This window comes from Pelecanus crispus, chromosome 10 (genome assembly GCF_030463565.1).
Source record: "Pelecanus crispus isolate bPelCri1 chromosome 10, bPelCri1.pri, whole genome shotgun sequence".
NCBI lineage: Eukaryota > Metazoa > Chordata > Aves > Pelecaniformes > Pelecanidae > Pelecanus > Pelecanus crispus.
In genome coordinates, this window is record NC_134652.1 from 3275130 (window position 1) to 3787968 (window position 512839).

Sequence of the window (512839 nt, forward strand, 5' to 3'; positions counted from 1 at the left end):
CCCCGTCTCGCCCTCCCACAGCCGTGCCCAGCGGGGACGAGCTCAGCAAAGCAGTCTCAAGAATTTGTTCTCCACGAACTAGATGAGACTATTGCCGGGCTTGCCTGGGAGTCTGGCCCAAGCAAGGACGGAGCACAGCACGCCATCCCATCACAGCATCCCGTCACCCTTTTTCGCTAAAGTCTGCAGTTGCCCAGTTAGCCCAAGAGACTCGTTACCTGACGCAGTTCTTCCTTCAAGCAGTGTTTTTGCTTAGAGGGATTGCAACGTCTGTGCTGGAAGTAGATAGCTTTATTTTAAAAATTCTCCTTTTCTTTCCAATACACAAAAATAGAATTAAGAGTACAACAGAAGCACAGAGAAATACAAATGACGGCCTCCATGTACACATTGAATCAGCATCTTAAATAGTCCCTGAAGAAAAGTTCTGGCCATGGAGTGTGGTCCTGTCACGGAGCTATCCATGGACTTCCACCAGTGCAGGACCCAGCCGAGCTGCTAACAAAGACCACCCTGGGAAAGCCTGAAGCACCTGCAGCCACCCGGGGTTCTCCTCTTTGCGTTCTGCTGCGTTTGCAGACTCCTGCAATGGCATACCGTCCCAGGGCAAATAGTCTCAAGGTGAAAATATGGAGCTCAGCCCCTACGGTTGGATCCAGAACTTTGTATCCTGAAGCAGAAGAAAATGTGGGTTGAGTGAAAAAATGTCTTCCCCAGCTCTGAGGTCAGTGTCTTCACTCTGTCTCGTCTGTAATGGTCCTCTGGCTCTGCCGGGGCAGGAGTTTCTCCATCCTTCCAATTTAACCGTGTGTGCCCACTCCTTGGTGAATGAATTTCACAGTCCAAAGGCAACTTTTTAAAATTAGAACACCAGCTGAAACACGTAGCTATTTTCACCAAGAAATTCATCAACAAACACCCCCCCCCCCTTCTTTTTTTTTTGGTAATGATACAAGGCTATCTCCCCTGTTCACTCTCTACATGACCTGCTCACCACAACCCTCAGCCACCTGGAAAAAAGCAGCTTAAAATGCAACTAATTGCAAAAATAACTTTCCCTGCACCCTTTAATGTGGTTGCTAAAGGTTACCCTGCTGAAACAAGAGCTTGAAACCTTGGACAGGATTCTACTCACTTTAAAAAGGAAACGGGAGTTATAATTTAAATGTCTTTTTACTTGATAGCCCTGGAAAATAATAATGTGAACAAAAAGATTATGTCTGAAATATTTTAAAAGCCGTTTCAGAATAGTGATTTTTCTTGTATAAAGCTTTTTTCAAATAGGAGATTAATAAAAAAGAAATTTGACTACATAAACTGACACAGGATATTGGCTGACAAGTTCAGTTTGCTCTTTCCTTCGCTCCAGGTCTACTAAAGTTGGATATTTGTCAACCAGACATTTTGTCATACTATTTATTACATTTTGGGCCAGGAAAAAACGCTTGTACAGCTGATTCTTCCCCTCCATCAGGGACTTGCATCTCCGACACATTTTAGGTTCTTAGACAGTTTGTTTTGTTTATGGGCTGGGTTTTTTTGGTCAAACATGCTTTATGGTTCCATTATAACGCACAAAAAGTTTGCATTATACAGGTTTCTGTTTGGGATTGTCTTCTTGTAAACAACAACAATAATATTTTTAGCTTTTTATTTGAGAAAGCTGTACTTTTGTCAGAAGCGAGGAAGAGCGGGCTTGGAGGAGACAGAGCCAGAAAGGAAAGGCAAGAGATTATATAGTTCACAATTTTCTTTTCTTCAAACTCAAGGACCTTTGAAGAACGACTGGGAAGCAAAAGCAGGGAACAGGCACCAGGTATTAATAAGTAAGGAGGGCTGGCCAAAACCCTCGTTTGAAATATTTCACAAAATGCCCAAACATAACCGCCATGGCTGCGGTCCACTGGTGCCGCGTTGCATTTTCCCAAAGCTTGATAAAAAAAAAAAAATGCAGAAACCGCACATAACGTGTGGATGCTGTGGATAAATCAGAGGTGTTTTTTACCAAGGTAGCCTCAAGCAGCTGGTGGGAACCCGGGGCAGAGCCCGGGCCGTGTCGGGACAGCCGCACCGCGGGCCACTGGCTCCCCACATGCGATCGTCACGGCCGGTAGCAGAAGAACCACCAATTCAAGAGCTCCTCTGCGGGCATCCGGCTTAATTTTGGACGCTCGATTAAATCCGAAATTCTTCGTACAAATTAGCGTCAGCTCCGGGGGCTGACACAAAGATGATCTTTTGCATTTGGAAAAAAAGAAAGGGCTTTTTTATTCTGGCACGCTGCGGAGGATGGAGGGGCTGGGTGCCCCCCGCACCAGCCCGGTCCCCCCTGGGAGCGGGACCCTGGGGCGAGGGCACGTCCCTCTTTCCCTCCCTGCACCCCAGGCTCTCTCCTGGCATCTCTGGGAAGTCCAGGCTGCAAATCCAGCTTTTACCTCCCCTAACACACCCAGGAGGGCCATGGCTGGCGAGCCTGCCTTCCAGCGAGGGGCCCTTGGACGGCGGCTGCGGGGAGCTCTGCTTTGCTCTCGGCCACGCAAAAGTGAGAAAACCGCCCCGGCCACCCACACGGCAGGAGGTTAAAGCCTTTCCAAGGTTTCGGTGGGAAGCGAGAGCGTGAAAAAGGAGGGAAAGCAGCACCCACGGCCAGCCCCGACGGCTCCGCTCGGCTCCCAGCGCACCCCTGTCCCCGCTCCCTCCCTCCCGCACCTCTCCGTACCGGGAGACGACATGTAAAAATGGCCATGTACGCGTTACAAACACACGCCTCTCTCCTGCCTTCGGGCATCCCGGGGGGGCTCGGCTCACGCCTGGGCCCCGGCGCGGCCGTGGAGGGGGGCATCGGCGGCGGGGGGACCCCGCAGCCCGCTCCCCCCGGGCCCCTCGGGCGCGCTGGCCTCTGCCCGTCTCTTCCTCCTCCTCCTAAAATTGCCGTTATCGAACATTTTCTCGCAGTTGGGGTCGAGGGTCCAGTAGCTGCCTTTGCCTGCGGAGAGAGGAAGGGCCCCGCGCCTTGGCACCGCCGCTCCCCACGGCCCCGGGGGCGGCTCGGGGGGGGGGGGGGGGGGGCTCGTCCCCCTCCACTTACCAGGGTCGTCCTCGTCCCGCGGGACTTTCTTGAAGCAGTCGTTGAGGGAGAGGTTGTGGCGGATGGAGTTCTGCCAGCCCGCCTTGCTTCTCTTGTAGAAGGGGAAGTTTTCGGCCACGTACTGGTAGATCTGGCTGAGGGTGCGGCGCCGGCCCGGCGCGCTGTGGATGGCCATGGCGATCAGCGCCGAGTAGGAGTAAGGCGGCCGGGCCGGCCGCGGGCCCTCCTGCTGCGGGGGCAGCGCCGGCCAGCCCCGCTCCGCGGAGCCCGAGGGCAGGAAGGGGCCGGCGGGCAGGTAGGGAGCGGCGGGGCCGCCGAGCCACAGGTAGGGGTTGGCGGCGGGCGGCGGCTGGGGCCGGCCCGGCGGGAAGATGCCGGGGCAGACGGCCACGTCCAGCAGCTCCTGGGCGTGAGGCGGCGGCTGGGCGGGCGGCGGCCCGAAGGCGTGCATGCTCCGCCGGCACCGCGCCAGCCCCGGCGGCAGCGCCCTGCTACGCGCCCGCCCGCTTAAATACCGCCCGCGGCTGCGGCCCGGCCGCCGCGGACCCGCGCCCGGCGGCGGAGGAGCGGGGCGGGCCGAGCCCCCCCCCCCCCCCCCGGCCCCCGCCCCACGCGTGTCCGCGGCCCGGCCCCGCGGGGAACACCCCACCCCCCGCCCTCCCCAGGCCTCCATAAAGCACCGGCAGGAGCGGGACAAAGCTTGGGAATTTGGGAAAACCGCACCTGCGAGAGCCGCCCTCCGATGCCACCTTCTGCTTCCTCCCCAGCCCAGGGCTCGAAATCCAGGCAGCCGAGAGCCGGGGTCCCCAGTGAGGGAACGCCCAGCTCGGGGCCCTCAGCACAGGGACACGGAGCTGCTGGGGTGGGCCCAGAGGAGGCCACAGAAATGCCCCGAGGGCCGGAGCCCCTCTGCTGCGGGGCCAGGCTGGGGGGGCTGGGGGTGCTCAGCCTGGAGAGGAGGGGGCTGCGGGGAGGCCTGAGTGCGGCCTGGCAGTGCTGACAGGGGCTGCAGGAAGGGGGGGGCAAGCTTTTTAGCAAGGCCTGTTGGGACAGGACAGGGAGTGATGGGTTTAAACTACAGAAGAACAGATTTAGACTGGCTATAAGGAAGAAATGTTTTACAGTGAGGGCGGTGAGGCACTGGAAGGGGTTGCCCAGAGAGGCGGTGGAGGCCCCATCCCCAGAACCATCCCAGGCCAGGCTGGACGGGGCTCTGAGCACCCTGGGCTGGTTAAAGCTGTCCCTGGCACTGCAGGGGCTGGGCTGGGGGGGCTCTGAAGGGCCCTGCCCACCCAAACCATTCCATGATTCCATGCTTCTAAGTCAGGAGAAGTGAAAAAGGTGCCTAAACCCTCCCTGGAAATGTCCCTCAGAGACCAGAGAACAAATTTAGGAGTTGCCAGGGCTTTGTCATTAGAGCTTTTGATGTGTGCCTGTAGATTACAGCCGTGGTTGGGGGGTGACCCAATCCCACCGCATGGGAGATGCAAGAGCTTCAGCAGTAAAGCTGAAATGTCCCCATTTGGTACTTTGCAAAACAATTTCTGAACTTTGATGGACCTGAGCAATCCCTTCCTGTAGGGTTATGGTAAAGCAGCCTGATGCTCCCCACTGGCCCATCATTCAGCAAGCTTTGCTTTCCAGCAAATAAATACATTTGCAAGAAATCATCGACATGCTGTCCCACATTTCCTTTAAGTCCGAAACACAAATTATTATCATTTGAAAATTCAAATTTCCCATTTGCAAAACCTCTAAAGGCATGTGTGGTCCTACATGCACATACAAACTCCTAATACCAAATTCCTTAACTCAAACTCAACTCCTTCTCTCTACGCTTACAGAAAGCCAAATAAATCAGTGAGTCCAGCGCCCGCACACTGGGTGGCAAGGGAAGGAAAGGATTTTCTTCTTTTCGTAACGCTGGTGTTGACTTGAAAGTAAAATGCGTGCTATGCTTTGGTGCGTGGCAAACCATGCTTCTGTGCAGCTTTGGTGGGATATTGCAGCCACAAAACCCCACGTGCGTAACTCGATTTGCACTTTTTTGACGCATGCATGACATCCTATAAAGACTTTTCTTCTGCATTTCTTAGTCTCCTGTAAAAGCAGAGTTTGGGGTTACGTTTTCTCCCATCTATGTTTAAATAGAAGAAAATAGTCTACAACTTTTCATCTTTGATAGAAGACATACCATGATTTGATGAAAGATTGGTTTTAAATTGCATTTCTGTATATTCTTTTGCTCTAGGGTGTGTCTGTCTCTTTGAAATTTCAGACCACTCCTCAGAAATACAGATAAAAGGCCTGACTTTGTCCGTAGCTGTAGCTATATATAGGTAAATACAAATGGGATACTGAGAATTAAAGTGCTTCAGGTGGCATCTCATATAAATAAAATCATCTCCGATTCTTAATCTGTCAATCTGTATTTTGGGTCTGCGAATGCAGGGTGCGAAAGTCCATGGGTGTCACTGGATCTTTACATTTTCAATACCGTTCTGACGTCTGAACTATTTCTTTCTGAAACAGGTCATTTGTGTGCGTGTGCTGGCGTCGGCATTCCCGTGGCAGGGCTGTCTAACCCGGTGGCTCGGAGCAGATGCTTCAGAGACGCAAGAAACACTTCGGCGATCGGGTTTCTTCCTAATGGAAGGCAGCGGATAGCTTCTGCCCTGGAGCGTGAGTGTTATAACCCATTTGGCACCTACATATGTGAAAATATATATATACACACCCACACACAGGTTATGCCAAGGCATGGATTTGTCTTTAACAGCCTCTCGGAGCCATCCCAGAACTCCTGGGCTGTACCGGTTGCCAGGGCCATGCTGCGGCAGCGCAGCTTTGCCGGAGGCCCCTGCCCTGGCCCTTTGCCATATCACGATAATGCGATGGGAAAGGTTTAGTCCGCTGCCCTTCAGGCCACGCAGCAAGGTGCACCTGCTTGCCTGAGCTTTTGGAAAATGCTTAAGAAAAACAAGGCAATTGTCAGTAATCGTAGCCGTCTGCATCTTCACTGGGTGGAAAAAAAAAAGAAAAAAAAGGTCGAAAACCATTGTCCTACTAATGTAAAGTTTGCCCTGAGTGTTCCTGTACGCGCACTGCAAAATTAGAAATAGCTGATTCGTACCACTGACAGGGTATTCACCTGAAGACCCGTTACTTCAGGCATATTTTCAGAAGATCTGTCTTCAAATCTCAAACGTGTGAGGGGCGATATTCTTTCCATTTCAGTGCAATTAGTTCAGGAAGCAACCCGACCCTGAACATTAAACTGAAAATTATTTAATTTCCCTGCAGGTATTGATTACCCAGAGACATCCAGCAGCAAATTGACCTCCGGGTATCACCAGCCCAGCTACCCACGGATGCTCCTGTCTCTCAGAAAGGCTGTTTTCTTTTCCACGGCATTGCTTGTCTGCTCGCTGCCCGTCTGCGTGTCGGCTACCGCTGCAACTGCCGGGAAAGCTGAAGCATGTGTTTATATCCGTCAGGTTAGAGCAGACCCGCAGAGCGATACTGTTGGCGTTAGTCTGGTGCCTGGTGGCAAACTTCAGCGTGGGCTGGCTGAATTTTCTTGTAAGTTTTAGACCTCTACCGTGTAAGCAAGAGAATTTATTTCATATGTTTTCCAAATGTTCAAATTCACAAGTCTACAGAGAGCTCGTTAAATTCTCCCCTTCTTCATAGAGCTGACACTCGAGGACATGAAAATACTGACGCATAATGCATTTGTTAATGCTGACTTCTTTTTGCTGTGCAGAAACCCAGCAATCCCTGGTCAACACCCAGACATAACTCCTTTATGATATTCCAACCCACAGGAAAAATACTTCTGGTTTTGAAATACAGAGCTTTTTACAACTTTCTTTCCTTTCTCTAGCATTTCGCCTGAATTCCCAGGGTGAGGAACGTAGCGCGATAGCACGGTCAAGGAGCAGCAATCTCTGCTGGAGCTTCGGCAGGCCCCACGCACGTTTAAAACGCCACGGTAGCTCAGCGGCACCCTTCCCGGCGCTTCTTTTCTCGCTATCGTGTGCTTCATCGCCCATCGATGAAGCGGCGGGAGGTGTGCCTGTGCCAGAGACACTTGACCAATCGTGCGAGTTAGCGACAAAAAATGGATTTTGAGCTCAAGAGCCGCAGCTGAGTTAGCCCAAACCTGCCTGCGGCTTCACTCCCACGTAAAACCAGGCGGGTTTGGTTAATCGTGGGCCGGCGATGCCATCTAGTGGCAATGGCACCTGGAAAGGGTGTCTGTCCCCCGCCTCCTGACTCCTGCCACTCTGACCCGTCACTGTGTGCCTTGCAGCCTGAGAAATGAGGTGCATTAACAAGCGAGCACGACAGACAGAAGGATTGCTTTCTTCCATCGCTCTCTGCAGCTTCCGAGGGCTGGAGCCCCTCTGCTGCGGGGCCAGGCTGGGGGGGCTGGGGGTGCTCAGCCTGGAGAGGAGGGGGCTGCGGGGAGGCCTGAGTGCGGCCTGGCAGTGCTGACAGGGGCTGCAGGAAGGGGGGGGCAAGCTTTTTAGCAAGGCCTGTTGGGACAGGACAGGGAGTGATGGGTTTAAACTACAGAAGAATAGATTCAGACTGGCCATAAGGAAGAAGTGTTTTACAGTGAGGGCGGTGAGGCACTGGAAGGGGTTGCCCAGAGAGGCGGTGGAGGCCCCATCCCCAGAACCATCCCAGGCCAGGCTGGACGGGGCTCTGAGCACCCTGGGCTGGTTAAAGCTGTCCGGGGCACTGCAGGGGCTGGGCTGGGGGGGCTCTGAAGGGCCCTGCCCACCCAAAGCGGTCTATGAGTCTGTGGTTCTGTGATCCTGCAGAGGGGATGTGGAGAGGGAGGTGCTGACCTCTTCTCTCTGGGATCCAGGGATGGGACCATGGGAATGTTTCAAAGCTGCACCAGGGGAGGTTCAGCCTGGACATGAGGAAGCATTTCTTTACTGAGAAGTTGGTCAAACACGGGAACAGGCTTCCTGGAGAGGCAGTTGATGCTGCGTGCCTGTCAGTGTTTAAGAGGCGTTTGGACAATGCCCTTAATAACATGCTTTAACTTATGGTCAGCCCTGAAGTGCTCAGGCAGTTGGACTCAATGATCGCTGTAGTAGGTGTCGTGGTTTAACCCCAGCCAGCAACTGAGCACCACACAGCCGCTCGCTCACTCCCCCTGCCCCAGTGGGATGGGGGAGAGAATTGCAGGAGCACGAGTGAGAAACACTCCTGGGTTGAGATAAGAACAGTCTAATAATTGAAACAAAATAAAGAACAATAGTAGTAGTAATAACAACAATAACAATAATAATAATAACAATATCCAAAGCAAGTGATGCACAATGCAATTGCTCACCACCTGCCGACCGATGCCCAGCCAGTTCCCAGCAGCGATCGCTGCTCCCCGGCCAACCCCCCCTAGTTTCTATACTGCCCATGACGCTGTATGGTATGGAATAACCCTTGGGGCAGTTTGGATCAACTATCTTGGCTGTGCCCCCTCCCAGCTTCTCTCTGGCAGGGCATGGGAAGCTGAAAAGTCCTTGCTTGGTGTCAGCACTACTGAACAACAAGTGAAACCTCAGTGTGTTATCAGCGTTATTCTCAACCTAAATCCAAAACGCAGCACTGTGCCAGCTACTAGGAAGAAAATGAACTCTATCCCAGCTGAAACCAGGACAGTCCCTTCCAACAATATTCTATTCTATTCTATTCTATTCTATTCTATTCTATTCTATTCTATTCTATTCTATTCTATTCTATACTATACTATTCTATTCTATTCTATTCTATTCTTAAGCCAGTGATGTTTGCAAGTTGTATAGTGATTCCCCATCAAGTTACAAAACTTAATTGGCTTGCTAAGGGAAATGTGCACAGCAGCATATGCATTGCCAGGCCCGGTCTGCTCCCGGGTATCAGTGTGCAGGATGGTGAGGGGGGTGAACACCAGTTCAAGTCCAGGCTGGTCATCATCTCCATTAGAGAGGGAGAGGCATCCACTGCGTCCAAGTTTCTCTTTCAAGCTGATGATCACCCAGGCCTGCCTGCTTTTGCTGTTTCTTGGCATGTGTGCTTTGCTGTATCTTCTTAAAGTGGCTCGTGCAAAGTGATTTTTCAACTATTAAGCTCCGTTTCTTTTTAAAAATGTGATAGCATGCCTGTATGTCTACGTGGCAATACATAGAACTCTTCTTGGAGAATTCCAAGCAGAAACCTGAGTTTGGTCATTGTTATGATACTACCTGAGGTGTACCTGCTATCCCTTGGTATCATTTGGTTCGCTGTTTTTTGTATTTAGATTGTAACAGTAGGCACAGCGGTAGGCTGTGGTTGTCTTCTAGCTGCAGTGGATATGATGCATGTTTAACATTTTATATGGTTAGCATTTTAGTGCCTTGTTCTATCAATAAGGTGAATTAAAAGGTCACAGTAGGCAGAATTGGTTGAAAGCAGAGCCAGAGAATGTCTCGAAACCAGCCCACTACAGCAACCATTTCAAACAGGGCAAAAAGCAGAAGAGGGGCAGCGCTCTTTCTGAAATCAGGATCAATGAAAAGCAAACAAACTGCTTTAAAACACAGGATGGACTGTGCCAGTGCCGTGAGTTTTTCAAGTTTCTTTAACACACTTTAAAATTAGTGTCTTGAAAACCACTCAATGCTCCAAAACAACAGCAGAAAAGAAAGCAACTCCCAAAATACATTAGGTCCTAGATTATTTATCACTACCAGTCAATACCGAGCCTCTACATTTTCTGAAAACGTCACAGCAAAGGCCCCACATTTCCAGCTGCAGAGCTTGCTACCAAGAACCTGGGTGTCAGGAATTTGGGGCAGTACGATTCCTCCTCGGAGCACTGGCTGTGACCCCACGGCTTTTGGTGATGGCAATGGGATTAGCTCCTCTTCATCAAGTGGGGATAAATTCCTCTACTCAAAAAAGTTAAAGTAAACCCGAAGGAGGGGTGCATGCAGAGGCTGGTTGGGAGCATTAAATAAGTTGCTTGAACAAAGCATTCGATACTTTTCTGGCAAAGCTGATTGAAATGTAGGTGGTTTGCACCAAAAACATCAGTCTGTGATTTCTCCTGAAACACCAGACATTAGAATAAACTCCCCTCATTTAAAATAAAAAGCAGCAGTCGAAAGTGAAATGTGAACACATGGTGAGAAATAACAAACAACGAGTAGTCTAACATGAAGTAGCCAGACTTCATCAAAACAGAAGGAAATACAGCAAATATAATGAATAGTAATCCAAATATTATTTTGAATTCAACACAACTCTGCTCATTTGGCATGACAATTATTAGCTAACAAATGGACATTTTTCAGGTCAATCAAGCTTAAGGCAATTAGTCTGTCGCAATTAACTAAATTAACTTTAAAATTAGAATTCAAATACTCTCAGCAATTACGGCTTAATCCTGAAATATGTCTCTTCAAAAGAAGCCAATAAGACAGACAAATCCACTGGAGTTTGCCATATTTAAATTACACACTATATTCTAACTTATTTTAGTATCTAACTTCTGACAGATCAGGCAATCCTTTTTCCTGACCACGTGTTAAGAATGGCTTCGTACAAGAGAAATGTCATATGCATTTTTCAATCTTTTGTGTCTCAAAATAATAGAATTTGCATACATGAAAGATTTTGGCATTGAGTCCAGCTCCTTAGGTGTCGTATCCTGATTATTTGAATTTATATCCTTTACATGGCTAAATAGTTTTATTTATATGCACTTCCAATTGTTCATGAAAATTTATGGGTTGGATTTCATCCATATATTTTTTCTACCTTTCAATATTTAATTCAATCCGTTCATTTTCTTCCTGTGCATCTATAAACAAAAGTTGTAATAGCGATTCTTATTTGATGAAAAGGTTTTAAAGTCTGGAATGTTCTCCTTTAGAAACATCTGCAATTAAAAAAAAAGTCTTAAAGATAAGCTTTTCTCTTTCATTTACTGAAAAATTACAAGTAAATTGAAATTCATATGGACTTGTATATCTCAGATGGAGAAGAGACACTACGGCACGCAAAGCGAGGTCTCTGCTGTGAAAGGGGGCTCAGCATCCCCAGCACCCCTTCGGATGCAGGCATATAGTTATATCTGCATTTAATCATTCATACTTTATTAAAATAGGAGTAAAACTGCTGACCCCGCTGGCAAAGAGCTGAAGGGAGGACGTGGGATGTCAGCCGAGGGTGTATGAGCAGGTCCTACAAGTGGGGCGTGAGGGTGATGGTACCAGTGGACAACATACTTTCTAACTCTGCGGCACTGCTCCATGCTCCGCAATTAACGTGAAGGTCAGGTGAGGAAGGCACTCGGCTTCTCCCCTGGCCTCTCGCAGCCTTTCTCACCCAAGGCTTCTCAAATACAGAAGGTTTGAGCCTCGGCAGCTGGCAAACAATAAAGCTCAGCAAAACAGTTCGGTTCTCTAAAACATGTGAGTGATTCAAGTTTCTCCGTGAAGCAAGCATCGTAACTAGATCGTCTGGCCCACCGACGGGCCTTTCCAGTGCTGCGGGTCCTACTGTTAAATGACCAAGCAGCAAAGACTGCGGGCTCCGGGGGCAGCTCAGCACCGCCGGCCATGGCTCCGGCCAAGCCAGACCTGGCCTCTGTCACCGTAATCGCCGTGACGCAAGGTCTGGGGCTGAGAGGTTTTGAATGCTTTGCACGGTTCAAACACGGAGCTGTTCTGTGGTACCGGTACCTCCTGGCAGGGCACGGATGTCACCTCTTGGGCACCGCTTGTGCCACCTCCTGGGCTACCAGGCTCTGCTTTTCTGCTGTTAATCACGGACAGAGATGTAAAATCCAGATGCGCCGTGAAGCTAAACGTGAGACGGATGTGTAACTCTTCCAGCAAGTCAATCCATTGCTCATTACCTGTCTGCAGGACATCTCTCATGTTTAAGGTCATATTTAATACCTATAAAACTTGTCAAATTTTTATCTTCAACCAGCAGATGTAGAAATTAGTTTTGAAAACAATGAAGTAGCTGCAACTATAGAAAATTGACTTTTGGGCTTGTGGCGAGTACAGTAGAGGGAAGACATGGCCTGTAGCAACAAACGCTGCACCTAACATACTCCCATCTATCTTCTTCAATTATTGGGTTTAATTTCTCAGTAAGCAGCTGCTGCTTTTCTAATCTGAGAAAGCATTAATCTTAAGAAAACCAGGACATAATGAAAAAAGAAATGAAGAGGCACCAGTAATATTTTTTTAACATTTCTCAAGTTTACCGAAGACATATAATTGTCCCATATCAATTTATATATTGCATATATATTGTTGCTTTTATATAGAGAGTGCAGTTTTGCTTCTTCCTGAGTAAAAGATTCTTGCTTGACAAATGTTAGCACAAAGCAACGTTAATATCCTCACAACATGATAAGACCATACATTTCTTCAATAAGTTTTCCTTCAGCCTCACTACTCAGACTTTGGTCATTTCCTCTCTCCCCCCCCCCACCCCATTAAAATGATCTGAGCTCAAGACCTGAAATCCAGAAGAGGTTGTACTGAAAAATAAATTCCCTGCTGCATCATTAAGGAGCAAACGTGATCAAAATCATTCACCAGCAATTTGGGCATGAGAAAGGCTCCAGTAGGCAGCTCCAGCCAAGCACTTTTTGCTTTCCCCTATGAGTGTGAGAAGTGCCTGCCAGGAAAATCTCTCTGAAAGACAGAAGTGGAAAATACATTGATTTATTTGTCTTCTTTTGCCCATTAAACGCTTTTTCTTTCATCCTAAAGAGTTGTTTGCTTTAGCAAAATCTTGTGTGGTTATGTATTCTGTATGGACAATGTATTTTTCAGACCACCCGTTCTAGACTGCTTTTAAAATGCTCCTGGTACTATGTTTCATCTATTTCCACCTATAACTCCCGCCAGCTTTAATACTGTGACCTCAGAAAAAAAAAACCAAATTATAATTAATGACTTTCAGAAATATCTAAAATGACCTAAAATAACTTTTTCAGGCACAACAGGATTCCATTTTTCAACTCTCGTATTTCCTGATCTGCCAGACTTAGAAAACATGTGGTATAAAAATAAAGGTTATGTAAGAAAGGACATACAAATATTTTAAATTTCTATATATTGTATTTATTTCCTATTTTATTTCCTATTTTATTTCAGTTCATCAGGGATCTGGTAGGAGAGAGGCCCTTTCAATTTGCTGGTGTTCATACTTATCGATATGAAGTGTCGTTGGTTTGTTGAGTTCTAGGGGTGTAATATCTGCCTTTTATTGTAAAGAAATAATATTTTATGAATTTTATGGGAATAAATTCATTAATTTATGTAAAGAAGCTGCCTGTTTATGAATGTGTGGCCCAAATAATAGTATGAATCTTTCACACAGTAGCACCTAAATGCAAAACTCATTTCAGTGATGGGTTTTGTGTGGCTGTAGCAACAGGACAGTTTATGTGCCACAGAAGGGGCAGCGCTTGAAGAGCATCATGCGCTGCTGCAATGGATCGCAAGGTAACCCGTTATTGATTATTGAGGGCTTTTTTTTTGCATTTGCTATTAAGTAGGCTATTCATTACTGCACGAGGCATGTTTAATGGAAAGACATTGCAGGGAATGTCTCCTCGAGGACCTGCTTTGTTTTTGAAAGTCTTTAGAAGTGTTTACATCATGCTCTGTGATTTATTTTCAGATTGGCTGAGGCTTGCTATGTTGGACCATGGACAAAACCCATTTGTTTCCCCGGCCAGGAAGCCCATCCATCAAAGAGTGGAAGAAGGAGGCGGGTTGCCAGCCGGGAGCCCGGGAGCTGGGCAGCGCAGAGAGCTGGACGTCTGCTCAGCCAGAGATGCCAGCCTGCCCACCTTTCTGATTTCCACCCAAATCTCAACAAAATAAGGGAAAAATTCTTTTTGGTGGTGTTATGTATACAATACCAACCTCATTCCTGCAGCTGGTGCTCAGGGAGTAGCTGGAGGAAAAGGGTATGCTTACCAAAGCCTCACTAAATAAGGCTTGAGCATCCTTGGCTCTCCATCCTTTTCCTGCCGATCTGCTCACCATCTGCGGGCAGGATCTGTCCAGAAGTTTGCATAATCTGCTGAAGGACAATACAGAGAAACTAACAGCAGAGCTCAGCCTTAACCACCAGTCCTTGGGCTGTTAGCCATCATTTGGAAATACCTCTCTGGTTGCTTGGAGGAAAAGGTGTTAACAGCTGAGCATTGGAGGCTCTTGGCTTCCTTTTTGGGCAGCTTGATCTATAAGATGGGAGAGACAGTTTCATTTTCTGCTGGTTGTTTATGGTTCTTTGAAGTCCCCTCTCATTAATACCATGCAATTGCTTTTGAATTGACTACCTCTGGCAGTTGTTTCACACCCAAACTAACCTGTTTTGTCCAGACTGGGTCAAATTTCATGAGGATTTTGCTGGTCACCTGAGATCTTACAAAAAATCTGCTTGAGAGTGTTTGTACTTTCAACCAGTCACCTTTAACTCTTCATTTTTCAACTGTTGCAAAAACAAATCAACAGTTGAAAGAAAAACCCAACCTCATTTCATTGACAGAGTATTGCTAATACTGATAAGTTCATGACCTTCTACTAGTGGCTGCCTTGTATTTAATACAATAGAAGTAGGATTTGTTTTCTTGAAAAACTGGCTTTGCTACTCTGTGAAGGTATTTGACCCTGAACAAAGCCTAAAGGCAAGGAGAATTTTGACGTAACACACATTGTAATTAGGCAGCTACAACCGCCTAATCAAAGCACAGGGCGAGAATCTGGAAGTAGAAAAACTATAGCATGCAACTGATGCAACTGGCAGTCTAGATGTACTTACGGTACAGAGATGTATCATACTTAGAGAAAAGTGATCTAGAAGAGAGAAGGTTTGCAGCCAACATTGTTGTTTCCTGCACTGTTGACGTGTTCCTCATATATTAGCATTATAAATCATGCTCTAGGCTCAGCAACTTAACCGTGATGACCAAACTGACAGTCTTTTAACTGTTCTTTATGGTATATCCTAACTCTGAATTTGCTAATAATGCCCAAAAACTAGTCTTTTCTCTTTCCGGTCCTTTTTTTGTAGACACCTTATTACACATTGCAGTGCAGGATACAAATAAAAAAAATAAGGTAAATAAAAAATAATCCCAGAGGGCAGAGCATGTTGATTTGAAGCATGCTGTAATATGCAATTCCTGCAAAGAGTCCAGTGATATAAAATCAACTTGAAATCATATTCATGGTTCAACAAGTCTGTGATTTCACTTTGAAAAGAAGACTGTAGCTGTGCTTTATGCCATATCAGATTTATTTATTTTAGATTGTGTTTTGCTGTATGCAGTGTAACTGGTAGGAAACCACAAGATGAATTGTTCACTGAAGCATTTGTCACAGAAAAGGAGTCAAGGACGTTACCCCTGAGAAAAACATATGTGCATCAGGTGCAATATGTTCCTGATGTTACACAAAGCCCAAGTTCTCACTCCCAAGCTCCGCAAAGGCTATTTTTTGCCTTTTGAGCACCACCTTACCTTCCCTACAGTGACAAATTTGCACTCTTCCCACCCATCTCTGTACGAGTAATTTGTTGTGCTGCACCAGAGGCTGACGGAAAGGTGGGCTGGAGGAAGGGCTGGCCGCGTCAGAGAGGAGCATCGCGGGGCGGTGGGTCGGGCCACCCGCGTCCTGCTGACCAGCTTTTGCTCCTCGATCTTGTACAAGTCACTAAAACCTGATTCAAAGTCACAGATCCCACGTCCCATTTACTTTAATGGATTTGGTTCAGCCAATTAGGCCCTTTTTCCTTCGGATCTCATCTGTATAAAGGATGGCATTAATACTTACAACCTCGTGGGTTTAATTGCCTGTAAAGTCACTTTGAGACCTTGGATAGAAGCACTAGTGATATTAATTATTGTTATAGATATTATAATGTTAAATATAAGTTCATACATTTATTTGGAAAAAACTTTGAGAATCAAAGGAACTAAAGCCGCCCCCAGGCTATTTAATTATTTTATTGCCCTTCTCTGGAAAGGTGATGCCTCAGCTCTATTTTTCTCCTCGCACTGCAGTATGCCAACCCCTATAAGCCCATGTCCGTGTCAGAAATGTGGTTCACTGACTCACAGAAGTCAGAGATAAAAAGAAGTATTGTTCACTTGATGATTTCTATTTCTAAATTTTCTGCAACCTACATTTTTTCTTTATTTGAATGCTTTAATTTTGTTCTCATGAGATACAATTAATTTGCCGCTGTAAAAGGTCAAAATGAGGAGGGATTCAGAAAGTTGGGACTTAACAGGGCAAATTGTACTGTGCAAAAGTATAGTGTTCGTTATAAGTATGAAATATCTGGCAAGCAGTTTTCTTCCCATAAAGAGAAGACTTCTAACCAATGAAAAATTCAGAGGACAAAGTTACTGTCTGCCCGTATTTACTGACTCGAACGACATTGCACCAGGAAGGTGCCAAAGCGCCACAACACAGCATGGAAGTAAAACAAATGCAGGTTGTTTCTGAGGATGTGTTACAAGTAATATTCATTGCTGGAATGCAAATCAGAAAACTGAGGAACTACATGTAGAAAATAGCAGAAATAGAAACATGGCCCTAAAAAGAAATTGCTTCGAGGTACTCGGGGCACTCCCGAGGGGAACTGATATCTAGATTTTTCCACCAAATGACCAGGGAAAATTAAAAATGGGCTGCTGCAGCTAAGGAAGAGCAAACATTTACCGCTATACTAGCAGAAAGCCTATTTCAATACTGGCATTTCCAACTCAAGCTAGGAAAGCGGCTCCCATTATACGCTGGGTACATTGGCTGACTTTCTTGCCAGTAAAAGTCAGCCAGCAGCTTGTAATTATACTGAATATCTTCCTGGAACCTTGCTTCCATAAATGGTGCCATCTTTTGAGTAATATATCATTGGTCTGCCTTGCTCAGATTATTACACTAATATATCATTAGAGCAACAGCTTGCTTTGGTGATGGATTCGTGTAATGCGGTGTGAGAGCTACAGCTCACGCGGGTAATGTATGGTGCTCTCGTGCTGATGTATGGGATGGTCTATCACCGAGAGGAGCCGCTCAGGTGATGCATTCCCCCAGAGACAGTGCAGCCCTGCGATGAACAACCCCGGGACGTTGCTTATTTGCTTTGAAAGCTTATGGGCTGCTTGACACTCCCAACGAGGGAGGCATGCAGGGTCCTTGGCCAGCCCCCGGCTCCTCTGAGCTTTGGCTGATGTGGTGCACCCCAAGACCTACCTGGTCTACCAGGGAGGGGAGACACGTGGCTGGTGCTGGGTGCCTGCAGAAAACTAAATTAAGGAGAGAAAACTTCCTGGCTTTGGTTACCTTCAGTACCATGCTATCATGCTGTCTTAAACACCAAGAAACTCGGAGACAGTCTGCTATGCATACACATAACCTGTGCAAATACATAAGATCACTAGTCATAGCTAAAAAAAAATCTCTCATTTCATGGGAGATATGGAACTGAAGGAAGATCTTCAAATACTTATTTCACAATCTCTTACTGCACATATTCTGCACACTCAAACCATAGTACAAACCCACTTACTCCAAGGATTAGTCACATGCTTTACTGAATATGACCAGTGTAAAACTTTTACATTAGTAACCATTAACTAGTTTACATTTTTTGTTAAAAGCTCGATGGTGGTATTCACTATTCTGCCATTTTCCTAGTTGTGTCAGAATACTGCAGGGTGAGAAACATGACAGCTAACTTTTGAACTGGGAAAAGTGTCTCTGTATATGTAAAAAACTAAAAATGCCTTAATTGATTTTTCCCCAAAGTTTGCAAAACAAAACCCAACTCCTAAAAAAACCCCAAACCCCACAAATCAACCCATCCTGGATTCTCTTAAGCTTTGCTTCTCACACACACAACACCAAACCATCACCACTCCTAACAAAAACATGCAAGCGAGATCTCTGAGCCCAAACTCAGCCTAGCTCAAGCCCAAAAAGGAAAATATTTGCACGATATGACTCAGTGCAAATTATTTACCTGCAGTTCTTTTCCCAGTTTTAATTACGCTGCTTGTCATGAATAAAAGCCTGAAATTCTGCAAGGACACAGAGGTTATGATTGTCTTCTGTCATGATACCAGCTCTGTTACTCCAAAAATGTGAAAACATTTAAAATCATCAGTAATCACTTCAAAAGTTATTCCTTCTATAAACAAGATGATAAAACCTCTATTAAGGCAATCAGTGTTCTCTGTAATTTGTTTTGTTTTTCAGACATTCACCTGACCTCTACCTGGTCTGTCTGCTAGCCTCCGGTACGATGATGCTGTGTTCCAGTCATTATATGCATGGAAATTAAATTAAGTAGTGGGTGGAAAAGTGAATTAGATTTAGTAAGTTAAACAATGCATGGAAATTGAACTATACGTATTATGCATAACCTTTCTATGCTGATCTGTTCAGCTGCTACTAGCTGCATTTCAGGGCAACAGCATTAAGTGACATGACTAGCATCTGCCACATACTTTTCTTTTTATAAACTGAACAATATGATCATTTTATAATCTTTGCTGACAGTCCTTAGTTATCCCTAAATCCAGGCTGATCTTTCAGCCAACACAAAGCAGCCAGTGCCTTCACCACTCAGCAGCAGAGGCTATGGAAAATTACCCCTGTGCATGCAAACCCAAGCCTTTGCTAACAAGGGAATGATTTTTCCTGCCGAGGCTTTGCACAGTTAACATAAAATCATATTGTTTCTCCTTCCCTCTGCCTCCAGCGAAGGTGCCCACTGGCTTTGGCCCCGAGCCTGACGGTTCCAGCTTTGTCTCCCCTGCGCAGTTGGGTTGGCACTGGTGCTCGCTGCCTGCCCTTTGGGTTTTTGGCTCCTCCGCCGCATCCTTCTCCTGCTGCCAATCCCGCAGCCCAGGCTGGGCTTGCTGCAGCACAGGCATGCCTGCTGCCTGCCTTGCAACACTGCTCACCTCCTGCTCCCCTGGTGCTGGGGTCCGAGGCTGCCAGGGAAATGAACGCCCGGCTCACCACTGGTGCTGAGCATATTGCCCCAGCCCCAAGGCTGACCGCTGCTCAACTCCTTAGCCTGCTCCGTGCTACCTGGGAGAGAAGGAGCTGTGCCGGTGGCCAAACCAGCCCCAAACTCACTGACCTAAGAGGGGGAAGAGGGAAGGAGCTGCTGCCCTTCGGTGCCAGAGGCAGGAGAGCTGTTATAGCTGCAGCTCCCCACCTCCGTGCCGTAGCTCTCCCAAGACATGCGGCGCCTGCAGCGGTGATGCGTGGGGAGGAGATGCTTGGTGCATCCAACACCTGAGCTGTAGCTTGAGGGAGAGGAAGAGGGATATTAGGAAATGTATACGCTGTGCAAAAGGAGAGAAAATTGCCAGGTATTCCTAGATTAACTAATAACTTAACCCACTGTACCTTAAGGCAGTAATCAGGAGTTGATAAGCTGTGTGAAAAGTAAAGGAGCAAAAAGAAAAAGAGCAGTTTGGTAAGGTAAAACCTGGCTCTCCAGCTTTTGACTGTCTTCTCTCTGCCTGGTATTTTAGGTCTATTTAAATTAACTGTGCAGTTCCCATGCAATTCCTACCATACCTGCTGAAAGAGCATAGATAGGTAAATGTTGGTCAGTGCCTGTTGAAGACAGCTTCAAAAGTGCCTCCAGAATTTTCAGAAGCCCAAATGGATTTATGTACATGCTTATTGTGGGTGTCTGCGTTGCAATTTGGCACTTCCTATTTCCTAAATCTCCCTACTTTATCCCCCCCTATCTAGCATATGAAATGGGAGTTCTCCAAGGCAGTTATTATTGGTAGTAGCAGAAGTATTTGTCTTGCTGGCTGAAGAAGAGGGCTCCAACCATCCACACAACTGACTGCTAACCCCCTCAAAATGCGCAATCTAAGAATAATAGAAAACAGAGGCACCAAAGAAAGAGTGAAATTATATTGCTCAGCATGGAAAGCAGGAATTATTTATTGGCATCCCAGAAGATAAAATAGTGAGGGGAAAGATAGAAGACAGCAAGGTGACTTTGCAGCAGAGAACAAGGCTTGTTTAAGTATATTAAACATCAGCAGCCAGAGTCAGCACCATTCACTGGATGAGTGCAGGTGCTGTGGCTCTGTGCGGTGGAAGAGATGATCGCTAGATGGATGGATTAGGCTAGAAAGACCTTAAAATGAAGATGTATCATTCACGTTTGATATGTGTACAAGAGAAAAACAGTTCATATATTCAGGGTGATGAGACATAGGCTATCCAAAAAAATAAGAAAAGGCAGTAGGAGTTTAAATAGTTGAAGTGAAGACTAGATCAGACTGGAAAAGCCAAGGACAACATGCAAAAATCTCCCTGACATGTGTTAGCATCCCATTACTTTCTTCTTTAATATTAGCTTTGAAAAGAAGCACACTGACATTTGCCAGAGAAAGGTGCTAAGACGAGCTGAGACCTAAGGTGTAGGAGTGAAGAGAAACAGTAGGACTGGAAGTGTCTCACTGCTCAAACAAATAATGGGATATACTATTTGCTCATTACTTTTGATAATGCTAAGAGTTCGCATTAGTTAGGAATTGCAAAAATAGTGAGTAGCAGCACCAGGCTGCAGATATTTCAAATAGCCAGGAAGGCTGAAAATACAAAGTTGCAGAATTTCATGTAGGTTGGCTGGTTTAGTGGGTATAATCTACCTTCACAAAATAGTGTCCAAGCATACCAAATCAGCTGAAATGCCAGCCAAAATCTTAGCATTAGTCCTGCTGACCAGGGGTACAAATAAGACTGTCAGGTACCCACCCCAAGAAAGTTATCCATGCAATTTGGTTGTGAGTGCAAAACCTGTCCGTGTATGGTTTATTTTGTTGCAGTTGAGTTTCATTCACCTGAAGACAGAAAAGGAGAGCTTCGGACTAGCTGAAAACTTTGCTTCATAACATCAAAAGGACTGATTGAAAACATTCACCTGAGAGAGGGAGTAACTCTAGCGGAACAGTTTTACAGAGTTTAGTAGGATTTACAGCTGTAATTAGGCTCCAAGTAATTATCCCAGAAATTCGAGGAAGGTAATGGAGTCCTACCTATGTTGGGATTCTCTAGGTTATCCTATGGAAGTGTATGGTAAACATTTAGTTCTCTCTGAAATTCTGCGAGTACTTAAATCATGCTCTGAATTTACAGGCAGAGCTGGGAATATTACACATCGTCTTCTGAGTCCCAATTTAGTGTTGTCCTTAGGAACCTCACTGTGTCTCTTTTGTCTCTAAAATTCTTCTGGTGGGCTTTCAGAGCAAATTTGTGCTTAATATAATTTGCAGAGTATAATATTTGAACTTTGGTACTTAGAGCCTTTCATTTCTTCAACACCTGTTCCAAGATAGAGTGACCTCTGCTTGATAGCAATATCTATGACACTGGAAACCTGAAGGTGAAAACACGCCGCCTCAAGGTTGTAGTTTGTCTCATTTTGTCCCTTTTAGTTGCTCATAAAAAATTTCCTAGAAGTGATTAGATGTTTGCTTATGCAGGGTAATTAGGTTGCATAAAGCGTCTTCCTATTATGTAGCTAATAAAAACAACAGCAATGTAGATCTTGGCCCAAAGAGGTTGGGACTTTATTAAAGTTGTAAATTATGGATTCCACTAATGCAGGGTAATAAGATCAAACAGCACAGTATGAGCAGTGATCATTCTCCTATTTTTGTCTAATATTGTGTAGTTATTAGACTTTTTGTCCCTTATTAATCTTCTTTGACCTTCTTCCACAAATTCTCCTTCCTATAAAAATGAGTAACTGCTGAGAATCGCGACGTGCCCACAAATGTCCATAAGGCTAAGAGGGCACAGTGTGTTACAAAATGCAGTTGAGAAAGCAAATGCCCTGGTGAGACCACCCCGACCCCCTCTGCTCCTCTGACCTGGGACGTGACCTGTTGGGCCCATGGGTAAGGAGGTGGCCTGGAGTAATGCAGACATCTAAAATTTACTTCAGCAGAATATCTAAATGTAGTTTCTTAATGTCAAGTAAGGGATTTGAATGGCAATTATTTGAATAATAACTTACTATTTTCTGAGGATTGTGGGAGAAGAATAAAGAAGAACCCACCAGTGGAAGGGGCAATCCAGGCGGGGCAAGACAAAGCAAACCCAGAATCTTCTTTCCAAAGTCACCTTTGTAAATTCAGTGCAAAATGTCCCGCACGGGAAGACAGCCGGCGTGTTTCCACAGCATTCCCTTTTGTTTTATGAAAGGCTAAAGGAACAAGAATATGGCCACCTGCGGCAAGGACGTGACGGGGAAGAGCGCTCAGCACTTTGCTCACTCCTTGTCGGTGCAAACTACAGTCCCAGACCCTGCTTCACTGGAAATCCATGTGGTAGCAGCATACAGTAATATAACTAAATCATTCCTTTTGCTTCTAATATGACTGTGTCACCTAAAAATGTAAGTATTTAGGGATTTTATAACTTAGTCGTATCAATCAGAACACTGCAATTAGAGTGAGACAGCTATGAAGCCTCTGCCAAGAAGTTATTTTTCCCCAAAAGTTTAATTCTTGTCTCTTGATTTTTTTTTTTTTTCCCCTTTATGTACAGGATAGCAAAGAGAAAAAACTGTAAGTTTGGAGTTGATCATTCTGTTCTGCTTGTCTGAACAAATGTTAAATAAAATCTCACCAGCTATAGAGAGAGTACATAGGGCACTTGAATAAATAAATAGCTAAGATACTAAAATTTAAAAATCAGCAGCTCTGCATGTGAAGTAAATTTTTTTCAAGATGTGTTTGCTTGCTCAGTCCTCCCTCTCTGTGAAGTCTGTGACAATAAGCCAGCGCTTACGTGCCATAGCAGACATCATTGTCCTTACAGTCTCTTGAGGAAGGTCGATCTTCCTACCAGCCGGGTGACCAGCATCTGAACTCAGAGCAGGTTAAAACCTGCCCACTCCAGAATTACACCGCTATGGCTGAATTTCCTAATGGCTTAAAGTTGCATCCCCTGGTAGGCTGGGGACTGGAGACTCCCCCAGGTTGTCCCAGGTGCAAAAGTCCGTGCTCAGAGCCCGCGGGAGCCCAGCGATTTCCAGCTGCAAGGAGGAGCACGGGCATCCGAGGGCGTCCGAGGGCAGGTGCCGATGGAGGGTTAGCAGGAGCGTGAATGCAGCACTCCAGCTGCACAGCCAAAACCTACCGAGCAGTGAGGGTTGCTATTCGTAAAGAAAATGCTGTATTTGAACCATGCTCTTTACAGCAGGTGGCTAAAGAGTGTTTTGCCGGCATGGGGAATAACAGCTTTTAAGGACTATTACAATTATTTTATGTGTAAGCAAAAAGAAAATGAGAAAAAAAAATACCAAACACCAAACCACCAAAATCCTAAATCCACTGATTTTGTCATTTAATGGGCCCTGTGTGAATGCTAAACAGAAGGAAGTCACAGAAAGAAGAGCGTATAAAATGGATGCACTTTAAGCAGCAGTGAACCGTTATCTCTCTGTGGTGTATGGGGCAATTCAGCAGGCAGCATGTGGACTATCACAGCCCAGGATCGAGGTGATTTTTAGGATCCCGTGAGTTTTCATATCTCATATTTAGTGCAGGTGTCTCTGTACATCTCAGGGGGTCGCAGGAGGCTTTAAGCGTCGCGCATGTGTCCACCTACGGCTACTTGAAACATCGTCATTCGTGCTGCTAGGCTGCAATACAGAACAGTAGCTTCCCCTGCTTCATGCTTGGCTGAAGGGCTTATATCTCATGTGTTTGTTTTTAATTTAACACCCTCTGTGAGGTTTTATTTAGTTTGGACGTGTCCTGTGATGCTTCTGCATTTATATTCGGCACATTTTAAAAACCACTGGAAGAGACCTGTTTTGTGCGCGAAGAGGTGACGGGAGACTGGAAAAGCAAAGCTAACCACGCCGCTGAGCGCACACCGCTCCACTCGCAACTTCACTTTAGTGTGCCATTCCCTGTCATTCATTTTCCATTTGCTCATTTGGGGCCTATTTGTCTTTCCCTCGCTTTCAGTGTGTAGTACTTTATTCCGCTGAACCAAAAGTCCGACTCACAGGTAAGGGACTGTTTAGGAAACCCGACCAAGGCCATTTCCCTGGCTCTAAAGCCACCGTGCGGCTTTGGTTACCAAACTGGAAGATTTTTGCAAGAGCAGCTGCTCTGTGCACCGCAACGGAGAAGCCCTGGCATGGTGCCCGGCAGAAGCCAGCTGGTGCCCATGGGATGCGCAGGTGACACCACTGCAAACGGCACGACGAACCGGTGCACAGGAGCGGCGTTGGCCTTGGGATCTGCTCACCACCTCAGGAGGAACAGGCTGGAGCGGAGAAGCTCTTTTGAACAGCTACACTTTCTATTTTAATGCTTGAGGGAGAAGGGCTGGCTTTTCTCATGAGCAAACAGGAACGTGCCAGTGTTGCAGAAGTTGGGTTTAATTAATTAGAGAGATGGCAATCTTTCAAAAGTTGTTTTTGGCACTCAGGATCTGATAGAGGCAGCTTGGCACCACCAGCAAAAGGTGACTGATCTAAGGAAGGAGCTGCCTTGGCTGCTGGCGTGGGCTTGAGCCTCGGTGTCCTGCTCCTCAGGTGACCTCTGCAAGAGGGTGGAGGGGGACAAACCACTGCCAGCGCGGGATGCCACCCCCCCTTGCTCAGATGTCAATCATGGGGTATGGTGCAATGCAGAGTTAGAGTTCAGGGATACTGAAATCAAGCAATAAATAGTTTATACACATTTTTAATACACCGGGACAGATTCACTGCCCTGCTCTGCTGACTTAACCCATATTAAGGACACAGCCTCCTCCTCTCCCATCAGTACATCTCTTCACCAAAACAAGGAGGTTCATGGCCAAGAAGTGAATGCTCAGGACAACTGGCACCAAGTTTTCATCAGTTTGTTTTATGTGCCCCTGACAGACAGCAAAACCAAGAAGGATATTATCGCCTCCCGCCCGTCCCATGCCATTGCGACGTCTGGAGGAAGCCTGACAGGGGTTTCAGTCAGGACCCAGGAGGAACGAAGAGCAATGGTTGAAGAAGCCGTGTCCACGCTCTGTGGCACAGTCTGTGCAAAAGCTCACAGAGGATGGGGATGCCTGGGAGCTGTAGAGGCACGGTGGTGTGGATCAAGAGCTACATTTAGACCCAGCACAAGCCAGATCTGTCCTGTTTCCCTCTTGCATACCAAAACACACACAGAAACTATTAAAACCTCATCTCGGATTATCCTGCAAAGCTTATTTACTCCCATATAGTCAAATACTTATTTACTTTACTTATTAGCAGTGTTTACTCATCAGCTCTACTTTCTGAGCAACCTCAAAATTTTCTGTCTTTACAGAAGCAACATCTGTCACAAGCAGCTTCCTCAGTCTGCCCTTTTTATATGCCTCAGCTTGCATTTTCTCTCATGCAAAGTCATTTTTATTCATATGAAAGCAGAATAAAATGAGCTTTCCTTTTCCTGTTTGTGCAAATCTCCCCCCCACAGCTGACCGAAGCAGTGAGCAAAGCAGAAAATATATGTTGAAAAAAAAGGCCAGCCACCGCCTTCGCTCCAAAAGCACCCCTGGGGTGAACCAAAATGCTAATGTCCGTGCAACCAAGTGAAAATCAACCTTGGCATCTTCAACCACAATGCCAAGGCCTCTGCTGCTCATTTTAAAGAGGTACCGTTGTAGGTTGTAGAGCAAACACAAGAGCATATGATCCAGTAAGCCAGCCTGTTCATTTCCGAAGTGCTTCTTTGGCCAACATCAGTGAAATCTGAAGAAAAAAATTAAATAAATGCTTTTTTTTTTTTTCAATAATATTGTGGATGTCTTTGTGACCTTCCACCCGGACTACAGTGAATTGTTCAGTAAGTGTAGAAAGCGTAGGAGAGGAGCAGTCTGCTCCTGTGACACACTGCTGCTTGCTGCACATTGTTAAGTGCCTGAAATTCGCAGGTTCTGCTCAGCAGCGTTGTTCAGGTTCAGCCAGGGATATAATCCCCTGTTCACACACCCCTTCTGCTGACAGAGCGGGGTATTGAAGTATGACATTTGCCAAAAAGCGCCCCTGTGAATCCATTCCTCCTTTATCTAGAAGGACCATTGTTTTGTTATTAAGTCAAAATGTAAATTAAGTGCTTCAAAGCATGGAAAACATTAATCTCTATATATCTGTAATTATTCCATAGGAGAATGCCTAAGGACAACAGCTATGAATGATAACATAAAGATTTTCTTTTAATGTAGGACTGACTTATTAAAAACTTTCAGTTAATACAAACTAGTTAGAAATAAGCAAGTTTCCTCTAAGCTGGTCCAATACCCAGGAAGTTTCTCACGGGCTTCAGCAATGTTTTCTGCAGGACAACAGTATATTCATAATCATATCTAGTTAAAAGGCTCTAAAGGCATTCTTATCATAATTTTCCATATGTTGCATATGATTGCTACTGAGTATTGTTTTCACGGTGACAGTGCTCCAATCCAGAGAAGGTCCCACCATGCTGGATGCTGTCCAAATACACATCCCTGCTCCAAAGAGTTTATGATAATCTCAGGCCAGCGAAGCCTGTAACAAAAAAGGGGACGAGAAGACAATGATGGAGGGATAAGCCATTTATGTTCATGAATGATGCTCAGAAAACATAACTCATGCTACGAAAGTAATGAGATAAATATATGAAATGAATTTGCAGCTCATCCTTGTCTACAGAATATTTTCCAGCCCATTTACATGATTGTAAAAGCTTGTTCGTCTATTAACAATCAGCACAAACAACTTTTTGGTGTTGACCTTTCCCAGCCAGACTTGTAAGTTTTATGCAGGCCAAGACCCACCAATGTCAGCAGGCATCTTAATGGGCATGGTCCTGTCCCGCGTGCCGCAATCAATTCCAAGCTAATAGAGCGATGTCTGCTATAATTTTTGCAGTGCTGCATTGTCCAGGTTTCAGCTCTCCTGGTTTGGATGCACAAATGAGGAAAAAGGAGACAAAAAGGTTTATGTTTGTCCTGGAGTCATGCAACAGGCAAAAGTGGTGGTAATAAAAATTGGTTGTCCTCTTCTGCTCTGGACATGGCGCAATTCTCAGTGCTGGCATTGCCCTGCCCTGCTGCATACACACGCAGAGACACACATGGACATGCAACGCTCTTTTAAGACCAACCTTTCTAAGTGAATGTTATTCGAGATATCATATATGCAGTACTATCTTTGCAATCGTGCAAAACTTCTGTATTTTATAGTCCTTTCTCATGTCATTAGTACTTGCTATAGATTTTAGATACTCAATGCCAAATTTAAGCTGCTTTTGATTTTATACCATCTCAGAAAAAAAAAGATGGTTAAAAATATTCTTCCCACCCTTCCATAAATATTTTTCTAATCAACTCCCAGTTTATTCACTAAAGCCACTGGCAGATTTCAGATCACAGAGGGGAAATCTCAGCTTTCAGTCAGTGTATGAAAAGTAAGTCCCAGTGAACACTGACTTTTTAATGATATTTGTGGTAGAGCAAGGTTCCCTTGTTCAAAGTCAAGAGAAAATTAAGAGCACTTTTGGGTAAGATCAAGAGTCAACACTGAAGAAGATTGCTCTGGAAACCTGTCCAAGTATATCAGAGTAATTCTGTGACTTGAATTGTACTGGTCGTTACCGACTGTGACAACAAGTAGATACACATTTTGGATAGGAACTCAGGACAGAAATTGATGCAGGGTTTTGGTAAAATGTCAGTGCATTTCAGTTTTCTCTCTTGATTTCAGGTTTGTCGGTTGGTTTTTTAACTTATTTTTCTTCTATTTTTACATACTACTAAGATGTTAAATGGAAATGTATGTGCAGAGTTACCAGCAGCAACTGCACTAGCCAAAAAATCTTTAAATAAAAGTTCTTTTATTTCAGTTTCAATAAATAGGATGATGTGACTTTATTAAAAAAGAAGATTGAAAACTTTGTGATGTGAGACACTTTTAAATGGAAACACATTAAATTATTTACTGTGGTAAAATAAGTATTTAATGGAGAAGCATTTAAAATTTAATTGACTGCTGAGATGATCGGTTGAATTATGTGAGGCACCCACATGATGTACAGCTTTCTCTTGTAATTGAAAACACCAAGAAAAACATTTTTGTAAATCTATTTTGAAACAAGAAAAGATAATGGAAGACTTGTTATAAAATGTACTGTCGTGTTATTACTCAAGACACTGGAGAAAACTAAAACTGCATAATTTGGGAGGGGTGGAGGATGAGTAGGGCAGTGCTTTAAGTCATAGAGGACTATGACTGAAAGTACTGTCTAGAATTTTAGATGGATAATTAATTAACTTAATTAAGTTATTTAATCTGGTATGTAATCTAAGTTTAACTGACTTACTGAAAACTCTTAATAAAACTATAGTCGCTCCTTTGATCTTGTATGTACTATCTCTTCCCACTTGAAGTTACCAGCCATGGCATTTTTGAACAGTAAAATGTATTCAAAGGACCGCTGAACTGTGACGGAGAGGTCCTGCTGCAGCACACCGTGCTCCCTAGAGCAACTCTGGGTCTTTGCAGAGACCTCAGACACGAGGTGAGAGAATGAAATCAGCTCCCGTCTCACCTGCTTTGGGCTGCCCTGGAGTTTCCACACACAACATTATGCAGTTACGCTCTGTGCAGGCTCTGCCTTTATTTTATTCTTCCTTCTGCATGTGACCATGCAAAGGCAATGATAGGAAGATTTGACAAATGCAAGAGTCTTTATAAGGTCAACGGATGGGTCTGAAGGACATTCCCCAAGTCCCACAGCCAAGCAAAGTGAACCAAGAGCAGGGTCATGTCTCCTACCTCCCGGACCACCCTCCCAGACCACCCTCCCACCAGGCCAACGTCCTGCACCACCGCACGTCTTCTGCCTGAGAGAAGGATGGCTCCTGAGCTGTATAACTCCCTATACATTAGGTTTTTATAATACCTATCTCTAATGGGAGACTTCTTCAACTCGGAGAATTCCCCATGCATCTGCATTTTCCTTTGGATGAGATACTTCACGCTGTTGTTCTTCCTCATGTGAAATGACTCCCACTGGGCCAGCAGAGCAGTGCTTTAAAAGTGGAAGTCCTCCACTTTACAAGGATTAATTCCTTTGCAAAATTATAAGAAATTACAGCAAGATTTTAAAAAATGACTATGTAGTCATGTACTGATGAAAAAGCACCAGCTGAGTCAGCCATTAAATGATCCTTCCAGACTATTTCTAGATTATTTATAACACTTGACAAAATATTACTAATATTAGACATTGCCAAACAATGTGTCAAATTGCCACTCTAATTACTCCACCAGCAACACAAATCCTCTTGCAGCCGATCACATTTGGAGATGTTTGCAAAAACCCAATAACTTCTTTGTGTTATTTTTAAATTGTTGTAACTTTATTTTAGATTTGCTGGCAGCTGTAGAGCTAGCATAGGGCAATAACCATTCTTTTCATCACAGCACACATTTAACTGACATTTCCATCTATCTAGGGACTTTTCAAAAATGTTTTTTTTTAAACCAGAATTTTTAATACATTCACATTTAAAAAAAAGTCATTTTGGCTTACAGTTTAACTTGTGATCTGTGCTTAGGATGCACAGCATGAAAATAACACTTTATTCTAGAAATTTCCTTTTCTTTCTTTTATACCTTTGTGAGAGACAGCAAATGTAAATCTCATTCTGAGCAATTAAAGGCTTTAATTTTTTAAATCGCTATCGCTGCGCAAAACCCAGCATCATGTACCACAAATGAAACAATTCCTAAGGACCCAAAGAAGCATCGTGTTATTACCTTCGAAATGATGAAAAGGTAATGAGTGTGTATTGGAGCCATTCATCAGCATTAGCGGGAACTTAAGATTTGTGGCAATTTATTAGTTCTGGCCGTACAACACGGTGTGTCAGGCAGACGGCGAAGCTGGACTGTTTGAATTAACGTCTGTGCTACAACAGCCACTGTCAGTTTTGCATCATCTCCACTGGATACCAAGTCTCGGTCTCCCTCTGTAATATCTGATGGCGATTCGTACACCAACCCGAGCACAACTTACTCTGGGTGAGAGCAGAGGGCTGCCCCTGCCCACCCACCTCAGCTCCTCGGGGACCTCCAATGTCCCTGGTCTCCACCGCCAAGAAATGGGCTGCAGACACATCCCTTGAGCAATTTGCTATAAACCAAACCCCCTTGCAGCGCTCTCTTGAGCTGTGCCTGCCTACGCTCAGGCATATTCACACATCTAGACTACTATCTGCACCTCAGGTTTTAAAACCTTTCCTTTAAAAGTCTTCTCCTCTACGCCAAAAGAAAAGGTACTGGAAAATGTTGCCTCCCTTAATGTTAAAAAAACCCCACACTCCAGTTGTGTAATCCATCCGCACTGGTCTTTTCTTTTAAATTTAGTAATTAACTTTAGTCTCAGCTGAGAATCAGTATGCCAGATTTCAGCCTGAAGTGAAAATAAATGGTTGAATTATAAATCCCTAAAAATAGAAATTTAGAATGCAATCACAGACACAACCTTCATTTGGGCCCCCATAGTATTATAAAAGACATTTAGTAAACAACAAGGTAGCTAATGATGCAGTAAGCATTTTCATACAGCACTTAGAGACAACTCACTACACATAATTAGAGCATTACTAGAGTCATCAACTGTCTAGTACATCTGATAAAGAAATGTCACCTGCCTCAAAATACGGTAGCAATTCCAGTTGCCTTATGTGCAAAGCTTTAAAAATCAGAGAGAGAAGACGACAAAAACAAAGCTAATGACATCGTTCACATCTTGTTGTTTTGAAGCAGCACAGAAATTCGGAAGTGAAATTATTTTTCTTCGGTGTCATTTACTGAACTTTGTAATAAGCTCTGTTGGGATTAATAAACCAACCAAACAAAAATGTGTCCGTTCATAAGCAAACGTGTTGGATTGTTTAATGGCTGGGCTAAGAGCCTGTCCTGCAAGGGCTTCACGGGATCGAAGAATGAGCAGTGAAGGTTGGACTCATCTCGCTCCAGGTTGACTATCCGAACACTGAATGTATTTGTCTCCCCAGGCTTTTCTTACATGATGCGGTGACAGATGTGACTCAGGAGGATGGTTCATCTTCTTGAGGCGTTAACTCAAGACGGGATTGAACCACCTTTGGGTGCATTGGCCTCTCTCAACTAGAGAGGGAGCAAGATTATTCGTTTAGTCAGACATCCAGCTCTTAAATGACTGGGGTTAAACAAGACTGGGGTTAAACGAGACAGAATCCACCCTAAATTTGCAGTTCATACATGTAGTCTGTCTCATCCTTTTCTGAATGGAATGAAAGAGCAATTCAAGTGATTGCTACCATGGCAAATGCTACTTGTGCGTGAGTCGGAAAGCATGGAGCTTCCACCACCGACTGATTATCATACAGCTGGAAAATTCCATGTTAGCCTCTTGTCTGGGGCTGCACTCGGGCTGCTAACCGAAATGTGGCATTTATGGAGTTCTCTACAAAGACAGATGTGTCCGAGTGCTGAGATCAGCATGGCACTATTTCCATGTATTTTCAAAGATTCATGAAGGCGACAGGGACTCAGCAAGCAGATTAACATCGGTGGTGTGGAACCACAACGTACACATAAATAACACATTGAGTGAATAGTGAATAACTCCAGCTCTACAGGATCTTTGGCAGTAATGGCAGGATTTCAATTATTTGGATGTTTATTGGAAAAAAAGGTATTTTCTACCCTCAGAAATTAATTCATCATTTGCTTGTACACTTGGAGATAATTCAATGTGCGTCCGCAGGAATCTCTTCTTGGTCTGATTTTATTCAGTATTTTCATTTATGTCTCGGATACAGCAATAGAGAGCAGTCTGTAAAAATTAAAATGCCACAAAATAGAGAAAAGCCAAACAACCAGAAAATTACCATAGTAAAGTGAGGAAATGGTATGCATTTAGAAAGGTGAAATTCAGGTGGGGAGTAGCTTTCCATGCAGCGATACTTCAAGATGTGCTGGGAGTGGGAGGATGATATATTGAATATGAGCCAGTCTTGTGACTGCTGCAAAAGAGATGACATAATTTGAGAAAGGTCAGAGACGAACTGTGGAGGCTGGAGGACAGCAGGGAGACTTAACAGACTTTCAAAAAACCATGACTTTTCTGAAAAAGTTGAAAGATTTGATTTTGTTTAATAGAAGAAAGAGAAGACTAAGGAAGGCTGTTTTGGGGGGTGAAACCAGCAGCCAGCTGTTCTTGTCCATTGAAGATGAGGCAAAACGAGACCAACTCAATGGCATCAAGAGATATTTTAAGAATTCCTAACTGACATTCCAGGAGCTGTATAGACAGACAAGACCTCCTGCTTTCCGGTGGCTCCAAGTGTTGCTTTTTGCTGTTGTCACAGCAGGACAGTTGCCTAAATTGGTATTTAGAAGAATGTGGTTTTGCTTAGAGGCAACACAAGACCCGGGGCTGAACCATCTCTTGAGTCTCTTTCAGTTTTTCTTTTGGAGGGTGATTTTTTCCTAACTTACAACATTAAGGCAAGAGCCTTGGGAGAAGAAGAAACCTCTTTTGAAGCACAATGTACATGATGACACATGGAAGACTGCAGCTGTCACCCTGCCAACAGTGGCCTGGATTAGAAAGACATAATGAAAATGCACACTATCTGTTTAGTTGTTGGGAAACAAGTGGTTTCATAAGCCTGTATTTTCCATTCTTCTTGTTATTTCCCCCCCTTGGGGTAGTTCTTTCCCTCTTTTCTAAAGGCTCATGTTACCATGGGAAACATGACAGAAACCAGCAGGCGTTGTTAGCCTGGGAGATCTTGAATAATTTCTTATGTGAAAACATTTTAATTCCTGAGGTATAATTTTAAGGCACTGATCCAAAGCCCATTGTAGTCTACGAAACACTTCAGTCAGTTAAATGCGTAAGAGTTAACTGATTATTCCTGCATTAATGAATTCCTGCAATGAGAACACAAAGTATATGCTGAAGAACACAGAAAGAACTCTTTTGAAGACTGAAAGAGCTGAGTTTATTAACAATGTAGAAAACCTTTGACTGAGTCAACACAAAGCGTTTTTCAAAGTGTTTGGCTCACACAATTCAGAAGTCGATTCACTGTCAGAATATTTGTTCTGGACTTGTCAAGAATCTATTGTAGAAGTAACAGCTCTGTTTGCAGAAGTCTCTGCTAAACACTACCACCATTTCTACTGCCTGCTCAGATGTGCTTCTAGCCCATCATTTCTTCTAAATATGGAGATATTTTCTGGTTCCACTTTTAAAATGGACCAGGTATCCATAAGGAGGACTTGGGAAAATAAGTCAACTTAATAACCTAATGATGGTAACCTGCTAAAATACAACACAAAACTTCAGTGAACATTACTTTCATTTTTGCATGAGTAACCTTCAGAAAGCTTCACAACTGTGTAATGTATGCAAACATTTTTTAAGAGAGACTGTTTCATCTTTTATTCTATTAATTCATTTATCAAAGGGGAATAGGAGCCTATGGGTTTATTTACATCTTATCAGCAAGCAAAACATTGCAATCTAAAAGAATCCCGAGCAGAAATCTGCCAAGAACATTGGGAAAACAGCTTTTCTTGCAGGTGTTAATGTGCTGAATCAGAAGTCAAGCCTCAGAAACAGACAGAGAGAAAATAAAGACATTTGTAATGCCTGACACACCACAGTTTTCATTTTTTTCCAGGATGAGCTTTCTAAATCTTGCCCTAAACTATGTTTGAATTTGACTGAAGGTCAATATATTCTCTTAGTAAAATGAAAAGTATCCAATTACCCTGTACATCAGGGAACTAATGCAAAGACAGTTAATGAGATCTGTACAGAAACATGAATATTAAAGAGTCAATATTGCATAATTTGTGTTGCTGTCCCGGGATTTGATCCAAAATCCACTGGGATCAACTGAAGGATCAGCACACTCAATCCAAAGGGGTTTGGTTCAGCCCCATATATGCATGCACTTTCTGGGCAGACCCACAATTAAAGTGGATAGAAGGGGTGTGGAGAAAGGTGGAGGATCAGAGCACAAGGATACAGAAATGCCCATAGGTGTTCCCACATGTGCGGTGCCCAAGCTGCAATGCGATCTCACTGCTGAGATGGAAGTGGTCTCCTCCGGGGAGGGTCAGCCACGCGACGCTGGAGATTGCCGCACCAGCCCCAGCTCACACGAGCCTGCTCCAGCCCACACGTCCTCCTGGGGCACGCCGGCTTTGCTGCGACAAAAAAGCTGGCCCTTCTCATCGGTTATCTGTGTTTGCTGAACAATCCCAGTCCGTCCCTTAAATGCCCTAGTTCTTCTGTCAGACTTTATGGTAATTATAAGTGCAGTTAGTATTACTGTGTAGCTCATAATAAACTATCTTATAACACAGAGTTCTCAAATGTGCTAGGTAATCTGTAGTTTAGAAGATATATAGACCCAGACAGTCAGAGACACACACAAGCATAAATTTAAAAGTGTAATTACCCTGAGACACTTCACGAGCTAGCAGGTAACTCAGGCCAGCCTGGCTGCCGGTGTCCAGCAAAATAAAACAGTCTCACAATAGCAAAATGCACATATCTGCCAAAAAATAAGTCACATACATGCACATATTCAGTTTAGGTTTATCCATGTCATAGCATGAGTCAGACTTCAGCTGATTAATTGACTTCAAATATTCAATTACCTTTTGTTGACAAGAAAACCTCTAATTGAGTAGTAACGTCAGAATCTAGAATGACAACTATGGATGCTGGAAAGAGCCAGGTGTCTAAATATCTCCCTGTAATGAATTTTACATTGAAAATACTTGATTTTTTTGTTTAATTATGGACGAACTTTTCATTTCAGAATCAGATCTGGGTCCTTATTTGCTGCAGGCAGGATATATTCACTTATGTATCAGATCCCAAAATAGACCCCAACAATAGAAAGCATGAATAACATTTCAGAAAAAAAAAAAAAAAGGTAAAATCTTTATATTTTGGTTTTCAGTAAAACTACTGTTCCTCCTCACCCGTGCCCCTTTGCAGGTTACTGTAGTTGCACCTGCAGCTCCATGCCACCTCTGGTTAGCAATAATGCAGGGAAAAAACTGTCTGTCTTTGGTGCAGCAACGTCTACTCTGTGCAGTGGAGATGCTACCTGTCCTGTGGCCATCCCAAGTCCAACACCCTTAGAGATCCGAAAGTTTAAAGATCGTCCCCCCACAAAGCCTCATATCTGAAACTCCCAGTGCTAAGGGCATGTCTACGCGGGCAGGCTGGGGAAAGGCGGGGTAAACCACACGGCCGTGTGAAGTCAACGTGTATTTTCCAAATTATACTGAATCTCTGTGTGAAGTCTGTCATTCGGGAATAGAGTGACCTTGGTTCACTGTAGCTTAATCCTCCTCTAATCCTCCTCTCTAAGGCAGGATTACAGTACAGTGAACTAAGAAATTTCTTCTCCTGGATGAGAGCTTCCATAAGGGAGTTTAATGTATTTTAACTCTCCTGCAGTCACAGTGTGCCACGCAGCCCCGCTGCCCGTCCCGGCAGCATCCCCGGCAAGGCACAGGGCTGGCTGCCCTCTTCTCTCCACTGGCACTACCTTATTTTTCAAGAGGTCCGTTGATTAATGGAACTACTAGGACAACATGTCATAATCTGGACCAAGGTTGTAAAATGTTGCATGGCCTGAATTTCATCCCAGGGGAAAATTTTTGCAGCCAGTTATACCAATGGACTCGAATGTGTTTATTTTGTTGTTATTGCTGAACAGCAACATTCTACTTAGGCATTTTAATAGATATGAAGAATAGTATACATTTAGCGCGTGGAAGGTGCGTAGACAAAATAGTTCCAATTTTCTGGTGTTTTAAGGTACCATGCCTGCTGTCAGCTCACGACAAATCAGGTGCCAAGGAGGTCCTCCCTGGGCAAACCGCTCTTTAGCAAAAACAGTATTTTAGTGTTGCCTAATGAGGTATTGGATCATTAGAGAAATGTTAGTTTCCAAGGAACAACAGGAGCAATTAATTTGGTCTCACATCACGGAAGGTTGCAGCACATGCTTGTTTGGGGAGAATAATACATCACAAGGAGCCCCAAGCAGGACTTGTGGGCTGCTGGTTTGAAACCGTAATGCTTGTAGAAGGCTTGGAGTCATTTAAAATTTTATCACTACCTCTTGTTAAAACCAATGACATGAATTATTTTAAGTCTTGGTAGCATTAAGGTGAGAGGAAAAACTTGGCAGAAACTTGGAATTAAGCAGAAAGAAATGCAGTATGTTGATTTTCCCCCAATAATGGCTCATAGTATCTAATTAATTTAAAAGGGTTTGAGTTTTAAATTGGTTTATTTTCTTGGTTCTTACCTTTAATAATGGAAGATTTTACCCAAAATAAAAAATACGTACAAGTAGAACATAAAGATCCCAGTCTATGAGTACTGCTAGCAGTCAATATTTTTAATGCAAACTTGGAATTACTTTTAAGTTAAGAAGATATTGCCAATGACTTTAGTGAAGGTACTTACATGGTATGAAGACTGAACCAGTCCTTAGCTAATTCAGCTTTCTGCTGACTATAAGTGGTATAAGATTAGGCCTAATGAGCTCTCAAGACAATCATGCACATCTCATATGTTGAGAACAAACCTGGACTCTGGTGTACACCAACACGCTTATGGCCAATTTGTTTTTAGACATCGCAGTCAGAGATCTCCTCTTCATTAAGGCTACCCTCGTGGGACGACAGTTAACCACATTTTAATGACTGATAAACCAACTTTAAGATATTATCTTAAAGGTGTGTAGCAATACCTGAACCCCAGCTGTTCTGGATCTTTGAGTCTTTGCTTCAAATGTTAGACAGATTTCATCTACAGGTGAGCTTTCATCCACGGACAGAAACTTTTACATTTTCTACAGGAGTATTTGCAGATTTGGATCACCTTCCTGTGTTGAGTACAAACTGCTGAAAGTTATATTTCAAAACAGGAGGTTTGAGGTTTTATTTATCAAAAGAAGTGTGGCCAGCGGGGCGAGGGAGGGGATTCTGCCCCTCTGCCCCGCTCTGGGCAGACCCCCCTGCAGCCCTGCGCCCAGCTCGGGGCCCTCAGCACAAGGACACGGAGCTGTTGGGGTGGGCCCAGAGGAGGCCACAGAAATGCCCCGAGGGCCGGAGCCCCTCTGCTGCGGGGCCAGGCTGGGGGGGCTGGGGGTGCTCAGCCTGGAGAGGAGGGGGCTGCGGGGAGGCCTGAGTGCGGCCTGGCAGTGCTGACAGGGGCTGCAGGAAGGGGGGGGCAAGCTTTTTAGCAAGGCCTGTTGGGACAGGACAGGGAGTGATGGGTTTAAACTACAGAAGAACAGATTTAGACTGGCCATAAGGAAGAAATGTTTTACAGTGAGGGCGGTGAGGCACTGGAAGGGGTTGCCCAGAGAGGCGGAGGCCCCATCCCCAGAACCATCCCAGGCCAGGCTGGACGGGGCTCTGAGCACCCTGGGCTGGTTAAAGCTGTCCCTGGCACTGCAGGGGCTGGGCTGGGGGGGCTCTGAAGGGCCCTGCCCACCCAAAGCGTTCCATGATTCCATGATTCTATGATTTTAAATGTTTCTATGCTTGTATGCATGTTAAGGAAAACAAAAAGTTGTTTCTATTGCAATGTTGCTACTGTGATATTGACATTCTGAGAAATCAATAAAAGACTCTTCCACTGTCGGCTGTACAAAAGAAAGGGATGCTGCTATTTTCAGTAATTGAATTTTTGTTTCAATTGTGAAGGTAACACAGCAGCTTCAAGAGCCTCCCCACAGTGTGCAAGGTACATGCTACCCCCTTAGCCTGCTGATATGTATGGGTAAGGGGAGCCCACCAAGCACAAAGGACCAATGCCATTGCCGGGCATCCCGCAGCAATCCTCTGCGGATCCCCGGTGCCAGCCCTGCTGGTTATCCCACGCGGTGGTGGCGGGGAGTGCTCCCATCCATGCACCAACCCCCAAACGAGACCATGTTCAGACACCTACACTGAGCAAAACAGTAAAGATTTCTTTGAAGATTTGCAAAGAAAATTCAACTGTCCTTTAAATATTCCCTGTGCTAAAGCTGGAAGCAGAAGCCACTGTTGAAATGGGAGGTGCGGGGACTTCAGGCTGGCTTCAGCGGGAATATTAATTCAGCCTTAATTATGGATAAGGTTATGCTGCGTGACGGTGCTGGAGCACATAGGAGGAACTTAAAGGGTTAATTTAATTTAAGCTGGGAATTTAACCTAGGGAAACTGTTCTGTGCCATGGAAAATGGGCTTTTACATAGGAGTGATGGAAGCACTTCCATGCCCGGTGGGTCTGTTACTGTTTTCCCCGCTATATTTTTGAAAGCCCTGGAAGTAGCGGGGAGAACTCTGTTGCGATGGAGGGTTTGCGCTCAGCAGCGGGAGCTCCTCTCCGCAGGAGGCCGTGCCAGTTGTGCTTCCACCTTCTTGACTAAAGCATCGGGAAGGAGGAGGATTGACAGCAGTAATATTTCGCAACCTGCAGATCCCACGCAACCCGTACAGCTTTCAGTGGCGCTTCTGTTTCAAACCTGAGAGGGTCACATGGATATATTTCATAGCTCAGTTCAAATGCTCTGGTATATAGAAAGTGCCATTTTTCTTCTTAATTTTATAATGAAAAATTGATACCCCCTATTACAAATTAAAACAATCATTGGGATTTAGTGCTAATTAAGTGAAAAATGCTTGAAATGTAGGAAAACTAACTGGAAGCAGCTCGCCATTTGGAAATCTGGAGGCCTGGGGAAAGGACAAGCCATGCTGGTGCAGGAGATGGGATGGCTGCTGCTGTTATTCTTGCAGAAGGACTCAGGCATTGCACAGCAGATGGCAGAAGCTCCCTTACAGCTTCAAGCTCTTCAGCTGCAGGCAATGGTGACATCCAAATCACCTGCGTGTCAGCCCTCCTTTGAGGTTTAGATTTGCCCTGAACTGAGTATTGTGCCAAAAGCCTGGGAGTACCCTTTGCTCATGGTGCAGAAGAGAGGCTGTACATAGCTGTAACACAGACACGGGTTTTGTGGGTATCAAATATTCTCTTCAGGTCAAAGGTCGGTGGAGGGCTTGGGGCCCTGAAATTCTTCATGGCTTCAACTTGCTGAAAGAGCTTAAAAAAAAAACGAAAACAAAAAAAACTCCAAAAAGTCACAGCCTGAGTCTGGGGCCAAAGGAGATTGTCAGTTGTAAGGAAAACGGTGTACTGCAATATGAAACACATCTACTATTGGACTGGCAACTTCTGAGGCTGCAATATATCCACTTTCTCTCAGACACAAGATCAATTGCGAATCCCTCCTGAGCACAGAATTATGCCTCCGAGCCTCAACCTCCATTTACAAGATTTCTTTTCCCTGTGATTGTTATGGCAACTTTAAAAAGCTGAACTGCATTTTTCTTGGGTCTTCAGAGAACCTGAAATTATCATTTCGAGCACATGAATTGTCTCAAGCACCGGAGTAAAAACCAACATGGCAATTGAAATGTCAACACTGCCGATGTGTCTTAGCCACTGCTGATGTTTTAGCAAAAACACGAGTAAAGAGCTGATGACATTTATGGCACCAGCCAAAAGTCTTGGCACCAAGAGCCGTAACTGCACTGCATGCAGCTGTCATAACATAGAGCTGTCAGGTTTTATTCCGGCCCCTACGAGCAGTGACTCAACAAAACACTGGACATCAGTAAAAAAATGTGAATCTGAAAAGGCAAATGAATTTCAGTATCTTTCAAATGCCTCGATTCAAATACTGTAACTCTTCATTTAAAAATAATCAGTCACAAAACCTGAAGGTGTCTGAACGGCGGTGGGGTCTGAGATGGTCACACCAGTTCATGAAGGTGAACGATGGTAAAAGTACTTCACGTAGCGGCCACCTTCCTCTGCTGAGCAGAGCTTTGTCCTGAAGGTTCGTTTAACAACATGTTTAAGGCAAAAAGCATTAATTTCATTATCATCACGTACCTATATTTGAAAAAGTAATGGAGGGTACAGCTAATCAGTGCTCTCTCTTCTGAAACCATATTGACCTAAAATACCACTTCCAGCTTAGCTGTGGATTAAAAAAAAAAATATATATATATAATTCTTTCTGTGTAAAACCCCTAGTCAAAACCATTTATTAACCAGCTGGTGGCAGTGTTTTCATTAGGAAAAGATAAAAGGTATCACACTCATTTTCCATAAAATCCACTCTTCCAACTATTAAAGTGGAAGAATCTTACTTGTCACTTGGTTTCCCCCATGAAAATCCATACAAGAAATAAAACCCCTCAGTCACTGCCGCAGAATACTCTGCTTTTAACAGGTTATATAATGTCAGGAGAGCACAGATACGCTTTATTTCCCTTTTGAGCTTTGGTTGTTTATGCTGCCAGAACGCTGCTTTGTTAGAGGGATCCTTGCTTTTCTGTGCAAGTTGGTTTAGATTTCAAACAGAGATGTTAAGAACGAAATAGAAACATGATAGATTTAATACTGGTTTCTACCCACTACTGAGCATTGTGTTTTGAAAGAGAGCATTAGAAATTGTTTCTGGAAAACAAGAGCACTGCAATATTTCCTTGCTCTCCCCACACATTCAGCAATGGCACCTTCCCATCACCCTCCTGAATCTTAATTTAAAGCAGACCATAGCTGTGTAGAGGAGAGCTTCATCTCTCCTTATGGTATTTATTAAAAAGAAATAATGATTAATCAGCATTTATCAGAAATAACTTACAGAATACAGACTGCCTTATCTGGAAATACCTCTCACATGCCCCTCCCTCCCAAGCTTCCAGCAATGAGCCTTGACACACGATATTTACAGATTTTTTTCCATCCTGAAATAACAGGTACCAAGAATACTAAGTGATAAGTGAAAGCTATTCTGACCCCTCTGACTGCGAATAACATCGCACTCCTACTCCGAGGGATCAAACACTCCTCCCCATATGTGATAGCCATGCCATCTGCACTAGCTCCATCTGCTAACAGGCATCTTAAGCCTACACATATGTACCCAAAACTGATGCCAATACGTGTCGGAACACCTCCTTTATGTCTGGGAATCACATCATGCTATAGCTAAGATGTACAAAAAGCAACGCTTATTAGAATGCGTAAACACCTTCGGCAGCTTGGGTGCAGAGCCAGCAGGGCCATTAACTGCGGATCCCAACCACTGTGCCCCCGCGGTCCTGCTCTCCCTCCACGTCCCCCCCATTGCACCTAAATTAGTGCAGGTGCAGTAGCTGCAGGGCTAATGCCTCCACGGAGGATAGAATGAGGTTTAGGAAAGACTCATGACCCACTGTAAATACCTGCACTGCAGTTTGGGAATGGCCAATTTAGATGGCAGCTCTCCAAGGCTGGGCACTTCTCTCTGTTTTTAGCACCATGAGTGCTCAGCTTGCTTCAGATTATCTGAGAGTCACTGAAAAACAAAGAATAAACACTTATTAACTTCAATAAATGTGCTAATCTTTTAGAGACAGGCACTTATGTGCTTTGCTAAACTGGGAGATCTTTTCTATAGAATCATAGAATCGTTTAGGTTGGAAAAGACCTTTAAGATCATCCAGTCCAACCATTAACCTCACATTACCAAGTCCACCACTAAACCAATTAAGGGTAGACTAAACCATGTCCCAAAGTGCCACGTCTGCCTGTTTTTTGAACAATTCCGGGGATGGGGACTCCACCACCTCTCTGGGCAGCCTGTTCCAATGCTTGACTACCTTTTCCATGAAGAAATTTTTCCTAATATTCAACCTAAACCTCCCCTGGCGCAGATTGTGGTCGTTAGCTTTCAGCTTGGGTTTGCTTCTCCCTCCTTGTACAGTAGACCAGAAACTGCAGTGCAAGGAATCCTGACATTAAAAAAATACATTACTAGATGGGAAAAACCAAACACACATGCATACGTCACTTCAAAAGAGGGAATCTGTCACTCAGTTTAACAGAAAGGTCAGAGACACTTGACTTCAATGGCTCTGAAGCTCCTCGCTGCTTCCAGGGCTGAGGAGGACGCGGGGTGCGAGCAGCGGCAGCTCCTGGGCCGCCAGTCCAGGTGCTGGGGTGGGCGAGCACCATCGAGCTGACATCCAAAGGAGAGTGGACCTGGGAGCTTGACAGGCAAGCTGGCAGGAAATCTTCCTCGCTGTGGCTTTGTCAGGATTGATTGATTTTCGCAGATTACTTCATTTTTTATGATCTGGCATTGTCCAATGGAAAACTGTTTGGAGGAGATTTCTGGCCAGCCCAGTTTCAATCCCTTTGGGGTTTTGTTACATTCCTGGCCTTTTCAACACTTGATGAGTGAACAATTTCTGTGTAGATTGCAAATGTTTGGAATAAAATTTGCCCATAAAACCCCCTAGGATGCACATTTCGTTATTCCTTTCTCAAGTTAGAAAATACTATGAATATTTCTCAGTGAACAGGTGATTGATGTTTCAGTCATGTTTGAATTTGCATCCACCTTGGTGTTCTTTCCCTGTGCGTATTCCTATGAGCTGGCCGAATGATCATAAAATTAAGCATTGCAGCGAGGGGTGTTTGTGGAAACACATCTCATGTTTATTCCCCAAATAACTTCTCCGTGGTTAAGTAGCCATGATCCCAGGGCGAGAGAGAAGCCAGCCTGTGAACCGGTAGTCACACCATAAACGGCCCAGCGTGAAATCCAGAGAAATCTGCTGTCAGTCAACATGAAACAAACTCCAAAAATATGGTGGTGCACAAATCACAGAGGCTGAAGAGATGCCGTGTTTGTAAACAGAGCAGGAGCTCACACCAGGACTCGTGCCTTGTGTTCATTAATCTGTGTTATTTATGCACTAGCATATATTAATGCAAACATTGATATTTTTCCTTTTTTTGGTATCTTTAGTATTTTTCTAGTACACTTGTTGCAACAGAAAGCTATAACAGATCCAATGCATGTTTACTTTCCTTAATTTGTGTGCTTTGACAATTGGCATCAGCATATAAAATATTTTATATTTAGAGGCTACCTTTTCATGGAGACCAGCTTTGCAGGCAACCACAAATTAACATTTTGAGTTTTTTCTTGTTGCTAGTGGTACTGCTTTGTTTTACCTCCTGAAGTATCTTCTGCAAGAACACAAGTAGCTAGAGGAGCTGACAGCAATGGGATAGCGTAAACTTAAAGTAGCTGCTGTAAATATCAGAAACCTTCTGCAAGGTCCTTGCTGGACCCTGGTTAGTCCCATAAATGTGAGGTTATGATGTTGCTGAGGTATTTGCACTATCACATTCCTCAAGGACCTGTGTCATCTCATAGGTTTCCTCATGTGTTCAACACCAGAAAACCTTGGGACCTCTTTTCTAAACTTTATTCGCTACAATATGATACAGAGTGGTTCAGTTGTTGCTCCGTGTCACTCAGTGCCACTTGACTTTTGCTGCTAAAATAATCCTGAAGACCTACCTGCCCACAAGCCCTCCCCTTGTTCAGACTCCATCACTACTAAATGTTCATACCACTAAAAGACAGCGAGGAAATGGCTGAATCATTATCTGGGGGAGGATTTTCAAAACAAATAGAATCTGAGGCTCAGATTTGGCTTTTACTGGGGCCTGGCATCTCAACTCCATTGCATACTTTTTGAAATCCCCAAATTTTCAAATGTTCCTCTGTCTGCTTTTCTGCTCAAAATGCTGTTCATCCAGGGAAGTTATGGCCAATCCTTATTACCCTCCACAGCCTTTCACTGCCTTTTCAATCCCCTTTGGTTGGCTTTGTTGACATTAGAGGGCAGTCTTCCATTTTACTGCTTTTTTCCAAACATATTTTAAATAGCGCTTATTGCAATGTGCAGAACCACCAGCGCTTTGGCAGGCTAGGGGTGAGGGGAGAAACATGTTCAAAACCAAATGATGCTATTTTCATTTTAAAAACTACTACAATTCTGTGAATATATTCTCTCAAATATCACATTTGCATGATCTTTGTATAGTTAGGAGGGTATACCATTTAGAAAATGTAACAGAATTAACTATTTCACATTGCAACAGCTATCTATGAAGGCTCGGTGATTTCCCAGCAGGAATTGGAATGAATTAATGCAATGCAGCGGTTCCTTGACATTGCAGGATATTAAACTGGAGGTGGCTAAAGGTGACTACTCTGCACCTAAATTTTGTGATGAATATCTCTAAAATCCTACAATCTCTTAAATTCCCTTCAAGAAGTGTTTTGAAATCAGATGAGCCAAAACAAACAAACAAAAAAAGATGTCAAAGACCAAAAGTTGCTTTAAAATGTGTAGGAAATGTATTTCTGAATCAGAGACTAAGAAATGTCTCATAGTCATAAAACCATAAACCATCTATAATGCCATTCCAACATTCAAAGTGGTAATATTCATATATCAAAGCTGAGGTGCTGTTAGCTTCCAACTTTTTTAGGATGGCATTCATCTTTATGACAAAAATAATTATGGAATGCTAACCTGCAGTGACTTCAAGCTCACGGAGAAAAAAGTATCACATCTCCCATCTCCAGCCCCACCAAATTTAAAAAGCTAAGCTTGTGATCTCAAAAATGAAGAGCAAAATATGCATACATCATAGGCTTTTATCTCTCTGGTGACTTTTTTTTCTTGTGCAAGTATGCAGGACAAAAAAACACTCCCAAAATATGGCAATTGCTCAGAGATCCAATTTTAGCCTGTCCTTTCTCCTCTGCAAATCTCCTCCTTCATGCCATCACATGCTGGTTAGCCATCATTCCCACAATTAGTTATCGTTTGCACTACAGTAGTGCTGACATACCAAATTAATTTGCACCAGGTAGACACTGCGCAAATTCCAAATAGAGAGCGTGTACCAGCCCCAGCAGCAGAAAATCACATCGATGTAACAGAGGAGGGAAAAAAGGACAAGTTCATATTTTTTTGGGTGTAAGACCCAAGTGCAGAAATAGTGAGCAACCTGCCCAAGGTGACATAGGGGGTGTGGGGAAGCTTCCTGTAGGAAAAGGAGAAATGGCCCCATTTTTTTATTGATTTTTTTTTTTCCAAGGCTCCGTGTCAGGCGTACTGTGTTCCTGCCTGGGCTCGGCAGTCCTGGGTTTGTGCCTCTGCAACTGCACAGCATAAAAATATTAACAGGATGAGAAGAGTCTCTTCACTCTCCCACACTGGCATGTGAAAGCCATTGTTTATTTATGGTAAAATTGAACCATTTCCTGAAGGTCAAGAGTTTTAAAAGTAACTCTCAGAAATAAGAGTTTTGATACACTCTGAGACAGGATATCCTGGAGAGCGGTCATGTTTGCTTTTTCTTCCCAGTTTTGTCCAGTTAGTCATGAACAAGCACATACCTCGCTGCTGTTACTGACCATTACTGTATTGAACAAGGCACTGAGAAAAATATACAACTGTATTGGGGTCACTAAAAAAATATATATAATGCAAAGCTACCGAAACATCATTTGCTATGACCATGTGCAAATGCCAGCATTTTCATGGTAACCAGGATGAGTCTTGTGGAGACCTAATGAGGAAGACTAACTTTTTTCATCATTTGCACAAAATACAATGTCTGCATTTGTTGGGAACACATTAAAAAAAAAAGAATATTGCCATCAAGGAAAAAGCTACTGGCATCAACCGAAAAGGCAGATTCTGATACTGTCATAGACATACCAGCATCAAGCCGCTTTACGTGGAAAAGGACATGCACTTGTGAAGCCAAACTTACCGAGTGAAATTCCGTCCTACAGCAGCACGATGGCAGGGGTCAGAGGCTGGGACCTTGTCCCTGCCCTGTTCTCTGTACTGCAGGGCAGGAGCTGTAACAAACTAATGCAAATGGTGTGATGGTAATGAATAACCACAGCGTATACTCGCCCAACTAACCCTGCAAGCACCGAAACAAACACTTTCACATTAAGGTGTCAAATGAAACTGTCTTCAGCCACGAGACCTTTAAAAACGCTGGTGTCGTGGTTCAGCCCCAGGCAGCAGCTCAGCACCACGCAGCCGCTCGCTCACTGCCCCTGCCCCGATGGGATGGGGGAGAGAATCGGAGGAGTGAGAAACACTCCTGGGTTGAGATAAGAGCAGTTTAATAATTGAAATAAAGTAAAATAGTAATGATAATAGTTACAGTATAATAATGATAATAATAACAATATCCAAAGCAAGTGATGCCCAATGCAGTTGCTCCCCACCCGCCGACCGATGCCCAGCCAGTTCCCAGCAGCGATCGCTGCTCCCCGGCCAACCCCCCCAGTTTCTATACTGCCCATGACGCCGTATGGTATGGAATGGCCCTTGGGGCAGTTGGGGTCAGCTCTCCTGGCTGTGCCCCCTCCCAGCTTCTTGTGCCCCTGGCAGAGCATGGGAAGCTGGAAAGCCCTTGCCTGGCATAAGCAGCGCTGAGCAACAACTAAAAACATCAGTGTGTTATCAGCATTCTTCTCATCCTAAATCCAAACCACAGCACTGTGCCTGCTACTAGGAAGAAAATTAACTCTATCCCAGCCGAAACCAGGACAGCTGGGTTTTGGAATGCACAATGACCATATCCATCTAAAATACAAGGCATTTTACATAAATAAGTCAAATAATTGAATATGGCTTAGCAAAATATCCACATTGGGCTAGTGACCAAAACACCTAGTTTTCATTTTAAGGCTGTAGCACCTATGGTATTGTTAATTAAGCGGTGTTACAGGCTCAGAGGTACGGACTGGGTGAGACTGGGTGACAGGCAAACAGCACACGCAAGGCAGCCAGAGCTTGCACTGTGCCAAAACGCCCGACTTCATTCTGAGAACGTAGTGAAGATAAATGTAACTCATTTCCTTAACACAAGCACGTAAATGACACCTTGTTTGTTGATCATAAGGAGTGATTTGTAAAGTTCAAATACCCAAATATGCAAATTGACACAATGCTTTACATGCAAAAGAGCAATCTCAACTAGCAGCCACGGAGCAGACCTGAACCTGCTGTATATCTCATTCTCATGCACACCTTCTTCCTATGCTGGAAAAATGCACTGTGCAGAGACAACAGTGCCTCACAAAGCACTTGGGCATCAGAAGCAACAGTTTGGTGGGAGAAATTTAGAAAAATGCCAGCTTGATGCAAAAAGGGAGAAACTGCAGGGGCTTTTTGAAGTGCTTAGCGGCCTGGTACTTGGGTGGCATCAATTTGAAATGGAGATTGTGCTCTGACACTGTGGCTTGCCCAGCTGCTGGCGGTTAGAAGCACCCATGAGAAAGCCGGTTACATTAATGTACGTATTGGCAGATAGGCAAAGAAAAAAATAGATGACAATCCACGTTTGCAAGGGGGAAAAGAAGAACAATTTTTTTGTTGTTGTTTATAAGTATCTTTTCATAGACCAATTACATCAATTCCACCCACATGGGTCATTTGTCTTCTTTCGTTTAAGGTCGTTTAAAGTAATCAACAGGATCTCCATGCATCAGTTAGCATACTTCATTATGTTCAGCAATCAGGATTTGGCCTTAAATTGCTCCATAAGCTCCTCCAGTCAGTTTTCCTACGTTGCTTCAAGTGACTGACAGGAAGCTCATTTATAAATGGACATGATGAGATCACGTAACCAAAGATAAGAGAGAATATAAATAGGGTATTGAGTAAAGTTTGTTTTCTTCCGAGCATGCTATTTTATTAAAAGATATAGAAATACAGCACTTTTCATTCTCTTGCACATCTCCAGGGCAGACAATGCGACAGCAGGCAGAGTCCAGCACTCAGGGCTAGCCCACACTCGGCACGACTTCTGATGCCAAACCATGAAACTGAGTCAATAACGAGCGGTCAAATAGCTTCTCCCCTTGACTTAAACACCGCTTCTTCACATTGTGGTGCGCTCCAGCCAGCACCAATTGCTGCCTAATTAAGTGAATGACTTCACATCCTTCCTGACATGCCATGGTGTCTTGCACGACAACAATTTTACCATATTTTGAATGCAAAAATGAATTTAAAACTGAGGAACATGAAATGAAGTGGCATTTCACAGGATGAACTTCGCCAGGCATCACTAAGCAGCAGAAAATATGCTCGTGACTGTGATGCTCCGATCGTCCAGGAAGCTAACAAGATTCACATTGCCAGCAGGAAGGAATAATTTGCAGGCCTGGCTAAAACTAAAAAGCAAAAAGACCAGCAGAGTCAAACACATCCCCTGTCATAACAAAGGGAAACCAAGAAGCCAGGTTCTTTTATCCAAAATACGTAGAAGTACAGCAAAAGCCCTTACGACTTCAAACCGAGACCATGTGACATCTCTGACACATTTCCAGTTAGAGGGGAATGTTACCACAACTGCCATTCAGTGGCTTCAAGAAAATCCTTAGCAGAAACGGTGGGACTCAATTCAAAATTAAGACAGCTAAATTTATAGCCTGAAAGGAGATGTCTGTATGTGAACTGTATGCCTAACCTCCCAGCGCAGTCAGCTGAGCTCTGGCTGGTACGCCTGATGCGTCGATGGGTTTTCCAAACCCGTGCAGGGATGCGCCGTTCGGAGACGCCCCGTGGCTGTGCGCTGCAGACCGTGCTGAGAAAGACCCACCAAGCTCTGCAGATGGGCACGAGCGTGAAGACCTGGCATGGAAAAGGAGCTCCATCGAGGGGGCTCCTACCAAAATATTTCATGACTCCAGGTCTTTGTTTACTGTAAAAATATTCTAAAACAGCACTCCAGAGGATTATCAATGAAATTGGCAGCAAAGAAGAGCAAATACCACTAAAGGGCAATGGTTTTTCACCCAATGGTAATTTTTACTTGTACATATTCCCCCTTTCCCCCTGTATTTTGAATCAGGTCGCGATCCATTTATTCTTTTAATTCATTTTATGATTTCTACTTGAAAACAAAGTAAACAAAACCCCACAACATGTATAACCATCATCTACTTGCTAGTGTGCTTTTTATTTAAAAAAAAAGAAAAAATAGCAGTGGGGGGACTGAAATCACTCTAGAATAATGCTTGCTCCTGTATTTACATCTCTGTGTTTAACAATAAATTTACACACATATCCTTGTAGACCTTCAGCTCATCCAAGTGTCATGCTACTAATTACGATGCAGTCGCTGCTAATGAAGATACAGAGCCAAGCGCAGTGGCCTGGGCTCCTCGTGGAGCTCCCAGCTGTGGTTTTGAAATGCCAGTGATGCTATGGGCCCCAAATTGAGATACGGTGGGCTAAAAGAGGCAGTAGGCACAAACCACAGAAATCAATGAGGATGCTTTCTGGGAAGAAAAATCTGTTAGTGCACATAGCTGCTGTGAGGTGCTCAAGGGTTGCCATAGAGATTCACTGGATTCATTTGACCGACCATAAGAAGCGAACACAAAATACTCTTACCGTTAATATGCTGAACATCTGATCAAAAGCCCATTGAAGATGCTCAGTAGCTTTCTGTTGACTTCAATGAGTTGTGGATGGTGTCTGGAGAGCAGCACTTGATAGCTCATTTCTTATCGCATTGAGCCCTTTTATGTCCTCTGAAAGGTTCACACTGAAGACTTTGAGAAGATAGGTCTCAGTTGATCAAGCTTTTAAGATATGCTTAATTTTAAGCACAATCAACCCAATGACTTCAAATCCAGTAGGGTATTAGAAGAAAAAGTCTTTCTATCACCACAAAGGCAGAAAAATTCCCCCTGGATCTGAAACCGAACATGGAAATGAAGTCTGGTACAGCTGCACCATTTCTTCAGTCAACAAGCTACCTTCTCGGTTTGGTTATGCTCACTAACCATCGCTCGGCTTGTTTTCTTAAAAAAATGTAATGCCATACCATTTCACTCTTAAAAATAAATTTCAATATAGTGAAACATTCTGTCAGACTAATAAAAAGCGTATCTTTGACATTTTTTTATCTTTTTCCAAACTCTTTAAATGTTTAAGCAGACAGCTCATCAATGACATATTGCATAAACGCTTCACTGTTAGAAGTAATTTTTCATGATGAATCTTTAAAGTGCCAGAATATCTGATAAGTTAAATTTTGATTTTCTTTATATGACAAATGCTTAATAGTTGTCTTAGAGTCTTTCTGCACTATGATTTTTATCTGTATTTTATTACAGTAATAATAACATCTAATATACTCCCTCATATCTGTCTTGTTCTTTCTTAAGGTCAAAATTATATCCAGAGCTAAAAGCAACAAAGACTTCTCCTTTCTTCCTCTCAGTATTTTAAGGCAATAAATTACCATCTACAGGCAAATAATAGCAAATTAGGAAATCTAAACGTGAGAGATACATATACTTTAATATACACTTAGTAATCAGAAAACCAAGTATTGGTATGTCATTACAACGACTAATTTTCAGTCTCACAAGTGAATTAGGTGCTATTACATCAGGTTATTTAATTGCCTTTCTTGCCAATAATCTGTGGAGAAGAAAAAAAAATGTTAATCCCTCCTCCTGTCTTCAGGCAGATTTCACTCGTTCATATTTTATTGGATTTGTTCTTTTCATTTTCCCCTAGCGGTGAACCTTAGCTGCCTCCTTCACAGGTACAGGTCATTTTTAGGGAGCAGAGGAGCAGCAGGCAGCGTGCAATACCGTGCCGGGCCCTTTGCAAGGTGCTCTTCCAGGGGTGAGGATGGGCATGCAGCACACGCTCCTGCAGCTGCAGGGCAGCGTGGGCCCGACCCCAGGGCTCGGGACAGGCTGGCTGCTAAAAACAGTGACTGCTGAGCTCAAAGGTGACTTTCACAGCCCAGCCCATTAGTGGATACGTATATCCAAAGCCTCTAAAGGTAGATACAGGTTAGAGCAAAGTAGGGTAAAAATTCCCTACGAATTCAAGGATTCTGCATGTCCTTTAAATGCATTTTAATGTCTTTTACCAAAGGGTGCATCATCAAAAAAGAAGAAAATACATAGTATGACTAGCTCAAGATTGAATAAGCTGTAGCAGCTGCATTTTGAAAGTGCAGGTGATAAGGCTGCCTCTGGCTCAGCCTTGTTGGGGAACGAGCATTTCTCCCAGCCCCAGGACGCCGCGCTGGCTGCAGAGAGCACCCTTCTCTGCCCCAACACCTCCGAAACGCTTCCCAAATCCATCAGCCACCACACTGCTTATGCAGGATGGCTTGATGAAGATAGCTTCTTATTTTTCAGATGGAGAAATTGAGTAGAAATGAAGTGACTTATCTAAGGTCACAGACTGAATTACTATCGAAGGCCGAGACCGGTGGAGGCATTCCCGGCTTCCCAACTTGCTCCTCAACCCCTAGACAAAGCGTTGCTCTTCCCACTCTCTAAACTTGTTTAGCCTTTCTCTTAGGTTAGCCGAGAAAAATAGCAAAGAAAGTCAACAAAATATATTTTCACGGAGTAATGAATCCCTGTTCTCCAGAAAGGAACATAATTCATTGCAGCACATCAATTATGCCGTAGGCTAGCATTCCTACAGGCATTCCTGTTGTCCTCTTTGCACTGAGAAAAGGCACCTAATGTCACGTTTCCAGTTTTTGTCAGCATAAAAATTAATGTGCTCAGCAATGGCACCCTTAGATCCTTATTTTCTGACAGAGATCACTAAGGTTACTCTCTGTTCTTCCCAAAATAAAGCCACCTTTAAAGTTCAGAGAAGAACTTAGCATTTCATGTCAAAGGCAGCATAAGCGCCGTGAGGTTTCAGTGGGTGATGATGGCAAGATCGGGCCACCGGTGACAGAACTACCTCTGTAAGGCAGCCAGATAATCTGCATTTTCCAGGTTTGCTCGGTGTGATTTAGGTGAGTGCGAGACTTACGGCTCTTGGTGGCCTCCTCGTACCATCGTTTTGTATATGCATATCTCTCAAGGTGGAGTGGCTTGTCAGGGAATGACTAAATCATAAATAATGGGCTTTTTCCTGTAGCCAAGAAGCTATATTTCTTGCAGCCCATAGTTTCAAAAAAAGGGGATGAAGGTCTGTGCAAGCAGGATACTGGCACTCTATCCCTTCTGAACACACCCTGCTCAAAGGCAATTGCCAAATCACTAAACGAGTTGGCCATATACCTGTAAAATAAATGGAAAGGGAGAGGCTGATTTTCAAAGCTGCGCACATAGGTCTGTTGGCTTACAGACAACCTTGTTTATCATAGGTTACCAAGGCAGAAATGTATTTGATTATGTAGAAAAATGTTAAATAAAATAGATGTGAAAGCCCAAGACAAAGATAAATCTGGACTTGTTTCGTTTTTTTTTTTCTTCCCTGAAAAAAATAAGTTTGGTGGTGATATAAGCTGTAAGGAGCGGGCCAGAGCCACTCCAGGTAGCTGCACTGCGACAAAACACCTCCACCTCCCTGAATACAGATGTGCACAGATGCAGAATGCACGCATTATGCCTGCACATGGGCATAATTAAATCCATGTTACCTTTTTTCCTTAAATACTGTTGGGGCCCCGCACTCAGGACCTGTGTTTAGCAGGTCAATACCTCTTGGCAGCACTTACCCGCACGCTCAGCAGTCACAGGCCAGGGGTTTTTCCTAGCCATTCAGTTTTATGTGGCCAAAGGCATTAAAATGCTGCTTCTTGGGCAGTTCTGGACAGAACTAGAGAGTGTTTGAGTTGGAAAATTGCATTTGGAGGACATCTGCCATGGTTGAAATCACAGCAGCCAAGAACGAAACAGGGCAAATGCCCTGCTGCAGTGAAACTCCTGCGTGCCACCCCGTTCGCTGGTCTGGGCTTCCTCCCATCCAAACATTACACGAGTCACAGTGCGTGAGAACAATAATTACCTAGCATTTCTTTATATATTTTTAGAGGTCTCTAGGTGTCACTTGGCTAAGAGCTGCAAGAGCTAAGCAACAGACACCAACAGTACCTCAAAGGACTGTAAGTGTTTAAGCAGCTTTAAAAAATACTGTGCTTTAAACATTTCAGCGTGGATAAATGCAGACAGGAGTGAGTTTGATCTCCTCAAATCAGCCAGAAATTAGCCAGCTGCGGTCCAGAAACTCAGTACCTCACTAGCACAGTTCCGTGCTCGAGTCGCTTTTCTCCGTGGGCTCAGGGATGCAAGGCACAGGAACGGGCATCGTGGCGGGAATGATGCCAGCTGGCCTTATTCTAGGTCTAAAGATGATCTCCTGGGTTATGATATTTAGTACGGAAATATTAGAAAGCATCCGTATACTGATTTATTATTATCTTAGCTTTGAATTCAAAATGCATTGCATGGACACTTCGCAACATTTTCAAGCCAACATCACAGCTTGTTACACTGCATTTGGAGGAAACAGCCGCAAGGTAAAATTCACACATATGTAACTCAGCAGATGACCTTTCCTACATACCACATTTACATATTTTCAGACCAAATGACTTTTTTTTTTTTTTTTAACAGGAAATTTAAAAAAACCCCATTGTTAATTACTGCGCCACAACTGTAGCAGACGAGCAGAAAACGCATTGGGCACATTTCATCAGATGTGTGTTGCCTCTGTAAGTGAATTAATTGAGGCAAAGGGAGCTGCACTGATACAGGGGCCTTAGAGTGATGTCCCAGGACTCTTCTGGAAATCAGACGACGCATCTCAAGAGATTATTTCCTGCTAAAGTCATTTTAAATAACTGTTAAAAAGAAACTAGAAGTTACAAGTAGAGCCTGATTCTGCTTTTCAGCAGTGGCCCATCATATCTTTGGAAATCTGAAATTAAATGTACTTTAGATCTGTATTAATATTGCCAGAGCAGTTGTCTTCAAGTAAATGCGATTTGGGACAGGAAAGTGCAGGCATGCCTTGCCTTGCCGGTGGGTTTGCCTCTGCGGCAGAGAGGAGGGATGTCAGGAATAATACCGCCAGTCCTGCCGACAGGCTGCACGCACACAGCTATTCAAAGCACAGGACTATTTTTGTATTAATCAACGGCAAGCTGATTAAATCTGTAGCTGTACAAAGAAGGGGAATTAAGCAAATGAAAACATTCATTTCAATACAAAACTTTATGATACTGTAACTTCGGAAACAAAGCCCTTTCTGAGCGATCCCATCTGCTCCGCTTGGCTTGGGCGCTTTGAAATAAACATCTGTTTACATGACGAAGACACGGCTACATTTGCCTCTGTTGGGTTTATCATAGAAAAGCATTAAAATGATTTTAAGCGCAAAGTTAAACATCAGATGCTAAAAACGAGAGTGTGGTTTTGAACATTTGTTTATGACTTTGCCCTTCGAAATGAAGTTTTTTTAATTCCTGATCCAACACCGTTGCGAAAGGACCTTTTATTGAAAGGCATCTCCAGGTAAGGCTTTAAAAAAGCCAGTTCTTCATTCCTGCCCACCTTGGCTAAGCAGTTATTCAGCAGGACGAGGCAGTAATCAGATTTTCCATACAGCTGGCAATTCAAATAAAAAGGATTGCTGCTCTGAAGATAAAAAGAAGAAGAAAAAAAGAGAGAGATAAGAAAAGGTAAAATTATGGACTTGTGTATTTGCCAGGACTTGTTCAGTATAAAAAGCAAAGCAGAAACACAAAAACAACTTATGCTTAGAATGACAAGGATGAACTGTTATTTGCTAAGGATTCATCATATTCAAAATCAGATTGTTTTGTAGCTTTCTAGAAGACTTAACTGTGGTATTTCTGGTGTAAAATACTGATACTGTTACAATTATGTTTACGGTATGAAATGAATTGTTCTCTGTGATGCTGACCAGTTGTGACACGTAACACAGTCTCCCTAAAGCAGCGTGCATGCTTATTGCTGTAAAATAAGATTTTTTTTGCAGTTAACAATGAAAGAACATCTTGTTATCACTTGTGTGAAGTCATGTAGTTTAAATGACAGAGAAGAGAACATGAAAATACCTGTAAAGCAGAAATTTGGGGGAGGAAGCTTCCTAGTAGTTATGACTAGTTATGGTAGTAGTTATGACTAAGTTTAATAATGTCAAAATAGTAATGGGAATTTTAAAGAGCCTGGATTAAAATCCATGTAGGTTTATGTACACGATCCTTTTCCTTACACTTTAAAGCATAAAAATGTAAATGACATTAAAAAGTTTTACAAATTTCAAGTGCATTTAAATTAACACTGCATTTAAAAGGAAACATTTCCTGGCATGTCTATAGTTGTTCTGTGCATCGTTCACCACGGTTTACCAGCTTGCTGATTATCTATCTAAAAGAAACACTCTGCCATCATTTCTAAAGCTGTCTCTGTTGCATTCTTGCTCGGGGAATGGTTGCATGCAAAGACATGGGGTTAACACCTGCCTTCCCTGGAACTGATGGTAAAATTGCCATTAGCTTCACTAAGATTAGTTTTAATTCAGTATGCTGTTACTTTTATTAGTACTGTTTAGAACTTAAACATTTTTTTCTGCGCATATAAAAGGTAGATTAATGATTCTTTCTGCAAGCAGGAGCATGCACCGAGTCTGAGGCAGCTGAGCAGGCACGCAGCTCACTAACCACGCAGCCTTCTTTTGCCACTGACTGTGGGTTTTTTCCCCCAGACTGAAGTTTCTCCCTAACAAGAAGAAATATTTTCTGCCAGAAACACAGAGAAATTCCCCTTTGAATTTTTAGCTGCTAGCTTGCAACCTATACAGAGACTTATACTACTGAATAGATGACTGTTATTTTGACACGCAAGATATTCATGGAAATAATTAAACTCCTTTTACCTATTCTATCATTGCCATAAAGAGATCCATTAAGAAATGTGGATAGCCAGATCAAGCCGTGTCTAAACCATCCATGATCAGAAACAAAAGATGATTCAGCATTTACAGAAGTAAAGCATACAGAGGAACCGGGCAGTGGATAGATTAAGGCTAACGGGAACTTCAATAAAATAAACAGCTGCACGAGCAGCAACCATTTCTGCTAGTGACCGATCACCTTAATGAAAAGATAATGATGCCAAACACACCAGAGGAAACAAAGAAATCTGAACCATGGCTCCAAGAGCTGATTTTACAGCAGTAAAGAAACAGGGAGTCTAAAGAAGACTTTGTCCAAAGCAGGAAAATTGAACATCATTAGAAATAAAATATCTCATTCCATGTTGGCAAAGTCTTAAACAGTGTATGCATAGTTTGACCAGCAATCTGTCATGGTAACCTGGTCGAGATCAGAAACCAAAAGGATATTAGCATTATTTAAGTAATCTGCTCACTTTGGTTTTATAGGCTGTTCTACTTTCTTTCATAGTTCAATCAAATTTGTGTTACTGATTCTATGCAATAATTTTCCATAACTTTATATAAGAATTCCTCCTTTACCTACACACTAACAGTGACAAATAAATTTACTGGTTTATAAACTAGCTAGCAATAAGTGAAATTAATACATATATCTTACTGTACCTATTTGGTATAGACAAGGAATTTAGACGAAATGGAGAGGACGTTGATGTTTTTCTCTTTTCCATACAATATTTCAACTTCAACAAAAGCTCCCCACACTCTACATTAAATATGCAGTAGATTTCTCACATGATTTTTTTAGAGGTTTGCCTATTTTATTAGTAACTAAAGCAAAAATTGAGCTATACTCCAGGAAAATTAGGCAATAATATTTAGCCAATAGCTTTAATAGAAGAAACTTCTTTCATTTTATAAAAAAAACCACAACAACAAAGAAACAAGCAAACAAAAAAAACAATTTAAATAAAATAGCTATTTAAAAGAAATGAAGCATCTGATCTTCAAGTAAGTAGGGAGCATGACTTACCGTGGAAGGGACAACTGGGTAACCCGAGCACACAAACGTCATTGAGATCCAAAGAATGAAGACAAAGTTTAACCTGCATAGACTTCAAAGAACAACTGAGATCAGTCAAAATTAAAAAAAAAATCAAGCAAAACTACATGCATACACGTAAACACACAAACAGAATATTTTCTCCCCATACAAAGTAATCTGCAGTGCCTTTACCTGGTCATTTTTTACTCAGGAGTGTATATGTATGTACATGCAGTTATACTACCAAGTTCCTCACATATCCTTTCACTTCTTTCTTAGATGACCATTTTATACCAGAGTTCAGGAGTGAAAATGTCATCAAAGCTGATTTTATTATGACTAATTGGTCCTTGTTTGGCCTTTTCTTCTTGTTAAATGGGAAAATGGCAAGAAGACACATTCAGCTGCCATTATGAAACTACCAATTGATCTCATTTAAAGTGTTCCATTAAAATGTCTCTCAAGTGGGTTTACTGTTAAGTCTGTATCATCACAGCAAATATGGTCAAAGGTCTGAAGATTTCAAAACACATTTCAAGAATGCCTTACCATTTCCAATAGATCATGTTAAGACCCTGTAAAGCCTGGCTGCAAGGGAAAAACAGTAAAAGTGCACTTTAAGTAGTTCCTCAAAGAATCTTATTATACTCAGAGCAGCTACATAGAACAATACGTAACAATATATATAGCTTTTTCTTTTTCTTCCCCCCTTTTTTTTTACATGCTTGTTTTAATGCACCCGATGTGTAAGTGTTTTTCTTAAAACTTCAGTTATTTGGACATTAATTTCCTCTCTTGCATGCAGACGTAACAGCCTATGTTAAGTTTATCCAATCAAATCTTCTGTAGGATTATTAAATTCTGTTAACCTCCATCAATGGAGCAAATGTTTAATGTCTAAAAGCACCATTTGTTACTGCAACAAATTTAATTGGGCAACATTTAATTTAATTGCACAACATTTTAGGGGATCCTGTGGTTTATTTAAACAGAGTACTGTAAAAGCAGCAAGAGTCCCACAAAGTCTGTGAATGTTAGACTACACAGGCAAGGGAATGCTGAAAAACATTAAATTTAATTCTTTTTTCTTAGAATGAAAACGCTAAGGATCTTTTTTTGACAGTCACCCAGCATTAGACGTGCATGCCAGTGACTCAGCAGCCTCTAATGTCGCATTCCCTTCAGTGGTTACACTGAAAAATCAGCGTACAAGGGCTCCAGAAGGGAACTCTGTGTGAGCCTTTGGGGAGACCTGAGCTGTTATAAATTACGGCAACTTTAACTGGAACATTCAGTCTCCTGATGTAGATGCGTTTAATTCCAGAAGGTAGAAAGCAGTAAGGTCTTCACATAAGGCCAGAAGAAATACCGTGGCAAGTAAGAGCCTTTAACAGTTTTTATAGAAAAACACATAATTTGATCTCAGATGGTGGTTGAATATTTTTTAATCACCACTGTACATGCCAGTGCTGATCATGTCAATGGTTGATATAATCCAATGACTCTTAAATTCCTTAAAAAATGTACGTGCTTGTAGTTGCTGGTGAAGTACTTCAGGATTCTTCAGGACCAACAGGACTATAGAAATGTAAGATGAAATTAGCCTCATTTAAACACCACAGTAAGCAATCCATTTATAAAACCCTTCAAGAGAACATTTGACTATTTGCATATTCAGTATGTGTCCTCTTATTCAGAGAGAAAATCCTTTCATTTGAATTGAACATCCTGTTCCGACTCGTACAGGACCTCCAACTCCAACTGATAAGCGGATTAGCCCGTGTTTCTGCTGCAATGAAAAGCACGTCGGGTTGGATTCTGCTTGAGCATAGTTTAGTGTCAGCTTTCATTGTATCTGCATTTAGTTTAAATCTGTTTTAATACAAAATTAACCTTCACAAAACATTATTTGTGGAAGACGAGGAGCAAGAAAAGCCTTGTCATTAAAGTTCAGGATTTCTAGGTTCAACGTGGAGCTTGTACCTTAGACTCTCCGGGTAACCTGTGGTGCATTATTGACTCAGGTTTTTCAAATCATGAGTTGTTTGAGTCCCTGGTGACCTCCCATTGTGCCTGGTCAGTACCTCCTACGCTTACCATTATCACACCCCTTTAAAACAGGGGATTTGGCCGCATTTCTAGCTCATAAGCTTTGGACATGAGAGGTGCCCAGTGCCTTTCTCTGTAGGCACCTTCAGCATGAGCAGGTGGTGAGAGAACAACCAAGTGAGGCCACCAAGCAGCTCCCAGGGGACACCAAGGAGATGGCCATGCTGGCCTGGACAGGAGGAAGCTTTGTGGAGCCTGAAGCAAAGCAGCAGATTAGAGAAACTTTGAACAACATAGGAAGACAGCTCTTGTGTGACTTTCTAAGGAAGGACAAAAAGATGGTCAAATATGCTCGTTAAGGATGTTTCACGCAGCAGGTGGGAAAGAGGCTCATATGGCAGCAAATCTCCCAAACACTTTGCAAAACCAATCGCATCTGGTCTGAACACTAGGAAGAAAATAATGGCTAACATGAGGGTTTCCATGTATTTCATTCATGCTCGTATTATAAATGCTCACAGTAAGATCTTTCTCAGCAAAATCCTTTAGCCTGCTTTCTATTTCCAATTCTGCTTAAAAGTCACCTGTGATAGATTGTGGGCCTTAGGACCAGCTCTAAGAGGACACAGGCAAGTAATGTTTGGGATTTTCTCCCCCAGAATCCAAGAGCAGATTCCACCTTTTCAAAGGCTTTGACCAGCTGAGCAACCACAACCTGCCTTCACCCAAGGCAGATGCAGATCACAGTTAGGCGAGCTATTGAGATATCACCAGCCCAGATCTGGGCTCAAGGGGTTTGTCCACCTCTGAGAGGGACAGAAGTGGTATTATCTGAACAGAGAGAAGATTCAAGCTCTCACGTTCGTTTCTCACTTCTTTGAGGTTTTTTTTTTTTAGCTATTCAGGATGCAATTGAACGCACCACAACTGTGATTTGCATGCATGAAGTGTGTATGGAGATTTAGATACATTCAAGATATTCCCACTTCAGGTTTGGATGAATCAGGTTTAACAGAACAAGTGGCAATTGACATTTCTGGCTTCTACTCTGTCTGCAGAGCACCCAGTCTGAGGCCTTGCTCCCAGGTAAGGTTCACTGGTAGGTATCATAGGTCATACGAATCATTAAGAACCATAATAAACATTCCCAGCATCCATAAAATTTGCATTTTATGAGAATAAATTAGCAGCCATATTTTCCACTTCCCTGCAAAGCAAACAACATCACCCCTTCCCTCCTGCTTGCTTTATTAAAGGAATAGTGTATTGAACCTCACTGCTGCTTGTTTGGTTCCCCACGAAAAACTTACCAAACACAACACATAGCTTGCTGATAAGCCTATTGAGCCTTGCAACTTAATAAGGTTAATAGGCCTATATGTTTAAGAACATGATATTTCCCGCCCCCATCACAGTAGTAAATCTAAAGTGTTCAAATGGGCATTGTGCACCTTTGCTAAGGGATCAATATAATAAAAATGAAGGAATACGCCAAAGACTATCATCTGCATGGTCCATTGGTATAACCGCAAATATTGTAAAACCGTAGGGGGTTAGCGGTCTGGATAAAGGCAAGGTGCTAAATCTCATCATTCCCCTCCAAGATGTTCACAGTGAAACCACAGCATGGCTTTTTTTTGAGACAGCTGCCTGGATATTTTGCTCCAAGCTTGAAGTTTTTCCTGCTTTCAAGAATATCAAGAAACCAAAGAGCCAGGATGGTTTGCTTTGAGAGCATGGCAAGGTGCAAAATGGAAATCAATCATACTCACAGCCTATAAATCTGTTTCTGACTCAGTGATAATAGAAAATCCCAGCAAGACACAAAGACAGAAGAAAAACAGAAGTCAGAAAGCAGGTTTATTCCTTCGGTTGTTATTGCTGTGTTCTCACTACCAGCAAGGGGACGCAACCAAACCCTTCACTTGCACGGCTGAGATCTCACCTACAGAGGCACAAAGGAGCGAAAAAGTTGCTGTAGGTGCACACTTGACTACTTCTGTGCATTTCCCTGCCAGGACTGTTTCTAATCCCCTTAAACTCGGTTATGATCCAGAAAGAGCACATCCCTGGCTGACAGGGGTAAGGGGTTATAAGGCCAAATAGTGCAGCTGGGGAGAAGCACAGCTCTTGCCTCCCCTCCTGCCCTCGGATATTTGACCGGGCAGTGCCTGACCATCTCCGACTGCTCCACGAGCACGCGGCACTCGTGCCTGCAGGCTGGAGCCCGTCCTCTGTGTTACTTACTTTGCTCCTGTGCCGCCAAGGTGTTTGCACAGAAGTGCTCTCTGTGGAGGATGCAATAGTCTCATCAAAGGTCAGGTGCATATTTTCTGAGTCCATCGAGGCCCGCGTTGGCTGCTGTGGATAAACAGCTCTGCGTTCCCATTTCAACTTCAGAAGTTCTCCAGAAGGAGAGACACATTTATTGAATTTCAGTTTGCTTGCAGAGCGAAGTCCTGTGAGTGATACACTGCTCGAGCTCCTTGCAGATGGGGACGGCTCCTCCGCTGAGCCGTGGCACGGCAGCGCTCGCTTAAAAGATGCGCAGCTCCTTTTTAAAACCTAATTTTCAATGCAATTCCACTCGGACATCATTCCCCTCTAAGCCTGCGTTAGCAATGGGTAAGGCTCCAGCAATGCACCTTCTCACGCACAGGTTTGATCTATGAGGAGAGAAAGAAAATCAAAAAGGCATTAAAGCAAGAAGCAGCACTGCCACTCCTGCCTCCCATTCCATAATGGCATTTTGGTCGCTTTGCTTTGCCTGGACAGACACTCAGCAGGTAGGAGGTGTGCAGGAAGCAAGCGGTGTTAGGCTATGTAAGGACCAGGGTGTAAAATTTGTGGACACACAGATAACGTGAACCTCGGGGTCCAGGTTGCCACCCAATATCGAAGCACTTCTGCATCATCGGAGCCATGCACGTCACTGTGACGGCAAAGGGGATAAAGCTGCAGTCTGGTCCCCCACGCCAGAAGTAGAAATTAGCTTTAAAGTCACATTTTCGATCCTACCTCAGACAGGAACTGTTGGCTGCGTCACAGTCACCATCCTCAGGATTTTAAAGTCTAATTCATCATCTATAATTATATATATATTCTTTTTCCTGGTTACAGTCAGCGTACGCAGAGATGACGTGGGCAGAGACAGCAGGAGTTTCCTTTTCTGGGTCTGCCAGTCCCACTCCCCGGCACGGGGCAGAGCTGCTGATGGCGTCAAATTGTGCAGTGATGTAAAACTTGAGTCTGTGATACCAACCCTCATCGTCGCCCCCAGACCACAGCGCACGGCACCTTACGGGCCCTCTGCCAAGTGCACAGATGTCCACGTGGCTTCTGCTGATGCTACCACATTCCTGCTATATTCTGTGCGAAATGACAGGAATAACGCTTTTGGCAAACACGTATTTAAACATGGCAGAAAATATTTCCGATGTATAGATGCTCTTGCATCTCCGTCAGATTCCTTAGCACGCCTTCAGAAAAAACAATCTGCATGAAGTACAACATGAAAAACAAGCTCTCATTATTCCCTGTGCACCACCACCAAATGTTAAAGATATTTGATAATAATCTGGAGGAAAAAAAAAAAAAGCAGAGCACACAAGACTTGCTCAACCCATTAAGGGGAGAGTCAGCAACTGAAAAGTGGCGATAATTAAAATTTTTTGCTATGCTTATTTGTGCATGCCAGCATAATTTATGCATTCAGAAATTTCTCAAATAGATCCTACAGGAAGTTGCTGCCTAAGAAAAGATGTCAGTGCTGAGCTAAAAAGACACCTGTCAAAGCTGAAACCCAATTTCTGTTCAGATGCAACAAAGATCTCGATGATCTGAGAAAGTCTGAATAGTTGTTGAGTAGAAGCAAGAAAGAGAAAAGAGCCTAGATAGACAAGAAGAGGAAAAGCTTTTGGGGGAGAGCAAGGAGAAAAGGATGCAGGAAAGTCTGATGTGACTTAAGAAGAGATCAAACTTTAAAGGGATCAAACTTTAAAGGAGTCAAGGAAAGCTAACATAAATAGTATAAATAGTAGGGAACGGGGAGAAAGAGTTGGGTGGCTTTGAAGGGCATAATTTTTATATATGTTATTGCACTGTACCTCAGGGTTCTCCAGTGCATAAGGCTGAGAAAGACAAGGAAAACATAGCTGATATTTTTTATTATGCTAAGATGCAAACAGAATATTCTGGCTCAAGCAAGTTTGCATATTTTTGTCCTCAGAACCTCAGTACAAAACCATTCTTCTGCTTTCTAAGTCCTTGAGATGTCATACCAACAAACACTATATCATCTGGGAATGGCAAAAAAGGAGCGACATAGGGCAAAAGTTAGTCACGGTGGCACAGCTAACCCAATGAAACAATTACGCTTGGGAGGCAAAAAGTGGGGCACAGACCTGTAGTAACTGCAAGGTCAGCGAGGGACACAGAGGATGCCACATGCTCATCAGGATGCTCACCGTCTCCAGGCTGGACAGAAACGGGTGAATTGCTCACACCTGCGCAGGTTTTTGTACAATCTGGAGTGACCTTCAGGGTGGAAAACAGGTCAGCTGAATGCAAAACATCTGTCAATGGTCTCGTTTCATCTACAGACAGTCCTGGTCTGATCAGCTGGGAGAGAAGCAAAGCTACCTCTTGCTTGGCACGGAATTATGAGAAAATATCCAAATCACAACTCAGGGGTGGCTCATTTCCTTCTGAACAGGCAACATTTGCGAGGGAGAAATCTCAGCTGTTCCACAGATTAGCTCTTGGCATTTCTGGAGAAGGGTAAGATGCCAGTTTAAATTTGTGACATGAGACCTAAAGTACCTTTAGGAAATAAGTGGCTACATCTGGAACAGCAGTCATCATTTGTAGGAGGTGAGAGGACACACCTTTTTTCTCCAAAATGCAGAGCGTTTTCCATCTGTTCTTCATGCTCTTTTAACTCACTGCTATTTTCTTTCAACTTGTCTGTGCCACTTAAATAAACAAGGATATTGCAGCCTCTTTAAAGGAGCCCTTCTTTTCTGAAAAAGCCTTTTGATAGGAAGGGTCTTCTCCATAATGACCTGCTAAACAGAAAATAAACAGGCACTGAACCCTAGAGCAAGCTTCACGTTGTGAATATACCTGTGCTTTCAAACTTGCTGGGAGGAAGATAAAAATCAAACTACAAGTCTGCTTTGCTCCACAGACAGTCAAGACACAGAGGTGGTGCCCAGGCAGCGGGTACCGCTCGATGCCTTTGGTACGCCACGAGTGACGCCAAGGAGCTTCTCTACCTTGCAGAATGCCAGCCCTGGATCCTCACTTGGCGACCATCGTTGCTTATGAAGGGCCTCGAGTAGGAGAGAGGCACTGTTGCTGTCATACAGTTCGGTGCCCAAGCTGAAATGCCTTTTGTCTGAGCATAGGCTACCGAGGAGCCCAATTTCCCCTCGTGTTCTCCTCCTCTTATAAAAGGCTTCATCCAAAAATATCACATGCCAAAAGACAGAAGTCGTTTCCGTTTTCTCACTGAAAACCTTTTGCAGCTGACTGGATTTTTCTTGCTCTGTGCGCGCATTTCTTCATACCTAATTATGTTTTGCACGTGGTATAACTCCTCAGGAAGTTATATGATTCTATAAGGAAGAAATGTTTTACAGTGAGGGCGGTGAGGCACTGGAAGGGGTTGCCCAGAGAGGCGGTGGAGGCCCCATCCCCAGAACCATCCCAGGCCAGGCTGGACGGGGCTCTGAGCACCCTGGGCTGGTTAAAGCTGTCCCTGGCACTGCAGGGGCTGGGCTGGGGGGGCTCTGAAGGGCCCTGCCCACCCAAACCGTTCCATGATTGCATGGTTCTATGATTCTCTATCTGCCTCCCTTATTCTTCTCTCACTTGCATTAATATCTCATTCACGAACCTCATCTCTCCCCTCTCTCCACCCTGTGAATTCCCCCTTTAGCATCAGAGTCTTCAGGGTTTTTCTGATCTGTACCCCTCCCCACCGCTAACTTTGGAGGTAATCAGCTGCTACTTCTTAATCAAGAACAGAGATTACTGTGAGTAAACACATAATCCAATATTAGAAAAGCTAATATAGCCTCACTCTCCGGGGAACAGGAAAGGATGCTGAGGATCAGGATTGTTCTCTGTAGACAGGACAGTGGATATTCTCCAGCTACTTACTACAGAGTTTCACTGCTCCAGTCCCACAGGAAAAGTGTTGCAGACACAATACATGGAAAGGACCAGCTCCCCATTCAGCTTGACACTATGTTGACTGCCAGACGTAAACATGTAGTCCACAAAAAACCCTGTGACTCTTTTCTTCCTTCCAAAGAGCCTGCCTGCTGACAGCTAGTTCTTTCTTTGAGCAGTAAAAGTTCATGCTTTTAAACCCAATCCCGACCACAAAAGTACACTGAAAAAATTACATGATGGACTTCAATATTGCACTTTTCAATAAAGACTGAGCGAGTCCCAGCTGTGAGGAGTGAAGACAGACAGCGTATAGCTTTCAAAGGGGCTGAGGGCCTCTTTTTAAAAGCAAGAAGCACTGGGAGGTGAAGGACTCGGCTGTGCGGCAGCGAGGAGCACACCTGAATTAACACTCCATGGAAGCACCACATGCATCTCTCGCCTGGTCCTCAGCGCTGAATAACCACGTGAGTACGGAGGGACCTAGGCCATCCCAGTGGCATTTATGGGTGTCGGGACCATGCCCGGGGGACAAGGTGATGCTTCTCCTGGTGCCACGGTGAGCACCATCTCCCCTAACTGAGGGACCCTGCACAGGGCTCCAGCACCTGGCGTGCGCCTGCCCTTTGTCATTACTTCATGAGATCTGAGATCCTCCAGAGTAGCACAACAAATTATGAATGAGCATTTAAGAAAGCGAAGCTCATGCAGTTCCCAGTCTCTTTACCGCAACGGGAGCAAGACCACATTACATATAAGAGATCCCTTGAAACTCAAATAAGCCTACAGTTCTCTGCCTTGCCAAATTTCATAATATCAGCATCATCTAAGCCAACAGGACAGGAGCTAAAAATACTCCGACTCAACTCATTGCGGGCTTCTGATATAAGGGCAGAGCCTCTTAACATGTGCTCTCCCAAAGCTTTGAAGCTTGTGGCCTCAGGGCACGTCTATACCGCGGGCATACCAAGCTAGCTCCGATACCGGTAACTGCCCATCAAAGACGTGACCAAGAGGCGCAACCCAAAGATTTCCCATTCCCCTGGAACGATTCACAGTTCAGCCCTACTGTGGTTTCTTGGTGTGCATCTCAGAGTCAACGTGTGAGTTTCCAGTGCCAAATTATACACTATGTTCTTAAGCCACATCAAATTGCTTTACAATCCCTGCAGTTCACAAGCTTTAAGCTGGCTATTTGTGTTCCAAATGTCAGAGCTGGGGAACACAGAGCCTGAAAACTTTGAATTTCCCAGGGCTATTTTCTAACCTACAACCTCTCCCAAAGCCCCGCTGACGCATTTGGGGTGGTGTAGCATAAATAGGGACTGGGGAAGGATTTTGAAGAAGAGCACACCGTATTCACGCAGACTTCTTGTTCTCCGCTATCCTTCTGAGGTCAGTCCCATTTTCCGCAAGAATGAATGCAGTACAAGAACAAAATGTATTTACTATTTGTTTTTTTTTTTTTTTTCCTCTGCATAAAGTGATCTTTTGATTCTCCCCTTCCTAATTTTAGCCATGTGGGGTTTCTTGTCTCTTGTATTGCTAATGTTTCTCCTTAGAAAGGGGCAGTTCCTGGGTCACCTGCCCATCTCTGGGCCCCCAGCAGCACGTTTCACTGTGTTCACAGAAGCTCTCATCCTCCCATTCAATCCTAGCTGGCAGGCTGTGACCGGGCTATCTACCTTTCTAACCTGAGCAGTCAAATACTCTTTATTCTGGACAATACCAGATCCACAAATGACCTTAACTTCAAGAGGAAATATCCAAAAGTCCCCCAAACCATATGTGCTTTTTTAACCTCCCCAAAGCACGGCAAGGCACGTTTGCTGATCGCAGGCTCTCTCGCATGAAGAGAAGCTGGCCAGGCAAGCGCTGCACCCTGCTGTGGATGAAGATGTTACAGTTGCCTGGGAAACCGCTCCATGGGATCACTAAAACATAATCTATACGTTTGCCTTCAGATACAAGATTATCGCCTTGTCTATGAGCGGTGTCAGGCGAAAATCCGGACAGGGGATAAACTTAGATTGTAACCTGCAGAAATCAATTAACTCTTTTATGGTATTAGCTGAATTTTCACAGCGCTAAACCCAGTACAGAATGCCTCATTGTCCAGCATCAACCAGATCTTCCCTGAAAGAGTAAAGGTGGGTTACAGTTAAAGCATCTCGTTCTTCAGCAAGGGACCCAAGGTTTAAATCCACTGGTATATTATTAGCAGTTGAAAGAAGTGGCTGAGGTGACACCAAGGATCTATCAACAAAGCAGATGGGATTATTCAAGGACTCAGAGTATTTAGATTCAGTACTTGGAAATTTGGATTATGGGTTTTTTTCTATTTTAAGTAAGAATACATTCAATACTTACCAAAGGAGCACCGGTAACCATCACAAACCAGCCAGAGATGGATGGTGGGGTACAGTCTCTGTTTGCACTTTCTCATAGCAATGAGCAATTCAGGACTCGCGCTTAACCAAGAACTTAGAGCTCTGCCACATTCCTTTCCCAAGGTTTTCTCTGGTACCACAATCCTGATGTTGCACGCAAGCCCCCACAGACTTTATGGTGAAGAAATTCCAGTAAGAACTGGCAAATGCTGGTTTGGGGGAAAACAGGTTTAATAGCAAGCAGGAAGGAGTAAGGAATTCAGGTTAATTGACATTTTATTAGGACATAAGCCAAAGCAGGACTGTGCCTAAATGTGGTGGCGGTATGAGACAGGTTTTAGAGGAGAAAGAGCAATAAAGAACAGGATATTGCTCAAAACTTCCTATTTCTGGCAGCAGTTTAAACAAAGAATCCAGCATAATTTCACTGCTTGCTTACCTTCAATCAAAACCCAACACTCTGCTTTAATTTCTCCTGTGGGTGTAGTCAGTTCTTAAGTTAAAATCCAGGCTTAATATCTCCTACTCATAATTTAGGTCACGGGCTGGGAAGCAACATAGGAAATAGAGAGAAATGTCAAGCTTTGCAAGAGATGCTAAAACTCCATCCTGCACTCGAGGCTCCCAGGGCATCAAGGGCACACGCTCCTCTGCTCTGGAAGAGCCAAGTCTTGCAGCCAAAAAAGAGAGGCTGAAATCCCTACAGGATTTAAACCCCGGGTTACCAGGCCTTGGCTCGGGTCTGTCTTCAATCTCTGAGGCTGCTGCGTGGGCTAAGGGCAGCGATGAATCTGTTCTGCTCTTAATGCTGAACGCCTTGTAGGCTGTGGACAGCTTAAGGAGCTGCAGAAGAAAGCGAGGTGCGGAGCTCGGAGCCGCGCGGCAGCGCCCAGGAGCAGCGCCCAGGAGCAGTGCCCAGAGGAGCAGCGCCCAGGAGCAGTGCCCAGAGGAGCAGCGCCCAGAGGAGCAGCGCCCAGGAGCAGCACCCAGGAGTAGTGCCCAGAGGAGCAGCGCCCAGAGAAGTAGTGCCCAGAGGAGCAGCGCCCAGGAGCAGTGCCCAGAGGAGCAGCGCCCAGAGGAGCAGCGCCCAGGAGCAGCGCCCAGGAGCAGCGCCCAGGAGCAGTGCCCAGAGGAGCAGCGCCCAGGAGTAGTGCCCAGAGGAGCAGCGCCCAGGAGCAGCGCCCACGAGCAGCGCCCAGGAGTAGTGCCCAGAGGAGCAGCGCCCAGGAGCAGCGCCCAGGAGTAGTGCCCAGAGGAGCAGCGCCCAGGAGCAGCGCCCAGGAGCAGTGCCCAGAGGAGCAGCGCCCAGGAGCAGTGCCCAGAGGAGCAGTGCCCAGAGGAGCAGTGCCCAGAGGAGCAGTGCCCAGGAGCAGCGCCCAGGAGCAGCGCCCAGAGGAGCAGCGCCCAGAGGAGCAGCGCCCAGGAGCAGCGCCCAGGAGCAGTGCCCAGAGGAGCAGCGCCCAGAGGAGCAGCGCCCAGGAGCAGCGCCCAGAGGAGCAGTGCCCAGAGGAGCAGCGCCCAGGAGCAGCGCCCAGGAGCAGTGCCCAGAGGAGCAGCGCCCAGAGGAGCAGCGCCCAGGAGCAGCGCCCAGGAGCAGTGCCCAGAGGAGCAGTGCCCAGAGGAGCAGTGCCCAGAGGAGCAGCGCCCAGGAGCAGCGCCCAGAGGAGCAGCGCCCAGGAGCAGCGCCCAGAGGAGCAGCGCCCAGGAGCAGCGCCCAGGAGCAGCGCCCAGAGGAGCAGCGCCCAGGAGCAGCGCCCAGAGGAGCAGCGCCCAGGAGCAGCGCCCAGGAGTAGTGCCCAGAGGAGCAGCGCCCAGAGGAGCAGCGCCCAGGAGCAGTGCCCAGAGGAGCAGCGCCCAGGAGCAGCGCCCAGAGGAGCAGCGCCCAGAGGAGCAGCGCCCAGGAGCAGCGCCCAGAGGAGCAGCGCCCAGGAGCAGCGCCCAGGAGTAGTGCCCAGAGGAGCAGCGCCCAGAGGAGCAGCGCCCAGGAGCAGTGCCCAGAGGAGCAGCGCCCAGGAGCAGTGCCCAGTGGAGCAGCGCCCAGGAGCAGCGCCCAGAGGAGCAGCGCCCAGAGGAGCAGCGCCCAGGAGCAGCGCCCAGAGGAGCAGCGCCCAGGAGCAGCGCCCAGAGGAGCAGCGCCCAGGAGCAGCGCCCAGAGGAGCAGTGCCCAGAGGAGCAGCGCCCAGAGGAGCAGCGCCCAGGAGCAGTGCCCAGAGGAGCAGCGCCCAGGAGCAGTGCCCAGTGGAGCAGCGCCCAGAGGAGCAGCGCCCAGGAGCAGTGCCCAGTGGAGCAGTGCCCAGAGGAGCAGCGCCCAGGAGCAGTGCCCAGTGGAGCAGCGCCCAGAGGAGCAGCGCCCAGGAGCAGTGCCCAGAGGAGCAGCGCCCAGGAGCAGTGCCCAGAGGAGCAGCGCCCAGAGGAGCAGCGCCCAGGAGCAGTGCCCAGAGGAGCAGCGCCCAGTGGAGCAGCGCCCAGAGGAGCAGCGCCCAGGAGCAGTGCCCAGAGGAGCAGCGCCCAGAGGAGCAGCGCCCAGGAGCAGTGCCCAGAGGAGCAGCGCCCAGGAGCAGTGCCCAGAGGAGCAGCGCCCAGGAGCAGTGCCCAGAGGAGCAGTGCCCAGAGGAGCAGTGCCCAGGAGCAGCGCCCAGGAGCAGCGCCCAGAGGAGCAGCGCCCAGAGGAGCAGCGCCCAGGAGCAGCGCCCAGGAGCAGTGCCCAGAGGAGCAGCGCCCAGGAGCAGCGCCCAGGAGCAGTGCCCAGAGGAGCAGCGCCCAGGAGCAGCGCCCAGGAGCAGCGCCCAGAGGAGCAGCGCCCAGGAGCAGCGCCCAGAGGAGCAGCGCCCAGAGGAGCAGCGCCCAGGAGCAGCGCCCAGAGGAGCAGCGCCCAGGAGCAGCGCCCAGAGGAGCAGCGCCCAGAGGAGCAGCGCCCAGGAGCAGCGCCCAGAGGAGCAGCGCCCAGGAGCAGCGCCCAGGAGTAGTGCCCAGAGGAGCAGCGCCCAGAGGAGCAGCGCCCAGGAGCAGTGCCCAGAGGAGCAGCGCCCAGGAGCAGCGCCCAGAGGAGCAGCGCCCAGGAGCAGCGCCCAGGAGTAGTGCCCAGAGGAGCAGCGCCCAGAGGAGCAGCGCCCAGGAGCAGTGCCCAGAGGAGCAGCGCCCAGGAGCAGCGCCCAGAGGAGCAGCGCCCAGAGGAGCAGCGCCCAGGAGCAGCGCCCAGAGGAGCAGCGCCCAGGAGCAGCGCCCAGGAGTAGTGCCCAGAGGAGCAGCGCCCAGAGGAGCAGCGCCCAGGAGCAGTGCCCAGAGGAGCAGCGCCCAGGAGCAGCGCCCAGAGGAGCAGCGCCCAGAGGAGCAGCGCCCAGGAGCAGCGCCCAGAGGAGCAGCGCCCAGGAGCAGCGCCCAGGAGTAGCGCCCAGAGGAGCAGCGCCCAGAGGAGCAGCGCCCAGGAGCAGTGCCCAGAGGAGCAGCGCCCAGGAGCAGCGCCCAGAGGAGCAGCGCCCAGAGGAGCAGCGCCCAGGAGCAGCGCCCAGAGGAGCAGCGCCCAGGAGCAGCGCCCAGGAGTAGTGCCCAGAGGAGCAGCGCCCAGAGGAGCAGCGCCCAGGAGCAGTGCCCAGAGGAGCAGCGCCCAGGAGCAGCGCCCAGAGGAGCAGCGCCCAGAGGAGCAGCGCCCAGGAGCAGCGCCCAGAGGAGCAGCGCCCAGGAGCAGCGCCCAGGAGTAGTGCCCAGAGGAGCAGCGCCCAGGAGTAGCGCCCAGAGGAGCAGCGCCCAGAGGAGCAGCGCCCAGGAGCAGTGCCCAGAGGAGCAGCGCCCAGGAGCAGCGCCCAGAGGAGCAGCGCCCAGAGGAGCAGCGCCCAGGAGCAGCGCCCAGAGGAGCAGCGCCCAGAGGAGCAGCGCCCAGGAGCAGCGCCCAGAGGAGCAGCGCCCAGGAGCAGCGCCCAGGAGCAGCGCCCAGGAGTAGTGCCCAGAGGAGCAGCGCCCAGAGGAGCAGCGCCCAGGAGCAGCGCCCAGGAGCAGCGCCCAGGAGCAGCGCCCAGAGGAGCAGCGCCCAGGAGCAGTGCCCAGAGGAGCAGCGCCCAGGAGCAGTGCCCAGTGGAGCAGCGCCCAGAGGAGCAGCGCCCAGGAGCAGTGCCCAGTGGAGCAGCGCCCAGAGGAGCAGCGCCCAGGAGCAGCGCCCAGAGGAGCAGCGCCCAGGAGCAGCGCCCAGAGGAGCAGCGCCCAGAGGAGCAGCGCCCAGGAGCAGTGCCCAGAGGAGCAGCGCCCAGAGGAGCAGCGCCCAGAGGAGCAGCGCCCAGGAGCAGTGCCCAGAGGAGCAGCGCCCAGGAGCAGTGCCCAGGAGCAGCACCCAGGAGCAGCGCCCAGAGGAGCAGCGCCCAGGAGCAGCGCCCAGAGGAGCAGCGCCCAGGAGCAGTGCCCAGGAGCGCTCCGCTCACAGCCCCGCTCTTGCGCCAGGGTCGAAAAGGAGCCGACGGGAATGTTAAAGGAAACATTGGGATCGTTCAGTTCGCGTGCCTGGAAAATGGAAGAAAAAAAGGCGTTTAAGTAGCAGATTGCAATCGTACCAGCCTGGTTTTTTTCTTCCCCCCCCCAGTCTTTGGCTAGTGTTCCAGTCCTTCCCTTAAAAAATACCCACAAAACAAAACACCCTTCCACTCTTGTCTCTGTTACACAAATTGCGGGGTTATGCTCAGTATTGCAGCTGTGGTACTGTATATCATCAGAATTACATACGCTGTTATCATTCACTGCTGTGTGACTTTCTACAGTTTATTATGCTCATGCTCATATAAACGTAATTACATTGCACAAGGCTATAAACTCCACATACTGGAGGATGTAAGTACCTTTCTTCTTGTATTTATTAAATTGTGTTTATACACATTCTTGCTAATTTATATCGCATCTTTCTTGTTAAATATAACAGCAAAATATAATTAAGTCTTCCATTCCTAATGCTGATTTTTTTTTTTTTTATTGCTAAAATATACATGCATAGCTTGTTGTACATCCAAAAATCATCTGGAGTCTTAGAGGAACGCAGCCGTGCTGTAAGGCAGACCTGTGGTTTTTGCTAGGTCACCATCAGGCCTGTGCAGAGATTGTTCTGTCCAGCTAACAGAACATGCTGCTAAAAACACAGTCGGGTCCTTCAAAAGTGCACAAACAAAATTAAATTTACTTCCAGGAAATTGCATGCAATTGATTCCTAACATATATTTTCAGTGTAACTGCTTCTGGGGTTTTTTTAGCATTTCAGCTCTGCCTTGATTTGACTGAGGTTTTCACTACGTGATGTTTCAGGAGAAAATGTTAGAAATAATTAGTCCCATCAGAGGCAAAGATGCCATACTATTTTAGTTCACATCCGATGGTGCTGGGAAGAACACAGGATTTTATGTGCCCCATTACCAACCAGCCTCGCTGTATAGTTAAAAAAGAAAAGAAAATTCTATTTTGCACATTTTCTTCTGCTTTTAGCATTAATTTTTAGGAAGCTTAGGAAGCATAGTGCCAGTCTGGCAGACCAGTCAGCTGCCGGCCCTTGCTGCCGGCGTGCGCGACGGCGAACCGAAGGGACGACGTCCCGGGGTTGGGATGGCAATTCCCGCATCCGTGCTCCCACAACTCCCCAGCCTTGCAGCCAGGGCTGCCAGTAAGGCTGTCAAATTTGCACTTAGTGAGAAGGTGTCTTGTGATGTGGCCTACTCTAGGTGAGAAAACCTATTTCAAGCTGAGCGTCAAAGAGCCACTATGGGCAAGGGCTGGCGAGCTGTATTAGCCAGCTGGAGAGAGGGAATAGATACCAGCAACCAGCACCTGGAGATACCCAACCTGCTCTAAAGGTTCATTTTAAAAACAAATACAGCTTCAAGACATTATCATGACGCAGGAATGCCAGCGATGCCACCTAACCAACTCTTACATCTTGCGGTTATTTTTTTTTTCCATCTGTTTAGGCAATCCAAAGAAACCACCCAGCACCGCTGGCCACTGCCAAAGCGAGGTGAACCTTCCACTACTTCTGGTCATACTGCAAAATCATTGCACCAGGAGCGTAGACACAGCTGAGCCCCGCAGTTCACTTGTACCTTCTTTTCTCCAGAAGGAAAAAGCTGAAATACCCTGCAAGGGCTCCATGACACTGGCAGACAAGATCTCACCAGAGAGCTCCATGAGAACTGTTTTCCAATGCAGAGGAGAAAATGACTGTTTCCCCAGGATCACCATATCCCACGTCAAAGAGTAAAAAAAAAAAAAAAAAAAGTGAGGCGGAACAGAAGTTCTTTAGTTTCACTATGAAATATTTTGTGATGAAGTTTAGCAAGTAAACAAACTGAATGTCAAGTAACCAGACAAAAGACTTTCACATATTGTTGGACAAGCCATAGGTTGCGTTTGGTTGTTTTTTTTTTTATAACCACATTTTCTTCTCAGCCTTTCTGCAAATAAACTTCCCTACATATTTGTCAGGGAGAGTGAGGCAGTGAAACACAAAAGCAATAATGAAGCAGCAATCTGTGCTGATTTCCAGGCACAGGGTTAGCAAGTCAAAGACATCAGGAGTTTCTGGGGAGAATTCTGGATGCTGGTTAAAAACCCTAAAACGTCACAGGTTTCCTTTACATCACATCTGTTGCTCCCCTCTCCTCTTCTACTGCATGTAGAGCAGAAAAATGCCTGGACCAAAACGTCCTTGGAAAAAAAATGGTGATGCTACTGCCCTGGGGGATGCTGATAGAAAACTCTGTGTGTTCCTTTGTCTGCCTTTGCCCATGGAAAAATCCATCAGCAATTAAGACTTTAGAACTTTTTGTACAATTATTTTATTCTGTGTTAAGTGGAAACTAGGAATTGATATTTATTGTGTACATCACAGTCCTGTGTTTAACCCCAAAAAGGATTTGCGTTCAATAGCCAGAGAGACCGTATGTCAAAAAACCATATGGGCTATGTATGCGACAGCCACGTTATGAAGCAGATTATTTTGTGAAATAGCTGAGAACTTCAAGAAGTTGGGGAAGTGCCTGAAAACAGTATGCAATTGTAAATGAAGTGCCGAAATTATTTGAGATTATAATTTCAAACAGGTTTTCTATATTATAGAGTCCTTTGTACTTGCTTCTAAGAGTGTGTGATTTATCTTGCACTCTATCATTTATTTTGCAACAGTACATATCTCTTAGCAGAGCCTACATTTATTTTCATAATTAGGATCATTGCAGTGTTTTGATTTTGTTTATAACATTCGCATCTGTTTACTAGAAATTTCTTTGAGCCAGTACAACTGCATTTTATACAACCCTGTCCTGCAGTGGCAGAGAATTGGAAAACAGACTCTCGCAAATGCTTCAGCTCATCAGTTTTAATAGTAAAATGTCCTCAGAGAACCAATTTAAGCTTATTCCTATAACAGGTCCCAGGAAGGACTCCATTTATCTGCAGCAAGCAGGTATTGACCATTCCTATCTAATGCAATGCCTCTGACCACAGAAATGGGGACGGGCATGTTTTCTGCCTAAGATTTCAGCTAGAAAAGTACATATTAAAGTAATTACCTTGGAAAGTACAGGTTTTCAGTCTTCATCCAGTTTTCTTCTGGAACAGACAGTAGACAGCTTCTGGGACAGGAGTATGGGGTGGGAGCTCACGGCTTTTAAGGTGATGTTTAGTTGGCTGCAGCTTCAATGATGATGGAAAATTCTAGGATTTCAGTAGTGGTGGCAGTAATCTGGACTTTCACTGCCTATCAAATAATTTAAGAGAAATCATTACAATGAGGAAGTCAATTAGAAAAAGCATTAACATAGAAAAACATCCTCAGATGAGAAGTAAAGGGTACTTTGTCCCAAACTCGAGTAAAGCATGTGGCAGTGATGTCCTTTTAAATATTTGCATCAGCTTGGTTTACATTTCTTTGTGCAGCTTACCGTTATGAACAGCCTGAGCATGGGACTGTGCTGAATACACTAATTCCAACAAAAAAAGAATGCACAAGAATGCAAAAAAAAAAAAAAAAAAAAAAGGTGCAAAAGAATGTCTATAAAGATAGATTTCAAAATATATCAGTAACAATTAATATCAATGATTTTAGGAAGTGCTGGAAAATGGAGGCATTTCGCACAGTGACTGAATGAAATGGTTAAATAGCACAACACACTACCTGCGATGACAGTCATAAAGCGTTCACAACTTTTAATTACTTTGCCAAATGTCTGCTTTCACAACATGTTTGCAATGAAGGCGGCTATACAAAAACCTGCGGATATACAAAAGTCTGTGGCCGTTCGCAGACACGAAAATGAGCCTTCCAGACAGCTTTCCAAGAGCTGAGAACTATTGCCAGGTCTTTGCTGTAGCAACAGGAATTTGTCTAGAAGTGTCGAAAGGTCTTTATTGCTGTCTGTAGACATCTCCCAAGTCAATTCGCACAGCAAACAAGGAAGAAGTGGAGAAATAACAAGGCAGAGACTGCAACGCAGTATTTCAACCCTTTCAGTATTAAATTCCGAGATGCAGAGAGCAATGAGGACAGAAATGATGGATGAAATAAGTGGGTTTATGTCAGAGGCGTTATCAGGAAAAGCTAATATCTATTTTGTGTTGCCGTTAACGACCAGGAGCGTATTAGCGTGTGAGAGAGAGTTAAGGTGCAAATGCCTTAAAGCCGCCCTGCGATGGAAATGACGAGGCGGAGCAATGAAACCAGCGGTGCCAGGGCCAGGGCGATGCCTGCGGCCGCCGGGGCCAGGCGGGGAGCGCCGGTTCGTCGCGGCTGCCTGCGAAAGGCAGCACCCTGCAACCCAGGAGGGACGGGGTTTCGCTGCCGGCTGATGGAGTCTTGTCCTGATACTGCTGTTATTCATTATCTCAGTGCAGCGTGCCTGGGAATCCCAATCAGGTATGAGGACCGGGCTGCACTTCGCATTGTAAGAAGTAAGAGAAAATATCCCTAGCTGTACCTGATTTTTTTGGAGGATAGCTTAAGCCGTTCCTGTCAGCACGCGCTCCTGAGAAAGGTCCTGTCAAAAAACAGATGTCCCCAGAAACGAAGCACTGCATGAACATTGATCATAATGATAATTATTTTGCAGTTTGAAGAGGAACGGTTTTAACATCAGACAACTGCGGATAATGGTCCTTTTCCTGCCAACTTTCACCAAAGGTCACAACAAATCCAGCGTAGCTCATGTCTGTGTGACAGGATCTCCCTTCCTGGGAGACATTTCTCAGTAACAATGAGTGAAATGCCACAGGACATCATGAATGAAGACAGAAAAGGAACTAAATCTCACAGAAGAGATAAATCTTCTTCACCCAGATGTCATGCAACAAGGAAGAAGCCCAGTCAGTCAAAATTGCGTGGTTGTTTTTATAAATGGGTTTCTGCACCCAGCAAAGCTTCCTCTCCTGATGCGTGCATGATGGACACACCACCTCTCCTTCCCTCTCCTGAATGTCAGCAGCCCTCCTCCAGGACAGCTCGCCTTTTTGTGCCGAAGCGGCTGTGCTTTACAACTCTCCAGTAGTTTTTTTTTTTCCAACTGGAAAATGCTTTCCCATAGCTCCCTATTTTTTCTAGGGTAGCATTCAGGTCCAAACCCACTAGAAATTGGTATGGGGTGGAAAACTCCAATTCCTTCTTTTTTTTTTTTTCATTCTCCTGCTTTCCCTCTGCCACCAGTTGCTCTGCCCAGGCCATTGCCTACCCTACCAGCTCCTCTCCAGACGGCATGGGTCTGTTGCTCTGGAGCAGACACCGAAGTGCATCATGGATTATTGAAGGGATAGATGGTCTTGGAGCGAGCTCCGCTCAGTCCCACCAGTGCTGTCAACGGCTTTCTCCAGCTGTGATGGTGCACCGTGCTGCTGCCCAGCTGCACGAGTGCAGAAGAGAACAGTAATTTCTATTTTGCTTCCTCTCAGCCCATGTCTACAGCTTGTTACGCCGGGGTGGTGCCTGGCTGCTCAGACCCTGGGCAGCTCCGGGACCACCGAAGCCACTTTAATAAGTACCATTAGTTTCAAGGTGGAGGGAAAAGAGTGAGGATTTTAGGTGACCTCAGCAATGGTTATGAAATGTAACAGTTAAAACGCCCTTTCCCTGCCTCTACCAGAGCAGTTACAGCCACTGGTTTTCAGATATAACATACAAAAGTGGTATTTTCGCAGCACTGGGGCAGCTGGATCCGAGATGTGCATGAGCGGTTAATACCTCTGAATGCATATGTGTGCAAGAGCTCTGAGCCAGATTTTTCTCCCACTGAGGTCAATGTGAAAACCTCTTCTGATTTCCGTCATGTAGAGTTGAAGCACGCAGGTGGTATTTATCCAGTGTATAAATGAGAGATGGCACGAGCGTGTCTTCTGACCGCGTTCAAAATTGCGTGGCAAACTATGTCAGGACCGTCAGCTTCCCGGGCTGTGACATTAAAAACAAGGTAAACAATACCAAAAGCAACATGAAAATAGTTCGTATGTACTAAGAGCCTAGGAGAGCAAAAATGGTATGAAAAATATTGAATTTCTATGGGTTTAAAACAGTGGTAGTGACAGTATGTGCATAACCGTGTAGTTTGATTTCCAGAAAGAGAGGCTTGTTCCTCCTGACTGGGTGTTGAGTAAGAAACGCGCTTTGGGGATGCAGCCTGAAACCTGACAATTGGCCAGAGCTGATTCAGTACTTCAAACAGATGGCATTTTTTTTATATAAAGGTCTAAGTGAAATTTTGTCTCAGCTAGCCGAGTCAAGTGCTACTCAACAGGTTCCTGATCCCTTGAGTAAGTGGAGCAAGCAGTCCATGTGACACAGACAAATGGGAGGTACAGCGCAGGCAGAGAATAAAACTGATCCAATGGAGTGCAAAATGAAGAAAACAAAACTAAAATAAATCTTAAGGCTACTATCTGGGCAAAACGTCGCTAAAGTGGAAAGCTTCAAAAATGCTGGGATGCAGTACGTACCTCAGGAAGGGACTATTTAGGATACGATAACTGCACGGTGTTGCCATTAATACTAAAGCATGCATATGCACTAGCAGCATGCAGGCACAAGTATAAATATTTTGGGGGAAATATTTTAAAATTTTGCTCCATAGGATGAAGGTTTCTAAAACATTCATTGAGCTAAACCGGAGTGGTCCTCATTTTCAGCACTAGGCTAATTATTTACATATGATAAATAACTCCTCTCTGAATCCTTCCTAATAAATAAACAAGTACCCTTGAAAAAAGGATTATTTTTGTGTAGCTAGAGAAAGGCATTTTGATTGCTTATGGCTTTTTTGAAGTGCTTTAGATCTTCCTTTAAATTTGCTCCTTATGTTCCAGGAGCAAAGATCATTGTCAGGTTTGATGTTGCCATAGAGAAAGCGTTTTCTATTTTTTGTACGCAATTTAAGAGCCAATTTGAAGATTCAAAATTACTTTAATACTCCTAACTAATCAAGGCATAGGATATATATAGTTTAAAATTAAAATAGATCTACGCTTCCTAGGAAAGCATGTATCAATGCATACCCTAAAAAGAAGATGCTGAAAAGAAAAAGCAGAAAGAATATGAAAAATAACAGCTACACCCCCTCTCCCAGAACCTGGAAGTCAGAAGTTCAGATAAATTAGGAGATACCTAATTGCTATGAGAGAAGCCGATCCATTAAAACCATAGGTAGCAAACAACAGATCATAATGAAATACAAAAGGTTGAAATATCAGCATTCTACTCTCCCATCTCTTTCTATTAATTACTTTTCTGGTAGTATAACAGGAGGTCTACTCTTTTTGTATCGGCTGTTTCAGCGTGTAAGGATCACCGACATTCACCTGCAGCAAAGGGGCTTCCAGAGTGGTGCTCTGTCCGCGTTGGTGATGCTCCCCAAACTGGAGTTCTAGTAAATGAAAGCAACAATGTGATTTTTGTAAAAAAAATAAACACCTAGTGACGTAAATACAGTATTTCATGACTTACCTTCTGCTTATTAATTTAAGGACCTTTTTTTTCTCCAAATATTTACTGCAAATCACTGAGAGATTGATTTTTTTTTTTTTTTTTAAATGTATTTAAACCAAGCACCAAGAAAAGATGTGAAAATGCTGTGCTGGTCATGGGCATGTGAAGGTCCTATTTTATTCAAGGCAATAGAAAACAGAAATGTTGAGACATAAAAGTCTCTTTTCGATGACAGACTCGGGAAGCATGCGGTAATAGCCAGGTGCAACGATTCAGGGCACACAGCTCATTTATAACCTCTGCCCGAGGCTGTCATGGCGCCGAGAGCCTGGGGCACTGTGGAGGCACACACCGGTCCATTGGCAAATGTCGAATCTATCATCCCGAAAAGGGAGGAGGAAGAGTCAGAGAGGTTCTGTGGAGGTCTGGCTGGGACAAGGAGAAAAAGGTCTTCCTGGGACATCATCTCACCGCGTCGCTTCGTACCATCCACGTTTCAGAGAGATGTCACATACGATCTCAGCGGCAAATGCAGCGGGACTCTTGTTTCCTCTGGAACGGCGTTCCTAATCGTCAGCAAAGTCCGTTCCACTCTTCATCAGCGCCGCACGCGGCAGCCGGCGGTTTAGAGGAACTCAACTGCGGTCAAGGTTTCATCGAAATCGAGGTGAAAGGCAATTTAATTTCAGAGGAAGGGAGCACAAAAAGTGCTCCTGGAAGATCCGAGCGTGGTTCTTGGGGAGACGTGTCAAACTAAGAACATCTTTTTACTCACCTACTGAGCTATTTTACCAAGCTGTTTAATACAACGCAAAAAAAAGCGGCCATTGAAAGCACCCTTCAGGATAAAGACTGCATTTTTAGTCATCTGAAACACTGATTTTCAGACCTTGCAGATAGGACTTTAATGGAAAACCAGAGCAATATCCCTTTATTTTATTTGCACCCACATGTAGATAGGAATATGTAGAGATAGTCTACTTGTCTACACTGTCAGCCCCCGTCAGCCCGATCCTGCAGCACCCAAAATGCTCCATGCAGGACCTGACTTAATGCCAGGAAGATCCTGCAGCCCCTCACACCTCTCCTGGTGCCACCCGTGATGTTTACAAATGATGACCCTGTGCTTCAGCTATTCAGAAGTTTTCTTGGCAAATATTACAATAGAGGAAGCTATGATGGTGTTATCCAGGGCTAATGCTTATGAAAGATCAAAAACCAGTATCATCAGTGAAGAATTTGGGTGGTGAGGGGGTGGAAAGATTGTTAATTTTCGAAGCATATTTACATTCAGAATTAAAATAAATGCAATTCTAGTCATTACACACTTTGAGATGGGTTTTTTCTTTGCATCTGAAGAATTAAGAAGTGCTCTTACATGCAGTAGGGATAAAAACACATTTAGTACAGATGCTAAAAGAAAGCGTATCAGTGAACTGCGAAGTGATTATGTTGTACCCTTGGGCAATAAGGCTGTCATAAAATTTCAAAACAAGATGTGAGAATCTAGGACAGTTCTGTTGTTGGGTCACAATATTTGCTTTGCAGTCACATTCTCTATTTTCCAGTTATAAATTAAATTGTGACATTTCTAGTATCAATACATTCACTGTCACTGAAAATATGCACAAAAGCCTGACTAGATTTGGGAAGGAGAGGGGAGGTTGTAGCAGCAGAACACGTTAGATACAGGTCGAATACAGTCACTGAATAAGTGAAATGGGGGAACATGAGAACGTCTGACTTTTGCTCAAACCCAGACCTTGTCAACTAATTATTTGTGATAAACAAATCTGAAGTTTTGCCTCTGTTATCCACCTCACCCTCCCCAGAAGCGTAGGGGTGTTGATTAATAAAGCCATTTTAGGCACAAGAGACGCACTGGAGGGAGGTTCCTCCAGAAGGCAATTTTAAACATCTAATATTAAACCTTCCCCTGGAGAAGCCCATTCTGCTCCTCTCCTGCTCTCCTCTATTTTTACTTTTCCTTTTTGTGACAAAGCCCCAACAAAGTAAAATAAACCAAAAACACTTGCAAGGGGCTTGGTCATGTTCCAATGGGGAAGAGAAAAATTCCAAAGCCGCGACAAACACCTATGGAACAGCGAAGTGATTTTCTGCGCAACACGTAACAGAATGGCCTCTATTTATACAGTAGTGACAGGCTTTGGGACTGATTCAATTTTTGCATGTTTAATAGAAGAAGTGCAATATAAAAATACCCAATTTACAAGCTGTATGCATTGCAAGAGTAGTGAAATGGCATCAGTAAACCCACACAAACCCGTTTTTTTCTTAATAATTAAACCAACTGCCTAACGTGGTCAAGAAGGAGTAAGGCACGGCTGCAGCCGAGTGCCACAGCCGTCACCAAGGCAGCAGTCGAGTGCAATAAAATGGTTATGTGCAGCATTTTGAGGCTCCCGCCTGCCCCTCCAAAATAGCTACTATGCACCATGAAATTCCAAAGTCAGCAGAAACAGAGCTAATCCTATAGCGGAGAGGGTAATTTCAAAAGGTAATTGATGTCTTTTTAACCTAGAACTGTCAAACTGCATTGAGAATAATAGAGCCTGACAAGTCTAAAGTTAAAAGAGAAATTGTAAGATTGATCTACTTCGGGTTCTGAATTTTAATGCTAAGTTAGCATTGTACTTTTATCAGGATAGTATCAAACAAATATTTCTCTGTAAATAAAGGAGCAAAGGGAAAAAAATGGTCTAATGCTTAGAACAAAACCCAAAATATTCAAAATCCAGAGTTTTCCCCTTAACTTTGTCAGAATGGTTGAATCCCATTTCTCTTAACAGCTACAATGTGCCTGATAAGAGCAATGTGTTGGGAAGTGGAGGTCATCTAGAATGATAAAATCAAATCCATTTAAGTGAAAATGCTTTTAAATCTACCTTCTACGTATGTTACCGCGTTACCAACTTCTGTGTGCCGCAGAGAGGCAGATGTAGAGCTCTGCATTGAGAATTTAAGGGCTGATGCGATTAAAAGCCTTGATTCAGTTGAAAAGAGACGGGAAAAGTCACAGAAAGCCATGGAAACTGGAGACAGTATCAAGAGCGAGGAGCGGGATGTGAGGCTATAGAGAATGCAAGTGTCATCTTCACTTACGTCCCCGGTAATTCAGCTCCTCAGGTCAAGGGGATGTTCTCCCTCCCTGGGTGGTTCAGCTTGAGAAGGAAAGAAGGGGGAGATGCCCAAACCTGGGAAGTTTTGGGGGTGCATGGGATGAACTAGGGAAAGGACCTGGTTTTCAAAGGGCTGAATGCACAGCTCTACGCATGCCAGTGTTCAGACGGCAAAAGGCACAGACTTCCCTTCCTCTAAATCCTTCCCATTTGTGAACTAGACACTAACGATTTAAAAAACCCTTGGCTTGGCTCCCCAGACCACCTGTGACTGAGCCCAAGGAGGGACAGGAGGCTGCAGCAGGGACACACAGAGAGCTGGGGTTACCCAGGGGAAGAGAAAGTGGGCAAAAATGTACAGAATGTATTTAAAATATTTTATAGCACATATAATCGACTGAATTGCCAAAGCCCCTCTTTATGTGCAGAGGATGATGCATTAATTATTTTATAGGTAATTTCTGACCCATCATCATAACGATACAGCCAAATGCTTGAAAGACCGTGCTGAGCAGCGGTGATTAAGCGCTTTGGATGGTGCACTCACACCTTTCCCAGTTCATTATAAATGAGAGCAGCGGCACTCTGGCAGAAATCCTGCAAAACAAAGGAAATTTTAACCTAAAGCACCTTACAGTTTCCACTTCCCCATCTGAAAGCAAATCCAGAGAGGTTAGGAAATAGAGAGAAATTTGCCAGCTCCCTTTTGCTACCCACTCCTAATTAACAGCCTTTCCTTCCCACTCCCCCTCTGCCCATTCTTCCCCGCTCCCCTACGCAACGCACAGGTACCACAGCACCTCGCGGGGAGCTGCCAAACGCTCACATCATTTCTCAGCAAATGCAACGGGAGCACGTGCTCTACTTTGTTTTTCCACTAGCTCTGCTCTTGCCTGAAGGTGCCTTCCTCTGCTCCATCATTTTCTTTTAAGAGAGAAGAGAAATGCAAGGCACATTCATTTTATAGCTCAACTACAGGTAAATTATCTGGTAAAATAGGTAAGCACTTGGCTTTCTTCCCTTTCATTTTTCTTATCGTGAAAATAAACCGCAATGGCTGTACTGGTTTATTAGTATCAGCACAGTGTAATATGAGCATCATTTGATACCATGTATGCCCGCATACATTCTTGTCTGAATGACAAAACCCCCTTCCATGCAGTTCCCCCTGAACCTCTGCCCCGCGACTACACCAACTTTTTACCATGAAAAAAATTTCTGAGCTCCCCACATCTCCTCTGGGATGGCCCCCAGGGCTTCTGGGCCATGCCCAAGCTGGGGAGGGCATTCCCAAACCTGATGAAGGCTCAAGCATGGGGCCACGCGGTGGGCTCAGCCCTTCCTTCGGGGCACAAATGTCCCAGGAGATGATGCACGGCACGGCACGGCACGGCACGGCACGGCACGGCACGGCACGGCAGCCACCATGGGCAGAGCCAGGCACAGACAGTTCATCCCTCAGAAACCCAAACGTCCCCATGCTCCCGCCCATAGGATAACAGGGGTGGGTGATACCGTGCCCAGACTTCACACCCTCATTTTTATGAAACACACCTTCCAGCTGTTCCCTTTTAAAAAATTTCCCTCCTTAAATAACAGAAATCAAGAAGGAGGGGGAAGGAGAAAGAGGAGGAAAAAAAGAACATCTTAAATGCAAATGTCAGTATTTAAAAAAAAAAGAGGAAGCCAGGCTCTTGCTCCCACACGGGGCTTTGCGGTCACTGGTCACTTCCAATTAGCTCCTACCACCGGCTAATGCTTGCTGTCAGCCAGAAACAAGGAGCACTGGAGAAAAATAAGTTCCATGCAGAGACTTTGGGGTTTTTTTTAATGGTACTACAATGGCCTGCAGGAAAGAAAAGCATCCCCGCTGAACTTGGGTAACTCTGCGTTAGATAACGCTGCCGGAGCCCAGTCCTGCAAAAAGCAGGTTGGACGGGGCTCTGAGCACCCTGGGCTGGTTAAAGCTGTCCCTGGCACTGCAGGGGCTGGGCTGGGGGGGCTCTGAAGGGCCCTGCCCACCCAAACCATTCCATGATTCCATGCTTCTGTGATGACGTGCTGCCAGCTGCCTCCAGAGAGCCAGCATTTCTTCCCCAAAGAACCTTCGCACCGGCAGCAGTCCCCGCGGGCGCCTGGCACGCCGTGCAGGGTGTGAATAAAGCCCTGGGCCATAGCGGTGCTCGTCCTCCCCGTGCCCCCGCCGGCTCCTCGCTTCCAAACCCGCACGGGGGGGGCACACGCCGCTCACCGCCCAGCCCAGAGAGGGCCAAAGCACCCAGAACGACGCTGGGCAGATTTTATTGCAAATTCCCTTTACTAATTGGTTTTGTTTACTGAATGAACCAAACCAGAAAACTCTGTTTGGCCAGCTTATTCCTTCCCCGAGGCCGGGGAGTTCCAGCTCCCCGGTGCGCGTGGCTACCGTGGGTTCGGCTTTTCCACACACAGTCATCATTTTGCTTCCAATTACCTCAATAAGTCTCTGCAGCCAAGCTGAAAGCAGCCCCGTTCTCCATTATGCCCAAATTACTTTCTTTTATTTTTTTAGAGTAAAGCACTTTCTAATACAAGATGGTTTCCAATAAAGGCAATTTGCAGTTAAACCACAACCTTATCAATAACAGGGTACAAAGCGTCAAGAATCAAGACTGATCATCATCTGGAACTGACTCATCATCATTCAAAGTTGACTTTTAAAACTAAACCAAACTTTGTTATTGTTTACACGTACTTGTAGCTTGGGCATTGGATTAATGTCTTGGGCAACAGTCCTTCATTTTAAATTACATTTAAAAAAATCAGTTCACTTTGTATAGCTCACTGACACCAACGGTAATTTTGTCTGAATAACTCATGAACGAAAATTAGTTTTTGAGGTAAATTGGACATGTGCTTAATGAACATTTATTTAAAAAATAATTTTATAATAGTATAGTGTTATAGCATACAGGGGGAACAAACTAAGCTTTTACGGCAGGACGATGACTCCTTAATTCTACCCACACTTTAGCAAAGCAATCTCAGCCCCTTCAGAAGTATTACATCTGTACCAAGAAAAATAATAATGCAATACAGAAATGGTGCGTGCGAGTGCTATGGACACAAACTCAGTCCTAGCCTCGCAGTTTCATCACCCTGAGGATGCTTAATGGCTACCTTTACATTGATTAAATATGAGGAAAAGGATGCCAGGTTTCGCCTGCAGTGATACCTGCGAAGGGGCGACTTCAGTGGACTTGGCAGAGCCGAGCTGTAACTTGGGAGAGGATTTAGCCCTTGGCGTCTCCTTTTTGCTTTTAAAGAATAGAGGTGCAAACGCTGTGAGAGCAACACCGCGCTTGCCATCAAACAGAAGAGAACTTCACCGTTTCCAGGTCTTTGAGAGACCTGGCCTACCTTTAAGACGTGATTTCTGCTACTGACCTTACATAAACACCACATCGCCAAAATCCTCACACCAGAGAAAGGAAATTAATTTTCCCAAAGCCACTTTTCTTCCACCGTGTTGAGAGCCCCATGGAGCAGCTGTAACAAGAGCAAGCACTGGTTTCTCTCCTGATACTTCTGATCCAAGTTTCGGAGGCGCACGCCCCTTTCCGCGGGTTACCGTGTTTGTACACGCACTCACGTTCCCGAGCGCCTATTTCAGATACTGCACGCGACATGGAAGGACGACCCAGCACAAAAGCATGGTATAACCTCCCACAGCTCTCTGCTCACCTCCATATGGACCATGAATCAGTAATTAAAGACACAAAGTGAACCCTTTAAAAAAAAAAAAAACCTCTTCTACTTCTAGGCTTTTTCTATTATTTTCCCGAGGAGCAAGTTAGCAATAATGTGCTGCATAGAAGAACAATGACAACAAATATATTTGCCAACCATACACAGTAATAAACTCATGGAAGGAAGTTTACAACCAGTAGACTGAGACATTATTGACAGCAAGATGTCAACATGATTTAAAAAATATCTCAGGACAGGACTCCTGTAATTCTAGTAAGTAGTAGACAACTACCTCATCTTTTGAAGGAAGGCATTTTTCTTTTGAAATTTTTGAATTTCTGGTTGATTTATTTGGATTTTTTTTCTCTGATAGATTTTGAGCACATGCAATCAAAATGCAGGAAAACACATATAATTTTCAGAGAAGCAATAATTACAGCTTAAGTGAACTTCCGGCACTCTGCGATGCCTTCTTCTCTTGCTACAAGAACGCACTTCCCAAACCAACGTTTATAATGTTAAATTAAATGTTAATAAGCATTTTAAATGGCATAATTTATGCTAATCTAAGAAGTGTTTTGCCTAGACCGAAGCTGGTGGGGTTGTTTTACCTCTCAAACTGTTACACTTCTACATTAGTCATCTGCGATTCAACACAGCGCGTGTGTCAAACTGCTCTAAAATGGTGCCCGGGTGCCTATTCATTTCCGCAGGCTGTTTAATATTCTGCTAAATATTTTTTTTTTTTAACAGAGTTGTTTTTTGTAGTTCATTTTCTGGGTTCTCCACTATCCATGCAGTGATCCGTCATTGCTCGTAGGAATGATAGAGAAAGAAATCTCAATTTAAATTGGGATTACAGTGCTGAGGAAATGTAAGAAAAGCCATAGGAAAATAAGGCCAGAGAATAAATATAAAACTTGGAAGAACAGCCAACAACAGGAGCACACACAAAAAATGCCTTATCTATAGGAAAACAGTGTCACATTTGGTTTTGTCTATGCTTTCTCTTTGTGAAGGACTCCCTCAAATGTTGATGACACCATATATTCCCTCTGATGCAACTGGCAGAGGGCCACAGCTTTCATTAACAGCAGACGCAGCATCTTTTCAAGCATCTCTTAAGCAGCTGGACCTCCTGGTCTGGAAATGTGTGAGCGACCAACGATGCTTGTTCTTGGTGATAATGAGGACAATTAGAGTCGCCAAGGTTTTTTATGTGAGGTGAGGTGAGTCACCCAAAGAACACGGGGGCACACAACTGGGCATTGCTCATCACGAGGACACCTCTGTTGTGACAGACAAAGCGCAAGGCAGCACACACCACCTTTGGGGACCACGCAGATATTGCCCCAAAAGCCTTTTCAGGGGCCTTTTTTAGGAATCATCTGACAAACAAGAAGATTCAAACACCATTTGGGTTTCTTGCACTTTAGGGGAGAAAAAAATCTGAAAAATAGAAATGGGAGCATCTACCAAGGAGGCTAAATACCAGGAGAATGCGTTGATGTGGGCGGCTTACGGAAATCTGCCTTGAGCTCCAACTCAGAGGAAGCTTCATAAAAATAATTTGCAAATGTTTGCAAATAATGCAAATTAAACATAAGGTGTCAGTGAAGAAAGCAAGGTCTCATCACCGAATCTGTAGCACTAATGTGCTATGGCCAACGTTCCTCCGTTTAGGTCCCCAGCTCTGCAAGAGAGTTGGGGCTGCAAACATACAAGTTCATCATCACCAGAGCCAAACTGTGCAATGAAAAGTTGAGTGAATGGCCAAAACAATATGGATTCAACCCAAAATAGCAGCATTTCACCACCCATAAAATCTCTGCAGGTTTGGGATGGCAGACAGGGAGTTTGGGTAGCAGTGAATCTGAGGTGGTCAACTTGGATTCTGAAAACCATACATCAATTGGGTAGCTGTAACAAGATGGCATTAGGGAATGGAAACCGCTTGGCTAAACACAACATGAGATTGATTGGAGTCACCATCCCAGCTCAGTCTCGTAAGGGGGTCAGTACACGTCCTCAACACACCGGTCCAAAGCCAGCTCGGTTAGATGTGAAATGAGTTATTTAATTCAGCAACTTTGCATTAAAGTGCTAGAATACAATACTGCACACACTGGAAATTAAAAAAAAAAAAATTAAGTCTGCCGTTTGATAGAGAAACCTAATTTACAGTAATTATTCATGTCTGCAGAATACATATGACAAAACTGAGGGAAAAAATCTATAAATAGCCTCACTGGAGAACAGCTGGTTAGATCCCATACAATAACCAAGTATTTATACCGATCCACACGTTTCCGCATCACCAAGAAGATGGCAATTGCAACCCTGAAATGCAGTTTAGATCCATGAAAAGTACAAAAGCAGAATGAGAGGAAATTGAAATGTCAGAGCAGCTGGACCTCATGCTTCCCATTACCGCGTTAACACTGAAAGCTGAGGATAAAGGAAAACCCTGAATTTCAGTGTTCACCATCACTCAAGCGCTTGGTCTTTTTTTCCGCGGGCATACGCTACATGCGCTACAACTTACTGCTTCGTCACAAGGTAAGGTTTAGATGCAAATTGAAAAATGCCTTATTCTGTTTGTGCAGAGGGATGCAGGCAGCCCCAGCCCAGCAGCGTGGTGCTGCGCGGGCACGAAGCACGGCCACCTTCACCACCCATCCTCTTGGGAGACCTGCTCCTCCTCGGGGCTGTCCCCGAGCTCTAGTCCATGCGTACACCCCGAGCATCTTGCAGTGAATTTAAATACACTGAGCAAAATGCAGGCAATTTATCAGTGCGGCATCTCTAAGGATGCGTTAACAGTAAGCAAACAACCAGAAAGGTGTCCTGCATTTACTTTAAAAAAAAAAAAAAAAAAAAAAGAGGGAACATTTTTTATTGCAAGAGAACACAAAGAACTTAAAGAGACTCGTGACGGGGAGATGGAGAGAAGCTGGACACGGCATCGCGCGTGTTTCCACTAATGGCTGAAAGGCAGCAGCAATGGAAAAGGCAACCTGCTTCCCAGCGGTGCGTGCTTCTGACAGCTACAGACGATGAACAGCAACATCTCTGTGAAACACAGCAAATGCACACATAACGTAACAGGTCCAGGAAAAACAATTTCTTCCTTACCTTCCTCTACCTTCAGCTTGGGGATAAAATACTTTGGTTTTCAAATCCTGTAGAATTGTTTAGGTTGGAAAAGACCCTTAAGATCACTGAGTCCAACTGTTAACCTGGCACTGCCAAGTCCACCACTAAGCCGTGTCCCTAAGCACCATGTCTACACATCTTTTAAATACCCCCCATAATGGGGCTCAGCCTGTTCCAGTGCTTGCCGTTTTGTTCAAAATGGCATACAAAAATATTCCAAAGGCCAGTGCAGGGCGATAATTGCCGGATCAGAAGAAGAGGATGACTCCTGTTACACCATGTCTAAGTCTGGTCTACATATATTTAAACATCAAACCAGCCGTAACCTTTGTAAGAATTTTTTCTGCTTACTTCATCTGCTTGTGTCAAATATGTACACAAGAAATGACTAGTTTTTCCAAAGAACCTTTACGAAAAATACGTAATTGTGAACAACCACCACGGGACAACTGGCATCAACACCACTCCATTGAGCTTCTGGCATAGAATAGTCCCCAAAGAAGTCACAGGAATCGACAGGGAAGATGTCTAATGTGAAGCAAGAAGGTGGACACCTCAACTAGTCAAGCAAGTGAGATATTTACATTAGAAAATGTGTGTTTAGATATGTGTGCATGTATACACACATGTATGTACACTCACATAAATCTCTTATTCACACATCATAAACATATATATATATGCACTGCAAACTAACATTTTTCTCTGTAAAGTCACATATCACAGACATCCATGGAAAAGAAATATACCTACATTAAGACAAAACTGAACCTAAAAACTTTATTTTACACTCAGAATGTGTGGTATCATCAGAGACATTTCAGTAATCATAAATGTCAATTATGGAAACCTGCTTAAGGACTGACCTTTGCATTGAGCTTCCCATTGAAAATAAATTTGATTAAAAAACAACCAACCACTGCCCAACAAACCTTTTGTGGTTTTGCATGGGACTGATGGGAACTGATGCGTGCACCTGTAAAAATCGCCCTCTCACTCCCAAGCTAAGACTCAGACAAATGGTAGCAAGGGCTTCGCCTTTTTATACTGGCACTGTAAGTTAACTTCCAGTAAGTAAACTCAAGCTAACTTTCAAGAACCAAAATTACTGTCCATTAAAAATCGATTTTCTCGTACCATTTAGAAACTTCACACCTCTGAATTTCTTCTTTCAGGAAAGTTTGTGTTGCAAAGCCTTGTGGTATTGCTCTCAGGTCTGAGTGAAGGGATGGCATCTGGGGGGAGGTTAATCCCAGAACAGGAGCATTTGTCTTCAACGGTGAAAACCTGGCTCCTGTGGACACCAGTGCCCTGGAGATGGTCTGCTATGGACTGGACATGGTCTACTATGGAAGGCACGGAGGGGTCACCTTTCCTAGCAGCTTGCTTTCGGCATGCTTCTGTAGCAGCAATATTGATTTGAATGAAGTCTGAATGGGGACCTTTGGGCGTGGAGGCACCTGGAGAGCTGGCAGGAGGATAAAGCAGTGACAGCTGGAGCAGCTCACCCCAATCCCAGCTCCTCAAGGCATCCAGGCGGGGAAAGCAAAAGACTCCTTGAGGCCATTAAGGGATGACGGTGCGAAGATGAAGAGCAGAACCGGAACGGTACGGCATCCTCACCAGGCAGGGAGACAACAGACATCGAATACATCGAGTGCTGCCGAATGAATTCCCACAGACGTAGGACAGGCTAAAGAGACACGAGATCACAGTCGCTGCCAACAACAAAGGGAACAAAGGGCACATCCAACAACCAGCACATGTTCACCAACCTCAGAATAGCGCAGGAGACGGGATGCGGACTTCACAGCGGGCAGCTCTTGTCCTCTCCATGACCGCAAGCAACCCAGTACTTGGGCACACGCACCTCGACCCTTGTGAGGACGCGAGCACGACAGAGTAAGCGTGATACCACTTCGGTTAACATCAAATAACCTTCTTTTTCCGTGTTGCCTTGTATGGAGCAATTCCGCATTAGCTCAGCTTTGTTGCAAACAACATCACAAGAAATTCATATTGCATTGGGATGCTCTGATACAACGCCACTGGGTTAGAAAGGAAGAGAGTACACCATAGGAAAAATAACAGCCTTCGCAGGATTGTTCACTGCTTACTGACTGTAACTGAATTAGTTTCTGGATTTGCTGAAGTGTGTTTTTACAACACTTTGAGGAGGGTAATGATTTGTTCTGGCTGGGTTTTATACGAGTTACAGCCTAGAAGCCGTTAGATTGTAAAAACGGAGACAATTTGGGTCTGAAAGTCAACCTGAGAGTCTGATTTTCAATTCCCATTCTCAACCTGCGTATTTGTAAAACATACACACGTATGAGATTTAGAGCTTGCACTGCAAGACCTACTTGAAAGTGCAGCTCTTCTTTTGAGGAGTCTTGCAGGGCCAAATTATAACACTTGCACGAGCACAGGAATTTGCTAAGGACGTGTGCGAACAAACACGTTATCAGAAACACAATTTGCAAGCATCCAGTTAAAGGGCCATGTGAAAGCCTCTTCCTATCCTTTAGAAAGTAAATGGAATGGAAAAGAGGAGAACACACCAGCACCGCAGCGCAATCTCCCACACAGTAACAAGAGCAGTCTCTAAAGCAATTTTCAATTAAATGGGAGACTGTAGAATTCTGTAGAATTAAAGTTGTAATATCTTATTGATATTCTATGGAAAGAATATCTGATCGACTGCAGCTAAGAATCCTCCCCAGCTTGTTCCTCTTGAATGGAGATTACACTAATAACAAAACAAAGAGGGAACTGTAGGACAATATATAAACAGTAAATTCTGAGACACTCTGGTAGCTGACGTTATCTCACATTGCGAGGAAAAGTGTGTTTTTTTGATCCAAGGCAAAATTATGAGAATATAATTGACCATTTGAGCCACTTTTTACGAGAAGGGCAATCTTTCTGCCTTTTTAAGAACATTATTGTTTTACTGCTGTGTAAGTCATGCTTCTGCCTGCTACTTGCATCATGCAGCAACTACTTGAGGTAGAAAATATTACCTAAAGCTCATCTGTTTCCTGAAGTGTTCAGCAACAGATAACTTATAACTTAAAGATAAGCAAGCTATCATTATGAGTATTGACAGCATACAACGACGGCTGTTTGTAGTGCTGACGTGCGTTTTATCTCAGTGCTACATACATGCAGGAACAAGCATAGCAGTGCGATGAGAGACTTCAGCTTTATCACGGGCTCCTCAAATTGTTCAGGAAGAAACAATCTGAAAGGAAGAAACCCTCTACAGAGTGCAACAGTTCCTGAAATTCTACAATAAGGATGAAAAAGACCAAGGAAACATATTCATTTTCTTAGACAAGTTTTTAAAATAATATTTTATTTTTTGAGTCAGTGGTATATTTAAAACAATCTACTCTAAGAGTAAAAAGATTGTAGATAGTAAAAAAATGAAAGTGTGATGACAATAAAAAATTCTAGCATATAAAGTTAGTTTCCTTCCTCCCTCCCAACACCCCACCCCATCATTGTCCAATATTTCTCAGAGCTTAGTATCTGGGAAAAAAATTGCTTTTTCTTTACACTTTCAGCGATTAGGAAATTAAAAATATGCAAGGCATTCTTTGCAGGTACGTTAATTCATATTACATGAAAAGCAGGCACCATAAAAATTAAAACACTCTAAAAACCATCATATATACAAACTCTACAGAATGATGGCGCACCATTCACAGGACAAAGTGATTCCATTCCATATTTGACAAATGAGCTGTGCCTGATTGTGGTGGTGCATCCCTCCCCATCTTTTCTCTCTTCGACTGCTTTACGACCTCAGGAATTCCTGCCAGACCGTGGCCTTGTGTGGTGAGTTGGCCGGTTAGGCGTCCCTTAATTGTACCAGAAACTCCTACGTGGTTGATGTGGAGAGCGGCCCTGCCCTTATCAGAAACTCCGTATTACGGCTGAGGCAGGGAGCGAGAAGAAAAGTTACCCCTGACAGCCTTGAAACATAACCGAGTGGAGCGGTATCATCGTTACTGGAATTCCAGCAATTACCGACCCGGATCGTGGCTCGGATGGATGACTAAAGCCAATCCTCTCACGATCCTACAAACAGCAGCCCTACGTGAGGCCCTTTGAGCTCTCCTGGACCGCAGCGGCTGCTCCAGCACCTCCCTCTGAGCGGGACGCCTCTCCGAGCCAGCAAACTCTAAACTAGCAAAAAAAAAAGTTGGCTAAAATCAGAGGTCCATCGCTGAAGACTGACGGTGGAGCCTGGGCTGAAACCCTTCGCTCCTCAAGGCTCAACCCTCGCCCGTGGAGAAATGCCAAGGCATTCGACATGAGTATTTCTCTGAACTCAAGGGGAATTTTTAACAGGTATACCTTTATATATATATGTATATAAATATATATATTTTTTCATGTCTGTGTGTATGCACGTGTAACTCAATTTAAGTAGTCTGTAGATGTACGATTTAATTACAAAGTGAGTCTTATACTGCTGCTAGATATACACATATATATTATCCTTATTCACATAAACCGTTGCCCAAGTCTGAGACTAAGGTTGGACCCAGCCGCACCCAGACTCCTCTCTGAGGAGTTTAGAAAGCAAGGGGGTCTGTTCTGAACCTCGAGACTCAACGGGAGGGTCCTCCTCACCCCCTGCATCCACGATCTCTCTGTGAATCATTCCAACTCAGTGTAACTTAATTTTCCTTTGCGCACTTCTTCCATGTAGTAATAGAGTGAACCTTGCCATCTTCGAATCTGTAACTAAGTCGCCGTTTTGATTAATTTTGTCTAATCACTTTGTTAGTCGACTGATGATTGAGTGCTGTTAAAATATCACAATCAAATCCTGCGATTTGCCACAAGTAAATTCTAAACTGCTACTAAATCAAACTGTGTAAAGTCACTCATTCACGACAAATTAACATAGTCAGCAGGATTCACAAATCTGCGTTCGCGACACTGATTTTTTTCCCTGGGCAGAACCATTATTTGGGGAAATCCTACGGCAGCTTCTCCTTACCGTGACGCCTACTCCACTGTGCACTGAATTCAACGTGAACGTCATCATCGATTCCTATGTACACTGAGATTAGGTACGAAATACTCAGCTCATTTTAAAGTCCATAGCTACCTATGTGCCTGAAGTTACTCAGAAGAAGAAGGGAGAAGGTTTAGGAAGAGGGTACTGTCAGTTCATGAATACCTCCCGGTCTCAAGTAGAAATCCAGATTTCTTTCAAGTTACAGGAGGGAACAACCCCGGAAAGAGGGGTGATGTAGTGTTGTTTCCGATGCACGGCTAGAATTTGATTTCTTACAGAGTTAAAGTCATTGCACTAAATGTTAGATACTGCATGCCTGAATGAGGTAAACATTATATACCATAAAATACTTAGGGAAATGAATTGTTACAGCTTTATCTTTGGAAAAAACGCTTCCTTCTTCACTGGACAATCCCGGAGTCAACAGACGTTTGCTTCCGAGTTGTCTTTGGAGGTGGAGGCGGGGGAGTCTTGCTGGGGAGCGGAGGCGGCAGGTGCTGGAAGAAACCAATTTTGAAGAGACCATGTTAGCAATGAATGGATTTTTGAAACATTTACTGGTTCATATATAACTGCGAGAGATGGCGCATAAGTCTGTAGCCATCTGACTCCTGAAAGCTTCTCCGCAGAATTTGCATACTGAATGCCATTAGCTTAAAATATAACTTCTACTTTTGACAATGAAAAAAAAAAATCTCTCAAGGGTTTGTGATTAAGTAGCTCAGTATTTCAGGAAAAATCTTTTGAAAGCACTGGAGAAGTTTATAATTCCCCACTTTATATCATGATAGGATATTGATTTCTTGGTCTGTATCGATTGTCCTCAGCCCCCTATGCACCACAGAGCTTAAAAGCTAAGTTGAAGCAACAGCTTCATTGCTTTTCCATTATATTTGTATTTTGCATATTTAGAACACAATTAAAAAAAAAAGGAAACCATTTAAACAGATAAGTAACTTGCAATTTACTATTACACATTCAGTTATAATTAAAATATTCAAAACAGAAATCCAGACTGTTCAAATATACATATTTTAAATCGCTTCATATACTGTACAACAGAACAAGAGCACCCTCGGTTAGATTCACTGGCTAATTGGACAAATTAAAAAAGTCATTATGGAAATTAAGACTTTTTTTTCCCCCCCATAATGTTCAATCATATATATATGATAAAATCTGTTTCAGAAAGAGCTGGAGAACGCTGCAAGTCGCTCATCCACTTCGCAGTCGGGTTTCCTACAGCATTTTGGCTATGCAGCCATTACAGTTTTCCCGTCACTGCGCTCAGGCTGTACTGCAGTGTCACACCTCATAAACGCTGCTTTGGGTTTGTTTTTTTCCTAAGATTCTTCCCCGGCTCAGCCAGCCACAGCCAAGCATTATCCAAGCATAATGATGTTTTTTCATTTCCCCTTCTTGTGTCTCAGTGCACCTGTCCCGCCTTACCCACCCCGTGCTGCGGACTCCACGCACTAGCACTTAAAACCCTACGGCGCCCACCAACTGCCAAATTTCCTTAATCCCTGCTACGAGAACAGTTCAAATATCTGAAATGCCTCAGTGTTACATTGCATGTACTGCACTTGCAACCTCAATACTCGTAGTCCAACTTTCTAAATGTCTTGGACAAAATAACTGATGATTTCTCAGTCACAGTAAGAAACTGGTAAACCACGTGAAAGTATGTAAGAAACAAGACTTTTCCTTTTAAAAGATATCCAAAGCTGTTATCCAAAAAGAAGAGCAGTTCAGGGTGATGCCAGGGCATTTCAGTTTTTCCTCTGCTGCAAGGCAGAAGAAGCCCCGAGAGCCTCCTAATGCTCCTGCAACCTACCGACTGGGAGTTTTCAGAGGTGTGCCAGAGTAGAAGGAAAAAAGGATCTTTAAGGTAACTGAATGCCCTCTTCAAAGTCAGCTTTTAAGACAGCATGAATTTATAAATCCAGAGCTTTTACCAGGTACTTTTACTAATCACAGACTAAATGGAAAGGTAAGACTGCAGACTGGCAGAGCCAAGAAGGCTGGATTTTCACTGGAATATTTTTCCCGTATCCTACCCGGAAAGAAATACTTTCCAATCTGTTTTACAGCTTTCCTCATTTCTCCTGGCTCTCCCCCATGGCAAACGAACAGGGATCACAGAGTACCATCAGGAAAGCCGTGCCCTGAGCTCGTGTCTCTGTTTTGCTGCTGTCCAAACCAAGCAGACGCAGCGTACGGAGGGGCGAAGGCCATCCGCTCTCCATTTCCCCAGCAGCACCACCAACGCAGCGATGTCTGTGCTCTCACCTTCCTCCTTGGCTACAGAAGCTTTACCACCAACTCGGAAATCAATTGGTTTTAATCTGCTACTGGATAAGAAACTCTGGACAAAGAGCAAGGCGCCGGAGCCCTCCATGCCTGGGAGGCTGCATGGCCCCGTCTACCAGGGCAAGGCTTCTGCTCACCCATGAGGACAGGGCCGAACGCATGTGGCAATGAAGACTTTCACGTTCGCACTCCGGTTAAAGTTTACACCAGCTCTTTTGAAGAAACAACCAGGTTATTAAAAGGTTTGAGTCTGGAAAGGGCACTGCTGCTTGAAACACACATGTCAAGAAGAGTGAGCAGCATTCATTTTCCAGAGCAGGCTCAAAGCTGTGCACTGGTTATTCCTCACACGGTGCACAATGATCTCTGAGTCAGAAAATCAAGTCAACAGACTAATATGTAAAGCAGATAAACCATGAATTGTATTTTACTAAATGCAAAACTGAAGGGTTTTGTTTTTTCTTTTTAAATGCAACTGTTGATCCATCTCTAAGTGTTACAGTCAGAACCATTAAATACTTCCTCTACCTGACCTAATACTTTTCTTAACCCAGTACGTTAAATTAGCTCGTGAATCCCTACTAAGAGCAGGACTGTCAATGCTATTTAGCCTCACACGTTCAATTGTGATCTGCAGATCTCGAAATCTTTGACAAACTGCTTAGTTAGAAACATGTACCCAGGCAGGGGCTTCCGGGCAAACTTTGGGAAATGCTGGTGGTCTGCAGAACATCAGCGTACAACATGCACGAACTCCTCACGGAGATGACATTAATTTCCTAACTAAACAAACCAGGTGCCCCTCTAAAATGCATTACAAACCAGAAAAATTTCCTCAGTGCTTTGCTCTCAGATAATATCTTGAACATCGTATTTATGACTAGAAAAAACTGACTTTGCTGATAGCATCTTTTGTGAAAATCCATTTTGAATTTAAATAACAGTATATTGGCAATAATTCTCAATTCAATTAGATCAAAGGCATTTCTCAAACAAATGAGCCCTTTGTATTGATCAGAGAACAATTGCATTATCCCTGAAAACCTGCTTCTGAAGAACAGATACAATGCAAATACAATGAGAATAAGCCAAATATATATGCTATAAATAACAAGCACAAAACCTACCAGAGCTTAGATTCTGCAAGCAAATTAGGCAGAAAGAAATAACTGAGATAGGTAGATAATTATTATAATTGAATTTACAATTTCCATTAGAAAGTCGGATAAATTTAGTACATGTTCACTTATATAATAAGCTACCAATGAATATGTTAAGGAGGACACGTAATGCTCGTCCGGGCAACATCATTGAGAAATCAGCACGACAAAACGTGCCAATACGGAATTGGTGCAACTCCAAATCTAGCCATCGCTCCCAGGGCTGACACGCACTCCCTTTTATTCCAGCACGGGAAGAAATTCAAGCACGCTTTCTCTCTGCCTTTAATATCATACTCGGAAAATCATTATTGGGCTTATGAAGTTCATTTGTGCCACGCTTCCCCTTAGAAACTTGGAAATACAAAACAGTTAAACAGTTTCCCTTGATTTTACATTTAATTAAGAACGGCTTTGCAGAGTTCATGTTTATATTTCCGTGGTTAATCGTGAACCCGCTGAATCTTGAAGCATGTTTTTACTTTCTGACAAAACGATAGAGACTGCTGGTTCACATTCAAACCTATTTTTGGGCAGAATCCTTGACTCACAGGTACCTCAGGGGAAGCAGAAACCTTATGTAAAAGGCACATCTGCAACACAGAAGCAATCTGTTCCTTCTGCTTCAAACACGAAATTGCTCCCATTTGTTTGTTTTTTCCTGATAGAGAAAAGAATCAGGTTTAAAAAACATGTGTCTCCATTCTCTTAGAGATATAAAATACACTACTCTCTACATGTTCAGGATGCAATAAAAATCAATTAAAGGAGATGAAAACAATTTTTTTTGTTTGTTTTTACTCTGTGAGGAAGCAAAATAGGATACGAGAATTTTTTTTAATTGGAAAATACTATTAAAAAACCAACAACAAAAAATCAAACAAAATTTGATTCTCAAAAACAGTCCTTGTGACACTGTAAGAGATTTCTTCCTGTGTAACTATTTTTCTTTGAAACTAAATGGTCATAAACATGACAAGCTATGGAGATCCAATCAAAACCACTTCAGTTTGAAGGATTAACAGATCTAATCAGGGCAGAAGCAGCAGAAATGAGACGTATATAGGTTATCAGCTACACGGGACTGTGCAAACGTTTCCAAACACTGAGCTCTGAATTGCTCCTTCTCGCTTGCACCGTTGTTTTTAGCATGGAGCCTGACAAGCAGCAACTTGCTTATTTAATATCCGCAATGACAAATAACACATCATGTGAGGTCTTGGAGGAGTAACGCTCCCATTCTGAAAGAGCGATAATGCGCCAGCGGAGAGAATCAACCCAACTCCACTAATTCGAACCAAATTATAGACAGTTTAAGCTAATTGGCTGTTTGACCGAGGGAGCAAAGTTATGTGGAAAATACCGCAGGTAACCAATGTAAAATCACTGTTTAGACTCCGTTGTCGTACTTTAATATTAGGGTTTCGCCTGACTGTGTATCACAGCCATTAGCTGCCCGTGCTGGAGTGTGCTCTGATAACAGAAAGCAATTTTAAGAGCGCTTCCACAGAGGTGCCCTCTGTGTGCTCCCACCCGCCGTGTGCTGAGCATCCCCTCCTTGGGCAACGTGAAAGATCCTTCAAAACGGGCAACACGGCATTGCTTTGGATCAGCAACTCTGATTTTCCCCACGGGGTTGTCTGGCAGGACCCTGGGCACGCTCTCCCGAAGGAGCGCTCCCAAAGGAGCTCTCCCGAAGGAGCTCTCCCACGCGTTCCCTGGAGGGGTGCTCCCGCAGGGGTGACGGCAGTGGACGAGGGGGAGAGCTGGACCTAGCAGAGCTCTGCACCCCTCACGCAGGGAGGACTCTGCTCCTGCTGCGTGCCAGCTGTGTTAAAGCACAGCTAATGCGATTTTCCCTCTGTTGAACCACATTTCCGCATGAGGAGGCTATTAGTATTTCAGACCGTGCTGGCTAACTCGATTTTCCAAAGCACTGTGTTTTTCTGCTCTGGTCCGTACATAAACAGACCTCACGAGTTATGAGCGATACCCTCAGGATTCGGTTTAGACTCCAGATCGAAACTGTGTTTCTTACTGAAGGCCCGGGCCGTGCAAGAGTGACAACCGAATGCATTACAAATTGGCCAGAGCAAAACCCGCAGCTCGATCCCACACGGCGCTGAGGGCAGCGGCACGGTCCTTCCCGAAACAAAATCAAGGGTGCTGCTCAGGGACACGTGACGGGCTCTATATCTCCAGGCAGAGAGCAGCAGAACATATTTTTCACTCAAAATCCTGTAATAAGCAGTGGCAGTCCATTGATTTTGAGACTTATTAAAAAGTGACTGTAAGCTTTTTAGAAACTCTTTGCTTGGCGAGAGCTTAACCAACCCAAACCCCAGCCCAGCCGAGGCAGGAGGTGGCGGAGACTTTGCGCTGGAGGAAGGGCTTGCAATGCTTCCCATCTCCAGCAGGCAAAACTAATGATCAGATGGTCAATAAAAAACAAATTTTTTTTGGGGGGAGGGGCACATTATATACTTCTATGCATCATGGAAAGAGAGTCTGTCAGAAGTCTGTTTTTTAAAAATCCAGAGTATCAGACAGAAGATGAGACATTTATTTCCATTTGTGAGCAAACGCAGCCCACAAAGTCAACTTTCTAATTTCATAGAACGGATTACTAATGCACTTTTTCCAATTTCAGTGTTTCCAACATCTCCACGGGATAATGCTGCTAATGACTGTCCTCCCGCTGCTGTGCTAAGCGAGCCGGAGGCAAGCCTTGAGCCAGCGAACCGGCGGCGGGGGTCCTGGGAGGTGGCACCCCGACGCTCGGGGGCTTCCCCGCCAGCCCCAGCTCTGGGGGAGCGGAGCCCGTGGGCTGCGTGAGGCACTTTGGGAAGGAAGGGGATTTCTCCTGAGAAATAACGTCGGAGAAGGAAAAACTGCAAACCCTGAAGTAGTGCTCCCTAATGACCCGCTGCCTCCGTAGTTTCAGCTGGGTTTCTAGCCTCAACTCTTCTTCTCTGTCCACATGAGCACAGTCCATTTGCCGAAGCCTTTAAGGTCATTTTTTGCTTACTGTGGCTACCCTAAGAGATAATGATCAGCACTGCAGTGCTGATTCGCAACACGAATTGTTGATTCAATCAACACAACACGTTGTTGATTCGCAACACACGAAAAATCCCCTGGATTTTTCCTTCTGTGTAAACGCTTCCATTACATCCAAATAACCAGCCTGAGAGCTCCTTGTGCAACAGGATCCCAGAGGGTCAAAAGAAGCACCGTCGCCGTCAGCCGCGCGAGACCGTTGCGGTCCTCGCATTACACGCCGCTTCAGCCTTTGCTATCCCTCCTTGCCAAGTTCTCCATCTACGCCGGCCTGATCATGATCTTCTCATCCAAACCATTATCTGATGCTTAGTAAGTGTTATAGCCGATATTATAAATGTAAGTGCTCCTTTGTCTATTTTCTTTGAGTTTCCCTTCTCGCTGTGAATACTAAGCAGGCAGTTGATTTGTATGCAAGGGTATGGATGAACCCATAAAGAATGAGAAGTGCCTAAAGGAATCCCTTGATGTAATAATAATCCTTGCAGGAGTCGTAGACTTCTATTTTATGTTCCCATATATTATTAAGAACATTTTTAGCAGAAAAAAATCATACAGTGCAAGAAAATATATATAAGGCTATCGCAGTTAACAAGGGGTAAGAGGACAATCAGAAAATTATAATTAGATGATCACTTGGATAAAAGACTTAAGGTAGACCAAGTTAATAGTGGACTCCAAATAATCTAAGGTTACCGTCTCAGACGCTAAACGACACTACTGCCTGCACTTTGAAGTATTCCTTGATGCACTTATCACTGCGTGCTTTTCCGTTCCCTACAGCACATGTTTTTGGTTTTCATAACTGACTGCAAGATAACCAGAGTGAACCATGTAATAATTTCTCATATGAGGAGATATTTCCAGTTTAACAGCTACTAAGATAACCTCATCTATAGTATTTTTTACTGATTTTTCTTCACTGATACAAAGCATGTGTAATTTAAAAGATGATCAGTTTACTAGGCAGAGAATTATAAAGTTATGAAGTATGCAGCTATTTGACCCATGAAACACAAGGCATTAAAAACTGTGGAGTGGGATTTAATCACAGCAGTAATAAGAATTTACCCATCTGATCCTTGACACCCAGCACTACTCATTTTCTTTATGTTAAGAGCCTCCTTCCCATAAGCCTGATGCAATAAATGCGCACAGTGATTGTTTTAAGACTAGAAGCCTTTCCTAAAATTAATTCTAAGACTAATACATGTGGCTTTGTGACAGATCTGCTTTAGATCTGTTTTTCAGACTTTGAAACTATATCCCCTTGTCTTGGAAAGTTTATAAAAATACAGTGCTGAAGAAAATTCCGATTATATTTGATTGCATTTCTAAGGTAAGCTTAAATCCTGAGCTCCTTCAACACTCACTGTTGAACAATGGGGCCCATTTCTCCAATTACAAAACATTTAAAAAAAAAAAAAAAAGACTCTGAGCAGTGAAGACTGTAAAGAGAAAAAATATTAAGACCTGAATAAAACTTTGCAAAAAACCAAGGGAGCATATTGTTACTATTTTTATGAACTTTCATTTAATGATGCGGAAACCCTGCTCATGACAGCTACAGGAGCTCTGCAAGGTCACATCTTCAACAGCAACGAGACTGGGGCTGGAACCTCAGTTGTCTTCAGGTCTGGGCTCCAACCATCACAGCATGGTGGCATTTGCAAGCGGTACAGTAAATAGCGAGCATTTGTCCACTGAGTGGAAACCCCTTCAAACAGCCTCGCAAGGAACAGAAAAAGAACCCGGCTATTGGGATTTTTATTCCTCACCACATGTCTTATCACCTCATTGTTTAATGCTTTTTAGCTAAAAATTGAACTCATATTAACAATCCTGAGCTACTACCATGACCTAAAACTTACAGTATATCATACAAAACGAATTTACTACTCTGGAGCTCATACAGGAAGGAGTTCAAGAAATTTGAAACCTAATTTGAATTTCTCAGGTTTCTTCATGAAGACGGATTCCTTAGACAAAACTCCTGGCAGCCCTCCTGTACATTCTGTAATTTTCCACTTAGACATCTGCATTCAGGTCAAGCGAGAGCTGGCCCCTCAGAGGCAAGTCAAGGAAATGGGTAAGAGCTTAGTATACTTCCATGGAAATTAGAGGAAAAGGGTTTGCAAAATTTAGTGAAAATATTTACTAAAACCATCCAGCCATGGGGAAGAACTATGGAAGAGATGATGGGAATAGAGAATTTTTCAATATATGCTTATAATGAATAAAGCATTGTGTTTTGAATAACACTACTCACATTCCTCAATCTACTTCTGTATCTGGGGTTTTTTTCCCCATTTAGCCTGAAAATACTAAATTCAAGCAACAACACAGTTACAATTTCAACCATGGAAAAAGCCAGAATTGTGTACTGTTGTGCACTGTGATAGCCTGTGTTAAACAAGACTATTCCCAGAGTTAAAACTAAATTCCTGCCTGACTCTTTCGCTGCTGAGATTAGAAATGCTTTCTCTAACCATGAAGTTTACTGAAAAGCAAATTACTCAACAGAATTTCATTTGAATGATGAACCTCAGAGAAATTCTGGAAGGTACCTCTGCAAACAAGAAAGAATCATTACTGCTGAGAATCTTTCCACAACATAACAGCTTGGCCAAAGTTATACATTTCAAAGTCAAAGAAAAGAAAACCTCTTTAAACATTTTTTTTTCTCCAAAAAGGAAATAAATAGTCCTTCTTAAAAGTGCTGTTTTAAACAAAAGGACAAAATTATTTTTAAAAGCTTCTAGGATACAGGAAACAAAGTTGAAGAAGTGTGTTTTCTTCAGAAAGCTGAAAACCCTGTTGATGATGAAGAGTCTTTCCGATCTCCTTCCCTCAAAGGGGGCATGTGTGTTTGGCTCTAGGAAACAAGCGGCGATTGAATGCCGACAGAACGGAGCTCCAGAAAGGAAAGATGCCAGGTACATGTTTTCTTTCCTTCCCTGAGAGCAGGACTGGAAAAAAAAAACCCAAAAACCTAATTTGCTGCTGAGACTGTATCCTGCCGGTTTAAGCTCCCTTACCAACACAGCTAACATTTTGCTTAGTCTTCTCCACCAGAATGAATCCAACCTCCCTTCAGGTCGGTGCCCGCAGCGATGCCGTTCCCTCATATTCCAGATGCTTGTTTGCAACTGCGGAAGTCTCTGGATGGTGCAAAGGAGAAAAGCAAAGAAAACTGCAGAAAATGGTCATTATCTCTGGTACTCACCCTTTGATGAGCAGGGGGGGAGGTCGTCGGGCTGATCAAGTCTTGACTTTCCATGAGGTTCCCATAATCAGCCATGCTTCCTTTCAGGGGCAGAGGAGGAGGAACGTCGGGGATGTCGGAGCTGGACATACCATTCAGCTCCAGATCTGCAAAAAACCAACACTGAGTTAACTCTTTGAACAACTGAATCGAATCCAAAGATCCAGACCGTGCCAATTCTTACGGCATTGATACTGCGATAATGCTGCACATGTGATATCTTTGTCTGCTCTTCACTGCCTCTATAATTATCTGCAGCTCATCTAATGAGGGATTTTAAAGGGAAGTAGAATAAATGAACCCACCCCCACACCGACAGGAAGCATGTACTGTGGAGTTGCATTGGGCTAATTTTTAGGATACACTCAAAATACTTGAACGATCCCCTCTTTTTAACAGAAAATAATTTTTCCTTCAGATTTCACGCCAAAATATTCATTGCTTAGCAAATATAATTTTCTCAGCTGTAAGCTCTGCATTTTCACCTTGTACATTAATACACAATAGAAGTTTTGGTAAGTGCACTAAGAAAATATAATCAAGCTAAGCTTTATTTACTTCTCCCCAGTAAAATAAAAGCTTCTTGTTAATAAAATGCACAAATGAAAGCCTGTCATTAACTACACCTCTCTCAAAAACTTTCAAACTCCAGGTAACTATAATAAATGAGCAGTCATTAGTTGTTGAGTAAATAAAATCACGCAAGATAAAGTACAAAACATTTATTATTACTGTTTTCTGGGTAGAAAGTTCCTTTTTCTTAGCAGATAAATCCTAGCAGGTACGTGCTGTAAAGGCGAATAGCCTGAGGGACAATAAAGTTTATTGAGGCCTGAGTGATACATAGGTTTTTGTGCAGAAATCCACCCACGGTGTATTTCAGGGTAATTCAGTCATTTTAACACAGGCAAAACCCACTGTGAGCTTTACAAGATAAGAAACTTAATTTAGTTTTGATAAATTAGGGAAGTCTTTTCATTTAGGAAATTAAAGAAGGTTGTTGTTATTTTACTGGGGTGAATTGTGAAACAACTGAAGGACTTGTTTATGCAGATATTTGCAAGGTTCCTATCAATATCTGACAAAAAGTGTCCTTTTATTGTTCTCCAAAATGGCCTCTCACTAACACGATATAACTGTAAGGTGGCTGTATCGATTTGTCACTGAAAACTGTAATTTTACTCTTCATCCTTTCACTTGAACTTTCAACTACGCCAGGAAGAATAATATTTTCCATCCTGGGACTTCAGACTTTCAGTGGCTTCTTCTACATCAGACTGAAAAGTGTTTGTCCTCCAGGACCTGAATTTCAAATTGCTTTTTCCATTGCTCCTGTTTTTCATCCTGCCTTTTCTACACATACAGGATTTCTCCATTCCCCAAATGTTCATAATACTTTCCTTTAAATATCTCCATCAGAATCTACTTCTGCTAAGCTCATGTCATTAAAACATGTAAGTGGAAAACATTTGTAACTAACAGCGAAGTTCATTTGCAGCATCACTTCCCCGTTCATAGATAAACATTAGAAATTTAGTCTTACAACCTCTTAGTAGCTGAATTTAACTGCTCTGAACACTTCATCTTTGTATCTTATATGATATTACAGTACCCACTAACTTCATCTAAGCCATTACATGTACACTAATAGGTGCTCCCAAGAAGATGGGAAGACAAATTTTGTTAGGAGTTACACAAACCCTTTGTTTCTTTAAGGTTGACATTTGGAAGGCCCATGAAAGGCAGGTGAGCAAAGTTCTCACTAGAGCTGCAGAGGAAATGTTGCCTGGAGGCAACTCTACTTTAAGGTCTGCAATACTCTGAACAACCTGGATGGTCACCAACTGTCCATGCAACTGTGTCCTGCTCTGCTTCTGTCCCTTTCCTTACATTCTCCAGCTCCTGTTACAGCTTGGATTTTCTGCAGCCCCCGCTGTGTTCTTACAGCCTGTACATGGCACCTTCACAGCCTCATCCTTTTGCAAGACAGCAATAAATCCCTGTAAGCATGGACAGAATATTTCCATTCACATGAACAATTCATAATATACATTAACAACATATTTGCATTCAGTCTGGCAAACTATTTAGTAGAACAATAATATTCAATAATGAAAAAAATTATTTGCCCTGATTAGCTGAACTCTCGCACAGTTTAATGAAATCCAGGAGTCATCTACCCTACTGCAGAAACAGGTATCGAACGCAAACCTCAGTAATTTTCAGTGTTGTTTCAAGAAGATCTATTTGCTACAGATCTATTAATTTTCTCCTGCTCAATTCAGCTGAACTATACCTCACCGACTCAGTCATTATACAAATAACTACTCATAATTTCTGGTTTGCTATCATTATTCAAGGTGTTTCATCAGACTAGTGTGCTCTGAATATTTATTCCTTACTGGACATGTGCCACTAAGAATATCTTTGAGCTGGCAAGAAATCGGTTAGATGACTTTTTTTTCATCCTAACCTAATGGTCAAATTTGATACGCCATTCTCCTAAACTGCCAGCTAACAAGCAAGCAGTATTGCTTAGCAACCCATTAACTGCTTTTAGCCAATTTGTGCACTGAAGTAACTTCTTTATCCTTGGAATGCCTAAAAAAAATTACCACTACAATTCCTCATACGATTATGGACAAGTCCCACGGATTTTGCAATAAGCTGAACCTATTTTCCATAAGACCCATAAATCTCCAGCATATAGACGTAAACAGTCTCAGAAAAACGTGATCATTTCAGATACTTCCGAAAAAAAAGAGATCAAATTAGTTTAAATAAAATGTATACAGGAAGAAATAATGCAATTCAAAGAATATTTTTTGCAGAGTATATATACTCTAATTCTCTGTATTTCCAGTTTTTAGCATACTGGTAGGTTTTGGCTATCAAGCTATAAAGAAAGGAGAGAGTTCACAGTTATCAAAATACTTGTTTTGGGTGTCTGACTATGCAAAGGAAACGCTGCATTGATTTGCACTTGCTTATCCCTCTTCCACGTGTTTGCAACCAACAATTTCAAAGCATTAAAACAAAGCTAGATGCCTTTTAGAAGACAATTCTGTTGCTGTAGATCTGTAGAATAAACACATTCCTGCTCACAGGACATGTATCTGCAACTGGCAACAAGAACTTCCTAAAACACTATTTAAGGGAAAAGGTTTTGAGTATCAAAAAAAGTAAATAAAACAAAGTGACCTTGATCAAACAAGATTTTTTTCTTAAAACTGATCATCTGTTTCTCTTCTTTAGTAACATTTAACTCGGCTATTGTGCTAGCATTTGGGTGCATGTATTAAAAAGATGGTGGTGTTTGGGGGTTTTTTTTGTCACATGCTAGCAACTGAAAGCTCTGAATGACAGTTTTTGGAAAACAGCACTGTAAAAGAAATAAGTGGTGTATTAAACCCAGTTTTGCAATAGGGTTTCCAGAAGACTGAAACAAACATATGATATTTTCCAGAAAAACTGAGTGATAGATGTCAACGTCAAAAAAAAAAAACAAACCATCAAAAAGACTGACTTCCTCCTGTCCCTGCTTTGGCTTGTACAGACTACATAGTAAACAAAAGTTCTTTTAAGGTACAATTACATTAAAAGATTATTTTTTCAGCCTTTATGCTCCAAAATACCCTAAATCCAATAGAGAAACAAGTACAACACTAATTTTGACAGTTACTCTATACCTAAGTAATTGTTAATGATTACTTGAATAGGAAAATAACCTTTTTCAGTGCAACAAATTTGGTTGCTTTTGTAAAGTGTTGGAATAATTTTTGCTAGCAAATGCAAGGAGCATGATGTTAAGAGGCAAGTTCTTGCTCCTGCAAGCAAGCCCATGGTGACAGCATAAAGACTAACTCAAAGAACTCAAACCAAGGTGTAATGCAATGCTCAGGAAACACACCTCCCCACCAGAAGTTATTTTGCATAAAATATTCTAGGAGAATACAATTTAATTAAAATTAAAGACTTACTGGACTGTATGCTGAAAGAAAGTTTTGTGCGTGGAGTTATCGGGGGTGGTGTCGCTTGGGAGCTGGCAGGTGACGGAGAGACGGAGAAACGTCTTTCACTTGAAATGACGTTTATGACTTGGCTTTTTGGTCTCTGTGGTCTTAGCGGGCTGATCTGCACAAGGACAAAACCAACAACAATCCTAGTTGTTTCACTGCAGCACGGCACGAGTACAAACAGACATTGGCCTGTACCACCACGGCTCATCAAGGTGAGACAGTAAAGGAATACATGTTGTTACTGAGCAGCAGACCTTGAGACTGCTGCATTTTTCCCACTACCTCCTAAACAGTAATAGGGCAATGATAACATGCAATACTTCTGATTTAATGCAGTATTTCACAGCTCCAAATGTTCTTCCCTTCTCCCCAGGAATCACAATGACACTTAATGCACACACCTTCCCGTAGCCTGGCATATTTTTTTGAAGCAATGAGCCAATTCCCCAAACACTTGCTTAATAACAGCTAAGAAAGTCTATATCCTTACACAAGATTATACAGCATTCAAAATATTTTCTTTCTTCTCACGCTGCTCTACTTCCCTGTAAAAATTTATCTCTTTAATTGTTTGCATGGTCAAACTCTGCTGAGGAAGACATCATCTATCCAGAAACACTTTCTTGATGGTGCATGTTTGTGCTTATATTTAGTTCCCTGAAATATCCTTCTTGTTTTGCTCTGGCTGCTTCATAGTCCATTTAAGTTTTCCATCAGAAACCCTGAAATGATACCTGTAATCTGACGGGCAATTAATGCTTTTGTTAAGGTGATTCCTTTTACGGAGTTTAATTCTGAGCTCTACTGTTTGTTACCCATCCACCGGCCCCCATATTTCTAGTAATCGCAGTGAAGAAAGGAATTTATTTCCAGGAGATCACAGAAAGTGGAGCAGCAACCTGAAGTTAAGATGGAAAAAAACATCCAAGGTGCTGCATTAGGACAAAACAGGAAATAACAGCAGCAATTCATGCTTTTTTGAAGACTTTCATCATTTCACAATGTTTTTTTAAAAAGTATGTTGTGAAGAAGAAATCTAAAATGAGGTATGAGTGCTTCCTTTTCTTTTCAGAAAACAAACCCTAAAAGGGTTTGCATAAAAGGCTGGGTCTCTGAGACCCTTCTGTAAGAAATGAATGACCATAAAGTATGCAACTTTTTTTTGGAAGTTCATCAAGACCTCAGGGTAACCTTTCAGAAATTTGCCTGATACTAAAATTCAAGTCCGAAAGACTCCAAAGGTTTCTGCTTTCAAGATCTTTTAAAGCATATTTTTACTAAAATGGATAAGCACAGTAATCTCTTTCTCAGAGGCATATAATTATAAAAAAGCAACTAAGGAAATACATTAATTGATTAGGAAAGCTGCAATGCCAGAATCAAGAGAAAAACCAACAACAAGAATCAAGTTCCCAAGTTAACGTGGTCTGTAGCTACTTATCTCAAATAAACTTTAACGTCTGTGATTGACAAGCTTGGTCCTTTTCTTAAAGCTTCACATAAATCACATTTCTGCTAGGGAATATGAGCTCTTTGGAGACCACTAATCCATAATGAACCCGTTGCTAATTTTTTTTGGTCTAATGAAAGCAGGATCAATAGTAAGCAATGTTAGATGCCACTAAATCAATAAAATGTAGAGCCTGTTATTCTGATTTCTTACACAAGCTTTCAAGTGGTTTGTTAACTACCTGGCTTCAGTGTTAGGTTTGCTATCAGCTCATGGAATCAAAGAACTAACAATGAGAATTTATGTTAAAGAAGTTTATGTGATACTTAAAAGAAGATACAAATCTCTAGAAAACTATAAAGACATCACTGATCATCTTCACATATCAATGTGCTTAATTTATCTTCTGATAAGATCATAGTACTACAAGATCTCTGTAATTAGGGCTTGGGTTTTGATCAGTCAATAAATTCATTACGAGTACAGTGAAATTTGGGAAAAAGTACTTAAGCCATACAGCCAGACAAAACAGCCTCTGAATGCTCCTTTTTAAAGAAAATGCAAAAGCTTCATGAAATAATTCTGCAGTTTTATACTCCGCCCATGTTCTTCCATAAAGATTCATTTGATTGGAAAAACCCGAATTTCCTATATAAGAAAATCCATCGCAGTGATGGAAACACTCATTTCATTAGACAACATCATCTTCGAAAAGAGTAGCAGAAGCTCCGCAGAGATGGGAATGACCGCTGTCTGACATGCCTGCTGTGCCGCTCGCTTGATATTCTCTGTAAATTTGGCATCGCGCTTGCAATTACGTTGCACAAACCAATTAGTAGTGAGTAACACACGCTCCAGAACAGATTCATATATAAGGTTATTGATGCATCCTTCCCTCCTGAAAGCAAACCACTGATAACTACCTATTTGTGGTGGACGAAGAATAATTTAGAATACGAGTGTTGTCAGGCAACAGGTAATTGCGTGTGAGCACGTGTGTGTGGGGGGTGAATATCTGAAACTGGCCTTTTGAACTGTCAAGCACAAGCCTGTTATTTGCCAGCTACAACTGGCACGGACTGGTTGTAAACTGCGATGACACCTGGATGAAATGGTAGTGACACACACCGACCCCTCCTATTAATGACATGAGACAGAGCTAGCGATTAAGAGGCTGACCACGCGTTGTGCTTCTGCGCATAGATTATTTTGACATATCCTCCCATCCAAACCCATCATGGGTTCTCATTTACTCCATCTTACCAGTGACAATATTGACAGTAGTGTTTCCAGGTTGCTGTGTATCCTTCAGCATCACCTTAGACCGGGCTTCATCGCCCAGTCTTGCGCATGAGAACATAGTGTGAGATGATGGGCCCAAAGGCATACTGAAGTCGGCACATTGGGGTCTGCTGCATCATTCCTACCCACAGAGCCTCCTCCTCTACCGCAGAAAGAAGGAAGAAGGGCTTGGCTGAACTGGTTTTGACAAATCCAAGGTGGCTGTTACTCAGTTTTCATCCGTTTTCTTGAACATACTTATAAATTGTCATCATACTAAAGAAAAGCATGCCTTCTGCTGTAAAACCCCCAAGTACTTTAGAAGTCAGAACGAAGAATCAATTAGAAAATTCACCAAATAACTGAAATCTTGTAGTTGAATTAGCGATGGTACAAGTGAGTTCTAAAATTCTCTACAGAAGGAATCCAGTAATTATAATACAAAATCTAGTAACTAACAGTAGTTTATTACTAAAATCTCACTTTAAAAGCTCTTTAAATCTTTATTTTCATTTCCATTTCTAGTAAAATCTGGATTCCAATTGTTTTGGAAAAAAACAATCCTTAGTTTTTCCCCCCTCCATTTCATCATTATCTTTTTTTAAGCTACCAAACTTTCTGCTTCCAAGTTTCTAGTGCAAGAGAAATCAAAATGCTTTTTTCTTCACAAAACACGGCAGTAACAGTGCTTTGGGAGCAATTTCAACTTAAAAAGGGAACTTGCACACAGTGCAGCCCACAAAAGTAGAACAATGGAAAAGCTGAGTTCTTACCCACAAAAGATAACAATTTCCCTTTTCTATCATTAATAGGGAACATATGTCTCCAGAGTGCAAAACTTTCAAGACAAGACAAATCTTATCTTTAAGATTCTTGATATTATCTGTACAAAATTCCTGAAGACAGCAGTGGGAATTGTACAACCACTCTTGTAAACTAATCTCAAAAGTGTTTCCTCTATTTCACCTACAAGATGAAATGAACCACACTAACACCAAGCCATAAAATTGACTTGGCCATTTTGGAGCTCATCAAGTAGTTTTCGGATACTGAAAAGGAAGAGTTTTTCTCTCACCAGTAAACTCCTTTTCGTATTATTGATCTGTGGATATCAAAAAGCTGAAAGTAACTGTAAGTAACTAATTCTGACATTTAATTTCCCTCCCTCTCTATAACCAGGGGAAAATTAGTCGTACCAGTCATCTACTGAAAGTTCTTGACTGGGAAGAGGGGAAAACTTGAGTCAAACCATGTTGGGCTTTGCTCATTTTTGTTCCTCAGATGACAAATGGGAATATGCCTTGAAGGCTTGTCATGTCCTCCTTTCCAGCCAGCATTTGCATTTTTCCAGTCATAAGCAATCTTCTCCAATGTCCAAGGCCTCTCAGAGATGCCAGTGACCTTGCAGTGACATCAAGCAGCTCTCCAGCATCCTTGGATGCCTCCCTTCTGATTTCATGGATTTGTGCAAGTCCAACTGACTGAGCTGCCCTGAAATACAATTTTCTTTTCTTGTGGCTAATGCTCTTCTTCCACAAGCTCTGCTAGTCCGTTTGGGGATCTGGGAGATGCGAGTGCAAGCCTTGCCGTTGCAATGTTCAGGCTTAGTCAAAATACAACTGCTGCAAAGTGCGGAGTTGAATGCATTGTGTCAAAAAGATGAGATGTACAAAAATCTATGCAAAATGTATTTGCTGTCTGAAAACTCTCTAACAATGCTCACCTGACTGGCTTGGCCAGGAGGAATCTCCATTTAAACAAACCAGGGCTGATCCAAAATTTACTGAAGTCAATGGAAAAACTCACTGGCTTCAAAGGGTTTTGGGGGAAAAGCCTGAGATGCACAAAAGGTTTATCTGATTTTTTCTGATTTATTTTCTGATTTTATCTGATTTTTTTCTGAGCTAATACTGACCCTAAGGCCACATCAGACAAAACAACGCTGACCTTCCAAGATGTCAGAAGACACATCTGAGAGATTAGCTCATCTCTGGATGGAAAAGAAGGAGAAAACCCAGAAAACAGAGGAACTATGGTTAACATCTAAGTAATATTCCACTACAAATACCAAAGGGAAAGACTTAAAGGCTCTAGTCATCACAGGTCAGAGAGAAATCATTTCGAAAGTCCAATGTAAATGACAGTCACCAATGAAAGACTCTGCTGAGTTAAAAGTTGGCTCTACAAGTACTTGTCCAAATCTTTAAAAGAACATTACACTTATTTCTGGAGGGCAAGTTTTAAACTATTGACCTCAAAACAGGTGTCCAGGCAGAGATTCGCAGGTTACAGTTAGTTCATGCACTCCCTGCTCCAGATTCAAATGGCCTTGCTTTCAATTTCAGAGCTAAAACTTCTCAAGTTACCTAAGCCTTTAGGACAGTTTCAGTGAATTAAATAGATGCCAAGAAGAGAGGGCTTAAGAGAGATATGCTCTGTAGTTAATATTCTTACACACAGCCACCAGTGGAACTGCTTACAATTTTCTGCTGAAAATAGCCTTTCAAGAATATGTAACTGCCATGCACGAAATGACCTTGTAACATTTCCACCAAAAAGTGTCTTGCAGTAGTCAGCTGAAGTATGAGAAAAACCGTCATGATCTATTGGGAAACATAAATTCAAAAGAATCCTAAAATGGTAGCATTTATTTTACTTAGGATATACCACCTGTTCCTTTTATCAAATAGTCAAATATAGCTTTTGGTAAGATTTTAATACGAGATACCATGATTTTTTACACTGTAAATAAAATCTGTATTTTTGATTCTTTATCACATATATTAATATCGTAGCGTATTCCCTTAGAGTTACTTTTGGTCTAAAAGTAAAATAAATTGTAAAATTCAACCTTTTTATTTAAAAAGAGAAAGAACACTGCACAGAATTAGATAAAGCATTACTTGCTAATAAAGTTACCGTTTCTGAAAGGATCACTGCTTCAGACTGCTGCAGAGAAATATCAGTAGATTTAAATTCTTTATCAAATATCTCCTGATGCTTGCTGTTCCTTTTCTCCTTCTTCTTTTCTTTCTTGTCTTTATCTAGGTCATCCTTGTCCAATTTATCTTGAGACCTAGAATGCATCTTTTTTGGCAGGAGGGGCTCCAGCACAAACCTAGAGAAAAGTGTTGTTGCTTAGATCAATAAAATACTATTTTCAAAACACCTCATTTTCATTTACATATTTCCCAAAGTCTCACTTGAGTTAACGACGCTTTGCTAATCCAGGAAAACTCATTAGAGAGAAAAGGAGGGGGCAGAAGGTCGTAACAGTCATAATTGTCTTACAATAAAATTTACTGCAGAACTGCTGAAGAACCAGTACTGCGTATTTCCCTGCTCTGTAGTAAATTCGCTGGTTTACAGCTACACAAACTCCTGAGTTTCACTGTATGTGGTTTACATACAAATGAGTTTCTAATTCAGCGCTCCCGCTATACGTGCCGTGGCACCACGGCAGGCGTGGCAGCAGGCGCCTGGAAACTCCAGTGGCCAGCAGCACTATGCGAGCGCAGGGAATTCTACGGTGCATTACAGAAACGTCACCCCTACTTCCCCCGCACCTTGGAGGCAGTCCGTATGTCTACCAATGGCTTTAAAAAATAGCCAGGTCCCCCAATTCCTCCTGGACTTTTTTTTTTTTTTTGGTGGAGAAAGGGGATGTGTTTATTCTGCCAAGAAGGGATAACAGTTGAGAAATTGTTTTGTAGTTTTCTGTCAAACACGTGCAACACAAACCGCTTTCTAATCCTTGTAACTCATCGAAATTACAGTACCTTTTCACAGAAAACAAACAATATCACCCTTAATGCAAAGGAAACACCTACACATTGCACAAAAGCATGACAGGTTTATATAGTTTTTATATATATATATTTATTATATAGAGAGTATATATAGATAGTATATATATAGTTTTTATACATATATTTATATAGAGAGAGGTTTAACCACAGACACAAGCACCATTCCTGTCTGTAGAAACACCCTGTGTGCGTAGGTTTGGCTTTGCACGCATGCATGAGGATATATATCCATAGGAGTGTGCACGCATATAGTCACAGATCCACACCTCTGCTCACCTACAGCCTGCCCTGGTGAGGGGGAGCCGGGAGGGCTGAGCTTAGTTGTTCTCTTACAGATAAACTCAAGAATGCAAAATCAGTCAGATAATACTGAAGGGCAAGGTTAGTTTCCAAAAAGCAGATGTATTTTCCCACCTGGAATGCTTCAAGTATGTGAATATGCGCAAGGCTTATATACTACTACCATCGGCTCTGCAATTTTTACAGTCCATGATGATTTTCTTTCTGGCTACGATGCAAAAAAATCTTTAGGGGTTCAATAAACTTGTAAAGGAAAACTTAATTTTTTGAAGAGTTTTTGTTTTGTAGGGAAAGCACTACTCTAAGTAATATTAGAACTCCTTTTAGCTAATTTTCACTCAGTAATTTAAAGGAATCTCTCATCTCGCCCTTTTTAAATGACATTTAAATAAAAGGTAAAGAGATATTTTGCTCTTAATGAGCTAAAATATTCCTAGCTAGACAAATTATTTCATAATTTATTTTATATTATAAACTAAACAAACTACTAAACATACCCTAGTCAAAATTACACCGAGAGATTTTAAAAGGATGTCTCAAACCGTCACATTACAAAACCGAAACCAAACCAAAAACCCCCCAAGAAAGAAACCAGCTTACTTTTTAACATTGGAAAAGTATTTACCATGCCACGGTGATGCACGCACGTACGGGCCACAATCTTTGCTGCGGAATACTGGAGGTTTTGTATTTCAGACAATTTGCAGTGAAGTTATTCTAAACATCTCCATTAGCAGCGATGTCCAGCAGCAATATCCAAAATTTGTTATTGTTGTTTGAAGCACTAAAGGCCCTTCAGTTTTCAGCTGAGTTCGCTCATTTGATGGCAAGAAACTCAAACCGGTACCTGCGGCAACGGCCCCTGAGCCATTGCCATCATAACCAAAGCCCAAATCACACAGGTTGGGAGACAAAACTGCAAGCTTTTTTCATCCCATTTTACAGCTAGGGAAAAGGGAGGGCAATGACCTGGACAAGCTGGGGAGGGGGCCGGTGTGACCCTCATGAGGTGCAACAAGGCCAAGTGCAAGGTGCTGCACCTGGGACGGGGCAACCCCCGGTATCAGCACAGGCTGGGGGATGAAGGGATGGAGAGCAGCCCTGCGGAGAAGGACTTGGGGGTGCTGGAGGATGAAAAGCCGGACATGAGCCAGCAATGTGCGCTGGCAGCCCAGAAAGCCAACCCCATCCTGGGCTGCATCCCCAGCAGCGTGGGCAGCGAGGCGAGGGAGGGGATTCTGCCCCTCTGCCCCGCTCTGGGCAGACCCCCCTGCAGCCCTGCGCCCAGCTCTGGGCCCTCAGCACAAGGACACGGAGCTGCTGGAGCGGGGCCAGGGGAGGCCACAGAAATGCCCCGAGGGCCGGAGCCCCTCTGCTGCGGGGCCAGGCTGGGGGGGCTGGGGGTGCTCAGCCTGGAGAGGAGGGGGCTGCGGGGAGGCCTGAGTGCGGCCTGGCAGTGCTGACAGGGGCTGCAGGAAGGGGGGGGCAAGCTTTTTAGCAAGGCCTGCTGGGACAGGACAGGGAGTGATGGGTTTAAACTACAGAAGAACAGATTTAGACTGGCCATAAGGAAGAAATGTTTTACAGTGAGGGCGGTGAGGCACTGGAAGGGGTTGCCCAGAGAGGCGGTGGAGGCCCCATCCCCAGAACCATCCCAGGCCAGGCTGGACGGGGCTCTGAGCACCCTGGGCTGGTTAAAGCTGTCCCTGGCACTGCAGGGGCTGGGCTGGGGGGGCTCTGAAGGGCCCTGCCCACCCAAACCGTTCCATGATTCCATGATTCTATGACTCTATGACTTGCCCATGGCCACAAAGCGGACCAGTGACAAAGTCCCGACCAGAAGACAGCTCGTGTGTTTTAGCCACCTGAATTGCCCATTTTAGCCGTTCCTGCTGGGCTCCGCTGGGCTGGAGGGCGGTGACAGCCGCCTCGCAGGCTGATTGCAAGTTTACAAGAGGAATTGCCATTCTTCAGACAATGATTAATTGCTTCCCTTCCAGGCATTACTATTATTAGTACTATGAATTATTTGTACGCAACGTATCGGTGATAAAATGGGCTAGCACGCCATGCTCCTACTTGAAGCACATTAGGACTTTCAACGGACGGCAAATCATGGAGGCACACTGGGACTTCCCTGCTTCCAACCACTGCCAGTAAGTGCTCAGATTTGCACTTCTAAGTCCCATTTTAAGCAGTGAATAAACCCAAGGTCCTTTTTTAAAGGCAGAGTTTTATTTATACATAGAGTTGGGAGTTGTAAAACACACACTATGTCAACATCTGCTTTGAGTTTTTACCGTTTAAAAGCTCCAAAGCAGGAGAAGCTGGATACGGCATAAAATACAAGTTGGGTGATCTGGGCAAGACAGTCTGTCAGCTCCAATTTTAATTCTTTTTCTTAGCTTCATCTCTAATCTCAGAATTAACATATGAAGAGGGGGGAAATGGAAAGCAGGAGAGGACAACTGACCATAAACCAAATCAACTACGGTAGGTACGTGGGTGAGCTTCCTCCAAGTTAGTAGGGACAAACCACCCACACGGTTTTTACAGTCATTTGAATTTTTGAGGTCTTTCATTATGTTATTTACAGCTGATGATTTTTCCCCTCCTGCTCCACTGACAAAGTAAATGAGCGTTTTTTTCAGGTCTTCTCAGTGATGATGGTTGCTCATTATGTTTTCCTCACATGTATTACAGCTGTATTGCCCTGGGCTCAGAGCAGGAGCTGAGCTGCACCCTGATCTTTGTGATTTTGTTTTTAATATACATACTGAATAGACTCATAAGGTCCTCCAAAACTGATAAGTGATATCCACTACAACAAAGCTGGGATGGAGAGGTGAAATTTAAGAAAATAGCATCCAATGAGAAACAAAGATACATACAATGATTTTGTAGGGAAAAAGAGAAAGAGGTAGAGGCAGGCAGGGGAAGAATCAGTATTTTTCTTCCGAGATAAAATAAAGTTGCCCGCTCACCTGGGAGGGTAGTTATCCCCAAGTTCCAGCAAGACTACTTTTGTGGATGAATTAGTCAAAACGCATTATTGTCTCTGCTATCCTACATTTATATCAACATGACTCACTGCGTGTGTGTTATAGAGGGTAACGTAATGAGAGCTGAATTGTGCTCTGTTTGCAGCTCTTCCCAATGGGTAAATAAACTGTTTGTAATCAAGGTAAGCATCATGTTGGTCCTTAGGTGCTGTATTTAATTTTACTTGATGCTTTTACTCTCTAGTCAGGTCATAACTCCCTCTGAAGGTGCACACGGGACATGAACGTTTCTAGCACATCTCTGTAAATTAGCAGCCCTTCAGGAGGCTTTGAAAAACTGCCACCTCGGTCAAACATTGAGATTCTGGATTACAGGAATGCCTGAGGGGAGGAAGAGGGAGAAGGGACTTCTTAGGCTGCATGGAAACCCCAGAAAGAAAACAGATTATTTTGTTCTTCTGAGGGATGCGACTGTGAGACAGGGCTTATCAACAGAATTCCCAGTTCTCATGTGAAATATCTTGATAAGTCTTGAAGTACAACCTTGCCATAAGCAGCTCTTCCTCTGGCAGCAAAAGTGAGAAGAAATGATTGAGCAGTTAGCTAATCCCTTCCTTCTCCCAAGCTGCACCTGTTTGCAGCGACGGGGCTGGCTGAACACACGTCTCATCACCGACTGCAAAAGATCACTTCTGAACTATTAACGCCTGCACTACTTTGAAAGGCAATAATTTATCTCCTGTTAGTTTGGGGGTTTTTGTTTGAATGCTTGGGGGGTTTTGTTTAACTTTGTTTTAAAGAGGGCCACGAATAGCATTATGTATTTATCTTGGTTTAAAAAAAGGGCAAGGAATGTATCTTGAGATAAATGTCTATACAGGTTGGGTTTTTTTAGCCGATATCAGGCTGTCACTTAAAAGCGCCACCCTCACCCCACACTAGTTACTCCCACCAAAGTGTCACATTAACGTTTGTGGGGTATTACGATGAACCAAATCTGGGATAAAATACACTGGGAACCGAAAAACCCCACAGTTCCTTATGAGATCAGACAAACATCACGCTGCCACACAGGAGGAGTCAGTAGGATCGGAAGGAGTAACACTGTGATAGCTCTGAGATCTGGAGGGGGTGGTGATGATCCTCAAAACCTACAGATGTGCACACCAAATCATGATTTAGAGATAAGGCCTGAATGACTATTTCTTACGCACCCATCCGAGCCTGGTCGAGAAGGCGTGCTGTCGGAGGAGATGGAAGACACCGATGCAACGGAGAGGGGTCTTGAAGACGATGGCATCGTGAAGGACCTCACCATAGACCGTGGCCGACTGCCTCGTCTATCATCCAGACTTGAAAGCTGCAATAAAGAAATATGAGGTCTTACTTCTTAAATCACAATATAGCTGACATCTGGTTACCAAAAGTAATGTGGAAAGGATCGATGGTTTTTCTTCCATGTACACTTTTATATTATTTAATTATACATTGTGTTTAACAACAAAGAAACAAACTCTAAAGAAAATCCATTTAAAGGACCAGGAAGAAATATTTAGGTCCTCACAGGCATGTGTATAATTTTAAGGATATTCCAGTAATTAATTTGTTTCAATGGTATTTACATGCTTTTTTACATCTGAGCTTTAATAAAGGAGCTTTCTACAAACACTTTTCTTCTAATCCATCTCTGCAACTGAAGTGACTGCCCTGTCAGTGTATTTAAATGAATGGAGCTTTTTTTAAAAAAAAGGAAAAAAAAACCCAACCCCACACTAAGAGGAACTTTATGTCAAGAGAGCCAATTTACAGTGACATCTAGGTTAAGAAGAAAATATATGAAAGACTTTTTTTTTTCTTTCAGAAAATTTCAGAGTTCTGAATATTTATACAAGCTTTGTCAGTCATTAATAACTGAAATATGCAGAAAATAATTGAACTCTTCCAGTCAACAAATACGAATCTCATGCTGTTTAATTACAGGTATATTTTCCACCCTGTCAACTACTGGTAAATTGGCCTTGTACAAGGAAGACAGAAGTGATAAAACTCCATCAATCCTGACAATTCTTACTGGTGGGTAGAGTGAAATTAGGAAGATAACACCACCTGCATATGACTTTCCAGTCATCTCCCTGATGATGTAAATGTATATTACTGAAGTGACTGACATGCAAGTATCATTAATGTCAATTATTCCTGTTCTCCTTGGGAATAAATGGCTATTTGAACTTTTCTCTTCCTAAATATATTAGCAAGATGGGATTTGAAGGACTACAAACGGAACACCACTTAGAAGGACACCATAAAAGCTGGCACATTCCCCATAAGCTCTCAGTATTCCCATTAAAAACAAAAAAGTCATTGCTATAGACAAAAGTGAAAATTAATCTCTGAAGGAAGGCCTGTCATAAAATACAACAGGATACTTCACTGGCATGCAGTATTCCACCAAGGTTTTGGGCACTCGGAGAATGTCACTTGGCACATTTTTGCTGTCTCGCCTGCTGCAGCATCTTTCTTGCCTCCTCCTTAGTCCAGGATGCTCTGCACCTCACTGAGCAGAAAGCTGAAGCTCTCTCCCTCACCATATCCCGCATCATCCAGAATAAATCTCTGTGGCATTTTCCAGAGACAATTTGGAACCAAATTCACACCCTGTTTATATTGATGTGATTGGCATAACGTCCATAAACTCAGTGGCACGCAGCCATTAGTGACCGTAATCAGAACTGGACAAAGCGGGTGCTGGTTTAAGGCTGTTCAGGTGTATCTTGGTTGCTTCATTCTTTTTAGAATCAGTTTAGTGACTGTTGCTCATTTAGGGGCAGAAGTGAAACTGCAGAATTTGTAATTGTTATCCATTTCCTTTTTTTTATTCCTCAATCTTTTATTTCTTTATTTACTAAGGACTAGATTGTGATGGAGCTCCCACCTGATACTCTTGCCTCGGAAGGTTTAAGCACAGGAAGGCAGGAAGGGCATGAAGAGGGCTCTGTTTTCTCTGTGATCTCCTCTCGGTGCAATTGTGCTTTAGACGCCGAGTTTCCAGGTACAAGGCGAAAACCACTACTGCAGATGTTTTTAGCCTCATGGCTGCAGACATAACCTTCCAAATCTGAGCCCAGGAAGCAATATCTGCCTCAATACACATGTGAATTGATGCAGCACCTCCAAAAATGATGACCCAACCCCAACTGGGGCAACCATGCAATTTAGCGTTTTCGTAAGGAAGCCACCACTCACTTACAGCAAGCACCTGCCATTTGATGCCATGTCCTTCACCTGCTGGGACGGGCTAACTGGTTTTCTTATTAAAAGGCAGTTCATGGGATTACCGTGCAAGCTCCTTATCTGCTTCCAAGGAGCCAGGGAAAGCCAGGAATGGAGACAAGATGGCAGTCCAAAGTGTAGGCTGGCAAGCTGGCTTTCCTGCGCCACGGCCCAGTAATTAATGGTCTGCTGGTGATTTCCTTTGCTTTTAGACGGCTTTTGCTGACAGAAGGTGGGTCTGTGCAATCTTAAAGACCTGTGCCATCTTAAAAATGAATCACTGCTTTTTTGAGATCATTTGGGTTCAATACCGGTCCTTTTCGTGGGAAATGGTTTCTCGTGTAGGAGATTCTTGAGCCCACTTTGGGGAGAATGCATGTTGTCCTAAATGATGCCACACTGTTTGCTCTTTGGGAGGTAAAATTTTCTCTAAAAATTGGGTAAGTGCTACAGCTTGAAGCCCACTTATGTATCCTGAACCAAACCGAACAAGGCAACTCCACAGCGAGTAGATCTGACGATTCCAAGTTCAGCTAAAAGCCTTTGCAGCAAAAGAGGGGGGACCCCCAAAATTTCCTGGCACTTCCAACATGCCAAGGACAGGCTGCTGCCACCGCGGCACCCTGGGGTGCCTTCCTCCTCCCCAGGGGAACAGGGTGCGTGCTGAGGTTGGGGGGCTGCAGAGCCACTGCTGAAGGCTAACTCTGAAACTCAGCTAACATCGTATCAGGCCAAGAGATTTTTGTAAGCTGGCAAGTAAAGGACACTTAATCATCCCTAATCAGAAGAACAAATATTCAGTATCCTTTAACCAAAGACATCCTGGAGCAACTAGACCTTGAAGAAGTGCTGAGAAACTGATAAAAGGCAACATCCTACCCCAGAAGGTGCCGGAAAAACTGGACAACTGCCAAAAACCAGTAACTGGGGGAAAGGTAATTCTGGCAGGGGGAGATCACGACCACTGACTCAATTCAGAACCAAAAATATTTGCCCCCCTACGCCTGTAAGGAGCATGCGTGCTAATTTACATAGCAAGCGAGGCTAATTAGTTGACCAACAGCAGATAGGATGGCAATTACTAACCAATCATCGTAAAAAGAACGATTACCAACTCTGTACGTTTTGTGTATAAACAAGGCACAGAAAGTCTCGTTGGGGGTGCTAGCTTTGCGGAATTACCACCTAGCGCCCATCTCTGTGCAGAAATAAACAGAATCAGTATTGCGACTCAGTGCGTGGATTGGATCGTTGCACACCAGGTAACGAACTCCCTTTGTGAGACAATGTCCTGGTTTGGGCTGTGATAGAGTTAATTTTCTTTCTAGTAGCTGGCATAGTGCTGTGTTTTGGATTTAGGATGAGAATAACGCTGATAACATGCTGATGGTTTAGTTGTTGCTCAGTGCTGCTTATGCCAGTCAAGGACTTTCCAGCTTCCCATGCTCTGCCAGGGGCACAAGAAACTGGGAGGGGGCACAGCCAGAACAGTTGATGCAAACTGCCCAAAGGGCCATTCCATACCATACAGCGTCATGCCCAGTATGTAAACTGGGGGGAGGTTTGGCCGGGGAGCAGCGATCGCTGCTTGGGAACTGGCTGCGTATTGGTCGGCGGGTGGTGAGCAATTGCATTGGGCATCACTTGCTTTGTGTATTATTATATTGTTATTATTATCATTACTATTTTACTTTATTTCAACTATTTAACTGTTCTTATCTCACCCCAGGAGTGTTTCTCACTCTCACTCCTCCAATTCTCTCCCCTATCCCAGCGGGGCAGGGGCAGTGAGCGAGCGGCTGCGTGGTGCTGAGCTGGGGCTGGGGCTGAACCCCGACAGACAACAGCACCAGGCAGGAGCGGAGCCACAGCTCGCTGTCACCGGGCCGGCGGGAGGGAGCCGACTGCGCGCCCGGTCATCTTGGCAGCGTATCTGCGATGTGCTGGCTACCCCTGCCTTAGTGGACGTAAACAGATGTGCTTTATTTTCTGGAGCATTGAGAAGATAGGTACTGCATATGCAAGTTGCACGTGCTACTGTCATTTCATGAATAAACCTAAAAATTATAGCACATTTGCAACACCCCTGTGAGGACTACCAGTAGACAGAGATAAAGCTTGCCCCGGCAGGCTTCAATATATTATTAGGACATCAGCTCCGCATAGTCAGTCCTAGAGCAACTCTAACCACTTGCATATTGGGTTTTTAAATAATTTTAAAAAACAATCACATAACAGCATCCAATCCCCATGGCTTTTGACTTACTTATCAATTATATTCTGAATTACAGAGCTGTATGCTGGCTTTTGGCCTTTCTCCCCGATGGGTAACGCTCAAATTAAAAGCAGAACAAAACCCCACTGGAAACACCACCGAATTCTTGGCTGTGCCTTAAAGATGAAGCAGCAACTGAACCTAGCTTGTTGGAATGAGAAAAGCATGAACTCCAGCACCACTAAATCTCATTAAGCAGCAGCTATCTTTTTATTGCCTGCCTACATTTAGGGGGGTACCAGAGTACGTAAGACTGCACACTACTGCACAGCCCTCACACCTCAAAAGGAATTACATCTACAGAAAGGTGACTTTCAGCTCTAGAAAAATCAAGCTACAGTGGCTTTTTTTTTTTTTTTAACCCCATTCCTTAAAAATGGAATACTGAAGAATTATCTTGACTTTCAAGGAATAGATTCAGGCGATTTAGAAATTGTTCCCATGCTAGAAAATTAAATTACCAAGGCTTTCTGAACATCTCGTATAGCATCTGCTCAGTATTTAGAACAACCAGGCAATGCTGCGTCAACCTTGCCGTTTTAAGCAGTGGGAATTATAATGCTGCAATACACAGTTGCCCGTAATTTGAAGAAATTCCAAGTATTTAGGAAACATAAAGTTAGCAGGTAACTTACGACAGCGCGGACCCCGTACTGTTTTTCCACTTTGTCTTTCAGCTGCCTGAAGCAAGCCTCCATCCGCTCGTGGAATGGCCGCAGCGCCTCCGTCACCTTCTCCCCGTGAATCCGGATGCCTTCCGCCAGGAACGGGATCTGGAAAGCAGAGTTATGCTGCTTCGCTCTGCCCAGCCCTTCCTAAGCAAAGGGTTAGGGCAAGACTCCCACATATGTTGCAAGAGGAGTGAAAGATCTCAAGGAATAATAACAACAACAACAACAATAATAATAATTATCATCAGCAGCATAGAATCATAGAATCACAGAATCGTTTAGGTTGGAAAAGACCTTTAAGATCATCCACTCCAACCATTCAACTAACATTACCAAGTCCACCACTAAACCAATTCAGGGAAGAGTCATAATTAATTTCATGTTTCCTGGCTTGGTGGCTGGGTTATTTTTTAATGAAAGTAAAACTAGAAGAGAACCATTAAGGTTGGAAAGGCCCTCTAAGATCATCAGTCCAACCATCAACCCAACACCCCCATGCCCACTAAACCATGTCCCAAAGTGCCACCTCTGCCCATTTTTTGAACCCCTCCGGGGATGGGGACTCCCCCACCTCTCTGGGCAGCCTGTTCCAATGCTTGACTACCCTTTCCATGAAGAAATTTTTCCTAATATCCAATCTAAACCTCCCCTGGCGCAGCTTGAGCCCATAATCATCATCAGTCTTTGTGTATGAAGCACAACATAGTAAAAAAGGATCTAAAAATGTTATACGTGATTTCCTTTTCTCTCTGTTAACTGAAGTCCTTTAAAATTAATACAGCCATCTTCTGCCCAGTAATCATATACTGAATTTATCAGATAGCACAAATATTCCTGTGATGTTATATTCACAGGCCCCCATACACACTATACTTTAAAATGGCAAACTGATGAATGACGACTCTCACACTGGGTTATTAATATCAGTTCTTTCCCAGCTTCATGAGAATAAAACCGTGAAAGAGAAAATACTTGTATGTTTTCTTTAATAAATGCTATTTCTGAAACTGCAAACGAGCTACATCCTTGGACAGGTATATATTGCAGAGCAGTATTTATTAATAAAACATAGTTTTATATACTATACATTTCTCCTTAGAAAAATTATTTTCTTTGGGAACAAAACAGAAGAGAAAAAAATTAAAATAATTCTCTTTTGTAACTGAAAATAATCATTTATCTTCAAGGCTTCTGTCACAAAATACCCATGCCAACACAGGATTATATAATTAGTTCATAGTGTGGAGGTGTAGCTGACCTTTTAAAATGTTTTAAGAGAGGCATTTTCATTCCCACAGCTACCCAGACATACCATTAGAGATTTCTACCTCCAGCTTAGGAAAAATATTTCCTCTTCCAGGTCCGTTTCAGCCCACACAGTGCTCTGATTCTAACTTAGGTATTCTCTGCAGCAATCAAGCTTTAAGAGGCTTCTTCTTAATAATTCATAATTAAATCATAATACTGATTAAAAAAAGATTTTTCTAATAAGACTGAGCAGCAATCAGAAGGAGTAGCTTTATTAGTAAGAAGAATAATAAATACACAGATGAATTACAGATGAACAAACTCAAGAAATCTTATCAAGTTGATTCCTCTGTGACTTGGCACTATTTACATGGTTACAGTTTCTCCTCCTAAAAGACTACAAAGAGAAGTAAGAATCATGACAAAAATTAGTGTAACCACTTCTATTTATAGCCATATGGATTTGCACTCTACAAAAATTGAACATTAAAATCAGAAAACTTCCCTGCTCTGAGTAAGTAAATGAATTTCCAAATTTTCATAATTATCAGGCCACACTGTGACCCTCCTATTTTGCAGGGATAAGTGGTCACTTGGCTCATTTATTTAAAAGAACCGGCTGACTTTTTAAATGGATCCTTTTAAAAAAATCAAATTACCAAGATGAAGTACACGTGGGGTCTGAAGCTTCAGCTCTGAGATAATTTTTACAAGCAGAAAATGCACTAATGAGCCTGTCCTAGGGATCAGCCATCTCCAATTTAGAAAATCAAGCAATATGGAGCAAATGCCATTTTTTGTAGGGAAAGGTCCCAGTCAGGAAGAAAAATGTAGGTGCTTCCTGCTGTGCCCCAAACTGAAGGTGCTAAGGAGGGTTTCACTGTTGGTGTACACCAGGTGTATACAACCAGCTGTGGGGAGCTTCTGGCACTTGGAGAAGCAGAATAATAGGAGGGCTGATGGCCAGGTCTGCTGGAGTGAGCGTGGGTTGGGTTGGGAGAACGTGGGCACCTAAAGCCTGGTGGCCTCCTGGTACAGGAACTGTTGAGTCAAGAGATGGAGGAATAGGCAACAGGAGGCACCTACTATAAAGGAATGAAAGAAGTTCAGAAACCACAGAAGAAGAAGAAAAGGCTTGTTATTCCTTAGGAGAAGCTGAATTTAATGAACTTCCCGTGGCTGTGTTACAGAACTTCTGTGAGATTTCTGAGTCAGGATATTTGGTCTCCCTGTCCAAGACCACTGAATCCTTTAAATGTTTATCAAGTACAGAAAGAAAGTACATTCAGACTGTTACCATTTCTGCTTTGCTGCCTTCTACTAACTTCAAAATTCTTCCTAACTCTCCTTCCCAGGCATTGACACAGGGAAATCTGGTGATGAGTGACACTGAATTTTAAACCTATATGAATCTTCGTTGGATGACAGAGGCAGAATTTTGCCACATTCATGATATTGCCAATTCATTTCGCTTTGGAGCAATGGGTGGGTTTGCTTATGGCTCTATTTCAAAAGACCCTACAGTGTGCCCTCACTTCTGGAGAGGTGAATGAAAAAGTAAAGGTAACTTAAGCAGCTGAACGAGAAACAAATGAGCTGAATGAGAAAGGAAACCAGCTCAAGACAGCACTTATTCCATAACTCTAATCTCTGTTGATTTTAAAATTTTGGAGTTTCACTGCAACTTAAAATTATTCCCTGATTTTTTTTCTCTTTTTTTTAAAAAAGATCTTGATCTGCTTGGCTGAAAAGAATGAAAAAGCTACGTACATTTGAATTACTAAAATTAATACAAAATCTTAAATCTTCCAAGAAAATCTTTCATAACAATGGTATCATGAAATATGATCGCAAAAACTTAGTTTTGTATGCCGGAATTCCTTCAGCTATGTAGAAGTAGCACATGATTTTTACGTGATATACTAGTTTTGGTATGCTGTAAATACATTAGCCAAACGCAGAGAAGCTAATGTCATCAATCATTCATTTCACTACCATCATTTAAAACAATCATTTCATTAGCTTCATGTTAAAATAAAAGATCGGCTTGAAATGATGTAGTTGCATGGAAGCATTTTTTTCTAAGTTGAAAAAACACTAAGATGGACAAAACTAGCCATTGCTTTACTAATGATGTTTATCTGAAAAAATAATAGGCGAGAAAACCTGTACACTTAAAGTTCACAGGAATTATAGAAGGATAATATCCTGAAGAGCATGAATTCCATAGTGCAGTGGAGAAAAAGGTAAGGTAAGGAGACAGAAAATTAAATTTAACTAGTCAGCTGATGATATGATTGTCAGGGTACTATTTCATCTATCCAGATTGATTTATACAGCATAAAGAAAATCTCCGTGTGATTACAAAAATCCAAGCCCCACATTATTGAAAAATGAAAACTCATTTTTGCTTTCAATCACTGTCAAGCCCGTGATGAATTCAGACCACTGCCTCACTTCACAAAGTTTCCATAACAACTCCCTCTCCTGACACCAGCCGGTATTTGGCAGTCAGCTCCCCACCCCGCTCCCATCTACTTATGCTGCCAGTGTTCCAAAAGCTGAAATAATTTGAGAGGAGGTTTATGTCTTAGGATACACTCAATGTGTATCAAATGCCTAAGGTAATTCAAAAGCACTGATTTCCACCATGAAGAGGCTAGACCATGTAGCAAAAAGAATTTTCAGGTATAAAAATAGGTTTTGATCCCTTTTCTCTATTTTTCTGGTTCCTATTGTTTCGGAACTACAACACTGATGGGAAATTATGTATTTAAAACAACTGACTAATTAAAGTACAATGTGATTAGCTGCCATACCTATTTTCAAATAGTAATATTATTTTAATATACAAATGTCACCAAACTGAAGCTTTGCTGAGGAAAAGTGTGTTTGCAATTCATTTGAAGTATCGCTATCAGAGGCAAAGACAGAGAGCTGCCATGAAGTTAGTCTTCTGGGATCAAATTATTTTCCTCTATAAAAACTTAAAGCTCCTAAAATCTAATTGTCTGTAAAAGCTCACAAGAAAATAAATAAATAAATACATATCTCTTTTTGCAGACTAAAAGAGCTTTTACTCAGTCATAGTTTTATGGTCTTCAGAGGACTTTTGTTTTCCTAATTCTGTATCTTTGGTCCTACCACCTCTAAGATTGAAACCTAAAGAAATGTAAATTATTTCCTTTATTATAAAGACAAAATTGAATATAAAAAGACAATGATGCACTTTCTTCTTCTAGGGGAAAAACTCTTCCAATCATATCGGTATTTTTTTAGTTATCATAAAATTATCTTGAGACCACTGCAAAATGTCTGGTATCTGACTATGAAACAAAATTGGAATTGTTTCTTGTTAGCCCTGAAAAATGTCCTTTGGTACATGTAAACACAGCTCTTCATGCAAGAGGGGGGTCCTGCTTTGTCTCAGGCACTGGGCTGGAAACCTGGCTTCCATTCCTAGTTTGGGAAATATTACCCATGTGATCTTACATTTAAATGATTTCTGCCCTAATACGTCATCATAAAAATACCAGGTAATTTCACATTCTTTATGAATCATTGTTTTTGTACCATGTTAATTTATACAGCAAATGAAGCAAAGGTTTCACAACGATGAATTTACTAAGTATTTTGCATGCAAGTTAATTTTTGCAACTCTCGCATTCAATCATAGAATCATAGAATCATTTAGGTTGGAAAAGACCTTTAAGATCATCCAGTCCAACCATTAACCTAACACTGCCAAGTCCACCACTAAACCAGTTCAGGGGAGAGTAGCAATTTTGTATTTTCTGCCTTGGTGGCTGGATTATTTTTAATGAAAGTAAAAACTAGGAATCATTAAGGTTGGAAAGGACCTCTAAGATCATCAGTCCAACCATCAACCCAACACCCCCATGCCCACTAAACCATGTCCCAAAGTGCCACCTCTGCCTGTTTTTTGAACGCTTCCAGGGATGGGGACTCCACCACCTCTCTGGGCAGCCTGTTCCAATGCTTGACCGCTCTTTCCATGAAGAAATTTTTCCTACTATCCAATCTAAATATTCTGTGCTAAAAGGCACTATAAGTATACACAGGAAGTTTAATAAATGGAAAATGCGTTGTTTGAAGAAAGAAGTGAGTATGTGAAGATACACTGTCCCAGTCCGTTCAAGCAGGAGGAGGGATTCAGGCTGAAGCATTTCATATTACTGTCTGAGAAGAATTTCTGAAATCAGCATTAGAAAATTAAAATGTGAAACTAAATTGCCAATAATACTAACCAACATTATTAAAAATACTTTCTCATTTGATACAGATGAGATATTTTCACTGTATTATGGTTACAAAAAAAAAAAAAAAAGAGGTTGATCATGTTTGTTCCTTGAGGGTTTACCAAATGACAAATGATGTCTGATTTGAAAAGATGAACTTCATCTCAAGTTCCAAGACAGTGTTAAATGCCAAAGAAGTGTACACAAGGTGAATAGTTTAATGTCTGAATTTTCTCAAAGGTGACACTACACTGTCTTTGTACAGCAGTTGGCCCCAACCAACCTGACTTAAAATTTTTTACCTGCCATGCGATCAGATCCTTTAGTTTTTCAATCTTGTCATGATCTTCTGGATGCTCGTGCATGTATTTTTCCGTAAAAAAAGCCTAGTCAAGAGAGAGAAATGAGCAGTTGTTTCAGAAAATGAATCAACATCTCCCATGGAAGAATTACCTATAGCAAAGATCAATCAATCAACCCCAAAGTTCTGCAACAGAGCAGTAATAGCTACAAATACAAAGCGAAATTCTAGGAAAGAGATACAGGATTTTACAGTGTTTTAAGATTAAGACATCCATCTCTCCTGAGCAGTGAAGCGGGCAGATGAGCATATGGTCATCAAGACCAAATCTCATGGGCAACCCTGCAGAGGACTTCTGCTTGGCACATCTCTGAAATGTCTTTGCAGTAGCTCCCAGGGCATAAGAAATTTTGGTAGATGAAACGGGTGAGAGTTACAGAAGGACATAAACGGATGGATACAGCGACATGTCAGTCAGCACAGACCTTCTCCATTTATGTTATGAAATACATGTTGCTTGTGTATGTTAGCTTAATATGATTAATATTCACAACATAAATAATAGTGTTTATAGTTTCCCAATGTTAACATCTTATCCCATATAACTTTAAAAGCTAATGCTGTAAACGGCCAGTTAAGATTATTTAGACATACTTGCAACTGATTGGTATCTCAGAAGTCTCTACCATTTGATTAATCCTTTAAAAACTCATGCATTGGAAAGCAAGGGAGAGAATTGCAATCAGTTGTTTTGGTCACTGAAGCTCCGATGTCCAAGCGCACCAGAGCACACCCGGGAAATGTCGTCAGTCCCAGTGTCTAACTCGAGTAAGCAACTGTCCACCACGTCCTTTTGTCAGTACTCTTGCTACTAAACATATCAACTCTTACTTCAAATGTAGAAAGGCAAAAATGTATCCATAAATATTATCAGAAGGACATTAAACACACACATCTGGCAGCATTCCAGGAGAGTCCGGGCTCAAGAGGTGAAGCACTGCAGGACAGATCATTTTGACGTTACCTTCTCATAGTTCGTGAATCCTCCCATGACCGCAGGATCCACAATGCCGTTAAGTAGCATCGAGAGCGGGTTAATGGGTAGATTTGGATCATTTAAATGCTGTTGAACCATATTATTGATCTTATCATTTGTTAGCTGCATGGTTTCTATTGCATTTTCCAGTGGACTAATTTCAACCTAAAATAAAAACAAAAGGAGGTTTTCATCAAGGAGCAGAGTCCTTAACCTGCCACAGAACTAGCTGTCCACCAAACCACCACAATTAGAGACATTTCAGGAATTTCAGAACAAAAGCTCTTTTAACCAGTAATTAATGGAAAGCGTGGTTTCAGGCACTTAAATATTTGGTATCTATACACTGCGGTAACTGATACGGTAGTATCGGCGGAGCAAGTTAAATGCATCTCACTGCTGTAGGATGGATTACATCTCAGCACAACAGCACAACGTTTAGAAAGGCTCTGACAGGAATCATGTGAGGTTTTTGGAGGATTATGGAGAACATCAGAGATTACGAGTCGGTGAGTTTTAGCAGTACAAAGAAGATCCAGCTTAATGTAGCAGTAAGAAAGAAATGGTAACTTAATGTGGATTTTCCGATGGAAAATGTAATCCTAAGCAGCTCAAAAATCAAGAAGATATTTTTTCAGTGATTATTTTGTGCATTTCCAAGGAAATGGACTTTAATATGTTGAAGAGATGACTTCTAAGCTATCTGCTGTGCTTTTTCCCACGAGGCCATGTTTTCTTCATCTGAATGTCGATAAATGAAGGAAGAGATTTTCTTTCTCACATAGCCTGGACTTCAATGAGGAGAGCTCCTCAGATGTCTTCATGGGGTGAATTAGCTCTTACGCTGTGTTAAACTTGCTTTATTTTAATTGACTTGTCTCCAACTATTATTTATGACCAGATACTGTATCTTTCAGAATGACAGTTGCTCATATTGAAAAATACAGTATTAAAATATTTAAAATCTTGCTAAAATATGTACCTTTAGCGAATGGGCTAAAAATTATTAACTTGCAGCCACCCAGAGTGTAGACAGTCCTTACTGGAAGACATAGCCTACTTACATTAAAAAATGATGTGGTAGGAATAGAAAAGGACGGTTAATTGAGGCCTGTGAGGAAAATGCAAGTGTATATTTGATTACACCCTAATTTACATAAATGCTACATAAACAAAGAAGCACTTCTACCTGGCTATCAGTTGCTTACCATGTTTCTGAGAACCACTTATAATCAAATCTCTTTAGTTGTTACTCTTACACCTGCCATCTGATTACATCAAGGATGTTTTAATTAGCATTTTAAGAAGTCTGCCTGGCGAATTATTCTGGAAGGCAGGTAACGAGCCCAACGTTTCTGCTGTGGCTGTGGAGCAGACCAGGCTCGGACAGACAGATGACGACCGCCCTTCAGAGCTGAACGGGCTACGAGTGAAATTTGGACAGGGAAAGTAAGACCATATTCAACATCTGATTCAGCGAGAACTGTTGCAAACACCACATGCTAAATTTAGGATTCTGTTATTTGTATTAATGGGCTTGTAACTATGCAATAATTTGTGGATGAACCATTGCTTTTAAAGCTCTTGAATATCGACAGAAATTAGCACTCATTGAGCTGACAGACATCCTTTTTGACTTTTCTCTATCAGCAATCATGGCTTGCCTTCTCATTCTCCTTTCTTTTACTACTCTTATAATCCTCCCTCTAGTTTTTTAAAAGCAGATGGAGGACTGCAGTTCCCATCCTACTGCTATAAACTGTGCTTTGGACCTTACTGAAAGCTATTTATTAAAAATATCTGTACTTGCAAATTATGAGCCTTGTTCCAAGTAGCTTGCTAACTCTGGACACTGCACAATCTGTTCATGGCAAACACAAATTATATACTCCTGGTACATTTGCAACACGAAAAAATTAAACATCAAAACAGAACAGAGATTAGTATTTGTACTTCTTAAACCCAAATACAATTCAAAATCCAGTTTCTAATTCACGGGCTGGCCTCAGCAAATTTTCCCCCTACAACTACTTGTGTCCAGCTAAAACAAATCCGATACAGAATAATGAATGTGTACAACAAATTCCTTGCAGATAATGAACAGATTGAGAAGGTTTAGGTAAAAGTACTCAGAAGGAATTTAAAAAGCAAATAGATTTAAGGAAATTATGCATGTTCCTACGGGTTATGTAACATAATACACCGCATTTATTAAATTACTCAGTTCTCTCTCAGCACTGATGTGATACGATCTCACCTCTTCCTTTAAAGGTATTCTAGTTCCATCAATAAAAGACAAAATGTGCAAAGCTACTTTAATTCATCGCGTTTAGTAAAACATCAATAATATCTCTATCCATAATCACAATTTAGCATTCCAGGGATGTAAACCTAGTGATTGTGCTTCCAGCATTTTAGCTGACAGGAATCTTGAAGAAAGTCAATACCCATTTTGCAGTAACTATGCCAGAGCTAGGTCAAAAGTTATCTGTTGCCGTCTTCCCACATATTATGAAGTTCCATTCTGGTATCATTTTTCAGCTATGCAACTAATATAATCCTTACTTGCAAAAAGCTTACAGAAAGCACTCTCCCAGGATTTATGCACATTTCGATGACAAGCATAGCGTTAAAGGTGCGTGTATACAAATTGCCCGCATAAAGCAGCCTGTCAGGCTGTGCTCTTAACTCATAAGGAAAAGAGATTTTCATCAGATTTGCCAGCCTTTATAAACAACACTTTTTGCAATCATGAAGATAAATACAATCTTCTCTATCAGGATTATATGGAAAATACAAAATTCATTAAAAATTCAATGTGTTTTATTCAGCTGCCTATTACTGTCAAACATCACATTCATATTCTGTTACTATAGATACCATAGTAATTTTCTGCATTACTTCTGTTCATCTAAATACAACTGTCCAACATAACCTCAATGGGGCAATGAGAAAGGTTTTAATTAATCATATGCAAATTGTTCTTTTCCTTTAAAACTAAGCCTCACAAGAGAGATTTAAAAACTGCAGTAACAATGTTTTTATTGCTACTTAAAAATTACAGCTGCGTAAGAATAATTTAATCTTAAAGGCGTTTAATGGATATGTCTTATCTAAACAGTCTAAATGGTAGAACAGAGAAATGCGTAATTTGGAGTTACTCCGTGAGGTTGCTGGGGTATATTTTAGCTAACTACGGAGAAGAAACAAAAACAACCTTTAATCACAAATGATAAGTAGAGATGCAGACACATACAAGGCATTCGATTTATGGTATATTGGGAATAAATTACAATCAAAATACCCAAATGCTCTTTTCCAAAATTCAGACTAGATTCATTTTGATGTAGCAGGGTTCCCCTGCGACACCACCTCAGGTCCCTCTTCATTTCAGGCATAGGGCTTACGCTGCAGGCTGTAATGGCTCACCTGCTGAAAGCCAGAAATACTTTCTGAAAGTACTTCAAGCACTTGATCGGACTTTGCACGAAAGACCTGGAAGAGTCAGCCCGCGAGTCCTTCTCTCGGGAGTGGAAAAAGCGCTGCCTGAGTCACCCTCAGTCAATAATCAGCATCCTCAGCAAGCACCGTCCCTTGTCTTAGGATGCCAGCTACAGCCACGCTGATTGCTTGTTCACAGAACCGAAGCAGAGCCACGCAGGAATATAAATGCTCCCTGGCTGTATGAGAGCCCCGTTCTTTTATGCAATCTCAATAAAGCCAAACTGATCTTACCATGAAAACTGATTTGACTTCAAACCACCTCAGAATCCCTGGCAATTTATACGCCGTCACATAGATGGTTCTCTCAATCCACATATTCTGCAAATACAACATAAACGTCACGTTATCAGATCGATAGCTTTTATCTTAAGCGAAGCCTTAACACATTATCATCAGGAAAAGGAACCGCAGTACGACAGACATTATGAAGCCAAGGGGGAATTTCAAATGGAATCCACTTGGGGAGATGATGAAGCGGCGCCGATTTCAATCTGATAGATGATTTAGCAGAGAACAACAGCTCTCCTACCAAAGGAGAACACTATGTAGGAGATCCACCTGTCTTACTGGACTGTCGTTTGTCCCACATAACTTCTAGAGCTTTCAAGGACCACCTCCCACAAAACCACAACATCTTGGTATAGGGAAAGCTTCTTCCCCAGGAGGGCAGAGGAGCCGAGGGACCGGTCCCCGGGGAGGCTGCACCCTCCCCATCCTCGCAGGTTTCAAGACCCGCTGGGGGAAAGCCCCGAGCAGCCGGGGCTGACCCCGGAGCTGGCCCTGCCTGGGGCAGGGGTTGGACCCGAGGTGCCATCCTGACCTGCAGGTCCTGACCTGAATTTCTGATTTCATCTGAACTGTCAACTGCAATGGCTTCGTTGTAATATCTCCCCACTGGTTTGAATTAAAGGATACGTGATTTAACGCCTCTTCCTTCACACGTGTGTATTTGGTTCATAAGCGATGTCAAAGACATCTCTTGATCTGATTTTGTTAGAACTGGTATATGTTGGTAGTTCATCTTATTTATTGTGTGGCTTTTTTAAAACAGAATTGTTTATTCCATCCTCCATTAACAGAAGAAGAGCTTTCAAAGTGATTTAGAGACATCTAAATTTTTAAATCTATACTCAAAACGTATTGTAAACAGTAGCACTCTCTAGCATTATGGTTTTAGAAGAAGAAGGTTTCCTGCCTCCTCAGCTAAACCCACGTAGATCAGCAAATTAGCAGTTTTTGATATAACAGTGTCTATTCACCCCTGTGAATAGAATGGTGTCTATAAAAAAAAAAAAAGGGCAATCAACTTCATGTAACCAGTTGTACATGTTTTGATGAATACAAGATGGGCTCAAAAGGAGTTTTATTGACCATTAGATGAAGCATGTGGTTTATTAAAAAAAAAAAAGGTATGGTATTACTGCAAAAAGATTTTTAGATGCCTGACTAGAATCTTCATGGCAAGACACGTTTTGGCAAGAGACATCTGTCTTTTCAGGTATAGCCTGAAACTTAAACTTCTTTCTCAAAACAGTTGGTTTTTAACAAAATAAATACAGCTTTGTCCATTTTTTCCATTGGTATAAAACAGAACGATATACAAAATGATAAATCGGTTTGATTGAATTTCTCTGAAAAATAATCATTTTTAAGCCTAGAATTTATTTTTCAACAACCAAAACATAATGAATGGTTCCGATTCTCAAAATGAAGGGGAATAAACAAGCAAACACCAAAGTACTCTATTTTCTTTTTTTTTTTTTTTTACCGCAAATTCGTTGTCCGGGTTTTTCTCTCCTTTTCGAACAGGGCGTGAATACTCAAACCGCTGGACTTCATTCACCCTATAGAAACTGGAAAAAGGGAAAAGCACAATCAAAATCAAATACCAGCTGATTAGGAATTGCTGCTAAATTCTCGTACCAGAAAAAAAGGTTACGCATAAATATAAAATGCTTAGGGGATCACTGTTTTCCAGTGGGTTGGATGGAATCTCTGCTAATATTAAGAACACCCATGAAATGTCCTCACAGTTACTACCCTCCTTGGCTGTGTACAGATTTGTTACACAACACGAAGAATTAGTTTAAGTGTTCTAAAGGAGACTGATAAAATTGCAAAACCAACTCAAACTCACCTGACGATTTGTTCTGACACTGGCCTGTGAAATTTAGACGGTAAATCCAGTTTTGGCTTTACAGTAAAGCACTGAATATCTGAATTCAGGGGTTAAGAACTGAAAAACGGATTTCAATCACGCAGAACAGGCAGCTCAATGGCAACGCGGAGAAAGGACAGAACAACCAAATTAACGTATTACACCCATAAAGGCAGAAGTGCAACAGTCTCCTGCTCGTGTCGGCCGTAAATCCCCGATCTCGGCGGCTGCGGGAGCCGCTGTACAACCGAAGGATACACTGGCCGGAGGAGTTTTTAATGTCATCGCCTGGCGGAGACGTCGTTTTCATTTTTTCTGCATTTGGAAACTGCGTCAATAACCTTGCTTCAAAATCTTCGCGGCGTTCGTACTCCTTTCCCCGGTAAATGAAGACTTTGTTCTGGAAGCAAAATGAGAGGTGAAATCCTAATACCAGTATCCTCAGTAATGAACTGGGATCTCAGAAGCCCTGACTCCAGTGATGGTAAGTGAGATATTTTACATTCCTCACACTATGATACAATCAATAGTTTACAAATATTTTATGCCAATTCAATAAAGCGCAAATGGATTTCCTTACCTCCAATTCAGTACCGAGATCATTAAGCTTACGCTTATCGTTAGGCATATGTATAAACCACACTCAATTCAACGGGGTCTAAATACAGGATATCAAGGATCAGCAGGAGCAGGGAGGTGATTGTCCCCCTGTTCTCGGCGCTGGTGAGGCCGCACCTGGAATACTGTGTCCAGTTTTGGGCCCCTCACTACAAGAAAGACATTGAGGTGCTGGAGCGTGTTCAGAGGCGGGCAACGAAGCTGGTGAAGGGTCTGGAGAACAAGTCTTATGAGGAGCGGCTGAGGGAACTGGGGTTGTTTAGCCTGGAAAAGAGGAGGCTGAGGGGAGACCTTATCGCTCTCTACAACTACCTGAAAGGAGGTTGTAGTGAGGTGGGTGTTGGTCTCTTCTCCCAAGTAGCTAGCGATAGGACGAGAGGAAATGGGCTTAAGCTGCGCCAGGGGAGGTTTAGACTGGAAATTAGGAAAAATTTCTTTACGGAAAGGGTGGTCAGGCATTGGAACAGGCTGCCCAGAGAGGTGGTGGAGTCACCATCCCTGGAGGCGTTTAAAAAACGGGCAGAGGTGGCACTTCGGGATATGGTTTAGTCTGGTCTACCCTTGATTAGTCTAGAGTGGGCTTGGTAGTGTAGGTTAATGGTTGGACTGGATGATCTTAAAGGTCTTTTCCAACCTAGATGATTCTATGATTCTATGATTCTATAAAATAGGTGCCCACTGAAAATGTATTAAGACATATTAGGCCCTCTACCAAATCTAAGATCTCCCTCTTTAATTCCTCTCATCCATCTCCCACGGCTAATGGTGGAATGGATGTAAATAAACAGAATCAGGCTTTTAATATGCAAACATTTATTAAAAGGCATTGAGGTGAGCAAGCAAGAGTAGCAGAGGAAAGTATAAACTAAAAACGATGCCAATTTTAGGATGAAGGTCCAAAGATACTGACTCCTTCAGAAAGACTGACACCCCCCAGACTTCACAGCAGTCTATTAGATTTTTGCCACTGTACAGTTGCCTGCACACAGTGTAACTTTTAAATTAAGTATATTTCTAAGTATTGGTTTCTTCTTTTAACAATAAAGAAAATTAAGATACATTTTATACAGTCCATTTATGTACTGAACAAGCACATCAAATTCTAAAGAAAAATGTAAAAGACAACTTGCATATTTTTAACCGATCAAACATGTTAGGTTTGATATGAACTCACACATGCATCTGAATATGCTTAACCTCATTACTCATCTCAAAATAAACACTTGGTGCTATGACTAGGGGTAGAAAACTGGAATAAATTACATCTGCCCAGTTGGGTTTAGTTCTGCACTGGTGCCTTTTGAAATGCACAGCAGATGAGAGAATACTCTTTATTTGGGTGAAAAAAAAAAGAAAAAAGGGCAGATGCCTAAGAAGTGTACATATACCTGTAAGTCATGTATATATACCTGAAATTCACAGGAAAAATTACAACAGAGGAAAGAGCTTGTATTAAGGATTTTCTCAATCAGCTTTTCAGGCACCGAGGAGCCAAATTTTCAGAGTTTTTATTGCTCATTTATTACAAACTGACCAATCCACGATGCTTTTGTAAAGCATGGTAAGTGTTTCCCTGCACTTACACAAAAATCATTCAGAAGTGAAGCCAAAAAGCAGTTCGGTATTACCACAGCAGGTTAACGCTATTCTGCAGTGTCTCCCTTTGCCTATACAGCATCACACAGCGCTTCAACGGGAAAATGACGTCGTGTTCTCTGCATTTTTTGTATGCAAATAGAATCATAGAATCGTTTAGGTTGGAAAAGACCTTTAAGATCATCCACTCCAACCATTCAACTAACATTACCAAGTCCACCACTAAACCAGTTCAGGGGAGAGTAGCAATTTCATGTTTCCTGGCTTGATGGCTGGATCATTTATAATGAAAGTAAGAACTAGGAATCATTAAGATTGGAAAGGATCTCTAAGATCATCAGTGCAACCATCAACCCAACACCCCCATGCCCACTAAACCATGTCCCAGAGTGCCACCTCTGCCCATTTTTTGAACCCCTCCAGGGATGGGGACTCCCCCACCTCTCTGGGCAGCCTGCTCCAATGCTTGACCACCCTTTCCATGAAGAAATGTTTCCTACTATCCAATCTAAACCTCCTCTGGTGCAACTTGAGCCCATTTCCTCTCGTCCTACCACTAACTCTGTGGGAGAAGAGCCCAACACCCTCTCCCCGCCCCCTCCTGTCGGGAGCTGCAGAGCGATCAGGTCTCCCCTCAGCCTCCTCTTCTCCAGGCTGAACACCCCCAGCTCCCTCAGCCGCTCCCCACCAGCCCTGTGCTCCAGACCCTTCCCCAGCTCTGCTGCCCTTCTAGATGGCTGAGGTAGAGGCGGAGACAAACTGCCCCATGGCCACGCACTCGCTCAAGGCAGCTCATCGTACCCATTGTGATCCCAGTGCAACCCTCTCTGCGGTCGGCAGCTCGGGATCACTGGATATTCCCAGTGTTTCTAGAGGATAACGTGCACTCTGTCGAGAGTGGCTGTACGTGTGATAAAATTTCATGACGACTCATAGCCACAATCCCTTCTGCAAAGTTGTCAGTGACTTTATCGTACATTCATTGTTTTGAAGGTTCCTGATAATGCAAGTCTTTCCTATGGCAATATCATAAAATATTTAATCATTTTCTAGAGAAATGGGTTGGTCAATCTTAATGGTGACTCCTTCTTACTGGGTATTAAGTATCTTTTGCCTGGTAAAACTTAAGAAATTATTAATAAACATTTTACAAAAATCTTATTAAATTTTATTATTTTAAATTAAAATTAATTTTTTTATTTAATGTACCACAAACATATTTTGCTGTTTGATGCTTGATAAAAGCTGTTGCATGTACATCACTCTACATGTATTTCAAACACCACAATTCTTAGCTTTTCCGCATCGCATCTGTTTAGAGTTGGTCTTTTGATACACACGGTAGCTTGCACACCATCATACCTTTTCGTCTGTTCCTAACATATGGCTTTGCCAGTTTGCAGAATTGCATTTTGTAAGCTTCGGGGCAGCCCTGGGTACCAAGGATCCTCCCACCTTCCTGCACGCTCAGAGTCTCTTTGGCGTGAGTTGCCCAGCCATAATTTGGAGACCAAGCAGCGGGCTAACATAGGAGAGCTCATCTCCCAATTTTTGTTTGACGGTCTGCACACAATGGGTGCTGTAAAATTCACTCTTAGCCTAGCAGGAGCTGCCCAGGGTCAGCTTTATTCCTTCCAGCTGCAAAGAAGTGATAATTTGTTGCTCTTCTCAGGAGGCACACATGGTGCAAGTACGCCTGTAGTACAGCATCCCAGGGTGTACGGAAAGCCACACGCATTTGCTGCTTCTTGGGATGATTCAAGAATTTCAGTTTCTTCACATGGGATTTAGTTTTTTGGTGTTCCAAATGAACACCCAATTAAGTAAACATTTTATTTCTTGTGATTTTTTAAAGCCTCACCCTACTTCATTTTCATACACCATGAAAGACCAGCCGACCACAACTAACCTGACAAAGCCGGCTTAATCAGCATTCACTGGATTTATTCAGTGAGCTGGGCTTCAGCATAGGCTTGGGCTTGCTCCTGGTATTTATTATGGCATAATCTGAGAGAGTTAACATGGAATTACTCAGTTATAACCAGGAACTCATCTCCTCAAGTGTGTATTTCCAGGAAAAAACTTACTACCAGCCCCTGGCCTGAGACTAAATCTCTCTGAGTCTCCTGGACTCAGAGAATAATCTGAGAATAAAAGGAATAATCTTATTCTTCTGTCTCTTGAACTGCCTTAATCTACTGTAACTCTTCCACAGGGGTTTGGAGAGAGTCTCTTTCCAAACTGAAAATCCTCAGCTCTTTAGATAGATACGAGCAGCAGAGCAGCTAAATAGCTAACGTGGTATTTCCATGTCACTGACTGGCGAGTGCCAGGGAATCATGAAACAAACGCAATTCAGATGTGTTAAATCCCCACCCTTCTTTAGCCACTAATTCAACTCCATAACAATGCTGGAATCAGCAGAAAAAATCTAAAATGTTACTTGACTTACCTTACCGGCATCAACCAAGTGACAGGTTTTAAATTGATACGCAACTCATGAAAATCAGTGATAAAAGATTGCTTGTAAAGGTATCACACACATCTCTGACACTCAGCTTCATTTTAGCAACTATGCAGGAAAGGACACTCACATGAAAACACAGTCACATACAAAAGGCTTCTCTACCATACTCATATATATATATATATATGCGCACACCTGTCAGGCAAAAATGTCACCATTTCAGATGGTGCTGGTTATTACCCTGATTTACGAATTGGGTGGTATATCTTCATGTTTAGTGATACCCTGAAGAAGTATAAAGTATTGGATATGTTTGAAGAAAAAGCTTCTCTACTAAAATTCAACTATTCTGTACTGGAAATTGGAAAGAAAAAAACAATGTTTGTCTTATACACCTAAAAACCCATTGACTGTAAATTGTAAATAACACACTGACAAACAATAATGTACTTTCTCCCCAACCGAGGAAATTTCCAAAGCAAGAAACCTTGCTATCGTCGGTGGATAAAGGTGGATGCTTACCCTTATGAAGGTTGGAAATCCCTGGCCGTAGTACCCAACAGCAAAGTAGTCTGGTTTTGGTCTTATCACTTTCACAATGTTTTCATAGAACTGGGCTTGCTTTCTCTGCAAAACAAAGAGGAGGATCTTCAACGAGGTAAACTTTCAGGAGATTCCCTATACCTCAGATCTAGACCTCTCTCAAGTATATCTCTAACTTCAAGACGTACATTCCTCACTCACCTCTTCTTCTTCATCTATCAGATATATGCAGTATTTTGAAATACTAGACTCTGTCGCCATTGTTTTTATGCTCATTTTGATGAACCTCACTGTTCCATCTCCAGTACGGAGATTCCGATGAAGGTCAAGAATTTGCAAGGCAGCCTGAATTCCTGGCTGCGACACTGCCGATGCCGAAACACTGGAACGATGAAGCACGTACGGCTCAAGCCAGCTCATCTCAATGGTGCTGACTTCTCAGTTTTCAGCTGTTACATTTCATTACATTTTTCTACTGCTTCTTTTCCATATTTACAACTATTTATTTGCGTACGCAAAGCACGCAGTTGAGGACTGCAGAAAAATACAACTTTTGGAATAAATACACGCATGTCAGACGCCATCTGTTTTCGAAGCGGAATCCTTCTTTATCTCAAGTGATGAAATAGTAACAAATGTGCAGCTTCAGACGATCTGTTCATTAACTTATTTTTAGTCTATTACTTTCTGTAAGAGAATGAATTCTGATTTGGGGGGAGGTTTATTACTGCTCCCTTATGACAGATAACACTAAATGGCAGGAAGACTACAAAGACCCAGATCTGCCGTATATTCCTCAGTTCACCTGTAGCAAAACTATTTTGTCATTTCTGAATGGTCTTAGTGTCTAATATTTAATATTGCTTGAACAAAAGAGACAATAGGGAGAGCAGAAAGAAACAAAAAACTTTTAAATTTTATTGGGGGTGGGGGAGAGCTAGCATGCTAATGCCTCTCAGAAGCAGCAGTAAGAAAAGCCGATGGGGTATGTGAGACCTGACTCGTACGGAAGCGTGAATTTTGATCTTTGCCTTATTGGGGACGAATGCCCAATGCACACTAGCACTAATTTTTGAGACATCTCTCTCTGTTCCTCCTGTCTGATAAAGAGCAGGTAAACTCAGTTGTTTGACCTGAGAATTGGCAGTTTTGGGTTTCCCCATTAGAAGAGGGAGAAACTCCATTTCCATGTGCAGATACACTATACCTGGTTTATACCACTGCCTCTCCTGGAATTGTGTCACTTAATGTAGACAATGACATACTTACTGTGCAACAGAAATGGGGAAAAATAGGTAACTCAGTATTATTGGCCATCAGCTACAATGTACAAAGTGCAAAATTCAGACTTCTGCTCCAAAAACGTATACAGTATGATACGTAAAGAGTAGTCGCCTCCATGACAAAAGCTATTCATGTTCCCATGTGCAAGCATAAAGAAGATGGAAATTAAAAATGAAGGACTGGGAGAGTAGCTACCCACTGGTGAAGAATCATATCTGACACGTGAGAATGGTTTCTAGCTGAGGAGCAACTACCAGATTCCTTTTATATTGAAATGAATAATTTTCTCTGTTGAACACAGCCCCACTGACAGCAGTGCAGGCAGCAGGCCAAGGACGACTCTTCTGGCATAGCGCAGCACCTGAGACACGCTCGACCTATGTATCCTTTACCTCCTGCAGTACAAAGCAACGTGAAACCAGGCGCCAGGCTTGTCAGGCAAATCGATACAATCCGTCTGTCACTAAAAATAGTTAAAATGCCACAAAAGGGGGACCATCAAAAAGGGATACAAATTCAGCTCTAGAGAGCTGGAGGACAGAACCATGGACAAAACAAAGAAGAACGTGTAAAGGAGTGAAGAAACCATAAAATTGAGGGGAGGGGTATTTACTTTTATTCTTTCCTCCCCAAGAAAGGAGATTCTGGGGAGATGGAGATGGAGGTGCTTCTGGGGAGATGGCTCCTAGCCATCCTCAAACTGAGTGCCGGTGTCAGCGGAGAAAGAGGGTGCAATGACACCGTATTAATGCCCAGCTCTGACAGATTGGGATAAAGCAGATAAACAATTCAAAGGAATTAAGGATGATGTACTCTGCTGAGTGCAGAGGTAAAATGTATCAAAAACCTGAAAGTCAAGAATTTTCAAAACCAAACTGGAATCGTGTCCCAACTCCTGTGAAAATGGTTGAGAAGTCAGGAGGGGCAGTGACAGCTGCCATTTATCTCTTTGGCGAAGAGCAGGAGAAAAAAAAATGGTGCAGGCATAATGAATGGGTAACGTCAGGGCAAAAATAACTGACTCTAGACATGAATGCTTGGGGATTATTCATACCTAAAAAAAGAAACGTGAATATGGAAAGACACTTGAGAGAGAATGGGGAGTTTTTCATGTTCCCATTTATATTTAAATTCCAAATTTCCTTTTATACCCCAAATAAATCATCTTAACATTACCGAAATATTTTTCTTTCAGCTAACAAAAAAAAAAAAATTCAATCTTTTTCAGGCTCTTCAGTGGTAGCCAGTTAATCAACATTTGTCCAACAAAGCCAAAATGGGCATCTATTTCTGCATCTTACTGTCAGAAGAGAGATTTTCAATATAATTTTAAAAGCTTAGAAATTAAATTCTGAAAAAATTGTTGCAGTGTCTACGTTGTTAAAAAAACCTACCAGCAGTTCACTGAGTTGTTCATAATCAAACATTTCATTTTCATACTGTTCTGCGAGTTCTTTACCCAAGGCAATGGCCTCCTCCCACATCTGTTGGAAAAAAAATCACAAAACAACAACAAAAAATCTGAATTACATACCTTGGTTAAACAACAACATTGGAATAAAATAAATCTTAATAAAACACAACAAAACACATTGTGTCACATGCCTGAAAACACTGTGCATCCAATGTGCCAAACAGCCGTGGCAGCATTACCCACATGTCTCTATTTGATGCAAATCAAGTAAAATGATCAAATTGCTTCAGAAATAAAATGATTCCTGCTAGCGCAACTCGATATCCAATAATGTGTAAACATGGCCTGCCCACAAAGAAACCCAGAACCTAGGACTTTGGATAAATGCTTTTGATTGATTATAGTTCATAATCACCTCTCTCTCCCTGTAATATCTATAATCTATATGAGGACAGGCAATTTGCAGATATTGCTTTGAACAAATATTCATTATATTTCCATTGGTTCTTTTTCCTCTCTTGTTCTTCAACCATGAAATTCAGCAGCCGTCTCAACTGACCCAAAGAAATTTAACAATATCCTTCAGCTCTTCAGAAGCCAACAATCTTAATGAGGAGCAGCAAGAATGTTTTTAAATGTGTATTTTTCATTTTTTCTACTTTACATGTGAAGAACCACTCAAACCCCAAAAGATGCTTAAATTAGCATACCAGGATATCTAAGATCAACTTGATAATCTGCCTCTGCTGCTGAAATTTGGCTGGCACCGAGGACTTCACTTTATTAAAAAAATGAGATTTGGAATGAATTATAAATCCATTTGGTTCGTATTACCCTTCTTCTTAAATTTAAATCCCCTGCCCACACCACCTAATTCTCCTCTCAGCATCAGGCCACACATTCCTTGCCCCGGTGAAATACTGAGATGGCTGCATCTGCAAAGAGCAGTGGGATGAAGGAGGGCTGAGGAAAAGGGCTCAACACACGTTTCCCCATCGCTCCCCGAAGACATCCGCCTTTGGGAAGGAAGAGTTTGAGATGAAGCACCACAGCTTCCAAAGATGGTGGCAGCTGGATGCCGGGGAGAGAGAAGAGGAACCGCGCTCCTGGGGAAACCTTCACGCACACAACCGATTCCTGCATCCGTCCCGTACAGACCCCCAGTCCCATCCGCTTTAATGCACTGCGTAAATAAGAAATATTTTACCCCCCATGACCCTCCAAAAACCAAAAGGCCCTCGAAACACACAAATGAAATCCCACCACTCAAAGCCCAAAATCAGTGTTGGGCGAATTTTATTTGTCTTTTGATCTGCAAGTTGAAATCACCTTTATTAGTATTTCAGGAAAACTTGGAAAAAAATAAGACTTTTAGGAAAAACTCTACTTCTAGATGCTGATTTAAAAATAACAGTAAAACATTAAGGGTTCATACGACTGCCGGTATGACCAAGACTGCTGCCAGCACTGACTGAGGAGTCAGGCAGGGCAGAGCTACCTGTGATTTAGCGGCACAAACACCAGACTGGGACCTAGAATATCTTTTTTTTTTTTTTCCCTAGGAACTGGCAGTTTGGAGCCCAGCCAGGCTGAATACTCAGGAAGCCTTCGCCCACAATGCCGCAAAAGCAAGAGGTGGCTTGGGTCCCACCGGTTTGCTCTCTGTTCCCCCTCCTCCCTGGAAACGAGGAGCCAGTTTTCAAGTGGAGGGCCCCTGCCTTGCAAACCCAAGGACGGACTGAAATATTGTCCTGGCAGACTGAGAGGGAAGGGGTGGAAAGAAGCAGCCTGAAGAGGCAGGGAGCTGCTGATGGTGGAGGAGATGAGGAGCTGCAAAATGAAAAATAGTTACAGGAGATTGCAGGGAGAAAGAACAGAGATTTATGCTCTCAAAGCAAGGGAGCAAAGTAAGGAGAAAATACGGGCCAGAAACTACACTGGTATGGCTGAGTGAGGGAAAAGGAGCTTTTGAGTCCTAAACGGGCAGATGCTTGGGCAAACAGACTGAGCAGTGACGTAATTTAAGACAGAAAGGCGACGGATGCTCACGAGCGGCAGAGCCTGGTACCTACATTAACTTCTCATTACAGCTCCACGTGATGTCCGACCCCTTCTCTTGATTTTTCTCACTTCTACAACAGGGTTCATCATATTATCTATCTAGGGAAGAGGATTGGAATGCGCATGAGTTGCCTCATGTTTGTAAAGTGCCTTGAAGATGAAAAACGCATCGGAACGACTAATTACAATCACCGTAATGAGGGATCACGTCTGCAGGAAATCACAAGGCAGTTTCTACACTCTGCAACGCAATTTTTGCAAATGGAAGGATCTGAATGTTTTTATCTGCATTATGTATCTAATCTAGAATGATGATACAGAGCATAGTCTTATTTCTAAACAAAAATTAACATGAGTTTAATAGTAAAGGCATATTTGCAGAAAATGGAGTACATTTTCACATACTAGGCTGAGTTAATTTTGACTCAGAAGAGCAATATACTACCAGTTTATAGAAACTAAACTAATATTCGGTTGCTTGGTAAGTCAGCAAGTGAAACCTTTCAAAATCACTTAACCTTTCTTCATTTTGACTGCCACTTTCTTTTTAACTTCAGTCATCCATAACTTCTTCCGCGCATTTTCATTTCAAAGAAAATGGCGTTACCATAATTTTACTCCAGATTTAACCAGTCCCTCTCCAAAACTGAAGCACTTCTACTCTCTTTTCCGTTGTGAAAATATTTATAGATGATCCTGGGCAAACAGCTTTGGAGCTGAACAAGACTGGAAAGAAATGGAAGCCTAAATAACTTTAGCAAGCCCGTCCCGGACTATCACTGTCATCTATACTGCTGCGACGCCCAGGAGCCCATCAAAACCTGCGCTGCGTACATGTAAATGCCTGTCGGTAGCACAAATGACAACTTTGGCAGAAATAAATCTTTTTTGCAATTATTTTTTCCCCCTTTCCCATCCTTGTCAGTTGAGACTGCAAACGCTCCGGAGCGGAGGCTGTGTTTCTGTTGAGCCTCCCTTAGCCTGATCAAACCCTTTAGATGATACTGAATATAAATATTAATAGTGAGTTTTATAAATGTTTCAGAGCCTAAACAACGAATCCTCGAATTAATTATGATATAGATTTAGTTCATCTCCAATATACGTGCAGCAATTGCACAATCCTAGCATTCTTCCATTCTAATACCCATTCCCCTATCTGTAAGTGGAGATGAACAGGAAAAAACCCAGATATTATGAACATTTGTTTCCAGCTTAAATTACTGGAATTACTTTCAAAATTCTTCACGTTAGTTTACAAGTTATACGGCTCATATTTTGTCACATTATTTTTAATGGAATACTTTCAGGTATAGGAAAGAGATAAAACTACTCTTCTCCTATCATACTGCAAATACATGATAGAAGTGCCTCCCCATGGGAGAAGATTCTTTCAATTTTTGCCAGCCTCTAGCCTGGCCCCTCTCCAGCCAAGGGATATGCCTTGGAGAAAAGCACCTACTTTTTGTTGCTACTACCTCTTAAAAACCCCGCTCCGCTCCAGCATCTTTATTTTGAAATCAAATTGTCTGTTTCAATCCTCCGAAGGAAGACCAAAAATTTGTACTCTAAGACTCAATTTGTAAAATGTCAACTGCCCTGAACTCCAGAGGTCCATGAATCCATTAACCACCCGGCTTTTCCCTCGGCCATTTGTGCAGCTGGACCGCAACACCTGCAACATCCCCAAAACCAAAACCAAAGCTGGTGATTTTTCCAATGTCGCATCAGAAGCAGGAACCGTGTGGTTAAAATCCCCTGCACAACCCTCTGAAAAATTTCTCTGTTTACTACAGAGCAAATTTATTCAGGCGAGGACAGCATGGCTGTGGCAAAGGATCCTGATAAATGACATCTATATTCTTGAAGGTCAATAACTCCCAATCTGCCGCCTCACAGATTTCCTACCTTGGAAGGTTTGCCCAGGACATGGCAGGTCTTCTGGAGGAATGAGCCGTACGGGGAGCTACTACACAGGATTTGTACGATGTACAACTCATTAATGCGAGAAACAATTTATCTGGAGAGTGTACCAGAGAGAAAGGCTGGTGACAGTGGAAGGAAAATACTTCTCTTATACTGAAAGCGTAAGAAAAATGTGTATAGCCTAAATTTAGTTGTGTAGACACCAGCTGCAAATTGTTATGGGAAAGACTTTGAGGACGCAGAAGGAGATCTTTTTAGGGAAAACCTAGCAATTTATTTTTGAAGCTGGATTCTTGTTGCCCAGAAGAACTGCAGCATCCAGTTTAGGTTTTGAGGTTCTTTAATAGCAGCAAATGAGCATCTTGGGATATTTCTTAGCTCCTGCTGAGTTAATGGTCAGTAAAAGTGAAATAGTCTTGGATAAGAATATTATCGTGCAATATTCTGATCTATGAGGTACATTCCAAGCTGCTTAAATTTCAGATAGTGTTAATTAACCATCATGTAAACTTAATTTTTTAAATAAAATGTTAAAACACGGTTTTGCTCTACCGCTACTATTGCATTCAAGATATGTAAGATATAGCCATGGCTGGAAATCCTTTAAAACAACCTGCTATATTCATTTGGAACATGGTCAAACACTGTATCTTTCCTCTGAAGACTGTCTCTGTCCTTCACAGCTCTCAGGATGGGCTTACGATCTGACGTGGGATACAAGCTGGACGTGAGCCCTGCGCTGATTTTTGGCAGACAGGTGAACTTCACTACTGTCTTGCTAGATGGAAGAAAAAGCCATTTGATGCCGTCCCATGAGCTGGAAAAAAGACATTTTAAGCCAAAGCATGGCATTTACTGGGTAGTTTCAAATATTTTGTGTTCTGTGGCTGCAGTAAAAGCTTTTTTTTTGGGGGGGGGGGAGCGGAGGAGAAGAGGGGGAAGGAAGGAGGAGCAGAAATAAATAAGCCGTGTGCATTTATTTACTTTTTTCTCCCTGGGACCAACGCTTTCAATTTATGAAGGAGCAGTGGAAAACATCTACTGATTTATAGACTGCGGCATCCACTGGCAAACTTGAAACACGTTGTTGTTTGTACATTCTACCGTGCAGGAATAAGAATGCTGCTGCTTCCTTTAGGGCTCCAGAGACCACACAAGCCTGTTTAAAAATAGTATCTTATCTTTGCCAATGACACCAAGTATTTCTTGGCTTCAGTAGTTCATTAGCATCGACTAACATTAACTGCTCCATACGGGCAAAATTTCATCCCCCTTCCCTCGTCACTTTATTACCGCCACTATTTTTCCTTCTCGTCCTGAGATACTCTAACCTACCAATTTTCAGTAAAGTCCCTGGATTAAGGGCTTTGTTGAAAATTAGAAAGCTTCAGCAAAACACAGAGAGAGCAAACACTTCAGAGCAGTTCAAAGGATAGGTTAGAGTGCCTTGATAAGCGTGAGGATAAGGCTTTTAAGGGCAGAAGCCAAGAGAGATGGAGATGAGACTGGAAAGTGCAAGGCAGCGAGGAAGAATAATCCAGGAGAGAAAACTATGTGTATACTAGGGAAACTTGGAAGTAACAACATTTCATTTTGGAAACAAGGAGCTTGGAAGAGTAATGAAAAGTATTTCTAATAAGGAATCAAATCCATAAAGTAGAAGAACAGCAAAATGCAGAAGTTGTATCTGAAAATGCTAATTTGCTAAAGGTGAAAGGTGTACTTCAGCTTTACAGAAGATTGGTTTAAGGACCAAAAGTCAAATATAAGTAAAAAAGCAAGCTTCCTAAGAATAATATATTAAAAAATAGAAATCAAAATGAGGAATCTTAAATGGATCTCAAACTACAAATAACAGGGATATTCGCAGTGAAGGCTAGTATTTTGTTCTCAGCCAAAATGAGACGCCCACACTCCTGCTTTCAGTGCAAGCCCACACTCCATATTATTAAATTACAAATTCCTCAGGCGCTTCTGGCCTAGAAGCGAGAGGTCTACTCCATTCCAGTCTGTGTATGGAGGATTACACCTTCCTCTACATTCATCTCACCATGAATACTAATATTTAGGGAATAAGCCTCCTGGTTGGTCTTCACTTGAAAAGTGCGCTGTACGTTCCTCTTGGGAAATTAACTCTGCTAAGAGAAAGGGATGATGATTTTTGAGAGGCTGAACTATACCATCCTTTAAAAAAAAAAAAAAAAGCCAATGTTTTAAAACCCAGTGTCACCTTTTAGGAAACCCCTCTCATCCATTTCTGCTACATAATGTTTCTAACCATGTCTACCTCCGCTCTCAAGCCCACCGCTTCCCACCAGGCAGGTTGGAGTGGACAAAGGCACAGCCTCACAACAACTTTAAAACAAAACTGCTGAGCGTCTGTAAAAGCCTGGAAGTAGCTCTACAACTGCCCAGGGTCAAATGCCTTTCTTTTGACATCTGTTGTTAACTTTGTGGGAAGAGAAAGCAAAGTAGTGGGATCAACCCTGAATGAATTGCCAGGTAGAGACACGGCTAGGCAATTAGGGTGAAAAAAGACAAACTGGTTATTGTATCGGTACAGTCTTCTAAAAATGCACAGCAAATACTATTTCAGATGATGGAATGGCATAGTTAAAGTAGCTGCTGGACTACATTTGCAAACTGCATAGGTAAATGTAAGCAGATGATTTAACCTAATGTTCAGAACATCCCAAATGAGAGGATTAACTTAATTCTACTGTGGAAACCTCAACTTTGAGTTTCCTGACATTGGAAAATTCATGTAAGGCACTCATTCTCAGTGTATTTCTTTTTTTCCCTTTTCACTGAACAATACAAAAATCTATCACCAACTGGAGTGACCAGAAAATGAGAGAAAAAAATATCTGTCTAGGAAAGAGTGCTTTGAAAATGAATCACCTCCTCACACACAGGAAAAAATCCCACAGGAGTCCTATGACTGCAGTTATGCAAAGGAATAGGAGTAAGTAATCACAGTGGTCCCTTCGGTATCACCATTCACCAAAAATTTTTAGAATAATGAAGATTCAGTTGTTTAATCTAACTATGTGGGAAAGGGACAACGCAGCATTTTCAGTGCTATTTCTTTTGAAAGCAGGCAGAGCCTTCTCTCATTTCTACTTGTAAAATCTGAAACAAATTAAGAATGGTTATTCAGTCTAACAATGGTCTCTCAAGCGTGGATGCCGTGCTGTGTAACGTGGCGCAGGCTGAAAAGTAAGCAGCAGGTATGTTGCCGGCTGTTTATACAAACAGCTCATTAGCGCTAGCAGCAGAAACGGGCGGGGACAACTTTAAGACGGGCTGCTTTCAATATAGATGTAAAGGACTCTACAGCTTTTAATTTATAGCTAAAATGCATTGGCCCGGTGCTCAGAAGAATAATTCCCACCGCCTGTATCCTAGCACCATAAAAGACTAACTGTGAAGCCATAAAGACATAAACCAACAAAATAAAAACATGCGACTTCTGGTTTTTCCTTTCCAGAGACGAAAGTAATATCAAGATATACTTTTAAATCAGCTATGAGCCTAATTCTAACGAGGGTCTCCTTACCTGCTGTTAAAGGGTTAGGAAAAGCTTTTTGGGCAGCGGAAGCGTGCTGTGGAAACCAAGGCCATCCACGAGCACCACGGCACCCACGCAAGCCCCAGCCCCACGCAGCCTGTTTGTGCCGCCCGGCTCTATCACAGTCTACAATTACAATTTCTTTAGCATCGTTTATTAACAGCTTCTAAACACTGCATTAAGATAAGGCACAAAATTTGACCTTTTAAGCAAAGTTTCTATCAAAATACTAATCTCATTCTGCTAAAAACTCCCTTGGAAAACATGAGCTGGTTGGATAGTATTCTAGTTGACCAGAAAATGACATTTCTGTTTGCACTATATTTATGCAACAAAGATTGCTTTTAAAAACCCAACTTCACATTTCTGAAATATTCTGACAAAGAGATCTCTAATTCTATATTAAACATTCTGCGCATGAAGTATCCAAACACAGCTACATCCCTAGCTCTCCCTGTCTACCAGGTTAAACCCCTTCATCTCTGCGGACAGGTAACACCAGCGCTCTCCCCTTCCCACCGTGCAATGCCAAATGCAAATTCATTTTGCAATAAAAGGTGCAATTGCCATGAAATACTCTCATCTGAGAATACTTCTGCCTTCTTAGAATATGAAGCACAGACATCCATTTTCTGAGGGAATTATTTTGCGTACGCGAGAAAACCCAAGGGTGGCTGAAGGATTGCGTTAGTTATTGCAATTGCCAGAAAAAGCAAGTCCCCCAAATTACATGCATTGCTTTTTTATTTTCTCCGTGGCATCATATGCACATATATTTACCCTTAACACAGCAGTTATAAATGCACCATTGATTTTTTTTTTCTTTTTTTTTTTAAGTATTATTATCTTTAAGTGCTAGCTGGCAGACTGTTTACATAAAGCACTCCCAATAACTTGTAGCAAGTTTAAAGCTCCCTGAAGGTCACTTGATGCAAACTATGTTTACTATTCAACTTATAAGTCAAGAGAGAAAGACAATGAAACATATTTGGAGTTTTTCCTTCCCTTTTTACCTTGCCCTTGTCAAAGTAATGGATAATTTCTTGATATAGCTGATCTTTCAGCTGCCCTTGAGTAGCAGCCTGGTATCCATCCCGCTGGGTAAGATGTGCTGCACATGCTTCTTCTGACCACTAAAACATACAAGAAAGAGGGGAAAAGTGAAAGCAAATCAAAAGTGATGAAATACACCAGTAAAATTAGGTTAAATAAAATACACATTTTATTCATTTAAAGAAGTGGTACCACAGCTAATGCACTACCAAAGACTTTTTTTTGCAGTTGCATACTCCGATTCCTTGGGCACAAGGCCCATTTATTTGAATGCTGTAATTGGAAGCTAATTACATGTATTGGCTGGAAGGAAGTTTCTTGAGCCGGCTTCCTCTCCTCAGTGAGTTTGATGAGACTGACCTTGGCCTGCTGATGGGTACAACCTGCTGGACGCATAATGAACACCAGCAGATTTGTGTTGAGAGAAGCCCCGAAGCCAAGATACATCAATACGAATGGAAAGGACTGTCGGCACAGAAATTAAATGGCTAAAATTCGTAGGGAACATTTGGAGGCACGCAAAAGCGCAACTAACTTTATACAGCCTGCCTGCAATTAGTAGCTCTTGCTCTTCCAGCAAACGCCTAATGGATGAGGAGCAGGGCACAGATATTAAATGGATTTCCTCCTAGACCTGAGAGGACCAAGCAATTCCCTACAGCTTTCACCCTTGCACCTGCATATTCTGCTGTCCACTACGGGACAGATACAACCGAAACCTCTGGACTCCAGCATTCATACCACCTTGTCTTCACCTCCCTTCTCTCCTCCCACCAATACTCCCTACAATCTACCTGGGGATGTGACAATACTGGAGCCTTTTCCCTAAACAGGATACTAATATTATATCCTTCCCTTCCACAGCTAGCTATTTTCATGAGGCTAGAAGGAAACAAATACCTTAGAGACTCACAAACCTCTATCAAATCGAATTGCAAACCTCCATTAAATCAAATGAAACTCATCATAGATTGAAAAAGAGACAGGGAGAGGTGCTCCAATAGGGCTTCTTGCCTTAAGAAACCAAGTTCAAAAACTAAATTAATTAAAGAACTGTTCACTTTCTTCTCTGAAAATCAAAGTTACTATAGAAGGAGGACTGCTCACAGAAGTAAAGTGGTGTAACTTTTGGAAAAGAAGAAACTGAACCAAAGATCAGCAACTCACAGATTTATTCACAGAGTTGTGGTTACATCCTCCAGTTTTACCTCTTATATGTTATTAAATTTCACCCAACTACTTCTTAATTTGGCCAAAATGTTTGTGTTTGGCTAAAGCAGACAACTGTGACAACTTTGTACTGCAAAGATGTGTTTCTGAGCAACACAAACTTCATGGAGTCTGCAATGCAATAGCATTTTTTTCAGCATACTGAGAGCCACTATCTTCTGTTAGTTTTGAACATCTTAATTTTGACTAAATGGGTTAAAAATAAAACGAATGCCTCTTTTCTTAAGTGCGCTTCATCAGCTTGCAGTGATGTGGAGAAAATGATGGTGGCTCCCTCTCCACAGAAACAGCCTTCTCGCAAATTTGAAGGTGAAATTCTCGAAAGCTCTCAGTCTTGACCTAGATGTGATCCCATTAAAATCAATGTGATGAAGTATATGCCAATGAGGAGTGTCACTGAAAACCCTGTCCTCATCGTTTGAAAGAAAAACTCAATTGCCCAAAGTTACATGCACCACAATATTGCTGTTTCTCAAGCAATACTGAACTCCTCCACCCACTGCTAACTACCGGTAGTGACAGGGTATTGTATTAAAGAGATTGATACACTTTTATAATAAAATAATTCCAAACTATAATGTAATTGTATTTATAAACCAGCATCCACTTAGTGATGAAAACCTGTGACAAATACTACCTTTACATTTGCCATCTTCTAACCCATTTGCATTGTAAGAAAAGAAAACTGGGTATTTCTTTCCAGTAAATTAAAGGAGTATATTAAGATACTCATCCGCTCTCTGAAAACATTCTGTAAGAAAAACCAAAATTGGCTAAACTCCAGTTTATGGTCGCATAAAGCATATTGACTAGCAAGTTCAAGCCATAACAGGTAGAAGTTCGAGTGACATTTTTACGGCATGGTTCATTCCATCATTTTGCCAGAAAACGCAGCACCTGTGCAAGGTTCGCTCACGCAAAAAGGGATGACCGAGTATTACACAATTTGGCAGTCCTGTTTTATGTCCCTCATGGGAGTAAGAGAGAGTTTTATAGACACAGACTGAGCGAGTTACTCACTCGAACTTCTACCCCCGGGAAAGCGACTGCGCCAGCCTCGGTGACTGAAGGTGTCAGAGCCTTCTCCTCACATCTTCCCCTCTCTGCCACGTGTCTCGGCACAGAAAATGTCATTACCAAAGAAGCGACTGCATCCAGCAGGCTGTCTGACAACTGCCCCTGCTTTTAATAATGAATAAGGCTATGGCTACAGCTCTTTTTCACCCCAGATGAATCTTACTGCTGTTTTCTTGTGTAATAACCCTCTATTTATTTTAAAAGACGGTAAATACATTTCAAATGTATTAATTTAAATTGCACATGTACGCTCTGCATCATATTTAGTCTTATTATAGCTTGGATGGAGTTTACTCGGTTTGGAGATACGGCTAATTCTCAGTGCATCCGTTAGAAGCATTTCATTTAACACCTTCCACTTATCAACTTTTCAATACAGATATTTTACACTCGCGTTTCACTTGGGATTACTTAGATTGAATCCAAGACTGCTAAGAACAATTCGCTGCTTAGAATGAGATAGGTTTCCTTTATAAAATGGGGTGCCATTAGCATAGCTTCTGTAATAACACAGAAGGCTTTCAGTAACACAGAAGGTTGCAAGAAAGACATTGAGGTGCTGGAGCGTGTCCAGAGAAGGGCAACGGAGCTGGGGAAGGGTCTGGAGCACAGGGCTGGTGGGGAGCGGCTGAGGGAGCTGGGGGTGTTCAGCCTGGAGAAGAGGAGGCTGAGGGGAGACCTGATCGCTCTGCAGCTCCTGGCAGGAGGGGGCAGGGAGGGGGGGTGTTGGGCTCTTCTCCCAAGTAGCTAGCGATAGGACAAGAGGAAATGGCCTCAAGCTGTGCCAGGGGAGGTTTAGATTGGATATTAGGAAAAATTTCTTCAAGGAAAGGGTGGTCAAGCATTGGAGCAGGCTGCCCAGAGAGGTGGGGGAGTCTCCATCCCTGGAGGGGTTCAGAAAACGGGCAGAGGTGGCACTTTGGGACATGGTTTAGTGGGCATGGGGGTGTTGGGTTGATGATTGGACTGATGATCTTAGAGGTCCTTTCCAACCTTAATGATTCCTAGTTTTTACTTTCATTAAAAATAATCCAGCCACCAAGGCAGGAAAAATGAAATTATTAGTCTGCCCTGAATTGGTTTAGTGGTGGACTTGGTAATATTAGTTGAATGGTTGGACTGGATGATCTTAAAGGTCTTTTCCAACCTAAACGATTCTATGATTCTATGATTCTAAGAACATGGAAGGTTGTGATACACTTGCCATTGGCCTGAGAAATAGATCTAGGGGAAAATGTAGTTCTGAATTATTCTGCCCCTGACTCTCTGCCCCATATGACCACGGGTGCTACCGTCCTCAAGGGGAGCAGAAAGAGATCCAGGTCTCGCTGGAGAGAGAAAGCTTTCACTGTGGGTGGTGAGATATGAGGAAGAAGAACGGGAGTAAAGCAAACGCTTCAGAAAACACCAATTCTTATGAAACTGAGAGTTTGGCTTTTTCTACTGACTGCTTTTTCAAATTAAAACATAAAACTCCTTCCTACTAATTTAGTGATGACTAGGCTACATTAAACGTGTTTTCCTGACACAAGTGTCCCCTGCCGAGTGCAGCATCCTTCCATGTGGTAACGCCAGGAACATGGTTGGCGCACGCTGTCCCATAGGTGACACAGTCATGGAATTAAGCTGCATTTTAGCGACAGCATCACCTATCCAGAAAGTTTTCAGTGAGATTAATGCTTATGAAACACAGCTTCATTACATTTCTGACTGACACTATATAGTGTTAAAAACTCAAATGCTTTACTTACATGCATCTTGTACAGTTAAAACATTTTATGTATATATATTGCAGGTTACACCAAAACATTCCTTGAAGAACAGCAATATGGTTATGTATCTTCAAATGTGCTATAAACTCTGTAACACTGCATTAAAATTACACGTGCCGTTTAAAGGCATGAGCCTGGAAAGAAGACTATTTGAATCTCTCTCTAATTTTTCAAAATCAAAACTGAATCTACAGATACCCAAGAACACTTGAGGGCAGTCTCCAGCATCTCCTTGTATTGCCTTTGCAAAAACAATTCTGAACAATTCTGTGGAGAGCCGATTTACTAAAATATGTGTTTAGATGCTTCCACATGTTACCTAATTTCGATATTTAAACGAAATTTCAGTTACAGCTTTGCAATTTGTAACTTGTGGTCTTGACTTGACCGTGCTTCCATTCATTTCCAATCAAGATGAGTAAAGCACGCCCTGACACACACTAACGGCAGCGGGCTGGTTTCCTGCACGTACGAATTACATGGGCAAAAGATAAGACTGACATAAGAAGCAGCAGTTAACGTAACTTTAAACTGTTAATCAGTTTAAAGTGCAGATGTTCTAAGACTGACAATACTACTGTTGGTTACCGCTCAGACGGTTTTCAAAACTTGTAATGTATTTTGGTGTTTACCTTAAGAAGCTTTGCATGCAGAAGTAACGTGTAGGCAGCTTCCGTATAGTTATCACATTCTTTGTGCAGGTCACACAGTTTGTACAAATACCTGCAAGTAACAAAAACAACGGATCTTAAAAAAAGGCTGGTTCTTAAATGTTACTAAATTAGTGATTTTGAAGATTACAACGGTTCAACTCTATCTTCAAACAACTAAATATCTGTGGCATTATTTAAAGCTTGTACTTCTGTGTGCTGACACCTTTAGGACCGTTTGCATTTACGCTGTGGTTTTTTTTCCAACATATAAATGGCTCGTGATGCGTAATGAATCCAATACAGATTTTGTGCAAGAGATATTGCTCTAATTGTTCAGCTCTGGAGACAGACATAGAAGTATTCTTCCTTAACTTCAACATCATCACACCTCTTGAAAGGGGCTTCTCTTCCTTTGTTTGTCATTTCTTTTAATGTCAATTTAAAAAATACCGAAACCCAAACACCTATTAAAATTGTATTTTAAAAAAGCCAGTGAAAATACAGAACTTTGATATGCATTATGATACATTATAAGTTTGTTAACAGAAATAAGAGAGAATTTGGGTGGGGGTTTGACAGTGAGAGACAGTTGGTGATGCCGAATAGGGCAGCCCTACGACTCGTAACTTTACGTGTTTGTCCACAGTTATCAATCCTGCCTTTTGCTAGATTTCATTTTCTTTTTGCAAATTAATAAAGCAATAATTAAAACCATTTAAACAACAGGAAGCGAGTTCACAAGTGAAAATTCTTCCAAAAAGGTAACAAGCATCTGAGAATGAATTAATGAATAATATTTAGATACCTAAAATAGCAGTGAAAATACAAGCTTCATCATTTCAGCACAACGGTCTAGCCAATTTTAAGCCAAAGTACAAACAGAGGACTAGGAACCCTGAGGTTTACGAAAAGCACAACAACATATTACCATCTTTACTTTGTGTGAAAACAGATTTTGAAAGGTTCCTAAAAGTTTTAAATTTAAAACAAGTATCAGTCATAATATTATTTAATAGTCCTTTTTACCCCAAGTCACGTATTTTGTACCTCTCCAGGAGGCAAAACTATTTCCTTGCTCAGCTTTCGACTTATTTATTTTCTTCATGTGACAACACTCCTGCGTATTTCAGTGTTCATCGTAAGATGACTGCAGGAGTTGGAGAAGGGGGACCAAAAAAGTCTCACAGCTCTGATTTCCAATGCTCACTGTTCTCAGTGAAGATAAGCTTTTGAATGTACTTAAGGTTCAGTAAAGGTATGTTTTTTTCATTACTTCTTTCCCTCCAGCCCCCAAGTGACTGCTTAATATGAACTTAATTTTCTTCAATTACACTACAGTAAGTCAAGCAGAGTTTGTCACTGGTGATGTTTACAAACCTTATGTACATTTCTTCTCTCTCAATCTCCTTGTAGAAATTCTGAAAAACAACATAATTTTGTTACCAAGTCTTTGATTTCACAGTCTGGAGTGTATACAGAACATGCTCTAAATTAAAAATTCATAATTGCGTAACATCAACCTCAAAACTGCAAAATGAAATTTGCCTCTAGTGATAGAACACAAGTTATTTAATGCTGTGATGGTTCATGATGTAGCATATTAGGGCTTATGTCTCATTGCAAAGGTTAAGAATTTGCAAGAATAGTACTGCTAGAAATTTGCTTCTGGCATTTGCAAGTCACACATCATTAACAATTTTCAGTTGAAATTTTGTAATATACAAAACCATAATTTTTAAGCAACAGTTGTTCTACGGATTTAAAACTCCAAACTTTAGTTGAGCAATACATCATCTGCCCTTGAATTCTACTAGTTTCTTTGGAAATAAAAAGTTAGATTAGTGTTATTTATCCGTTTTCCTATACTACACATTATCATCACTCTTCAGAAATGTCTGAATGCCGCCGGTCTTGAGATAAACTAGTTAACACTACAAATATCGTAAATGCAAGATATGATAAATCAGGTGAGATTATTAAAGGCACTTCTGAATCTAATTTAAAGTTTGCCTTCAAAAGTTAAAATATATCTCAGAAAACAAAATACCAAGAAATTTCTCCTTCACTGAATTACAATATATTTCAATGCTAAATTAAACCAGTCTGAGTAGCCACTAATAGATGCACAAGCCCAGTACTAATAGATGCACAAGCCCGACACAAAACTGTTCCCTTCAAAGATAACTGAAATACAAGACAGAATCTAGGTACTGGAGTTGGAAATGAGGGATTATTCAGTGGATATACCATTTTAGTTGACATAACTGCTCACTGCTTTTGAGTTCAACTCAAAAGACAGACTGAACCACATGAAAAATTTCTGCTGTTTTTTCTTACTTGTGTTTTGTTGACTTTTTGAAAGTAGAAGAGACTTCTGAGTTAGGTGGATCAATAATGTAAAACCTAATATTGCTGCCAGCTGCTCTGCCCTTCTGACGCAGCTCAAGAAGCGACATCGCATCAACCAAAATGGGAAGAGGCTTGGGCAGCAGGCTGCCACGCACACACATTACATTTACTACAGTTCCCTCTCCCCCAAAAAGCAGTCCCTGTTCCAGCCCCGTCTTTGGGGGCAGGTTCCCACATCGCCCTGACGCTGTGCTGGCCCACGCGGGCGCGGCTCTGCAACAAATGGGCCGAGGAACTGATGGGGATGAAAAATAACTGGAGGGGAAGAGCGTGAGCTTTCAGCAAGATCCCTCCTTGGATCTGCTCTGCTACCTTGGCGGCATGCTTGCTTTCACCAGGATTGTCAGGGGTAGGAACAAGCAGCTGAGGGAACAGATAGGGCTTTTATATTTTTTTTTTAACATCAGCACTGGCTTAAACACATATCAAAACCTCTGACTTAAACTATAGTCAATACAGACAAACTTAATCCTGTGAAAGCCTCTGCATCATTGAAGTCCCAATTAAGAACGCTTTGAGACCTCAAGTGGGAACTCTGTTGAGTATCAGCCCTGGGTCAGATTTTTGCAAAGGCATAAATTTCACTTCAGGCGCATGGAGAATGATGAAAAGACTGTGTTGGCCCCAGAGGGCAAATGGGACTTTAAAATCAAGCTAAGGTTTTAAATCACGCCTACTGAAAACGAAGGGAAGTTCTGCCCTGCGCTGCTTTCCTGCATTTCCCCCAGACTGCAGTGGCAGCCTTGTGTGTGGATATCTCACGGTGATTTAGCTGGACAGCAGTAAATCGCCCACAAAATTGATCACCTGCAAATACTTGAAAAATTCCGATGACAAAAATCAGCATCAGGAGATGCTGTTAGAGACACTTAGAGAAAACAAAACCAACCCCCATGTGTGCCATCGGTCCTCCTGCGGTTGGTATGGCAAGAATTACTAGGAAGAGTCTCAGAGCATTACGGTGAAGGGAAGAAGAAATAAATTCACCTTCCTTAGGAAATTTTCCTAGTTTTATAAATTGTTGTCATGTTTCAGAGCGTATGGTGTATGTGATTTTTTATTTCCTATCTGGCCTGGTGAGAACTGGCAGGCTTTTCTAGCTCAAATTCTGCTCGGGAGGACACTATGACTTTTCTGCGGGCAACCTAACGGCACTTGCTACATCAACAGCCGGTGACAACTCTCCAAGTTCCTCCTCTTTTCCCATTTCCGAAACATTCTGATGCTTTTTGATGTGTACAAAGAGGAAAAATAAACTAAAAATAAAATCCCAATTTCTGATTTGATGTCTCTATCTTCTCTCCCATTCTGATGGGAGGCGTTTCATTTATAGCTTATGCGATAGTGCGGTGTAAAGGCTGCACTGCACGAGCCAAGGATGCTTGTGTTACTCGCAAGTGCTAAAGCTACAAACTATTTATTCAGATCCTTCCAAAGCAGCCTGAACGAAATCTAGCAGCCATATCACATAAACACTGTCTGTGCCCCACATATTTAAGTGAAATAAAAGCTTTGGTAATGATATAGGGATGAAAGCTCTGAATCCTTAGTGGCTAACAGTTTAATATTGAGTCCTTCCGGAAAAATCAAATCTAGCTAGTACTATGTTTGGGGGCCTCTAAAATTTATTTCGACATTCTTCCATATGCGCTGATTTTGTCCTAGTAAAATATCATGCTCTAATGCTTCCACCGAAGAGCATGATGTGCGTGCTACGGGGACAACTTCTACTGCTTCCAACTCTAGGCTAAACGAACAAAGGTTTGTAGTATAGAGTAGATACCCCAGAATTTCTGGAAGTAAGAGGAGGAAATTTCACATCAGTGAGGAAAACAACCTGAGTTTTTTCTGCTGTGAATGAAATAGTAACACTCAAATTTCTTCAAAAATTTTGAATATGGAAGCTGAGCAGTAAGCAGAATACAAATTGGATTGCAAATGCATAAAAATTTCAGTAGTAAACTGCATATTACTCCAACGTTCTGTATGTCAAAGTGTTTTTCTGCATAAAGTTGTTCATACATCAATTGTTAATGCCAATGAACAGCTCTCAAAGATCAGGCCCCAAAAGATTTCTTCTTGATTAAAGAAGTAATAACCCATGTTTTCATAGATTCACCTTCATTAAAAGAGGCAAAAAAAACCCCAAAGTGTTTCAAACTTTCATGAGAATCCCAACACGTACTCTGTTTTACACAGATCTTTTGTGAATGGTATAAAATTAAGAACAGTAGTAATTTCAAGCTGGTGACTTCTCTTTGCTTACCAGCACGTTGACAGTACAGCTCATGCGGTTCTCCTTGTTCTCATCATGCATTATGGTCCTATAGTCCAACAACCTCTCCATTAAGCGGACAACAAGTTTCACGAAAGTTTCTCCAGTCTTAGCAAGGTATTTGTGTTTCCTGCAGTGCTCCAGGAGACTGAAAACCCAATTACATTTGCCTTGTTAATCACACGCAGAAAAAACCTTGACTCAGGTGCAATTTTAAATATTGTGCATCATTAACAGATTTTAATTATTTCTGGGCTACAAAGTTCATTGTAGTCTAATTGCTCTCTCTCCTGACTTTACTGTGACATAAATCTCGCCGCTGATCAACACTTACATTTTGTCAAATAACACTTTGTACTGTTCATCTCCTCTGCCTCCTTCCACTTCATGATCCAGTTTCGTGATGATCTCATTTTCAAACTATAATTAAACAAAGCAAGCGTAAATAATCAGATGGCAAATATTTCACTTTATTACTGTAGCCTCAATGGTTCACAGATTGGTTTGGTATCTCGGTGAGATGTTTAGCCACTATTTTAAAGCTTGATTGACTTTAAGAGTTTGCAGTCTCTGGTATTAGACTATTCATGATGATCTGCTGCCCTACAAGGACTTTTTTGTTGAAGAAATCGATGGTCATGTTGTTAAATGAAGTGTAAATATTTGCATTACGAAAAACTAAATACGGAGATTAATGACAAGAATGAGGGCGGAGAAAAAGAAGACACAAAGCCAGGGACAGAATGTCCCCTGCAATAATGGTAATAGCAACAAAAGTAAAATACAAAAATGTTGAAAGCTTTGTGAGAGAGGATATATAACACCTAAGGCTGGGTAACTCAGCCGGATGCACGCCCTAGCATCACTAACGTCCCTTTTTAGCGTACAGACACTGACTCACAGTGGGGCACAACTCAATTAACAAACCTGTTAATAGCCCACTGCAGAGGCAAGGAGGCTGTTTCAAACAACTTAAGAGTAGTATTTGTATTCGGGCAATAATAAAAGAATTCAAACTTATGTAGGCATTAGAATATATTTTAAATGCAAACTGGATAATTCACTGGATGTTTAATGACTACAGAGGATTTTGCCTGTTGCTGTTACATTCCCTAGGGCCCAGGTTAGGAACAAATGCAACCTGTTGGCACAGGAAGGGTCACTCTATAGCCTCTCTGCTATGTAATGAATCGGTCTAGTCATCCGTTTCCTAATTCTTCGTTAAATAAGCACAGATGTCCACACCACGAGTGACACAGCCTATTGTCAAGAGGCCTCAGCAGAAGAGCCCGGGTGAGAGGGGGGCCTGTGGCAGGGCAATGGGAGCCCATTAGTGGGAGTGGGAGTTTATTGACACAACAGTTGCCTTCAAGTTTTTTCACTGTCACTTCCTTAAGCACTCCCTAACTATTCCAAGGAGAAGCAAAGGGTCACCTGCACAAGAACAAAGCCTACTAACATTTTGTAAATGTCAAGAGATGTACTTTGCATCTGCAGTTAATATTAACAGCACATAATGTACAAATGATAAAAAGAATGGACTGTCTGTAGCTTGGTATACTTCCAGACTGAGGACTCACTTCCACAACCTCTGGGCTCGGCAGCAGCCTAGGGACCCACTCTTGCACCTCTGTTTGAGCCATGAGCTTTCCCAGTGCTACACTTCCCTACCTCTAAGCTACACGTATCAGGAATAGCGTGGGCAGCAGGAGCAGGGCAGGGATCGTCCCCCTGTACTCGGCGCTGGTGAGGCTGGAATGCTGTGTCCAGTTTTGGGCCCCTCACTCCAAGAAGGACATTGAGGTGCTGGAGCGTGTCCAGAGAAGGACAGCGGAGCTGGGGAAGGGTCTGGAGCACAGGGCTGGTGGGGAGCGGCTGAGGGAGCTGGGGGTGTTCAGCCTGGAGAAGAGGAGGCTGAGGGGAGACCTGATCGCTCTGCAGCTCCTGGCAGGAGGGGGCAGGGAGGGGGTGTTGGGCTCTTCTCCCAAGGAACCAGTGATAGGACAAGAGGAAATGGCCTCAAGCTGCGCCAGGGTAGGTTTAAGTTGGATATTAGGAAAAATTTCTTCATGGAAAGAGTGGTCAAGCATTGGAAGAGGTTGCCCAGAGAGGTGGGGGAGTCCCCATCCCTGGAAGTGCTCAAAAAACAGGCAGAGGTGGCACTTTGGGACATGGTTTAGTGGGCATGGGGGTGTTGGGTTGATGGTTGGACTGATGATCTTAGAGGTCTTTTCCAACCTAAATGATTCCTAGTTTTTACTTTCATTAAAAAATAATCCAGCCACCAAGGCAGGAAATACAAAATTGCTACTCTACCCTTAATTGGTTTAGTGTGGACTTGGTAATGTTAGGTTAATTGTTGGACTGGATGATCTTAAAGGTCTTTTCCAACCTAAACGATTCTATGATTCTATGATATCAGTAACATAACGACATTTCTTATTCTTTATAAATTATTTCCATGGATCAAAATACCTACTTCAGTGACAAGAGTATTAGCTCCTCTGTTGCAGTCACCAGATGCTGCCCCATGAGCAGAGGGGCTCTCTGTAACTGCAGAAGGCAGGCTTTTGCTGAAAGCTTGTAAGCAAAATTAGGCTTTTCTTTCACCAGGAACAACCGCAAGGAGACACGGACAACCTCAAAGAGCATTGCAGTAGAGGTCACGTGCTAAAGATTTAACTGATATCTATGCTGAAAGCGAAAAATCAAAATCTATGTAGCAGGAGGAAAAAAAATCCCCGCAGAGAGCCCTGCCAGCTCTGCCAAGGGCGGATAATGGGCACCCAGGCCATGGGACCACCATCCCAGAGCACCCCAGATGCCAGCGCAGAGGGGGTGAGCTCGGCCATGGGCTTGCCGGTGCTGTGCCAGGCAGGCTGAACCATGAGCGGTGCTGCGTGAGGCCACCCCATGGGTGCTCAGCAGTGACCAGGGGACAGGGGGACAACAGGGGACAGGTATTTTCCACATGGTCAGCCCCATGGAGAAGCCAAGAAAGACCAGGTGTTATCTCCAGCCAGCAGCAGGGTTCAGATTGGTTTAGCTCGGAAGAGAAACTGGATTTTTTTAGTCCACGCTGTGAAATTCTGCTGGCATATTTATTTCAGCGAGGAGTGTGAGATCACCCTTGCCAACGGACTTACGTCATGATGAAACTCTGATGATAAGAGAGTGCTTTTCACCACCTTAATTTAGATCACTTTGAGGAGGTGTAGTAGCTACGTCCACCATGCATCTCTTTCTGCCAACATACGCTGCATTTTAAGTTCTGCCCACGCAGTCCCACTCGGCCAACGGAGGTTATCGTAACGCCCCTACCAAGTACCAAACAGCCGTGCCCTGAGTTCTGCCACAATCCCTTTCTCCTGAAATAACTGCTGCACGCATGGGGCAAGGTAAACCTGGGCAGAACAAGAGAAAAGCCTGCAGCAAGTAAGGGCGAGAAGCATCTTGGCCACCCCCACAGCTGGAGGCACCTGCCTGGTCTCCTGGAAGGTCCTTTTCTGTTGAAGCCCCCAGCAGCTGTGAACATCCAGATGCTGACCGAGTTGAACCTGCGTACGAAATGTGGCCATAGGCTGTAGAGAAGTTCCTGCTTTGCTAAGAAAAATCCTTTTTAGGGAGAGATATACGTTGGTATGAAGGATTTGCTTGATAAATTGTGACAATATCAAAATACTCCTCTTCATCAGGACAACTCAATCTCCAAGTATCTTAACAGGTTCAACAGCAATAATGTGAAAATCAAGAGTCAGATCCAGGACACTGTTTTTGTCTCCCTTTCCAAGTCTCCATGCATTAACTGCAGTCATGTTCACATTTCCTACCTTCATATGCAACCCCAGACTTTTCATCTTCTGCATTTGAGTTAGGAAATTTATCTTTACACACTACCTGGCAACCCACCAGATTTCTCAGAGGAAAAAAATCTCAGCTCTGAGCTCAGTGACTATAAGCTACCATGATGAATAACGGCAGAAAACTCCTGCTAACCTACTGCTCAGTGCAAATTCAGGATACAGTCTAACAATATGCACAAGTCAATCGAAACGCGAGCTGTCAGGAAACCTGAACTACAGACTGTATCACGCATACAGTGATAAAATCAACCAAGTACCCAAACAACAGATACTCCATCTTAAAACAATTTTTATTATTATGCATCACTGTTTTAAAGATGAAAACCCCAAACCTCGGATTAAAACATTTCCAAGGTGCTCTTCTGTACTCCAAATGGTTCACAAAATCACAGAAGCACTGGCTGGAAGAGACCTTGAAGGTCATTTAGTCCAACCTCCCAGGTGATGCAGGATTATTGCCAGCACTAGATCAGGCCAACGGTGACCCACTTAGCCAACTACTGAACCTCTCCATGGATGGATGATTACACAGCTTCTCTGGGTAACCTGTTCCACTCCCTCACGACTTTCCTTGTGAAGAAATGAATGAAAAGTGAAGTGAAATAAGGTTTTTAATACAATGAATCCATTATTCAAAAAATGACAGGAGAATAAGAAAAGGAAGAATAATGCAATCCACCTCCTCTAAGAAGCGAACACAAGCTGAAACACGTTCCCATAGTACAAGGACATGTCAAGTAAAACACTGAGACAACGCAGTGATGAAACAGAGAAGTCACAAAATTCGTGTTCTCTAATGAGACCAGAAAGAAGTTGACTCTCTATACCAATGTGAAAAATGACACTTGCTGCCAGCGTGAGCCCTTTAGGTGATGCATTTTTTAGCAAGAGATTACTCATATGAAGAAAAGCAATTACATTTGTCATACAGGATCTTGAGTATCTTCCTGATATCAATTTTACTTAAATTTCTGTAAATCTAGGCTTTGTTGGGCCATGTTCCTAATGGTCCTCTTGGGTTGAACAGAGCTTGTGGCATTTCTAGGGTTTTAAGGACTATTAACAATATCTTTGCTCTTCAATCATTCTTGATACTTCTGAAGGAAACGGTATGATGCAGATCATGCAAGCCAGATGACTAAACGTTATTTAACATAGTTAAAGTTCTTTCTGCACCCTTTCCACAGAAGAAGGTTTCATCCACACAAGTTGAGGTTTATAGAGCTATCGTCTTCCACAATGGGAGTAACAACACGGCCCCGGACTTGCACAAGATAATGGCTCTGGGACACCGCACCTGGCACCTGTTGATAAAATCTCAATTTTTACTTTTCTTTGGGTTGTTTTTTTTTTTAAACGCATAAAATAGCACAAAGTAGGCCTGCAATTATTGTGATAGAATTTACTCTCAAGTGAAGAAGCACCAAATTTTCAATGCTTACATTACAGGCAGTGACACTTGCTGAGGCTCCTTCTGGAGGCTTAGGGGGTATATCTGGCACCATCAGTGAGTTGAGAGTCATATCTTTCTGTTGACAGTGAAAGCTTGAGGGGTGATGGTAGGAAGATTACAGGAAATTACTATCAACTTTTCCTTGCAGTTGATCAAGATCTCAGCTTCTCTTTAGGATGTGTGTTTGAACTTGAGCAAAGAGTATATCCACTGCTTCATCTGTCTGTTACAATCTCCCATCTGGAGAAAATAAATCAATGTAAGCTATCTAGCATCTTCAAGTGTCAGCTCAACTAATCGCTTTTGGTTTTAGGTTTACCTAAAGTGTGGTCAGGCTATATTTGTAGCACTGACTGACAATTTAATCTAGCTGTAGATGAGGAGGAGTTTCAATCCTCCAAGCTGCTATAAATTTGTTTTGATATGGGATAATAATGAATTTGCCATATAAAATTCAAGTGACAGATAACACCACTAGAAATTAGTCCTGATGCAGAAATAGTACACAAGTACTGTAAAACTTTGTTCAAAGGCTGCTGTGAAAGTTGGTGGTAATTCCCAACAGTTTCATCTGTCCCCTTTCCTATTTTCCCCCAGTATTCTGGTCAGCAAACTGATCTGGCAGCCATTTAATAGTAGGTGATTCCAGAGGTCTCTCAACTTACTGCATTACCTTTCTCCCTTGCTTTTCTGGCAGGGTGAGGGAGGAATAGCGATATTCTCCAAAATAACAGGAAACAAGACAAACTCACACATTTACATTTCAACCGTAGATAACTAAAAATGTTACTTAGTGGAATTAATCCTTTGGGGGGTTTGACTTATTTGGATTTGCACGTTCAGTGGGATTACAGGGGAGAATCTGCAGTATCACAGAAACGTGGACAAGTCATTAACTTGTGTTCTGTCTGCCATTCTAGAGCACAGGGAAAGGGAGGTTAACGCAGGGCTGAGAAGTGGTAAAAAGACTTAATAAGGAATTATAGGATTTACAAGTGGAGAAAGATTCAGACAAACTAGGTACTTCTTATTAAGCAGAATTATATCAATTTGAAATTCACTGATAACCAACAAGAAACTACACTGCAAATAAAAATGCTAGTATGACCGTCTTGATGATACTGAGATTTATTGTTGAATGTTAGAAATTAATTTAAAGGATTTCCTCTTTATTTCTTCTGGTCTTTACTCATTTAATTCTCTTCACAACAGAATGCTAGCTAGAGGCACTTTAGCTGCACCCATGGTTTTATTTTAGTAATCGTATGCATTATGCATCCATTTATTATGCATTTCTATATGATTCTGCATTATGCATTCATTGTTTATGCATTTCTATCTCATTTTTTTCTATCTTTCCAGCTATGGTTCGATTATGCTAAGTGTCATTCCAATTTGCAGAAAACAGGGCAGATGTGTTGTTGCATTTTTGGGGCTCTTTCCTCAGATCATTACTTTTACACAACTCCTTACCCTAACAGGGTAAGAACACATGCTGTGGCTTCTATGCTTATATCGCTGATGCTAACGCCACCAGACACTGATGATTCTCCTTAGTAATGCTGTTCAGTCTGAAAACTAGACATATGGGACTTCTAATTTCTTCTTGCTCATTACTGCAGAGTCGGGGGGCACACCTCTCAGATTTTACTTTGAAGGATAAGGGTCCTTCCTTCCTTCCTACTTGATGAGAAATGTAATTATGCTGGGGAAGACAGGCTGGGGTAGTGCTTCTGACTCAACCCCTTACCTTATTTTGTCAGTAGGTCTTTTTTGGCTCTTAAAGTACGCTACTTCTACTAATTAATTTGTACCAGATTAGTTAAAAGACATCGTTTTATGGTGCCATGCCATGAGATAGGGACATCTCCCAACATCTCCCCCTGCCTCTTCCCGCTTCCTCCACGCTCTATTTCGCACCAGCTCCTGCACTGGCACCTCTCTGTGAATGGGTTCAACTCAAAACAAGAACGTTACATCAGCAATGACACGGGTCCAGAGAAGGTAAGTTAAAGTCTTGGGTAGGCAAACAAACAGGAGTGCTCATAGGAAATGGAGCCAGAGCAAGTGACAGCTGGAAGGGACAGGCAGCAAAATCAGGAGGTCGGTGCTTTTTATGCTCCGAATTCCCCATTTCAGCTGAATGCTTGTTTCATGATGAACTTTCTCTCCTGCTGTCGCCATGGGATCCATCACGCTCACCTGACCAGGCCTTGAACAATCAAACCGATTCTCTTTCATCGCTCCTGTGGCTCTGACATATTCCCTTTGATCTGGAGGGTTCACTAGTAAAACAGGCAAAGGGAAAAAAGCAGAGCGGAGAAGAAGGCATTTTCTTCTATAGGGAAGCTTCAGTACCACACTGACTTTAGTATTAGATTCATGCTTTGAGGTACAGGCTACTTTGAAGTCTTATATAGGCTTCAAAGCACCTTAAGAGGGAGAGGACAAAAACGGGCAACTCCAGCTTGTAATTCAGTCAGCCTTTAATTTAGTTCTGTAAAAACCAGTGGAATTTATCTTCTGCTGTTTCTCAGGGCTATATACACTGGAAGAACAAAAAAGCCCCATTCTGTCTGTTACTGGTTTTACCAGGCAGACCAATTCATATTGAAATTAAAACCGCTATCGGGAAAGCTGTCTGTTTATAACACAAGCCATCACAGCACAGAAGTTCTGCAAAAAATTTAAATTCCTCCCCCACAAATCATGAGGTTTATACATCTGCTGGAGAAATGGAGCCAATCTAAACCCTTGTTGATGTGACTAATAAGGTTAGATAATTGGATTTCTGGCAGATTAGTTTAACAGCAGCCAACCATTCAATTTTGAAGTTCTCTTTGAAAGCAATGCTGGACAATGATAATTGGTAGTTGCATATAGATGACATAACACAGTACATTACACTGACACATTAAATATGAATGCTTGCCTAGGTACTGGTAATACTTAAATTATTTTACATCTATCACTTAAACACAAAAGAGACAAAAAAGATGAGCCAGAAAGCTACAGGCCAGGCACGTCCACTTCAGTTCCTGAGGAAACCATGGAGCAAGCCCTCGTGGAAGCTATTTCCAGGCATATGAAGGGCAAGAAGCTGTCTGGGAAAAGCCAGTATGGATTTACCAAGGGTAAATCACATCTGACCAACCTGACTCCCTTCTGTGATGAAACTATCGGCTCAGTGGAGGAAGAGCTGTGGTTGTGACAATCTTAGCAATGTGTTTGATACAGTCTCTCAAAACATCCTTGTTGACAAATTGGTAAGATATGGACTGGGCAGAGAGACTAAAAGGTGGGTGGAAAAAGTGGCTAAATTGCTGATCGTAAAGGGTGTCGGTTTAAGGACTTTGACAGCCTGAAAGACAGCCAACAAGAAATTGCATAATATTTAAGGAAGAGAAACTTGAAGTCCTGAATCAGGGATGGCATAGTTGCAAGCAGCAGTACAAGATGCTCTGCTGGAAAGGACCTGGTGAACAGCAAGCTGAACATGAAGAAGCAGTGTGCCCCTTCAGCGGAGGCAAAATGTGTCCCTGATTGCCCCAACAAGAGTACAGCTAGAGGACCAGCAGGATTATTCCACTTGTTGGGCCATGGCTGGAACACTGCGTCCAGCTTTGGTTCCCCCAGCTCGGGATGTTGGCAAATTGGAGACGGTCTAATGGAGGGCCACCAATATGAGCAGAGTGTTGGAGAACGTGGCCCAAAGAATGGTTGAAGGAATTGGGTCTGTTTGGCCTAGAGAAAAGCAGACTCAAGCCTTCCAACACCTTAAAGGTGGTTAGAGGAGATGGAGTTACTCTATTTACAAGGGTGCACAGTGACCACACAAGCAGCAACAGGCACAAGTTGATTCAGGGAAATTCCATCTGAACATAAGAAGAAAAGTCTTAGACATTGTAACAGGTCACCCAGAGGAGTGGTGAAACCTCCCTCACTGGAAATACTCAATACTGACCTTCAGATGGGCCCGGATAACCCAATCTAAGGCCCAGTTTGGACCAGATTACTTCCAGAGGTCCCATCCACCCTAGACTTTTCCATGATTCTCTGCTTTTTACAAGCTGTGATTTTCATTACCCAAAGACCAATCTGAGATACTCAGCAAACTATATAACTACATTATCTGCAAAACCGTAAATGGACAGATTGATTATTTCCCGTTAGACATAACTGTTCACTCCAAATGCACTGAAAAATGTTTACTACCTCTGCACCTGTCATATCAATGCTATGTCCATAAAGAAAGAAGGTATACTGACATAAGAAATATATGTTGAGTACCTACAATCCAAAACATCTCTGACGAGCATGAGGCATTTTTCTTCTCATAAGGCAAAAAGAATTTGTGTGAAATATTTAAGACGTTCATTTATTAAAATCACCCAACTATTCCACACAAAGCCGGTTTCCTTCTGTCAAGAAAATATAGGGCCATAAATTTAGCTATAAAGTTACCGTCGGATTTTTCATGATCCATATAATTGTACAAATAAAAAATGACAAGCAACAAAAGAGAGCATCTGACAGAAAACTGTTTAAATGGCATCCCAGTGAGCATTTCAATCTTTACAGTATCATCGGAGTCGAACTTAAGAAAGAATGATGACGCAGTAATTGGATGTATCCAAAATATAGTTCACAATCTTTCCACACACCATCCAGCACAAAACAAATCAAAGAAATAAATCTGATGCCATTTCCCTTGCTTAAGTCTCTCCACATTCATTTACTCTGGCTACAGATTTATTAAGAGCTCGTTATGAATAACAGTTCACAAAAAACTATAGAAAAGGGTAAGATTTTTCATCCAAGAAAGAAAACTGCCAATATAAAGGGAAAAAAGTAAACAACACACATCAAACTTTATTACAAAATTCACAAGGTCATATCCTGAACTGACAGAAATTTCACAGTGTAAAGGAGCTTATCCCATAATACTACCTGTCCTAACTAGTCTTATACTCAATCTGTAAGGCAAAGTTTCAAGGGAAAGAAGGTCAAATGAATGATGTCAGGAAACTTTCTTTCATTCTACTTGTCTCTCAAAAGTTGATGCTATCAGGGTAAGATTGTGTGTACTTATTCAAGGACTTCCCTCAGCATGTTAAAATAAAATAGAATAAAGATGCTACATTGGTGTTTTAGATTTTGCAGTGCCTACCTAACATGAAGAAACACTGATACTGACTGGATAGCTTTTTTTCCTCTTCAAAATCCATCAAATGGTAAAGAGTATCAAAGTTATAAGATACTAGAGATGATAAATTCTTACAGGTTATAGTTTCTTTTGCAACATTATCAGGCTTCCTTTATGTCCAATTTCACTCAGAAGCAGACTCCTTTGCTGAGTCACAGTGAAAATTTAAGACATTTGTCTTTGCTCTCCTTTTGTATCATAACAAAAGGTTTCATTTACTTCATGCAAATTTTTCCTTCGATAAGAATTTAAAACCCACATATGAAAACGCTATAGCCACTCAGAGTTACAGAAAATCCTTAATTATATTATTCTTTAGAAAAATAAGAAACAACAAAAATTCTTATGTTTTTGGCAAAAACCAGTTAAATCTTTCTTACAAACTTTAAATATCTGTAGTACATTGCTTACCATCTGGAAGCTTCTAGTAGAATGAAATTCACACTGCATCATATCAAAGAAGATTGGGATTGTAGCTTTCCGAAGTTCGGTTTCAGGGATAAGCGTCATTTCCAAGATAGGTCCCACCATTTCTGGGATAAACTTGATTTTATGCTGACCTTTAAGAGAAAAGACGCATTTCAGAGTTAAGGAACAACCACTGACTTTGGTAGAAGGTAACTGTTATAAAAGCCATATCAATAAATTCTCAGACAGCATAAGAAAGTATTTTTCATGATCTGACTCTGCTGAAACATGTAATATTATTTATGCCACAAGAGGGGAAGTATGTGGTGTGTATAAACCCAAATTAACAAGAGTTGTTGAATTGGTAATCATACTGGAACTTGTCACATCTTCCACGAAGTACCCATATTTGCACACTCATATTAAGTTTCAAGGATTTTCAAAATACAGCTTACGATTGGGAGCGAAGGAGATTAAAAGGCACATCACTTCTATTAACTTATTTAGACATCTCTATCTTCTGCAGCGTACAAAATGTTCTCCGCGCCAGTCTATCGAAGTGTCACCACGAGTACATACTTACACAGCCTCGAGACATGAAACCACATGTTACCAAGCCGACAATATGTCTTCTTTCTTCAAGAGCTGATCTGACTGGCAACCTTTATTTCACATTTATCTTCCCAAGAGAAAACCACATCTCCCCCAACCCTCCCTACTATGCTCTCCGCACACGGCACAGAAATTAAACCTTACCAGGAACGTGGCACCTAATAAATACTGGACTAGTTAAAACATCTAGTTACTGTTCATATAATTAGCTAAAGGATAGAGAATGAAGGTTATACATTCTGCAAATTATCTGTTCAGCAACTCCATGGAAAGATGCTGGTGTGGAGCAGCGTAGCAGAGCACCGGGGAGATCCAGGCAGAGGACTTGATGGCAGAAGTTTAGAAAATACAAATATTTTCCTCACTCAGCAACAGGCTGGAATTCATTTGCACCTCACTACACAACTGGTGACGTTTCTCACAAATGCAGTGTTTATGGATGTATACAATCAAACTCAAAATCGAAGTATTATTATATTCTGCCTCTCAGGTGACCGTTTTCTTGTATTACGCCTGAAAAGTGTCAGAGTCAATATTTCAGAAAACAAATGATAGTGACAAAAGTTATTCGTCAGGCACAAATTCAATGTCACGAAGTTCTCCGTGTGCCACGGTGGGTTTTTCCATTGCTTCAAGCACAGGGATTCCCTCAGAAAACTATCATCTTCTGAACTTCAGACGTGAAAAACGGTGAATTCACAAAAGATTTTTTTAAAAATCATTGATCCCCTTTCCTCTTCTCCGGGGGCATATAAACTTCTTGCTCAAAAAGGGAGTCGCTGAAGAGCTCATCCGACGACAAAGGCACGGAGAGCCATCGACCTCACCTCCCAGTTGCTCACCAGCGAGGCGCTGGGAGGCGAACGGGAGCCAAGGGTGGCTGCAGGACTTGATCCCGGCCTCGCAGGATCTGGCCGGCAGCACCCAGCCCCACCACCCATGAGGCTGTACCGCACGCACTCAGCCTTCTTGCCGTTCACTGACTGTTTTTATTAGTGTCCTGGTTTCAGCTGGGATAGAGTTAATTTTCTTCCTAGTAGCAGGCACAGTGCTGTGGTTTGGATTTAGGATGAGAAGAATGTTGATAACATACCGATGTTTTAGTTGTTGCTCAGTACTGCTTATGCCAGGCAAGGACTTTCCAGCTTCCCATGCTCTGCCAGGGGCACAAGGAGCTGGGAGGGGGCACAGCCAGGAGAGCTGACCCCAACTGCCCCAAGGGCCATTCCATACCATACGGCGTCATGGGCAGTATGGAAACTGGGGGGGTTGGCCGGGGAGCAGCGATCGCTGCTGGGAACTGGCTGGGCATCGGTCGGCGGGTGGGGAGCAATTGCATTGGGCAGCACTTGCTTTGGATATTGTTATTATCATTATCATTATTATATTGTTATTATTATTATTATTATTACTACTACTACTATTTTTACCTTATTTCAATTATTAAACTGTCCTTATCTCACCCCAGGAGTGTTTCTCACTCTTGCTCCTCCGATTCTCTCCCCCATCCCAGCGGGGCAGGGGCAGTGAGCGAGCGGCTGCGTGGTGCTGAGCTGGGGCTGGGGCTGAACCACAACCATTAGCGGTGTAATCACCAACAGTTTTTAAATCAAAGAGGACAGAGAGCTTCTCCAAATATGAAATTCAGACGGCGTGAAGAACTGAGTGGGTTTCAAACAGCAGACGAGGGATTTTTTCGCAGTACAATGCCAGGAGGCAGGGCAGCGCAAACTAAAACGTTAAGCCATCTTGACTGGTTTTCTTCATCAAGCATGCGCGAGGAGTAACACGGAGAAAGGGTTTCTCCACCAACTGGGTGATAGGGGAGAGGGTTGAGAGCCCTGCGGGACACCCTTCTGACGCTACCACCCACATCGGTGATGCGATGACGCGCACGCACGTGTTTGCTACGATGACGCGATCCAGTGCGACGCTGTGCCACAGAAGAAAGCACGAGAGCAAAACACGAAAGGAAATGATCTTCCTCTGGCACTCCTGAGCATCCATCCCAGCTGCCTGTCACAGGCAGCGCTTTCTGATAAACAACCCAACAATGAATTCGCTTTTTCCCCCCCCGGGAGTGTGGGAACTCCCACGCAGAGACTCAAAATGTGACAACTCTGGAAGAAAATTGAGGATTTTCTTCTGAAAACCAAATTGTGCAGCTGCTTGAAGAACCACATGCAAAGAAAGGATTCTTTTGAGCATGCAAAAACCTCCCCGTGCAGGGGCTTCTGCCTTGCCACGAGACGTGCTCCTACGGACCGCTCATACAACAGGAACAGACCTCATTAGCCGAACGAAACCCAAGGTGCTTTCTTTACTGGATAATGCGCCATTTCGTTTCCCAGGTTCTTTTAATTTAAATTTGGGCCACAAAAACCACTGACTCATTTGCCGGCAACCTCACCTCTCACTTGGGTCAGCTCTGAACATGCATGACTAATTCCGAGAGTGTTATCTGTAATGACTTCTATTTATATAACGCTCAAAGTTCAGGTCTATTTTTAACCCCGACTTTCCCTCCAACAACATCACTGTCTCTGTCAAGACACCTCTTCTGACGTCAAGCGCTTGGAGGGAAGGGCCGGGCCGGTGGGCAGCTCACTGGAGGACGGCGGCAGCAACCATTTCACTTCATCTTCAGGAATTTTACTTTTCCATCTCCCGCTAGCTGGTTCAGATGTCAACAAGAAAAGCAATGTTTTCTGAGCTGGCTTTCCTTGACCAACTTTACCACAAGGATAGTATTTTTAATGTAATGACAATTTCTTTAACTTACAACTGCTGAAACCATTAACCATTGAAAACCGGTACACATGACCTAGTGCCACGCTGTGTTTTGTATATGCTAAATCACATCACGTTAACGCTTTTAAGCGCATGTTGTTTGACTTCCTACATTTTCAAGACAGAGGCCGCAGCTTGCTTTATGCTTCTTCGATACTTACTGTCTCACCAAGGTCTAAGGCCCCAGTTCCAACAAAGCAGCGACTCAAAATACTACATTATTTTAAAGTTCAGGTCTTGATATAGAGGGGAAGAAGCCTACAAAGACTAATGTAACACTGCTTTGGTGCACGCAGGAAAATAAAAGCCTTGCAGCGCTTTCTGAAAGGCAACGCAGCGGGGGGCTCTGCACACTGGGACTGGGCTCCCCGAAGCCGTCCTCATTGCTGCCGCATCAGAGCACTCGAATCTAAAGCCTTCGTGATCAAATCTAGCAAGGTATCAAACAGGACAGCTACAACTAGGATTTAAATAGAAAATCTGTCAGGCTGGAGCTCTCGTACGTGGTTCCCTGTTAAAAACAAAAATCGTATTCCAAAGTTACAGGTATTTAAAGTGTGTGCACACAGCTAGTGTTGCTCTCCACCACACATGCTCTTTTTTCTTTTTTTCCTACTTATAAAGGTAGGAAGGTATGGATATCGCAGCCAACACTGCGTAAGAAACACGGACAAGAAAAAAAGTTTTAGATTTTACATTTGACTATTTAACTTCAGAAAATAAATTATACTCTTAGATGTGCATGACAGCTACAGGACTGTCTCGTTCCTGACTGGGGAGTTTTAGCTCAGCAGGCATTAGACGTTAACCATGGTATTTATGAACAAAAACTGATGAGACAAAATATTCATTTTTGAGGCTTATCCATACTCTTTAACACATAAATCAAAAGTCAGGGTCATTTGGCTTCATCGTATTTTATGCACAATGGCATGGTCGTAAAAATTATATGCTCAAGCATATGCAAGAATTACAGCTTTCCACTTCTGCTTTTGTCTCTGAACATATACATTAATAATTTGACTAATGTAGTGCAACTTCTAAGATAAAAGTGTCAAGTACCCCCCAGTCAATTCCCCTGCAGTGGTAAGTCAGAATTCTTTCTTAATTGATGTTCTGACATACGTGAGATTGGTGAAGAGCCACACGTTACACATGATCAGCATGGACTACCCGTATTACAAAGAAGATGAGGAAAAGCAAGCTGCTCATGATGAGAAGTACAAAGGCCGCCTTGGATTGGGGTCCTGCCTCCGATTTACCTTCCTCTTGCAGCTTTTGTTGGGAAGAGCAGCAATTTACTGACTCCCTCGACATGTGAGATTTCAGCATTAATGATCCCAGCCACTTCCAGAATCACAGACGTTAGAGCTAGAGTAGGTCACGGAGTCATCTACCTGAATAATCTCGGTTTATAAAAACTCTATTAAAAATAAAAGGCTTTCATGACAGCACAGAAAGAAATATTGAAGGAAACACCACCCCTCATGCCAGTGGCTTGACAAAACTGCAGGGGAAATTATTAATCATCTCCCTGTTAATGGTGAAAAACTGAACCCTAGAGCAACTAACTAACTTGGCAGTGTCAGCAGCAGCAGTAAAAAGCACGATGCACCCCACAGTCCCCAGCCTGAATAAAACAACCTCATGTAAGAACAGCCAGAGGTATAACTACGTATGCAAACTTTTCTACTTTCAGTCTAGTCAATTCTGGGAAAAGTGTAAGAATCCAAAGATGCTAGAGAAATTAGTAAAGACATAAAGATAACAGACTGCAAGCCCAGAACAGGGATGGATTTGGCTAATTACTAACAAAGAGGCTGCCAGCATCCTGAGCTGGATGACCCCGCATCAGGCACAATACTGATTTTATTAGCTGTCTTTCAAGTCACGTATCAGGCGCGTACTATGCTTTAATCTCTTCTCCAGACACTTAATTCACTAAAGATGCTTCTAATAAAAAGTGAACTCAGCTGCTCTCAGAAGCCTTTTCTCATCATTCCAGCAGAGCGGATGCAAGCTCTGCGATATCAAACACTTACGAACCCTTGCATTCCCTTCTCTTATACACGCTGCTTTTTTTCAAGTTTCAGCAACAGCAGCTCTGCTAGAGATATAAGTGAAGTGGCAAATGCATTTATTTCTGATAATTTAAGGAACTTTTGATAAAACTCAGAAGAGCTAAAGTATCTCTGCCATGAAGCTCAGGAAAATGAAACCTGGCAGATGAGTAAACTCAGGTCACAGTAAATAACTCAGTTTCTCATGAAATTCAATCCCCATATAGCTAAATTACACCCACGCAACAGCACAGACCTGAGATAGTCAGATATGCCTAATTTACCTACCAACTCCAGGGATGTCCGTGTTCCCATCCTGTACCGATCTTCATGAGTCACTCTGATGCAGCCAAACAAGACTGAAAATCAGACTTTAAGCAGAATTTCCAGGCTAAGTTACTGATAACCCTTGGACGCGTTCATTTTGCTACAGCCCCAGTTACTGCATCCAAATGCGTGTGTGTATATAGCTATGTGTATACATATATGTGTGTGTATATGTGTATTTTTAAGGAGAAAAAAACAATTCAACAGGCATCACCATAACCATTCCTTTTTATTTAGCATGAGGTTAAATACCATGAAAAAACAGAAGATGCGTAAACATTGACTACAGTTAGGCATCTTCCCAGACGGAGAAATAAGCGTGCAGAGGCAGCTTTATTTCTTAAATCACCTGCTTTTTAAATGCCTTCTGGAAGCCTGCCATTATTTCAAGAGAAAGCAGGTTCATTTCATCTCTAACTTGGTTTATACAAATGCTGAGTGAAAGCATTAAGCAACAGGCGCTCAGGCTACTTACCCAGATTATACCACATATCCCTGATTTCGAAACCAATCTGCCTTCTCATATCACCGTACCTTAAAAAGGAAAATAAAACCCCCATTAAAAAAAATACGAATCTAATACTGATAAGCAGAAACATCGCATTTCAAAATCTGATCAGCATGCAAAAACATTTGAAATTACAGAGCAGGTTCTCCAAATTCAACGAATACAATAATGTTGCGCAGCCCATAAACGCTGAACTTTGCTGAGTGTCCCTTCTACAAGGGAGTGAGACACAGAGGCTGCCTGACACATCCGGGCTACCCCAAAAGCCTCAGCCACGCAGCCACCAGCATCTGTTCCTCACCTTGTGTTACCTGCTTTCTCTCCAAAGACCGTGATTTTCGAATTCTGCAGCAATACTTACCGAAGGGAGAACACACACACAACATTCACCTGTGCAAACCCTCTCTTTGCCATGTTTTCAGATTACCTAACGGCCCTTTAGGACACATGGGTGGTTACAGAGATTAATTGTGAGCATTTTCTGTTTTTCAAGTGGTACTGGCTGGAGGAAGCATAACAGAGAGCTTCACGGCCTAAGGCTGTATTGTATTTTTAGACACCCTCTCAGCATAGCATTATCCTAGAAAATACAAGAAGGAACATCTTGTGACATCTTGTACCTTGATGCACAAAATCAGGAAGAGAAGGTTTGGGCCCCTCACTACAAGAAGGACATTGAGGTGCTGGAGCGTGTCCAGAGAAGGGCAACGGAGCTGGGGAAGGGTCTGGAGCACAGGGCTGGTGGGGAGCGGCTGAGGGAGCTGGGGGTGTTCAGCCTGGAGAAGAGGAGGCTGAGGGGAGACCTGATCGCTCTCTACAACTACCTGAAAGGAGGGGGCAGGGAGGGGGTGTTGGGCTCTTCTCCCAAGTGACAAGTGATAGGACAAGAGGAAATGGCCTCAAGCTGTGCCAGGGGAGGTTTAGATTGGATATTAGGAAAAATTTCTTCATGGAAAGAGTGGTCAAGCATTGGAACAGGCTGCCCAGAGAGGTGGGGGAGTCCCCATCCCTGGACGGGTTCAGAAAACGGGCAGACGTGGCACTTTGGGACATGGTTTGGTGGGCATGGGGGTGTTGGGTTGGCGGTTGGACGGATGATCTTAGAGGTCCTTTCCAACCTTAATGATTCCTCTTTTTGCTTTCATTAAAAAATAATTCAGCCACCAAGCCAGGAAACATGAAATTAATTATTACTCTCGACCCTGAATTGGTTTAGTGGTGGACTTGGTAGTGTTAGGTGAATGGTTGGACTGGATGATCTTAAAGGTCTTTTCCAACCTCAACGATTCCATGATTCTATGTTCCAATGGGATTTTGTGTCCTGCCCGGGCTAGACCAAAAGCGAGCGGTCTCAGGCAGTTAACGAGCCAGGGCGGAGGTGGGAGCCCATTGGTCAGCCTCCCGGCTAAACCTGCCTCTGCCCTGCTGCAAAGTTGGTGGCACCAATGCCTCACATCTCCCATCAGAGTTATTTTTATACTCCACTCCCTCTCCACATTAATACTGGGAAAGCTTAGTGAATGGAAAACATCCTATTGCCTTCAGTAGCAATGGGATCAGAACCATAATGAACTCCAAGAATGTATCTGCTACACAGAATATTTGTACGTTAAAGATCATTACTTAAATAACGAGATGAGCAATATGGTAGTATCTGGCCACTTGTGGGATTTCTGTGGGATAATCGTGAGATACCCTGTCATTAACATGGATTAAAGAGATTCTTCTGCATCATTAAGAATCTGTTATTATCTAATGCTTAAATGCAATGTTTAGCAAAAACTACAAATTACAATAATTAAATTTTTAATTATTAAATATTTGACATACTAATTGAAATTTATACTTAAAAAGATGGGAGAGTGTGATATTGAATTAAGCGATTAACTATATCCCTGCGGCACAGAACTGGTAGTGGTTTCACATAGCAATAAAAGTTAGTGCTTCCAGACCACATATTTATTGCATCTTGAAGAATTTATGGTCTTGATTTCTGTCTCCAAAACATGATTAAACCGAACATAACAACTTGTAAAATCATTATAAACAGAGATTCACAATTTAGCAAACTTCATTAAGTAACCACTTCGAATGACTTAATCTATTTACTTACATTAGCAGTGAGAAATGTCTGTTGATTTCTTGAATTTCTTCAGCAAGATATACTGCTCAGTTGAATATCAAAATCACTTGAAGAAGATTTCTGTCTAAGGTTCCCATCCTCACAAAGAGGAGTATCAGCCCAAAAATGTATGTGACAGTAATTTCCAGTCCAATTACAGCTCAGCTGTTGGCTTTTTGGTCAGGTCAGGAGTCTGATCTGAACTAAAATGCTTACGTAGGTGGACACCGAGGTTGGAGACAGCGAGCAAGGGGAGACCAACAGCAGACACGGCTTTGGTCCCTCTGCTTTCTAACTGATTGGAGCGCTTTGCCTTTTGCAAGTATCCTTTGCACTCTTAATTGCAAAAGAGAGTTTGCGTCACTGGTCCCACCTTGTACAAAACCATTTTGTTCCATAAATTCTAAATCTAATGAAATAAAATTTACCTGGCTCTACAAAACCATCTTGCTTTCCTTTTGCAAACGTGTAACTGTAACGTTATTTATGATGTTTATAGCACAAGTGCAAAAACCTGCGCTCTGCTTGACATCCTTTTCCCACTGAACTTGTAAATATTCCCGTTTCATCAAGGAAGCCCCAGGAGTCACGGGTACGTACATTAGATCATACAGTGCTTAAAAATTCTGTTTCAACGCCCAGGTAAAGCACAGCTTCCAAAGGAAGCACCTCAAAACTCACGACAGAGTGGATGAGTTTGAAGGGCAAAATTTAGCTGCCATAACCCAAAAAAGGATGGGACACAGAGCCCTGTCCTTCCTGGTCAAAGCCTGTGACCCACACAGTTAAAGCAAAAAGCCTTTAAAATGCCATCTCACTGCAGCAGCGATAAACCCTTCCCATTCACGCTGTGATCACTCTCATCATAATAATATACAAAAGGGATTGAATGCAGAAGGTGAAGAAATACAAAATGCATCTTCTTTCTCTATACAGATATCTAAGATATACAATAGTACATACAAGGAGTCCGAGCTAGACTTGCTCAGGGATTCAGAGCTTGGAAACTCCTCATTTTTTCTGCATTAACTGTGTAACCTCATTGACTATGGAACAAACTGCTTCTGCAGGCGCTCTTTACAAGTGTCATGACACAGAAAGCGAATCCACACACCGTATTTGAAAACATGTAACTGGCTTCTTTCAGTGCTTGGTGTTTAGTTAATTAATGCTAAGGTCCACTACACTGGAACCCCAATGAAATTTAGGAGAAATACATGCATTAAAGAAAATATTCATGCTCCAGTCTTATTTCCAGTCTTTTTTCCTTTTGATAGGTTTCATTTGCTGTGGGATTCTGAATAGCAATCGCGTAGTTCAAGCTCCCTGTTCAGAGGTAGGCAATGTAATCCCTTTTAACCAGGAAAGCATACAAGACTGCAGTTACACAAACCCATTCTTCAGGGATATCGCAGTGAAACTGGCTGTAGTTACAAAAAATTCACTCTAAAAGGCCGTTAGGGATTAAGCAATAGAGTGCACGTAAAATGAGATTAGAATGAGCACAAAGCTAAAGTGATTTAAAAATTCAGTTTTATAGTATGTTAATACTTCTGAAAAGTCTTGACTTTGTGAACATCCTGCAGTATAAAATACTGTCTTCATCGGTAATGAATCATGTAATTTAGATCTTGATTCAAGGGTAGAAACACATGCAATACTTGATTCATGTTTTTAAAACCAACCTTTCATTATACCATGATTGCATCTCAATTTGAATGGATTTAGCTAAGAAATTAAACTAAAATTATGTTAATAGACCTCAAGTTCTTGTCCATGATTTAGATGACGAATAGGACTTACTTGTTAAGTATTTTTGCTCTTTTAGCACTTGAAAAATTCTCCAGTTGTAAAGACTCTTGTGTGAGAAAAGCAACAGCCAGGTGGAAGTAGTTGTTCCAAAGCTGAAAGCCCCCAAAATGACAAGAATAGATACCATTAATTCTCTGAAATGTTTTTCTGCACACCTACAAAACAACTTAGAAGTATCAAAATTATGCACATAAATATTTAAAGGAGAAAATGACAGACACCACAGAGACCGTGTTCCTTGATATATTCTTAGTACATCTCCTCGTGGTGTTTATGTTCCCATGAAACATTTCCTATCTACGAATCCTAATCGATTTGTGTTTTGATGATTCAAGTAAAATTAAATGTGAACACATAAATGCAAAAAAAAAAAAAAAAAAAAAAGGATCCTCAACAAGTGACCTAAAGCGGTGCGTTTCTCATCAGCAGGGCACTCGGATGCCGCGTTTCCGGCTCCACGTTTGGGGCAATAATTCTGCTAAAGCCATCTGCTGTAGAAAGGGGGAGGACACCCCTTTTTGCTGTTCCTGAAGGAAAGGAGAAGTTTTCTGTGATGCCCTGGGTAAGACTTGGTGCCGTTCCACACGACACGAATGGATTGTACATACCTGCTGAGCCTGAAAAGACTTAACGGGGCTAACTGGTCTCCCGGGGTTCACGACCACACATACATAACACCAAAATTACGTGTTTAGGGCAGAAATTTATTACAACATTAACATTAGTCCCCAAGACACTGGTGGCTTTTTCTTACCTGTAACTCAAAGTTGGCTTGATCGAGAAATTTTTTGTTTAGCATATCTGCATACTGATTAATTGCTCGCAGGAAGACTCTGAAAGATCAAGAGAAAATTACATAATTACACACTCTTCTGTGGTACCTTTGTACATTTGGCATCCCAATTAGACAAAAATCTGAGTCTGTCTGGAAAGTGAAATTTGTAGCTGTTACTTGAAAAGCAGTGTGATCTCACCACGGTTAAGTATACAGAATTATATGCAGATGTTCTCAAAATTAATCAAGTAAATTAGCATATGCAGAAACGCAAGGCATGTTTTGGATAAAATCACTTGTCTTTCAAATATCTCATGTTAATCAAGAGCTCATTAAAAATTCAGTTTATTAGAAAAAAGTATATATATTTCTAAAGTTACAGTATCTTAGTGTTGTACCTAACCTAGACCTGCAATTGGCTGTATTTTAACTTGCAGGTCAAGCAAAACATGTTTTTAAACATGTGAAGCAAACACTATTTTACTTATGACACAATAACACATAAAAATGCTGTTGAAGGACGGTCTTCAAAACATTGTTCACCGTTCTACTTCTAAAATGCTAATTTAGCACGCATATCGCTTTTCTAAAAAGGATGCTTCTTAAATTGCAACAGGAGTTGGCTTGACAATCTTTAAAAATAAAACCAAATGGTATACTACAAGTAGGTCACTACATATTCATGGTGCTGAAAAGTAAACATATTCTTCTTTGGTACCCTAATCTCCATTTTCAAAGTAAACATCAGATTCCTCCTGAAAACTTTAAATTTATGCTATGAAACTGTCTTTCCAGCAGACTGTGGTAGAGATTTATGTCTCCTGAAAGTACCAGCAATGATAAAGACCACTCATGACACGTACTACTTTCCGCCCCCCCCCCAATAGCAATCTTTAAAAAGAGAGTTCACTCTCAAATGCAAATAACAAAGTTAATCTTTCTACAGGCTGACAAACAAATATCAGAATTATTTGAAACAAACCAGCAGAGACAGTTTGAAAGATCTTTTACTGAATTTAAGATACTTAGAGATCTCTCCTGAAAAAAATTAGAATTTAGCTATAAGTTTGGTAACCCAAGAGAAATGAAGCCTCCAGATAACACATGGGCATCAGGATGCTAAGTGAGATTATTTATGTATACTAAATTAATAAAGTAAGGCAAAACTTTTGACACCACTGGGATGTGTCTGTACTATAAAGTCAGATCACTCCCACGGTAGTGTAATGGAGAAGGAAAGTATCCAAAGGTGAAAAGAAAAATTAAATTCATGAAAGAAAATGCGAAAGAAAATTGAAAGGATGAAATAATATATAAAATATAAAAGAATACAGAAAAAAGTAAATACATACATATAGAGGTATACACACATACATACATTTTAAAAAATTACTCTTTATAGCTAAGGCGTCATCGGCATCCATGCACTTGCAGCCGGCGTATGTAGAAATGCATTTCAGCAACAGCACTTCCGTCCATTATTCACCAGTATCTTTGTCAGCGTATATGTTAACTTCATTAAGAGGTTTTTATAAATGAGATGAATTCAGCATACACAATAATACACTGCAGATATATGTATTTTAGATCTATGTTTCAATTACTGAGCTCTAGCATATACTAAGATTGAAACTGAAGTTATCCATGTAATCAGACTATCAACAGTTTGATATGTAGACTTATAACCCTGTTTTGTTTTGTGGTTTTAAAGTCTGATAATACTATGAGATCCGTAAGTCTTCCTAGAAGAATTAGTAATTTAACATAGTGGGAAAGGCCATCTAATGCTCCTTGCCTTACGGAGATAAAATCGGTTCCAATACAGGGAGGCTTATGCCTACAATTTAATTACGTTGCCTCAAGACATCACTGTAATGTATTCAATCTGCTCCATCTAATTAAGCTTTGGAACAATCTCATTACTTTATATATCATTATTTTTCTTTAAATTGTAACTCTCATTTTTCCCCTATATTAATTCTAGTGAATACCAATAAAGAACAAATAACGTAGAATCTACTGTACATATCGACTGCAAAAGGACCAAACCACAGCACATCTGTTAAACTGTAGCTGTCATTAACCACCACCTGTAATTAAACACCACCACCCGCTCACAGCCCACGTGCTACCCCTGTAATCAGGCTGCTTTAGGAAGGTAGGTATTCCTCCCAACTTTTTACAGAAGAACATCAAAAGAAGAGATGCGGAGATTTAAGTGTTGATTTTTGAATTATTCAAACCCCATCTTAATTTTGATTTAGTTTGATGACACACTCAATCGTTCCATTACTGGATAAAACACTCCCTAGTGTATGTCAGTGAAGAAAGACCAGTTCTTGTCCCAGTGAAAGTCAACAGAACAGTATTTTTATTGTAACAGTACCTCTTCAGTTGAAAATCAAACATAAGTCAATGAGGATTTTTTGCCCGTTTCGACCAGTACTGAAAGGATTGCTGGAAATATTGATAGTCCCTTTACTACAACATGGGGGCAGTCAAAATATGACTATTCCAGGTCGTGGTACTGCAAAGTGAAACATGACATGGTACTTTGGGCCATGGTTTAGTACATGTGGTGGTGTTGGGTTGACGGTTGGACTGATGATCTTAGAGGTCTTCTCCAACCTTAATGATTCTCAGTTTTTACTTTCATTAAAAAATAATCCAGCCACCAAGCCAGGAAACATGAAATTATTACTCTCCCCTGAATTGGTTTAGTGGTGGACTTGGTAGTATAGGTTAATGGTTGGACTGGATGATCTTAAAGGTCTTTTCCAACCTAAACGATTCTATAATTCTATGATTCTATGACTGCTACAGTGCAATAACAGTAAAATCCATCCTGAATAATCCAGATTTAACTGAGGAAAAGGGAAGTTATGAAGTGGATCAATCAGCAATCAATTTAAGTACTACAACCTCCTGGCACAGCTGAAGTCACCAGAACGGCCATCTCATGGCTAAGCTCACAGCGCTTTCTAGGATCATCTCGTACCTCCAGTGCCAAGAGAAAACAGAAAAATTGTGATGATTTTTATCTGATGAAGTTAATTTTAAGAATATATATTAAAATACTGGCAATAAGAAGTAGCAAGTAGTATAGCACCCTGGGACAAGAAGAGTAGAGAGATTTCATCACAGTACTCATCCTTCATCTTGGTGTAAAGCTTTATTGCTGTGGGGCCCAACAAGGAAAGGCTGGATTTAGATAAATGTAGTTTTCTATCAGGCTGAGATTACTGACTACCACTCCGTGTACCCCTGACCACCTCATAGTCTCTTACGTACCCACACAAGACTGAGGAGAGGTGTCAGCTCAGAAAAAAGGTAAGTATTTCTACCTAGAATATTCAAACACCACCCTGTGAACGACCTGCAATTCGGTGAAAAAGAATCAGAAGAAATAACAACAGACATAGGGCTACATGGTTAATCAGACAGAAAGATTACTACCCTGAAGAGATCATTTGGATAGAAAAAAATTTTGCTTGATGAATACTTGGCTATCATCGAAGAAATGGTATGTTATCACCTGTGAAGTTTGCTGCAACTCATGAATGTAAAAACAGTTCAGGTTTATGCCCAAATAAAATTCAAAAGAGGAAGCAGAAAAAATTTTATGAATCATTCCAGGTGTTAGTTTAATCCTCTTCCTCCTCCAAAGCAGGTACTCATAATTTTCAGTAACTTCACTGTCAAAGTTAGAGAAACTGAAAAAATTGAGGGAGACGCGGCTCTTCAGAATAGGCAGAATTAAACCAAATGCACCAGTTCTGTACTGAAGACTGAGCTGGCTGCTGCCAACACACATAAGGATGAAAGGTGTACTCGGACACCACTGGGCCAGCAGACAAGTAATCAAAACTATCTCCTGTGCTCAGATGGAGAACATCAATCTGCAGTGGCATACCTTATCTTGCTGCAATTAATAATGAAGATTAGTTTCCAGTTGCGTGTGCATAAAAAGAAGAGCTTTTCTTGAAGTTCAGTTTCCATTAACAAAAGAATACATTATCCGTGTCAGGAAGAGCCACAAAAGTTAAACCTTGAAAAAGAGAGAAGTTCAGAGACTGGAACGGATCACAATGTACTCCACTGCAATACCGAGAATGTCACACAGCAACAAAATCTAATGCTAGCATATTGGAAAAGATTTGTTAGACAAAAGACTTTATCAACCCAATTAAAAGAAGGAAATTAACATTTCCTATGATGTGATTGGAATAGAAGGAATATGATTACAGAAGGAAGTCACTTCAGGATATGGGGAAGGAAGAATGACCGTTGCTAAAGGGCATAAGTACCTACCAAATAACAAAATTAACACCCTGGACAGATGAGGTTTACGTGTGCTGAGCCCCTGGGGATGAGTGGTGCTGGGGGTGGCTCCCAAATGCATCAGCAGCTTTCTGTCATCTCTTCTGTTGTTGTTAGGCCCTTTGAAGTAGGGACTGTCCTCTTATTCTGTGCTTAAGATATCTCCCGTCACAGTGAGGTCTTATATCATCATCAGGATTTCCTGATATTTTATCCCCGTTTACGTATTTCCCAGTAAGACACCTTTATCAGTTCTCCATAAGCCAGAAGGAATAATGGATTGCACAAACACACGGTGGGAGACTGCCAAAGTAGGTTAGTGAAACAGTTGAGCATCCGAGTGCCATCATGTTGCAGAACGCTCGGTCTGGGTTGTGTTAGGGTAAGGGTCCACTGCGAGACGTGAAATATTTGTTCTTATCTACTTGGCCCTGGCAAGACCTCGGCTGGAATATTGTTCAGTTGAAGTCACCACGCTTCGAGAGTGACACAAAAATATGGCAGAGAGAGAGCTTAGGTGAGAGAACCAAGAGGACAGGAGATGCAGAAAACCATGGCACAGGTTAGACATCAGGAAATACTTTGTGGTGCTAAGGACGGGCCATCGAGAGCAGAAATTCTCAAAACCCCACCAAAACAGAAAAACCAGGTTAAGCAAACACCTGTGGTCTGGTCGGGTATCACTCGCCTCGTCCTGCCTTGGGCAAAAGGACAGATTAGTACTAATTTCTTCAGTAATTTCTCCCCATTTATGGCTCTCAATCCAGAGTCAATAAATCAATTAACATGCTGCTGATTCAAGCCATGAACTAACTTCAACTGCAGCTACTGAGTTCTGGGTATTTTTACCATTATTGATTACTAATCACTTCCAGTAGGCCCATAGGGGGTTAATTGGTTTGCGGACGCACGCTTAGAGATTGCTCCACCAAACAGTGCAAAAATTAATGTTCGATTCTGTAATTTTAACTTTGCAGAGAGGCTCTTTTTTCCTACAAACCACCTCACCGAATTCAGGAGGCTGTTCATATATATCAAATCTAGACTTCAACTGGCAATAATAAATGAAGAAGGGACAAAGGGATTCAATTTATAAGTGTAACAGTAGTTACTGTGCCAAACAACTCTTTTTTTTTTTTTTTTTCTCCTTCTCAGGTACAGTCTGTTTTTCTTCCTCCGTTCTCTCTTATAATTAGTCAAGTGCCCTGATTTGCTTGTTCGCTCAAGTTTAAAAATATTCTATGCCCCATTTTCTTTCATTCAGCCTCTGACATCACTGGAAAGTATCCGCAAAAGCTAAAGGAGCCGAGGAAAGCTGGAAGCCACACGATGCTGCAACGCACCTCTCTCATCGGGTAACGCACACGCACAAATCAAACTGCCCCTGCAAAAAGATTTTTCTGGAGAAATAATCTAGAGAGAGAGATTGCAAAAGTAGAAACATTCTCACAGTTGATCTAGCCATTTTGTACATTATTTAGTCAGCTCTAGTACCCAGGGATTCGGATTTACACTATAAGCACTTAAGCAAAATACTTACAACAAGAAAATATGAAACAATACAAGCTACAAATGTACTCCCCAGTATTTTTCCTGAAGCAAACATCAAAAAAGAAGAACGTAAGAATGAACGAATGGCTTCCCTAATGACAGAATAATTATCTAAACAGGAATATACAGATACAGTTTAAAGTAATTTAGGTTTAGCTGATAATTCAATAAAAGAGAGGGAATTTGGAGTGAGGTTATAAAAGGCACTATTATGATGTCATTTCAGTTAATTTAGATGGAAGGATAATGAATGCTTTATTACAGCTGATCAGCCTTCCTGCACATCATCATGCTTTCCATGCTTGAGCTTTTGCTTCTCTGGGAGACAAATTTACTGTGCACATATGAGACAGACTACTCTTATCTTGTCAGACCGCGTATGAAACAACAGACCTAGACCTTGAAATCCCAATGCAAAACCCAAACCTGAACAAATGCTCGCTAAAGCATGAATAGCAAAGCCTTCATTTAAACAGCAATCACTTCAAATACCTTCAAATGCTTTTTCAACTTCTCAGCGTTGCAGAGCACAGTTAAGTTTTAAACAACTTTTTACTTCCCTATGAATTAAAACTTGTGTTTTAATTCCTATAACCACTTCTGTATTGGCATTGCACGCAGTATGGTGATTCTCCAATTATTTTAACCCTGGAACACAGAGAACACGTAGTGACCTGCTACACCTATTTTGTACAAGTCAAATGAAAGTCAAAATCATTAAAATGAGCGAGCATGAAGGTATCTGCCCTCCTTGCATCTCCCCTCCAATTTTCTCCTTTCCCAAATTCTCTCTCTCTTTTCTGGTGATGTTATTACCATTCACCCGTCTTCACAGCACCAGACCTGACAACTGCCCAGCCCAAATGAAGGTTTCCAAACCCCTCTTCATTTCACACTTCTGGGTATGATACTTCTCTGTCCAGTCTACGTCTCTCTCTTTTTATTTTGCCTAAAAAAATGTTTAAAAGATTCCCTGTAGCATCCTCTAATTCATCAGGCTAAAGAGCAGTCAAAACTTAAAAAAAAAAAGAAACAGAAACCTTGATCATTTGCTTTCTTTTGAATTACAATTCCTGGGCTGACTATGATAATAGCACAGAGTAATCCCAGTGAAGACTTGCTACTAAATACTTACATTAGCATAATCTTCTCATAATGTATACTCCACACCGGCACAGGTGCACCATGTCACTGTATTAACCTATTTTCTAATAAATATTTCAGAAACAGTTTTAGCATATTATCTATAATCACTGACACCTCTTTACTAATTTATATTCTGTGCTGTATGTCCTCTAAAACAATGGGGACAGTGAATGAAAAATAACTGCATGTTACGAAACTCTGAAGGACAAACTTGTGGTCTGACTACCAATAATAGATACCATATAGCAGGCACAACGTATTATTTTACGAACCACCTTTGCAGTACAGCTGTCCTGCACCTTAAAATAAAATTGATGGAACAACCCTGTTGGAATAGACAGGCAACAGTGTTACACCACTGGAAAAATCAAATGATAGATGTTTACAGAAATAAACAGTATAAAAAAAAGGTTTGGATTTACAGGTCATTCAAACGTCCTTGCAGACGTACTCTGCCTGCCCAGTAGCTGGATGGATCCACGCCAATACAGCCCACCTCAGACACCTGCTAGAATTGACGAGACCTCCCGGCAAGAAAAAACCTCCTTAGCATGAGGACAGCACCAATGCAATGCTCAACCTGAAGCGCAGTTGTCTGTTTAATGGTCTTGGCATAGAGTCAGAGGAGCATGGAGAGGTTGAGGTTGGAAGGTGCCTCTGGAGGTCTCTGGACAGACTGGAGCAGGTTGCTCGGGGCTGCGTCCAGTTGGGTTTTGAGTACCTCCAAGGATGTGGATTCCCCTGGGCAACCTCCTTGGACAACCCGCGGCAGGGTCTGACTGCCCTCATCTCCTCCTTTCTTGACCACTACTCTGCAGTCTAGGCTGTGGTTTCTTGACGACTTTCAGAGTGCAGGGAAGAAGAAGCTTTAGACTTCTATACTCTTTCTCAAAAGCACCAGTAACTTTGTCTCCTGAAATTTTATCTAAGATGTAACTCCAGCCACGGATATAACCTTATGTACTAAATTTCACCACCTAGAGAATTTTATGACAGAGTAATAAAAGATTGGAAATAGTGCTTTCTAATGGAAATGCTAGGAGACAATTTAGCTTAGGAGGTTTTAGCTAAGGCTACAATACTGGGAAAGCAGCGTCTATCGCAAGCGGACAGCGGACAGCATTAGTGCTCCTCTAACCCAAAAGTTAATATTCTAAAGGAAGAAGACTTACTGAATCCGGAGAGACTGTTTCTTATTATGGTAGCTGGCAAGAACTTGCCATAGATCTTATAATCTAAAACAAATGTAATTTGTTGTAGTGCTGCTGGCAGAAATCTCTGCAATCAGGTTAGCTATTAAACAAGCAGTTTTCATTATAATGCGCTGCTCAATAAAATGAAGAAAGTCTTTGCTACGCTACAGATATCATCACTTTCCCTTGGCGAGTTTGTTTGCTAAAAAAACACCTCTTCCAAGCAAGTGTGCAACCGGAGAGGACAGCTTCGTGGGCTCTCAGATGGTCTGAGCTTGCTGGCCAGGGCTGGTGGACGCCTACAGGCCATTAACGATGCAAGAGTGGAGGCTCTTGAAAGATGTCATCGTCATTCTCATTTTGACTTGACCTGAGATGGGAATTCAGCTAGTTTTTGCTGTGGTAAAAATCAATAAAACAGAAGCTGTTTCTTTCCTATCGCACTGCTCTTTAAAGAAGCATTCGGTCTGGAAAGAGAAATAATTAAAAAAAGAGAAGTAGCTCATGGGAAGCCTGGGAAAGGATGTCGCAGGCAAATTTTCCTGCAAAGCGTGAAAGTTCTGACTGAATTTGGAAAAAAGTTTTCAAATACTTGACAGCATCTCAGAGTTTGCAGCACAGGAACCTCCCTCGTTTTCTGCTGACAGCACTGTCCTCTGGAACTTACCCATTTCTACGGATACCTAGATGTGAATACAGATTAAGGCTACTTTAGGTAATTATGGATAAATCGATAGAATCGACTCCCTACATTTCAAATTCTTCAGCATTTTCATCAATCTTGCAATCAATTGTGAAGACAATCGCAACTGGCTAAACAAATGTCATAATGTTGCTTGAAAAATAATCTCAATTTTTCCTGTGGGTATTTAATTACTTTATCAAAATCCATCACAGAATATTAATGAGGTAAAAGAAAGCAATCTGCAGATGAAGAAGGTGTCCAAAGGTTAGTTTAACACCTCTTCAGTGCTGCTGGGGTCATAAATCAGGTGTGCTTAGCAACTCAATTTGCTGGAGAGGTCTCTTCCCTTTGTCCATCACCCAAAATGTAAAGTTCATCGTGATGCCTGATGGCAGAAAGTTTCCACAGGAGCTGAAAAAAAATTTGGCTTTTAGTCTTATGCCTTACTATTACTTTTATTGTCTTGCTACCAAGAATCACAAACACAGAGACACCATCCAGAAGAGCTGAAGTTTCACAAAATTGAGATCCACCTCCCCAGCACGCACAAGAAGTGACTCCCTGGGAAGAGGTTAAAATGCGATTTCTTGCAATAGATGAGAGCGATAAACCGCAGCGGCTGCTCTGCTTTGCTGTTCCACGGATGCTTATGCGGCTGACAGCTTTGTGAAGGGATCACTAATGCTAGTAAAGTAAAAAAAAAACTTTACTGGAGCTTTAGGTAAGCCTGCATTTGATCCCAACTGTGGCTCTCAGATATTAAAGTGACACAAAACATTTTAAGAAGGCAGTGGGGTAAGCGAGGGAGAGAGAGAAGCGAGACAAGGACAGCGCTCGTCTCCTGTACAGACGATTGCTCGCCTAACCCATCTATTAACCTTTGGACAAGATCAGTGGTTTGCTATTCTTTTAATTTCTCTTTCAGGCTCCTGTCTGATACTGTTTGCAGCAAGGAGACAGGACTGGAATAAATACTGCAATACGACGCTCCGGTACCTGCCAGTACCAGAAATCCTCCCAGCACAACGCTCATCAGGAGCCCGTCCCTTCCACGGCTATTAGCAGGGGTTTTGGCTCCCGTGGCAAGAGCTAATGTATCCTGCATACAAGGGATCGCACACGGAAACAGTCACGGATGATACAGCACAAAAATCAGGCTTGCAGGGCTGATAATAACATTTATAACTTCCCCCCCCCCCCCGTTCTAGTACGTCCCTTATTTTGGGGAAGCCCAGAAACACCGATTACCTCCGACTGCCTTCAGCATTCATTTCATCCTTACTAAGCACGCGTCTTCTCCAATCTGGAAGGGCTAAGTAATGCTGCAGATAAAAACGTACTGTCTCATAAGAAACCGCAACGGAATTGAACAACCAAACCCATTTTGGTTCGTTCTTTTAACAAGCCTAGCACACGCCAGCAGAACTGCGAGGCAGCACAGGGATGTTTCCGACAGCGCGACCGGATCAATTTGCAGCCTTGGAGCAGGTATCTCTTCCATCAAAACAATGTGCTCCGGTGCAAGGTGGCTGCAGCGTGCAGTTGTCGGATGTGTTCAAGGCTAGGGAGGATCCGGCGCTCGCTCTGACATGCCAATTCTCCCTGGAATTTTACAGCTGGTAATTAGTTTCTGCCCGGTAAAGTCAAAGCCTCAGAGGCAAACGCAATCGGGGTCGCAAAAAGAAGGCCAAGTGTGTCAATGGGACAAAGCTTTTGCTAAAAAAATTTTTGTATTAAGTTGTGAAATACAATTGCAGATATATATATGCCACTGCTACGGACACACCATTGTTTATGAGTACATCTAAAGGTGTCATTCATTTTGTTAAGAACCTTAACCAATTCTTCCAGACATTTAGACCAGAATACATTAAGCTCCGTTCCCTGACTGTCAAACACAGGTAACACGCAGAAAGCAGGATCCGCTCCAGCTCCGGAGGATGGAGGCACACAGCCGATACAATCCACGCCCTGCCCCAGCCTCCCCACGGGTGAAGAAGATTAAAGCTTGGAAGCATCACTAAAGCACACCCGCTCTCGAGGGAGGGCTGAGCATCCCTGTAGAGTTATACGACAAATATTGACTTCAGAAGCCTTGCAACTGGATCCTCCAGAATGAAATCTGGTTCTCTGCAATTTCTTTTATGCAATACTTTAATTTCACTTTCTCTGTTAATCCTGAGGAAGCTCTTTAAGCTACTAAAATAAGCTACACGGGTAAAGTATTTTTAAAACTACAGGAAAAGATCTGGCTTTTGAAATACAAAGAGTAGCTTGGAAACCCTTTTCTTAGGACACCGCAAGACTAAAATTTTATTTCTGACAGCTGAGTTTGTAAGGCAGCACAATAACCTAATGGTACTGCCACATATTGAATCCGCACCTTTGCTAAGGCAGAGCCATACAAAAGTTTGCTTTGATGTGGACACAACAGTAAGTGCATCCCCAATACTAAGGCAGGTCTACTTCTTTTGTCCAAAAAGCAGCACTTTGGATTTGGAAATTACCCTAATTTGGAAAGTTCCTGACTCCAGCAGCATTGCTGGACACCAGCAAATTGGAGCACCATAAATCCCACCGTGCAGATGGTGCGACGCGCCGGGCGGCAGCGCCAGCGCAGTTAATTCAGACACAGGGCTGGGCTGTGAATGTATTTCTGAGACTCGCAAGGGCAAGCCAGCCAGCCAGTCACTTCACAAAAATCAATGCCACTGGACTGATTTTCCTGGACTGGGTCAAAGTACAGTTTGGCAAAAGGCCCACATAGCATTTATGCACCATTTATGCTCCTTTTACATTCTCCTCCGGCCTGAATTACACATTTTGGCTATCTCTAGGCAGATAATTTATAGTGCCAATGGCACTGAAAGCCAGCAGCTTCTCTATGAGTAGGCTGTAATTATTTTATGGGCTCATACGGGCAACAGAAACTAAGTGGGGAAAAATCCAGACCAGCCCCAACACTAGGATTTTTTCCCACCTGGAAAATGTAACCAAATAAAATGATCACGCTGATTTTTTCTTTAAACCAATGGTTTTGGATACAATAACAACTAAAGCCATCCTGATCTTATACAGCGTAATATTATATATCAAAGAGTACACTACTTTGCCATTGAAATGTTACCAGATTGGAAAGAGCTGAATTTCCCGTGGATGGAGCCCCCGCTGCGCGTTCCAGGCTGATGACAGCACCCCGCGGCTCCGCACCCCGGCACAGCCACCACCGCCTGCAGCTGTGCTCCAAGTGGGGAGGTCACCAGCCACGAACCCCCCCTGCAGCTCGTCATGAGGGCACGCATGGTCGTAGAATCATAGAAGAGAATTATAGAATCGTTTAGGTTGGAAAAGACCTTTAAGATCATCCAGTCCAATCATTAACCTGCACTACCAACTCCACCACTAAACCAGTTCAGGGTCGAGTAATAATTAATTTCATGTTTTCTGCCTTGGTGGCTGGATCATTTTTAATGAAAGTAAAAACTAGGAATCATTAAGATTGGAAAGGATCTCCAAGATCATCAGTCCAACCATCAACCCAACACCACCATGCCCACCAAACCATGTCCCAAAGTGCCACGTCTGCCCATTTTTTGAACCCCTCCAGGGATGGGGACTCCCCCACCTCTCTGGGCAGCCTGTTCCAATGCTTGACTACCCTTTCTGTGAAGAAATTTTTCCTACTATCCAACCTAAACCTCCCCTGGCACAGCTTGAGCCCATTTCCTCTCGTGCTATCGCTAACTACTTGGGAGAAGAGACCAACCCCCACCTCCCTGCCCCCTCCTGTCAGGTAGTTGTAGAGAGCGATCAGGTCTCCCCTCAGCCTCCTCTTCTCCAGGCTGAACACCCCCAGCTCCCTCAGCCGCTCCCCACCAGCCCTGTGCTCCAGACCCTGCCCCAGCTCCGTTGCCCTTCTCTGGACACGCTCCAGCACCTCAATGTCCTTCTTGTACTCAGGGGCCCAAAACTGGACACATGTGAGAGGGTCTTTTTTATTCATGGTAAACCACAAAAGCTGTCAAGAACTTCATGGCTTTTAAGTTTACTCGTTCCTGTAGGAATACAAGTTTCTAAGTCAGAAACGTCCTCAACTACTCAGAGCTTCCAGCACTTCCTTTTTTTTTTTCCCCCTGCATTATGTTACTTTCATCATATTTTCCAAAATTTGTATATAAAATTCTGTTTTTAATCAACCAATGAATTTGGAAGGTAGAGTCTGATAATGGAAGTTTTAAGGGAAACCATTAATGCAATCACTGGAAAGAAGTGGTTGGACTGGATCATCTTAAAGGTCTTTTCCAACCTAAACGATTCTATGATTCTATGAAAAAGTTGAACAGAAGCTAAACATAATTGGAAGGTATGGAGACAGCATATTCAAGTCTTAATATATACGAATGAGTGGGGTTTTGTCTGATGTAAAGAGCCAATTATCAAGGAGCAAAAAGACTTTGCTGAAAAACGCAAACTTGAGTAACACCTCCCTTTAGTGACCAGTCATCTAAAAAGTTTCTAGAGCAAGACGAGTCCTTTAAGCCTCATCATGCCAGGGTGTCTGTAGTACAGATTCACACTAAGCCAATACGCAGTTTGCTTCATCCTTCGATTGTGCCAAGGGTTGAGCAATAACGTACAGCACGGACTCGAGGCCCATGACATGGTCACCAAACACTCAAGACTTGCAGCAATTATAGCCACCGAGCATAGGGTGGGCCGAGACTATCAAGACACAGACGTGTCATGAGGATGAAGGCTTGTTTGGAAGCAGCTGGATTTTTCTGCCTCCTGGTAACGAAGCTGCTGCTACAACATCGCGGAAGCACCAGCACCAATAAGCTAGGAGTGATCTGAGCGGGATGCAGGGACTAACGACAGGAGCCTTTTGATGGAGAGAAGGATGCTGGCATTGCAGTGATTCATGAAGGGCAGGGAAAGTCCTGCTTTTAGAATGGATATTGATGCTCACACGGATAAGACTTGCCAGCATTTTCAAGTCCATCTGCAGCAGGCATTATGGAAAGTCTGGCAACAGCAAGAAGCTACATAGGCCAACAGTGGACAACCAGAGGATTTGTCAAAGGTTTACAGAAGGTAAAAAGCGCAGCTTTCTGGATTTTTTCCATATACTAGCAGACAAGTTAAAAGCAGAATGGCATGCACAGTTTATTCAAATTTTACATAATTTCAGCTTTGATGTCAATAACACCTAAACTGCGATCGCTGAAAACTGATACGCAAAAAATACTGAAAGGGGCTTCAAAGTGGCATACAAAACTGTGATATAATTTACAGTGGTTTCTATCAGAAGTTTTAGCATTACAGCATCAACGCAAAAGCCTGCAAAAAGGGTTTGGTTTTGATCACACCGATCGGCCAAAGAGATTTGGGAATCACTGTTGAAGAATTAGGGGATGTTAAAATTGAACGAGGGGATGTTAAAATTGAACGTGTGTGCTATTTTAGCTGTCCTCAGCTCTTCCAGGTTTTCAGCAGAAAACAGTCTTTTAAAAGAAAACATGTAACAAGTGTTTTATAAATTATAGCAAAAGTAAATTCCATTTTTTTTTCTAAAAATGCCAACTGAGATAAAGATTTTTTCCCCATGTGTTAAGAGTCTTCTCCTTTTTCTCTAGCTTTATTGGAAAGAATAGCCTCCCCCCTTGCTATTTAGGTAGGGTAATTTAAATTTTATTGGGGGAAATAGCAAAAGGGTTTTTATTATCTTTTTTTTTTTACTTATATCTACCTTCATATTTAATCTGCTATATCGCAATTGTGGAATTCTCACTTTATGCATACTTAAAAGTTACACCCTTCCTATATCCCATACGTAGCATGTAAAGGTGCAAATGAGCCTCGCAAACTGTGATTGAGTTCAATACATAAGAGAGCATTAGACGATGATACCACTCAAATGCTGTACCTGTAATGGGGAACATATTCATTTATGTTACCTTCACTCAAATTTGTAATTCACAGCAAAATTATAACATTTTTATTCCCAAGGCATCATTAAATGTTTAAGAGCCAAATGCCACTAAAAAGGGAGAAACACAGACTTCTGCAGGGACCTCCTGTGATTCTAACTCTTCAAGCGTTGACATTTCCATCAGAAAATACCTAATTTGCTTTAGTAAAGTTGCTCACTCACAACCGGGGCCAGAAACGCTGTTCAGAGCCTCTCACCTCTCATGGAATGAGCAAACATAACTGATATGCCGTTAGTCGACAAGCCGTGCTACCAGCCCTCCTTACACAGTCTCATTAAAAAGACTTCCATTAAAAATACCGTGTTACAGCCCAGATACAAATAAGTGTTATTTTCTCTGTGCCACAGCAGGATAATTTAATTGTACAGAAATATAAAAACAGAAGAATAAACAACTCGTGGTCCAAATTAACCCTACACGTATTATTTCTGCAACAGACTATCTTGATTGCAATTATGTATTCAGAGACCAACACAACACTTTGTTCTTAACTTGTACGTAGTAGTATAATGGATGGGTTTTAAATCAGTCAAAAAAGTAAATATTAGTCGGTGACAAATCATAATTACTGGATGATCATAGCTGTATCAATTAACTTCTGCTAAGAAGTTTCCAGTTACAGTAAATACAATTTCTTTTTTATTTTTTTTTTTTGGAAGTTGCTTTGTACAGCACAGTAAGTTGGCGTGTCACTTTGTTTCTTTCAAAATTATTTAAAAACACATTTACAGGGACAGGTTGAGACAAAACCGGCTCTGGAAATCATAAGAACATTTTAGCACGTTGCCTCGCCTAAATTAATGGGAACTGCAACGGGAACAGCACTGGGCCAACTATATATAATTTCTGACTTACTACAGCCTACTCACAGAGAAGGGTAACTCATCATGCAAATGCAGATTAATGAGCACAGACAGACAGACAATAACGAAGTTGAGCAAAATCAGAAAAAAATTCGTATGTGAAGAAGTAACGATTATTTGGCAAATACACACCTCTTTTTCTACATGAATCAGCAAAGACCGAACAGAATGGAGACCTTTGCTTTGCAAGACAGCCGTACAAACCAACAGCCCCCAGGAGAAACTCAAGATGTTGCGAGTCCCACAGCACATGCTCCGACACGGGGCTTCAGCGCTGCGTGGAGCGAGGGAAAAGCGTAGCAAAGATCAATATGGGGGGGCCAGCAAGCAAGGGAAGACTACTGGCTGATCCGGAACTAACAGGGTGTTGAATTTCTTTGAAATATCAAACCTTTTGTACCCATCCCATTTTGTACATCAGAAGATGCTACTGAGAAGCAAACGAAACTGCCCCTGAAAAGACCTGCCCTGTACGCCGTGCAAGTCCAATTTTTGACTTTCCTACTCAATAAAGGCAATCTGCCCTCAGGTGAAACCCTGCAAATCACAAAACCAAGCACAATCGGTGTCAGTCCTGGAATAGGCAAATGCTGGTATGATGATGTACAAACGAAAGACAAGGTATTAGTATTTTATCTTTTGTTTGGTGTCAGTGAATAAATAAAACTTCTTCATTCACCTGGAACTGCAAAGGTAATCTTCGCTGCTGCCTCTGACAATAACAGAAACCTCATTTTCTCATTCTTTAAGAAGTCTCACCACCCAAAAGAGTATGATCAATTAGGGTGAGAAGCAAACCTGTGCTTCCCCACCTCCTCCCAGCTGAATTCAGTATTTTCTCCTTTTATGTGAAGAGCAGTCAATAGGCACGGCACTGCCCATGTACCGAGACACGATTATGAGACTTGGCGCTACAAGGGCAGGGACACACACGTCTGAAACTCCCCATCGAAGGGGAATGCGGTCGAGAACGTGGTGGGCCTGGGCTGAGAAGCCTGTGGGCACTGGCTGGGCAGCGAGGGCTCTGCCCACGGCCCCTTTGCGTCTGTGGGACTTCCAGGGAAGGTCCGACAGCCGGTTGGGTTCGGCAGATTTCAAAGCCAGGTGACTATTTATTGGTCTGTACCTGGCCCATGGATGGGACAACAAAGAACAACATCTTCCCGACGGCGTTCAAGGTGTCCTTTCTGAAGGCAAACACAAGGTGAAAGCCCTGCACATCACTGGTGGTTTGCAATTTTGTTTTTTAACTTGAGGGACAGTTCTTGCCTTGCATTTGAAGGAATCTTTATCTAAACTAAAAATACCCGCAATAAAAGGCAAAGCTGAAAGAAAAGTGGGGTGAGAAGAAGAAAAGATCATCTCTCCCCCACATTCCTCCTCCCAGCCTCTGCAGCTAAAGCTGCTCGCTCCAGACAATCTGGTCTGCTGCTACCAGAGCGTGCTGTTATCAACCCATGCTTCTAAGCATAGTTTTAAAAACAATAAGGAAATGGAGATGAAGACCACCGTTCTTACTAGCTGAAGTAAATTCAGCAGGATATAATTTGTAAAAACTATGAAGTGCCTCTCCTGGTTTTGTGTTTAGCTAGCGCGTAGCAGGCAACCTCCCGTACTTTTCCCAATGAGTACAGTCAACTCTAGGTTTAAAACAACAGATTTAAACTCAGAAAAAAAGTGAAACTGTAGGTAAATGCCTACAGCGGCTCCCCACGACTTCTCCTGGGGAGGAAGTGCCATGAGAAGAAATAAAACCCCGCACTTAAGCCCCCTCCCCAGAGGATGTGATACCCTGAACAGCTTGAGAGCTGCCCTTCTACCTGCCCCTGCACCGCTGCGGGCACCAAAGGAGACGTGTAAGGAGGGCATGTCAGGGCCCAGTAAATGTTGTTTTTTTTTTTTTTTTTTTTTAAATCTAGATTAGAAATGTGTGAAGTGAGCACATCAGAGCTCCACCTGCCTCAAACAGTCAGTTTTACATCATTCGTGCATTCCTGTGCGCGTGCACAGTATGCCTCTCTGCAAGAAACCGTATCAACCCTGGAAAACCAGCTTTCCAGCCACAGAGATTGTCTTGGATAAAAGAACTGAAGAAGCCTGACTATATAACATTTATTTCAAATTAATTTTCTGCCATCCAGCTACAGGAGTTCATTTTTCCCTCTGAATGGGATCTAATAAGACCCGATAGGTGATAAATCAGTTTCCTGGTTTAGGACATTAAGAAACTGCAGTGATACGTTCTGCTAGACCAGTAAGGTCTACAGCACTCTGTTCCACAACAAGCGGGGCATTGAAGAGTCTTAAATCATCAGGCTGTCCCTTTCTCAGCTATATGACCACTCCTGCAGCTTTGAAATTTCAGAATGAGAAATCATTCTTTATGGCAAACTCTGTAGCTGCAAGCAAAGCAATTTAAAAAACACTTTAGGAGAGCAGTTCCTATGTACTGCGTCTGTTACAAATTACTTGGCTTCGGCATTTACAAAATACGCAGTTTAAATAATACAAATGGGTTATCAAATTATCATGATGTAAACAGATAGAAAAGTTGTTTCCTATCAACAAATCCATTATAAACTAACAGCAAAACAGGATTATTTACTCAGCATCTATTCATTCCTGCTAATTTGGCACAGTATTATTAGAACTGAAGCTTTATGTGCAACACACTCCAATTCTTGGGATAATGCGATAATGCAATACATGTTGCCTGATCCATCTTTTTATATGAGAAAGGTGAAATAAACATATGTGCTAACGTCGCAACCATTATTCAGCTCTCATATGTCGAAGTATATCTGTCTCAATTACGAGTAATAACAGTTTTACAGAAAGTTTTGATGCGGCTGACATTTATTACCCTTGGGTCTATAACCCATACTCCAAAGGCTTTATGTTCCAAGCTGAAAGCTGAACAAGGCTGTAAAGAATTTGTCTTCTTACAGATTCAGCTACGCCAAGAGAAGAGGCTCCCATCCTTTACCTTCTTGCCATCCCTGCTGCTGGAGCTTACTGCCCGTACAACTCGTGCAGCAAAGCAGTTCACGAGAGCACTCTCATCTACAGCAGTCAAAATCAAATGGGTTCACTCTGTTTATTTAAGCCATACAAACCCATCCTGGCTCTTTTTTGCCTGAATCCAGTGGGGGAATGGCTACAGAAGGTGTTGTTTTGCAGCAATATTCTGGAATTGATAACCTCCAGCAGAAAGACAGGAATCAGGAAGGACCTGATTCAGGTGAGACTTCACAAAAGCATATTCCTCTACGGGTTCTTTGGGGTGAATGTTTGTCTACAACTACGCTGACCTTAAAAATTAAATACTACATTGACCTTCCTTACTTTTTTATAGAATTTTGAATAATTTTTCCACTTATGCACCCAAGAGGTGAGCTGTGCTATCTCAACTAGAGTTACGGGTTAATACTCAGATGGAGAATGTACTAGTTATCAAAATGGAGCAGAATATTTCATGTGAAAATAATATATGATTTGAGTTCTGTTCTTCACTGCTGGTTGTTCACTGCAGGAGCACAGACAAATTACTTAATTCCTCTATGAATCAACTTGAACATCTGTAAGGTCAACATACCACAGATGATCTTCCCCAGATGCTCTGAGATTCTCACAAAAATAATTCAAATTACTATTATTGTCACTATATAAAACCGTCAGTATAAATCTTACTTTATGGCAAACAAAGCATCTTTGACGATGGCACCTCTTTAGCAAAGATGAGCTGAACAAGTTGGTAAAGTTTAATTTACCCACAATTGTGCCCGATTGTTTGGGTAACAAATGCAAAATATGATTTCTCAGAGTAAAATGTAAGAACAAGAGTATATGTATCTGCTTGCACCTAAGATGAAATTGGGCCCGTTTGCCAATGACATCTGTGTTGTAATTACCTCAAAACATATTTTAAGTTAATTGTCTTCAAGCCAAAAGTACCTTAAAATTGTATTCAAGCCAAAAGCACCTTTAAATCAAATACTCAGTTAAATAAGTGGATTGTGAATGGAAGGTAGAAAGCGTATGGAACTTCTAACATCACACAAAAAATAATAAATGCTTTACTGTGATAAACTAGATACCGTAACAAAATGCTGTTGAAGAAAGGTCATCGGCACATTTTAGACTAATATTTATAGAAAATGGAAAACAACATGCTGTATGCCTGACAAATAAATCATTGATTTTCTTGAATCTTAGACTGGCACAAGATTTGGACAAACAACGGGTTTGATTTTACACCATAGCTAACCCACAGCCCTCCGCCACGGCTTGGGAATCAGTTCCAAGACTAAAGGAAAATTTTAAGACAAGTTAAAATCATCAAAATCGTACCCTTACTAATATCAGCAAATATTGTACTGGTGTTTATTTTCACATCGCTTGCTAAGACTGCACAGCGCAGCAAAAGCCAGGATATATACAATACCTTGAAAGAGATGCTTTGGTACATTAGCACATTCCCCGCTGCTCTCCTGCCTGCTGAAGGATGGGAAGTGATTACGAACCCATTAAGAAAACACCTCGAATTCTCCTGGGCGAGCCCTCAAAGCAGGCTATAAACCAGCACCCTCTCTCCAACGCATGCCACGGCACATCCCCTTACACCAGCGCCTGGGCCTAAAGGCCGTCATCTGTCTGTACAATTTACACATGTTATTTTGAAGCCTGTGTCTATCGGAGCCTTCAGCGCTTTCAGAAATGAGCTGCGCTGCATTTAAAACGTAGGCTGCTTTCTTGACGTAGCCATGACTTTACTGCTGGCATCCCCCTTACGCCTGGATTATAAATTCTCTACGTTGCTGTCTTGCAATACCTGAATTTTGACATTAAATCTGTCATTTTCTTGTATGTGCCATAATTCAGGCTCCAAAATGGACTGAGGGACTCCAAAATACGGGCTAAAATTAAAGTTCAAAACCTTCACAAATCTTATGTCCTCCTTAACCCATTGAATCTGCATGGCAGAATACGCTTCCCTTAGTAATTTTCCTACATTCCTATCGGCTTCCTTGCCCATCCTCAAGCAAGGCCCCTGCAAAGGGGCTCAGTTATACACATACATAAATCTTTCCAGAGCAGAGCAGGTTTTGCTAGTTGGTTGCTTGTTTTTTTTTTTTTTTAAACTTTTTCACTGGAACTTAGTGCTACTTTTTAAATCTCTTACTTTCACATCAATACAACCCACTGAAATGTAGTTACAAAAAAAAGTATTTACACTGAATTACCGACAAAAGAGAAAAAAACCCAGCTGAACCCTGAAATTATTCACTCACACCATCTTACTTATGTATTTCCTAAATTAGTTTAAAATAAGATAAACATTTAGCACAAATATGTTTACAACTTTAAAAAAAAAAGGAAGCCAGAACTAATACAGGTCAACCAATTGGATTAGGCACCGTATTGTTATCTCACTGAACTCGACAGAGGTTTACTTTCTGATCAGTCACGTTCAGGGACACGCGAGGGTCAGTCCCAAAGAACCAGCATCCAAGAACTTCGGCGGCAAGGCAGCCAGCCGAGCTCTCCCATCCCCTGGGTCATGTTTTGCTGGGATGTCTATCAGAGAGCAAGAAAAAATACGTTTGGTTTTTTTTCCCCTCTCTAATGATAAGGGAAGTGCTCAAAAAATGGGCAGTCGTGGCACTTTGGGACATGGGTTTAGTGGGCATGGTGGTGTTGGGTTGATGGTTGGACTGATGATCTTAGAGGGCCTTTCCAACCCTAATGGTTCCTAGTTTTACTTTCATTAAAAAATAATCCAGCCACCAAGCCAGGAAACACGAAACTGATTATTCTTCTACCCTTAATTGGTTTAGCGGTGGACTTGGTAGTGTTAGATTAATGTTTGGAGTGGATGATCTTAAAGGTCTTTTCCAACCTCAACGATTCTATGATTCTCTGATTCTATGAAGTCATACACTGCATACAAATTGCCTATGCTCTTTTGAAAATCTGGGCTTTAACTTCCTCTTTCTTTTTAATATATGAACTGTCTTGAACAAGATATAAATAACCAAACTACACAGGCGAGGTATTTCTGCCTCGGATCGATGAGAACGAGTTGCACTTTTTGTGACTCCCCACGCAGTTTAACAATGCTCCGCTCAGAGGCAGATCAGCAGCCTCTGCATTTCCCCTACCAGACAGCACTCCTGGAGCCCAGCATTTTATGATTCAGTGAAAAGAAGGAAATGTTTAAGGGAACTGTTTTGTAAGTCGAGAATGGCCAAAGCAATTGCTTACTGCAGTCAAGGAGAGCTGAAGGATACTACAGTACACCTGGAACCCAAGACCCACTTCTGTGAATTGAATGGCAAAATACACAAGCAAAAAAAAAAAAAAAAAAAAAAAAGTAATTTTCATAAACATGAATTTTTAATTATCCTATTATTTGCAGATCAGGAGACTTACATGGTGGGATAAGAGTACCTTATATATTTATGTTTGAAATTTAAGTATGTGTAACCATCAGCAAATACAGATTAATCTAACAAAAGTGTAGCACGGAGTGGAAAAAAGGGCTGACCACGTTTTAACTCTTGATGTTTATTTTGATTTGTACTTTACAACTAAAAAAAAAGAAGAAACAGTGTTGTGAAAGTTAAAGTGATGAGCAAAGTTTAGGATCACTGTATCATCAGCAGCTTGCTCATGCAGTCAACAGCCAAACTGTAGCGATCTAAGAGCAAATAAATAAATCCATCAAAGCACAATCACTTACCTTTTTTTCCTAACAAAGAAGTACTACTAAACCCACACAGTACTCAGATTAGTTATTCATTTATAGGTTCAGCTAGACACGGGGCTACAGCTGCTGCATCTCTGGCTCGCATACCGAGCATATGCTGCACAGAACATGTCCCGCAAGCCCGGCAGATCCAGGAGCTATTTGTTCCGCACCGCACAGATGGCCTCGGCAAATGCACAGCAAGCGCGATGCTCCCCGAACGCGCGGGACTTCTGCACAGGTCTCCTGGAATTGATGTGCACGTGTGCTGTGGGCACGGGCAGCTGAGCTGCTGCTCCGTGAGGCTGATAGATGATGGGAAGTATCAGGAGGGGGAAAAAAACCACCACCAACAACAACAAAAAAACCACCCACAAAAAAACAAAAGGGGCAAATTTGTCTTTTTTTTCCCAGTGAAATCTGAAGGAGAATTTGTGTAGGGAAATTTAGATCTATATGAGAATCAAATCAATAATACATTTAAATGGGTATTACAGTGTTCCAATGGACAAACTTCATGAAGAAAAGAGTTTGGAAAGGAAAGATGAAATCATAGAATCATACAATTTTTTGGGTTGGAAAAGACCTTTAAGATCATCCAGTCCAACCATTAACTTAACATTACCAAGTCCACACTAAACCAATTAAGGGGAGAGTAGCAACCCCATGCCTCCTGGCTCGGTGGCTGGATCATTTATAATGAAAGTAAAAACTAGGAATCATTTAGATTGGAAAGGATCTCCAAGATCATCATTCCAATAAATCCTTGTGCTTAGCTCTTACAAGACCAACACGATGGTGTCCAGCAGTAGAAAACCCCTTCTGCTGTCAGTGCACCTTCAGCCCAAAGCTCTTTCACACCGACCTTTCTGATTAATGTATCAAATTTAGTGATACAACACTGGGGAGTAACACAAGATAAAACCTTTACATGGTGATTTTCTGTCTAAGCGTAAGAAAACCAAAACATATAAATCTCCCTTTTTTATTTTAGAAAAGGCTTTTTGGGATTGCCTCTTCTCAGCCTAAAGCTCCTAGTAAATTCTGCAGCATTCCCAAATCCAGCACTGGCTCTGTAAGGTGTCTTACAGTACTTACCATCCCAAAGAGGGTTATTCACTGCATGGAGAGAATTCAATTACTAATAAATAGCACGGGGGAGCAGGCGGAAAAAAAAAAAAAAAAAACAAACCTAATCCAAGCTGGTTCAGTATCACTGCAATTTCATTTAATAACACAACTGGAAACGATTTGGTGTAACTTTCAGGACATGGCATTCATCCCTTCTGACCGTGCCATCCCATGACCGACTGCCGTCTCTACAGCCACATGAACCTCTCCCAGGATTCAGACGGAGCGAAGAGGACCTTTAGCTCTTCCTTGACCCAGGGAATCTCCTCTACTGCGCGAGAACCTGCCCTTGGCACCCGCCAAGCCTTAACAGCATTTCTTTGCTATCTAACGTATCTATCCACAAAACGCAGTTCAGCCCTTCCAGATTTTCAATTGAATTAGCTGAAAAACTTGGAAAAAGAGTGCGTACCACTAAATCTTGTCTCATCACAAGCCGGCTATCTCAGGTTAACTGCGGTATATCGCTGTCATACGCCACATGCTTTCCGTGAGACGTCTCCCATCAGTCTGTCTGACAGACTGGAAAGAGTTTTTATAGATCTACAGATCAATTCTCATGATCACCCAGTCTTGCAGCCGTGCTGCTCGCCCCACACCTATGCCTCTGCCCAGAACCAGCTCCAGTGTGTCTTAATACAAAACCTTTCTATTTATCAGCTACAACAAAACTATCACAGCCCCCCCGTTAAATCAAAGCAACTGCTCTATTTCATCTCTCACGCTTGTACAGGTAGGATTTCCATGTCAGAACAAGCGAACAGCTTTCGCAGAAACATGTAAGTAAAAGGGATTAGATATTTTACAGGAGAGAGAACAGCATGCTCTGATACAAAACTCCATGTACTGCACAGGGAAAGTTTACAAATTTAAATCAAATCCAGGTTAAGCACAAAATGGAGGAGAAGTCGGTGCTGTCAGGGGAACCACAGAAAAAAATGTTCCATGCAACAGCGTTTTTGCTCGCTGGCTTCAGTGGGGTCATTTTTTTTCCCCCTAACTTTTAGAACAAACAGATTAGCAATTCATACTACAGATGTCACAAGTTATAAAGGAAATTAATGCAACAGTCTAACTGAAATGAGGCTGAGTGAAATGCTACTATTTTCCCTGTGGACTCACATGTCCACACACTGAGTTCTGCTTTGTGAAGATAATATCCAGAAAACTGCTCAGCAAAGCTTACAAAAAAATATATAAAACAATTCTGCTTTTTTCCAGAGATGCACTTGAGTGTTGGATTGGGGTTTTGTTGTGTTTTCTTTTTTTTTTTAAAGATGTAATATGGAAGGATTTGGTATAAGGTTGTCTTCAGTAATATTCTAGTTTTCTCCTAAAGGCTTTTATTCCATGTGTTTTTTCTAACACAAGTAATTAGTTTGAAATCCTGACTAGCAATGAAACAACTCTTGTAAGATAGAAGTGCTGAATGTCTAAAACCTACGTTGTCTTCATTGGGAGTCAAATACGAAGCATGGTGAAGGATAGAAATCTAGTACGCAGCCTGCATATTCATACAAAACGATCAACACTTTTAGTCTATTTTCAAATTTCTTATTAGCAGCTCTGATGTTGGAATTTAAAATACATTTTATATGCTGGATGAATAAATCACATATGCCAGCATAAATTTTTCATGATTTCTTCATAAATTCCTCATTTCTTGTTGTCAGTTGTCTTGGCAGAAACTAAAATACACGAAGCTGTAAAAACATCGGTCTAATTTAATTAAGACAACTGTCTGCTTTCAGTAGTATTTGACAAGCACTGAGTGACGCTACACGTCACCCAGTGTGCATGGCAAAGAGTGCAGTGGCCTTGTAGAAGTAGAGAGAATTTCAAAAAACCTTGCATCACCCTTGACTAGCTGGTGACCATCTCGCAAGTCCCTCGGGTTTTACATTTAATACTTGTTTGCAGATTCATATTCATTATAAACTGTGTTTTCTTTCACTTCAGCACCAAATGAGAGAGTGGGATTTTCACCTTCTTCAACCCAGAAACAAGAGTTTACTGGAGTGGTGGATTTTTTTTTTTTCTTTTGGAAACCATTAGACTAGACCAGAAACGAGGAAATTAAGACAGAAGGAATGAAGAAATGGATGCAGAAAGCGAGTCCTCAGCCTTCAGTAGAGCCGAGAACATGCTCTTCAAGGAGAACCAAGCCCCTGCTCCCTTCCTTAGCAGTCTGCCTGTATCAAAGCACAGTTGGGGTGAAAAATGAGCTTGGAAGGTTTGGTCTGCATATGTAGAAGCGTCATTTGAAGGAAAGCCAAACTCAGCACACATTTGTATAATTTTGTTGCTGCACTAAGGTCCTCCAGCGCTGCATTTGGCAAGGAGCGAAAACACAATGATCCCTCTCACACCCCTTGAGTAGCATTCACCTGAAAAAGTACATTTGCTTCTTGGCACTCCTGCAATAGAAACATTTGGACAAACTGGGAAAGATGAGGAATAATTCTTTAAAAAAAAAAAAAAATCCTTAGATACTGTCAAAAGCACTGAAAATTACAGGTTTATGTAGATCAGGAAAACTCTACGGCTAAGAAGTAGTATTTTCTGGGATATGATACAGTGGCAAGTGCTGAATGTGTATGCGGTAAGCCTAAAAAGTGCTTGATGCTGTACCAAAAGAGGAAGGTACATCCCAATACAAAGATATTAGTCAGGTAATAACTATGAGATGTATCTCAAAGAGGGAAATATTTTCCTTAAGAAAACTTTTCCTTGAGAAAACATGACTGAGGTGGCTGTGGAAGAAACACGTTGTAAAAAATAGTTTGACAAATGAAAGAGTATTCAGTGTTCAAGAAGAACTTACATGAAACGTGTTTGGTTTTGACAGTTGGCAATTTTACATCGATTTTTAAAAATTAAACATGGTTTCTGGCTGAAAAGATGCAAAACAGTCCAGCAAGAAGAACATGAGACAACAGTGTGGGAGGGAGAGTGAATACTCGCAAATACATCGTAGTATCGCACCTCCTTTCAAAATCTCGCTGACAAAAACATGCAACTAAAATTCATTCCAGAAATGTTTCTGTTTGGATATCTTTATAAGTGAACTGTCAGAAAACCGTCAACTATCATCTTCTACATCTTAACTCATTTTTCCAACTTTACGAGTACTTTTGTTACTCCCTGCGTACTGTAGACAGGACGGGGCCTGCAAAAGGTAAACCATAGAAAGTAATATGTTTTATCAGAGCCAAACACAGAGAGGAACAAAACCAGTGATTACTGAATACCTGAACTCTCAGATGGAAAATTTCAGCATTAAGAAATAAATAATGTCATAAAGGTAATTTTTTAAGTTTTCTGTTAAGATAGGATCATCTGTTCCTCCCACAAAGCTATTGCAGTTTGACTGCAACAGGAACCAAAATTTATTTTTGTGTGTAACATGACAAAAACAGAAAAAAGAAATAAAAACCAGGGAGGGTGGACACAACTGTTACAGCCTTCCCCGTTTCATGGCCTGTGCACTTCATCCATCCGACCCACGTGCAACGCATCCTTGTGAAGGAGGAGTCTGCTGGGCACTCATCGCCATGCAGAAAAACGTCTGGCGGAGTAAATTCTCAGTGGTTTTGAGGATAAGTTGACTCGCCACATGCTGCAGCGCAGCTCAATGTTCATGTATTAGAAGAAGACTTCTCCTTGCCCTGTGCCTTCCCACCTAACCGCTGCCATGCCTTGATCCCAAGTTTCCTACTAGAGAACAGAGCGGCTGCCGGTCACAAATTTACTTTGCAACAGCAGTGTGGGTCTGACAAGGGCACAGGAAAACCAGCAGCGACCGTGGGCAAGCATCAGGGCTGATGCTCCAGCAGCACAGGGGAACTCCGTGGTAGTGCCCCACGTTTGATGCCACGGTGGGTGACCTGCACATCCTGCAGTAACTCCAGAGGGAAAGTTTATCTTCTACTCTGACCCTTCCTATTAACACATTTCTTACGCTACCTAACCACAGCGCTCGTGAGCACCTAGGCTGCAGTCTAATTACTCTCAACGGTTTTAATAATCTGCCAGATGAAGCTCCTTAAAGCAATACCGACCATCCCCTCCAGCCAAAGGCCACACGATGTGCCCATAACAGGGCAGAGCTGGTACCACGGCCCCCGGCCCCTCCATGACCAAGGGCATACGTGCGTACCTATGACCGTAATACGGCCAGCAGCCGGTGGGTGACGAGTCACCTTTGCAAACCGCTCGCGACCCAGAAGTTGCACGTGGTTTAGAGACGCGAGACCAAGGCTGAGGTACAGGGAGCAAGGCTCTCCCGGCCAGCATCCTAGCTGAGGCCACACTGTCCGTCACCTGCACATCACAAGCCAGCGGGATCCACTTGGGCCAGGCCAGGGGAGCGATCCCCAGGCTGGGAATCGGCCGTAGCACGCCAGGCACAGCCCTTGCACCAGCCCAAGGCTTTACTGCTGGCTCTACACCAGCTGCGGAAAGACAGACGACACCTGAGCCAGCATAAAGCCTGCCAAAACAAATTAAGCTGTCAAAAAAAAAAATTAACAAATATAATCAGGCAGATGATATTGTACCAAACGAGCGCTTTGTGTTACGGGGAGGTGGTGTGTTTCACCCGGTAGCGGTAGCTCTAAAATGAACTTCAGCAAGTTGTCACAACGCAGCCGGAGATAGCGCGTTCAGGGGTCAGCAGCTCCCATTTCAGCTGTCTCTCTGAAGCTACATGCAGGTATCCTTTTCATTTTACTGATAATCATACCGACCTGAAAAATTACAGTTTTCTCACCTTCTGGAGCAGCCACGTATTTATTTAAATTTTTGTATTTTACTGAAGTTGCTGGCATTAGGCAAACAACTCCCACAAAGGCAAGGCTGTAACGCTCTTCCCGCGTCTGAAGGCGAGGGCTTAGGCAAGACAAACACTCAAGCGGGGGTGGGAAAGGTCAGAGGAGGAACGGCAGAGGCACTTCCAGAGCACTTCCAGAGCTCCGTCCTTCCAGCAGCCAGAGTGCCGGAGGGCTCCGGAGGCAGGCTGCGAGCGCAGGCTTTGGAGGGAGATAGGAAGGTGTTAGGTGCTGGCTTGCAACAGGCAGAGGGGGAAGCTTTTCCCCTACGAGGCAGGACAAAAATCTGGAAACCTGGGAGATGAAAGCTACTGTCACTGGCAGAGCAAACGCAAGCGTATGCTTGCGGGAACAGTGAATACCCCTAGCAGCTCAACAGGCATTTGATGAGTGTATATATACAATAAATTTAAAGGAAAACGTTTGCTTTTAATATCTTCCATATTATCATTTTTAAGACTCTGAATGAAAAACATTAAAGCTCACCCATTCAAAGAACAGGAGTTGCACAGAAGTGTTTGACACTATGTGGCGCAGTATTAATATTTTCTAACACAAATGATTACCTGTATGTTAAGGACACTCTCATTTTGGCAAATGTTGAAAAATAATGAATTTACCTTATCATTTCAATCTGTTCATCCCGAGATCTGTCAATATGTCTGTTTTGCTAACTGCAGCGGTGCCTGCTTAACTGTAACACAAAGCCTTATGATGAAAAAAAGAGAAACATCTGTCAAGAATGGCTTAGCTAAATCTATGCCTGCTATGCCGTTAAGAGACAGAGAAGATGGCTTTTCAGTCCTCCTATTCAGTGATATAAACCTTCATACTGATGACAGCCAATGATCTGGTACCTCTTTTCTCTCTAAATATACTTTAAACTCTTATTGTCCTACAATCACACATTATCGTACAATCTGTTATGTCAGAACATGAATAACTCTAGTTATTACTACACTGGCTGCGCTTTCTCGTACTTGAACTGTAAAAGCTTGTTTTCTAGAACCTGTTCATGAAATACTTCTGATCCTAAAATTTAATAACCCCAGAAAAGGCCTCACTGGCTTTTTGTGCATCAAGGCTACTGCTCTCAGAAGCCAAAGTGCTACATAATTGTCAGTCACTTAAAAAGACGAAAACCCAGAAAAGGAATGTGTTGGCAAGTTAAAAGCAGACAGGGCTTTAGGTATATTTTACCAAAATTATATTAAATTCATAACTGTGCTGGCCACTATCCTTGTGAATTATTAAAAAAACATCATACCCAAACAGCAGAGCACTATTTTATAACACATACAATGCCTCTGTTTAATCAAGCTGCTCCTCCTACCATGCTCATTTAATACGCCACAAATGCACGGCAGAAAAATCTTGCAGTAGAAGAACCAGCATGTGAAACAATGCAGTAAAATTATCATCGATATTCTGATATTATTTTCGTTCTTGTACAACTCCGTTCTCCTTACAATGGGCTAATACTGGCAGGAGAAGGAAATACAATTGGAACGGCGTTAAAATGTGTTGGAGGCTGGAGCTATCCCAGTGCCAGCAGCAGCACAGCGTGGACCCAGGCTGGATACCGACGGGCACTTCTGGGCTCCCTTCACCTACAGAGCAACTCTTTCGGCTCTATAAGACAAGAAAATGGGAAATTCAAGATTTTGGCACAAGACTTGGAGTCACAAGGGCAGGTCCGAAGCAGTAAGAGACAGGGGATAGTTTGGCTAAACGCAATGGAAGACCTTCTCCATGCACAGCAAGAAGCTTCCTGACATCACAGCTTTGCCCTTCCTTGGCCACGGGCTTGTCCGAGCCGAAGGAAAGTGGCTCAAAACATTATTCCTTCCATTTCAGGGAAAGCTTTTTCAGCTTGCCACACTTATATGGCAACTGGTATTTCCAAAAAAATAGAACAACTCAGCCCAGAAGGCTGGGGAAGATTTCTTTACATGTTATCCTGCTGTCATTTTTCACCAAACCTCGGCAAAATACATCACATGAGATTTTTGAAAGGGCAGAAACTAAGAGGATACAGCTCTGTACGCTGTGTCAGTCCTAAAAGTCATACCCCAGGAAAAAAAAAAAAAAAAAAAACAAAAAATCATGAACAACCTTTAATAATTCTCCAAGTCTTATAACCTGATGTATTGTTTACACCTGGACCTACATAGCTAGCCTTCTTGGCTCAGTATGTGAAGGATAAACCTCTCCAAAAGCCTGCAGATTTTTTGTGTCCCTCATCCCTCAGGTTTAAAGCCTCCTGACGTCTCATACTACCATCAAGAAAATTTTTTCTTTCATTTCCTGAGTGATAGCTCTTGAGATTGGTAATGAAGCTTTTTCTATTTCCCCGTATTTTTTACTACTGTATCACAAAAAGGTGATTGACGGAAGGCAGCCAGAAAGAATAACCTGGGAACATTACGGATACTGATTTAACTATGGAAAGTAAATCAACGGGAATCAACACGCTGCAGTAATTCCTGCGGTGTTTGTTGATACATAAGGAGAGGACCACGTACTCCACTCCGTTTTCCTTTGCAATATTATACATTTCTCTCAGAAGAAATTCCTGTCTCAGCAGGAACAACGAGCAAGGGCTTTCCTCTGATGCTGCTGCTGGTGGCTTTGCTCCGTGCGGTGGCAATCGCATCCCACCGCCGCTCCGGCGTCCACACGCCCCTGGGCTTGGCGGGTCGGCTACTCCCGATTCCTACGGGAATCCCTCCAGAGAGCAAAATCTCCCACTTACCTGAAATTCAACAGGCTTGGGATTTTCTTTCTTTCTTTGGAAGAAGGAAAGGGGCATGAGTTTCTGTAGTTCTGATACTTTTTTAAAATTACTATTTAAAGAAAATATTAAAGAAAATAGGAGAATTACAGTGCAGAGCAATTGATTTTAGTGGAAAAGTAAATAAAACGCTTTCTGAAATAGAACTGATCACCAAAAGGCTGTTTTCTCTCCCACCCCTAAGTGCTGAAAATAACAAAGTCCCAAACTGATGGTCAAAGCCCCAGAATTTACAATCCAGTTTCAAAGCGAACTACAGAAATCTTCATTACAGAGTAACAGCCAAGAGAAGCATTAAAGCCTGAACCTCCATTTATAATATACAAATAAACATTTGTTGTTACTTCTAAAGACTGAAATATTGGGGTTTTTTAAATACTGGAAGAGGAAAGGATTAATAAAACTCAGGTGTGACAAAGCAGCACAGACTTCATTCACTAGGTATTTTTAAATGTGCAAAAAGTATTAACTTAAATGAAGCTGGCATGGAAAAAGAACGATTTTAAGTGAAAATTGCTATACCTTCCATGTTAAAAATAGACATCACATGACACTAGCTTTTACTGTTAGTAAAAATGGAGTCATGCTGACATGCTTTTTGATTTAACACCTTCAGCTTCATTTAATTACCTACTTCATGCTGCTGCTTTTGTAAGAAACTATTCACACATTCTTGTTCATGCCACACTTTTTGTGCCCAAAAAAAAGGAAGCAATTTCGTATTTGGATACGTGATGCGGACAGCGCTTCCCGCCGGCGTTTAAATATGCAGAATGGATCGAGCCAGGCAGCTGCCCCAGGGTACGGGCTGCCTGTCAGGGCACCGGAATTTCGATTAATAACTGGAACAGCACAGTCAGGTGGGTTTAGGTGTCCTCGTGTACATGCTGCACACATCAAGAGGCCATCTGCGGTGCGATGAGGTAGTACCTTTGCCCCTACTACCAGAAGGAAGATAATTTGAAGCCGCGTTTAAAGACGGGGCCGTCAGAAGTCTCACTCAGCGGCGCAGCACGGGGAGGTCTCGGGGAGGGACGCTGCACCGGGGCGCGCGGTCCTTCTGCCGTGCAAAGGGAGAATGCGGACAGCGCGAACGGGGAAGGGCTCTGCTCTTGTTGGCTGACGGCCGGAGCAATGAACTGGGAGGAGAGGGCTAGGTGCCATCGAGCTTCAACCCTGCTCCCGTCGGAGTGGCAGAAGCGATGCTCTGCCAGCCCTGGACCGCCCTGCCTCGGCCCCTCGGCAGGAGGGAGAACCGGGATGCTCTTAAACGGTCTTTGGACTCCCACCACCAAAGGACACCACTGTCATTTGCTCAGTCTTGTTTTTTGTCACATTTATGACTGATACTCAATTTTTCCTGTGGGAACCTAGAGAGCAATCGCTGCTCCGGGCGGTCCCACAAAATTTGGTGCTGCAGGGAGAGAGACTTATCTCGCACCAAAACTGAACGCGAGGAGCCAGGCAAAGCGGTCCCACAGACTTCATGAAATGAGAAAGCAAATATTCATATGCAGCTTCATCCCAAACACCCACACATGTATCATAATGTGAATTCAAAACTTTGTGATCTGACCTCCCTCACCCTTATATGCAGCTAAACTTTGAACATCCATGCACCAGGGTCTTTTGAGTGAGTTCAGACAGCAAAAGAGAACAAGAACATTAGAATTATAAAATACAATTTACAATTTAAAATTACAGTTAGGGTTTTTTTCAGTTATAATTAGAAAATTCAGAACCAGAAAATTTTAAATTAAAGGAACTCTTCCACTAAAGGATCTATCTGATTAAATGTAACATGCTAAGGGTTTCTGCTACTCCTGAAACAATTAAAGCACAAACCAGACAAACAAAAATATGTAACGACACATTATTATCCACTGTTCAGTGTAGAATATAATGGATTCTTCTTGAACTGCACCATTTGATAACCAAAAAATATCATCAATTCAAGCTGATAAATACATTGGTTGGTATAATATGCTCATGAGTACAATCATCACGAAGTACTTTAATGTCAACCCAGGTTTAGATTCTAGGAGGGAAAATAATATCCAAATCATTCTTTTTCATTCAAAAGTAATTTGGCAATGCTTCTTCAGATCTCTCAGACTCTTACCAGAGAACGATCATGACACATAGTCTAATAACCTCTTGTAGCTTTCTTTCAAAACAATGTATTAAACACAGGAGTTCTTAACACTGTAAATACGCAAGTTGGGAAAAAAAAGTGCAAGTACCCAAAATAATGAGTTGGCTTTATTAGTATCTTGTTAAAAACAAAAGAAACCAGACATCCACAGCATACTGTGGATGATGAGTGCAGAAGCTGAGGAAGAAAAAGCTATTTGTAATGTTATCTTGCTTTTGCTTATTGTAACCACTGAGCCAAGCCGCTACTTTCGCTCGGCTGCATAGAGCTCGTATGCCCTATTTTTCTTTTAAAGTATCACATTTCTGAGCCACTTCTGCAAATGACGGCCTGTGAGGTGCCTCTCAATTAATTGCTCGTTACCCGTTTGCAGACCAAGTATTTAAGAGTTGCTAAAATATACCAGGGAAGATGACCAGAGGGCAAACTCTTGGTTTAGCAGCCTCCCCGTGAAGCCCCATGAAATACCCTGTAAGTAAAAGCCACAGCAGTAACATTGAAGTCCGTTGGACAAAGTATTATTCTAAATTTACACATCTGCAGGGGGGGTTGGGCTCGATGATCTCTCAAGGTCCCTTCCAACCCAAAGCATTCTATGATTCTATGATTCTATGATTCTATGATCTCTTTACAGTTCTCAAGCTTCCTAAGAGACACGTAGCATTCAAAATGTCTCTGCCACCACTCAAAGGAGGACAACCAGCCAATGAACAGGAATATTGCCAGGTCTAAACCTTAGGACTGCCTTGCTACCTAGAAATTTGCAAGGAGCCAAAACCAGCAAGGCCTTGTAACAGAAGAAGAAGAAAAATCTCTAAGAAACCTTAGTTCGCTTTTTTCCCCCTTCACATATAAAACTTGAACTGAAGAACACCAGCAGTTGGGATCATTTTATCCCTATGTGTTTCTTTCTAGCTCCAGAAGAGATGTTCCCTAACACGCAGTTCTTTTCTTGAAAGTCACTGTAATTTTCTTGCGGCAAGTAAAAGGTTGAAGTGTGAGGGAATATATCAGAAGTATTTTGAGATGATGTTAACTACTAGCGAGCAATGAACGTGCACACATTAGTCTAATGCTCCACGGTGGTATTTTTGAAGCAAGTACTGAATGAGGATAATTCTTTCCCCAGCAAAATTAAACGCACCATCTCCCTTGTGCTTTAGGATGAAATACACCTGCAACAGCCTGCGCCTGATTTTATAGACATGGAATGGTACAGAGATCTACGTTCCCAGGAGGAGAGCAAATCCCAGCCACGCTTTAGGGACAGAAAACTGGGTTTGTCAAGGGAAGCATAACAATAAAAGACGGAACAAGCAGAGTCACCGCGGATACTCGACACAGTCACCCAGCCCAAGCCCACCCTCCTCACTGCAGGATGCCTTCACCAAAAACCAAACACGTGTCTTCAAACAGATGAAATCCATAATTTAGACCATGTAATAATGATGGAAATGATAACTATTTTAGTACTGGAAATCTTTATTCCATCTCTAGACCCCGAAGAGCTAAATCATGATACAAATAGAGGGGGGAGTGCTCAGAGAAGCGGCAGATGTTTTTTGGGGGGCTGGGAGAGGGCTGCGACATCTCACTCATACGTCCCCAATGTTGGCAGCTTCCTCGGCACAAAGGCTGCTACTCAACTTCTCGAGCATAAGTGATCGCAGATTACAGAAATAAAGGAGAAAAACAGAACCATTAAATCCAGTAGACTGCCAAAACCCCAGCCGTCCATCAGTTCTCACGACAGTACTGCTATCAATATACCGCCTGTGCCAGGCACAACATTTCTAACTCCTAATGGCTGGGATAAAATAACCCACTATGGGGATGCTTCCTTTCCTCCCGCTACAGAAACCATCAAGGGAAAAGAGCACCCGCTGAAGCATATTCCTTCAAGGATTCTCAGCCTTCTGACTAAGAAAAAAACCCCTGTGTTATTTTAAACATAGCCCAGCACATTCATTTTACTCCCAGGTCCAGTTAATTTGACAGGTACAATACTAAACCAAAAATCCTGCAAGATCTTTACTGAAAAGGTCAGTACATTACGCAACCAGGTTTTATGGACAGCAAAAAAAATTCCCTCCATGTACAGAAACTGTATCTTTATATAATTTATCAATGTGCATTCGTCTATTTTGTTTAAAGATGAAGACCAAACCTTTGGGTACCTGAGTTAATTTTGAAAACTGGCTCCTAAGAAAGTTACAAGCTTGGCAAATTTTTATCCTCAATCCATGGAAAGTAGTGGGAGGTTTTTCTATACAGAGAAATGTTTGGCACTACATAAAACCAAAATTGCTCCCGTTTGAAGACTTATTTCATTCCAACCCTAAATGAAATGATTTCGTTGTTCAGGTTGCATGTCTGGACTCTTAAACTTTCTAAATAACAAAGCACAGAGTCCTATAGGAAATGTATTAATAGTCAGGAAAAGTAGCACCAATTCTTCCTAATCAAAGCTTTTCTTACTGTTCAGACTCTTCTTGAAACAACGTATCCCTTCTCCTCCTAAAAATATAATTGCATTTCAAACACTTTCTTCACCACAATATCCTATTTGGAAATGTAAATCAGTTGCCATATTCCATAACAACACATATTGAGTAAATATTTTAATGATCAGTGCCCCAGTTACAAATGCAAGCTTTCAAGACATGTCTCCTAATAATCTCTTTGAGCGCGGTATTAATGCAGGCTTGAACACTGCACATATGCAGGGGGTTTGGAAAATGAAGCAATGATTTCTAAGTTTTTTTGCGCTTCCTCCCCCCACCCCATATGTCTGGTAATACTTGACAGTCTGTAAAACTGCGTTGTGTTCCTGCATTTTCTGTAGTTTTCTATCCCAAATCTTTGTCATCCTTCCAGACTATTTTGCCCTGTTGTGAAAACCACCCCTCCATCCATCAGTAGCTTGGGATGGATTTTAAATAAGAGCTTTTGCGCTTGCAACTAATTTGACAGATGCGACTTGACTGGTCAGTTATGTAAGTGCAAAGAGCCTATTTTCATACATTTATTAAAAACACCAGTGTTTTTGTCTCTATTTGCCTGTATAAAGCCTAGCAGAATATTTCAATTAAGCAAAATTTCAATAATCGAAACCCCAGTTTTATTCTGGCTTTGGGTTACTTGTCAGTAAGAATAACTCCCCGTCAACTGAAGCCTGTACTACATTTTAAGGTTCACAGTTACGCAAAACTTCCTTCAGTTCATAACCACTTCAGTGTTTGCACACTATCGATGGATATTCCCATACATAGCTGGAGTTAATGCTGAAAGCGCAGTATAGATCTGACAGGTACTGCTATGACAACGACAGAGCAGAACAGCCGACATTTCCCTGGAAGCTCCAAAAATAAACATGTGCAAGCTACGCCAGCAACAGTGAAAAGGTACAAGTTTACCAGACCCATCTCCCTGATCCTTCTTCCTCCTCTTTGCAAGATTTTTTTTTTTTTATTTTGGTTTTCACCCAAGAAAAGTCATTAAGATTCTGGACTGGGTTTTGAGGAGGAAACACAACTCCACCCACCTGCAAAGCCAATGCAAGACGAGTGGGGAGCAGGTAACACCTGCCAGATTCCCTCCGCAAGGCAAGACAGATTTCCTCTGGAAAAAAATCCGTAGGCACAAGAAACCTCATTCTCACTGAGAAGCATCTCATCCCTTTTTCTCCGACTTCAAAAGGCAAAATAACCAGGTATTTTATGTAAATGTGGACATTAGACACAAAAAATAGAACAGAAAACATCCAATCCATTTTTCATAGGCAACTCAGCTTCCACTGGAACAGCTGCAGATGAAAGTAGTAGCTACAAATTAATATATCATAAGGTCTACCAAAGGAACTGATTGTCTCAAATGCCAAAAGTAAGACCAAAGACTAAATTATTTTCATCTACAAAAACGTAGAGGGGTACTGTTTTCATGTTCTGAGTTGGGTGTTTAAGAGGAACCTAAGTTTAGCTTGTCAGCTTATGACAAAAGTTAAAACCAATTTCTAAAACATTTCTGAATAATTTCTAAACATGATCTAGAAGGGGAAAGTGTAAACAATACAAAATCCCTGCTTTTTGTTTTAAAAACTACTTTTACAGTTAAAACTCCCTGAGTGCGTTTTCCTGCAGGAGACACCTGGAGTGAAGACTCTGCCTCCGAGCGCTCCTCATCCCTATCCTGAAAAACAGGAAAACCTCCTGACTCCTTGCAGCTATTAAATACAGCTACCCAAGTTTATCAGAGAGACCTGCGTGACAGAAGGACCACGGCGGCTGAAGATCAGGCCGAAATTTCATTATCAAGCATCTGGCGGATTGCCACAAAGTGGCTGTCGCAGTAGCTGTCAACACAGTTGATAAAAACACTTCCTTTTAATCTAGTGATATCATGCCTTTACCTTAATAGGAATAACCCTTTGTGAAAATATGTACACATATGAACCTTATGGCAGATGTAATTTAAAGGTGCCCAAGTGTTCAAAAAATGGGTAGATGTGGCACTTTGGGACATGGTTTAGTCTAGTCTACCCTTGATTGGTTTAGAGTGGACTTGGTAGTGTAGGTTAATGGTTGGACTGGATGACCTTAAAGGTCTTTTCCAACCTAAACGATTCTCTGAGTCTATGATTCTAAGTACCTTACACAGAAGCATTAGCAATTTCCAACAGCAGCATTTAAAACTGCAAGTAGCATTTGCTTTTAAAGTTGTCTTAGATCATCCTTATTTTTAGGCACTGCGATCATGAATACATTCAGTAACCACTTGCCGGGAGTTTACCCGGCTTAAAAATTCCTGTTGAAAAAGAAAACCCAACAGATGAAAAGCTACATAAATTTAAACTAGCCATGATCCTACCATAGTCCAACACAGAGAAATAGCACCGAGTGGCCGATACCCACTGGCACGCCGCGCGGGCAGGCGGTGACGCAGCCAAAGGCAGGGAATTCCCTGCACGGACTTCCCGGGCGGCCGAGCATGGCAGTGGGTCTCTGGCAGAGCACAGGGCCAGACTTCACCCAACCGATGCTGCAGACCCTACAGACGTGCTGCTACCTGCAAACCTCCATGTCCCAGCCCAGCATCCACCACCCAAGACAGAGTGACAGGGCTCAGACAGCTCTCTAGAGATCATATAGTCTATTCCCCTTCTCCCTGAATTATAACCGGCATCTTAACAGATGCTTCTCAAACTGTTTTTAAATACCTCTGCTGCTGGAGACTTCACAACACCCCGAGCAATCCACCGCAGGGCTCAGTGCTGGGCTATCTCCCCAGCCCTGAACTTGAAGGTTTCCTGCTACAGTTCGTGACCGATACTTCTTACGCAATTCAACGCGGCGATGCAATGGCTACTCCCATCTGCTCTGCTGCAAAATTTTGTATCTGAAGACCATTTCCTCTCTTTCTGCCCCTTTGTCTTCTCTCTCCTTTAGATCTACCCAAAAGCAATGGCCATTTCCAGACAATAGATGGATGAAGACTTAATTATTAAATACTATTTGAATATTCATTGCAATCAACCACCCCTAAAAGTACTGTGCCGGTAGGTATCGGCCTACTAGGCATTCAGCTTTTTGGTTTAAACACAGTCTCTCGCTCTTCTCCTAGATGTAGCTGTTTCAATCGTAACGCGCTATGGTCTATTATTCATCTCTGTCATCCTGTCAGCAATGATTTTTCCATCTCTGCTGCTTGGATATTGTTGTTTACTGTAAAACAGCAGCTGATTTGGACCGAAATTTGACAGTGAAATGAAAAGCCATAGCATCAGTTTGAATTTTCTTTTACCTCCTCTGACAACTTACGTTGCACAGCACCTGATGAACGTGCACTGCGACTACCGTGTCTTGCCGCGTTTGATCAGCAGTCAGTAAACCAGTGCCGCCTTGAACATATTGGTGGCAAACCAATGGAACTGGTGACATTCAAAACCTTGGACTCTTAATTAACAAATTGCTTCGCTAAAACAATAGATTCCAGTTTTAATTAAATTAGAGAAGCTAGTACATAGAGTATTAAGTGGCACATTTAAGAACAAAAAAGTAACAATTATCTCATTAGATATGAAGATTTTTGTGTTCATTTCATAACAATAGGTGGTAACACAGTGTGACTATCTGTGTTATTGAAACAAAAGCACACTGAGCATGGAAAGTAATCCTGTGCGTGGCACAGCATGCTGCAGGGGTAGGAAAGAGACAGTACCCTGAAGTTTTGATGCACTGTACCAAAAACATGCGCGCAAAGTATACAGAACGAGAGTAATTTATGTGACTATTAATGAGTGTGCAAATATTTATGTATATAGGAATCCTACTGGTAAAGTAAGGTTGAAAGAAGTGTAGTACTAAATTTTAACTAAACATGTATTTTCAAATCACAGAATCGTTTAGGTTGGAAAAGACCTTTAAGATCATCCACTCCAACCAGTAACCTAACACTACCAAGTCCACCACTAAACCAGTTAAGGGGAGACAAATAATTAATTCCATGTTTCCTGGCTTGGTGGCTGGATTATTTTTAATGAAAGTAAAACTAGAAGAGAATCATTAAGGTTGGAAAGGACCTCTAAGATCATCAGTCCACCATCAACCCAACACCCCCATGCCCACTAAACCATGTCCCAAAGTGCCACGTCTGCCCATTTTTTGAACCCCTCCAGGGATGGGGACTCCACCACCTCTCTGTTCCAATGCTTGAAATATTCCTTATAACACAGTCCTTCACACACGTTTCTCCGTTTCCTCTCTTCCCCCGTAGCTACGACTCTATCTCAGCCAGCATATTTTAATCCACTGTTAACTATCGGGAAGCAAAGCACTGCACGGAGCGGAGCTGCCTGGACTGTCTCTGCCATGAAGGTGAAGAGCCACCTCCGAAGGGACCGGTCCCACCTCCCTTACAACCTTATAACCGGTACCACCAGCGCTGCCGGAGGTCTCTCCGCCGCACAGAGGGAGCTTAGAGGTCTAACTTCCACTGAGGATTTTTTCCCTTCGTTTCACACCTCCAGATGTATATCATGCAGGGAAACAAATGAACTCACAAACACCTCTAAAGGTCCCTTCCAACCCAAAGCATTCTATGATTCTATGATTCTGGATATAGTAAAAAATTAGCTCACTTAATTTGGCTTATGGCACAGAAATACTCGATCTGCAGAAAGAAGTGCTTTGCAAGAGTGACACAAAATGGCGTGCTCCAAGTTCTTTCTATTGAGAGGACGTGGTAGCTTTAAAAGACAGAATTTGTTCTTAAATGTTTCCTAGCTTTGTTCAATAAAAGTTTATAGGGGTGAAAATAAATGGACCAGATGGACAAAAAGGTATTTTACAATGCAGCTTTCTGGTTTTGGAAACCACATTAGCTTCAACAGGAAAAATGAAAAGCACTCAAATCAATTCAGAGGCATTTACAGATGAGCTGGTGTAATGAAAATGAACTTGTAAATTAGAGATGAACAACCCCCTTTAGCACTTCTGCAGATACTCATCAACACCAGAAAGACTTGAAAAACGTTTTTGTTTTTAACTTTAAATATTACTCAAATACTCTATGGGTACTGAGGTTATTCAGTAAGAATCAAAGATCTTACCAACACATCCTGTTTCTGCTTCTTCAGGACTTACTGTTCAGCATGGGAAAACGATAAGACTATTTTTATGGATCAGAAAATCAAAGCCCCTACCCTAACTGCGGAGCTCTGCATCACACTTTGCATTACTCCAAATTTTCAGAGTGAGCAACTGCCTGGTAAGAATACCTTTGTGCTTTAAAGAAAAAACAGTGTGGAGGGAAAGGTTTTTTCTACACGTTTGCTCTTACATTTCTATGACCATAATTCCACAGTTAAAAACCAAAAAGATCAAATCTCCACCCAAATGAACACTGAGAGGTCGTTTGGCGATATCGTGAAGATAATATAAGGAATACCCATCTTCTTTACGTCTGGGGGAAGAGTCATCGCAATATTGTTCCCACCACTGTAAATGCCGTGTGGCTGGTTAAGTGGCATTAATAGTGCCCGAACACAGACCTTCCCAATCATATTTCAATCTCTTAAAAAATTCAGCAAAGCACAGAGTTGTTCTCCTATTCGAAAGGATGCCAGGTAACATACGCTGTGAGGGTTTCCAAAGCACCTGCAACACGACTCTCAAGACAGCTGGACTTCTTGAAGCAAAACCACTTCCAAAAATTAAAGAAAAAAGAAGAAACCCAAGGGGCTTTAGATCTTCCTCATCAGCTAATCTCCAAGGGCTCTTCATTTAAAGCAGCAGGTGCTTTGCAAGCTGCAGCCACGCAGAAGTGTGCGTTCACAACCAATGGGTATTGGTTGGTACTCAAAAGATGGCTGCATCTCCTAACTCACATTTATTAAGAATGGATTTTATTAGGCGGTTAAGGAGACTTCAGAAGCCAAGATTAAAGTTACAGTGCATTTTTATAACGCCAGTAGGAACTGTGGCTCAGGATTTTATATAAGTAAACACTGACAACTTTATAGCTATGGTAGCTACCAGTAAGCACAGAAGAGACTTCTCCAGGCAACTAGTAAATATAATGTTTTTTCCTTATACTTTCATCACAGTACGCATAAAAGCATTTGACACACTTAATAAATGTCACAAACATAAAATAATGCACAAAGGCGTGCTAAATAATGACAATGCTGCAATTATTGAGGAAGAAAAAAAAAAAAGGGAATTAGAAACTTTTGCAGCCTGTCTCTTCATTACCGGGCTGATGGAGTCTGGGTTTAAAATGCCCTTCAATTCTTTCTTGCTAATACCACTGAAAATATGCCAGAACATACAACTCCATGTCATCATATGATAACCACTAGTTTTTGAGGTAATACGCAAAACATATCACTTATCCCCAAAGGAATACATTTAATTATTGTAACATACATATATTTCCCTGCTGCATCTGCAGTTTAGTCCAAAATTCTGGTTCTCTGAATGATGCCACCCATAATTTGTGGTGGACTCCAAGAGCCCCAAAACAGGCCACTAAAACACTGCCCTGCAATCTCCAAAGCCAATTTTTAAATAATTATTTGCATCAGAGAAGGAAAAAAAAACCCCACCACCCTAGCTGCCGCATTGTGTTTTACTGTTTCCAAGCAACACTGTTGTTTCAGATCAAACACAAAACAGCCATTTCAGAAAGCTACAGTGCTTTTTCCTCTATACTTACTTATTCTGCATCATGTTCATTATAACCCAGTCGAAGGGATAGACATTCTTCCCAATGAGATTCTTGAACATGATGAATGTTTCCATCAGAAAATCCTAAAAGAAGAGAAAATATTTGGAAAAGACCACTCTTCTAGATCAAAAAAAAAAATACAAGTGATAGCGTCAGTTATTAATGCGTAGATTCAAAAGGTGTCTTACTGTTCTGCTTCATAAAAAAGCCATTATTCATTTACAACATACATGAATTCTACCAAGGCATATTTATATATGATGTACATAAACCCTAAAATAATTCTATTTAAACTTTTCAGAAATGGTAACAATAGTAATCCTACATCGTAAACAACCCATGGTATTAGTCAGGAACAAGCACTGGTTGGCCAGTTATCCCAAGGCAGTTTCTGCTGAAAAAAAATAATTTCTTTTCTACACTACAGACATAGTCTCACAGTCCCTTCTTGTGCAGCATATATCGCAGCGTACACGCCGCGACGCATGCCTGGAGTACGTTGGAAAGTTGTTAGAAGCGTACTGGTACACGGGAAGAGAAAAACCCAAAGATATTAATTTTAATCTTACGGTTACACTAAAAAAACTCCCCAGAGTCAGTTGATGAGTTTTCCCTCCCCTTGTGAATACCCTCCTGAAATGTTCTCTTGCCTGAAATCAAGATTATCTATTTATTAAAAAATATATGCTCTAGCTCAAAACCGGATTCCGGGAAGCGTGGTGGTGCACATCACCCCCGACCTGGGGTAGACGGCAGCAAGGGTTTGGCCACCCTGAACCTCGGAGAGAATCCTTCCCTAAAAGGAGCAGCAGTAACTGCCTCTGCAAGCGAAAACCTGACGCAGAACAAAGTTAGTTCAGTAGCATAAACCAATTTATTTCTACACAGATACAAACAAACATCTCTTTGGAACAGAAACCTCATATACTTTACAATGTAAATCATCTTCTACAATTTGGGAATCTATAATTGCTATCTAACAATTCGAGTAATATCAAACGCTCAGAGAAAGATAAAGGGGGAAAAAAGAACTTAATGCAAAAAGTCCTTGATCCACTTCACGCAGAGATAAAAATGAACTTTTATTGCAAGGTTAGAATATTTTTCCTTTGCTACAGCCTCTCAGTAATGGTATTTATCTCGTCTGTCTTTAAAATGTCAGATGCCTACCAAAAAAAAAAAAACCAACCCCAAATGTTACATTCACTGGACTTTTAACTAAGGCTGTTCTTTATGTAACCTTTTCAGTGAGAAACAAATATATGAAGTTCCTGCTCTCATAAGTATTTCTTCACATGTGAGAGCCAGCCTCTTCGTTGCATTTTATCTTTTGATTCGTCGTCCTGTTAAGATGTTTTTCCTGGCTCAGAAATTCACAGTCGGAGGGAGGCAGGGAGCTGTGGAGATCCTGAAGACACAACATCGAGATCACGAAACAACGCGAATTTTCAAGCTACTGAGCTCTGCACAAGGGTTCCTTCGGGATGCTTTGTATCCCAGCTCCTGGTACCCAAGGAGACACCCAGGCCAAAGAGCATAAGCAGCCATGAAACACACATTTTAACCAAAAAAAAAAAAAAAAAATGTGTAATACTAGTAAAATAACTCCTCTGCTATTTTACCGAAATCACTCCCAACAACACAACATCAGTAAAGATGTTCTGACATTAACAGGACTGAGATAAAATTCAGAACTGCTCGTGGCTAATGAGATGTTACTGTTGTGTAAGGCAAAATTCATCCCAGACACACACTCCACTAGCTCAGTAAAACGTGTCTTCATTTAAGAGATCAAACTGCATCCGTTACTGCTCATTTTTCATCTATTTTGGTGAAAGAGTTAGGTAATTTCTATTAATCACATTGCATATTTTGCTGCCCAAGCATTGCACAGCACTTCATTTGAGCGTGTGCTTTTTTTACAGCTGCAGGTATCCGGTGATTTGCTTACTGATGCTGCTTCACAGCTCAGTAAGTGAAACATCAGTGGAAGTGGCACCGTGGGAAGGGTCATCACCTATCCAAGAGGGCAGATTGGAGCTCACTGGGCTTTTTATTTTTCCCCTTAATATTTTATGAATACAGATGTATACTTTCCTGGTTTCTTGTAGTATACCTTACGCTTCATTTGTCACCGTTTTCAGCTATTGGGCCTCTGCACACTTTGCTGATCAAGCCACATGTGACGGTGGATGGATTTTCATATAATTTCTTGATGACTCGCGTTCGTTACTGACCCTGGAGGTTGTGCCACGTACGATTTGACCTACTTTGCTGATTCAGCTCTACATTTTAATCTACTGGTATTTACATTTTAATAGTCCTACTTTCACACAGGTACTTTAAATAATGCTCTATAACAACCGATCTAATTATCGATCAAATAAAAAGCTTCTCATGCTTACCTGTATTTTATGTATTCGTAATATTGCTCTCTTTTCCATTTTATCTTTCTTATAGAAAAGCAAATGGTTTATATGAATTAACCTCATATTATGACCAAAACCCAGCTTTTTTGGGGGAGGCTGGAAGGGGGAGCTATCAGTTCTTGCTGTGATGCTGTAGAGCCTGCTTATTTTCAGTATCCCTAGAAGCAGAACAAAATGTTCTGAACATTAAAAAATGATAAAAACCTGTACTAAAGGAGCAAGGGCTGCAACTCCTGATCTCTCTCCAACTCCAAATACAAATCCATGTATCATAGAATTATAGAATCCTATCTATGATTCTATGATTCTATGAACTCCTGATCTCTCTCCAACTCCAAATACAAATCCCATTTAATATCCCAAGGAAGCAAAATTCACAATAGATGGGACCCCTTCACAATTCCCATCCAATTACAGAAAGAAACCAGGGTAAGCTCAGCCCTGTAACCAGGCAGATGGTGGCGGAGGAGGCTTAGACAATTCCATCTCCCCTGGACTGCCGAGCACCACACCTGTATCACTATTTATATTTTTCACAAGCTGGATTTCAAAGAGGTTCTTCAATAAATTCTCAAGTTTAATAAAAATAGCTAGCTAAAACATGTAGGAACGCAATATGAAAAAACTTTAGGCCAAGGTGATGAAAATTTCCGCTTTGCTGAGTCCTGAGGTATAGCAGTCAGGAGTCAAATACGCTCAGCTACAGCTTTCCAGGACAACAGCTTAACCTCCGCTGAGCTCCGCTCCTGAGGCTGTCTCCGCAAAGCCACCCTCCACCACCGTGGCTGGCTCTGGCTGGGCTGCCTCCGCGGGGTCCCACCACCACGGGGCATCCCCCGCGACTCTCACGTCACATCCCGCAAAGAAGAGTCTGCTTAAGCCATATGGTCACCCGCTCACATCAGCGGTTCCTCAAAGCTCGTCACGAAAGGACGTACGACACTCACCAATGCACATACTCACATTAAAAGCCAAAGTCTACGAGTGCAAAGTATTAAAAGGGGAGAAGAAAATGGAGGTGCAGAAAACCGTAATCTGAAACACCCTGTGGAGTTTGACTTTCTACATACTTCACTGACTCCAGGACGTTGTCTTGAATGCCTTTAGGGAGGAATTCTTCTGAGATACTCCACGTGGCAGAACGTTAACATCTATTTTTTTGTCAACTAATACCACAGATGTCTCAACAGAATATAAATTTTACCAAGCAAAAAGGGGAGAGAGATCAGTTAGTCCCAGAAATAACCTCGCTGATCTCGGATGATGTTTCATCTCAGGATGATACCAGGTTTGGCAGTAAGAAATTCCTCTTTGAACAGAAATACCTTAATGAACCTAAACAATATATTCTGCAGAGAGATACAAGACTGGTTTTATTGCATTTCACCTCATCTTTTCTAAGATTTTTGAGGCCAAATAAGACCATTACAATAATCTAAAACTGACACCTACATAACACAGGCCATAAAATTTCCTCTAGCAGTTCCAACACTGGGCTTATAACTTCTGGTTGAGCAAGAGCACATGCTGAAGAAAGATTTAAGAGTCTCCAATGGTGAAGAAACAACCAGAGCTTCACTTAAGTTCTCCCTTTTTCTTGTAAATTTTTTTCAAGAAAAACCTATTCATTTCTGTTTGAATTGATCTAGTTTCAGTTGTAAATCACTGCTTCTCTACGCCTTTGAGATTAAATGGAAAACCCTGTAATAGGAGATGCGAGTATCACCTCCATATGTAGGGACGCTGGGTTTCAATGAAAACACTTCTGCATCTAAGCTCTAATGGGTGAGGGCACTGGCTCAAAAAATTGTCAGATTAAAATGAAATGGAAAAAGCACAAAAAGTTAAACAAAGAAGTAGAGAAGGGCTTTTTTTCCACGCAAACCATACAGTACCAAGGAACACAGACACACGGTACAGTTCAGCAGCATCCCACCACTGAAGACAGAAAGCAGAAGCCCTAAGAAGGAACGTGGGCAAACCTGAACCGCTCGAACAGCATCGACAACGGTAAAGGAGGCAAGGGTCCCGAGGCAGCTTCACGGGGCATCATTTCTGATGGTGCAACATCAAATACTGAACAAGACGTGGGTTTCAAATTAACAGTGAAATCTCATCTATGAAGAAATACTTATGAGAACAGTAACTTCCCGCTTGGTTCTCACTGAAAAGGTTATGTAAGTTTTTCTCTTGAACAGAGAAGCTGGGTTGGTATCTTCATCCTTTTGTCCTAAATAATGACTCGGTTTTATTTGTGTTCAAAAAAAAGGAAAATTAGTTTATGCACTGTAGTCTCCTTTTATCACAGGCTTAACAATATACTGCCACTACACCTCCACACCTTCATTTATATTACTCTTATTTTAAAGTCAGTTCAAGGCAGCATTATCTACCATCAACATATTATCCATTTACTGTTTTACCAGGTTACTATGTATTTTATTTCCCATTAACATACATTATCATTTAATCAACAACACTATTAAAACATTAGAAAGGTACATTTTAATTAAAGATATAAAAAGCATTACTGACCAAGTTTAGCTTAGCGTATCTGCTAATACAAACCACAGTCAAGTGGCGTAATGGTGGAAAACAAGCAGTCAAACAGTACACATGCCGACAGAAAATATGATTTTAGCAGTCCAGAGCAATTACAGCTACCCAACCCAAGAACATGCAGAAAGGGATGAATATACAGAGAGTCAGGACAAAAGAAAGAAGTGATCCTTCATGTATCCCAGTGCACCGCATAGCATGTAAATCAAACTCTTAAAACAAGCAATTATAAATAGACCACTTTCCAAATTTCAAATACATAATTACTCCCCTGTTTTCACCAAGAAAGGTCTGACCTACAGAACCACCTTTCAGATAATTTAGACAAAAAAAGTGAGACTTTAAAATAAACACTTTTATTGCCATTAGAATAATCACAGATTTCCTAACCAATATTTTTCTCTCTGCATTTTTTCGTTACAAGTTTTAAAAGCAAACTGCTTTTACCTTTTTCCTTGTAAAACCCTGTAATCAGTTTGCCTTTTCCAGAGCCAAATGGTTTGGACCACTTTAAAAGTACAGAAATATTTGGCTTGATTAACCTTAACACTCCTGTCTTTTCTGTGTGTTAAAACCGTTGTTTTCACTCCCCTAGCTGCATTTAGCTTGGGAATGTTTTGTTATTAGTGGAAAACCGACTGAAGAGAATTATCCATGGAAGTGCTCCGAGATCCCGAAGCAGAGTAACTGGGAAGCAACCCCTTCAATACTGCGATGCCCATCTGCAGTTCTTTGCAGCTGGGCTTTGTCTTCACTCTCTTGAATCATCAGCTTTGTATTTAGTAATGCCAGATCAGGTACAAAGAGACTGAGCACCAGATGCTCTAGCACCTTATCTGAAACCGGGCACGGGGCAAAGAGCTCCAATCTTGCAGAATATAAGCAGTGGTAAGAAGAACAGAAATTAAAGACATAAAGGAAAATGGAGGAAAGTCCAAAGAAACTATACGAAGAAAAGACCCTGGGTTTCGCTACGTTGGGTTTGGAAGGAAGAAGGGAACCTAAATAAAGGCCACCCTGAAGATAAAAATACAGGTGAAAGCTGCCTAAAACACCTAACAATCCCCAGTACCGGAGTGGGTAATGTAATAGAGCTGATCAGGCTTCAGGTCATCCGCTAATTGATGGATCTCAGCCAACAAGTTTGGTCGCTACTTTGCAGCATGCACTTGCCATATGGCAATGATAGTTTCAGGTCATTAGAGAGTTATCTCCTTCGCTATAAACTCTCTTCTATTATGCTCTAATTAAGTTGTGTTGTTGGCGTAGTTAGGCTACCGAACGACTCTGAGAAGACAAATTTCAATTATTATTGCTTATTTAACAATTAAGGGCATCTTTAAGGTTAAAACGTTTTGTATAAAATTTAAAGTGAGCGGATCTGTAAGTAAAAGCTATTTAAACAAACAAAATCGGGACATCTGGAAGATATAATGTTGAAAGTTCCTTTCCTCAAGAAAGCTTTTTTTTTTTTCCCCCTTCTCTCCTTAAACAAAACAGATTTTTAGTAATGGCTCAGCTCTACTATTTCCTAATGCTTTCTTTTAATTGCCTGAAATCCACTGTCTCAGTGCTTGCTTTTTAAAATACTGAACAGCTCCAGAGATGAGCTGTATTCCTGTTTGTGGCAGGAAGGTTAATTTTGTCCGCTGCATATTCAGAAAATGTAGAAGCCATAGTGCTTTATTAATTATTTTTATATTAAATCTGTAATGTCAAACACATTTTGTTTACATTTCACAAGTGTATTTAGCAAACAGTAACAGGAAAAAAACAAACACAAGCTAAACTATCTTATGAACAGCTAAAACATGTTAAACTTACCACAACATCTGACCTCATCTTTCCAAAAGTCTTGATTAAATGAGCGTAGTGATAGTCCTCCATTTGCCTCAAAATGGCAGTCATGCAAGCAACAAAACTCCCCTACCAAAAACAAAACAAATCAATTATTTAAGATAGGGCAACACGGTACTTGCTATCAAAATGTAATTTGCTAGAGAGCACCACGCAATGCAGTGGATATAATTCTATCATTTAAATTCATTAATGGATATGCAAAATTCTGTCAAGAAAACAACATCTCAAAAAGTTTCTATTTCCAATTTCATGGGTTTATCACCATCTTCGCTGAAGATTTTGCAACATATTCTTCATATAAAAACTGCTCAGGCATTAAAGGCTTTGGAAGGTAATAAACACCACTCCTAAAAATATCACACAATATCAGGATTTGCATTTGGGAAGTCGATACTCTGCTCAAGGAAGAAATCTCTTAAAAATCATTATATTGAGCATCAGAGTTAAACCCCAAGTTTTAATTTCATTGAGTGGTATTTTCAGATACTGTGAAGCTTAAAAAAACAAAACAAAACAAAACCCAATAACTTCCATAAAACCAGAATAACATCTCTCTCTCAAACCACGGAAAAATTAAAAAGTGCCAAAAAAAGTTTAATCTTTTCTTCTGGCACATGAAAGTATCATGGTACCAACTCAAACCCGCTTCTATGGCTACAAGAGGTTCCGATCCCATAAATGACTTCTCTGCTTGTCCATCCTCCTTCTCTGACTATCTGCCAAAAGCCCGTTAACTGACTATGGTAATAGTGTCCAAGCCTCTTCTGGTCTTTAATGAAGAAAAAAAATGTTGGAAAAAACCAGCAGAATTACTCAGAAAATAAATTATTCTATATACGGTTTGATAAAATTGTAAATTCCCCTTTCTGTGCGGTTTTCAAGGTTATTCTATGCCATGCAGAGCCTGACAGAACACTCCGGAATTTTCCCTTCTTTCTAAGCATAGCACAGTTTTTATTGTTACCTTTAAGATCCGCATTATTTTCAATTTAAAGTATTTATTTCTACATCAGTCCAAGTAATTGAGATCAAATGCAAAATGACACGAGGTTATCTGTGTGTGTTATGAGCCCTCTTATTTACAGTCTAATTCCCCAGCCTCCACCAGATAAGCACTCCTTGAATTTGCTTCTCTCCTATGTAATGGAGTTTAGATCTGAACTCCTACATAACTGATTTTGTCCATGCCAGAGCATTATTCTTTCTACACGATGCAAAGGTACCTGACGAGAGTTCTTAGGTGTATGCAAACGGCATGAATATGAAAGGGAAAGGCCACCCGAGCCGCTGTTCCATGACATCAAAAGAACTTTATAACAAACTGTGACAAGAATGGAAGCTGTGGCTGTACAAAGATGTTTACTACTATGAAATGTAAATAAGACGGGATCATCTCAAAAATCTCAAAACGTTAATTGTCAAAACACCGTATAACAACCACTCTACACAACTGCAGAAGGGCTTATGCCTGCAAGAAAATATTCAATAGCCCATATTCAGTCCTATTTCCCCTAATGGTGTCATCAATCAAAGTGATGTTCCATTGCTAGTCAGAATTATAAATTTTTTAAATTGGCTGCTTAAGACTAGGCTGCAGATGTAATTCAGTCCATCACGTAAGGCTCTGCAGATGGTTCATAAATGCTCAGGAGAGCTGAAGACAAACTTAGTTTTGCTCATGGTATCTTTTTATAGATGCTCACCCACTTAAATACTCTGTAAAGTCCATTGCTTTGCAATCACATAAATGTATCTTTACCTTCCTTCACATAAACACATCAACCCCACATCTGCAAATCCAGCCCTCTCCAGGTAATCCAGCAGTCAACATACAGCCTCTGCTTCCTTCTAGCAAAGTAGTTTCTATAACTGGCTAATAGCTTTGGTCATATTTCTGTGTTTATCTACCCATTTGGTGAGTAATTCAAGTTAATCTACACAGCTGCAACAGTCAGAAGACAAATTTCATACCTGAGGAAATTATCAGGGCAACCTGGTATGCAAAAAAAATGAATGCGGAGCAACTGTTAAACTTTCAAATGCATTTTAATACTCATTTTTAGATAGAGGAGCTGCTAGAGATGCAGATGGATTTGATTGCCATCTCCTCTGCATCTACTGGTGACCCCTCTCCCCTCCTCCGGCTGCTCGCCGGGATGGCCGCTTGTACACGAGCCCTCTCTTCCCGCTCCAGCATCCCGGCTCCTGCCGAGGCAGCCCAACCCTCTCCTCGGAGCAGCGCGCCAATTCGGGGGGAGCCGCTATGACCGTCCCCACAAGCCAAGGAAAAGGATGAGTCACTGGAGAGCGAGAGATAATTACAGAAGGGTATCTTCTTAATTAGCATGGGGAGAATCGGAAAGGGCACATGGAAGTTCAACGTCTGGTGGTTAAACACTGCTTCCACGTGAAAGTGTGAAAATATGAAAGCTTGCTAAAAACCTGGAACGGTTGCTGGAGAAAAAACGAAATACAGAAAAATAAAGCAGCTTAGCAAATACAACTGAAATGTGAATATGATGGGATTCGGTAGCGCGTTCAAGTTTTAGTTAAAGAAAACTACAGAAACTTGCAAAATGTTGTCGTGTCAACATCAAAAGTGGTGCCGAGCAGAATGGTTCAGGGTCCTTGACAAGTTAATAGACATTTTTTTCCTGTTTCCCTGCACAAAACAGTGATTCAGGCTCATCTTAGTACTATCTTCGTAACAAAACCCCCTTTCCTTCTTTGATATAATATCGTTCCTTTAAGCCTCCGTTGCATTACAGACGGACATCTCTGCTACAACATTTATCTTCAGAGCCCCACCTGCTAAACAGCGTTTAAGCCCCTGCTGGTTAGGAAAATCTATTTAATATTAGAAAAAAGTACACTACCAGTCATCTGCTTACTTTTCATAATTTTCTATGCACTTAGTGAGGTATCATTTGCAGCCAGCATGCTCTTAATTACAATGCTAATAAAAATTTGTAATTATTTATAGGCAATATTTGTACTGTAGCTGTTTTTAATATGGCCTATTAACTATTTAGCAATAGCTAACAACATTATTAAACTTTAATCTTAAATTGATTTTTAATCTTTAGTTGGATTTGGAGACCATTGTCATCTTCTGCAGCACAGCACTCCAAGCAATACACAGAAAAAAATTACCAAATTCTCTAAAAAAATCAATTTCAATTTTAACCGTAGGAGTAATTGCAAACCTACGTTTATACAGCAAGTACTGCAAGGGCAACATAGGGGCCTTGCCATTGCCCTGCGCAATTATTAGCGATTTATTCACTGAAATAGTGTCAAGGTTTATACCGAAAGCCTTTCACATCCTTCCTTATTGCAGAGCTCAGAAATGAAGTCGCCACACAGTGACTAAGGTAACGACTACACATCGCATTAGAGACGCGCATTGAATGAACTTTGTAAGCAGTTTAATACAATTCATTTCTCTCCTACCAAAAGCACAGGCGCTGGATTCATTCTTTCTTTTCAAACCAGGTACACTGACGCAAGTGGGAATTTAGTGTTCCCAAAGGAAAATCATGGGAGCCAGGGCACGCGCAAGCCTGTCGTAAGGGAAGCCAGGTCCAGCTCCCATGCTGGAGGACTGGTAATTCAGCTCCATTAAAAGAAAAAAAGAAAACCAACAACCCACAAAAAACCAAAATGTAACACCAAAGAAGCTGATTCTTCTTTGGAAACAATGAATTATTATTGAAAATACATTTTGCATTAAAAAAAAAAAAAAGACCATGCAATTCCAAAATTTAAACTTATTTCCAATTCCTGTCAAATACAGTTCTGAAGGAAAAGCTGAAGGGGCACATGAATGCTCGGAACGTACTTATTTTCTTAAATTATCTTGACAATAAAATAATAAATGTTCAAATGGCCCTTTAACAGATACGGGCAGGGAAATTTTAATATCAAATAATCCCCACAAGTAATACTAACACTGAAAAATTTCAGAATGAGAAGAGAATTCCCTGCAGGAGAGACAACACATGCCAATGCTTTTCTCCCTCAGGGGTAAACCAGCCTATTTCAAATAGCCTTGGCCATTTGCTTCCAGGGGAATCTCTAAGTTGGAAATATTAAGCTCGTTATGCATAGTGAGAAAATCTAAAAGAAATCAAAACTACACTAAGTGAAGGGATGTTTCATTATAATGTCCCTATTACCATGATCAGGAACAGATGAAAAGGTGGAAGTTGCATTTATTTTTCAATAAAATTTTCCTTACATGGCCTTAAAAGACTACAGAGCTAAACAAATAAATGGATAAATAATTTAAAAAAAAAAAAAAAACAAACCCAAAATATTAGACTGAATTTTTCACCACATTTTGGCTTCCAGAACATTTTTACAGAATTTACTTTGTTGAAGAGGGCTCAAGTCCCTCACAATTACCAGACAGGTTGCAAGGGTATAAAAAGGAAGTAAGTTTTCTCTTTGCTTACAACATACACTCTCTATATATTAGCAACAAATCGAGAAATAAAAATCAGTTGCTATAATTTCTAGAAGCCACCAATGAAACTGTTACCTCTTCTGGACTCGCAAAGATAAAAATCCATCTTTAAAACGCCCCAGATTTCAACTTTTTGGTTAACTGCTGTTACGACCGCGGGCTGCCACATGAGCTTTTCCTGCAAGATGAGCGCCCTCATTACTAAATGTAAACCGGAATGTGTCTGCAAACAAGTCTGCTCACTTAGGCAAAATATTATAAAAGCTATTACAACAACCCTGGCGCAGATCCGGAGGAGGCCACAGAAATGCCCCGAGGGCCGGAGCCCCTCTGCTGCGGGGCCAGGCTGGGGGGGCTGGGGGTGCTCAGCCTGGAGAGGAGGGGGCTGCGGGGAGGCCTGAGTGCGGCCTGGCAGCGCTGACAGGGGCTGCAGGAAGGGGGGGGCAAGCTTTTTAGCAAGGCCTGTTGGGACAGGACAGGGAGTGATGGGTTTAAACTACAGAAGAATAGATTTAGACTGGCCATAAGGAAGAAATGTTTTACAGTGAGGGCGGTGAGGCACTGGAAGGGGTTGCCCAGAGAGGCGGTGGAGGCCCCATCCCCAGAACCATCCCAGGCCAGGCTGGACGGGGCTCTGAGCACCCTGGGCTGGTTAAAGCTGTCCCTGGCACTGCAGGGGCTGGGCTGGGGGGGCTCTGAAGGGCCCTTCCCACCCAAACCATTCCATGATTCTCCCTGCAGAAATTCGTCTGGAGAAGAGGAGGCTGAGGGGAGACCTGATCGCTCTGCAGCTCCTGGCAGGAGGGTGCAGGGAGGGGGGGTGTTGGGCTCTTCTCCCAAGTAACAAGTGATAGGATGAGAGGAAATGGCCTCAAGCTGCGCCAGGGGAGGTTTAGATGGGATATTAGGAAAAATTTCTGCACGGAAAGAGTGGTCAAGCATTGGAACAGGCTGCCCAGAGAGGTGGGGGAGTCCCCATCCCTGGAAGCATTCAAAAAACGGGCAGAGGTGGCACTTTGGGACATTGTTTAGTGGGCATGGGGGTGTTGGGTTGATGGTTGGATTGATGATCTTAGAGGTCCTTTCCAGCCTTAGTGATTCTCTTCTAGTTTTACTTTCATTAAAAAATAATCCAGCCACCAAGCCAGGAAACATGAAGTTAATTATTCCTCTCCCCTGAACTGGTTTAGTGGTGGACTTGGCAGTGTAGGTTAATGGTTGGACTGGGTGATCTTAAAGGTCTTTTCCAACCTAAACGATTCTATCATTCTATGATAACCCAGCATGGATTCAGCCGAGGATCTCCTGGTATTAATTGTTCTGAAGAATACTGTATATTGTATAATATATAATGACTCAGTAGCACACAGCTCAGCATTAGCTACCGGTTAAAATGCACCAGCGCAGGGTCCTGGTCACGTCACCACAAGCATCGGTGAAAGCACATGACAAAGGCTAAGCCCCAACAGCAAGTATGCCAAAACCAGGAATGGGGATCACTCGGTATGAACGTAATTCAGCTCCCCAGGAGCAAAACGCCTCCTTTCTGCTCACAGGCTTTTCTCGCCGCTGGAGAGAGCACCGAGCTCGAGGACTCTGCGCTCGCTGGCGTGCGGCAGATGGGAGTCACAGCTACCACCGTATTCTAGCAGTCCGTACAGCACGGAAAATGAGTTTAACGCAGACTTAAAGCTTCTACCAGCAGCATCTACTTGTGCTGTCATATGAGTAAGGACAGGAATCAAAACCAAAACAAAGCAAAACACCCCTAAAGTTGCATTTATATATATATATGTGTGTGTGTGTATATAAATTCATACATACATTTCTCATAGTGTTAAAAGAAACATTTCTTTTCCTGTAACAGAAAATCTGACAGTAAATTCAGCAGCACCTTTAGAGAGAAAGTTATTTCACAGATACAGCAGCAGAATGTAAACAAATGGAAAATGTTAACATTTATCACTTTTTTTCTTACTGAATATATGCTACTTCCCATTTCCTTAGGCCAAATCCTGCCTTCTTGCACATGAGTAAATGGAAGGAATAAAACATACTAGTCTTTTTGCTTTGAGAAACAGAAGTTAACATTTGTAATAATGTGAGTGATAAATGTTTTTTTTTTTTCTGCTGCCACAAATGTTTTTACAAATGTATCTTTTTGAAAATGAAGCAAGATCCACTAAGGTATTTTCAGCTGACAAACTTTGCTCTCAGAGCTCTTGAACAGGACGTGCCATCTCCTTTACCCAGTCTGACTTAAGCAGCTCAGTGCTTGCATGGTTTCTGCCTAGCAGAAACCCCGTTTAGGTCAACCCGATTCCAAATTCAGAAGACTGATACAGAAGCTTATAGGTGAATATTAGCTTATTTAGTCTTGCATAATTTGTTTTACTTCAAAACGCATTTTACAGATTCAGATTTGATCTCTGACAGTTCAATCTCTATCAGTCAATAGAAAACTTGTTTTAAAAGGAAATCCTTTATAGGACTTCAATGCTGATTACTGCATGCTGACCAGCTAAGCACTCTGGTTCCAAAATAGAAAATAATGTAAAGTTAGCTGATTTTCCTGAAAAAAGCACAAGGCCTAAGGAAATTTTCCATTTTCATAGGTGGGGTATGGAAGAATAGCGTTTAGGTGCGCTAAGCTTGTCACCGGGATGATGATGTAGGCTATCTCAGGAACCTCAGGAGGCTTCTCCTCTGGCCTGCTGAAAGCAGGGCTGCTCCAGGGTTGGACCAGGCTGCTCACAGCTTTACCAAATTGGGTCTTGAAACCTCCGAGGGTGGAGACGGACCGCACCGAGGAGCCTGGCTCTGCTGCCTCGACAGCCTGGGGGGGCTGCTGCTAGGTCCCCCCCAAGCCTCCCTGAAGGCAGAGCAGAGCCATCCTGCTGCTGCCAAAAGTCACAAGCTCCCAACTTTCCCCGTCTTGGGGACCTCTCCTGCACTGTCAGGAGACCAGGACCTGCTGCTGCCCCGTGCGCTCAGCCCTTCCCGCAGCAGAGCAGGCCCACACCTCCCTGCAGCTTCCAACCCCTTCGGTGCAAACTGCTGCATCCACAAGCTCTTCCAAACAGCACAAATTAGGCGTTTTACATAAAAGAGAAAAATTGAGAGAGGTCAGTTCCCTGCTGAGCCCCTGCAGGAACTGCTTAGCACGACTCCTATCTGGCAAAGCAGCAAGCAAAAATTTCCCCGAGATACATTTTAAGTCAACAAAAGCTCCTGCAATTAACAAAATAACTTTGTGGATGCAAAATAAATGCAACAAAGGTACGTTTTTCAGTCTCCTACTTCATGTTTGGCTGCAAAACCTAGTTTGAGAACTACAGAGGAAAAAAGCCATAGTGAAGTACCATAATTATGCATTTCTTTGGGAAGGTATTTTATTTGGAAAGGCTGGTTCTTAGCAAGAAGTCCTTGCCCAAAGGTTTCCAAACTTCTTTCAACTATCAACTGCTAGAAGACCAAACCTACAGCCACCTTTCCCCATTTCGGAGGCAGCTCTCCGCCACTCTGCCCGGCCGGACCCGCAGGCTCCCACTCCTTCCCAATTTTGGTGAGCCCCAGCAAGGTAAAAATACTCAACCAGCTCCGCTTCGACACCTTTGCAACACCACTACGGGCTCTGATCTACTGCTTCTAAATGGATTCTGAATAAACCAAGTCCTGATTATGGTTTCATTTGAAGGAAAATCCTATATTCCCAAACAGCGGGGAAAAAACAACAACAACCCTCTGAACACCGGGAAACCTGTCTGGCAGGACCAGCAAAAAGGATCTTCACACAGATCAAAACCAGCACCCAAGATCACAATAGCTGAACTGAAATTCATTTTGTAAAATGAAGGCTTATGTATTAGAAACTTGATGATACGCACAACAAGAATATATACAAAGCGTTCCCCCGTTTGAATGCGCTTTGCACTGACCTTCGTAAAAGGCAAGCAAAAAATTAATGAGACATTTTAACAACATGATTTATAATTTTTCGAAGGCTCTTTTCCAAAGAAGTCCATTTTAACCAAAAATGCTTCACTGAAAAAAGCTCAATACAGTCTCAGTAATAACAGTATGCCCCTCAGTTGAAATCACAGTGCTTAAGATTTCTGAAGGTCAGTCCATTTATTTTTGATTTTCTAAATACAATTGCTTTTCCCCACCTTTTTTCACTCCCTGCTATACTAAAAATTATTTCACTGAAAATCTAGAGAACTGGCCTCAATAAATCTGTTTCAGGTACCTTGGTTGACGCTAATGCTAATAATAAAATTATAAGTAATAAAACACAGAAAACAATAGTATTTGCGGGTATGGCCAAAACAGTAAAAAAAGAAGAAATAAGGAAAAACCATACCAAACATGTTTTTAAAGAATTTTGTACACATGCAGCACTGAATATGGGAATAGAACCAGTCTAGGATTTAGAATTACTTCCTTTTATTGTAATTATCACTGGTTGGCACTCAAAGCCCTTCATACTACTCGTGTGACACCCGGACACATCGGGAAGGACAAGGACAGAGAGGCAGAACCAACAAGAGCCGGCGTGCCCCGGCACCAGTCCCTGTTTGAGGAATGGCTTCCACAGATCCCAACGCAGAGGAGCAACCATTGAGTAAGGCTTCCAAGATGCAAACCAGAGAGATGGGCACCAACATTTTTACACCTTCTAAAAAGATACAGGAATTTGGACCGGTACCACTTGGTTTGAGATTTACCCACGGTCCTCAAACGCATTTGGTGATGTTTTGCCAGCGCTGCTGTTACAGTTCTAGCTGTAGCAGGTTACACCTGGGTTATTTAAGCAGTAAGGCAGCTGACGTTGCCATCAACAGTGATCAGCAGCCTTCTTCCCCAGTGCACGGCCAGAGAGTTTTTAACCCCACTACAGCATGCACCGGCGCTGTTGGGGGGCTACAGTGAGCGGCCATGAGCACCCCCGGGTGTCCCTTCCCACGGGACTCTCCGAGCTCTCTCCTTCCCGTGGGCTCCTCTTAGCTTCAGCCTCCGCTATTCCTCTGGTTTGGTGGAAAAACATTGCTCTGACCCCTCTTCCTTGACAATACAACCCACCCCATCATTTAAAGACATCTCTCTGCAGACAGATTTTGTTCACCCCTTTCAATCTCTCTTGTAAGCTGGACATTTCTTCCATACAATGCAACCTGACTGGAAACAGCCTTCCTCCAACGTTCACACATGTACTGGATCTCTCTGCTGTCCAATTTAAGCACCAATGCCATTATACGCTACTTGGGGCTCGGAGTTAAGCTAAGTGAATAGACGTATTCATAAACACGTGCATTCATTTGGCCTGTGCTTTTCCAAAATCCTCATCAACTGTTTCAGCGTTTGGGGAATTACTCATACAAAAGCACCTCGCTAAGACCTCCACCTCTCCCTGTACCTGGCATCAAAGAGCAGCGACAGATACGTGAACCAACAGCCCGCAGAAATGGGTGCACGCTGGCACGCACGCAGACAGGCACTGCAGTCATCTTGGTACAGGCTTAACGTGTGAATAACGAAGTTCCTGACACGAATATGAACCTCAAACTAACTGCCTTCCTCGCCCCAGGGAAAGCCTTTCATCTTGTTTATTTTAGACTTCCCGACACAAAATTATGTCTTACTTTCTTCGCATTATTGTTAGGAAGGTAATTTAACTGTAATTATTATTATCATCCGCTGAAGCACTCTCAAAATGAAAGACATATCTGTTCTAGCACTAGGTAAACGAAAAGGAAAAAAAGCTGAACTCGTGCTAAAGCAAACAGAAGTCACCAAAGAGCTGAAATGAAACTGGAGCTAGAGGATAACAGGGCTGAGACGCAGACACGTGCCCAACCAGCGCAGGAGTGTGCCCTCTCCTTGCAGCATCCTCACCAACCAGAGGACCAGAGAGCTTTGGGTTTAACAGCAGCGTCCTGGCTTGTGTCAGGGACAGTGTGGGCAGCAGGAGCAGGGCAGGGATCGTCCCCCTGTGCTCGGCGCTGGGGAGGCCGCACCTGGAATGCTGTGTCCAGTGTTGGGCCCCTCAGCACAAGAAGGACATTGAGGTGCTGGAGCGTGTCCAGAGAAGGGCAACGGAGCTGGGGAAGGGTCTGGAGCACAGGGCTGGTGGGGAGCGGCTGAGGGAGCTGGGGGTGTTCAGCCTGGAGAAGAGGAGGCTGAGGGGAGACCTGATTGCTCTCTACAACTCCCTGACAGGAGGGGGCAGGGAGGGGGGTGTTGGGCTCTTCTCCCAAGTGACAAGTGATAGGATGAGAGGAAATGGGCTCAAGTCACGCCAGGGGAGGTTTAGGTTGGATATTAGGAAACATTTCTTCATGGAAAGGGTAGTCAAGCATTGGAACAGGCTGCCCAGAGAGTCCCCATCCCTGGGGGTGATCAAAAAATGGGCAGACGTGGCACTTTGGGACATGGTTTAGTGGGCATGGTGGTGTTGGGTTGATGGTTGCACTGATGATCTTGGAGATCCTTTCCAACCTTAATGATTCCTAGTTTTTGCTTTCATTAAAAAATAATCCAGCCACCAAGCCAGGAAACATGAAATTGCTACTCTACCCTGAATTGGTTTAGTGTGGACTTGGTCATGTTAGGTTAATGGTTGGACTGGATGATCTTAAAGGTCTTTCCCAACCTAAACGATTCGATGATTGTATGATTCTAACTGCGTTGCCTGTGCTCCTGCATCGGCACCAGCTACGGAAGCAACAAAAGGGGCTCGGTGCTGGCCCACAGCAAGGCTTCCAAAAGCGCTGACCCACAGCAAGGTTTCCAACGTCACCGCGGGCAAGGAGGTGCTCACGGAAGCTCGGCGGGCGGCCTCTTTCAGCACGGCAGGCTGCGGCCATTGCGAGGATACCGCGAGGAGGCAGAAGCAAAAGAGAGCTTATGGATCCTACACCACAAAACTTCACTCACAGCCGAACGCATCTGTAAACAACAACGTTAGTTAATGCAATCAGAAGCAGAATTTTACTTATCAAACATGACCAATGTTGAAAGCCGTGTAAATAAACTACGATCACGTTGATGCAGAAAAAGAATTTAAGTTTTGCAAATACAAGGAAAAGATAATTTAAGGCAATGGACGTCCTATGTTAAGAATGACTGCACTGAAGTAATTTCAGCAATTGTGATAGCCTACAGGTATTACGGGTATTGTCTCTGCAGCAGGCAAATCATGCTGCAGTAAGATATTACTATGACAAATCATGGGAATATGAAGGGAAGATATATTATCTTTTAAATGAACCTCCTCTTCATACAAGACAGGTGACCCTGGCAGATTAATATACTTCTAAAAGCAACAGCCATTTTTAAGGCAAATTATTCTACTTTTGGTGCTTCCCGTTTGACTGTTGTGGCATAAAATATTTAACAACTGGTTTATTGAGGGGCTCAGCAAGCTTGGGAGAAAGATCAGGGATACGTGCAATCAAAATTTAATTGATAGAAACACGCAGTTTAGATATCCTTGGATTAAAAAGCAACTTGCAAGAAGAGGTCTCTTTGGGGAAGCTTTTGCATTTTTTATTGATTTCTACCTTTGGTTCGTAATCGCATAAACCATCACACCACGCCACTGGGGCTGTTCCTTTAGGAAGTTTTCAGGACAGAGCAGGCAGTGGATATGGGGAGGAGGTTTATGGGGAAGGCAGCCTCTGATGTTGTGCTGTGCTGCTCAGCTTCCAGCGCTGCAGAAGGTTACACAGTCCTTGCAAACAGGAATCACTGCAAGGCGCTCATCAGCGTTAAAAATAAAGACAGGGCTCTCTTCACATTTGCATGTTATCGAAATGGAAACCCCGTCAGTCAACGTTCTCATTCCCTCTTCCCCAATGAGCAGGAAAACTGATTAAATAGAGAAAACTAGCACTGCTGATAACAGTCTGGTCCTTTCTGATGACTTTTCTAACTTCAACTTTCTGTGATATCTCGTAGCATAGTAGCAAAATTAGTAGTATTTATACAAATCCACGTGCCATTATGGTAAATAAGAAAGACACAGTTCCCAGACAGGTTACATTTGAAGTTAGACTTTCTGTACCAATATTGACAGATCCGCGGAGCTGAAAAGATTAACACCTAGTAGTAATAAACAGGGGATTGCACAGAAGTGAAACTGCTCGTCTCTGCCTGCAGGGATATCCTCACCTTTCCTGCCTCTCCCCTTGGAATTTGGCTCCCAGATCACGCCCGCACTCTTCCAGGACAGATGCAAGGACGGGGTCTGGAGGAGCACAGCTCCTGCTAATGCACACGTTGCAACTGCCAAAGTTAGAATTCAAAGTTAGCCACAAACCCAGAAGCACCGTGAGCAGATGCAATTTGCACGGGGTCCCATGAGAGACCGTCGCAGAGCTGTGAGCAGAGCTCTGCCGCCCGCCAGCTTACAGCCATCGCAGGGTCCAGGCTCCCAGCTTCCACCTCTCCCACGGGGACAGACGGGAACATCACCGCTACCCTACAGGAATTGTTTACCGGAAAGTTTTCTCTTTGCCTTACGCATATGTAGGCTGTCTCTCACGCTGGCAATCTTACTCCACCTATTATTTCTTCTACTTGTTTTATTTTGTAAAATGTGTGCAAGGTTTGCCAGGAGCAGAGGAGAAACTCAGTAGTGTTTCCTTTTAGACAATGAAAAGCAAGAAGTTCAGATTTAAATATTTTCCTACAGGCACCATGGGAGGCTATCTGCAGATATTTAGAGAAGTAGCCATAGCTGTATTTCATAAGGATACGCTATCAAGGAAGACAGACCTATTTAGCACTCTGCATTAATTAAAGGAGACAGGGAAGGCAAGGACTCATCTGCAGAACCTGAAAATGATAGTATGTGGGTTGCGTCTCCAAGAATGACACAGTTCTTCCCCATACCGTTATTAAATTTGAATTTTATTTCTTATTAAACTCAGAGTAACTCAGAATACTTTGGGGGATTCTTTCAGGCAACCTATTGCTAAGCAATGTAAAGTATCGAGAAGAGCTTCAAAGCTCAAAGATACTTCATGAAAAGAATATGAAACCAATCTATAATATGCAACCTAAGCAACAAGAGCTGAACATTTCTGTTGTTGAATGCTAAATTAATTAAAACTCTTTTTAGTACTATTTGGAACGATGACCAAAAAGCTCAACATAGTATGCTCCAAGAGGATGTTACTGATAAACAGGTCTTTATCCTTTTCCTACTGCAGAAATCACCATACCTAAACTCAGCAGAAACCCAACGCCAGCAGCCCAAAAGGAGACTATCGGCTAGGTTAAGGACAAACTGGGCTTTTTTCCTGATTTGGGGCCAATCACAGCATTCAACAGCACAAAAGGAAACATGAAACTGCGGGTTGGAGCACAATAGAGCCCGTGTGGGACCACAAAGCCCGAGCTACGCGATGCTCTACCCAACCTGCCCCATTTTCGGGTACGCGCAGGGACACCTCCGCCTCGCCGTTAAGGCCAAAAGAGCCACGCTTCGTTTCAGGAGCAGGAGGCAGCGCCGAAAAATAGGGCAGCAGACATCATGAAGGCAACAGCGCTTACTCACACACTTACACAACAGCTACGGGTAGGGAGAGCAATGGGAGGCGATTTCTGCTTTCAACCCTTCTGACAGTTCTCGACGTAAGAATAAACAGTAAATGGGAGCAGCGCTAACTCATGTGAATAAACAGGATGGATTCAAAAAGCATTAAATTGAAATACATTTCTTTAGAAAAGTATTTAGAATACATGAAAAGCACGACAACCTAAAGAACTAATCGGCTGGAATAATTAAAATTTGAAAAGCCTATTTTAAGAAAGCCAAATCACAGGAGTAAAGCACGCAACCGGCGAGCACCTGCGCATACATCGTTTTGACGTACTTAGACCAGGTTATGACCGCAGGATTTTCTTCTGCATGCACGCAGATTTTCATTTTGATTTTTAAATTCAGTTTATTCCATTTATTTCATATGAACAGCGTACACTTGGAAGTTCAGAAACAAACTAAGAATTTTAAAACCAGGACGTCTCATTTCACTTTTCCATTCCACGGAAAAGCCAAGATGTGGGACTCGATCTCCCAGCTCCTGAAGGACAAGAGCTCATCTGCACCCAGTGACCATCTGGTGACAGCCAGGTATCCCCAGACCCAAAAGCAGCACCCGGTGTCTGCGCATGCTCCCCCCGCGCCAGTGAGCGAGGCGTGGCAGCAATAAACACCTGGCCAAGAGGAAATATTTGCTCATAAAGCTCTCCTGGTTTCAGATGAAGTTAATTCAGGTTTACCTGTGCTTGCAGGCTTACCAAAAACCACCTACAGCATTTTAGGGAATACCTTCTGCACTGAGTAACTCGCTATGATTAAAGTGTAAAACCTGTTTTGATAATTTTCCTTACGATATCAAACACACTCAATATATGCAAGTAACAACAAAGCATTTTTAAGTGCTGGTTTTCCACCACTGAAATAAATTTCGATTTATAATTGAATTTCATTTTCCTTCCAACACTGTCTTGGCAGAAATCATAAGGGAAAAAAGTAAATCCCCTCACAAATAAGGAGTCGTTTATCATTTTCTAACACAATAACACTTAAACATTAAGAACAGGATTAGATGTATAGTCAACTATGTAATTGCTTTCAGATACGGACAGCCTATGCACGCGGTTAACAAAAGCAACTTAAGTCGAGAGATCATTTTAAATTGCATATCCGCACCTAAATGAGAATTAATCTCTCTTTGAAAAAGCAATTAAAATTAAATCCAAAACAAGATTAAAATCAGTGACTTAAAACCTTCCAAAGTAAAAAAAAAAAACCAACAAAAAAACCCCCCAAAAACCCCACCAAAATTGGCGACCAGGCGCAGGGGCTGCCGGCCCGGGGAGGGGAGGCCATGCTCCCCGGAATGCGGTGCGGAAGGGCTGGGCGCTCGGAGCGCAGCTCTCGGCACCTCCCTCCTTCCCGCCCCGCTCCGGGCGAGCGCACACGGACATCCCGTGACTTCTCCTTTCTTCCTCCCCAGCTGCCAGCTGAGCAGTAACAGCGGGACTGAGCAGAACCTCTTCTGCGTTTTCTGATGTTGGGCTCCTTGGCTGGACTCACCCGGGATTTCCCATCCCGGTCCTGGAGGGTTAGGACTTCTCTGCCAAAGTGAAGTACATGCAAACCACTACAACTGAGGCGAAGCAGCAGCTTGGATATATATTCAAAATAGATAAGGAATATTAAGAAAGAAAGGAATAATAAGAAAGAAAGGAATATTAAGAAAGAAAGGAATATTAAGAAAGTAAAACTAAAACCAGCGCACAGGCTAAAGCAAAAGCGATATGGAATGACTTGAATTTAGCAACGCTGCCTCCCCTGCCATCTTTAGTTACTATTCAGTTATTTAATTAAAATTTTCATGCTAATCCACACATTTACGTGCATAACACTTCTTCATATGGCTATAATATGGCAACAAAGCTGAGGGCAGGAAAGAAAAGACATCGTTTTTTATACCGCGGACTGCAAGCTGTCGGAGCTCAAAGAAGCCAGCAGCGTTGCAGCGACCTGCACCGTCCGAGCACCCCGCTCACTTCTTCTCAGGACAAAGGAGATGGCAACTAGGCCAAAGATGGGCTGCAGCTTCCTATTTTGAGACTTGTGTTTGAGTCCAGTTCCATTTTGCTTCTCATATATACTTGTGAGACATTCCTGAAAACTGTGGGTCTGTTTCTCCTCTCTTCTTTGCTGCTTTGCACACTCCCCGATCCCAGCGGATCCAGGTCTGGATTAACAGCTCTGCGTAGCTCATATAAATACTGCCGATACGTTTGCCGTTAAGCCCATGAAAGAAAAGCTAGAAGTCAGAACGGATGCAGTTGGATCCCAGGTTAAGACAGCTCAGACGTTCCAACAGTGGGGAAAAAACAACAAAATAAATCTGTGGATAAAAACACTGAGCTTGTAAATGTTGAAGAGGAAAGTCTGAGGACTACCTCCTTGCAAAACCTAGCCAAATGGAGACCAGGAAAAGCACCACTGAAAGTGAAGAGATTCTCAATGGAAAAGTTTTGCTACCAAGATGGAAAACTTACTAAAAGTCTGAAGATGCATTCAACTCATGCACATGTATACAGCTGTCCAGTCCCCAAGTCCATTCAAATACAAAAATCAGCTTTTGTTTGGAACATTTTTCTCTACGCTGAATGCTAAGAAGTCGCTTCATATTGCCACAGAAATCTCAAGGGATACAGAGGAAGTGTTAGACACAAATCATACTTTTCCTGCCTTTGCATGCTCAGATCTGTGCAAAACATTGCATGGCCTTCACTAGTTCACCAAAGTGCCAGCTTATTTTTTCTTCAGATCTTTTTCAAGCAATTCTCAAAAAGTAAATTGCAAACAGGATCAGCAAAATTATCCCACTCGAGTGTCTACACGTAAAAACAGGCTTATCTGTTGCAAACCCTCCGTTCTCAACCTGCTTCAGTCCTACTAAACCCTGGATTATTTTGGAAAGCCTGAACCACGTTAGTGTGTGGAGATCAGTAATATTTTTGAAGCAGATTAACTTATTTGTTTGCAAGGAATGATCCTGAAAACACAGACGGACGCTAAAGCCGTGGGAGCAGGAGGACGGCTGCACGAGGGCAGCGCTGCGAGATTTTCACTCCCATATTTGAATCCCATGGTTTATCCAAATTAACCATGAATCATTACAGGAAGCTAAGGTAATTTTGTTATTGTCCTGAGAAAAGTTATTGGTTTTTATGTTCCACTAAAAACACTATTCAACTGGGGATATAAACATAACCAATTTCTTCATGACACAGATATGAGCACGTTTACCCCCCGTTGTCTTTTCCAACATGTCAAAATAATAGAACTACCGTATCATTACGATGTCATAGAATCCAAATATAGTGCTGTATTTCTATATGATACAAAATTACTTAGATATACTAAAAATACGAAAAATAGGAGAAGAGAAAATACCTGAGAGATCTCAAACATCCCAATTAATCCCAGGGCCTGTCTTTAGGTCTCAAAACATGAGTGCAATGTTTAGTTCCTACTTGAATGCAATAGTATCATTATTTTGAAAGCATTTTTCCTGACATAATGTCCATGCATTTAATACCATCAGAAAATAATTCCTTTTGGGACATAACATTTTAAACCACAGCAGAAAAATAAACCGACCCTGAGTTATGGCAGAGCCTACAACACTCAACCCACTCTTGATATTTAGCAAAAATATGTCTTGAAAACACTAAGTAACTTCTATTGGTAAGGCTGAAAATTACTCATTATCTGTTGAGGAGGCAAATATAAGGGTTTAAAAAAAAAAAAAATTAAAAAACCCAAAGCCTTAAAAATACCTTAGAAGAACTACTTAGAGTAAGACAAAACATCTTTCGGGACTAAGGAAGTAGACCTGATTAGATCTATTCCTGTAAGTAACTGTGAGGTGTATGGACAATTTCTGCGTAAAGAGAATACAAACGTTACCCAGAGTCATTAACTGGTAGGCAGGAATTAATATGTTTACAATTCAAGTGACAAATATGCACAAATAAAAGGAAAAGACTCATTGCATCCCTGTTAATTTTTAAAACTTTTTTGTTATCGTTGTTCCTTATTAAATGGAAAAATTAACATGTAAAAGTATTCTGCTTTTTCCAGTTACTGGGGCTTTCCTAGCCAGGAATCTTCACCTTGTAATTTTTGCTAGCAACACCCAAAACTTAAAAGTTTTCACTAAAAAAAAAAAAAAAAAAAGGGTATTTTCAAGTTCAAGTCTGTTTTAATTGAAACATTATGAAAAACATCACATTGTAAGTTCTCTACTAAATGAGATCCTATGGAATATAGTGACAAGAGCAAGGGGCACGATCCGTCACTAACTGTTTTGTTAGAGGAAAGGAGAGAAGCATCTGCAAAAAAATTGAGATCTGCGAAAATACAAAAGAAGCCCCAAGAGAAACCCTAACCCTCCACGGGATGGGCGGGATGCCGCAGCTCTTGCACGAAGCTCTGCAACCCGCCCACCCAGCTGAAGGCAAGGCAATCCCCTCTTCCTCCACAAAACTCTCCAAGCACGTGGGACTAACTCGTCCTTTTTTCCCCTCCACTTAAGAACCAGTGTCATAGAATCATGGAATCATAGAATCATAGACTCATGGAATGGTTTGGGTGGGCAGGGCCCTTCAGAGCCCCCCCAGCCCAGCTCCTGCAGTGCCAGGGACAGCTTTAACCAGCCCAGGGTGCTCAGAGCCCCGTCCAGCCTGGCCTGGGATGGTTCTGGGGATGGGGCCTCCACCGCCTCTCTGGGCAACCCCTTCCAGTGCCTCACCACCCTCTTTCTTCCTTATATCCAGTCTAAGTGTCCCTTGTGTTGGCCAACAAAAAAGCCTGCGACATGACGTGTCAGCTTACAGGAGGCCACTACCCATCCATTTAGCGTCACCTTCAGTCCCCAGAAGCTTTCCCACAGGATATCAAGCCCCTTATTTAGATAATCAATTGCTGCAGAGCTTACCTGTCATCTGGTAATTGATGAGAAGTAACAAAATGATACATCAAAACAAACCTCATTAGCTCACCGTCCCAGCTCATCACCCTGAATAAAAACTTAGCTCACAAATAAAGTTCCAGTGATGTTTACTACTATCCTTCAATGAAATCTTTGATTTATATCATCTCACAGAGAAGTAACACTGAATTCATTAAATAAATACGGCCTCCATAGCTCGAGGGGGACATAATAGCTTGCAGAAGGTACAGGGAAGGGCAACCAAAATGACAGCCTGGAGAAGAGAAGGCTTTGGGAAGACCTTCTTGCAGCCTTTCAATACTTGAAGGGGGCTGATAAGAAAGATGGAGAGAGACTTTTATCAGGGCCTGTAGTGACAGGACAAGGGGCAGGTTTTCCACTGAAAGAAGGCAGATTTACATTAAATATAAGGAAGAAATTCTTTACGATGAGAGTGGTGAGGCATCAGGTTGGATCAGGTTGGATGCCCCATCGTAGGAAGTGTTCAAGGTAGGTTGGATGGGGCTTTCAGCAACCTGACCTAGCGAAAGACGTCCCTGCCCACCGCCGGGGCGTTGGACTGGATGATCCTCAAAAGGTCCCTTCCGACCTGAACCATTCCGTGATTCTGTGACAAGGGGATGGAGAAGCTGCCTCCTGAGAAGGGGCCAACAAAGTCCCAGATTCTTCCAAGAAGGCAGTGGGGGGGTTTATATGACCCAGGTTTACAAATTCACAGAGGTAGTGGATGAAATGAGTGCACAGCTGTTACTCACAAATTTCGCTGTATTAGAACCAGGAGGCAGCTGCTGAAGCTAATAGGAGATGAATTTCAAGCAAATATGAGACGGTACTCTTAATTTAGGCATTTATTTTTAAAATGCAGTGAGTGATGCAAGTGTGGCTACAGAAGTCGCGGAGGTGGGCAGCAAAAGCAGGTCCAGCAAGGGACTGCACAAATTCTGTGACAAGACGGTCTGATAAACGAGTAATGTTTGGAGACAAGAAGCAATCATTCCAGCTCCCTGTCCAACAAAGCTCCCACCCAGGCTTGGGCAGAAGGGGAGGCAAGGGCGCAGAGAAGGGAAGGATGTGGAGATGCTCAGATGTTAGAGTACTACCTTGAATTCCTAGGAGGACACTGAGGAAGCACTAGGGTATTATAAAAAAATGCAAATTTATTCCTGGGTTTGCAGAGATTTCAGAGTTATAAGCATGCAGGACTTCCAGGAAAAGTTACTTGATCACACCCCAAAGCCCACCTGCCGTGACCACGAAACCTGCACGTCTACGGCCGGTCTCCATGCTCCAGCGCAGCCGTCGCCGGCAGAGCAGCCGCTCCCAGAGCGGGCTGTGGAGTGATTGCTGGAGGTGACTTAGACATCAGACTTAGATTTATGATTACAAGAAAGGCACAGCATTGAAGAAGCTCTCTGGATGGAATGCAGCTGGATGCAAGGAATCTATCCCACAGGAAGTTCCTAAGCCTGTAACCTTGGATGTCCCAACCCAGGGGAGCCTGGTGTGCTGATGCTGAGAGGAGCTGCCCAGGGGGTGGAGTGGTGTGGAGACATCACGGCCAAGCCCTGTGATAAGGGAACTCGGAGGGGCATCGTGGCCCTGATAAGCTGCATCAGTGATACCCTGCGTCGGCAAACTATCATGATGTTGACGAAAATGCTGTCCTTTAGTAAACTTTACTCATTATAATGTCATTATAATACTAGAACACACTCCCATCCCAAAACCTACCCGCCTCCAAGGTAAGACCCCCCCTCACTGAGCCTGCGCTCTGAATTTTTCTGAGCCTGTACCTTTAAAACGAAGCGAGAAAGTTTTACACCAATTGTAACAAAAGTATGTATGACTAGAGTCCCTCAAGCTCCACCTGATGTGTGAAAATACTATAAATTGGCCTAAGAGAGAGGAGATGTTGGGGAAGATACCATCATGTGCTACTCTGACCTCTGGGATCAGTCGCCGGGCTGAGCCCCTCTTCCCCCCCCATCGGGATGCCTTTGGGTAAGAATCTAACACTTGGTCGTACCAAGTGCCTCCGCGGGAAACTTAGAAACCTCTATAGAGTCACTTTTATGTCTTTTGATGCATCCGTGTTATTCTAAACTTTGGCATTTGTATGTGCCTTGCAGTCAGTGAATTTATCGCCGGTAATCCAAAGAACCTGTGTGTCTGTTGCTTTAATAAATCGCTTTGATTTATTGGTCTAGCGTGATAGCGGTCATTGAACGCGACCAGACACTTTAAGCGTGGCCGTGATAGTTCATGCAGCATGACTAGACGAAAGGTGCCTACGTTATTTGTGAATCCGTAATCGTGATAGTTCAGTGTACTGAAGGCGACCGGACTTATAACGATAAATTGGGGACCTTCCAAAGCCTCTCTTGACACAACACGGGCAAAGGGACCAAAGGCAATTGCCGCAGTCTCTTGAGCCCCTTAAGCCACCTCCGCCTACGAACCCCGCCTGACGGCCGGGGCTGCGCCCATCGCCCGTCCTCCGGCCGTCACCCACCCCAGCACGCGCGCCAAGCCCACCTCCCCGACAGCCGTTTTAGTTACTGGGCTTCACCGCAAAGACCGACCGATTTAAAGCGTGCGCTAATTACGCTCCTCAACCGCTGCCAAGTGTTAATATTTAAAGTACTGAACTTGTTTAAAATAGAAGAAAATCAAATTGTGGTGCTACTCTTAATGGTTTTTAATTTAGTATCCCGGAGACCGTGTTTTATAAAGGACAGAGCCATTTTTATTGTACTGTATTTTGAAGAGCCCCAGACCTAGGATTAAGAAGGACTTCTCAGCCTCTGCTGTCGATCACAAACTCATTTAATCTCATTCTCAGGCTTCCCGTATTTATCATCGGGCTGCTGATGATCAGCACACATCAGACACAACTTATTTAAATATTTTGCGCTTTTAGGATTTTCAGATTTTTAAAAACAACTTCTTATACTCCTTTCTTAAGGTAAAACTTAGTCATGTACATTTTAATACATAAAAGAATTAAGTCTCTGCACAGTCAATCGCAAATTTAGCATACCCTCGTTTGCAAATGCTTAAGTTCCTAGGTTATTTTATTTTTAATAAGTAAATAAAAAAATAGCTGGAGCACTGGCACTACTCAAAGCTTAACATTATTTTTTCTATAAATAATAGAATATATATATTCTATAAATAATAGAATATTTTCCTATAAATCTTCTTAACATATTTTTGTATACAAATGTTTGACATCAGCACTACCAACAATATGGATATGAATATTTTGCTCGGCCTAAGTTCTTTGAAGTCTTCTGAAGCAATGCGCTACTATCGGATACTGCATTACCAAAGGGAGGTTTCCAACAATTTCCAACCATTTTGGCATTAAAAAAAAAGTTACGGTTTTGGTTTGATTTTTTAAGATACGTTGGACTATGGAAGTGTGTTGCTATGCTAGTTTGCAAGCCACATGATGACATGAACATTTAAACTACTGTTTGTAAGAAACAGATGGTGGATACAAAAGTATGTTTAAATAAATCCCGAAGAAGATCCTGTTGTTGAATTATTTATTCTGCAGCAAGAAATTGTGCGAGAAAGGCCCGATTGACCAAGACCATACAGAAGTTTTGCCTTCCCTAAGCAGCAAACGGGATGGGAAATTCTCTTTTTTAAATCTGTATAACACTTTTTAGAATTTGTGGTGGCCATCACATTCATACCGCTAGATCTTTTCAACATTAAACAAGGGAGTAGAAGCTCTTAATTGCGAGCATACGGCTAAAGGTTCGGGGTGCCCGTGAGGTTGCTGCCTGCCTCTTTCCATCCATTTTCATTCACTGGCATCATTCTTCTGCCATGTATCAAAAGCATTGAGGGCAATTTTATTGTGGTGCCTGCACAGGGATTTTGGTAACTACACTGAAGAGTTCATGTCTGAACATTACGGCCAAAATATTTCATTTTGGTTTAGACTCAGAGCACTGATAGAAATAGCGCCTTCAATTTACTTCTATTTGCTCTGTTCACTTTTCTCTCTCTTACATGCTTTTGGATCACTTTCATTTTTCACTTGTTTCATACATTTTATTTCAGCTTGTTTTTTCTGTTAAGTATTATGCATTAGCACCGGACTGCTGTCTGGGCTTCTAACTTCAAGGCAACAAGTGAAAGCACATAAAAGCCTGTATTTTTATGCTATGTTCAAATTCTCAATAGTTCAATATTCCAATCGAGAAAACCTTACTGAGGGTTTGGGACTTTACATTACCTTATAACATTTAACGGTGCTCCGGTTTGACAGAAAAAATTGCATCAAATCTTCCTTCTAATGAAATCAATGTCGTATAAATACCATATTATTCCACCAAAGAGCAAATACGAAGCAGATGAAAGTGTCCCCACTACTCGTTACATTTGCCTTTCTTTTGTCCGTAACTTGAATTCTAAGATGGAATTCATGCTCAACCCAGATTTCATGAGGCGCTTAAATCCGAAACCGTTTGTTTGAAGGTAATCAAAAGCATGATTGATTTTTTTTTTATTTTTTACTTTTAAACAGGGCAGCATTTGTCTCTTTGCCATAAAGCAGTTGGAGATATATCCCTGGGATTTGAAAAGGTAATAAAATAAACAGGACGAAACAAAATATTAAAAAAGTTGGCATAATATTCCTTTAAAAAATTTTACCCACACTTACAGTTTCTCAAGACATCTTAATAAGAATGTAATTTCACATTTGCTCTTACTGAACAAATCAAACACGGTGATTTATTATTCAGATAGGCACAAAGGATTTCTGAAATGCAAAAAGAAGGGCTATAAAAGCACAAATCATCAGTAATGACGACAAGCTAAACTGCCTTTCAAATATGAACAAAATGCAGCCATTTAGGGTATCATACATCATGGTCTCCCAGACCCTCATTTATTTCCTAACTGTACAGGCTGCATGATAATTTAACCAGCGCAGAATTCTGCATCTATCGGGAACATCTCTATCAGGCAAGCGATTCCACAGCTCGTACATACCACGAGAGACTAGTTCATAATCCCCCTCCTTAGAATAAGAAACAAGCATTTTCCAATCATCAGTTTAGTTCCCTTCCCCAAAACACTTGTATACTGCAAATGAACTTTTCTGAACTACCAACATGGCGAAAAGATGAAAAAAAAAAGCCTACTATCCCAATAAAATTAGGACTTCTTTCTTGGTATGAATGATAAACTAACATCCAGAGCAATTTGGATTTCTAATGAGACAGCATTCAACTGGAACTCAAAATCTCAGCTTTAGCTGGTAAGACCTGCCGCTATATTCTTCTTCCAATAATCTGTACAAAGGGAAATTAAGAGAGAGGTCTAAAGCCTGCTCATGCTTATACCAACGGAGTACAGAAATAACTATCATAGCTAATGAGGTTACTCAGCATTTTCCTTCTTCGAGCAGAAAACCCATAAATAGCAGTTCACTTAACCAGCTATTTAATATTTTAGCTGCACGCAGGTATTATGGGTATTATACACATAATCTTAAATCCACTTTATCTTCAAAATGTTCCTCCAAGTTAACAGATGTGCAATTACTCACACTTTACAGATAAAGAACAGACATAAGCATAGCCTCAAATTAATTGTCCAAGCTCATGGAAAAAACTTATCATGGAGCAAGACACTAAATTAGATCTCTCAAATTTCTACCTAACGTGACTCTGAAAGACCTTATTTCTTTGTCATCACAGCCAAGTAGATTATTTTCTTCCTCAAAGCAAGGGGCACCTCTAAGGCTTTGATCGCATGAGGACCTGTTTGAAATTCAAGCCAAGTTTGCGTTCACCTCAGCTGGAGGAGAGGAGGGTATTTACCATTCCTCCAGTTTTCCTCCAATGGCAGGTTCAAGTAAATAAATAAGTAACAGATTTAGCATGGAAAGCCAGGCAGCTGTCGTATAAAAGGCATGAAAATAATGACCTATTTAACGCGAATGAAGATTCAGCAATGTGAAATCTTTGCTTTTAGCAAAGACGTAACGATAGCACCGGTCCCCAACGACTATGGAGAAGGCACAACATCGTCCGCACCTCCGTGTTTCAATCCGGTAAACTTCACTCTTCTTTACCTAAAAAGGAGATGGAAAGGTTCTGCGACAAATTAGGCTAGTCCTAAACAATTACATCTATCCCTAGGAACAAGCTCGCGTATTTAGCATCAGCACTTACATTACCCTTCGGCTGGGCTTCCTCCAAGCAAGGCGCCGTTGCCAGCCCATCGTTCGCCCACTGCACGTGGCGCCAGCGCTTGCCGTGGCTTTTCCCCACTGACAGGACCCCGAACTCACCCCTGCACCCGCGCCTCAGCGCACGGTATGCCTTTAAAACTAGGGTAAGTTTGAATACCAGCTTTCACGCCGATTTCGAAAATGGCTTTGGTGTTGGTTATCATCTTCCCCATGCTGGCGTTAGCTGCAACGCCTGGCGGGTAACTCGAGCTCTGGCTGCCACATGCTTTTCCCTGAGCTGGATTTGAGCTCGTTTCCTCAAAGACTGACAAGAACTTCATAGACTGTTCCAGAAAATCACATTTTAGCATTACGCTATAGGACCTGCACATTCTAGCGGAGCATAATCGTACCAAACACCTGCTGGGCGCACACATCTCCCCCGGGCGCAGCGTTCGCCGTGAGCCGTCCCGCAGCCAAAATCCCTGAGGCTGCAATGAGCGCGGGGAGGACGTGCCCCGGCGCGGCCGGCCGGGAGGGCAGGGGCTGACGATTCCACGCCAGCACAGAACCAGCAGCTCAGTCATTCAGCTGCGCCCGGTTTCCTTGTGCTCTCCCAGAAGCTGAATGCTAAAAAAAAAAAAAAAAAAAGCAAAACCTGCTGAAGTCTGTAATACCAGGCTGTGCAAGCAGATTAACATTTATAAATACGCACAGATGCCCAGACTGAGTATGAAATCAGCAGTGTGGAAGAGGGATCCCTTACTGTACTAGTTCTCTTATCTCCACAGAGATATCACAAAAAAAGCGTATTTCACCGCTCTCAAATACAACCTGATGATTTTATCGCTCGCTCTAGAAGTCCCAGGCAGGACTTCCATCCGCGCACCTCCGCGTGTTATGGGCACGAACATCTGAAGAAAAAGGCCCTCTGGGAAGGTAGGCCACTCCGCTAGAGAGAAACACGTTTGTAATCTAAAAAAAATAACAAAAAATTGTCTCTTTTCTCTTTGCATCTTTCCAGGTTGAAGTCAGACCTCTCTGCCCCTTTCCAAGCATCCCTTTGACACCACATTTCATTATGCAACAGTTGCGCTCAGCATTTTTTAAAGGCTGAAAAATTGGCACGTGGGATGATGAAGCGTTTCCATTTTCCCAGTGTATTTACTTCTAAACGCTTTTACAGCAACATGAATCATGATAATCAGGAAACGTTATTTTTCGTAAATCATGATTTAAAATATCCTTATGTACACCGATAGCATCAGCAGTTACACAGGCGCGGGACAAGCAGGAATGTGGTCCACAACTGGGAAGTCCTTTCTAATTCTCTAAAAACCTGCAGAAAAATGCTGTGCAGTTGCCTAGCTTTATAAATGGGGCATACGCACAACGCCGTGCAAGAATAATCAGCCCTGGGACAACAGCCTCGAAATATAATTACGGAGAAGATAAGAACGCTGTTTTAACTGCTGCTTTTGTCAGAGGGCTTTTCCTTTCAAGTCACTGAGGTTATCTAGCAATAATATTTTTCTTCTAGCAATCATGGTCTGCACATCCTGGGGATGTAGTCTGCACGGCTCACATCTTCAGCTTGTAAAAAAAAAAAAAAAGTAACAGCATCTACTACCGCTGACCTATTTGCTTCTGCTGAAGTAGCATACATATTTAAAATGTGGTCATCATACCATGTAATTTCACCCATGTCTGTACACAGGCTGCAGCCAAGAGCAAATTTACTTTGGTACGGAGAAAAACCACAGAGGTCCTGGAATACCGCAAGTCAGAGCTGCTGAAAAGGAGGAAAAGAAAAAAAAGCATGGTGTTTGTTGTCGTATCAACAAGCAAGTTGATACTTAAGTTCTTCCCATCTATTTCTCTGGAAAAAAAATTCTGTTGTGAGAAACCCGGCGAGATCGTAAACTGCGATCGAAACTGTGCCGTCCATCAGCTCAGCGCTTGCGGCAGGGCTGCGGGCAGCGCGCAGCCCCTCGCCCAGAGCAGCCCCTAGCCCAGAGCGGGGCGGACGCCCCACGGCAGAGCAGCGGGTGATGCAGAAAGGGCACCCTGCTTCAGGGATCGACAGAAACCGTGCCCTTGGGCACGCTGCTTCAGGGATCGACAGAAACCGTGCCCTTGGGCACCCTGCTTCAGGGATCGACACAGAAACCGTGCCCTTGGGCACCCTGCTTCAGGGATCGACAGAAACCGTGCCCTTGGGCACGCTGCTTCAGGGATCAACAGAAGCCGTGCCCTTGGGCACCCTGCTTCAGGGATCGACAGAAAGCGTGCCCTTGGGCACCCTGCTTCAGGGATCGACAGAAAGCGTGCCCTTGGGCACCCTGCTTCAGGGATCAACAGAAGCCGTGCCCTTGGGCACCCTGCTTCAGGGATCAACGCAGAAACTGTGCCCTTGGGCACCCTGCTTCAGGGATCAACAGAAGCCATGCCCTTGGGCACCCTGCTTCAGGGATTGACAGAAACCATGCCCTTGGGCACCCTGCTTCAGGGATCGACAGAAAGTGTGCCCTTGGGCACCCTGCTTCAGGGATCTACAGAGAAAGCATGCCCTTGGGCACGCTGCTTCAGGGATTGACCGAAAGCGTGCCCTTGGGCACCCTGCTTCAGGGATCAACGCAGACAGCGTGCCCTTGGGCACCCTGCTTCAGGGATCGACAGAAACCGTGCCCTTGGGCACCCTGCTTCAGGGATCGACACAGAAACCGTGCCCTTGGGCACCCTGCTTCAGGGATCGATGCAGAAACTGTGCCCTTGGGCACCCTGCTTCAGGGATCGACACAGAAACCGTGCCCTTGGGCACCCTGCTTCAGGGATCAACCGAAGCCGTGCCCTTGGGCACCCTGCTTCAGGGATCAACAGAAGCCGTGCCCTTGGGCACCCTGCTTCAGGGATCAACGCAGAAACTGTGCCCTTGGGCACCCTGCTTCAGGGATCAACAGAAGCCGTGCCCTTGGGCACCCTGCTTCAGGGATTGACAGAAACCATGCCCTTGGGCACCCTGCTTCAGGGATCGACAGAAAGTGTGCCCTTGGGCACCCTGCTTCAGGGATCTACAGAGAAAGCATGCCCTTGGGCACGCTGCTTCAGGGATTGACCGAAAGCGTGCCCTTGGGCACCCTGCTTCAGGGATCAACGCAGACAGCGTGCCCTTGGGCACCCTGCTTCAGGGATCGACAGAAACCGTGCCCTTGGGCACCCTGCTTCAGGGATCGACCGAAAGCATGCCCTTGGGCACCCTGCTTCAGGGATCGACAGAAAGCGTGCCCTTGGGCACCCTGCTTCAGGGATCGACCAAAAGCGTGCCCTTGGGCACCCTGCTTCAGGGATCAACGCAGACAGCGTGCCCTTGGGCACCCTGCTTCAGGGATCAGCAGTGAACTTGCAAAGATAAGGTACGGCGGGAGGAGGGCGAGCCGAGTACCTGGACAGGTAGCAGACAGGGAGAGCAACTTAGCTGCCCTCTGCCGACTGTCTGATTTGCTGAACGCTGCTCCGATCCAGTCCTGCACAGCTAAACTGCAATTTAGCAGGCAAGGATTTCTGTGAATTCATCTCCACGCTTCCACGCTGATGTTTACATGACAGCCGGGTCCGTAAGGACTTCTTTGCCCGCTCCCGGGCTGTATCAGCAGAGCCCTGCGCAAAGAGAGCAAAGCTGGCAGGGATAAGGTACTCCAGCCGCCGCCGCAGCAGCATGCGTTCGTTGGTGCAATGGTCTGCTCCAGCTAATTAACTCTAAAAAGATGGCCAGGACTTGAGCCAGTATTTCTGCTGCATCGTGCTACGTAGAGGTACCAACTTGTTTAGCGCTTAGCCTGGGTGCCTCTGCCCGCTGCGGCGTGGCGCGGCGCGCGCTCAGCCCGGGCATTTCGTGCTCGGCTGGCCGGTCTGATCCGCCGCTTCCAATCGGGGCCCTTCAGCGCATCCAGCGATCAATGAACCTCATCAACGCTACCGACGGCGAGGACGGTGCCGCCACAGACAAACTCCGCGCCCGGGCTAAGCGAGTTTTGTGCTGTGGTGACAAACATTTATTAGAACAGTAATGCCACTGAATCCTCGAACAGGGAAGGGGAGCGATCCACCGCTCAACTCGGCTGAATTCTCGTGCCTCTCGTGACATCTTCCGTCCGTCAGACGGGTCTGATTAAATACACGTGACCCATTTAATGTCTAACTTTTTTTTTTTTTAAACGAAAAGCGTTGCTGAAAAGCCCTCTATAAGACGATAAAGCGGTTTGAGAGAACAGGAGGAAAGACGTGATTTAAGTTCTAAGAATGTTACGGTGTTTGTCCATCCCTGCCGCCCTGGCAAACCGCTTCGCTTTTCCCTTGCGTCCCTTTTTACTCGAGGTTTCAAAGCCAACGGGAGCAAATGCTCCTTGGGTACCTTAAACACTTTTCCTCCCGCGAAAAAAAAAGCAAAAAAAAAAGCCGCAGCTATGTAGCTTTAAGCAGGCACTTTGCTGAAATCCCACTGGCGGCATCACCCGCTCTGCCGCTGCTCCCGCGCTCCGGGTTTGGGAAAGGGGGAAAAGGGGGGAAGGGGGGGAAAGGGAGAAAGAGGAAAAAGGGGGGAAAGGGGGGAAAAGGGGGCAAAGGGGGGGAAAGGGGGAAAAAGGGGGGGAAAGGGGGAAAAAGGGGGGGAAAGGGGGAAAAAGGGGGGGAAAGGGGGGGAAGGGGGGAAAGGGGGGGAAGGGGGGAAAGGGGGCAAAGGGGGGGTAAGGGGGAAAAAGGGGTGAAGGGGCAAAAGGGGGGAAAGGGGGGGAAGGGAGGAAAGGGGGGGGAAGGGGGGAAAAGGGGGTGAAAAGGGGGGAAAGAGGGGAAAGGGGGGAAGAGGGGAAAGGGGGAAAGGGGGGGAAAGGGGGGAAAGGGGTGGAAAAGGGGGGAAAAGGGGGAAAGGGGGAGAAAAGGGGGGAAAAGGGGGTGAAAAGGGGTTGAAAAGGGGGGAAGAGGGGAAAGGGGGGAAGAGGGGAAAGGGGGGAAAGGAGGGGAAAAGGGTGGAAAAGGGGGGAAAGGGGTGGAAAAGGGGGGAAAAGGGGGAAAGGGGGAGAAAAGGGGGGAAAAGGGGGAAAAAAGGGGGGGGAAAGGGGGAGCCCGGGGAGCTCCGTGTGCCCGGCAGCGCCCGCTCCGCCTCCCAACGCGCCCCTGCGCGCTCGCTGCGCAGCTGGCGGGCGAGAAGCGCGGAACAAGCGCGGAACAAGCGCGGCCCTTGGCGCCCGCCAGCGCCAGCGCCGCCCCGGCCCCGGCCCCGGCCCCGCTCCCTTCGCCCCCCCCGCAGCCCCCGCCCCGGCCCGCCCCGCCGCGGGGGTCGCCTCCCGCCGCCCCAGCGGCCCGCCCCCCGCCGCCGGCCCGGCCCCCGGCTCCTCCCTCCGCCCCAGCCCGCTCCCCGCCCGGCTGGGGGCCGCCCGCCCGCCCGCCGGCTCCGGCTCAACAAGTTCCCCCCCGCCGCCGCCCGCCGGCCCCGCGGCGGGGACCCGGCCGAGAGGGACCCCCCCCCCCCTCCTCCGCCCGCCCCCCGAGCCGGCCGCGGCGGCCGATGAGGGCAGCGGGGGAGCGTGCGGCGGCGGCTGCCTCTAGCGAGCGCCCGGGCGGCCGCAGCTGAGCGCCCGGCGGCGGGGGGAAGCGGCTCCGGCGGCAGATGCGCGGCCGAGGCGGGCGCTCCGACGGCCAGCTCGCCCCGGCGGAGGCCGGGCGGGAGATGCGCGGCGCGGGCAGCGCACACACCGCCGCTTCGCTGTGAGGACGCCTGAGGTAAGCGCCGCCGCCGGGCTGCCCTGGGCTCCCCCCGCCATGGCGGGGGCCCAGCCCCGCCGCCCCCCGGGCAGGGGCTCCCGCCCGTCCCCCGCTGCCCCCGGTTTTTTGGGGATTTTTTTTTTTTTTTTTTTTTCCCCCCTCAGCAAAACTTGGCGGGGAGGAGCGGGCAGCGCCGCGCCGGCGTTATGCAATAGCGGGGCTGCCCGCCTGCCAAGGGCGGCTGCGTTCCCCAACTTTCCCGACAGATCGCGAGAGGCGATCGCGATAGCGGCGCACAGCCCCTGCCTCCCCCGCTAGCCAAGTGCCGCCCTCCCTGCCGGTGCTCCCTGCGGCCGGGGGCAGGGGGTGGCTGCGCACCTTGCAAAGGATCCGCCCGAGCGCTTCGGTTTTTTTTTTCCCGGGATTGATGGCGGGGAAGTGCCGCCGGCGTGCCCCGGCGCTGGGGAGCCCGGCGGCGGCCCCGGTGGGGTGGCCGTGGCGGAGCTCGCCCGGTAACGTGCAGCACAGCACTCGGGAGGAACCCCGGCACAGCCCCGGACGCTGCTCGGGGGCTGCAGCCGCTGCTGCGCCGGGAGCAGCGTGTGTCCCGGTTTCATGCAGCACGGCACCCCGAGCCCCCGCCTCGCCACCCCCGAGCCCCGCCACCGCGCACGGCTGTCCGAGGAGCCCCGAGAACGCAGCGGGCGAACGGGGCAAAGGGCGGCACGGAGCCGGCCCCCGCCTCTCGGTCCTGGAGCCGGCCCTTGCCGGCAGCCCCCGCTCCCGCCTTCGCTCCCATGTCGCCTTCCCGCTGCTACACAAACCCGCTCGGGCCGCCTCAGCGTGGCTACTTAGTGCCGTGTTTACAGAGAGTGACGGCAGCGAGGGGGTGCAGGACTGCATCAGCTCGGAGCTGAGCCCAGCAAAACAGGGACATCTTGGAATGTGGAAAGCGGGGAACCCGTGCCCTGCTCACGTCCCCCTCTGCCCGGGGCTCTGTCCCAAGGGAGCCGTGCCCCCCGCTCCGCCACCGCTCGGAACAGGTAACGGAGCAGTTCCCTTCGACCTTGTAGCCCGAGCAGCTCAAATCCCACACGAACATCACGGAGGAAAATTTAACGCGTTCGGCTCCGTGATCGGGAAGTTTGGAAAGACCTGGTTTTCCAACCTCCGAGAACCATATTTTTTGGTTCCCCCCCCGCTGCTGAACGCTGGAAAGCGGTAACAAAAGGCAGAACAGTAACAGGTCACATCTAATATAAACTAACCCGGAATTTATTCCCTCCGCTTAAGCGTTTCATCATGATTACCGTTCCTATTTACAGCGCCGTCAGGAATGCTGCATGTATCAAGGTTAAAATCTAGCTGCTTAGATGAAAACTACTAGCTTAAAAAAAAAAAAAAACCAACAAAAAAAATCACATGACATGTAACTGTCCTAGCCACGTACTCAGAATAATTCAATGTAAAATTCCAAGCAAACGTATCTACAGTAAAAATATGACAAGCATGGAGAGTAATGTATTTCCTTACTTTTGGTGTAAAGCCCATGGGTGTTCTACCAGTCTGCTCCTGCCTGCCTGCCTTTACTACAATAATACTGTTCTCCTCAAGTACAAATAACAGTTCTAAGTTAAAAGCTGGATTTTTTGCTAGCATTATAAATGCATACGAGCAGCTCAGATGAAAATATCCCTGTGCTCAGATATTACTAATTTATCATTTGGAGGTTTATATTCTTCTATACAGTGATGGCATACAGCCATTGATTTCAATAGGAATACATAATGTATATTGCTAATCCAAACGCTCGTACTGAACAGTTGTAAAATAAAATTACTGCCCCGGAGTTGAAGGTGCTGTTGCATTTAAAGCATACTGCCTTCACAGAATGAGCTCACCGGGGAAGGCTGATACTAAATAAGCTGCTGCTGCTTTTTTTTTTTTTTTTTTTTAAAAGGATGTCATGATGCCCTTGATGCAAAATACGTGTTCTTTAGGACCCCGTAATTATTATTGATGTATATTTTTTAACAGTTTCAACCAGATGCTCAGAATAATTCTAATCTTGAATGAAATCAGTGCCTTTCCCGCAGACTGACACATAAAAAACCAGCCGGGCAGCAGCACCACAAAAGAAAGTATTAGTTACTTATCAAGAGGGACAGCACTTAACATTCAATGCACCCTTCTTCTAATCAAGCTCACAAACAAGTAGCTCCTAAGAGCATCGCTGCATTTCCCCCCCCCAGTTAACTATTTCACTGACAGAAGCATTTTTGCATGAGATGCACAGGATATGTAATTATTTCGGAGGGGGGGAAATACAGAGTAGCTAAGTTCAGTGGAGATGAACGTCTAGAAGGGAAATATGGCTAAGAAGCCCAAGAGCGGGCACAGGTGCCCAATCACAGAGCGTGCGTCCTCTTCCTGACATGCGCTGCCGGGGACCCAGCACTATTGGCCACCACCACGCGCCGTTGCGTTCCTTGGAAATCCAAACTCAACAACAGATTGTACAAATGACAAGGAGCTATTAACACCGGCGTTTGGTTTAGCCCGTTCTGGAGAACTGAAAAGCAAACTTAGCAATGCCACTCCTTTGCAGTGACCGATGTGGCAGTGAAAAGCCGGGGAAACCTATTAGCTTGCCAAAAATCTGAGCTAAAATATAAGGATACCTCCACAGAGGTATTGAGCTGTGACATCTCAAGGCAGTTCCTTATCCAGCCGTAGTAATCTTGGACAGGGAGAATTGAGGATGCGTAGTCACATAATTCATGCATACTTGAGGAAAATTACAGTAAATCTAGAATATTTGAGAACATAAAAAATTCACACGCTTGTTTAAACTAGCTATTAAAAAGGTCTTATATGCTGCTTTCTGACAGCCAGTATTTAAAGAACTGCTGAAGATTTGTGCAAGATATTAAAAAACATGTAAGCAACAAATCTATTTTATAGCACAATACTCTCTTATATTTTTATTAATCAGTTTGCAAATTAAAGAGGCTTTAAGGAAATGAGTTAATGAACATGTTTTAAGGGGGGGGGGGGGGGGGGGGGAATCTCAGAGTGGTGAATTCAGTGGGAGTTCCATATCTAGCCTTCTGAAAATCCGTGCTTGATTCTATTCTGCTTAGAAAATACTGTGTCACCTATGAACAGACGCAGGTCCGACTCACTAGGTATTGACCTTCAATTTTAAATGACTATTGACCACACAGAATGTGATCAGCGCATTCTCTTATTTTAGTGGCACATCCCCACTCTAAAGTCTATTTAATACAATTTTACTACGTTCAGGCAGAAAGCAGCCTCTCTGCTGATCCCTTCAGACTCTCAAAAACAGTTCAACTTGTTTATATGCTTGCACAGCACAGTGTCGCGGCGATCGGTGCCTTAAAACTCCCTTCCTTTCCAGTTCTACAGGGAAGCACAAGTCTCGTAGGCAAAGGTAATTGGTTGTAAAAATAGCAATGCAGCGATCAAACAGCAACTCTTGGTGTCCTCCTCTTTGCCTGTTTTTCCCCCTTCAGTGGCAGAAAGACACCAGGCCTGATTTTACTCCAGTAATAGTTTTTTTTCCCAGCCAAACCTGCTGATTTCAATGCAGAGGAGTGTAGAAGAGTAAGGGCCATTTTCACAGTCAGAATGAAACAGAGACAGATTTAAAAGCCCTGGGGCTGAAGGCCTCCAAGTCCTAGGATATTTGGGAGCAGATCTGAATTTCTTAATCGATCGTTACAAGAGGAGATTTTTATCTTTACGGGAAAGTGCTGGAGCTCTACCACATCTCAGCTTCCCCAGTCCCCGCGCATCGCTGATCACGTGAGCTCAGACTCAGCCCGTATCAAAAAAGTGTCTTAAACATCTCACACATGCTCCGTAGTTATGGCTACACATATCCGAGGCTGCAGCAACTGAAAAAGACAGACTGGAGTAGTCATTTGTAACCTGTAATATGCTTGCCCACAACGTGCTCGTGTACGTGTTACAAATTCAGCTGTATGGCTAAGTGCAGCCAAAGTGCATGGACATTTCTAATCCTTGAAATGAGACCTTAGTATTAATTTTCAATGCAAGAAACGACAGCTCATAAAATAATAATATTTGACTACTAAGAAGCAAAACAAACCAAAGCGTTGACCCATAGTCCAGCAGTTAACGTTCAGGAGAGCAGAATGGAATAATGGGCCAGCGACGCACAAAAAGGAACATTTCACTGGAGGACTACAGCAGTCTTAGATAAACTCTTCACTGCACTGGCTTTTCCTGCAGGAACGCTACCGATTTGGTTTCTAAAATCCTTCTCTACCAGCAGAGTTTCATTAAACAGGCTAAAAATGCAGTTACACGGTGGACCAAAGAACATGTAAGCACGTGGCTTTTGCACCTGATTTAACAAGATCCGCAGAAACAGCACATGGCCTGGCACGCTGACTTCTTACCAAAAAATGAACATTGGGGAAGCCCTCTGCAAACTTTTTTTCTATAGGTGCTGTCTGCCTCAGCCGTATCGTCCTTTTTCAGCATCGGGTTTGTGCGCTGAAGAATGCTTTCTCCCATACTGATTTCTATTTGGACATCCTGCTCCTTCGGATGCAAAGCTGAAGTCTTCTGCCCATCTCCAGAGAGACCATTAACTTTTTTTTTTAGCCTGGTCTACACCATCCAAAGACTCTTTTCCTCTATCTGTATTTACTTTTACTTCCATTTTACCTGGTACAGGAATTCCTTATTATTTGTACTGAACTAACGCTGGCAAAATCCCAACCTTAACTCATGTTTATGACATCCATGGGGAAGAGAAACAAGTGGTTTGTGTTATTTCTGCCTAGCCATGATTGCTATAGCATGCTTGTAAATAAAGCCCACATAGTTACAAAATTAAACCGTCTTAAAAACAAAAGCACAGGAAGATTGTTCCATATGGACTAAGTGAGGAGGAAGTGTCGAAAGCCTACAAAGAAGGATTTACTTGTTTTGTGCTCTCCCCCCACCACCACCCCTTCCCTACTTGTTTTATACCTGCCCTTCCTCACCTCCTCATTTGCTTTGAACCTCCAGGAAAAATGCAGAGCCCTAGTCAGTAATGCAGTCGTACAAGAGACAGGCCTATGAAACAAGTCATAGCCACAGCACTTCAAGCTGTAGAATCTTTGCTCTACTGCCAAAAACATCCCGCACAATTTCCAGTTAGTTAAAAATTGACATTTTATATTTAGACCCAGCTTTGACCAGAATTACGAGACCTACGCAACTTAAACACTTCCATCCCACTTCCACAGTGACCTAATTCCACAGGACTAAGAAGCCTCGTTAAATTTCCATGAGGCACACAAAGCAAAACGCAGGTATGACGGCCCACCGCTGCGACCACAGCGTGGATGGACATATCCAAGACTGTATTTGAACAGGGTAGTTTGGGTAGTGGTTAACCCAGCTTAACCACAGCAAGCCTGCTTTGTGCTTCCCAGAAAAATCACAGCCGGCAACGCTCGTGCCGGAGTTGTGACGCTGTTGCTTGGATCAGATCGGTGAGCTCAAGGGTGATGCAAGTTATACAGCCCAGCCGTGGTGTAAATGACTTCTAACAACTGAAACAGAGGCTCTGCGATGCTCAATACCAAACCACTTAAGCAGGTCTGTAAATTCAGGACTGTATTTTCAAGTTAGTAACAAGAAAAGTAGTTTGGGGCTGGTTAGTTACTTCCTGCTCTCCTTGGAAAGGAAAGAAAAGGAAGTGAAATCACTTATGTTTGTGTATTTATATATGTATAAGGGGGGAGAAAGAAACCCTACAGCAAGCCCAATCTCTCCTTCAAATCATTAGTAAATGGTTGTTCAGGCCCATTTTGTTACTATATTTATTATTCTTTTCTGCAAATACAATCGGAAAGGAATGAGGAGATATCCACAAGTGAAGAAATGTAACTTGTGGATCAGTTTAATACATTTTTGTCTATCAAGGCCATCGGCGAGTAAAACACAGCAATATCTCTAAGGAGCTGACAGACAGCTAAAACATCCCAGTGCTGAAGAGAGTAACTGAGCAGAAATTATGCTTGAACTGCCTGGTAACACCGGTAACACTGATCCGTTCTGTAGACTGAGCCCAAGTTGCCGAATTCAAGAGGAGTCTGTGTATTTTAGGTAGTCCTAGCTGAGCAGGTTGGTGAGAATAACGTGTTATATTCTTGCATTCGCACTTTGTGATAGTATAAAAACACATAAAGCCACAATAAACGTGATGCAAATTATCTGTCTAGTAGACAGTTCTGGTGGCTAGAGCATTATCAGGCAATTCTGATTAATAACAGGGGAATTCTCAGCCATGATCCTGCAGCTTCAGACGAGCAGAGTATATAACTCGAACGGACAAAAGGGGTGTATGAATATTCTTAATTTTCTAATTATTACTTTAATACATCTCCTAATCATCCATATCACAAATAACCCATCCTAAAACACCATCACCAGAATGTTTATTTCCAGATCTTACTCCACATCGCCCCAGGTCCACGAAACCTGGAAGCAATTTATTCAACATCTGCACACCATCTTTGCACGCCCTCACTGCTTCCCTCTTCATTCTCCGCACCGTTCTTCCCACATTGAACCAAAACCGTCTTCCCTGCTGACCTGGAATGAGCCACTTGCACCGGTGCTACCCATCAACTCCCACCCTTCTCCCAGAGTCCTCAGGTCTGATGAGAGCTGGAGACTTCGGGAGTTGAGATTTGGAGCCTTTGCACCAATGTTCAGATTTCAGACAACTTCCCCTCACATCAGAGTTTGGCTCTTCCTTCACGTTACTTATTTCAAAAGCATCGTAGAACCAGCTTCTATAAAAGAAGTTTTGCAACATCAGGGACAACTATTCATTTGCAGTACAGCAAATAAAAGCACAGCTTTTTGCTCTACTAGTAACACTCTTCTGGGTAACGCTCATTTTTGTACGAGCCTTTGCTATAGCAGAAGTCCAACTGATCGGTGCACTTCTCTGGTCTTTCACCAACATCAGCACGCTCAGGTCTAACTGTACGCTGCTAATTTACAATTACAGCAGAGCCAGAACCTGCTTGAAACCAAAAACTGTTCACAAATGTGCTCCTCAGGAAGGGCAAAATGACACAGCCTTTATCTCCTGTGACTGCTGGCAGCACTGGAGTGCAAGTACAAATCTCCTCAACTGATAATATTCACCAATTAATGTCCCGCTAACGATGTTTTAGACGCAAATTACCCAGCCGCCTTGTTGAGCGCGGCTTCACACCCTCCCAAGGCTTGTCTGCACGCAACCCTAATCCAAGCAGAAGGAGCTGACAATGTTCTGATGCCTTACAACCACTGACCTCAGGAAAGTCATTCATGTCTGTCATCTCCCATTTGTAGCAGGCTCCAGCACAGACTACAGAACACATCTTCCGTACAGTGCGACTGTCTGCATTCCCAGGGGAAGGGACTGATCTGCATACCTTGCGCCGCACCCCGGCTTAGCGCTGCGGTGCCTGTCCATTACCTGCGCAGCAAAACTGGAGACGCAAGACCCCGAAGCGTGGAGTTGGAACCCGCTTACCTTGTTTCTTCCTCTTTACCCAACGTTTGAAAAGCTGCGCTGAAAAAGAAAATAAGCTGCGGTGGACATAGATGCTTGCAGTCTGGACGTGTTCGCAGTCCCCAGCACCCAGATCACTCTCTCTGGAGGTCTGGCAGTTTTGCAGACCTGTTGGCCGAAGCTAAGGAACAGAACTGCTTTTTTTTTTTTTCCTGTCATTTGGTGGCTGTTTCTTTTCTTGAACACCCGCAAAAACTGTTGATGTTTACTAAGATCAATTAAAAGTTAGTCTTTAACAGTAACGCAGATAAGGAACCGTCTTTAAGCTCTTCTTTTTAACAGCTTGCTATTTAAATTATTTAACAGAAAGTCCCATAAAAATGAAAAAGCCTTCCAGTGAAAGTACTCCGGCTTTTGGACTCCTGGAAGACAGCACAGTATAAGCAGAACTATTTGTGATTCTCCTAGCAACACATCCTCAGCAGCATCCTTACACTGCGAGTACCAGCTGTAACACTGACAAAGAGTTGCACAGATTTACATGGCAAAATAATGCTAATAAACCTTTACTCCTATGCAATAGCTGCAGAGCACAGTAAGAAAAATAAGCGTAATTCTTTTAATGTTATTTTTTTCCAGTACACTAAATCCTTGCAAATGTTTGGCATTATAACAACACTAGGAATTGACAGGGAGTATCTTTTGACATTGCATTTGTTCCGGTATGACGTTAATAGTTATTAACTCAGACCGCAAGGGTCTATATTGTTTTTAACGCAAGTGCAAATCTCCTGTTAGCGTTACTATTAGTTGCACAAGCATATTATGGGAAGAGTAACCCTTATTGTACAGAGTTTTATCATGTTGAATGGATTCCTTTTAATTTTATGCATGTAACAATATAGGAAGCAGCAAAACCTAAATATTATTAAAATTTGCATTCAGAATGCGTAGTAGGCATGTCAGAATTATAGAAAAGAGCATGTACCGGCTTGCGCATTCAGGGAAATTGTTTTGTAAGGAAAATTTAAAATAGTTTATCCTGCAGTAGATTCCTGTTTTATCTGAAGTTCTACAGGCTTATTAAATCATACATTTTATTTGTTGCCACTTAGTTCTAAAGCTAAAGCTCACAAGCGCATTCAAAGGCATTTATTGTCTATCTCAGCCATTAGCTAGGACATGATTTTTATACAGTGTTCTTACAGAGCCTACCAATGGATAGGGGGAAAAAAAAAAAAAAAGAAAGACAAATCAAATGCCACATGATCACATTTACTCAAAGCAAGAGTTTCAAGGCAATTATGAATCTATCATGTCATCGCTGCAACTAGATGATCAATAGATCCATCTTTTGAAGTTGTACTAAGAACCGTCACAACTCTACCAAGCATTTGTAGTTTACAGTGCAATGCGCTATTTCTAAATAATGCATCCCAAAGCTGGTTTTTGCAGGAGAATGTAACTAAAAAAAAAAAGGATCAGTCTAAGTTAGTAGACTTTGTTTCAGTCTGTGGAACCTCTTAATTTTTTTTTTGGTGCAAATACAACCCTCCCCCTTCACAAACTGTAATTTTGGTAGGGAGCAATCAGGAGCTTTCTTTCCTGCTATGCACAGCAATAACATAGGTGAGAAATCTCCAGGCGTCTCCAGACCACAGCCCGAAAAGCACCGATTTAGGCAAACGGTAGTAATGCTCTGGGATTCATTGAAGTGGTGCAAACTTCTCAAAACAGGAAGATTATAAGGCTAGGGCAATTCACCCTCTACTTGATAAAATACAGAATATGTAAGTGCAGCACAAAGAATGAATTCAGTATTGAGCAATAAATAAGAAAGTTCAAGAGAGAGAAAATTCAAGTTCAATGCCTAAGGGTTTCAGAACAGATTTACAAAAAAAAAAATACTAGTTTGACATTTACCAGCCCTGCTACCTCTGTTATTCTACAAGAACAATTCTGATAAAAGGAGGACAGACTGGTCTACCACGTCACTTTTGTATGTCAATAGATACATTGGGGGGGTTTCCCAATAATAGTCATCGGTACTTTTTACACCACAAAAATTGGGCATACCTGCACCCTTGAATTTATCCAGAAGTCGTATTTTATCCTCATACTTGTGTATTAAAACTCTATAAAAAATGTGTAACACACAGGAAAAGTTTCTGCAAACAACTAATAATTTTGTTTCTGCAAACAACTAAAAATTCTGCAAAAACAACTGGCTAAGATCATTCGTATTTTCCAACTTTTTTATCAGTACAATTTTGTTTACTGGACATTGCTTACTAATATTTAGGATTACATGATTTTTAAGTTTGTATCATAACAACACGGTTAGTTATTCTAAAATTGGATTTCTTTTAAAAGGCTGAAAATACTCCCAAATTAATGAAGTCAAAATGTCTGAAAGTCAAAGAAATAACGTGATATTAGAAGCTATTTAACTCATAAATTAAGAAAAACATTTAGATTACATGTTAAATAGCCTCAGATTGCTATCACTGACTTACACGATGGTATACTTAGAATTCACAGAGAACAGGCTTCTGTATTGTATTTGTTTGTATGAATTAAATCCAAGTTTCTTTCAAATGTCTATTTTTAACGATGGAAGTGTATTATAGTCTATGTATACACTTACAAGATGACTTACAGACGTCAAATAGTTTTTGAAAAACAAATGTGCATTATTAAATTTTATGACAATATTTAGACCTATAAAAATGGCATACGAGGCAGGGGGGATTTCTCATGAGAAAGTGTAGCCTCGATATATTCAGAAGCCTAAAGATGTTGCAGATCACTAACGAGCCTGCCTTTACATGGGAGAGCCCAATTATTTGCAATCCCTTGCATTATTTTTCGTTTAAGCTGTTACATACGTGCACAAAACACCTGTGTGCTCTTAATACGTGCGCAGAAGTTTACAGCTGCATCTCTAACGCCTTCATTTAGTCTGCAAATAGAGAGACTGAAATCTATGCCTTTCATCTGCATTTGGAACTCGGAAAGTTTAACTCCACTCTGCTTATTAACGCGTTTAGTCTTTGAGTGTACTTCTTTATCGTAAAACCGACAGAAATAAATTTTAAATTATAAGGCAAGCTACAAATCTCTTTTCCCTTCATTAACAAATCAGTCTGGAAATTCAGCACTGTAATTCACCTTATGGTGCAGTGGCTTTGCAGAGTTTTGGATTTACTTGTGTACCTAAGCTTTACCTGCTGACACAGACTTGAACAGGACTGTTGGGAACCCACTGCTCCTCGTAATTGAGATGTGAATCACATAAACTAGGTCTCCTTCCTAGAAATGCTCATTGCATTGCTGAACTGAGGGGAAGAAATCTGGACAGCATCAATAACTGGAGAACTGAGAGGGAAGGATTTATGTAATTGAATAAAACATGCTGTGGAGAACCTAAAATAATGACGAAGGTGGTTTCCGTAACATACCCCGAAGATTTTTTATGAACTTAAAGCTTCTCTGCACGTCACCCTTTTTTTATTATTATTATTATTATTATTTAATAGTTTATTTCCATATTCAAACACAAGGGAACACTGCTTAGGGGTAATCAGCCAGAAGTTTATAAACAAATCAAGGCTAAAAACTGAAAAATAAGCTCTGTGATTATTTCAATATTTAGCTTAGCAAATCATCTCAGGCAATCAGCGTTTGTTTAAAGTAACTACAGACAAAAAGGTTAAATCTATTCTCTGTATTTAATTGGCATCTGCAACTAAAATTCAAATTCAAAGCCTTTTTTAGCCCCGACAGAGTAAACCATAAACTCTGCAGCACTCGTGCAAACTGAGAAACTCCATCTCAGTAGTTTCCTCAAGTATCCAAAAATCCTGCAGCTTCTATGCATTTCACAGCCGGACGTTTTATGTATGCCAGCCTTGCTCTGTGTTCCAGAAAACACTACCGAGCTGAGTAATGGGCAGCAGAATTACAGATAAGCAGTGCAGGGAAAGAAGACACGTTACGAGATTTCCTTTTCCAGTCTCCCAGCCTGGGTCCAGGCTGTGCCCACGGCATGCTCCCGTTCCCCCGGGAAATCGCTGCGACCGCTGGCGCTAACTTCGGCGGAAAGAGGGCAGACCTCTGGCACGGCCTGATCTCAAGTACAGGTTGAGCGATTAAGCAAAGCCTCCCAGGAGACGCTGTCGTAAATCCTACTGCCTAAGGAAGCCAAAAGTGGAGTCAACACCTTGTCCAAAGCAAAAATGAAACAAAACAGAAAAGTATTATAAACTCTTCCGTGTTGAATATTTAACTCGTAATCAGCTGTTCGCTCAACCGTTCCGTCATCAAATGTGCACATACAATTCTCCTTGGAGACACTGAGATCCCAGTACGGCTTAAAAAAAAAAAAAATCTACTTCTTTTGGTTGTTGTCATTCTTAATCAGCGATATCTATAAAATTATTCGTCCGAGCTACTAGTGGGAATAGAACGCTTTAGATCAGCTAAATCAATCAGGCCTGTGCAGTTGGGAAAGGGAGACAAGCAATTTTTGAAGAATCAATTTATTGGCTATTAAAGACACGCTTAAAATTATCTGCATCACAGAATACTGTCCCCCATTTATCTATTTCTATTCTGTGGAATATCACCAGACTTCTGGTTTCGTCTGGGTTATGGACTCCATTAATTCCATCCATTAAGTCATTCCAAAGAGACCCAATGATCCGGCAGCCCCAAAGATTAGGGGATTAAAGTGGTATCTCAAATAATCTGAAAATTGAGACAGAGGTCAGAGGTACACTGATAAAACATCAAGCCAATACTTTAGAATAAATCGTATGTTAGGGGATCCTACTCTCAAGTAACCAAGTGCCAGAAAACTCACTTTGACGACTCTGAGGTATCCTAAGGGATGTCTGTAATAAGTGACTTTCCGATCTAACAGCCAATTTTTGTAAGCCTCTCTTATGGGTAAAAACGCGTGCCCTCTTTTCAGACATAATTACTGAATATTTCACATCTTTGTAAATGCAACATTTCATATTTGCTACAATTTCCTAGTAGTGCATGAACTCACATTAGCAGATCTGAAAACTAATGGATGTAACGGCTGTTGTGTTACTGTATTTAGTTTTTTTGGTAAACTCATTAATTTACCAGACCATTATGGAAGATTTGCATCCAGTAGTTCCCATTAATGAAAGTGCAGAGTTTGGGGTTTTAACAGTAGTTTTTACAACATATTTTAGCTGTGTCTAAAGCTAATGTCTGTCCAGTTGCAGGCTAATGGATCAGGTTTCTATCTTACCAAGCACTTAATGATTCACTAAAGCATTCCAAAATTCCACCCCAGGACAGACAGACAGACGGATGGATGTCTGTATTTCCTACCATCACCCTCTTTGGAAGCTGTGAACCAGTGGGGCTCCGTATGCAGAACGTCTCTCAAATAAAGGCGTAACTTCACTCGGCAAACATGAAGAGACAGCCCAAAACAGCCAGTATAGGATACTAATATTCCCCACAAAGCACGACTGATTCCTTATTTAGGGTTTCAACTGGAACAAAAAAATTCCTCACATTCATATGTGGTTGATTCCCCCCCACCAAAAAAAAAAAAAAAAAAAAAAAAAAAAATCCCTATTTTTGTACATCATGTATTAAAGGCTTCCCTTTAGCATTTCCATTTTGTAATCTTTTCTCCCCCAAGAGGGGCTTGGTCACGCTGGTATCACATACTGGGTCTGCGTATACATACATAGTTTGAAAAATAGTATCAAGCAATCTAGTCCATTATTTGAGCATTTTTGTCCTGCATCTTCCCCCTTTTTGCTTTTTTCTACAGACTTTCTACTGTATCACATGGATTCAGATAGCAAGTTTCCCTGCTGAAATGACTGCTGCTCACTCCCTGCTACCTGAACCTGACAAGTTAGATAGAAAAAGGCAAACCAGGCAGGCTCCAGAATATTTCAGTTACTTGTTTGTGAATTACTGGGACCGGGGAAGTAAAACGTGGAAGGGGGGGAAAAAAAAAAAGTAATGACATATTTGCCTGAGATTTTTTTGAAAGCAATTTGATAATGCAGAAGTCCAATCTTGCAGTATACAGATTGTCTGCCATGCACATTTGTGTGTCTTTGTAATTGTACGGAAATGCTACTATTACTTTTAAAAACCCATAAACATTCCGTTTTCCATTAAAATGATTCCTCCATTATGTTTTCTTAAATTCAAACTAAATATAGACTAGTCATAAGGATTCACTCACTTGTGCCACTGAGGTGACTTTATAAAACATACCCTGTTGTGGCACTTGACTCTTTAAAGAGTTTCACATTTTTTATTTAATAGACAAAAGAATTTTAATTAAAAATGTATTTCAAATACCATACCTGAAAGTCCCTTTACTTATTTTACATTGTACTCTTGAGTCCCTCTGAGGGTACATCGGTGTTTAAATAGGAGACACATGCAGAATACATGGATTAAATGGGGATTTGGTAATTCAGTAAATCTCAGCATTAGGGAGAAATTTGTGCGATAGGAGAGTAAAACCGACAACTTCAAATGAGGTGTAAAAATGAGGTCTTAACTATCCAGTTACTACAGATCCCAAATGATCCGCACAGCGATAGAGCTGTTGGGGTTTTTTTGCTATGTGCTGCGTTAAGCAGTTGGCATCTTTTCATCCGTCCTTGAGGAGGTGCTTATATTTCAATAGCAGATTAAGTCATTTCTGTGAATCATTGCAGGTTTTCTGTGGTGGTTTTTTTTTTTTTTTAGTGCTTTAGGATCCTTTGGGATAAGAAGCTCTATTATAAAGGCGTATTACTGCTTCTAGTAAAGGAATGGGTTGTTTTGCATTTGAAGCAAAACCTTAATTGATGCACTGCTGACTTCTTCTACAAACTTCAATAGTTTATGAATTTTATGCACACAGCAGTAATTCTTATTAGCAACTGGTTGGTAATCTATATCCAGGCTTTAGGTTTAGCTGTGAGGTATATTTTTTTAAAAAATCCAAATAACAACACTTCTAAAGATTAATTTAATTAATTAAATTAATTAATTTCTCGCAAAGATGCAGAGTACACAGAAGAAATATGTTTCGTAAGCAAGCGTACTGTAAAAAATAATGCTAGTTTGACGCTTCTTGCTACTAAAGATTTGCATTAAAGGCGCATTAAGGGTGGTCGGCGCTCTAGGCTTTTCTTTATTTGTCCAAAGACGCTTGGTTTGCATTTTCCCCCGTGCTTTTTATTAATTACCGAGTAAATTCCGATGACTTGCTTCCCAAGAGCCCGTATGCCCTTGCAGTGAAGTCCGAGCTAGCACACCCAGCACGACAGCCACGGTGCCTGTCCTCTGAAAAGGGCTCTGGAAAAGCCTTTTGGGTGCCACAAAAACCGGGTTTAGCCCCGCTAGCAGCCGGTTTTGTGAGCCAGCAGAAGTCCCAGCCTGCTTCCAGTCCTGCTACCTCACCTGTAACGCAGGAACGGCGGACCTTTCCCCTCCCGGATGGTAAATGGAGATAAAAGGGACGACTTTCTAGCAAAAGGATGAAGTCTAATATGAAGCAGTAGGACTTAATTAAGAGAATCGAGCAAAAAGGTCGCGAGGGGCAGCCATTTCAGTCCAAGCACAGGAAATCCGCTCAAATACTGCAAACCTGGGTGAGGGGAAAAGTAGCATTTCTGTGGGTAACGTGAGGCTTTTTGCTGTTTTTGCGTGCAGGCATCATGGTGAGTAAGGAGCCCGGCAAATGCTTACTCACCACCTCGGAAAGCGAAGTTGAGCCAGCGGCTTCGCTCGCTTTGGAGATGAAATACGCGCTGGATCCCAACCGGCAGATTAAGAAACGGAACAAAGCCCTCCAGGTGAGATTTAAGGATATCTGCGAGGCCCAGAACGAGCAGAGGGACAAACAGCTGTCTGCTCCCCAGGATCCCGACAAGAGAGAAGCCAAGCCCGTCTCCTACAAAACGGCTTACCGCAAGTACATGACAGTGCCTGCCCGCAGGTCGATACCCAACGTCACCAAGAGCACCGGAGTTCAGACTTCACCCGATCTTAAGAAGTGTTACCAGACTTTCCCTCTGGACCGGAAAAAAGGGAATATTCTTAAAAGCGCCTCGACCGTCGACACCTTCAAGGGTCAGAACAACGGGTTTCTAATAGACGTTAAGGACAAAGAGGGCGGAAGCTCGGGGGAGGCCGTCCAGTGGAGCAAGAAGGCCGGCAGCCTGCAGACGGCGGAGTTCATTTCCCACATCAGCGAGCGCGCCAGCGCGGGGCCTCGCGACAACGGGGCCGAGGCCTGGAAAAGCAGCGATTTGCACAGCTCTCCCAGAGAGCCGCCGCCTCCTCTCCCAAACTCGGCCGGCCCCGCGGAGGAGCCCGACGCCGCCCGGCCACCCGGCCGAGGGACGCAGGCGGCGGGGCGGCCGGGGAGCGAGGAGGCCGCCCAGCCCCTCCACGGGAGGGTCTTCAAGACTGAAGTGGCCACCGTTTATTTGCCGGCGGCCGGTTCCAACGCCTCGCAGCCCAACCTGCCGCATCTCACGGCCGAGACCGACTGGTCACCGTGCCCGGCAGCCGAGGAGGACAAAAAGAGGACCGTGCACCTGAACGGTGTTCAGCCCCAGGCGGGAGACGCTCGAGCCTGCTCGTCGCGGGCGCGGTGCCAGGCCGCCGAATGCAACGAACAGACCCCTCAGATGAACGTTTCGCCTACGGAGGAGAACCAGCCTTGCCAGGCGGCCGTCGCGGTGAGCGAGGAATGCCAACAAATCGTGCCTCACACGGAAGTTGTGGACTTGAAAGCGCAGCTTCAGATGATGGAAAATTTGATCAGCTCTAGTCAGGAAACCATAAAAGTCTTGTTGGGTGTTATACAGGAGCTAGAGAAAGGAGAAGCTCACAGAGAAGGGTGAGTAGAAGCTTTTTAAATGAGTATAAGCTGGTTTAAATGCCTTTTCTAACGAGTCCTGCCCTTGAATTTGCCGATGTAAATTCGCAGCCGCCGCCGCGCGCTCCTCGCAGCGCAGCGAGGCGTTGCCCCGTGTGCTCCCCACGCGGGCTAGGCTGGCTGCTTCGCAGGCCGGTCCTCGGGACACCTGCCAGCAGCGTTCGCAGATCTGGTATCTGCTTGCCCTAGGATGCAATTAAGTAGTTATTTAACGAAGGACGTATCGTATCTCTTCTTGTAGCTTTTCTGACGAGCGCAGAACGAGCCGCTCTCCAAACAGGATTAGCGAGGATGCTCTCACATCAGCAACTTGTATTAACCGTAATACCTCACACGGCATGAACAGCAGCAGAAAAACCTGAATTCTGTAAGAGACTTACCTTTTTAAGATTAAGGGATATTATTACAACTCACTGTAATTCCATTAATGGAATTACGAATCTTGTCTGGTTTACTTTCACCTTCTGAATTTTTTACGATATTTCCTTCAGAAGGAAAGTAAATGAAAACTTTGAGTATCGAAGTCTTCTTCACAGCATTCACACTACTCTACACATGACAAACTCAAGCATAAACAAAATTTTGTTTATCCCTAACTTACGTTACTTAAATCAACCTACAAGGCATTACAAATAAGTTACTATAACACAGTACAACCCTTAGTCTTTACCTAGACAGTTCAACCAGTCTCTTTGAGTACCCTGACAAGCATTTTGCACTTACTTGCCTTAGTTTGCTAATCTTAATTCAATGAATGCACCTCAAAATGTACATGCACTGTTTGTGTGTTTTTAAATACTTCTGTAATTAAATCATAACTTGTCAGAAGAAATCTGGATTTTGAAACTAGAAACCGGCAGCTCATGCTACTTGAAGCAGCATGTATTTTCATTTGAGTCAAAAAGGTACATCTTAAGATTTGTAATTCACCTCTTTCTCTAGGAATGTAGAAACCATTTTTTAATCCTAAAAATTCAAAATGGTTTTCATTAAAAAATCATCTTAGCTGTTGAACCATACTGTCAACACAGCCTTAGCAGTTTTAGTGTATTTTACAGCTGGTTATAGTATTTTTAGAATACCTTGTCAAATCCTGGATCTTCAGACTGGGAAGCTTCTTGATCTAGCTGAAAGCAACGCAGGCTTCCTGATTTTTTTTTTTTTTTTTAATTATTATTCAGAAAAAGTATTCCTCTGGCTTTCTTAACTTACAAAAACTGCAAGAGAATTGGAAAGAAGTGGCATGCTGCTTATCAAATCACAAAATATAGAAGAATTTCTTTATCATGACTCATCATCTGATCATCCAGAACCCTGTGTGTATGAACACACACACATCTGCCCACAAAGTCTTCTGCTAGAAATACCAGTGCTTCCTCCATACACTTATATATCAATTTTTTATCTTGTCCCAAAGATAGCAGAGCAACAGGTGCAGCAAATACTTTTTTTTTTATTGCCCTCACGTAAGCAGACCCATTTAACGTAGCCAACATTAGGAGCGTATCCCTGCCCTCAGCACAAAAGAGATCTTGCCCGAACTATCTGATTGCTATTGCCTTCAAATAATCCTTCTGTAGTTGCCAACCTGACAAAGCTGTAGCTTATATTAGCCCTAAAATAGTGGAACTATCCATAAACCCCAGGATATCTCTGCTGCCTCTTATACACACAGACTTGTGTATTAGAGTCTGCAAGACTACGTTATATTTGACCAAAAAGAGCCTATTTATTAGCACTCCTTTACTTTCCCCCCATAGGTTCCCCAGCAACGGTGAAATCACCACCTACAGATACATCACACATTTGGAAATCTTTTCAAACGTGTTGTGGTAATTAAAATGGTTTAACGATTCTTTGACATGAACTCTAACCAGTGGCAGTTACACCAGTGGTCAAGGTTAAGTATAATATATATTATAATATATAGATACGTTTTGCTTTGGAAGCAAAGTAGCTACGGATCACAGTGAGATTTCAGACAGGGGGGTTGTTTTAAACACGCTGACATACAAAAGGTGCTGCCTTAAAACTTACCGAGAGCAGAAAAGAGTTTCTGCTTGGAGCCGCTTTCAGCGCCTCTTCCACATGCTCTAGGCATGTCCCAAACATGCCCCCTCCCAGCAAGACATGAAGGATGCACAGATGGGGAAGGAGGAAAGAAGGGAGATGCATACTTCCCTATTTTCTCCTGGTTTAGGAATTCTCATATTCCAGATCCCTCTCATTTTCTAGCACCTGGGTGATTTTAAAGAAGATGGCACAAAGGAGCCCAGCATTATGCTTGGGACATTTCTGTTTTCCACTGGTCACACTCCAGAGCTGAAAGAACACTCTGTTCTCGTGCAAAGCACCAACGCATTATTAACATGAAGCCTGTCTTTATCCCTTTTTCCCTCAAATTAGACAACTATTTCAATAATAGGTTGCCACATCCTTTTTTTAGAGTAATTCTTTCTAATTATTGCATTCACTTCTACAATATTTTTGCCACAGAGACCCACCACTGTATACACTATTATGTATCTTCTCAATTTTAGCACACTGATCTTTTTTCCTTTCATACCTATGTGTTAGGTCAGTTTATAACAAGAAATTAAAAGCAGTACTACCACTACGTCTCTGCTTATCATAGCATATACGAGTCTTCCATCTGCTAAAACAGAAAACAATGTTCTGGGTTTATGGCACTCTCCTGGTTTTCTTATGTATATTAAATTCCTTACAGTAACATACATCAAGAAACAAATACAAATAACACACTGCTGGTAAAAAAAAAAGAAAAAAAAAAAAAGCAAACCCAAAACAAACCCACAGCTAAATCTCTTAATCAGATTTTTCTCCCTTCAAGAAAATCAGTGTTCTTTAAGTGCTGTTGTAGTGCCATGGGAGCAGTGCTCAGTGGATTCATTTTCACTAATACGCTGTAGGTCTTGAACTGCTATTACTGCAATTCATCACTAAATGAGTCTATGCCAGCAAAACTGTATCAGCATCTCTGAAGATAGCAGTATCGTCCTTTGGGTGAATATCATCTACGTATACTTTTCAAAATGTCAGTAGTACATTATCTGCAATTAGCAACAACATACAGCACTCAACTGCTGAGAAGAAAGGGAAAAACCACGGGAGGAGGAAGGGGAACACGGAGCAGCTCTAACACCCGACGGAGCCCAGGGCTCGCGTCCCTCTGCCAAATCCAAGACTTCGAGGCTGCAGCGTGAGCTCTCTCTTCCTCTGACCTGGGATCAGGCCCCACTTACTGGTCACAGAATGCAAAATTCGGGCCATCAGGAATCACAGCTCTCCCCGTCAGGCACTGCATAATTTTAATGCATTAAATCTATCTAAATAACACATAGTAGATTTGGGGACAGGGGCAGAAATCATTATCACTAGCCTGTGACCCCCCCCACAATATCAAAGGAAATTCTTAAAACTATGTATTTCTTATGTGCATCATTATTTGCTAAATCTTTGGCAAAATGGTAATTATACCTTACTATGTGGAAGCTTCTACCAAAAAAAAAAAGAAAAAAAAATTACATCACAGCAAAAGGCATTCAGCAGTGCTGGTGTTAAGCATGAATAAAAGTAACAGAGCTACAGCTTCAATTAAGACTCCCACCTCAAAGTTGAAAAAACATCGAATATTACATGACGCAGGGTGCAGCTTTACAACACAAGTTTTATGCTCCGAATGACGTTTGCTTTATCTTCTAGTACACTATTAGCAATCTATATCCACTATAGACACATTTGTCTGTATTCAGACACAGTGCATTCAATGAAGCAAGCCAAATTCTGCTCTCTGTGGAGCCTCACTAAGGCCGACAGGATTGAAAGCAAAATGCAAGTCACTGCTTCCAAAACCTGGCTAACACCTATATAGAACAGAAGTTGAACAGATAATCAACAATATTTTGCTGCTGGAGAACACTGATGACCTGCCCTTTAAACCTTTACTGTGAAAAGTAACAGTAATCCAGGCCCTTCTCATTCTACAACAGATCAGCAGTTTTAATAAACAAAGTACTCAATTTGCCATACAAAAATAAGTCACAGTATTTTGACTCTGACAGGCCAAATGCTACACATTAGACAAGAGTTAAATGAACCTGTTTCAGAGATAATTTATATTCATTTATTAGTCGACAGTGGTTCAGGAATTTAAAGAGCTCTCGACAAACATTCATGAAACAAGCAGTCCCAGGCTCCTTCGAAGAGGCTTTGAGAGAACATGTTCTCATGGACAGAACTTAAATGTCATTTCACATTTTGCAATGAATAAGGGATATCTGTGTCTCTAATAATTTCTAAGCAGAAAAAAAACAATGCTGTGTGTGTCTGGATGGACGTTTGTACCAAAGAGGGGAGGACAGCTTCACCCAGTGCAGGGACAGCATCCTCACCCAAGTACTTCTCTCTTAAAAATACTGCAAGCGATCATCCTCAAGGTCACAAGAGTTGAGCATAAACTTACCAGCCCAACTCAGGATCGATGGCAAATGAAAGTCAGATTGCCAAAGCAATTACTGCCCAGATTGTTTGCTTTTCTCGTTTGCAGAACATACCTCAAGTCCAGTCCAGCTATTCAGCTCAGACGAAGGAGCCAGAGCAAATAAAGGTAGTAACAACCTCTGTTGTCTAACGCAATCCATCTTCGCACACGAGCCAATACTCTTAAAAAATGGGGAGTTCCTTATTTCACGTAAGGAGAAAAGAAAGCTTGAAGAGTTTACAAGGATACAGCCTCTGAAAGCACAGCCTTTGGAAGTAGCATGCTGGCTGCAGAAATAACACGATATGGTTTCGTGTGGGATTTCCCCCCCTCTTCGGTTTTGTTTTGCTTTTTCAATTACAGAGGTGGCAAAGGAAAAGTTGAAGAAAATCTAAAATTTCTAAGAAAAAACGTGGAAATGGAGGGAAGCAGCAGATAGATAAGCTTAACAGCAGAGGACTGCTGCACTACAAATAAATATATGAAAACTAGAAAGGATACAACAAATCCCATGGGTGATGCACAACTTGTATCATATGCTGAGTGCCACCAGGTTTATAAGAGACTGTAACAGCAGTCCTTGAAAGCACTACGATGACCAGCTTTATTTTCAACTCTGTCATCTTGATGTACATCCGTTTTGCTTGTGCTTTGGAGCGGTCACATTCATTCTGACTATCACTCTACCTGAGGCACCTCCTAAATTCTCATCTCTTTACCCTCACTACAGTAGTTGTATTTCGGAGTACGCATCATTTACAGATTGTTCCCAAACACAGATATACGAAAACTCCTTGGAGACCGTAACAATTCACCTTTCTAAGGCACAGGCAGGACATCTCTTCGGATGCATCTTCCTTAGTCAAGGAAAATAAATAATTTTTGCACGATCAGTGCAATCTTTGAGCCAGTGGATGGTTGGGTGGGTCTTTTAGTTCTAATCCATACATACCGTTTTCTCTGCTGTTTCTGCAAAGATCAGTCTTAGAGTGAAGCATTCGACTATTGTAGTAGCAGTTTCTATTTTCTAGTTCCAACAGTGACAGCACACCCTTCTCTTCCTTTTCTTACAGCCATTCCTATAACTACTCCCTCTCTTTTTGTAAGTATACAGTTAATTCTGATTATTAATAGCTGAACCATCAGGCCTTGTCATTGCCCAAAGGTGTATGTGTCACACTATAAAATTTGAGCCATACTGAAGCAAAGTGCATTACATGATAATTTATGCTTTTCCGTTAGGTCACTAAAGCAGTTTTAAGATGAATTCTTTGCATGTGGACCTGCGATAAGTCCCACCCCCCTTGCCCTGTGCTCATTTCCCGAGTACAGTTCCTCCCTCAGCCACCACTCAGATGCTCGTTTACCCTGCCCTGAAAGCAGGGTAAGCATTAAGACGCCATAAAAGCCCATTTACCTGCCCTCACCATAAGTAACCTGGTTTTCCAAGCTATAAAACAGTCGTCCAGCCTTCTCCCTCCAGTATTCCCCCCAAGCACAAAGCAAGCAGACGTGGCAGAGCGGTACGCTACACACTGACGCCTCTGGAACAATTTCATTATATGCCAAAACTGCATGTTTCCTAACGGAGACTATTGCAATACTTGCTGTCAGTCCACATACGCACCCTTGAGCCCTCTTATTTAAAATTCTCCATAACCCCAGATGAAAGCTGATCATGTAAGATCCATCATTAAAAGATCCAGTATCATTCAAGATAAAAGATCCAGCGTCACCCGAGGTTTAACCTCGTACTACACTTTTTCTGAATTAGATCACTAAAAAACCATCTGGAACTAGATCTACAGGGGCAGGTAACGAGTATTTCATAGCACAGCATTTCAGAGACCTTCAAAACTTGATGAGATTTGTATTTTGGATAGGATTTTTCATTAGAGTTGGACAAATTTATTCTGTTGCTCATAATCATCGCTTCTGATCAAATTGTCAGAGTGGATAAAAAGGGGCAAACTTTCACAGTTCACAGACATTCCTGGAACGTATGTCACAGGTCTTCAGAGTACCTAGCCACTATAAGGTTTAAGATAAAGAGCACTGTCATAGCTAGCTTACAGCTATTAAACATCCTCCGTTAGGAATACAGCGGTAGGAGGTTTTGAACAAGCAAATGCTGATCAACGAAAATGAAAAGCGAACTGTTAGCAACATCCAGTACGTGGAATAAACATAAAACAACAAAAAAAGAAACATCATCTTTTTAACAAAGTTACTTGATCTTAATGCTTACTCCCTTTTCTCAAAAAGTTACACTAGGATCTTTCAGAGTCTCAGAAAATAGAACTTATTTTGCTAATATATTCCAGCTATTGATCTGCATATACTATACAGGCACAATTTGAAGAAAAAGTATTTGATGTATTCAGATAAATAATTTCATTTCTATCTAGTTGCTATTCAATAGACTTTAAAACCAAGATGAAATATCATTCACCACCACACCTCCCCATTTCAGCAGGGTTCAGCAGCACTTCAGGCTTTGAAGTGAAAGTAAGGTGCAAGTCTTTTCCATCAGATTGGCTGCAGTGACACGAAGTTACAATAAAAGCAAACTTCCACAATTCAAATCTGGAAATACTGCCAAAGTCTTCTAATGAACGATTCAAAAAAGTGTAAGCAGACTACGTTCTTGCTAAATATATCCATATGAATTACCACAGATCATAAGGGAAGCTTTTCCAGCTGTCACCGAGCTGTCCAAATTGCGTACCTGCAAGGAGAGTTTTTTCTGCTAAAATCAGTCTTTTGAAGAGGATGTTATTTAGGTACTGAATTACCAGTTTTCACTTTACACAATTAGAGTAATCCTTTAATAGCCGCATTTTGACTGTCAGTAGTATTAGAACCCAAAGAGACGGAGCGATGAGCCAGGTACCTATCCAGTCATGTAAAAATGAGACCAAATGAGCTTTCTAGTGTCAAATTCCTCACTGCTGTTCGTTCGCCAACAGATTAATCCCCAGATTTCTAATTGACACCTACTTCTGAGCCCTTGCGCTTACACAGAGATATACTTACCTCTCATCCTGACTGGGGAAAAATGGATTTTGACTGGACAATTTTAGGAAGACGACTTGGCTGAAGAGGGGTGTTTCGTTTTTAAACTCTTGAGACTCCCTGCTACCGCAGTTCCAGAATTAAGATAGAAATAAGCAATTCAGTCTTAGGAAAGCTGCTGCGCAACACATTCAGGGAGCTGAGGGAAAGCAAGCACTGGTGACAACAAAGAGTTTGAGCTGGATTCAAATATCTGTGGACTGTTTCCGAAACGGGAGGGAAACACCTTTTAAGCGGGGAGCTCCTGGGCACGTCTCTGTCCATCCTCCCTGCATGCCACCTCGGCGTCACTGCTGGCTGCTTGCTTTAATTACAGAGCCAGCAACTGTTCTCAGCTCCGACCTTGAAAAAACTAAGGTGGTCTGCACTGTTCCGTAGCTCTTAATGGCTTCATTTTGAGCTTTGCAAATACAAAGGAATTTTGAAGACAGATGAGTAAATAGATAACCAAGTTAAAATAAAGGGAGCAGTTCAGCACAGGGGCACGGGCACGTATTCGCTGTCTGCTTCAGCACTAGGTTACTCTTCCCTGTCATTGAGCCATTCTTTCCATGCTATAAGCAAGCACTTAGAAAAGCAGCAGTTTAATAGAATACTTAAGTGAAACCGGGACAATTCTGAGCTTTCTGTGACAGTTTATTGTGATGGTTCGTTCTTGCATTTCATGGAGCAGCAGCAGCATAGGTCGGCCATGTCACAGGCCAACCAAGAAGGAAAACTGCCATTCAAAGGGAGGCTGGAAAGCTCTCCAAACACATCCAGCTTTGCTTAGCACTCTTTTACTAATAAGATGATGATGGAGGATGTTTTTCACCACGTCACTTGCTGCATGAACAAAGCAGAAGAGGACAGACAGGACCGTATTGGGTACACTACAGTTTTTTTCTTGTGGTTCCTGAGAAGATGTGATGGAAGCGGAGTGTGGTCTAATAATTCATCAGCATGAGAGACTGGATCACAGAGATGAGCAGAGGTATTTTGCCATTAACAAGGCAATTCATGCTCAGGAATAGTTCAGCCTGGCATGACTTAGGTCATTTCTTTGGTAAATGCAAAGAGATTTGTTTACTTCATTGTCATCCATACAAGCTCAGAAAAAATTCCCGGGGATGAGACTTTCTGAGCATCTGTGTACAAAGCTCAAGCAAATGCCAAACTGCTGCTCTAGAGATTCTCCTGTACTGCAGTGAAATCTCAGATTACCATTATTTAAGGAAATCAGAAAATATGAAGTCCTGAGACCTGCAAACAGTTATTCGAGCTGCAACAGAAAAAGAGTTCAGCACTTGCAGGGTCCTTCCTGCTGCTTTTTTCTCCATCCAATTCCGCATCCTTCTTCCAAGTACCACACAATCAGCAAGATCAGTGGCCAGCAATTGTACTCCATATTCTCAATTTTATGCTGCTGCATAATATTTAGAATTTTAAACAAGCTCTTTGGTTTGCCTACAGTATGGCTGATGTAGTTATTATTGTAAGCTGGTACAGGCTTATATATGGTAATGCACACAGAGTATTTGAGCTTGCACTGGGATCTCAATTGCTTTGAAATTAAGAAAAAATACCACAGACTTCTTATTTCTCCTGTCTTCCCTCCTTTATAGAAAGAATGCCCGTTAGCAGCCTTCTTAATTTAAAAGTCCGAGTCAAGCAAAATCCAAGGTGTTATTCACGTGTACACGCGCTATTAGTTCATACCTATGAAATACCCTTTGGTCTGATGGGTTGAGAGGTTTTCATTTGCATTAAAGCTGTGCGGTTATGAATCTCTGCGCCGTGCCTGACGAGGGGCTGGCCACGGTGCAGGGGGTTGGAGAATCTCCTGTAGTTGAGAAATAATTCAGCTCAGGCTAGGAGCAACAGGGAGGAGCGAGGCAGGGACTGTTGCCCGATATCTACACCACTGAACACATCGCCCCAGCTAGTCCCAAAAACTACATGCAGAAGAAATTAATTTTAAAATTAGGTGGATTTGGGGGTGGAAGAGGAACGGGAACTCAGAAGAAGAACGTAACACGCTCCGAAGCTGCAGTAAATGGATGGGTGAAGCAGACCTGACGATGAGCTGCGGGTTCCACAGTCTCAGGGCATCCAAGCAAGGATGCTCCGAGGTCAGGAGCAAGTCACAGGAGAGAGATTCAGAGGGCAAGGTGTAAAGGGACGGACCTCAGCATAACTGCTGGAGTGCGCTCCCCGCTAACCCAATGGAAGTGTTTGGCCTAAGAACAATACGCCAGCGATACAGCTGCTACTCAGCCAGAGCAAACAAATTCCCTGAGTAGTTATTAATACAAAGAGCTGACATTTTAATTATCCTCCTGATTTTTCTGATGAGAAAACAGAGGCACAAATATTCAAGAGAGACGCTAGACCTCATACGTACCTAATTCCTGTAAGATTTTGTGATTCCATTTGAAATATATTTTAATTCTCTCCATTCTCAGTGGGTTTTTTTAAAATCGCTAGACGGCCCTATTAAAATACGTTTTTTTTTTAAAACCCTTCCCTCCCTGACTAACCTGAGTATAATATAAAACGTATTTACAGGGTGAAAGCACTTGAATTGCTGTCTTGGGAGTCATGCCATACGCCCACAGTGCAAATACCTCAAAAAGAAAATTAGTCATCTGCTTCCAACTGTCAGGATTCAGTAAAAGACAACAAACTACTGTCTTGGAAACAGTCTGAAAAATCTCACCGTTGAGCTTCTGTACATTCCAAAGTATTTTCAGAAACCAAATGAATAATATCAGCCCTGTGGTAACAAGACAGATGGGGGGGGAGTGGAAAAAAGATTGTGATATTATTTTAGAGCATCAGAGGATTTCTGCTTTCATCCTCTGCCATCAGTTAAAACCTTTCAAAAATGAGTTAGTGGATTTGTACAGTGTTTCTTTTGCTTTTTTTTTTTTGCCTTTTTTTTTTTTTTTTTTGGTGCGTGTTAAAACATACTTGTACCCAGCATGACAACTAGGGTCTCTTCCCTGCTATTCTGATGACAGCCAGAGGCTGCCTGGCCGTACTCACTGCTCCTTGGTCCCTGTAACCGTGCTCCTGCAACTCACGGGCTGACGTCTTCCTCAGAGAGAGGGAAAACTGTGTTCACGAAGGTTTAGTTAACCCTCACGTAGTAACTGCTTGAAGAAAACCACCCCACTGATGCTGACCGTCAGGGATGTAAGCTAAGAAGGGAAGGATAATGTGTGCAAGTACCCGGTGCCTCTGGCACTGTGCCGTTCAGATCGGGGCACGTGGTGGGCATTGCTTAGAGCTGTGCGGCTCTCAGTGAGCACTCCCCTGCTCCCACCGTACCCCAGAAACAAACTGGCTTGTGCTTGAGCTCTGTACCATCGGATTTCTGCACGAGTGCTCCGGTGCACAGCACTGAGCTTCGCTGCAGCTGCTAAGTATAGGTTGATGGTTCCCAGAAAAGCTGGGCTGGTAACTTCAAGACCAGTATGGGCAAGAGCCACCACGAAAGCAAATCCGGACTGCAAGTCCATGTGACTTTGCTAAGCAAGTCGGGCAACAGCTTCCAGCGGGGCGGATCTGCTAAAGGTCCGAGACAGCTCCACAGCCCTTCCCGGGTCTCTGCAAAGAGCTACAGCTCAGTAGCAAAGAGCTGGTTTCAGTCACTGTAACACAACCAATCTATTGCAAATAGAGTTAAGCTAACACAAGACAACTGAAGCTGGCCCAGGGCGCACTGAAGCACCTCTCTAGCTGCTCTGACTAGCCCGAGGGCTTCCCGGCTGCTGGTGGAGCTAACCCGGAGCTGTCACGTACAGGGGAAACGATCCTCTCAAACACAAGTCGGGGCCCACCTTTACTGGTGACAACCAAGGATGCTCCCAAGGCTTGCAGTGGGGAGCCAAATAAGCAATGCCAGCAAACACCAGGGAAAAAAGAAAAATCTTTAGGTGAAAGCCAAGCAGAAAAAAAAAAACAAATGGGGGGGTGTGGAGGTGTGGAATGCAAGCATACCTCTGAAAAGCAGGAACAACTGAATGATTGCATCCAGCTGTAGGCATCAAACAAAAAAGCCTCAAGACAGTTGCTCAAAGCACAACGCTATTCTTGATTTTTATCGGGCTGTACCGCTATCATGTACAAATGAAAACTGCTAATTAGTTAATTATGAATGTAATGAAAGCACAGCAGCAGTAAGGCTAAAAGAATTTTTCTACTAGTCTACTGGGCGAGTGATTTTTCAGAACACCTTTACATGAGCCGAAGGCTGACCCGAGGTGTTTTATACCTGCTGGTTTGACAGCAGAATGTAAGTTCTTAGGGGAACCAGAGCTAGGTATTAATCCAACAGAAACATGATTCTGCCAATAGAAACGCATTTATATGAGGCTTTCCATCGGGCTAGAATGGCAAATCTTTCCTAGGTTAGGCTAAACCTATATAGATAAGCAGGATTTATTTTAACCTGCAAAACATATACAAGTGATTTTCCTGCAGTTTACATAGCTAAAACATGACTTAAGTCGTAAGGACAACTAAACCACACATGACACAGTGAAGTCACCTTACTCTGCCAAAAGGAAAATTGTGTTAATAGTAAGTACGGATAATTTTCTCTTGAAACATAGTTATTAGCAATATTAGCTCTGGAATACTTTACAGTAGGAAACAAAGGTTTGGGGAAGTTCTTCACCAGACTATTTATTTTTAAACTGTTATTCTGTAAAGACAGGTGACATTAGCGTGTGTAACTAGCTATGCTATAAATAGTCCCAGCAGGACAAGGCCGTGCACGGAAATAAAATACTCACACAACGAGTTAAGGAGAACCATGGCCTACACTTCCTCAGCTATTCAGCACGGCCAGAACTCTCACTTCAAAACCACTTCAAAGGCCCACTGCTTTCTTAAGATAATTTGTTTCACTATATTTTAATAAAAACATCAACAAAAAAAGTTCTTGAAGTCTGTTTATCCTCCTTGGTGGTGGTAATACATCAAAAGTGTGATGAACATCAATATCATCTGAAGAGCATACCCATCAGAGCATAAACACACTCTGAAACACAGCCACTTCTGTAAAATCATGCCATTAAGTAACTCAATTAATATGAAGTATTCCCTACATCCCAGCAGATAAGGGAAGACGTCCAGATGCAACACATCTATCCTTCCAAATCATTTTGTAAGATTTTTTTCTTTGTTTTTAATAGATATCCAGCCTACTTGAATTAGTGGCCCTTCACTAGCTACCTGCTGAACAACAGAAAAAAAAAAAAAAAAAAAATCAGCCTATACAAGTCTAAGCTTCCCTCAGCTCAACGGGGTCTCTAATTTCTATGAGCAAAAAACTACTCAAATGCAAAGATTTTGATGTTTCAGTTGGTATTTTCAAAAAAAGCCTCAAGCAGGTGCACGAATTCTGCATTTCACAGGGATTTAGAGGGTGTAATTCCCTTAGGCTGCTCTGAAAATTGCAGCCTATTATTAGTTCCTGCCAATCCATGTCAGCAAAATGGTTGCTCTTCATTATAATATTTTAATACTTGGAAGCGTTAATTGAGGTTAAGCTCAGGTTGTGCCAAGAATGCGAAAAGAAATGCAATAAAGCGAAAGCCTCCTGAAAATAATACGCAATGTAGATTGCAGGTGTGCGTGAAAAACTGAGTATGGAGATGAGCTATCCTTCCCCAGGTGACACAGCCAGTTGGATGCGGACACAGCAGTACACCTAACCTACATCCAGCCTTTCTCCAGAACCCGACCACACAGCACCACAGAATACACGAGACTAACCATGCTCAACTGCGTACATCCATACGGAAGCAGAAAATGCAAGATGTAAGGTAGCAAAGGAGGAAGCTCTTGGAGTGATAACTTCTTGTGAGTGTTCATCAAAACACGTTAGATGCTAAGTAGTACGAAACACAGTAATAACAGGAATAGAATCATATCATAGAATCATGGAATGGTTTGGGTGGGAAGGGCCCTTCAGAGCCCCCCCAGCCCAACCCCTGCAGTGCCAGGGACAGCTTTAACCAGCCCAGGGTGCTCAGAGCCCCGTCCAGCCTGGCCTGGGATGGTTCTGGGGATGGGGCCTCCGCCTCTCTGGGCAACCCCTTCCAGTGCCTCACCGCCCTCACTGTAAAACATTTCTTCCTTATATCTAGTCTGAATCTATTCTTCTTTAGTTTAAATCCGTTATTCCTTATTCTGTCACAAGAGGCCTTATTAAAAAGATTCTCCCCATCTTTCCTGTAGGCCCCCTTTAAGTATTGGAAGGTCACAATAAGGTCTCCTCGCAGCCTTCTCTTCTCCAGGCTGAACAATCCCAACTCTTTCAGCCTGGCCTCATAGGAGAGGTGTTCCAGCCCTCGGATCATTTTGGTGGCCCTCTTCTGGACCCGCTCCAGCAGGTCCATGTCCTTCTTGTGCTGAGAAGCTATTTAAATATTCCAGTATATGCATTCAGTTCCCTTCTTGCAGAGCAGCAAACATCCCATCAAACCAGGAATGAACAGTGCCATGCTTACTTTGCTATACTGATAGGATTTAAAAAACAAAACAAAACCAAAACCCAAAACAAAAAAAAAAAACAAAAACAAAAAAAAACACACACCCAAAATTCCCAAAACCCCCCACACTTACTCAAGTCTATTTTCTTTATTGTTTTCGGGGGGAAAAAAAAAAATCATAACATAGTACAGGTTCTAGCCAGTTACTCAGAACACAACCTAATTAAACCAAAAGATTTCCTTCAGCATCCACAAGATAATTATTTTTCCAAATATAAACTAGAACATCCTTCTTACTGTGATCACTGAGGAAAAAATGGGGAGTTGCTGATTGATGAGGCAAGGGGCTAGATTTGGTGGGGTCTTGTTCATGGAAGTCAGAAGTAGACATCAAGAACAAACTTGTGTTAGAAGGCAAAGATGCCAAGCGCTGCCCTCTGACTGCACCTCACATCTTGATACCGGCAGATTCCAAATATTGCATCTTTTAGGAGACCTGAAGGGAGCGGTCCACGCTGCAGCACAAACATGCAAAACTCCGCGTCAAAGAGCCCACAGGAGCACCCAGGGGACCGCACCACGTGAGGAGAGCCAGGGTGAGGCCAGGAGACGGAGGCAACAACCAGAAGGGCAAAACCAACCACCTCTCGTTCAACATTCACAATTTTTGGTCTCACCTCAGTACCAAAAATGTAACTGGATCTCAATTTCACTTTAAGGCTGACGGACTTTCTTCTTCCTGAGAGTGATCAGGCATCAGGGGCGCATCCACACCGCGAAGCAGCAGCACAGCAAAGGTGCCCCAGCTTACACACCAGGTGGGTCAGCACAACCTCGTGCTGATCAAATTTAATCTTCTTGAAGAACGCATGAAAAAAGGGAGAGACTGAAGCAAGTTATAAAATGTACTTTATCCTTAAATCAATGAGCCATTCCCAAAATCAAGATGTTAAGATTGGTAAAATGAGCTGCAAGGCTTAATGCTGAGTGAAGTACATTGCCCATGGGAGTCGTAGCTTGGGGGGAACTCCTGGCTCCCAGGCATCTCACTCAGTGCTAAGTGAAATACTCCACTTCGGATCTAAACCAGACCAAAACCAACTTCCATTTCTCTAAAAAGAAAGCAAATTTTCTGTAGGAATCTTCATTTTGTGAAAAACTTCACATTTTACAGGATTTACTCTTACAGAAAAACACTAACTAGTTTACCAATGAAGAAACAAGTTACTGGACTCTAGCCTGAGCTCTTCTACACTGGAATACCCTTAAAATTATTTTTAAGCGGAAGGGAAAAAGTAACTTATCCAAAATACTCCACCTCACGAGGAAGGCGTAATCACCCAGAACTCTGCTCTCCTGAACCCAGTATCCAGCCTGCGCTCCTGTGCTCACAAACTCTTTCTCGCAGCCAGCACCGATAGGAAGCTCTATTTTTCGGTGAGTCTGCACTGCCCATCAGCCTCGCTGCCTATAATTTACAGGGAAACGCTATGCCAATAGTAAAATCTTTGCTGGCATGAAGTAGATTAATTCCATGCAAGTGTTTATGTAGATAATTATGTGAAAACAAGAACGTGAAAGTCCAAAGCCCTGGGGTATCAACAACAGAATTCCTTCATGAAGAGTTTAATTTATGGAGAAATAACTGACTTTATACTGTACTAACACTCGCACAACGCAGTCCTGGCCAAAGAGCTATCAAACTGCCTTATGGGAGCCAAGCGCTGTGACGCCACGTAGTGTTCTCGGGGCTTACAAAGAAGTCTAACTAATGGCATGGTTCAGAGAAGGCAACATTACTAAATCCGTAGTTTGAAAGGAGAATCATCTCTGAAAAGCTGAACGTATTCAATACGGAAAATGATGCTTTAAGAAAAGTTCATCATAAATTACATCTGACTAGGGAAAAAAAACCAAACATGTATCACCCTAAACAGTACAGTTTGTGAATGAGAACGATGCTAAAACCAAGCAATGCTGAACATGTAAGCTGAGCAATCAGTATTTCAAACTGATCATCCAAATATCATACCATTTTTAAATACTTATATCGAAAGGACCATCTTCATCAGCTTAACGAGTCCGCCTTATGCCATCAGCTAGGAAATATGTTTTTAAAGTATCTGAAAGTCTGGAATTATTGGGCATTTAAAGATCATCCATATGCTTTAGAAACTAATTTAAATAACATCCTGAAAACTCAATTTTGAGAAAGACAGTTTATTAACCTAAAGTGTATATGATTATTATTATTTTTAATAAGATATCAAAACCACTGCCAGTTATGGAAGCAGGACTATACTTCATGACTCAACTGGCACATCCACATTAATAGATGGATATTACTATATTAATATAGTATGGCTTTTGCTAAATAAATAACCAGCCTACCAGCATTCGGTGAGTTTATCACAACTGAAATACTACTGGTTTGTTAAGATGGGTGTGGTGCTGTGGAAACTGGTTGGGAAACCACCACAGTAACCGAGATAGCGACCATACATGTACTTCTGTTTTACAGGTGTGAGCATACAGGGAAGGTAAGGATTCAGAGGCATACCTGTATGATTTTTAACACTGCAATATGTTTATTTGGGTGTTTAATCCCATATGACTTCTTGCTGAAGTGTCTAAAGTTCTGCACCAGATTGAGCGGGCTAGCACTGCGATATGCCACCACTGCAGATTTGTCCTGGGGGCTCCGATTATCCTTCTTCTCCGCTCACGGTGTTCAGCACACACAGGAATACTCCTCATCCTCCCCTTCTCTTTCAAACAAAAAATTCTCACCTTTTCCTGGTCCCACGGTGAAAACCATAGAATCATAGAACCGTTTAGGTTGGAAAAGACCTTTAAGATCATCCAGTCCAACTGTTAACCTAACACTACCAAGTCCACCACTAAAACAGTTAAGGGTAGAGGAATAATTAATTTCATGTCTCCTGGCTTGGTGTTTGATTGTTTTTAATTAAATTTTAATGAAAGTAAAACTAGGAATCATTCAGGTTGGAAAGGACCTCTAAGATCATCAGGCCAACCATCAACCCAACACCACCATGCCCACTAAACCATGGTTCTCAAACACCCCAATTAGGGAGAAAAATAAAAATAAAGAGTTGTCAATATTTAAACAGATGACCTGGCCACCTTGCTTTTTGTAACTGCCAGAAACCTCGCTCTTTTAGAGCAAATCCCTCAGAGCACCAGGCACGTCCCTAAAATAAACCCAACCATTTTCCTAAGGAACTTCACAAATAAGATGATGTCGCTGCCACTCTTTGTCACAGGGCTTGTCTCAGCAATCCAGGATAACGGGGACAGGTACCAGCAGGATAAGTAACGTGGATACTACAGTTGGCTTTTGTAAACACTGGAATTTGAAAAACTCATGAGAAGAAAAAAAAAAAAAAACAAACAACTTCTTATTAACTTATTTCTAAAACAGCAGAGCAGAGAGGCAGGCCAAACGTGACCAGCATAAACCTGCAGCACTGAGCAGGAACAGGGGAGACTGGCAGAGAGGAGAAGGTTGTGAAGCCTACGAGCCAGATAATTAACTGTGCGTTTGAGTGGTAGTTTGCAGGCGTACAAAGATGAATGAAAATGTCCCAACTGGAAACTAATGAGAAAAAAAAACCAGCCTGGCACCCAGCTCAGTGTGTTTATGTCTTTACCTATAAAGAGGCACTCAGACAACCGTGCTGCGTTCCTCTGAAGGCCATTATTAACTACCCTTTGTGTCCTCGGTAAATAAAGGCTTTCAGCAACTGACCCGTAAACTTTAAATGTTGTATCTTTAGTAGGAGTTTTTAGTAGTTGATCAATAACTAGGAAAAGCATTTTTACAAGTCCAAGTTTAACAGCGTGGCAACATTTGAATGTCAACTTCCGAAAGATTTTAAAAGGGGAACTGAAACACAGATACGACTTAACCCCTCGTAGGGAGCATAAAAAGTAAGTGTCATCCCATATAAACCAGTACTGGATTTTTCCCCCATAAGGAATAGTACATAATATAGACATTCTGCTTCTGGAAGTTCTTTTGCACATCTGGCTTTGCTGTTGTGTTAAAATTTAGCAGTTTAGGTCATTTGAGTACGTTCCTCTGAATAAAAAGGATTTCCGAGGCCACTGACTTACTACTTGACACCAAGTTCCAAATCCATAGTCGGTCTTCCAAGCCCTCTTCAAATATCAACTAGAACAGCCAGAACTCGACCTTGCATTTTTGCTTTCAGAAGGAGAAAAAGTCTTTTTTATCGTAAAAGAAGACGATGGACCCTACTACGAACTGCTGTCTGCTACTGCTGTGCCAAGGAGCTGTGTTCACAGCCCGGAGCACCTTGCCGTGACGCGCCCCGAATGCTTGCTAATCACAGTGGTCGCGGTGGCAGTAGAAAGGTCACCTCTGAAGACCAGCTTGGTCTAACAAACTTCAGCTTCACTCTCTGCCTTCAAGTTCAAACCAAGAAATTTCTTTCTCAAAGGTATAAGTTTGTATGAAATATATAAGTAACGTAATAAACTTTTAAACCAATACTCAAACCGTTGAAACAGTGAAGTGGCACAGGACCAGATGATAATTGTCAAAGAAAACAGTATGTTCACCAAGATAAACAAACAGCCTGCAGCATTTAGGAAATGCTGATTTTTCCATCTTAGGGACAGGCACATTAAACAGTTTGTGTATCATTTCCCCTTAATACTTTCTATTATACAGGTCTGATATTTTGTCACATAAAAATTAAGTCGCTGTTTATGCAAATGTTGGATTTTTCATTATTGTTACTTTGCCAGGGAAGCAGAGAAAAAGCTGCTCTGTCCCCACAGCAAGGGCAGGGAAGGTGCGGAGATGCCCGTTAAGCGACATTAACACCAAATTATTTGAGGTCAATGAGTTGAACTGTTTGGGTGAGGAAGGTCCCAGGCTTCAGGGTGGAACCGGACTTCAGAAGCGTTCCCTTCAGTAATCCTGAACAGATCTGTTTTCCACATCTTTGAACTTCCACAGATGAGGCATCTACCCGTTTCTTTTAAAAACAACTATGAAGAAACTTTGCAGATACTAGTCTGTGTTTTACACAAACTGATAATAACTTCAAAAGATCCTATGTTTGTGATTTTACAAAAAACCAGAGTAATGCTACATAAACACTTACTTAGGAATTTTCATTTTAAAGTTTCTTTTTAATTTAATATATTTATTTTAATTAAATTTCTATGTACAAAAAAGTACTTGCATACCTTAAAAAACCCTTTTTAATTCAAGTTGACCAAGTCAGAGACAATGCATAGGTAAATTAAAAGACATTTCTGTAACAGACTTCAAACCAAAGTGTGATAAAGGAGAGGTATAGGCCAGGTGAGTACAGGAAATGTTATTTAAACGGCATTTTCTTCCTTTTAAGACATCAATGTCCCTACAACAGACCTTCAGACCTCACTGCTGAGGGACAAAATTTCTAAATAGATGCCATTTTCCAGTATTACATTCTACACATCCACTAATAACTAGGAAAAGGCTCATGTATTTGAGGAAGCAGGAAAAAAAAACCCAGCAAACCAGCATGGTCGCGTCTGCGGAAACTGCAAATGTGTCTGTTTACAGTGATGGTTCATCACTTTGGTACAGGGAAGCTTTATGCAAAAGGAGGTTCACATAACTTGGTTTCCTTGTTGTTTTCCCTTTTAATTTATGAAAGTATAACAGAAATAGATCTTTCATTTTCTCCTTGCAGTCATTAAAGACTTCATTTTCCAAAATAACATAATCTTCCCATTGTTCAGTGAAGCCAAATATGCTATTTTTGATCCTGTTTTCCCAATGGCTAGATCTTTATATTCAATATTGAAGTTTAAAAAAAAATAATCCTGAAGTTCTGATTTCTATGAAAAGTATCACAGAAGGCAAAAACATGTTAAAACAAATTACTTTTTAATGACCTCGTGTTCTTGTCTTTGTAGGCTTTCATATCGGACTGGTCAAGACACGGCTAATTGCGACACATGCAGGAACAGTGCATGTATTATCTATAGGTAGGTTAAAAATACTAATATTCCCACTTTTTCCTGGGTGAAAGTAATGATTTATTCACTAATGCAAGATCCAATTGTTAGCCCTGATTTTTCAATAACACAACAGTTTAAAAACAGAAAAAAAATTTAACATTAATTGATTAAATTCAACAGACACCTGTTTGCAAGCCTAAACTTTTCAGTTCAAAAATAGATGATTGTGGTCAGTACTAGCGCTGTAGCTTTTGGATGTGAAGTGCTGCAAGGTGTGAGCTTCATTTTCACATAGCTGGAGATATTTACCATTTTCTGTCCAACAAGTCAACATACTTCAAATTTCTGTAGCAGTAACAACTGGACTCAGAAAGTGATTTTGACAGACAGACGTGACAGCAAAGAAAACCAGATTCAATCTTGACAGTTTTATCACTAAAATGACACTGCTACCCAGGCTTTTATGTACTTGTACATTAGCGAAGAAGTTTCAAAACCTGCGTGGCAAATACATCCTGCCCAACACGACCAGCACCGCTAGGCGCGGTCAGATCAGGCATTTGCAGTCTCCATGCAAGACACAAGTGAAGACTTGTCGGACATGCACAAAAAGCTCCTCTCGCAGACCTGCCGTGAAGGTGTACGGTTCTGTACGATGAACACCGGTTTGTTCACTGCTGTCCAACAGATAAAATTACAAACTGCTTAAAGGTTTTGTTAAAGATTGTCTATACTTGCTACAGTCTCTCCTTCAGAAGAAAATAACTTGGAGTTTACTCACTAGAAACACATCAGGTGCAAAAGGTGAAAGGATACCGCTTCGTATTTCTCTAAAGCAGAGGTTCCCCTCCTAAAGTTCATCTGCCGAGACCCCCATTTTGGCATGTGCTGTATTACAGTGAAGGAATAACAGACAGGCAGCGGGCAGGACATGAAGCCATCATGAGCCTGATGATGTGTTTCATACTGACAACTTAATTGTCCTCCTCCATTAGAGTCACAAAAAAACCCCAACTGAGTATTTTCATGCGCTGCAGGTAAGATGAAAACAAATGCATCTCACTACTAGAGTATTTCAGAAAATCGGGCAATATAGTACAGATGAAAATGGAGAAAGATCACTATTAATTACAGTAAAGCTACAAACGAAAATGAAGGTACAAATGTTGGCAGGGCCTGAGAAGCACAGGATTTCCCCCTGCACCCCTTAATTTTCTACTTGGTCTCTGATTTAGGCAGAAGACCTGGAGCTCTTTATACATCATCTCCTAGCTGCCTAGAAGTGAAGGAAAAAAGGATGGAAAACTTCAGCTCCATCTTTTCTACTTACCAGCTAACTAGAAAAGGGAACGATGCTGTTCCATGCAGGGGAAGGAACCAATTAGTTTATCCATCCTTTAGAGCGATGTTTAGAAGCATATAAGTAGCCAAAGCCTACTGTGCCTCCCTTTTTCTGAGCTCACCCCTGTGCCACTTCTTGCTCGGGGCAACCTGAGAAGGTACAACATAGCGCATTTCTATCAGGGAAACTATTTTTGTTTGATTAGCTAAAAAACCCAGTTGGATTTTTTCTTTTTAAATCTTGATTTCTGGTCAGCAGATCTGAAGTTCAGGAGCCTTCCAGTTTCTACCCCTTACACTCACTGCAAATGAAATGAGTTCAGAAACGCAGATTTCAGTTGTTTCCCTACCGACAGACTAACAGCGTAGCAGGCAGGTCTGGCTCTTCAGTATTTCCCACCGGAACCGCCGTCTGGACTGCAGCTATCGATGCTGGGCGTCCGCCTCATGCAAGGTTTCCGGGGGACGTTTTAGCAAAAATCAGCTCAGCTTTTTGACAGATTAGGAGAATATATGCTGCAGGCAAGAAGTCTAAAACCAGGAGACAGTGCAAAACGGGAATTATGAGGAGACTGAATTACTAAGGCAAGATAAGTAGCCAGAAGGGATAAAAAGAGAAATTCCCTGATAAAACTACCACTAAGACAGACTGCCTTGTAGGAGCTCCTGCTCATCCCCAAGTCACATACAGTACTGAAACCTGGGAAAGAAGTGCAGCATTTAATTAGTAAGGGTGCTAAAGCTACTCTTAAACGCAGATGCAATGACACATGCCGCGCCTTTACAAAGGGTTTGCCTGACCAGTGCTGCACAGAGTTACGTGATTGCCCTTTACGACAAAACACCTTTTAGGAACAGAACCTAAAACTCGGATTAAACCACTGAAGGTGCACTGAAAACGTGGCTGTCTGAGGGCACTGGACCCCGCACGCTGTCACTCAGCGTCCGTGTCAGACCAGGAGGATCATCCTGGCTGCCCTACCGCACGTTCCGCAGGCTGTCGTACAGCACGCTCCTGCTTTGGACCCTCCTCGCTCTTGAGCTCTTTCACCCCACTAGTACGTAGGGAAGATATATAAGGAAAATATAACCAATGCCCTTATGGGACCAATCAATAATTCGAAGAGAAAACCTTAACTTTTCCCTAATTGGCATTGCGCTTTTTTTTCTTTTTTTAAATATGATTCAATTTTGAACACAGTAACATTAAAAAAAAAAGATATTCTTTAAACTGCAGTGAAACAGCACCTTAGAGCAACGAGTAAGCTGCCCTACTGACTACCCAGCTGCATCCTGTAATGTCAAGTACAGCACAGATGAGAAGCTAGAATGCAGAGACAATCCATGTAATTAAATTCTTCCCCCTCAAGATGACTTCTCAGAATATTAATACGATGTGGCACAAAAGCTAGAGACAGTGTAGAAGGTGACAAAAAAACCCACTGTTGTACTTTAAGGGGTTTTTAGCTGCTTTTTAGTATCTAAAATGCCGATACTGTTAGTAAACATTCTAAGAGTAGGTTTTTGAGAATACAATTATTTTGCAGATTAAATTTATATTTTTTGCTAAGATGCCCAATCTGTTTTTATGTCTTTTATGTCTCTTTATGTCTGTTTCTATTTTGTCTTCATATTGACAAAATATATTATTATATTATATATAATTATATATATGTCTTCATATTGACAAATACATACTACTTAGTATCAAAGAAAAAAGGAAAACCAGGTCACTTTCCCTTTTTTTTTTAAATAAATAGAATGGAATCATAGAATCGTTTAGGTTGGAAAAGACCTTTAAGATCATCCAGTCCAACCATTAACCTAACACTACCAAGTCCACCACTAAACCAGTTCAGGGAAGAGTCATAATTTCATGTTTCCTGGCTTGGTGGCTGGATTATTTTTAATGAAAGTAAAAACTAGGAATCATTAAGGTTGGAAAGGACCTCTAAGATCATCAGTCCAACCATCAACCCAACACCACCATGCCCACTAAACCATGTCCCAAAGTGCCACCTCTGCCCATTTTTTTGAACCCCTCCAGGGATGGGGACTCCCCCACCTCTCTGGGCAGCCTGCTCCAATGCTTGACTACCCTTTCCATGAAGAAATTTTTCCTACTATCCAACCTAAACCTCCCCTGGCGCAGCTTGAGCCCATAATAGGAAATAGGAAACTCAGTAAACACTATTAAAAAGACAAGGTAGCAAAAAAACCAAAATCAATAGGAAGACATCTAAATTTGATTCCCCATCTCCCTCAAAATTCTACTTATTTCTGCTATGAGAAATACATTCAGGAACTTGGCAGACATTTCAGACGCAGGCGACACAGACACCTTCTGTTGCAGGAGGACGAGCCCCGTTAACTGCAGCACCCATCAATTCTGCTTCTGCTCCCAATTAAACACCCATTTAGCCGCTTCTCTCAAGAGGGGGAAAGGCTCCAGTCCTTCCCCCGAGGGCTTCACCAGCCTGCGGTCACGGGGATTCCGGTAAGGACAGGATGAGTTGTGCTGCCTCTCAGGGAGCTCTAGGCTCAGGCACAGCAGAAAAACTTTTATTGGGAACACCATCACTGTAGGTTTTAAAGCCTGGATATAAAATCCCAACTACGCAGCAATAGTCTGAAACAGTCAGTAGAAAGTATTCAGCATCGTGTCTTTAAGCGTTTTCCAGACAGTATTTAAAATAGTCATTAAAAAATGTGATTAAGTAGTACAAATAAACAACCACTTTATCAAATGTTAATCTGTTCCGTTAGCATCAGTATCTCATAAACCAAGGTCACAAAACAGTTTCAAAATCATCGTCTACAAACGAAAAGACAAATTTACAAACAAAAGCCAAACTTTCACGTCTATCTTTTACAAACTAATGTAGATTCACCATTGAAAATTTTAAGGATCGAATGAGTTTTGTTAGGGTATATTGTCAGCACAAAGTCAACTTAAATACTGAAGTCTAGCAAAATCTTGCTATTAAGAAGAGATTGCATTGATATGCAGAAACTGTACCAATACTAAAACACGCAGAACTCACATGGACTGAAATCTTCACAGCCTGTTTTATTCTGTGATTATCTTTTAGCAGAACTGCCCTTTCCGTTCCTGTTTAAATTACCATCCCACGTGAATTTTAATCCTTGAACAGAAATCTATATGAGCAAATGAGTCTTCTGTTTAATATTTTGTGCATTATCCTGAGGCCTTTATTGTGAATTACTTCCGTGAAGGAGCGTCTTGAAGAATTCATGCTAGACTTCCCTTTAGTCAAAAAGGTCAGAAGTACTCAATAGATTTTACAAGGCTCCTTTAGCTTCTGGAAATAAACTTTTCACTAGATCAGATCAGTAGCCAATTTCTGCATGGGGGGAACAAACAAACTTAAGTAGTTGTTGGAGGGAAAAACTACTCAAAGGTCTGTCAACTATTCATTTGGCTACTTTTTACTCCTTTGAAATTTTGAATTAATAGATGCTGGTTTTCAGTATTTAATTTTGTCTTTTGATACTGAAGTTCTGAGGCGCTCTCCAACTATTCAACAGAAAATATATCCATAGAATATGAAATTTAACTCTCAATGCAACAGTGGCAAAGGAAACAGGTTAAAATCATGGTGATACAAGTTAAACGAGCTAGCACAGAGCCCACATGGAAGTGGTTCGCTTGTAAATAACTTGTTAGATATAGTGATAATTATTAAAATTAATAAACATGGCGATACAAAGTGAAAATACAACAAGACGACTTAAATTCCTAAGATATCATCAGTACAGCAAAGTCAGGTAACTAAATGATGAGAACAGTGGCTTTCATCATCTTTTTGTTTCCTACGCACATTAATTAACTTACATTCTTTCTCATCTTATCTCCAGACTGTAAGGTGCTTTGTAGAAAAAATGGATCTTAATGGCTTCCTAACGCTGACAATGCTTTGGATCCTCGGCATTTGTGATTTTCAGGTTGAAATAGGAAATTTAACAGAGATTGCTTCAAAGTGTATTAAGCTAATTTTCAAGTGATTAGTACTTATGAGGATCCCGTTCTTCCAGGATGTGGCATGCACTAATGCCATGTCATCCAATTAACGTGACCCAGAAGGAGACACTACGGCGTTCTTTAATTCCTGCTTCACCTAGCCTACTTAAATGCCAAGAGTTAAGCCGCTCTACAAACGCTTGCAGGATTTGGGCCTTAACATTTACGAACTAGGTAATAAAAAGGTAAACAGAAGGGGCGTCGACTGAAATGTGGAAGGCTCAGGTTGAGTAGAAGGAGAAAGGTTTTCCCTGGAGGCAGAAAAGCAGAGCACAGGCTGCCCAGAGCCTCCGCAGGCTCCATTCTTGGAGGTTTCAAGGCACAAGCGGGTAGAGCCCTCGGCAACTCGGTCCTCAACCTGAATTATTCCGATTCAGCAATCTTACGAGTCACCAACATATCCAATCATTAGCATCTAATGTCTTAAAATGATTCATGCTAATATCGTGTGACTGTGTTAGAAAAGAAGAAAACCCACCTGTATTTCTAAGCTTGTTGCTAGATACCCTCCCACGGTCCATATGCTTAAACCCAAATGGTTGTGACTCCTCAAACTCTGTCTTCAATCCCTTATACAGCAACAAAATTAGAAAAAGTTCACTCTACTGCCAGCATGCAAAAAATAAACTCATTAACATAACTTCTCAAAATCATTACAAAACCCCCCATGAAGCCAAAACCAGAAAATCCACCACACCAATCCCTAACGCTACGATTTAGAAGACGGGATTAGCCAGAAAGAAGCAGCCTGAGCGAGCCGGCCACCTTGCGTGCGTGCCTTGAGCCAGGTGACCAAATTTTACGCCTTGTCTCCACGTCGCCCCTTTTATCACACAACGAACCCTGCGCTATCAGCGCCGCTGCACGCCGGCGCTCCCTTAGAAAGTCAGGCAGGTCGCGACTCCGCTCCCCGCCGGCTTCAGGCACCACGGCGCCGTCCTCCGCTGATGAGCCGCTACTCAATAGATTTTGGTTCTGTTTCTTTCCTCAATACGATTACAAATTCCGCCTAGAAAATAGCCGTGTTCCAAGCCTGTCCTGGGGTACTCGTTATTACGGATGCGAGCCTTCGTTGTTTTCCCAGCACAGTAACTCCATTTCACAAACACAAAAAGCAAAAGCTGAGGGACACTAAGCCCAAAGCAAACCAAACAGAGAAACCCCACAGAGGTTCCCGCTGATTTCAACTCCAAAATTAACAGTCGTGCATAAAAATAGTTTTCAGGCAGCATTCAGCGGCCCTACAGTTCCCCTCTACCTTGTTGCAGCACTTTGCCTCGCTCGCTGTAAACCCAACGCCCATAGCGAGTCACTGGTGCTTCCTAGGGACGCAATTAGCCCGTGATTCACGTTTCAGCCAGGCTCCTCAGTCAGCTGAGTGCACATCCATGCTGTGCGATAAATAACAGCAGGGGCTGGGAAATGGGGAAGGAAGGAAGGGGGAAGGAAAAAAAAAAAAAATTCTGAAAAATTTCATTTTGGCTTCCCTTTGCACTGGTATCAGTCCCTAGCAGAAAACAAGATGACAGAAAAAGCAGGCTCAGCGTCCTCCGCTCTGGGGCTCAGTCAAGCCCAGGCAAATGTAACTCAAGAGCTGCAACTGCAAAGAGATTTTTCATCAGTCCTGGACTAGAGCCGTCTCGCTGCGAAGGAATTTCAGAGATTTTACTTACAAAGTTCTCGCCTGTGTTTAATGAGCACATCAAAATAAAATTCTCAAAGGTCTGTTATTTGATTTTATGTGGCCAAATTTTCATGGGAAATGACATCTGTGCAAACACCGATACACAGGCAACCGCCCTAAAGCATAAAGTTTCTGTTGTAAACCTTCTAAGTATATAGTTGCTTTGGGGAGAAAACACAGAAAAGCAGAATATTTATCACCGACAAAATTTTACTGCCTATACTTGTTCACAAAACCAGCTTATCTCTTTGCACTGGAGTTTCATGCACAGGAAAAATTTGCGATAGGCACTGAAGACGGGCGAACGCCAACGCAATGTTCCAAATTTGGCAATATTGTAGGTAAGCGAACCTTTAGTATCTCCTAATCAGATGTGTCAGGCAAATATTTGTGATAGCAGCATTATATAATACTTAGATTCATCGCTTGTTTTCGTAGGGCTTATTCACAATTGTCAGTCTATTGACAAATATTATTATTTCATCTAAGGCAAAACGCTTCTGAAGCCAATAATTATAATCTCCATCATGCATAATGCTGGAAGAATATATAGCCCTCACTAATTAAATTTATGGAGTTATCATGGGGAGGCTTAAAGAAGAGACAAAACCAGATGAAGCCTCAAAGTGAAGAGAGCCACATGGCACAGAGAATATTTCAAGAAAAGGTCATTTTGAGAGGAAACCTACAGATACTTCTGCTACAAAAACAGCACTGAGCAAAACAAACTTGTTAGAGCTGACAGGTGGCAAAATCAAGTTCATGAATGCAAGAATTGGGAAGCAGAGGAACAGGCTGTAGAGAATATCTGCAGCTCCGTAACAAAAAATATAAAGACGTCATACGAATATGTAACACTTGCTGAATTTAGTATTTCGTATGTAACACTTGCTAAATTTAGTATTAGAAGTATTTTAGTAAAAAGATATGTGAAAACTTACAGAATAAGGGGTTTGGCTTATTACTGCAGCACAAACAGGTATACACTAAAATGTAATTTTGCAAGCAAACAAATCGTTTCCCTGAAAGGAGGGGTTACATTCAAAAACCTTCAGAGCTAGATAAATTGATCTTGATAAACAACAATCAATTATTCTGCAAAATCTACAGTAACAGATGCTGAAATAATATGAACGTTTTCATTCATCCTCTTTATACTCTTCAAAAGTAAACTATTTCTTTTTGATGTAAATAGCTGAAAGACAGCCTGAACCGTGCTGCAAATGGGCTTACGCAGTAGAAAATCATAATAACATGGGGTTTGTGAGACGGACTGGAACTAAGATGGTTTTTCTCTTGAGGTTTATCTTTAATAGAAATTTATTATGAAAAAAGTTATTCTGTTCAGCAAGGGTTTTTTTGTTAAAAACAATTTATCTTTTACATCAATTTCAAGTAGCTTTCAAGAGAGCTCCCCTGCAAGAATAGCATTTTGAAAGAAGTAAAAATGAACTCTGCCAAGGCCAGAGCTGAAATGCCTTTTTTTTTTTTTTCTCCAAGATTTATACTGAGAAACAAACCAACTCTAATACATGCCAAATTCTGCACAGATTTGCATGCCACTTTAAATGAGATTTAGAGAGCTCTTAGAGAAGAATCTATTTCATGCTGAGATTCTCTCACTGTATTACTGAAAGCGTTTATGTGGTGGGGCATTCGCAATCAACTGATATCCCAATCTTAGCACAAAATTAATGCCGCAGTTATCTAACCAACTGCTTTTTGCTAGCTAAGCGGCAAACGAACGTGTTACCAAGTTGAAGATGGCACTGTTGTTTCATTAACAAGGACAGATATTTGATTAATTAGTTGGCTTGCAGTGTGCTTCTGCAGTAACAGGACACCCAACACAGCCATCTCCTGCAAATTCAGTATTCGCAGGTATACTTCTAGCATAGAGCTGAAATTTTAAAAATTATCTTCTTCGATTTGGAACTTCTTTTTACTGCTGAACAACAGGGAGGGTGGGGAAAATATTCTGAGTATGTGGACTCTTACCTCATGTATTTCTCTCCTCCGCTATTAGACAGTTCATCCAAGTCGCCGAAATGCTGACGCTTTTGCTCAGAACGCGTTTTACAGTTAAAGTAGGCACAGCCAGATCAAAACCAACCACACACCAAACGAGGCACAGCCAGATGCAAACCAAGACCTTGCACCTTTCCAGCACCCCTTCCTAGGGCTTCTCTGGAAGTCCTTGGAGGCAGACTCTTCAGCTCTTCAGAAAACCAACGCACAAAAACATCTCAAACTTCTCTTAGCATCTTTGATTCCCTCTCCTCCACCCTAAGAGAAAAATAAAATCCACCTAAATCAGCAGATGGTACTACATGGCATTACGTGCTCAGTTTGCAAAGGCTGTGGCGCTGAAGCCCACCAAAATATGCCACGAGTTCTGTTATTCCAGCTTACTCGGAGAATTTCCTCTGAAATGACTTCAGGTGTTTGCTACCGTAGGCTTGCTCGCATTCAAGGTGGGGTGCCGCTCTCCTTGAGCTACACAGGGGTAGTAGTAACAAAAGTTGAAAAATCTCTTTTTAGATGAGCTATGCTGGGAGCACGAGGCCTGAACAAGCAGACTTAACGTCTCTAGTGGTTGACGCCAAAGAAGCAATGGCAGAAATAACCCAGAAAACGTATTTAATACTTACTAAAAGTGAACTGACACCCAGGAACAATAACCTATTTCTGCAACGGTGAAGTAGCAAAGGTAGCCAGTGCAAAGCCCAGGAAACCTCAGGAGCAGAGGGGAAAGGGCAACCCCTCACGTGCCCCAGCAGATGCATTCACACCCAGTCTTCACCTCAGTCATTAACCCATAGGTTTAAAATACCAAGCAAAAGGGAGGGAAGAAATAAATTCACCCCAGTGTCTAAATTCCCTTAATTTCACCCTGTCTTCTAAATTCATCTTCCGACACCCAGGTGCCACGTCGCAATGTGATGCACGAGACGGGGCGAAAAGACTCGGTGCAGACCTTGGCCACACGCTGCTGTACAAATGCAAGGGAAACCGTGAAGTTCCCGGGTATTTCTGGGTGGCCTAGATTCGCTTTCGAGTTACCAGACAGAATTAACCTTTTGCTGAAGTTTATAATGTGGTTCCTTTGTTTCAGAAGGTAAACTTGAAACGATCTGTAGCACCCTGTTGAAACAAGGGTTGTAATTTCATCTTTATTACGTTTCTTAATTGCTGGCAGGATTTTGTAGCTGACGCAGAATTCAGGAGGTGTCTTTTAGAGCTTCAGTGGTTTTTTTTGAACTCAAGCTTACGTTTAAACAAGTATTTCCCTTCTTTCTATTAAATCTGAGTAGCAATGGAACAAGCAAGTACACCCTAGCTACTACCGAAACAGGTTCTTTCCATTTTACCTCCCAAACTGGTCAACTAAACAAACAGATGTACATCATTTGATGTTTTTGTCCCAGCAGTCATTTACAGCAGGGGCCAAGTAGATTTGATGTTGTTGCCCCCATTACAGGGCTAAGCGTAGATGCCGTCAGCATGTGCTAAAGGGTTGCAAAGAGAATTGGGTTTTAATTTATTCAGTTTTTCCACATACGTATGTGAGCATTCACATATGACAGCAATTTGGTGAAATTAATCTAACTCATGGCAAAGCTTGCAAGAACCGGCTAAGGTGAAGAAATTGCCGTGACAGCCTTGTTGCTTACAGCCAGCCCGTCAGCTTTTCCCAGGAGCACCAGGACGCGCCCGCCTGGCTGCCACCCTCACCTCCCGCACCATGCAGCAGCCTGGGAGCCCTCTGAAAGAGCATTTCTCCACCCAGAGGAGGGGGAAAAAGTAGTATTTCTATTTTTCAGTCACTTCACAGCACTTCTACCATCATCCTTGAGGCCCCCCCTAAAGAGGGGGGAGAAGTTTGCACAATCCCATTCCTGTTTCTGTTTTGCAATACGTCCTGTTCTGACCTTTCTCTTCCCCCACCCGCCCCCCTTTGACTTTTGGTGCAAGAGATCTGATGGAGATCTGATTTAGACATTTATTTTTTATTTGGATTTCGTAAGTGAAGCACTTCCATATTCATATCAGATATCGGCTTAATTGAAATCTTTCTATCATAATTAGTAACCAATTGCTTTTTTCTTCCCATTTTTAGTGTGGAATTGGATTTTAAACAGCAAGAAGATAAACTACAGCCAGTTTTGAGAAAACTTCATCCTATTGAGGAAACTCAGGTTGCACCTTTGCCTTATTCTCAGGAGAGCTACTCCTCTACTCCCAAGCAAAAATCCAAAACTGAATCAAAAAAGCATGGAAGATGGAAACTCTGGTTCCTTTAACCCAAGTCCATTACACGTGGAGTTCAAGGCCTTCTTTGAAAAAAAAAAAAAAATCTGGAGTTCTATCAATCATCTATATTGGGATCTTCATAGACTGATCAGTGTTACCGGCCAATGTAGTTCTGACCATTCGGGCAGCATTCAGTTCTCACCGTATGTACCAAAAAGGCCTTTGTACCTGTACACTCATGCCCAGAAGCAAGGCGTTAGACAATACCTTGCCAACTTTTATTTGCAGTTCACCAATGTGGGATGTAAAACCTGAATTGAAATTTGTACTATTTCCCCCCCTTAGGTCTGAAAGCGTCACATTCTAACCTGTTAAATTGTAGGCTGTCATCCTGTACGCAGCTAAACATCACTATTGTTTTAAAGCCTTTTGGGGGTTTGGTTTATTGTCTTTAAACAACAATGAGGGTTTAAAAAACAAAAAAAGCAAGCAAGCCTTATGTTTGCAATGGTCTTCAGTTTTACAAATCCATGTTGAGCGGGGAGTGCGGTTTTCAGCACATATATCCTGGACAAAGCACAATTTTTCATGTGGTCCAAGACCAAGAATAATCTCTAAGACGTGACTATATGTATATTTGCCTTCATGCGATGTAGACTTCAACCCAGCTGTCACATTCCGACAAGGCACCATCCTTTCTAATTTAGCCTCCTCACCAGACGAACAAGTTTGCTGCTCATCTCCAACAGGTGAGCGGCTAGAAACTCCCGAAGTCAGGACAAGCCTTTAACCACACCAAGCTGACAGGGTCCAGGCTACGGGACAATCACCTGTCCTAGATCTCACTTTCAGTCTTTTGGTACCCAAAAGGTCTAAATGACACATTCTGGCACAGAAAAAAATAAAAATTGAAAAAAAAATAATAAAAAAAAGCCCACAAAGAGAACAAAAGCTCTACGGATTGTTGGCGTTTGCCATGATTTAGTATCTTTTTGTAATGCAGCCTTTGGAAAACCTCTATGCTATTGCAGAAGGCACCAGAAAATTTACAGTACGCAGTACACTTTGAAACCTGTTTGGAAGGAGCAGTAATTTTAAATGCCGTTTATTTACTAAGCTTCTCAGATGGGTTTCCCAACATATTATAATTTATATCTCAATCTATTAATCGTACTTGCTGACCAACACACTTAGGGAAGAGATGTGAATCAATTTTTTCCCCCCCTTTTTTTTTTCTTTTTTCCCAAATGACTCTGAAAATTTTGCTCTGAATTATAAACTGCAACTTTTTTCCTTTAAGTATTTGCTACTGTCATTAAACTTGCATCTAGAATGACTGTGTGGAAAAAATTTCTCATGCTGGAAGCGGCCAGGGAGCGGGAATCTTGGTTTTTTTTTTTTTTTCTTTTTTTTGAAGGATTTAAGATAATTTGACTCATACAGTGTCACATGACAAACTGGTTTACTAAGAATTGGGTTTGAAATTGCATACCCTGCAGTATCAGTAAGATACAAACTCTTCAGTCTTTAGGCGGAAGAGATGCAGTCATTACCAGAAGAGTTTGCACATACTACAAAATTCGAAGTGTTTTCATTTACACTCTTTTTCCTCTTAGCTCAGCATCAAATCCATTACTGCAAGAGGAAAATAACTTTTTTTTTTTCCCCTGCAAAGCAAAGAGCAAGAAAAGGAAGTAAAAAAGGGAACAGAAATGCAGAAGATGTCTGTGTGTCCACCTCAAAATTAATTTCAGCACGCTTTACTGAAAAAAAAGTCACCTTTGCAGTAAACTTTCAAGAGGGCTACGAGTTCTTGGACATAAGCAGACAACATCCTGAAATAGTTTTGGGAAAGCTGAAGGATTAGACAAGGTGATCCTGTGTACCAGGAAGGAGGTGCAGTTGTTTCAAGTGGAAACAAAACGTGTTTCACGTACTTTATATCGTTTTTAATTGAAAATACAAAACCATTTACAAGACAGCCCACCCTACATGTTTTAGAAACCCTAGTATTTCCAAGCAAGAAAATGTTTGGGTTTTTTTTCCTAAACAGAAAGAAATATCAAATACAGACATAACATGAAAATAGAACAGTATTCAGCATTATTTTAAGAGAGTGTTAATAATTAACGAACTCATCCACGCTAACATGCCTAGTGGTTGGGGGGGGGGGGTTTGGAGGAGTTTTTTTGGTTTGGTTTTGTTTGTTTGGTTTTTTTTTGTTTTTTTTTAAGAAATTAAATCAAGCATCTCTCAATGGCAATCAATGACAAGCCGGCCGCGTCACCGAATCAGTAGCTTTTCCCACAAACCTAGTCTAAACGTTCTCGTGTGCAGGGACTCTGAAGCAGAACGGAACTGTTTTTACGTGTGGTTACCGACCCATACAGAGACCAGGATTCTGCAATCATTTCACATGACAGAGGAAGATTCACTGGTGAAACATATAAGAGCTAAAAGTGAAAGTTCTCACGGCGTGTCCTGTACATGTCCAGGCTATTTTCTTAAGAAGTTGCAAATTTTTAATTTTTTACATTTTTTTAAAACTGGAAAAGCTAACATACATATAGTCTTGCTTAAAACGACATCTCGTGTTATATCGTACCATACAATGTAATTTGTAATAAAATGTTTTTGCAAGTGTGTAAAATGTATCATATTGTATTACATTTAGAATCACTCAGGCCCAGGTTAGATAGACACCGCGAGAGAAAAACCCTAATTCTTTAGAGCTTTTAGTTAAATGTGACTGACAAAGCTATTTTCACCCTACTGTAGAAGATCTTATAAAATGCAGGTATGAGGTTATAACAAAGAAAATGCATCTTTCAGTGTGGCACATAACGTAGCTTTGCTGAATTCACTGACAATACCATGCACTTTCATACACTGATTTGCTATATGCACTTCTCCCGTTATCATGCTTAAAAATACTTTTTAGTCAATAAATACTGCAGTGATTTTATATTACTTGCTATTTTCTGAGTCCGTATAATTTCCCTTAGGCAACGGTGACATTCTTTGTTTTAGAACTATTAGGAAACACTATTCATGTGAGCATCACTTGTTTTCTTAAAGAAAAAAAGTCACTGTAAAAATAGTTTAAAAATCAGGATAAACTGAAAAAAAAAAATCATGATTAAAACTGAAAAAATCCTACCATCGGTACAAAGTGTTTGCTTTTTCTTGCTTAAGATGCAAAACCACTGTCTACGCCTTTAACTTCACTCCACGGTTTAAAGGTTAATCACTTTCAAAACCCTGTAGGTTCATTTTCATGAACACTTTCAAATCAAGTACGCTGTTAGATTATACCATTTCTTTAGCATCTGTATAATCGCACGCATTATATATTAGTACTGGAATTTGTTAACTGGATCGCCACTTAAAATTCTAACTGCTATACCGACACAATTCTGTTCTAGTAGAATGAAACGGACTGCATGAAACAATATTTAGTATTATTTCAGCATCCATAAAATACAACTGTGGCTTATTAAAATAACTGGAGTGCTAGAAATTTGCTGTCAATTTGTTTAGGAGAATGCAGTGTGTTCCAATAAACACTGGTAGGGTTTACTCCGTACCCACTCGCTGCATCGGTGATATTACATTTTACAACATAAAAAAAGCTCAGTATTAGTGATGGAACAAAATCACGACCGACATGCAAATACCACTTCAGTGTTTGCGAAATTAGTTTGCGATAGGTAATTTCAAATGTCTTTTAAAGATAAGAAAACAGGGAATTGAATAAAACAAAGTATAATTTTTACATGGTAGAAGTCCGGTGAAGAAAATGAAGCTTTCTCCCCGACATTTTGGAACCCATTAACGCTAAACGTGGCAGATTTTAAGGCACAGAAAGACCATTTAGATCTAGCTTCAACTCCTAAATAACATTAGCCCCAGAACTCCCTCCCATGACCCTGAGTAACTCGTATTTTACTTAGACTCCAGAAAGACATCCTGCCTTGGAGATGCCAAGAGATGGAGAATCCACCACTCTCTTCGACTGAGCGTTCGGTTCCCACATCAGTGCCTCATCCCCCGCTCTCCTTCACACTTCCCACCCTCGGCTGCTCTCAGCAGCTCCTCCTCTTGCCTTGGACAGGTGTCATCTGCACCCGACCCAGATTCTCCTTCGCTGTCGCCGAGGGGCACCTCTAAATCTTCTATTAACCTCAGATGGCGCTCACATCTCGCGCCACAAATCACTTGCTGGACTTTCTGATGATTTCTGCAGCGTTTCTGTTTTAGTTTCACCACATCCTTGTTTTAAAGTGTAGGCGGGGCGGGGGGGGAAAGCAACATGGGAAACACTCCACTCATCGGTAAAGTCATAAAGTCCTCTCCTCTCCACTGCCTCCTAGTCACACATGCCAGGATAATCTAAAATAGCACTTTTTCCCCAGTCACAGCAGGTGTTCGCACTGACTTTGTTAACCATACCCCACTACGTGCTTTTTCAGAGCCACTGCTCGTAAGGACAGAGTCTCTTGGGAGCAGAGCCGCTTCCTACGCTCTTTGCTCTTCCATCTCTGAGCCAGGTTGTTTTCTGTATCAAAACGAAATTTGATTTGTTCCACCATATAAAGGAACCAAGATTGTCTATTTCATAGACAATGATGACACAGTTGCACAAATCTTCCAAAAATTGTACACACAGGGATCCAAAAAGCCCATCTGGATGTCCTTTCTGAAATTAAAGAGTTCAGCAACTAGCTTGTTTTTCTTGGCTTTGGAAATGAAAAACATACCAAGCTGCTGACCGCAAGGAAGTAGGGAGTAGTCATGATTCCTTTTGGACCTACCATCGTGGCTGGTCAATTCTGATTTACTGAAGGAGGCCAGTATGCTGACTCAGGTGGAACGCGACATTCTTCAAAAGTTACCAGGCAAGGAAAGAGATGCTTTAAAATGATCCTTCAAAAAAGAGACCGAAGGAAGCGTGCTCAATTTACTTTTTTTTCAGGCAACGTGTTCTTCAGTCAGAAAGATTTTGTGATCTTGTTATAGGCAACTTCCACCTGCGCCATAAGCAGGGCGAGCGCTAGGCACGTGCCAAGGTAGCCCAAAGCGGCCAACTTCTGTGAGCAGCAACGAACCCCGACCTCGCGTCAGCCAACCTGGCTGCGTCTAGTTCTTACCTTCACTACAGTAACACTCACAGAACCCTCTACTCAGTTAGCAAACAGATCAAGTAAAAGCCACCAGTGAGACTTCCAGAGGAAAAAGTAGCCAAAGATAACGAATATTAAAATGGTGACAAGATTTTTTTATCTTGCATGTTCAAAACTCATTTGATATGGCAGACTGGAAACTAATGCTAATTTCCGAGTATATAAATTCACTGCATTCACTGAAATGACCTGCATAAGTGGCCAGACTGTGTTTAATCTTAGTTAATACAGACACCGGTGAATCTGAGGGTTTGTTGGTTTGTTGTTTTTTTTTTTTCCACAAGTTTGGAAGGCTAGAAGAGAGTGTGCAGTATCACAAAGGTTCACTTACATTCTTCTTGCTACCAACTTCTACCAAAATTATGGTCCAATCAGATTTTAATCTATCACTTATACTCTGTTTTATTCATTGTCTAGTTTTTCTTCTTTACAACTGGTCTACCTTATTTCAAGATAATTCTCTTTTGAAGGTATATAATAAAAATAGCTTGTAATTTTTATCTAGACACATATTTAAGGAAGCAAAAATTTAAAAAAAAATAAGTAGTGCAAAGTCAAAAGAGACTACTGGAGAACCTTTCCAGCCTGTTCAGCACTGTAGAAAAGGCATCTCCTGTAATTAAACATGGTTAACTGGCAATTTGAGGTTTAACAGACAGAACTTAGCCACAGATGTGAGATACAGCCTTAAAGAATACTGAAGACCAAAAACCTTTAAAAGGTCATACCCAGCACCTCCCGTATTCAGACTGAGATATGGCAGGCGGCAGGTAAGAGCTACCAAAATCCCTTCTTATTTCCTGGCTTAAGGTGGAACGTTTGTAACACGGTGAAGCAAACACATTTACACCGATTGCTGTGCCGGTACTGCCATCGCTGCGGGCTGGTCCCTTGCCTCACCCTGAAGGTCAGGGTTCTGGTCAGGTAGGTTCGACACTTCATCCATCTTTCGTCAACATTTTTCCAAAGGAAACTGACCCGGAACAGTTGTTCGGTATCAGACGTACAGATCCCTATCCATAGGCTATAACATAGAGAAAGTAATTGAAATTATTTATGATACCTTTAATAGCCTCTAATTGCATATCCTCCTGAAACAGTAAATTCAGTGTCTTATGTTCCCATTACATTAGCACATCTAGCAACCTCACCTTCTGTTAAAGAGTTTTGTTCACTAATGTAAAATCGCGTTATATTTAAGTGTTCCACTTCCGCCGCCTCTGCTCCAAGAGAAACGCATTTTCACTTGACCGCTTAAATTCTTTACAATCCTCTGCTGATCACATAAAACGCTGGCCTCTCAGAAATGCCAGCTCTCGCTGACTTATCACGCAGTCAAAACCAACACGAGTGTAAGTCACGCAAGCCTCAGACTCAGAAGGGTATATAAAAATATTATTAAAATATCAATTGAAACAATTTCTACAAAGCAACCGTCTTTGACGTTTACCCCTATAGATCCCAAAGTTCACGCATCCCAAATGCCACGGTAGTTCCACAGTGATTAGAACAGAGGTTTATAAAGAATGCGAAATTAAGCAAACTTGACCGACACTGCAAGGGGATTATGAATCTATGTTTCTGTATTGCTACCTAACAGAAAAGAAGTCTCGTCTCGGACGAGGAGGACTGCGGCTTCCATTCGTCCCAGCTATTCAAAGCCAGATCCCCAGAGGAACGCTTCCAGAATGAAGCTAACAGCTGATCAATCTTGATGCATATATAGTTCACCTCTACAGGAGTAAATGCCAATTTCTCAGTATTTTCTGATCCAAGGTCTTTTTTCGTATGTAAAGTGTCTTATGCAACATCAGGTTTTGGAGGAAGATGACACAGCTAAGGATTTCTTCAAGGTCAAAACATGCCAGCTTTAGTACCCCAACACGGCTATCTTTGTGTAAGAAACAAACTGCCATGCCCCGTATTGGGTTGGTGGTTGGACTGATGATCTTGGAGATCCTTTCCAACCTTAATGATTCCTAGTTTTTACTTTCATTATAAATAATCCAGCCACTAAGCCAGGAAACACAAAATTGCTACTCTACCCTGAATTGGTTTAGTGGTGGACTTGGTAGTGTTAGGTGAATGGTTGGACTGGGTGATCTTAAAGGTCTTTTCCAACCTAAACAATTCGATGATTCTATTCTATGTATTTTACTTCTTCAAAAGAAGTTATCGTTATTTGAACTATGTCTCTATAAAATCCTTTATTTTTAAAATTCCTTCCTTCTACTCATCCCGTATGGTTAATTCTCTAAGTTCCAGGTAAAACTATAGTAGCATTTACAAAAGAAAAGTATGTAATTTCTACCCAATTCTGAGCCGAGAGGAGCCGGGTTACGCTTGCTAATTATCACCTGCATTTTGCTGACGCCACAAAAATGAATTGGTACTGGTTGATCACAGGAGGATCCCTTCAGGAACAGACTGAATTTTAACATAGGAGCAAGTACTCCTTGAAAATACACGGTCCTATTAATACTCATTACATAATTACAGAGTGTGTGGATAGAGTGATTTCAAGCTGTATTCATGATCACTATGAGTATTTTTAATACAGCCGTACTTGGTTAAAATATATACAGGAGAAGTTTTCCAATATAATTTGATAAATGCAAAAGGAATAATTAACATTTTAAAATATCAGCTAAGTCATGCTCATCAAAACAATAATTAATTCACATCCTAACCATAACTGAAGAAGTTTCCTGTACCTATGTCTTACAAGACTACACCTTCTGCGCAACCGGGGGAAGAAGTACAGAAAGATATTAAGACATCTATTCTGCATATATTAATCATTTCTGTGGTAACACACGAAGAAACAACACCATATAAACCTTTTGTTTTCCTTTCACTGGAACTGCATCCCAGCATTATAATACTCCTTAAAAATGATCTCTACTTACAACCATTTCTTGTTCCAACAACGGATCTGGTGATCCATTATCACTTTCTTATGACAAAAAACGACTGTTGCAAATCAAAGCGATAAAAGTGGAAGACAAAAAAAAGTTAGCGGGTGACGCGGTTGGGACAAAACCAAAAGCGTAGCAGGTCTGCAGACACAAGCACCACCCCACGCCAAGTAAATGGGACAGCAGCAGATAAGCAAGATGTGCCGAGGACACGGAGCCTTGTCAGAAAACATCAAATATCACTGTGTGCAATTACACAGAGACACAAAAGCGGAAAAGAAAGGGGAGATCAAAAAGAAGAAAGTGCTAATGGACTCGGATATAGCTGACTAACAAATAAACCCTTTTAAGAAAGAAATCAGTGTATCGAACCAAACCGAACCAAATTAACGTAGAACAGGACAGCTACTCAGACAGATGAGAAATCTGGTCCACTTTGACCAGTTTCCTGTACAGATGCAGACACCTAAGGAAGAATATAAGGTAAAGGCAAACACACAGTGAGACTTGCAAAAACACACTAAGATCCACCCCCATTTTACGTATCAACAGGCCTCACTATTGTTTTCATGATGTAGGCCAATATTAATGATACAGTTGAAAAATTCAGTTGTCAGGCTTTAAAATCACAGTGCTATGCCACCAAAGTGCAACATGGTAACCTGCAGCTACCGCATCAGTCCTGTCTCTAGGTTTTCAAAACGTAGTAATTTGGGGCTCTCTTCTTCAACCATTTGAATATTGCTGTTATCTTGGTTATCTCAGTTGTAGCCCAAAAAGGCAAGTAAATGCTTGTAGAGTCAAATGATTGCTCATGTAGCAACAATCCTGCAAGTCTCTCATTTCCACACTTTTCAGCTGGCTAATTACAAATAAGACATCATTTTGGTTAACACAGACGTCTAAAATCTGGCTAATCACCTGGCCACCGATTTTTTTTTTTTTTTAAAAGTATTTTTTCTCCCCCTGTGTAAACCACAGAAAAATCACAAGCCAATGTTTTACAGCTTACTGAACACAAAGACGGTTACAGGAGGTTTTGATTGCTTTGGGTCACCTGGGATTTAAATCCTATTACAGTCAGGTTCAAAAAGATGTGACAGAAGTATTTAAGTTTACATCAAGAGACACTTACGATGAGCTCCGAATCACGTCCCATGGAAATGACTGTTCTGTTTACTGTCCTCAGTAGCTTTTCCATTATTATCTGGACATGTCGTTGCGTTGGCCCCTAAGGAAAAACAATAAATTAGTGGTAACTAGATACAACAGACACCAATACAACTGAACTATTTCTGTTTGCCTTTAAATCCGCCTGTCTTGCAGAAGTTAAATAAAACATCACTCACTGCTGTTGATCAAAAGCAGAAAATTAGGCTCCCATTTTAACAAACACCATGCAGAGTCTGTTTTATTAATACATGTTACTGATAAATTAACATGTTCGGTTACAATTATTTAAATGAAAAGCAAGTCCCTGGAAATACAGCAAAGCCTATGACATTTAGTTACCTAATAATTTTATTTTCCTAAGTCATTTTTCCAACATCAAAAGCCCGCGGGCATTACCAAATCTGGGGGACTACTCTGCAACAGCTCAATTAAAAGAAACAGAAAAGCAAAGCAAAACTTTGGTTAAGGAACTTTACTTTCAGTCAACTGTTTCAAATTAATATTTCCGTATTAGAAGTAATCTGCCACCGTTTTTGAAAGAGTTGAAAATGACATATTTAGTGCAACTGGCTTTTAAGAACAAGTTCAGAAACCTCATGCAGAATGATGCCTACAGGAAGCGAAGCCAAAAACACATGACGAGGAGAAAGGAACAGATGAGCTTTGCTCCCATCTTTTACTTTATAAACAGGCTTCTTCAGAGTTTTCATCGGTCTGAAGGAGAAGACTTCAAAAGGGGTCTGCGAGACGGAAAGGGGAAACAATTCGATAGCGCAACGTTTTTAAGTGTTTTCCCAGATAATTGTCTAAATAGAGCAGCACCTTTGTGTTGCTTCTTGACCATCAAACAAGCATTCCGACGAACCATCTTCTTTCTTGCCCTTCGATCTGTATAATAACCCACATCTTATCACTGGATTATGCTTAATTACCAAAGGCAGACTTGCATGTACGAAAAATGCATTTGCATATTTGAAGAAGGAGCCATCGTCAGTACATATACGCACAGCTACTGCTCCAGTGTAGACTTTTCTTCCTGCTGCTGGCAGATCTGTCTTTGGCATAAACCTTACATTCTGGTACCAAGAGCATCTGCAGGGAAGAACGCATCTACCTCCGTACCCTGCTCCTCTCCACCCTTCAGCTCTCCCTGCTTTCTCGCCAAGACTTTCCTCCTCTTTGCATTGCCGGCACTCGTGCTGCTCCTGCCCGTTTGCAGTTTTACTTTGCACCGCACCTCACTTGCAGTGTTTCCCTTCCTTTCCCTGTCCCCTTCTCCATCGGTAAATGGGTACCTATTTTCTGCAGCCCCCTCGCAGCCGGCCACTAGCCCACAGCGGCGCAGGGCAGCTCTCGGCTCTGCTCCTGCCGCCCCGCTCCAGCTGGGCTCAGCCCAGGAGATGCCGGAGCTGCAAGTGAGTCGCTACCACGGAGAGAAACGCAGCCAACAGAGAGTGACAGGAAGCAGCCAAGCTGTCAAAAACAAATGCCTTATTTTAAAATAACCCACTCGCTCAAGCCGTCACACAGAACTACTTTAAAAAAAAGAAACAAAATCAGAACGAACCCAAAAAACATAGTCAAGTAAGATGCCAGATACGATGTGAGTAGCTGACCCCTGAGGTCCTTTCCACCTGAATTAGTGTATGATTCTGCACAGGACTGGAGGTTCGGGCAGAAGCCTCATCAGCCCAAACTTCTTTAAGACAGCATCAAATCCCTGCAGCTCTCCGGCAAAGCACCAGTATCTGTGTATTTGTGTGAAGTCAGGAGAAGACAAAAAAGGCACTATTATGCAAGCTGCGCATCTGCACACCAGCCCAGGGCACCGCACAGGTTCTCGGGTGCAACTGCCTCATACGTTTACGTTCTGAAGGGCTGAGACAACTACGCTGGGTGGAATATTCATGCAGAAGCCACCACTTTCAGGTTATCTCTTATTGAGGTGGAGAAGTCTACTAGCTAACTTTAAACGCCACTTCAAAAAGCTAAACAAGTTTCCTGTGTCAACAAAAGTGTATGTTCATATAAATATATATACACACACATATATACATAAGAACATATACATATATATATATGTGTGTGTGTGTGTATATACACCCACCCACCTTCAGGTTCAGGCTGGCCTAGCAGGCCAGTATCAATACAACTCAAACGTGCATTTTCCCAAATGCTCATGGGAGAGGGGGAAAAAAAAAAGAAAAAAAATCAAAGCAAACATTTTCCACCTGGCAGAGGTCAGACACCGTGTAAGAGAAAGGCTGACCTCGTAAGGTTATCTATTTACTCACTACCTAACCAAAGTCTGGAAAATTGTTATTGGATAACAGCGCTGTATTGGATGTGCCTCAGAAACAGGAAGAAACATCCAGAAATGTCACACAACACATCCTCAATGCTGGATACCTAAAAAGACGACTTAAGAAACTGGTTAGGCAGGAAGAAAAAAAAAAAAAGAAAGAAAAGAAAATCTAAGCCATGAGGAGTTACTTGCTTAATTCATTCTACTAAGGTCCATTTCTTTTAAGCACTAATCATCACAGAAGTGTACAATACTAACCACATCCTTCTTGTAAAGCACTTCCAAGATGTTACTCAGCAACTGGCAACAAGCCTCCAAATCTTCTTGTCTTTCCAAGTGATACTTCAGCTGATCTGTCATTGTTGGCAGCAAGATTTCCCTGCAGTCTGCACACAAAACATAAGGTTATACACACAGCTTTAAATAACTTCATAGCGCTGCCTGAACAGCCAATCTGTTTCAGTGCTTACATAAGATTAAAAAAAACTGGGAGAAAGAAGATAACTTCCAGATGTCCGGTCACCTGCTTTTCAACCGAAACCATAAAAACCTGAAAAAGTTATAAGCAAGTGAAAATGAAGTCATTAGGTTAAGAATGCTTGGACAAGCACTACGCTCCCACCCGCGCCACCAGCCCCAGTTCAGCAAACGTACTTGAGTGGTCTCACAGATGTTTTAAGCCTCTGCTTAAAAACATTGATTAACCGGACCTATCCAGCGCCGTCACACAGCAGGACGCACAGCATTACATACAAGCTTAGCTTCACGCTTGCTCGACCGGCTGAGCGTTGGCAAGGTGTATTAAACTTCCTTTACCTTACCCGGACTGGTTACCAACGCAGCACAGCCTAACCGTACAAATATGATTCACTGAGATGTATGATGCTATTCAGATTAACATTCAGCTGCGTGGCATGGTCTTTTACAGCTCAAAAAATGCTGCTGAAATACTTTATGCCGGTATTCAGATGTAGTTGCCTGCACAAGGCAAGTACAGGACCTGCAGAGAGAGATAGGGAAGGTGAGGAAAACAGACATGGAGCTAAATAATGGAGCTAAATAACAAGAGCTCAACATTTTGGCTGAAGTCAGGAGCATAAGGGAAATAAGGCGAAGACTGATACTCCTAAACCTACCAGCAGGTAACACCGGCGCACTGATCTAATCAAGCTAATTAACGTATAACCTGCAAATTGTCTTGCACAGAAGGAGTACAGGGACCTAGGGTTCACTCCTAGCCCTGGACCGTGCTCTTCTTCCTTTAGGAAGAAGGCACAGCCAGAGATACTGCCTTCTGCATGGTGGCACCAGCTGCAACCAACCGCAGCATGATACTAGGAGCACACACGCTTTCTCTGCAAAAGCAGGAAAGAGTGAAGTTAAAATCCTTCAGCCTCCCCCGTTCCCAGCCCCCAAATAAATCCATGCCCAAAGGAGGGGGACTGGTTATTCTTGTTCATCAGAGCCTGACTTACTCGAGAAGAAATAATGATGATTAAAATACACAGTGTATATACTGTTAGCATAGTACTAAAACATATTTTGGGGGTGAGGAAAAGGAGAGCAGGAAGGGACAAGGAGGAATTAAGAGCATTTTGGTATTTTTCCACCTCCTCTAAATAATATTGTAGAACAGGAACAGAAGAAAACCATGAGACTTTTCCAGCTACTTTACCCTACTAGACCCCAGTTCCCAAATCCCTTTTCCCTACCGATCTGCCCAACTATCTCACGTACATATGGAAGAAGGTGTGAGCTCTGCTTTGCCTGAAGGAAGGAGTACTATGTCTCTATACTAAAAGGGCTGGATTACCAAGCAGGCAGGCAGCTTTTTTCTCAGAGAAGTCATATGTATAAGACAGACAGAAAGCAGCACAGCTATGCGTGTATATGCATGTGAACTGAGTATCTTGAACAACTGTAGTTACCATTAAGACATTTTTATTTTCCTGACACATGGACATACACTATCACAACACAGGTCACTCCAAAAAGTTGCCCTTGTACTATAAAATCTACCTGGCTGACAAGCTCTGAAAACACGACTGAGGAATTCGCTTTGTCAAATGCTACACTGGCTGTTGGCCCGTGAGATCTCTAATTATACAGTACCTGGGAAAATATGGATGAAGCTCTTGACAGCCACACAAAAGATATAACACACTACCTTTTTTTTTAGTGATATTACCCAAATTGCTTGGACTTGATGGCATATGGATGACTCACAAGAGGAGGCTTCATGGCAGTCCTTAATGACTACATCATTGCTTCGAAATTATTTCCACACAAAAGCTGAAGTCCCTGGAACACTCAGAAATGCTCATGAGCGCTCAATTAAGTCTTTATTTAAGAGGATTTTAAGTAGTTCTGGACCAGTAAGCATCACCATTGCGACACTAAGAGCGCAACTAACATACAGACCACTGCAGGAGGCACAAGACTAAAAAATGAAAACTGGAGATCGACCTCAACTAAGAGGGGATGACCCCATACTGCAATGTGAAAGCACTTACTTAGGGCTGTACCTAACACTTTCCTGAGAAGCCAAGAGATCAATAGCTCAAAGTAACGCTTTCAACACTAGGAAGCCTCCTCTTGGTAGCAGTAGAGTGCTACTCAACAGCAGAAGCTCCTTCTGCAACCAAACATCCCCTTTACTGATACACATTTGGTCTCTGTCCTTCTGCAGTGGACGTAACTTGCATCCAGAAGCAGTCAGGATATGGCAGGAGTTACAGAATGAGCAAATTGGTGCTCAGAAACTACAACAAATACCTGCAGCTCAAAGGATGACAAAGACCTTATCGATCTCTACAACTACCTGAAAGGCGGTTGTAGTGAGGTGGGCGTTGGTCTCTTCTCCCAAGTAGCTAGCCATAGGACAAGAGGAAATGGGCTCAAGCTGCACCAGGGGAGGCTTAGATTGGATATTAGGAAAAATTTCTTCATGGAAAGGGTAGTCAAGCATTGGAACAGGCTGCCCAGAGAGGTGGTGCAGTCCCCATCCCTGGAAGCATGCAAAAAATGGGCAGACGTGGCACTTTGGGACATGGTTTAGTCTACTCTACCCTTAAATGGTTTAGTGTGGACTTGGTAATGTTAGGTTAATGGTTGGACTGGATGATCTTAAAGGTCTTTTCCAACCTAAACGATTCTATGATTCTATCTGCATCACCAAAAGACGGTGACCCTGGCTTTGACTCACCAGAATTAAGCATCTCTACTAGCTTCATCTTTTGCTGAAGAGACGTCCAGAGAGAGAATGTGCACTTCCACCCTCGACCATTCCTGATGATTCCCGTCAGTATTTAGGAGATGCCGCACCCCAGGTGCCGAGGTGTCAGTGCTGTAGAAGGTGCTATTGTAACAGAGTACCCAATCGCATTGCATGGGCCCCACACAGATGTCAACTTCAAAATCCCTCCATAGGGAAAACTGAGGCTCAGCTGACAGTCTGCTGGTTACAAGCATGGGATGGACAAGGCAGTCTCACCAGTGCCAAAATATGTACCGCAGGTACTGGAAAAAACTGACAGCTAGGAGACAAAGAGGTGCCAAGGGGGAAGAAATCAATACATGCTTATGGTGGTGTGTTTTGGCTTGCAGTGGAAAAATTGATACAGGCATTAAAAACTCAGTGTCCAGGTAAAAATTACTCTCACTCGATGAGTCTCAGTGATAAGGTATGGGGTCAGGAGGATTTGCTTTTGCTACTAAAAAAAGAGAAGGAAACAGGATGGATGAGGCAAAGATGGACTTCACAGGGCAGTCTCTGTCCAAAGTCATAGAATGACAGAATCATGGAATGGTTTGGGTGGGCAGGGCCCTTCAGAGCCCCCCCAGCCCAGCCCCTGCAGTGCCAGGGACAGCTTTAACCAGCCCAGGGTGCTCAGAGCCCCGGCCAGCCTGGCCTGGGATGGTTCTGGGGATGGGGCCTCCACCGCCTCTCTGGGCAACCCCTTCCAGTGCCTCACCGCCCTCACTGTAAAACATTTCTTCCTTATGGCCAGTCTAAATCTATTCTTCTGTAGTTTAAACCCATCACTCCCTGTCCTGTCCCAACAGGCCTTGCTAAAAAGCTTGCCCCCCCCTTCCTGCAGCCCCTGTCAGCACTGCCAGGCCGCACTCAGGCCTCCCCGCAGCCCCCTCCTCTCCAGGCTGAGCACCCCCAGCTCCCCCAGCCTGGCCCCGCAGCAGAGGGGCTCCGGCCCTCGGGGCATTTCTGTGGCCTCCTCTGGGCCCACCCCAACAGCTCCGTGTCCTTGTGCTGAGGGCCCAGAGCTGGACGCGGTACTCCAGCTGAGGTCTCAGAAGTCTTCCAGAAGCCTTCAGCCAGTGCCGTAAGGTCCAACTGCAATGTCGTGAACTATTCTCTGCAGCTGCTTCAGGACTCCCAGGTCATTGGTGACCACAGCCTTCAGCCTCCTGTGGAGCAGGAAAGAGTTACAGGAGAGGCACCTCCATGAACTCGTCCCTACGGCAAGATACACGGCACAAAGGCTGGAATCCTACTCTCACAAACTGCACAATGGGGAAAAAGAAAAGTCACTGACAAAAAAAAATAATCAAGGAAACCCATGCTGTAATGCAGAATAGAGAGCACTCCATCTCAACAAGCTGCTAGAGAGGAACTGGAACAGCAGCATCCTCGTTCTGCCTTGCAAGCTCACAAACGGAGGATGAGAAATAGCAGTGTATAAGCGCACCCAACTTCTGGTAGTTCAAGAGAAATGTTCTTCAGCCTCAAGTGACTCACGTAAGTACATGTTCACTAGGAATGCCCAAGTGGGCTCTCATTCAAGAAAGTACTTTGAAGAGTTAGTTTCTTCAATGCAGAGTTTTTCTACTTAATTGCTTCTTGGTCATTTAACCTTGAGCTTTACAGCTGAAAAAGGAGAAAAATCATGGTGCGTTGGTTGAAATTTTTGCCTCAAGAAACACCCATTAGACCCTGCAGTGTGTTTACATGGGGAAATACACCTAGCCATGATTTCATCACATCCCCTCATATTCACTGCCATTAGGTAGCAGAGAATTGGATTACAAAAGATCCAAATCTCATAACAGAGAAACATCTTCATCATAAGTTCCCATTATTTGTTTACAACTATATTATCATAAATCGATACAGCTATTAAAGCAAAAGGAGGTGGTGATCTCTGTGAAAAAAAAGGCTGAACAGAATTGACCTCTGAAAAAAACTTATTTACCAGGACGCTCATTAAGTGATCTAAAGCTACTTACACAAAAACGAAGTCTCCAAACTGCCCTAATATGGTAGACAATGATATACGTGTATTTAAAGTAATAGTTTGCTGTTACATGTTTCAAATGCATAACCTTAGCTTAAAAAAAAAAAAAAACCACCAAAAACAACCAACCACAAAAAAATGCCCAACACAAAACCACAGCATCCCCCTGAATAGAAAAAAGAAAATTATGAGTGAAGATTCAGCCCATTACATAAAGAAGGCTTTCCTGGTACTGACTCGCATTTCATATAATCACCATTTTACACTTGCTTTAGACTTCTGCCTCTGAACTGCTCCAGCCCTTGACTACTCACACCTATCCCAAAAAACGTTCCCTTCCTTGCCCGAGTACTCAGACTGTTCTTGCATGACAGGAATCCCCAGATGGATGCAGGTCAAAATTAACTACTACTTTTCCATATAAATTTCAACCCAAGGAACGGCCTAGTTCAGCTCAGTCTGCCCCAGAGATCCTTTGTGATCGCAACCTTGTGCCTCCACATTTGTGAAACCTCAGTATATGTCGTTACCTTAAGTTATGACTAACTTGGAAAGAAAAGGGCAGATGAAGAAAAAACCCACAAAGCGGAGAGAAAGAACCCTGACGCCCAGTTGCTAAGCTCTCCAGCAAAGACGGATGAACATGCCTTTGTAAAGCCTGCGAGGTGAATCAATCTTTAATAACTTACAAAGGCCCCTAATTAGAGGTTTGAAAATGTTTCATGTCCCCGTTAAGCCCCACTAGTAGAGAACGGTCAAAGATCAATTTAATATCTGCAAGCATGTAGAAGGCGAAAATTGCAGCTATGTCACCTTTGAGTTAGATTGTCTAGAGTGCACTCTAATCAATAGGGAAGGTATTCAAGTTGAATTTCTTAGAAAGGAGAAACTAATTGATTTGTCATACTACTTCATTTGGAATTACACAACCTCTACAAAAGACTAAGTTCCCTCGGGTAGACTTGACAACGCTCCCCAGTTACCACCTTACAGGCTCCCTGCCTTCCTCAACAACAACTCATGAACATGTGCTCTTCGGTTTGTACCTGTTGAGAGCTACAAACGTGGGAGGATAAAACGAAGTGTCAAGGTGTGCTGGGTACTTGCTAAAAAGATCCAGATCATTCCCAGATATTTAGAAACAAAACATAAAAACCCCACGCCCTCGCAAACCACCACCAAAAAAAAAGAAACCCCAAAAAAATGAACTCATGCACATCCCAGAGAACCATGCAAGCACCAGCACTGTGAAATCTTTCTAAAGATTACTTGGCCCTCTTATGACCCACAGAAGTTTTATGCTAAGGAAGAAACACCCATATAAAGCTTACTTTGAAGTAAGCAAAAAGGAATAAGTATTGCCAATGGGAAAGACAAAAAGCTATGCCTAAAATCAAAAGCGTACTTTGTGATACTCAGCATCCGACAGGTCATAAAATCATATTTACATACTGGATGATTTTTACGTACTTCTTTCTCCTGCGTTTTTTACAGGCCTGCTTGCAGGGCAGCCCTGCTGCCTGGGCTCTTGCTAGGACGGCGCAGCGTGCAGCTGGCCCTCACCGACGCAAGGGTGCAGCGTGCCGCTGGCAGGGCTGGGTGCTGCCCCCCGGCACCGCAGCTCCTTTGCCGCAAAGTGGCTTCCAGCAGACCCCCCCCAGTAGACCGACCCCTTTGTCCCGTTGGCTTCTAATCACGCAACAGATCCCAGCTTCACTTCGAACTGAAGTAGAAACAGCTACTGAAACAATGCCGTCGTTTTAAGGTTTTCCAGATACCTCTATTAAAATACAAGAGCTAGAAGGCAACAAAATCCAAAGATGGAACCCACCAACACACACACAAATATCTATATCTATAATCCCTGGAAGCATTCAAAAAACGGGCAGACATGACACTTTGGGACATGGTTTAGTCTAGTCTACCCTTGATTGGTTTAGTGTGGACTTGGTAATGTTAGGTTACTGGTTGGACTGGATGATCTTAAAGGTCTTTTCCAACCTAAACGATTCTATGATTCTATTCTATGATCTCTACATATTTTTAAACAAATCTAGTACTATGGTAATACGCTCTATGAGGAGATAAGATTTTAAGCGCATCCTTTGCTATAAACTATTCTGAAAAACACTGGGTTGTTGACTGTATCTTGATTACTTAGAAGTACAGAAGAGGGAAGGTTAACCTTCATCAGCCTGCCTGTCACAAACACCTCCCAGCCCTGATTAATGGGCAACCTTGATAAATCTATAGACTATAACATTAGTCTCCTGCTCAAAAGCCAACTCTGAAGATAGCTCATGAGTATGATGCACAATGATTACAGCCAACAATAATTCGACATCTGTTCTCTACCGCACGAGTCCAACCCATAATGATTAATGTCACAGGAATGCGCAGTGAGACTAAAATATTAATCTTTATAAAAGGATGCTCAGGAGGTATTATCAACTTATAAGCATCCAAGCAAAGACTTCAAATGAAACACTGACAGAAACTATGCTGAAGCTAAATACACGTGAAATTTTTTTCAATTTAAAAACATTTCATTTGGAGGGACACTTGCAAATGCATTTCTTTATTTTATGGTTCATTTAGTTAATGTGGGCAAAAAAATAAAACCTATGCTTAGTAACCTTGCTTCCGCTACACAGCGTGGAGACAAAGCTTGTAATTTTAGTCATAATTAAACAGTAAGAACTCTTAAAAATGCTATATGCTGTCTACTAATATTTAATAGACTAACAATTTCCTAATGGAGAAATCACTAGATTTCCTAACTATTTAAGAACACAGCAGCTACACAGCTCACTTGGTAATTAGCTGGAAGTCATTTGTAAAACAAAGCAACAGAGAATACAAACAACTCTATAGGACAAAACAAATCAAATAAATCACTACTTACACAAAACCAAAATTTGGAAGTTTGCAAGGATAAGACATTTCATTTAACTACCAGCCATAAGTACTTACACATTTAGAACTGAAAACATGCATTATGTTATTATAAAACTGTTCCACACTTATTTTTAAATTCATCCATATTTGGGCATACTCTGACAGAAGACTTTTACAACGCAGAATTGTTCCAGGTGCTAATCTGAAGAAATGCTTCCTCTGTTTCTAGGTTTGAGGCGGGGGTTTTTTGGAAGGGAGAGGGACATGAAAGCAAGGAGAGAAAGATGCAGGGCTGGTCTCAATCAAAAGTTTGCTCCTTTACACAGGCAAAAAAGATTTTTTGTGCACCGTAACAGATATATATAAATTACTGTGGTGGGGTAATAAGTGTTCCTTGTTTATACATGCATTTAATTCTATATGGTCATATACAGTTACTTTTATATAATTATTATATATTCATAATTATCTTATGTTCAAAGATACAAACATAAAATACTATGTATGTATGGCCTATATAAGAACATACTGATACACTTATGTCCTCACTGATACATACATAAAATATTATGTATGTATGGCATATGTAAGGACATACTGATATACTTACGTCCTCACTGAGCAAGATGTATATGTATGTGTCTGAACTAGTACATTTAAGGCTCTATTCAAGTCTCAAAATCAAATAACTTGCTGAATCAGGACGTTAATCACTGACAATTTAAAACACTCTCCTGCATGCAAAAAGCTGCATCCCAGTTAGCACAGATGAACACTGGGGTGTTCAAAGACCCTGCAGAAGCATCCAGCCCCTACGCAAAGGACTTCTACTCAATAATTTTCTGCTCTACAAAAACCAGGGAGCGGGACAGAGTCAAGTGAACTCCTCCAAAGCACAGACTGGCAACCTCCCTGTTCGCAACTATTCTTCATCCTGCTGATATCACTACCGGGGTAATATATACACACAAAAATGAGATAAATCACCCGTAGAGAGCACAGGAAAACACAGGCCTACTGTGTGAACAGAAAAAGAGCAAATCGAGCATCATTACATTAGGGATTATTTTCCATGCTCGAGAAAAACAAGATGCAACCTTATGCTTTTCCAAAAGACAATTCACATGTATTTTGTCAAAGCCATAATAGATTATTGATACAAATGTGGAGGGGATAAAAGGCAGATCATCCAAGATGCACAAAACAGGCCTTGAACTCAGAGAATCATGGAATCGCTTGGGTTGGAAGAGACTCTCAAGATCACCCAGTCCAACCATGAACCTAACATTACCAAGTCCACCACTAAACTGATTAAGGGGAGAGGAATAATTAATTTCATGTTTCCTGGCTTGGTGGCTGGATTATTTTTTAATGAAAGTAAAAACTAGGAATCATTAAGGTTGGAAAGGACCTCTAAGATCATCAGTCCAATCATCAACCCAACACTCCCATGCCCACTAAACCATGTCCCAAAGTGCCACCTCTGCCCGTTTTTTGAACCCCTCCAGGGATGGGGACTCCCCCACCTCTCTGGGCAGCCTGCTCCAATGCTTGACCACCCTTTCCGTGAAGAAATTCTTCCTAATATCCAATCTAAACCTCCCCTGGTGCAGCTTGAGCCCATTTCCTCTTGTCCTATCACTTGTCACTTGGGAGAAGAGCCCAACCCCCCCTCCCTGCCCCCTCCTGCCAGGAGCTGCAGAGCGATCAGGTCTCCCCTCAGCCTCCTCTTCTCCAGGCTGAACACCCCCAGCTCCCTCAGCCGCTCCCCACCAGCCCTGTGCTCCAGACCCTGCCCCAGCTCCGCTGCCCTTCTCTGGACACGCCCCAGCACCCCAATGTCCTTCTTGTACTGAGGGGCCCAACACTGGACACAGCATTCCAGGTGCGGCCTCACCAGCGCTGGGTACAGTGGGACGATCCCTGCCCTGCTCCTGCTGGCCACACTATTCCTGACACAAGCCAGGATGCTGTTGGCCACCTTGGCCACCTGGGCACACTGCTGGCTCATGTTCAGCCGCTGTCAACCAACACCCCCAGGTCCTTTTCCACCAGGCAGCTTTCCAGCCACTCTTCCCCAAGCCTGGAGCATTGCATGGGGTTGTTGTGACCCGAGTGCAGGACCCGGCACTTGGCCTTGTTGAACCTCGTGCAGTTGGCCTTGGCCCATTGGCCCAGCCTGTCCAGGTCCCTCTGCAGGGCCATCCTACCCTCCAGCAGATCGACACTCCCACCCAACTCAATGAATATAACCCCTGAAAGTGGGCAGAAACAGCTGTCTTTATGTTAGCAGGGAATCAACAGGAAAATCTCTTCTTCTTGGTGATGTTTGAGTATTTGTTGTTTCAAGGACAGAAACTAGAAGCATGAAGATCTGATACAGATTTAGTCTATAGAGAGAGATGATTTCTACTTGTTGGCCTTGTAAATAACCACAAGCTTGGAAAAATATGCTCTTTGAAGTCACCCAGCTATTATTTTCCTGTCAAATACAGATACACAAATACACGCACACACACTGCTTAACATTGCTTTGACTGACTAGCTACATACTGATTTTTCTTTTTCGCTTTGGTACTAGGGCTCAGTTATGAGCCACTGTTCGGACAAAAGCACCAAAACCTAAGGAATGTACCGGGTTTTCCAGCCAGGGCTGAAGAAAGCTTACTAAAAGTAAGTACAAGTGCTGCGAAGGAGAAAAGTTACCTTGAATTTCAGAAGTAAACATATAAATGGCACACGACATAACCAGGAAAGTAGTGAGCAAATCTTAAAACTGTATCCTTTTCTAAAGACATACAAACCACAACACCACAGTACATTCTCATCCAAGGTCCCAAACTCTTCAGATTTCGTAAAGACCACTGAACCATCCATCACTCAACATCATTCTTCAAGCACAATGCTTTAGGAAACTATTTCACACACCCACCCTTCTCACCCCAAAATCCTTCAAGCTTCACAAATTCCACAGGAATTAAAATTCAAAATACATGAGACACAAATAAATCTTCCTTGACCTCTCAACGCACAGACCAGAGCATTTTTTCTCCAACAGAAATACACTGATGAAATGCTGTTTGATTTTTGGTACATTTTACAGCTTTCCATCAATTCCACAATACCATACTGCATATTGCTTTTAGAAAAGAAAAATCTCATTTCTGCAATATGATACAGGATTAGTCGGATACTTATATGAAAGTATTGCCTATCAGTTGAAAATTATTGAATCAACGAGGAGGAGGAGAGGCAGTCGAACTATGTTTTAGTAAAAAGAAGTCAAACCCACAGAGCAAGGGGGTAGGGGGAGAATCTAAATTTAACAAAGGCTGTGGCTAGGGGCTTAGTTTATTTTCAAGTGAATTTAAGCGTTTATGAAAGGTTCCCAGCACAACTGGTTTTAAGGAAATGCTTTGTTTATCGACACACACACACAAAAATACATTCAGAAGGGAGGGCAGCACAGAGGTGTGCACGCTAAGACAGCCACACCACTGCTGCACCCAACTCCGGGGGTCCTCCTTGGTGCCAGGCTCCATCCTCTCGTGCCCAGCACTGCTCCTGTCCAGCTGAGCTGCAGTGGGTGGAAAGCGTCCCATGCAGGCAGGCTGTGCCACACACGCCACGGTGGGCAGCGCTACAGCAGCAGACGTGCCTTGAATCTCCATTGCAACTCAACTGAAGTACGTTGGATTTAAGACATTCTTAACAGCCAGTGACATGAAAAACCCCTGGTTAGGAGCCACCTGATAAGATCCAAAAGCCATTAAGTAGTACTGTTCTGTCAACAAAACTGGACTGAGTTCAGATTAATGACCCTGCTATTAAAACTGATTCATTTAAATTTCTCAGGAGCTCTACAAGAGAATAATGTTGGACTATACTATCTGCTGCAACCCAAACGACTGAGTTTGAGAGTTAGGTTTAAAAAACAAACCAGCCACGCACAACTTCCCCTTCCACCTCTGAAAATGGAATTAGTTGAATAAGAGAAGTCAAAGATTAATACAGTAAGTACATGATGTGCCCCAACAGCCTTCCTTGGGAGTGCTTTTTATAGTCGTAATTTCTTGGTTTATCCGAGCTATCTCAACTTCCTCCTATCCAAGACAGTCAAGTATAATACCTTACATTACTGACTTCTGCCCCAAAGACCTTGCAATCTAAAAGCAGCCAAGAGAAGGAAAAATTACTACACAGGCAGCGAGCTAAGAATGAATGAAGGAAAGGAGTAACATTGATGTACATATCTGAAAGAGCAAACATGAAAACGGTCTCCGAGAGACTAGTATGATTTTACCCAAGCCCCAACACCAGCAACTCCATCAGTGTTCCTCCTTTTTATTCTTGCAAACCCTGCAATTCAGAATAAAATAATTTCATGTGGCTTATAAGGGCTGAATAATTTCAAAAGATCTCAAAAGCGAAGATCAAGCTGAACTGCATTTGGACTTGCCGCTGCAGTACATGGTGACATGACTGGTAGACTCCGTTTTTCAGAGATTTATTCTTATTTCATCACCATCCATAACTGCAGGAAGTAAATTTACAACCTGTGTTACGCCTTGTTGCTCAGGTGAGACTGTAACTATACTAAGGGCTTCCTTACGGAAAAGCTCTATGTCCTTCTTGAAAGGTTCAGGGTTTCCAGGTTCCCTGTCTTAATTTTCATCAGACTTTTTTTTTTTTTTTTTAAAGTCCAAATTTTAAGGTTTAAACTTGCATGTAACATGTATCTTTTTTTTTTTTTAAATCATCATTATTATATCATATCACAATTATTTTGTCATCTCACTATTATCATCAATCATTTTACAGGCACTTATTATAAATCACAAACTTGGAGAACAACCTTACTGCAAATTGAGTCTACATAAAAAGTGCCATCAAAATATAAAGCTCGTTCTTTGAACATCATTCTTCACTGGTACTTGTGCAAAATTAGAAAGAAAACTTCAAGTGGAAAGCAATGGGAAGAGCAACTGTACTTAATTCCACAGCTGTCAGTACCAGCTCCATGCAATAGCCCCCTTCTAGCAGTGCCGTTGAACGGCACCAGACGCAAACGCACAGTTTCGTGAAATTAAGGAGCAGAACAGATTGCAGCATTGGTTGTGTTGGCATGACACTTGTTTGCTAACTGGCAGAAAGTAAAACTTACTAGATCCAGCAAAAGTTACATAGCTGCGGTTAGAGATTACCTGATCTGGCATAAGACCTGCCAGTAGAAAGCCCATCCACCAAGAACAATTTTTAAATTGGAACCGGAAAAGTTTGTTTGTCTTTGCAGCATTTTTGATCTGACAGAAGAATCCTTTCAGACTTCCTGTATCATTGAACCATTGCCTATTTGCTCCCTCATTAACTTTTTCTGACAGCGCATAAACACTTAGTTTAGGTTAGTTTAATCTGCAGTCATCTAGAAAAAGAATAAAATGTTTCACCTCAAATGAAGAAATCTGTAAGACAAGTGCTTGAACTTACCTTTCACTGGCCCACTAATGTAAAAAGAGAAAATAAGAAGCATGGATGAAGGGCACACTCAAAGGTTTATATGTTGGTTTACTTCAGCTAGGGGACAGCTTAAAGGGAGAGAATGATGCTTCGGAAAGAAACGACATTTTAAAATTTCCATTTTCTCCATATAACTTCACTGAGCCCAAAAGCTGAATTCATAGTTTTTGATAAAATATATCATAAAGTTATAACACAGGCCACTAACACTGGATGCTTAGTGCCCATTTAAATTAAAAACGTACAAGTTTTTGCTTTCACTTCTTTATGATCTATAACCTGCAGTAAGTGTCAATTAGCATTTCCTCGCTTATTTTAAATCTTCTCGTCCTGCTAATGGAACAACCTTAATTGGTTACAACCTCCACGGCATTCGGCAGCAAGGACAAACCTTGCACTAGCAGAGGTCTGGAGACAATGAATAATGCGACAATTTAATGGCTGCAAAGGTCCTGCTTACCGTGCTGCGTGAAGAGATCACTGTGGACTATTTCTATCAAGCAGTACAGCTTCTGGATTGTGAGCCGGCTCACGGGAACGTTTAGGATGAATTCAGTAAAGAGTTTGCTGTATACAAAGGGACAAGTAAAAATATATTAATCTCTCTCCAAAATATGTAAAAAACATCCAATAGTACAAACAAGATAAACAACTACATACTTTTGGACAAGCAAACTCATTTTTTTCCAAACATCAAGGAGTTAGACAGGAATTTCAGAGAAATGTGAATTGCCTTTAATATGTCTGTTTAGGTTTTTGTGTCTTTTCTTTTGCCCTCTCCCTTTTACCTCAGTTTTACACTCTTTTCCCACATTTCATTTAAGTTTTTAGATTTCAAATTTCAGTTGTCTGTGTCTATTGCCTCTTTACTTCAATCATCACATACCATTAATGGAATCACACATGACCATATAGGCCAAAAAAGAAAAAAAGTGATAATCCATGTTAGAAGCTTTCACCAAGTAAAAAAAAACTAAAAAAATTCACCCACCCACCCTACCCCCCAAAAAACCCCAGAAACACACACATTTTAGGATGGTCAGGTACCATCACGCTCATCAGCTGAGTTCCCACATAAGACAGATTTTTAAAAGACTTTTCAGTAATTTTACATCACTTCCTCAAGTCTTAGGGGTTCTTTTTTTTTTTTGTTTTTCCTATTAAGCCTTCACTTCTAGGTATTATTCAATCTCAACTTAAATACTCTAAGTGATAGAAAAACTGTAGTGTTTGGGGTACAACAGGCCAAATCCTGGTATTTTGCATTTGGTGTATTTTCCCAGTACTTTTACTATCACACATAAAAATTATAATTTAGTTCAGAAACTCTACAGAGATGCACTCCCTAGGCCCATGGGAAGCGTGAGTGTACAAGTAAAAAAGTGTACAGTACAGGCAAGCAGAAGCTAAATGCCAGGTTCCTCAGGCCATTGGAATGCTAGACTAAGATCATACTTACCTATTTTATTTCTACTTTATCTTTCTTCTCCTCATTTTGACACACCAGAACACAGAAATGAAAACAGACAATATATAGAAGGGTTTGTGCAATCAAATTAATAGACAAGGGGTTTTTTTTCAACTTAAACACCATGTAAAAGCACTGTGAAAGAGAAACTGTTTTTTTTTCCTCTTGAAGTTAAAAGTTCTCCTGAAATGCTAGTTTTGATTTGGTTTCTCTATTGTTTTTTTCTTCTAAAACACCTTCCTATTACCCCATTTACTAACAACATTGCTGTGTTTATGAGCTAATGAAATGTCGATCCAGCAATAGGCTTCACGGAACAAAACCAGTTTTTACATTAAATTTATACTTGAAAGAGTGAAGCATCAAGTATACAGCTTAAGAGTTTTGATGTCAGTTGCCTGATTGATAATTCTTGCTATCTCGTTACAAGACCGCACTCAGTAAGACTGCAAAGTTTGTCAAGACATTTGTCAAACCTGGGTGCCATACACGTTACTTTAAAAACAGCCTATCTGTGTAGCTCTAAAAATATTTGCAAGGAAAAAAAAGGTAATAAAACCAAAGTGATAAAACATCTCAGGTCATCATAATTCATTGCCTCTGTATATTTTTTGTGTGTGTGTACACGTATATGCGTGTGTATATATATATATGTAAACTAAAGATCTAGATAAAGTTCACACTACACATTTCATTAACTCTACTCACCTAAGTTCTTTTGGATCAAATACTAATTTCACATCATTGACAATAGCTGGCAAGTATTTAAGTGCTGCCCCCTAAAAAAATAAAAACAACAAATAAGCAAGACTGAAATTCATGTGTCTTTAAAGGTGACGCAAAGACTGCAAGAGGAGAATCGCACAAGAGTGGGTTGCTTTGGTTTAACTCTTCTCCGTGGCTTGCTCCTAGCATATTCTTTTGGGAGTAAGTTACCTAAACTGAAACTCAATGAAAACGAAACTTTTAGATTTAACGGATTTAGAAGAAGGAAGGGGCTTGAAAGCTTAGTGAACTGGGAAAACTGACAAGTCACACCAAAATTAGAGACTTATAAGCTCCTTCCAAGAAGTTACAGAAACCTTTTGGTGTATCGGTACACAACACACAACTAAGTTACCTTCCTCTCATCACTTTTTCCCCATCTTCTGTAGAGCTGAAGAAGCACCTTCTCATCCTCCTCCTCATCAGCCAAGCTGTAGTAGTTTAGGTTTAATTTTCCCTCCACTACTTAAAAATGAAACAAAAATGCACAATTGCCACTTTTCCCTGCAGTAAATTCTTGGTAGCCACTATTGAAAGTACAGTTCTTCCCAATTCCCCTTGAACTTGAGTTGTCTCTGCATTTCACAGTACATAATGAAAGGATTCAGAAGATACGAACAGATGTTTAGTATTTTAACTATTCGTAGTAATTTAAATAATTCTGTCTTTCCATTTCTTAGCAACGATTGGTAGTTAGTTAGTTATTTCTAGAGCAGACATTCTCTTAAGAGGCATCAAGACCAAAATCCAGCAGTTAAAAATTACTGCCCAGCAATTTAATATGATCATGCCAGAATACACTCTGGGTTAGACAATAGTAAATGGACCTCTAGTAACACCAGGGATAAAGATCACTTAGTCTGCACAAACAGTCATTTCAATCAGATAAAGCTGGGTGGGTTTTTTTCTTCATTTGCAAATGGATTTAAATGTCTGTTTCAAGCAACAGATAAGAAAATGTTCTACCTAAAACCAAAGACTTTTGCCTTAGGGGTTCTTAATCTTAACTTTATCAGCTCATACACAGGCACTATTTTTACTGAGGTTCCTCACGTTCTTGTGTCCACTGAGCACCTGACTAGAAAAAAACCCACAGTAATTCAAAGATGAAGCACAACAGCCACACTTATTTCACCTACCTTTGCATTTTATTGATCATATCGAACGGTTTGATTACAGATGTATTTTTGCCTCAAAAGGGGGCATGATCATTCCCCGTACAAGGCATTTCCGTTTGTGGGTTTAACGCTTCGCATTTGCAGCCTCCATCAAGGAGAGCACCAAGTGCTCCCTACCTTTTTGAATTAGAACGAAGACGAGCCCTTCTACTTTTCTTTTTAGTCTGAAGTCCATGGTGTGACAAGTGATTATACTACACAAGTCCACGGTCAGAGGAATTCATGAGACAGAAAAATTCTATTTCACAGTAGTTGTTAAGAGTAGGAAGAGCCACAGGGAAAGAGACTCAAGGAGTGCTTCCTTGTAGGTACGCGCAAACCCACTTGTCTATTTTCAAACGACCACACTTTTCTGCCACAACCCTAGTAATTTTAAATCAAATCCCACCACTCTTGAATGCACGAGGTCAACTGTTTCATTACACTCACAAGGGACATCTCAGTCCAAGTTGTTAAGCAAAAAAGGGGAAGGAAAAAAATAAAGTTAGAATCCACTATCAATCAAATACTTTGTCTCTCCAGCTAAAAATACAAGTACCATTAATGATTAATACGTACTATTTTAGAGCAAAGTTCAGGTATATTATGCAGTATAATTATTTTAATTAAATCATTTGCATATCTTTAGATAAGATTAGCAGAGGTATCAGCGATACAAAATATGCCTTTTCCTGAATAATGTATGAAGCACTTATTAATTTACATATTTCTCAATAAAAATGCAGATTAAAGTGATTTTGTTAGATGGTTTAAGAAAGCATATATCCATGTCCAAAACCATACCCAAAAGCACGAAATCAGGCAATTGTTTTCTCTAGATTAGAAAGCACTATTGGATTCCTTAGGAATTTTATAAGCTTTGCTATTCCAGCATGTACACAAGTGGCTGCAAGTGAGCACCGAATATAACCCTGGAAAACATCACCTATCCTGGAGCGGATGGCTCCAGCAGCTGAACAAATTTCTACCTAAAATATTATACTATTAAAACTTAAGCGCACGCTATACTCATCTTCAAATCAACTTGTGTATTCTTCTGCAAGGTGAATATACAAATTCCTTTTTCACTGAATATTCATTATTACAGAAATATTGCCAACACAGCGAACAAAATATATAAGGTGTATAAGGTGAGACTGTTGCAGCACATGTTCAATTCTGTTCTCAAATTCAGTCTATCAACTAGAATTGAGTAAATACCCAACATTTCCCACCAGTATTTGCTCAAATAAAAGAAAAAGCTGTATTTCCACAGCATTGATACTCTTTGGTGTGTGCTCTTCATTAAGAAAAACCCCCAAACAAACAAACAAAACAGGTTGGTATTTTTTCACCTGCTGAAGCATTCACAGAAACAGTGAAAGAGTGGGGGAAAAAATGAGTTTTGAATTCAAAAGCTGCTAACAGTCTCTGCTTCTACAGAATGAACTCCTCAGGAGAGAAGGAGACCTGTCAAATAACTGGAAGCCACAGCGTGGGACGTTTGCCAACGCTTGCTGACCACTTTTAAAAGAGCAAAACCCAAACACGTCAATAGGTTAGATGCAAATTTCAGAGTGTTCCAGTTTTTATTCATAGTCCATTTAAACTGTCAACCTCAATCATCAAACATTTCCACGTGTGCTTAAAGGACTACTTACATGCTCAGAAATCAAGCTCATAACTGTAATTATGCAAATAGTGCCATTATGTACACGCTTATGTGTTTTGATGGATGAGGACTCTAATGACCAGTTATAAACCGCAGCCATCGCTGTGTTTTTATTTGCTTATCATTCACATGCACGTAGCAATAAATGTTTAGTAACACATACTAAAAAAGAGCTTGCGTTTTGTATCTTGAATTCAAATTTCACACTGTGCTGGCACAATCATTAAAATTAACACTTTAATGACTTAAATGAAGGACTATCAGGTAAAACTATTTACAACAGCAATTTCAAGCCTGTAGTTGCAACAGTTATCAGCAACTTAGGTTCTACTTTATGGACGAAACAAAGTTTAATATCTTAAAATTTAAAAAAAAAAATGTGGAAATATATTTCCCAATTTCCAATTTCAACTGACTCAATTATGAGACAGACACTATGATCAGACACATAGGCTCTGCAGCCTACTTGATTAAATCTGTATCTGTGGAATCCAAAGATCTACTAAAATAACTTTTTGTCGATATTAACTCTTGTAAAAGAGCAGCTCTCACTGTATATTTTACTTTGTTAGAAGCTGCAGCCAAATATAGATCTTTTGTTACTAGTGGCACAATGTGCAATGCTGGCTATTCCCAGGATACGGAATACCTAAGTGAGGAATATTAAATTCAGCAGATAAAAAACCTGTTCTCATCTTTTCGTGTAACATCAGGAAAAGACAAATAAGCAATCTGCTCTTGTTTCTTGATCAGCAATGGACAAAGGTTCAAATTCCTCGTCTCTGCAAGAATTACATGGCAAACTAAATCAAAACCTTAATTCCATAGTTACACAGTGATGCCTAAGACACTTGAAAATTCACAAACAGCATTAGAGAAACCACAATAATGAAAAATGTTTATTCTTTCATTTTTTAATCAAAGAGTTCTTTTCCAATAATTGCCATGTGATCACATTAGATACACATACAAAGCTGGAAATACCAGTCTCGCATACCTAGGCAGTAATTATATATAGTTTCAAGCTGGGCTGCAACAAAAATTTTACTGCCCAATGAGACCTCTCTCTTTGTGGAAAACAAGTGACAAATTATTACTCGCCTTATCAAGTTACAAAATCATTCACTGAAGTACTGCAAAGCACGCAAATGAACTAGCAACGGGGAAGAATGAAATGGAGAGAAAGCAGGAACAAGACAGGGCATCGTAGCAGTAATGGATGAATTTTCTCTCTCACTGAGTTAAACTCCCTTGTACACTCACTGTTGTATTGACTGCCAGGGTATTACTGGATTTTTTTTTTTCTTTTTTTCCCCCCTGAGATGTGATTCACACGCGAGTCAAGGATCGGCACGACGCCAACAAGCTGAAGCCAGCCTGCGCGCTAACCGAAGGCACCTTTTGCTATTAGGTCTCGTCCCTTACTTGTCCCTCTCTCACCGCACAAAACCATACCCACGGCTGCGCGCTCACACAAGTACGTGTGAATCTCCCCTTCATGAATATCATATCTATGTACAAACAGTACCGTACCGCAGCCCGAGTACATACGTGCAAAAAGAACCATTAACTGAGACTTAGCGCATCGACCAGCTGCCAATGCAACCTCCTGAACTGCTCAGTCGATGAGTGCAGCGCTTCAAGGATACCCTTCTACGCTAGAAAAAAGGCCATTAAGTATGCCAAGAAAAAACAACTCACTAAGTGAAAATAATAAGGTCCAGAGAAGTCAAAGCTTTGCCTTAAACAGAATAAATTAAGCGATAATTGATGGTCACAGTTCTCTGCCCAGCCAATACAGAGGACGAAATTCCTAGGTTTTATCGTTCCACAGAGTAATTGCAACTTATTCCTTAAATCATCACAACCACCCCTCTATCTACAGCAGTCATCCTTTGCAACCTTTAAGATAAATTCATTGATGTGCTTATAATGACTTAACAGCTAATCGTATTTTCCTGAACTTCTTCAGAGCTAGCAGCTAAATAATGCAGGGTTTTTTTCATGTTGAAGAAACAAATTCACTGATGGCCCGTATCAAAAGATAAATTGGGGGGGGGGGGGGGGGGGAACCATCAGACATGGTGAGAAGGCCAGAATAAACAAGACCAAATGCAGGAGGGGCGTTATTTCTAACAGTGGTCCCTCTGAACATCAGTGAAGGGTCCACTGCAGTGCTCATGTTGCTACGGCTCTTTTCTGCCTGGTGCACTTCCAGACAGCTTTAATGAGACAAGAATGGGTAAGGAATGGGACCTACCGAGAGAAAAGCTAGCACATTCCTTACATCTAAAGGTTCGAGGAGTTTCTATGACTAAAACTTTATCCTAAGCCAGCAATTTAGAAAACACTTTATTCTGAAAGGAACATTTTCTGCAATTTTTTTGGGGGGAAAAAAACCCAAAAAAACTGTTAGAGCACTTTGACACTTACATATGTAAACTATGTAAAATAAGAGTAAGCTTCATTCATTTTTTAGAACAATAAAAAGAAGCCCCAAAACCCAAACCCCTAAAATTACCTGGAGGAGCTGCCTTACAGAAAGGTTCCTGAGTTTTTCATTTCTTCGTGAAGATAGGCACGTAACAGCAGTCCTCCCAGAAAGAGATGGGAGGACAGACAGACGCCTTCTTCATGTCACTAGGCAAATGTAAGCACCTCAACTTCAAGCTTTGGGACTCCCACCAGGGCCCAGGCAATCTGAATCCCTCTTCACTCCTAACACTCTCCTCTCGGAACGCCGTGTAAGCCTGTCCTCCGGCCCCAGCTCGCTTCCAAGCCCTCCCTGGTTTAAGTTGGGAAAAGACAAAAGACAGACTGATACTTCTCAGTGGAGTCCGTTTCGGCAAACCTTTGAGTTTGCTAGAGTTGGCTCCACTCGTGAAGAGCAGCGTTACCGTAAGCATTCGGTCACCGATGCCCAAAGTCACCCAGCCCACCTTCTGAAAAGCCACTCAGATTGTTTCTAACACTGCCCATCCAGCGTAATAGCAAGCCACGAAGAACACATCTACACAGAAGTGCACATGCTCAGACACGTTTAAGAAGCATTGCAAGATTAGTACAATTAGAAGGTATTTTGTACACCATTTGGGGACCTATGTTAAATACGTTCCGTCTCAAAGCCAGACAGTCACGCTGCAGTCCGCGTGCTCAGCAAGCCCTGGCTGCAAGGGTCTCCATTACTTTGTCACATCTGGTAGCCGTTAGTACATCTGAAAGCTTCTGGAATAAGAAAAACGATACTCTCCTAACACAAAAAATTCATTTTACCACAGCTGAACACCCTGACGTATTAACACAAAGCTACACTAAAAGGGGACCAAAAACATGGCATTATATCGCAGGATAGCATCCCTCTGCACTCGACAGAAGACAAATTGTCTGCACAAACACTTCTTTGTCATATGAAAGCACACCGAACTAAGACAGGGTAGCCTTGCTAAGTAGCTTAAAGTCATTTCTTATATAATTTTGGATAACAGATAAAAACAATGGCAGTTCTATTAACTTACTTTTGTTTATTACACAGTTGGGAGTACTGAGCCATCCATTCATTAATACAAAACAGAAATTACTACTGTGATAACAACACTGGTCACTGGTAAATGAAAACAAAGCAGTACAGAGTACAGCAACGCAGTCTTGCAGCAACAGAAAACTCTAACTTTTATCCCATTCTTGGGTTTATACTGACAAGGGATGTCAGAAAAGAGTAACAAAAGTTTCTTTAGAGCAGCTGTTTAAGAAAACTGCAATACTAACTTAGGGTTGTCATTAGATTGAACAAGGACATTTGCAAAGTATTAAACAAAATGTATTCTGAATAGTATACTACGGGTTTCGTCTAGGACTTAAGTTCATCTCTTTGTACTACATAAAAGCAAAAATACCTAATTTAAAAATGTCATTTTCTAGAGTCAATCATTTCAAACAGCACACCTAGTCTCAGAATGAAGCATAAAATCTCTTTCCCAAATATAGTATATTCTTACGAACTCTTTTTATTTGAAGAAGCAATAAATTTGTTTTACCTGGCTCAATCCGTACATGATTTTAATGTTAATTTTCATCTTTTGTGTCATTCAACACAAAGCACCCACCTTCTATACAAGCATTATCCTGGATGCCATTCCATTAAACTCATCAACCCAGCCAAATTAAGCCCCGTCGGCAGCTGGATGAAACAATTTCCAGGAATGCCTAAACAATATTTTTTGAATTGCCCCAGTCTGCAGCAGCCATCGTCTCAAATGACGGAACCAGTGCCTCTGGCACAAAATTCAGTGTAAAATGGCACAAAGCCTTATCACAAGTAAAGTGGTGTTGCGCTTTTCTGGAGATTATTGTATTTGTTGCCAGTGTAACAACAGACTTTCCCATATAGGTTCTGAAAGACACAGAAACCTCAGTCCATGGTTGCGTTTTATTACTCAACTAATTTTAAACGATGCTTATAAAGTATTCAACCTGTTGGAAAAGCCCTGCAGACTAATGCAGTCTCTTGTTTTCTTCCTAGGTACGTCAGCAGCTTGTAAGGTATTTCCCTGCCTTCATTTAAATACTTTTCTGTGGCTTTAGCAATAAATGCTTAATATTAGAGTAGGAAAAAGTACGGTATGGATACTGAGAAATATGCACCATGTGTTAAAAGTGCCAAGGATTATTAAAAAACCACACACACGAGAGAATTCGCATTAGTGAAATGTTATCATCTTCCGTACCGGCTCTCTGTGGTCACATTACAGGATAATTTTATATACACACCTACTTTATCGAGATCATTTAAAGCACAGAGAACTAACTCGGCTACCAGCCTATCTTTTTTCAGTCATCCTGAAGAGCAGCACAAAGTCACGCGTAACAGCAAACATCAGAGCAAACTGCAAGAACCCTGCTGAGAACAGTTCAGCTCCCTCGTACAAACACAGCCCAAATCAGGCAGTCCTCATAAATCCGATGCAGCTGGCTCAACTGCCCTTGTTTCAAAGAGATGCAAGAATAAACGACTAGGAAACATTTGCATTTTTATCTAAACTTGAAACGTCATGCTAGGCTTCAGCTGAGCTCACGCTTAAACAGTAAAAGGTTAAGGAAATAATTATCATGCACCAATTAGCAGAAAATAGGAATAAAACCAGGAAAGCTCACTACACTTGTAATCATTAAAAATACGCGCACGTACCAAATGCTGCACACCTTATTTAATCTAATAATTCTTAAAATCAAACTGGTACATGAAAAACAAAGTTTAATCTCTCTACTTCTCAACTATTACTGCAGCCCACTACTCTACATCGTGTAAGAGAAAATTTTTGTTAGTAAGAGCACGACCAAAACATCTGTCAGTTCAAATCACTGTTTGAATTTCCCTCTCCAGTTTGGACAACTGCATACCTTAAAAAAAAAAAAAAAAAAAAAAAAAAAAAAAGTGTAAAAGGCAGCCTCCGAATGCCTACCTCTGCTGCAGTCAACACTGACACCCCCCCCAACAACCAAACTCCACCTTGTTTTGAACATTGTCATTTATACCATACCAGCTTCTCAAATTCAAGCCTATAGAATTGACTATTGCTGCCTTTAAGCCTAGGATGAAAGTGGGTTTTATTCATTCTTACACCTTAATGTTTTGATTGCAACATATTTGAGTCCACTAAGAGGTATAAATGCTAGTAAAGCTCTGCTCAAATCATGTTCCAAGAATATATGGATATTTTACCTACTGTCCTGGTTTGGGCTGGGATAGAGTTAATTTTCTTCCCAGGAGCAGGCACAGTGCTGTGGTTTGGATTTAGGATGAGAAGAATGCTGGTAACACGCTGATGGTTTTAGTTGTTGCTCAGCAGTGCTGACACCAGGCAAGGGCTTTCCAGCTTCCCCTGCTCTGCCAGGGGCACAAGAAGCTGGGAGGGGGCACAGCCAGGAGAGCTGACCCCAACTGCCCCAAGGGCCATTCCATACCATACGGCGTCATGGGCAGTATAGAAACTGGGGGGGTTGGCTGGGGAGCAGCGATCGCTGCTGGGAACTGGCTGGGCATCGGTCGGCGGGTGGGGAGCAACTGCATTGGGCATCACTTGCTTTGGATATTATTATTATTATTACCATTATTATATTGTTATTATTATCATTACTATTTTACTTTATTTCAATCATTAAACTGTTCTCATCTCACCCCAGGAGTGTTTCTCACTCTCACTCCTCCGATTCTCTCCCCCATCCCACCGGGGCAGGGGCAGTGAGCGAGCGGCTGTGTGGTGCTGAGCTGCTGCCTGGGGCTGAGCCCCGACACCTACTTATTGTAAAAATCAGTAGCTGAAGCATTACAACTCAAATTTAAAATAAACTTTTACTAATGTTTTTAAATTGTTCTTATTTTGCAATACCAAAAACTCAGGAAACAGACCTTTACACTCTGAAAAAAATTACATTTTTTTCCACGCATACACCAAGCCAGCCCCTTCAAATATACACCTTAAGGACCAGGTGACCAGTTCTTCAGCCACAAAGTGCCCGCTAACGGCACGGACGCGGCGGGCAGCAGACCGGAGCCAGCGCTGGGGTTCCCTTGAGCCCCCTCCCCTGGCCAGCACGGCACGGGAAGCGGTGAGGGACGGACAGCTGACGCAGATACGCCTCTTCCCAGCTCCAGGCCAACTCCCAGCTCCTTGGAGGACCCTGTGCAAAAGCTCAGCCCAATGCCCTGCCCAGCCACGAGACTGGGAGTCAAAGCATCCTCGATAACGCAAAACATGATTTTGGTGCAGTACAGGGCTTTTGCTCTTCTCTTTGTTGTTTTTTTTTCCTTTTAAGTCTTGAGAAAAATTTAATCAATGCTGTGTAGTTATACCTGCTTGCAGTCAACAAAACTGCTGGATGCCACTCTTAACTTGCCCGCCACAGAAAATAGTCTCGATTTTGTTTCCTTAAAGGCTGAAACTGAAGCCAGGTTTGCAAAGCAGCCACGTATACAAATTCTCCCCTACCCTAAGAAATTCTGAATAGCCATAATCCTAACAGAGTTACAAATTCAAAGTCTCTTTTTGTGCTCTACAACCTTAAATCCTTGTACAATTCATAATTTTCCTCTGAGAAAACTTTTTTTTTTTTAAAATGTACCCAAAGCCTTGAAAAATTTAAATTTAAAAAAAAGGGGCAATTTAAATGCAAAATATTAAGTAACTGAAGATCTGAGCTACAGTCAGAAACAGCTCATCAGCTTCCACAAGGACATAAATATTTGAACAGATAAAGAGTAATTCCTGCTAAGAACAGTCATTCATTCTCCCCCGCACAGTGTCAGCTTGAAGGCTACTTCTCTTAACACACAGGCTGGGGGGAACGGGGGCGGAAATATTCAGTATAACCAACCCAAAGAGAAAAGTTGCAAACATTGCGGAAAAACTTACCAGCAGCAGTTCTGCTTCACGTTGATAAACTATCAAGACAGATTACAAGTTTTGCAAGGGGAAATAGAAATATTCAAATGTGTGAATTAAGCATCTGTATCTTTTAATGTGAAGCACCTTAATTTTCTATGTAGGTCTTTTCAACTTCTTATCTCTCCAAACAGACTTATTTGGTATACACTTATTTAGCTTCCCCAATATATATTAAAAACAGTAAAAAAAGCCCGAAACGTCTACAGCTAGATCTGCTGATCTTAACTGCACACCACAGGGCCCTAGCAACTTATCTGCTCGTCTTCGTTAGCCTTCTACGAAACTTCAACAGAACATCCAACAGCACAAGGAACGCCCACTGCGTCACACTAATGGTTCGTATCGGCCAGCGTTCGTCTCCAGCGGTGGCCACCAGAGATGCCATTTACTGTTTCTGGGGTCCCTTCCCCTCCTGCCTCCCCCAGCATCCTTTGGAGGCTGCACCTCCACCCATCCCTGGAGAACATCTACGGAGCCGTGGTCTGTAAATCCACCTAACCGCTTTCTGGGCCTGCTGACACTGTCGGCCTCCATAACCTCTGTGACAGCAAGCTTCAGAAATTAAAGATTCTTCTTTTACTTGTTTTAAACTAACCTCCTACTGATTGTCAGCGAGTACACCCTACCTCTTGTACGGTGGGATTTGGTGCAGAAGAGTTTCACAGACCGCTCACCCACCAGGAAGGTGCACCATTCCGAACCCTGGCTCTCCGTACCCCTGTAACTATTTCTGAGGTACGGAGACCAGAACAGCACCTGGCACGCAAGATGCGGATGCACCAAGGGTACCTAACAACAAAATGACAGCCCTGCCACCATCTCGATATCCCTCTGACACCCAACACCCTGTTGCTTCTTCGCCTGCCCACTGCGCGTGGAACCGATGACCCCAGAGAGCTGCCAGTCATGACTCCAAGGCGTCTTCCCCAAACTGCAACTGCCAGCTTCAAGTAGACCATCACACCGGCATTAATCTACTCCTCCTGAGATGCACTGCCGTACATTTGTCGACCTTGAAGCTCAGCTTTTAGCCCGCTCAGTTCTGTGAGGTCCTTCTGATGCTCCTCACCACTAGCATGGTACTCAACCGCCAACTCCAGCTCACTGATAAAGATGCTGAATGAAGCCTGTAATGTCATGTCCAATTTGCATGGTTACTGAGATGCTCTCAGGACTCCAACAGCGTTGTCAGGCAAGATTCACAGAAGCCAGCCTCACTTTCTCTCAAGAAACCCCCCCCATTTACCCACCTGTTCAATAATTTTATTCTTTGTGATAGAACCACGCATTTCTAGTTCATGAAAAAAACTGTAGCGCTTCAGTGGATATTGAACATAATAAAAGAAATCTCATGAGCTGCAAAAAGCCGATACTAACAATTATGTATTCTAAGAGCTAAGTAATTAGAGTCCAAAGGAGATGAAAGCAATGAATAATGAATGAAAGGTTGTCAACGCTTCTGAAAGGCATCCACAAGCACACTTCTCGGACAACCCCACACTGGCTCAGCTGTCAATGCTTCAGCTACCAGCAACTTCACACAGCCCAACGCAGACAGTAGATGTGCTCTACCCAAGTTTGCAGAGATCGGAACATGAAACAACACACGGCCTAGCACAGACTGCCACAGTGTGATCCCTCTAGCCTTTGCTAGGAAGTTTGCCTTCTTTTTCTGCATCTCAGGTGAAGACAACCAAATCTATCGTTTGCGGTATTTGATTTTTTTTTTTTTTTTTTAAACAAGGCATAAACTGTTGGAAAAAAAAAGCTCATGTTCAGCTGCCTTCCTGAAGTAGGCCTCACAAACGAGTCTCGGGAAAATAAATCTTACATTCAGTCCTCATAACCTGAAAACATCCTATTTGTAAAACACCAGACAGCACACTTTGAGCCACTGACTCAAACTTACCAATTTCCATTCAGGCTAGATACTTTGTCAACGGAATGAAAATACAGCTTTCCTGAAACATGCAATATCCCTATTTTGTTATCAGATGATACAGTCTCAGTCTTCCTGCCTAAAATATTCAGACTCAGCAGCTTTATCCGCACTATCTATTTCTGCTGTGTGCTCAGCATGGTATGACTAGCCTAAGACCGGCATGCACTCAGCTACAGAGGACCGGTGTCTTTGACTTAGGTGTTTTCCCGCTGTACTCTTCCCAGCTCCCTTCAAGAGGAACCTCTTGCACTGGCACAGTGCTTTGCCACTGTCTGTCTTTGCATCCATCCAGCTGCTATAAAAAATTCTTCTAATGCACAACCACTGCACATCTGAGCAGGACGAGTCATGCTGTCAAACTGTCCCCAGATTCAACCCCAATCCTTAGCCCTTTCTGATCATCATCTTCCAACTGATTCAGCACGGCTAGGTCAAGAGTTGCAGCCTTTTAGAAATTCCATTTGGAACCACAAGGAGAACTTCAAGGTGCAGCTTATCAAACACGCGTTTACGACAGTCCCTGTACTTTTCCATGGTGAAAGAGATTCACCAACAGGACATGAGACCGGTATTGGCACAGTGACCTCAGACTCCTCTGGATACAAAAATCTACCGGTCCTATCGTTCAATGCTTCTGCTCTGTGATACCAACACCCATGTTCATTTGAGGTCAGAGACCACATTCCCAATTCCATGAGCCAGCCAACACTACCGAAAGTAGCTACCATTTTAAAGGGACAAAAGAAGGGTGTGGGGTGGAGTTTGTGGAGTAGAGTCTGACTCGCTACCGATTTTCCATTAAAAACCTGTACCAGGGCTTAAGATACTACATTGATGTTCCTGAACAGCCTAGGATATAAATAAGTGCATAAGAATACGAGGATCTACACTGTCATCAGCATCTTAAAGATAATGCCTTAAAAATACCTTAAAATGAAGGTTATGCAAGTTAAATAAGCTAAGCGTCATTTAACCACTAAGTTCTCTTTCAAAAATAAAAGTGAGGTATTGGCAGCAATTTAAGTAAACTTACTTGTTCGAAGCACATTCTTGATATAGTCACGAACCCTTCATTAGAAGCACTAAGTATTAACCACATCTGAGGTAGAATATGCTTTTGGGGACAAACACAAGCGCACACTTCATCGGCCACCTAAGTGTGGTTTAGGATGCGAAAGCAAAGCTCAGATGGAGACCTGTAAAGTACGTACCTTCACTATGACAGTTTGATCGGAGATGCTGCTCATCATCTCATTGATGGACTTGAAGAGCTGCAGCAGAGACTCCCTGAAGTCTGCTTCTCCTTTGTTTTCATAAAGTCTGAAAAATAATTGGGTTTCATAAGCACGATCTAACTAAATAGAAATACATTTTCAAAAAGTCTGTTCAAATGACAGATGGTAATTCATCGCATTACTTTCAAGTTCAAGAATTTCTACAAGTTTCTCCACTGAACCAAGAGCTTGCTTTCACAAAAAACTAAAGACAAGACAGACTGGCCGAGCTGGGTCAGCAGGAAGAACAGATTTTTATTTTGAAGCTTCCCATGTAAAATGCCACATCCAGTATTTTTGTTTACGCCTCCAAGTCACAGCGAATCCCTCAGCGGTGGCCCGATCCCACGTGCCCACGCAGCAGCGGGACAGAAAGCCTATCAACCCACTGTTTGCTAAAAACCCCTGCATTTTCCACGGGAAAGGAACGGTACGGTTAAAATGCATTTCACCTCGCGTTCCTGGCTGGCTGGCACTAAGCTAGCCAAGGCTCGGTTTCCCATGTCAGCACAGCAGCCACAGAAGAACGGAAGCTCACAAGGCAGGTCCCCGCGCCTTCAGGAGGGATTTTTCAGAGCTGATTTGCCCACCGCGACCCCTCTTTCTCTCTCTGCCAGACGCTTTCAGGGGGATAAAAACCGCCCTGCGACGCCTGAGCAACACCAAAGGCAAAAAGTACACAGCCGAGCTGAAGAACTTGGTCCACTGGTTCAGTACAGCACAGGAATGAATGTTCCTGAAACTCCTTTGAATATTTTAAATGCAGCACGATCTTTGGTTCAGGTATAGGATGAGATAATTTGCACCATGAAATGGAAAGGGAGGGGGAGAAGACCACGAGCTCCACATAAATCCTTTAAATTTTTTCCCCCCTTTGGCAATATGCATGACTCACCTACATAAGGGCTGTTGCAAATGCACTTTTTGAACCTCAGCTATACAGATTTAACATGACACATGTTAAGTCCCGTCGTGTGTCCCCCCCGCAAAAAAAGAAAAAAAAAAAAAAAAAATCAGCACTTGAAAGAAGCCCAGGAGAACCTGGCATGCAGGTCAAATCTAAACAGGGGTGTTTATCAACACCAGATGGGACTTTTTCCCCAACTAAAACCCCATGCTTAGCCCGTTGGCTTTGATTGCCTCCAAGAGCCTCATCCAACAGCAACGGGGCTTCCGAAGCCCTCCTTGGTTCCACTAGCTCCGTCCCTGAGCTCACCTAAACCTTTTGCACCCAAGACCCATTAGAGCAGCTCCCAGCAAACGTTCAGTTCCCCACTATTTTCTTCCATTTTCTCCTGGGGTTAAACCCAGTAAGAAGGTCTGCAGCTCAGAAGGAGCACCACACCCAGGAGTTTTGTACGTACAGCCGTAGCATCATTTCTTCGTGTCTGAAGCCATCATGATGGACCACCTATTACGGAAGGAAAGGGACTTATCTTTTTAAGATAAGCATGGAGTTCAGAATGTTCTTGCTGCTTTACACTGAAACTAGCGTGTATCATTTTTAGTGCTGTGTTCATAAACCTTTGGGAGCCAGATATTAAAAAAAGCTATTTAACCGGTACACAGGGGAAATGAATGCTACAGAAGAAACATTAAATTGTGTTATTTTGCTGTGCAAACTTCTATTTCCCTTTTAGGCTAAAACTGGGGGTTATGCAGGACAAATTACTTGTTAACTCCCAATTTCAATAATGGATTTCAGTGTCCCCCTGAACAGATTAGAGAGGTGAAACTAATACCAATATAAGGAGTAACTAAACTTGACAGTCCAATAAATCAAACTGCTTCAGACAAAAGCTTTGCTTTTCAAAGAGGAAATTGTAATAAAAATAAACAAGTTAGTCAGAAATGTGTTTCTACTGTCAGTTATTAACATATGTTTATTTAATGCACCCAATAATGGACAAAAACGCTGCAGCTACAAGAAAACCAGTATTACACCAAGTTGACCCTTCTAGCACTGCGCTCAAAATTTTAAGATTGTTGTAAATGCAACGGATCCACTGGGATCATTACTGAGTAAACCAAATAAAGATATTTCTAAAGTTCACTTATAATATTTTGCCTTTATAAACCTTGATATACCAAACAAACAAAGCCTGGTGACAAATCTAACTAGATGAACTAGGCTTCTATGTATTTATCCAGAACTGAAGCTTGCCTGCAATCACACTGCTAAAACACTCCATATATTCAGTCCGCTGCCATATTACTAAAGTTAAAAATATGTAATATTTTTTAATAAAAGTTTCTGTTCGCTCGTTGGGATTTCTCAGTAAAACACTAATGATATTTCCGAACACCGCTACACTTCTGCATTATAATCACTCCAACCCGCACACCTCCGGCAGGATTTAAGTCTTAGGGCAGAACAAATCATGGTGTCATTCAGCATTCAGCAGCTTCGCTGATTAATCCCTTGTCAGAGAGCTGCGTCTTCCAACACTAAAGAACTGCGAATTAGTGTTTAGCGCGAGGAAACCCAACGGCCAATACTAGAGGGTCATATTGTCTGTAAATCTAATCTGCAGCAAGAGATATTTTTTTTTTTTTTCTGTTTTGAAGTGATTTGTAGGACCTGCAAACGGTACAAGTGACATTCAGCATTTTATGAATCTCACAGCAAGACTCCTAGAGAAATAAATTACAATCTTTAATTTAGAGAAAGGTTGGTGAAGATGGTAACGTCAGAGCTCTACATAAATCCCTCGTAATAAGGCTGTAACCATCGCTAACAAGTAGTAAAAGGACTGAATCTAAATGAAGACGAATACATCATCAACTTGTTTTATAACTTTTTTAGTATATAAAACACAGTACTGACTTCCAAATTAACTTAGAACAATTATTTACGCTTGACTTCTCGGGCGGAGGCCGGCTGCGGCAGCGCCCCAGAGCCGCGCGGCCTTCACCACGCAGGAAGCCGAGCGGGGAGCAGACAGCGGCCCCCCCGCAGGCACAGAAAGAGCGCTTATAGAAACCCAAATCATTCTCCTGTCAAAAACCACTATCGCTCTTGAGGAGAAGGCCTCTGCAGCCCTTCTTTCTGTCCACTTTCCCGTCTGGCTCCCTGAAACCTGCTGAGACGGCGGGGCCCTACCAACTGCAACCGAGCACCAGTGGTTTCCTTCTGCTCTGACAAGGGGGGCCCTGGGGAGCTCCGAGCTCGTGGGCTTGGCCTGGTTTCGGCTGGGATAGAGTTAATTTTCTTCCTAGTAGCTGGCACAGTGCTGTGGTTTGGATTTAGGATGAGAATAACGCTGATAACACGCTGATGGTTTAGTTGTTGCTCAGCGCTGCTTATGCCAGGCAAGGGCTTTGCAGCTTCCCCTGCTCTGCCAGGGGCACAAGGAGCTGGGAGGGGGCACAGCCAGGAGAGCTGACCCCAACTGCCCCAAGGGCCATTCCATACCATACGGCGTCATGGGCAGTATAGAAACTGGGGGGGTTGGCCGGGGAGCAGCGATCGCTGCTGGGAACTGGCTGGGCATCGGTCGGCGGGTGGCGAGCAATTGCACTGTGCATCACTTGCTTTGGATATCATTATTATTATTATCATTATTATATTGTTATTATTATCATGACTATTTTACCTTATTTCAATTATTAAACTGTTCTTACCTCAGCCCAGGAGTGTTTCTCACTCTCACTCCTCCGATTCTCTCCCCCATCCCACCGGAGCAGGGGCAGTGAGTGAGCAGCTGCGTGGGGCTGAGCTGGGGCTGGGGCTGAACCCCGACAGGGTTTAACTCCAGCAACACTTGTGGTTTTCTTTTACGAGGCAGCGTGTCAAAAAAGGCACATCTCGTACTCCCTCTCCCCCTCGCTGTCCATCTATTCTGACTCTCTTCCCCCTCCACGTCTGGCCTGTGAATAAAGCCCTCTGCAAGCCACAGCTTCCCCCTGAGCCCTGCGAGCACCACGCAAGGCCAAACGTCACGTTTCCCACCCAGAAACGCTGTCCCTTTGCTTTGCTGCAAAATTTTCAATACCTTCAGCCTTCCCAGACTTTGGCAGCCGTCGGAAGAAAGGCACTAGCAAAGCCCAGGCGTGGATGAGGGACAGGGCAGCACGGCTACTCGGTAGCTTCAACATTTCAGTCACAGTATCAGAGTTATTAACAAAAGTTTGCCAAATAGCGGCAAGCTTTATTTGTTCAGAAACCTAAACTATAGAGAGCTGCAACACATCATGATTTTCGCAGTGCGCTGCTACGTAAGATAGACATCTCGGACGCAGGTTTCTCCTGTGTACTACTTCCCATGTGGCTGGGTTCAAGATTAAGGAAATCTGGCTCGCTCTTAGGGGACAGCTGCCTCCTGAAATAAATTCTAACAACTTAAGATATTTCTAAAACAGTGCAATATTGAGCACGTTTAGCTTGTGGTGTTATAACTGAGACACGTGTTGAACAATACCGTCAATGGGAATTACAAGAGGTTTCAACATTCGCCATACTTACTGATTGAACAATATCCTGGACCGCACAATGAACTTGAAGATGTACTCCAAAGCTTTCATAGCTTTAAAGAGCTGATCGGTGATACCACACTTCTCAGCATTATCCACGTACGTTTTTAAAACTTTAGTCAGTTTTCTGTTTAAAAACAAAACCACACACAAGTTACAAGTATGCACTCAGAGAATTTCAATTTTGAAGGGTTTAAAGAAAAATTCTGTGCCTAAGTAGTGCCCACCAAGTTACAAAATTAATTATGCAACTAATAAACTCATTATGTTCTTGTTTTTGCTGGGAAGTAGCTGCAACCTATTCTTGAGAAAAAAAAAAAGAGAAAACACAGACCCATAAAAGCATTCAACATACAAGCAATACGGCAAATCTCAATGAGACTTATTTTCTACTGGATATTTAGGGATATTTACATTTAGGCTATTATAAAGATGCAACTACTACTAATAAAAATAATTAAATTAAATACAAACACATTGTTAAAACACATAGAATGGGAGTTTCTTCATTAAAAAAGGCCTCCCCTTTACATAGTTTTCCCATGGATTTCTGGGCTAGAATTTGTGAAATTTATTTCTCAAAAATGTATACAACACCAGTTGGAAATTCTCTTATTCCACGCTTTAAAGTCTATCAAACTTGAAAGTGAAAACAATTTTAAAAATAATACTATTTCAACTACCTCCCTTCCAATGAATATAAACTGTGATTTTAATGCAACTACAAGCAATTCCATTTTAAATCATCCTAGCTAGACTGTACGGTTCAACATTCACACTAAAAGTAAATAAGTACAACGTTATGTACCACTAACCGAAAAGAACACTGAGTAGACAGGTATCTTGATATATGTGCAGTTATTTTAATAGGAGTAAACTGCCTAGGAATTTCAAGTAACCACTTAGGTATTGTCAATGCAACCTTTCTTTCCTTAAACAAACTTGTGTCACAAAAGGCAGGGAGGGGACAGGGATCTGTCACGTCCACGGGCACAAGTCAAGCCGGAATTCACGTCTTCCGGCATCCTCGAGCTTAAACCTGCTTCTGCCTCCCTGCATGCAAGGAAGGGAAGGATGCTCTCCACCCCGCCAGCGAAAGGGCCGCCTTCAGCTCTTGCTAACAAAACCAGATGCTGGAGGATGCGTCAGCCTTTCCCCACTTCCCACGAAGGCTCCAACAGCGGCTGTAACTCAGTGAAGCGATCGTAATATCAAAGCTGCGACTAAAGGCCCAACTCTTCGTCGCTATTTTAAAAATCAATACTTCTCAAACGTTTTCTGGTCACGTAATAGAGACTGTATAACAGCAAAGTGCACAGCAGGCTTCCCGTTTTGCATTTGTTTTCCTCCCAACACTGCAAAGCTATCCATTATATGGTTTTCCTCCGACGCTAATAGTCTGAAGCAGCAGCAAAGAACCTAACTGTCAAGAAATAACTTAAGACAGAAAACATAATGGACCTTTGGTTTTTTGTTCTTCACTGCTTCCTCCCCAAAGTGACAGTAACGCAGATAATACAGGGTAGAACATCAATTTAATGCACCCAACAACATATATTTGAAGCATCTTAAATAGGCGAGATTTCTTTCTCAAGATGACTGAGAATTGCTTATGAGTACTTTCCTTACAAAACAATTCCTGAAGTAGTCAAATCATCCCTTCCTTCAACACAAGAAAATCAAGACTTCCTCCTTGCAAATGACCAAAAATTTTACTAGTGTTATTTCAATAGAGAAAGACACACAAAAGGCACACTATCTCCAGCCTTCTTCAAGAAGCTCCCACCCTCCCAAGCTCCATGGGCAAATTCCTAATTAAACTACGTAAACAAGTAACTGAATAACGTTATCTGGAAAAAGTGTGCAAGCTACATTACAAAAAGTAATTTTTAAAATTTACGTGTAGGCTAACGTAGCGCTGAAATGCTTCTTAATGTAGGTTTCCAAGACAGGATTAAAATGTTGAAATTTTCTGTCAGCAATCAGTCCAATGATAAATACCTGAAAAAACAGCACAATTATTGCACTGTCCTCAAAAAATCTTTAATATTGTACATTCACGCACCTCTATTTTCAGATAAGACACATTAATACCATTAAAACCACACAGACTTTGGCTTTTGATTATCCTCCCAATATATTAATATTCTCTTTTCCTGTGAAAACTTCCTGTTCATAACAAAGTTTTCTGTTCCAAGCAGAAACTTTCTGTTTCTGTCCTAAATTCTGCTGTTAATCCACTAAAATGACTGGACTTGATTGCTTCCAACTTTTCGGGGAGGATGACATGATGTAATCCAACCCCCTTTCCATCAAGTCCAACTGAAACTTCAACCATAGTAAAAGCCTTCCATGCATTTTAAATTAAATAATGAATAATTAATAGCTAATAAGACCTTTTTCATTAGTAATCTTCATTCTAGCATTTACACCATGTTTGTTTTATTTATTCATCATTGCAGTACCTACATTTTATTCCATCCCCAATGCAAACTTACCAAAGCATCAAACACTAATGTGTCAAACGTCTCACTCTCCGAGTTCTCCATCATGATGTTAAAAAGTGCATCCAATGTATCTTGAAGAAACTACAAATACACAATTCATCATTTTACAGGAAAAATGAAATTCAGATGTCACACAGGTTTCTACAGACATACTTGCTTTCATTTATATATTTTACAAAGTAATGACATTTTAAAAGTTAGCTGAAAAAAGGAAAATTTAACATTTTTTCAGCAAATTATTTGCTAATTAAGTTGATTATCTATAGATCCATATCACTCAAATTTAAAAAAAAAAAAAAAAAAGGTCAGAAATCACACTGGGTACACCTTAGCAGTAAGTTTAATCTATTACAGTGAATGAACAAAAATATATTTCAAAACTCAGTTTCAACAGACAGTCAACAGGATCATGCAGTTTCTGAAAACCGATGTTTCAGAGCACAAACCAGACAAGCAACTCAGCCTCATGCCAAGTAAATCAAGTCATCCTCAGCGGTTTTGAGCTGAGCAACGCAAAGTGCACAGCATACCGCTTTTCCCGACTGCGTAAACTCGGCTCCACAATTTCCAATGAGAGCATACATGCAGGCATGGGAAACAGAGCACACAACCTTCTGCCCCAGCCCAAAACCTACAGGACTAGCACTGTAACACGGGAAGAGTCTTCACTAGCCAGCTGGCTGGACACCCTGATCTGTGCAACACGAAAGTAAAAGCAGATTAGTGTCAGGGGACCCAAGTTAAGCAGAGGGATAAAAGCTGTTTTACGCATGTATAATTACAGACTTTCTTCCCAGTGACAAGTAGGACATGCACAGACCAGAGATACTCATCAATGCATTCAGTTTTATCAGCATGGGATTCTGTGTCTGAGCATTTTCTTCCACCAGATGACACAAAACCGACATGGGCTCCTCCAAGGCAGAATGAGGATGGATCACGGCCTCGGTTTGTATTTGTTTTGGTTGAGAGAGAAGGGGTTCAACATGGATTGTTCCAGCAAGTCTGTCTCAAATGACGTAAAAATGGCTTTGATCTTGTAGGGTCTAGTTGGGGAAGAACGTCTGAACAAACAGAAGGCAACTGATTCCTGAGATTGCAATTACAAAGAGGCAATTACAAAGAGGCATTGTGGAAGCGATGAAGAAACAGCCCGACTCCCACCTTCCTCCCTTCAAAATTTTTAGCTATGCAATGAGTCTCCTAGATGAAACATGATTCACTTGGACTATCTACTAAACCCAGAGTTAAATCTCAGGAATGAACCTCCATTTAGCAGCTCACTGAACACTGCTGAATGCCAAACCTCCTCAAAACAAGTGAACACGGAGCCACAGTTCCTGTTACTAATATCCAAAGGCGAAAAAGCAGAAAAGCCAAAATGCTTGCAGCTGATTTTAGACTTGGGTTCTGGGGGAAATCCAGCTCATACCTGACCTTCGTTAGTAGAGTTCAAGTTTTAAATCTGTTCTCAAGGACTTCATGTAACAGCAAGAAGAACACAGGACAGATGCTTTTGTTGTATAAAGTACCAAGAAAACATTTCTCAGGTAGGGAGCCAGTATTTCTAGACTATTAGCGTACATTCTCATACCCTACAGACCCTCCGCGTAAATGGAGTCAGAGCCTCTGTCAAAGGGAGCTAACATTTACAGTTCCCACACACTAACGAAACAATCACAGAACGAGTATCGCGGCTGATCTCTGCTTAGCGATAAATCAGCACCAGTAGGCAGAGGTATTTTACTGGAGTTTTAAAAAACAGAAATAGTTTACCAGAAAATTTGAGTATGGTTTCTCAAATGCGTACTTTTTGTAATATACATAGCCCGTACCATGTACTGTATTTAAAAACACAAAGGACAAAAAAAGCTGAAAGAATACAAAGGAACAGTTACGAGCCAGATACTGCAAACGTGTAACAGAGCAGCCTACACAAAGATTCTCTGAACATTACTGTAACAGATGGGTAACGTAAACAACGGCCTTCTTAAAAAAAGAAGAAAAACAGTGAAGAGAGCAAATTTCAACATTCACTCTTCTGTCCTATGCATAAACCAAGTTCTGCTCAGATCCCTCTGCAACAAGGAGAAGGGAGCCTGATTTCATACGAGTCCTGCAACCGTGCAGGGAGGGGTGAGCGTCTGCCAGCTGGAGAACTCGCTCCGATATTGCTTTTATTAAACCTCATTTGTGTTGCATTCTGTGCTTCTAAAATCACCAATATCCGTCAGGCAGTAATCCGCTGTACGCACTCTGATGTTATTTGGAGAAGAGGGGAAATCACAAGTGACAGAACTATGACAAAGCCTGGCAGAAGCGAGTAGCAGCGGCAAGTTTTTAGCTACCAAATGATCCACAACAAAATAGCAGCAGGTAGAACCTTCCTGGAAAACAAATCATGTGAGATACTATTTTCACCCTACTTAGTAAAGGATAATATCAGCAGTCTCAGATTTTTTAAGTTACTTCAAGACGAGACGTTCATTATGCTTCTATTAACCAAATTAAAATCCACTGAAGTAAGAAAACAAGCCTACAGGCCCTTAAGGGTCATCTGTCCCCAATACATTACATAATCTGATTTATTTATTTATTATATTTTATTTCTTTATTATTATTATGATTTAGATTTGATTTATTACAACACATTTAATAAGGTCCCAGCCTACTCTTTTCCACAGCTAAATCTGTCTTGATGTAGGCCCCTACCATCACTCAGCGGCCTTGGCAAATGTAAATAACTTGGCTCAGCTAAATATTTTCAGGAGAAATATTTTTTTTAAAAAAATACCAGCAGCACACAGTAGGATTGCGCCCCACATCCATATGTTAAAAATACATTTCACATCACCATGTAAGAATTCCAAGATATTTTAATCTTGCAAAGAAAAACTCCCACTGTCTTCATGTACCTATATATAAAAATTCACTGAAGTGCTAAAAAACCCCTCCCTACATTTTCAGAATTTTGCATTTTGCATGCGTTTTACCAGTACTCAACATCTGAAATGTTCTTTGAGGGCAGGGAGAAGGGCATTAGCATCCTGAACGCATTTAATCTGCAAGTGCGTGCAGTAAGAGGGGAGACAAAAAGATACAAATACTTCAAAATACGGGATTCAGCAAAATGATGGTACCAAATTTATTTTTAAGGAAGTTAATTTGTTACCTTAACCACTTCACCACCATCCACTTTCATCAGCTGCTTCAAGTTCTGCTGCAACAGGTTTGTGTTAGATCGCCATTTCAGAAGTCCCAAGAGATCAACTAGGAATGAGAAAAACAACTGTATCACGATCACGCAGGATATTTACTCTCACTCGCACCCCATAACTACGTTCAGGACAAACAGGTTTACTTCCATAGGTCAGCCATTTTCACTGGACAGCACCGTATTTCTAGCATGCCTCTGACACTGCAGGAACCTAGTACAATACTGCTATCGTGAAAGAATCAGAGAATCGTTTAGGTTGGAAAAGACCTTTAAGATCATCCAGTCCAACCATTAACCCACACTACCAAGTCCACACTAAACCAATTAAGGGTAGACTAAACCATGTCCCAAAGTGCCACATCTACCCGTTTTTTGAATGCTTCCAGGGATGGGGACTCCCCCACCTCTCTGGGCAGCCTGTTCCAACTCTTGACCACCCTTTCCGTGAAGAAATTCTTCCTAATATCTATTCTAAACCTCCCCTGGTGCAGCTTGAGCCCATTTCCTCTCGTCCTATCGCTAACTACATAGGAGAAGAGCCCAACACCCCCTCCCTGCCCCCTCCTGCCAGGAGCTGCAGAGCGATCAGGTCTCCCCTCAGCCTCCTCTTCTCCAGGCTGAACACCCCCAGCTCCCCCAGCCGCTCCCCACCAGCCCTGTGCTCCAGACCCTTCCCCAGCTTTGAACTCTGAAAGGCTTTCAAAAAAGCAGACTGCTTTTGAAATGTCAGCATTAAAATCTAGGCCAAGAAAATCGGATCCCTCCGTTTTAATTTGTTGTGCACAACAGTTGTGTGTTTAGAAAAAGATGCCAAAATGAAATTAGTCAGCCACCAACACAGTCATATCTACAGGGCCATGACTCTTCCAGCATGAATGTTTTTAGCTTCTTTGCTCTCACTGAATAAACTGAAAAGAAAATAAGGCACAATGCAAGGCAAACAGTTGCAAACTAAGCTAATTCAGTGGAAAGCTGTCTGCTTAATAACTCATAACGCCCAAAATTCCTTGGTTGCTTCCGAGTGATGGAGAGCTGGGGTACAGATCAGATCACAAAACAAATCGACTGTGAACGGTCTTGTCCCCAAATTCTACGCCCCGCTGTAAAGGTTGTGTCACTTCAGCATTCACTGATAAATAAGAGAATACTGAAAGCACGCTCTCTCTCTTTAATAAAAGAGCCACAAGACCATTTTTCAGTTTCCATTAAGGAAAACTCTTCACGAGGCAACTCCCAGTTGGGGTTCCCCTGTAAATAAGCATGCTAGTAAATCTAACCACCACACTGGAGCACCAGCGAGTGAAACCCACCCTAGCATTTGTTGAGATGTGACCTGAATTGCCCACAAACCCAGAACCCCAAGCTCATCCTGCCTTAGCCAAGCTAGCACCAGGGAAAAATTCCTCCCTGCCCCAATAAAAGTCAGTTTTCAGCACAAAACGAACTATCTGGTACGTCATCCGCAGTAGAAGCCCCCCAAAACAAGACAAATAGGAGATCTTAAGGACTGTCTACCTTCAGTTTAGCCACTGGATTACCACTGCGTATTACCTCTCCCCCCCAACGCGGTTAATATCATGTGAATTCTGCCCAATATAACTCTTAAACAGCAAGGACAGACAGCTTCGCCCAACCAAGAGCCCCTCACTACTTTTATTCAAACTTTTGAAGCAACCAACAAAATGTATACCAATACACGCATCTGCAGAGTATATTCTGGAAATTATACGCAGAGACCCAGAGCAGCCACTATACTTTCACCAAAATCTTTTATTCTAGGCAGTAAATAAGATTACTTCTAGTGGAATGGACTGCAGTTCTCCTTGGGATAGATTCCCTTCTGAGCAGCACTTAAACCAAGCCTTCTTATCATCTCTTTGGGAGTAGAAGTAAAGAACGCTTTAGCACATTAAAGGTTTGAACAATCCAAGCCCTCAATTTTTCTAATTTTTTTTTTTTGTTTTTTAATATATCCTACAAGAAGTCTGTAAGCTGAAACCAAAGTCTTAGAAACTCAGCATTAACAGAAAAATTGCTTGTGGAAGAAAAGTAAAGATGCCTCCATGGGTTATCCAAAACGTTTCATGAATATGTGTATATCAGCTTTCCACCACTGAATTTCGTTTCGCTCTGACTTCTAAAAAGGCACCAGCTTAACAAAGGAAATGATCTGAACAAAAGCCAGCCCACAGACTATCTCTGAATGGCATCGTCTATTGCCCCAAGAAAACAAACCCACACGTCCTTTCAGCGTGATGACACAGCAAATGTTAAATGAACATACATATGTGAACAGAAAATGTCAATGCAGTCCAACTACCAGAAAGAGAAAAATAAGTTACAGTGGAGTCACCCTGTTACTACAAGCATTAACCCCAGCAAAGTACCAGTCAGTCAATCCTACTCTTTTAATAGGTCTAGGTATAAAATTATACAGGAAGTAGAATAGGATAAGAATGTAAAATGCTATTTTATTCTATAGTAAACAGTAATTACTGTAGTCAGCCTAGGTCAAGCGAAATTTATGTGTTGGAAAATAATCAGAGGAAGAACACAGAACGAGGATTTTCGATTGCAAAGGGTTAGGACAAACATCTAGCCTGCCAAGCAGCCAACAGCAACTTTATTTGGGTCAATATAATTTATGATTCTATTGACTACATATGAAGATTTTCTTTTACATCTTATTTAGCAATTGGAAGCAAGTGGTCCAACCTCCTGGTTATACACTTTCCTTGACCAGTATCTATGCAAATGCTTCCCTATAGAGATACCCAAACCTTTCTCAAACCCCAGTCACTGAACTGAAGTTAGATAATATTTCCACTCTAATTAAATTTCCATGTGTTCTTTGAAATAATCTTCCCTCTTGACTTCAAGCATTTGATTTTCCACTTTTTATGATTTGGTTTATTTAATTCTGTATTCACATCTTCATTTTTATGCCGCTGTAGCACCTGAATTTGTCACATCTATTGCTTTTTTTTTTTTAAATCATCAGTTGTGCTAAATGACTAAGTAAAATTCCTCTCAACTGTTTTCGGAAAGCCTAGTCTCCTTGGTTCCTTGAAGTCTTGACTCCTATCTGTAACAGTCACTATTATCTAGAGGTTTCATAGACTCATGGAATGGTTTGGGTGGGCAGGGCCCTTCAGAGCCCCCCCAGCCCAGCCCCTGCAGTGCCAGGGACAGCTTTAACCAGCCCAGGGTGCTCAGAGCCCCGTCCAGCCTGGCCTGGGATGGTTCTGGGGATGGGGCCTCCACCGCCTCTCTGGGCAACCCCTTCCAGTGCCTCACCGCCCTCACTGTAAAACATTTCTTCCTTATGGCCAGTCTGAATCTATTCTTCTGTAGTTTAAACCCATCACTCCCTGTCCTGTCCCAGCAGGCCTTGCTAAAAAGATTTGAGTTGGAGCCCTTCAGGCAGAGGAGACAACATGGAACTACTTTCAATAAGCCTTACAGACACCCTGGGTGTTTCACAACAGCTAATACACAGGTAGAACACTAGACAGCTCTCTGGCTACTGGTAATCAGAAAAGTTTTCCAGCAAGCCCATTAATGTGATTTCAGTTCTATTCCCATCACCCTGAGAATAAAGGACATCCACCCTGATAGCCCTGCAAGAGGCACTGGTAAGATTTCCTACCCACAGGCAGTCCTCACATAGAGGGGGATGTTGCTTGTGATGCCATTTTGCCCCTCCTTCTGCATTTCCTGGTACCTCCAGCTTCTAGTTGGCAGAAAAAGAAGATTCAAAAACCAAATCTGCCTTGCCTTTGCAGGAGAAAACAAGACCTCAGTTTGCCATAGCTCAACACGCTACTCAGAAAAAGGAAAACAAAAATCAACGCACAACCCTGACTTGGACATGACATCAGGAACAAAGTCAAAAGAGACTTGCTAACCATCTGCCCTGAGAACAGAAGGCCCACCATTTCCCACCCCAGAGAGATCTACTGAGAAGCTGTCAAGTGCCAGCAGATATCCCATAGGGGATCAAATGTCTCACTTCTGACCTCAAAAAAAAAAAAAAAACCACCCAAACCCCAAACCCAAAAACCTCACACAAACAAAACCAAAGAAAACCAATTTAAAAAAAATAAAAATAATAACAATAAAAAAAAAACCCAACCCAAAACCCCACAAACTTGGGGTGTCCACTGATGCATTCAATGCCCCACAAGATATGAAGAGTTGAAAAGCAAACGTGAGGCATCAGAGTCAACCACCCCCTAGAGAAGGGGGGACCCAGTGCCACGCTGCCGTTAATACATCAGGTGATTGTGGCACCGTCGGTCATGACTTCAACACACACGTCTGTAGTTTGACACTGTTTCATATCAATTCTTAAATTCCAGAGTTTTAATACAGAAGCTCTATTTCATTACGCAAAAGTGCACTTGATGTTTATGTCAAAGTGTTTCTTCAGCCCATAAAGGACATATTTGTTACAGAACATCTTGAGAGCAGAATAAAAATAAAGGCATGCACTGCCGTAGTCCTGTGGATATGAGAGGAAGAACATTCTCTTCTGCCTCAGATGGCAAAGGAGAAGAATCTGGCCAAGAGGCAAAGTGACGATGAACAGCAACCTCTGATGCCTCCAGGACCTGATCTTCTCATTGATTACTGAAGAGCTTACATTGCTACTCTTCCTCAAAATTAAATGCAAAATCTAAGCAAAGGCCCCAAAATGCGTTGCTTTAATATATTCTGCCACAGCTCAGTAACAACTGCTCAAACGTTAGCTAAGTAGATACTTCATACTATCACTTTCTCCCAAATTAAATAGCTGAAGTCTTACCAGTGGCCAAGTTTGCTATTTTGGAGACTTTTCAAATGCTAAGAACATCAATTACTAACAGAAAAGCAACAGTAGTAACTTACAGTTCATAGAGACATGAAGTCAAGTGAGTGTACAAAGAGCTTATATACAAAAAGATAGTCTGCAACATCAAATACGATGCAGAAAGAGCCATATGATTTATTAACATGCTTTCAGAATTACTAAAAATAAGTCTTTAAGCCAGTTCTTTCTTCACCCTCCATTTGGAATTATTATAGATGACCAAAAGGAGAAGATTATGTTTTGGCTCAAGATTTTGGTAAGTGAGGATAATAATGGATTTTTACTTACTTATTTTTAAGAAAATTAAAGGAAGAGTATTAACCAACAATTTTACAGAAGCTAAAAATCAGCTTCAGAAACTATAATCTGAACAGCACTACCAATTTTTAGAAGAAAACTGATACTTGAGGGAGGAATTTAATGATGAAATTTGGGGTTTTTTTTCTAAATTGCTTAAGGATACATGGTGGTCTTGTTTAATAATGTCAAAATACTTTGAAGGAAGAGAAAAGGCTTTGGCAACTTTGAGAAAAAAGGGTTCACAGACAACATAATTAACAGTAACATTAAATAAAGGTCAAAAGTTCAAAGCAAATTGTATGTAAATTAAGCACGCAACAATGCTCAGTCTTAATTTCAATAACAGTTCTGCAAAAGCAACGTCAATATATTGAGCAGTATGAAATACTTCTAAGTACTAACAAGCAGTAGGAAAGACTGAGGGGAGAAAGAAAAAAAAAAAAAACCAAAAAACAACCCTAATCAGATCACAAACAAAAAGCAGCTCAATTCCACATGCTGGTTTCTGCATTCTACAAAACCTCAAAACCACAGCGTTACTGTTGAGCTATGATCCCATCTTTGCTATGAAATTCCAGTACACTTTCCGAATTTTTTTGCTAAACACCCTCTTAGGCTGTAAGACTGCCAGACTGCAGTGAATCTGATGTGCTCTGAATACGAAACACCTAGGATGTGCTGTAACAGAGATGACGCTGAAAAACACTGCAATAAAATTGTGAGTTGACTACGAAGTCGTACCAGAGTAGTAACTTTCCCCCTGGACAGAGGAGAACTCATCAACGTGACAACGCGATCATTATTCCCGCTCACCCCCGTCCCAAGCCCTCCTCATCCCCAACCTCGACTCCCGACAGATCTATGGGAACCGAACCCTCCCTTCTCATGAGTCACGACGGAATGATCCCGTTCCCTGGCATGACTCACTCACGTCTCAATGACCCACCCACACTCCCGACTCTACTCCTGGTGCAGCGAAGAGAACAAGGGACCGCTCCATGGCAACGAAGCACAAAAATTACAGAGAGGGCACAGTCTGGAAATGTGAAATATTTGCCTTGGTGGCTGTGATCAGCGTTACTTTCCACAGCCTTTGGGTGCAGCCAGCCAGCTGACAAATACACATGAAAAACATATATAAAGCAAGTTTTAAAAGGAACAAAATATGCCAACTCCATTCCTGGTACTCTGTGCTCATGTGAGGATATGTGAACATGAGAGTGACCTCCATGCAACACGTTCTCATGCTCATATCCCTTCTGCCCAACACAAGAAAACATCAGAGCTTTCTTCAGGCATAAGAGAAGGGTATTGCACCTTGGAAATAACATAAAACAGCTTATTTGGGAGCAGAGCCAAGACATTACCTACTGCTGAAAGCAAACTCACCCTCTTCCTTAGTGCTATTATTCATACCCACGGAGAAGTAAAATGCCACACAGCCCGTTCTCAGTATAAAAGTCTCAGCGATACGGCAAACAATATTCCCATTTCCATTTAATTGGGATTCCTCTGTTTTCTCAGAGAAATGTACAGCTCTAAAGCAAAACAAAGCCCGTGGGCAGAGAAAAGGCTGGGTAGTACACACTCTCAGTAGATGCTTTTGCTGCATCCAGACGATCCAAGACCGCGTGGCAAACAACCCACCGTCCGTTCACAGAGGAAGGGGGACGGAGAAGGCAGGGAAGTCAGTACGTACAACCCCACTCCAACTGCGAGGAGCAGAAGCTCCAGCAGTTCTATGAACTTACCATTCTGGGTAAGTTTTGTTGAACAAACTAGAGTAGAAATCTGGAAAGAGTCTTTGCTGATGGTGCAGCTTCCAAGGTTCTGCATGCTCTTCCCTGTTGCAGAGTGTCCCTTTTCCTCCAATTCTATTTTAGTGGATGGCAGACTTAAATACGTTGAGGCATCCTCCAGCTTCTTTGCTTCTGCCTACAGTAGCATTTTAAATACAATATGAAACAATTTTAAAATACCTAGTAAAAAGTTGGTAACAACAAAATTTTATTATTTACATTGGATTTTCTTACGTTTGCTCCAGAAATGGAGCTATCCAATGGGTCTTTAACAACAGTAATTTAGCACCAGCCTGTCTACAGATTAGAGCCAAGATATGATATTTAAAGGGCTAGAGAAGTAACTTTTCCCAGTCATGAAAACACACATGAAACTCGCTAACAAGTACCTTCAAAATTAAAACATGCCCAGTAAAACATACTCCAGGTTTAACCATCAATCTGCCAAATATGCGAATTGCACAGTACTTACTATTTAGTTGCTTGATCTAACAGAATAGTCTATAACATATTTTTCTGGGCAATTCTGTAACAATAATTCACTAAAAGTCAGTAGTACTCACGCTGAGCTAGCTACTATGGAAAGACTAAAGTATCTCAAAATTCTACCTTGTAAACTATAAGGTCATGTTCTCCATCTCTCAAAGTTGTTCCATCGTATCTCATGAGCTTCACAAATGCTAGGGCAAATATCTTCTCAGATTTATCTTTGGCTGTTACAAAACAAACAAACAAACAAAGCATAATTAAGTATTTGATACTAGTACAGACAGTCCACCTAATCTCAAAAACATGGATAACCTATAAATGAATGACCATAGTAAAGATTCTCAGTTGGAAAAAAGGTACAAGAAATTGGAAGAGTCTTCTAAACTCAAGATAGAACCAAAAATACAAGAAATAAAATGCTTATAAATCTGGCCATGGCAGCAGTAACTAGATGCTTAATATTTCTATAGTCTGTGTGTTCATTTAGAAAGTGGAATTAAGGCAACTTTTTAAAAACAAAACAGAAATTTAATGCATTTATAACGTTTAGGGTTTTTTGAGTTAGAAGAATGGCAGTGCTTAGTACCTAGAATAATGATTTAAAGACCAGCACCAAGGATCTCATCAAGGCTCTATCATTTATAGGGGGAATATTAGAATCAAAACAGAAATTAGATCCATAACTACAGATGAAGTGCCTGTTTCTGAAAGCTGACTCACTCTACATCTAATATGAAGTAGAAAATGCATTCAGTTTGCTCTCATTGTTCAAAATCTATTATCAAAAGTTAAGTAAAAACAAAGCAATGGGGCAAGCAGAAATCACAAAGTAAGTTAAGAAGCAAAACCAGAAGGCAAGTGCAATCAACTTCAGACAGCCCAAGCAGCCTGTCAGAAAGCCCTGCAGCCCCAAGGCACAGCCTGTAATTAATATCTAAACCATGGCCAACTTTAATTTTTGAGTCATCATAAAAATATTTCTGACTACTAGTCTGTAGTGCACAATCATAATTTTGACACTGATTTTTTGCATATTGCTTTCATTAGCAAGTATCAGTCTCTAGACTAAGTAAATCATTTATTAATGATCGATTTGCAAAATATACAGCTTCAATTAAATAACTGCTATGGTGTAATGTACTACTTACTACACATTGCACAGGTTAGTATACAGGAAGAGTATTACACATCTTAAAACACATCCAGTGGACACTACCTGATTAACGCTTTTGTCTATGCATTTATTCTACAGCAAAAACATTTTGCTGCAGATTTTGAAAGGCTTTCCTATCAAGCAAGACAGCCCCTGTAATCACTATATGGAATGAACATTATCACAACCAAGGCAAATCCCCACACTTTACTACAAAGCAGCTGTTGACAAATGGAAGATGTCTAGCTGTCTCGATCTGATCCTCAGCAGCTCAAAGCATCTCAGCTGCCAGCAACATTACAGGAAAGCAGAGGAAAACCACAAGCTCTCAAATACCTCTTAGACCAAAATGACTTCAAAACAACCACAAGTCAGTCTGAGAACCAGAAACCACGTTTCTTAATAGCTAAGTCTTCAATTGCTGATGCTAAGCCCACTGTAAACTCTTTCACGTTCCCGTTTCACGAGTGGGGTTGTTAAATATCTTTATCACTCCCTACCCACCTACCTCTAAGACACACAATACCACAACCCTTTCAGCTGCTAACCGAAAGCTTTATTCTCTAGCCCTTTTACTTGACTTGGAGAAAGAACTGGGCAGGAAAGGAAAAATTTGATGTCAATAGGTAAGAGCGAGGAAGATGTAAAGGGAAAAAGAAGCTGAGATGCTAACGTAAAAATAAGCAGGCAAAAAACTTATCCTCACACTAAAAGCAATTACAATAGTCAATGACATATTAGGAACAATATGCCTGTTTCAGCAGATTTTTGGCACCAGACACTGACAAGAACCATAATGAAAAGGCTGAATTACTCACAGTCCTGTGATGATCTATGACGGAACGTGAACCTTAAATGACTGCGGTTCACATCTTCAATGGGGATTGCGACCTTCACATGTTGGGAAAGAGGACGGAGAAAGAAAACTGTCAGTACAGTATCTTCAAAAACATCATCGACCGCTACCGAACCTCATTTAGACATCTTTCAGCAGTATGTTTGGCTCTTTCAGAAAGATTAGTGTGAAGTACCAGCTTCATTTTGCCATAGACGACCTTGAAAGGTCATAGATCCCCCCGGAAAATCACCAATTCTTGCACCAAGAGAGAAGGAATAAAGGAAGCCTTTTAAGTTACCCAACAAGACCTGCAACGTCAGATGTTGGGCTGTAAACTCAAAGCCGCCCCTACCACTCCCCCCACCGCAGGAACGCGCCCCTCTTGAGCTTGACTGGTAGAGGGGAACTTGATCATCAACAGCAGCCAAGCGAGAATTCTTAATGTATCCCTCATCTAGGCAACACTTGTACAACATACACCATTAGTGAATCTCTGATTCGTGTGTAACCCTTGTGCAGAGATGTAACCAATGCTCTTCTCCCCCAGTATTTTTGCTGGAGCCGTCGTATTTTCTTAATCACAGCCACATTCAGGCTCTGCGCTGTACGCTGCTCCCCAACACCACGTCTAGGTTTCTGCCATCCCTAGCAGCCGCTTTCTGCCTACAGATGCAACACGAGCACCTTTGGACTTAGAACAACAGTGTGGGGAGCGCTAAGTCCCTTCTCAGTACACCTACACTGCTGCCACTGACTACAGCTAGACAGAATGTATTTTATAATCTAACATCAGCCTCCTCTGTAATATTAAAACTTGGCATTTAAGCTAAAATGTTATTACCCAAGCAAATTCAGCAAGCTTAAAGCACAATCACCCAGATCCCAAAACACTGATGAGTTCAACACTATGGCAATTATGTTTTCACCTTAATAACCTGCTTCTACAGGTCAGCTTCGTGGAAATAGAGTAAACCATTCCAAACAGATGTTGGACTGCCCCTTTAGCAGTCGCCCTCACCAAAAGGATGAAATAAAACGCATTATGCAATAAAAGCCAAATCTATTGTCCGGCAGTCTCTGAAAGCCTTCCTTAGTTGAGCTATTCCGTTTGTCCTGCTAAACATGACCACAAGCATTGAATTTCCCTAGTTTTGTTTCTCATGGCTTTTCACTGAAACCTGTATTAATTGCATATTAACCCACACAGAGGCAGTTATCGTAACAGTTTATATACCTTTACAGTCTCAAACCAGCGAGGCTGCTTTACTTGGTAATATATTACTGACTTGTACTCTGAGATGGCTTCATCACCAGCGCCAGGAAAAATAACACTCTTGAAAACACAAACAAAAGAGAAAAATGTTTATGTCTGTCTTAAACACCACTGTTTCATTCAAATAAATAACAACATTAGTGAAGTAGGGCAAAATAAGACAAAATGGCTCATGCTCAGAGCTCCTCATGAAATTAGGATCGAAGTGCATGCACTGGTATGACAAGATGTATTTAGTTGTGACAAAGGAGAAAATTTTGTCATCAATAAAAATAGGGACTTTGGTTGACAAATATAGAGAAATATGTTGAAAAGGCTTAAACAGATATGTATCAAAATCAAAAAAACCAGATGTTAAATATTTTAATACCTCTAATCTTTTGCCATCTTCATCATAAACAGATACTGTCACTTCTACATTCTTTGCTGTTGTTTTACTGCCTTTGTCAAAATCTCCCTGAACCAATGTTACATAGATGTCATTACGAACATCACCTAAAAGAAAAAGCAAAGCACAAAGTTCTTAGCAATTTTCACAGCACACCTATCGATTTGTGAAACCAGTGATGCATAGAAACAACCACCAACACATTTTACTAACAGCAATCATACATTTACAGGGCAAAACATTTAAAAGAACATTTAAAAGCTGTGGCATCTTGGACATTCAAAACTAGCAGTACTGCAAACAGCGGTTTAGCTAAAATTGTGCTAAGAGTAAAGTCTGAACTATCAACTCATAGTGCAGCAAGGTGAATCTAACAAACAAAAATCACTCGTTATTTACACAGCTTCCTTCATTATTAATTCAAATGGATGAATTTCAACACAGTCATTAATCTATCCCATACACAGATATTTGGCCATTTACAAGTATCTAAACAGCCTGCAGATGTCTGTTTAACTTGTTACACAGGGAAGCAGTCTGATGGTTTTGCTGGCTTGGGGGTTGCAGGGGAGGGCTGTATTTAGCTTTATGTCTTAAAATGGTCTTCAATTACGCCCCAATTCGATTGAAATTTGGAAAATGAATTGTGGGAACCGGGGATTTCCAATAATTTCACGAGGCAGATGGTTTACCTGCCAAATAGGACCAGAGCAAGCAGAGGTGCTGGGGCGCTTACGCCGCGCTGGATATATACAGTAAAACAACTGCCAGATGCAGTCAGCGACCACAGGGAGAGCTGGAACTGCGATGGTTTTTGAAAATATCTGATGGACCCTCCAGAGCCCATCAATCTGAAAAGGACAGCGCAGGGTTTTTTCTGTAGTCTGTTGCTTTAGCAATTTTTATTTTGAGAAGCACCGCGGTTTTGGGGTTTTTTTTTTGTAAACAACAGAATTGAACATTGACAAAATATATCTGTTAAAAAAAGACAACATTGCTTTCTTTCAAATACGTTATCCAAATCTAGTACAAACCCTAAGAGACCTGCATATCTCTAAATCAAGCCTGTTCCTCTGAAAAATCTTTCTGGCTTAGATTCATCACAGGATGTAAGTTTTACATATGCCCTTGCTAGGAAGAGAATATGAAGCATTCACTTTGTATACATTTTTCTTCACTGGAGAAAGAGGAGAATCTCCACTGTCACTGTGATACCATGTCGGGGGGGTGATCAGTTGGGGGGTGGGGAGAGGTGTTACTTTTATTTATTTATGCAGCACATGTGGCAGGTATTACCAAAGTATTTCACTTTTATTTTAAATGAGACAAAATCCTTTGTCGATCTGTTATTTCTAATGTATACCATACCTCAAATTCATCTTTCCCCCCCACCACCACTTCCATACATACAGATATTTAAAGAAGGTTAAAATATAACAAAGCAGCCTTAATTCACACAATGGCTTACCAGGCATAATAATCTCAGGAAACCCCATTTTCCGAGCCACGGCTGTTGACCTATCCACTAAGTGTGGAAACTCTTTCCTAATCTGATGAATATCTCCTGGAAGAAGTTTCAAAGTCACCCACAAACCTGTTGTGTAAAAACCACAATTATTAAACCGGTGTTTTTTTCTGGGTACTAAAGATTTCTTTTTACAAGAACATACATTAGGGTAACTGCTCTTCATTTATAAAAAAAAATACATTTTACAAAGTATTTTAAAACACTCAAAAAAACCCCACCACTTCAAGCGGAAACACGAGTACAGCACATATAAGTATGCCTGATTATATCAGACTTTCTGGAAAACTGTGTAAAATCCTCACCTGGAAGCTGACTGGCTCATAAAAAACCTGAGAAACTGGAAATCTGTGCAAGACAAGGATTCAGGCCCTTGTATTGTGCGCTTTGCAGCAATACCATCTAGAAGGCGTCTTGGCAGGGAGGAGTTAGGCAGATGTTCAAAAGCAGATGCATACAGCTTCCCACACACAAGCTTACTAAAGCCAAAACTTTTATTCCCAGTCTAAAAATTTCAAACGGAACAGGTCTCCATTCCGAGGAAAAACAGGTTAGCAGCACCATACAACATAAATTTGCAGAAGGAAACCCTTGGTTATCAGCTGGACCCACTGAAGTCTGAGCTGTGAAAATGGAAGCAAGCCTGCTGTGCCCTTGGCACGAAGCTGGAGCGACCCCAGAAGAATTCCTCCTCCTCGCCGAACTTTGAGAACTAGACTTCTCTCATCGCTTAAGTCTTCCACAAAGGGCCTTGTGGAAATAGTTATTAAGCCATTAGCAGAACTGCCTCAAGCTTTCATCTCTCCTTTGAACTCTCGCAAGCTCTTTCTAATGAAATGTTTATCTTCCACAAGAAGAGAAGTGGCACCGTTGATCTGAATGGAAAAACTGAAGTACTTAACCAACCGATATCGAGATGCCAATAGAGAGCACCAACAGCAGATATGTACCCTGAATTGATTCATCACCACCACCCCCATACGTTGTTTTTACTGCACTGCGCACAAAGAAATCTACAGCATCAGCTTTACGCTGTTGACATTCTTCTCTTCAGTAGCAGAAGGCGCCACTGAAAAGCCGCTGCTTGCCAACTAACATCAGGCACGCTTGTTATAGGAAAAAGAAAGATCCCAAAGGGGGTAGGGAGGAGAAAAGAAGTCTTACACACTTGGTGAAGTGACTGGCAATCAAGTTTAAGCACGAAATAATCACAGCAGCAATTTGCAGAAGAAAATCCTAAAATTAAAATCTATGAAAAATACCCCAAAAATATTCATCTATAAAAGAAATTGTGGGTTATCCTGTCACACACACAATTAACTGTGCATTCATTTTGTATACATTTGGCAGCTAGCTTTCTTTTCTATTAAAGTCTCGTATGAAAGGCTATATGTTGACTTGTTGCCAGAGGTGGTTCTAACAGCTGCTGTTTCATTAAACAGTAACCGAACCTGCACCGACTGCCTAAGCAACAACTCTTAAACCTTTTCTGTTTGCCTGGGCGCCTTCCTTAGGGAAAGAATCCAAAGTGAATCAAAGCAGCTGAAATGTTTCCTCCTTTCCGATACACATTGGCTGCAGGTGAAAACGGGGGACAAGCAGATCTAAGTTTTCCTCTTTAGTTACTGGCTAAGTTTAAAAGTTTATTTAGATTTTATTTCCTATTAATTGATTTTAAAAAACAGCAAAAAAATCTATCATTTTCCTTAGGTCTTTCATTCAGGTATAAGTGATACGGATAAAGTGTCATATCCACTATGTATATCCGCTGTAAGTATGTATATCCGCTATAAGTGATAGGGATATGCACATACATAGCGTCAGGTGGAAACTCTGCGTTAGCCTGCGTAACAGTGTACTAATCCAGACCCCTTGCTCCCCGAAAGATACTGAAGCTAGCGCAGTAATAACTGAGCCATCATGCAATTAACTTTTTAACTGGTAGACACATTATCATCATGAAGTGTTGTATTTAGAAAATAATGGGGGGGGGAGAGACACACACAAAAAAACCCCCAAAACCCCAGACTTTGGAAGCAAGCTCACTTCCATGCCAGTGGGGCCACCCTGCTCTGGCCCCGTCCTCACCACCTGCGAGCCCAGGCGGGCGCGGTGCTGGCGAAGCGGAAAATTAAGGCGAAGGAAGGGACGGAAGAGACTATCCCCTCCTTCAACATGAGGAGCCCAAAGGCCACAGCTCAAGGGCACGAGAGCTGACTCCCTGAGTCATCGCTTCCAGTACGGAAACACAAGGATGTCCAAGTGACGGACAACGCAGCGGACAGACGGACAACCTGCAGAGCTAAGGCAGGGCGGGGGGAAAGGCGCAGGGCTGGGGGGAACAGCAGAATGAGGGCTGAAGGATGGGCAAGAGGGGGGACAAACCATGCAAACGCATTTTCTGCTACCAAACGGCAGTGAACAAGTGAAGGTAGTATCATGCACCCTTGATTCCAAAATTAAAATAAAAATCAAAATAAAAATCAAAATCAAAATCAAAATCAAAATTAAAATCAAAATTAAAATCAAAATTAAAATCAAAATTAAAATCAAAATTAAAATCAAAATCATCACGTGTCGCAAATCAAGCGACGAGCGGTTTTAGGTACACGGGTGTATATAAAGAACGGTACGTACCCTGCCCCTTGTGGTTAACTTCTTTAGCAGCAATCACTTTGTTTATAACAGTCTGAAGGAAATCATTCTCCCCTGCCACCCTGGGTGAAAAACGGGATGATATGTTCAGCTGCTTGTGTCGAATGGCGTCATCCAACGCTAGCCTGGAGGATGCACATGACGACCAACACCAGGAAACAAAGGGTCACAGAAAACCAGAAGTCACAGTAACAAGGGAACACAAAAGATCATATCATAGTTGTGACAAAGAGTATTTATTAGTCAACGCAAGACAAAGGACAGGAAAGGTAACAAGAAAGACAGAGGAAGATCATTAATGAGAAGAACGCTGATCTACCACGGAGAAGTAGAGCACGCTGGCGTTGTTACTTCTCCCTTCAGGGACATGCAGGCACGGCCCCAGCAACGCTGTGCGAGGACAGGAAGGACGTCTCCCGCCTGAGAATCCCCTGTTAAGCAGTGAAAACCTACGCAGGCAGTTTTCTCTTTAGTATAGACATAGCAGGCGGGCCCCGCAACACCTCCAGGGCCGCTGCTGCCATTCCGTGGTTACGCAGCAGTGCGTACCGCCCGAGGGAAAAGCTACCGTAAATCTCACGGAAACGGCATAGGAGAAGAAGAGCACATCACCCAAACATTCTGTTAAACTTGATGAATAAATGAAAAGATGGAAACTCTAAATAAACAGCAGCATTAAGTGTCATTTAAGTAATCTTGCCAAGTGCTTTTGACAGCCATTGTGCTGGTGGCTAGTGAATGAATACAAACAAAGAAAGATATGAAAACAGAATCGCATGTGGTACAACAGAAGCAAAGCATGGAATGAGAAGAAAAAAACGTGGCTGATATACAGCCTAAGTCTACGTTGGAAATAATGACAGCAGTACTCATTGCCTGTTTTCACATTATTCACATTCTTTGGAATATACTTTTTCAGAAGAATGTTTTAATTTATTGCGGAGGGAAAAAAAATCACATTGTACATCTTTTCAAAAAGCTGATTTATATATACAGAAAAAAATAAATCAGTGTTAATGGAGCAGAAAACTAGATGTTCCATCAGCATCCACTTTGATACAAAAAGATTCATTTTCATTGCATACTTCCACACTCACTAAAAAATAAGCTGGCTATTGTTTACCACACAATAAACATATGAACACGCTCTTCCCTAAAAACCCCTGTTTTCCTTGAAAAATGGAATTGTAATTCTGATTTTCACATTAACACCCTCTACACCACTCCAGCGACACTGCTGCATACAAACGAAACCGTTTCGAGACGGGAGGCACGCACCCGCTCGGCCCCCTGCAGCACCTGCAGACCTTGCCATCCTCTCAGCCCTACACCTGCAAGCCACGAGGGCTTCCGGAATTAAGCCTATATTCCAAAACACAGTTAATTGGACATTACATTACTTCAAGCTTTTTTTTTTTTAAATATTATTAAAAACCCTCTGAATATCCATTAGTATATTAATCAAGAAATTTAGCAAACATAATTATGTTTTGCCATTTTGAATAGATGGCAGTCTAACATTTCACACAATGGTAAAACTAAGCATTCCTATTTTATGCACGTTTATTTGACTTGTCCTTTCTACCTTTCCCCACTTCATGGAATAAAAAAAAACCAAACCATTAACTACGGATGGAACACAGTATTTGCCCCATGTCCTTTTTGTTAATAAGCTTTTACCTGTAAAAGTACTTTCTCTGCACATATCTACAAATTCACAAAAATTCAGGCTATTAAGCCCATATTTCTTAAGATGATTTTGTGGCTTGAAGTCAAAACTGATCTTTGCTATTACGTTGAAGTCATACATGTCCGTACTTTAAAGGACACCAACTCCATATTTGCTACTAGCTAATTTAATTATTGTAAAATAGTATCTGTCAAACTCCACGTCAGCAACCTTAGAGTCAGTGTGGAAAGGTTTCCAGTTTCAGATGACTAAAAGTAAGACCACGTCCACACAGCAGACTCGTCTCCTCGATGCTGTGAGCCAGCTATAACTGGCATGCACAGCAGAAACATCCTGCCCCTTACCATCCAACCAAAATACCTAAGGTTTCCAGTAAAAGTCTCGCGTGATAAAGTTGAGTTATGAGAAGATAACTGCAGGAGGTATATCAATCCATCCTTTAAATTCACAACTTTTGTTTGTACTCCAATTACTGTGGCCCCTACTATGAAATTATATCTGTGACCAAGAAAAAGATAAATGTTATCGTTTACCAATTTCACAGAAGTCACCTAGAGCGGATGTCGGTAACTCTGCTGGTCTTTATCAATCTCAGACAGAGCTAAACCAGCAATGCATTTATTTTAGGCATTTCACCTCTTACACATTATCCCCCTGACATCTTTAAACAAAAAAGAAAACAAGACTGCAAAACTGGGAATGCAAGCTTTAAACTCCAGACCAAAAAAAAAAAAAAAGTTTCTGGGGCTATCACTATTATAACTAACAGGAAATTATCAAGAAGAAGCATTAGTAAGTACTAGTCAAGATAAAATATCACACTGAAATCCATTTACTTCAGAGTAGCTACAGAACACTTCTTCTTATCAAAAGTTTTTTTTTTTTTTTTTTTTGAAATGGAAGTTAAAGTATTAATTCTTTCAATTCTGCTTATTTTTTACACTATTCCCTACTTACGGTTGAAATGGAATGAAGTGCTGTTTGTCCTCATCGTCAACTTTGCCGTTGATTATGTCAGTAACATCCATTACTGAAAACAGAAACAAAGTGCCCTGAATTAAGTGAGCAACATGGGAAGAAGGGTGCTGAGGGAACACCCCGGGGGACTGGAAGCAGCAGTGACTCAGAAGAAGGATGGAGTTATCAGCTGTGCAATTTCAGAATTTTCCTATGCAATAACATCATGCTGCAAATAACCTTTGGCATCTCTAATTCCAAGTCCTGAAAGTTACAGCAAACTCTACAGCGCAGCAATCAGCCTGATGAAGCCGGACCCGGGAACAACTCTGAGCTTCGCAGGAGCTCCACACACCCGACTTTCTATGCAAGAATACCGCGTGATATAGGCAGACCCAGCGCACAGAGTTACCTGCTACTCCGAACGGTCGCCGCAGCCCGGAGGTTAGTTTTCTCGTGTTGTTGTCCCTCAGCTCCATTCTGCCCACTCGCACAATCTGACAGACAAAACTGATTTTCTCTCTTTTCAGGTCTTTGCTGCCCAGGTCCTAGAAAGAGTAGTTGCTTCAGATTACTTTATACTAATTGAATTTTAAGTTCCATTTTAGCAGGCAGAAGGTTTGCTGCTTAGAATTTGCCTTCGCCATGCTCGCCTCTAGCACCAGAGCAAACTGCTCCTTCTCAGAGTAAAGTTTTTGTAACAGTACTTAAACATATTATCCTGACTTCTGTGTAAATTAATTCCTTAGGAGGCCAAATCATTTGTAGTAAGTTAAAACTTCAAAGAGCGACTTTGTTTTTAGCCAGGTGTTGAGAATTTTTAGTAGCCACTTATGAGAAATGTCTCATGTGAGCCTTCACCAGGATCATCACCTGCAGAGGTAACTCCACGCTGTTTACGTACAGATCATCAAACTCCTCAATTATTCACAAGCTATGAGACAAGTGCTTTAAAATTTGCCAGCTGAACCAAGCCCGCACACTTACGGTGAATACTGCTCGAAGGTTATGCAATCTGTCTATATCTTTGGGGAGTCCACAGCTTGACCATCGCACCAAGTAGTTTTCACTGAAAGAACAATATTTTGAGGACTTTTTGTTTCAACGGCTTCCTTTAACGTAAGTATATAAAATCAACTTCAGAATTTACAGAAGACTATTTTAAACCCAATCTACTTATCCTAAACAAATTAATATCTACTCAGTGGAGAGCTGGCATTTGCCTTTGCGTATATCATTTATAAAAGCAAGCAACTCCTCAGCAACAAAGTGTAAGAATTTCTTTAAGGAAGCAGGGCACGTAGAAATGGAAGTCTCAGCTTAGCACCACGGCTGCTGCCAGGCGATGGCAGGCAGCCTCGCAGGTGTGTTCACGTCTCGTTTAAGCTCTGCACCTGGGGAACCACAGGCACAGCGATGAGGAACAGCGACCCCGAAAGCTGCCCAAGGTGAGGAGACTTGCCCGACGCCGCGCTGAACACGACGACGAAGTGCTGCTGCACTGTTCCTTCCCAGATGACCCTCTTCCCTACGCCCTTCATGGAAATTTGACTTTCATAAGCCCTCTCATCCTGCTGCTACAACTGAGTAAGCACAGATTAGGGAGCACGCTCAGGAGCACACTAACCTGATAAATTTTGATTCCAGTGGATCATACAGAGACATCAGGACTTCAGCATCTTCTCCTATTTTACAGACTACATTTTTTAAATTTACAAATAAAGCAAATGAAGGAGTGGCAGCAAACTTGGCTTGTCTGTTGATATCGATATTTTGTTTCTGAGACTGTAATTCAAGAAGAGAAGAAACTCAGATTTAACTTAGCCTAACAAATATCCAACCGCTATAAAACTTTGCTAAAATCTTTCAGACAGAAGAAGAGGGGTTTTCTGTTGAGTGTCTACTCCCGTGATCTTTCTTTATATTAGGATTTATGACAGATTGCATTTCCCGGATCTGTCTTGAAGGGCCACACCATAAGGGGTGGGGCGGGGCAGAGGGAAGTCTTCACTTACGAAAAAGAGAGCTAAACCAATGGAAGAAAATACAGAGCCTCAAATATACCCGACCAAAAAAAAAAAAGAAGTTTGTTCTTTGCTTTGTCTGATGTTTTTCTGACAGGTACAGAGTGCCAAGTCTGAGAATGTCTTTAAATTTGCCTCCTGTATTTCAACAACCAAATTTTCAGGATTGGCATACAGAAATCATACAAACAAAATAAGGACATTATTCTACTTGATTCTCAAAAAGAAACTCTCATGACAGCCTAACATAACAAACCTGCTACATATGCACCTCTGGTATTAACCTACAACTGTAGTCAACTTATTGATACAGGTCTTAAGCATAAATTCTGCTAAGCCCTTTAAAGGACTGAAAAGACAATTAAACAGGCTAAGACGTAAATGTTTAAGCCTGGTAACTCTTCATAAACATAACAAATTCTTCATTACCAATGCTGAAAATAACAGTCACCTAGTTAGTCTTATGTTTCAAAAGGAAAAGCTACAGGGCATCGCGTATCTTACTTTTTCCTCCTGTAGCCTCTCTTCAACTTGCTTAGAAGCTATTTCATGTGCTCTGAAAAGGCTAATCGTGCTGGTCTGCTCTGGGTCCAAAATATTGCCATCTTCATCTCTAACGACCAGATCTAAATCAAGAATTCTAAACAAACAAAAGAATACGCTTGTAAATTAACAGTGCTCAAAGAAATGCTCAAAAAACACCTGCGAAGTGTTTAACATTAAAGTCATGCACACTTGACATACAATAGGAAAAAAATCAGTTGATACATGATAAAACAATTTAAGATGTCACCAACGCCGGAGATAACCACCCCTGGCTGGAAGTCACCTCTTCCCCCAGCACAGAAAGAACCAATGTAAATGAAATAGCAGAACAGCTGGGAAGTAATTTCTTAAACAACTAAATTTGCAAGAGATTTATCTCCTCCTCTGAATCATCTGACAGCTTGAACAAACAACCACTACAGCCACACACATGCAAATCGGTCAGTTCATTTCGTCCCACTCCACATTCTCCTCCAAAGCAGGCATATTCCTGTTTTAGCAAAAACCTAGGAGATACAGGAAGGCATAAGTTGTTGCTCTTTATTTAAAGCAGAAGCCAGATTTCTGTCAGCAGGGTGTTAACGTCCACGATTACCTTCTGCAGAGAAGAAGGTTTCTGCCATAATCAAATCCAGTCTTAGGAAAGACCTTTCACATTTTTCCACATTAGTACGGTGCTGGCAGCAGAACCAAGGACAAAGAGCCATCGGGTCTAGATTGATCCGCATTTCTCCACCTACCTTCCCTAAGACTGACCTCCTCACCTCCGCTCCAATATGGTCCCTATTCTCTTCGTCGAACTCGGTAGCCACCTCTCACGATGGAGCTGCTGTAACTTGGGTTTTGAAACATGTTTGATCAATAAGCTTAAATCCAACCTTGCAGTGTGTGATAAGCCACACAGAGGTTCGCGGTTTATCTGCGAGTAAGGCCCCTGTGGACATGACCCGCAGTCACGTAGAAGATGAACAGGAGCTGTGGCAAACGAAGGCGTTTCATGTACTTAGAGAATCACGCCTCGCCCCTCCCTTGCAAGAGGGAAACCTGGAGGTCTGAAACAAAGCCTTGAGCAGGGACAACACAGGAAGCCCTCCAGTTAATTGCACTGCAATAATTCAAAGGTGGATGAACATCAAGTTGCAGAGTGCAGGCAGCAGCTCATTAAGAAACTCCTCCTAAGCTCTGCTCTGTAACTGGACCTACTCATCACCACGCTCTCCTACGCATCCCCAACCACCAAGCTCCCAGGTGAATCTTCTGGCGAGAAAATGGCTTCATCATTGAAAGCAAACAGAAGAGTAACCAAAAATTGTCTTGCTCCTCCCTACGACTGTTTCCCGGACAGCAGCCCCAGGAGATACCACCACTGGCCACTTGTATCACAGCCGTCAGCCCTGGGTGACCAGCAGCAGAGTGCTTCCGTAGGAGACACCCGCCCGGACCAGCGGAAAAGGTAACTCAGAAATTCAGAGAAAGACTAATCACCCAGCCTACGACACACTAACAGGTCAAGAATGTTCGTACAGACTGTCAAATAAATAGAAGCAAACACTCCTTTGATTTCATTTCTTTGTTTTATCCTTTAATTTGCAAATGATGTTTGGAAAAAAACCTGGAGTTTTTTCTTAAGTGGCCCAGTTACAGATTTTTGCAACTGAACAAAGAAAAAAAAAAAAAAAAAAAAGCTGTTTTCACAACAAAATTACCTGACCCAATTTCAGAAAGACATTAAACACACAAATTCATAAGACCATTTTTACTTCCTCGGTTATTTTGACAACAAAGCAGTGAAATGGCTGTCTTTATTTATAGGAAAAATCTTATTTACATACCAGTATTTCACAAAACAGGAAAAGTTAGGATATGATTAGATCAGAAAACATTTATAAAATGCATAATGAATTCATTCTGTCTGGATATTGAAATCATCATTCGTGCTTATTTTAGACAAAAGTGAACGCATGACTACATTAGAAACATATGGTATCTTTCAGTTGTGAGTATTTACTCAGAAGTTCAAATTCACTTCCCTCCTGCACACCGCAGACAATGTTCTGATCACTTAATTAGTCCATCAGAACATTATGAATATAAAGCACAGCACAAGATGTTCCATTGTATTTGAATGCCGAGCATCTGGAGGTTATTCAGAGTAACTTTAACCAACTCCTTAGCCAGATGGTAAAATACAGTAGCCAAACATATAATATCAACAACATCTGGTTAATTGTCTACTGAGGTACAACAGTCCGTATCTTGGATTATAAATGATAATTACTGACTGAATGCAGTTACTGATGATTTTTTTTTTATTATTTTTTTTTAAATCACAGCTTTTGCTGATAAAGTGCATGAACAGAAATACTGCAAATTTGGCAGTTAAGGAATAAAACACAAATAGCTGAAATCTGATGAGTTATTTGCATCACAAGGTATTTAAAGATTGGCTTGCTGAAAACTTTTTCAGTCCCCAGGTACAACATTCTCTCTCAGTATTCAAAGCACTGCTTCAAATAATTTCCTGACTGAGGTGTAAGATACAATTTCTCATTTTCAGTCAAAATGGCAAGTCATAACTGTATAGACAATTTGTAACCTAAAACTTGTATATAAAAAAATTTTGCTCTCCACTGTTTGGAGAGTTAATATGTCTGAATTATGAACGTATCTAACAGATGCAACGTATACTGCTGTCTTTTTTTTTTTGGTAAATATTTCCTTCACAACTTCCATTCTCTTCTATTAAATAGATACTTTCTGTTATTAAATCTGCCTTTTAATCTTCTGGTACAAGCTGGATACTATATAAGTAGAGGAACTATGAGCTAAACGATGCTTCTGAGCCAAATCCTTCAGCATCACATTACAGCTAAGTGACTTCAGGGCACACGCAGCTGGTGGTGTTGAGAAGGCAACAACTGTTTAAGCTGCAGGAGCAAGTAGAGTTTAAATTATATTTTGAATGGAGGCAATACTTGCACTTTTCAACTGACCTTAAAAATTACAACTTCATACCGGTATCAAATTGATAATATCATCAAGCAAGTGAGAGAGTTACATACGGATTCCACTTTACATATTATAAGTTGTACTGTATTTTAAAGATGTTACATCAACTTCATTATTTGTCCTTCTGTAACAGGACTGTAAATATACTACTATTACACCTCCATAAATACAGTAATAAAAGAATCTTGCAAGAATTTTTGACAGCTAATGTGTATTACGCAAGCTGATTTGGTTTTAAGCACAAACACTTGGAAAATATTGTTCACAAACCTGTTGCCATAATCAATTTTGGCAGTCACTTTCTTTTTCAGTTCTTTGAGTTCATCCTGGGGCAGGGTCCCAGACAGTATTTGAGATCTCCACTCAATAAGATCATATATCATGTGCCGTACACTGCGAAACATTTCTCTGTTATCTTGCTGTTTGGAGAAAAGAGATGGGGAGAAGTTAGTTTTGAAGTCTACTGAGCATCTTTTAAATACATACAATAAATTGCAATTATACTAACTCAAAAGAGTCTACAATTAGCTCTAAAATAGGAAGCTAACTTTCTATAGCACAGAACACTGAATACGAAGTGACTCACACTCTGCTTTAGGTATCTAAATAAGTGTAAATGCTTGTGTTTATGTTACCTGAAAACCCAGGTCATACTGTATTCAGAACAGGCATTCAAGGGAGAGAGATTCTTTTCTTGGTTCACAGAGTAACTTTATTCAATGACCCTCTATACTGAGTAGAGCAGAACTAAAACCAGTGCATTTTAACAGCAAGAGGCTTAAATTCTGCAATACTCCCATCTGCAACACATTAGAGAACCCTTTTCCACCCCCTAGTTAAATCTTCAGAATAACACTTCAAAATTCCTCAGTGTGCAAAGTCAAGCACATCAGATCATTTTAAAATTCCTCAGTGTGCAAAGCTGAGCACATCAGTACCTTACGAGTCCACAGGTAACATGTGAAGGCAAGTGGAAAACCAGGAAAGCACTAAACCTTATAGGAAGTTAAATACCTTAATAGTTCATAAAGGCTGGAACTATGGATATTAAATAGCGCCAGCAGCACATGCAAACTCTCCTTGGCAACACTCAGCTAAGCTAGGACACAGGAAGACAAAGTTCCGGACTTACAATGGAAGAAACCTCTTTTCCAGAGCGTTTTCTGTATGCATGCCCATGCACACATGCATTAGAGACAAAATATCACATCTTTAACCACAAAACAGAATTTGACCTGTTGGTTTAAACTGTGGACAGTGCACATACACAACAATTTTAGCGCAAACAATACGATGCAAAACTGAAGTTGCAGAACAATAGCCTTTCTATTTTTATTGTGAAAGATAATGTTGAGACAAAGACAATGCAGAGGCCCCGAAGGCTTTGATCTTACCCAGAAGCAGTCTCTCTCACTGTCTTCATAACCCTCATAAACCATTAGTTCAATACAATCTTAAAAAGAATACATCTTTCTAAACACCCTGCATCAATGAATTACTCAGGCTACGTGTAGCTATCTTTCATTCAGACTACACCCAGGCCTTATTGGACTGAAAACAACTGGAATAATTAAATAATTAAAATAAAATTCATGGCTATATATAAAAGACAATGAAAAACCGCAGAAGGTGCAGGAAAAGAATATAATGACTCAAAGACTCAGGGATAAAATATCTAACTGTGAAACTTAAAGACTTCAGTCTGTTCAGATTATCAAAAAGCTGACTTGATTATAGTGTGAGAACCTTCACAGAGAGAAAATACCCGTTATTAAAAGCTCTTTAATGTAGCAGAGAAAGACACAACAGGCACATATGGCTGGAAGCTAAACACAGACAAATCCAAATGAGAAAGAGGTTCATGATCTTCGATGCTGCAGGCAATTATAAACTAGTGAGATGAAGAACATGCCACATCCTCTGCTATCTCAAATCAAAACTGAATAAAGGCACAAACGTGGTCATTTAATGACTTTTGATATACCAGGCGTGGACAACATGGAATATCTCTCTAGTCTGCAGACTGACCAGTTTGAAACCAGCTACCTCCAGTAAACCACATTCCCCTTGAAAAGGCAATCCCAGTGCACCAATGCTCTTTTCGGCAGTTGAGCACATGCAATTATCTAGTGATTGAGATACAAACTACAAACAAACCCATTAAGTGACCTATCTACTCAGACTAAAGCTGTAACAGGCACTGGAACCCCTTCTGCTACCAAACTCGGGCCACTGGTAGCGTCACATCTTGCCTGCTCTTGAATTCAAAGTTACGAGCAAAGCACTGCGGTATTGTTTAGCTGCTCACGTGTCCTCATGGAAGTAAATGCATGACAAATGAGATGTTAAACATTAACGGTTAGGAGAAGTGATTCCCACACTAGAAGAATTTTATAATTTCCTAAAAGTTACTGCTACAAAACCCACACACAAGTCTTGGTAAGAAAACTTCCAACAATGTCTCTTGTTATTTTTCTTATACGGGCACTGCAGCTGAGTCTTGTGTGGTTCTGCAAGTGGTATTTCTCTGACGTTAAACAATATCAGATTTCGTACTTGGGATAATCCTCAAAAAAAGACATCAGGGTCAAAACGTAACCCTCACTGTCCTCAGCAGCACACAGCAGAGGAACAAGGGCAAAGCTGCTATCAGTGTACTCTTCAGATTCTGCTGCTCCCAGTTTGCTTCTGCCTGTGTACTTCTTCCTTGCTCCTCCACACGACCTCTCTACTACCACATCACATTAAAGCACTCTCTTTAATACGTCATGGAATCATAGAATGGTTTGGGTTGGAAGGGACCTCAAAGATCACCTAGTTCCAGCTCCCCTGCCACAGGCAGGGACACCTTCCACCAGACCAGGCTGCTCAAAGCCCCGTCCAACCTGGCCTTGAACACTTCCAGGGATGGGGCATCCAAAACTTCTCTGGGCAACCTGTGCCAGTGCCTCACCACCCTCAGAGTGAAGAATTTCTTCCTTGTATCTAATCTAAACCTCCCCTCTTTCAGTTCAAAGCCATTACCCCTTGTCCCATCACTACAGGCCCTTGTAAAAAGTCCCCCTCCAGCTGTCTTGCGGGCCCCCTTCAAGTACTGGGAGGCTGCTGTAAGGTCTCCCCAGAGCCTTCTCTTCTCCAGGCTGAACAGCCCCAACTCTCTCAGCCTGTCTTCACAGGAGACGTGCTCCAGCCCTTCAATAATCTGTTTCTCTTCATACATAATCTGTTTCTCTTCATATACCATATTATCCTTCATCTCATCTCCTACAACACTACATCACTTCCAGCACACTGTATTTTTAATCTTTATTTTCATGGGTGTGATTAAAAACCACATTAGTCAACACAAACATCTTCATCTCCAGTTAGTGTCTTCATTACACAGCTTGCACTTTTATGACAGAACATTTCAAACATATTTATAAGAAACAGAGACTGTGCATTAAACCCTACTTTAAATGTAAGACTTCCATGTTCCCATTATCTTGTTACAGTGACCTTACACAACAAAAGCATGAGAAGTCTGAGCTAGGGTACCTTGCATCCTACAGCACACTGTTGCTTTACACCTGAACTGCATTTTTAAGTGTACATTTGAACACCTTTAGACGTTACTTAGGAATACTTTAAAATGCGTAGTTTCATGGCTATTGTATTTTTCTATTATCCCACCTGAGAGATTATCAGTGCAAATGATACTACAAATTTCTAAGAATATATTCTTGTGCGCTTGGAACTTAAGCATATGAAAATAATCAGGCATGTAATTTAAGATGAGGATAAATTGGGAACAATCAACTTCAAGTACAAGAATACTGAGAGGTAAAAGGCATACACTAATGATTTTTTCCAAAGGTTTCAGTTTACACCCACAAATTTGACATCAAATATTCAATTTTTTCATAACACAGATCAACAGCCTGAAGAACTGCCCTCAAAACCATTTTCTTCATTTCTTGAACACAATTGCCTACAGCTTTGGAAAAATCTAATATATCTCTCTCTCTCTCAAAAATCCAATGCATTCTGTATAATAGTGCCCCATAAAAAGGGGTCATAATAGCTCAACAATTTGTTGCCAGATCAAGGTAACACTCTGTAAAAACCTGATTCTGCACAAGAAATACACAGTATTTGAGAAAATACTCAAAAGAAATACTACTGAGATTTGTGCATTAACATAGAAGATGTTAAATAGCTTTTCAGCACTAAAAGTAGCCTTTAGAAACAGTAACAGAAGTGGAATCTTAACAGTTCCTCCCTACTTCTCACTGTACCTTCACAGCATCACTCTTTTCACAAACTGTATGGTATTGTAAGTATTTTCCCAGGTTGATACTCACAACATATAACTGCCGCCATATTATAGACCATTCCCGCAGCGTAGTGGTAACCTCCTGAATCAAGGGGAGCTCATTGGGTATAACTGTTTCATGTTGTCTTAAGAGGAAGAGAAAAAGAGTTTGAATTAAGCAGTAGTTTTGGGTAGGATGGCAGAATCATTTCTAAGAAGGAACTGGTCATTTCCGAAACCAATTCGGTAACGACAGGATTGGCAATAACATCACGTTCTGCAAATTTATAAGTTAGCAAAGAACGTACCGTCACGTACAGAAGCAGCAGCATACACAAGCACATCCTGCGACATACAGGGTACTTCGGTGGGCTGAGACTATGCTACTGAAGTCACACTTTTTTTTTTTCCCTTCTCCTTATTTCTGTCCTCACAAGATCACAATATCAATACATACCTCACCATACCATTTATTATTCAGATACTAAATTTAGAAGAAGCAACCAAGATGAAAGCCAGATATGCACAACCTACAACGCCACGATACTACGGCGTAATTGTTTTGCAAAATACTGGTCTTGCAAAGAAAAATTAAGCATGCAAGTCATGACCATTAAGTTTCTGTATGACTTGTTTTAAAATTATGTGCCATGAAAGTAAGGAACAACAGCCAGATCTTTGAATATTTCACACGTAAGGTACTTAAAGGCAGTTTTGTAATCAGCAAGAAAGATGTCATTATGCAGCAATCTCATGTTTAGTAGTTTTATCATTTACATATTTAACAGTGTATAAAAATAAATCGGGCACAAAGGAATAAAATATTTTAATCCTGTTTCACTCCATTTCATACCTGGCTAATTATTATTAATGTCGCTTCACTTTTTTTTTCTGGGATTTGGTTGGGTTTTTTTCCTGGTTTTTAACTAAACTTTTGCATCAATGTTAGGAACTTCTAATGCATGTCTTCTAATTGCATGTCCAGCAATGCTGATTTGATATATAAAGATCTGACCTTTAACAGCTATTAAATAACAAAAACCAGCCCAAACTATTTAGCATCACACACATCAGGCAAGGGAGCAGGAGAATCACAAACTGAACAATTCGACAGAGCTTCTCGGTAAGGCAGAAAACGATGCCTGGATAATGGCTTACAGCGAGGAGTCCAGTCAACAAGATTTACTGAAGAGGGAATTAAGAAATCACTTAAATTTCATCTGCATAAAAGAAAGGTATCTCATATCAAAGGCCTCTTTTAATATACCAGGCAGAAGCCATAAGACTTAAGGGCTGGAAGATAAAAGAAGTTGGGAAAACTGAAATTAGAACTAAAGCAGGCAGCAGGGAGTGGAGGAAGTTAATCTAGGTAATTATTCGTCGGGAGAGTAATAAAAGTTATAAAGAAAAACGGTAAATTATTAATTCTTCTGAAACATTTACATTAATACAGAGAAGGTTATGCTTTAGCTCAGCTATATGACAATGCAGATACGGACAGTACTAGCCAGAAGCGCTGCTGGTGACGGCGCCTTCGAACTTGAGGTTGAGCTACTAATTTAAAATATTTTAAAAAAGAAACACACACATCTTCGTCATCAGCTCCTTAACAAACTGGAAACAAGTGTAGGTTATCTGATAATACACCAAAACTATATCGATACAAGTAAGAAAATGGATTTTTATTACTTTCAAATCAAACTTACCCTTTGCCTTCAACTATTGCTTCCTTAAGATGTATATAGGAGGCAGGAAATATGCCCTTTGAGAGGGAGGGAGAGGAAAAAATAGTTTTAAATAACCAGTTGCACGTAACATATTGTATCTATTACCTAAATTATGCCAAGACACATTGCTGGGTCTGCAGAGCTATTCACATCCTCTTAAGCATCAGAGTAGTTGTTTCATGGTGTTTTGGGGTTTTTTTTTTAATGTACGTTTAAATTTTGTATTGCATATCCTTTCAAGAAGGTGTTATTGTAACCTTAGCAAACACAGACTCGTTTTTTTATGCCTATCTTCACAATATTGAAGAAAATAGCAGAGACACCCTGCTATAAGTGGCCCTGCAAAGGGTGTTTCCTCCCCCAGTTCAAGGTACAGTTTGCCACGATTCTCCAGGTCCCTGGGTGATTATATACAGATGCAAGTTAAGATTTCCTTCTGAAAGCATGAAAGACAGATGACTTTACTTAGACCTACTCCAAAATAACATTTTGCCCATGATCGAGGTCCACTGCTTGTTCTTCCTCACGTCTAACCAAGCTTTCTTACCCTGCTATAAGATGCTGCTTCTGTTCCCAGAGTGTTTTCTCCAGTGTGTCCAGGCTTCCCGTTAAAATAAACGCTGCCTGAGAACGGGGAGCAGACCGGGCTGCCTTGCTGTAAACCAAACGGGCACGTGCATGCACAGAACGCACACATCCTGCAATGCAGCTGATAATAACATAGTGTCTTCTACCACCAACCTATGGTCAGTGCTATAAACCAAAACCCTCTTCAAAAGGCTGTACTGCAAAAGGCCAGGACTGCTTTTCTGACAAGATGATCTAAATTAATCTCCAGAATCCAGAAATACAATAATAGTTTCAAAATAGTGTAAGCTCATATTAAAAAGTAATTCGAGTCAAGCTGAGAAACTAAGTTCCTCCACCTCACCCTCTGAGGCTGTAGTTCAGTTTTTTTAACATTTGGGAATGCAAAAAGAGGAATTCTTAGAAAGCTACAGAAACTTGGGGCAGGGGGGCGGGTGTCTTTTACTCCCAGTTTTAAAAAAAAAAAAAAAAAAAAACCTCTACATTTAGCAGCAGTCAGACAAATGAAGCAACACACGGAATTAATTTAAGCCAAGAAGAATGCGTAATTGCTTCTTAGGCTGTATGAGGCATGTTCATGAAATATGGTTCATAAGAAATTTAGTGTATTTCCAAAAAAAGAAAATATCAAAATAGACCAGAAAAACCATAGAACAGGCCTAGTTAGGAAATGGGTGGGACGAACCACACAGCTCAGCTCTGTACTTTTAGATACGCAGACACAACTCAAAATGCACCTCTGTAGGCAAACATTACATTTGAAGTGTTTTACTTTAAGTGAAAAAAAGAAGCAAAACCAGAAGTCATTTAATTCTGGTTAATTACTACTATAAAGTAAAATGCTAAAAAAATAAAAACCCAATGTTATAAGCTGTATTTGTGCCGTTTCCTTTCTTTTCATTTCAGAAAGGCTGCTATAAACAGCAGCCCTTTATGCACGCTGAAAGCCTAACAACTAGGCAAAATTACACTGCAGAAGATTACTCCCCCTCTCGCAGACAACGACAGAAAATCACAATGTAGATCTCTGTATCACTTTCCAAAATGCAATTGAGTTTTACAAGTAAGACGTTACTTAACGGGCAGTGAAGCAAAGTGTCAGCCTCTAAACAGATCAACTAGAACATAAAGTTCTGAACTTTTTACTGAGGCAAAAGCTCTGGTACACCACTTACTGCAGAAAACAAGCTGATGCACATCAATCCATCTATAGTGACTGTACATACAGGCACCCTTAAACTGCAAAAATTAAATTGCAACTCAGCTTTTAGGCCTTGTTAAAACAAGTTGCAGTTAATTTGAAAAATTGACATTTACTACAGGTTGAGACTATGCACCAGCGGTTATTAGAGAGCAGCGGACACATGGTGAATTGCTCCCACGCAGTAACGTAATACGTGCCCGAGATCGCCGCTGTAACAACGCACCCAACGCCGTAATACATCTCTATCCGAGAGAAAAATGAGCACTCCGCTCCGCCAACACTTACCTTCTTGGATTTTTTTCGTAGTGTATAACCTCTGTACCAACCTAGGAGGGGAAAAAGGGAAAAAGCATTGAAAAGTTCATTCATGTCACCCAGCAGCTGCGCCTTCGCAGTTCAACAGCACCTGAATGTGGTTTCTGATCACGCTTCACCCCTGCCAACATGCACACGTACACCCCACCTGAATTTAAATTCCCTATAGGATTAATACCCTGGCTAAAACGAGCCTTCTTGGAAGCTATTAAAAAAAAAAAAAAAAAAATCAGAGTGGTGATGATCAAACCGATGGAGAAGACTACATGGCAGAGATGGCATTTTACATGATGCATTTAATTGTCATTCATTTCAATTAGCAATTTACCAACACGAACAAAACCAGCTTAAGAGCATTAACTTCACAAAGATTTTTGAGTAGTTTGATTTTAAAACCTAGTTAAGTTCCGCAAATGCAACTGTCCAAACGTAGATCAGACGGTTTGTCAGCTCAGCGGAAAAGAGGAATGCTTTGGCATTTACGAGTCACACATCAAAATATAAAAGCGAGGAGCCCCACAGCCGCAATTCGGCACGAGGCAGCAAACACCCGCCCCGCAGCAGCCCCGAGCCGCACGGTTATGCAGCCTGTGCCATCCCCCGGGCGCTGGCCGTGCCTGGAAAACCGGGAGGTAATGCCTCACGTACCGTGCTCCCAGTTCACGACACATCTACAAGCAATCGCCATCACAGCTTTTAGCGTTCCTCCCGCCGCTCCACGTCAGCGCGACTGGATAGCCAAAGCAAAACCAAAACCCTACAAGCTACAGTCGTTTCGGCTCATGGAAGACAGCGTGCCAGAGAAAGCAGATCAGATCGTCTGTGAACGCTGCCGCCGGTTCAGTGCTGGATTGTTTGGACTCTTGCACCGGGGCTATTTTGTATTTCAGTCTGTCTGTGCCATGGCTCACTCGCTCCTTCCTGCTCAGCACCCCAGGGAACCCCCCCGGTGAGCAGAGCTGCCGTCCGCAGCTTTTGGAAGAGGAAATCTGGGTGCAATGCCACCCCCTCTAGCCCTGCAAACAGGGGTTTGCACAGCAAAGCATCCCTCTGCCGAGATCCACACGGGTGAGGATGGGGGGAATCACACAGCAGACATGCAAAAGAACCTATGTCCCACTCCTGACAACAGCTAGGGCAGGAAGAAGGTTCAAGGCAGACAACACATGCTGGTAAATTAGTTATCTACACCCTGCGACTAGAAATACAAATTAAAGCCTCAAACGCACAGGATTTTTCAGTCTGCTCCCAGTAGCAAAGGGTAAAACGATTCATCATCTTTGCACTGCATCAGAAGCCTATCCTCCGTGATCACCTGGGGACAGTTAGGGAGATCTTCTTTAATCTGGAGCCTACAACCATCACGGTTCATTCCCCTACAGAGGCTGCAATGACCTCACATCTCGCACTTCCACCGCTTTCAGCAAGTATCAGCAAAAACTGTCGCTGAAACGGCCATGCAGAGTTTCTGCCTCAGGTGCAAAGAGGGCAAAGCATTTCCGCTTGCACTTACTCCACTAGCTGAAATCTGCGCACAGATTTCGATCCTATTAAAGAACAAATTCCCTCAGTTTTATATGAATAAACCAACATTTTGAAGTTCTGGAGTCTAAACCAATAAGCACCATAACTCTGATCAAATGCACTGTACAAACTAAAGAACGTACAATCGTATTATCTCTGCCACCTCGCTTCTCCCATCCCATCTTCTGTGCTGTCCGACCCAGGACATCACACTGCACCGGCACATTAAAAAGCCACGTAGCAAAGAAAGCTCCTCACCGCTGAACCTCTGCTTTCTGAAGCTTTGCAGCAAGCAGTAAGAACTACAAGAGATTGCAGATAAGACAGCAGCCGAAATCTGCCTTGGAGAACTGGTTACACTCCCGCTTGTTGCAGAGGTCCCAACGCAACCTGGCGAGTCCAACCATGCTCTTCACTGGCAGCCACCACCTGAATGTTCTTCTTGCTGGATACCAAGCCTATGCAGTGGGGAGCACAATTCTCAAAGAGAGCTAAACTCTGATTCAACCGGAGGCACCGAGTCTCGCCATGAGCACGCACGTTAAGGGCGATGTAATTTCAGTACATGAAGTCGTCTCTAAAACATAGTCTCGTACCCAAAACACGAAGACTGTTCAGTTTCTTAGTTCTCCACCTGTAAGATGAGGGTAGTTCTTCTCCACATGCAGACACTACAAAAGCGACCAAGTCTCTCACAAACATGAATTAAAGTAATTAAGAACACAAAATTGTGATTTTTCTTCAACACATAATAATTAAGGTTTAGCTGTCAGACACTGGACAAGGGAAAAACAAGTATGGCACAGCCGCTGCTTTAGGTGAGTGAGATCTAGTCCTCCACGCTAAAAAAAAGGAAGGGCTAGAAAGCTGTGCAAGCGCGTGTGCTTGTTAGCGACGTTAAGAAGGTATTCTAACGCACCTACCAACCTGCGCTGCAGCCCTGCCTAACTTGAGCTCTTGGTTTTGTAGATCGTGAAAAAAATGAATGAAAAACCCCAAAGCCTGAGAGCAGAGAGGGCAAATATCTGATGTCAAGCGTGTCCCTGGAGCACACAGCACAGAGCTCCACATCCTTCTCACTCTATTCATGGCCAATTTGGTTTCAGACAAAATGCCAGTGAGAGGAAAACAGGCTGATGCCATAAATATTTTTCTGAAGTGACCTGGGCTTTTAAGTGGCTTACTGATGTGTTACAGGGTTTCTGGCCTCTCCCGTAACAAGGATTACGGGATATAATGGCTGGAAATACGCATCCACGTAAATGCCCAACTAAGAAAAGGAACCAGTGAAATATTTGTGTGTCTGTTAAAGCTGAAAAAGACACTCAAAGGGAAAAATCTGCTGATGTTTCTCTTGAATGATGCACCAATTTACTACACAGGTACCCAGAGAAGTATTTGCTAATTTAAAAAAATAAAAGAAAGCTGCAACCAACAACTAAACATCCCCACAGTATGAGGAACAACTTACTTGAAAATACTTATTTGGGAACCCAAACTCCCTTCCCATACCAGCACTAGAAATGAGCTACCATTCAAACATGCAAGCTTGGTTTTGAGGCTTATTTACTGTTATGTTTAACAGTTATTCACCTTAATAAGCCACGTTCATTGATCATATGTTCTGTTTGCCCATTCCACCAAATAATGTAAAGAAACAGAATTAAAAAAATAAAGATCAGGCAGGTACTAATTCAGAATGTGGCAAATATTTGTTTTGGGATATCTGCTATGACATACAATCCTTGCAAGATGAAGGATATTTATGAAGTCCAGTGGCTTTGCTGTTTGGCTTTTTCTGTAAGGCTCACATTAGGAGGAGTGAGAGGAACTTTTCTAACTGAAAAATAACAATCTGCAATTCTGAAAGAAAAAAAAAAAATTAATTTGACTTTCAAGAATAATTATTCTAGAAAGCAGCTTTTAAACATTGAGACTTAACAGTGAAATATGCACGTACATTTCCAATCTCGCAAACCCTATAAAAATATAGGCTGTTTGCAACAAGTCTCCAACTTCACAGGATCTGCACACTGAACTATTTGTACAAACTTTTTCCTGTGTTTCAGAGAGGGGAAAAAAGTTTTCTTTGATTAAAATTTAAAAGATTAAAATGTTTTAGTAATAAAATCTAATTCCAAAATAAATTCTATATATAGGTAAAAAAATAAAAAAATATTTTAAACACATAAGCAAAGTCCATCTCAGCAATCCATTCCAGTACATGGTAGCAACATGATATCCTATAGAAACCTGGCTGTCCTTCAAACAGGTCTTCCAGACTATGCATACGACACCCAGCCCTCCCAACTTCTCAGCCTCTTTCGTCTGCAGAGAGAAGACCAAATGAGCAAAGACTTACCAGAAGCAGATTCAGAGGGGGGAAAAAAAAAAACCCAACCCACACAACTACAATCTACCACTTCAAAGCCCATGGACACATGTAAGTCTTCAAAACTACTCCTAACTTAAGAATTATTGCAGAAAACTATTTGAAAATAGTAACAATTGTACAGCAGGATGCCAAGAGCAGAATGCGTAATACAGCAGATATCAATGAAAGAAGCCATTCTTCTTCCCACAATCCTAAATACAGGGAAAAGGGGTAGACCTTTGAGAAGCAGAATCACAGATCCTCAGCAAAAAGGCATTACTGACTCTTCAAAGGACTTTTCTGTCCCATGTTCGTATTATTAAGGGCTTTTCTTCAGATTGGCCCACCCCGCCGCAGCCCACCAGCACCCTGACGCAGACAGGGCCGACGGCAGGGAAGTTCCCAGGCGCACACCTGGACGTTAGCGCAGATGGTACGAAACCTCCTGGGGCACAATCTACACAAATTTAGTACAGAGGAACTTGGAGATCAAAAAGCTCAAATAATTACCCAATAATGGCAGCTCTGTGAACAAGAGAGATAAGAATTATGGCATCTAATTTCCCATCACAGCAGGTGCATAATGAATAATCACTGTCTAACATGTTTGGAAGAACATTAACTTATTTGCATTTCTTTTAACATGAACCCATCCCATGTGCTTGAAGCCTAACAACCGAGAGCATGAAGGCCTTTCTATTATTCAAGTCTAGGGGAAAAGCGAGTCGTCTCCACTGTCCCCCATGGTTGGCAGCAGTCATCATTTGGTATGGTTTCACATACCCTACTCAGGATTCAGTTTCTCGCACATTCATTAAATGAATCTATTTATATATAAAAGCACAAAGGTGCACAATATTTAAATCATTCCATTTGCATTTAAAATTTTTGCATTATTAGATTTTTATTAAAGCATATAATGCCAGATAACGGAAAGATCACTTTGCTTAGAGTCCAACTCAGCATTGCAGCAGCAAGATGAACTCTGTAAGAAAATGCCAGCCTAGGAACAATGAGAAAATTCGTTTGCACAGTGATGAGTAGAGCTTGTTACTTTTGTTGAAATAGCATTGCTTGTTTTAGTAAATGTAACAATAAAAAAAATCCTGTTAAGCCAATATCTGAAACAAATTTATCACACGGATGTACCGAAAGATCTATGTCTAGAGAAACAAACAAATTAAACCAATATATTAAATTAAATCACATTTCCACAAGACAAAGTGTTACAATATTTTAAATGAACACAGTTTAGTTATATGTTACTTATACCTTTCCAAACTGCAGCATGCCATAAAATTTCAAGTCAAGGATATAATGAAAGAGCTGTTGTATTTTGTTTGGCTCAGTACTGGATCAAGCAAGAGCTGAAAAGTGTTAAGACAATTTTCATATTCTGTTGATTATCAAACTCAGCACTCGAATTCCCCTTTACATGGATCAAGGAGGAAAGATTGTGGTACATGTAATGTTCCTGCAGCTTCATATCAAAACAAGCAAAGCATCTGAAAAGCCTGAAATCAATCGCACTGTAACACATGTACCCATCTTATGAGAGAGACATAAATAATTGAGGACCCAGGTGACTTTCAAATTCAGATTAAACTTCTTTTAGCAGCAGGCTCTTTTGCATTACCCAAGGGTATCCAAAAAGCATCTATCATTTCTCTAACGTAGCGTAGATGCTACAATTGATTCATACAAATAAAGCAGTGTGAACATCCATCTTCCATAAAAAAGGAAATGGGTTATTCACCGGGTATTGACCACATGCATCTTCATTCACATCTAGCATTGGTTAATTCTGTGTTCGTTAGAAACAATGTGTTTTGTCCTTTAGCAAGAAAGTAAGTAATTCATCACCTGATAGCATGAGAAGATAAAGTCAGAAACAGAAAAGTAATGCAATTGCAAAAACAATGTCTTTAAATGTCAGCTTACCTTCATATGTTTCTAGTATGTGCACAGTGTCACCTATTTGCAAGGAAAGTTCATCTGGTCCCCTCGCGTCATAGTTGTAGAGAGCTGGACAGAAGAAACACTGCTATTAGCACGTGCAAGACAACATAACTTCCAGGATTTTTGTTTCTCCACGTAATTTTTTTTATTACTCATTGTTGCCATTCTCAACCTTTTGGAAAGGATTTTGCGAAAAAAAAGTTTGTAAAAATTTGGCCAAGTCCAATCCATTAATATTTCCCCTTGTAACAAAACTCAAAAAGCCACAAGTCCACTTTCTAAAGACAGTCCCTCACTCCGCTTATAATGCTTTTCTTCTTCGTAACAATACATTTAATTAATTTTTTTGTTGTACTTGCCTGTCTTCCAGCATTTTGTCTCAGTTTTATGCAGTTCTGCACTGAACTGCACTGTCTTCCACTGTCAGAAAACCTACAAAGTGTCTTCAGAAAACTCAGATTACCATCACTAATACTAAAGAATGATTTCTCAGTCACTTCATTCATTTACTGCATGCATACTGTATTTAAAAACGACTTCAGAATTCCAGAGTGCCAGAGGTAACTGCACCAACCCTCTGTATTCATGGGGGAGACTAGTCCTAGCCCCCATTTTGTAGTATTATAACCAAGTTATCATACTTTACTCATTAGCAAGCCCTGACAGCATCCACAACCTGCACCACCACAACCTGCAAATTCACCAAATGCATTTGTTTTCACAAATATTTCTGAGCGGTTCCAGTCACAAGCAGGGTGAGGAATGACAACAAAGTGAAAACCAATTCCTTTTCCAGTGCTGAGTTCAGAAAAAGCCTGGAGCCCTACCATCTAGGGCCATAATCAGCAAGAGGCACAACGTGAGAGATGTGAAGGACCCTCATGTTACACACAGCTGGTGTCACTACTGGAGACCTAAAGCAGGGCAGAAAGCATCCCGGACTGAGGGAAACTCTCAGATTTGTTTAGATGCACCTAAATAGTAAACCTCACAGCTGGGTATATTCCCAAAGTGACCTCATTGTAGGTCATGAGTTCCAGCTCAACCCTCGGAGAAGAGTCTGCTCATCACTGCCCCCCAGACCAGTGGTCAGCCTCCACCCACACCCGCCCCATTCCTCTTCCTTGAAGGAGCGCTGGACGAACACCCTCAGCCCATGACAAAGTCAACTGCAAAAAATGAATGCTGGAAGCACCCGCTGAAGCGGCTCCTGCCTCACGGCCACCGCCCCCCAGGCTGCCCACGCTTGGCCAGACTCCGCTCCTGGCCAGGGAGTAACTTGGGAGAGAACAAAAATTGGTTTGCTCTGAAAAAACAGTAGCCAGGTATATACTACCAGAGATAATTCAAATGGGAAAGATGCATTACCCCACTCACCAACAAAACAGCATCATAACCCGTAACAGAAACCATGGGGATGGGTTGGTTTTTAAAGAACTGGCTGATACGAAAGCAGAATTTTTGAGAACTGCCATCTTCAGAAGATAATAAACTGCAACAACAAAGAAAGTAATTCAAAGATCACTCCTCCCTACCCTTCCCAAAAGAAAATCTGGAAACTCTGAGCACTAAGATTAGCAACACCCAGAAGGACGCAGGAAATTTACCTGACAAATAGCTGCAGACTAGGTTTGGTTGGAAGAAAATATTAATAATCGGGAAAACAAAAGAGTTATGACTCCTAAAGCTAGATTTTTACGTTTCTCATGGAGCACATTCTCTGTAAGAAACAAAACCCTCCAATACCAAACAGGTCCTTGTGACCAAAGGCAGCGACCCCCGTACTTCGCAAGACTGAAGTTAAAGAACGATACTCAAGGTGGACCCAGCTCTGCAACTGCAGTTACTCCCTCCAATGAGGCTGCCAAGGTTAAAGGCGTTTTAGACACTGTTCTTAACAACCAACGAAATGGCAGAAGCAGTCTTCCTCCTTCGCTGTGAGGAGCTACTACTTCTCATCTTCGCATTTCCAGCACATACAGGGCTGTGCTTCTCTGAGCACAGATCTCCCCCTTACAGCGACAGCCTCCACAACGCAGTGTCAAAGAACAGCTTTTTTGAAATACCTGAGAATCAAAATTTCTTACTATTTGTCATAAGTCTTCGGGGAACAAAAGCATTTTTGGCATATGATAGCTACCTCAAAACTTCCTACCACCCCTCAGATAACCACTTGCTCTTCTTTCCGCATCAGTTTCCAGGGACGCGGGTGGTCTGCAGCGTCGGTCGGAAGCGCGCCAGTGGGACTCTGATATTATTCCTGGAGCAGAAAGAACTGGCTAAGTCATGTGTAGCTGCGACCAGCCCTCCCCTTCTCGCAGGAAACCTTCACAGATGTTCAGACCAAAAGAGTTCACGGGACGTTAACGACAGGTGCTGCGCTCATTACAGGTCACAAAGCACTTCCAAAAAACCTACAGCAAAAGGCCAACCGCCGCCGTTACAAAGGCAACGAGACATCGGACCCAGGAAGCACCCTCACTTACCTGCCCAATTTTCTCCTACTCCCAAGCAGTCCCAAGCAGCAGGCTGGAGCCCGCATTACACAGAAGACTGACAACATAAATTACTTCTATAAGAATTGGTAACTGGAGAAAAATACTTTCTTGATCTCAAATCCGATAATGGGTTTAGCCCCAAGTGCGCAAGCAGGAGGCATCCAAGCGGGCACGTGAGAAGGTCTGATCCCACCACGAGGACGGGGTGCGGTGCGCAGTGCTGCCTCCAATTGCGGCCGCAACTTCATTTTCAACCTCCAGGAGTGACTGCGTATTCTCCCCAGAATTTACTGAATTTACAACACTGACAACAACGAATACATGACGGGCTGCCTTGGTCCTTTTCTCTGTGACACCCCCCTTGCTCGACAGACAACAGGCTTTAGAATTAAGAAGTAAATAAAAAATTAGAAAAAAAAAAAAAAAAAAGCAATTTGGAAGAGAAGACATAGCATAGCGTGTAAGATTACAAACAGAGGACACTTCAGGGTAAAAAGATAAAGGTCAAGTGCACTGCAGAGACTAAAATCAACAGTATTTAAATGAGGCCTTTAGAAAGTAATATAGTTTTACTGACATCAAAACAAGCCAAGCTAGCTATTCCTGTTTTAATGTTTTTGTTAACTTTTTCATTATTAAAGAGAGATAAACCCTCCCTCCTAGGTATCTGGCGCAGAATATTTCAAAGCCGTAATTGTTATTCTGCAGAAGAGGATTCTGTGAAAAAACACATTAACAAAAATTAACATTTTGAACTGCTCTGAGCAGAGTGATGTAACGATGGTGAATACATGGCACGCAGGACACTCTGCTCGATCATACTCATCAAATGTTTTCAGCTCAGTTTTTGCATGTACCAGAGAAGACAAAGTTACGCAGTCAATACTAACTCCTCCAAACCCATATGGCTGGAGTTCAACACCTAACTCCATCCTCTGGGTCTTCATTTAGATCTCTCGAACACTCACAGCGGTCACTAGAGTTGAGAGGACCTGCAGGTGCTCAACACATCCAAAAATGAATCCAACTCAAGTCTTCCACCTTTGGGACCCCAATGAACAATCCTGCTGCCTCACACCAGACATCCCAGTCAGGAAAAATTCATATTATGACAGATTAAAAACAGTCCTGTACTCAGCTCGCCCTTCAGCTAAGCATTTCTCAAATGTTTAAACAGAGTAACACTAAAGATCAAAGGCAGCTATGAATAAAAGACATTAAAATTTATATCCAAGAGTGCTAACTGGTGTCTATCATAACAAGGAGGGTCACGTAACAGGAGCTTCACTGTAATGACCAATTCTTTTGACAGAAGATGACAAACAGCCATTAAGTGCTAATTACTGCCCACGACAGCTCCCACTGACCTAAACTGAGTGAGGAGCAATGGCCATGAGGAGAAGAGTTATCTTTCAAAATATATGTGTGTGAAAAATATGTTTACCAAAAAAAACAACAAGGAAACAAACAGAAAAACCCACACACCACATTTTTGGCTTGCAGCAGCATTGACAGATCATGAAGCAAACAACCAAAATAACTATAAAGTGCATTCCACCCCTGTGATTACAAAACAAGGCTTGAACTACACCACATACTCCTATGTAAGCTAGCCCGTAACTCCCTCTCAGGGTAATTTTTTATGTAGAATGACATCAAAAGATGTTATGACAGATCAAATGTTGAACTGCAGCAAACAACAAGGCTTTAATTAAAGGAAAAGACAAAATTTGGAGGAATAAAGCATGAAACTGGTATGCTTATAATTTGTCTGATCAACTGTGTTCTGAGTCACCATTTAAAATATTTAAAAGCCTGAAGTATAACTTCCAATTTTTTCAATTTTTTTTAATAAGTTTTGCTTAATTTGGAAAATCCAGTTCTCAGCATGACAGATTTTCAGCATGGAGAGCTCTAAGCTAAACGAAGCATTAGGATCATTTACACCAGCTAGCATCAGGCCTCCCTACCATGCTTGAACTGAGAATCAAGGCTCACTGTTTTGGCACAGGAGTTACGCAGCCCCGTAAATGAGACAAACCTTTGCTACAATGCACAAGCAAGATAAGGAGCATGGTTACTGAAGCAGCAAAAGATTTATGACTAAGACCTAGCCAGTGCAAGTTAACCTCACGGTTAACGCTAATACAGCATCCCGATGCTCTTCATCCATGCACAGGGTTTTCTTTTTTTCTCCTCTCTAATAAACTTGAACTGTAGAGGCACAGCTAAGCTGCTCTACTGCAACCAAATACTCTCATCCCTTATCATTTAGAAGAATGCTCTTTACGGTGCGTTTTCTCCTTAAGGGGTACATCTGTGATAGAGGTAACTTAACAGACCATGCAGAAGAGATACCAAAGTCAGTGGAGCTCAGGAAAGATGCTGCTTTCTGAGCTACAAACATTCCACAGAAGGAATACAGGAGTTAGTTCAGGCACTTGCAACCCAGCGCCGCTTCCCTCAGCCTGGGCTATAGTCTCTGCTCTAGATCAACTATCAGGCTCACACAGTCCAGAAGATGGCAATCGGCTTTAAATGTGCAAGGGAGTCACCTGTAAAGGTGACTTCCTTCCAGGAGAAGAGGACTGCTCTCCCTGCAGAAGACCCTTAGAAGATGAAGGGGGCAGTTGCTCCCTGATGTCTCTGGCATGAGCTATGCGCCTCCCAGACACCTGCATCTGACCAACGTTTTCTAATTAGAAGGTTAGCCTGCTGAAGAGAATGACTGCAACACTGTCTCAAAGGTGTGGACAAAGAAATAAAAAACTCTACTTTCCAGTTCTAAGCATCATTAACTATAACCGATTTAATCTAGAGCTGCGGGGGCCTGTTATTTTTGCAAAATCACACCGACAGACCCTATTTCCTTGACAACCATGTTACAGGTACGCTTGCACTGGCTTCCAAACAGACCATTTCAGGTGTTATCTTATATCTAACCTGCTTATAAAAACTGAGGTAAGCCAAAACTCTTCACGATAGGGAAAGCACCTAGTAATTTTGGGGGATGTGCTGCTGATGAATCATGAAGAGTTGTGGCTCTTGAGATCTGCACTGAACAAAGCCCAGCAACATATGGATTTACTACGTCTGTTAGTCGAGGTGGAGTGAGCTGACATGAAGGCTGAAGAGCATCCAGCAAATGGGTCAGCGAACTTTCAGCTCCGAGATGTAACAAGCAGAACTAGGATGACAAAAGAGAAAACACAAAGAACAAAGTCACAGTGACAAAACCATCCTGAAGCCACCTCTCATTCCCATGCCGCAGACAGAAGGTTTCAGCACCATCAAAGATAGTGCTCCTCGTCAGCTGTGCTTTCAGCCGAGCAACTCTCCGCGTAAAGGCTCTCCCTGCTCCCACCGCAGCCACAAAGCACATCTACACAGAAGTATTCAAGTGCCAAAAGCAAAGGATTAGTGCAGGCATAGAAAGAGCAATTTTTTCAACTCTAGGACTTGATAAAGAAAGGAACAATGAATAGGGCATTACAGTAATTGCACTAAAAACCCATTTACTGCTGAAGAAAACAAAACAAACACCTCTACAGAACTGCACTCATTCATCTGCGTGCATTAGAAAAATGAGTGCAACACAAGAATTAGAGAGGTGACAGAGGGGAAAAGATGGAAAAAGCAAACAAAGGTAACATCAATATATACTGAAAAAGCTTTTCTCTGATTGTATGAAAGCTGAGATATCTTAAGGACCATAAAAATGTTAAAGCGTAATATTCCCTGGAATTACTTTGCATTAAAGGCTGTATTAATCATTCCACATTCCTAAAAGAAAGCAAACTACATTTAACACATTATCAGCTTATTTTACACTGTCTTTTAAAAAAATCCCCAAATCATAATTGTGCTTTTTCCATAAAAGCAGACTGAAACCACAGAGGTGAGAGCAAAGTCTCTTGTAAATCCTTGGTATTAAAAATAAAGGAAACCTGAAGGTTTTTCTCCTATTTTCTCTAAAAGGAAAGCTGTTGCCTTCAGTATTAGACTCCTTAGTCCCCTGTTACTTACCCGGACAATTTTCCAATCTTTACAGCTCAGGCTAATGGAGAAGAAAGAAGAAAAAAGAAGGGTACGAGTCAAGAGTTGCACCTAAGATTTGCTGAAGACTGTTATTTCATGTGCGTATTAACCGAGGGTAGGTCTTCCTGCCTTACTGAAGCCACTCTGTATTTTGTCATTCCTGGTCTCACCAAGTCCGGATCATGGTTCTCTGTCATTATTCCAGTTATTTTGTCATCCAAACATTCACAAAAGATGAACTGTGTAAAGAGAGGAGAAGTCTGAACATATTCTTAGACTTGAACAGTTACCACAAGCTAAGGAAGAAAGTACAGCTCATGGTTCCTCCACCCCAGTAACGCGCTACATTTTACTGATTAAAGCCATGAACATTACTTTTACCATGGACATCTCTCTCTCCAGACTAAATCCAGCAAGTTTAAGTAGATGGTAAGGATTTAATCTCATTTTCCCTTACAAAAGGAAGACCATTGCCTTTCCCCCTCTTCCACCTGAGCAGCAAATTCCTGGAGGGGGAAAAGAAGAAGAATTAAAAAAAAAAAAAAAAAAAACCAAGGTTCATGTGGAAACTGCATTCCCACGCGAGCCCAGGAGCACTGTCTCTCTGTCCTGGTTTGGGCTGGGATAGAGTTAATTTTCTTCCCAGGAGCAGGCACAGTGCTGTGGTTTGGATTTAGGATGAGAATAACGCTGATAACACGCTGATGTTTTCAGTTGTTGCTCAGTACTGCTTATGCCAGGCAAGGACTTTCCAGCTTCCCCTGCTCTGCCAGGGGCACAAGGAGCTGGGAGGGGGCACAGCCAGGAGAGCTGACCCCAACTGCCCCAAGGGCCATTCCATACCATACGGCATCATGGGCAGTATAGAAACTGGGGGGGTTGGCCGGGGAGCAGCGATCGCTGCTGGGAACTGGCTGGGCATCGGTCGGCGGGTGGGGAGCAATTGCATTGGGCATCACTTGCTTTGTGTATTGTTATTATTATTATCATTATATTGCTATTATTATCATTACTATTTTACTTTATTTCAATTATTAAACTGTTCTTATCATAGAATCGTTTAGGTTGGAAAAGATCTTTAAGATCACCCAGTCCAACCATTAACCTAACACTACCAAGTCCATCACCAAACCAGTTAAGGGTAGAGTAGCAATTTCACGTTTCCTGGCTTGGTGGCTGGATTATTTATAATGAAAGGAAAAACTAGAAATCATTAAGGTTGGAAAGGACCTCTAAGATCATCAGTCCAACCACCAACCCAGCACCCTCATGCCCACTAAACCATGTCCCAAAGCGCCACCTCTGCCCGTTTTTTGAACGCCTCCAGGGATGGGGACTCCCCCACCTCTCTGGGCAGCCTGTTATCTCACCCCAGGAGTGTTTCTCACTCTCGCTCCTCCGATTCTCTCCCCCATCCCACCGGGGCAGGGGGAGTGAGCGAGCGGCTGCGTGGTGCTGAGCTGCTGCCTGGGGTTACACGACAACACTCTCCTTCATGACCTACAACAGGACATCTGCTGAGGGTCAGAGAATCCTGAACCTGGACTCCGGCACCCCTCAAACTGAAATCCCTGCAATGACAGCCTGCCTTCCCTCTTCCCAAGCCAGGACACAAAACGCTGAAAAGGCAACTAGTAAATATACACAGGAATAAATTCTGCATTTTCAGGAGAACCTAAGCACAGGTGCAGCACCGACTGTCAGTTGAGCACAGCTCAGAAAGAGCGAAGGGCAACCCAAGCCTCTATAAACAAAACTAGACACGTCAGGTTTTATAGCAGATGGCAACACAGGGGAGCAATATGTTTTGCAACACATCTGGTGTCTTATCACTACCCAACATGAATTAGCAAGCTGAGGAAACTTCATAAATCCAGAGCAATCCTCAAACTTAAGTCATGTTGCCTTCCAGAAGTGCAACTACCCTGTTGCCGCATCCTGTGGGCAGAGCTCAAGGAGGAGAGAACAAGATGTACACTTGTTCTTCCTGCTCTAATAAAACAAACAAACAAAAAAAATTAAAGAGTTCTGGACCCATCCAAGATTTCCAAGAATGAAGTTCAGGTTCTTGCTTTTCCTCCACTCCCCCCCTTTTAAGCCAGTTACTTTATTTTTAGGGAGCTAATGAAGTAAGATACCAACTCACTCTTTTAACAGCATTCTCCCTCCTCCTTCTTGCTACTTAATCTGTATTCAGAGTATTTCACCACTAAGTACCGAGGGTATAAAGCTGAAACTAGTGTTAAAAAAAAAAAAAGATAGATACCATTATTGACTATAACAGAATTAATAATGTGCCATAATGCATAGCTAACAAGAAGCACAATCAAGAACATTCAAATCGATTTTTAATATTAAAAAAGTCCATTAACTGAAACACATTGTATGCAAGAAGTAATCACACCACCCCAAGCTCTTAACACTGGCTTTTGTAGAAAAAGCAAGATGCTGATTTAGGCAAACGGAAAACATTATCTAGAGGCAGATGTCTTGGCATCTGTCCTCTGGTAACGCAGAATCACAAAGTAAGTGAGTTTTGATGTTGCCTTGACTTTCCTACATTTCACTGGGGGACACTAAAGAGTGATAACTCAGCTCTTGCTATGGTGGGCCTACAGGCAACATCCTCAAAGAGGGCAAAGACAGCGTTTGAGCATGCACTGCGCTTATCATCGTGTATCTTGAGAAAGGACTTCCGTGCTTTTAATTAGCTGAAACTCAAAACAGCGACTACCTGAAGTCTTTGCAAGATTTGCAAAACTTTCAATATTGCTATGCATAAAATGCATCAAGGTATCTGCTGGGCATGAGAAGGAAGGAAGGAAAAGAGTTAAATGCTGGAGGGGAGGAGGAACCAGTTCAGCTTACGGTCAATGCTGGCAGAGGACCAAATGTGTATGCACTGGTCATGAGTCAACGTCAGGCCATATCATTAGGTAGAGGTTTCCCAGGAGATAAGTGAGCGAAGCTGGCAGCGCTGCAGCTCCACACCCATTCCTGGCTGCTGTGCCCCCGGCTGCACATCCCTGCCCCTTCCCTCGCACCAGCCGCCCACCTCATCCCGCAGCCAACAGCTCCGAGGAGTTCAGCTCGCTCAAAACCTCAGCGCTTTTGCTGCAGTAGCTCCGTCAGTAACTCAGAGCGATCGGGGAAAACCAGCAACGGCAGAACAGCCGGGAGGGCGACAGCGTCAACTTCAACCGGCACCGACTACAGCCTCGGGAGAAGGTCCCAGAGCCGTGCAATTCAGAACTGTCCTGCAAACACAGGAGCAGGCGCAAACATCCCCAAACGCAACAAGCTCAGTCTTAAAACCAGCTTATGAAAGGGACTATATCAGTCACGTGCACAACGCAGGCAAACCCTGAAGTCCTTCCCAATCCAGTGCTCCAGGCTAAAACAGCACAAATGATGGTCAAAGTCTGCACAGGCACCAATGTTCAACCACAAGTTGCCAATTTGGTGCTCAAGTAGGGCGTATAGCTTCCCAAGCGACTGGGAGCAGCACCTCTTACACAGGTTGGGTAGACGACTCGTCGTGGATGACAAACACAGCCAGTTCCTCAGGACCCTCATCCTTCACGGGATGAAGCAGAACCTTTATGAAAATACCTTTTTCAGCTTCCTGCTGCTGCTACGCAAAAGCCAGCGAGGATGAAGCCCAGTCGTTATCTGCATGACGATTTTAACAAAAACAAGCCGCACCACGCTCATCTTCTCTCCCTCTGAAGATGCTTGACGCATCAGTCCCCTGTTTCTTCAAGCTTCTCCCTTGCCACTGCAGCAGGTCTCTACTGCACCGAACGTAATTTTGCAAAGAGGGTGTCTTTCACTAAGCACTTCTATAGCAGTGAGCTTAATGGCACAACTATATTTTAATAGTCATTTCAATGACTATAAAAATCAAGTTCAACACAATAAAACTGCTATCACACTACTGCGGAAATAGTTAGCAAAAAAAATGGCCCCTGCAAGACACTATTCACTGCAATATAGAGCTGATGATGCAGAGCAAAAAGCCTAAAGCGAGGGGAAAATGGGGTGATGGGAAGAAGTTTTCATTTCCTACTGTTCTTCCTCCTCAGCATTTCTACAAGGGAAAACAAAATCAAAATTCCTCCATTGCTTTCTCGGGAAAACTTATAGAGTGGGGAAGAGAGGAGAAGGAGTTTTAGGCTTTTTACTCATCAAACTTTACTCAATTTATTTTTACTTGCCACCACCTTATTTGCCTTTCAGTCTTTCAAGCCGTCTCCAACAGCAAGAGCTACAGAGAAAAGCGCACAGATCCAGAGTCAAACAATCCCCGAGGAACTTGTTCTGCTTTCTTAGAAATAACAGTCAGAGAGAAGAATTACCTGCTAAGAGCCGCAGTTTGATCCACCAACACTTTCTCTTTCCACAACAGCTAGGCTATTGCAGAAATAGGAAAGACATGCTATTTTTCCTGAAGTTCTATCTTACACCAGAATTAATGTAAAAACGTAACCACGGAAGCGAGTCAAACAGCCCTGAATGCATTAAAAGATAAGAGCGGCATTTTGCAAAAACAGGGAAAAATTGTTTTTCTCCAAACCAGTAACACATCACATGCCTCGTGCCGCTTTCAGAAGAGCAACAGAGCTGGCTCGGCAGCTAGCCTTAACAAAGAGTCACTGTGCGGCCCGCTCCAAGCTGCGGAGTCGGTGTCTCATCATCCACCCTTCCAGGAGCAATGGGGTTTCCTTACAGAGCTGTTAGAGGGAGCTCGTATCCGTACAAATTCCATGTTACCCACCTAAGAGGAATCCTCTGAACGAAGAAATAAGGAGAGGGAAACGTAACCGATATGGTCTTACTATTCGTTAAGGACCCAGCATCACATTTTACTCTCTCCATAAACCAAATATACAAACTTCTGGGAAGTGGGGGGAACCAGAGTAGAGGAACACCTGAAAGCTCTGCTTATGGACGTTGAACTCCACGTCTTTTTGTGCTACAGGAACCTAAATCTATAGTTGCAACACTTAACTTTATCATGACTTAATTTGATTGTTCTTTAGAACAAAATTGTTCTTTAGCCTTTTCTAGTCTAATTAAAATTGATCTATCACAAACGAATGTGGGAAATTCCCAGATGAGACCTTTCCGCCAGCAGCTGCTGAGTCCTCTCCTACTGACCAATTTGGTTCCCCAATGCTAGGGCACCCCTCAGCCTACCAAAATGCGTCAAAGGCGACCCTTATAACACTACCCTTACTTCCCCGAGCCTCAAAATTGCCCTTGTTAATTCAGAATAGCTCAAGGCCTTGACATCTTACTTCCTAAGCATAACCACCTGAAAAGAGTATATTTTAAAAACACCACTGATGGTCATGTATATTAATGCTAGTAGGGCGTTTAAGGTGCCAATAACCCAGCAGTAACTTGCTGACCTGTTGCAATAAGAAAAAAATATTTTAACTGTTCTTTTTCGGATGTTATCTTCCCAGCATCATTCCCACTATTCACTGACAAGAGGCGAAGCCTTAGCACTCAGCACATGCACGCCGGCAGCCCAGGGCAGCACCAGCCAAGAGAGGAGGCAAGAGCCAGCTCCCGGCTAGAGAAGCAGACCCATGCCATTTCTAGCGCTGCCCCACTGGAAACAACGGCTTAAGGAGAACCGTCTCCCCGCAAGGATTTCCAAAGCAACACAGAAGATACTAAATCTGTTCAAATGTTTGTATTTGGCAAGCTCCAACTGGTAGCACAGGCTTGTGCTAAACTGGACAGCATATCTGTCCTCTACAACCACTTTAACCTGACATTTGTTTCCACCATTGTAAAAACACTCCATTAGTCTCATAACCAGTGGTTATTTCTCAACTATTCAATGCATTCACTGCCTTCAGGACCTCTACCTCAAAACAAAACTATTAAAAAAAAAAAAAACTAATGATAGCTAGAGCATTGTACGCTCAATTCAAGTCCCCATGTCCAGCAAAACAGCTCATTTTTAATATATAAATCAACACACATTTGTGCTAAGTCTGGTGAAAACCTCCTACGAGACCCCTGGACAATTCTGCAGTGGGACTTCTGTCCACAGCCTGCGTGCCGAGGACTGAGGGCGTTGAAAAGGGTGGGGAGGGGAAGAGTATGTCTGAGGTTTTCCTGGAGGAATCCAACTTACTCCTCTCAATTAGGAGCCTTCAGTGTTCTGGAGGAAAAGAGTTTAAATTTTAAACGTGTTTCTCGGTCCATCAGCATCCTAAGAGCAAGCATGCTGCTGCGTGCAAAGGTAACAACAGAAACTTACTGCCTGCGACATGCAGATGCAGTACATAGGGAAACACAATGGTAGAGCCCAAGGCTTCACCAACACTCACCAATATTCTACTTTTTACTAAGTTTACTCAGCCATTTCGCAACGCGATCGTTATCCTACCCATCTTATCAACACTTGAGCTGGCATACAGTTACTCTATTTCCCCTCTGCAAAACTATTTTATATTTTCTACACTCCTTATGTAAATGTCATGGAAGCATCAAGACACTATTATACAAACATAATACAGGACTCCTAATCTTAGCGTTTACATCTTGATATAAGAACAGCTCCCAGATCAGCATGCTGTGTTACATGCCTGGACTGTAAGAGCTTACACAGTTATCCCAATGTTTTAGATATTCAAGCCCTAATAGCATTAAAATTTCTTCCAGTGTTCAGCCAAGAACACGTTCACCTCCGTGTGCTCTGACTGCAGAAACCAGCAACTGTTGCATTAAGCCCAAACCGTACTTTCTGTATTTAAGGCATAAATCTGAACCAGTTAAATCACTCAGTTATCACAGTTCAGTAAATAGAGGCCCCTTTTGCAGCAAAAGTTATTGATAAAAATCTGTTAATAAATCATTTCAAGAATACATTCAACTAGAAAGTCAAACACAAGCTGAACCCACACAAAACTTCTAAAAATGTAAACAGTACCATAACTGAGTCATTCTCTCAAGTCTCTATTAAAATGTGCTTATCTGGCTATATCCAGCCCATTGCTTTATTTTTTAGGAATAAGAACTCCCACCCTACAGAGCTTGAAGTGAGCTACGTTAATCACCCCTCAAGGACTCCCTTGCTTCTCAAAGGTTTTTTCCCCAGATGAAACCTTGCTAATGGGACACTCTTCCCAGTATGCGGGCAGCATACGCTGATGAAATGAGTAACTCCCCACCGACGTTGCAGGCACGATTACAAGGTGTCACTGGTTTAACGAAGGCTTTGTTACAATTGCATTAAGGCTTGCGTGTGCGCTATCTGCATCAATATCCCAGTAGCGTGATTCACCAGAAGAGAGACCAGATTGGACTAAACAGAGTCCAAAGTCCAGTTCCCATAATCAGCATTTCAGAGACACGCCGAAACCTTACGGCAGGCAATTCTGTATTAGCCAGCGCTAAAAAAATTCCCTCATCCGTCAGCACCTTATCAGTCCTGGAGCTGTTTAGGACAGCAATGCTGAGTGTTAAAGCGATCCAATCTAATGGAACTGCAGATGTCCCTATTATCCAGATAAATGTCTAATGTTTTTCTTCATCCTTTTAGACTCTTAGTTACAGTGAAACACTCAAGAACAAAACCAACAAATAAAAATAAACGAGTGTAGTATAATAAATACCAAAAGAATATTTGGCTCTCCATCAAAAGTTTGGGGTTGCTGTTTTGTCCCATCTGACTCACACACTATGGAAACTACTGCCTAAGAAATACCTCTGCGCCACAAAAATATCTGTTCTCATCTCCAGCCAGTTAACTTGTGAGCAAGAACAACTGTTTTCTCATCAGAAGAGCTCAATAACTGAAAACTCTGGGAAAAGGATCTTTATCCACCACTTCAATCCCTTCCGGCGCTTTGTCATATGTCCGGGAGAATAAGGTCGTCTCCTTTATGCCCAACCGTTAGTGAGAGGCATCAGAAGAGACCAAACACAGTACAGAACAGACTTGGCTAAGGTCACACAGAGGCGGAAGACAGATTGTCAGCAACTGGAGACATTGCTGACAGGCTGCTGAGGAAGGAGGCATGTTAGATACTGCCATACCAAAGACATACCTTCTACAGAGTAACTCTGATTTGAGATGGAAACCCAAATACCTCCAAAACTAAACCAAAAGCCACAAACCACATTTTTTTAAACCAACTTACTAAAAACACTAGCAGTAAAACCACTGTTTTAGTTACACCACTTACCCCTTTAGACTGGAAATGTCAGAGATCAATCCATGGAAGAAAGGCAAAAAGAAAAAAAACCACCCACACGCACCACCACAGGACACACCAACCTCAGATGGGAAGGAAGAAAGTAGTCTCTCAAGTCTACTCCACCTAAGATTCCTGGTCAAAGAAGCATCGGGAAGGCTATGGATTGATGGAGACACAACCGGAATCATCTAGTCACAGTAAGAAAAAAATAACAGGCAAGAGTCAGAGAGCACAACAGCGGGAGGTGGACGAGGGTCCGTATCGAGTGCACGTGTCCTCTGCCAGTGAAACGACGCAGCCTCCACAGAGTGCAAATGAGGGAAGAGAGTGTACAGTAGGGTACTGGAGGGACAGAGGACAGCGGTGCTCATACATTTTTCATCTGCCCCAGTTATAAGTCTCCAAAGATAAACACTACTTCCCATCAACGTGAAGGGTGAAACAGGGGTAGCCAGGTGAGTAGGAAGGAAGGAATTCCAGCAGGGACGACAAGACGATGGGCAGTGCCTGCAGAGAACTGGTGGGTAGCTGTGTATAAGAACAAAATATGAGAACTGAAGAAAAAAGCTTGGAAATCATTAAAAATTAAGAAGCATACGACAGAATAAAAAACATACACAGGAAAATAACCAGCTGGCGAGAAAGCTTTCATGTATAATTGTAGACAGTTTTGTATCATAATCACATTCTGCTCAAAAGATACAGATACGTTGCTATACGGAGAGCCCGTATAGCATGCACCTCTGAAAACATGTTATAAAAAGGTTTGTGCTAAAGTAATATAAACAGTACTCTAAATAAAGCAGCAGTGCTAAGAAATATTATTAAAAAACCCCAAAAATCAAGTATCATGGCCTAAAGTTACTTGGCCGTCCAGCAGCCAAGTCCAGAGGCCAGACACCAGGCAACATCACCACCACCTCACATTAGATAGAGCATACCATGGGCTTGAGGAGAAGCATTATTTTCTATATATTTGAGCTACAAATGAGCCACAGATTGGCCAACGCAAAACAGCAAAAATGATAACATGCTCCCGTGCGACCCCAAAGCAGTAGGAAAAAAATAAACAAACCAAGAGGACAAGCTTTTCAAACCCAGGGTGTTTTGCAAGGCAGAAGGAAGGACAGACAGACTCCCAGCCCACAATATGACGACAGGCTCCACAGCAGTTAGGGAAGGAATAAGCACAGGCTTGGTCATGCCTGCAGCTGATCCCTTCTTCAGATCCACTGAGCGACAGCAGGTCCACACAAGTCAAGCAAGAGCCGATAAACAAACCCTCTTTAAGCAATTTCCATTACTTAATAAACAATAATAATTAAAGTAAAAGTAAAAACTCCACTTCTTGCCATCATGGTGTTAGTTTTTATTCACACGCTCGTATTTTGGGAGAATAACCTTATATTTAGTCAAGAGAAAGTTTAAAGGTTCCCACAGAGCCTTATCTGTAACTTTCCTGACCCAAGTGACATGCTTAACCGTATCTCTGCTTAGCCATTAAAACTGCATGCGAGCTCTCCTTTAGATGACAGTATTTATAGGACATTCCAAGTGACCGCCTTGATAATCCGCAGCCATTTCAGGGTCAGGATTTGTTCAACGGAGTCACATGCACAGCAGATTTTTTGAAAGCGAGCGTCCCTTTAAATTGTTCACCATCTGTGTCAAGACTTGGAAGCTCATATATCATCAGCTACTTCCATCTGGCTCAGTGTTGAGATATTTCCTGTTTCAGGGTCCACTACAGGAATACTTTTTACATTACCAGTTGCTTTCATTTCACTTCACTTCGGATACACAGCCTGCGCTGCAGATAGTACTATACACGCACCACGCTGCAACAGAAGCGACTCCTCAATGAAGGCACCCAACTACATTCACTGAACCATTCCCTACTGCCAACATTTCCTCCTGCAGACCAGCTGGCACGATTAGGAGGATGTTAAAGGCTAAAGCATCAGCTGGGAGGCAGGCAGGCACACTGCTGGAGACACATGTAACAGCAGAGCTTTCCATGACCCTGTATCCCTGCCCCCTTCCGACGACTCCCTTTAGCCTTACGCAGGGGCCACAGGCATCACCAGTGCCAGGGTTTGCCATCTTACTTCTGAATTCTTTCATTTTTTTTTTTATTCCATGTATGGAAATTAGAAAAGCCCTCCTCTACTAATGGAGCAGAGGTGGAGGTCCTTGCACATTAGGTTTGGGTGCAGTCCGGCATCATCAGCTCCTTGCTTGGCATCGGTTACCTCCTCCTGGGACCCACAGGCTATTCAGCTACGTTCCCTAAACACACGTTATTTTATTATAGCCAACTTCAAATTGAGTGATGTCAGGACTTCCGTGCTTTGTTCAGAGGAGAAGGCAGGCAGAGCAAACACAAACACCTAAGGCTGGACTTCCAAAAGGTATCTGGGTGCTTGAAGAGGCTCCCCGGCACGTCGCGGTTCGTGCTCCCCGGCATGTCACCTGCGCTGCCAGACGTACATTTTCCAAAGCTGCTCAGGAGCTGTGCCTCCAGGAAGCTCTGCCGGCAAGCTGTGAGGAACTCACCACACCAAGCGGCGAGGTTCCTCCATGAGGAAGACAATTCTCCGCGATGCCAGCGACGATGCCCTCCACACACGGGACTCCTGCTTTACTGCAGCACGCTCCCCAAGCCCCTGCACCCAGCTCAACACAGGAGCTGCTCAAGCAAGTTTTCAACCTCAATCTTGATTAATTTGGGTAGTAAAAACACCGGCACAGCTGTACAGATGCACAGAACAGAGCGCCATAAGAAACCAAGATCCTACAAGCACATATACCAATTATGCACACTTTTACTTCCATTTGCCTTCATAAATTACACAGCAAACCCTGTATCACTCAGTACTTCCTACTGGTTAACAGAAAGGTGTTCTGCTCCCCCAACACCCTTTGGTAAAATCAGCCACCACAAACCTCTGAAAACATGTTATAAAAAGGTTTGTGCTAAAATAATATAAACAGTACTCTAAATAAAGCAGCAGTGCTAAGAAATATTATTAAAAAAAACCAAAAATCAAGTATCGTGGCCTAAAGTTACTTCAGTCACTCATCCATCTGTTTGTTTTGTTATGTATATGGATACATGATTACACATAATAGTTCTCAATGTAATTATTTCAGTTTAGTTATAAAGCTATATGGAGCGGAAAAATATTTCCAGAGATATTTCATATTTTGCTGATGAAACTGAAATTCAGCAACTGCCACTTCTTGCGTTACAAGTCTTTCCATCAGAAATCAGATTTAATGCACAAATTACATAAACATGGGGAGATAAATAATACTATAAATATATAAATGTTTTCACAACTACAGCCTGAAAATGTAGATAAAGTTTCAGAATTACAAGAATTATCTCTTTTTGAACATTCTTTTGGTTTAGATAGGGCATGAATTCAATTCCCCCCCCCCCCCCAAGCTAAAGGAGGAAAGTATTCCCGTAATTCATTAAGGAATTTATTAAAGCATTATTCAGAAAATGACTATTGTCAGAATAGCCCTGGGATCTACCACACGCTAGAAAACAGAATTAAAAATGTTTTTAAGGTTACACCAAAAAAAAAAAAAAAGGGGAAAAAAAGCACTAACTTTTCAGTGGTCCATCTCCCTGCTAAAGAAGACCCAAAAAGAAGAGTAGCCCACGTATTTCATAGACCATGATTACCTGCCACTGATGTTTTACGAAAGTTTCAGACTTGGGGCAAGTGGAAGAGGAGAGGTAAGACCGACATCTTTAGTAGAGTAAATACTTTAAAACTGGATTAGCGCTAGTTCCTCATCTGAGCTTCGATTCATTAATCTAAGTCAGCTTTCAGCTATTTACCTAAAGTTGGACACATCTAGAGGTATTTAATAAGATGTATTGGATTTCAGTCCTGAAGGACTACTAACAGATCAGACAAAGTGTATCCTGCATATGCTCTACAGCCAACACTGGACAAACTCCAGAAACACAAATAGTTTAAAGAAAAATTATTGCAACGCTCATGCCTGTAGTTGCAAGCTGACAGAAAGGCTTCCTGGAGACATTGGTCGACTTTTAAGTTGCATCCAGTTTACTTTCCCCTTCCCTGAAAGCTTTGCCTATGCAGAAAGGAAAATGCATTTATAATACAAAGAAAGCTGTGCCAAGAACAGCAAACAGGCTAAAATTAACATCCTATCAGTGCACCTAAATAAAGCATTTATGGCAACGAGAGACAAACTACAAAACCCACCAAGGTACTACTTGAAATTCAGGTGGAAATTCAGAAATGGTTTTCCCCCTGAATCAATACCAAACCAAAAACCTTAAATCAGGACCTTGTCCTACTGTCATTTCCATACTTGTGTACACTGCAAATCCTCGTCTTGTGAAAATTCCCCCTCCCCTTTTACTTTCTAGGAACAAGAGTGTTAACAGCTGAAAAATCCCTAAACTGACTGAAAACTTACTCTGCAGAGTTAAATAAATGCTCTGTATTATGCCCGTAGGCAGCCAGCTGCCTATCGGAAGTCAGTATGTGCTCTAGGAGGAGGCGGGGGGGGAAAAAAAAAAAAATTTCCGGTAAATCCCTACAGGAATCATTTCTCAGAACAATCCTGGTTTGTAACGTTGTCACTGACCTGGACGAAAGCAAACAGGAGTATAAGCTTGATTCCACTTACCCAGTAGCTTTATCCCTCTCCAATCTGTTGCTTGCAACAGGTCTTTATTGACAGAGAGCAATAGTGGCTGCTGAGTCAACTGGGCATAATCAAGCCCATGCCTACACTCAAATTAAGGTCATTCGTTTGGGAAGAAGTACGCTTCATCTGCCAGTCCCTTACCTCTGCTTCACGTGATGCCAGGGACGGGGCAGCTCAGAAATGCCTCTCCTCAGCAAGCAGGAAATTAAAAGGTACTGTAAGATATCACAAAATAAAACGCTAATCTAGGCGTACAGCAGGGTACATTGTCTCTAGGAGACTGAATCTGCACGTGCTGTCCCAAAATGGTAACAGACTGATAAATACATCAACAAATATTGCACGGGCATTTTTACTCCGTGGGTTTGGGACGTGTGGGAGCGCGGTCCTGCTGTCAGTAACAGTACAAAGGTAACCGTCCTGTCCTGTCCGACGGCTCCAAACCCCACCCACAACACAGCAGCGCTAAAATTCCTGAGATGCATCGCTAAGATGCGTGTTTTTCAGTTTCCTAAAAAAACTTTTCTTCCCTAGTTTAAGGCACAAATATGCAAGCACAAGAACACCAACTCCCTTAGTAAACAAGAGTGAGTCTCCACACGCCACCACCACTCACCGCAGCCGGGCACTGTAAATCTGGATTCCACAAAAGCCTTACGACTGCCCTAAACCGCCGCAGTCCTCCCTCGAGCAGCAGAAGCGAAGCAGCAGTGCTTGGCCGTAGCAGTTCCTGTGCTTTCAACAGCGCTGCTCTTCCCAAATTCCTGTCCCCACTTTCAAAGAGCTATTACAAGAGCACAACTCAGTTGCAAAACTTATGTATTGTGACCTTTGTATCACCACTTGGTCCACCAACTCATGACAGCCCTCCCCTAGTAATAAAATACATATATTTCTGCGTTCCTGGTTTGAAGATATTACCATATATGCCTTTTGAAAAGCTATCCCAATCTCAGAGAGGCACTAAAAATACCCTAACCTTGCAACGTGGCTAAAGTGCATCCTGTTTCAAAGCATCAAAAATCAGGCTAGTTATGATTTGCTCTGTCGTGGCACGCAACAAAATTGCCGGTAACAAGCAAAAATACAGGAACTCTCAACTGGTGTGGGTGACAGTAAAACTGGCTTTGTTTGTGGGCTGGGTTTTTTGTTTCCTTGATGTTGTTTGGGTTTTGTTTGGTTTTTTTTTCTTTTAATTGATGCACGTGTAGACACACACCCTGCACAGTACAGAGCATATCTGAGCAGCCTGCATGATACTGGCTAAGGACTGAGAAGAACAGATACCACCTCAAGTACTTGCAGCACCCTGTCTGCTTAGGGGAAAACCTGAGCGCACCTAGATGTGCCACAGAGGCGCAACAATTGCACATATACAGTCACAGAAGTACAGGCTGGTTTTAAAATGCGAGTGTCCTTGACATACACGTTATCTTTGACCTAATGCACGGCATCACGAAGAACCTACCAAGGCATCACGTGCTGTCCTGAAGCGGTAACACTCAATGCAGCTCCCCGTACGGATACCAGCCCTTTCTTCAGCCAGGCTTTGCATTTATGAAGCTCCCAAAGGCAGGAGCACCTTGCCTGCAAGGCAGAGCCCGCCCTGGTTTCCTGATCACGGCAAGGGTACGACTATCCATGTTTTCCAGTGACTCGGTAGGAGTAGCAGAGGAAAGCACAGTCAGCATCCTGAAAATTAACAGGCTCTCAGAGACCACAAGCCCTGTAGCCAGGAAGTTCTCCTACATCTGACCACGCACAGACACGCATGGCGTTACTTTTCTATTTCCCATTAAAAAAAAAAAAAAAAAAAAATCCAAAAAACCCACCCACAGATTAAACTATCACAGTGGTGGTCTAATTACTCTGTATCTGCACATACTTTTGAAGACAGAGGCATTTTAAGTACGGTATTTGTGGTAACCGTAGTAGCGTCAGTTCTACCTCTTTACTGCAGCTTTAAGTTCAAAGGAAAAGGGTCATACGACAGTAAAGTCAAGAGGATTTGGAAGCTGCTAGAGCCACTTTATGCTATTTCAGAAGCATTATTCAGGCTCACAGACTTCCTAAAGCAGCTCATTACATCTCCTCTCCACTGGCGTTAAGGACAAACACCAAAATTACAATTTTTGCATCACACTAAAAGCAGGAAATGGGAGACTGAGCAGCCACACTCCACAGCCGCTCAGGACATCGAGGGCACGCAGCAGGCATAAGCAGCTTCTGGGGCTCTCTGAAAGCCTCTAATGTTCCGGGAGACGAAGGAGAAGGATAACGCAGCATCAGGAGTGGAGAAAAGCTACTTCAATTAAGCTGATTGTTTTCCTGTTTTGGATGGTTCCCCGTATGTTAATCTAATAACTGTATTATCCCATTATATCCACACCCAGCCCTCATCCAACCGCCCCGCACGCCGAGCCCTGAATTCTCTCAGGAAGCGGAGCTGAGTCACGCTCACAACTGCTTGCCGAGATAATGGCTACACACTGCACTCCTCCTTTGAAGGCAGTAAGTTCAGCCCGCACGCGCGCCGGACGTCCAGCACCCCCTGCAAAGCCCACCACGCAAGGCGGAGCAGGTTGAGCAGGAGGAGCGTTTCTGAACACACCTGTATCCTACCACAGCTTCAGCGCGGGTGTGTCGCAAGAATTTATTCCTACCGCGTCGCAGCCAGCAAATCTTTGGGGCTTGAGATATTAAGAAGGCTTAGTTGTGCACAGGAACACGCTAGTCAAGAGGAAGGGGAAAAAAGTATATATAGGCATTACATATACACATGCATTTTTTATATATACACATCTTATCTCTATATATACACACACACACACGTATACACACATTTCTCAGCTCCCACAAGTGCAACATCAGTAACACAACCCACAACACTAGCTACCTTCCTGTTATTTTCTGCTTTAGTAAAGCGTACACACTAAGTATATTACACACGTGTATCACTAAGATGGCAGTTCAATTAACAATCCAATTAACACCCATCAATTAACAGTTCAATTATTTGGGAAGAGGCAGATGTTTCTGTTCCACTGTCACTCTCCAGGGCTGGCCATGGTAAATAGTTAGGAAGAAAAATATTCATTTATTAGCACATTCACCTTAACAGTGCCTTCTTCCTTTCTGTTTGGGACTATGTAACTGCTACATCCATTCTCCACAACCTGAAAGTTTCACAAGCAGCAAAAAAAAAAAAAAAAAACCCACCAGAAGTCTGGCAGTGTACAGAAGCGTCCTTTTTTAACACCACAAAGATGTGGAAAACATATGCAACCAAACTGAATATTCATCTTCCTCAGGAGGAAACCCAGTGACGCCAAAAAGCAGCTATCCCTCCCAAAACAGTGTCTCACAGCATAGCACGGGCAAGTGAATCGCAACGTTCAATTAGCTCTAAATCCAATTTTATCTCCTTGCAACACTACGTCTACTTTCAACTCTCACACCCCTGCAGTTCAGCAGAGAAATACCTTAGTTTTGCTGAGTATCATCCCGCTCAGCTAACTTGCAGGAAAAAGAGATGAAACTACCGTAGAAAAACAAACCCATTATAAAACCATGACAAACTACTCTCCAGAGCAGTGGGCACAAACAAAAAATACCAACTGAGCACCAACTGAGCACATAATCTCGTGCTTTTTGAAACTGTGAAACTTTTTTTTTTTTTCCTTTTCCTTAAATGACATTTAAGTCTAGTCCTCTTAACTCCACATACAATTTCCCACACTGGATATCCACATAAAGTGTATTTTAAAATACTCAAGTTTACTCCACACTTTTTATTCTCTCCCCCTTTCAAAAGCACTTCCAAGACAATTCCTAGAAAGCCAGGTCGGGGCGATCTCCTCTGCCACAGTATTAGATACAAGTTCCTACAAAAGAGGAACTTGCTTTCCAGTGTCACTGGTTTGTAACACTAGCGCACACTCTGTGACAATTTAGTCGTCCCAGTCTTTCAGAAATACCCTATCCCACACCACGAAGCAGGTATTTGGAAAACTTAACGAGCGCCTGCCATCCGTCGCACTTCTGCTTTCTTACATTTGTCCTGCATCCTCAGCGCTGACATTACTCACAGCTTAACTCACAGTGTAACTGGAGAGCTAGGATTTGCTAGCAATTTAAGCGTCACGCTCTTGTTTTCTAGGGATGTACACGCAGAATTTAAAACTAATTCCTAAAATTCGCTTGGACTCTACTTAGATCCAGAAACTCCTTTCTTCCTGCTCACGTCGTTTACACAAGGCTTAGCCAGGGGTATGTAGGAAGAGCAAGTTGTTCTTCACAACCAAGAGTCCAAGAGCTGTGGTGGACACTGAATTTTGTATTTCCACATTGAATAGTCAGATTTATTATTTCCTTCCCCGAGACAAATGCTCCCACTCATGCCAATAAAGCTTTCTTCTCCATAGCCCCTAAAAACCCCTCTGGATCAAAATGAAACATCCTCGATAGCAAGACAGGCCTTCTCGGCGCAACTGCCCAAAACTACCAGAGTTCGGTTCCGTTTAATTAGCGGGGAGACGTTTGAACTACCGGCAGAGAACAATCCCCCTCTGTTTGAGAGGGACGGAAGAAGCAGAGTACGAAATGGATCCCCGGGGCAGCAGTGCGCACGGGAAACCCCTCATCTGTATGGGGGGGAAAAAAAAAAAAAAATCACACTCCCTGCAAAACGGTGAGCCTTTTCCCTTTGCGGCCTTCCAGCCTCCCTTCTCCTAAGGGGGGGCAGGAGATGAGGGAGCGGCGGGCATCACCACGGCACGGGTGGGCTTCCCAGCGAGGATCCAGCGCTGGAAGCGTATCCCGCCTGGCTGCCAGCAGGGAACGGGGGGGGGAGAAACCGGCGTCAAAGTAACTCAAAGCCCTCTTCTCGTCAGCCAAAGCGTCCGCGGGAAGAGGAAAAAACAGAGAGGAGAAAAAGCAAAGGCAACTTTTTCAGCGAGGACAACTCCGGCGCAGGCTGCCCGGCGTCTGCAGCCAAGTTCCGAACTTTCCCTCAGCAAATCCCCGACGGGCGGCGCCGGCCGCAGCTCCGCGCCCAGCGAGCCCGGCCGGCCCGGGGGCTGCGGCCCGGGGGCTGCGGCCCGGGGGCTCCGGCCCACCCCGCGCCCCGCGCCCGGCCGAGGAGGCTCCGTGAGGCGCGGAGGCGCCGGGCGCTGCCGGCCCGGGACGCGCGGCCCGGGCCCGCCGCAGGCAGCGGCCGGGGGGAGCGGGGCCGCCGGCGGAGAGCGGCTCCGGGCAGCCGGGGAAGGGGGGAAGGCCCGCGGCTGGGGGCTCCCCGCGGGGGGCGCGGGCAGGCGCGGCGCAACAGGCGGGGAGCGGGGCCGGGAGGGTCCTCACCTACGCCGTATTTTTCCTCCCTTTTGGTGGGAACCCAGCGGGTCATGGCGCTGGGGGGAGCCGCGGGGGCGGCCGGACCGGGCGGGGATGCGAGAGCCCCGCTCCTACGCCGCCATTTTCCAAACGGGGGACGGGAAAAGTTTCTACCGACGGCGGAGTCATGTGGTGCGGGCGGAGCCAGCGGCCTGGCTCCCCGGGCCGGTCGCCCCGCCGGCGGGGGAGGCGGGGGGTTGCGGGGCGCCGGGCCCCGCTCGGCCTCGGGGGGCCGGCGGCGGGAGGAGCGCGGGCGGCGCGGCCTCAGGGGCCCGCCCGTCGGCGGGGGCTGCGGCGGCCGCCCGGGCAGGGAAGGGCCCGGGGCGGGGAGCGACCCCCTCGCCCTGCCCCTCGCACCGGCAGGAAAACCCGGCCGGGCCCCGGCCGGGCTCCACACAAAGGGAAGCGGGATGGGAGTGCCGGCCTGGGAGTCTTCCTGATTGTGTAACTGTGTTCCAGGTGCGCCTGGCCTCCCCCCGCCGAAAAGTGTCTTGACCGACGCAAAGGCGGCTCTTATAAACCAGGATGACTTCCCTCCCTGCCACGCTGCCACGGCAGCTCCAAGGTCCCGGCAGCTCCAGCTTCCAGACTGGGAGGGGCCCCAGTCTGGAATAATGGGTTTAAACTACAGAAGAATAGATTTAGACTGGCCATAAGGAAGAAATGTTTTACAGTGAGGGCGGTGAGGCACTGGAAGGGGTTGCCCAGAGAGGCGGTGGAGGCCCCATCCCCAGAACCATCCCAGGCCAGGCTGGACGGGGCTCTGAGCACCCTGGGCTGGTTAAAGCTGTCCCTGGCACTGCAGGGGCTGGGCTGGGGGGGCTCTGAAGGGCCCTGCCCACCCAAAGCGTTCTGTGATTCTATGAAATCACCAGTTTCTTGGTTGTTTTTTAGCTCCCACTCTCATCTTTCCAGCCACCTGGCCCTCAAGGATTTCTGTCTGCTTCCTTCCCAGAGATGCGGCACTAAAACAAGGTTTCTGCTGGTGTTTGAGAGTATAGCAGCAGGCTTTCTGCATTTGGGTATTGCCGTGTTGATGAGCACACCATAGAATCAGAGAATCGTTTAGGTTGGAAAAGACCTTTAAGATCATCCAGTCCAACCATTAACCTAACACTACCAAGTCCACCACTAAACCAATTCAGGGGAGAGTCATAATTAATTTCATGTTTCCTGGCTTGGTGGCTGGATTATTTTTTAATGAAAGTAAAAGTAGGAATCATTAAGATTGGAAAGGAGCTCTAAGATCACCAGCCCAACCATCAACCCAACACCACCATGCCCACTAAACCATGTCCCAAAGTGCCACCTCTACCCATTTTTTGAACACTTCCAGGGATGGGGACTCCCCTACCTCTCTGGGCAGCCTGTTCCAGTGCTTGACCACTCCTTCCCTTCCGAGTAAATCCTTCCTTGGCCATAAAGATTAGAAATCTTCTGATTTCTAAACCTAAATCAAAAACCTAGTCCAAAGTTAACATCTCCTGGCTAATTAGAAGGTGGAATATGTGATTACAAAAGAACGAGCAAGGGAAATGAGCTTCCTGATCCCAACCCACATACTCTTGGGAAGACCCAGGACCATGATTTAAAAAGAAAATTTTAAAAACAGTCTTTAGCAAAAAGAAAATAAACTGTGTAAAAGTCATCAGAGAGCAGAAAGATAATACTTTGAGAAATAAAGAGAAGTGAAATGTCTGACTGGCTACCATTTTTTGAGATTAGTCCTCCACCAAAGGAGAAGCCGTGTACCACAAATTTAAGAATGAAAATAGGCCCTCTTTTGAGGTCAGGGTTGAATCTCTTTTCTCTCGCCTTACTTTCTTGTATCGTTAGGAATGCAGGGGCCAGTTTCTGCAACAGCGTTCGCTATTGTCAGGTTTTGAGATCAAGTACACAAACATCTGAAGGAGTCTACTCCTCTTTCCATGTACCTTCCCTTTTCCCATCCTTGACATTTGTTTCCCACGTCACCACCGACACGTTCAAACTAATCTGCACTTCATTGCTCCTGTCCTGCAGAATTCAGAGGCCACTGTGATAGAGCGAAGTAGTGCACCTTTATGCATGATGCCCAGGAGTGAGAAGAGCAAAAGTTTTTCAAAGTCAGCTTCATGGCTCATCGTCTTTATCCTGCATTAATGGGTAAATGATGGGAGTCTTACCAGACAACTTACAAGTCAGCTCTTTGATTTAACAGGTTTATTTTTCTAAGATAAATCAAAGTGAATTAACTGAAATAATGGACGTACTTGCCCTGTTCCTACAGTCATCTTTGGTTTTCCATGCGAGGGAAAGGAGAAATGAAATGGAAAAGCAGTGCAGCAATAGTATTTATTTCTAATGATGAGTATTTTGCGGTTCTATGCAACTGACGCGTTATTTTTGTGGTGCTCCTAAATATGTGCTGCAAAACTGCCGAAGCTGCTCGGGCATTAGATGGTTTAGAGATTTTTAAGACTATTACTGTAATAATCTGTAAATCAGGGAACCTGACGTGACTTTTCATTTCGATTACTGATAACCAGGAATCACTTCCGTGAACACCGTGGTAGCTTTGCAGATACGGAGTGTGACTAGGAGGTACAAAGCAGCACTCTGATGTTAATTTAAACCTGCAGATAGCTGTAATTAGCTAATAAAGTTAGCTGTTGCTATATTCCATCCTTTTTGAGCCTCGAGGTTCAAATCTGAAACTCAAATTGTGGTATTTGTTTCTGTTCTGAGGGAGGCTAAAGGAGCATGTTTCCCTTCATGAGGAATGGACGGCTCACAACCTTTCTTTAGGTGTTAACTAAGGATTACATTAAATTCTCATATAGATTGGCACTCCTTAGGCTCAGTTTACATGTATATCTCCACTAAATGGGAATTACATATACCTAAGATTGCATACACTCCTAAGGCAGGAAGTACCAGATTCAGTAAAATGAAAGCTAAAGAATGAATTACAGCTTCTACATATTAAATCCATGTTCTGTATTACAATAGCAAAATTTATTTTGACATCAGTGGAAAAAGAGGTTTGTCCTGTTGTCTGATGATGATCTATAACAGAAACAACACAACTAATCCCCTGGCCAATATAAACCCTACTGATACCAATGAGAGTCTATATTCATTTTATTACATCCCTCATTTGAAATTAATTATGACTCTCCCCTTAATTGGTTTAGTGGTGGACTTGGTAGTGTTAGGTTAATGGTTGGACTGGGTGATCTTAAAGGTCTTTTCCAACCTAAACAGTTCTATGATTCTATATTCTATTCTAGTTTTACTTTCGTTAAAAAATAATCCAGCCACCAAGCCAGGTAACATGAAATTAATTATTACTCTGCCCTTAATTGGTTTAGTGGTGGAGTTGGAAGTGTTAGGTTAATGGTTGGACTTGGTGATCCTAAAGGTCTTTCCCAACGTAGATGGCTCTATGATTCTATGTTTTTCATTTTAATGAAAAAATGTTGCAAATAGAGCTAACGCCATTAAAATTTTGGTAGCCAGTAAAAAATACTTCACAGTGCATAAATATCCCAGTGCTGGTTTTTTGCAGCTAGGGAAAAAATGGTAATGGGATAGGACTGTAATATTGAGAAAATAAAAGATTTTTCTTTGTCTCCGGCAGACAATATAAAGTATCCTCCTGAAAAATATTTTTCATTAAACTGTAAAATATTCAAGCTGACATATTTTACATATTTAGGCATAATATGTTTCTTCACACTGTGCATATATGTTTTTCATTTATGAAGAGGAAACTGAAAAAATGCTTCTTTCCATAAAATCTGAAAGTTTTATCACATCATTATGTCAACTCTTTGGATTCTCACCTTATTTTTTAATGTATCACATTGGATTGGAGGCACTTCTCTTGGAGCAAAGAAACATTCCTTTTTGTAACATTAACTCCAAGAAATCCAAATGCAGTATTTGGCCATGAATGGTATATGAAATTCTTGTCAGAGGGATTAGGAGTATCATTTGAAGGGGATGTATGGAAACAGAACTGTTAACCCGCATGAAATATATTCGCAATAAATAAGAGATACTCTATAAATGTACAGATGCAATCAAGTTATATTTCATACTTATTGCATATGGCTCCACAAGGGGAACGTTTGTTCTATCTGAGTTAAATATCACGGTTTTTGTAATAATTTTTTTTCATTGTCAGGCCTTGTAGGTAAATAAAATATTTTCAGTCAAAACATGTAAGTAGTTATTCTACACACACCATGCAAATTCCTCGTGGAAATATTCCTCCCAGGAGGTGATGTGGAGGACTTATAAAATCATATAATAAATAACTGGTTTGCTTTTCTATTTCTATTAAAGATATTCTGTTGGAAATGTTATTGCTTCCATTCCAGATACTCATAATCTATTTTCACTGTACGATTTTCATTTGCAGTGAATGACCTCTATGCTCTAGATCATTTCTAAGATGAATGGCTACCTGTGTTCCATGTTTGGGTATACACAAAGTAAGAGATTTTTATACCTGATGGGAAGACGCTTTTTAAAAATACTGTTTTTTTCACAATGCAATGCTCGTAATCACAATGGAAGTAAAATTATGAGTTTGTGTTACAAAAACTACTTCAGCCTTGGTCTTGCATATACCCGATATATGTATGATTATCTTGGGGATCTCTTGCAGATGAATGTGGACAATTTTCAGGAAGAATTAAGAAGCCAAAACTGAATTTCCTTTGACCTTCCTATTGGCTTCCGTCAGCCAAGGTGTGGCATTTATACACCTGGGCTGAAGTTTGACAATAGCTAGAGGGAAGTTTTGTGCTCTTCCGGGCTTTGCCCATGTGTTTTTGAAGTATGCTCAGTAATCTTTAATCTTACTTTTACAGAAGCGCTTTGATTATATATGGGTGTGTCTTAAACTTTTCTTCTAGGAGGATGACATTTGTGGTAACCAGTGTGCTGGATGCAGGACTTCAGTCGCCAGCAGAAGTATTCAAAGGCAACATTTGAATTTATATAGCAGCCGCCACATATATTGCGTTCATTGCACTGGTTTAGTGTCTTTCAGATGGGTTAAAGAGAGCGCCTCTCCTTCCATTCTCCTGACCCTTAATCAGCATTTACTTCCTTCTTGCATCTGAATTGTTATATTTACAGATTATGGGACTATTAGGAATATAAAGGCCGATTAATTATTTTTAAGTTCAGGAAGGAGACAAAGATACTAATTTATTAAGTAATATTTTTTTACTAAACTGTTCATGTTGTAGCCTAAAAAATGGGGCTTGGTTGTACGTAATGAAAGTGATCGTTTCATAAGTTATGTTCCTTTGGAAATACTTCAGACTGTTCTTACTATATTATACTGCAAGTCAATGAAGAAGCTATCTTCACTGGGTTTGATGTTTAAATGCAAATGTGTGAACATCTCCTAGTTACTTTTTACAAATACTCAAGGGTCTCCAAAGTGATGTGTTTTAGGAAGGATATGACTGTCGTAGGTACAGCTCAGTTTATACCCTGGTATTTCATCTTGTGCTCTTGAATAAATAAAATTTACATGAGTTTTACAGCGCTACAATAAATGTAAGTGGCTTCATTTCTACAAAAGGGGAAAATCTGTTTTCTGATCATGCCAGAGTGTAAGATTTTACATTCTGCAGAGAAAAAGTGCAGTGAGATTTTATGATGGGTTGGTTTCTATCCCTGTGTGCTCTGCACAGATACCATTTACATGAATAGTATATCTTGTTCTGTGAAAAGCATCGTAGGCATCACCTTAAGTAGCGTGTTTATTTGATTGACAGTATGTAGCTTGGACGTTGGCAAATAACTAGTTAATTCTGGACAGAAAGGTTGCCTTGCTAATGGGAACTTTCTCTGCAGGGTCACGAAGCAGCGTATTTACCCTGCTGTCACCCTTCTGAGGGAGGATGGTTATTCCTGCAGGACTGAGGCAGCTGGAGTACCGAGGAAATAATGTTAGCAATTTCAGGTTTATCCGACTTCACTGCAGCCCAAAATTTCATCAAATAGAGGTTTACTTTTTTATTTCCAACTGAAATATTTAGCAACATGAGCAAGATACACTTATGTGGGTGTTATGTTGTAAACTCCAGAGCACACAAAACTTCATTTTTCATCAGTTCTTTAAGTAAGGGTTAAAGTCCAGCTCGCTTAAGAGCAACAGACTCACACCCATGAGTAAGTGCTCAGGCGTATCGTTACAAATTTTGCAGTCAAGCCCAAAGCAGTTAAGGGAAAGGGTAGTACGAATGACTCCAAAATATAAGCTAACATATAATTTACTGTTGTTTAGTGGCAACCTGATCCTCTGCAATAGCTTTAAATAACCAACAGTGTAAGTTTTTATGTGGGTTTTTTTCTGTTTAGTGTTTACTGGTACATTTTTCATATATTTGATATTTATACTCAAAATGAGATTATGAACTGCATTTACATACTCTTTGGCAAACTCAGTGATAACCAGCAAAACAAAATGCTGTATATAACAAGTTAGGGAAGAATCATTCCTGGAGACCAGTTGTTTTACTTTATAAACTTCGGCAGATCTGTGATTTTAAATCTGACACATTATGTTCAAGTCTCACAATAAAGATTAGGACTATTTTCAAAGAAGAGTGAAGAAGGATATTTTCTGGGACTATATTCTGGTAAAATCGTTATTTCTTATAAGCTAGATAATGATCAGATAGAAGAGTACAAGGTCGAGATGAAAACGTACATTATTCCCGTTAATACCGCTTAGCACTTATGTAGCACTTAACGTTTTGAAAGCACTGAACAAATATTAACTCTCTCTTGTGAGACAGAAAGGTGTCCTTATCTCCATTTACAACTGAGAGGCAGCCGAGCGAAGGCCAACCTTTTATAATGTGCCAGGCATTCAAAAATCGAGAAACTCAGAATATCTGACCACTTCTGTCACCTCTTGATTATGTGACTTTCCTAAGGCCAAAAGTGACACATTAGCCGGGGCAGGGCTAGATTTTATGATTTCCTCGGTCTGCAGACAATGTTCCCTCTCATCTGTTGATGAACGGTATGAGATGACAATGAGAAATGACAACGAAAGAACATGATGTACTAGCACCTGTTACAAGGTTTGAGAAACTGGTTGCTGAAATACGAAGTATTTGAAGCAACGAGGGAACAAAGAACCGGGCAGGATTCACAGAAATGGCCTGCATGTGTAAAAAATATGTTAATTTTTGAAGAAAAAATAAAAGCATCCTATCGACTTTTTATCTAAACTGTATAGCCATTTGAGCCCTTACAAGAACAAGTTAGAAAGGGATGGGAGGATGCCCAGGAGACTGCATGTAGGGTAAGGAGCTGACATCGCTTTTGACAACAGCTTGATCTAAAGCAGTCGGCAAAGCCTGCAACGGCAGCTACTGCCAAGCGTGCAGGGAATTGTGCAGCACTGATAGTCACGGTCCAGGGGCAAGTGATACCCATTATCTCTCCCTCTGCCTATCTTCTGGCATGCCTCCAGAACCAGGATTCTAAATGTATTTCTCCCCAAACGGACTGGCAGGCTTTCCTACCATAGTGTAAAGGTGGCAGGATTCGTTTTCTAAAGAGCCTTTTAAAAGGCTTTCTCAGACGTACCAGGGTCAAGCATTGGACCAGGCTGCCCAGAGAGGTGGGGGAGTCCCCATCCCCGGAGGGGTTCAAAAAACGGGCAGAGGTGGCACTTTGGGACATGGTTTAGTGGGCATGGGGGTGTTGGGTTGATGGTTGCACTGATGATCTTAGAGGTCTTTTCCAACCTTAGTGTTTCCTAGTTTTTACTTTCATTAAAAAATGATCCAGCCACCAAGCCAGGAAACATGAAATTAATTATGACTCTCCCCTTACTTGGTTTAGCGGTGGACTTGGTAGTGTTAGGTTAATGGTTGGATTGGATGATCCTAAAGGTCTTTTCCAACCTAAACGATTTTATGATTCTAGAACAGCTTTTGCTGCTTCACCTGGCTTTGGATAGAGTCCACAGTTCAACCACTCTCAGAGTAGATGGTGGGATGGTAACTCCACACTTTCCAGCCGTGTTGGTGTGACAGCTCCAGTTCCACTTGGAAAAAACCAAAACATTTCCACTGAACCTTGTACCTCACAATTGATTAAAGTAGCTCAAAACAGCTTCTCCAAATGAGGTATTTTTTATTCACCTGGCAACATGTAGCAAGCCAACCACTTCTCAACGACTTGCTTTTGATCTTCTAGAAATGTTAGCCTTTCTTTCCAAGTTTGTTTTTTTTATGTTTTTGGTTTTTTCTATTTTGGCACAGTCAGAAAGTTTTAAAATGAAGCATTTTTAAAGCTCCTCTATCCACATAAACTCCACAGGGTTACTAGCTCACACTATTTTAACTTCGATTTTTTCTTGTCTATAGTAGCACACAAATTTTTAGTAATCCTGATATAGTCTCCTCTTTGGCTATTAACAGTAAATGTTAGCTGAGAAATAGAAAATAGTTTGAGACCAGGTTCACCAGGGCAATTTTGAAATTTACGGAGGCATAAATATTCCTTTCTGAAACTAGCTGCATTTTTCTTCCAATCACATAAGAACCAGGATCCTGGAAAAGTGAGGACAGCTACTGGCTACCTTTTGCATGAGTCTCAAGCGGGAGGCAGGTTCAGTTTTCCACGTTGAGCGTGGAGCTATTTTGCAATTATACTGCAGTCGGCTACCCAGCGTTAAAGGGTGCATTGCTACACCTAGAAAAAAGAGAAGAGCTGATCTAATTCTCAGGGCCTTCCTTTTGTCTGACTTAGAAAAACATCTCAAAATCCTCTCCTGTCATGCTGGAAGAATGACAGTTTTTTATTTTCATGAGGGTACTGCACTGAGATGAGTCAAACACAATAAAGCTGGTTTCGGTATTCCTGAGCTTGCTCTGGCTATGCCGAAACTTCAACTTGCAAACTATTTATGTGGAGCTGTTTGGAAATAGAAAGTTGTGAGCACTGTTCCTCACTCTATAATCTTAAGTTGTTTATGTCACCCATAGTAACTACTCAGAAACGTGCACAGACAGTGGTTGAAATGGAAACACAGAAGTCCTTGTCTGAAAATGAGGAAATCCTCCTCCTCCTCCTCCTCAGCAGAAGCCTCTGCCTGAAAAAGATTATTTACTTATTTGATTGAGAAATACTGATAAACCGTTATCTAGACCATTTTGAATGTTCTTCATCTGACTATCTGTGTATGAATATGTACATGTACCTATAAAATACATATATTGCCATAAACTGTAATAAAAGTATTAATATTCTGGACAAGAATCCAAATTTATCTTTAAGCAGCATTTGCAGGGGATTGTTAAATCATATAATGGAAGCTTTGTCTAGACAGTTTTCTCGCTGGCCACGTTAACTTTTTTACTTTGATTGTTTTTAATGTATTCCCTGGAACAGAAAGTCCCAATAATTTGTTTACAGCCTTTTGTGGAAACTATGTCAGTTTTATAATATTCAGAACTGACAATAATTTTTCTAAACCAAGCCATATATTCTTGGAGTCTGAATGTTCTCAGAGAGAACCATTAGCTGTAAATTCTCTTGGATTATTATAAAAAATGTTATTAGTTTTTTCAAGTGAAACCTTATCAAGTGTATTACCTGGAAAGGAGTGAAGCTTTCTTTCAATGACTGTGAGATGTTTCCATCTGATGATTTTTATGACGAGTTACTATATATAAAATGACTTGGTGTATTTTACAGTGGAAAATCCAGATTATGACCATTATCAAATCCATCACTGCTATGACAAGTCTCAGCATCCAGGCAGAGACCATGACATGGCTTAAAGTCTCCGGAGCAGTCATTGGAAGAAAGGGTAAGAAATTTTTGTGCAGCATTTTTAAAGCAGCTGCCTTTGTGCTCTCGACCCTGGCCTTGGTCCAAGCTCTCTGAAATCAATGGAAGGACTCCCGTTGATGTTGGTGGGCTTTAGCTCTAGACTGGCTCTTGGGTGAACAGGTTTTAGACTTTAGAGCTCTCAATCACAAGCATTAAACCAAGGCTGACAGAACATTACTGGCTTGAACAACACTGCAGGTGCTGTTCCTAAGGCCTATAATGTTATGTTTTCATTAATTTCTGAATGCACTTTAATAACGAAGTATTATTTTCTTCCACTTGCAGGGTGTGTACTTCTGAGTCACCTCAAAGGCATAAAAAGAGTGCTAAGACACTTTTAAAAAGCTGAAATAGATGTTTGAAGCTGAATTATCACCAAAGGCCACAGATTCATTTGCGACACCTTTTTTTGGTTTGGCTTGTTGGGGTTTTTTAAGTGACTTTTCCTTACACTCTACCCCCACCATCATTTTGTTTTAAATTTAATTCTCTTTAACTTCAATCTCCCTGCTCTCCAAGAACTTCTGCATTAGTCGAAGAGGAGGAAGCGAAACCCGTTAATTAGACTAATAAAGCAGAATTAGTCCTTCCGGGAAACCGAGCTTCCCGCCTCCGCGGAGCCGCCGGTAGAAGCGCCGGGTGTCCAGAGCCAGTCCTTCCTTGAGCGGCAGGGAGTACCTACCCCACCTGCCGCAAAGGCTGCGCGCACGTCTTGACGCTGGGGAGGTCTGCGTGAAACGACGGGGGCGAATTGGGACACGAGGCGCTTGTGGAAGGCTGCCAAACCTGGTAAAGCATTTAGAAGGAAAATGTCTTGCAAGGCTCCAGTCGTCCCAGTAAGTGCCTGCTGGTGAGTCCACCTGGAAGGCAGCAGCCTACTCCAGAAGGCTTCTTGGATTGCACTCGTACACCAGGTACATCTGCCGTGACGTTTTAAAGGGCATACCGCAGATTCCATCACCAGGTACCTTTGCTTACATGAGCGAGTATGGTTTCCATAGCCACACTGCCATCCCCTTCGTCTCGCTGCCTGCAAATACCACCGCTACCTTAAAATGCAAAGGATTAACTTTCCGATTTAGAAAGGTCTGTGCTTACGTGTGTACCAAAATTGTCCCATTTTGATTGTTCTTTTAATGCTTTAAAAACAGAACTTTTAATTCAACTTCAGAGTAAGAAATATTTTTTCTTGAACTCTTCGAGTATATATATATAGCTATCTGTCTTTAGATTAGACAAGCAGATACAAGAATTGTCTTGTAATATTGTAGTTTCCCTTTAATAAGCCACTCTGACAGGCAATTATTCATGCAGTCTGCTCTGTGCTAAATGTTTTTTCATGCTGTGCATCCCTGTCTCTTGATTGCAGGAATGTGCTCCTGTGAATTATAATTATAAGTAAATATGAACTGTATGTATGAAATGATTTACTAGACCTTCCGTTGCTACATGATATTGATTCTATTCTCCTGCACTATAAAGATACAGGAGTTCTAACAAGTAACATGTATTTTTTCATTCTTTGGATTTTTAAGATTGCTGTTAGTGTTTACTGTAAGTCATTTTGACAGAAGCTGGAGGTACTATGCATGAAGAATTTCTTCAGTGACAAATTGTTTGCTAATGTTTAAATTTCAGGACAAAACTTAATAAAGGTGTTAAAGTTTGGTCCTGGAAAAAATAATACGTTCTACAGATACAACAAGGCGAGTCCAATCCGCCTTTATAATGACTCTATTTTCAGCAGATACTTTCAGACAAACAAAAGGCATCATGGTACTGAAGGTCATCTCCAGGTTTGGCAGCTTTCAAAGAGCAATTCAGATAATCAGTATCATAGTTTTTATTTTTCTTCGATAAGAATTTTACACAGAACTTCTCTACTTGTGAAGAGTTGGAGCCTGGTTGAAGCCAGTCATGTAGGAGAGCTCGTGGGCAGTGCAGAAAAGGCAGCTGCAGAAAGCACTCATCCCATTTATCTCAGGTGTATCAGGATGGGATAAATCATCTCCTAATGGTGCCCATCCTTCTCCTTAACTAGACAGCCTATAGAGCCTATACAGACTATAGGCCAGACAACTCTTCAGGTACCAACACTTAAACTGTACTTACCAGTAATTGAAAATTCTGTGGGACGAATATATGTATATATAAAGTTAAAAGATTTTCTGCTGGGGAGAGATTGATGCAGCCAGCATGTCATATTTAACTTAATAAAACAGACATTCACTCATGACAAAATAAAAGTCTGATCTCACTCTGTATAGGTCTGTGTATATTTGGGCCATACCAAGTAAAAATCTAAAACTACATAAAAACTATGTAATAATGATGTGCCATTCTGCTCCTTGGCTTCAAAAATGAGCTGTGTGATAGCAGTGCACCAGGAAAGCACAAAAATAGAAATAACGTTGGGGGTCTTCCAGGATATAAAGTATTTTTACTCTTGAGACAAATACTGTTGACTGAAATGTCATGCTTCCTCCGAGGAAACATTTGGGGTTATGTAAGGTTCACAGTTGTATTTAATTTTACAAATAGTATCGCTTACATGGATATGTAAAGAACAAATCATGCCAAGCAAAAATGATTACTTTTTTAATTAAATTCTAAATTAGTGGAAGAAGGGAAGGAAGTACCTTAAAGCATCTAGAATTTACTAAAGCATTTGACATGTCATGTCTCAAAATTGTGTTTGACAAACGAATCAAAATGGATTACGTAGAAATGCAATTATGAGTACAAGTAATTGGCTGAAGAATGTACTAAGGAGTAACGATAAACATGAGAGTGAAATCCTGGTCCCACGCAGGACTTTATTAGGGTTTCACTACACCGTGCGGACGGAGGCTTCTGGTGATATGTTGCAGAAACAATTTAACTCACTGGGTTGTGTACCTGACAGAAATGAGGGTTCAGGAAGTTACACAAAGATTCTTTCCTTAATTCCTGCAACTATTGCTAGCTCCTCTAGCTGAAAGCCTTGGTGGGCAGCAGAGAACTAGAACTTGGCTCTGATCGCAGATATACCTATATTACATCTGTTTAGCCTTACGGATTCAGCAGAATTATTTCTCTGATTTACAGTGATGCAGACAGACGTCAATGCCCAACATCACCTCCTATGCAAGGTCGTCACCTTTTGAAGCTGTTTCCGCATGCCTCACCCGTGGAAGTACTAATTAAACCATCATATTTGCAGCAGTAACTTACAGGCCACGGGGTTTTCTGAACACGCACATCCCTGCTAACTGGATGTTAGGAATCGTGGCGGAGAAGAAAATTTCCTTGCTCCAAGAGCTGTAAGGCTGGATGAGAAATAAATGTAAGTCACTACGTGTCAGCTTAGTGATTGCCTTCACAGTGAAGAGCAAACCTGAGTAAAATATGAGCTTGGATTACATATCAAGGAAGCAACAGGCTGGAGTGGAAATAATAATAGGCCTGTTTCACAATTTCACCCTCTGTGTTTAGTTATAGCCCTGCAAAGAGAGTGCGAAGTATTGCAATTTGGGGTTGTGGTCCCGGTTTTCCCGTTACACTGTCTTGCTCTGGTCTAAATGATTGCACAGATGCAGAGGTGGTGAATTTGGCTCTGCAAATACAGTGCAGTTTTGATGAGCAAGATGGGATATGAAAAAAACCAAACAGGTCAGCTCTCTGGAATATATAAATAGATGAAAATCAAGCAAGAGCTGTATCTTATTGCTCAGGCTACAGCATCTCAGTGGTCTATCGAGCAGTACAGAAAGCTGTGATATTTATCTAAGTGCTCCACCAGTTGTAGTGGATTAAAAAAATACTGCATCCGATATGAGATGGGGTGTGGATTCTAGATACTATATTCTGCTACAAGGGCTAAATGGGCTCCTTAAGGGGAATTTGCTGGCATTTGTGGCAGCAACTCTGATTTGAGGGCTAGGACCGTTCTCACCATTTCTGTCAGAACACTTTGGCTGGGTTATATCTCATCTACCTAAAATAGTTCAAATGGTAAATATTTAATCTATGTTTTCATCTAGTCTCCCTCAGCGATCAGCAAAGGAAGGATAATTCATCTCCTTTTAAAATACATGCAAAACAGGTCGCATAGATAGTATAAGTCAACCTATATTTTCTATTGCATACTTAGCCTAAACAGCTGCGCCTGGCAGAGCTACTGTACCAGCCCATGGAGGTGTGTGCAATTCTTAAAATTGGACAGTTTTGTTACCCACCTCAGCTCTGGTTTACTTACTAACAAGGTTATAGACAGTGGCACATGCTATTTTGTTTTTTTCCCCCACATTTTTTGTCCTACCTGCAAACTCCGGCTCTGTCATTCACCCCTTTGGTAGTGCAGGGAATCTACGTTTGAGACCTTAAAGTAGAGTTGAGTCCACCTGTACCATGCAAATGACGTTCATCAACACATACCATCAAACTGGTCCAAGTGGCAACTTCTTCATGAAATAAAAGATCATAGAATCATAAAATCATTTAGGTTGGAAAAGACCTTTAAGATCACCCAGTCCAACCATTAACCTAACACTGCCAAGTCCACCACTAAACCAATTCAGGGGAGAGTAGCAATTTCATGTTTCCTGGCTTGGTGGCTGGATCATTTATAATGAAAGTAAAAACTAGGAACCATTAAGATTGGAAAGGACCTCTAAGATCATCAGTGCAACCATCAACCCAACACCGCCATGCCCACTAAACCATGTCCCAAAGTGCCACATCTACCCGGTTTTTGAACACTAAGATGTTTTCCTCCTGTAGGAAAATCTTTCCACAAGCATTCAACTGATAGAAAGAAGCCTTCCAGGTGAGAATGCTTCATATATAAAAGGAGAGCATTTGGCCAGACTATTTCCATCAATTCAATTAACATATTTGAATCTAGTAATGACAGGTTGATGGAAAAGCATTAGCTTTGGGGAGCTGCTTCAAGTTTATTCTGATTCCCATGAGTGTAAACCAGCTCCACCTGCCCACAATTGAGGCCACGGGGGCTGGTAAACTGCAGGGATGAGGCCTGGGCTGACTAACGTAGATGAATATTGCCATTCATAGTACTTTGAAAAAATTAACTGCCTCAGTATTCGATAATCAAATAGCATAAGGACCTCTAATGCTCTAGTATTCTTCATTTTTATTTCTAGATCAAGTAGGCACCAGCGCCGAGCGATGTATTGTCACAGTTATGAGTAATGACCCTGAAAAGTGGACACTTTCCTAATTTGCTAAAAGTAAGATTTTACATCTCTATGAAAGCGCTCGCTCTTTCCTTTGGATGATTAAATACTGCACTGAGATGTTATGTTACATTAACGTACAGCCTGGAGAAGTCTCTATTTAAACAGAGCAGATAGACTTCCTAAAGTTCGGTCTTTAATTCTATTTCATGTATGGTGGTCTCGTAGGGAGAATATAAAATGTGAATAGTAGAGTCATTGTCATAAAATAAAGTAAAAGGGCTTAACATTGGGACTAAGAAAGCAGTTTTCAAGCAGTCCTTACAGAAATCAGTTTTTAATCTGGTAAAAATAGAACATACATTTACAAGATTCTTTTTAAATGGACTGAAAATACTGTGAAATAAAAAGCTCCATAGTTTATCTAGCGTGTTACTGTTTGCTTTTATGAGAATTTTGTCATTGACAGGACAAATACTGTAAGCATTTCCTGATTTTTTCCTTCTCCTCGGGAAAATAACAAAATAAAGAAATAATTCTTTATTTTTCCTCTGCCTGTTCATTCTGATATCTCTCTCCAAGTTATTTCTCTTCAGTCTTGCTGATAAATAGGACTTTGCAGGGGGCAGTCATAAAGCTCTCACTGTTTGTTTGTTACACATTGCTTATATGCATTTTAAAAGAACACTGTATCGTAGTAAACGTTCGTGAAAAATTATATATACTGATCAGTTGTACTAACAAGTATTTGTAAAATAAATATGAAAATTTGCATATGTGTAGTACTTTCAGTGGATTCTGTTTGCCAGACTATAGTGCAGAGGGTTTATTTAATTTTTCTTTAATTTTTTAAATTCAGCTTTGGTTATTTTTAGACTTACTTTCCCATACAATTTGAAAGCGTATCATCCATCCCTCCATCCCTCCCTCCCTGCTTCCAATGGCACTAAAAATGGGGTTTCTCTATGTGTCCCTCCACTGAATTCCAGAGGGGTTCTTTGCATTTATCCTGCGGTAAGCTATGTGGGCGTTACTCAGCAGTACCACGTAGACGCAAGCTCAGATTCTGACCTGTGAAGAACACATTCCTGCCAAACAACTTGGCTGTAAGGTCTAGTTATTGGGAGAAGTCAAACAAGATATGTTATATCATTATGTTCTCTCTAATGAAGTTAATCTCCATTTTCCAATTAGGCTTTCCTTTTTTATCAGTTCACACAGTTAATAATATCTACAATTACTAATATAAATTTTAGTTAATAGTGTCTATTAACAACTGACTTTATAAGAATTTATCTCACATTTAAATATCTGTGGTCATAATAACTGAAATAATTTAGGACTAAATGAGTTTTCAGCCTTGAGCATTTGATAGATTGCATTATTTCCTTTTTGTTATTTATACAGCATCATAAGTACGGATGGTACTTTATCAGGAGCTCACGGTTTAAATTACACCTAACACGCAAGTGTTTTATGAGGATCATAAACAACATACAGGAGAGTGCTGGAGTTTTTCATTCTTGTGCAGTATTCTTGACAATTCCTTTTTAATTTAATTAGCAGAGATCTAACCTAGCATCTCTGAAATGACGGCCAGGAAGGAAGATCAGTAATGGAATGCTGACCAAAAGTCATCAATTTTGAACAGAATTTGTGTCCACCAACATAGGCAGCGCACAGGTTTGATGCCTACGTGTATGGCTGAACCGTGTTCTTCTGTTCTGCACCTAGGTCCAAAAAAATCATTTTCTTCCTACAGTTTTGTTCAATTCATATTGGTTCAATTCATATTTTTTCAATTTCAAGGGGAATTTCACAGGTAAGATTTAATAAGGCAAAAGGAAGGTCTTTCATTTAACCCATAAACCACCCTATAGCTAGCTAAAAGTATACAGAACTTACAAAATAAATACCTGATGAGAAATAGCACTTAATAGGCATGCAAATGTCTTTTTCATGTTTCGCTCACCTGGCAAGGTATTTAACGGCTGTGAAGAGGCCAGATGAGGTGAACACGTACGCTGGGGCTCCGCAGCACCGACAGCAGAGCTCCGTGGAATCCAGTTCCACAGAGACCTGAATCGACCAGGAGCGTCATGTACGGTGAAGTGGGCTGTCTTGGAAAGAAATTAGTAAAGCTAATCAAGAATGAAGTAGCCTATTTTTGCTAGGGTAACAGAAGTGGGAAAGAGTCAATATCCGCTTATTTAAAGACACTGAATAACAGTTATTTTGCTTTTAATCACATTTTCTTTTAAGACAGAACAGGTAGCTGGGTTGGTCCCTCCATTGCACAGGACCGATATTCTGGTTTGGATCCCATTTCAAATGCATCCAACAACGTTCACACGTTGTCGCTGCGTTGATTACCCGAGGATACGTCTGACAGCAGCGTTGCTGGGGCCTCAAGAGCAGAGGGCCCGTGCTGCTTCAGCCGCAGAAGAGGTGGTGTAGGAGCCCGGTGCTGGACCGCTTGGCCACACACGTTGCTGCTTGCAGATCTGTGGGCACGAGGGTAGGATCAATCCACCCGGACAGTTGTCTGAAATGGTTCCTACATCACGTTCTCTTCCTGAAGGGCTCCCACTGAGTTTGGTGCCTTAGCTTCTCCTACGAGCAGACCCTGCTCCCCTCCATCGCCCTGGCCGCAGCGCTGCTCGCCGATGCTGTTCTCCAAGCAGACAGTCACTGTATCCTTGATGCTAATGGCAGTATCAGCACCTGAATGTTGCTTTTCTTAACCTGAAATATTATCCTTCTCTGCTCCCAAGTGATCCAAAGACAGAGCTGGACGTTACATGATGAAGAGATTTCAGTGCAGGTTTGCTATCTCTCATAAGTTCCTTTCTTGTTAGTGTTTGTATTTCTATACGGTCATATTTCTGTTCGATTTTCAGGAAGGTTACTTTCCTAATGAAGGGCTCTACAGTTGCCATGCGTTTTACCCGCTGAACAAGTCTGGAATTGAAGTACAAAAAATAGTGCCACATAGAACAAACTCCTGAGCAGAAGGTAATTCTCTTTAGTCCCAGCTGATAGCAGCTGGACACTTCCACTACCAAAATTTCCATAACCATTATTTTTAATCAACAAAATGAAACACTCAGCGCAGTCATATGAATTTCACAACAGATCAGAAGAAGGCAGTGCGTCACAGTTAATCTATTTTGCTGTATTTCTCATCGTTAGGGCCAGATCTTCTGCTGGTACCAAACAGCATCTCTTTCTAGCTTCAGATAGCTCATGGGACTGTGCTGGTTCACCCTCACTGAGGATCTGCATTCGCTTTCTGTCTGAAAGAAAATTATATAAAAGTACGATGTAAAAGTAAAAAATGTCACGGCCAAAAGCTGGTGAAGGATCTGACCTCCAGGATAGATGGGCGTGCTGCGAAGCTCTTACCTTACTCTTACAAGTGCTAAGCACTTTCTGAATGTTCTGGGGTTTTTCCTCCCCATTTTCTCTTTCCTTTATCTCTGCATTCTGTTTGCTTTTTTTCTCATTCATTATATTTCCTTTTTCTTATTAGCTGTTAATGTAACTATATTCTTTTACATTTTCCAGGAGCATTCTTTCCTTTTCTATTTCTCTCTGTTTGTTTTTTCTCTTTACTTCTTTGGTAATTTCAATTTTTTACTCTTTGTATAAAGATTATTTTAAGTGACAAGAATAATGTCAAATAAATGAGATTATATTAATGAACAGATCTTGTCGCATTTCCATGATTCACAGGAAAAAATATTCACACTGGCTGATTTTTTCAATTAAACCATTTGCTGTGTTATCTGTTCAGCATATCTTTATGAATATGCATAACTGTAATGCATTTAAATTGTCTCAGGTCTTTGTTAACCTCAAAAAGACACAAGGTGCCTACTAGCAAAATATGGGAATTTTTTTTTCTTTTTTTTTTGTAAAACTCAGAATACTTTGTTTTAGCCTTGATATCTTTTCCAAGGAAGTACAAGGGATTAGATGTTTGAGAAAGCAGCTTGATTCTTTCCAAAGATAACAGACTTATTCTTTTGTTGTTCAACTTATTTCATCTTAAAAGTATTATCCTTTTTTTTTTTTTTTTTTTAATATTTCCTATAATGTCTTTTTATCCCATGAGGACTCTCACCACTAGCAAGTACATCCAAAAAATGCCTAGTAAAGAATCTGTAGAAAATTAGCTGTAACTTCAAAGATATCAGTAGTATTCATTTTGAAGTGAAAGATTGCTACTACCCACGTACAAAGGGAACCTTTTGGGAATGAAAGTTGAGTTTCTTGAACATTTCTTTCCTATGGCTGTGAAAGAATTACAAGGTCTGGCACACGGTTACTGGCAAGCGCCAGCATCTCTTACTTCAAAGCTTGTAACAAAATGTTGTATAGCTGTCGCAGTTTTAAAATGAAAAACTTTTATCATCAGCTGAGAAACTGTGCTGTTACGGACACATTCCCAGAGGTTTTCTTTACTGAAATTACTTAAATTGGTTCTCCACTGAGAATTCGCTGAAAATAAGATAGCAATGCCTTCTGCCACATGAAGGAGCGAGGAGGATCTCTCTTTCCCACTGAGGCCCCAAATGCAGGACAATTTGGGGGAATTACAGGGAAAAAATTACGTGAGCTGATAGCTGTTTACTGAAAGGAATCACACAGTATAGGCATGCCTCCTCTCCAGGTTCCGCACAATCTTCCACTCTTCAAGGGCTTTCCCATTTGAAAGCTTATCTGTATTTTGATTACTCTACTAGGGACAACATTAAAATTAAAAAATAGAGGATTAAAATACTGCAGCAGTACATGTTTAATTCTGCATGCAATTTTGTTGCAGTCATATGCAGTGTATGCTTCTTTTTTATATGGCACAGAGAGTACTGTGATAATAATTTTTTTTCTTTAATGGAAGGTTAACATCCTTTCAAACTTACAGACTTTATGTCTTTCTATATGTAAAATAAGACCATTTGCTAATGTGGAAAATATTTTTTCATTATAAAACATGGTATTTTTTATTATTTGATAAGTCTAATTAGAACAGCAAAAATACTGACTAACAATCTCCAGAATATTTTATTTGAGATGTTCGTGGAATTCATCAGAAAAATTTGGATGATGACTAAATAAATACACAAATCCTTGTCACATATCCTCTGTATAGCTCCTCAAGTACAAAAATGAGGAGTATATTGAAAAATATTGGCTTACTATGTTATAGAAAAATCCAGAATTAAAAATATTATATGCAACCAGTATTATCCAGTCAGTGACAAGGCTGATAAATATTTTTGTCCGTCCGGTGTGAGGACAGCAATCACCGCTGTGGCCTGCTGAATGAGACATTGCAGCGGGGAAAGCGCTTCCCACTAATAACAGCAAAACTAATAAGACATATGGTTATAAAGACAGTAAAAGAAAACATTGCAAGGAATATTCTATCCTGTGTTTAGGAACATTAGATTTTAGGATTAAAACTAAGGTGGTTGGGTATCGTACAGGTGAAAGGATAGAGCCCTAGGACAGACGAGGGTCACGGGAAGCACAACCCCAGCATTTCTCCTCCTTTTTCTCTCATCCTGGTCGAAGCTCCCTTCTTTCCTCAGTGCACATGTTCAGGTCAGAACACCCTGCCCTCACTCTCCCTCTGATTAGGATCAGAAGTTTCCACTTCCATCAGTCAGTCTTCTCCTAGTCTTCCGTCCCCTCCGGGGAAGAAGGATCTCCAGTTTCAGTGACCTCTTTGACTCTCTTTGATATGGGTCATTCTCCCAAAATCTTGACAGCAAAACTGCCTTGCAGATTCCAGACTTAATTTGTAGGTTGATTTTTTTTAAAACAAGTGCTAGAAGACAGGAAGCATGATGTACACCCCATTTGAGTTGAATAGCAGCGCTTAGCAAGATCAGTAATGACAGCAAATGGGATGGAGGGCAAGACACAGAGGTGCAGAGAGTCTTCGTGAGCCTGATCTGGCCACCTTTGCTATGACAAAACTCAGGCTTAGGTTAAACAGTTTTCCTCCCTCCTGGAATTCTTCTGTGCGGCCGTGGGTGGCCATGGGTATTTGCAACTCCCCTTTGTCCCAGGCTTAGTTCAGATGACTGCTTTGACTTTGTTTCAGTGGATTGCTTAGGCTATAATTAGTTTCAGCATCTCTGCCTTTTGCTGGCTCTTCTTATTTTATCAGAAATAAATGTCACTAATCAATATCCATTATTCTGTTGAATTCATTATTTCTTAATTGCTGACAGGGTGCTTGCCCGCTATGGAGCTGGAATCCAAATAATGCTCATGCAGCACTGCCAGAGGTGAAGTTTTTCACCCCTACTCTATTAACCCTCAGGATGGATGTTTTGGTGGGAACCATAACACAATACTATAGTTTTGAAAATCGCATCATTGTGTATTAAAAATACAAGTAGAATTGACTTTCTGCCAGAAGTTTTTGATTTTCTGGGAGCGCTCTTCCCTAGAATATGCTTGAATTTACACCCTCAAGGGTTTAAACAAAGAAGATAATTAAACAGATCCTTCAAAGCAGAGACCTACTGGTGTGATGGAAAACGGTGGTTAAGCACATTCTTTTATTTGAAAACTCTAACTTTGCACATAGTTCTTTTATCTTTCCTCACCCATCTTTTATGCTTGCAAAATTATTGTACGCTAATAACAGCTAATTCAATTTTGAATGCAAAATGAGAATATATTCTTCAGGTTCCTTCTCAGGACTCAGGTTACGAACTACGCTGGCATAGTCCAAAATTTGCTTCTGATCCTGAAAAAAACTCTCACGACAGGTCTGAAATGAGAGCATCATAGCTTGTTAAACTCGGGCTGTTCTGACGCCATCGAGCAGTAGGGCCACTGGGCCCACGCTGGTTGTCTGCAGAGGTCACCAGTGATGCACATACACACTATGCAACCCCCTCTTGCACCCCTTCCTGGGGTTTTAGAAATTGCAGGCTTTAAAAATTGCATCGGTTCTTCTGCAAGACTCTCGTAGGATCCCAGTACATTCACTGGTTTCTAGTAGGCAGGAGAGAAAGGCAAAATGGGGGGAACAGAGCATGATCCTGTACAGACTAATGTGAAAATAAACTCAGTTTTAGTAATCAGCTGTAGGAAATTAAGTCTCTCAAGTCTTGACTGGCTTCTTTCAAGGTATAATTATTTACATTTTGAAATGTTATCTTCAAATTACTTGCAAATATTTATTGAGAATAGCTGCATAATACTATAATGCTATTTTGTGACATTCTGAGTTGTGGAAAAAATAAATCTGTTCATTATCAGGGGAGTTAGCGGGCTTTGCATTCTCAACGCAGCAAATATCCCTTGTTTCCCTCCCACACAGTACAGGTATGACACAGACTGGCATCATACTTTGCAATCTTTGTTACTGTTTAGTCAGAATATTGTACAAACAAAACCAGATAAAATTACAGAGGTATTTGTAACTCAATATTTGAGCACTGCTGTTAACAGATGGGCAAACAAATAAGGATTTAAAATCTTTGATTGTTCTTCCTCTAATTACATAATTAATTTCACACCTGATCTCTTAGCTTCTTTTAGAGGTTGGAAGGATATATGCACTTTATTGAGTCTATTGCAATAGACTTCAGTGGAGCTGAGAATCAAAAGTGGAATCTCGGTTTCCCTGATGTCAGTGGGAACCTCCCCCACTGAACCAAAGCTCCAGCACACAGTTCCACAGTCCTGTGAGAAATGCATCCCTATGACACAGATCCACAAAGCAGCTCTTTAAAGAAGTTTTCGGTATAGTTACAACCATAACTTCATGTGGATTCAGTGGGAATCTTCCTAATGACTTCATTGGCACCAAACTGTACCCACTCAGCAACAGAAACCAGTGCCGCAAAACGTCGTTCCTCACTTTTTGTCAGCCTCCATGTGTAGAGGACCAGGCTGAGAAACACAGACAGTGATAAAGCTGCAGGAACCCGAGCTTGGTCGAGTTCCATTATAGCCACACGCATGCTCTAGTAGTGCTGGGATGGTGGCTTAAAGAAATGGGTGATCATTGGGAAGGTGCCTAACTGTAGCTGGCATGCAACATAGGTTGCTGTATGTGATATATTAGCTTTGTACCTACTTTTGCTTAGCTTTTGCCCACATGACCCATGGGACAACCTAATACAGGGCCAGGAAACTACTCCTGGGTGCCAGGTTTCCACTACATATGGGGAAAAAAGAATTGAACTGGAAATTAAAACATTAACAAAGGGTTACACAAAAGGAGTGAGAGAAAATGGGCGAGAAAATGGGTAAGAAATTGAGATATGCAAGTTTGCTAGAGTTTCAAGTAGCTATCTTTAAAGATTTTTATGTTCCACTCATCTTTCCTAGTGCAGCCCACTGGGAATCTGTGCATGATAGTTCAGAGCTCCATCTTCACAAAAGATGAAAGGCAAAGCCATTCAGTGGTGAGAGCTGGTTTCTGAGAAGTGCGTCCAACCCCACGTAACTACAATTAAATTATAGTACATAATGTTACTGATTAAGGGGCAGCGCAGTCCTCAGCGCTGTACGAGGCAGAATGAATAACAAGTTCTGAAAATAGTCATAGATCACAGAACTTTGCAACATTGGTGGCCTTAGCTGAAAAATGAGTTACTGGGGATTAATTGGGAGAGTATGCTGTTATAAATTGGGAATGTGCTAAAGATCATCAATAAAGGTTAAAAAAAGGCTCCTTAAATAAGCTTTCTAATTGATCAGGAAAAGTTCTGAGAAAAGATATGAAAGGATTTGAGCAGCTGGAGTCTGTAAGCACATTCTGGACCTTGAAAAGTCTTGGTCTTCATAAATGAAGAGGTCTGCAGAATATCTCAAAAACTGACTCGCCTTGCTGTATTTTGGCTTATGGGGAAGCAGAAGTCAGTGACTCAAGAAAAGGAAATGTCAACTCATTTAACTGGTAGTGAGAATTAAGATGTCTCCCTTTCTTTTTTGTAAATATTATGAAATACAAATAACGCAAAAGTTTTAGTGTTGCTTTTGCTTGTTGACGTGCCCGTATATTTAGAGGAGCAAAGAATCGTGGGTAGTTATGGAGAAATAGCTATATGAAAGTTTAAGACCTGGAAATATTTCCCCTATTTTTATCTGAGCTTCCAAGAGTATTGCAGAATACAAAATCAATGAAGTTTTTTTCTGTTTTTGAGTTTGTCTTCTTTCCTATTCAGTTGCTACTTCATTCCAAAATGCTGGCAATTTTCCTTTCCTTTCAGCTGTGCAAGATATTATGGTTTAACTCTGGAAATATCCAGGTCTGCTGTTTGCCGTGGAGCGTGCGGGCGGTGACGTGGTGCCGATGGCGCTGAGGAGTGCTGATGATTCACGGAGTGGGCATCGTCTCATCTGCAGCCTGGGACTAGCTTGGAAGCCTGCCGATATTCTGCCAGCAGCGAGGACTGGCTAAGCTCCCCGCCAAAGGCACACGCAATTTCTGCTGGGGCTGGTTACGTGCAATTTGAATGGCGGAAAGGCTGAAATAAAACTCATCGGCTGTTAAACATAAACAGATGAAGATAAATAGAAGTAGCAAGCATCAGTGGCCACATGAGTTATTTTATCTGTCTTCTGAGATCCTGTCATTGTATTGAAGTTTTAAGGCAATTCTAATAGGAATCATATTTAGGATTTATAGCGAATAAGGCTGTGAAGGTTCACACTTCTTTGCCTGCCTTGAGGTGGCATTACAAAATGTAATAAGCAGGATATGTCTTCTTCATTCCCTGGTTCAGATTCCTTCACCTTTCCTGCCACTCACAGCACTTTCAAACATCATTAATCATGTCATGATGGAAGTTCACTCTGCATATGTCTTATTATGCTCACAGTTACTTCTGTTAGCTCGTTACAGTTCGCTTCTCATAGGTCAAATGATAAAAGAAGATGAAAGAGGAGGCATTAAGGATGCCTCTTCTGAAAGGGTTCTCCTATCTCCTCATGTCCTGCCATCACATATTTCTACCTGGGAGAACAGGAGATAATTATAATCCCAGAATGGGAAAACAACTATCTACCTCCTAACTGCCACCCTGGGGAGCATTGAAGCGCTACTTAACCACAGGTTAAGCGTTGCTGGCTTTACAGTAAAGTTTAGGTACAACTTGCTTTGAATAAGTAGAGGGTCTGCTCCCATGGAAGTGCTTTGAGGGCAATCATCTCTTCAGAGACATCAATTGGTAAGATTGGCTGGCACCTGAACTGCCTACAAAAGCTTGTTCAGCAGTTGAGTTGCTGAAGAGTACAATAATTTAAAAATGGAAAAGATGTACTAAATTATCTAGGTAATTTCTCTGGGTTTAACTTAATTTTCTATGTCTGAAGCGAAGCAGTGCCCAACATTTCTCTTGGGACCCATCCTAATGAATCTCATTGCCAGAGAATTTTCCCTTATATTCAACCTAATTTTTCCCTGTCTTAATTTAATCCCATTACTTCTGCTTATGCTCCCTCTTGCTAGACTAAATAATTCAGTGTCAGTAATTAGGTACAATTATAGATGCATCAATTAATGTTCATCGGCATGGCTACAATGCTACGGGAAGGTCCATAAGACCTGGCTGAATTTGTGGAGTTCCAGGAACTGATGAACGCGGATGAGGAGATTCACTCATCTGGTCCCTTCCAGACTTTCATCCCGTTCCCCCTTGTGCTCCATATATAGCTGAAGTTGCTGGGCAGAATAGCGGAGATATTCTTATCAGCTTTTCATTATTCTGATGACACTGAACTCTGTCACGCGATCCCCCAACCCAGTAAGTAGTTTAGGCTAATAATTAGCGAGATACACCACCAAAGTGCATGTGGATATAAAAACATAGACATATAAAATTGTCGCTAGTTGTAAGAAATATTTTAGTTCGTATTAACCTGTTTAATGTGTTGAAAGAGAGCAGTAATGCAAGTTCAGCTCATGTCATTATACCGTATACTGCTTTGGTGAATTTTTACTGTCTTGAGATTGAACAGTATGCGATACCGCTTTCTCTGTTTAAGGCCTGACGTTTCCTTTCATTAAATGACAACACACTGTTTCTCGTTTCCTCTAGCAGTTACTGTAATATGATATATATATTTTAACTGCTGAACACTCAGCTGGAAAAGATTGACTGTAGCGGTTTTTATAAATAAATTTGATGCACAGATGTTCTAAGAACCTGTTTTGCACGCTTGCCCGACTCGGTTTCCTTTCCATTTTTTAAGAGAGATTCCACCTATTGTATCCATTTGCAACTCTTTTACTCTCTTGCCCTTAAGGAAAATAACAAAAAGTCTTGACCTGCAGTTTCCTACAGTTTGTTTTAATGGATCCCATGGTGAGCTCAGCAGATGGGGCTGTGTGTGGCTGATGGAGGTGGAGAGAGTTCATCCGTGTCATTGGTCAGTAATTCAGGACCCTTTTTAGATAGGAAATGTCCTGCCCCATATGACAGTAGATCGGCAAGAAGTGGCAGTACCTGGTCAGCCAAACGACAGCGCTCGGTGGCATCTTCCCTGGTTCCATAGCCTGAATCCCACCACCCTCGTCCCCCCCGCAGCGAGGCACTGCCTTCACCTTGGACGGTCCTTCCGACTCTCTGTTGGTGACAAAGTTCTCCGATTCCCACACATTTTGGACGGCATGAAATTGTTTCCTGAAACTTTCTGCAGAATACAAATTCACTTCCGTGGGAGTGCTGCAGGAGAAGCTTTGAATAGGATTGTCCTCAAAACTGCAAAATTATTTTCTAGCATCATCCCAATGTTACGTGGTTTGAGGGATACCAGACACAGATGTTAAAGCCTGTCCTTATTCCAGCTGATGACCCTGGATCTTTCCAGAGAATTCGAGAGCAGTTTTATGTGTTCCCTTGAGCTATATTATGCTTCCAGTTCAGCAATATAACCAATTCTGTAATACTATTATTCCATATAAATTGGCTTATTATCCTTTTGAAAAGCCTAAAGATCTGTGTTCGCTCTTGTTGATATTTCAACAGAAATCCACATGAACTTGTTTCAGCACATTTTAAGTCTTAAAAAAAAAATAAATTCCCAAAATAGCAAGGGTGAATGAATGGGAAATGACTGATAATTTTTCTTTTTCATTTTAGGAAAAGAAAGCTACTCCAGCTTGAAAGAAAGGAACCTCAGGGCAATTTTGCCATAGTTCTTATGTATCTTGTTCTGTATACTATCATCAACATAACAGACAACCTTCCTGACCTTAGAGGGGAAATGAAAAGGTGCTTAAAATTAATGCATTTTAAAATAATTAATCATCTATTACATATGGCTAAGTTCAAGAAACAGTAAATTGCTTTTTATCTTTTATCAGTGAAAGCATAATTTCAGTTTTGAGAACAGATAAATCTAGGTCAGTGGACGGATTTTCTGTGGTTTCTCTGACATTCATATAAATTAAAAATACATTTAGAACATTGAACAAACCAATCACAAAGCATCCGAACATGGATATGCCCAGAAAAGAAATTTTGGAATTGGTCCTTCAGTAGTTTGCTTCTCAAAGCATGGGTTCAGTCACAATTTTGTAATAAATATGATTTTAATTGTATTATGCTCTCTGACATGGCCAAGCTACTATTTTAATTGTGACTTTTGGGCATGTAAGGAGAGCATATCTCTGGTATAATGTATTATGGCTTTTCCTTTCTTGGTCAAACTGTGACTGTCAGTTGTACTTTTCCCATATTGTGGCACTGCCTCACTTGGACTTTGATATGAGCGTCCGTGTCCTGGTCAGTTATAATTAGTCATAAATCCATCAAATTTCAGCAAGGTTAAATTGCGCTACTTCCTGAAAATTCTCTTCCTGCACCTGACACCTGTAATTCTCTGCCTTGTCTTCCTCCCGTTTCCCACCCAGCACCTTAGTGCCTCTTTACAGATGGTGCTGTCTCGGGCTATATGCAGCAGCATAATTGGTCCTTTGTCATCTTCAAATATTTTATGACAATATCGGGCAAATGTCTGTCAGGTAACAGGATACCTGCTGAGCCGGACACATCGCTGCAGACTTCGTTCACGGGGCTGGATTCACTGGGTTAGTAGAAACTCAGACTGAATTGGGGGAGGCAGGGGTAACTGCCCTGTGGGACCAGACAAGGGGCAGGAGCCAGTAGAAAAAGAGTCTCAGAGCTGGTTTTTGTCATAACCTTCTTCTAGGTTCATGACGATACACAAGTGCTGAGCAGAGCAAGGAAATCCCACATTGCATTTTTTTGGCAACAGTGGTACAGCTTCTACTTAACAGGTCATGTCTTCACTACTCCAATATCTTCTTATAGATAGCACAATATTATAAGTGGTACAAATAAAAGGGTTGATTGGAAAGCAGAAAAATTTTAGGACTTTTTTTCCCTTGTTTTGTTTTTTTTTTTTTGTTTTGATCAGCACTATTTTTCTATATTGTTATCCATTCTAAGTATTTGAGTTTATATCCTTTGCTACCATGCGAAATGTTAGAACTATATTCTTTGGTCATTTATCACGGACAGAAATGCAAAGAAGGTAGAGATCATTTCTTCTGTGAAACATGAACAAGTACTTACCGAAAACTAAAATAGGGAAGTGGGTCTAGAAGGAGCCCTCCCACAGTCAAGATCGGACAATGCTGACGTCGCACCCACAGATCTGCACGTGTGCAGGCAGTTCCTGGGGCTTATGAGCAATCAAAGCAGGCATAAATAAGAAAATCTGTGATCATACAGCATAATCCTTTGTATTGTTTACTCAAATCAGAAAATAGAACTTACCTGATGCTTTATTCGACCTTCAGTTAAGGAAAGAAGGAGAGGTAACTGCAAACTGTGACGGGGCGGGGGAAAGAGCGCTTCAAAGTATGTACTTAGTTCTGTCATGGTTGGACTTGTCAGAGGTAAGTGAGGTATGTTTATTTTTCTGATAAGTAACTAGTGGTTTTGTCATCATTCAACAGCGGGTTCTCTTCAGGCACACATTGCCTCCTCAAAGAATCCATTAGTTGAACATTTTGTTTCCATTATTTTGGAGGCTGTTGAGAGAGCTATTCTAAAACATGAAAAACCTCTTCCCCGGTTCGCTGGCCATCTGAATCAAGCAAAAAGACCTCAGACAGCATTTCTCCAACTTTATTATGGCTTTTCCTTTGTACATTACAACCCCATTTTCCCCTGACCCCGTACCCAAAAGCCCCGACTCTTTGGAGTTCCCACTTACAGGATTACACCTTAAAGAGGCTGGCGGGTTTCATTCTTCACCCGTTGTCCCATTTCAAGGGTATCAGAGCATTTGTCAGCTATCGATGAGATGTGGAAGGGAAGGTTTTTTAATTTCTTGGTTACCAGGATATAGTAATTATATTCTGCTTTTCCCATGGGAAGGGATTCTCCTTCGGTGTACAGGTGCTGTGCTAGGGTAAAGTTTTCACGTGGGGATGCACAGGTTTGGTCGATGCAAAAGTGAGTCTGAGCAATCCTGTACCGAAAGTGAGAGAGCACCGGGGGATCCAGGTCCATGCACACCGAGAAGGAAAGACACCGCTGCTCCTGCGTGGGCATCCCATGAGTGGGAGCCCCAGAGGGGAAAGAGCAGAGCTTCAACTGAGCTTTAAAATCCATCTGAATAGTTTCAAAACACCTTTCTTTTCTTTAGCTAAACTGGAGCAAAACAAGAAGGGAGATGAAGTTTCTTCCTGATTCAGAACTCGCAAACTACATAATTTCAGATGACGGAAGGTTTGGTAATTTTAAGTCTTCCTGGGCATCCCTAAGGGCAAACTTTATCCAAGCAAAAGCAGAATGATGGATCTGCTATCTAGGACACGCAGCTCCATGTCTGTGGATATTTTAGTAAAATAAGATTAAATTAGGAGAAACTATATTCTTTTTAATTTCCCTTGGGTTTGGTTAAACCTCCAGAGACAAAAAGCTCCCCTAGAGGTACCAGACAATTGGGGAAAAAATCAGCCTCCCAACTGGGAAGGTGAAACAGCACATCCACAAACTTCCTTTGCGGGAAACTGGAAGTGGCTGAGGGATGGACCCGACACAAGAATCCCAAACCAAAAAGGACATTACTGTCTTGGCCCCCGTGCAGGGCGGGTCTCTGTCGTACGAGTTACACGGCAGCGTTTATGCACGGCACCGGCCCTGCGATGTATCCTCACCTGCTGCAGCAAACCTTGCGGTTTCTCCAGACCCACCCCGGCTGCTGGCTTCCTCCCGCAAAGGAGAGACAACTGCGCTGCCGCGGGGCTTTTGGCAACTCCTTGGCTGGCTCGGAGTGCCGGGGAGCCTGAGCAGCAACGTCAGGCGCAGGGTGAAGAGTACAGTGGAGCCCACTGGAAAAAAAGCTGTAGTCATTAATATGGATTCCAGGGTAATTTTGTATTTCATGAGCTTCTTTTCTCTTTCTCCTCAAGCCCCCAGGAGATGGCAGATGTTTTCGAGTATCACATGGAGAGCAATGTGTCTTTTTTCTTTTTTTTTTTATTGTGAAGGGTCCTCCTCACTTGAAAGGATTAAGAGGAAAATCTTTTTTTTTTTTTTAATCAAATGCCTAACTCAGATCTTCACCAAATGCAGTCAGCATTTCTGAAAATTTTGCAGTTGTACTGCCTCGTAGAGCATTTGCCCTTTCAAAGGTATGAACTTGTTCATTAAAGCTGGCTACCCGGAAAGCTTGGATCCCTTATCTCCTTCAGGGGTACAGCTCATATGCAATAAAATATCAGCATCAGTGAAACTGCAAAATGTTTGTGCTATCCCCAGACTGTACATTTATTCCGTATACATTATTGTCTCCTAAACCAAATTCAGAGCAAACCACATTGTTAAATCAAATCTATACCTAATATTTGACAAATTGGGTCTAATCTTGCAGGTTGTAACTAAAGAAAGGTATTACAAATAAAACCATTGCAAAAGCCACATTGAATTCCTTCTGGCAAAATCTGACATTAGCAATAAACCACTGTAACAATGGGCGAGATCTCAGAAGAAAAGTGAGGGGACATAAAATCTCTGTTTTCCTCACTATAGCATTACTCTATCTCAGTATTGCATATGCATCTATTGAACTTAGCTATAATTGTCCCTTCAGTTCCTTTCTGTTGATTTCTTGCTTTCCTTTAACAATAAAATAATTTTCTTCCTCTTCCGCACACAGATATAAGGGTGGTAAGACGGAGTACATTTTTCTCTGAAAAACTATAAAAATTACAGTGTATTAATTCATTGTACCTGGTACTTGCCTAAATACAGAAATATCGAGGGGCCACACCAGCGGCTGTGACTGTGTAATGACCGACAGCCGACGAGCAATTAGCGCCGAGGTCTTTGCACCATGGATTTCTCCCTAACTCCTTCCTTGCATGCCTGGACTGGGTGTTTGGCCAGAAGATACTGCACCCTTCCAGCCCGAAGGCAAGACCTCGACACCATAACTTTCAACCGCTGGATGTATTCAACCGAAAAAAGCGAGTTCAAAAGACTGGTCACGCATCCGTGATGCATAAGCATGCTGGGAAGTGCGCCTTTTCCATGGTCTACTCCAGGAGTGGCTTAGGAACACTCTGTGAAATGGGGATGGGGACTAATATTGCAAATCTTGGCTGGGTGGGTGCTGTGAGTGCTCGGTCACTGCATTGCTGCCAGCGGGCAAGACTGGAAACGTCTGCGAATTCTCTTAGAGACTGGGCATTCAGTGAGGGTGAGTCAATGCGTAAAGAGAGTAGATATAAATGCAGCAAAGGAGCACCAGAAGAAATGTCAAAGTCCTACCAACTCTACTCCCTCACTCAACTTTTATTTTAGCTTAAAATGTAAGAAATAATTTACTTCTTAGCGAATATGGATGCCAATTCATAAAGTATTTATTTCCCCCTACCTTGATGTTTAAGGTGGCTCTATTTTTTTTTTTTTTTCTCCTATTTCCAGGGAGGGGAGCAGACAGCTAACACGCTACTGAATGAAAGACATATGAACCATAAAATTGTCGGAGAACCTGTAATGTACATGTTCAAGTCATCAGGCTTTAGTTCTTTTTAAGTATGAGTAAGGACTCTGACTATTCTTGTGTTTGGCTGACATTAGAGGGTTTAAAAAATTATTTTAAAGGACAAAAACTAAAATAACTTTTATGTATTTCACTCAGAGTAACCAGAAATGTTCTACAGAGTGATGAAGATTCTATTTCCTAAACCTAATGGGAAAGGTCCCCCAAACCAGACCTCATGATATTGGCTGCACAGAGGAAAATAATATTAATTTTAATGTCCCTTCATAATTTCACTCTGCCTTATCACCTTCACTTGATGCTCACTAAAATAAAATTATTATGGATGTGGCAAAAAAATCTTTTTAGTATTTCTCATAAAATGAGATACATGAGGCTCTATCAGAGTCTCCTAACAGTTATAATAGAGGCAGCCTGAAGCCCTAGACTAATTTTGCAATATGTACGTTATCCAATGAGAACATGAAATAAAGAGCTGGAAGGAGAAGATGATGATGGAGTCCTTCCTCGGTATGTGATGTTCCTTTGCCCATTCCCAAGAAACAAGGAAGAAAAGTCTTGTAAAACTGTCAGCAATATGAAAGCACATTATCTGGAACCCTAAAGAAAAAAGATTGTAACTTTTGCTCTGTATTCTCTCTATTCCCCTGGTGTAGAATGATATAACCTTAAAATACTCCTTTTGTTTTATTACTTGGGAAAGTGGAACAAAGTTACAAAGCTGAAGTTTTAGGTAACCATGTTTTAAAAGAAACTTCTTCTAATGATATTTTTGCTTATAGATGACCTGATGTGCAATGTTGTGTTCCCTTCCTGGACACACGGGGTGAAGGTTTGCTCCTGGGATGCTCTGGGATGTGCCCAGCTTGCAGCAGGCAGAAGGGGCTGCGCGTGCTCCTGTGGCCTTGGCCGGAGGGGAAGGGATGGGGCCGGGGTTCCCTTCTGCTCTGACCCCCAGCATCGGACTTTTACAGGCCGCTGTACCGCAGGGTGACATAAATGGATGTGGGGAAATCGTTTCAGCAAATGGTATGCGAAAAGTACATAAACTACAGACCTGAAAATATCCCAGTGCCAGTAATATTTGCAGAATTGAGAGGTGACTGCTGCAGGTGGGGGAGGGCTAGGGAAATCTGTCAAAGGGCAGCTTTAGGGTAAAATGTGAATGCGTGTGTGAATTGGTGAATATGCAACTGCCTATAAGAACCAAGTGAAATATCAGCACCTGAATATTCTTCACCCTCCAAATAATTCATTTAAATCATTTAACTTTCTTCTTTTTTTTTCCCCCAAGAGGTGAATATTCCAGAGCTTGAGACAAAACCCACTATATGGAAGAAAACCTCAAACCCATTAAACTAGCTGCCATTGCCCATGGAACCATTTTCCTCACATTGTACATGTGAGGAATATCTGAAAATAATAAACTATGTGCTGTAGCACAAAATCCCAACAGGGCAGCCGGGATGGGTTTCACAGCTGGCGTGAGAGTTGGGCACGGCACTCCAGAGAAAAGGTGGGGAACCAGAGCAACGCGACGGATCATCTGGCAAAGGTTCTGTTTGCCACTTTGCAGAGGCTCTTCGGTTGGCGTGCGCGAGCGTGCAATGCATGACTGCTGTGCACCTCCCACACGAGACGTAGAGAGGCTGAACTCTTTTGCAGATGCAAGGCAGCAGTACGTGAGCCTGAGGCTCAGTGAGCATGCAATTATGTCTGAGATTCAATTATGGGCTTTTGAAGGCATCCCTTCTTCATTTTGACCAGTATTTATATAACTTCTGCATGATATATGTAGTTTTTCCTGCTTACTAAACTAGAAGAAGAATCCCCGTCAGAATAAAAAGTTCCCCTGGAATTTGATTCCTGATGCATTTTGCTTATGTAAGCAGCTTCTGGGAAGGGAATAATCTCTGGAAGGGGGTTAGTTTTCCTTCCACGTTGATTTAAAAGAAGGGACGAGAATTCTTCAGAATACAGTTCATCATTTCCTTAACCATGGCTGTGACATGCTCTCCTGAGAAAACGCACACTCATTCTATCATTTCACATCAAGCCTGACACTTTCAAATCACATTCCACTGTCACGCATTTTGCCCTAGCATACACTCCGCAATTTATTTTGACAGAAATATATTTCCGACCTCTTTTCACGAGGCAGTCGTTCCCAATGGGTGCAGCCCATGGGAAGCGCGAGTCGTGGTCACCTGGTGGTGCTGGGAGCATGAGGAGCAGAGGAGCGGCACAGGGTCCTGCTGCATTCTGGCTAGGAGCCCCTCTCAAAGGAGAGCTTATAAAAGAGATGATAAATCATAGAATCATGGAGTGCTTTGGGTTGAAGGGGAACTTTAGAGCCCCCCCAGCCCAGCCCCTGCAGCGACAGGGACAGCTTTAACCAGCCCAGGGTGCTCAGAGCCCCGTCCAGCCTGGCCTGGGATGGTTCTGGGGATGGGGCCTCCACCGCCTCTCTGGGCAACCCCTTCCAGTGCCTCACCGCCCTCACTGTAAAACATTTCTTCCTTATGGCCAGTCTAAATCTATTCTTCTGTAGTTTAAACCCATCACTCCCTGTCCTGTCCCAGCAGGCCTTGCTAAAAAGCTTGCCCCCCCTTCCTGCAGCCCCTGTCAGCGCTGCCAGGCCGCACTCAGGCCTCCCCGCAGCCCCCTCCTCTCCAGGCTGAGCACCCCCAGCCCCCCCAGCCTGGCCCCGCAGCAGAGGGGCTCCGGCCCTCGGGGCATTTCTGTAAAAAAGAAACTTTAAACTGTGAAGTTTACATACAATTTAGACCAATGGCTTTATGTGTTAAAATTATAAATTTTCTCCCCTTTTGCAAAATCATAAGAACGTGCTTACAAATGTAAATTGTTTGACCTACAAGGCTTATCATCATATGTACACACAGACAGACGAGCGCAGGGGAGCAGAGAGAGTCGACCACACTAATAAAGTCCATTGATGACAGAAGCTGAGATAAGGACCTACGCTGAGACGACAGAAATAATTTAAACCTGCCTCCTTGTTCTAGATCACTATGTTTGAAACGGGGAGGTGTTTCCAGGACCTGCAGATGGATCGCTGAAGTGTTCACGGTAACAACATTTTGCTACCGTGCGCTTAAAGGAATTAAATGCTCCTACAAATAGGAAATGGGGAAACAGAGAAGTGACGTGACTCCTTCAAGATGAAGGGCACTTGATCAGGAAGCAGTGACTTGGGGAAAAAAACAGGAATAGAGGTTTCATTTTTGGACTCAATCCCACGCCCAGCCGCTGCACCCCGAGCCGTGCGAGAGAGGAGCCGTCCCGTTCTCTCCGTGGAGGACAGCCGTTTAATGTCTCACTTTTATGTGCTTTTACAATGCAAATCTTTTCCTCAGCTACTTCTGATTAGTACCTTTTGTCTTCAACAATAGAGCTTATTACGGTGAATGGAAACCTTTCTTCAAGGGATACATATGTGGACCACAGATTAAGCACACACTGATCATAAATATAGTTTATGATCTAAATTAAGTTTTTAAAACGTAATTCATCAGTTAGCTTAACATATTGTCTGAGCTCTTCTTTTTCCTTGATGATATTTAATGGGTTTTTTTAACAAATAGGAAAATTCATATTTAAAGAATAAAGTGAAATAATATGCTTCTATTTCAAATCCCTTTTTACTCTAGTTACTAATTTTTTAATAAATGCTTCTAGAAATCTATAAATTACAGAAATCTCCTTAAGCAAGGGATTAATATTGGTTGTCTTGAGAAGACAGGAGAAATGATAATAAAAAGGGAGGGATCGTTTGAGGATGATCCACAGCCGCGGTCAGTAGGAGATGCTTTGCCGGAGAACATCAGACAATTCCCGCGCGCACGAGGAGGAGGACATCTCAAGGACACAGGGAAAACAGAAACGGAGGCAAAGCATTAAATGCTTTTTGGTGTTAAGTTCTCTCCAATACTCATTTTTTACAGTTTTCCTGATGGTGCCTTTTTTTATTCTTTTGACTGAAAGACCGGAAAATATATTTTCCTACATTCCTGTTATTCAAATGTGTGAAGAGTTAAGAAAGATTAAACACTAATGGAGAAAGCCATCATCTGGGCAACAGGACAGGTGTTGAGAGAGAAATGAGGTTTCTAAGACCAGACCTGTGAGGTTGAAATTTATCTGTTCTACAGGGCTAGCAGCAGGAAAGTGCTAGCTGAAGAAAATGAATCTTTGGGGAAAAAATATTGCCATAGCGTGACTTTCAGATGGCAGCGGTGTGCAGTGAGGGTGTTACAGTTTGGCTGTTTCATTCCCCGGGTCTGTACAGGTGGGAGCTGTGGTTGCCCTGGGGTGGGGGTCCTGCCCACCCTGGCGGGTCCCTGGCGTAGGTCAGCTTTTTGGGTATAATTGTGGACGTCGGTGTAAGACATCATCCAAATACTGCTTGTTTCACTCCACGTATAGTATAATTGTCTAGGCGGGATTTGTTCTTCATCTACGCCAGCTCCCCTGAGTTACAGTAAATAACTGCATACTCTCATTTTTGTCGAGTCATGGATGAGATAAAGCATGATCACACCTTCTTTACTAGTAAGTACTCCAGGCTTAAGTTTATAAGCTTAGCTCATTCTTCATTATTCTTCATTATATTCCCTTTCTTCTGTTATTCCTATCAACGCCGCGTGAGCTTGCGATGTATCCAAACCAAAGTTTTATAGCCACATTGTCATTCTTCTGCTCAGACAGAAATTACCATACGCAGTGCGTGGCAGCGTAGAACCAGGCATTTGAGCTTTAATTCTGCTTTTGAAACAATTTGATCGTGAAGGATTTAATGAACATGAATATTTTTCTTTGCGCAGGGAAGAAGAAAAAATACAGATTGTGTTCTAGTTTCATACTCCTCTGCTAAAACACTGCTAAACAAACACACACACTAAACTGTGCCTATAATAAGCATGAGCTCTTGATATAAAAAACAACATCAACCAGCTCTTTAGAATCCAATTAATTATGAAATGACCCATGAAGATTTTGAATGCATGACTGGCTTTTGTGGGCTTATCCGATAGACTGAATTTATCTGGTTAGTTTATACAGATAACTTCAATTTCTTCTCTTTTCTTGAAAATACATCTTTACGGATAGATGAGAACGTGTGTTCATTTTCAGTAAGGTATACTTTTATGAAGCATGACAGAGAAATGATTGCTCCAGAAATGTTAAAAGTAGAATAAGAGGATTGCAGATAAGTCCATTTTTGGCACTACATAAAGGTCAAATTCAATTATTATTAGAGGTTATTAAGAAAATCCTGTAGGCAAGGTAAGCAGGTTTGCTGACATATGAAGGAAGCCCAGGTGTATAATCAGGTGGTCCTTACAACCAAAACACATTTTCACTAAATGGTTTAAAGAAAACACATTGCACTAGTGTGTAAACGTTTTCCAACTTTCTCAGCCCGATTTCAAGAAATCAATAAAGGTCTGTTTTTTCTGCTTTCTACCTCTGGTCGGTTCCCATATTTTTTTCATTGCACTTAGGAAGAGAAGTGCCAATACAGGCAAGGTATTTATCACACAGCTCTGATTGCCATTTCTGTGCAAGGATGCCAAAAAGCTGCTGATGCTACTTTGTGTGTTGTGTGCTGTCCCTGATGGTGTATAGCTTAATTCGAAAAAGCATGTAATTAAGTGTGTGTTAATTTTTCATTTCCATAATAAGCTTTTATAATTCTGTACAGAGCATGAAAAAAAACATTTCCAAAATAGAAGTGATTTACATCGCAGGCCTTCCTGTGGATTGATTGCCGCTCTCACCGAGCTGCTGGCAGATGATCTGCGTCCCTTCACCGCAGAATTACTTAACGCCGCTATCACAGACCTCGGTCCTACTCCATTACATGAGCTCTGTCAGAGGGACCCCCTTATCTACTGCTGCTAGGTGATGGGCATGGCTAAGAAATGAAATCTCTAACGATAGAAGAAATGGAATAACTGGATTGTAAATAAATCCATTTTGGACACTTAAGAAAGGCTAAACTCTGTGATTATTTCTCCAGAAAAAGAATTGTTATTTCTTTAGTAACTGGAGCCTGTGAAGTAGGTAATAAAGTGAAGCCAAGTCCTAGGTGAGATGACAACTGCCGTATCGTCAGAGTTACAGACTGTAAGGATTGGCACATAATTACTATTCCTATTATTTTGGGGTTTCACAATCAAATACCTCTCCTACCCGCACAAAGCCCTATTGAAATCAGTGAAGTATGCTGCCAATAAAAAATGAGTGTGCTCCAAAGTCACCTGGGAATCGCAATGTTATTTAAGTATTTTAAGTACTTGTTTTGATACGAGGAATATTTTCAAAGGAAGTTATGGGAATAGAATATGCTTGTAAAGAAAGATAGGTTATGTATTACCATAGCTACTTCGAAAAATCATTTTCTGAGAAAACCCATTATGCTTAAAGAAATTGATATAAGATAGAATAGAGGTATATGTGTGCTTTCCTCTTTTAGTACGGTACTCTTAATTTCTTCATCTCCAGCAGATCAATAGGTAAGCTTGGTCCTCTGTCTTTTTACTGCTTCAGTTATTATGATCCTCTGATTCAGGCCCTGAATATTGTGTAGATTCAAATCATGATCAAGCTTCAAAGTGATAGAGATGTGTGAGGAAGTATTTTAAGTTAATTATGGGGGTTCTTAATCAGAAAGTATGGACGTTTTGTGTGATTTACTGAATAATAGGTGGCACATATTAAATGGCCTTGGAGTGAGCGAGAGTCAGACCTCCCGCTCCACCACTTTAAATCAGCTCAGCTGCATCAGGCAATGCTGAGTCCATACGTGAAAAATCTGTAGGCAGCAGCTCAGCAAGGACATGAAGTGCTTCTGAACGCCAGAACATGAAGCTGTAGAAAATAGGCATGGCCATACCGGGGCTGCATGGTTGTTCGTGTTGCAGTATCTCACCTTGCTGTTTACTGGATGATAATAAGCACATATTTAATCACCATAAGCCTGCACTCTTGGCCCTGTGCTATACTGGCTGTAAGACGCTTTGAAAGCAATGTAGGAATTCTCCTTTGGACAATATCCTAGAATAAAACTAGTAAATTGTTACAGATGAAAAAGAACTTCTAGGTTTTGATCCTATAGTTTACCAGTCCAAGTAAGTGATTTTATATTCATGCTTCGAGGTATCCTCATTCCCTTCAAGCAAATGTTGAAGCTGTAGTTATAATGGGAACAAAGCTCCACCAGTTTCCTGGGCCTTTATCTGCTTTTTTGCCCTGCCATTGCTAATATAATACAGACATGTTTAATGCTCTTTAAGCAGTGATCTTCCTTTTGATTGCCCATTGATCCTAATGTCTAAATCCATACCTGCTTCAGTGAGGTATATCTTACTGTATATTGATAAATCTATATTTTTACAATCCATTATCCAAAAGAAAACTAAGTTTACTGTGATGCATAGGTTTATGTTACAGTTTTATATCTGTATAAATAACAGTGGAGCTCAAGACAATCTACTTAACCTGCTTGTGTGCTATCATTTCACAATTATGTTCATACATTATTCTTATTCTTACGCTTTGCATGCTTCATGAGTAACAAAAAAAATGGAAGTCTGGCTTCCTATGGATCCTTTGCATATATTAAAATGTAGGATTTTCATTGCTTTATTTTTGGTTGTAGAATGTGGTAAATTTTCAGCATGTAAATAATCTTCACTGATTTGTTTGGTGCTTAAATATCTCCTGGCTTGAGATCTTAACATGTCGGGAGACAAGTCTCTTGTTCCTAATAGCACTGATGTCAACTGCTAGTTTATTTTTCTTTAGAATGAGATTTTTCGCAACCAAGAGAAAGACCAAAGAAGCCTCATTTCAAATGACACTGAGAAAACGTGGCCACGGCCACGACGGGCCATGGCACCACTGGTGCTGCACGTGGGGGGAGTGAGAGCAGAGCAAGCATCCTTGGAGTGGCCCAAAGAAGGATGCTGCCCATGGGTTTCCTTCTTAACACAGCTATTTTGACATAGGATAAAATTCTGTTTAAGGCTGTCTAGCATATTTCCAAATGTTCTTTCCGTCCCTGGAAGTGTCTTCATTAAATCTTATTAAACCCAGCCTCAACAGTATCTTGTGGCAAAGAGACATAAATGCCAGCTACGCACGAGGTGAAAAATTAATTCTATTTTATTCTTAATTTCAATGTATTTTCATCAATTAGGACTTTAGGCAAGGCATAAAAGGAGATTGGAAAAAACAGAAGTACATATTAACATGCTGGGACTGAAATTAAGTCACAAACTACTTACCTAATTATTTCTCTGAGTTACAAACATTGGTTTGAGTTTAGAGAACAGCAGAAGAAGCTGTTCTGTTTTGAAAACCAGCAAATGGGCTAATCTCCCAAGACATGATACGCAACACATTTCTAAGAAATAACTTAAATCAGAGGATAGCAAGAGTTTGATCAAGAGCAAATTAAAGCCAACAAACAGATGCCTGAAAGGCAGGGGTGGTTTCAAACCAACCGCCCTCTTCCCTCCAGGGCTTAGGGACCCACGGAGCAACACAAACTTTCAACCCTGCCCATGGAGAAACCCCTCCACTGATGCACAACAGCTATTCCAACTGCTAAATACATGAATTGCAGCATGGCTGGCTTATAGGCAAAGGTGCTGCTGGTACAACGCTTGTAGTACGTGTGAACCTACTCACATGGAGTATGGTTGCAAAAACATTTTTAAAAATATTTTGCAACGCGGATCATGTAGGCAAGGAAGGCTGTTGAAACAGCTCTACCATTGCCATTATGGAGATTAAAGTCTTTGAGAGGAAACTCCATGATGTCCTGCTCACAGCAGCCAGAGTCCTGTGATGCTCCACAGCCCCCTTGCTCACAACCCTTTAAATCCCAGATCCAGTCCATGTGCCCTGTTCAGGTATTGACCCTGCATGTTAATAAGATGGGGGTGTTTTGGCCAAGTCTCGATTCTCCAATGGTCTACACACAACAGCCCCCTCATTTTTCCATCTCTCAGAAGGGGAAATTTGGCCAAGTAATGGACAGAAGCCCCCAAGTAGGACAGTTCAGGTCCTGCGGCTTGCTGTACAGCTGGACTCACTGGCTTCAAAATGCAATGTGGTGTTCCATGGACATTATAACCCTGAGAGATGCTATTTCAGAGTAAAACGTGGTAAAACAGCACAAGCTGAAGCCCTGAATCATATATTCTGAGTGAGGAAAACAGGTTACTTACCCCAAGGGCCAGCACTTTCCCTAACTGCAGAAGGTGTGTACCAGTCAAGTCCCTAGCACTGCCATTACAAGAGCCTTACACGATCAGCATCGATCTGCTGCTATCTGTTCTTTAATAATTCAGTCTTCAGTAACTGCCCATTATTATTGTCCAATTTCCTGCTAGGATGACCAGCTATAGCTGCATTTTGTATCTTATTCTTTCAGTCTATGGATCTGTGCTGCTTTTCATGTTGTTTTTTAATCTGATTAATAGGTTTAAGCTCTACATTTATATTATCTTGTCTAACACCTGCTTTTGTTGTATCAATCAAGTCACTTAAGGTAGTCTAGCGCAGAGGAGCTTATTCTTCTCAGCGTTATTTACTTCTAGCATTTTTCATCCTTGCTGCTCTTTATAACTTACTTTGCTTTAAAGGTTATGTGGATAACCTGGTTCAAGAAGTAGTGTTTTAAGAACTACTTAAACAAGATGCCAGCTGTGTAATATTTTATCTAGGTTTAATAATAGCAGTGGAGAGCCGGTTCTTCCTTCCTTGATGTCAGGAACACCCACGTATCAGTTCAGTTCTGCTGTAACCCCTGTACAGAACCATTGCATATGAAACGTGGAGGTAAGGCAGGCAATTTATATATTGCCAATGAAAAGCAGAAAGGGCTTTTTTGGAAGTACTTGTGTCACCTTTCCCTGTAAATTGGACATAGAAAGGCATAACATACCCTAAACAAAGATTTGTGATGGTTAGAATGTACTGAAAATGGCAAGGAAATGGCATGGAAATGGCAAGATACATTTCCTAATGGCCATATATATTAGGATTCCTTCCCTTCTTACCCAAATATGTGACATACAACTTAACAGCATAGCACAACATCCAACACCATAAATAAAAACAATTCTGAATATTGGTGCTTCATTTCATTTTTAAATTACAATGAAATGAAAGTGAATTTAATCACGCTATCCTGTTTTATAACAAATAAAGTCATTGTGATTAATGCTACTACACACAATACCAAATTAATTTTAAATTAAATCACTCTTGCAGTAAGTTAAGTGTCTACAACCAAAGACATGCCAACTAAAAGGTCACTGAAATTACTGATACTGGGCAAGGTGCAATATAAGGGGAGGAGGCAGAGCCTGGACAGAAAGCTCAAGCGAGCTCAGGGGTGATTTCATTTATAGGCAATGGAAAATTTCAAATGGAGATATATATGTATATTTTTAATGAGATGAGAAGGATTCAGAGGGCATGCATTTCTAAGTCGATTAACAGATCACAGCTGCAATTCTTACTTTACCTCTTTGGCCTCATTCTACTTTTGGTTTCTGCACTGTCAGGGCCATCAGTTTTCTACATTTAATTACAATTTTACTAACTACTCCTTCCTTTTGAGGTGGAATATGTGAAGACCTGGCGGTGGTGGGATTCTGTCTTCTGCCCTTACTTGCTGTAACTTAATGTCTCACCTGCTGTAGTGCAGCTCGCTGTGTCAAGTCTTATTCTTAGCAGGAAAAACTTTGTAAACTGAAGGCTGCCTGACATTTTTGGTATGTGTGTGTGCACATTGTAAATACACTCAGACCAGCAATGGTTAAAGCAGTTTATAAAATTAAATCCATGAACAGTAATAAAGAGTTCCTCCTCCTTTTTGAACCAAAAGTTTAATTAAAAGCACAGAAAATATAGAATCATAGAATCATAGAATTGTTTAGGTTGGAAAAGACCTTTAAGATCATCCAGTCCAACCAGTAACCTAACACTACCAAGTCCATCACTAAACCAGTTCAGGGTAGAGTAGCAACCCCACGCCCCCTGGCTTGGTGGCTGGATTATTTTTTAATGAAAGTAAAAACTAGGAATCATTAAGGTTGGAGAGGACCTCTAAGATCATCAGTCCAACCATCAACCCAACACCCCCATGCCCACTAAACCATGTCCCCAAGTGCCACCTCTGCCCGTTTTTTGAACACCTCTGGGTATGGGGACTCCCCCACCTCTCTGGGCAGCCTGTTCCATATAGTGGGTTTGTAGAGTATTTTTGATTCATTAACAGCAACTAAATAATTTTGAGGCCAAATTTAGAACCAATTTTGGTTTAAAAGCAACTTCATTGCTTTCACCCTGCAAAGGGCTGTGGCCAGTTCTGGGATTCAATGAGGCACTTTGAGGGGAGAACTCAGATTGTCAAACAAGGTTGTTTTGCGAACGGGCAGCTCGAATGCCTAACTTTGCTCCTCCCGCCGCATTTCATTAGCCCCCAAATCCAAATCTCAAAACACTACGACATAATATTAATTCAGAGCAAACAAAAGCAAATGAGAGCAGCTGTATCTGAATTTCTGCAGTCATTGTTTTCCCAGGGACCAGAAGCAGAACAACATGAACTATGATACCAACTCTACTTTCTGTGAAGGAACAGTCGTCCTCTGCCACCCCATCTGCACAACTCGCTCTTTCCCCTGCCACAGAGCTGCCTTTGTTCGCTGAGGAAAACACAGAGTCATTTTTTCGTACTTGGATTTGTAATATGCTGTAAATTGTTTGAGAAAGACTAAACTTTTTTCAGAGATTCTAAACAGGAGATTTTTTTTTTCCAGAGATTCTTAAGCGATTTGCAGAGTCTTTCAAGGAAGATGTTTGTCAGAGGTACAAAAGGAAAGTATTTTCAGGCAAAAAGGTTGCACAGAAAACTCCTAAAGGTGATAATGAGTTGCTGAATTTGCTTGAAACTTAATGTGAGAGCAGCAAGAGCAAAGCTCTTCTTATCTCTTTGTTTTAGAGTGCTCGGTAGTTTTAGTGTTTAGGGCTGATCCTCTCCAGAGGCTAGAATCTCCACATTTTCTGTTAAAAATACTAAAAGCGTTAGAAGTTTTAAAAGATTCCTGTACTTTAAATGGCAAACATGGAAGTGACTCTCATTTTATGATAGTCATATACACTGAAACTCTTCACAATTTATTTGTCTGACAAGAAGCCATTACTTTTCCTTAGCTGATGCATCAGGATTTCAGTCATGAGCAGAATTCAACAAGCTGAGGAGGAGTTGGTTCATGCCCTCTCATGGAAATTATTATCTACCCCTTCTCTCTCTGTCTCTCTCATTTTTTGGTAACAATGCCCACCTTGAGCACCACGGTGTTGGGAGGTGCCGATTTACATTATGATTCTTTCAAAAAACCAAGAAACCATTGTTTCCTGGTGGGTTTGGGGATGCTTGAAGAGGTTTTTGGCTGATGCAGCAATTAAATAACTACAGTGGAAGGAGACCTTGGCATCATAAAAAACACTCACTACCAGTTCCATTTTCTGCCTCAGGGACTCTGTTTCCAAGAAGGTGACGAACTATATGAAGCCACATACCTGACTATGCCCGGGAAGTACCTAGAAGTACAAAACTGCATGTCATCAGCTTTTCAAAAGAAACTAAGTTATCATTTCATGAATTCAGAGCAATCTGTTTTCCTACCACTTAATGCTTTACTGGATCCGCACGGCCCCCTGCAGATAAGCACAGAAACGCTGTGTAACCTGTGGTGGAAGATTCTTCATAGCATAGAATGTTAATCTCATTATAAAATAGATTAAGAATTCAGAGGCATAAATATCTGACATAGAGCACCTGTTGTTATTTTGCTTTTTTTTTAAAATAACTCATTATTTAAATGCTTAAATACATATTAAATATTGCAAGTTCTATCGCATTGCAAGAGAAAAAGAACAGATTAATTCCTAGTCACTGGAGCTTATATTTATTGATTACACACTGAAAGAAAAATTTGTGAAAATGTTCTTCTTTCACAGGGAGAACCAGGGAATAGTTTGGAAGACCACACATGTTTTTGGTCCAGTGCAGGTGTAGGAGGACTAGAAAATAAAGCAGTGCCCCTCGGCCATCCCTGGCCATCCCCGCAATGGACACACCGGAGCTGACTGAGCGGCACCGGGCTGCCGATGCAGTCAGACCCTAGGTTTCCCCGGGGAGAAATGCAGAGGAAAAAGTGATCCTGTCCTGCTCTGTACCCTACCCAGAGCTTATTTAGCTCAGCGAGAGATACATGATGATTGCTACAAACAAAACTTCTCTTTCCCCTGAAGCTGCTGTTGCAATGTCGTTGCCCCCTCGCACCTGGCTGTGCTTTAACAGGGCAATATGTCTCTTCTATTTAAGCAGCAAAACAAATCACAGATTTGATGCCTTTTCCCTGCTCTTTGTCCAACGTTAGCACTTGGCTGGTTTCCTCAGACAAGTGGGAATGTAAGGACGTAGCCCGGCAACACTGCCCAAGATCCAGGGCATAATTAGAGCAGAACAAAATGCTGCATTTCACAGCTTGCGGGGAAAGCCTTTCCAGCAGCACGGAGGTGAAAGTTTCACAGGTAGTAGCCAGCCCTGGTGATTTCGTGTGTAAAAAGCAGGGGGGTAAGAGTATGGTCAGCTCTCAAGCAGCAGGAAAACTCTTCCCTTTCCCTGGACACCCTTTTGAAATAAATCACTACACCAACTTCAGTCCAAGGGGAGCTCAGGAACAGGCTGTATAAGTCGTAACAGACAAAGTACAATGCCATTACAGAAATTATAAATTAAAATTTTTTCACAAAGAGAGCAGATTTCCTCAGGTATACAAGAGCTATAATCCCCCAAACCAATTGCACGCCAGGTGACCTTCTCTCCTCCACTGTGCCCCGGGAAGCTCTCTCTGCCCCCGTGAGTGATTCCAGCACAGAAATCCCAGGGTTTTGACACCATTGACTTAATAATTTTATGGAACGCTATTAGTGTATTTCTCCATTCATACGACTTGTTGCTGTCAATTTATATTTTTCATGTTTGTTTGGTTTTCCTAGGCCATTTTCAATTTTAGCATGGAAAATAGCCTGAAATAGCCCAGCATCATCTCAAAGCACGACATACACCTGCATGAAATGGTGCAGCATACTGTGAACACAGCCAGAGTGTACTGTGTGTAAGTATACAGGCCTTTTTTGAATACATTCATTGTGGAAAAACTTGTTCGGCTGCTTCATTGTATTATCACAAATGTTTTCGCTGACTTCAACTCCTCTGATGACTCGCGCAGAGGCAATTGGTCTCCCAGAATAAAACACTGTTGTAGCAGTTTTTTCACAGAAAAAGCAAGTGTTTCAGGGATCCTGCTTCAACAGGATTTTCTTTTTTAATGTGTATAATACATGTTCAGTGTAATCTCTAATGCATTATCCGGAAGCTCTAGGTTTATATATAAACTAGCCAGGATGGTGTCCCACTGAAGCAGTCTGGAGGAGGAAGCCACAAACCTTAATAGGCCATCTAAATTTGGATGAGAAATAAATTTGTCTCCTGAGACAGCATTATCTCTATACAGTTTCTATGGTTGCTAGTTAGGGTCATTCTGCTCCTCCTCACGAAGTCTCCCTCTCTGGAAAAATTCTAACTTTTTTTTTTTTTTTAAATGAAGTATTATTGACATGTTCGTATTGTAGCATAGAAGTGTTTGACATGAGTGACTGACATTTTTCAAGCCATGTGGCTATATTAACTGGACACTTTTGAATTGTGAGCATTTGTGAACTGATGAAGAAAAGCTACTTGCACCCTAATGCCCATGTCTCCTGAAAAAACCTGGTGTAAGACTTGCAACAGGAGAATGAGATGAGCCCTTCGGAGGAGATGCTGGCTGCCAGTTCCACGTAATGAAGGCAGCAATAGGCAAACCCTGACTTTCACTGGAGTCGCTGCAATGGCTGGACTGGCTTTTTGTTTGAGTTTTTTTTTAAGGTTCTTTTTTTGCTTTAAATGAAGTCCATTTCTTTTCATTTCACTTGCTTAAGTGAATCTGCCCAGATTTGGCACTGAATTCCCCCCTGTAGACCCAACGGCTGCAAGCCTTGGACCATCCTCCCTGGAATTCAGCCACAACAGCTCTTCTGCATCATGGGAGAGAGTTTGACCTACAGCAGGCAGCAAAATCCCAATTCATCTAGATGAACGAGTTTCACTGATCAACTTCATCAGCACACAGTATTAACACGGCTTTCATTTGTCTTTTTTTGCTGTGACCCTTCTTTGCCTGTGCAATCCATTTGGGCTTGGTGCTCTAGACCTGTTGAAACTGGAGCCGTTTCCTTGCTGTGCTTTGGTACAGTGCTGGCATGAAGACACAGCCTCTTGAAGATGATGAAGTATCAGTGATAATGTAAATTAAGAAAAGAGGTTTTGTTATTGTAAATCAAAATACTTTATGAGAAATATCTAAGAATACAGTTCTGTGAGTTTGTAAGAATTCAGCTGTCCTAAAAGCATACGAGAGTGTACAGAATTCATTATTGCAGCTTTGTTACACGTGAGGCTCTTTTATTAAAGAATAATTTGACAAAATGTACTCTGTGTAGGAAGTTATTTCTTACTCAAGTGTATATCCTATCTTTTCTAACTGTAAGGACACTGCATCTATTACCTGCATGCTCACTTATCAGTCATGTTAAGGAAAAAAGCTTTTGCAGAGTTATGCAAAACTCCAGAGCTCTGGAGACTCTCTAAAAGACTTTGAAGAATTATTTAAAACCAGAGTTTTGAGGCTGAAAAACACAGTTACTTGCTTTGCACTTAGATACTTCATTTCAGAGTATCTTACTCTGTGTGAAATAATGTTGCGCCTTTGAAATTGGAATGGTTGGAGATACCCGATAACCATGGGACGATGGAGCAGCACCACAAACAAGGGGTGAAACTCAGGCCGGCTGATGCCCCCAAGGACTTGGTAGGGCGGTGTAATGCCAGGGATGAGGCTTCTGCATGCCAAAATATCTCTCCGGAGCTTTAGATACAGCACGGTTGAAAAATTTATCTCACGGTTTGAAAGTAATTGGGCGGGGAGGTTAAATGAGCGAGTTTAACAGCAGCTCCAAAAAGCTTTCAGCACCTGAACCAAAAACAAAGAGGGTTCTGTTCCTCTACTGGGCTTCCCAACAGCAACAGGATTCCCTCCAGCATAAAGGATTCGGGAAACTCTGCTGCATCTGTTGCAGGGGAAAGTCATCAAGCGACGCTGAATGTGTGCTCAAGAAACACCGGGTATGATCCTCTCGTACAGAATCTGAAGACATCTGTATTGTGAGAACCAATTTTGTGGAAAGTAACTGAAAAAGGAAAACTTAAAAAAAAAAAAAGGTTTCATCTGCACCTGCTAGACACCGGAGGACAAAGACATAACAGCTAGCAAGTAGAAGGTAAAGATAAGGGTAAATTCATAATTGTGGGGGAAAATGTCCATCTGTTGAAATCAGAAATGTTTAGACACTAGTAGAAGCTTCAGACATTCCAATTGATGCCACAGCAATGTGAAACCCGGAATTATAAAAAATTTAAATTGCATTTTTCTTTTAGATAATCCTTAGTCTAAGACGACGAATATGAGATAGTTTGCGTTAGGAGCCATTTACCCCCGTGGAGAACAAATGGATGCACAAGGGCCCAACGTTACAGCCTATTACTTGTCAAGGACAAGAGCAAGGGATTGCAGCGTGAGGCTCTGCACATTGTCACTTCTTTATGAAACAAGGATTTCTCTATTTCTAAAACTTCAACATGTCACTTCAGATTTAATTAATCTCCCTATCCTTTAAAGTTCTAGAAAGAAAATAAACAATATCAGAAATATAGATGCTTTTACTATGGGTCTGTTGTTTCACTTCTGCATATCTAATAAACTTTCAGATATATTGTGTATCTCAAACAAAGCAAGTCCTCTCATGTTTGGGAGAGATTATTCTCACAAAAGAGAAGCGCTTTGTCAAAACAATTGAGTATAAGAAAGTTTTCAAGATTAAAATGTCAGGGAGATAAACACATTACTTTGAACCGTATTTGTATTCCATAGCTAGTTCAAACACTCAAGCAGTTATCTTTCAAAAAATAAACATGCGTGAAATCTGATCAGCTTTTTATTGTACATGGAATAAATTATGCAAGGCATTGTAGTAGACTCCTATATGGCTCATTTACACATCTTTTGATAAATGTAATATGCAGATTCCTAGTCCTTTGCGAGACATTAACCTTCGTGCATATTGATGCTGTTATTCTGGAAGATGACAGGCATTCAGAGACCTTCCTGTGTCTCTCTGAAAGCGAGCAAGCCCCCTTATTGGGGAGGGACTTGCTCAGTAATGTACAAATGAACTTCCTTTAGACTTCAGTCTTGTCACAAATTTTCTTCTTAAAGTCAAAGAACTAAAGGGTTCAAGTAATTTTAGTAGCGGTATAAAGCGGTCAGGATAGAAGACCTGCAGTTAGTGCGTGATCCGAACGTTATTCAGAAGGAAGTCAGTCCTAATTCACCAGCTGCAGGAATTGTTGGAAAGTTATTTTACTCATGCTGGATGATTGAAATTCATGTTGAATGGCTAAACTCTTCGAAGATAAACGATTTGGGATACTTATCCCAGTTTCAGACACCCAGCAAGGCTATTTTTCAGAAAGGGAAGAACTCCCTGAGTATCTCAATTTGGCACTCCATACGTGAACTGACAATCCCCTCTTGTGACATGCTGGCAAAGACGACAGCTGGAAGCTTTTCACAAGCACCAGTGTATCAGCAGTTTTTGCCAATACCTTGTCTGGTAGGGTTACAAAGCACTACAGGCATGCCTTGCCACAGGACATTTGCTAATAAATGGGATTGAAATTATGGCTATGCTCTTTTTGTGCAAAAATGTTCCTTTTCCTTATTTAGCAGCAAGAAAGTATCTAAAGGTGAGAATCCAGTTCTCTAAAGGTGAGGATTTTTAGAATTTTATTTTGAAAGAAGCAAATCCTAAGGAAATCTGAAGGATTACATTTCTACTCTTATTTAAAGTCAAAGCGAGAAGAAGATCCCTTGGCAAAGGGAAAAAAAAAAAAAAAAATCCTGACATGTACTGTTCCTTGCTTGGGTTAATTATCGGGTCAGAGCACTTTTCAATCATCAGCCCACCTGCTGTCCCGAAGGGCAGCGCAGCACACTGCAGTCAAGACCGTGCTTGCTCCGAAAAGTCCATTTGTCTGCGCCTCCGACTGCAGGTTTTAATAACCTTGGCTGGATGATCTGCCCGGAGGGGTGCTGCTGGAGGAGCGATGGCACAACCTGCTGACGGGCTCCTGGGTCTGGGGGCTAGCCTGGGTGGTGGGTGCATGTCCTCACCCGCGGCTGAGATCGTTGCTTTGCTTAACTGCTTGGTTACCTTTGAGTAGCAGAGGAAGTGCTGATGTGATACTATCAGCAGTATAATAGAGTAACCGTGGTAAACTGACCTCTCTCAGAAATTTCCTCTTCATTTAGCCTGTGCTATGGGATGAGCCCAGCGTGCGTGGCTGGTGGATGCAAGGAGAGTGGGAGTTCGCTGCATTACACAAGTCTCCTGCTAAATAAAACAGCTGGAGGAGTGAAACAGAAGATGTAATTTGCTTGACAATGCAATGAGTATTTCACTTGACGAGGTGGGGAAGGACGTTGCTACAAAACATCCCCAAGCCTCGACCTTCTCTTGATTTCTGGTTTCATTCTGGCCAGGAGGAATTGGAAAGGAATTGAGGAACTGGGGACCGAGCGAAAGTTTTTACTTTCATTATAAATAATCCAGCCACCAAGCCAGGAAACATGAAATTGCTACTCTACCCCTAATTGGTTTAGTGGTGGACTTGGTAGTGTTAGGTTAATGGTTGGACTGGATGATCTGAAAGGTCTTTTCCAACATAAACGATTCTATGATTCCATGATTCTGTGAAAGTGTAAATAGCTTTTTCAACAAGTCTCTAGAGTGTTGAAAAGTCGAGCTATTGCTGATACCTTAACAGAAATGTTCAAAATAAGCTAGAACTTGGTGAAACCTCCAAACAAGGTAGGTAACTCTGCTTTGTAGTAAAGGAGCCTCTTAAAAGCCACAGTACCAGCAGGGTGTCATTGGCTTAGTCCTCATGCAGACATGGTAAGAGCAACTCCACCAAAGAGCTTTTCAGCCTAAATAAGTCTCACAGACTTCCAGGACCTTGAAGTCCTTTGCATTGCTCTAACACTAAAAAACTTCTAACACACTTTCCAAAAAAGCTCTATAAATTGTTAGCCACACCAAATTCTCATTTTAAGTTTGCAGGAATACAGGTGGAGGTTATAGCTGACATACTTGGCTCTGCAGTGCTGTTCTACAGATGAGAGTAAGTTCCTCATCGTTCCTCTGTTTGCAGTAAAGCTGTAGCCAATATGCAGGGCGAAAGCAGGAATTCCATTCAAATTGTGATCAGGAAAAAAAAAAAAGTTATTGGCTCAAAAATAATGGGATTAAGATAATTATATGTATACAGATATATGATAAATGAAAGTATATTAATTATTTTATGGGTTTGAGTGTGTAGGATGCATTTAATAGAGAAACGTGGAAGCATGTGTATGACTGTTGGGGCGTGGAACAGACTTTCATCATAAAACAAAAAAAGGAAAAAACAAGAACAGGAAAGCAAAGGACAGAGCACAGTCACTCGCCTTTAGGAGCGCAGTGTTAGGAACACATCTGCAACGGTGAGACTTGGCAGCACCGCGGCAGTGCCAGAAAACCGCATTATCAGGGGAATTAATTCCCGGTGTCTGCCTGGCTAGCAGTGCTTTTAAGACTGTTGTTAATGGGAAAGGACAGACTTGAAGGGAACATGAGTGAAAAAACAATTAAACAAACATGCTCTTTGCTGATCCCTTCTATGCCAAATTCTGGATTAATGAGCAAGATCAGCCTACGGGCCCACTGGCTTGGTAGAACATTTGATAACTACACATTTTCAGTTAAATCTACAGCTCAGTGGATGTGTTTGGTGCTTGTCTCTGAAGGGAAGAATTACTCACTCTCAAAATTGCTTGCTGGCTGCTAGCATGGAAAAATGTTCTTTGTATTTCTCTGCCCTGGACAGGAAGGCTTTCAGATGTTTATTTTAGGTACCAATATTTCCCTGTTAAATGATATACAAACATCTGACAATCTTTTTATGTATGCATTTTCACAATGCTCCTGTGAGATGAGTAAACGTGATTAATCTGTTTTACAGGCAGGGAACTGAAGCAGAGAGAAACCAAGGCTCAGATCTGTGGAGATCTTAAAATGCCCAATGACACTCCAAAGTTTAAAAGAAAAAAATACCAACTCAAAAACCCCCAACCTCATTCAATGTCTTATTGAAATCTTCCAGCATCCCCCTTGGTAGCTTCATCAACAGACTGTCCTTGACAAAGGAGGAGATGAATCTCCCCTAAAAGTCAAACTTTGCACATCTGCTGGAGTATCTAAACAGATAATCCAAAAGGGCTCCAAAAAAGGCAAATCAGAAACAGAGAACAAAAAGGTAAACTTTTAGCACCTTTACCATCACGACTGCTGCTATACCACTGCCCATCTGTCAGGGCCCTGCTGTCAGCAGCACCTACAGCTCCAGAGCAGGCAGCTGAGCCACATAATTAGTTTTACGCTCCTAATTAAGATTCCTCTAAATGCAGTGGTATAGCCAATGAGGTCTTCTGAAACCCAGAACCTCCCTCAAATCAGGGTATATCACTTATTTTTGGAAAGGTACTCACAGACTACTTGCTTATATAGTTCTGTTCTGACCTACTTTGAAAGATGTTTCTGAAATAGCTTATTTTGTATAGCAATAATTGAGTAAGCAGGCTCAAAAATAATGCTGTGGTGCCCATTTTCCACCATTGTGCAAGCACTGTAAAAATGTGCCTATTAATAGGAAAAAATAAATTAATCCTTTGTTCCAGAGGGATAAAATTGTCAATAAAAGCTAAAGAATAGAACAACATTTTATAGTCTTCCATGCAAAAAGCACCCCAGAATATTTTCATAGAATCATAGAATCATTTAGGTTGGAAAAGACCTTTAAGATCATCCAGTCCAACCATTAAAACAAGAAGGAAAAGTATCATTTAGGAGGAGGAAAGGGCAAGGTTTGTTTCTGTGCTGATTCTTTCGGTATAATATGTCCTTTCATGCCAAACATCCTCAAGAGAGAGTAGCTTGGGCTCTTCCGTCCTTCTGCCCACATTTTGGGAGTAGCTAAGGAGAAGCGGAGGGTGCATTGCACCGTCTCCCTTGGCACATTGTGCCTTTCACGCTGTGCTGAAACGCTTTCTTGCTTCAAAGAGGGTCCTCTGCCTTAGATATTATAGCCAGAGGAAGCTAGAGTGAATTTTTTTGCTTTTAGCTGTCTTATTCCCAGTTTTAAAACTGCATATTAAAAAAAATTAAACATAAAATATAGAAATGGGAATCTGTACTATCACTATGGCTAAGCTAATTTAGGGAAAAAAATAGCCAACCCAAATTCCAGATAGGACAAAAAAAATTGCAGCTTGACTCATGAAGACTAAACCAAGTGCTGTACCTATTTTCTCACCCATTCCACAAGCTGAATGCAAAAAAAGGGGTTCATTAATTATGGTTCTCTGCAGGCAGTAGTACATTCTTGAATTAAGACTTCCTGTTGCTAATTGATCTGCATAGATAAGCAGAGGGTAGAAGTGAAGAGGCACACTTAAGATATGCTCCTGACATCCCAACTAGACTTATCACAGGGAGTAGAAAAAAAAAAATAAATCAATGACCAAAACCTGAATTTGCTGGTCTCACCAGTCTTTCTTTCGAACTGTGAAGCTGTTTGAACAGGAGCTCATGATGTATATAACAATCTGAAAATTATTCTTCAGTTCCCAGGCAACCAATCATTTAGAGGGTGGGGTATGGCATTTTCCTTTGACCTTCATGAACCAATGGAAGTTGTAAAAAGCTAAGAGGAGTAGAGTTTTATTCTATTTCTTCAGTCAGTGTCTTCTGCAATGAACAAAATCAATACAGTGCAGAATCTACATGGGGTTTTGGATGAGTGGGCTGTAAAAAAAACTCCCTGAAATGCTCAGAAAAGGTCAAGTAAAAAATAAAAGGCAAGACCCACATGGCAAAAACTCACCGATTTCTTCAGAAAGCATCCTTTAACTCTTTGCACTGCTTTGGTGACTGCAGTACTGGCTGCAGCTGCAGTTTCACAGCAAGTGCTTGGCAGAGTCATATCACATTATGCAAACCCCAGGATCTAATACCTTGAGAAAATTTCTACAGCCATTTGCTCTGCTCCTGACAAAGGTGGATCTACTGGCTTGTATCTCATCTGGTTAATTGGTAGTATCCTGCCCCATTAACTATGTGACAAATTGCACCTCATTGGCATAACACGATGTACATAAAATTCTCTAATGAAAAATAAAGAGAGTTCATATTTTTACAGAGTGATTTTTTTGTATAGTGCTAGATATCAAATTGTAACAGATACAGGTTGAGGAAAATCTAAGTTGCCTACAGCAAAAATGTTGAGACGGGCAAATATTTTCTTCCCCATACTGCAGATCTATTATTACAGAAGTATTGCAAAGTATTTAAATGAGTACTTGCGAAATGTGCAACGTTAGGTAAAAATGGGGGTTACAGAGAAAAGAGCTGATTCTGAGTTTTTGCATGCTGTACTGAAAGGTCATTGTGACCGGCTTAGATTTAGATGCCTTCAAATTAGCTCTGAAGCAAACCCGAGAAAATGGTGACCCTGCAAAGGAGTTTGTGGGAAACATTTTGTAGTTGTGACTCTTTAGCACCATGAGATACTTTGCAGGGAAAGAAGGGTCTGGAGCACAGGGCTGGTGGGGAGCGGCTGAGGGAGCTGGGGGTGTTCAGCCTGGAGAAGAGGAGGCTGAGGGGAGACCTCATCGCTCTGCAGCTCCTGGCAGGAGGGGGCAGGGAGGGGGGTGTTGGGCTCTTCTCCCAAGTAACTACCGATAGGACGAGAGGAAATGGCCTCAAGCTGCGCCAGGGGAGGTTTAGATTGGATATTAGGAAAAATTTCCTTACTGAAAGAGCAGTCAAGCACTGGAACAGGCTGCCCAGAGAGGTGGGGGAGTCCCCATCCCTGGAAGTGCTCAAAAAACGGGCAGAGGCGGCACTTTGGGACATGGTTTAGTGGGCATGGGGGTGTTGGGTTGATGGTTGGACTGATGATCTTAGAGATCCTTTCCAATCTTAATGATTCCTAGTTTTTACTTTTGTTATAGATAATCCAGCCACCAAGCCAGGAAACATTAAATTAATTATGACCCCCCCTGAATTGGCTTAGTGGTGGACTTGGTAGTGTAGGTGAATGGTTGGACTGGATGATCTTAAAGGTCTTTTCCAACCTAAACGATTCTATGATTCTATGATTCTATGATTTTAAGTGCCACATTATGTGCCACGAGATGGCAGCGCGTGTCACAAACGCACCCCACACGTACCTGCACGCAAAGGCACCACGGGTGCTGTTTGCAAAATGCAGGTGGAGCTGGAGGGGCTCATCTGCAGGCCTGGCCACTGCTTAATGTGAATGGACGCTATCTCTACGCTCAGAAATGTAACAAAAGCCCTCTGTGAGGCGGGGATCCTCTTGCAGGACCTACACCCACCTGAAAACAGCTGCCTTTCGCATTTTGAGATGATAAGACTGATGCTGCTGTCACTGATGTGATTTGACCCAGGCTGTTGGTTTTTTTCTCCATCCACACCTGAAGGGCTGCGCGAGAGCAAAGTGAAGTCAGGTTCTGGTGGCGAAGAGCTTTTCACATCAACTTTTAAACGCCTTTGAAGTCAATACTGTTAGGGCAAAGAAATTAATCACGGCTGTAGCCAGGCTGGCTAAAACACAAGCCAGGACAGAGATTTTGCAGGAAGCTCTGTGCCGTTCAATCCCCCACGTGTAGCTCGGGCGCACGGTGTTTACGGGAGAGGGAGTTTTGCCCGTAAGGGATGTCAGGCAGCTGTCAGTTTATTGCTGTGGAGGCTCTTCCCCATGCGAAATGAGTTTGCTGTGTCTGTCTGAGGTGAATAACTGGCATGGTCTGGATACAGCCCTTGGAAAAGCCAGCATGTGTAAAGCAATTCATCTCAGTGCAGCAGCAGCAGCTTCTTTCTAAATCCTAATTTTCCGTCTGGACCCCTAGGTTAAAATAAAATACAGGCCATCTAAATATTACAGTTCTAAGTGAATGCGTAAAGGTGAAATTACATGCATGCGTTATGATTTATTTAAATAATGTTAGATCATCTTGTCTATAGAAAAGAACCCCAATTTGTTTTTACCTTTTTTAAAGGCAAATAAAATTTAGCTTAGTTGCAAAAACCACGGAGTGACAACATTTTTATTCATTATTTTTAACCTAACAATTCTACCATTTAAAATCAAACAAGGGATATTATCTTTGTAATAAAAGGCAATTGAGAATCTAAATGAGAAATCAAATGCTTTTTCATGCCGATTTATTTTAGATTAGAAAAACTTAAACCAGATGTAAACATGATTTGCTGAAGCATGAAAAGGGAATCACAGTAGAGTGATAAATATCTGAGTTGTGTTGTTATAGGTGCAGATTTGCATTAACTAAAATAAATTGATCTGTAAGCTTTTCTAAAACTTAATTAATGCTGCAGAACAAAGCTGGAGATCAATTATCAGCTTGATATCTTGGCACAGATAAATTTGAACTAAATTAACCATCCAAAAATGTATGTTATCGATATCATATTGAAATGATCACTGTCATAGGATAGAAATGGATCCCACTGCAGACTGAACACAGAAGCCTCCGTTACACACAGATGTTGGAAATGCAGGAAGTATATCTGTAAACTCTAATTTTGCCTTTGCAAAATGTGCTGCTTCTACTGAAATAAATGAGAAGCAAGAGACTGGTGATGCACAGATATGATAAGTATTTTTCTAAGCCTACTCAGGAGCAGACATGACTAACTTTTTTTTCAGAATAAGACAATTTACTGTTGAGCTGGTGGATAACTATCATGAAATTGTCAGTTACCGACATGAATTTTGTGGAAGTATTGAATTAGTAAGACAAAGGTGTAATTTCCTTGCATCTGGTAACTCTTCAGGTACTTTCTTTATGCTACTTTTTCTCTGCTCCATCTTTAGGCTAACTTTATCTGCTTGTAGGTCTGCAGCATAATTAGGCTTTTTATTAGAAGTTTGTCCAGTGCAAATTCCTAGTTTTTACTTTCATTAAAAAATAAGCCAGCCACCAAGCCAGGAAACATGAAATTATTCCTCTACCCTGAATTGGTTTAGTGGTGGACTTGGTAGTGTCAGTGTCGTGGTTTAGCCCCAGCCAGCAGCTCAGCACCACGCAGCCGCTCGCTCACTCCCCCTACCCCGATGGGATGGGGGAGAGAATCGGAGGAGTAAGAGTGAGAAACACTCCTGGGTTGAGATAAGAACAGTTTAATAATTGAAATGAAGTAAAATAGTAATGCTAATAGTAACAGTATAATAATGACAATAATAATAATGATACACGAAGCAAGTGCTGCACAATGCAATTGCTCACCACCCGCCGACCGATACCCAGACAGTTCCCGAGCAGCGATCGCTGCTCCCTGGCCACCCCCCCCCCCAGTTTATATACTGAGCATGACGTCATATGGTATGGAATAGCCCTTTGGGCAGTTTGGATCAACTATTCTGGCTGTGCCCCCTCCCAGTTTCTTGTGCGCCTGGCAGAGCATGGGAAGCTGAAAAAGTCCTTGCCTGGCATAAGCAGTACTCAGCAACAACTAAAAACATCAGCATGTTATCAACATTCTTCTCCTACTAAATCCAAAACACAGCACTATGCCTGCTGCTAGGAAGAAAATTAACTCTATCCCAGCCGAAACCAGGACAGTCAGGTTAATGGTTGGACTGGATGATCTTAGAGGTCTTTTCCAACCTAAATGATTCTATGATTCTATGAATGTTGTCTGCATCATGAGATGAACATAAGAGATATATGTAGAAACGCGGTTTCCCTGGTTAGGAAGTTCACACACACAGATGAAATGTTCAGGTATACAAATAAGTTGTCCTGGAGGACATAGTTAAAATTTCTCTAAATTCATTAATTTACTGGAGTCTCGACATTATTTGTAATGAGGGCAAGCCTGAAAAATCCTATGTCAAAGCATCCCAAATGAGATTCACGATTCCAAGACTGCGTTCTATATGAGAGATATAAATTAATAGTGCATCTAATCCATTGCATCTGAATCTACATAGATCTTCACATGTTATGAATTATATGAATTTCCTGTTATCTTTACAAAAAGTTCCAGTTCAATCAGCACATAACTCGGTATTCAGGTAAGGGTGGGTGGATGGATGGGTGGGTGGATAGATGGATGGACAGACAGATGGGTGAATGGGCAGATGGATGGATGGATGGAAGGAAAGATGGGTGAATGGATGAAAGGACGGGTGAATGGGTGAATGGATAGATCAGTGAATGGGTGGGTGGATGAAGGGTTCTGTGTTTTCCTTCTCTTATCTGCTAAACAGCATCTTGTGGAAGCTAAAAATACATGAGCGGGCGTCTTGTCATCGGCATCATCTACTCCAAGGTCCCTGATCTTTCTAAAAGCATGGCAGATTCACCACCTCCCTTTCACACAGTTTTATTTAAAGGCGACGGCTCCATTTGAAGAGTTTTTTAGTGCTATTTGTCCCTATTCTGAAAGTGCCCAGCTAATGGTGTAGGAGGCTGTTGCACACTTCGACCTCTGCTTAAGCAAGGCATTCAGAAGTTTCCAAGATGGAAACGAAGTATCCCAGAGGTGGGTTTAGATCTGTTCAATCAATTGTATTGATCAAACAGTGCTCCGTTTTAAATTCTGAGCCAGATAACCCTAATTTGTTCATAAAAGGGTCTCTTTGAAGACAGTCTTAATTAAGTAGAAGGAAAAATAGCATGTCATTAATGTGAAGAGAGCAACATAGACTGCTAAATAAATATCCCATCACCGAAGACACCTGCTGGTGTTAAACCTTTTCAAGAGAATGATTAGGGAATCACTAAATATGAAGGTATTTGTCCTTTGATCAAGGACTTCTGCTTGAGTCCCAACCAGATAACAGACAGCTTCCTCATTCGCTGTATTCACTGAATAGCAATAAGCGCATGCATGCAGCGCACTGGAAAAGTCAGCCTCAAAAATGTCACTTATACAAATGTTTGCGTACTGCCCAGCACCGGGGGACCCGTTCCCAGCGGGGCCTCAAGGAGCTGCCGTAATTCAGGGAAACCGCAGAAGTCCTGTGACTCGCGGGGGCTGGTTGAGTCAAAAGTTCACTCTGATCATTTGCCTGTAGCCACCACCCACAGTGAACTAGATTATAAATTAAACACAGCATCTCCCGCTGAGCTAATAACTGTATTAACAGAAATCTGAATAAATAGTATTTCACCTCTCCCATGCTGCTTGCATTGTGTACTGTGGGTATACAACCCTGCTAGCTTCATTATACCTTGTAGAAAAATAGTACAGACTCAGAATCATTCTTCCCCCTCTAATGGTTTTTCTCTGTCACAGGGTATTTAAGTATGTTGGTTGATCATGGCTTGTTACTTAGTTTTTACAGTTCCTTTGAAGTCATCAATATCCCAGCTTCATTTTGTGGCAGAGTTAGCTCAGGGGAGAGGAGAAGGAATGTATCATGCATTCAATTCCGCAGCTAACTGCTTATTGGGAGGCTGATCCTGTAACCCTTAATCAAGCAAAACTGCTGTCCTTAGTAAGAGAGGGTGAAAATGCTCCAGGATACTTCTTTGACTTGTTTTCATCCTGCTACTCATTATTTGAAGATTACATATCCAGTAAGTGCAAAAAACAGGGTGTTGTTTTTATGTCCCTGCAAGAGAGTCATTTCATCTCGGAAAGATAGCTAACAGAAAAGAAAGCCTTTCCCATAAAGCGCAGTGAATTGCTTCCTAGCTACCAGACCGGCTTGTGGAGCTTTTATTTCCATTTCTCTTATTAACTATTAATAATGATATATGCTCTTTGAAGTACGCTCTGTTTACACTTAAAGAGCATAATGTAACGGCAATGACAAGGCATAAGGTAAATCTGGATTTATAAACAAATTTTGACATGATAAAGCAGTTACAAGCGAAAGAACGCCAGAAGAATTTTGGTCACTTGGGGTACTGTTGCTGACTTTGGGGATTATTGAAAGATTGCTGACGAGGTTAGATTAAAATCACCATAGCACACAATTAAATTTTCATGAACAAATGAATTTTAAATATTGATTACAAGCTTTTCTTACAAACCTTAAAAAATAACCGTAGCAGCCCACTCTAGCATCACGGAAATACAGTGCCACAAGCGCGAGGTGTACGACTAGTGATATCCATCCTGTGTGTCAGCGTAAATCCTTTGCAAATCCAGCCCCATTCCTCTAAAGGAAAGCAGTGTCATCGGTGCTGGCCAAACTCCTCAACGCGTGGTCACACCTTGCTATTAGGTTACAGGAAACTTAGGGATGGCGTATATAAGGCAAAGATACGTAGCCAGGACTGGTATTCTCTTCACTGAGCTGGTCGTCTCCAACCGTTGAAGATTTGAGAGCTTTTCAACAGCTCCAAATGACAGACAGTGTCTTCCCCGATGGGACGGAGAGGTGGTTGTTGCAGGCAATCCTTGCTACCCTCTGGAACTAATCTCTCCTGCTCTCTGCCTGACGTTTCCCTCGCCACGGCCTAACTAGGCCTCCAAGGAACGTGGAAAAATACACGCAACAGATGAGAGTTACGCAACTTCTGGTCACACCAAAAATCCCCTGCTGCCGACGGGGGAGCTCGTGCTTTTGTAGGGTCTGTGCTCCCACGCCTTCAGCTCAGCCTGGGTTTGCCAAGTTCTGATTCAACAGGCACAAGAGTGAGCGGATTAGGGGCAGAGAGGTTACCTGCAGGGAAGGAACTGCAGGTAGCAACGGCTTTTCTGTGTGGTTTTCTTTTTTGAGAGTCTCCGGAGCTGTGAATGCTTCAAACAGTGGAATTATTTAGGTCCTACCAGAAAGGCAAGGACGGCAATGTTATCTTAGCTACAAGACAAAATGTACAAAAAAAAAAAAAGCATTTATAGGGTTTTCTTATACAGTTATTTAACATATAATTAAAAAAGTAAACAAGAAACAAAGAGGGGGAATACTGAAGTGAAGGAAGGAGGAAAAAAACCAGAGATGGAGACAGTCCTCTCTAAGTGGATGCAAAATGATTTCACTGAAGCTGTGCTATGCCACTTTCTTCATCTCATATGTCTCCAAGAACTCCTCAGCAATGAGCTCCGTGAGGGTCACTAGAACAGGTAAAACTCCATCCTGTGGGACAACATAGAGGTGGTGGGGCTGTGCCAGTGCAAGCCCCGTTGCAGCGCTCTCCCAGCCAGCGTTCGCCTGCTGCCCACCTAGCACTGGCGATGCTCGAGTGACGTTTCTCGTGCTGAAACCTCTGGGCATCCTCCCTTTAATAAAACTCAAAGATGACTCCGGGTCAATGCATTTAGGCAGGTACAAGCAAGGAAAGAGTCATATTTTCTTTAGTGTTACCTTACTGTCTACAGACATCCACAGTCCATGTGAATAAAAAGCATGAAACAGCATCGTGTGCAATTAATCCAGTGGCTGCCTCAACAGCGTTTCTTTTGTAACTCAGAAGGAAGCAAAGGGAAAAGAAAAAAGCCATTCAAAACCTGAAATGAAAACAACACTCATGTTCTCAAGCAGAAAGTGGTGGCTCATTTCTCAGCCTACCATTTGAACGTGAGCCCGGTAAGGGGCTGAAACACTTCAGGCAGACTTTTTCTTTCCCATTCCTACACTTGCTTTAAGACTCTCAAAGACCTGCTAGCCATTTAACCTGAAACTATGCAAACTGAAATTACCAGTGAGAAATGGGGGCGATATCAACGCAGAAAAACAGACGCCCAGAAATTTTTGTTAGAATGAAATGTTTAATGCTTGGGACTGCTTTGCTCGTGTCCAAAACTCGCTGTCGAAGGCAAGCGGCATTGCCAGGCACACGCAGTGCCTTGCACAGGAGTCAAAGGAAGCCCACCAGCGTGATAATAACTTACTGCCGGCGACTGGAGCTGCTGCTGCGCCTCCAGAAAAGTGTTACGATCAGAGAAAAATCCTGTTGGGAATAACAGCCCCCGCCTCAGGGGCCGTGGCGGCTCCGCTGGCCGCAGCAGCCCTGGCGCACGCGGGATCGGGATGGCAGCCTGGGGTGCGAGTGAGGAGGAGCTGAGCTGCCCCCGCAGCCGGGGGGTGACAGGAAGGGATAACCTTGTCAGCCTTCCCAAGCTCCGCTCGTCGCTCAGAGCTCCCGTCTGCCCACGCCAGCCGGGGTTCACTGATTGAAGGTGGGATCACTGAGCTGCAAAGGGCTCTGGCTTTGCCCGTAAGTTTTCTTTGTGGGTCACTGCAGTCCTTTGTGCTATCGGTGCCAAGTAAAGAATTTCCCTGACTACATTAAGGATGAAATCTGGTGAAGTGATGCTGCTTTCTGCGTGTATTCCTGGGCACTCGCCTGGTTCTCTGGGTAACCAGAGCAGAGAAGAAAAGGTGAGGAAACAAAATGCGCCTTCCAGGTCAAATCTTGGCCCCTAAAGTTAATGGCAAAAAGCTCTTTGACTTTCCTTTTGCTGTTTCAGTGAGGTCAGGGTTTCCTTAGGAGGAAACTGAACTTTGTATCTCAGGTTTAAAATAAAAAAACCCCAGCAACAAGAATTGTTCTCTACCATTGCACTCCACTGAAAACAGTGAGAATACTTTGAACAGAGCAATTAACAGAACACACTATTTAGGTTTGGATTTATGGCTGGGCTGAAGAAAAACACTGATTTTTTTTTTTTTTTTCATTGAGGTTAACTATGCCTCATTCAAATAACTTAAAAATAAATAATCCACCACTGTTGTTCTTTTCTTATTGCAATTTTCTTAGCATTCATTGCAATGTAGAGCTACTTCTTTTTCCTGTTGCTATGGAAGTCTTGTCTTAAGGCTCACCAGAGCAAATAGTTTAAAACATGTAAATGGGAGATTGACTCAAAGACATTGATTGTTTCTACATAAGTGCATTATAATTTCATTCTCTTCTTGCTATATACCCTTTTTGATATCAGAATAGAAATTTAACTGAAATGTCAAAGTTATAACAGAATTGTTACATCAGAAAATAATTATCTCAGTAATTCTAAGAGACCTTTAAAAAACTGTGGGCAATACAGACCCTTAAAAGTGTAAGGAGAATTGTGAATGAGGAAAGAATTGAAGACTGGTGGGTAGGTGGGTACGTAGGCAGGTAGGCAGACGGACTGATAGATAGATCTACAGATCTGTACAGGAGTCGGAAACCCATTTGGAATATTGTCCTGAACTGCCCTGGAGTCTCAGCAAAACTGTTCAGCCAGAAATGTACAAAGGGACTAAAACTAGATTTTATAATAATTGAGCAGGGAATCTAAAGAGTTTTAGCTCCTGCAATACATAGACTATTTGTAGCAATTAAATTCTGTGTTATTCTTGATTAGATCAGAAAGCTGGGGCAAACGTTTAGAAAAATGCAATACTGGAGTCCCTCTGATAATCAGATTTAGGTTCTTAAGCTCCTCAGCAACATTCGAAAACAGATTATAAGCTCCTTGGTCACTTAGGTAACATAGTCATTTCTTAGGAAAATACCCTGAAACTCCCAATAACCCAGCAATTACATTAGCCATTACTGGGAAATGAGAGAAAGCAGAAGAAAACCCCGTTGAGCAGCGCATGCACAGCAACACGGTCACTGTATGCTGTAGCAACGTGTCCCTCTTGTCCCGGATGCCTCGCGGCCAAGCAGGATGGCGTCAGTAATGCAGCATGACTTCCTCGCACCTATGTTGCTTGATAAAGCTATGATTCACGAGTTACTAGTGCTTCCTTCACTTGCACAGTTTAAGGATCACTTCACAGCACCCAGGCACCTGCCGGTACCCCCCGCTTCCCTGCTCCGCTCCCGTCCCCATCCTTCACCTCAGTTTCAAGCTTCCCTTTTTCCTTGCCCATCTTTGCTTTAGCTCCCAGCCCGAAGGGTGGAACTGGTGGTTGCCCAGCTAGAGCCATTCCAGCGAGGGAAATATCCGTTAAAATACTCTAAAACATCATCTGGCTTTAACATGGCTTTTGAAGTTACCTAAATTATAGCTTGCAAAACGGTGCTACTCTCAGAGTCTCTTTGGTTTCTCTTGTTTATTTGGACACGACATCATGCCTGCAACCTTATTTTGTTCAATCACCAACATAACAAACAAGTTTTTATGCATGATTTGCTCATTAGTGGCTGCTTCAAACATCCCATCTCCCGGTACATAATCCAATTTTAAAAATAATTGGGAAAATGATGTAGTGTAATTAGCATTCAGAAATCTGTTTTAATCCATATGGCTCTAGGTCAGTTCAGGAGAAGTAATTTCAATTAGTCATTAATTGTTTGGGTTGGGGAGAGCGGGGGGGGTTGCGTGTTACACAATCCTGCGGTATCGCCTCCTGCTGCGGCCGACTTGGCCAAGCGGCTCCATGCGGCAGGGAATAAGATCTTCCAGAAAATACAAACTTGCCAACAATTCACTTGGCAGAACTTCTCTCTTTGATTTATTTCAGATGTAAGGATCTGATCTTGCACCTTTTAAAGTTGGAGCAAGTTTAGCAATTTGCTTCAACGGAGGCAAGAGTGGAGCTGAAATCCCAGGTTAATGCAGCCTGCCACCGTCGTCGGAACTGGGCTCATCAGAGTTCCTGTGGTTCCTCCGCGTGCGTATGTGCGCATGCATGTGTGAAACCGGAGTGCTGATGTAAATACCTTGGCCACATACCAATTTCTGTAATGGCACGTAAGTAAAATTCACCCCAAAACCTCAGCTGGAAGAGCTCTTCACAGCCAGGCTTGCAATGCCGTTGATAAGCGACTCGTTTGTGGCACCGCAGAAGTGGGTGCTTTTCTGTGAGATCGCCTCTTTAGTTTATCAGGATCAGCACCTGGCAAAAAGTAGCAGTCAAAAGAAACTTCCCAGCAAACAAATGAGAGCAGACATTATTAAGGTTGGGAATATCTTTATAAAACACTTCTGTGGGGGATAGATGGAGATTTTTATTGCTATGCAAATGACTGTTATGTACAAGCCTAACAGGCTGCAACGGAGATGAATCATTTAAATTAACTTAATCGCTATGTATTCTGTTAAGGGGTTATCTGCGAATCTCATTAAGTAGCACTGCTGATGGCTGACGTGTTTAGGACATTGTTTTGAAACTCCAAAGTCACAAAGTTTACACCTGACAGAGGAGTAAAATCCTAGAAGCACAACAGCCTGCCTTTTTATTTTGGATGCTTCATTTAATAACTCCTCGGAGAAAAAGAATGACAGCATTGGGATTGATGTTCTCACTTCAAGGTATTCCACAATTCATCTTGAGAAACTCTGAGCGTTTTCTTAAGCAATTTAAAATAGAATGATTTGGGGTTTGTAAGTATAACCATTTCTAACTTGTTGCTTGTGCACTTTTCAGTTAAGTACATGGGGATGTCACAGTTATCACACGGCTGGGTTCACCAACACTGGAACACACCTTTCTCATTCCCCTCATTTAACAAAATTTAACAAAACCATTATTGATACAGGATTCAGCTGTACCATGTGCGTTTCTATGGCACCTCATCCATCAAATTTCACAGCTTATGACCCTGGGAAGGTGGGGTAACGGGCCATTTTACATCGCTGCGCTGCCACTCCGCTCCTGAGCTGGAACTCACACCACCAAGAAGTCCCACTAGCTCCCATTTTTTCCTCCGTATTGGATTGAATTGTACTGGCTAATACGAGGATTTAGTGGATCAGCTTGGGCAATATTTCTTAATGATATAAAGTAGCGTAGGAGGACAGAGCTTGCAGCAGAGGGTTGAATTCTCAGGCTTAATGAGACACCGGGCTTCAACTTACCCATTCAAGCAGGGATTTTTATTGACAGAAGGAGCATAAATGCAAGGTTCAGAGATAAAGGGAATACAGCAGCTACCCAGAAGATCACCTTGACTGCAGCTCCTGTGGTCAGATGTTCACTCTGGCCTCAGGCAACCAGGGGCTGCCAGGAATGTTCTGCATTATCCCCTTCCTCTGTCCGAATCTAAAATCCAAAGATTTGAACTCACCCTTCCTATTTACTCCCTCCGCAGACCAGCCGGCACACAGGCCTGCCTCTGCCCTCTCAATTTGCTTTTTCCCCCTGCAGTAATTCTCCACTTAGGAGCCTCCTCCAGCTGCTCCCCTAACTTGTTGCAATTCACATTGGTTTTATGCAAAATGGACTTAATCCTCCCAGAGCCGCATCGCTGTGCCAGTGCACACAGTGAAGGAATGCATATATATGCTCACGATGTTCTTAGCTACTATAGATTATACGCATGGGAGTGTGTTTTTGCAAGCTCAGCGGTTTAACACAGCCTCGCTACCCACATGTTTTATTACTATCGTATCAGCGAGGCTGGTTTGGCCTGAACACGCCTCGACAGGGAGGAAGAGGAGAGCCTGGGCGCAGAGAAAGGCAAGGGGTGGGTGTGCGCGGCAGCGGCCCCTCCGCCGCCTGCGGCGGGTTGACCCTGGCTGGACGCCAGGTGCCCACCAAAGCTGCTCCGTCGCTCCCCTCCTCAGCTGGGCAGGGGAGAGAAAATATAACAAAAAAGCTCGTGGGTCGAGATGAGGACAGGGAGATCACTCAGCAATTACCGTCACGGGCAAAACAGACCAAACTTGGGGAAAACTGGTTTAATTTATTGCCAATCACAACTGAGCAGGGTAATGAGAAATTAAACCAAATCTTAAAACACCCTCCCCCCCCCACCCCTCCCTTCTTCCCGGGCTCAACTTCACCCCCGAATTCTCTCCCTCCCCTCCCCGCGCGGCGCAGGGGGACAGGGAATGGGGTTGTGGTCAGTTCATCACGCGTTGTCTCTGCCGCTCCTTCCTCCTCAGCGGAGGGCTCCTCACACTCCTCCCCTGCCCCAGCCTGGGGTCCCTCCCCTGGCAGACAGTCCCCCACGAACGTGGGTCCTTCCCATGGCTGCAGTTCTTCACGATCTGCCCCAGCGTGGGTCCCCGCGGGGTCCCCAGCCCTGCCACCAACCCTGCTCCAGCCTGGGCTCCTCTCCCCACGGGGCCACAGCTCCTGCCAGGAGCCCACGGGGTCCCAGCCTCCTTGGGGCACATCCCCTGCTCCGGTTGGGCTCCTCCCCGGGTGCAGGGGGATCTCTGCTCCCCGGGGGCCCCCATGGGTGCAGGGCACAGCTGCCTCGCCAGGGGCTGCACCAGGGGTGCAGGGGAATCTCTGCTCCGTGCCTGGAGCCCCTCCTGCCCTCCTCCTGCACTGACCTGGGGGCTGCAGAGCCGTTCCTCTCACATGTTCCCACTCCTCACTCCAGCTGCAGTTTGTGTCCCGTTGGGTTTTTTTTCCCCTTCTTAAATACATTATCCCAGAGGAGCTGCCACCGTCACTGATGGGCTTGGCCTTGGCCAGCGTTGGGTCCGTCTTGGAGCCGCTGGCATTGGCTCTGTTGGATATGGGGGCAGCTTCCAGCAGCTTCCCACAGAAGCCACCCCTGCAGCCCCCCCGCTACCAAAACCTTGCCATGCAAACCCAATGCACGTCCGCTGCACCCCTCTCTGGGCATGGGTGTCAACAGGTCTGCAGGTGAACGTGGCCTCTGGCTTTCATGATGGGGCAGTGAAATAATCATAGAATCATCGAATCGTTTAGGTTGGAAAAGACCTTCAAGATCATCCAGTCCAACCATTAACCTAACACTGCCAAGTCCATGTTCAAGAGCATTAAGTCAACGTTAGAGAGCATTAAGATGAAGATGGTGGGAGCGGGGTTTTCCAGCTCAGGCTGCTACAGTGGGGGCCGGGGGATGCCGAGCATCTGCCACCGGGGTCAGAGGGTTCAAGACACAGCCCCCAACTCAGCGCGGGAGGCCATAAAACTGGTCACATCCAGGTTTTTATTTCTGGTGTTCACCCAGCACGCTTTTAAACCTATCAAGAAATATTCAAGTAGTACTGCTGCACTTCTTTATGGCTTTAAAACTGATGTAAATTTACATGCAAATTAGGTGCAGCCCTCAAGCGCTTGGCGATTTGCCACTGCAGCCTTCGATATTGCCCCTGAGTAGATCATCTTTTATGAGAAAGCCATCAGTCATCCCACAATACTGGAGGAGGATAATTTCTCTGCATGAGCTGCATAAAGATGGCACAGCGTATTTGGCAGAGCGCAGCTCCTAGTGCCCTACTACCAAAAGTAAGGGGAGGAAACAATTCTGCTTTCAGGGCTCGGTTGGCTGGTTGGTTTCTTTTCTAGGCTACTGAGCAACTGCAGAAATTGGATTTATAGGATTAAGACAATAGTTTTTTTGGAACTGAAATTCAGCATTCTCATGTTTGCGGAAGTGATTGGATCCTTGGATAAAAAGTACGATTTAGCTGTCTTGCATACATTCCCTGATACAGCTCCTTGCAAATATTGCATTTCTTCCCATTTCACTGGCTTACTGCTTAAATTTACCTATCTGTAAAGAACGTCACAGAGAAAAATAATTCCTGGGGGCATAATCCCCAAGATAACGGGTCATCCCCACAAAAATATTCTGGGGGAGCAATTACTATATAAGAGCCATTACAATTGCTTACTGCTATAAATTCCCACTGTTTACTGCTTGGTTGCTTGTTTTAGTGAAATGTTCATAATGCAGCAGTGGATGGAAAGAGTCGATAATGAGCTAATGTGTATTTATGGGATATATGTCCAAATGATCCTTAGTGCACGGTTATTTGAAAGTAAATAGTGTATTGATTGAAAGAGCTGTGGAACAACATGGTATTCCAACACATGGTGGTAGTTGATAATTACTTAGAAGCCCTTTTTTTGTTGTTGTTAATATAGCAACTAGACTATTTTTAGCTCCTTTGCATAGATAATGTTTTCCAGGGGTTTCTGCATCAGTTTGAAAATTCTGCCTCTGATGAAAATACAATATTCGTCCATATTTCCCATCACGGGGTTATCTACATAGTCCCATTTCGACACGGTCAATACCAATTTGAAAGAGGTTTTAAATGGCATTTAATGTAGCCATATTACTAATACTCCATTAAAACCACATAATCTTCTGCCATGGGAAAAATCAACAGAACCCAGTTCCATGGGCTCCAGGTAGCGGAAGTTTCTAGAGAAAAATATCCAACAGTACTGTTAAGTTTTGGGGGTGAAATATTTCATGGCAATATTTTGGGGGTAAATGAATGAAAGTTGTAAGCCAGATAAAAACAGGATGAAAAAACAATGAAAAATATAAAGCAGTGGAGGGTTATCAGGTGAATAGATTCTCCTCTGTGATCTGATAGAACCTGATCTCATATTCAGTTTTCCTTGTGTTCTAAAGCCAACAGATAAAATTCCTACACAGAGGAAGAGCTGATATAATTTATTGGGTGAATATCTGATTTTAAAAAAAAAAAACAGTTTTGAAAAAGCTGGAACGGGTTGCAAATTTGGAGTTAATGAAGCACCAGGTTCAATCAAAAAATATAGCGATAACTTGCTTGTTTTTTTCATGTTAAAATAAATGAAAAATTAAAGATGATTTTAAAAACATTAACTGTGCATATTCTGACCTGCAGGCAGTAGAATTGGATTCTAACAAATACTTGGGATGTTGGGATGTTTTAACCAAATATTTGGTATTGATATTTACCAATGAAAAACTAATCCCAAATATTTGGCATTGGCTCTTGCACAGGGATGTAAATATTGACGCGCAAAGCTGATATCAGAATGAAGAAGATCCTTTGTCTCTGGTTTGCCTTGCAGTCAACGCACATTACAGTTGCTGACACCACTGCAGTACTCTGATTCTGCAGCTGGGAAAAATTGAGATTACTTCTCCCAAGTAGTTAGCGATAGGACGAGAGGAAATGGGCTCAAGCTGTGCCAGGGGAGGTTTAGGCTGGAAATTAGGAGAAATTTCTTCACGGAAAGGGTAGTCAAGCATTGGAACAGGCTGCTCAGAGAGGTGGTGGAGTCCCCATCCCTGGAAGTGTTCAAAAAACGGGCAGAGGTGGCACTTGGGGACATGGTTTAGTCTAGTCTACTCTTGATTGGTTTAGAGTGGACTTGGTAGTGTAGGTTAATGGTTGGACTGGATGATCTTAAAGGTCTTTTCCAACCTAAACAATTCTATGATTCTATGAAAGAAGCCTGAGGATGCGTTCACGCTCCGAGGTATGACGTAACGCGGAGCCTCCTCTACCTGCCTTTATCCTTTAGGCTTAAGAGCCCTTTCAGTTAGGTCACAGCTAAGACCACAGTATCTTCTCCTGCAGGCATTCTTTTTTTTTATATGCCATTAGAGGCATAAAATCTATAGCGATCTGTCCCTTGGCTTCTTTTATAATTCATCAAGTATTTTGTAGTTGCGATCATCTACACTAAGAACTTCCAATCTACTAAATTATGAAGTTCAAGCTGATTTAATTGCCTGCCCGCAGCATCAGAAAGCAAAAAGTTGAATCATTTGTTCATTTATAAACCTTCTCTACGCAGCACATCCAACTTTCTAGGTTTAAGACCAGCTGTCTTAATACCTGCTAGTTTAAAATGAAAATGAGCAGAACAGAGTGCTATAAGCATGTACCAAAGCACAGAGGTATTTTTTGCCCTGGGAAGGCAGAACGCAGCACACAAGTATACCATTTTGTAATTCCAAGGACAGTTGAATTTTTTTTTTTTTTTGCATAGGAAGAACCGGGGTTAGAGGGCATTTGTTGAAGCAGTTGTAAAGCCAAGCCAGTTTCTGTAATTGCCGGTACAAGTCTAAGGGCGCAGCCGGCAGCGGTTGCACCACCACAGCTCTGTTTATTGATCCCTGCGATTCAAGGTTTTTGCTCATGGGCATAAGTCAGCACTTTCCGCAGCTCGGCGCAGTGGCTGAAGGATCAATTGTTACTTTCCCCTCCTGATCCATTTTAATTGTGCTATCAAAGATGGAGTAATCCTTTCTCAGGTTAGAAGATGTATTTGAAGCCGGGACAAAGCTGGGTTATAAAGGCAGAGAGACTCCGGTACGCAGAAGGAAAAACCTACTAATTCCAGGAACCGACCCGAAAGAAGCAGCCAGCGATGCTGAGCTGAGTTTAAATTGTTACAACAACCAACTCGATAAATAAAGTGGTTCACTTCCCTCACCTCTCCCTTGGCAGCAGCCGAGTACCAAAGGCAAACCGTCTCTGCAGGACAATGGCGCTCCAGGGAAATTATTAAGCTCAGACTCAGAGTCTTTATTTTGACATTCAAGAATAACCCAGAGTACAGACATGAGGCATGTGAGGGCTGAGCTCATTTGAACTTTAGCTGTGTCTTCTCTTCCTCTCTCCCTCTTTTTTTTTCTTTTTTTAATCTCTTTTTCCTTCCATCCACCAGCCTGTTTAACCAATGAGAAATAATTTCTTTTTAAAAAAAAAAAAAAAAAAAAAAAAAAAAAGAAGCTTCACAGAACAGCTGCTGCTTGTTGTACTTAATGGAGAGGTGTAATTAGAGAGCTGTGACAGCAGCTTGTCAAAATACAGAATTGCTGTCTGTGGTGGGGTTGGGGTTTTTCTTCTTTTGCTTAGAGGTTTCTCCCCTCTGCCTTGAGCTGTGCAGGATAGTAAGGCTTTCATGCTCCACGTAGAAGATTGCTCTACAGCTTCTGGGGCTTTACTAGCAGCTATCCTATGGAGGGAGCCTGTGTGGGAGCCACCAAGAGAGGTGGAGGGAGAAAGGAGATTTCTTCAGGGCTTCTGCACTGGTACGCCATCAAGACAGTGCAGTCAAGGCTGTTTGGAGTGATACATAATCTTGTGATGTTCCCCCACCTCAGCTGGGTTTCTCTCCATCCTCTAGTCCTAAGAACTTTTCCAAGGAAGGTAAAGTTGGTAAGTCCACAAGATCTGCTGTAGGCTTTCTTCCCTCTGGAGAAGACACCTTGCCCCTACCCCCTTGTAGACAGCTTTCTTCTCTGCAAAGGCAGAGGAAACTCAGAAATGGACCTGGAGAATGAAGAGAGGATTTTTGCCTGGGAAGGAGCTTAGAAAATTTCAGGCTGTTCGGCTGCTGCTCAGGCGGTGCAAGCAGGACAGAAGAACTGCAACGGCTCTTGCTGCCTTTGGGTTGCAAGTGAGAGGCAGGGGCTAAGCAGGTGGGGTGGCTGGAGGTTTTGATCCAGAGAGCAACCGCGCTAATGCAAGAGCCACAATTAAAGGAGTTCCCTGGAGAGGTGCAGAATTTGCCCCTGAGGTCCTGACCGAGTGAGGAGGCGAGATGCTGCCGGGCAGGAGGGATCAGATCCTGGCTGTCACCATACGGAGGAAAACCGTGAGTGGTTGCAACACCAGGCATCTCTGTCCTGCAGCCGATGGAAAGGTGAAGTGAGGGCTCCCTGGCCTAATTAATTTAGAGTGGCCTGCAGATAAATCAAGGCTGAAAATACATAGCTTGCCTTAGCTTTGAAATGGCATTCGAGGCACGTAGTTATCCAGTGGCTTTCATACCAGGCTCCAGCAGCACTATCCTACGGCAGGAGCACATTCCCCTGGTTACCCCTGAGCTGTTGCTCACCTGGGCCTGACATAGGTGGCACACCTGGAAGCAGAAGGCTTGCGACCTGCTGCAAGATTAATTCCTTGCTTGTCTGTGAGAAATGTAGTTATCAAGGTCTTTACAAGAGCCTTGTGGTGAAGGGGAAGCCCAGAAGGCTGCTGGCCCCTCTTAGCATCCCTGCACTCCTGGGAAGATGTCGCACCAGCACCCAGACGGACTCGCGACCAATTTCAGCTTTCCCTGGACCATAAAGGACGTAGATGTGGAACCCCAACCTACAAGGAGAAAGGGGCTCTAACACGCGTTGTGAGACAGGGCATGAGGGGGTGGGATTTTTTAGTGTATGTTTTGTCAGATTTTATTTTCTTTGAAGACTGGGGATAATTTTGTGTTTTGACCAGTATGGTAGAGTTTCATGCTGTGTTGTGGGAGCAGAGAGATGCCAACCAGAAGGAAAAATGTGTTCCTAGGTGTCCAGTATTGGGCCTGGAGACTTCTCAGCTGACCCCTACAGCACCCTCACATGACAAAGCATGAGCGCAGGTAATACTGGATAATTTGATTTCTCAAATTGTCCTTCCAAACTGACAGATTTTCCTCATTTAATTTTGCATTTAACTGCAATTGGAACAGCTGACTCTTTCATATTAGTGATATTAGATTAAAAAGGCTTCTGCCTACACAAATCAGGTAACGCATCCTGCCGCCTTATTTACATCCACAAACGGGCAAAAATTCAAGATATTCGTACATACATTTAACGTGAAGTTTGAAGTGGTGAATCTATGACAGAGATATTGTAAAGATGGGAGCACCAAGTGGAAAAGGCATATGCGCAAATAAAATAATTGGGGGAAAAAGTGTCAGCATACAAAGCAGGGGAGGGACAGAATAAAAGCAGCAAAGCAAAATGCAGCTTCATTGGGATGGGAACACACAGCAGGTGTTTGGACAGCAAACAGGCAATAGTAGATGATTTTATGGCAACCCTACAGTGAAATGAGGTCACGCTGCAGACGGAGGCAAACTAATGGACAAAGATGGGTGCCTTTAAAAATTAAGATGTACAGAAAGAGGTTATTGGAGGTAGAACTGGCATAAAACTGCAGGGATGGATGGAGAGGTATCAACAAAGAGGAGAATGGTAGGAGAGAAGAGAAGGAGAGGGAGCGTATCACGGACTCTGTGGAGAAAATGCTTATCACTCTTAGATACCTTTAATAGCGCAAATCCTTGAGATACTGTTATCAGGAGAAGGAGCTTGAAATACAGCACTAGATAAAAGCAAATCGGAGTGCTGACACGACTCCTGTAAGGGCATCCCACCTCTGTAAGGCGATGCGGAGGAAGTTCAGATTTTGATCTGCTGCTGCACTGCGCTGGGTGTGATCCAGCGCTCCAGAAGTCCGCACAGTTTGATGCTCAGTGTACGAATTTTGTTGTGTTTTATGTCTAAAGCAAGGCAATTTTCTGGATCAACAGTTTTCTTCTGAAAAATAGAAGTTGGGGTGGGTAACCTGGAGCTGCACTGAGGACAGAAATGAAATGGTTTTGTCCTGATTTGCTATGAAGCGCTTATGCTTCTTCTTTCCCCAATTTGGGAACCAAAATCCAAACTGTTTGCAAAGGTCTTTTCAAGCCTGTTTTCCTCACTTTGCATAGTTTATTTATGTGTATATATATATTTGTATATAGGTAGATTAGAGATATAACATCGCTATAACTTTATAGATATAAATTATACTTTCCTATAAACTGTACTTTGGTACTTCTACCCTACCATTTTAGCCTTTGTTGCCTCTCATGCATTTATCATTTCTTTTCCCTTTCTTTTCTCATGTATATGGTGACCCCAGCTATTTTCTAATCTGTGATAACATTCATTTTTTTTTCCTCCCCTACCTAGGGCATTGGAAACCAAAAAAGTTATTGTCGAGAAGCAATCACAGACAACACACTCAATGAGTTAAAGGTATGGCTCTGTCTAATAACCATGCTATCCCTTCTGTTCGGAGCGCTGAGCTGGTATTTGATGTCCTGCAGGTTGTTTCCATTAGGATGAGAAAGTGACGATAGAGTCGTGTGGCCCTCTGATGAGACACTGTTTGTTTATAAGGCACATTCACACTCCCCCTTCCCTGAGCGCAGCAGGGCTGGAGCTGTAGGAGACCATTTCCTCGCTCACCGCACCGATCCCCCCCTACTCAATGTTCAGTACCAGTGATGGTTTCTTACCCTTATCTCTGGGCGACTCCGCAGCTCTTCTGTGGCCCTGGGTAATGCCTCCTTGCTGCTTTTTCTTGCTGTTTCTGAACTTTTTTTCCTTTCTTTTCCCCGCAATATACAAAACACCCCTAAGCAACTGCAGAAATCTTTGCACCTGTGTGCGCTTGGCACATAGTGGTGGTTTGCATGGAGGCTGCTGTTGTTCATGCATTAATCCAGCTACCCGCGTTACTGAGAGACCTTATTGTGTGATTTATTTTTCTAAAAGATAGGGTGATTTTTCAGCTGGTGAGTTAAACCAGAGTTGATCCAACCTACAAGAATAATCCCTGTGATTTGGTACTTGGGCTGGCTAGCATTGAACCTTGTTACAAGTATGCTCCTAATAATAATAGGTTTTTTTCATTACTTCTTTCATTAGTTTACTTCTGTGCTATTAGTCTGAGTAGCTGATAATAAATGTCCTCTGAAAGCTAGCTCGTATTGTGGGGTCTTCCCTAAGCAAGGTGGAAAATCTTGCTAATCATGGCTGAGTGTGGAATCAATGTCAACTCAGTGTTTGCTTTGCGATAAGAGGTGGCAAACTCACCTATGAAACCATCTACCAAAGCAATCCACTCTATGGCAAACGCTCAAACTTCACATCAAGGGGATGTTTGAAATAACACAAGAAGTTGAAGATTTATGATTGTGGCAAGATGCTGCAAGGCTGCAAAGAGAATGGCCAGCTGCTGGTATCTCGCGGCCAAATCCGCTCCGATGTGGCCATCGGACCACTCTTTATGGGAATCTGTGCTTTATCAGAGATATTGAAAACCTCCTCGGGTATTCAGGTAGACTAAGAGCACTGTATCTCATATCTTCCCAGTTTCTGGCTGAAATGGCTTGATTACTTCGTAGATTTTGTGCTGTCGTTTTGTGTAAGAGTTTGGCAGTTATATTAAGGGAAAACCAACTGGAGGAGATAGGTGTTGCAGCCAGTTCTGGATGTGATGAGGTCAACGATGAGGTCATCCTCACCTAGTTGTAATGTGTGCCATGCTCTTACTGTGGTTTCTGCTGTGGTTGTCTCCTATTCTCACAGGCCTCCTGGTATTGGGCATGGTTCTTTAAAAAAAAAAAAAAAAAAAAAAAGAAATTGCTGAAAAAAGCAGCATGAAGAAGCTAGTAAGCTAAAATGCTCATTTTTAAGAAGTGGTTCATGTTTATTGTATAATGAAGAGGAAAAAGTCCTTTAATTAATATTAACAATTGAGAGAAGATTAGAGCTATTACCACTTTCTCTAATCCACCTATAATTGTGTACCAAGCTATCAGGGAAGCACTTAAAACCTGAAAAAGCCTTAGTAAGAACCAGAAGGCAATTGTCCGCTTCAACATCTCCGACAGTTGGATGTGGACATAATCCAGCTACTATTGCCTTTTATTCTTTACTTGAAATGCTCTTCAGTCCTGCAACGGTTTGGGCTGTTAAACGGAGTCCGCATGGTGTGGCCGAGCACCCGAAAAGCAGAAGCCACCACCAAGGAGGAAATTTGTTCCAGTGTGATAGGGATAAGGTTGTCCTTCTCTGGATTTTTGCAGTAGAGAGGTATACTGTCTTCAGTGCCCCGCCCCCCTGTATTAGAAAGAGTACATGTTTCAGCATTATTAAAATAATTTAGATTACTTTGCCCGGAAAAATGTGGATCTGATTACCGCTAGTTTGCATCACTTTTTACTTAAGTTTGGAGAAGGCAAAGCTCTCCAGTGAATTAATTAATTTCACTCAATTTTGACAGACTGCTTAAATCAGCTTAGAAGTGCCACAGCTGAGTAAACCCATCTAGCAGTTTATGATTGCTTCTTTTGGAAGGACCTGCTCAATACCGGCAGCAACTGAAACGGTGCATTAAGGAGAACCACTTAATTAAATAACTGTTACAAGAGCAGACAATGGTAAAATGTGTAAAGTTCCTATAAGAAATCGGTATGAAGTTTTAAAGAGCGATAAGGAATTTTTTTTTTTTTTTTACGTTCATACATTTACCTTCATGATTCAATGGAAGATGTTCTACTGTGTCACAGACCTGATCAACCTTTAGCTTTCCAGCTCTCTGTGTGTATACACAGCAGGCTTGCATCCTGCAGACAGAAGTTTGCAGCTGTCTTTTTCCGAGACTGGAAGATATTTTGTTGGTATGTAATTAAATTAAAATATTTAATTAACCTGAAGTTTTTAGAACTATATGTATTTATCCCACACTTTATCCCTCTAATGTGGATTTAACTCTTGAAAGGTCCATCAGCCTTTCATGTGACAGTCTGGCCTGAACTCTGCCTGAAAGAAAATGTACATTAAAACTGTATAGACCTATGAGGATGAGCCAGCAGACCTCTAGACCAAAAACATCTTCCTGATGCTGGTCAGAGTGGACACAGTCTGTGGATCATCTTTGAAATACGGATTCCTTCCTTGCCTGCCATTTAATCTTTTTTCTAAGTGCAGCAAAATTTTAAGATGGAACCAACATGTAGTTTCTTAATCTAACAGATCCCTCTGCCTTTAATTTCTGCAGAGGATATTTTCACATGCTTTGTTTTTAACATGAGAAAAAAATTAAAATGCAGTCACCTACAACTTGGAGACGGGAATAACATTTGCATTAACCTTAATCACTGTTGTGTTTTCCCGAGTTCCAGTGCATAATCATAGCCATCAACCTCATTGACCTGTTTAAGTTTTAATTTACTAGAGGCCTGCCATTAATGTGACCTCTTCGGAGATGACACCCTTTCTAGCAACCGTTGCCGTCAGATAAACCTTTGTCATCTCCTGGCTTGCTCTTCTCTTTTGAATTATTTACAAAGGTCATGAATTTCTTAGAAAATCAGGCAACAAGACACCGAGAAGTGAAGAAAGCCCTTTGTAAGTTTGTATCTGGGAATTAATTTATTTCCTTGAATTGGGAGACGGCACTATGGCCAAAGGGAAAATATGAAACCCTATACACTGCGCAATGAAATTACTTCTTGTTGCTCGTTGTTTCAGGTCGAGCAGGTTACTGTGCCTGTAAATTTCTTTTATATGAGACCCAGTTGCTGCAGACGACAAAGTAATCAAACCCTGTACACCTTGGGGAGCCCTAGCAATTTACATGGCAAAGCAAAGATGATACAGAATTTGTACTTCCTAGCAGCCGATGGGAGATTTTCCATCTGCTCCAGTGCGGCCAAAGTTTCATCCAGGATGGCTTTGAAGAGCTTCCGACTAAAACAGTCCCAAAGAAAAGGTGCAGCGGTAGGAAATGGCGATCAGTAGGTGAGAGTGCAGGATACGGTCTGATGCTTCATGGTAAGCGTGTATGCTTTCATAATCTTATTTGAAAAAAATAATAATGTCTGGTTTTAAACTATAATGAGAAAACTGAACAGCACAGGTAATATTAAAATCGTGATCTAATGCTATTCTATCATCTAAGTAATTCCAAAGTTGTAGTGGGCAAACAGGATTTCCTCTCTCTTCTCTCTGTGTTGTCACACAGATTTCTGTTAGAAATCAGTGCAGCCTCTCGGGCTGCGAATCTGCGCGTTTCTGAGCAACCCAGCTGGATCTGCGGATTTACCGTGATCGAGGGCAGAGGAGCCGAGGGACGGCTCCCCGGGGAGGCTGTGCCATCCCCATCCTTGGAAGCTTCAAGACCCACTGGGGTAAAGCCCCAAGCAGCTGGGCCCGACCCTGGAGCTGGCCCTGCCTCCCAAGTCCCTTCCCACTGGGATTATACTGGGATCCTGTGAACTGTGTGGAGAAGACAATTTGTTAAACATCAGCTGAGAAATTTTATAGATATTGTAAAGGCTCGCTCCTGATTCACACGTACCACTTTTTTTTCTGCTGACCTCTCTTGTGAGCCCTGAATGAACCCATGAAAATGTGAAAGGGGAAGCGTTAAAATGATCCCGTCTGAAATGATCTATTTATGTTGGTGTGGCTGCCAAACTGAGAATCACGGTCCCATCTGTACCGCAGTACCAGCCAGGCGCCTCAGCTCATTGGGATAGGCACTTAACAGAAACTGAACTGTGGTAATTGTGCCAGAGAATTTACTGTCGAAGTAAGAGCCTGGAAAATATGGGTGGCTCTCACAAAAACTGAGGGAAATACAAGATCACAATGAGGATCACGAGCACTGTCCTGGGACATTAGTTCCTTGAGCATTATCAAGGTGTTTGGTGTTTTGTCTCTGCAGGAGTCACGGCAGACGTGACCTTTGGGGGAGGAAGAGGAAGATCAGGTCTCCATTTCGATTTTGAGAGGGGAATTCTTTCAGCCCATTAAGACTGGCATGAAATGCAATTCCAAACTGAGAGGTGTGACGCAGCAGCAGCCAAGCCTGCGTTAGTGTCAGGGCAGAGGCAGGGATCAACATCTCTTGTAGCAGTTTGTGTTTGAAGCAATAGCGAAGAGCAGCCAGTGAAGGGCTGCGAACAGAGGAGTCATTTGGCTGAAGCAATGAGCCAGAAAAATTATCTGTGAAGAAGGATGGCTGTAAGTGAGGTGGTTTGGGATTTGTCAGGGTCAGAGAGATATTTCTAATAGTCCAAGACAGAGGTTAATCAAGACCAATGTGAGCGCTTTACAATGTGCAGTTAAATAGCAAAACTCTTACATTTGTTGTCTAAGAAAGACCTCAGAAATATTGCGCAGGAAAAAGCACAGAATTTGACTCTAATTCTGGCAGAGCTTACATCAAATTATGTGAACTGATGGTAGGACTTGTCTCTTCATAACCTTGGATAATACTGCTTCTGGGAAGCAAAGGCAATATTAAATGGTTGCATCTATGTGAGCGATCATAACTTCTTCTCTTTATTCTCATTTAAGTGTTTAGGATTCTTAAAACTGTAATAGTCTGCTCTTGGTGATACAACAACGAAGATATAATCCAAGTCCAGCAGCACTGCTAATTAGGACCCATGAACAGCACAGCCAGTTACCGAATATATTTCTATTTTACTACTTGAACCCAATTAATATCAAATGGTTTATTAGCAATTCAATAGCTTATGTTTAAATTTTAAAAATGTTTGGGAGATAAATATTTGAGGAAATAGAGGCTATTACAGGTGCTTTCTCAGTTTAGATACTTGGCACATCAATTTATTTTTCTATTTATTGCAAGAAACTAAAATGAGTCAAAAAAAAAGCAGCTAATGCTTCCTCTTTGTACAAATTGCCCATGAAGCGAATCATTAAGTGGTAGGCTGTGTCTGTTGAACAGAAGAGTTGCTCTGTGCAGCTGATTGCTGCGGTCCAGGCTGTGCAATATGGACAGTTCTTCCTAACAGTCTCTGCTGCGATAATGAAGAAGTGTAACGAAGAATTTAGGTGGCATTATTTTTTAATAACAAAAAGGAAGGGATTTTTCACTCCAAGTTTTAAGGACACTTGTAGACAAAGCCTCTTGTTTCTCTCTCATGTCTGTGAATATGAAGTCCTTTAGCACAGTTCACAGTAAATTTAAGATGAGACACCCTCCCTTATTCCTTGTCCCACTTCAGCAGTTCCACTGGGTCTTCCTTGGCCCTCAGGGTCTCTGGTGGTGAACGTCAGAGGAGGTGTTGGGCGTGCAGCTCTCTCATGCTGCTGATCTCCAGGGCCTCCTCCTGCAGCTGAATGCAACCGCAGCTGTTCTTGCCTCTTATCTACCACCAGCTCTGAAGTCTTGTTCTTTAGCCGAGGTGGTGGTGATTGGTGAGTTAATATATAAGTATTAAACAAAGACTGAGGGCCCCTAGGGATGGGCATTGTGGAGGTCTGTCACCAAAAGATACCCCTCATATCTAAGTGGATGGCATTAAAAGGATGGGGCAAGCAAGGCTTTTGGTGTAGGCTGGTGACCTATAAAGGCTTGGGCAGATCTGCTGTTGCCTCTGAAAGAGCCAAGATGTCACCTGCATTGTAGCAGACGTTCGGGATAGTAACTCTTAACTGCAGTAAAATACTTTGCCAATGTTTAGAATTTTAAAGTCCGTGTGAAAGGTATTTGAAGTTACCAGTTGCTATTTATGTTCTTAAAATAATTGTATTCACGGAATGATATCTAAATGAAGTTTAGAGAAGTAACTTGGTGAATAATGATGGGAAGAAACCATTGCGGGAACAATTGCTACAGTATTGCTGAAGACAAATAATGCACAGTTCCGCTCTCTGTTGCTGCATGAATGTTTATCAGGGAGACATTTGCTATCCACATTTTCTTGGCGATTTTGCAAAACTGCAGTGCCACTTCCTCCTTCTTTTACCATCAATCCGATTTTTGGATTGTCTATTGACAAGTTAAAGAAACTGCATCATCTTTTGAGATGGCTACAAAAGGCCATGGGAATGTAGCCCCCCCATCTGGGTCCACTAATAGGAATTCTGAGCCCCTGGTCATCTCTTGCAAACCGGTGCCTGAGTCTGCCTGCGACGAGGGAGGCTTGCGAGAGGTCCAATGCTGGATTGCAGTCAAAAGGGCTCTGACCTGGATTGAGAAAAATGCTGGGTCTCTTTGTTTCCCACCAATTTTAGTGTAGTTGAATGTGCTCAGTATTTTGTAATGCCGTGTTCTACTATGGGGGGGGGGGGGGGGGGGATGTTAATTACACTCCATGCAAATATTTAGCCACTTTATGTAGCACATCTGAAATGTGAGCCAGCAAACTACTATCCCCTCAGTCGACTTACCAGTATTTTTTCCTGACTTTCTAACTTCAATTATTTTCTCATCATTGCACTGTTCGTCCTTAATGCATGGATTACATGACAGAACGGAAGATATGTTCTTGTTTATTCAAGGGCAAAATTACACAAGTACTTTTATTGCATAAGCAAAGCAACTGGCTTTCTAAAATGTCTTCATACACATTACAAACATAGAGGAAGTTACAAAAACAGTACTATGGTATTTATTAACAGATAATATTTTCTTTCCCTTGACTCAGTGCTGATGCAAAAACATCCTTGCTCTTAGGTTTAAATTATGCTTTAATTAGGTTGTTATAAAATCACCCGTGACTTTATTAATCTTGCAACAATAATAGTTGTTTCACGTACAGGGTGGCTGGAGAATAGTAGTTTGTATTTGTTTAAACTGCTTGTTTTGTTAAATTAAGTGCTTAAACTAATTAAAGACATTTTTTGGGCCTAATAAATGAGAGGCACAAGAAGGTACATACAGATACTGCCTTATTGCCCATAAATCTGTACTTATTACAACTGTAAACTCTGGAATGTAGTTTTATGACTCCCATTTCATTGAAAACTATATAGGCTATTACTGAATTTTGAATTTTGGGTTTGATTGCTTTTAATTGTGAATTATGCTGAAGCTGCTGTTGTCATTATCTTGAAAACTATTTAATTAAATGTAAGTATCCAGCTGTGTGTATTTTCAAAGAGCCAAAGTGCTCTAAGATCTTGAACAGAAGAGCAATATATCACAGGGTTTGCAAAAGCTTTCCATCAGTTTTTTTAGTATTTCCTTACTTTGGGGTGTTTCATTTGAAGCCTTGATGGTTGTTTTAGTCTCTATTGCTTGTGTGTAATCTGAATTTTTGAAATAATAAGCAGAAATTGAGGATAGGACTCAGCTAGCAGGTTCAATATGCGAAGTGTCCTGGGCAGAGAGAGGAATGGAAACTTGAATCCTGTCTCACCCTGGTTACCAAAGAAAAACAAATCTAATATGCCTGATTCTTCTGTTCACTGCCACCAAATGTGAGCTTTTTTTCCCTCTTGATTTTTCTTCTTCAGCCTCTCACAGTCCTAATTACATTTCTTCCCCTCTGAGAGATCGTTGTCCTCCTTTCATTTTCACTCCAGTCTCCATCTTTGTGCCAGATCGATACCAGATCCCTATCCAAGTCACTCTCCTCTCACTCGCTGTGGTGGGTTTTTTGTTTGTTGTGGGTTTTTTTTTTTCCTCCACAATTATTCCCTATCTTTCCTGTCTGAACTTCTTTCTTTCCCCGGCCACCTTTCAACTCATGCCTTCTCTCTTGGGTTTCTCATTTGTCAGTGTCCTTAATCTTTCTTTTTCTGCCAGTCTCTGGGATGAGCTTATCTCTTCTCTCACCTCTTTTCCCCTATCTAATTTCTCAGGAAACGCGTCTCTTGATTGCCCCTCTTTTTCCCCGTGCCAGGGGCATCCAGCCTCTTAACTCAGCCAGTCCCCGTTCCCCTCCTGAGTTCATATATGAATCCGTGCCCCCTCGGATGTGCGAATCCTCAGCCAGTTACACAAACCAGCACGAGTTCGGCTAAGGCCCAGACTTCAGGCATGCCTCTGAGTTAATGACTTGAGTTAAAGAATCAGCATTAACTTTGAATTTTCTGGCTTTTGACTTTTCTTTTCACAGCTTGACATTTTGGTAATGCTTTGTTTTTCTGGTACTTCAAAAAAACAGATGGGGAATAATGTCACAGCAGAATGTATGACCCTGGCTTTGGCAAGTCTACTACCCCATTACCACGGCTCTCCGGGGCTGGTTAATGGTGTTGTCCTTGGTCGTCCTGGAGTGTTGCCCCTCCGGGTGCCACATGCCAGAAGAGCTGGCATTCGGTGTCCCATCCCAAAGCCAGCTTGGCCACCTTGGCTAGGTGCCACCTTGGGTAGGTGGCAGCCGTAGACAGACTTCTCAGCAGGGGACATGTGGCCTGCCAGTGGTGCCAAGGAACAGCAAAAAAAAAAAAAAAAAAAAAAAGCACCAAAAAACTGAGGTGACACGCTGAAAGACAGCCAACAGGGAAGGGTCAGCCCCTGGGCAGAGCAGAGAATTGATTCACTAACCTCCTAGATGCATCTCACTGATTTTCCGCAGTACCTTGACAGAAACCAGATACTACAGTGATAGCTAATTTAAAGGTATCAATAGACAGTCACACTCCAATCTCCTGAATCCCAAATCTTTTCCGTAGTCACACGATCACCCTGTCCCTCCCCAGCTACACAATATGCTTAATCCCTGTGATGTTATACACGTCTTCTTTCAACTGTGACAGATTGGGGCCGTGCAAACCATTTCAAAGGTATGATGCAACTTAGTATATTCTAGGAATGGTTTCAAGTAATTACATACATGGATGCAACTTTGCACAAAGGCACTTCTTTTTATGAGCAGTGGAGATTTACTAAAGGGATGTACCTCTGAGAGTCACCGCAGGAGCACCACGCGCTGTATCTCACAGGTCATCAGGAGGCTGCGTGGCTCCCCCATATCCACATCCCATCTCAGCTGCCTAGAGGAAGCAAATGGAATTAAAAATGCTTGATTTGAACTGAATGCCATCATCTGGGTGTTTAAAAGGAAATGGAATCAATTTGATCTGAAAAAATATATAATGTAATTGGGGGTTAAAGTGTTACTGGGTCCTCCTGAAATGCAATTAGAGATACTATTCACGTTGTGAACAGCACACCTTTAATCTTAAACTATTTCAGAAGCTCCATTTGTGTGGTTTTTTGCTCTGCATTTGCAGGAAAGTTCCAGCCTAGGTTAATAATATAGTGGCAGTACTTCACAATGCTCTCCAATGTACAGAAGTAGCTATTAAACTGTCAACAGCACTAAAAGATGATATTTTGATGGCAATGGATAGGAACCCCATCTTCCTGCTCATGCTACTCAACATTTCTGTAGCTTTCAAGCACAGTCAACCATAATTTGTCACTGACTTGCATACGTGTGACATTGGTTGAACAGGTAGTCTGAGCTACAACTATGTCAATCAATTTTTCAGGCAAAACTCGCATAGCATAGAATCATAGAATCGTTTAGGTTGGAGAAGATCTTTAAGATCATCCAGTCAAACTGTTAACCTAGCACTGCCAAGTCCACCACTAAACCCTGTCCCTAAGCACCACCGATAGACAGCTATTCCCTTTTCTTTCTCTGCACCTCTTGCACTCATTCCTGTTTGCCATCTACCTGGAGGCCTCTAGAGAAGTTGCAGGACGTGCCAACTTCACTGCTGAAGCTGTTCTGCTGATATGGACCTGCATAATCCCCTTCCACAGCTGCAGCCAGAGATATCATTAAATGTACAGAATGAAGCACAAATTCAGTCTCGGTACATCCTGCGGAGAAATGTTTCCCACGACTGAGCTGGCCAGTATCTGTCTGGCTATCTTCTCCCTTTCTGCCTAATCTTTCCTTTAATCTTGCACATATCCTAAAGGACATTTTCAACATTTAGTGCAGGTGAAGAAATAGTGTTACTTTAGGTGAAAACATATTATTTGGCCGTTGTTAGAAGTCCACCACAGGAGGGGGTGACCTCAGCAGTGATCTCTGTAATCACCACCTTGAAACCCTACTGCACCTGCAATCTGGAAGAAACAGCAAGTTCTAGTTTGTGCCAAAATCTAGCAGATTATCACAAATGCTTCTGTCCCTGCTGCAGTTTCAGGGTGGTGATTAGAGACTTGAAAGTCATTCAATCCCATCTATGTCAAACATTGAATAAAGTTGTGCTTTTCTCAGTCTAAACCAGTCTAGAATAAGAAAGTCAGAGGCAGAAATAAGCTTTATTTAAAAGATCTCAGGCAAAATCAAATTACTTCATATTCTTGTGCTCTGAGTTTTTCTTTCTTGTCTTAACTGGAATGATGAGAAAATGGTGAGAGGGAAAGTGTGTCCACCTGGGTTGTTCTAGAAAGGCTCAGCAGCAAACATTATGAAGTCTGCCATGAAATGTTCATCAGCCTAATTTGCATTACAATGTCATGGTTCTCTGGATGAAATCTTGAAACCGATGCAAAATTTTTTGATTTAAAGATTACCGAAATCACTACACTCAAATGATAAGAAGATACGTACTGTAGACTTCAGTGAACTACATGAACACAATACAATGCTAAGTGGATTTTAAGGAATTTGTTCTGCTGTTCTCTACATTTTAAGTCTTTATGCCTGTTCTGAGTTCAGTAACTTTCTGTTATTTTTTTGGCAAAACCATGTCTTCTAGAAAGGTGTCTAGGAAATGTAGAGGTCAGCAGTGTACTCAGTGGACTTTT

At 42.3% G+C, this 512839-nt stretch overlaps 3 protein-coding genes across 3 annotated transcripts; 1 reads left to right on the forward strand and 2 right to left on the reverse strand.

Annotated features, from left to right (window-relative positions):
* Positions 1-54396: 54396 nt before the first annotated feature.
* NPS (neuropeptide S) lies at positions 54397-57005 on the reverse strand. The gene is made up of 2 exons (XM_075717987.1): positions 56922-57005; positions 54397-54606 (listed from the first exon to the last, which is right to left on the reverse strand). The coding sequence occupies exons 1-2, from the start codon at positions 56961-56963 to the stop codon at positions 54397-54399; spliced, it is 252 nt and encodes an 83-aa protein (XP_075574102.1). The 5' UTR covers positions 56964-57005.
* A 37931-nt stretch (positions 57006-94936) lies between these two features.
* DOCK1 (dedicator of cytokinesis 1) lies at positions 94937-426821 on the reverse strand (the record flags this gene model as incomplete). The annotated part of the gene is given in 53 exon segments (XM_075717891.1): positions 94937-95032; positions 104295-104440; positions 108314-108467; positions 114003-114201; positions 119409-119554; positions 124375-124512; positions 130220-130303; positions 131243-131419; positions 134990-135076; positions 136527-136611; positions 136896-136974; positions 137175-137316; positions 142120-142224; positions 144819-144908; positions 153410-153529; positions 158161-158251; positions 159559-159599; positions 162857-163013; positions 163200-163285; positions 173799-173947; positions 180060-180118; positions 184018-184118; positions 184781-184859; positions 227423-227517; positions 234247-234348; positions 322391-322486; positions 324992-325119; positions 338861-338967; positions 340577-340647; positions 354058-354166; positions 358586-358720; positions 360494-360594; positions 361092-361181; positions 364273-364370; positions 371221-371404; positions 371878-371981; positions 373729-373801; positions 374983-375081; positions 375392-375516; positions 376878-377003; positions 379572-379714; positions 382237-382309; positions 382649-382784; positions 383224-383305; positions 383864-384021; positions 384765-384900; positions 388086-388234; positions 392159-392255; positions 393816-393871; positions 395914-395954; positions 401783-401866; positions 426615-426722; positions 426725-426821. Coding segments are annotated over 53 exon segments (5814 nt in total), but the record flags the coding sequence as incomplete, so codon positions are not given.
* Positions 280535-313204, forward strand: INSYN2A (inhibitory synaptic factor 2A). The gene is made up of 3 exons (XM_075717984.1): positions 280535-281724; positions 301789-301860; positions 313021-313204. Exons 1-3 carry the CDS (start codon positions 280535-280537, stop codon positions 313202-313204), a joined length of 1446 nt encoding a protein of 481 aa, XP_075574099.1.
* Positions 426822-512839: the final 86018 nt, after the last annotated feature.

Excerpts from the sequence above, each read along its gene's own strand:
- NPS (XM_075717987.1), bottom strand. The coding sequence starts at position 56,963 with ATGACGTTTGTGTGCTCGGGTTACCCAGTTGTCCCTTCCACG. Across the intron at positions 54,607-56,921 it reads ACCCAGTTGTCCCTTCCACG|AGCAGCAATCCTTTTTATTT; the intron begins GTAAGTCATGCT and ends TTTTATCTTCAG.
- INSYN2A (XM_075717984.1), top strand. The coding sequence starts at position 280,535 with ATGGTGAGTAAGGAGCCCGGCAAATGCTTACTCACCACCTCGGAAAGC. Across the intron at positions 281,725-301,788 it reads GGAGAAGCTCACAGAGAAGG|GCTTTCATATCGGACTGGTC; the intron begins GTGAGTAGAAGC and ends TTGTCTTTGTAG. Across the intron at positions 301,861-313,020 it reads AGTGCATGTATTATCTATAG|TGTGGAATTGGATTTTAAAC; the intron begins GTAGGTTAAAAA and ends TCCCATTTTTAG.